Source organism: Talpa europaea (assembly GCF_964194135.1).
Source record: "Talpa europaea genome assembly, chromosome: 16".
Lineage (NCBI taxonomy): Eukaryota > Metazoa > Chordata > Mammalia > Eulipotyphla > Talpidae > Talpa > Talpa europaea.
This window is the reverse complement of record NC_140084.1, coordinates 20857798-21434513: the sequence shown is the minus strand read 5'-3', so window position 1 is coordinate 21434513 and position 576716 is coordinate 20857798. Positions and strand designations below refer to the sequence as shown.

The 576716-nt window shown below is 50.1% G+C and overlaps 3 protein-coding genes across 3 annotated transcripts; 1 reads left to right on the top strand and 2 right to left on the bottom strand.

Annotated features, from left to right (window-relative positions):
* Positions 1-11752: 11752 nt before the first annotated feature.
* CBLN1 (cerebellin 1 precursor) lies at positions 11753-13742 on the bottom strand (the record flags this gene model as incomplete). The annotated part of the gene is made up of 3 exons (XM_084256792.1): positions 11753-11950; positions 13206-13325; positions 13479-13742. 3 exons carry the CDS (start codon positions 13740-13742, stop codon positions 11753-11755), a joined length of 582 nt encoding a protein of 193 aa, XP_084112918.1.
* A 78308-nt stretch (positions 13743-92050) lies between these two features.
* Positions 92051-106996, top strand: LOC311185961 (uncharacterized protein C16orf78; the record flags this gene model as incomplete). Its single annotated transcript, XM_084256848.1, has 5 exons — positions 92051-92164; positions 97955-98047; positions 98634-98760; positions 104335-104581; positions 106849-106996. 5 exons carry the CDS (start codon positions 92051-92053, stop codon positions 106994-106996), a joined length of 729 nt encoding a protein of 242 aa, XP_084112974.1.
* Positions 106997-208822: 101826 nt separating this feature from the next.
* ZNF423 (zinc finger protein 423) lies at positions 208823-493847 on the bottom strand (the record flags this gene model as incomplete). The annotated part of the gene is made up of 7 exons (XM_084256847.1): positions 208823-209007; positions 210608-210739; positions 301427-301511; positions 307823-311037; positions 390131-390331; positions 435719-435778; positions 493808-493847. The coding sequence occupies 7 exons, from the start codon at positions 493845-493847 to the stop codon at positions 208823-208825; spliced, it is 3918 nt and encodes a 1305-aa protein (XP_084112973.1).
* Positions 493848-576716: the final 82869 nt, after the last annotated feature.

Below are 576716 nucleotides of genomic sequence, written 5' to 3'. Positions count from 1 at the left end.
ACCAGAGACAGGTTGGGGAACAGAACAGGCAGATCAACCGAAGTATGCTGCTCCACAAGTACACTGCTGAGGGGAGCAGCGGGCGAGTCAGGAGAGGTCTGCTGCACCATGTGGGCTGCTTCCCGGTGGGGGATCGAACTCGTGCTGTGGTGGCTGCGAACAGCTTGATAGGTTGCGCCACCAGGGAGGCCCTAGGAAAGAGAATTTAAAGTAGACAACCGGAAAGGGTTGGAGCTTTGGCAACTATATATTGTGACTATGAGACATGAAAGGTGCTAAGTAACAGACCGAGAGAAAGCAAGAGGGAGAGAGGAAGGGAGAGAGAGAGCATGAGAGAGAGAGAAAGTCTGAGATCAGGTACGAGTTATCAGATTATGCCCGAAGCAATCTCTGTCTCTCATATTTAACTTTTGTTTATATGAGCTGGTAATAAATCTTTTTCAAAGAAATTCCCAGTTGATTCTACGGCAATGCACCTGTGAGCTGGTATTTGGGAATAACTGTAGAATAACTGTAGCATATACATGGTCCTATAACATCACTACTCTTGAACCTATAAAAAATAAGACACAGGCCCAAAAATGGAGTCACTATCTAACCCCACTATGCTAAGCGAAGACTTAATTATGTTGTTAGCGCTCCCAGAAGTGGAATCTTAAACCAGTCAAGCAGGAGTCACCTGTTCAATACCAGTTAGATAATATGGCTGATGGAGTCCTGCCTTCTCCTCAAGGATGATAAACTTGCAATAAACAACCCACTTTTGTGCCCAGTATAACTTCCTTATTCCTGCTCCTTTTGCCTATAAAAGTCTTTCATTTTGTGCAGCTCCTGGGAGTGCTTCCATCTGCTAGATGGGGATGCTGCCTAATTCATGAATCATGAATAAATCCAATGAGATCCTTAAAATTTACTCAGTTGAATTTTGTTTGTTAACAAACCCATCACATGGAATTTTGCAAAGACTATTAGAACTGGAAACTCCTAATAAAAAATCAATTCTAAAAAGCCTATTAGAATTGGAAATTCTCAAGCCCTAACCCTGATTATAGGAATCAGAATATCATTTTAACAAGCTTTCCAGATGATCTGAACACACGAATAAGCAACAATGGATCGCAAGGAGGTTATGACCTACCTGGGGGGCAGTGCTGTAATGTAATTAAATAATAGCTCCAAGGCACATTGACATTGGCAAAAATCAGCTGGGGAGCAATATTAATAACTGCTGTTTACTCGGCACTTACCATGCCCTTCACCTTGCTAAATCTTTCATAGGTGTTACCTCATTAAACTCAGTAGAATTCAATATTATTGTTCATCTCATTACAACAGATGAGGAAACCAAAATTCAGAAACATTAGGCTTCTTAAATTCAGACAGCCAGGAAGGGGCTGTGGTGGTGGAGCCTATTGTGTTTTGACCTCACATGCATCCCCCCTTCTTTGGTTACAGCTGCCCCAAGAGAAAGCTGCCCCTCCCTACTCCAACTTGCCTCCACATCTAGTCAACTGGTTCATTTTATTCCTCTGGCTAAAGAGTTTGGTTCTGGCAGTGCAGCTAACTTCAGTCAGTCCAATATTCACCAGCTCTGGAATTTCTTCTGGAACTCTAGGGAATAAGCTGCTCTTTTCTTAATGTGAAAACTAAATGGGGTCCTGTTGCTGCTTTAGTAAATTGCCACAACTGGGGCCTGGAAATGAAAAGAGACAGATGTTCTGGGGGTATTCTCGAGCTCCTGGACCACCATGCCCAAATCCCATCTTCCCTGGGTGGTTTTTGGTTATGGGAGACAATAAATTCTTTCTGGAAGGTCATACCAGGGGAACCTCATCCTGCCATGCAAAGGAGGGTGAGACCCAAAGGTTGTGAAGATTGACTTGGACCGGCTGGAGATCACAGGGGTGTGAGTGGGGTAGGGTGAATACAAGTAAAGAGACAGCCGAGCCCCAACCCTAACCTCATTCCCTTCCCTGGCACACCCCTCTGGTGGACGGTGGGCCAACAGAGCCAGGAACACAAGCAGTGCTGTGAGGCCAGGGCCGCGGGATAAATATTCCCCTGTCAACCCCAGGCTACCTGTTTATTTCTGGGGAGGATATTTGGCAGCCTGGGGACATATGTCTTTTTGCCTACAGCCTTAGACTCACATCGCTGCTACTTCTGCCCCTGTCTGAGGCAGTCACAAAGCTGCCTCCTCTCTTATGCATGATGTTTGGCCTCATCCTTCTCCTGGTCCCCACCTCTCCATCTTGTTCCAAGTGGACAGCAGGTCCAGGAAATGCCCTCTCACTGCTTCTACCTCTGCCCTTTCTCCTTGTTCTCTTGTTCACAGCTGTCTCTTAGAGGATAACTTCAGTGGGGAAAATTCAATAATTCACAGCTCACGTCAGTTCTCTCTAGACCAACAGCATCATTCAGCCAAATTCAGCAATTTTAACAAGGGTATTAATTAGCAAAGGGGGGAAACACACACCACTCACCGGTTCTGTGGATAACAGAACAGTTTTCTGATCCCCGCCCTTGACCTTGGGGCTTCCAACCTGTTTCCCTCTGGCTGGATTTGACTTGGGAGGGGTGACACGTTCCATGGCTCCCCTGGGCCACAGCCCCTCCCTGCTACAGGGGAGCTCAGGATCACGCAATGGGATGGTGACTCCAGGCAGTGGCTCCTCTGTGAACCAAGCCCCTACCATTTCCATGACAGTCTCCAGACTAAACCCTGGTGATAAAGTGATACCCGGTGGATCGGATCGTGGTTCTGGAGCAGCCCCGGAGTCCAAGAACCCCAGGCGGGCTCTTTCTGGGTTCTTGTCTTTGGTGAGGAAAGAATTCAACCTGGAGGCCAAGGACACAGAAAAACAAGAGATTTATTGAGAGGTGGGAAGAAGAGCAGCAAAGCTTTCCAAGCGGAGAGGGATCCCGAGTGGGTTGCCACTGAGGGGTCAAGAAGTAGGTGCTTATCTGGGTACAGTGGGCAAGGAGTGGGGGTTTGGCTGTTGGATGTCTCCATTTTGTGTCTCTTGCTGACTGGCTGGGCCCTTGGGGTCTCCTAGGCTACTAAGGTCCACTGAGTTTTTGGGGTTTTCCTAGGCTACCAAGTTTGTGGGGTTCTTCTAGGCCCTATGAATTTGCCCACATTACCTGGGAAGGTTTACCTTTCTGAAACTACCTTTGGTCCATTGCTCCAGCACTGTGTCATTGTGCTGGTGTCTGAACTCTCCAATCAGACTGACAAGTGGACTTAGGGCACCTGGGCTTGGGGGTGTGGGGGGGGTGCCCTACTGGTTTCATATGAGTGCTTCTCAACCAGGCTGATGAATGGACTTAAGGGCCTGGGCACTCTCTCCCTAACTGACTCCCTGTACCCATTTCCTGGCTTCCTCCTCCACCAGGACAGCCAGGCCCTTGTCCCAAGAACCAACTAACAAGTAAGCAAGCACTGCAGGGAGGTTCGCAGAGCTCAGCTGATCAGAGAGCAAGTGGCTCAGTGGCTCAGTGAGTAACCAGGGATGGCTGCTGAGCCCTGAACAGAGGAAATGACCACTGGGAAGACGCATGGGATGGGGGGTGGCAGAGTATTATTTGCTCCCCACCCCCTTCCGCCAAAGGATCAACATGTGCAATGTTCTTAGACAGGAGAGAAGTTGACATCTTCTAAGAACTAAAGGAAAGGAGAGGAGCTCTGCCTAGGAGAGCCCCAGGAGGTGGCTGTGGAGTCACAGCGGGGTGCTGGCAGGAGTCTGGTTTCCCTTCCCAGTGCATTCCAGAGGCCCTAGAAGGTTTTATTTTTTTTTTTTTTTATGTAGAGGCATGTTTTATTCATTTATTTATTTGTTTGTTTGTTTTTGTTTATACATGCACTGGGTACAGTCAGAAGTGCGGGAGGGTGAGAGAATTCACCAGAGCCAGAGTGGGGAGCAGAGCAGGCAGAAGGACCAAAGCACACTGCTGAGGGGAGCAGCGGGTGGCAGGAGAGGTCTGCGCACCATGTGGGACCCTCCTCCGGTGGCCGGGGAGCAGCCGGGGATCGAACCGGCGCCTCAGAGGCCACGGGCAGCTTTGCAACCCAGCGCTCAATCGCTGCGCCACTGGTTAGGCCTAGAAGGTTTTAAGGGGAGGATTCAGGTGGTGTGGTTTGCTTTATGTTTTTGAGACATTCACTCTGGCTACAGAAGAAAACAGAGGCCAAAAGAAGCCACGTCACAGCTAGATGGCTTTTTCTGTGGGCTCAGGCTAGAAGGCAGGGTTCTGTCGACAGTTTTAATTTGGAAAGTCAGACATGAAGACCCTGCCCGGTACAGGGGACTCAGCACTCCGCGGGCTTCTAGCTGGAATGGGACCGAGAGGTCATATTGGCTCACTCCTTGGGGAACAGCCTTGTTTGTGCCCTCCGCCTGCTCCCCAACTTCATATGACAGAGACAGGGACACATTTAGGCAATCAAGGAGAACAGCTGCAGATTCCACTGCCTCAAAGGGCACCACTGTCACTCACATTGATGCGGGAGATTATTTGGGCCCACATGCTGGTGAACCTGCCAAACAAGCTCCCACTTGGGAAGCATCGAGAGCGCCCAGAGGAAAAGGCAGGAAAAGCACCAGACACTCAGAAGCCAGAGAAGGATGAGCTGTGAGCCTGCACCCTCAGCTCAATTGGTATTGCTAACGTGCCCTCTCCCTTGGCATCTTCAGAATAAGTAAATAATCCATCTACCTGAAATGAACTCCTTCAAAAAGAGAAAGAGAGAGAGAGAGAGCATTTGGAGCTTTGCTGAGACCTAAATGGACCAAGTTTGATCAAGATGAGTTAGTAAAATAGCAGACTCCTTGTCCGCTGCATTTTAATTCCATATTTGGAGCCAGTCCGTCATTATAAAATCATCTGAACTTCTTGGTGGAAGTACACATTGGGGAGTTTATTTTTGAGTCTCTCAGAATACAAAGGAGAGTCTATCCAGTGGAGAAGCTGGGCAGAGCACACGGCTTCCTTTTAAATGAGAAGGAAGTGATGCCCAGCAGCCTCCTTTGTTAGTAATTCCCTCTTCCCTCTTTGAAAGTTTCCCTGAAAGTACCCAGTAATTTCTGATGACGGAAGAAAAGGCTTTGGAGCCTCACCTGAGTAAGCAGGTTGCTACTGGCTAACAGAGCATTCCAGAGAACTCTTTGTTGGACTGAAATCCCAGCTGGACGCTGGATCTGAGGGAGGAGGTGATTCAGGAGACTCCTTGATTTTCTTTAGAGGAAACTAATTGAGCTCACCTCACCTCCACAGTCTGCATCAGAACCCAAAATGCTGAGGCGACTTCAGAAGTCATTCTGCCTGCAGCTGGAACAGAAACCCAGAGACCCCACAAGCCCGAGTCTGCTGGGAGAAACCAGCTTCTTCACTGGCCAAGGCACAGGCAGCTACTATCTACCCTTGGCCAGTGTGCCCCTCTCATTTGCTGCCACAGACTTGCTGGCTTCATCCTGGATCAAATAACCAATCAACCAATACCGAACCATGCCATTAGGTGCTGGGAGGAGGTGAGGCTATTCCCACATTTTAAGGAAAATAAAATGTGTTCCCTGCTCCATAAGAAGCTGACAATATTCTAAAAGAGGGATAGTGGAGCCAAGAATATGCAAGGTCAACTTGTACAATAAGGTCAAGTCAACAGGTGTATCTCCAGTCCTTCTGGAATAAATGTGGCTGTTCAGAGGGACAATGAACAGGGACACTGTTCTGCACTCCAGAACATCCCAGCCAGGGAGTGCCATTGCCAAGGTACTCATTCATTCATTCATTCATTCATTCAGGAGATAATGCCTACTATTCCAGGTGCTGTGTCAGGCACTGTGCATGCAACTGTAAAAGAGGCAGACACCTTGTGGCTTCAGTCTGGGGCACCAGGCAAACGCATTTGCGGTGCAACCACTAACCTCTACATCTATCTGTCTGCCTGTTTAGGTGTTCCCTCACTTGTTCTTTCAAGGAACAGGTACATCTACCAGCCCTGGCACTATGCCAGGCACTGGGTGCACTGTGAGGAACAGCAGCTGAGGGCTGCCCCTAGTGGATCTTAGCATCCCACAGAGCTGCAGTCAGTGTGTAATCTAACAGAAAAGTTTAAAGGGTCAGCAGAGGGTGAGGCCTCATGGGTAGGAGTCAGAGAGTCCTTTGCAGGTGAGGTGGTGCTCAAGCAATGCCCTGAAAGGTCAGATTGTAGCCGGCTCTGGGCAAGCAAGAGTTAATCTAATGCCTCACCCAGCACTTTTCCCTGACTTCTTCAGAATTTATTGAGCTGAACAAAGACCTTCCTAGGCTCCGGCTGCAGCCATACAACCAGAAGACCTTTCCTTCCAGTGATCACGTTCTCCTTCCTGACTTCAGCTCCCCAGCGTCTCCTCACTGATGCCTCACTTGCAGGCAGCCTCTTCTATTCCCAGGAAAGTGTTTCTCCAATGAGAAGACTCAGGAAGGAATCTGAACACCACCCCATGCATCCGATCTTGGCTTCTTCTTTGCTAACTCTGCTCACTGCAATCCTAGGGTCAAGGTTGGGACTTCCTAGGGTCAGGCTGAACTCTAGTGCAGGTGCTAGGGTAGGTCCCCTGTGTATGCAGAGTGTGGGGCACTTCCAAGCCAGCGATGCTGTCAGCATTGGGGGCAATGGTGACAGGGTTGCTGGGAAGTCCAGGAGGTGGCCCTTAGGGGCAGGCAATTCTGCTAGCTGAGGTCTTGTCCTGCAGTCAGTTCAGGCAGTTTGGCTTCCCTCCTGACACCATCAGAGGACATGCTCTGTACCTCTGTGGGGCACCACAGGAGGCACTGTGTCAAGTGAAGTGAGCAAGCAGCATTCCCAGCCCAGACCCTGAAATGGACCCAGACATGCACACAGGGCTCAGGCTTCAATTGGGGAGTGTGCAGACATGCAGACAAAGAATATTCATCCACACAGTCCACACAAACTGTGAGCAAAATTTCCTGTTCCTGTGGTTGTTCCTGTGGTTGACTAGAGGGGGCAGGGATATATGTGGGCTGGCATCCTTTCCTAATTCCTAACCCCCCTCGTCTTCCCATTTTCTATCTGTTCACCCTTCCCTGTGTCCTGATTCAGTGAGTGTGTAATCCCTGGGTGTCCGTTGCTTCTCACTGCTACCATTTATTCAGCACTTACTATGTGTCCAGTAATGCTGAGCATTTTTTCATAATAGCATCATCTTTTAGCCCCGTCTTCACTGCTACCCTACTGTGAAGGCTTTACTATCCACTTGAAATCTGAGGAAACTGAGGCTCGGAGAGAGTGTGGGTGTATCTTGAATAAAGAGTCCTGTACAAAGAGCTGAAGATGAAAGAAAACAAACACAAAAAAAAAAAAAAAAAAAAAAAAACATGAAGAGGGCTTTGCAATCCTCGCTGGGAAACCTTCCACCACCAAGACCACTGAACTGGCTCAAAGAGAGGTGTACCTGCACCTTCCCTTTTGGCTGGACTCCCCCTTTGCTGGCTTCCCCCCAGAGTTGATAATAGCTTTCACTGTTTTTGTTCCAAACAGTGGGATTGGGGTGACAAGCGCTTGCTGGTAGGAGGGAGGCTGGCTGGGGGAAGGGAAGGCATGGATCAGAAAAGCAAACTAACCTAGAGGAAACCCGAGGTGTTTTCTGGCTCACTTCTCGCTGGGGAGTTAGGAAAGGGAGGTTCAGGCAGAGGGGAGGGAGTGGTCTCTGGTTGCAAAGAGCGCCAGAGGCCAAGTGCAGGGCAGTTTGCAGCTGGGGTTGTCACCTTCCATTCAGTTCTCAGTACCCCAGGACAGCCCCAGGCCACTGGAGCGTCCTTCCTTTACCCTCCCTGCAGCCTCACGCTCCCCCACAAAGGCTACTCCACTTCACTTAGGCAACAATTTAGGAATGGGTGAGGCTCTCTTTCCTTCTAGGTAACTAGAGTCTCATTAGCAGCCGCTTTGCCTGGGCTACCAGGCTCCAGCGCAGCTTGGAGGATGAGCGCCCAGCTCTGTGAAAGCCGAAAGTCCTGGCAAAGGAGCAAAGAGAGATTAGGGGGTCCGCGTGGGACCTAGAGTATCCTGGTGCTACTCAACAGGCTGCTTAGTTCTCTCCGAGGACAAGGTCAAACCTTTACTAGGGACCCAGCTCAGGTCTGAGACTCACTGAAGCTCTAGAACCCAGGGCCTAGAAGTCAGGTCTAAGCTCCCTGGGTGCTAGAAGCCTCCCTGAGTTCCCAACACTAGACTCCAAGCAGAACTTCTGCCCTTAGGGAGGATCAGGTAGTGGCAATCAGGAAGGCTTCCTGGAGGAAGTGATTGATATATTATTGAGGCAGGAATGAAGGAGGTAACCAAAGTGACCTGGACTGGAGAGGAGTCTCTTCAGTAGATGAAGCTGCTGAGGAGACTGGACCTAGAACCACTACAGGTTCTAATGTGAGCAGGATTATCTGAGATGAGAGCAGGAGGTGGGGCCCAGACCTGAAAGGTTTAGAGGTTTCTGAGTCTTAACAGAAGCCACTGTGAAGTGTTAGGTTTTATCAGAGTGTAGGCTCTTTACTGAGCTGCTAGCCTAGGTCTGCAGTACTCTAGTTGGTGACTTTAGTTCTTTCCCAGCTAAAGTGCAATTTTAAGATAAAGGGGGATTCCCTGTCTTTCCAGAGGTAACAGTCAGCCCCACCTTTTCCCCAGAGATCAGGGAGATGGCCCAACTGCCCAGTGCCATGGCCCACGAAGCTCACTACTCTCTGCGTTGATGGAGAGAGCCTCCCACAACTCACCCAGGTTAATGGGAAGTTCAGGCCTGAGGATGAAGGTTGTTGGGGGTTTAGAGATTTCCCAGAGCCCTCTGGGCACGAGCACCAGCTTAGCACTTCCAAGGAGCTGCAGGTGTGGGCCACAACTGCCCCCTGAATTCTACTGGGAGTGGGAGACAGGCCAGGCCCCAGATATCTCCCTTCACCACCAGTGCCAAACAAGACCTGGTAGGAGCATGAGGAGGGATGGGTGAACCCCGGGAACACAGTGCCTGCGCCAGCTTCCCTGAGGTGTCCTTTAGTTGAACTGCTTAGATGGTGAGAGAGAAGGGAATCTGAGGAGTAGCAAAGGGGAGCAAGGGCACTGCAAGCCAAGCAACAGCAGGTGCCCAGGCCTGAGGACCTAAGCAGGAGATGAGCTCATCCTGTGGCAGAGGGGAGAGGTCAGCTGGGGAGGAAGATGCTGCTGTGCTGGTCAGAGAAAAGTCCTAAGGCCAAGGTCAGAGTTTTGAGGAGGCAGGGACCTTCCCCCAGGAAGGGGTTTTCTGGGTCCTGAGATGAATCCAGGGAGAACTCCCCATTCTCAGTCACACTTGAGACTCATTTGCTCCCCTTTGTGTTCACCCACCAGGTCCCAGAGCAAGGACTTCCATTGACCTCCACCTAGGCCTCAGGCTGCCATTCAGGAGACAGGGATCCACCCTAGCCGAAGCAGCTCTTGCTAAATCCAGGCAAAAGAAGCCGCTGGCTCCTGCTCAGAAACAGACCAGCTGGAACCTCAGAGCAGGAGGCACTCACTCCCTAGGTGTTTAGCTCACTGCATCAGCATGCACTTGGACATAGAGGCCGGAGTGGGGAGGCAGGCACAGCCTGGAGCCACTTGGGTGGCCCTGTCCTCCAGAAAAGGCCAAGGGACCCTTGAGATATGGTGGGGGTACCCCGTGCACGGTATATGGTGGGCATGGAGCTGGGGTTCGGTTGCTAAAGGCTTCTGCGGCCCCAGCTCTCCCTCCCAAGCCAAGGACAGCAGCGGAGAAAGCACTCCTTAAGGTGTTCCTTTACAAGGAGTAGTTTTTCTTTTTAAATTCCTCCAGGGCTGCCCTTGTCGGCAAAAGAGAGTGCTCAGGGTTCGCTCCCGCGGGAGGACGTCCCTATCTATCTCCCGGGTCGAGGGCTACTCGGGCTGCGGAGAGCACCTGCTAGAGCAGGGTCCCCTGAATTGCGCAGAGAACAAACGGGACTCAAGTTTTAATGCAAGACGCCTAATCGGAGCATCCCTGCATCAGACAAGTCGCGGGAATAAATCGGGAAACGTTATTTATGCTACCCCCTGGGGGTGGGGGGTGGCTAATCAAATTCATACCTGAATCTCTGGCTAGGAAATAGCCTCTAACAGGAGCAGCAAAGGAGCTCAGCCAAGCCAAGGCCCCCAGTGGCACACCTTTGGCCGCCCACCCGCTTTCCTGCGCTGGACCTCCCCGCTGTGGAAGGGATTGGGTCAGACTTTCAGATTTAAAACGAAGTCGTTTATTTCAATTTTGCTTTCACATTATGCTCCGAAACAATCAAAACTCCTGGACGAACCTTTTGAATAAAAGTTCAGCGATGAGCGCAATCACAGGCCCTGGGCGCCTGGGTAGAACGGCGGGCGGGCTCCGGATTCAGAGGCGGTGGTGTCAAACATACGCTGCAGGGATAATTTTGGAGCGGCCGAGGGTTGGAAAAATCCATGGGCAGAAGGTGTGGAAAGCGTGCCTCTCCGGGCAGGCTGGTTCTGGCTCCTCGAGCTGGAATTATTCCTGATGTATTTGGATTGAGAAAAACCCAAACTTCACTCCCAGGACGGCAGCCGCGCCTGGTCTAGCAAGATTTCGGTCAAATTTCTTACGGTTGCTCCAAAGCATGGAGCACAGGGGAACGCAGGGCTGGCCCTGGGCCTGCAGCAGGAAGGAGCGCAGGCTGGCTTCTCCGGGAAGCCCTGGCATTCCTGGCCTTTCTATGCTGCCATCTCCCAAGTCTCCTGAACTTCTGAAACTTGCCCTTCCACACCCAGCCTCCAAGCCTTGCAGCTGGGGGGTGATGCGGAATTTAGAAAGCTGTTTCAGAAAAATAAAAGTCCTGCTTCAACTTTATTGGATTAAAGTAAATTTAAATCTTGGCTATTCACACGTATGTTACAGAGGACGAAGAAGCGTCCGGAAGAACCTCCTGGCTTTTAGTGGAGCCACAGAACACTAGGGCATGGACAAGCATCAGAACATCAAGCAGCCTTAGATTTCACGATCACTCCGAATAGGACATAGAAATACGGAAATACAGCCAGTTTCCACTGGGAAAAGTTCTTCGTGTACAAATGATATATATTTATACATATACATTTTTTTTAAACCAGTCACCACAAGGTGAGTCCTTTCTTTGCAACAAGCAGCCAAGGACACAAAGTCTCTTCAGCTATTAACTCTTGAGCAGTGTTTTAAGAACAGCAATACTTGCCAAATTAAAACTGCCTCCCCCATCCAAAAAAAAAAAAAAATCCAACAAACCCTTATTTCCCACCCCTCTCCAAACTAAAAAGAGGGAAGGGGCGCTTAAGATTTCAGCCCGTGAAAGGAATCAGAGGGGTACTGAGGAGGAAGATATTTCACGCTATACAGTGAAATACGAAGTTTCTTTATGAATTGTGGGGAACATGAACATGGGGGTGAGAAACAATGACAAGGCAGTCTCTCTCTCTCTCCCTCTTGATTACACCAACTGCCATGGGGGAGGCAAGTTTATTTTTGGAAATGGGAGTGCGCAGAGCTAAGCAGAATTAAGTCGTCTAAGGAGGAATCGGGACTGAGTTGTCCCACAGCTGGGCGCACCTTTTACCCGGATACAGCTGGGCAACATGTAGGAAGTTTCAAGTCCTGCCACTTTCTCGTCCTCTAGATTTCAGCTTTTTCTCATTCCCCCTCCTGCCTGCCTCCTGCCTTTGCCTCTCCCTGCCTCCATTCCACAGGCGAGCCGGTCAGAGCGGAAACACCAGGAATCCCGAGAATGTCGAGTACTTCCAGCCCCCCATCAAGTTCCCCCGCTCCAGCTTGAGGTATGCTCTGTCGCCTTTCTCCATCTGGATTAGGACTCCATTGCTGGCAGCCTCCCGGGTCACATCCTGGTCGCCAGCGAAGGCTGAAATCACCGGCCAGCCATTCAACATGAGGCTCACCTGGGAAAGAGAAAGGCCCACTTCAGACACGGAGCCCAGGCAGGTATCAAACAGCAGCGGAGACCAGAGGAAAGGTCCACCGCAAAGGCTAGGCGCGCAGGGAGGAGCTGGGAAGCAGGAGGAAAGGAGCTCTTTGCAGCTTGCTACTGTGGGCGATTGGGAACTAAAGACGGTCAGTGTGGGTGAGGCGAAGGGTCTGCCCCCCAGACGAGAGTCACCTGCATTCCTTGCGCACACCCAGCAATCTGGACTGTGCTCTCACCCAGTTTAATGAATCCTTAGGCAGCTCAAGGGCCTTGAGATCATAGGCCTCTGGCCAGCTCCCGCCCTCCCCCATCTGCCTCCAGCTTCAAAGGCAAATTCGGACAACTCCAGTTAGGGGAAACAATCACTCAAAAACAAATAAAAAAACCCAGCTCCCTCCAGGTCCCAGCTACCACCCTCTGAAGGAGAAGACAAGCAGGGCTTCCTGCTGATGAGAAACCTCGCTTAGAGACGCACTCCCGCGCGCTCCATCCCTCCCCAAGCTCAGTTCCCTCCCCAGATGCCGCCTCGCCCGCCACTGCCTGGATTTGCCCTTGCAGTGGCATCAGCAGTCAGAGGCCTGGCGCCCGATCCCCAGCCTTGCGTTCTGCTGTGGGTCTGGGCTCAGAGGAAATCTGGACACCTCTGCGAACCTGGAAAGCGGCGGGTGCTGGCTGCGCCAAGGCTGGAGCCGGGAGGCGGTGAACTATGCCCCCTCTCATCTCTCTCCACGCCTCACCCTCTAGGGCGCGGCGCTACTAGTTCAAAAACCCGGAGTTGTCCCCCAAAGGGACACCGGAGGCCGCCTGAATTTGGTGCGGAGGGCGAGCGCGCTGGCGTCTTGCGAGCTTGGGCGCAAGGACCGGGGATCTGGGAAACACCCCACGGTGCGCAGAGCGGGGGTCGCGAAAAGCTGCCGCACGCGGGAACAGCAGCCACTACGGGAGATTCTTTGAGTTCGTAGGAAACCCCACCACCACCTTTCGAGGGATCAAGAAGGTGGAGGCAGGAAACTCTTTCTCTGGGGAGGGAATTAGGTCCCCAAGCCAGCGACAGGAGCAGCAAGGGACAGTCCGAGCCCCAGAAACATGAGGTCCTCCAAGCATCCTCCAAGCATCCCCGGGACACCTGCATCTGCCCCCTTCTATCTCCCACCCCGTACGGCCTGCTCATTCCCGCGCCTGGTCGCCCCCCACCAGGGCCCAGGTCTGGCCCTGAGGCTGCGGCTGACCTGGATGGTCTGTCTGTTGTAGACTTTTACCACGTGGAAGTTAAAACTGTAGATCCCTTTGCGCGGGGCGATGAAAGTGCTGCGTTCTGAATCAAAGTTGTTCCCGATGTTCACTAGCACCTACAAGGAGACGGGTATGAAGGGGCGTAGGCAAGAGTCAGTCCCCAACTCTCCTTCCCGAGCCTCCGCAGAGACCTCGCGGCGCCTCGGGCATCTCCCTGCACCCCCCGCCCCCCCCAGGCCCCAGCACTCCAATCTGCACGGAGCACTCACCTGGTCGAAGTAGATGATCATGGTGCGGTTGCTCATCTCGGACGGCTCGTGGTTGGTGCTCCTGATGGCCGAGAAAGCCACCTTGGCGCTGCCAGAGCGCACGGAGATGCCCAGAGCGGTGCCCGTGGGATCGGACGTGGGGTTGGAGTCGCACACCACCAGGCACTTGCCCTCCAGCACGATGGGCTCCGTCTCATTCTGCCCGCGGGCCGGGCCGGCCAGCCACGCCGCCCCCAGCAGCAGCAGCTCCACGATGCCCAGCATCGCGGCACCGGCGCCCACCCCGCCCCCCACCCCGGGGGCTGCCTGCGCCAGCCGCCCCCCCCCCGCCCCAGCCCCTTTCCTAAGCCCCCGCCTCAGCTCCGTGCGCAGCTCCGCCGACGCCGCTCCGGTCACTCCTGCTCCGCCTTGCACTCCCGGTGCAAGTGAGCCCCCCGAGCGCCGCCCCCCGAGCGCTGCACCCCGAGCCCCGCCCGGGCCTCAGGGGTGCCGCGGCTGCCCAGCCGCACTTGGATGCATATCCGCTGAGGCTCGGTCCCCGCTGCTTCCGCCGCCTGCTTCCCGCACCCGCCGCTGGTGCCGCCGCCGCCGCTCTGAATTATTGATGCAGCGGACGCTGCAGCCGGAGCGGGCGGAGAGCGCGCGCCGGGCACAAAGGCGCGGACCACGGCCTGGCCCCGCCCCCGCCACCTCCCAGCCCGGCCCCCTGCCCGCCCCCTGCGCGCCTCCCTCCAGGCCCCGCCCCTCGCGGGCCGAGGCCCCGCCCCCCGGCCAATCCCGAAGCCCTGCGCTCCCCGCCGGGCCAATGGCGGCGCTGTCCGCGCGCGGCCACCTGACCCCGGGTGCCGTTGTTATTAGGCGCGGCGAGGCAGGTGGCGCGCGGCAGCGGGGTTGGGCTCGGGCCGGGAGTCGACGGAGGGAGCGAGGGCCGAGCGCGCGCGCGCGCGCCCGAGCCCGGACCGTCCACCGCGGTCTCTGGCTTTTCGGCCTCCCGCCTCCGCGGGCTCGTCCAGCCCCTCTCAGCCCTTCCACCCGCCCCCCTCGCCGGCCCGCAGGTAGGAGGCGGCGCGCGCACCCTGGGTCGGGCTGAGGATCGCTGGGGACCACGGAGCGCCCGCGTCCGGACGCGCGGGGTGGGAGGGCAGCGCCCCCCAGCGGACGCAGGCGCGAGGGGCAGCCGGCGCGCGGGGGAGCGGCCGAGCGTGGCCCGCGGGGCGGCGGGGCTGCGGGGCGCGTGCGTGCGCGCGCGGCGGGGTGGGGCGGGGCCTGCGCCTCCACCCGGGAGTGGGGGGGAAGGCGCACGTGCGGGGTCCCCGCCACCGCCTCGCGAGGCCGGTGGCCGCCAGGACGCAGCTTGCCCGCCGGCTCTCGCCCGCCTCCAGAAGCGTCTGCTCCGCGCGCCGCAGGGGCGCATCTAGTGTGCATCCGTTCATTCGGGCGTTCATTTGGTAATTAAGGACAGGCCAGCGAACAGGTACGCAGTGCCAGGCGCTGCGCCGGGCACTGAGGATGCCCTGGGGAGAGCGCACAGGTGAGGTCTGTTTGCTAATTCAGGACAGGCCAGCGAACAGGTACGCAGCGCCAGGCGCTGCGCCGGGCACTGAGGATGCCCTGGGGAGAGCGCACAAGTGAGGCCTGTTTGCTAATTCAGGACAGGCCAGCGAACAGGTACGCAGCGCCAGGCGCTGCGCCGGGCACTGAGGATGCCCTGGGGAGAGCGCACAGGTGAGGCCTGCCTGCCTGCCTCCCGCGCGCCAGGGCGCGAGGCGCCAACAGGTACAGGGCGCCCAGACTCATTTACCTGGTACCATTTTGCAGTCAAATTATCTACTTTGCATCCGTACTTTTGATTTATCGCCCATCTTTTACGGAGTGTTTTAACCACGTGTACCTCCAAGCTTGTGATTTAGAAACGAATTCTCCAGGATAATTCGGACGCTCAATGAATTTTCGCTTCACGCTCGGACTTAGAATCTTAGACACAAACCCAGGCGCAAACGTGAGCGTGAAAATACAGCTTTGTTAAGGGGCAGCGAGACAGGAGCGGTGGAGACGGTCGCGAGGAAAGACGCTGTCCAGCCTCGGGTGCGGGAAGGCGGAGACCTGGAGGGTGAGAGCAGGCTCCTAAGCCGGCGGAGGAAGGGGGAGAGCGGACCTCTCCATCAAGCCCACAGCAAAAGCTCAGGCTCCGGCTCCCAAACCCTGGCGGGTCGGGCTGCTGCCCGCGGGGATCTGGAAACTGCGTGCTCGGCGGCAGCTGTGCGGTGGGCGGTGGCCCGGAGAGACGCAGGGGGCCGCGGAGCGCCCACTGACCGCACCTCCTTTTGGCCTCCGGGCTCGCGGCCGGCGAGGTCTGCCGCCCTCTAGGGTACGTTCTTCCCGAAGCGGGAAACCTGCCTTAGAAATGCTGGCAGCCACGCCTTTTCATTTCTCAGCCTCCTTTGTTTCTTTAAGACTTTGATAGTTATTTAAAGAATTCTGGGCTGGGGGGAACCTCATCACCGATTCCGCCTCTGTTCTGGGTCTTTGGGTTCTTTGTCAGCAGGAAGGTAGGAGGAGGGGGAAAAGGTAGCAATTTCACATCAATTAAACATTTCTTTACATAAAAATATTTTTCAATTCAGATCTTTTGGAGCCCCAGAAAGCCTTGCTAGTGTCACACCTAATGTGAGAGCATGAACTAATTTAGGAGGAGAGAGGTGAATAATGGGACTGTACTCAGGATAGCAGCCAGGACTGCAGCTGCATGGCAACGGGCATCTGGAGAAGCACCACGGGGGACCAAAGGCGTGTGCTCCGTGCCCTGGCAGAGTGCGGACCTTGTCTGGAAGAAAGCTGCTCGTGGAGCTCGCAAACAGGACTGTAATGACTTTAGGGAGATGGTGGTGTGCCCCTTCCTCTTGTCTTCACGGTGAGGTTCTGCCAGGCAGTGCCCAAACCTGAACTGCCATTTGTATGCCAGACAGTCCGCATCTTCTATTTCCAGTCTCAGCCTCTCTGCAGCCCAGACTTGTCGTTCTGAGGACCCAGGAACCTCTTTGCTTATATATCCTTGGGGCATGTTTTACTGTCTCCTTCCTTGCCTCTCAAACTCCACCCCTTCTTTCTCGGTCCCAGTGATCTGACCGACTGCACTCCATCTCCACACCCTGTTGTCTGAGCCCTTCTCAGAGTTGCCAGTTGGGACTTCATCGCCTCTGGCCTTGTCTCCTGAAAGAGCCTCCCAATTGATTATTCTGGGGTTAGTGTAAGGATCATCTCCTGATCCTGCTAGATGCTGTTCATTCTTTTATTGATGAATATCTGTCAAGTGTTCTAAGACACATAGCCTCTATTTTACTACCATGAAAGTGAGGCCTCCCTGGTTGCCTTATTTCAGATTGATCACCCCCTGCATTCCCTACCCCTCATCCACATAGGATGTGTTCAAAAAAATCACGAATGTTAATGTTAATAGACATGTGCTCTCCTGAATTGTGAGGATTAAATGAGATAATGTATAGCAGGAGGAAAGTCCATATCAGGAGGAAACCTCCAAAACAATGGTTTTTATTTTTAGTGTTGTCACATTGCTACTCTCAGAAGTCTTTAAGCTGCAGGTGACAAAACCAGTTCAAACTGACTTAAGTATAAAGGACATTATTGGTTGATGCAAATGGGCTTGGGTAGGTCTTGCCAGTGAAAGTGTGACTGGATCTGGTTATTGGTTTGGGTTTCATTTTCGGACAAGTTATTTCCATCTGATAGCCCCGTAGAAGCTACAAGCACATTCTTAGTTCTAGCCAGAAAAAGAGCACTTTTTCTGAAATATTTGCAGCAGAAATCTCAAGCCCAGTCTTAACTGAGGCTTGCAGAAGTGCTTGCCTTCCCTGATCATGGAACATGGCAGGCCTTCTAACCACATGTGTCTCTGTTAGTCCGTCTCAAGGTCAACTGCAGTACGATATATTTCACCCAAAAAGAATAGAGATGAAGTGTGATGCATTAGTCAAAACTAGAGGTGTGCATTTTGGTCCTTGGGGACCATTGAGACTTCAGCTAAACATGAAATCAGATGCTTAACGTTGGTAAGGGTTGACTTTGAATTCTAAGTGTACCTCAAATGGTAGAGTCAGATAAATATTAAGTAATAGGAACATTCTATTCTTAAAGATTTCTTGAACAATATTTTGTTGAAATTGATTTTCTCCCTTTCGTTTTTTTAGGCTTCTAGAATGTTGAAAATATCATTTCCCTGTGGATAGGCACCTAACATTCCTCATTATTCATAGATTAATGAAAACAGATGAAAATGTGAGAGACAGTCTGAAAAATGAAAGGATTTAGTTAAGTCATTTCGGAAATTTAAGACTGTAGGGTTTAACTTGCTAGGCTGTTCAGTTGTTGAAAATTGCTAAAGTATATAGCCATCTGTCTGAAGCTTTTCAAGTAATGTGTTCTAGGGATTTAGGAAACTGCATGGTTGCAAATAATGAATTTATGCTGTTGCTGTGGTATTCTATTTACCTGATGCTGTCATGCAATCCTATGTTTCGGAGAAGTTAAAGATTTATTTCCCCTCACTGCATTCAGAACTTCCCACCAAGTGCATTTTGAGAAATGAAAGTAACAGCTATCAAGATACCTGTTATATTAATGGCAACCCTACCCACCTTCTGCCACCCACCTCCTACCCCTCCCTTGGGAACAGACAGTAGCCCTCTATTGTTGGAAGGAGAGAGCCTTTTCAGGAAAAGGGGAATATTTTGTCACAGGATATGAAACAAACTTATCCTTTTATTAAATCAAAATAGATTCTCTAATGTTTATACACATCAAACAGTATTTCATCTCTTTTAGTCTTGGTTCAAAGGCCCAGACAGTACCATTCCCAAGTACCTAGTTCATTTGCCCAAAAAGCAGAAGAGAAAGGCTGTTTTGTTCTGAGGAGTGTTAAATTTAGGATCTGAAGGGTCAAATTCATTTCAAATTAATGTGGGGATCTAGACTATAAAATACTGGAATGCTTCTAAATCGTGAAGATTATGAAAAAAAAATTGTTACCTTTCATCGAGACCTCTATCTTCCTGTCTTTGTTGAATATTCAGATTAAATGCCATATTGTTGCTATTTAAATTTTAAAGGTTCAAAGTTAACCCTAAAATTGGAGACTTTTATTAATTGCAGGATTACTTTTTAATGAAGACCAAGTTTGTAGTAATGTCAATTCTCTCTCTCTCTTTTTTTTTTTTTTTTTTTGGCATAGAAGGACTGGGGTGCAGACCAGAGGTGTGGGGATAAAAAAATTCACCCGAGACAGAGTGAGGTGCAGAACAGGCGGGTCGACTGAGATATACTGCTGAGGAAAGCAGAGGACGAGATGGAGAGGTCTGCTGCGCCACGTGGGTCAGCTCCATGGCCGGAGATAGAACTCAGGCCATAGTGGTGATAGCACTGAGACTTAACTCCTAAGCCACCAGGAAGGCCCTCAATTCTTTTTTTTTTAAGCTTTGCTATTAACAGTATCTCAGAATAAACTCATAGTGTCTTTTGTTCTTATGTTAATGCCAAATTATGGGTTTTCTTAGCCTCTATCCAAAAGAAAAAAACGGTCTATCTTCTAAATCGAAAAGTATTGGTTCCATTTTTAAAGCATTGCTTTGAATCTGCTGTGATATTTGCTGGTAGACATTCTGTATGGAACCATTACATTTTGTATGGAACATAAAGGATGTTGAGGTCAAAGGAAGGAAACATAAAATAATGTAATCCCACATTGCCGCTCTTGAGAGAAAAACCACATAGGTGACATCAAACTCCAGTTGGCAGTTTTCAAAGAAGTTATGATCTGGGTGCTTTTGGGATGGTTGATCATAGGGACAAAGCAAGGTTTGAATAATTCGGTAAACTCAGCTCAAGGGTCTGCTGCGCACGAGATGCTGTCCAGGGCCTGTGCTACTTATGCGTGTTCCTGCACTCCAGGGCTTCCTGTTCAGTGTAGTTCAAGCTGCCCACATACCTGCACAACCTCCCTTTCAGACTCTTTCAGTTTGACTCACAAGGCTTCTGACTCACAAGGCTTCTGACTTCAGCTACAAGATTGCTCTGACTACTCTCTGTTTATATTTGCCCTGAAATCAAAAGATACATACCAAAAAAATCAGAAGATACACAAAAATCACACTCACACAAAATTAGGCATTCAAACAAATATTTCAGGAATGTACTTCAGATGCAATTGACATTTATCAAAGAAATGGTGAGTGTTGTCATCACCTGTGGCTGCCTGGATTAATATTCCCAAAAAATTCATTCCAACTCTCCTCAAGAGCTGAGGGAAACTCGCGGATCAGAGGGTGCATAAAGACCTCACGGAGTCAGAACACTCCAAGGATGTGGTCTCAGAAAAGTCTGCTAATTTTTTTCTAAGAAAAGGGTTTACTGAACCAGACTTCTATGTTACACCAGGAGGTAAATGGAAGGAAGAATTTAAATAGAACTGGAAGAGGAACAACACAAAAGGAAAAGGAGTTTTGTACTTTAAAAAATTATGTAAGTGGGAAAATCCCCAAATGATTTTTCCTCTTGACATCATAGAAATTAGGTCAGAGGTAGGTGCTCCGTCTTGTCCCTCTGCATCAGGCCTCAATGACAGCTAGATGACTGGGCCCCCTAAAGCCCGTGCTCCCCCACTCTGAGCCTCTCTCTGCTTTCCTCCTCCAGTGTTCTTGCTCCTGGAGTGTTTCCAAAGGGCTCCAGCTTTGGGCCAATAGAAGACACAGCAGGGGGTCAGAGAGAGGAAGAGACAGGACTCAGGGTGATCCTTCCTGCTCACCTCTGCTTCACTGTGGGGAGTGGTGAGCAGTGGCCCTGAACATTCCCTAGCAGTGGCTGTTCCCTTTCAGGATGGTGACTCCTGTCCAATGCCCCTTCCTCTGCTGGTCTCCGCTCTCACTGCAGTAACATTTTCCTCCCCTTGTATCTTGGATGGGAGAACGGGAGGTTGGAAAACCTCTGGGTTCTCAGCATCTCATGTTGATTTTCCCTGACCCTGCCAGCACCTCTGTGGGTTGTCCTGTCATTGAAATCTCTCCATTTGAATCATCTAAATTTAATTCTGTTTCCTCCTGTGATCTCTGTGGTACTCTGTGTTCCTTCACCTGCGGAACCAACAGACTCGATACCTCTCATCTTCTTGCACAATCATGAGTTGTGTAAGCTTTGACTGTATCTTTGGGGAAAAATCACTGTGAATTAGGGCTTCCCTGGTGGCCTAGGGGTTAAGTCTCAGCGCTGTCACCACAATGGCCTGAATTTGATCCCTGGCCAGGGAGCTAAGCCACATATGGCACAGCAGACCTCCCCTCGGCATTATATTTCAGTAGATCTGCCTGTTCTGCTCCCCACTCTGTCTCTGGAGAACCCTCTCACCCACAGCAACCTCTGGCCTACACCCCAGTTCTATGCAAAAATAAATAAATACATAAATACATAAATCTTTACAAAAATGACTTTTAAAAAAATCACTGTGAATTAAACTTTAACTTCTTACAAATTCACATTACCTCCATGACATTACCAAAGTAATATATTTCAAACAAAACTATTCACCATAAGTTTTCAGAATTAACTGCTGATAAGTGTAATTATGTTTTTTAAAATATTAGAATGAAAATAGTAAAAAGAATATTTTTAAAGTAGCAAGTGCCGAATCTTCAAGTAAATTATATCCTGTGTGCTTACAGTACAAGTATCTCAAAAAAGTACAATATTATTTTGTGAACTCTAAAGCTATTTTGAAATTTTGAAACTTAAAATATGAAAACCTAACCAAATGTGTTTTTATTTTGGGGAAAGCATACTGATTATTACTATTCAGTTTTTTAAGCTTGTAAACTTTTATCTGCTCATGTTCTCAGCAAATATGATTATAGTATAATAATTATAATTATACTGGATTCCTAAAGTAACAGATTGAAAGCAGTCCCTTATGAGGGACTTGTTTAGTCCATTCTCCTTAGCTGTTCATTTCACACCCCCACGGCCTAGTATTGCTTGAGGTCCTTCCCAAAACAGTATTCAAGGCTAGTTAGGAACCATCAAGCAATCGGAAAAGAATCTTTGATCACTAGACTACTTGGCAATGGCAAATAAAGTTTGGATGTACTCAATGAAAATATCCAATCCTAGTGTTGACTGGTCTAGCAGAACTGGCTGGTTGAATTCCTGTTCTCAGATTGTTATGATAACATGCTGCCTATTGCAGCCATGTAATTATGGAGTTTATCTTTGGTTTTGTGACTAGATTATACAATTTCATGAATACTTTCTTCTGACTTCAGTCACTATGAAACTGGTTCATTATTTAATGCACCACCAGTATCATGCTAGTGTATTATTCCAGTGATACTTAGATGGCCTTTTTAGATACATAACAGAACTTTGGATCTTTTCTCTAGAGTGTCTTGAACTTAAATGATAAACTTTAATTCTTTTTTTTTTAATAGTTTTTATTTATTTATTTTGTGGGACCCTTGCTGGTGGCCGGGGATCAAACTGGCACTGCAGAGGCTGCAGGCAGCCTCTCAACCCAGCGCTCAACCTCTGCACCACCAGGGGAGGCCCTAAACTTTAATTCTTATCTAGTGTACAGCCTGCATTTCAGAGAGTAAGGCCCAGGGAGGCTAAGCAATCTCAGGGAGGATGTGCAGCCCAGCAGTTCTTGTACAGGCTCTAAAATCAGGGTGCCAGGGCTAACCCATGCCTGTGCCCAGGAGGCAAAGCTGTTTGGTTAGCTGTTTAACTCTGTTTAGTTCCCCCATGCTCAGAGTAAGAATAGTCACATGTATCTGCCTTATAGTCTGGTCTTAAGTATGGGATATGATGACCCATGTGATTAACCTGAACCTGGCTTGGCTGTCCGGGCTCCAATCACTGCTGCCCTCCTCGTTGGTGCCAGAATTACCCCCCAGTGAGTTCCCACTGCCCTGTGCTTGCTCATCTTGAGTTTGGCCAGGTACTTACCTGGTCCTCTGCCAGCGGTTCTTCCTTTTTTGCTGCACAGAAGTAACAATGCCTGTGTTTGATGAGGTTGGTCCATGGAAGGTTCTCTTTCCCAAAGCTAATCCAGAGACTGTGTGCCTTGATGTCAGTGCACACACAGACAATGTAGCTTCACAGACACAGCCCCCACTCCTTTTTTAAAATTTATGTCTTCATTCAACAAATGTGTATCAGTGACTTAATATGTGACAGGTGTTTGTCTCCCTTCAACTATTGACCAGGCCTGACCCCGCTCAACTCCCCAGATCCCATGAGCCGGGGTGTGTCCAGGGTGGTGTGGCCATAAGCCATGGTGGCCACTTGTTGTGGGGACCCAGGACAGCTCAGTGAACAAACAAAACTGATCCTTCCTGCCCTTTGTGGAAAGTACCAGAGGAGAACATTTGATTTTGTGGCAACCAAGTTTTCATTATGAATTGTACCGCTATGATATTTAATGACCAGCTCCACATCATTGGTCCACACAGCCGTGAGAGCCACCGGTTTTTTCTGCTGAAAGATCTTTAAAGGATAGCTCACAGCTCAAGAGTTGGCTATTTTTTATATGACATTTAAATTTTTTATTTCTATCTTGGGATTTAGTTGGAAAATCATCAACATTATAAATTTTATGCTGTCATTTCCGTTTTTAAATTTAAGCAACTTCAAGGACTGTGAATCTGGCTGCTTAGAAAAGAGAGGTGAAGATGGTTACTCTGTGGCATTGGTTCATGTTGTCAATTGAGGGTGGCTTGCTTTTCCAGTCTATGAAAATTTTCAAAAATAAATTTTAATGTGGACTTTAAGTATTCCTTGTTTGAAAGATAGCCCACTTTAGAACAGGCTAAGAGAAGAAATTTCTCTTTTGAGGTCAAAATTATGCTGCATGAAGATTGTTTTTCTGGTCTAATCTCCCTGCTGTCCCTCCCTCCCGCCTTCCCATCAATGCCTGCGTAACCTCCAGCACTCCTGGGCTCTGGAAGTGTGGGGGCACAGCCGCTTTGAGGTGCTTCAATTATCCCACTCTTGTGACAATGTGGATCCTTCTGGTGTGTCTTCCCTCACAAATGAGTACTCTCTCCCCATCTTTGCAGAACAGGGGAGGCTTGACATTGTGCTTGTATAAACATAACTGAGAGCTTCTCGTGTCTTTTCATAAGTGAATTTTTTCTATTATGCTGGGACAGTAGTTCTTTAAATAGAATATTCTCCCATGGAAATCGCCCACAATGCTAAGAGCACACCTTGCAAAAGGTGGGTCTAGAATATAGGGTGCTTGTTCAGCATTGCCTAAAAGCTGAAGTTAGGGCTCTCTGGAATCTCTGGAGCAAATTTATGGCAGTTCATTAGTGTAAGGAATCAGGAAAACGGTGGGCCGCCATTACCTGTGGAGGGAACAAAAAGCTTGCATACAAGAGCAGGCTGGAAGCTCTGAAGCCGAAGGGTTTACAAGGGCCTCGTTTATTCTAGAGAAACCCACTTGCCTATTTTGAACCAGAGCATATGTCTCTGTGCAACCAAAAGAGTGTTTATATCCTAGTCACTTGGCAGAAGTTCTGTCATCGCTTCAGAGAGATCCATTTTAGGCCTGAGGCTTGGCATCAGTGAAAAGATGGGCTTTGGTAAAGAAACGACCCTCCCGCAAAGGTACAGGGTTGTTTTCCTCTTTTGTTGCTAGATGACACTACATTTTTTTTAACTAAAAAATAAGCAGAGAATTAAATCAGCCTGGTTATTCCCACTCATTCTAAATGAGAGTATTTGCTTCTGTTCAATGAGATGAGAAAAAGTGGGACCTCTTCACAGTTCTAACGCCCTCTGAATATTTCACTTGAAACATAATGCCCCTTGCATTTGACATAATTTCCCAATGATTGTCCTTTAAAGTGATGTTAAATGGGAAGAAATCAAGATATGAAATTGTATTTATAGGATGTATGTATAATAACTATAACATTTTAATGAACTAGCTAATTGATTATTTATAGTCTTTGGTTAAGATTGTTTTTTTAAACCTTCTTTATAGTTCTGCTGTTCTCCCTCTCAAGACTTCCATAAATGCATTTTGGCAAAGGTTTCTAAAATACCTAAAAGACTGTATGAAAATCCATACACTGCACTGGCACCCCCAAGATACTCGCCTCTCCCTTAACCTTGCAAACCCCACACGAAGATGCCCATAGTCGTGCCTCTCAGACAGTGCTCAGCTATACGTTAGGAAAAAAGTAAAAGTAAACTTGCATTCATCAATAAATCATCCATATTTAGAAGCAGAAATCATTTCTTCCCAACACGAACACACCCCTTTCAAAATTAGTCTCCTTCATGAGTGATGGTTGACGTCCTGGAAACTCGGATGACCTCTGCATGCTCTGCGTGCATCCAAGCACTGTTTTGTGGGTTAGATTCAAGGTTGTATATGTAAGAAAAGCACCAGATTAATCCCATCAGGAGAAATCACCTGATTCATAAACTTTTCACCACTGAAAAGAGCACTGAGTCTGTGCAGGTCTGCAGAGCTGGGTAGAATGAAGTAGTATCTTCCACGGTTGGCAAGACCAAACAGTAGCCTGTGCCGGTCTCCCTCACCCACAGAGACATGTTATTGGAGCAAATTTCAGGATGTCGAATTCTGATCTGGTAGAGGTAGACTGCTTCGGCCAAAGCCGTCCAGTTGGCGGAGGTGAGTTATTTCTGTCTCTGTCTCTACAAACCTGTCCACTTTCTCCTGCAATCTGACCCCCTCGTACCCCAAAAAGGCACTCCTAAGGGTGCAGTAATGTTTCTAGCTAGTAGTTAAGTTCCAATTAACTTTAAATATGAAATTTTTTCTATTAAGGAGTGAGGTTTACTTAATGTTTTTTAAATAATAAAACCCCCTTCCTTTTTACTTATTTTCCCTCTTTTGTCCCTAAACAGTGTTCCATATTTATTACTGCCAGAAACAGGTTGTTGGCATCAATGTGTGTTTTCCCGTACCTTTTACATTCACATGGCAACAATCATATTTCCACTGCTAAAAAAATTGTTGTTACAAAAATGCACAGAAAAAAAAAAAAAGGAAAGCGATGCAATAAACTAAAGCAATTATGTAAGTGAGACTTCTGTGATCTGACATCTGGGGAATGAGGGCCACTGTGTCGCTGATCCTGCTCTACTTTTTAATATCTAATGTCTTTTACTGAGTGAAGGTGCAATTCACATGCCTTAAACCTGGTCACAAAATAATGATTGGGCATTTGTTCTTCTAATTTTCACACCATCCAAATTTGTTGTCTGTCGGAGGAATCTTACTTTATACGAGGTTACATGATGGTGCCTGGAAGTATATTTGTGCAGTTACCAACATGTATAATGTAAGTTTTGCAAAACTTATATTAATAATAATAAGAAATAATAACTGTAATAATAAAAATAATAATAATCCCAGAGTGAGCCAGTGGGTTTAAACATGTAGATGGTTCTTACTCTTCTTCCCAATCTGGGATTTAATGGGATTTGATGACTTCAGAAATTCATTTGCAAATCCTTTCTATTTCCTTGTTATTTTGCAGAAAGAAATTTCAAATATCATGAAAATCTCATTTTATTTAAATGTTTCTCATCACATCCTTATCAAGAAATCCTTTATTCTTTTCCTCCCTTCCCAGCCCACTTTTGAACCTACCAGTGTTCCTTCTACACTTGCAAACTGATTGGCTTGACACGTCTAGGACGCCACAGAGGGAGTGTGGTGAATAACAGGATGTTTTGAACAACATACAGTGTGACCTTCCCTCAGGAGTCTACAGACTAGTAACTTGGAAAGTATCACATGATCACTGTATCCCATGAACATGGATGCCCCTCAAAGGTCATGTAGACCTACCCAGACATCTACACTTTCAACCTCATGAACTTACTAAATTTTCAAACTCATTTAATAATGAATTTGCAACATGTAAGATTTTTGCTTAAGGTGTATTTTTGTTTTTCCCTAGTTATGTTGTCCAAAATGCATCCTTTATTTTCACATTAAGTTAGAAGCTTTGCATGAAAGACGCAGGAGGGGAGGTGTGCTTCCGCAAAGTCGGTGGCATCACCTTTGTGTATTTTGTTCCTAATTTTTATAGGTTTTTCATTTATAATTCTTAATATTGGCTTGGCTATCAAATTATACTTTGTTTTGTTAAACTCTGTACATTGGAAATGTACTCAATCATTTACTTAGCAGACTGAAAGTAGAGGGGAAAGAGAATGGCTATAATATCTTAACATCTTTAAAGCAGAATGATTTGATAATGAAAAATACCTAAAATAATGCTCTGTCTGTTTCACTCAATGTTTCTTTACCAAATAAAGTCCAGTTTACTCTGAATTCTGTGCCAGCGGGCATAGTGTTATAGTGAACCATCGTCTTAATATAGTTTGAAAAATGGCACTTGTGTTCTGCAGTTGGTATCCTGATTTTAGCCTCGTTATAAAATATAAAGGAGACCTTAGCAGCCAGAAGAACCTAGAACTTGGTGATTCCAATACCACTCAAAGTAAATGCTTAATCTAATAACTTAAACTGAATGTTAGGCCTCATGGCAGCTCAGTGCCACTAAACAAGTTTTAACTTTAGGATAAGCCCACTGCATCCAAAGCAAACACGCCTAATACATCTCCACAGGCCAGTCGTGAGCCTGTTACCCCCAACTTGTAGCCCTCTGAACGGGCTGGGGACTCTTGCAGCACTCGGGGAGCTTATTTTCAATGCCCCAAACACCCGCACAGTGCTCTGCGCCTTCTCTATTGCTTTTAATAGCTCATGTAGTGGTAGTAAGTATCATGCTCCATAGCTGATTCTCTACTTGCATTGTTCCATGAATAATTGGTATAATCTTATGATTAGTTAAGTCTCATTTTACAGGTGAGGAAACCAAGGATAAGAAACTTGCCCAGTGCCCCCTGTATGCTGCTGGGCAGCGATGTTAGCCTGTTCAGCCAGGTTCCAGAAGCCCCGCATGTAGCTACCGTGCAGCACATCTCTCCCAGACATTGGCACACGCGCCTCATGGCCAACTTCATGAGACATGTAGGATGGATGATCTTACCCCTGTTTCGTAGATGGCAAAACTGAGGACCAGAGACCTTAAGTAACCAGCCAAAATGACAGGAGGAGGAGCAGTGTCACGCAGTGGAAAACTCCCTGCCGTCCTCTGTCCCACACCGCTACCGTTATTCAGTCACTTCAGACACTAACGAGAATTCATTTTATCCATTTGTGTTTCAGGTTTGGAATTTAACACTCTGCCTTGATCAGTGACCCCTCTGGACTGTACCCCTCTGCAGCAGGGATGGCATAAGGGCCCTCTCATGGCATGTCTGTCCTTACCCCACCCCCAGAGCCATAACATTGTAGACGAGGTGTTTTGTCTCAGTCACCACTTCCTTTCTCCTTCTCCACCTTCTGTTTGGCAGGGACACTCCTTCCCTTTTTAGTTCATTAGTCCTTATGTTCTTAAGCACCTCCCAACCCTAAAAATAGAAAAGGCGCTGTGAGTCATTTACACTTTAGCATGAATGTGCCTTCGTAACTTCACCAAGGCTGCTTGCACCTAACTCTTTCTCTGATGGCAGAATGAAAGTCTCTGCACGATCCTGCCTTCATCCCTGAAAAGACTGAGCTGGGAGTTGGTCCAGGCAGCACGATCATGGGAGACCTAATGCCGGAAGCACCTGGCCTGCGTGACTGCGCAGACCAGGCATCTGGAGCAGCTTCTAAGAGTGGACTCTCCACCCATCCATTTTTTCTTCCCCTGTCTTCCCTCCTCTTCCTCCTGACTTTTCAGAGTCCTGAGAATGTTCTCTAGCCTTTCAGTGACCACATGTTCTTTCCTCTTCCTGGTGCCCAGCCCTTAAGACTGAGATGTCTCTGGAACAGCATAGGCTCAGGGAACTGCTCTTTTGCAACCTGCAGCCAGCTGGTGTCCAGAGAGCTGGATGTGCCTGGCTGTGTGTGTGTGTGTGTGTGTGTGTGTGTGTGTGTGTGTGTACAGCAGGAAGGCAGGGAGGTGGCCAGGAATCCTGAGGAAGCCTCAAACTTCCAGCCCCATCATTGGGGTGCTGTCTTATTTCCATGTCCTCAGAAGCTGACCTGGAGACACAGATTCCAATGCAAGTGTTTTATTTTTTTTAAATAATAAATTTTATTTTTATATTCCCCCATACAATTGCAAACGCCCCATTCTGACCCCAATCCTTCCCCTCCCGCCCCCCACCTCCCCAAAGTGTCTCTGGTTCATAGTTTTTTGTTGATTTTGATTTTCACTTTCTTATATTCATTTTCCTGGTCCCTTATTTAAGTTTTCTAGATTCCTGCTATGAGTGAGACCATCCGGTATTTTTCTTTTTCTTTTTGGCTTATTTTGCTGAGCATGATCCCTTCCATCGCCATCCATGTTGCTGCAAATTGCATGTGTTTATCTTTTTTGAATGCTGAGTAATATTCCATGGTATATATGTACCACATCTTCTTGATCCAGTCATCTATTTTTGGGCATTTGGGTTGTTTCCAAAGCTTAGCTATTGTAAACAGTGCTGCTATAAACATAGGGGTGCAGGTGCTCTTTGGAATTGATGTTTCTGTGTCCTTTGGGTAAATACCTAGGAGTGGAATTGCTGGATCATATGGAAGCTCTATGTTTAGTAGGTCCAGAAATCTCCACACAGCTCTCCATAGTGGTTGGACCAGTTTGCACTCCCACCAACAGTGCAGAAGAGTTCCTTTTTCTCCACACCCTCGCCAACATTTGTTGTTGCTTGTTTTTTTTAATATGTGCCATTCTCACTGGTGTGAGATGGTATCTCATGGTAGTTTTGATTTGCATTTCCCTGATTACAAGTGATGTTGAACATTTTTTCATATGTCTGTTGGCCATTCCAATGCAAGTGTTTTAAATGCAAGTGGGAAGCGACTCTGTGTAGCTCTAGTGGGGGAGTGCAGAAGCGATGCAAGGGAAGGAGGGCTGAGGTATGTCTGGAGGTCATTTAGCATTGGATGGCCCAGTGGGGACCTTGGGGGTCAGCGTGGAATGCAAGCCTCAGCATTACTACCCCTTGCTTTGAGGGGAAAAGGGTGGGGACTTTATCCACCAATTCCCATTAGTCATTGGTGGAACTCCTGAGTCGGGGTGGTTCATGTCCCTTCAATTCCAGTGTGCTCCTTTGGGTACAGGGCGTTCTTTCAATTCAGGAAAATTCCTTCAGACAGACAGAAATCCAACTATTAGCACGGAGAGCTGCTGGAGTACACTGACATGGCCCACAGGCCGTGGGCAGGACACCCGTGCACTCTGCCGCCGGCGTTTGAAGCAATAGAAGAAGGCAGAGAGCCTTTCCTGCTAGACCATCTGTGGTCAGGGTTTCTGTGTCTGTGCATGGAGAATTAAGTTATTCATATCATCAGAGAAGCCCATCCCTGCAGATGGTGATAGTAGATCCAGAGAATTAACAACTAAGAAGGGGGGAAATGCCAACCAGTTGGCACAAAGACAAGCACAGACTCTTACTTTGTATCCAAGTCTAAAGACGTACTCAGACCCCAGGTCCACACACTTCTTCACAAAAAGCCAACTCGAAGAACTTTACTATTTACAACAAAGGTAAATGCTGTCAAGAAGGAGGCTTTAGTACCACATGGGGCAGAGCCGAATATATTCTTGAAGTTTCTAAGTGGCCATAAAAAGGATGTATTGGGAACACATAGCTTGCCATTGTCAGCTTTCAGAATTGCATGTGATGGGAAATGGCTTCAGCAGTGGAAAGGTCAGCAGCAGATGGACCAGAGAGAAGATTAGGTGGGTCCCAGGGTCCAGTGAGTTCGTGTGGGTCTGGAAGTGGGTTAGGTAAGTAGACTAGGTCAGATTTATTCCCTTGGTTAGAAAGGTGGGTGTGGAGAGAACATGAACAGTTAACTTTTTGTTAACTGATCCATCTGTTAACTGATCCACTCCTTCAAGCTGGAACTTGAAGACCATCTTGGAGTCCTCTTGGCCCCGCACACCCAGCAAAGCAGCAGGCAGTCCCTCAATCATGTCTCTGACTTCCTTCTCAGTCCCATGGCTTCTGCTGTGACTTTAACCCTTTGTGAAACCAAATGGGTTTCTTGTGAAACCAAACGGGTTTCTTCCAGAGCTCAGGTCAGTGACTTCACCTGCCTGCCTGGAGAAGGAAGGTCAGATAGTTTGCAGCTGGGCTTCGGTTTGCTTCCCCCACTTCACCTCCAGTGACCCTTTGCCCTCATCTCCTCCAGTCCCACTGGACATGCCAGACAGCTCTTCTTTCGAGTGAACTCACTACCTTTCTGAAACTTCCTGTGACCTTCCTCAGCAGAACTAATCACTTTTGCAACTGTGTGCCAAAGGTAAGGTCCCACTAAAATGGTTAATCATGTTGATTATAGTTATTTACTTGTCGGTCTTAATTAGCTTTGTAGCACCTAATGCAGCAATTGAAACAGAACAGATGCGCAAACATGGACAGATGTTTAACTTAGAGTGAGACCTAGGAATCTGCCCAAAGGACACAAAAACACTAATACAAAAGGATACCCGCACCCCTGTGTTTATGGCAGCACTATTTATAATAGGTAAGACTTGACAGAGTGGGGAACAGAACAACCCAAATGCCCCAAAATAGATGACTGGATCAAGAAGATGTGGTATATATACATGATGGAATACTATTCAGCAATCAAAAAGATAAACTCATGCCATTCGCAGCAACATGGATGGAGCTAGAAGGAATTACGCTCAGGGAAATAGTCAGAAGGAAAAAGAAAAATACCAGATGGTTTCACTTATAGGATGAATATAGGGGGTCTAGGGGAAAAAATACAACAACAACAACAAAGACAACAAAACAAAAATAAACAGACAGCTATAAATCAGAGACATTCTGTAGGGGATGGGGGGAAGGGATCAAAATGAGAGAGGGAAGAGCACAAGGGACTATGGAGATGGTGCACAGGTGAATTGGTGATAGAGATTCTATGGGGCCTACACCTGAGAAAAGAAAGCAAACATTGTAAGAAATAAATAAACAAATAGATTTTTAAAAATTAAAATTTTGAAACCTTTTAAATAAATTTTAAAAAACTGGGCCTCCCTGGTGGCGCAATGGGTTAAGACACAACCTATGAAGCTGTCCGCAGCCACTGCAGCACAAGTTCAATCCCCGGCCAGGGAGCTACCCACATGGAGCAGCAGACCTCTCCTGTCTTGCAAGCTGCTCCCCTCAGCAGTGTACTTCGGTCAATCTGCCTGTTCTGCTCCCCACTCTGTCTCTGGTGAATCCTCTTACCACCACCTCCACACCTCTGGCCTGTACCCCGGTTCTTGTATGCATGCATAAATCAATGTTCTTTAAAAATTAATTAATTTAAAAAAAACTTAGAGAAAATGAGTACTTAAGAATTCCAGAACCTTTGGGTCAGAAAGATTTGGCTTAATTTTAATATCTGAAAGATTCATAGTTTCGAGTTGTATAAACAACCCTGGCTCATTCAAGCAGGACAGGAATGAAATAAAGTCTGCAGTTTGCTCACAGAGATGATGTTGGGGGATCTCAGTACCAGGAGCAATATCTAGCATCTCTGCTGCCACTACCGGTACAGATTCCACTACCATCTGTACCCCAAGTTGCCAGACACAGCTGCTCTCTGAAAACCTATGTCACTTCCAGGACTGCTGCCACCAACCAAGATGGGATCTCTGTGGTCCCTGCTTATCCTTGTCACCCCGGGAGTCAGGCGCCATCTGATGGGCTGAGCTTGGGCCATGTGGCAAAGCCCAAGCTGTTAGGGGCTGGGAAAGTGAGCGTGTGACTTGCAAGGGGTTGCTGGTGTCTGACCCCTGTTGAGAGCCACGATATAGAGAAACCCCCCAGTTCGGGTGCTGGGGGTGGAGGAGGTCATGGCAGGTGCAAAGAGAATGAAAAAATCCACTGGAACTTTCTCTCAAGACACCAAGAACCTAATTAAGATCCTTTGCTGATACCTCTAGTCTTAACAGGGGGAAAAAAACATCATGTTCAAACTGAGTGATTGGAGGGAAATTGAATAAAAGGAATATTTACAAAGAATGGGCAGGGAATAGGGAAAGTGAGGACAGCCCTCCATGGCTAAGAACCTCCCAAACCTGAGAGAAGGGGGCAGTGCCCAGATCTGAAGCAGAGGCCAGCAGGAAGGATCACCCTGCGTCCTGTCTCTTCCTCTCTGACCCTCTGTGTCTTCTATTGGCCCAAAGCTGGAGCCCATTGGAAACACTTCAGGAGCAAGAACACTGGAGGAGGAAAGCATGGAGAGGCTCAGAGTGGAGCACAGGCTTTAGGGAGCCCAGTCATCTAGCTGTCACCGAGGCCTGATGCAGAGGGACAAGACCTGGAGTCGGCCACCTGGCAGGGCTGGGGCAGCCCAGAGAGAGAATGCCCAGGGAGAGGGAGTAAATGCTGGTATCCTTTCCAGCGAGCCCCTACTGAGGATGCACATTGCCCACCGGAGGCCAGAGCTCAGGGAGTCCGAGGGGGTGCCCGCACCGCAGTCTCGGGGAGCACAGAGCACACTGGAGAAGGGTGAGCGTGGTCTCCAGGACTAGCAGGAGATGTGCAGCACAAGAGCCTTAATCAATATGTCACCAACATTTTTCTTCTCATTTTATTCAAAGTCTCCTTTGGGGATGTCACTTTACATTTCAGTCCCCCAGCCTGCAAGATCGATGATCTTAAAGCATCCTTCTCATATTGAGTTTAACGAGAGCCCGTTTCCCCTTGTTTGCTATTTAGAATGCTCTATTGTATGGCTCAGCAATCTGCACCATTAAAGGTTAGCAAATGCCAGCCACTCCATTTCGTTGTGGTTTTTTTTTTTTTTTTTCCCTTCACAAGCTTGGAGGGGAAAGGTGGGACATGTGACCAGCACACACGGCAAGAGTCCCGCTTTCCAAATCTTCATGCAGATTCCTCTCTGGGGACTTTGTCTGCACACGGGGGTCCTACCCGCCGGCTTGTCCTCGCAACTGGCCAGGCCCTTCAAGAAAACACATAAAAGAATTGTCACTAACGTGAACTCTGTGCCTCGCCAGCATTCAGAAACCCGCAAGGACTCAAGCAGTGTGACCCCTCACCCTTTCAAAAGACCTGGTAGCTTGTGCTAAATTGCCAGTTGTTGGCTGTGTACTCTGGAAAAGAATACTTCATCTCTGTGTTCAAGAATATTGGGGGGACCGGTTGTTTTCCATCCTGGAAACCTCAAGGAGGCGAATTGAAGTGTATCATGAGATGTGTAGGTTAAAGAACACAATAGTTTTAAGATTACATTAATAGAATTTTTATTTAAAAAATGCAAACAGGGCCTCCCTGGTAGCACTAGGGATTAAGACGCAGCACTGTGAAGCTATCCGCAGCCACTGCAGCACGAGTTCGATCCCCGGGCAGGGAGCAACCCACATGGTGCAGCAGACCTCTCCTGACTTGCCCGCTGCTCCCCTCAGCAGTATATTTCAGTGGATCTGCTTGTTCTGCTCCCCACTCTGTCTCTGGTGCATCCTCTCACTCCCACACCTCTGGCCTGTATCCCAGTTCTTGTATGCATAAATAAATACATCTAAAAAATAAAAATAAAAAAGCAAACAATAGAAAAATACAGAATAAAGAACACAAGTAACTCCATATCTGTGTCTACAATCCCCATTTCGCCCTTGTTCCCAGCAAGCCCCCTAAAATCATTAACAGTATGGCAGAAAAAAGACATTTTTTTCTAATGACACAGTTACAAGCCCTGTCCTGGGCTGCTGGGAGAGGGTCTTGAAGCAGTATTTACTCTGCCGCCTTATCAAGGCCCAGCCAGGCATCCCCAGCACTTGTGAACCTTGGGCAGACAGCACGCACGCCACACCCAATGGGGAAAGCAAAAACCACATGTAAAGCTGAAAGCCTGGACTGGGTCATGTGCCACCAACTTGCAAGTTTTCCTGAGCTCCTTTTGTCATTTGGATAAGTGCTAACTATACATTTCTTTTTTTTTTTTTTTTAAGATTTATTTATTTATTTATACAAGCACTGGGTACAGTCAGAAGTGCGGGAGGGTGAGAGAATTCACCAGAGCCAGAGCGGGGAGCAGAGCAGGCAGAAGGACTGAGGTACACTGCTGAGGGGAGCAGTGGGCGGCAGGAGAGGTCTGCGCACCATGTGGGACCCTCCTCCGGTGGCCAGGGAGCAGCTGGGGATTAAACCGGCGCTGCAGAGGCTGCAGGCAGCTTCGCAACCCAGCCCTGAAACACTGCACCACCAGGGGAGGCCCCCTAACGATACATTTCTGATCTGCTGCTTTCCTACCAAAATAGGAACTTACTTCATTATTTTCTATAAATAAATAAATAAATAAATAAATAAATAAATAAATAAATAAAGGACGCTATGCTAATAAAAAATTTTCAACTTCCTGGATGTGATTTTTGGCATTTGTAAACATCCTATGCCAAGAGCACTCCCTTGCCAAGAGTGGAACGTATACCCTTTTGTTACAAGGAGCGGTCCGTGATGAGTGTACTTCATACTAAATGTGCATAAGAAATGTTTGTTTCCAGCATTATACCAAACACAGTTTCCGGTATGGATTCCAGGACGTGCTCCAAAGATTTGGGAGATGGTTCGTGTCCCTGTCCTGTGGATAGAACTCCTTGGCTTGGCCTCCCTGGCCTTCTCTGCTCTCAAATCCATGACCCTGTAGTGTCAGTATCTCATTACAGCTCATAATCTTCTGACCCCCAGGGCTGTAACTGGGGGGCCTTGAGTGAAATGGGCTGGCCTTGGATGCCAGGCCCGTGTTAGCAGATCTAGTTCCTGAGGTCAAGGCAGTGGTTCAGGCCAAGTTCCTTGATATCTCTGTCTTGTTCACAACTGTGGCAAAGTAGCACGGGTATCACAGACAGCAACCGTGGGTAATTGAGAATGCCCAAGCTCCCTCGGCACTGGACAAGACAGCAAGGAAAAAATATAAGCCCATCACCCAGGTCAGCAATTACCTGCTCCTCCCAGTCTTGTTAATGCCCCTTTGTGCCTCCATCTCTCCTCCTGTCCTCCCACACCCGCACTATGAGTCATTTTGAGGTGACCCCAGACATCTTAGAATTTCATCTGTAAATATCCCAGCTCCAATCTCTAGAATGAAAGGACTCTTTAAAAGCATTGCTATCATCATTCCTAAAAAACACTAACAGAGAAGGAATACAGCGCAAAATTAATGATACATCTTCCTGTCAGGTGTGCTTTTAATGTTCACATTTTCCTTCTCGTCTTCATTTTTTAAAATTTAATTTAATTTTTATTTTTTTTATTTTATATATATTTTTACATCATTTTTTATTTTTGCACAGTGTATGCATTTTCATCTTGGTTATATTCCCCATACAATTCCCACCCCCCTTATTTTGACCCTAATATCTCCTCCCTCTCCCACCTCCCATAGAGTGTCTCTGGTTTATAGTGGCTTGTTGATTTTAACTTTATTATAATTAGTCTCAGCGAAATAAGTCATCTTCATTTTTAAAGTCTGTGTCTTCTCGTCAGGATGGGCACCTAAATTGACCCGTGTATTGAATTCATTGCTTTGTCTCTTAAGTCTCTCTTATCCCCACCATCGCTTACTTTATTTTTCCGACTCTTGAAGAAACCCAGACATTTGCTGCCTAGTGTCAGGATTTCCCCGATGACTACCCCACGGTGTTGTCCAACCTACTCCTCCGTCTCTCCTCCCTGTTGAATTTACTTCATCATGCTCAGGAGTTGTGTGGTTGCCTGAGGGAGCAAGCCCACCCCAGGAATGATGCTCTGCGCCTCCAGCAAGCATTCACCATGTCTGCAACCCCCATTTCTGTGATGCCAGCCGTCGTGGATGACTTGCCTTCATCACTTCACTTATTGTTTGTTGCGTCTATGGCAATATTCTGATTCTGTTATTTCTTCTTCATTTGTTAACTGAAATGTCCTCTCCCATCTTCACCCATTTGGCAACCTCGGGCTACAGTTCACATAAGAAAAGTAGCATGAGGGCTTCATTCATCTCTGTACAGATCAGTTGTCAAAATAAGGAGTTCTTTCCCGGGCATCTTCCAGAGAGGACCAGTGCACATTCGTGTGTGTTACTGTTTTTGAATTGTTACTAGTAAGCACTTAGGGGTTTACTGTGTCTGATCGCAGTTAAACTGATGGGTATTGAAATTGTTCTCTTTGGTTGGTGGAAACCAAAGCAAGTTGGCTCAGTAGTACTTCTGACATGACCATCATTCTCTCTGATGACTTCCTTGTTTCTGGTATGTTCCAGGCACCCTGGTTCTCTTCAATTCTCTGGTTCCTTTCATTGGGGAATGTTATTTAATGACCACACTCTGGTCAGTGAAGTGTGTCCTTAGCTTCTGGGTTGGCTACTGTCTGTAGTGGACAAAGGTTAAAAAAAAAAAAAAACTGTGGATTTCTTATTTTTTATAAGATGATTAATCCATTCTGATAAATCCGATTCAAATTCCCGGTGAAAGTGCTTTTACTTTACTCGGTGGATGAACATGGCTGTGATGTTATTACAGATGTGTGATGTAATTACTGATCTGCTGTGTCCCGCACTGAACACAACCAACCTCCGAGGAATTACACAAAAACCACAGTCAACAATACAAGTCATGAAAACAGTTAAGCTTTTTTTCCTCTTTTTCCTTTAGTATAACCTACCAAGGTCACAGAATCAAATGTTTTTGTGTTAGAGTCACATAGAGCAGTGTGGTGTGGCTGCACCACCAACTCTTTATTTGTATAGGTAGAGCATTTGTTTTATGTTGCTTGATATTTTTAATAATTCCTTCTAAAATTTCATTTTATGCTATAACTTCAAATATATATATATATATATACATATATAGTTGCAAAATAGCTTCTTGTACTCTCCTTTCACCCTCTCCCTATAAATAACAATTTAAAAATGGGATTTATCCTTCCACTATTTTAATATGAGAAAATGTCTTCCTATTGGTATTCCGCCTCTCTTTCCTAGATAAACAGGAGCATAAAACAAACACTTTTCTCCTCTTTGTTGTTTGCACTGGATAGATCCTGGAGATGACTTCACTGTAACAAATTGAGTCTTTAGATTGGGCTTCTGGCTCCACGTAATAAATAAGGACAGTATACAAAAAAGTATACAGCTATTAGCAGATGCTCACTGTTCTCTCTCACATGTCACATCTAATCTGTCAGAATATAATTCAAAGTTCAAAATCCAGTACCTCTCACCACCTCCACTGCTACTACTGTGACCCAAAGTCCATCTCATCTGACACAAGGATTTTTTATTTATTTATTTATTTATTTATTTATTTATTGTGGGACCCTCGCCAGCGGCCGGGGATCGAACCGGCGCTGCAGAGGCCTCGGGCAGCCTTGCAACCCAACGCTCAACCGCTGCGCCACCAGGGGAGGCCCCACAAGGATTTTTTAAAATAATTTAATTAATTTATTTATTTTCTTACATTGTTGTTTATTTTTTGCACAGTATTTGATTTCTCCCCTCAGGTGTAGTCCTCATAGTTCTCCCACCAGCACAGCACCCGTGACCCATCATCATAGTTCCTTGTGCTCTTTCCTGTTTTGACCCTTCTTTTAACCCCTACCCTGCTGTATGCCTAAGATCTATGGTCATTTGCAAGTTTTGTCTTCTTCCTGACCCTTTGTTCAGTATTTCTGTATTCTACCTATAAGTGAAGCTATCCACCTGATATTTTTCTTTTTCCTTCTGACTTATTTCACTTAGCATAATCTCTTCTAGCTCCATCCATGTTGTCACAAATGGCATGAGTTTATCTTTTTTGATTGCTGCATAGTATTCCATAAAGTATTGAGAGGAAAACATAGGCAAAACACTCCATGACATAACCCTGACACGGAGATTGTTGCAGTGGCCTTCTCCTGTTGCCCATCCCTGCACCCTCCACCCCCGATGATTTTCAGGGTGGTAACCATCTTGAGCCTTTGAAAAGTAGATCCTGTCACTCTGCTCTGGCCTTCCTCACCTGCCTTCCTCACCTCTCTGAGCTCTCTCCCCCTCCTCCCTCATCACCTCCCAGCTCACTATACTTGACCATTTCTGCTCTTGCTGCAGGGCCCTTGCGCTTGCTCCCCTCTGTGTGGATTGTTCATATTTCTAATGTCTGTCCTCAGGGCTCAGCCTCTCACCTCCTTCAAGTAATTGCTCAAATGCAGATTCTCACCCTCCCTCCCTCTTTCTAAAATTACAATCTGCCCCTCCCCAACTCCAGATTCCCCATAATCCCTCTGTTTTTTTCCCTAGTGCTTATTACCATCTGTCACGCTATCTAATGCACATCTCTACCCCTCTGTTGTTTGTGTTCTCCACTAACCTGAGTTCTACAGAGGAGGGAGCCGTGCCTGTTTTGTTCTCCCATATGGCCCCAGCTTCTAGGACAGTGCTGACTTCCAACAGTCTCTCAATAAACATTTGTTAAGTGAGTGGAGAAGTTCTTTTTTCCAATGGGAGAAGCTGTCAAACCATCACCCAAAGTCACATAAACATTCAGAGGCACACTCACCTCGGGCCCACAGGTGAACAGGCCTCGTGACCAGGACCGATGCTTCTGCCATGTCCCGCTGCTCCAAAAGTGATGAGAACCTCAGTGAGAGGCTGAAAGAAAGTAGTAATAACAGCTTGCTGCTTACATCTTGCTTATTATTTTAATATAAGCTGCACATACATTAAGTCATTTAATTCTCACAACAACCCCATGAGGGGGGGTTTATGATTTTCTTCATTTTAGAGATAAGAACAGAGGCACGGATAGATGAAGACTCTTGGGTTTGGCCAGGTAGTTCATAAGTGTTAGCAATGAGACTAGGATCCAGAGCTCAGCTGCAGAATCCTCGCCTAAGTGGGTGCTGTCCAGTAAGCACCCTGGGACTCCAGAGCTGAGCCATCCAATGTGGTCACCTCAGCACAGGCAGCAGCACAGCATGTGAAATGGGGCTAATGTGAGTGGGGAACTGAGTTTTTTATTTTGTTCAATTTTAATTAATTTAAATTTCAATAAGAGCATGTCTTTCACTGGATTGGACAGCTCAGCTCTTGTTGCTTATGGCTGGCAGAGTGGCAAAGAGTTATTTAATTACCTGCTGCAACTGTTATTTAAACCCAGGGATGCAACTTTTTTGTGAATTCAGTGTCTTCTAAATAATGTCCCCCAGAACTTATGAAACATGTCTCTCTATTTATCAAGGCTCTTGCAGACAAAAAAAAAAAAAAAAAATGTTGACCAAATACATTATGTTCCTTTTTATTGAAAAAAAATGGATCAAGGTGTTCTAACTCTAATTTGTCCTTATTTAAGAGCATAATTATTTAAGATAAAAATAAAAATAACATCAAGAGGTAGAGCAAAACACTGTAGATTCAGCTGCCAATCACGAGTTACATTTCTAAGGATTTTTTTATTTTATTTTTTCTTCTTTGGAAAATTATAAGATATAAAACTAAAACAAAAAAAGGAAGGAAAAAAGAAACCAGCATATTCCGACTATCTTGAATTTCACTGACATATTTGATTCAGTGTTTTTATATAGTACGGAAATATGTATTTTTTTAAATGACACAAAGGATGTTGAAGCAAATTCTCCTTTTTGAAAAAAATAGCAAATAGGGCTTCTCTGGTGGTGCAGGGGTTAAAGTCTCAGCACTGTCAAGCTATGCCAGCCACTATGGCTTGATTTTGATCCCCTGCCAGGGAGCAACCCGCATGGCACAGCAGACCTCTCCTGTCTTGCCCACTGCCCCCCTCTGCAGTGTATTTCAGTAGATCCACCTGTTCTGCTCCCCACTCTGTCTATGGTGAATCCTCTCACCCCCCCCAACACCTCTGGCCTGTACCCCAGTTCTTATATGCATAAATAAATAAAATAAATCTTCAAAAATAAATTAAAAAATAAAATTAAAATTATTTTAAAAAAATTTAAAAATAGCATCTTCTGGAGTTCATCTCCCTTAGTACAATCCTCCCACCACAGTCTGCTTTCCTCAGTCCCCAGAAGTAACACTATTCTGCACTGGAGGTCTGTCCTTCCAGCCATTTTCTTTTATACATACATATATATATATATACACACACACACACACATAGAAACATAATATTTTGTGTTTCTGTGGGGTTTCTTGGGATGTGTAGATAATACCTCTGCATTTTTTTCAGCCACATATTTTTTCATTTGTCATTATTTTTGAGCTTTGTGCATTTTGCTACATTTAAATTTAGGTAAGTGTTCCTGACTTGTGTGGTGCATCAATTTATTTACCCATTCCCTTGGTGATGGGCATGTAAGTGTCCAGTTTATGTCTAAGGGACTGCAGGGACCATCCTTGAGGTGTCCATACACCCCCCCCCCCCCCGCCCCACAACACTACCACCTGATACTGGTCAAACTAAAAAATGTGCCCATCTGAAAGAGGTGGCTGTTATAGTTTCAATTCGTTTCCCCTGAATTGCTAATGAGGACCAACATCCTTCCATATTTGTGGGCCTCTCAGATTTCTTTTCTGTGAAATTCTTTAATTTATCACTTATGCTTTTTTTCTATTGAGTTGCTTATCTTATTGATTTGTAACTGTCCCTTATAATTTCTGGTTAACAATCTGTTGTTTATGAGATACATTGCAAATCTTTACTCTTCATTCATACATAACTTGTCTTTTAACCTTTCTATGATTTATTTTGTCGCACGGGATTTTAAAAGTTTATATTACTAACAGTTACACCTAACAGGCTTCCGTCATTCTTGTTAAATTGATTACAGATCTTACTAAATCTTCTTGCATTAAAGTTCTAGAAAAAGAGATGAAAGCTGATGTATATGACTTGGTGATTTATTGGCTGGCTGCCACTTCAAGGAGAGAAAATTTTTCTTGTGCATATTTATAGCATTTTCCTTAAGGAACAAAGTTCATTTTGATGTTGTTGTGAATGTTTTGTGGTGTAATGATTTTTCTGCTCTCTAATAATAAAATGTTGACAGTGATAAAATCCTTGTAATAGATTTTAAAGCAAGAATTGATTTTGCCTTTTACTGCATACCCTTTGAAAGTCTATTTGAGAATACTTTCCCTAGATCTTTCTAGTTACTTGGATCTGTTATCTATAATTATGATGATTTCATGTTTAAAGATAATTTTAAATAACATTTCTCTTCAGACAGAAATCAAAGCAGATGGGGGCCAGTCTACCAATTCACATCCCACCCATCAGCTAGAAACCCTGGATAAGCTTCTTTAATTCCTTGTTTCTCAGTTTCTCATCTGTAAAATGGGGTGGTGATAGTACAGTCACTGGGACCACGGTGAAGCCTAACTAGGTCTCAGCACATCAAACCTTGAGGGTTGCCAGAAAGAAGAACCCCTACAGATGCTGACCGCACCCCACAAATACTTGTAGGTTCTTATAAATGAGGAAAAGTATTGTAGATTTAGCTCTCTTTGAAAGGTATATTCAAATTAAAGAGCAGCTAATTTCTCTCATGGCCATCCAAGATGCCAAAAGGATGTAGAAACAGCACCAAGAGCATCAGTCAGCACAGATTCTCCATGGCACTCTTTTTTAGCCACCCACATCCAGAGCCTGCCTACTCTAAACACTTAAAAGCAATTTTTAAAGTCCCAAAGCAAGGGGCACCATCTTGAACCACATCTCCAAAGCTGGCCCTCCACAGAGGTAGTGGCATAGCTCGCTGTGGATATATTTGCTCACTCCTTCCTTCCCCACCAGACAGCTCCCCGGAGGCCCAGGAGTGGAGATGCCAAATGCTTATTGGTCAAACTCAAACTCACTAATACACATTTAAAGTCAGCTAGGTGGATGCTTCATTCTTATCCAACAAAAGCTTGTTCTGCCTGCAGGCCCTGGCTGGCCACCACCTGGGGGCACCCTCTGCCAGGGGGCCCCCAGAGAGCTCTGGGTTAGGAGCCAGCAGAACTGAGTTTGAGAACCAATCCCCTGCCAATTGACCAATAATTAAACTACCCCCGAAACGTCAGTTTCTCCAACTGCCAGGGTTGAACGTTAAAGATTGCTCAAAATTAACGTGCAAAGGTGTGTCCAACTGTAGGGCTTTTACATGGTGAAGGTGGAATTTCACCAGAAATTATTCTGATGACAACAATGGATATGAAAATGGAGACTGGTGTGTACTGATGACAGGATGTGATCTTGAATTATTTCATTTTTGCAACCTACTCTCTCTACTTAGCTTAGCAAGTCATTTCGAAACAAGGACAGGTCTCCCCAGCTTCTCCATTCAAGAATGATGCAACACTGAGCGGTGTTGTTTTCAGAAGTGTTTCTGGGCATTGGCAGCTTAACTAAAAGCGTCCTCTTTATTTTTGTTCTGGCTGTTGCATACAGGAGCACCGCTCTCACCTGTTAACCCCACAGCAGAAAATCTGCCTGCTAAACAATAGCTTGCAAACACTGCCCAGCCCTCGGTAGCATGCAGCATAAAGGAGTGAGCGAGCAGGGCGTGGGGTCGTGCTGCCGTTGGGGGCAGGCTGCTTTCGTTGGCACATTCCCTTTGTGAAGGAAGAAGTCCTTGTTCTACAGTCTGCACCAGACTGCGCATCATCTGTTTACTTGCTATCCTTGAACTAACGGGGGGTATTTTCCCCCTGCCATAAATGGGTTGGTGTAAGAGAAGCTTCTCCCGCTGAGAGACTCACTTCTGCACGAGTCCTCTTTGTTAATCTTCTGCAAAATAAGGCAGTTATCTGTTGAAGAGAACGCAATCATTAATTTTTCATAAGAGCATCGAAGTTGTGAATAGCAGAGGACCTCTTGAATAAAGAGCTTAGAGGGTCCAAAGAAAGAAGAATAACAAAGCCCCCGGGGGTGGAGGGGAGTAGATTCTTTCTTATACAGTTTATCACCCCCCACCCCCATCCTGTCATGCCCTGTTAAGAAGGAAGAAGCCATTTATGCAAGCTAACATTTCTTCAAGTCTCAGGACCCTTAATTTTAATCCTTATCAGTGCCTTTTTAAATGAATAATACAGTGACCTTGAGTTCTGTCCTATATTATGTGACGTTGATTCATAAAGACTGCTTTCATTTTTTAAGTGAAGGCAGAAGCTATATGTATTCTACTCAATTCTAGCATTAGTGTTATCCCAAGTGTGGCATTTATGTTCTTTTGCTTCTTTGGTATAAATAAATATCAAAGTAGGAAGACCAGTGTGAACTCTACAAGGAATAATAAACTAAAATAATGCGGCATTGATTTTGTTCAATGTGTCTAAATGTGTTTTTATGATTGTGTATGTTTATAGCGTCTTCACACAAGTGACATGAATTCTAGGCAATTAAGAAGGACATGAATTTCAGCATATTTAGGAAGAGGATATGCTTTCTAATAGCTCTGCATTTTACCATGTTTTGGTTCTTCAGAAAAGCACTGCAGATTTCAGATCTCCACGTTAAAATACTAGAGTTATTGCCATTTTGTATTGCTTTTACAATATTATTACCAGGAGACCATATTAGGGGACTTTATTTTGGCTGCTGAAGGGCTATATGTGGATACAGCAATTTAATAAAGAAGCTGAGGAAGATTCCTTTACACTGCATGTATGTTTTCTTTCAGAATTTCCTTCATTCACTGGTTCTTAGACTGAGGCTTTGCGTCTTGGGGTGAAGTCTCAAGCTTGGACCCCTGACAGGTCATAGAGAGGACTCCTTGACAAAGCAGGGGGCCCTTCCTGTGGGCAGCCTTTCACCTGATGATCTCAAGACAGTTGAGCTCATGAACTTCAACACAGACACACTCTGGGCCTCCCTGGTGGCCTCAGCCCTGTCACCCCTATAGCCTGAGTTCAATCCCCAGCCACATGGCGAAACAGACCTCTCCTGTCTCCCCACTGCTTCCCTCAGCAATGTATTTCAGTCAATTTGCCTGTTCTGCTCCCCACTCTGTGTCTGGTGAATCCTCTCGTGGGCCTATACCCGAGATCTTTTATGCATAAATAAATAAATCTTAAAAAACAAAACCAAATTTTTAAAAAAACCTACTACCATTGGGCTTCTTTGCCTGTTTCTCAGTCTTTCTTAGGGTGTTGCTGTTATTCCTTTAAACATTTTTGCTATTATTTAAGTCACTCAAATAACACATAAATATCAACTCCTTGAGAAAATTAAAACACTTTGCAGAGATTAAAGTCACCTTGGACCCCTGCCACCCCTACAGATTCCTGTCTGCCCCCTGCTTTTCCCACACTGTCCACCTGGCATTTGAAGCTTGGTCTCTGACATGTATTTTCTACATGTCAGCACAGTATCGGCAACTCAGCAGCATGAAGCAAGTGGACAGCTTCATTTTTACAGGCCTTTCCCTCTACTGATATAGTGTATGTATCCTGCTGTAACTGGCTTCTTCATTAATTCATATTTCACTAATTAATATTTCTTGGTGGGAAAGAAAGAAACTATTCAGTAGAATTAATGACTATTTGGGAAAGAAAATGACTGGCTACCGGCAGTAACATCAGATGCCATGGATATATTTTAAAAAGTGCAGACATGTTACCCTAGAACCCACTCATTAATTAATATTAATATTCATTGACATTTTCATTAATGACTATTAATTACCATTTCGTGTGAATTTATATAGACCTATTTCATCTGTTCTAGTCACTCTCTACCACCTCGTGGTGTGCTGTGCTCTAGTTACTCAGCTTTTCTCTTACACAGGGAAGTTCATTGTTTTTCTGATTTTTCACTATTAAAAATGCCACAGGGGTCTGTGACTATTTATGTGCAAGAAAGTATCTCTAGGTTTATGAACAGAGTATCACATGTGAGTTTTGCAGATGAGGCCAAAGCCCACTACAAACTGGAGGCACCGATTTACCTTCTGACCAGTGAAGTGTAGGGTTTGTGTCTCCTGCATCCTCACCAGCTGTCACTGTTACCAGACGTTGAGACGTGTGCCCCTTTAATTAGTGCACAATGACATCAGGATATCAGTGTGTGGCACACTCATTGCGATGAGATGGACACACTTGTTATGTTTATGGGCTACTGTTATTTTTCTCTCTGTGATTTGCTTATTCAAACACTGTGACCATTTTGCTACTGAGTCAATAACTTTGGGTTTGTAGGCAGTGTGTGTGTGTACATGCACACGTGTGTGCACACATGTGTATGTGTGTACTTGTGCACATTTGGCTGTGTGCATGAGTGTGTACTGTGTGCATGGCTGTGTGTGCGTGCAAGGATGCATAGTTGTTCATGTGTGTGCTTGTGGGATGTGGGGGTGTGCATGTGTGTGGGTACAGGGCTATCTTGTTACTGTCTGTGTACTGAGCCATGACTCTGCATGTGTGAAATATGTCAAATTCTCCAGACCAGGGCCTGTCCTTTAAATTTGCTTAGGGTGTCTTTTCGTTACCATTGTTTTTGACCTAGATTTATTTTTCTCAATCTTACTCTCCTTTCCCCTTCCTTTCCTTGTAAACGTGCTTCAGTGGTCATCTGGAGCTTATTGTACACTGGTTACTTTTCCAAATAATCATACGGATGTGGCTGAGAGCTGTGATAGCTGTGGTGGCCACTCACAGTGGCAGGAGAAGCTCCCCAGGGAGGGCCGGGTGACACCCCCGGGCAGCAGGGTGACACCCCCAGGGAGGGCAGGGTGACACCCCTGGGGCGGGCAGGGCGACACCCCCAGAGGGGACAGGGTGATAACCCCAGGAGGGCCAGGCTGACACCCTCAGAAGGGGAAGGGGCAGGGTGACACCCTGAGGGAGGGCAGGGTGACACCCCCAGAGGGGACAGGGTGATAACCCCAGGGGGGCCAGGATGACACCCTCAGAAGGGGAAGGGGCAGGGTGACACCCCCAGGGAGGGCAGGGTGACACCCCTGGGGGGCCAGGATGACACCCCTAGGAAGGAGAGGGTAACAGATAGGGGAACCCACATGCAGCATCTGGCTTCGATGGGAAGCTTTTCTTCCAAGTTTATCCGGGTCCAGGGCTCGGAGTTGGCTGATCACGCCTGGTGGCGAGTACAATTATATGTGGGAGGGTTTGGCTTCGGGAAGTTATAATTGGGAAGGGAAAAAAACAGCTCAGCAGTTACCCGCCATCTACTTCTCAGAAACTCTGGGCCCACAGCTCCCAAGGCTGCCTTCTAGGTTTTATTGTGCTCTTCAAATTGGGCTATATCTCACAACAGTTGCCTTTAATTGGGAGATTATTAAAAAGCATGAGCAAATTCTGAGTTTCTCACCCAGAAAATGCTGCCAGTGTCCAACCTAAATGAGGCCATTCTTCCCTCGATGCTTCGCTGCCCTGCCAGGAGCCGCTGAAGAAGGAGAGCCAGGCCGGCTTTGATCAGACTGGGGCCCGGCCGGGATGCACCCCCTTCTCCTGCATCCCCCTCCCAGCTGCTGTCCTCACTGTTGTTTATCTGATGTTCTCAATCACCTGCCATTTAATCCTAAATAAATTTATTTAAAAGGATAAACTTTACCTTTCTCACTCCCACAATTGTTCCTCTTTTCATATTTTAAGCGGACAGTGACCATGAAAATAAACGCAGACACCACAGGTGGGTAGCAGTGACGTGGTCCCAGCCTGGGGTGTGCTGTCTCTTGTTTAAAGGGAGAGGAGGTAACTATTACCAAGGCAGAGAGGCTTAAATCCAAATAATAGCGCCAAACCAGGACTTCTCCTTGGTGTGAATAGAGAGCTGAAAGGGGATCACTTTTTCCTGGGAGGCCCAATGCTGTGCTGCCTAAAATCGTGTTGGGAATCACCGGTCTACAAGGTTTAGGAAAGTGCTGGTGTAAACAATGGGTAGGAGCATCCGGGTGAAATAGAGTGTCCTTGATTTAGGAAAGCGTACAAGACATTTCTCTCTTTCCCCACTTCCCTAGAAATTTTGAGGTCAAGTTGTTTCTTCCTCCATAACCCAGGTTTTGTAGCATCTCCCCGAAGCTTGCCATAGATGGAGTGAATTGATTGCACGGATGTTTGGGGGTGAGGCCATGCTCTAAGCATCCAGATCAGATGCAGGCTGAGTTTAGCTTGGTCCCAAAGCAGGCACTCAGAGGTAGGTAAGGCTGCTTTTCACAGAGAGCAAGAGGGAGAGGCTGGGGCAGGAGGGAACTATTCATTGGGATCAATAACTGTTTGGGGGGAGAAAACAGCTGGCTACTGGCAGTAACCTAGGATGCCATAGACATATTTTGAAGAATGCAGTCTTGTTACCCCAGGGCCCACTTACCGTGCTTTGAGCTCTGATGTCAACAAGTAGCCATTGTATCTTTAAAGTATTTTGAAATACTTTAGCTAAAAAAATAAGTGTTGCAAATAAGGTGTAAAATGATTACCTTTATGCCCTGCTCTGCTCCCTTCTCCTCCAACCACATTTCCAGAGACAGCCAGTTTTTACCCTTTCTAATCATGGGCTTTCTAGCTGGTAAGCTCCGCATTTCCATATAAGTTTCTTATACTTTCATTTGGTAATTTGCCACCTTTAAATAGCATCTACCAACTTCCTGCTGTCTTCGATGAGCATTGCATTCAAACCATTACTCCTTCCCTTTTCATCTTGCTTCTTCGTGTTCGGCTGTTGAGAAGTCTGGTGGCAGTCTGTCTCCAGCCCTGTAGAGGTGATCTGTGTATTCCCTCTGGAAGCTTTTAGGATCCTCTGGCTATTTTCACAGTTCTGAAATTTCACAATGATGTTCAAGATTTTATGCCTAAGTATCTTGGATTTTTGTAAAGATGTCCGTTCTCTGGTAAATCTTCAGTATTTCATTTCCCTTAATGCTGTTAAAAATAGCATCTTTTAAATTTTTTTAATTATTCATTGTTAGGATATATTTGCTATTATATTTATGTAAATACAGTTCACATTTGCAGAATGATCTTCATATCCTATAAACTTGTTAAACTCACTTATTATCTATAATAGCATTTTGATACATCTGTTGGGCTTTTTACATAAACAATCATGTTACCTGTTTACTTCTTCCTTTTCTAAATCTGACCTTTTAACTTACTCCATTATCTAGAAACACCTATGCACTGATGCGTGGGAGTGGAGAGGACTGACTTCTTTGTCTGCTTTCTGATTTTAGAGGAAAACATTCAGTCTTTACTACTAAGTGTGCTGCTGGCATATTTTCTGTATATGCCGGAATCATATTGGGGATATCGTCTTTTATTCCCACATTATTGTGAGTTTTTATGTGTTAGTTTGTCAAAGTTTTTTTGCATCTATTAGGATGATCCTTTTTTTATTGTTTGATAATGTTGTTAGTCACACTGACTGTTTTTTTTTTTTTATTTCTTTATTTATACAAGCTCGGGGTACAGTCAGAAGCGCGGGAGGGTGAGAGAAATCACTAGAGCCAGAGCGGGGAGCAGAGCAGGCAGAAGGACCGAAGTACACTGCTGAGGGGAGCAGCGGGTGGCAGGAGAGGTCTGCGAGCCATGTGGGACCCTCCTCCGGTGGCCTGGGAGCAGCCGGGGATCGAACTGGCGCTGCAGAGGCTGCGAGCAGCTTCGCAACATAGTGCTCAACCGCTGCACCACCGGGGAGGCCCTGACTGGTTTTTGAATGTTAAACTAAGTTCCTGGGAAAAATTGCAGTGTAATCATCCCTTTCATATATTGTTGGATTTGATCTGCTAAAATTTTATCTAGAATTTTTCTAGCTTCATGAGGAATAGTAGTCTGTTTTCTTCACTTACAACATCTTTCTCTAGTTTTGGTATCAGGGCAATGCTGATCTCATAAAACAAACTAGAAGATATGCTCTTCTTTCCAATTTTTGCTAAGAATTGTATAGAATCAGTATTATTCCTCTCCAATATTTGGTGTCATTCACCAGGAAGTCGCGTGCCTGGACTTTTCTTTGTGGAAAGTTGTTTTTATTACAAATTTTATTATTTATCATTTTGTTAAAAATAGCCCTAGATATGTGGCTCTTTCGTGATCTGTTTCTTTTTGAGTGAGAATTGGCAGTTTGTCTTCCAAGGAATTTGTCTGTTTCTACTAAGTTGTCAAATTACAAGCATACCTTGTTTGCCATATGCCCTCTGCTATTGTTTTAGCATCTGTGGACTATATAGATGTCACTTCTCTCAGTCTTGCTATTGGCAGCTCTGTCACCACTTTTTCCCCCCAATTAAATGAGCTGCAGCTTCATGGATTTTATTGGTCTTTTCAAAGAACCAGCTTTTGGTCTAATTGATTTTTCCTGTGCTTTTTTTTTGATGTCATTGTTTTCTGTGTCTATCTTTATTATTCTTTCTACCTACTTAAACTCACTCTTCTTTTTCTAGTGTGTTAAGGAGGAAACTGGCATTTTCTTCCTTTCTAATTTAGGCAGCGGTAATATAAATTTCCTCCTACATACTATTTTATTGGCACTCTCTAAATTTTGATACATCATTATTTTAGTTTTCATTCACTTAAAAATACTTTCTAATTTCCTTTTGAAATCATCTTTGGCCCATGAGTTATTTTAAATTGTGTTGTTTGTTCCAAATATTTGAGAATTTACTGGAGATCTTTCTAGTGTTGATTTTTTATTAATTGCACATGGTCAGAGAATATGCTTTGTGTGACTGGAATCTTCTTTAATTTACCAAGGCTTGTTTTATAACCCACAATATGATCTATCATTATAAATGTCCATGTGCTCATGAAAAGTACATTCTGCTGTTGTTGGGTTAAGTGTTCTATAAATGTCAATTCTAAGTTGTTGGTAGTGTTGTTTAGCTCTTCTATTTATTGATTTTCTGTCTACTTATTCTCGCTATCATTGAGACAGGAGTATTAAAATATATGACTATATTTATGAATTATCCTATTTCTTCTTGCATTTGTACCGGATTTTGTTTTGTGTATTTTGAGGTTCTGTTATTAGGTATATAGACATTTATGATTTGTGATTGTTGTGTCCTCTTGATGAGGAAGTGACTCTTTCACCATTATGCAATGACATTTTTATCTCAGATAATGCTCTTTGCTCTGAATCTCCTTCATCTAAAATATAGCTTTCTTTTGATTGGTATTAGAATACCATATTTTTTCCATCCTTCTAATTTTTTTTCTTTGGCCATTGTATTTGACCATGTCACTTACAAATAGATTTGTGCACAATAGATTTGTGCTTGCCTTTTTAAAGAGATTTATTTATTTATGCATACAAGAGCTGGGGTACAGGCCAGAAGAGTGGGGGTGAGAGGATTCACCAGAAACAGAGTTGGGAACAGAACAGGCAGATTGACTGAAATACACTGCTGAGGGGAGCAGCAGGAGAGTCAGGAGAGGTCTGCTGTGCCATGTGGGTATCTCCCTGGCCGGGGATCTAATTCGAGCTGCAGTGGCTGCAGACAGATTCTTAGGTTGTGTTTTAACCCCTTGCACCACCAGGGAGGCCCTGTACTTGCTTTCTTATTCAACTATCTCTGCCCTTTAATTGTGGCATTTAGATCATTTATATTTAAAGTGTATGTGATTAGGTTTAAATGCCACTTGTTTTCTGTTTGTCCCATCCTCCCTTTTTTCCCTTTTTTCTCTTTCCTGCCCTATTTTGGATTAATTGAATTTTTTTTTTACAATTTCATTTTGTACTCTTTGCTGACTTATCAGCTATAATTTTTTGTTTTGTTATTTTACTTGTTACTTCAAGGTGTCAGCTTACATATATCCAGTCTTACCTCCAGTGATTATTAGGCTACTTCACATAGAGTATAACAATCTTGCAATAGTTTATTTCTCCTTCATCCCTCCCAATTTTTTCTGCAATTATTGCCACAAATTTAACTTCTTCAGATGTTACGATCCCACATTGTGTTATTATTTTTGTTTAAACAATGATCTTTAAAGAGATCATTAGGGGTGGGCCTCCCCGGTGGTGCAGCGGTTGAGCGCTGGGTTGCGAGGCTGCCCGCAGCCTCTGCAGCGCCAGTTCTATCCCCGGCCGCCCGCCGGGTGAGGGTCCCACATGGCCGCAGACCTCTCCTGCCGCCCGCTGCTCCCCTCAGCAGTGTACTTCGGTTCTTCTGCCTGTTCTGCTCCCCGCTCTGGCTCTGGTGAATTCTCTCACCCTCCCGCGCTTCTCACTGTACCCAGTGCTTGTATAAATAAACAAACAAATAAATAAATAAATCTTTAAAAAAAAAGAGAGAGAGATCATTAGGGGTTAAATAATAATTAGGGGTAAAATTTACACATGTATCCATTTCTAGGGTGCTTCATTCCTTTGTGCAGATTCTCATTCCCACCTGATACTATTTTCCTTCTGTTTAAAGGATTTCCTTTAATATTTCTTGTAGTGTACTCAACTGTTGATAAATTCTTTTAACTTTTGATATCCAAAAAGATATATTTCAAAAGTATAATGCCTGATTTTATTACTGTAAAATTGACGTGTTTTATTAGTAAAAACAGAATTAAAAACTCTGCCTATACCAAAACCTGCACACAAATATTTATGAAAACTTATTCATAATTGCCAGAATATGGGAGCAACCAAGATATACTTTGGTTGTGAATGAACTTTAATAGGTACATGCAATGGAATATTATTCAACAATAAAAAGAAGTGCGCTATCAAGCCACAATAACATATGAAAGCGCCTAAAGTGATTATTGCAAAGTAAAAGAATCCAATCTGAAGAGGCTATATACTGTATGATTCCAACTATATAACATTCTGGGAAAGGCAAAACTATAAAAAGAATAAAAGGATCTGTGATTTCCAGGATTTAGGAAGGAGGAAGGGATGAATAGGAGTACAGGAAATTTTTAGGGCATTAATATATAATACTATATAATACTGATACAATGCTATATGATCCTATAAGGGTAGACTTATGCCATTACACATTTATCACAGCCCATAGAATGTACAATACTAAGAATGAACCCCAGAGTAAACTCTGGGCTTTAGTTAATGTATCGGTAATGGGTCATCAATGATAACACATTTATCGCACTAATGCAAGAACTTAAGCATAGGGAACATGGACTAAGGAATGACGGGTTGTACAGAGACTCTGTACCTTAAGTCAGTTTTTCTGTAAATCTAAAACTACTCGAAAAAATAAAATTCATTAATTTTTTAAAAAGCTGAGTGAGGCAGTATAGTATTTGACATAGTAATATGGCATATAGATACACTAATTATAACAAATATACATATATATTTATAGCTTTATAGGCTATGTTTTATGTTATTTTGTATTATATTGCTTATGTTGTATATCATAGTGTATGTACTGTAGTATAATGTTATAGTACTATAGCCCACAGGTTCAAATCCTGACCCTGCCACTTTAAAACTGTGACTTAATCAACCTGTGTTTCAATTTCCCGTACAAAAATAGAGACAGTAGTAGTAGATCTGACTTCATAGAGTTATAATGAAGATTAAATGACATGTGAAGTCTTTGAACAGACCTGGAGCACACTGAACACACATAAGTGATGCCCACTGTGCTATTTGCTCATGAATACTCACTTGAAGAAGGTCTGGACACATTTTGTAAACCATTCCTTGAGCATGTTCTTACAGCAAGGAGTGGGGTCTTAACCATGTGAATTTTCATGTGGGAGGATTAAAAAGTGCATGAATCTAGCATCATCACCATTTTGCACATTAAGTTCCTGACTTTGCAGTGATGCTATCAATTGAGGTGGCTTTTATTTTGGCACTGTAACATTTCCATTACGATAAAAAAAATTTCCAAATTCAAGATTTCCATCAGGAAGCTTCCTTAAAGCAAATTTCTTGTTAACAGCCAGAGGCCCCCCACCAGATTCCTGCTCTGGATGGGCAACAGGCTACTGAACATCTTTCTGCAGCCAGTTCTGTCTCCCCATGCAGTCAGCTGTAGGGCCCACAGCATAGGGTCCCTCAAGAGGTCTTTGCAGGGGAGATGGGGTAGGTGATGGCCATGCCCTCATCTCAATTATCCATCTCTTGGGGTCACAGCAGGACAATGGGATTCCAGGCTTCTGAGCTGCAGAGGCTCCACTTATCTGGTTTCTCTGCTTTCCCCTTCATTTTTAAAAGATACTTTCACTAAATATAGAATTCTGGGTTGCCAGTCCTTTCCTTTCAGTACTTTTGAAATGTGACTCCACTGTTTTCTTCCATGCATCATTTTTGTCCAGATAGCTGCAGTAATCTTTACCTTCGATCCTCTGAATGTGATGCACCTGCTTCTCTGAAGCTCCTGTAAGTTTCTTCTCATCACTTGTTGTGAGCAAATTGGTTATGATGTGCCTATCTCTTTCTGCATGTTTCTTGTGCCCGAAGCTCATGGAACTTCATGGTTTTATTCTTTTTATCAAACTTTGAAGTTTCCCATCCATTAGTTCTTCAAATGTTTTTGTTTTGCCCTCTCTCCCCTGTTTTTCAGGGACCCAAATTCACTAGGCAATTTGAAGTTACCTACAAATCATTGATGCTCTGCTCATTTTATAAAATTTCCTTTCTCCTAGTCTTTTATCCTGAATGTTTTCCATTGTCATATCTTCCAGTTCACTCATCTTTTCTTCTGAAGTCTCTAATCTACCACTATTCCCATCCCACTGTAATTTCACCTTAGACATTGTAGTTTACAGTTTTCTTAGGTAGGACCAAAGAAGGGTTTGGTTTAAAGGAATCATTCCCCACAAGGAAGGGAAACTTTTGTGTGTGTCCACCTGTCTCCAGGAATCTTGAGGTTTCCCAGTTGGACTGATGGGAATGGGTACTCACCCACCTTTGGGAACCATAGACATCTCATCCTTTTTATGATTTCTTCTCTGACTTGGGTGCTTTTCCTCCTATGCATGCACTCGTCAAATGCTCAAGGAGAGCCATCTTCAATCTAGAATCCTCTGTGTTGGCTGTCTGCTTTCCAGTACTCTTCTCTGAAAGCTTCTTTCACTCAGCTCTGGGAGTCTACCAGGCTCCACCTGGGTCTTGTTTATGCTGGCCCTAAAACCTCCTTCCAGGTGGTAAACATGGGGGAATCATGGGGCTAATGTCCTTGGTTTCTCTGCTCTCAATGATCACTGTTTTTTTTTGTTGTCTGTGTCCCATGTCTTGAATCCTTTGTTTCATATATTTTGGCCAGATTGGGGAGTTATTTTAAATGGACAGAAAATCAAGCCCTTGATACTCCATTTTGGCCAGAAGTGGAAATTTGACATTTGTTCTCATTTTAGTGAAGTCTCACTCAAGAGAGGAAATAATTCTTTTTTTTTTTTTATAAATTTTATTGTTATATTCCCCATACAATTGCAGCCCCCCCATTCTGACCCCAATCCCTCCCCTCCTGCCCCCGCCCCCCTAAAAGTGTCTCTGGTTCATAGTTTTTTGTTGTTTTTGATTTTTGCTTTCTTATAGTTATTCATTTTCCTGGTCCCTTATTTAAGTTTTCTAGATTCCTGCTATGAGTGAGACCATCCGGTATTTTTCTTTTTCTTTTTGGGTTATTTCGCTGAGCATGATCCCTTCCAGCGCCATCCATGTTGCTGCAAATTGCATGTGTTTATCTTTTTTGAATGCTGAGTAATATTCCATGGTATATATGTACCACATCTTCTTGATCCAGTCATCTATTTTTGGGCATTTGGGTTGTTTCCAAAGCTTAGCTATTGTAAACAGTGCTGCTATAAACATAGGGGTGCAGGTGTTCTTTGGAATTGATGTTTCTGTGTCCTTTGGGTAAATACCTAGGAGTGGAATTGCTGGATCATATGGAAGCTCTATGTTTAGTAGGTCCAGAAATCTCCACACAGCTCTCCACAGTGGTTGGACCAGTTTGCACTCCCACCAACAGTGCACAAGAGTTCCTTTTTCTCCACACCCTCGCCAGCATTTGTTGTTGCTAGTTTTTTTAATATGTGCCATTCTCACTGGTGTAAGATGGTATCTCATGGTAGTTTTGATTTGCATTTCCCTGATGGCAAGTGATGTTGAACATTTTTTCATATGCCTGTTGGCCATTTGCATTTAAGAGAGGAAATAATTCTGATGCTCATTCCACCATATTGAATCAGAAGTACATTGCACAATTTTTAAAAGTATTGCAGTATTGAAGTTTCTATTAACACAAGCTATGACCGTGTAATTATATATCCAGACCCATAATCTCTACATGAACTTCTTGAGGAGTGGAAACTGTGCCTCACTCATTTGGGGATTATCTCAGTGCTAAATTAGAAATTCTATAAATGATGAATGAATGAATGAGCAAATGATGTTCGTATTGGCAAAGTTGCAAATGTATGTAGTTAAGACTGAAAGTAAGGATGGTTTTAGTCTAAACTTTTGTAGGGAAATGTAATTTACCCTTAAGAAAATTATCCTTTTAGGCTGCAGATTTGGGGAAACTGTTAACATTAGCACCTGCTTTTGCCTTTGTGGCAGGAAACACTTCTTTAAAATGCTGTCTGACATTGTACCAGTAGAATGTGTCTGCAACACTTGGGGGAATTTTATTCTTGACCATTTAACCTGGTTGTTTTCTAATCTGATCTCAGTGTGAAATTTTTGTGGAATGATAGAAAAAAATTTAACTTTCCAATCCATCTATTCTCTTGTTTTGTTTTTGTGTAATATGAATTCATCCTTTAAAAGATAATTAAAGTTCAATGTATAATTATAAAGATAAATGGACATATTTTAAGCCCAAATTTCCTCAACTCTTTTCCTTTTCCAAAGAGTATACAAGTGGGCCTCCCTGGTGGCGCAGCATTTGAGCACTGGGCTGTGAAACTGCCCGCAGCCTCTGCAGCACCGGTTCGATCCCCAGCCGCTGGTGAGGGTCCCACATGGCGTGCAGACCTCTCCTGCCACCCGCTGCACCCCTCAGCAGTGTACTTCGTCAGTCTGTTCTGTTCCCCACTCTGGCTCTGGTGAATTCTCTCACCCTCCCATGCTTCTGATTGTACCCAGTGCTTGTATAAATAAATCTTTAAAAAAAAAAAAGCATAAAAAAAAGAAAGCATATACAAGTGTATAATATAGTTATTAAATCTTTTAAAGACTCATAAGGTAAGAAATTTAAGTGAGATAGTGAAAATATGTCCCGTATTTAGTTCCTTGGCTCATAAAGACAGCCCAGCTTAGTGGTCTCAGGCATGTGAAGCCTGCTTGTCAGCTCTGTGACCTTGGCAGACTTAACCTCTGCCAACATCAATTTTCTTGGGTTGTTACACAGATTAAGTAAAAAGTATAACAAAATGTAATAGAATCAAATAACAATAAAAATTTTACTCCGTCTCTCAGCATTTTATTTAATCTGCCTTTCTCAAGAAGTAAAAATGCCACTCTCTGCATTTTTGCAAATCAGTTGAATATTAAGAGAAGAGTCTTTCCCAATTCCCTTTACTAGGTCTTTCATGTAGCGATGGCTTCTGTGTCCCGACTTGTCTCACTGGGTCGTGTTTAGCAAGGTTTGTCCTTTGTACCTTCATCAGTCCTTAGTCAAAACTTTCGGCTTTCCTCACTTCTACATTAAATTCTGCTCTGAACTGCCTCTTCCCCACCTCAAAGTTGAACCTGGGGATTTTCCATCATCATATTCAAGATCTACTCTCACCTTTGTTATGCAGCTATTACCTGGGACACTTTATCAGCACAGATGATTTCCAGCCACACTGGGTTCCCTCCTAATATAATATCTTATTTTCCATGCAGTTCCCATTTCACAGGCATCTGAGGCTAGCATAATTTTTCACATTCTTAGAGATATACTTCTGATTTTTGATCCCTTTACCCTCTTTAAGTTTTTTTAACCTGTTGTATTATTTACTTAATTATCATTTATAATTATTTTATATATTTCTATTATATTTTATATAATTAGATCATTTATTATGTATTATATATTTAGTTTAATGAAATTGTTTTATTACTGAACATCATCCATCTGGGTCGTTATTGTCCTAGCTCACTGTCCAGATTATGAAGAAATTAAAAAAGTTTAATCAGCAGCAAATGGTTGACTTTATTTGCAACTCTATAACTCAGCTAATGGGCTTTCTGAAACCTATTTTGACTTATTTATTGTATTCATATAATGCCATTTGGGGGACATCTGACCACCAGGTCACAGTCTTGTGTTTACTTCTAATTATGTGTTTGAGGCAAGAGAGAGTCACAAGGAGTTTACAGAAATGATGAGTCTAAACTCCAGATCTCCTAATGAGAGTTATTTTTGATACAGCCCAATCCTGTCTAACATCAGAAGACTGGGCAGCATCAAGGTGCATCCCAAATGTGCTAGACCCGCCTCCACCCTGCACAGTCACTCTGACCAACATGTAGATGAAGAGAGGGTCCCAGCAGAGCGCCTCGGTGGCACAGGATTCATCACACAGTAGCCCCGTCACAGCAATCGATGATTATGAGGATCGGATAAAGTGTAGATTAAATAAAGGCACACTGTGACCGGTCACTGTTTCTAAACAAACCCTCCTAAGTGATTGGGGCCCGACAATCCCAAAACCGCTGTTATTACTAACAGGGACATGTGGAAAGAACAAGTCAAGACAGAATTATGGAATTCTTGAATGCTTTTGCTTAAAATAATTCAAGCCAAGTAGGGTTGTATCCATACACACACACACACAAACACATGTATGCATGCAAACATGCATACACATGTACATATGCAGCGCACACACCCACCATAGACACACATGCACACACACACCTCCCCGGCTCTCTTGCCTGCATAAATCCTTCCCTAGGTGTGCCTCTGCCATTCTATCCGGTCTGACCCTGGCAGATCTTACTGTGCTCCATCTCTAGACTGATCCCCTAAATATTCAGGGAAATAAGAGGATCGTTTAAGTGTGTGTAGTAGTAGATTCTGCTGGCTCTTAAAGAATTATCTTTTATAAATCCCTAAATGTTAGATGTGGGAAAACCATCTTTCTCTTAAATTTGGCAAATAGCATTTATGTGCATATGTACTTACACCATCTATACACTCAGGCCGTAATAGAAATACCGTGGAAAAGCAAACCATAAGCTTTTAACACTGTCAGGCATGAGCTCTTTCCCTCTCATCATCTCTTGAAGAGACGTTTAGAAGAATGAGAGGCTTTGCATTTAGAAGCCTTCCTGGGAAAAAATGTCAGTTCTTTTTTAGACTCAGGATCACACTATAATAAACGTGAATCTAAGCAATCTCTCAAGTGCTTTCTAAGCCATGGCTCCATCTATAACCACACACACAGCCTTCTTTTGTTTAGTAAATGCCAATAAAAGCTAATGAGAAAGCAGCGCCATTTGCATGCTTCATATTTTTACTCACTGTGGAGTATAGTGGTTGAACAGTCTCACCTGGGAACCAAGACAGGCAAAGAAAATTGATTTCCTGTACCCCATAGTGAGTTTCTGAGGATTTAGAAAGCAGGTATTTTGGGCTGTGAAATATAACTGGAAAGGTTTTGTTGGTACGTGCCAGATGCTGCTCCTGGGAAGTTGAAACCTCTCTCCTCCTTGAATGGGCTCTGTTCTGGGATGTTTTTGTCCTTACCGTGGAGTAAAATGTCAAGCCATCACATCCTTGGGATTTAAGTGATGAGGACAGGATTTATATCTGTTGAATCATTTGATTTTCAAGTTAAGTAATTGAGACCCAGGGAAGAAAGTTAATGCAGAGATGTGGGTTCCAGCCTTAGCTCCGCTCGCTGTGTGATCTTGGGCTAGTCTCTCAACCTCTCTGAGCCTCAGCTTCTTTCTGTGGAAACAGGGAAAATTCTTGCTAGCCATAGATTTGTTCTATCAAATGAGTTAAAACAAAACAATTTCACAAATACCAAGCACTAAAAATTGCTAATCGTTGTGGGTTTTGTTATTCCATATTATTGTGAAAGGATTTCACAACTAATGTATCAAAAGAAGTGGGGATACTGAGGTATTCTTTGCCTATAAAAAGGTGAATTCCAATAGGAAATGAGGCCCTGTTTAACTTCCAGATGGCATGGGACAATCAGAATGTCCCAGCCCCCCAGGCTTTGTCTGGGGAAAATGTTTGAAGCTACCAAAATTATTTCACTATGGTTTTTTTTGCCCAAATTATAATAAATGAAATCCTCATTCCTCTCTGCCCTTCTCTCTCTTAGCACTGTGTCTTACTCTATGGTCTGTGAGTGTATTTCTCTTCTGAATTTGGCTCTTTTTTTAGAACTAGTTGTGAATTCTTTATTCTCTCACTTAGACATATGACGGTGGGGGAGGAGGGCATGTGTATTTCCTAAATTTTAGCAAGAAATCTGTCTTGCCATCTCCACAGAGTGGAAAATTCAGCTTGGAGAATTTGTTAGTTTCATTCCTCTTTCAAATCTCAGCACACAAACGCACCATGCGCGCTGGTCAGACATTTTGGTTATGAGTAACGTTGAAGCTTTCAAAAGTTTGGGGTGAGGGTGTGAATTTTGTATGTACTGGAGGGAATCCCAAACCTTTGGATGACTTTTGAAGCAGTCTCTGTTGGGCTCCACCCAAATTCCCTGAATCAGACAGCCTGTCTTGAGGTTAATGAACCCCACTTTGTCCATAAACAAGGGGGGGCTGAAAGTACCTGGGAATTAATGTCTCTCTGGGGGCATCCTCAGCTTAGGCTGGATGTAGGTGTATAAATACCCCAGCTCCCTTGCCCCTTGACAGAAATAATCCCAAAGCATGCATTTTGCACTTTTCTAGAGCTTCCCATTGAGATTGAACTGCAGTCACCCACCATGGAAGCTGATTTAACACCCCACCATTGTCTGTCACACTTCTCCTGAGGGTCCCTCCTGAGGCTCCCTTCACCCCTCCATAAACCACTTGACTCTCAAATCCTCGGCTCTGTCTCTCCTGTGGGCTTTCCAGCCTACAATGATGGGGGTGGTGGGCGCACTTTGAATGCAGACAGCAACCTGCTGAGCTTGGATCGGGTTTTGCCACAATTACCGCAAGCCCCAGATCGGCAGGGTGCACTTTGACAGAGCACTGCTTGCCAGGCCTCGGAATTCTACCCACTCAGAACCCAGCTCTCGTGGACACACCTGTCAGTGTAGACTGTTAAGAAAGTGGGCTCAGACCACAGCTGCCCATTCACTCCTTCAGTCTTGCTTCTGCAAGACAGCCAGTCTGTCCTGGGGAAGGGTGACCTCATGACCGTACTCGGACCGCGGGCATCCAGCAAGCTGTGAGTGCTGGTTCTAAGCACTATTGGGCCCCTCCAACTGGCCCTGTGCCCCCTCCCCTCTTTGTATACCTATGAGACAAGCACTTCCCTATTTTTCTAGCATCAACCACAGCAAACCAACCACCACACCCAAGGAAACCATCAGGTTCCCAGAAGGTTTTCTAGTTAATGCGGGAAATGATTAGTTTATATGGCTTCTCATTGCAAACCTTCCAAAGGTTTGCTATCCAAGACCAAGCCTGGGCATTTGGCCAGTCGGGAGGATCTCTCGAAAGCATCTCCTTTTCCACAGTCTCCATCTCAGGCTCCTCTTTCTATCTCCTTTCTTGTTTTGCTTTATCACCTCTGTGATGCTTTGATGCTCAGTACACCAGCCGAAGCCATGTGAAATCTGTATCACAGTATATTAGCATTCCAAAAAACATGCAATCCCTGGGTAGACAATAAATTTGATTTTGCACAAGTGGCATCCTTTATTCTTTGCTCATAAGGCAATCTCTCAAGTGTATCTTTTTTTTTTGAAACACAACACAAATAGTCTGGTGAAGTAAAAATGGGCTGCGTGACGGGTTTTGTGTTCAGCAAAAAGAACTCGGACAAAGCAGCCGGGCTGATGTTCTTATTTACAAAGGTTGCCGTCTGGGAAATTAATGTCTGCTGTTGCTCAGTAATTAGGAAAATTTAAGACCCCTTGTGCTCCAACATCTTGCACTAAAGGTTGTATGTCATCGGTGTTTTCATGAGAATTTGCTGGATTTCTGTCATTAATAACAGGCATAAACTCAGCAAGCAGTAGAATGTGCATTACATTTAATCAATTTGCTATTTGTATTCATTATGTATGTCCTCCATTTTGAGTCATGAAAAATTGAAAGGCCGTTGCAAATAGAAAGAACATCATGGATTACAAATGATGTAACAAGAGCATAAGCGCTATTAATTGGTCAATTGTGCTTGTCAGTACATTTAAAGTGATTAAGGCAGAAAGATTAGAAGGGACAAGAATGTGCTTGGGAAAAAGAAGTCCGGGAATACCAGGGCTCCCCGAAGTGCTTCGTGCCCAGATAAAGGCAACACAACCCAGCGGCATTTATTCCAGCACATTCATTCTTCAAGTGTCTCTTGAGCACCGGCCATGTGCCGGGGCTGTGAAATCCTTCACCTCGGTGACTCCCCTTCCAATGGGGAAGGCAAGCCAATGGTGGTGAGACCCAGGCCTCTCTGGGGAAGTGACTTTTTTTTTTAAAAGATTTTATTCATTTTTTTATACAAGAACAGGGGTACAGGCCAGATGTGCGGGAGGGTGAGAGGATTCACCAGAGACAGAGTGGGGAACAGAACAGGCAGACTGATGAAATACACTGCTGAGGGGAACAGCGGGTAAGGCAGGAGAGGTCTGCCACGCCATGGGAAAGTGACATTTGAATGGGGATTTAATGAAGAGGGAAGACAGATCACATGGTTTATGGAAGGGGGTTTTATTCATGAGTTGGCTCATGACCCCAACTTCCTTTCTAATGCTCAAGAAGAAAAGAACATCCTTGTGAGTTATTTGAATTATCTTGACCCTATGGAATGGTTTCCCCAGTGCTAGAAAATTCACTCTATTCACCTTCCTACTACAGACCTCTTCTGAGGTAGCAATCCTGTTAAAGTGAGAACGGATGGTAATACTTGCCATATTGATTTCCTCCATCCAAATGCCTTCCCAGGACCCACGGGGCCCTGCCTCACTTTTCATGCCATCCTTTCTTACTTGCTAAGCCATATCCCTGTTTCTTTGTGTTACCCACATTGCCAGCTTCTGCCTGACACTAGACATACCTGTTTGCCATCTTTCCACCCAGTGTAGTCCGCCCTCAGAAACTCAGACCTCAGTTCCAAGGCCACCTCCTCAGAGAGGCCCTCTCTGAATACCAGGGCCAAAGTTCTTACCTGGTCCCTGGGCATCAGGTCCTCCTGCTTTGTTTACACACAGCTCATATCACTGTCTGGATTGGGTGCTATCTGCTTGCTTGTCTCCTATCCATTCCCACATTTGAATGAGACCAGGCAGATGTCATGTGAGTTCACCACTGCATCCCAGTGCCCGAAACAGTGCCTAGCACAGAGAAAAGACTCAAAGGCCCGAGATGAATGAGGAAACAAGTGGCACCATCATCAGCCGGTCATTCAGTTAACCAGTCGAAATAATGGACAGTTTGGCTTCTGCTTTTGTATTTGGGTAGCTATTTTTAAATTTTGCCTGAAAACCATATGGAAGAAATGGTTGTTTATTCTGAGCACTGTTCACTACATTTCGGGGCAAATGAAAGTTGGTAGGTGACATGGATATGAGCCATTTTCTTCATGGGTCTAGGATCTGCTGCTATGCAGTTTTAAATAACTTCTTTTCAATACACTGAGTCATTTGTACAGACTAAATGCTGCTATTGTCTTTGAATGTTTGCAGGTAATGGACTGTGGGCCCAGGAATAATAGTGGCCCAGGAATATTATAGCAACCCTGTTACTTTAGAATCCACGGTCTAAGAGTCTATCCTTAATACATGGCACCTAGGATACACCTCAGAAGAAGGTGATATTGCCACGTGATGATGCCAGGATGCCAAGTTCACTGCAGGGTGTGATCCAGAGCAGACTATGAATGTCAATCATGTACCAGCCTCCACAGCAGGTACTGGGGCTCGGGGTGCAGAAGACATTTTGCTTCCTGCTCAGTAGCAATGATTCCAAAGCCCACTGCACACTAGACTCAGCTGGGGCTCTGTGCACTGGGTATCTGCTCCCAGGACAATTGACTCAGACTCTCTGAGCTGGCAGTTTACACGCCCGTGTGTTTTTAAGCCCCCAGCACTGCTCACAGGCGGCAGAGTTGAGACCCACCGGTCCAGCAGGAGGGTGGAAGGTGCAGAGAAAACCAGAGGCAATAGGACCAGGGTCATGATGGGGCTGGTAGGTGTGCGCTGGGAAATGGCGATCTTTTCCTCAATCTATAACCACATCTCAGAAAGAATGTTTTAAGGGATCAAGGGACCAGATGACCTGGCAGTGTGCAGTAGATAAAGGTCGCATCTATTTGTCATCCCCTCCCCCAGAAGAACTGATGAAAAGCAGCAAATACCATTCATTCAATGATTTTTCTTACATGGGGCCAAAAAAATGACTTCATTTTTCTACCTAGGCAGGAGACTGGACATTATATACTTCATCCAATAAATAATTTTATTTAAAATAGAGTGTCTTTCCTAACTAGCAGACATGAGACAAAGGAAAATAGGAGAATCCACAGGGGAACTGTCGGGAAGGGAGGAGTGTCTGCGTCCTCTGAAATGACTGTGTTAGGTGAGAATTTCCTGAAGCGCCATGTGAAGGCAGCTGAAATCCGCTCCCCAGCCTGTCTGTGCCTTTGATAGTGGGCATCAAGGTGTTTACACTGGGAAAAAAGCAAATCTTTCTGGGTAATTAATTGAGGTTTGTGTTATTCAGTTGAAGATCAAGCTTTGCTTTTTCCTTCCTCAAATAGGTGAAAAGAACAGAAAAGTGAGAATGGTCTTATAAGGGTACATTCTCGTTCCGAGTGGCACATCTGAGTGCCTTGCTAATTTACTCCTGTCTTTTGTCTAATGATAAACTGATTTTTTTTTTTTTTTAGAGAAATGTTTACAATCCAGTAGGCACTCCACGAAAGTCAGCTGGCCTGACTCGAGCAGGAGCGGGGCAATGTCCCCGGCCCCTCTCCCCTCTCTGCCCCTGTCCCAGGAGGCAGAGCTTCCCACCCACAGTGCAAATCCAGAGAGCCGAGTCACTGGATTGCACAGTTACCTGCAGTGGGTGTGTGAGAAACGCTCCCAGTTTCAGAGAAGCAACATACCTGGATATTTAAGGAAAGTGACATTTTACAAAATGGAAGGGAGGGTTCCTGAGAGCTGCCTCTCATCCCAGAAGAAGGGGCCCGGCCCCAAGGAGACCGGCCCCAGAGGGATGGCTCAGGCAGCACAAGCCCCTGCCCTGAAGCAGCCATTGTCAGCCCCAGCTGCAGCCAGGTCGCCTGCTGTGCTTGGGAAACAGCCACCTGAGTCCTGCCCCAAGGCGGAGAGGTGCTGGGTGTGGGCAGATGCTGGGTGCAGGCAGGTGCTGGGTGCAGACGGGTGCTGGGTGTGGGCAGGTGCTGGGTGCAGGCATAGTTTGTAAAACCTCAGGTGAATCTGATGCGTTCACTGGTGTAGTCTCAGATTAGTGACTGAAATGGTAACCAAGGAGGTGACTTTGACGCACCTCCAAGCTCAAGGCCTTGGCGTGCCCTAGGTTCAGCCAAAGGCAAGGACTCTCTGTGAACTCTGCCTCACAGGATACTAGGAGGGCTGGCTTGAGTGGATTTGTGCAGGGGTCAAGGGCAGCCGGAGGAACCAGCCACCTGCCGGTGCTGCCCCGGGCTCTCGGGCACAAAGCTGCAGCAGAGTCTTTTGTGCCCCCAAGCCTCGCTGTTATTTCACTGCACACTAGACTCAGCTGGGGCTCCGTGCACTGGGTATCTGCTTCCCAGGACAATTGACTCAGAATCTCTCAGAACCAGCGACTTCCCTGGGTGAATCGGAGAGCCTGGAGAGCAGGAGAAGAAAGGAGAAGACATCAAACAAGGGTGCAACGGAGGCCAGATCCCAGGAGCAGCATGGAGCCTCGATGGCACTGGCCTTGGCACTAGGGAGTTCAGGCCATGTGCTCCCACAGGCGAGGCCCTGGCTAATGTCCAGCCGAGGCACTCTGGACTCCCCGGAAGAGGGGTGTGGCTCCAGCCCCCCAGGAGCACCCCCTCAAGGACACAGGAGGAAGCCAGCAGCAGAAGAACATACAGAAGCCTGAAGGGGCCATGCCAAGGGGTAGAGAGTGCAGGCCAGGCACCGGCAAGATGTGTGCACAGGCCAAAGCTTGTCTCTGCATCCACCGACTTAGGGCCCTTATTCTACTGACAAACCAAAAAGTGCATTTCTTTTTTTTTTTTTTAAAGATTTATTTATACAAGCACTGGGTAGTCAGAAGCGCGGGAGAGTGAGAGGATTCACCAGAGCCAGAGCGGGGAGCAGAACAGGCAGACCGACGAAATACACTGCTGAGGGGAGCAGCAGGCGCGGCAGGAGAGGTCTGCCATGCCATGTGGGACCCTCGCCAGTGGCCAGGGATCGAACCGGCGCTGTAGAGGCTGCGGGCAGCTTCACAGCCCTGCGCTCAACTGCTGCGCCACCAGGGGAGGCCCAAAAAGTGCATTTCTTTCTGCCCTCCCTCCCTCTCTCCATGTCTGCCTCCTTCCTTCCTTCCTTTTTGGCAAATGTTTGACAGGTTGACTGTGTTCGACAGGGAGGCACTGGCTTCTCCCCACGCTGTGTTCTCTGATCAGAAAGAATATTCCCCAGATCCAAGCCCGGACTCCAGTAACGGGGGGTGGGGGAGATGGGAGGGATGGGAGGCTGGGTGGGGGGGTGGCATTGGTCAAATGACATCACTTTCCTGTTATTAAGCCTGGAGAAAGGACTATCTGCCAGCTTAGCTTCTGCCCAACAATCCCGGTGGAAGGAGGGGTGCTGACTTTGTCCAGTCCCCCTTCACACCTACCCTCTGCCCCTCTCTGCCCTGCTCCCCCAGGCCCCCGGAGGTTCACATCTACAGATTTCATGACTGGGCTTTGCCTGCTGGGCTGCGGGAGGTACCAGGCCAACTTCACGTCTGCCTGATCAGTATGGCAGTGACTGGTTCCCCTGCTGAAGGCCAAGGTCAGGAGATAACGCCTTTTGTTGCCCTGTGAGCTACTGTTTCACCTTCCTTGTGTGAATCCCCAGTCCTTAGACTTGATTTTTTAAAATATTTTATTTTATATAATTCTTACATCATTTTTCATTTTTGCACAATGTATGCATTTTCATATTGGGTATATTCCCCATACAATTGCACCCCCCTTATTTTGACCCTAATTGTTCCTCTCCCCATGCCCACCCCACCCCCATAGTGTGTCTCTGGTTTCTAGTTGCTTGTTGATTTTGATTTTTTCTTTATTATAGTTAGTTAGACTTGATTTTTTTTTCTATTTTCATTTTGAAACTTTCTACATCTATTGGAAAGTTAGAAGCAGTAATTTAGTAACATCTCAAATCCTTGAGCTAGATTCTCCAGTGGTTAGTATTTTGTCAGCTTTCTTTAAAAGAAATTTAAATGTCTCTAAATATATGGATACAGATATAAACAGATAGATATAGATAAATAGATCATTCACTGATGTGTACAATTTTGGATTAGACATCTTGACATTTCATTCCCAAGCTCGCTGGGATGTGTCACCTAAGGATAAAGATATTCTCCTCCATTACACCCCCAAATTAACACAAATTCAACAAATCACCCAGTTAGATTTTTTTCTTGCTTAAAGATAATGTTCTTGGGCCTCCCTGGTGGCCTAGGTATTAAATCTCAATGCTATCACCACTGCAGCACTAGTTCGATCCCCGGCCAGGGAGCTAACACACATGGCGCAGCAGACCTCTCCTGTGTCGCCTGCTGCTCCCCTCAGAGGTGTATTTCAGTAGAGTCACCTGTTCTGCTCCCCACTCTGTCTCTGGTGAATCCTCACACCCCCTCACCTCTGACCTACACCCCAGTTCTTCTATGCAAAATTTTTTTAAAAAGATATTTTCTTGATAATCCCTCACCTTTGATAGTGTTTTGCAGCTAACAAAGCACTTTCACCAACATCGTTTCATTTCATATCCACAGTCACCTTCTTAAGCATTTGTTATCACCCCCAGCATAACAGTGAGGAAAATAAGATCAGAGAGGGTAAGGGACTCACCCAAGGTCACACAGCTGATAAGTAATATAACTGAGATCCAAAGGCAAGCCTTCCAACTCCAGATTTCATTTATTTTTCATGATATTTCGGCCTTTGGGGGCCAGAGTGTTAGTTTTTCTAGAACTTACGCCCCTAAAAACACTTTCCTTATTCCCTACCCACCCCCCCCCCACCGCAATCTCCTTATCCGCCAAAAATAATCAGGCTCCCTTTCTCCAGCTTCAAACAATAACACTGCAGCCACCCTGGTTATCCACCTCAGCCTGTGATGATGAGGAAAAATGCAGGCAACACATTTGGACATTTAATTTCAGCTCGCGTGATTGATTGCCGAGCATTTCTTAACTGCATTAGGCTTGATTCGCCCCCTCTTTCCCTGGGCCTAGAGTGAAAGGAAGCTTCCCTCTGCAAACTCTGGGATTTTATCCTCGGGATGGAGGGAACCTGCTTTATACTCCTTGGTAAGCAGGTGAGAACAAGAGTCCTTGAAGCCCAGCCGGGACAGACCTCCGATTCTCAGCCACCCCGGCTCTCAAGGACCTGAGGCCTGTCCCTTTCTCGCCTGTGCCACTGTCACCACCAGTCCAAGCCAACTCCTCCCTCGCTGGGAAAGAGCAGCCGCCCATCCCTGGCCTGGGGTGGCATCCATGCCCGCCACTTGGCAGTCGAACCTCATCAGCCCTTGTTGTGGTCTGTGCAGCCTCTGCCCACCTCGCTGCCTGCTCTCATACCCTGCTCCCCACCCCACCCCAGGGTGGGGCCATGCCAGCACTGCTTTCCTCAGACGAGATCAGGCCCCGTCAGGGTCTCCAAACCTGCCTTGCCAGCCTCTGCCTGCAATACTGCAGCCCCCATTTCCACCCCCGGAGGCATGTTTCTGCCCACTCATGTTTCAAACCTCAGCCCTGAGCTCCATAAATGCTTCCATGAGGCCAGTTCTTTCCCTACGTGCATCCCCAGCATGTTCACATATAAGTGTTCAACAAAGTGTTCAGTGACCAGCTGCTCACGTATCTCTAGAGAAAGTAGTGAGACCCAGAGAGGAAGAGTAGCGCCCGAACTCACACAGCCAGTCCCACCAGCCAGGTTCCAAGTCCGCGAATTTCTGACCTCAAGCAGCTGCCCTCGCTGCTGGAGGAAGAAGGAGGCTTGATCCAGAAGAGGGCGCCTTGCTGCTGCCTGCCACAGGACTCGAGCCCCCGGGGGGAGTTGGGAAACCCCACCCTAGCCTTTCCCTCCTCTCTGCCCCTCAAGCTGCACAGGTTTGTTTTATCTCTTCTTTCATCGACCTTCTAGTGACCATAAGTACGTGTGTGGCGTTGTGCTGTTCACGCCCAGTCACCTATGCTGCCACAGGGGTGTGGCCAGAGGGAAGTGCCGTGAGGAAGCCGGCGGGCAGAGTGACAGAGGAAGCAGGGGACAGCTGCCCACCCAGCATAGACCCTCCTTTCTTCTTAACTGACCCCCAACTGCATCCAGTCATCCATACCCTCAAATATCCCCTGGGCCTCAGGAGAAACCACTCCAAGCCCAGGGTCCTGGGTGGACCTGGCTGTCCAAGGGTAACTGCACCAGCGATGGGCTCAGGAAGGAGCAGGTGACCCACCTCAGGTCAGGGAGCGGAGATTGCCCTGCTAGGGAGGCAGGGAATCTCAGAGAAGAGCCTTCACTTTATAGAGCAACCCACGAGCAGAGCTAGTCTCTGTTCTTCCTCTGGGTGTTGTCCCAGCCTGATGTGATGTCCAGAACCACTGCAGCCACTTGAGGGTGCAGCTGAGGGCGAGCTGAGCAGAGAGGTAAAGGGACCTGTGCACGGCGGGCACTCCCATCAGCCAGGCCTGGCACCTCTGGCATCCCATCGACATGAGACATTAAGTTACTATCAATGTCTCTCTTCTAGCCCAAAGCACCAAAATTGGCAAAAAGACACCGGCCACAGCTCCCCCCAGCTGTTGTCACACACCTGCAACAGACTGGGTACTCGATACATATATGCAGAATGGATGGGATGTCTTCAGTCAGACTTTCCACAGCAAACCTGGACACAGGCCCTGTGTGCAAATGTTTTATGGAAAGGCTGTAGGGAGGCCAATGAAGAGGAGCAGGCACAGGCCAAGGAGGAGGAGAGCCCAGTACAGAAGGAATGTTCGACAGATCCAAGGAGGGTAACTGCCCAGGATGCCCAAAGAACTCTGGATTGGAGTTGTCCCCCTGAAGAAAGGGAGCTGGGCTTTCACAATCCCACTCTTTGTCTCTGGCTAAGAGCCATCCCAGGGGACAGGAGCACCCAGCCCCTTCCAGCTCACACCTTTGCAGTTAAAGTAGTTTTAGGGAGCCTCAGAGGTGCCTGCTGACCACTGGGGGCCAAAGTTTAGTGAAGCTGGAGGAAGAGTGCACTGAAGGGGTCAACAGGGTCAAAGAAGGTCTGTGGGGGGCAGCAGCAAGGCAGGCCACAGGCAGATAATTGAACACCCTGGGGATGCCCATAATTTTCAACAAACAGCAAAGCCCAGGCTGCCTTCGGGTCTGCAAACCCTACCACCATTTCAGGGCCAGAGGGATCTTTTCCCGCTGCCTGCCCAGGATGGTCAAAGGGAGGCCCCAACTCTTATCGAAGTGGAAAAAATACTCTTGCATTTCAAAATTATTATTGCACATCATTATTCATCTTGAGGTTCCTTTTGCAAAACATTGAAAGCCAGATCCTAATTTGATGATGAAATATTGATTACATATCTATATTTGTATGCAGAGGTCTGTACTATGTAGATAGAACACCCACCTGATAATATCTTCTATTTTAAGTCAAGATGAAGATGGATGTTCCCCCCAGGCAAGTTTTGATAAAATGCTACGGAAAGACATTAACGCCAGTGCAAGTCAATACCCACTTATTGGCCTGGGTGGCTTCTCTGCCATGCAGCAGTGGGATCCAAGAGATGGTTCCACACCAGCAGCTCCCAGCCTGTCTGCATATTTCTTCATTTATACTATGTGAGTGGGAAATATCAGGGGAACGTGGACTGGCAGGGGGCTGCCCACGCCTGCATTGAATCAAGAAAGGAATGAAAATAAAAGCAAACACAACTTGTAAACAAATGTGGGTGAAGCTTTACTACTGTCATTAGCAGCGCACTTGTCCTCACTTGCTTTCAAAAGGAATAAAATTAAAACAGCAAAAGAAGCAGAACTATCTCCATCCTTATTAGGTGCTCGGCACAGGACAGCAGCTCAGCTGAGTGTTGACTGGGTACCTGCTGTGTTCACCTGCTCAGCCCTGATGGGCACCCAGATGCCACGTGCTCCATACTCCTTAGAAACCCCATTTGTTGTCTGTGTTTCCCACCAGAAAGCAAGGTCCAATGAAGCGAATGACTTTTATTTGTTTTGCTCACGGTATTTCCGGTGTCTGGATATTAAATTAGTTCCTTTCTGCATGATTTGTTCATCCAACAAAGTGACCAGCTTCCCTGTGGCATGATTCTAGGGGGTTCTTGGGATGTTTTGGTGAACAAAAACAGTTATTCTAGCAGGGTAGAGGGCCAACAGAGATAAATAAGTTCCATTATGGAGTCAATTTGAAGAAAACAATTGCTATAAGGTAGGGGGAAGTGAACAAAACAGGATGGGAATACTGGGCAGATGTATTCTAATTTTAAATAGGGTGGTCAAGTTCAACCCTCACTGAGAAAGTAAATTTGAGAACAACTCTGTGGGGGTAAGGGAGTGAGATATACAGAGAGGAGCTGGGGTCTTCCAGGCACTTCGAATAGAGCAGGTATCCTAAGCCCAATGCCAGCTTTATTTAAGGAGCAGAGAAATGTGAGTAGTTAGAATGGAGTGAGCAGGATGTTTCTGAGGCTTTAGGGGTCAACTTGCTCCCAAATATTGTCATGGGGAGAGATTGTAGGAAGAATAAACTAAGCAGAGGCAAAGAGAACCCCTGGATCCAGCCATGCCTGAAGCAGCTTCTACCCAACAGCTCTTAATTGTGCTTGAGCTAATATATTCCCTGTTTTAAATCACTTGTAATCTAAAGAGTCCTGATAAAACATCTGAATCTCCACTGCCTAGGACACTTGCACCCACAGGGAGCAGGAAGATATCTGCTGGCCGGCTCTGGGGTGGTGGGAAAGCAGCCTGGGAGGCAAGGCCTGGAATCCATCTGCACAGGGGAGGCCTTGCTGACAAGTGAGAAGAAACTTACAAATTTGTAATTTTCAAGTGTCAGAAGGATATTGTGCTAGTCCTCTGACATGGTATCTCAGGCAGATTCTCTTCATTTTCCATCAACACATCTGCTTTGTGAGGTGCGGCCTTTGAACCCATATGATCAGGAACCAGAACTGAGAATGAGAACTCCAGGTGTTAACTTTTCCAACAAGTCACATGTGATGGACCAGACAGACCCTTCTTCAATCATTACAGCTATCGACATGACTCTTTCAAAGGATTCTGTTCAATTCGATAGGCGCTTTGTGTAGCTGCTCTTCAAGTTGCCAGGGAGTCAGAGAAACACATGACTCGCTCTGTCCACTGGATAGTCTAGTGGGTGACGGCCACCCCTTCCATTCATTTCATTCACGTGGGTTCATTCACATTCATTCTATGCAAAAGGCAAGATATTTGGTGCCCAGAACGGGGCGGGGGTGCGGAGGCGGGGGAGGAGAAACATTCACATATAAGTGCTTTGCATGTAACCACTCACCATAATCATCCAGAAATTGTGAAGTGGGGACTTCCAGCATGCCCAGTACTCTCTTGGGCTCTAAGGATAAAGTGACCAAGAAGAGCAAGATCCCAGTTCATGGGACACTTCTGTCCTAACTGAGGATAAAGATAGTAAAGTAAAACTAATAAAAGGATGGTTTCTGAAATTGTTCAGTGCAGCCAGAAAAATGCATTCCAGGAGAGGTTCTGGGGAGAGGCCAGGAGGGCTCAGCTGCACCCAAACCATGGGCAGGGGAGGGGGACAGGAAAGGTGCACTCCAGGGGAAGGGAACGCAGAGGGGCAGACGTGAGTCCCTGAGCACCAGAGTCGAGCCTTGGGCTGAAGCTTAGTGAGTGATGGGAGAGATGGGGAGCGGGGTGGGGGCCCATGTCAGGAGGAGTTTACCTTCTATTCTTAAGCCAGCACCTTTATTTCGGGGTGATGTTGGCATGCTCCCACTTAGATAGATTGACATTCACACCTTAGCAGATCATTCGGGTAGACACAGAAAGTGTGCCCAGCAATGCCAAAAGAGGATGAGGAGGGTTCTAAGCTTCCCAAAATAAGACCCATGGCACCGTGTTATTTTTCAAAGAGAAAGCCTGCCAATAAATAGACCTCGAGGCTGTCAGGAAAGGGAAGCAGAGCCCAAAGGCACAGCGTTAGTGGACTGTCCAGTGCTGTCTGGAACAGAGTGGGGTCTTGGTTCCTGAAAAGCCTGTATAAAACCTGTAGGAAGTCACAGCCCTACAGCCATCACCGTGAAGACAATGTCATCAAAACTATCCAGGGATTTTTACTTTATTATAATTAGTCTTTTTCCTGCTCCCTTATTTAGGTTTTCTAGATTCCTGCTATGAGTGAGACCATCCGGTATTTTTCTTTTTCTTTCTGGGTTATTTCGCCGAGCATGATCCCTTCCAGCTCCATCCATGTTGCTGCAAATTGCATGTGTTTATCTTTTTTGAATGCTGGGTTACATGGGGGTGGGGGGAGGGGGGAGGAAGTAGGATCAAAACAAGGGGGGTGGGAATTGTATGGGGACTATAATGAAGATGAAAATGCATACATTATGCAAAAATGAAAAATTATGTAAAAAGATATAAAATTAAAAATTAAAAAAAAAACTATCCAAGGAACTCCCTCACTAGTTCCTGCCCGCTAAGCATCCTCTGATTGCAAACTAGCTTCCCATGTTCTATGCAACAGGGAGAGAATGTGTTGGCAGAAAGGAGGCTGGGTGGTTATTTCCCTTGGCAGAGCTGTTTCTCACTAATAAACCAGCCTTCCAGTTACTTCCTTACTCTCTCTCTCTCTCTCTTTCTCTTTCTCTCTCTCCCTCCTTTCTCCATTCTCCCACTTTCTCTCTCAATGCACTGTGAAGGGTGGTGAGAACTACAAATTCCTGAGCTCTGTCTCAGGTGGATTAGCCCAAGCAGCACAGGATGTGTCTTCAGCTCCGGTCCCAGAACCACTGTTTCTGGCTCTTCCCCTTGTGGCCTCTCTGCCCCACCCTCTTTGTACCTCAAGGCCCAAAATCAGGTTGGAGCTGGAAGGCACCTGATAGCCCACTGACAGGACTCCCACTCAGAGTCCACAGAAGTATCACCGGGTTCTGTGAATTCTTGGCAAAAGTTCAGAAAACCTAAGGGAATCCACACATTAGCCGATAATGAGGCCACACAGACTAACTAAAGCATCAGCCACCTCATTAAACTGGGAAGCTTAATACTGTTTTTAGTGCACAATCACTTCTAAATGTCTTTTATTAATAAAAATTGGGGAAATGAATTTGTTATTCCTTAATAAGTGCAGTGTGTTTAGTTGACAAAATCTTAACAGCGATGGGTATCAGTGCGTGGTGAGAGCACTAAAAGTTGTCCTTGTCCTATGGGGTAGAAAACCACCGAGCTGCTACCGTCACCCCACATTGTACAGGTGAAAGAGAAGGACATAAACATCTTCTCCTCAAGCATTAAGTTTCCCCAAAACTAGAATAAAGACTATTTTGTAACTTCCAGAAACTAGAATCGTGATCTCATAGTCAGTCCCTCCAGAGTGTGCTTTATTTTTTTTCTCTGAATTCCCTCAGATCTCGGTGGCTGATGGATCTTGCCCTTGAAGTCAGTATTACATGTAAGTATGAAATCATCTTCAGCTCCCTTCTACTTTTGGTAGGGCGGGAATGGAGAATTTTCAATATTATAAAAAAAAGTGAGAAAGGATGAAAACACACCAGTATTTTCTCCACATTATTTAATCTTCAGAACAATCTTAAGGGAAAGTATATCGTTTTCCCATTTTGCAGATAATAAAAGTAACACTCGGGAAGGTTAAGAATCCTTCCAGGGGTCTCCCCTGGTGGCACAGCGGTTGAGCCCTGGGTTGCTCACCTGCAGCCTCTGCAGCGCCGGTTCGATCCCCGGCCGCTGGGCGAGGGTCCCACATGGCGCGCAGACCTCTCCTGCAGCCCGCTGCTCCCCTCAGCAGTGTACTTCGGTCCTTCTGCCTGCTCTGCTCCCCGCTCTGACTCTGGTGAATTCTCTCACCCTCCCGCGCTTCTGACTGTGCCCAGTGCTTGTATGAATAAATAAATAAATGTTTAAAAAAAAAAAAAAAAAAGAATCCCTCCAAGGAAAGTAACCCAGCGCTGTCTAATGTTGAAGCTCATCCATTCTGCAGATCGCTGAGTTCAGCACCGTGGACAGAGGCAGGGCCCCTGGAGTCTGCAGAGAACAGGGTGGGGGCAGAGAGGGTGAGTCATGGGTGCTGCGTCCCAGCAAATAGCTCCAGTTACAGAAATACCTGAACTAGAAGGAAAGGGGCCGGGCCAAGCACAAAGAAGCATCTATACATCCATATTAAATTGTTCTTAGGAACATTTTCTATTCTCCCGCCAACTATTAAGCTAGGACATCCATTGTCTTCTGCAAAACGCCATGGCCAGACTGCCACCCAGAGTTTTTGTGAAGCATAGATGAACCAGTGAATGAAAAAATTATCTGATGTCCATAACAATTCACTGTTAGGGGGCCATCTGGGACAGAGCAATCCCCAAATCCCAGTGCCTCAACAAAACAGATGTTTATTTCTCACTTGTGCAAAGTTCCAAACAGATTCCTCAGGGCCATGAAGTCTGCCCCCCAAGAGTGGATCCGGTTCCAATGTCCTTCCTCCCTGTGTGTGGCTCTGGCATCTTCCAAAAATTGTTTCTACGTTCCCTATGTCTATTTACATCAAGCCCAAAGAGGGGAAAATTATGAAGAGAAGCAAGACGATGAGGGACTGTGTTTGGGTTAACACAGAGCAGTTTCTCTCTCCTGTACAAAGCTGAGAAGTTGTCACAATTGCAATGATTAGCCCCGATTGAGACCTTGAGAGTGAGAATAAGTTAAGGACCAAGCAATAACATACATGGCCTCCTGGACTTGCACCGGATGTATTCCTATTCCACACATGGCTATTCCTGGGTTCTCCAGCTGGGCATCTTGCATCCTCCATGTACAAAAATCAGGGGAAATTATCACAAGCTAGAGCTGTTCAGCCATTAGATTGCCTGGGGGGTTAGATAGCTGTGGCCAAGTTGGCATATCATTGTTTCCCAAAGTGGGCTCTTTGGAAGGTGGGTTGATGTGATATTGGGTTCAGTGAGAGAAACAAAAGCAAAAATTTTGTTTGAATGAATGAGTGAGGAAATGCTGGACCAGGCAGTGGAAGGAAGGATCTTTTCTACAGGACTTGTCAGAACCTTTAATTTCCTAATATGCTTTAGGATATTCCAAGAGGACTCACAGTAAGCAGTGTTCCCTAGACATCCTTTACATAGCACTATAGGGCTGGGTGAGTGGGTTTTTTTTTTTTTAAACAATTTTTTTTTAAGATTTATTTATTTATTTATTTATGTATACAAGCACTGGGTACACTCAGAAGCACGGAGGGTGAGAGAATTCACCAGACCAGAGCGGAGAGCAGAGCAGGCAGAAGGACCGAAGTACACAGCGGGCGGCAGGAGAGGTCTGCACGCCATGTGGGACCCTCTTCCAGTGGCCAGGGAGCAGCTGGGGATCAAACCGGCGCTGCAGAGGCAGCGGGCAGCTTCGCAACCCAGCGCTCAACCGCTGCGCCACCGGGGAGGCCCAAGTGGGGAGTTTTGTCTGTAGCATCCTCTCCAACATTTGCCCAAACCTGAACTCAGGGACTATCCATTTGGGAGTCCTCGTGTCCTCAAGGGATGTATATTTGAGGTGCTGACTTTGAGTCCATGCTGCTGTGAAGGGGTCTGGCAGCAAACATCTAAGAAGCTTTGAAAGGGGAACAATATTTGGGAGGAATCATTCTCTGGTCTTTGCCAGAATTATCAATAAAACAAATGAGGTGTCAGCATGTTCATGAGGCCCCTGACTTCTGGGGGCTGGAGTCCATGCCTTGGGGGGTTCTCAGGCTGCATTGCTGACTGGCCATGTGACTTGAGCGTGGGCTTGGCCCCTCTGAGACTCAGGTGATCATCTGTAAAAGGCTAGCTGTGCGGACGGACTGAGACGGTGTGGGCAACAGTGTTCAGCACTAGAAATGCCTGTAAGGAACCTAGGCAGAAGCACATCTCTCGGTCTGGGCCTGTGGAGTTTCACCCTTTGCTCTGACAGCTCCAGGAGATGCTCCAGCTTCCTGCCCACCCTCCCCCCTTGCCTCACCATCCCTGATATGATCCTGGAAGCACCCCAGTCGCCTCCTTCCTTACTGATGTGCAGATAGCTGCAAACACTTGGGAGCCTCTTTGCTGCCCTCTGTGCAGCAGGGTAGGTGGCATGGGGCCATGACCTCCAAGGCTGGGCAGAACAGCTCCCTGCCACCACCTGGGGTCAAGAAGCCACATGGAAATGGACAAAAAGACCCCGCTATCTGCTGACACTCACAGACTGTCCTTAAGGTCACCCTTTGTGATATGTCACCAAAGTGAACAAATCCACGCCGGGTCTATTCCATCAGAGCTTGTTTCTATCTGCATCTGTCATCGCTGATTGCATTTGAATGGGCTTAGTCTCTATTTTAAATAAAAGATTTATGCCTTAGCTGTCAGAGCTTGCCTTTATTTGAAAATTTAATCTTGTTTCTAGGAGTCTAGATTAACTTATTAGATTTAGGTGTCCCTCATGTGTCTCTGGGAGGAAAGAGTAGGCTTCCCCCCACACACAGCCCTGAGCCCACTGCAGAGTGGAAGCCAAGAGGGCTTTGCCGTCCCGTGAGCCCGGGGAAAAAGAGGCCCCAACTCAGATGGCTTTATGGTAACTTGGTATCCAGAGAGTGTTGTTCTGGATTCTTTTTTTTTTTTTTAAAGATTTATTTATTTATTTATACAAGCACTGGGTACAGTCAGAAGCACGGGAGGGTGAGAGAACTCACCAGAGCCAGAGCAGGGAGCAGAACAGGCAGAGGGACCGAAGTACACTGCTGAGGGGAGCAGCGGGCGGCAGGAGAGGTTGTGCACCATGTGGGACCCTCGCCAGCAGCCGGAGATCGAACCGGCACTGCAGAGACTGCAGGCAACTTCGCAGCCCAGTGCTCAACTGCTGCGTGACCAGGGGAGGCCCTGTTATTCTGGATTCTTAGGTCTCTGAGTGAGCTTCCAGGCCACTAGCCCCAGGCCTGTGTCCCCGGAGGAGCCTCCTGCTCAGAGCACTCCCCAGTTAGGCCACAGGGCACAGGGCCTGGGCTGCACTCTCAGCTGCCCTCGGGCAGGTCACACCCCTGACCCTCAGTCTCCTTGTCCGAGAGATGGAGAGAAAGCTGGAGGCCCACCCCAGGGTCATGCTGGCCTGGAATGTGGAAGCTGCAATTGACCAGTCTGTTGCTGCTTTAGCAGATGCAGGTGCCTGACCCTCTCGGAGGAGAGGCAGTGGCCCTCAGGACTGACTGGCTCCCGTGGCAATGAAGTGAAGGTGAAGTGAGAACAGAACCAGGAATCCTGATCCCCACCGGGTTGCTGTTCCAACCTCTCCTCCCCTATCTCTACATTGCTACTTCTCCCTCCCCACCCCACTCTCCCCTCTCTCTCTCTGTTCCTCTCTGTCTCTGTCTCCCTCTGCAGTGGACTGCACTGAGCCTCTAAAATTCATATGCTGAATCCCCAGAGTAACTGGATCAGAAGTCTTTAGGAGGTGGTTAAGGTCAGTTGAGGTCATAAAGGTGGGGCCCTAATCCCACAGGACAGTGTCCTACGAAAAGAAGGATGGTTTTCTCCTTCTCCCTCCCCCTCCCCCGACTATGCACACACCAAGGGAAGCCATCGAGCAAGCAGGGAGGTGGCCGCAGCCTGGGAGCCTGGAGAGGAGGCCTTTGGAGGAGACCTACCTTGCTGGCACCTTGAGCTTGCGCTTCCCAGCCTGCAGAACTGTAAGAGATGAGTTGCTGTTGCTCAAGTCATCCAGATTGTGGCATTTTGTTATGGCAGCCCCAGAAGACTAATATACTCTCTCTCTCTCTCTCTCTAACTTCTGTGTCTCTATCTTTTCCTCCCTCCCTCTCGCTCCAGGTCCCTCCCCTGCAGTCTCTGACTTTCCCGGAGCACTCCCGCCATCTGCTGGTCAGTATCAAGAGAGCAGGCAGGATCCAGACTCCTCCCTCCTCGGACACACACACACACACACACACACACACTCCCTCCCCTGCCAAGGGAGAACCTCTCATCCCCCTTCATTTGTCCAGGTTATTGGGTAGTAACTTGGCACACCCCGAATTCTGAACAAACAAGGCCACCCTGACCCATCTCTTTATCAACTCTCATTCTCACCTACTCACTCATTGCCTGGCACACAGTAGGTGCTCACTAATTGCTCCTTGAATGAATGGGGAAAGACACCCCCTTTGGGATATTTCATGGGCTCTCATCTTTGGGAAGCTGTGACCTCAGGAAGGGAGCCCTTCTTTCTCCCAGTGGGATTCCACCCCACCACACAGACTTGCACCCCACACCCCACTCCAGGTGCCTGCCCACCTGGGCTAAGAGATCAGAATTGAGAGCATTGCATCCAGTCTTGCTAAAATGGCCCCATGCAGCTCTGCCAGCCGGCCCTGGGCGAGGACATGCATCTCTTGCTTTGTCACTTGGCAAAACAACGCAGAGGGAAGGAAAACACAGGAACTATCTCCATAACTCAGCTGCCTCGGCCTTGAAAGTAACTGTTGTCTGAGGGGACTAATTAAGATTAATCTCCCCGAGGGGAGAGGAAACCCCGGCTCCAGTTCCAACCCTGCAGCTCCTCCATCACTCCAGTTCCTAAATCAGCCCAGGGTGGCTGGGGAGGAGGCTCCTGGCAGAGGAGCACAGGCTGACTCCTACCAGGGCTACACCTAGGGTGAGGAGAGTGTGGGCACGGTCAGGGCCACAGGCTTTCCAGGAATCGTGCATGCTGAGGATCACCCAGCCTTCCTTTTTCCCCAGACCCAAATGTTGGCTCAGCACAGCCCTGATCTTGTCTTTATGTAACATATTAATAACTTATACATAATGAACTTATTGTATGGACTTTGATTTTTTGAAGATTACATTGATGAAAGTGGGGACTTAAACAGGTATCTCTGCATCCCCATTCATAGCCAACACTATACACAAATAGCCAACAGGCATAACGCGACCCAGGAGTCCATGATGGGATATGATGGGATGACTGGATAAGAAAATGTGGTATGTACATACGATGGAATATTATGCAGCCCTAACAAGGGAGGAAAATCTTGCCACACGAAGACTTCATGCTAAGTGAAACGAGTCAGTCACAAAAAGACAAATGCTGTATAATTCTGCTGATTGGAGGGACTTGTGGTCAAATCTGCAGGCAGAAAATACACTGGAGGTCACTGGGAGTGGGGTCGGAGTTGGTGTTCAATCAGTAGTTTCCTATGGGATGATGAAAACGTTCTGGAGATGGATGGTGGTGGGGGAGGCGTGGCAGTGGGAAGGCATTTGACGCCACTAAACTGAACTCTTAAAAATGGTCAAGATTATCTTATGTGTATTTGACCACAATAAAAAATACTGCACTGAAATATTGTCTACCTTAATTGTCGAGTTTCCTGGCACTCTCTTAAATTTAATGCCTGACTTGACTGCCTCTCCCCTCACCCTTGTCCAACCCTGAATTCCCCACTTTGTCCTCATGCTCAGTTAATAGAATTGAACCTCAGGGTCTGCCTGCCAACTGTCACCTAGAAAATTAAAGGTGATCCACGAACTTAAAAGCCAAACTCCAGCCCAGCTAAGGACTTAGTCCAGCATGCTCCCCTGCTGGCATACCCCAAGGTGCTTCCAGGGAACTCTGTCTACACCACCATCATTCTGGATCCCACACAAAAGGGCCCCCCCTGAATGAGAGATCCTGGGGCTCCAGCCAGCCTTAAAGAGATAAACCTTCACATCTGACTCTTCTCCTAGAAGAAAGCTCTAGAAGCAGGGTAGAGCTGTCCAGCAGATAGGGTAGGCCAACTAGAGTCCACTCTATTTTTACATGCTCCAGCTGTGACAATGGTTTCTGCCTTCCCCACCCCCCAATATTATCCCACCTCCTTCCTCAGTAACAGAAGCCAAATTTAGCTGGACACAGGCTGCCTAGAATAAAGCCTTCACTTCCTAGCTTCCCTTGCTAGCTGGGGGTGCCCACAGGCCTCTCAAATATGACCCCAAGCCTGGAAACCAAAGCATCATGTGCAGCTTTAAAAATGTGTCCTTATAGAGAGTAACCCCCTCTTTCTTCTCCTTTCCTCCTTCCCTTGGCTGGAAACGTGTGTGGGAGGGCTGGAACTCCTGCTGCCATATTGGAGGATGATGGAGCACAGGGTGGGAGGGGCTGGGCCCTGATGTGGGCAGTGCAGGAGCAGCTGTGAGAGGTTCATTCCCAGCAGGTCACAGGACTCACGCCCTGGACAGGCTGACCTGGTTTTCCTCTCCATGAGGCAGGGATACTCTGTATGTCACTGCTCAGCCCCACCTGGCCTCTCCTGGGACAGCTTCTAATGAATCACTCTCACAGGAGTCCCGGATGTAAGTCCTGTTTCTGGGAACCCAGCCCAAGTTCTCCTCCTTCCACCTGGATTTCACAGGCCATAGGGTGACCTGCACAGCTGGGCCCCAGGGTCAGCCCTGGGCCACCCACTTCTGTGAGTGACAGAGAAACTTCCATCAAGCCAACAGGTATGATCTTGGGCAAATACCTTGACCTCTCAGACGTTAGGTTGCCCTCTGTGAAATGCAATGAGGCCAATGAAAAAACTGGACATGATGCATTTTGTAAACTGTGATATGTTCATATTAAATGTTTGCCCCCGCCCCCCAATTCTTATGTTCAAATCCTAACCCCCAAAGCAATGGCTCAAGGCAGCAAGGCCTTTAAGGAGGTGATTATTTACAGGGGAGGCATGAGAGGACTTGCTTCACTCTGCTCTGGGCCTAGCGAGGACACAGCCAGGTGATGGTCGTCTGCAAACCCAAGACCTCCCTGTCCAGAACCATCTGGACATGCCCGACCTAGGACTCACCAGCCTCCAGAGGGTGAGAAATAAGTTTCTGTTCTTTGAGTCACCCAGTATTTGGTGTTATGATGTTTAGTTCTGACAGCAGCCTGAGCAGACTAAGACAGAGCCCTGGTTTATATTATCTGTGAGTGACCAGTCCCCACAGCAGTGATGACCTCCAAGCCCCAGGAGTTTATTTCTAGCAACTGTGGCTGAGAGGTTGGATCCCTCAGACTTTGCTACAGAGGCTGTGACCTGAAAGTTCCCTATGCAGAGCCGAGGCTATGCAGGCCCACCCCCGCCATCACCAGGCTCCCCCACATGCCCACACTCAGGCTACCTAGGCTCTCCTCAGCCTCCTAAGCCCTGCACCCCAATCTGCTGACTGCATGGCCACTCTCCAGGCAAAGAAGAAGTGATTGGTGGCGGGTGGGGGGGTAGGGACCCAAGAGGCAGCTCTGGCAGGCATGCAGGCCCAGGACCCGGCCCAGCCCCTGTGCCCAGCCCTCCCCGACTGCCTGAAGTCCCGGCAGGCCTCTTGCTTCCATGCTCCCCTTCCTTCTCAGCCCCTGCATTGATGTCACACCTTCACCCTCCCACCAGGCGCCCCTTCCTCTCTTCCTTCTGGAAGCTTTCAGCTGGAGAGACAGCTGGGACTCAGCTCTGCAAACTGCCTGGGACATCTCACTGAGGACACCCAAGCCTCTCGCTGCCTCTGCTGCCGGAAGGCAGACACGGGATTCTCTCAACTGACTCCAGAGGAGAAGTCGCCTCTGCATCATGACTGCCATCATGCTGAGATTAGTTAATCACTAAGTGCGTGGGGCTTTTAATTAACTGCCAGCCCTGCACGGGCAGCTGTTCCACAAGCCATATCTGATCATGGCTCCCCGGTCTGGGCTGATGGAACACTTTAATCACGCCATAGATGCTTGAATATGCTTGATAGTACAGGGTCAGCAGCTGCCGCTTCCACCCTGGGGGAGGCCACCAGCTACAGAAAGGGGTGGGGGCCTATCAGGTGTGTTAGGATGGGAGGGGAGGTCTGCACAAGATGGGTGAGTGTGCAGATATGGGTGTGATGATTATCTGTACATTAGAAGTGATTCAACTTAAACAAGTGTGAGAAACAAAGAAACCTATAGGAACCACATAAAGAGAGACTGACTTCAGGCATGGCTGGATCAAGGGGTGCTCACTGGAGTTATCAGAGCAGATGGGCTAGCAGAAGAGCTACACTTGTGTCCTGGGCACATCAATTGAACGCAGGGAGCATTGAAGGGACAGTGCTATTGTCACTTCCCCAGGTGGGGGCTTCCCTTCCCTTTCACCTCAGGGCCTCCGAAGAACCCTGGCCTGCTTCTACTATAGCATTATTACAGTTAAGTCTGACCATTTGGTTACATACTTGTTGTCTATGAGAACAAGACATTCCAACTCCAATACTGCTATGGGGCTCCCATGTGGATATTTAGCAGCGTCCCTCAACCCCACCAACTAGAAGCACCCCCTCCCCCAGTTTCATAATAAAAAATGTCTCTGGACACTGTTAAATGTCTCTGCGTGCAAGGGCACCCCCACGAGAGCCCCTGCTCTGTCTTGGTGCAGGGCCTGAGAACCAGCGAAAGTCCAGGGAGGGTTGGGGCAGAAGCAGAGTGAGTGGGGCCATGAGACTGCAAGGAGACATGATGTGGGCTCCATCCAAGATGGGCGCCTGTGCTGTGTCTGCACTGCACACCAAAGGATGAATGTCTGGGCCTCCCTGGTGGCACAAGAGGTTAAACACAGCACTGTGAAGCTGTCCACAACCTCTGCAGCATGAGTTTGATCCCCAGCTGGCCAGGGAGCTACCCACATGGCACAGCAGACCTCTCCTGTCTTGCCCTCTGCTCTCCTCAGCAGTGTATTTCAGTCAGTCTGCCTGTTCTGCTCCCCACTCTGTCTCTGGTGAATCCTCTCACACACACACCCCCGCCCCACACCTCTGGCCTGTACCCCAGTCCTTGTATGCATACATAAATAAATATTTTTTAAAAGGATAAATGTCTACACTGGGTCACCACGGGACTCCCAGGGCACCCCAACACCCTAGATGGGGCTTTGGAGGTGAGGGATGCTAAGAAACTGAGCAGGAAACAGACCCAGAGAGGAAGGGGCCCAGGTGGGGGCCAGTGCAGACTCAGCCAGCCCCCCACAGAGCTGTGTCTATCCTCAAAATAACAGACCTGCAGTAAGCACGCCATGGGCCCAGCCTCTTCACAGAAACCTAGGAGATCTACGGCATCGACCTGTCCCATTTTTCAGGCAAGAAAAGAAGGCACTGGAGGGTTTCAGTTGACTTGCCAGAGATGCCAAGTGGCAGAGTCAAGATTCGGGTCCGGGTCTGGCCCTTGAGTCCTCACTCCTGCCCCTTACACTCCATTGGCACAGGAGACCCAGACCCAGGCTGTGTGGAGACACTGTGGGAACAAGAAATGGGGGACACTCCTGTGGGAAGCTTTTCAAAGGGTGATCAGTGGAAACACCACCCACCCCCCCGCCCCCCGCTCAGCTAACTGGAAAGATGGGCTCCAAGGTGGAGGCCTTGTTTAAACGCTTGCCATGGGACTAATGGAAGAAGAACACCCACGTTCCTGAGAAGCAGGAGGAACAGGGGTTCCAGTGCTGACCTGTGGGGCAGGGGGTGGGCTTCACAAGCAACTTGAGCTCTTTGAACTGTGAATTCTCCAGCTGTGTATGGCAGTGACAATGTCCCGGTTGCACGGAGCATTGAGATAGTGCTGGCACACAGGACACCTACCATCCCGGTCAGCCCAGATTGCATTCAAGACATCGCCTCTGGGGCCCAAGGCCTGAGTCCTAAGCCACTAGCACAGGGTTACAGGGGCAAAATCCCTAGTCTCGCGAGTGAGTCGGTGTCAGCCCAACCTCCTTTGCCCACCCCGGGGCAAGCACTCCGTGGCCAGGTGTCTCTGAAGACTCAGACAGCAGGGTTGCTTCTGCACTGGCAGGAAGGAAAGCAGCCAGCCCAGCCCTTGGTGCTTCTGGCAGCCCCACATGCTCTGCTGCTCCCCAGGAGGGTGAGGGGTGGGGTCCTCTTCAAATTACAAAGCTAATAATTGAGTGGAGGCAACAGAGGGAGGCCCCAGGAGGGAGCCCAGCTTGCTTCCTCAGCCCTGGGGGGAGGGAGTGGAGACAAATGAACCCTGAGCTATTCTCTGAGCAGCAGGACAAATTCTTCCTTCTCTGTGTTCCAGGTGGAGGAGGATGGGGGGAGAGTAGGGAGAGGAGCCGGAGGGAGACCTTGGCCTGGGCTGGGCTGAGAGTCCTTTCTGTGCTACTGCGCTGCACTGGACCTTGGGCTGCCCAACCCATGGCCATCACACTGGATGACCAGCCTTGCCACATCTTGGTCATCACATGTTTGTCCGTATGTACTCAGGGCTGCCATTTATTAAGCACCACTGCATCTAGCACCCTGCTAAGCACCTTATCCAGATAGCTCATTGAATGTGCACAATTGCATGAGTAGAAACTGTTGGGCTTTATTTTATAGAAGAAAAAACTTAGACAAGAGAAGTCAAGTCACCTGTCCAAGGGCACACAGCTGGTGCATGGTGGATTCTCCCACAGAGTCTTTACTCTTGATGCTATAATACTGATCATATGCGAGTTTCTACACTTTTGCAAAGTCCCTGGTTGTCTCACAAACACTCTGAACACCACACGAGCGAAGCAAGGCTGAGGTCAGTGCCATTTTGCACGTGAGGAAACACAGGAGAATCGGCCTCCTGGGGTCATAGAATCAGGCAGCCACAGAGAAAGGAATGGACCCAGCCAGTACCTGGTGCCCAGCTCCACGCTCTGCCCACCACCCCCGAACCCAGCCTCTCTGTGAGCCCCTCATCACAGAGGCCTCCCTCCCCACTAGTCCCCCAAGGGAATGCAAAAGCAGAGTGTCTGAGAACTTTCCATGTGCTCCCAACCCCACGGCCCTTCATTTTTCCCCTCCCGGTGGCAGTAGGTGCCAAGGCTTCATTGGCAGGAAGACCTGGAAGGATCCTTAGCCCTAGTCAGCCCAGTTAAGCACCAGCCCAGTCACATTAGATCATTCATGTATTTTTTTTCTGTGCTATTTATCATTTTTTTATTGATTGATTTTTTTATTAATTTTTTTCTTATATCGTGGCAGTCTCCATAGTTCCCCCCATCACCATATCACCCCTGAACCATCGCTATGTTCCCTTGTGTTCATCCCTCCTCTATTTTGCACCCCCTCCTACCCCCTCCTTTGCTGTATGCCTCAGATCCCTCATTTATTAAGTCAGAAATCAGAAATACTTTATGAAATGCCCTGATAGCTGTAATGCCCAAACCTCTGCTAAAATTTGCAGGCTCTATAAAATATCTGATACAAATACCACTCCCACTGGCTTGTAACCCCTTGTCAAGTCCTAGTCACCGCACAGCTAAAAGGCAGGACCACAGAGGAGAGGCAGCAAGCCCAAGGTCAAGCAGCAAGCCCAAGGTCAAGTGGTAAACAGAGCATAGCCAGGCAAGCCTCAAAGGCCTCTGGGCCCAGCTCAGCCCAACATCCCCAGCTCCATGCTGCCTGGTGTTTTACATCACCCACAGAGCCAGAGAGCCCCAAGGCTGCCCCTGGGAAGCTGCCACACACCCCACACCACCACATCCCCCTCCAGCTCTGCAGTGCCAAGGAAGGGCATTCCCAGGACACAGGAGACTGCAGGGCTCTGGCTATGTAAATCCCAGTCCACTCAGAGTGCATCCATCCTGCAGCCAGGTTGAGACATTTTCTTGGAGTGTCCTGGAAAACTCAGGTGCATGTGGGGCTTTGCAAGCCTGACCCCCAGCTTCCTTCAGATGCTTTGTGGAGATGGGGACCGATGACGATTGTTGGGAGCTTGGACCAGCTGCAGGAAAGCTGTTTGTGTGTGTGTGTGTGTGTGTGTGTGTGTGTGTGTGTGTGTGTGTGTGTGAAGTGCTATGATACTGAGTATTAAAATGCCAGAGAGGAGGACAAAGTGGAAAAATAAAGAAAACAATTAGCCCTTCTCTAGGGGAACCAAGCAGCACTGACTAGAAACCCCCGTGGTGGCTCCCCGCTATTACTCCTGGCCTGGGCTGGGGTGCTCGGAGATGTGTTCCGGCCTTTCTCAACACCCACGGCTCCCTGGGCCTTGTTTCCCAGACTCCCTTCTCTCGGAACCTGCAGCATGCTCTTGGACTGGGGGTCAGGAGAGCCAGGGGGTCCAGTCTGGGGAGCACTTGCTCTCCACTCAGTGGACCTGAGCAAGGAGCCTCCGTCGCTGAGTCATTTTCATCTCCTGCCTCTCGTAGCCACCCCTCCCCACTGCAGAGGGTCCAATGTGGCAGAGGCGTTGGTAGGCTGAGTAGGCCACATGGGTTCTGTCCAACCAGCATTGTTTTTCAAATTTTTTCCAACTCTGGGCCTCCCTTGTAGCACAGGGGTTAGTCTCAGCACTATTAAGTTATTGCCAGCCACTGCGGCATGAGTTTGATCCCTGGCCAGGGAGCTACCCACATGGCACAGCAGAGCTCTCTTATCTTGCCCGCTGCTCCCCCTCAGCAGTGTATTTCAGTAGATCTCCCTGCTCTGCTCCCCACTCTGTCTCTAGTGAATCCTCTCACACACACCCCACCTCTGGCCTACACCCTAATTCTTGTATGCTAAATAAAATAAATATAAATATTTTTTTAAAAAAATTGTTTCCAACTCATTTAATGCATACATCTGGATTTCTAGCTTCTCTTGAAAAACCCAAAGATTTGGCCACATAGGACTGAGTGCCAGCTTGCCAGGGCCTCCCACTCATGCTGGCTGTGACGCGTTGGTTTCCTGCCTGGCACTGACGTAATGCATGAAAAGTCTTTGGGGGAAGTACACAGATTCCAGGCCTCTTCATTATAAATGGAACTTCTGGGCCCCCACTGTTTTTCTTTGACCTTGTTCATGTCTGTGGGGTTTTTTGGGCTTAGGTCTCCTCTCCATCTGTGAACTGAGAATGAGGACTGGGGGGGTTCCCAGAGCAGTCTTACCTCTGATACCCCGAAAGCCTCAGTGGGACAGTGTATCTTAGCCCTCCCACAGCAGTCAGAGAGCCTCTGGGCTCCCCAGGCTCTGCCCTGAGATATATCAAAGAGGAGGGCAGGGGAGTTGGGTAAGGCACATGCAAGAGTCACTGAGTCTCGTCTCTTTTAACCCACCCACACCCCATCCCTGAGACAGAGTCCAGCTCAAAAGACAGGAGCAAACGTTGGGGTGGGGCAGCCAGGGGAAGGAATGCACACTGGTTCTGATGACGGAATGGCGAAAACCCATCTTCCCGATGACACTTTCTATTTCTTTCTTTCACATCGCTGCTTTTTATCAACTTTTAATCAAAGATGTTTAATAAGCATCATGTCAATAAATCATTTTGCAATTTGTTTCAGTAAGTACCACTCCACTTGGGAGAGGTACTTAACTGGGGAAGGATCTGCTTCCAAGCTCTCATCTGGTTGTTGGCAGCACTGGACTCATTTATCTGGTTAAAGGGGGTTTACTGGAAGGGACTCCCTGGTGGTGCAAGGGGTTAAGTCTCAGCACAATGAAGCTACTGGCAGCCACTGCAGCATGAGTTCGATCCCCAGCCAGGGAGCTGCCCTACATGGTGCAGCAGACCTCTCCAGACTCCCCCGCTGCTCCCCTCAGCAGTGTATTTCAGTCAGTCTGCCTGTTCTGTTCGCCACCTTGTCTCTGGTGAATCCTCTCACCACCTACACCTCCGGCCTACACCCCAGTTTTTGGATGCGTAAATAAAATAAATCTTAAAAAGGGGGTGTTGGATCTGGAACAGTGAGTAGCACCCACTTTTGGCAATCTTCTTGGTTTCCCTGAAAATCTCTAATCAGAAAAGTGTGAAAGCAACAGCCCCACTCAAGTGACGCTGCAGTTGTGGCTGGGATATACATGGGCCACAGAAACTAGAAAGAGTCAGATCTAAACACACACTCCCAGCCAACCCTGAGGCCAAGGAAATGAGGTAGAGGCCAGAATAAAGGAGACAATAGGAAACACATGAAAATGGCCTGAACTTTGAATTTGTATAGGCTGCTTCTAAAATAGTCCCTTGTGGTTCACCCCTTCTAAGGTTGGTGCTTGTATGACCCCTTGTCATTGGCATGCATAGTGGACACAGCGACTTACCTGTAATGACCAGAACATGGCACAGGTAAGTCACTGTGTCCACTCCCGTCCCTTTTAACCCACCCACACCCTGTCCCTGAGACAGAGTCCGGCTCAAAAGACAGGAGCAAACGTGGGGTGGGGCAGCCAGGGGAAGGAATGCACACTGGTTCTGATGACTGACTCCTGCCTGGCTGTCACTCTCTCTGCTTCTTCTCCTTGCTCTGATGAGGTGAGCTTCCATGCTGTAAGTTGTCCTGTGGAGAAGTACATGTCACAAGGAACTGAGACTGGCCTTTTGCCAACAGCCAGCAAAGAACTGATGCCCTCAGTTCCAGGACGGAATCCAGTCCTGCCAAAAACCAGATGAGTGCTTGGAAGCAGATCCTTCCCCAGTCAAGCCTTCAAATGAGGACAAGCTGAGCAATGCCCCACATGTGATCTAAGTCAGAATGTGCTGAGGCTCATCCAGAATCCTGTCCCACAGAAACTTTGAGTTAGTAAAGTTTGGGATGATTTGTTCTACAACAATTAAATAACTAAGACAACTCTCTTCCTCAAGGAGATCCAACAGCAGAGGACAGATGACTTACTGGTTTGGGATATTTGAGCACAGTTCCTATCCAATCAGCCGTGCAGACACAAATACAACGCGTTGGAAGCTAGACTTAAATACAAAAATCAGAATGCAAAAACTTAATCAGGAACTTTGGTAACTTCTCAGATTCCCAAACAAGGACTATCTGACTCACAGAGCCCAGATAAATTATTTTAAAAGAAACAAATAAAAAAAATAGCAAGAATAAACTTTGGAGGAATAGCAGAATCTAAAATTTTTTATTGTCCAAATTTCCAAATAAAAATTGCAAAATATACAAAGAAACAAGAAATTGTGACAGGTATTCCAGAAAACACAGGTGGGTTGTCAAAAGAAATTGACTCTGAGCATTGCCAGCTATCAGATTTAGTAAACAAACTCTCCAAATAGCAATTACAATATGTTCAAAAGTAAATCATGTTTAAAATTTCAAATGAAAGTATGACAGCAATGAACCAAACAGGGAGAGATTCTAAAGACAAAGAAATCATTAAAAAGGGGGATTTTCAGCTTGAAAAACACAATTGACATGAAAATTACGCTAGAAGAAATATATATGGCAGAGGAAAGAATTCATGAACTTGAAGACAGATTAATAGAAATTATCCAATCTGGAGAACAAAATAATAAAAAATGACCAAGATCTTCCAGAATCTAATGAAAAATATTAAATTTAAAGTTCAACAAAACTCAAGTGGATAAACACAAAGACATCCACACCCAACACATCATAACAAACAGTTGAAAGTCAAAAGTGAAGAGAAAAATGACTTGTGTAGGAAAGCAATGATGCAATTAACAGCTGACTTTTCACATAAAATAATGGGGGGCAGAAGGCAGTGAAATGATACACACAAAATACTAAAAAGTTATTTTCCAAGAATTCTATTATCTGCCACATTTTTCTTTAAAAATGAAGGTAAGGGCCTCCCCTGGTGGCGCAGCGATTGAGCGCTGGGCTGCGAGGCTGCCCGTAGCCTCTGCAGTGCCAGTTCGTTCCCTGGCCGCCGGCGAGGGTCCCACCAAAAAAAAAAAAAAAAAAAAAATTGAAGGTAAAATAAAGATACCGCCACATACACAGACTAAAATAATTCATGCTAAAGTCCAGCAAATATATTATAAAATGAATGAAACTAGGTATGCTAGACTCTGTGTGTATAGTTACCTTGATATAAAACTTCAACAACAGATCTACAAAATTAGAAGTTAGGATTTACCCTTGGAGGGTGGCAGTGACTAGCAGAGTAACAGGAGCCAGAGGAGAAATTTTGGAATATTGATTACACTGTTGTCTTTATTGGAGATTCTGGCACTTTATGTATGCATAATTTCTTGTAATAAAAGCTTACCAAAAAAATATAAATAAGCCTGATGCTCTTACTCCCTGGCTTCTGGAACCCTTTTGCTTTCCCATCACTTCACTTCACTTACCTTCCAGGTCTGATTAGACTTGTGACCTCCAAGGTCCTATCTGGTTTGGCTTCTGCCCACCTGTCTAGAATCATTTCTTTTATTTTTCCTGGCATCATTTCTCACCACTTGGTAATCTCACTCCCCGGCCTTGTGTTGTTCCTCAAGTATGATACATCCTTCCATTATACCACAGGACCTTTGCATATGCTTGTCCCTATGGTCCAAAACCCTGCTGGAGCTTAATTACCCTTGAGCTCCAAGCTTAAGTATGACCCACCCATGACCTCATCCAAATTCTTCTGTTCTGTCTAGCTCATGGAATTATACTGCTTTCCTCCAGAGTGCATGTATTCATTTGTCATTATGGATTCACAGAATAATTATTGGACTGCTCTCACCTTTGCCTCTAACTCACACGTTTTAGAAAGTCTAACTATGTCTTTATCCTGCATTATGTCCTTAGCACTATGCCTGCACACAGTAGGTGTATGATAACTATCTATTCAATTAATTAAAAGTAATTAAGCATATAAAAAGGCTTCCTTCTCATTAGAGTACAGTACGGAAAACTTGGATGCCCAACTAAGGAATGTTCTATAAGCTCTAGGGAACTGCTAACGGTTTTTGGAAAGGGGAGATACATGAGCTGGTCTTTGTTTAGACAGACCTCCATGGGGGTAGAGGCTGGAGCAGCGTCCAGGGAGCCAGGGGTGCCTGAGGAGGGGCGGTGGTCCCATGGGGAAGCCAATGTCCCAGTTGACTCTGACCCATAGGGAGGCCAGCCTGGCAGTGACCTCACAATCACCGTCGGCCTGCCAGCCCCTGCAGCCAGTATCCCAGCTGCTGGGCTAACTCTGGCCTGCACTTTCCCATCTACAGGGTGCACCTACTGTCAGAGCCAACCAGTCAGCAAGCAGAGACAAAGTCTCTGTCAAATGACTCTGTCACCGCCAAGGTCCCCCCCGGAGTTCTGGATACCCCCGAAGCCAGAGGACAAAAAGATGCCGACAGAGAGGAAGTCGACGTGGCGGACGGCCGAGGAGCGGCGCCTGTCAGACCTCACCCGGGTGCTGGAATGGCTGGAGCGGAGGCGGAAGAAGAAGATAACAATCCAGGTGTGTGCTGTCAAAGCAAACTTTCATGGAAGGCTTGGAGACAATCGCTATCGGGAGAGATCAAACTTGACTCCCGAGAAACAAAAGGCAGGAGGGTTTTAAGCGTGAGGTCTTGGAAGACAGCAGTGGGGAACTGGTGGCAAGCCAGGTCATCTGTGTTTGCTAAATAGCACTAAGCCCACTTAGGGTCCTACCCGCTTGCAGAGGCTGGGGGATAGAGTACTACCTTTATCGATTACATTTCAAAGGGATAGAAACAGGCACAGCAGAAAAACACTCCACTTTGTAAGATGGAGGCTAAGATTTATATCTCAAAGGGGCAGAGAAAGAAGTTACAAGGTCTAGTTCCCTGAAGGAAACATTCTTAGAAAACAGAGGTCACAGGCTTAGGGCAGGAGGATCTTGTCTAATCAAAGCAAGACCTTCCCAATCAGGGCAGCAGCTTCTGGGGCCTTGATGTTGGCAGCAGAGCAGCCTTCCCCGTTGCCTGCCACTTCCTCCCCATGAGGGCACCAAGGTCAAAGGGCACTCAGTCTCCACTGCCACTGCCCCCTTTTTTAAAAAAGATTTATTTATGTATACAAGAACTGGGGTATAGGCCAGAGGTGTGTGGGGTGATAGGATTCACCAGAGCCAGAGTGGGGAGCAGAACAGGCAGACTGACCGAAACACACTGCTGAGGGAAGCAGCAGGCAAGGCAGGAGAGGTCTGCTGCGCCATGGGGGTAGCTCCCTGGCCGCCTGGGGATCAAACACATGCCTCAGGGGCTGCCAAAATCTTCATAGTGCTGCGTCTTAACCCCTTGTGCCAACAGGGAGGCCGTGGATGTGGACTACGTCTAATCTAGCTGTCTCAGTCAGTTTGGGCTTCTTTAAAAGAACGTCACTGAATGGCTTATAAAAGCAAGACCCTCTCATAGTTGAACATTTCTCATAATTCTGGGGGCTGGAAGTCTGAGCCTAAGGAGCCGGCGGATGTGAAGTGTGAGGGGCCGGTTTCCCAGTCTCCTTGCTGTGCCCTTGCATGGCCACGCAGGCAGGAGAACACGTTACAGCCTGTGTTACAAGGATGCCAATCCCATGCTGGAGGGCTCACCCTCATGTCCTACTCACCTCCCAAAGTCCCCATACTGTCATTTGGGGAATTGGGTTATGAACTTGCAGGCACAGGGGCACAGCGTTCAGTCTGTAGGACCACACTTCCCTCTTCCTTCAGAACTACAGCAACCAGTTTTACCTCAGTTTCCCCAGAGCTCTCCCCCCAGCCCATCATCTGGAAAAATCAAGCCATGTCCTTGGAAAGTGGTCTTCTCTGTAAAGGATGCCACCTGACCCTGATCCCCAGAGAAAAAGAGGTGAAAGGTGGTGTTACTGCTGGTGATGCTATTTTTAGTGATTCCTGCATGCCAGCGTGTTGCCTCACGGTGCAAGTGTTAGTAGCAGCCTGGGATGAGGGAGAGATCACTCAAGTTCATGCGAAGCAATGAGGAGCCTAGGGGGACTACACATGGTGTAATGTGCAGCCCCCCTGCAAAGGCACCCCGTATTTAGTTAGAATCAAGGTCAGAGGTGGGACAAGTATATAGGGCGTGTCCATGCTTGGGGGATGCAGTTAGCAGGGTGCAAGTAGGGGTATTGCCTGGGGGGCTCCGTTGTCCCCGCTGGTCAAAGCCTATGATTTCTGTTCTAACCTGTGCCTGCTGTTTCAGCAGATGCTGGTCCCCCAGGGTGTTCCTCGTACCAGGACCTTTGCCCTTGGTGAGCGGCCCCTGCCTGACCCTACACCCAGCAGACGAGCAGGAACTCTGGGCACCAAGACAATATCCCTGAGAACAAGGGGGCTGGGGATTCCATTCCAGGGCCCAAGCTAAGTGTTACGAGAGCTGTTGCCAGAAGGGCCAGGCCCGCCTGCTTACCTCCCAGCGCAAGGGTCAGGAAGGCAAAGTGTACCCAGCACACAGGGTTAGTTAGGAGCCCAGCCAGGCGTGGAGCTCTGTGCCTGGGATTAGTGCCTCCTCACCCTGAGTGCTCCCGTGTCTCACCCACCCAATGGGCCCTGCTTGCCAGGGCCACTCATCTGACACACACATCACACACTAAGGTACAAAGATTTATACGTAGCTTACTCCCTGACCCCCACTTTTTGGAGGGGCTAGAGGTTTAACAACTGGGTGGCTCAGAACTCTATCACAGAAATCATATTCACGTCTGTGATTAATATGTTTGGTCTCTTATCTGCTCACTAAGAGTCCATCCTAACATGTTTTCAAGGCTTTATCTTAGATAGGGCTTTTTCATAAACATTTGGGAGCCAGGGTGGAAACACATTTAAATTGAAACACAATTACACCCTCAAGCATTGTTACCCTTCCCAGGAGCATTTGGGCTTTGGGGGAAGCCTGAGATGCATGCATACTGCCTCAAGGCAGGGCAGGTGAGGGCGAGGGATGGCTGGGCCAGGACCCTCTCTCTGGTCCGGTGTTGGCAGCACCCAGGTGCTGTGCACTTGGAGACTATTTGTCAAGGAAGACCCCCGAGGTCATCAAGCCTGTGATTCAGTGGCTATTGCAGCACCCTTGGGTCTGTGGCCTCACCACAGCAGTTTCACTCAGCTGCCCCAAAATTGGGGGTGGGGAACTACTCAGATGATTCTAGTGAGGGTTAGGGGGAGGTGGGAGCAGGACAATCCCTAGCCTTAGTTTCTCTTCCTGAAAATTCAGTCCTGGTTCCAAGTTGCTCCTCCTTCCCCCACTAAGCCAAACAAATCTCCAAAGTTGACCAGTACCCCATCTTTAAGCATTAAGCAGGCTCATGCACAGCTTCCTTTCACAAACCTGAGAAAACTCCACTGGGGCAAGAAACGTCCCTGGGATGATGCAAGGCCACAACAGAAAGCCTGCCTATAAACTTTGGAATGTTAGTTTGGTGCCCAAACCTCAGCTGTCAATGTTCCCCAGTTTTAGAAATTCGATATTTTTTTTAGATTTTTTATTTATCTATGCATACAAGAGCTGGGGGTGTAGGTCCGAGGTGCAGAGAGGGTGAGAGGATTCACCAGAGACAGAGTGGGGAACAGAACAGGCAGACTGACCGAAATACACTGCTGAGGGGAGCAGTGGGCGAGGCAGGAGAGGTCTGCTGCGCCATGTGGGTAGCTCCCTGGCTGGCTGGGGATCGAACTCATGCTGCAGTGGCTGGTGATAGCTTGATAGCCCTGTCTTTAACCCCTGAGCCACCAGGAAGGCCCCTAGAAATTTGATTTTTGAAAGAACTTGGTTGAAAACTAATGTGCACCTAAATTGTACAATTGTATGTTTTTCTACTTTTTCACTTTGTATATAATAATTTTACATGTTGCCTATAGACATGACAGTGGGGGGTTCACCCAACTGATCACCATAGAAATGGGGACAAGAATTGAAAGTGGGGAAATTGTTAGAGTAGCCCTGGGGCTCCTGGTTCTCTGAAGGTGGCAGCAGCTCCCAGCTGAGCAGCATCAGCTGGGCTTGATGGCTGACCACAGCATGGCCAGATTTGGGTTTAACAAAAAAGAAAAAAAAATCATTCTGGAGATGCTGGGGTCAGGTTTAAGGCTAGACAAAGCTATTCAGATGCCACGGAGCTGGCTGCTAGGCCCAGTGCAAAAAAACACAGAGCAAGTTTGATGCACTACCAAGATTTTTATTTTATTTTATTTTAAAGAATTGTTTATTTATTTATACAAGCACTAGGTACAGTCAGAAGTGCAGAAGGGGGGCCTCCCCGGTGGCGCAGCAGTTGAGCGCTGGTTGGCATAGCTGCCCGCAGCCTCTGCAGCACCGGTTCGATCCCCGGCTGCTCCCCGGCCACCGGAGGAGGGTCCCACATGGCACGCAGACCTCTCCTGCCGCCCACTGCTCCCCTCAGCAGTGTACTTCGGTCCTTCTGCCTGCTCTGCTCCCCACTCTGGCTCTGGTGAATTCTCTCGCCCTCCCGCGCTTCTGACTGTACCCAGTGCTTGTGTAAATAAATAAATAAATCTTCAAAAACAATAAAGAAGTGCAGGAGGGTGAGACAATTCACCAGAGCCAGAGCAGGGACGAAGTACACTGCTGAGGGGAGCAGTGGGCACAGCAGGAGAGGTCTGTGTGCCATGTGGGACCCTCGCTGGCGGCCGGGGATCGAACTGGTGCTGCAGAGGCTGCGGGCAGCTTTGCAGCCCAGTGCTCAACCACTGCGCCACCGAGGAGGCCCAGGATTTTGATTTTAAATCACAAGCTGGTTTTGAAAATGGACCAACCAGGTCTGAGCTCCCACTGGCACCCGTCAAGTTCAAGCCTGCACCAGCAACAATCAAGTTTTAGAAGAAACTGGTTTGTAAAATGGACCCCTCAGGTTGGAGGGCAGGTAAGCCAAAGGCAGATATAAGCAGAAGCTTGACTCAGTTTGGAAGAGGCTTCAGAGGCTTTGGGGAGACTTGGTTTCAAGAGGGACTCGGCTTCAGGAGAGATTCATCCAGACTCTCTCCTGACTTCAAGGCAGACCCTCACAGATCTTCAGGACCTTTGCTTCAGTTTCATTCATCAGACATGCTGCTGGCCTGTGCCAGCGTCTCTGAAGAGCTGTAGCACTGGTGCCTCTGGCAACACCCCTGAGAGCTGTCCAGTCCAGTGTCTGGGCCTGCCCAGCCCAGCCTTCCATTTACTGTGGTGCTTCCTCTGCAGAGCCACCTGTGCCTACCACAGCTGCCACAGAAAAGTTGGATTCTGGTCCACCACTGAGACCTGTCCCAGGTGTGCCAGCTGGTGTGCCACCAGTTCCAGGCTCCCATCAGTGGGATGCTGTCTTGCATGTGTGGCTTTTGGTTTGACTACTGGACACTGTGGATACTCTCTGGTGTAGGACAGCCAGCCATTAGTGGCCTTGGAAAAATTTTTCTTTTTCCCAATTACCCCTTTGTAAATAAACCATGATGCTGCGCCCTGAGCTTGCATGGTGTCTTGCAATTGTGAGCCCAGAAGTGAGAACCCACAAACTGTGAGCTTTTCTGGTTTCAGTTTCATCTCCAGATAAGGACCTCAAAGAAGTGGTGACTCGTCCTAGGTTGTCCAGTCACTAAAAATAGAGCCAGATTCCAGGCAGGCAGTCTGACCTCGCACCCAAGCTTAACCACCATCGCCCCACAAATCCAAACACCCACCCAGAGGGGATGCAGAGGCTTCAGCTTCCACCACCCCCACCAAGTGGAGACTAGCTGGGTGTGATTCTGTGGGCTCCTCTCCTGCTGGCCCCTGGGGTCCTTGATGAACCTCCCTTCCAGCCCCTTGGAGCAAGAGCCAGGATGTGCATAAGGGACCACCCTCAAGGTGCACCTGTAGGGAAAGGTGGGTGAATTGTGGTGAAGGACAGGATGGGCTGGGGGTGGCAAACAGTGGATGAGACTTTGGAGGCAGAGGCTGGCAGGGCTAGAAGATGCTTTTGACCTAGCTGGAGGCTGCAGGTAAAAGGCCATTTGGGAGTCAGAAGGGATTCCTAAGGTTGGGGAGTGGCACCCTCATGCAGTGATGGTCTCTGAGGTGGAGAGGAACACCCACCTCTCCAGATCTCCTGGGATCTCGGAGGTCAGTTTGGGGTCACTGTGGCTTGGACATCAGGGTGTGCCTGGAGGACAGCTGGAGGGGGCCCAGGAGGGCCAGAGTAGGGGCTGAAAGTTGCGTGGAGGGGCGAGGCAGCGCACTCACCAGGGAGCCCCATCAAGGACGAGATGGCCTATGCCCACAGGTGGCCACAGTACTTTCCTCTCTCCTTCCAGAAGCCCAAGATTAAGGACGTGGTCCTCGCTAATGCAAAAGTGAAGGAAGACATGAAGAACAAGGCCCTGAAACAGCAGGGACAGAACCACAAGGTGCCAATCCCTGAGCAAGGGACACAGCCTCTGTCGACCCCCAATGCCTACTAATCTCTCCACGTCGAGGAGGGGAACCAGCTGGCTCCCGCCGCATCTGGCCATGATGACCACCGTTGTTGTGGTCACCAGCTCTCAAGCCCACGCGCTCTCCACACTAGCACCCAAATGAGCCACCCACCCCCCATCATCCCCCAGATCCCACACCACAAGCTGCCCCCTGGCCGTGAGGAGACTGACCCCAACGTAGAGCATCATTCTCTCCAGGGGCCACCTCCTCCACTCCCTTCCCCAGACCATTCGGGAACGCCATTTGGAAGATGAGACCACCCAGACCTGACTCTCCAGGCCTGTGGCTTCCTTGGCTCCACCTGACCTCTAATTTATGGGGGGTCCACAGTGATGAGCTGGTGAGCAGACACCCACTTGCCATCCTGCCCAGCCCCCACCTTTCCCAGAGAAGGTCTCTCCATTGGTCCCTTGGCCTGCCTTTCAGCAAAGTCTTGAAATCACTCATTTTGGGGGCAGATGAGGCAAGTCAGATCCTATTCCCCAGGGAGTAACATCTCTTGTGTTCCCCTCCAAGGTCTCAGGGAAAAAGGCCAAGGAGGAGAATGCTGTCCAGTACCGAAAGCTCTATGGGATGGACATAAAGGGGAAACGCCTCAGCATTGTCCCCAGCAACTACAACAAGGAGATTCCCAAGAAATCAGGTAAGGGGTGGAGGGGGTGCCTTGGCCAGGATGCGAGAAGTGGCCTTCATAATCGTCCCCCTCCCAGAGGGACCAAGAGTTGGCGTTGTTCTTTGAACAGCCATGTCCACATCAACCCTCCCCCTGTGGCCCTGTGAATGGTGGAGCTCCATGAGGCTCCTTAGGACCTCACCTGTGAGTAGGTCATGACCTGAACCTCCATCCACACCTGGGTGCTCTCTTCCCAGGAAGCCAGCAAGGGTACCCCAGATTCCCAAAGCCATTGGTGACATCCATGTCTCCAGCTGTAAATGATCTAATTAGTTTAGATACTGTGACAGTGTTGGCATGACACAGAAGGTGCCACATCTCCTGGCCCAGTTCCCAAGACTCAGACTGCCTGGGTTCGAATCCTGGCTCCCCTCACAGTTGTACGACCCTGAGCAAACCACTCCATCTCTGGGGTTCAGTTTCCATGTCTACAAAATGGGACAATCACAAGAGCTGCCTCTCAGTGTCTCAGTGTATACACATGGCTTTAGGGACAAGGTTAGTGAAGTAACTTGATACAGAGTACCTGTTCCATTTGTCATCAAAAATGGCTTTTTCTTTAAAAAAAATTCTCAAGCAGAATAAAATAGACACATTGATCATACCCAGCCTCTTGGGATGGAGTTTTATGGAAAAAGAAACTTCTGGAAGGGATTCCAATAAGTCAAAAGGAAAAGTGGGCAAGAAACTTAGAGCAAGGGCTGCCAGTTCTTCTGTACAAAATTGCCCCCATTATACCCAAGAAAATGTCCTTTATTTTCTTTTCACTTGCCCCAAAGCCAGTATAAATAACCAACTGCAGTCACCTGCCTACCAGCCTCAAATATGATTGACTCTCAATGTGTGCAGGATCCTGGGCTGAGCCCTGGAACAGGATGAAAACTGGTGAAACCCCCAAAAGCTCTGTACTGTACCTTGCTGATACAAGATACAAAATGTTAACATGCGGGGAAGCTGAGTGAAGGGAGACAGGAACTCTCTGTGCTTTCTTTGTAACATTTTTGTAACTCTAAGGTTACTGCAAAATAAAACATTACCTAAAAATGCCTGCCCCACGCAAAGCCCCACACCTTCCTTCGCCTGGTGTGTGTGACCCCCAACTGTCACATCTGGCCTTGGAGCCCTGGCTTTGCTGGACTCCCAGTATGTGGGTCTCGAGCCCAGTGGCGGCTCCTTCCTCCCAGCCAACCCAGACATGGAATGCCTTTCCCCCATTTCTGCACTTTCATGAACCTGAGAGTGAGCCCCTCCTTAGACTGTGTCCCTGGTCACTCACTCACCTCCCTTTAGTCCTGTCCTGCTCAGCTCTTCCTCTTTCCTCTTCTCCACCCCACATATTCCCACTGGGGAGACTTTGTTTCCTTTATTTTATGGCCTTGATAGTGTAATAAAAGCAGTTTCTTCCCTAAGAGAAGGGATGCCAGCAGGATGACTTACCAGCTCTGTGGGCCTCTGCAGTAATCCCTCAGTCTGCAGGCCTCTCTCTAGGTGTAGTACAACCAATGGCCACTTGGGGGCAGCAGGCGCTCAGTGCAGCCCAAGTGCAGCAACTGCTCAGAGGCACCCAGGAACTACATGGGTATCCAGATGTGGCACCCCGTACTGAGTCAGGGCTGAGCCTGGGCACAGTAAGCGGACCTCCGTGTGCAGTCTGGCAAGGAGCCTAAAAAAATGAGACGACAGGAGATTCCAATGAGAATTTGGAAGCCAAGATTAAGACAAAGCAGTCCCTAGGAAGGGCATAGAATCACCTAAGACCTAGGGCAGGAATTCAAGAGGAGATAAGTGTGGCCCAAGGAAGAATATTCTAGATAGAGCCAAATGGTTCTAGCCTTCCCCGAACCCACTAGTACCCACTCATGTCCTTGTCAAGAACCAGACCCCCACAACCCTTCAGGGACCTCTCTGCAGGGTGAGCCCTTTCCTTCTTAAATGCCAGTGGGTCAGCCACTAACTCCTTACAAGACCTTGGGTACATCACAGCCTTCCTCCAACTGCTGTTCCTCCATTTATATAGTTGTAAGAGGTCTTGATTAATTCTCCTTAGACATATCCTGGTAAAATCCCTGCAATTTATTGATGAAATCCTGAAAGCTTACAGGGAAAATGATTGGTGTTCTTAGAACAGCCTTACAAAGGAAGTGAATTAGATTACCATCAATCTGGAAGTGAAATCACACCTACTGACTATTGAGTAAAGAGCTACAGTGCCAGAGCCCTATGCTCAGCCCCCACATAGGTCACTTGGGGTGAATAAATATATTTGCGGATTTAAAATATTTAGGACTTTCTCAGCCATGTATCCCTTCACCTGCAGAAATGCTCCAGGAGAGAGAGAGCAGAGGCACCAAATTAGGAAGTAATTGGGTTAAAATAAAAATAAATTGGCTTAATACCAGGTAAAATAGAAAGGCTGAAAATAAAAGAATAGACAAAGAGTTAACAGGAAATGCAAACATACAAGATGTAATTAAGACTAAAAGAAACACATGGGATAAATGAGGTGTTTTATTATTGTTAAAAAGAATAATAATTATAGACCTATATGCACAAAAAAGTATAGTAGCTAAATAGATACATATTTAGAAATGCAAGGGAGACCCTGGTAACACAATTATCAGAGAAGATTCTTTCAGAATCAACTAGCCAGTATCTGGAGTACACAGAAGACTCTAACAATGCAATTAACAAAGCATAACTTCATATTTGAATAATGAACACACATTTTTATATGGCCATAAACATAAACATTCAAACATAAATAAAATTAAAATTAAAAGATACCCCCAATAGAAGAGTTGGAAATTAAGAAACCCAGCCCCAAAACACCTTAACAGAAAAAAACTAATGAAAATAACCCCATAGGTTCATACCAGAAAAATATATGCTCAGATGAAAATTTGCAGTAAAAAATAATGGCATTGTCTTTGTAACAGAAAAATAATTTTAAAAAACTAATACCTTTATTTATTTAGTAAGAATAAAATAAATAATTAACATGAAAGAGAGAATTAATGCACTAAATACAAGCTCATATTTATGAAATGCAAGACAAAAATTGGTAATAAGAATAATTTCAGGGCCTCCCTGGTGGCGCAGTGGTTGAGCGCTGGGTTGCGAAGAGCTGTCCGCGGCCTCTGCCGCGCCGGTTCAATCCCCGGCTGCTCCCCGGCCATTGGAGGAGGGTCCCACATGGCACGCAGACCTCTCCTGCCTCCCGCTGCTCCCCTCTGCAGTGTACTTCGGTCCTTCTGCCTGCTCTGCTCCCCGCTCTGGCTCTGGTGAATTGTCTCACCCTCCCGCACTTCTGACTGTACCCAGTGCATGTATAAACAAAACAAACAAACAAACAAACAAATAAATAAATAAAACATGCCTCTATAAAAAAAAAAAATAATTTCAAAGCCAGCTATTTGGAAAAGCAAGCGAAAAACAATATGAACTTATCACAAGTCTTATTAAGAAGAGTAAAAATGTACAAGATTTTGTATGACAATTGATACATAAGCAAATATAAAATACATTAAATGAATTGTCATCGAATACTTATATGCACAAGATATATGAAAACCTAGCAGAAATGGATAATTTCCTGTTGTCCACTAAATTATCAAAATTGACATAAGAGCAGAAAACTTGAATAGAGCAATTTCTGAAGCAAAAACTGAAAGATGATGGACACTTTCCTACTGAAAATGTAGCCAGGACAAAAGGGTTCATCTAACCTTTAAAGAACAAATAATTCCAGTGTTACTTCAACGACTGTAGAGCATATAAAAAACAGACATTTCTGCGTGGATTTAACGAGTCATCCTGGCCTCAATATTAGACAAATGTAGGCCAATCACAATAATATAAATCTAAAAAAATTTAGCAAAAGTGTTTAAGATATGAAATAAACAGCAGACCCCAGTCCAATGATCAAGTGGACTTAATTTTAGCAAGTGAAGAATAATTAGGTCAGGGGCCTCCAGGTGGTCTAAGGGTTAAGTCTCAGCAATATCACTTCTAGGGCCTGAGTTCGATCCCGAGCCAGGGAGCTGACCCACATGGCACAGCAGACCTCACCTGACTCGCCTGCTGCTCCCGTCAGCAGTGTAGAAGATCTGCCTGTTCTGTTCCCCACTCTGTCTCTGATGAATCCTCTCACCCCCTGCACCCCTGGCCTATACCCCAGTTCTTATATGCATAAATAAATTTAAAAATTAAAGTTTAATTAATAAAAAAAAGAATAATTAGGTCATCAATATCAGGATATTTATTATCAATAACTTCTTGGAAGATGTCGCCAGACAGTTAGATACTGGTTGAGGGGGTGGGTAGGAGGACTGTAAAAATGAAAAGCCACGTGATCCTATCAGTAGGTGATAAACAGTCATTACTAATAAAAAAAAAAAAAAACTTGTAAGCTAAAAGTAAAACTGCTAAGATATTACATCTCATAAAACACAAACTGAATATCATTCTAAATGACAACAAGCTAAAATCATTTTCATTACAATCAGGAACAAAATGAGGCAAGACTGCTATTATCATTGACTGTGTTTTGAAAAGTCTCTCTAATGTAATATGTCAAGAAGAGCAGATCATTTGTATAAATATTGAAAGGCAGATATTTTCATTTTTTCCCCTGAGATTATTTCATAGCTACAAAAATTCTAGTCAGAAATGGGTAAAATTTGGCATGTGATTGTTGCTGTACTCGAAAAAAAATTCTAAAACAATTATCTTTTGTCTGTATTAGTCAGCCCAGTTAGAAGTAAAAATCTGTTAAATACTTAAAAGCAAATTTGACATGAAGAAAAAAATTGAGGTACCTAATGGCATATCAGTCATTACAAAGTCAGAATTGGGGTAATATCAGCTGTCATCCATGCTGCGGACTTGTCCCTGCTGTTCCTCTTGCCTGCAATGCTTTTCCCTCTTTTTAACCTGATAAACCATTTGTCCTTTAGAGCCCAGCTCAACATTGCTCCTTTCTTTTTTTTTTTTTTTTAAAGATTTATTTATTTATTTATTCAAGCACTGGGTACAGTCAGAAGCGCGCAAGAGTGAGAGAATTCACCAGCGCCAGAGCAGGGGACAGAACAGGCAGACTGACGAAATATACTGCTGAGGGAGCAGCGGGCGGCAGGAGAGGTCTGCGCGCCATGTGGGACCCTCACCTGTGGCTGGGGATCAAACCGGCCCACAGAGGCTTCGGGCATCTTCACAACCCAGTGTTCAACCACTGCGCCACCAGGGGAGGCCCAACATGCTCTCTTCTGATGCTTTCCCTGACCTCCAGGCTGAAGTTCCCCTCTGGGGAGGGAGAGGAGAAAAGGTTGAGGAAAGAGGGTAAAGGGAAGGAGATGTGGGAGCTGAGAGGTGGATCTCCATGGGGGATCCCAGCCAGGTGGATCTCCATGGGGGATCCCAGCCAGGACCTTGGGGACCTGGAGGGATGGGTGAAGCCCATGCAGCCTCTCAGCATTCATCACTTCCTGCCTGCCCCTCTCCCACTCTGCAGCGTCTAACTCCCTGGTGACGTCTGTCCAATTTCAGAGGTAGACGTGAAGGATGCCAACCCCCTTGAGTTTGCCCAGCGGTCCATGCGCCGACAGAGCATCGTGGAGCCCATGTTACAGGATGCTATCTTTGGCTCCCGGAAGTCAACGCTCCTGAGGGACTGGACAAGCAAGAGCACTGAAGCCAGTTATGAGCGCAAGCTAAAGAGCCTCATGGACAAGAGCGCAGATCCCAAGACAGAAGTGGTGAAAATGCTGAAGCCGGAGGAGGTGCTGAGCTGCCGGTGAGCAGACCCCCAGAGTGAGCAGACCCCAGGGTGAGCAGGCCCCAAGGGTAGGCAGACCCCCAGGGTGGGCAGACCCCCAGGGTGGCCAGACCCCAGGATGAGCAGACCCCCAAGGTGGGCAGACCCCCAGGGTAATCAGACCCCCAGAGTGAGCAGACCCCCAGGGTGAGTCGACCCAGGGTGAGCAGACTCCCAGACCCCAGGATGAGCAGACCCCCAAGGTGAACAGACCCCCAGGGTAATCAGACCCCCAGGGTGAGCAGACCCCCAGGTGGGCAGGCCCCTGAGGCTGAGACGGGCTGTTCTGAAGAACAGGCTTCGGTCACTATGACCTCTGGCTCAGACATGGGTGTCTGGAGATCTGGGTGGGGGCCTCCCTGGCTGAGCCATGTCTAGTCCCAAGGCTGTTGAAGGGCTGAGGCCTTGGGTTTCCCTACAGCCGGCCCGTGGCTGGTCTCCCGGATGGACACAGGTACACCAGCCTGGTCACAGCCCGTCCGCTATGTCCATCTCTCGCACAATAGAAACTGTGGACACTATTCAAAAAGGAAGACCCAGTTGTGTGTGGCCTTGTTTTAACAGGAAAATCTCCTAAGATCCTCTCACACTTTACAGCGCTGTGGAATTGCTGGGGAGCGCAGTCACCCTTCTGGGGGCCGCCAGCTGCACATTTGGGGTTTTGGACTCCCGTAGGGACCAAGTGTGAACCCATCTTTTCACAGCTTTCCCTTCTCGCTTGTTCTTTGTCTACCTGATGGGGACCCGCTGGTTTTCGGCAACACCAAACAGCTGGGGCTCCACCTAAAATCCAAGTAGCCCCCAAAACCAGTGTGAACATTTGCCATTGAGATGCAACTGACGAGGCTCAGAAACTTCAGCCGAGGAAAAGCAGACAGAAGGACGCTGCGGTCAGCCTCGGGGGGGTGACGGCAGTGAACTCATCTGGTGGTTAAAGACAAAGATGGCCTCCGAGGCCTGGCGGCAGGGCCCATACAAAGCCCCGCCCGCTGGCTGCCTGGTTGAGGGGGGCTGGAGGGAACGGCTGTCTCCGAGATGCACGGGCAGACCCCCCCAGAGAAGGAAGCTTCTTGTCTGCGAGCTCGGGTTTTCCGATGGGTTGTGTGGCCCTAGTGGACCCTGGCAACAGACAACCCATTTGGGCTCCAAGGAAAGAGATTTGGGCAGGGCACTGCCCTCCCTGGAAGGGGAGAATATTTGGAGAGATGGCATCTTAGACGCCATTATTTCCAGGGAAAGGATGAACTTGTCTGGCCTGGGGGCCTAGTGAGTGCCCGCAGCACACGTGTGCGAGGCTCCACAGGTCTGGTCGGGGGCCAAGGGTGCACTGGGGCTGTCACAGCTCACCTAGGTGTCGGGACAGGTGAGCTGGCTGTAAGGGCAGGTAAACTGGACAGGTGTCAAAGGAGAAGGAAGTCATACTCAGTGGCAAGAAATTCTTAACCCAAGTTGCAACAACACACAGCAGCCCGAATCAGAGGCCTGGCAGCTCGCACAGCGCCGGGGGCCAGGTCAGCTTGGTGACGGTCTAAGGAGCACTGAGGATGTGGCGGCAGACACACGCCAGGCCACGCCGTGCAGGTGGCATCAGCTTCACCCCTTCGTGTCAGTCTTCAGAATTGTGGGGCTTGAGCCAATATTGCAACTCAAAGGCCTCGTGTTGTACCTGAAACTTATTAACAGAAGACACCTCTGTTCCCATGACCTTGCTCAGCCCTATTCCCAGGCCCACGCACCCAGCGGGAGGACAGACCAGGTGGGACACCTCGCACCAAGTCACCCCCATGGCCTCTCCTTCTTCCCAAGGCTATTTCAACGTTAGCAGCAGAGTCCTTGAAATGGGGGTTCACTTAGCCTTTCCTCTGCTAAGAGGAAGGAACCCCAATATGAAGACTGGTGTTTATACAGTTTTCCTTTCTGTGTCTCTTCTTGAGCTCAGTGGAGCGCGTGAGCAGAGCTACTGAGTCAAAGACAATATAGGATTTTTTTGAGTGAGGACCAGCGATGGGCCGACAGTCGGGGGGCTTGTACAGGAGTGGTTCTTGGCACGTGTATTACCAGGTCGCTTTCCAAGATTTATGGGAAAAAGTCCCACCCCCACTGTGGGCTGTCCACTCTTGCAAGATGGCCCCCCGAAGTGCCAGAGCCAGTCCTGAGCAGCCCTGCACTGCCTGCTGGAGCCTGCGCCTCCCAGGGGAACTGGAAGCTGCAGCAACCGCACCCCTCACCTGGGCCTTGTCTCGCAGGTACCTGAGGCTGTCCAAGAACAACATCCGGACCCTGATAAAGCTGTGCAAGGACGCGGGCATGGACGTGGACATCCACCCCCACATGGTGGAAAGCGAGATTGATGCCAAGAAGGTGTTTGGCCATAGCCCCAGCGTGCCCCCTTGATAGCGCCCCCCACCCCAGCCATCCTCAGGCCCCCGGCCCTGTGCCAGGTCCCCGCCCCAGATGCCACCCCCTGGCCCTTCAGATCTGGTGCATCCCGCTTAGAAAGTAGTGCTCAGAAAACAAGCTTAGACTCCAGGGCACATGGTGCTGGTGTGATGTTTACCCTGGGCCCCGAGTCAGAACCGACTTGGAGAAATTAGGGTTTTTTCCCCACCGAAAGATACTCCTTAGAAAAGCTTTTCCAGAAAGGAAGGCTTAGAAAAAGTGAAAATATGGAGGCCCAGTGTCCCCAGAGGGAGCTCAGGAGAGGCAGAAGGCTGGTGGCAGAGGACACAGCAGCCCACCTGCCCCCTGTGGGAGAGGGAGTGGCAGGGTCACCGTGGAAACAAGGATGCCACAGGGGGCGCCTTGCTCAGAGTCCCACAAAAGACAAGGAGAGGACAAAGCAAGGGCAAGATGGTGTCCAGTCCTCAGTCTCCAACTCAGCGTTCTTTGATGATGGAGACTCCAGCAAATCCCACAGGACTATCCAGAGCCTTCCCCCCCACCCCCCACCCCTCCACCCCCGTCCTGGAGCCTCTGTCCGTTGAGGTGACAAGCCTAGGCCCTTCTAGCTCCTAGAAGCATTTCCAGTAAGTTTCAGCCCCAACTACCCCACTTACTGTGTGACTTTCAGCAAGTTACTTTACCTCTCTGTGCTTCATTTTCGCATCTGTAAAATGGGGCCAATAATAGGATCTGCTGAGCAGGGATGCTGAGAAGAGGAACAAAGAGGTTGTATAACACACGAAGCACAGATGTTGATGCAAAGAGCTCAAAAATTTGTGAGCTGTTCTCATCACCTCTGGGGTGTGACACCTCAGCCCCAGCTTTCTGGGGGCCCTCCAAACTGGGCGTGTCATAGTTGCAGCAGCCCCTGTTTAAAAGCTGCTGATTCCAAATTCAGGGACCTCGTGGTAACCCCAAAATCAAGTGGCCCCTGAGCTCCTAAGCCAGTGACAGAATCTAGGCTTCAGGGGGCTTCCAGGAGCACACACTGGAGGATTTGGGCACAGAATTTGGGCTTCCAGGATTTGGGCACACTGGAAAAGGCATGACACTCTGCACCTGTCCTCGCGCCCTGTCCCGTGCGCGTCTCACATCTTCCATCATGTCCTTAGCACCCTTTGTAAGGAATCAGCGATCTAGTGAGAGGACGGTTCCCTGAATTGTGTGAGCCCCTCCAGTCAATTCTGGAACCTGGAGAGGAATTGACAGGAGCCTCTGACTTACTGTTTGTAGGTCAGAAGTACAGATGCTAATCTGGGGCTTGTCGCTGGCACCCGAGGGCTGAAGGGGGGTTCATGGGAACCTGCCATCTGCAGCAGTTGGTCAGAAGCCACCCTGGGGCTCACAGCTGGCGTCTGACATGGAGGGTGGTCTCAGGAGACTGAGTTTCACCTGGGGAACAGCTGCCACCTCTGGGTAGACGGTGCCAAAACCAAGTGTAGTTCTCGGACACTCTGCTGGTATCAGGGATTATTTACTGATGTGGGGAGACTCTCCCATCCTCCTGTTGCAAACAGAGCTGCAGGACACCCCAGCTGGGAAGCTTGGTGCTCTTAGAGGGCTAGTCCTCTGAATGCTTCATAAATGTCCACACCCACCTGGAGGCGCCAGTGACACTGGAGGCCAACAGTGCTCTCCACCAAGGTATTGCTCTTTGGGGTCAGAGTGAAGTTGTGGAGACTTCCAGACCCCCCTCCCACCCACACTGGCCAGCCAGGGCATGGGCAGAGCCCCTTAGAGGAGAAGGCAGGTCATACAGAGGTGCCCCCATGAAGATTACACAGAACCCGCTAGGTCACAGCCAGAGCCCCGAGAACCCACATGCAAATGATTGTGAGGCCCTGGCCCCTCCAGGGTCAACTGCGCCTGGCAGAACCAGCTCCGCTAAAAAGGGAAGGAAAAGCATTTCTGAGCACCACTGGCATCGGCAGCTCCGTCGACATCATCTTGAGCCAGTGCCAAGGTCAGACGCTACCAGTAGCCAGAAGGAGCTGCCAAGGCCCTGAACACAGGCAGGAGTAAAGGACTGTGCCCATGTAGGGGCCCCCAGAGGCTCACCTGCACTTCAAGAAAGAGAAGTTAGAGGCTTAGAATAGCATGGTCTGGGTGGAAGCAAAACTTGAGACTCCGTTTTAGAGGAAGAGCTGACAGACTACTCTGTGGCTGGATGGAACGTAGACAGAAGAAAGGACATCAGGATCACTTTTGAGCCATCCTTGGCCAGAGTGACTGTTGAGGGTGCCTAAAATGGGGGTGGGGAACAAGAGAGAAGACAAGGCCCAGCCCTGGACTACTCATCAGCTTCAGCCCCTTGCCACAAAGTAAAGTAATTTTCACAGGAGGCGCAGCCCCTGCCCCGGTTGAGCTGAGTGTCACACCCACAAGGGATGCTTGGTGATCCCAAGCTGTTGGGGGGGACTGCCAGGGTAGGGGCACCTCCCAGACCCCAGATGCTCCACAGACTGAGAGGGGGAAGGGGAAAGAATGCAGGGGAACCTGGATCCATCCCAGCTGCCAGGGCCAATGGGGTGCTCTCCAGGGGCCCAGAGGGCTTCAATGTGTGGGCCCCATGGGCACAAGGCGCCTCTGAGCCGGCCTCCTGAGGTCCTGGCCAAATGAGTCCATACTGAGCCCCAAGATTCACAGACAGGCTGAAAGGGGTGCCCCAGCAGAGAGCTCCATCCGCAGCACACTCAATACTAGTATTCCCTAAGTTCCAAAATTACCTTGTCAGCGATCAATTGGGTTGCATCTTCTAAGAGTTATCACCCACTGCAGAAACAGCCGAACATGCAAGGAACAGATTCAGACAGACACAACCCCCTGGTTTATGGCGAAGGTGAGACAGCGGTCCAGCAGGGGCTGTTCTGTTCCATAAATCAGGCTGGTCGATTAAATATCCATGTGGGAAAAGAGCAACCCTCTGCCTCCCGCCATATGCAAAAATCAGTTCCAGATGGGTGCCGACTGTGAGAGCTTCCAAAGGAACTAGAAGACCGTCTCCATGACCTTGGGGTGGGCAAGAAATTTAAAGGGAACACAAAAAGCCCTACTAATAAAAGATTAATAAATTATATTTAGAATTTCTGTTCATCAAAAGGCATCACTAAGAGAGTGACAAGGCAAGAGACCCGAGTAGAAGACGTGTCTGGCGAAGGTATGTATTCTGCTTCAGTATCATTTGCTAAGAATCCATCAGAAATATGTGCAAAGTCCAGCAGAAATAAGTGCAAAAGTCTTGTCTAGGCCTTTGCCAAAAAAAGTTTAGCCAAGTGACCGATGAACCTAAGAAAGGTCCTGAATCTTCAGGAAATGCAGATTAAAATCACAGCACAGCTCCGCTGCACCCCAGGTGCCAACACCAATGGTGAGTGGGAATGCGGTGGAAGCGTGCTCCACGCGGCTGCTGGGGCGCCCCACGCGCACCTCCACCTTGGAAAGCTGCAAACCTCCCCCAACAGAGCTTGCCCCTAGGCTGTCGCCCTGCCTTTCTGTTCCCACAAAACGCCACAGCATTGTCTGCTCTGTTCCTGCAAATGACGGTACCGGGGTGTTCACGGCAGCTTCATTCAGCAGAGCCAAGTGCGGGAGTCAGCCCAGCTCCCCGCAGCAGCAGAGAGGGGCGCGCGCAGCGGAGCGCACGGCGGAGCACTATGTGCAGGCGAGACTGGACGCACGCTCTGGAGGAATGCATTGCGAATATGGGGCAAAAGCAGCTAGACACAGCAGAGAACCCAGTGTTAGAAGTCAGGACAGTGACCGCCCTTGAAGGGGGTGCAATGACTGGATTGGCGGGGGCGGGGGGCGCGGGCAGTGCTGGTTACCTGACTCTGAAAAATCTTTGCGGGTTAGCTACGCTGGAGAGTATGCCTTTCGTGCAGGAGTACTGTATTTGAATTAAAAGCACGTTTTTAAAGCATAGTGTTTTGGAACAAAGGTCTAGTTTCATTTGTTTAAAACAAGGAGTCTCAGAAATGTGGGGGTTCACGTGCCCTGCGCTCCCCAGCCTTCGCCTGTACCTCCTTTATCTGCTTTCTGCCTCAGCAGTTCCGCCAGGTGGCCACCAGGTGGCGCTCTGTCACAGCAGAAGCCCGCACCTCCCGCGTCTCTACCGGCTGCAGCTGGAGACCTCGGTCCTCGCACAGGGTGAGGTGCAGCCAGCCTGACCAGAGCGTTGGGCAAAACCCAGCTACTCACACAGCAGCTTAGGGGCCCCGGCAGGCCACTTTTCAGAAGCTCCAGTTCTCTCCAAAATGGGACAACAGTGAAATATCGCTTTATACCTGTTAAGAAAGTATTAGTAAGCAGGAGGCGTGCCAGCCCACCCTAGTGCGGGAATGAAGGATGCTCCAAGCTGGCTGGCAGCTAGTGCAACAATTGCATTGCATCCTTTTTTTGGTGACGTTACAGACATTGCAGTGAGCAGCCATTCCTCTCCGAGGCATATATTCCGAAAGTGTCGTCCCAGGACATAGAGTTGAGTCTGTCACCCAGTGTGGAGGCCGTGGCTGGGTGCTGGAGGCCATCCGTGCCTGGAGTGGTGGGTGGAAAAACGTGGTGGGTGAGAAAGATGGGAAGGGGCGACCTTCACACACACACGTATGTTAGCTTGTAAGAACATGTACAAATGCATGTCAGGACAGATGGAACAGGGGAAGGCAGGAAGGAGGAAAGAAGAAGGAAGAAGAGAGAGAAAGAGAAATAAAATAGGGATGAGAATACGAGTTTCTAGGATTGTTGTGAAAAGAACCTAAGTTGCAATAAATGCAGCACTTAGTAGGCACCCAACAAATTATTTTTTTTCTATTTGCACCTCTATACACTAACATTTATCCAGTGCTAACAGTGGCAATGCTCTAGGCACTTGTAACACAATGAGCAAAACAGGCCAAAAAGACAAATTCCTGCCCCAGTGGAGCTGGCTTTCTAGTAGCTTCTAGCCTACTCCACCAAATTGGGCATAAAAGAATGGGCACGTTTTCCTAAATCAGACGACTGTAAATCTGATTTTATGGCCCTGCCACATTGGACTGATGGTAAATTCTGCCATTAGTGGGGTTCCCTCTTCACCCCCAGGTCTCAGGACATGACACATTGGAGTGTGAGCATTCCAGGCACCTGGCCCCAGTAGACTGGCCACTGCTGAATTGCTCCAGGGTGCACCCCACGAAAGCCTGGGGGAGCCCGGAGCTGGGCCCTGACAATGCCCAGTGGTTCCCTCTCCTGCAGCCTGCACCTTCTTCTCACCCTCAGGTTCACCTCAGAGAATCCCAAAGTAGGCAACTATCTGCAGACACGGAATGCCCTGGCAGGTGAGCCACACTCTTTGGGGAGCTGGGAAGAGAGGGAGCATCTCAGAGAACCAGCCCAACAAAGTCTCAGACTTCAATCTTCCTCAAGAGGCCATACCAAACACGGACTCACAGTCAACAGCCCTGATGCTGTCCACATGTCTGGATTCTGCTCATCCGGCACACAACGGTTCAGCTCCTGAGTGGTGTGTGAGGCTGTGAGTGGTGACTGTTGATGGAGCTGTGAGTACCTTGGTGGCAGGTGTCCGGACCAAGGCAGGTGACTTGGCCGCCAACAATAGCCAACTCTGACTAACTTTGATCAAAATACAAACTGCACATGCATGCAATGTGCTGTGCATGTGTGCACACATGTGTGTTACGTGCGCACGTGTCTGTATGTGTGTATCCAGTGGGTATGTGTGTTTTCCTGTGTGTGTATTTATGTGCACATTTGTGTACACGATACACGTGTGTGTGATGTCACAGTTTCTAGAAGCAGCAGCTTAGCCGCTTTCTGGTCTAGTATCTGCCTGAGAGAGACAATCCAGGGAGATGATCTGATTCTCCTCTCCCAGTTCAGGGCCCCCATCTTTTGGCCAAAGGAGAAAGGTGCCTGGTGAGGGGCAGCCCCCAAAGCCACGCACAGTGGAGAAGGTGCTTATTAAGTATCTACTGCAGGGTACGGACTTCTGTGTCTCAGTTTCTGGGGGTCAAAACTCCTGGAGAATGAGGTTGGGTGCTTCTGGCCCAGGTGTCTGTCAAGCTGCAGCCATCTGAGACTGTGCCGGGGTCATCCCACAGCTGCTTCGTGGGTGCTGCCAGCCCCACGCCTGATGCCATGGCGCTGACTGGCTTCCAAGAGAGCACAGCAGGAGCCCGCATGTGCTTACCTGGATGTCCTGGGTCCTGACGGCCACACAGTTGGCCTATTCTATGTGGGAGGGGACAGCAAAGGACGTGAAGACCCAGAGTCCGAGGGAGTGGGGCCATCACGGGGACTGACTGCCCTCCAGGGAAGAAGAGGCAGCGGGGAAGCAACCAGAAATAACAGCCGCCTTGGAGTCCCCAGTCTAGAGGAAGACTGAAGAACGGCCTGTGTCGGTAATTGTTGGCTGAGGACACGTGCATCAGTGCAAAGTGGAACCCAAAGAGGGAGCGAGCTGAGTAGGAGGGTAAATAGAAGTTCACAGCAGAGGTGGCATGAAGGCCAGAGCAGGCAAAGACGGGAGTGGGGATCAGGGGTGGGGGTTCGACCGAGCTGACAGGGAGACTGGACAGAGAAAGCCTTTGAAAGCCCCCGAGTGCAGATATGGGGCACCGCCCCCCGGCTTCCTGCCCCCAGAACTCCAGTTCTCTGGCTGCCAAGGGAGTCGGACTTAGCGTCTCTGCTGGTCAGGCCCACCTGCCCCAGCTAACTGGCCTTCTAGGATGAGGCATGGGCCCTGCCCTGCTGAGCCTGCCCTGCACCCCAACTGAGAGCCATAGTGGGGTGGCGCCTCCATGGCCACCCAGGGTCACGTGCCCTGGCCTCCCTGGCCTTTCTGGGACTGAGGACACCATCGGGCCCTACCACCAGACTTGGCCATCTCCCCCACCCCCGCACGCACACATAAATTCCCACTGGCTCCAGGCCAGCGGGATATGAGCTTCAGCGGGGCCAGGGGAGCTGCCTTGCCTAAGGCATCCACCTCCCCCGGGGCACATTAGGCAGGCTTCGCTGGTCAGAGCAGGGCGAGTCTGCAGAGAAACGGGCTGGGGAGGGGGCTCAAATCCCCAGAGGGGAGGGCTGCCTGGTCCCAGCTGTAGAAACAACAAAGGGGGGCACACAAGGCCCTCTCCCTCCTCCCCCTGGTGGGAGAAGGCGGAGGAAGAGGAGGAAATTAAGATGCAGCCTTGATGCCTTTGCTGCAGCCTAAATAGTCGGGGCTGGAGTCAAGTTCACCTTCCCACAGGCAGAGCCCAGCACCCAGGAGCCAAGGATGCCTTCCTATAGGTTCCCTGCAGTATGCACCCAAGACCCAAGCAGGAGGGGAGGGGCGCAGCTCTGCCTACACCCCAAGGGGCCACTGAACACCAGCCTACCAGCTCCAAAAGAAGCTAACTCTCAGGTCCAAAATAAAATTCCCTATGGCCACCAAGCTTAGAGGGACAGGCCTTGTCCCAGAGCTGCTAAACCTCAACAGCAGGAGGGTGAGAGGTTGGAGAAAGGGGGGTGTCCCAGCACACCCAGTTAGGAAACTGCAGAGCCAGGACTCAACCCAGTTTAGACAAGCAGGCCTGGGGCCCTTTTTAAATCATTCATTGACTCAAGCATTCAGTCAACTTATGGCAAATATTTCCAGAGCTCTTCCCTGTGGCAAAGACTTCCCTGGCCCAGGGATCTCGTGATGAGCAAAAGCAGACATGGTCCCACCATGTGGAGCTCACATGGAAGTGGGGGAGACAGACCTTACACAAATTTTAAAAATATCTAATCACTGGGCCTCCCCTGGTGGCAGCAGTTGAGCGCTGGACTGCGAAGCTGCCCGCAGCCTCTGCAGCGCCAGTTTGATCCCCGGCCACCGGCAAGGGTCTCACATGGCGCAAAACATCTCTCCTGCCATGCCCGCTGCTCCCCTCAGCAGTGTATTTTGTCAGTCTGCCTGTTCTGTTCCCGCTCTGGCTCTGGTGAATTCTCTCACCCTCCCGCACTTCTGACTGTAGCCAGTGCAGTCAGAATAAATAAAATAAATAAATCTTTAAAAAAAAATGAAAAAATATCTAATTACTAGGTGTGAAGAAAAGAAAAGGCACTTTTGTTTTATTTACATTTTTTTTAATTGAGGTAACATTGTTTTATGACAGTACATGAGTTTAAGATGTGTAGCGTAGACTACAGAAGCTTAAAACCACAGGTCAAACTACCATCATCAAAAAATCACAGTGAAACATCACCTCACACTTGTTAGGATGAAGAGGTGCTTGTAAATCATGTCCATGCACCAGCAGATATAAACATTGGGATCGATTAATAATGTCTGTCCTGGCCACTGGAATGGGAGGTGGCGGCATGAGTGACAGATACATATTTCACCTGATGTATGCGCTCGCTGAGGATCCTCCCAAAAGAACTAGACACATTTCCAATTCTCCTGAAATTTGCTGTGAGATAAGTAGAGAAATATTTGCAGAAGAAGCCAGGATACAAGAGGGGTTGCTAACTTCATTCATGGAAAATTCAAGGAAATGACATAAAACGAGCAAGGAGTGATCAGTTGCCACTAGGGTGATGTAGTGAAACCTTGAAGAACACACAACTTGGGAGCTTGTTGAAGAAAAGGCTCTCACGTTAAGGAGGAGAACGTACTTACATCAAAGAATGTTGGGTCATCTCTGCTTCTGGCCTGGCTCAGAAGGACTTCTCTGTTCCTGGTCTGATCCCCCCACACCTGTGACTCATTCAGGCACAATCTCTGATGAGGCACTTCTCCCCAGCATTCAGAGCTCCAGCCCTGCCATAGACCCATGGTGAGGACAGACCTTCTGTCAGCCCGCTCCACCCAGCAGAAGTCTTGGTGGATCTTGTTGCTTGACTGGGCTTCTGAAATTGAGCCCATGGACCACAGCGGCCACCATGACCCTTCCAGACAAGGATCCCAGAGCTGGGTGTCTAGGACTCACGGGTGAAGACACCTATGGCCCCTTGGAGGCCAGACCTTGTAGACAAGGAAAGGCCCCAGGGAGCCACAGGGATGACTCTTTCAGACCTTGGTTTTCAGAATGCACCTCCTCAAAGGAGCCGGTTGCTTTATTAGTTCTCCAAACAGCACGTCTTCCTAGATCAAGACTCGGGTGGAAACACAATGGCCACAAAAGTGTTTTTTGTGTCTTGGTTTTCTGGGTCTCCCCCTCCCGCTCCAATATCTGTTCTCCATTATTGGCCAGACAAAGCCCATCCCAAGATGCCTGCGCCTCCGTTACAGCGAGCGTCTGTCCCTCCTCACCTGCGCGTCCACCCCTCTGCGTCGCCTCGAAATCTTTCATCTGGTCGACACTCTAAGGATTCAAAGTAAGGAGGTTCACATTGTCAAAGAAGCCTTGATCTGAATGCCTCCCCCCACTTTCTCCTTAAATGAGTTGTTAACAGGAACCCAAGTGTCTGTTGAACCTAAAATACTTTTTTTTTTAAAAAAAAAAAAATAACATTTCAAGGTAACTTACGGCGCACACTTTAAGAAGCGAGGGCTCAGCGTGTCCCCGGCAGCTTCCTCCTTGAAGCTCTGGTCTTCAGGGCTGTGGGAGGCATCCAATCAGACAGGCCGCCGCTGAGGGCCAGGGGAGGAGGGCTGCCAGGGTTTTATTTCAGATTCGAGCTGAGACCATGAAATGGAAGCAGGAGGAAAAGTGAGTGAGCGACGAGTGTGTGCATCTGTGCGACGGCCAGAATAATGAGTCGCACTAATTCATAGAATTCCATTTTGGCCATCACGCCGGCTCCCTTTTCTCTTGAAGGCCACTTTGAAAAATCCCGTTTTCATAAGTCATTTACTTCCCCTAGGAGGGCAGGCCTTCTAAAAATATTCCCCATTTCTTACACCTCAGAAGCAAATTATTTATGTTAAAGCAGCTTCGTTATCCTGGCCTCACCGGGCCAGCTGGGAAGTGGAGGTGACTTCCAGAAGGCGCCATTGTCAATAGCAAAGACCTAGAGGGGTGTTCCAGGCCAGGCCCGGCTTCCCGTCAGACCCTCTGGGTCAGGAGAGCACGTGTGGGTCAAAGAAGAAGTTCTGCCCATTTTTCCACAAGCGTTTCCAAGCCAGACACTGCACTAGGCACAGGGAACCCACAGTGGGAGATGGACCATCCACGCTCACGGAGCTGACCCTCAGTGAGGTGGACACTGGGTAAAGACATGAATGGATGAGTTGTGTTGGGAGTGTGAGGGTGAAGGGAGGGAGAGAGGCCTCCTGAAGTGTGCACCTGGCATTTATAGGCAAGTAGTCAGGGCCAAGGGGGCACCCCCAAATGGCAGGAAGGAGAGGGTTAGACAAAGAGCTAGGGGGTGCATTCTTCAGGGAGGGGGTCTGCCCAGGTGGGGACAGGCTGGTACCTTCAGGGAAGAATGAACTGGGCTGGGAACCGAGGAAGAGGCCAAGGCCAGACCGTGAATTTTGGGGCCACTGTTTACTCTTCGGGCAGACCTCCTCTGCAAGTTCCCTGAGAACCGAACCCACAAGACAAGACCCAGGAAGGACAGGGAGGCGGGTGGCAGGAGTGACTGAGACCCGTCGCTGAAAGCGCGCTCCCTGGCCCACGGCCCCCTCTGCTCATCGCTCCACCTGGGGAAAGGCAATTAAAAGTCACCTCTGAAAAGTCCGCAGGAGGGGATAGGCTTTAACTGTTGGTGGAACCTGTCCGTGCCCCCAAGAGGGGAGCCCTTCTCCCCCCCTTTAATCAGTCTCGAGTTCTGTCATTATTCAGTGGTGGGGAGAGAGCGAGAGCACTCCCGGGAGGAGACTTCATTCCTCCCCTGTCCATCAGGCAATTAAGTCTTAAAGTTCGCAGCCCTGAAGGCTTCTATGGGCAGAGCCAACTGGTGTGTCTCCATAATGAGGGGGACCTTCTGCCCCCGAGGAGCATTTTCCAGTTGCTTTTCCTGGCCTCTGCCTCCTAGAGAGGCCACCTTTAGAGGGTGGCCAGCCAGGCTGGGGGTGAGGGCAAGGCTCCTGGGGAGCAAGCGAGGGGCTCTGATGAGAAGCAAGGCCAGAGCTCTGGAGAAGGCCCAGCCCGCGATGAGTGGCCTTCTGTGAACCACCTCATCACCAGCCAGCCCTAGGTCGAGCCTCTTTGAGGGGAGTGTTAGCCACCAGGTCCACTGTGTGCTTCGCAGAGAGAGGATGGTTCACCCCGATATGGGACCGCGGCTGGGTGTCTCCCTGGCATACCTGGCTGGATGGACCAGGTGCAGGTGGGTTGAAATCTTCCCTATATTAGTTTCTACCCTAAAAACTAGGGATACAGAGGTGCAAAACAGCTGGTGAGGGTAAAATCTTGGGGTCTGGGAGCACGTAGGGGAGGTAACAGGAGGTCACACACCTGGAGGGAAACACCTCTGGACATGCGAGGGGTGGGTGAGCAGCCCCTGCTTCAGACTAGGGGTAGAGAGCCAGGAAGGCCTCCAAGGAGTTGGCGTGAGGGTACAAGTGCTCCAGGCTTAACTTGTCCTCTCGGGTGCCTGCCTGGAGGAGGTGAAAGTGACAGGGAATGAGCCTGTAATTGCTGCCCACACCCCAGATTTTAAGGAATCACAGAGGCTGACCTCTCTATGGGGCTCAAACCTATGTGCTTCAAAGCAAAAGTCGTTCCCCCAATGCTAGAAGGAATGAGAAGGATCTTGAAGAACCCAAGGACCCTACCCATACTGAGCCCCAGGAGCCCCCTAAAATCATGGGTCAAAGGAGCTTATGGGGGGATGCTTGGGACAGCACCAGAGTGGCTCCTCCTACCTACAAAGGATCAGCCCCAGGGAGGGAAGGAGCCTGAGGGCCCTGAGCATCTCAGGACCATTTGCAGGGCAGCATTTGCCACACTGTTTTTCAGGGGGTCCTGGGTCCCCACTCCTTATTAATAAGGGCAGCAGTAGCTGCATAGAGGCCAGGCGCATTGCTGCACCATTTATGGGCACCCCATTTTATAGACCAGAGTCAGGGCCGGGAGTGTGGACCGTCACAGTCTGGGGTGTGCACGCTGAGCTTTCGGCCACTGCAGCAGGACGGCACTGGGGTTTGGTCCTCTGCATGCGGCAGCCCACCCCTCTGCACCGAGACCACCGAGGAGGGGGGTCCTGCTGGCAGCACCTCCACCCAAGCCTGGCCATGCTGCAGATCCCCCACCATGAGCCTGAGCTCTCCTCACACCCACCAACACCCGAGCAGGGCAGGAGCCCCGCCGGGCATCATTGCCTCTAAAGAGTTAATTGTAATGGAGGGATGTGTCTCCCCCACTCTGCCTGACCCCCGTCAAAGCACTCCCATGATGACATGGGGCCGTGAAAGGAATCTCTCAGGTGGCTAAATGAGCTTTCATATTTTGCAAGGCAGTAGGGAGGGCAGGGCTGCTTTATTTCAGGAAAGCTTCCATGAGGCCTGTGCTAGGAAAGCTCGTGAGGTCTGTGCCAGGGGTGGTGGTGGCTGAGAGCATCGCTCTCTACCATGCACCAAGCAGTGCCAGGCCAGCACGAGACCAGCCAGCGTGCTTTCCTGTTTTCCTAGAAGCACCCCTAGACATAGCCTGGAGTCAGGCTCAGCCCTAGCCACTCAAAAATTTACAATGGGTGGGCCTCCCCGGTGGCGCAGCGGTTGAGCGCTGGGTTGCGAAACTGCGCGCGGCCTCTGCGGCGCCGGTTCCATCCCCGGCTGCTCCCGGGCCACCAGAGGAGGGTCCCACATGGCGCGCAGACCTCTCCTGCCGCCCGCTGCTCCCCTCAGCAGTGTACTTCGGTCCTTCTGCCTGCTCTGCTCCCCGCTCTGGCTCTGGTGAATTCTCTCACCCTCCCTCCCGCACTTCAGACTGTACCCAGTGCTTGTATAAACAAAACAAACAAACAAACCAGCAAACAAATAAAATAAAGCATGCCTCTATAAAAAAAAAAAAATTATTTAAAAAAAAAAAAAATTTACAATGGGTGATCTCCTAATCCTCCAAAGGGGCAGATGTGTCATAGCAGTTAGGACTCCTTTGGTTACAAGTAACAGAAACCATCACCCTAAGTGGCGAAACTGAAAGGGTATTGTGTTAGCTCTTATTAACTGACAATTCCATGCCCAATTGCCTTCAGGTACAGGTTGATCCAGGAGCTTACTTGTGTCATCAGCCTCACTTTTTTTCTGCCTCTCTGCTCTCCTTCCCTCATGGGCTTTGTTCTCCAGATGGCAAGCCACTGTAGCTGCCCCAAATTTGCCTCTCTTTGCCACAAGCCCAGCAGGGAGTACCCCAATGCTGCTTCCTGTCACTCAAGCAAAATGCATAGCTAAAATGATAAGGATTCTTCAAACCAATCACATTGACCTGGGCAATGGAGGCTGCTAAGAATCAGAACTAGAGGCTAATCTTGGGACTGCTAGGCTGAGACTCCTGGGTTGTCCCCCACACCCTTAACCAGGTCTCCTAACTGCTCTTTCTAGGATGCCAGGAGGCTACATCACCTGATGTTTCATCACAAAGCAGTTTGTGCTTGTATCCAGGCCTCTGCACCTTAGGGCAGCATTATTTCCCATGGGGTGTCTTAAATGGTCCTCCTTTCAGCCTCCAGGGAGGACTCAGGGTCCAAGCATGGAGCCGACTATTTCCTTGCTCTCATCTACAAGCCCTGGAGGACCGACCCTCACAGACGGAATCAGCCCTGTAGCAGCCCAGACAAGAGAGAACCAGATCACTCAGACTCGAGGGCCATCTTGGTCCCGCCAGAAAAAGTTATTCCACCTCCAGCAACCTCTCGAAAATGGGAGTTTGAAAAATGTCTAATGTATAGCTTTGTTGGGAGAATTAAATAAGGGTGCACATGGCTAGTGCCAGCATGGACTGAGTATTTAAAAAGTAGCAAGGAGACACTATTGTGCAAGACGGAGTCTGTGACGCCTCTCAGCAAAGAACTGTGGCTGTTGTTGTCATGAGGGTTGAAGGACCTGGACAGATGGAACTGGATATGGGGAGCAATGCCCCAGCATGCTTTCACTCTTTTTCTCCTGGCAACAGCCCCCCAGTCCCATCAGCAGACCCCAGCCCTCTGCATCTCTAGGGAAACTAGCTACAGGCCAAACGGAATCGTCTGACAGATATTTGTGACCCACGCCTCCAGCCAACAATAATGAATTACTGCTCTGCACTGAGCCCCTGGGAAGGGCCAGAAGCAGAGCTGGTGTGGCACACAGGTCACCCACACAACCCCAACGAAGCAGGACTCTCATCAGCCCCACATCCCACTAGGCTTAGAGAAGCTGAGTGGCCCGGCCAGAGCAAGCAGAGCCAGAGCTGGGCTCCCTGCTGGGACTGGTGGGTCTCCTAACCGTCCGTGCTCACTGCCAGCCAGGACATCCACACAGAGGAGGTGGACTTGAGCCGGGTGGGCGCCTTCTGCTCCCCTCAAGACCATGTGAATGCCCCAGAGCATCAGCCTGCAGGAAGTCCGGGGGTGCTGGCGTCTAGCTTGCTGGCTCCAGGGCCCACAGAGCGCCCGGGGGCTCCCGTCTGCCCACAGTCTAAAGCACACCCATCCTGCCCATGCCTGACTCCCCGGGTGAGCAGAGAGAGTCGGGGATTGCCCAGAGCCCCGACCTCCTCTCTGCAGCACCGCATGCATGTAAGCCTTTGTGCCCGCCCCTCCGCCCGGCCCGCTCAGTGCTGCAGTGTCGGGAGCATGCCATCCCCATGTCACCCAGAGTCACGTGTGTTTAGGCGTGGCCTGGGCTGCTGGACAGAAAGCTGACTTCCTGAGCTTTCTATTCTCCAAGCCTGCCCAGCCCCGTCCAGGGCTCAGGCCGGCGGTGGAGACCCAGCTCCTTCCCTCAAGGAGCCGTGGAGGGTCAGCGGCCGTGAGCTCCTGGCACGGTCACCCTCGGCTGGCAGTGGGGTGGGGGGAGGCAGCAGAGGGCTGCTTTTCCAGAAGACGCCACCACCAACATCAATACCCCCCTCTGAGTTCTGTGCAGCCCAGCCTCCTGTGCTCTTTCTCATCTGTTCCCTCGTCTATCTCGCTGGATCATTTTCAGAGCTAATATTAGTGTGTATTATCTGCGAGACTCTAGGTGCGTGTTCCACACTGTTCCTTCACTCATCAGTGACTTCAACAAGTGAGTTGTAACTCTGTGTTATGGAAATGTTCAAACCCACCTCCCAAAATGAGAATAATGTAATTACCCAGATGTACTCATGTCTAACTTTCACCGTTATCAACATTTGGCCATTCCTGCTTCATCAGCTTCCATTTTTTTCCTAAAGCAGAATATTTTAAAGCAAATCTCAAGCCATTTTGCCCATGAGTACTTCACTAAAGCTGCTTTTTTTCCCACCCTAACCCCAATACCATTACACTCAATCATTAATAATAAATCCTTAATGCTGTTTGATGCCCAATTAATACACAATATTAATACCCGGTATCTAATATTCAGTTCTTCTCAATGCTCCCCCAAATTGCCAATTCACAATATTTGTGAGAAAATATTTGTGAGCAATTGTATGTGGGTTCACTGCAGGCACCAGAGGGCAGAAACCAGACAGAGCCCCTGCCTCGTGAATAACAACTACGAGAACAATAATAATAATGAGCGCATAAACAGACACTGAATTTCAGATAGCAAATATGAGCAGGAAGAAAAATAAAGCAGGATAGAGAGAGGAGGGAGCTGTTTCAGGTGGATGGGGGCGGGAGAACCCTCGGAGATGATATCGAGCCCTGAACTAAGTGACGAGCAGGGGTGAGGGGTGAAGCACACACAGGGAAGATGCTCTAGGCAGAAAGGCAGCAGGTGCAAAGGCCCTGCGCAGGAATAAGTTCAGTGAACTCCAGGCAAATGTGGCTGGAGGTTGTGCAAAGCTGGGGAACGGGGTAGGAGAGGAGAGAAGCCTCAGAAGTCATCATGGGGAGCTGAGCTTTGAACCCAGAGGGGACATGGTCGGGTGGCAGCAGCGTGGCTCACCAAGAGTCCCGTTTGAGGCCATTGGTCATGGAGGATGAGCCACCGATGGCTCTAATTCACGCGACAGCCCTTGAATATGTCCCGGGAGCCCATTTCATGGATGAGGACAGGGTCCGAGTGTGAAGACCACAGTCAGGCCACGGGTTCAACGCCGTCACCCAGACCATCGTGCTCTGTGAGCCCCTATCATTCAGGAGACCGGGGCAGAGGGCAGACAGGGGGCCCATCCCACAGGTGGGGAGACAGGGCCCCGAGGGCAGAGGGGACATGCAGGCCAGTCACAGAGGCCAGCTGGAACCCCGCCTGCTGCCTCCCCCCAGCCCTGTGGGGAATGGCTGCATTACCCACTGGGTGTATCTGCACTGAGGTGTCCACAAGTCAGGACGTCATTTCCGCTGTCTGGAAAGGCTGCTCTGGGCCCGGGGGTGGGCGCGCACGTGCCATGTGATCTCACGAATCCTGAAATGCGGGCGCTGCTCCTCTCTGCAGAGGGACCGGTCAGGCCCTGACAGTTGCACCCCTGAGGACCCTTAGGTCCCCTCCTGCCACAATAGTGAGCACTTCAGACACTTCAGGGGGATGTGAAGGGCAGCACCCACCGCTAGAGCGCTGAGTGTGGGGCCTTGGGGGCCCAAGGGAGGACAGTGACCAAAGAGGGCAGGGAATTCAATTTGTCTGGTTTCTCCAAATCCGAGCTCCTAAGCTGAAGTCGGCCCTGCGTTGTGGAGGATCATTCAGGCAACGGCGTGCTCAGCTTTTCTCTCCCTGCCAATGGCCCCCGAGTCAGTATGATGACCCCCACCCTTTCAACGTGAGGAAACTAGGGTCAGGTTCATGGGTGTGTGAACTGAATAAAGAATGCGCCTTCCCTAACCTCTAACTCACACTACCACCCCTTACATTGCAAGTGTAGACAACAAATCCCTCACTCCCCAGGCGCATCCTCGGTCTCCATCACCAAGACAAAGCACAGGTATTTTCCAATCACACCGCAGTGGTTCAGACACCCCCAAACAGCCCTGACACTGGTCACCACTTTGAAAGAGAGTCAGTGTTCGCCCCCATCTCCCGCCACCCACCCCCTGCCAGTGGTATTATTATGTGAGGAGCTGGCACAGAACCGCATCACTGAAAAAATATTCTAGTAATTGCATGTCATGAGAATCGGCTCCTTTTGCAATGCGATGTCTTATTTTAGGTATTTAAAGCACGAGTCTGAGGCTGCCGAGGGGCCCACGGACTGACCACCCCCAACTGGGTGAGTCCAGTGCCTCATGGAAAATTGGGGTTCTGTAAGGAAATGGGGGGGTGATGGTGTTGCACAGTTGTCACCCTGCAAACGAAGAGACAGAGGCCCGTGCTCGAGGCAGCCTCTGCCGCTGGGCCTGCTCAGACTTCCGGCTGCAGTTACTCCTCTGACTAAGCGCTGCGGGCTACCTCTCCTCCCTTTCGCTCTGGGCTTTCCCTTCTATTTCTGTTCTGCTAAAATGATTCGGCTGTTAGCTGACCCATATCCTTATAGGAAAGTGATGAAATCATTATTTTTTTGGAACCAGCTTGTAAAGAGGGAAAGGCATTTTTAACCTGATTTTACTCAGACAGTCAGAACGAATGGAGTGACATCAAGTAAGGACGCTTCCTTCCTTACTCAGCACCCCTGTTGCTGCTGCCCCACCTGCAGGGGTGTCCTCGCTGCACCCCCACCATATCCCACCAGAGCAGAGCCGCTTTCTGGCTGGGGATGGCATGCGCTTGCCATGCTCCCATTCTAGAAGTCTTTGAGATGATCTGACTTCACATTCTGCACAGTCCCTCCTTGGCAACACTGCAGCCTGGACCACAGTGAGGATGAGATGAGGCCTTTTGGACCCTTTGGGCTAGAAGAGGCAGAGGAAGGCCCCTGACTCGCAGCTCTGTGGAGCATCTGCTGATGAGGGAAAGCACCACCTTTGCCAGCACGCCCTCCTAAAAGCTTTGACAATTCCATCTCTCTGAAATCACATCGGGGAAGTCTTCTATATTACCAAGATAATACTGTATTAAGAGAGATTTTGTATTTGGTGTATTTAATGAGCAATCAACTCCCCAAAGACCTTTCAATAAAAGCCAGTAAATTTAACAGGAGAAATGCATCAATTGGCTTTGCAGCTCTGGTTAAGAGGGCCGCCGCTTTCTGCTTTGACAGACCCTCGCATGCATTATGCTAAGAAAGGCTGGGAATCAATCTTCAAGAAGAGGGCTGAAAGGTGGGTGCAATTAAGCGACTAACATTCCACCCCCAACTGCCCCAGTGAAATGATTATTTTAATGTAAAAGCCACGGAGTTGATGAGAAGCCACCCAAGTTAGCAATGTGCCCGCTCACGATCAGAATGCCCCTGCTCTGAAGGGTCTCTAAGTGAGAGGCTGTTCATAAAGGCAGGCCGCAGGCCAAATCAGGACTAACTACGTGAAGGTATGCCGCCGCCCAGACAGATGCTCGAAGGACAATGACCGTGGAAAGCAATATTGCCGGTTTTGACGAGAAGTTGGAGTGTTCACATCCCTCATCTCTGTGTTGTGACTGCTTGCCGCCCTGGCCCCTTGCAGGAGAACTGGACGAAAGTTACATGGGCAGATGGGGGGGGAGGCTGACCTGGGCTCTGGGCTGGTTAGTCTTTACTCGTAAACAGCGTGGGAGCTTAGCCAACCACTTACCCCATCCTGAGATTGCAAACTCAGCTGGAAGCTTGAGCATATATCTCCTACATACAACCACCCACGAGCTTCCCACTGTCCTCTGTCCACACCAGAGCTTTACATTTGTTGCAATCAATGAGCCTGTATGCAATGGCCTTACAGCCCTCAGGCTGCTGCTATTTTTTGTGTTTTTTTTTTTAAGTATTTATTTATGCATACAAGAGCTGGGGTACAGACCAGAGGTGCCGGGGATGAGAGGAGTCACCAGAGACAGAGTGGAGAGCAGAAAAGTCAGACTGACCAAAGTACACTGCTGAGGGGAGCCGCAGGTGAGACAGGAAAGGTCTGCTGCGCCATGTGGGTAGCTCCCTGTCTGGCCTGGGATTGAACTCATGCTGCAGTAGCTGGGAATTGCTTCATAGTGCTGATGATTAACCCCTGGCACCACCAGGGAGGCCCCTGCTGCTGTTTTTGTAAACAACATTCACACACTCATTCTTTCAGCAAGCACTTGCTAAGCACATGCCCAGGCCCAGTTCAGGTGCTAAAGACAGAAACAAATCACACCAGGTTCCTATGCGAAGATGGTTATAATCACAGATGTCCCAAAAGAAAAATCTACAGATCATCTGCTTATCACCAGATATTTCAATTACATAGTACATGTCACTCACGAATTCTACATAACCACCCAAAAGATAGTTTAAACAACCACCTATTTAGCTTTTATGATTCTGTAGGTTGGCCCTCAAGGCTGGACTCAGCTGGGCAGGTCTTCTGATCTTGGCTGGGCTCCCTCGAGCATCCATGGTCAGGGGCAAGTTAGCAGGCACCTCCTCTGGCTGATGGCTGGGCATGGCGTGCATGGAAGGAGGCAGCCAGACCAGGGTCTTTATTACCCAGCTTGTCAGTCCAGGCCAGTGTACAGCGGTCTCAGGGCCCAACAGCAGAGAGAGACAAGTTCTGTTCAAGCTCTTGTAATAGATTTTCTCCTGTCCCCTGATAACAGTCACAGGGCCAGCTTACGTGAGAAAGACAGAAGAAGACTCCATTTGGTAGGAGAGAGAAAGCCTCTTTGGGTGGGCGGATATGAGCTGCAGAAGAATTTTGCAGCCTGCCATGTTTGTGTCTGGTCTGAGAGAAAACAGAGTGCAAGAAAATCACCAAAACCCTCTTCTCTGCTGAGTATTTTGTTCCAGCTACTGCCTTTCTTCATATTGCAAACTTCTCAACAGAGCAGTTGACACTTGGCCTTTCCCCACTGTGGTAGGAACACCACTCCACCCAGCCTGTCTCTGTGAGGGCAGTGGAAATTGAGCAATTGCCAAGTCTGGATGGTACACTCTTCAGTCTTTATCAACCTGGTTATCTTGGCTGCATTTCATGCTATTAATCTTTCCTGGCTTCTTGAATGTCTATATGTAAGTCAAGTTTATAATTCTTCAGGATATTTGTGCCCCCTTCCCCTCTCATTCCACCTCCATGCCATGTTGACCTCAGGCTTGGCCTGGGGCTGATTTTGGTCAGTGAAATGTGAACAAGAATGACATCTGTGGCTTTGGAGCAAAGGTTTCAATAGTTTCAAGAGCCAGTGGGTGGTTGGAATGTCCCTTTTTATCTCATGCATAGACTGGTGAGGTCACTGGGGCAGGCTACAGTGCAAACCAGGGTCTTGGTGGAGGGTAGTAGATGACCTGAGATGGTAGTGCAGGCCTAGCTATATAAATCACTGCTTTGACAAGTCATTGAGATTCAGGGGCTGTTTGTTACTGCAGCAGAACACAGCATCTCCTAACTAGTACAGAATTGTCACTGGATGAAGGTTACAAACTCTGATAACCTTTACTGTTTCCTACAGTTTCATTTTTCCACTCCAACTGCGTGCCACCCAGCCCAGAGAGGAGCTAGGTTTGGCAGTGGTATGGGTACTGACTTTCAATAATATACATCTGACCAGGTTGATCTGCTTGTGCCTACAAAGTTTCCGCATTATATAAGTATAGGGTACATCTAAGGACTCAAGTCAGGGATAGATTGGTTGGTTATTTAGACATAACTTATTCTACCATTTAGCCTAAAATCTCACCAGATTGTTCTAAAAATCTGACACCCCAAGATATGGGTTCTGATGAAGAGGCTGGGAGTTTGTGTCAGAGGATTTGGATTTGCATCTCAACTGGAATATACCTGTAAGATGATCTGTTGTTACAGATGCTGCAGGAAGAATTTCTAGAAAGGTATGAGCAGTACTCAGGGACACCAGGAAGAGGAAGTCAACCAGGCTTTTCCTGAGGGAGCCCCCAGTCTCCATTTCCACTGGAGAAAAGGCACTTCCCCCAAGCACTCCCAATACCTGGTCTGTGTCTGACACCCCACACCACCTGGGAGGCTATCAAGGGCAGCGGTGGCCAGTTGGTCAGTATACAGCACTGTCAGTAGACTAGGCCATTTTGTTTTCTTTCTCAGCTGAAGTGGTTGATAGTTTTGGCATCAAGGGGACAACCCAGACTGGATTCCAAGGTTTCCAAACGGTTCCATCAAGCCAGGGGTGAGGCTGCCCAGCACCAGCCCAGGCTTCAGACTGTGCCTTTGCTCACAACTGACTGAACCAGTCAAGCTCAGTTGGTGACCTGGCATAAGTGGGTTTGTTATTTTTCATGCATCCATCCACTGTATTTTATCTGCTTTGTTCTGGGCCTTACTCTAGGATGCAATATCAAATAAAGCCAAGGAACTCGACATTCAGTATGAGATTCAAGCAAACAAAAGCTTGGCTGATGTGTGGACCACAGGCTTGCTCCAGCCCCCACACAACTAGCCTGGCATGTGCATGGAGCCTGGACCTGGGTACACGCTCCACAGCCTTGCTTCCCTCATTCCCCATGCTTCCTCTTTTCTCTGCCCAGAGGCTGCTCCCTCCAAGCCCACCTCAAGTCCATTCCCCCTTGAAGCCTTCCTGGGCCAGCTTCAGAACAAATGATATGCACATATATCACATAGCACCGGGCAGAGCGTGGTGGGAAAGAGCGGGCAACAGGGAACTTATCCAAAAAGGACCACAGATTAGTGGACAGGTCAGTGGTGAGTGAGAATGACCTAGTGGGGTGAGCAGAGTTAGGAAACTGAGTCCAGCAGAGGACAGCACAATCCAGCCCTGAGAAGAGACATTACTGACCAAGACATACTGTCCTCTCTCCTCCAGGGGCCTGTGGCCTAGCTTTGGAAGAAATGAGCTCAACTTCAACACCCCCATCAAGGCAGCCTGGGTATCATGGTCCAAGCAAGATTCTTAGTAATAAGTTCCTTTAGAAAAACAGGTCAAGTGGGGCAGGGCACACAACTGCCACAGCAGAGGAGACCCTCTCCCAGAGGTTTGGACCCCGAAGTTCTTTTTTAGGCCCAGGGTGTTTTGGAGGATGAGTCCTTCTGGGCCCTAGTTTTCTCTTTTTGTTAAACGGGCAGAGTAACCTGACCAACTGCAGGGTATCTCCCAGGGACTGAAGACATGGGGGCCACTAGCACACTTTGAACAAGCACATTGTTTAATGGAATACTACTCGGTGATCAAAAAGGGTAAACTGATGCCATTTGCAGCAACATGGATGGAGATGGAAGGGATTCTGCTAAGCATAAGTCAGAAGGAAAAAAGATAAATGTCTGATGGTTTCACTTACAGATGGAATATAGAGAAACTGAACAACTGGTCGGGGAAAAGACAAAACTTTCAAGTTGACTGTAGATCTGAGGTGCACAGCAGGGGAGGGGGACAGAGGGCTCAAAATAGGGGAGGGAGCAGGCCAGGCAATTCTGTCTCAAGAAAGCTGGAGCAACGGGCTGACTCCAAGATTTTATCTTTCAAAAACCTCCACTGCACCTTGCCTGGCCATGCCTCACTGTGAGACCCTAAGTTCTGGGCTCCCCATGGAACCAGCCTCAGGCTAAATCTGCCGCAATAATTCCAGGAGCCGGAAACAGGAGGGAAATGTTGGCAGCCACGGCAGCTGAGCCAGCCCCAGGGGCTCTGCTGAGGAAGACATTGTCAGCCATGCGGTTGCACGCAAACCCCTTAAAGGGGATGGGGATGCAAAGGCAAGAGGAGAGACGCCAGGGCCCGCATCCTCATTGTTTGTTAAATTCAAAATAAGAATTGCCTGGTCTCATCGAGGAGACAGCACGCATGGTGCTCTCCAGACCCTAGCAAAAGGCTTCAAATAAGATGCACAAAGGAGGACATGGAGAAGGGGGGTGCAACCTGGGCTTGGGGGGACAGGAATGTGACACTGGCTAGGGCAAGCATATGAGTGTGTTTGTGCCCAGGCGTGTGCAGGTGTGCGCTGGAGAAGGGCGCTGGGCAGTGAGTGCTGGATGTGGCAGCAAAAGAGGGAACTTTTCCAAACACAACCTTGGGAGGAGGTGAGCTTATCCCAGGCAGATGGTAGGAAGCAGGGAGACGGCTCACTCTTGGCCTTCTCTCCCCCAGTCTGCTTTGCCTTGGGTTTTCTTCCCCTGTCAGCCTCCTTATAAGATCTGTTTCTCTCTCTCTCTCTCTCTCTCTCTCTCTCACTCTCTCTCTCTCCCCCACCCCGTTTCCCATCCCCCATCTCTGTCCCATCTTTGTCTCTATGTGTCCCTCCTCCCTATCTCTTTAGGATTCTGTTCCTCTCCCTCCACTTGTCTCTCCTCATCTCTCCTCCTCCTCATCTCTCCCTGAATAACCTCCCTTTCCCTTCATCCCAAGACCTTCCGTCCTCCCTGCCCCTTGGGCTACGTCCCCTTCTTTTGTGCTCCGTCTTCCAAAAGAGCAGCAGCCCCAGAGACATGGGGTCCCCAGGTCTGAATGCATAATTTCACATCCTGCTCCAGCCACCCCACATCCCGGCTCATCTCACTCCCACAGCCCTGCTTACATTGCTCTCCTCTCCTCCTCAAAAGGGGCGCAGCTGTTCCCCCTAAGAAGGGGCCCATTTCTGGGGTCTTTTCATTTTTTCCTCCCTCTGTGACAGGCACATGCAATGGAAGGTCGGGAAATTCCAGGGAGGACCCTCAACCCCCTACCGCCCAGGGAGTGGGCTGAGGATGTGGGGGGCGGACCAGCTCACCTGTCTGAGAGCCAAGTCCATGCCCTTCACCTTGCTCTGTCCCCAGAACAAGGGCGTCATGGTTTCCCACTGTATTTGCTCTGTTACAAATTGAAAACACAAAAACTTAAATAAAACAGTTCACTATTGGGGTGCAGGAACACACAGAGAGAATCCTACTCACTCTGCAAATACGACATCAACTCCAATGTAGCCGCCTTTTACAGATGAGAAGATGGAGGTCCGGAGAAGCCTGGCAACGCGCAAGGCCACACAGCACCCCCGTGTGGGTTTGAGCCCCGGGTCCGGCTGGAATGTGGGTCTAGAGGCTGCTATCAGCAGCCTGGCTGCTGCTATCAGCAGCCTGGCTCCTCGCTGGCCCCCGCCCGGTGTCAGGGCCGTGGTGCCCTCTGGGCAAAGCCTCAGGACCACCCGCCCCTTCTGCCTGTGAGGCTCCGGGCCTTCCCCCCTACTTTTCTGTAGACCTGCTTCCTTCACCCTTCAAGTCTCAGCTCAAACACTATTTCCAGGGAGATCTTCCCTGAGGCCCCTCAGTAAAGAAGTCCCTACCCCCAAGTTCCCCAGGATAAAGCACTATGTATTCCTCCAGAGCTTGTCACATTGGCGGGGGAGGGGGGGTGTTTCATGGCTACTTTTTAATCTGTATTCCAGGTTGCCATCGCACACCCTCCTCCATCCCTCCATAACCATAATGTCCAGAGCAGGGCTGGGATCCCAGAAACTGCATAGACAAGTATGTAAAGAGATTTGGGCCTGACAGACATGAGAGACATGGTCAGCAGAGGACGGTGGAGCAGCGGTGAGAGGCGTAAAGCCAGGGAGAGCTCCAGGCGCTGGGCATTCATTCTTCACAGCTCTCGGGGGTGCAGGCAGGAGGGGCTGGGGACACACAGGGTTGGCTGAAGGGCCTTGAAGGAATTAGGGCTTGACCCACAGGAATAGGGAGCTAGCGAGGGAGCCAGGGAAGGGGTAGGCTCCCCATTCTGTTTTGGGGAGACTGGGGTGGCAGGGCAGGCGGGCAGTGCGCAGCAGGAGGCCAGGCCAGGTCTCCAGCTTAGAGTGAGGGGGGTGGGGGGGTCGGGGGGGGGTTTGAGGAAACGCCAGCTGCGTGCTCAGCGGAGCCGACCATGAGAAGGGGCCTCCCAGGGTCTGAAATCACCCAGATGCATTTTCTAGAATCAGAGCAGTTCAGGATCTTTGTTTTCTATTTTTCCCCTGCCCATGTCAGGGCAATGAGGAGCAGATTGTGTTTCCAAACACATCCCAGGAATCTGCAGTGGAAGTTGGGAGAATAACCCCAGGCTTCTTGGTCTAATTCTCAAGGTCAACTGATATCATTAGAATAACATGAACTCAATTTGAGTTACAGCAGGGAAATCATGTTAGGAAATATGGGTCACTCATCACCCAGTAATGAAGCTGTTACCTTGCACGATCGCGAGCGCTCTCGGAAGCCTGTCGACCGTCCTCACCCATTGTTGGCTGGCTCCTGACAATGGAGACCCCGTGGCAACCCACACCCACCGAAATTGGGGGACAGCCGGTGGCTGAGCCAGCCGGGACCAGCCTTCCTGTCTACAGCCGCAGAGGCCCAGCCCGAAGGGCGCGGTGCGGGAACAATGGGCACGTCTGATCCCCATGGCTTTCGCTGATTCTCTGTGATTGTTGAGCTTTCTTTAAAAGCAGAGGGAAGAAAAGGCAAAAACCAGCACTCAGCCTGCCAGGGAGGACAGGTTAAGGGGAGAAACAACCAGCCTCTGCCCAGAGTCCGCTCCCCCTGCAGCCTGTGTAGACAGCGAGTGTCAGGATCAGGTGAGGCACCGAGCGTGCTGCGCGGGGCTGGCGTGGGAGACAGGGACGAGACTTCGTAAAAGGGACCACGTGCACAGGGCCCACCCGGAGCCCCGATAGGAATGTGGCCCAGGTTGCCCAATTCTCAACAAAAACTAGAAATTCAGAACCTCGTGTGAAATCCTATTCAGAGTGGTGGCCCGTAATGACGGACACTGTCGGGCTCCAGTGTCCACACAAAGCCCGTCTTGGTGTTGTGGGTTTGTTATACTTTGTGCACAGACAGAAGACCGTCCTCTGGGAAGCCATATCTTGTGGCTGATGTTGGGGTGGGGTGTGGGGGGTGGTATGAAGGCCTGGATTCCTTACCCTAACTGGGAATAGATATCTCTGAAGCACACACCAGCACTGGAACCCCAGCAGGGTGCCATGAGGCCTTTGCTGTGCTACCCTGGCCCAGCTTCTTCCTCCATCTCCCTAGTCCACTTCCTCACTCCTTACAAGCGCCCAACCTGCATGTTGCCTCCCAGAAAATCCAACCAAGATGCCCTCTTAGACCCCAGTTTCCTCATCTGCCTCCCAGAGAAAATCACATTCTTTAGCATATGTAACAGAGTTGCAGTGAGATGATACTGGTAGTGGCAGCTGAGCTGGGATGGCACCATGTATGCAGCAGGCGCTCAGTAAATGCATGCTGTCATTCACAGGCTGAGGACACAGAAGGTAGCCAACACCTTGTGGAGTTCATCCCTACCCAGAACTTCTCGACCCGACCCCCCTTATACTCTGACTGGAGGACCCTTTGTTGAGGTCAGGGGAGCCTTGTGTTGCATGAGGTTGGATGTTTAAAAGCCTGTACCCGGTGTTTAACAGCACCCCCAGTTGTGACAACCCAAAATGACTCTGGATATTGCCAAGCATCCTGAGAGGCAAAACTTCTCCCAGCTCAGAACCACAGCCCTAACCCATGAGAGCTTCTCAAGTTGCAGACAAGGGGAGACCCCAACCTGGGCCCCAGGTTGGCCGGAGCCTTTCCCAGGCCTTCTCCACAGGAAACCCAGAGTCCCCAGCTAGGCCAAGTGGCAGTCTGGGGCAGCAGGAAGAGCCCACGGGGATCCAAGAAACCTTTCCAGTCCCTTCCACCCACACTGCAATTGCCCATGGTTTCCCATCTCCCAGTCTCCCAGCAAAGCGGGGATATTAGTTCCATTCCTCCAACCTCCCGGAGGTGGGGAGAAGGTACGGAAAATTTTCGTTTGGTGGATGTAAAAGCATTTTGATGAAATAGTCACCTTCCCCAAATTAGCTAAGTGAGCTTAGCCCAAAAACCTCCCTGGTGGCACAGGTGGTTGAGCGCAGCGCTGTGAAGCTGTCCGTAGCCTCTGCAAGTGCCGGTTCCATCTGCACCGGCCACAGAGATACCCACATGGTAGGGCAGACCTCTCCTGTCTTGCCCGCTGCTCCCCTCAGCAGTGTATTTCATCAGTCAGCCTGTTCTGTTCCCCGCTCTGTCTCTGGTGAATCCTCTCACCCTCCCGCACTTCTGGCCTGTACCCCGGTACTTGTATAAAACTGAATAAATCTTAAAAAAAAAAGCGAACAGGCAGACAGACAGAGGGACCTTTATTTACACGACCACTCATCCCTGTCCCCACCAGCCAGGCCCAGGGAGGCCACAGTCAAAATGCCCAACACACACATTAAGTTCTTGGCACCCAACAGGTCATGATATACAGGATGGACAGATTTTGCCTTAGATGGCAACTTTGAGTAAAATGTGGCTGGATATTTTTTTAGCTCCCAAAAACTGAATACAAAGCATATCAAAGAAAGTTGTGCCAACCTGACTGCTTCCACCAGCAGTGGGCAGCAGAAACAGAAGGAAAGTTCGGTCTGAAACACCTGGAGGAAGCAGAGGCACTGGCTCCACCTCCTCCCTGCCTGCCCTGCATCCTTCCCTCCCAGGAACAGAAGGGAAGCAGCGAGATCCTGAAATAGCCTCGCTCCCAACGGTGAGGCAGGAAGCCACCAGCCCCACGGCTGAAAGGCATCATGTAATTGACACAGAGAGCCCGCGCTGCCCTAGTCATTTACCGCAGGGCCGGGCTCACAGCCTCCTACACGCCAGAGATGAGGCCGGGGGTTTGCCAGGAGCCTGCGCCCCTGGAGACATCCAGGGGAAGACAGGAAACAGGGAGTGATCGGTTGTTCCAGGGCAAGTGGCTTCTTCCCCCACCCCCCAAACCCCTCGCTCTTCCATCCCACCCCAGGGGCTCAGCTTGGTTCACCCCATAAGCAGCGGAGTCTAAGATTTTTCAGGGGCCATTAAACATGCTTCATATCCAAAAAGGGAAAAAAAGAAAAAAAAAAAAAAAAAAAACGGCCATGGTGTTAAAACCCAAGAAGAAAATTGTAAAATCAAAATTACTAATAATTTCAAAAGCAAGATTCTAAAACCCTTTTACCATTTTTCAGTGAAATAATTATACAAAATAATTACATTTAATGTGAGCTGAGTAGGTTTTAATATAGTGATGCAATCTGGAGGAGGGCCTCACAGAGGTTTTAAATTAAGCCCCCAAATATATTCCTTTCACCTCCCGGGGGTAAGCGTTCTCTTATTTTGCTGCATCTAAGAGACACAGAGGCAGAAAATGTCTGTGCCCACACAGCACCCCTCCCTCTGGGTCTGCAGGATGGCCTGACACTCAGGGCACAGACACAGGGGAAGTCTTGAGCTCTGGAGAGCATCAGTGCACTCTGAGCTCCTAGGAACATCTGGGGCAAGTTCTAAACTTGTCCCTGACCCCCCACCCCAAGTTATCAGAGCCTGAGTAATCAGCTGATTTCATTTCAGCAAGTTTGGTAGAAAGTTCTAGGCTAGGAGTTAGGTACAGGGGCTTGGGGCCAAGCCTTGACTTTCTTTCAGACAAAGGAAATGCAATACTTTCTGCACCCATGTCACTGCCAAAAGTGGAAAAAAACAGGAGATAGAGAGAGCGACCATTTTTATTAAGAAATAAAAATAGGTACAAACACATGTCCAGTTCTTCGTAGAAGAGGAAACTTGGCAGTGATCAGATAAGGTGTGCTTTCCTGGCCTTCCTGCTGGGCATCCCATTAGATTCTCGTCCCTCACCTGCCAGCCCCTCGGGCGCCAGTCCTGCGTGTGAGCCCTGCACGGGGGAGGCTTCCCAACTCTGAGCCCCATGGATCCTCAAGGCCCTGGTGTCCTGCAGGAAATCACACTGGCCGACAGGGCAAAAGCCGCCAGAACCAAAGGCAGTCCTGCCCACTGCCTGCTGATCACCCCAGTTGGCAGAAATCTCTTTCCACAGTGGGGGGGTGGGGTTGTGTTTATTTTGCAATTAACAAAGAACAAAGGAAGTGGCAGGGGACTTTGGGGGGGGGTCATGCCTTGCTCTTGGCGACCAGAGTCCCCGCCTGGCCCCCGGTCTGTTGGCTCCAGTCTGGGGGTAGGAAGGATGTCAATGCCCTCAATCATTGCACAGCGGTCTGCAGCTTTTTTGGCCGGGTCACCAGCTGCAGCAGATGGGCCCATTCTCCAAAAGAGATACAAGGGGCAAACATCCACTCAAATGGGCCCCCAGGCCTGCTCAGGTCTGGCACCCCTTGTCCTCACTGAGGGTGCCATTGGAAGGCCAATGGACCAAGAGATGCCAGTCACACAAGTCTCAGGGAAGAGACTCTGCTGGGGCCATGTCACATCTTCAAAGTGGGCACCGTGTTCCCTGTGCCCCACACAGGGATATGGCAGACACCTGCTTATGAAAGCAGGGAGATTTGGGGGGGGCACCGAAGGTATTGATACAGCAGATAGGACTCCGAGTTACCGATGGTAAACAAAGCAAATTATATTGACTTCCATGGGAGCCTGAGATTTTGACAGCAAAGAGAGACTTATGGTAGAGTTGTTGCAGCATTTATATTTAATAAATTTAAGAGAGAGATGAAATAGACTTTAGCAAGGCTAGTGAAATATTTATAAAAGCATACCAAAGCCATGTAAGGGAGAGAGAGGAAAATAAAACAGCTCACATGTGGGATCAAATCGAGCAAGCCAGCTTTTAACCTGACAGCTCCGAGCACTGCGGGCAAGAAGCTGCCAACGGGCCACAGATGCACCACACCTGAGCTAGCCGGGGAGCAGAGGGGGGTCTGGGGAGGGGTGTGGGCGGCATAGGGGCTCCGCACAAGGCACAGCCAGCTCCATGTGGTCCAGGGCATCTGTCACACCTGCCCGGCTGCTCAGGTGCACCTGGCACCTTGCAGTGCCAGCCTGAGCAGGTTCCCCCACCCCCGGCCTACGTCCAGTGAGCCTGTGGCCTGGCAGGGACATACCAGTCCCCCAGGAAACCTCACAGACATCTGAGGACCCCCCCCCCCACCCCTGGGCACCCATCTCTGGGAGAACCTGCTTCTCTTTAAGCTACTGTCCAAGGAAGTAGGGTTGGGGGATTATTAGACTGAAGGTAAACAGCTTAGATTTGTTTGTTTGCAGATTTATGACATTTTTGGAACACACAAGTAATATATAGTCATGGTGGGAAAATCAAAAAAGATTTAACAGATGCAAACCCTATCACCCATAGTCTCAGCCGCGCTGGCGCCTCCAGCCTGGTTGCGGGCCATTCGTCAAGGGGAGGGCTTGATGCGGTGAGGGTTTCAGAGCATGTTCTTCTCCTACTGACGCTGCGAAGAACTTCTCCACCGTCGTCATCTCAGCCTTGCCCCTCAGCCCCGGGCCTTTGCCTCAGCTGGGATGTCCTTTTCCAGTCCTGATCCAAATCTCAATTCATCTTGTAGGCCCGTTTCCATCCTCTCTCCCCAAAAAATACATGTACTGGCCCTCTGGCAGTTTCTTCCTCTGCCTCCGAACCCCGTGTGATTTCTGTCACCCATGGGGTTCATTCTTGACCCCTGTGTGTTGACTGAACTGCATGCTGACCTTGCTTGTCTTCCTGTCCCCATGAAAGATTCTGCCCGCTTTCTCTCTCTCTCTCTCTCTCTCTCTCTCTCTCTCTCTCTCTCTCTCTCTCTCTCTCTCTCTCTCTCTCTCTTTCTCTGCCTTCATCGGACACCACTACCCAGCCTCGGTCCCAGAGGCTCCAGACAATACCACCAGCAATGTGGCCTCAGCAGTGGGCTCAAGCCTTCTGACTTCAGCACTCTCCTGAGGACCTTCTGCTCACCTGGGGAACTGCACCAACAATTGTCAGTTCCACCCAGGAGCTGCAGACTGCTCTGCAGAAAACAGGTTGAGGAAGATCAGTTCTCAGGTGGACCCTCTGACCGAGCTACTGAGTGGTGTTCTGAAATTCTTAGCTCTCCCATCCGATCTTGCCCTGCTCCTGTCACTTCTTGGGGATTCCTGGGCTGCCCCAAACATTGCTGGCTGAGCACGTCCGCCTCCCCACCCGGGCTTTGGACTTGAAATGGTGCTGAGAACTCCACCAGGCCAAGGCTTAGCTGTGTGGGCCACTGTGCATTCAGCAGCTGGACTTTGATAAACAAATTCTCTGCACATTGGCCTTTGTGAAAAGACATGCCCCCTTCTGGGCTGGAAAGGGGGTTCTGAAGCAACATGGAATGTGATTTCCAGCAGCCCCAGCCCCCAGGCCACCCCCAAGACTCTGACCTCGTGACCCTGGGCGCCTGCCATGTTCTTCTCCTTCCAACAGACAGCTCCTTCCTACAGGCACTGCCCAACTATTCAGAGCTGGCCCCCCTGGTCTGGATCCCCTCGGATAGCTTCACGGGGTGTCAGAGTGCCACGCATGCCCATAAGCAGCAGAGAAAGTAAGATCACATCAGGCATTTCTGGAGCCTCCCAGAGACTCCTGCAGGAGGCACAGATCACATGATTAGCAGATGGCAGGGACCAGTGACCCACTTCCTGTCTCCACACTCCCTGGCCCGTGCTGAACTCTCACTTCTTACAAAGCTCGTTCTCACCTCCCGGGCTTGCACAGCCTGTCACCTCTGGCTGGTGCCTTTCCCCTGCTTCCTCATTACCTTCCTTTTTAAAAAACAGTTTTATTTTGATATTGTTTATATGCACTAAATAGCACACAATTTTTTAAGAAGTTGATTTTATTCAACAAATGCAAATATAGATGACTCTTGAACAACCCAGGAATTAAGGGAGCTAACCCCCAAATAGCACACATTTTAAAGTGTACCAAGTGTTAAGTTTTGACACAGTTATACACCCGTGAAGCCAAGAGCATAGTTAAGGTAGTGAAACTGTCAGCCCCGCCCCCTATTCGCCCCCTGATTCTGTAATCTTTGTCTTTGGACCCAGACAACATTAGATCTGCTTCCCGTAGCTTAGTTTGCAGTCTAGAGTTTTATATGCTTTGAATACATGATATACACTCATTTTTAAATCTGGCTTCTTGCCCTCGGCGTCATTATGCTGGAATCATGCATGTTATGTTTCTCCATAGTTCATTCCTGTTCACAGCTAAGTAATATTCCCATGTGTGGTTACCCCACGCTTTATTATCCACTCACCCACTCATAGACATTTGGTTGTTGCCAGTTAGTTGCTAATAAAAGTACAGCTGTTACGAACATCCCTGTACAAGTTTGTGGATGGACATGTGCTTTGATTTCCCCTGATAAATCCCTAGGAGTAGAATGGATGGATTGTACGCTAGGAGCATGCTTAGATGTTTTAGAAACCATTTTTCAAATCTGCAGAATGAGAGTTCTCATTTTTCCATATCCTCATCAACACTGGGTATGGTCAGTTTAGTCATTTTAACCATTCTAATAGATGAGTACTGTGCTCACTGCGGTGCTACTTTAAAGTCCCTGGCAACTAATGACAGGGAGCATTTTCCTTCCATCCACCCATCCATCCATCCATCCGTCCGTCCATCCATCCATCCATCCATCCATCCAAACATCCATCCATCCATCCATCCAAACATCCATCCATCCATCCATCCATCCATCCAAACATCCATCCATCCATCCATCCAAACATCCATCCATCCATCCATCCATCCGTCCATCCATCCATCCATCCATCCATCCATCCATCCAAACATCCATCCATCCATCCATCCAAACATCCATCCATCCATCCATCCAAACATCCATCCATCCATCCATCCATCCAAACATCCATCCATCCATCCATCCATCCACCCATCCATCCATCCATCCATCCAAACATCCATCCATCCATCCATCCAAACATCCATCCATCCATCCATCCATCCATCCAAACATCCATCCATCCATCCATCCATCCATCCATCCATCCATCCATCCATCCATCCATCCATCCAAGTGTCTTCTTTGGTGAAGTATCTGTTCAAATCGTTTGCCATTTCCTATTGCATAAACCATTAGAAAAATGCATAAACCATTTCTATTGGTTTATATTCTTACTAAATTTTAAAATTTCTTTTTGTAATTTAGAAACAAATTCTTTCTCAAATAGATGACCGACAATATTTTTTCACATTCTGTAGTTTGTCTTTTCATCCTACTACTGGTGTCTCTCCAGGAATGGGAGTTTTTCATTTGAATGAAGTCCAATGCATCAATTTTTTGCTTTTAGAGAATCTTGGTTTTGGAATCATTTCTAAGAAGTCTTTATTGAAACTTCACAAAGATTTTCTCCTATGTTTTCATCAGAAATGTGTAAAGTTTTATGTTTTACATGTAGGTTTTTTTTAAAAAAAAATCCACACTTTTTAATTTGCTGTGTGACTTTTTTTTTTTAGATTTATTTATTTATTTATACAAGCACTGGGTACAGTCAGAAGCGCGGGAGGGTGAGAGAATTCACCAGAGCCAGAGCAGGGAGCAGAACAGGCAGAAGGACTGAACTACACTGCTGAAGGGAGCAGCGGGCAGCAGGAGAGGTCTGCGCACCATGTGGGACTTTCACCTGGTGGCCAGGGATCAAACCAGTGCTGCAGAGGCTGCAAGCAGCAAGCAGCGTCGCAGCCCAGTGCTCAACTGCTTCACCACCAGGGAGGCCCTATTTTACATTTAGATTTAGGGTCCAATTTGCATATAATGAGAAGTACGGGTCAGAGTTCATTTTTTGGCTTCTTGTTAAAACAACTATCTTTTCTCCACTTTTGCACTTTTGTCAAAAATCAGTTGTCCCATTTGTTGAGAAAGCCCTATTTCTGGGTCTCTGTGCTGGTTCCTTCATCTCTTGCTGGTTAGTACCAAGCACCCTAGTACCAAGCACCCTAGTACCAACTACCCTAGTACCAAGTAATCAAGTACTCGTTTGACTACTGTGGCTTTATTGTAAGTCTTGAAATCAGGTCATCTTAGTTCCTAAGTTTGTCTTTTGCAAAGTTGTTTTGGTTATTTCTACTGTTACCCCACTTTTAAAGGTCCAAATGAATTTTTGAATCAGCTTGCCAATTCAACAATGAAAAATCAAAATCCTTATAGGGATTTTGATGAGGATTGCTTTAAATGTGTAGATAAAATTGGGGAAAACTGACATCTTAAAATCTTGAATCTTCTGACCCATGAACAAAGCACATTGCTATTATTTTAGGTCTTTAATTTCTCTCAGCACTCTTTGTAGTGTTCAGTATAAGATGCACATCTTTTGTCAGATTTATTCCTAAGTATTTCGAATTTTTTGTGATAGTGCTATGAATAGTATTTCAATTTTAATTTCTTCTTGTTCCTTATTAGTATAAAAATACAAGTAAGGTCTGCAATGCTCCTAAACATCCTTATTAATTCTAATTGCTCTTTTATAGATTGCATCAAATTTTCTATAGAGATAACCATGTCACCTGCAAACACCACCTTAGTCAACACATATTATCCCTTTATTATGTTGCTGGATTCAATTTCCTGGAATTTTGTTTAGAATCATCTAAACACAAAGGCTATTGATCAGTAATTTTATATTTTATTTCAGTAGCATTATTTCACATCTTTGTTTGTTTTTTCACAATCTAGGATTTCATATCCCCCAGGGGTGATCACCATAGTTTTCCCACCACCAAAGCACCCATAGTCCTCCAACACTCCATTGTGCTCCCCACACAACCCCCCACAACTGCCCCTTACCCTTTCCTTCTGGATGCCTCAGGTCTGTGGGTTAGTTTTAAAGTTTGCCTTTCTCTGCTCCTTTGTTTGGTTTCTCTATATTCCACCTGTACATGGACTTATTGGTCCACCTATAAGTAAAATCATCCAGTATTTATCTTTCTCCTTCTGGCTCACTTCACTTAGGATAATCCCTTCCAGTTCTATCCATGTTGCCTCAAATGGCATGAGTTTATCTTTTTTGGTTATTGAGTAGTATTCATTGTGTGTGTGTCTGTGTGAGTGTGTCACATTTTTGATCTGTAGCTATCTTTTCTTATAATAATATTGTCTCGTTTGATATTACGATAATCCTGGCCTCATAGGATGAAGTGGAAATAGTCCCTCCTCTTCAATTTTCCAGAAGAGTTTGTATAGAATTACCATTATTTCTTTTACTAATATTTGATAGAACTCATAAGTGAGGGCATCTGGACTACAATTTTCTTTATAAGAATGTTTTTAATTCCAAATTATTTTATAAAAGTCATGGAACTATTTAGGTGATCTATTTCTTCTTGGGTGAGATTTGGTCGCTCAAGGATTGTGTTCATTTCATCTAAATAGAGCTACATAGAGCTGTTCATCATATTGCCTTATTATCCTTTTAACGTCTGTAAAGTCTATAGTGATGTTAATTCTTTCTGATGCTGATATTGATCATTTCTCTCTGTCTCTCTCTCATCTCTTTTGTCAGTCTCACTAGATATTTACTATTTTATTATCTTCTCAAAGAACCATTTTTAATTTTTTATTTCATTGATTTTCTTTGCTATTTTTCTGTTTTCTATTTCATTGATTTTCATTCTGATGCTTATATTTGATTTATCCTGCTTACTTTCAGTTTAATCTGCTCTTCTGTTTCTAATTTTAAGAGGTAAAAGCTGTTGATTTGAAAACTTTCTTCCTTTTTAATGTAAGCATTTAGTAGCTACAATAAATTTCCCTGTAAGGACTGCTTTAGAATCACCCCACAAATTTTGACTCATCATTTTCATTCCAAAAAAAACTACCCACCCCTCCTTCCTTTCAATTTCTTCTCAGACCTATAGTTTTTTAGATGTGTATTATTTTGTTTCTAAATAATTGGAGTTCTTCTAAAAATCTATTATTTCTTACTACTTTAATTCCATTGGGATCAGAAAAACATTTCAAGTTTATTGAAATTTATTCTGTGAAACAAATATGGTCTATCTTAGCCAATGTTTTCTGTGCACTGGCAAAGAAGGTGTTGTCCACTGCTGTTGGGTGGAGAGCTCTGTCAATTAGGTACTGCTGGCTGGTCATTTTGTTGAAGTCTTCTATACCCTAACTAATTTTATCAATGGGGATATTCACATCTCTAACTCTAACAGATTTCTCTATTTTCCTTTGCAGTTCTATTAGTGCTTGCTTCATGTATTTTGAATCACACACATGTGTCTGTTATGTCCTCTTGTGGTAACCCTTTATTATTATAAAATGACTTTCTTTACAGTTATACTATTTTTTGGTATGAAATTTTAACATGTCTATGTTTTTTCATTAGTGTTAGTTTTCTTTTTTAAAACATTTTAAAAGGATGGGTTTATTAAGAAGAAGAGAAAGCAAAAGAGAGGCACTTGCAGGCAGGCAGAAGAGCTGTCAGCATGCTTCTTTTTCTGTTCTTATCAGTTTCACCTATGTGTGTCTTTGCATTTGTATGTCTAAAAATCTTTATTTGGCTTCATTTTTTAATTGTGGTAAAATACATGTAAAATGTACCATCTTAATCATTTTAATTGTACAGCTCAGTGGTACTAAGTGCACCTATAGTGTTGTGCAACCATCACCACAATCCATCTCCAGAATTTTTCCTAAATTCTAAATTCTAAAACTGAACTAAATATTCTAAGTTGAACTAATGAATAATAGAATTTTAGAAAAAGCCCAACTATTTAGAAACAAAATGATATACTTCTGAACTGCACTAAATTCTAAAACCCATTTCAGAATAACTTCCCTCTCTCCCCTCCCCGAGCCTCTGGCTTCCATCATCCTACTAGGATTCCTATCACTCTAAGTAGCTCCTGTAAGTGGAATCATATAATATTTGCCTTTTTGTGACTGGCTTATTTCACAGAGCATAATATCATCAAGGTTCACCAATGTTGTGTTTATCAAACATTTCTTCCTTTTTAAGGCTGAATAATATTCCATTGTCTATATGCTGCAATTTACTTATCTATTCATCTATCAATGGATACTAGGATTTCTTTCATGTATTAGCTTTTGTAAATAATGCTGCTATAAACATTAGTGTATAAACATCCCTTTGAGGCCCTACTTTCAATCCTTTTACATATATACCAGAATAGAGGTGCCAGGTAGTTCTATTTTTAATTGTTTAAGAACTGCCATCTTGTTTTCCATAGCTGCTGAAACATTTTCATTCCCACGAATGGTTCACAAGAGTTAAATTTTCTCTGGTAATTCACTAGATTTTTTAATTACAACCATCCTGATGGGTGTAAAGTGGTATTTCATTGTAGTTTTAATTTGCACCCTAATGATTAGTGCTACTAAATATCTTTCCATAGGTTTATTGGCCATTTGAGTATCTTCCTGGAAGAAATGTCTATTCAAGTTCTTTGCCCATTGTTTAATTGAGTCATTTAATCTCTGGTCTTGCTTTCTCCATATGTTCTAGATGTTGATCCCTTATCAGATAGGTGATTTGAACTACTATTCCACAGACTGCCCTTTTTTTCTGCTGATTGTGCCTTTTGATACACCAAGTTTTTAAATTTTCGTGAAATCCCATTAGTCTATTTTTCCTTTGTTACCCATGTCTTTGATGTCATATGCAAAAAAATCATTGCCCAATACAACACTGTGAAACTTTTTTTTTAAGATTTATTTATTTATACAAGAACAAGAACCAGGGTACAAGCCAGATGCGCAGGAGGGTGAGAGGATTCACCAGAGACAGAGCAGGGAACCGAACGGGCAGACTGACTGAAATACACTGCTGAGGGGAGCAGCGGGCGAGTCAGGAGAGGTAAGCCTCGCCATGTGGGCATCTCCGCAGCCGGCAGGTATTGAACTGGCACTGCAGAGTCTGCGGACAGCTTCACAGCACCGCGCAACCACCTGCACCACCAGGGAGGCTCAACACCGTGAAACTTTTGTCCTGTTTTCTTCTATGAGTTTTATTGTTTTAGGTTTTACATTTGGGTCCTTCATCCATTTTTATTTAATATTTGTATATGGTGTTAGGGAGGTGTCCCACTTCATTCTTCTGCATGTTCATTGAAAAGACTGTCCTTTCTTCATTGAATAGTTTTGGCACCCTTGTTAAACCATTTGTACATATATACAAAAGTTTATTTCTGAGCTTTCTATTCTAACCCACTGGTCCACATGTATCTTTATGCCATTTCTATACTGTGAGTGCTCCAGTTCTGTTCTTTTTTTTTTAAGATATATTTATTTATGCATACAAGAGCTGGGGTACAGGCCAGAGGTGCGGAGGGTGAGAGGATTCACCAGAGACAAAGTGGGGAGCAGAACAGGCAGATCTACTGAAATACAGTGCTGAGGGGAGCAGTGGGCAAGTCAGGAGAGGTCTGCTGTGCCGTATGTGGGTCAGTCACCTCCCTGGCTGGCTGGGGATTGAACTCCTGCTGCAGTGGCCCGTGATAGCTTGATAGTACTGTCTTTAACTCCTGCGCCACCAGGGAGGTCCCTATTTTGATTTTTAATATTTCTGAGTAGAGGATTGATTCTGGCTCAGGAAGCTTTCTGTCAGTACTTTGACTCTCTCTTTCCAGTTCCTTCAAGCTTCTGATGTTTCTTTTGAAAAATCTGCTTGTGATCTAAATGGTGTTCCCTTATAGCTTGCCTTTATTGTCTTAATATTTTTAATATTCCATCCATATTGTTTCTCAGTAGCTTTATTGTTATGTGCCTTGGGGTATGACTAGCTGGTATTATTTTGTTTGGAACTCTTTGGACCTCTTGGATCACAACTTTTGGTTCATTTCCCAGTTTTCAGTGATTATTTTTTATTTTTATTTTATTCTTAAAGATTTATTTATTTATTTGTTTGTTTATTAAGATTTATTTATTTATTTTTACAAGCACTGGGTACAGTCAGAAATGTGGGAGGGCGAGAGAATTCACCAGAGCCAGAGCGGGGAACAGAATAGGCAGACTGACGATGTACACTGCTGAGGGGAGCAGCGGACGGCAGGACAGGTCTGCACACCATGTGGGACCGTCGCCGGGCAGCTGGGAAACGAACTGGCGCTGCAGAGGCTGCGGGCAGCCTCGCAGCCCAGCACTCAACCGCTGCACCACCAGGGGAGGCCCTCAATGTGATTATTTTTTTTAATAGGGTTTCTGGTTTCTATGCCTGTTTTTTTTTTCCTCTCCTTCTGGAATCCCCATGGTACAGATATTACTCCTCTTTAAGTTGTCGCAGGGAGCTCTTACACTGTTTTCATTCTTTAAATTATTTTTTCTCTACCTTATTTTTTCTCTAGTATTGTATTTTCAAGTTCATTAATTCTCTCCATTGCTTCTGTCTGCTATTAAAGCCCTCAATTGTGTTTTGTAAATCAGTTATGGTGTTTCTCAACTCCATTATTTCTGAATGTATCTGTCTTGTACTTTTATCATGTTTATTCTGTGTTTATATTCTCTGTTCTTTTGGTTTTTTTGTTTGTTTGTTTGTTTGTTTGTTTGCTTTAAATTCCCCCAGCATTGTTGGGATAGTTGCTCTGAAGCATCCTTCTGTCAAACCCCACCGAGGCAGGGTTTTTGTGTTCTGGCACTGTGTTCGTCTGTCTTCTCAATTTCAGTTTTGCGTGGGTTTTAGTAAGGATAGATTTTCAACTGTTGTTCGTACTTGTTGGAGTTATTGTGGGGCTGGTGCCAGGGAGAGGTCGTAGGTTTAAAAGTGGACCGGGCAGTAGGCCAGACAGAACCTGTAGACTCAGAAATTTTAAAAATATGAAATTCCTATTGTCAAGTGTTTCTTTGCGGAGAGTGGCATGTGTTTCAGAAAGCTCAGCCTGGGTTGGGGGGGGGCAGGTTGCCAGATATCTCAGCCTGGACTTGAGCCTCTTCTCTAAGGAAGCCCAGATGCTCTGGGTTACAGGCAACAGCTGTCCTGTGTTATGAGTCTCAGATTCAAGCCAGTGGTCCCTACTTTGTGTCCTCCCCTCTTGGGTTCTCCAGCAATGAGCCCTCCATCCTGAGTGCCTGCTCATGTACCCCCTTATCCAGTGCAGTGCCAGGTCTTAGGAACCCCAGTATTGGTGTGTGCCTAAGTCAGTGGTCACTGACAGTGATCACTGGTTTTCCCTTTCAGTTGAGCCGATGTTTCTATTATGCACACTGATAATCAGTTTTTACCTCAGGGGTTTTCTGCTTTGTTTTGCATCAGTTTTGGGGTGTGTGTGTGTGTGTGTGTGTGTGTGTGTGTGTGTCTTGACCCTGCCACCATGTTGCCAGACTTTTCCAGAATTTCTTTTTGATATTTCCACTATGTTCATGCCTGATTTTCTTGACTTTCTTTCCATCTTCCTGTAGTTCTCTAAACACCTTTAATACAACTGTTTAAGTCATTGCCTAGTCAATCGGCTTTCAGGTCATTTCAAGGACAATGTTTAGTGAGTTATTTTTTTTCCTCTTTGAATTGGTCACAATTTCTGGTTTCTTGGTATGCCTTATGGTGTTTTTGCCAAAAAATGAGCATTTAAATCTATTAATGGCATTTAAATCCAATGTCTGGAAATTAGATTTTCCCTCTTCCTCAGGGTTTGTTGGGTTTTGTCATTGTTCTGTCATTCTTGTTTGTTCACTTGTTATTGTTGCAGACTCTGTGTCAGAGAAATACCTGAGCTATAAACTTAAGGTTTTCTCAGGCCTTTGTGAGCCTGCACCTTTCTTTAGGCATTTACAGTCACTTTCTCATTGTCAACAAACATTGTCCTTACAATGACCTGAAAGTAGATTGACTAGACAATGACTTTAATGCAGTTACTTATGAATGTCCTAGTCTTTAATGTCTGGCTCCCAAAAGGGGATAAAGATAAACATTAAGGGGGGTGGGGCGATGAATGAAGTTCACACTTTAAATTCCTGGAAATCATTTGAGTTGGAGTGGGTGGAACTTAAAACAATGAGGGGGACAGTTTATCAGAATGGCTGCCCACCTGCTTGTACCTTTGTGCTTAGAAAAAGCGCCCAGCATAAGTTCCTGATATTTTGAGGACAGGGTCCTTTTTGCCTGCCCTAATGCCTACAAGTTGCATTCAAGCTGCTCCTGGACTATAAACATGGCTGTCCACCACAGCACTGGGGATGAAGGTCTGGTAACCGCCACCATCCTATAAGCTGAAACTGACCAACATTAACTGAAATTTACCTTTGAAGTCTTCTCTTGGATGTTGCAAGCCTTCATAGACTCCAGACTTCCAAAATATTTACATCAGAGAGATTCTGCCAATGGAGAAACAGATTCCTGAGGCTTCCTTCTCCACTACCTTTTCAGAATCCTCTATCCATTTTGCCTTCATTTTTGAAAAATACTTTCACAATGTATGAATTCTAAGTTGACAGTTCATGGAATTCTTTGAAGGTGTTGTTCCACTGTCCATTCATTTGCATTATTTCTGTTGAGAAATCTGCTGTAATCCTTTGTTCCTCTAAGATAATGTCCTTTTTTCATGACTTCTTTAAAATTTTTCTTTTGTTCCTTGTGCTTGAAGTTCATTGAGCTTCTTGGATCTGGGGTTAAATCATTCTCATAACATTTGGGAAATGTTGGCCACTGTTATTTCAAATATGTTTCCTGCCCCCATTCTTTCCTTAATGAATTTCAGTTGCATGTGTATTGAGCTATTGATATTATCCCACAACTCACTTGAGCTATATACTATCTTACTATATATTATTTTTCTCTTTGTTTCATTATTAAAAGTTTCTATTGCTATGTCTTCAAGTTCACTAATCCTTAATTCTGCGATGTGTGATCACCTATTATTGCTACCCAATATACTTTCCAGTCTGAGTGATTGCATTCCTCATTTCTAGAATTTTGATCTGGGTCTTTTTCAAGTCTTCTGTGTCTCTAATTAACTTTTGAACATATGGAATGCAGTCATAAGAAATGTTTCAATGTCTTTGTCTGCTAATTCTAACATCTGCCTCATTTCTAGGTCAGTTTTGATTAAGTCATTTTTCTTTTCATCCTGGGTCATATTTTTCTGCTTCTTTACATGCCTCACAATTTGTAAATGTACACCAGACATATTGCATTTTATCTTTCCAGGTGCTGGAGGGTTTTATTCTAGATGCAATTAGAGTACATGCAAACCATTTAATCCTTTGATCTTATTTTTGAGGGTTTTTTTAGGTGCAATCTGAGCAGCTTTCAGTCTAGGGCCAATTATCTCCTACTACTGAGGCCACACCTTCTTGAACAGTCTCCCCAGTGCTCTGTGAATTATTGGTTTTCCAGTCTGACTAGTGAGAATAGGCACTATTCCCAGCTCTGTGTGAACATTGGGTATTTTTCACACTGACCCTTTGGATAATTCATTCCTGGGCCTCAGGTGCTTTCCCACATGCATGTGCTGATACTTTCAGCTGGATGGATACTCAAGGAGGGCCCTCTGCAGATCTCCAGAGGTCTCTGTGCAGTTTCCTCTTTCAGATTGTCTCTCCTACAAACTCTAATAACGACACTGTCTCCAGACTCTCAGCTCTGTCTTTTCAACACAGTCTCCCCATCTCCTTCTGGGGGCCCCTTCTTTGTACTGCAGCATGGAAACCCTCCCAAGGAGTAAACTGGGGCAATCAAGTCCCATCTCATTTGTTTCCCATCTGTCAGAGGACACTAACCTTCATTTGTAATGCCCAGTGCCTTGCAAACCATTATTTCATACAGTTTGTCCAGATTTTTGGTTGTTTCAAGGAAAAAGATGTATCTGGTTCACGTAGCCTGATCTTGCCTGGAAGTGGAAGTTCCCTCACTAGCAGCCAATGAATCTTCACAACTTAGCTCAGATGTCACCTTCTTCAGGCAGCTTTCGTTGATGGCGTCCAAACCAGGTTAGGCATTCCTGTTACAGAGCCTCACAACCACAGTACTTCCTCTTATAGTTCTTATCGGTCTGCATTTCACTGCTTGTTTATTTACTTACCACCCTAACTACACTGAAGGTTCCCCCACCTTCCCCTTCCTTTCTCCACAGTGATGGCATTTCCATAAGATTTGTAAGCAGAGGAGTCTTACTCAGTAGATTCTGGCAAGTACAAAATGATCTATGTTGACAATTTTGAAAATGTTTTAGCCCCCAAAGATTAAAACAATATTATCAGGAATTTTCCTCTGGTGTCCAGTCAGATATTGGGGACAGGAACTTTCATCAAAAAAGGTGTGTGTGTAGGGTGCACTTGAGCCTTACAGGGCAGGGTACTAACTCCTCTGTGTTCATTGTCAAGATCCCAGGAGTCACAGTTGGCCAGTCAGCAGCAGTACACAAGAGGCACATCAGGAAGCAGAGGGGGCAGGCAGAGCCGGAGGTGGACCAAGGGCTAGGCTTCCAGAGCAAGCAGGGAGACCATCTCAAATGAAAAGCCCATGATCCCCCGAAAAGTCCCAGCTCTCCAAACCCCCCAGGTTCCTGAGAGGGCCCTCAACCCAAACAGTTGGGGAATGAAGCAAGTTTGCAAAATGATAGATGTTCAAGTCTGCACTTGGTGAGCAGGGGTGGGGGAAACTCACTCTTTTTCAAAGAATGAAAAGGCTTTCCCCCTCCTGCCCCTTCCTTTCTCTTCAGTGATGGCATTTCCATAAGAGAAACTGCTTGATGGGCCTGTTCCCTTTAAATTATTTTCTAACGATCCAGGCAGTCACACGCGCGGGCTGCCTATCCTTGACTCACCTTTCCTTTCAATTACTTTCCTTCTTAAGCCGAACAATGGCAGCGTCACAGCCCCTCCCAGCCGGGACCGCTGCTACTCAGCGCCTCTGCGGCCAGGTGCCCAGGCCGGGCTCCGGCTTTGTTCCCCTGGCCAGACGGCCACTGTTTCATCTTCCCGTCTCCCCTTTCTGTGCCATTTAAACTTTAACCTGGTAGTAACTTTGCCTGCCTTGATTCCCGATTCAAAGGCTGGCAGATGAAAAGCCCTCCCCTTGGATGTGGCTTGAAAACTTCATCCCCAGTCTCTCTCTGTCTTTGAACTGCCTTGGCGCCTTTTTGCCCAGGATGTTTTATTCTCCCTGGGCCTCTGACTTTCAGGACTGGGGGTTGGGGAAAGCAGCTTGGGGGGCTTCGTAGTTGGAGTCCCAGAGGACCCCAAGTGCTCAAGGTGGGCAGTTCATATGCCTGCCCCCCCCCCCCCCAGCCCTCGCCACACATGTCCACTCTGGGCTCTGGGGCTGGGGCCAGGAGACCATCTCTAGCGTGCCAGGCAGTGCCCCCCCCCAGCCCTCCCCTCTCTCAGCTTCCCTTCATAAGCCCCAGACCCACAGCAACTTCAAGGCTTCTAGCCCCAGGTGGGTCCTCCAGAAACTTTTTCCTTTTCAATGCCCAGCAGGCCACTTGCTGTTTCAGATGTCGGGCAAGGCACAATGAGAGAATCCTGCCATCACAGAAAAATTCAGGTAATCACGAGCAGATGGGCTGAACCAGACAGAGGGTTAGAAGTAAACCCAAAAGCAGACCCAAATGTCCCCTCTCCTGCAAGCAGGCCCTGCCCCACAGGTAGCATTGCCTCTCAGTGGGACCCCCTTCTGTTAGATGCTGGGATATAGTTTGCCCACTGAGCGCAGTCACCCTACCACCCTCGTCTCTGCCAATGGAGATGAAGAATTTTGAAATTGCAGGAAAGGTAGTCTTCAAAATCGTGGGCCCACATCCCAACCCCTGCAATCTGTGAACGCTGCCTTACTTTGGAAAAGGTCTTTAAAGATGTAACGTTGGGGATCTTGGGATAAAAAGACTATTCTGGGTTATCCAGGTGGGCCTGGATGCAGTGACTGGCATCTTGGTAAGAGCCGCACAGGAAAGAGGGAGGTCATGTGGCCACAGGAGGCAGAGAAGGGGGGTGACTACAAATCAAGAAATACCTGGAGCTACCAGAAAGCAGGCAAGGCAAGAAACACACTGTCCCCAAAAGCCTTTGGGGGGAGCATGGCCCTGCCACTGGCACCCCAATTCTGAGCTGTGCAAGACCAGATTTCTGTTGTTGTGAGACACCAAGCCTACGGTCATTGGTTACAGCAGCCTCGGGGAACTAATATAAGTGTTGGAAGGTCTGGAGGGAAGTTTTGTGGCTTCTGGCCTTCCTCACCAGAGTCCAGGGTTAGGGTCATCACCAGCCCGACCTCAGGGGATGGGTCTCCACAGGTCTCAGCCCGTCACAACTGCCGCAGGGCCCTCGCCAGTGATTAGAACAGGCAGGGAACCTCATGCCAGCCACTGCGGTGAGAGGGGCGGTGAGCTGGGGGTTCCCTCTCTTACCCGGGTGTGATCATCTCTTCCCGTGTGTCCTTACAGCCAGCCCGAGGAGGACAGCCGGGTAGAGAGGTAGGGCAGGCATGGGGAGTGATATAGACTAGACCATGATCTTGAAGGAACAGCTCGAGCCTGAATCACGTGTCCTGACGGAGACAGGACGGAGCGGAAGTCTACTGCCAGGGACTTAACGAGGCCCCTTGGAGAGGATCGTGTCTAAAGGGAAGGCCTGAGAGAAGACTTAGTTTTACAGCAAAGGTTTGAGCAAGGCGGGGGGCAAAGAGAGCTCTGGGGCGCCTGTTTCTGAAGGCACATTTATTTGCCAACCATGCTCCCTAGATTTATGTCCCAAGTCCTGGAGAGAGAGAAATGCTGTCAACTAAAATTAAAACACAGTTTTCATTGAAACCCCAAAGACGTGGAGACCAGCAACAGAGAGCAGTAGGGGCTGGGGAAGGGGCGCATCCCCCACTTTAGTCCGGCAGGGAGGACTGACTATGAAGACCACTGGCAGTTCACGAGTCCGCCCATCAGCGCTGGGGAGTAAGGCTCGGGGGCAGGAAGGAAGGCCCCAGCCCTCGTGCCGGACCCGGTGGCGTCTACAGTGGGTCCCGCTGACACCACGCACCTGGAGGGGCAGGCGCGATAGAAGCACAGAAACCAGGGGGCGGGAAGGCAGGCTCTCCTGCCTGGGCTGGGGCACAGGGGCTGGCACACAGCGGCTGGGCCGCTCTGAGCAGCTTCCCAGGAGCACTGGCAGTGCTTGGCACCGAATCAGGAGAGAGACCTGTCATGTGCAGCCTGGAGAGGCTCAAGATAATCAGGTGCGTGTAAGGGTCTTCTGGTCTTGCAGTGCCACGCGAGAAGACACAGGTAAAGAGACCTGCTACTGCTAGTGCCCTTGGGGCCCAGGCTGCACCAGCTCAGGTCAAAGCTGCCCCCTTTAACCACCTGTGGCCCTCAGCCATGGAGTCTATCGGGGGTTGCTGGGGCCACCAATGACATGAGGGTCTCCGGGCAGGGCCCAGATTCTTATATGTTGACAGCGACCCACGAGAGGAACATGTGCAGCCAGGGAGGGCAGCCTCCTCCGCTGTGGCCAGGTGCCCTCTGCCCCCAGGCAGGAAGCGGGACAGTCCCCACCTCCTCCACCCAAGCCACGAGCCTCAGGATCCCTGCTGGCACGTGGGAGGTCAGGTCAGCAGCTTCCCTAGAGGTTCTCAGCTCTGCTGTGGTGTGAAGGGCCTGTGAACCTGAGGCATACCCCTGCAACCCTCACCCCTGCGCGTGTACACACACACACACACACACACACCCCACCAGCTGAGCCAGGGTCTGCTCATGCTTCTTGCCAAGAGAGCAAGAAGGCAAGGGGGGGCAGGGGAGGCAGGGAAATGACCTGCAAAGCCCCTCTTCCGGCCTCCCGGGCAGCCGCTCCCCACGTGGCCTGGTGTCCCCCGCCCCCCACCCCCCAGCACCCCACCCCCGGGACAGAGTGGAGGCAGGAGTCACCACAGGGAAGTCTGTGCTCAAGCTCCGGAGCTGCTAATGGACCTGCACGGTCGTTAGGCAGAGGACAGACCTTCTAGAGGTGCCGTCTAAACCCCATTTAACTCATCATTTCCGTGTACTAACAGATGTAAGCCCCCCCCCAAAGAGTGCGGAATGGGCCGCAGGTCCCCTTCCTCCGACTTGCTCTGAGGAGGACAGAGCACCGGGCCCTCTAATGGCCGTTTGTAAATGATGATTATAGGCAAAATGGAGGGCACACGGCCCAACGCTCTCCCCTTGGGAGGCATCCCCCATCTGAAGGCTGCTCTGCACCCTATGAAGGTCTCAGTGCCCTTTACCACCTGTGCCCATGCCTCCTTCTTCAGGGCAGCCACCCGGGCTTGGCAGCTCAGAAGGTCTCCAAGGCTGTGATGGTGCACGCAGACCTCTGCAGCAGAGCTCAGGTGCTACCCATGGAGAAGTGGGGGGTCCTTCGGAGACCTGGGCAGCACATCAGCTGTGCCCCCAAGAGGCCTGCTCCCACAGGGACCTGGCCAATAGCTTCTGGGCCTGCTCAGGCAGAGCTTTAAGAAAGCTGTTTGCAAAATGCTGAGATGCTTCTCTGCAGAGACAGAGCCACTGTGTCCTTTGCCAAGGACAATGCCTTTCAAGAGGCCCCCTTGGGTGGGCAAGTGTCGGCAAGTGGGCACCTATGACTGAGGGAAGAATGTGGCCACACCTGCTGGGCTCCAACCAAAGCTACCCCTCCTCACCTCCCATTCAAGCCCACCCACCTCCCCGCCTCTGGTGGGGTCAGGGAGCCTCATGGCGGCAGAGTGGACACTGCCTCTTCCTTGCTGGAGCACAGGCTACATGAACTGACAGGTCCTGACTGTCACCCTTGGCCAGAGAGGATCTTGAGGACCCTGAGGGGTCCCCCCACCAAGGAAAGGGGAAGTCTGGGTGGAGATTTTCCCCCTGCCTGTAAGGCTGGGAGGGACGGGCGTTGGCTCCGACAGCCTGGGGCCCACTCCTGGCCTAGCCGCTGGCTCACAGGGTGGGCTCTGAGCAGAGGCTGGGTGTAGGGGGTGAGCTCTAGGCTGGAACTGTGGGAGGTGGACCAAAGCAATGGGCAAGTGGGCACAGCCTCTCACGAAGCGCCCCTTCTCGCTGCCCTTCTGGGGCTGGCATGGCAGGGGCGTGAGCCTCATGCTCAAGGACACGCTCTTCCACAGCAGCCGGGCCACCTGTCACCCCAGACTCGTTTGTTCTGCTTCCTCGTCTCTTCTCCCCACAGATACAGACAAGCATCCGTCCTGTCCATCTCCCCAGCACCTAGGACACGACTAATAATTCATAGCTGTGTCACAGCAGAATGTGACCACTGGAACCCCCCACATCCGTGGGCACCCTCCTTCCCCACAGGCTCCCCACTCTGTGGGTTTTCCACAGCAAACACCTCCTCCTGGCTCCCAGCCGGCTCCCGGGCCACCCCACCCTCACTTTCTGTGAGCTCAAGGATTACAAACTAATCCTAATATATTTGCCAGAGTGAAACCTAATTAGGAAGGTAAATGTGAAAAAAATAAAAGGTAAAACAATATAAAAACCCACGGAGAGGGTCCCCCGCCCCCCAAAGCAGAACTGAAGGTTGCTTGGGCTTCCTCGTTCTCCGGTGTCTCTCTCAGCTGGGGTGACGAGCAGACGGCCCCTCTCTCCACCAGGCCAGCCCAGGGAGAGGCAGAGGACGATTTGTTGTTTGTTGTTGTTGAAAAAAGGACCCGGAGCCTCACCGTGGAAGGGGCCGTTTTCCCGCCCTCCCTGTTTCCGGGGCTTGGAATTTCAAATTCACTGGAGACTCAAGCACATGGTTAGAGATTTCAGTTGAAAGGGGTGGAAGTCCACTTTTCATCTGGGGCCAGGGCGTGTGCTCCGCGCACATGTGTGCAGAATTTACGGCCCCTGCACCTGCAAGGGCAGGTAGGACTAGCAGAATCCAGCACCTTGAGCAAAGAGCTCTCTTTTCCCTCTGTATCTTGCAAGAAGCTGACCCCAGCATCCCTGCCAGCAACCAGCTTCTCCTTACTCACTCGGCGGCCAGTGGTAGGAGAGCCTCTTGTCAAGTTTACGGAACCAAAGTCCCGGGAGTGGTGTCCCTGGGCCTGACTGGCTTCTCTTTGGCCCTGTGGGCCCATGAGCCAATCCTACGGTCAGAAGGACTTGGCCCACTCTGAGGGGTTGGTCCTGGAGACATTCCATCCCTGAGTCAGGGGTAATACCAATTTCACCCAAATCCCAAGGACGCAGGTGAGGGAGAATGTGGTCCCCCAAAGGAAGATAAGCAACAAAAAGAAGTTTGCATGGCCCAATAAGGGGAATAAGCCTGCGCAAGCAACAGCCGCCCCCTATCAGCCTGAATAATGAGGAAGGAGCGGCTTGGGGGAGTGTGGGCAGAGCAGACTAAGCCCACCCCGGAGGTGGGAAATGAGCAACAAGTGCTGGGGAGGGGGGCCGAGGAGCTGAGCAAGCTGCAGAAAGGCACCCCAAGACACAGATCCATGGCTGTCAGGGTGTAGGCTTGATGGGCACATGGCCTGGGGTGTTCCTGGGGGCCCCGGATATTGAAGGGAACATCTAAAATCCTCACTTTGAGGAGCAGCAAAATGACGCTTTAGCTTTACGTTCTGCTCTCTAGGGAAAACAGAGGTAAATGTAGAAAAAGCAAAAAAGTACTGTCCCCTTGATCATAATGTAGTGTCCGTCGGGGTCTCTTTTTACCTTTTTGAGTTTGAAATCTGTTTTATATGATATAAGTATAGCTGTTCCTGCTTTCTTTTTTGGTCCATTTGCTTGTAGGATTGTTTTCCATCCTTTTACTTTCAGTCTATTTTTATCTTTTGTAGTTAAATGTGTTTCCTGGAGACAGCAAAAGGTTGGGTTTTGTTTCTTAATCCAGCCTGCGACTCAGTGTCTTTTTATTGAAGAGTTTAGTCTGTTTACATTTAGAGTTAATATTGATATGTTAGCATCTGTATTTGTGATTGTTTGTCTTTTCTCCGGTTTTATTTATTTATTTTAATTATTATTATTATTTTTTTTTGTCGTTTCGTTCTTATTCATCCCTCTGTTGGTTCTGACTTTAGGACTCCTTGTAGTATTTTTTGGAGTGAGGGTTTAGTCATAATGAAATTCTGGAGTTTCTGTTTGTCTGGGAAGGTCCTTATTCTTTCTTCATAGGGGAAGGAAAGCTTTGTGGGATAGAGTACTCTTGGTTGGCATTTGTTATCTTGGAGTCTGTTGACTACGTCCCTCCGCTCTCTCCTTGCCCGTAGTGTTTCTTTGGAGAAGTCTAATGTCAGCTTGATTGGTTTTCCTTTGAATGTTATCTTTTTCTACCCTCTTGTCAGCTTCATTATTTTTTCCTTGCCTTGGATTCTTGGGAGCTTTACTATTATGTGTCTTGCTGTATTTTTCCTTTCATCATGGAAGTTTGGTGTTCTTCTTGCTTCTTGTATGTCTATTTTCAGCTCCTTCTTCATGTTTGGGAAGTTCTCTTCAATTATTTCCTTGAATATTTTCTCTGTTCCTATGTCTCTCTCCTCTCCTTTGGGATTCCTATAAATCTTATATTTCCTTTCCTCATGGAGTCAGATAGTTTCCAAAGTATTTCTCCAAAGCTCCCTTCTTCAAAAAGAAGGGAATGGAGGCATCACACTCCCAGATTTCAAACTATACTACAAAGCCATAATAATAAAAGTGCATGGTATTGGAACAAGAACAGACCCACAGACCAATGGAAACAAACAGAAAATCCAGAAATAAACCTATACATTTACAGTCAACTAATCTTTGACAAAGGAGCAAAGAATATGCAATGGAGCAAAGAAAGTTTGTTCAATAAATGGTGCTGGGAAAACTGGGTCGCTACATGCAAAAGAATGAAGCTTGACTACTACCTCACACCATGCACAAAAACCAAATCAAAATGGATTAAAGAACTAGACATAAGACCTGAAACCATAAAATATATAGAAGGAAATATAGACGAAACACTACATGACGTACACCTCAGCAACATCTTTAAAGACTCATCACCCAAAGCAGTGATAGCAAAGGCAAAGATAAACAGCTGGGACTATGTCAAATTAAAGAGCTTCTGCACAGCAAAAGAAATAGTAACCAAAACAAAGAGACACCCCACTGACTGAGAGAAAATTTTTGCACACAACACTAATGATAAAGGACTGATGACAAAAATCTACAAAGAGCTAAAGAGACTCAACAAAAACAAAGTAAATAATCCAGTCAAAAAATGGGCAGAAGAGCTAAAAAGGAACTTCTCCAAAGAGGAAATGCAAAGGGCCAACAGGTATATGAAAAAATGTTCAACATCACTTGTCATCAGGGAAATGCAAATCAAAACTACCATGAGATACCACCTTACACCAGTGAGAATGGCACATATTAAAAAAACTAGCAACAACAAATGTTGGCGAGGATGTGGAGAAAAAGGAACTCTCCTGCACTGCTGGTGGGAGTGCAAACTGGTCCAACCACTATGGAGAGCTGTGTGGAGATTTCTCAACCTGCTAAAGATGGAGCTTCCATATGACCCAGCAATTCCACTACTAGGTACTTACCCAAAGGACACAGAAACATTAATTCAAAAGGGCACCTGCACCCCTGTGTTTATAGCAGCACTGTTTACAATAGCTAAGCTTTGGAAACAACCCAAATGCCCAAAAATAGATGACTGGATCAAGAAGATGTGGTACATATACACCATGGAATATTACTCAGCAATCAAAAAGGATAAACACATGCAGTTTGCAGCAACATGGATGGAGCTGGAAGGGATCATGCTGAGCAAAATAAGCCAGAAAGAAAAAGAAAAATACTGGATGGTCTCACTCATAGCAGGAATTTAGAAAACCTAAATAAGAGACCACGAAAAAGACTTATTATAATAAAGTAAAAAATCAAAATCAACAAGCAACTATAAACCAGAGACACACTATGGGGAGGGGTGGCAGGGGAAGAGAGATTAGGGTCAAAATAAGGGGGGTGGGAATTGTATGGGGAATATAACCAAGATGAAAATGCATACATTGTGCAAAAATGAAAAATGATGTAAAAAATACATAAAATTTTTAAAAAAGCAAAAAAGAAGAAGAACAGACAAGTCATCTAGATGATGGTCAGGCTGGGCTAGGAAGTTGTTACTGTCCATCCCCCAAATTCAGGCCCACACTGGGCTTTCTGGAACAGTGAAGCTTAAAAAACTTCAGGACAGAGCAGAACTGCTTTTTGGTTCCAGGGCAGTGGGGATTGCCTAAGTTAAGGGGCCCCCCAGCCTGGGGCACCTCTCCAGAGAAGGGTTTTCAAAGGCTCCCTCTTCACTGGGCTCAGGGCATCAGTAGGCATTTAGTGGGACAGGACAAGTGCTGAATCCTACAGAGACAATGGGAGGAGAAAGCCAATGTAGCTCTGGACCTCTGGCCAGGCCCATCCTGCCACATCAGGAGAAACCTTTCTGCTACAGAGCCATCTTGTCAGACCCCTGCAAGGACAGGAAAATCCCCTCCTGCTGGAGCCTCCTATGCTTGACCCAATGCTCTGGACATAGCAGTAGCTCAACCCCTACATTGCTAATGAGTGAATGAATGAACGACTTTCTCATTGATAACTATCATGACAAAGAGAACACTATTGAGATGCCAAGCAGAATTCTATAAACTCAGAGATCATTCCTTTCTGGCATGTTATTTATTGAGCACCTATTATGTGCACATGCTGGCAATACTACAGAGTGCAAGAAAGAGAAAGCCCTCTCCGGTGGAGCTTGCTCTTGGGGGGATAGCTGTTTCCATCAACAGATGAGGAGACTGAGGCTCCAGGGCTTGGTGAGCATGCTGTGGCTGCATGCTGGGAAGCCAGCATCTGCCAAAATGAGACTCAAATTTACATCTCCCTGATCCAAAGCCAGACCACACCAGCTCTTACTGCATCACAAAGTAAAATAAGAACCATATTCAAGCATAGAGCCGCTGGAAAAGGTGTGATCAATTCTTATCTGAGTGGAGAGGTGTCCTGAGCAGCTAGCACCAGGGCGAGGAGCTTCCAGTGTGAGGAAGGAAGTGAGGAAGGGGCTGCAGGGAGGGGTGGGCGAAGATCCAGAGTCAGAAGGCACAGGGTGGTCGCGCTTCCGGCTGGCGCTCGGTGGGGAACAGATGTTCAGGCAGCTGATGAAGCTGGATGGAGGGAGCTGGGCCAGCTCTCCGAGGCCTGGGAGGCCAAGGGCTTGCCCTCTTATAATAGATCCCATTTATTTACCCTTCAGTCTGGGCCAGGCACTGGGCCAAGCACTTTCCATGCGTCTTCTTGTGGCCTATTACTTAGCCTGTGTATTACTAAGTTAAGTGCTTGTGGCTATTATCTTAGAGTACCATTACTTATACTATTAGTGTCTATTGCTATTATCCTTGCACTCTTTCTTATACTATTAGTAAGTAGTTACTACTATTATCTCAGAGTACTATTACTTAGAGCAATCACAAGTACTGTTAGTATTATTTGAGCGCTCCATTATTTGTGTTAGTACTTATTACCTTTATGTTAGCACACTGTTACTTCTGTTAATGGTGAGTACTTATTACTACGACTTAGAGTACTATTGCTTACTTTATATTACTATCATCTGAGGATACTTAGAGTATTTATACTACTCATAAGTGCTTATTACTATTATTTTAGAGTACTATTACTTGTATTGAGGGGCCGTTGTAAGTACTGATTACCATTAGAGTACTGTTACTATTAGTAAGTGCTTATTACTATCATCTTGGAGTATTATTACGATTCCCGAGTACAAATAGGGCAGCTGAGGCTGAGAGGGGCCAAGTGCCTCCCAGAAGCGGGTACCCAGGCAGCCTGCCCCCCGCCATGGGGTCTCCCGCTGCGGGGAGCCTCGGCCTTGGTGGGAGGCAGGTGGGTGCGGGCCCCGTCTTATTGTGGGGAGCCTCAGCCTTGATGGGAGGCAGGTGGGTGCCGGCCCCCATCTTGCTGGTTGCACCCACCCAGCCAGAGGGGCGGCAAAGCAGCTGCCTCTTCGAGGCCCCAACCCCTTTTCTGAGCTGACGAGCAGAGCAAGGAGCAGATGGGAAGTCGCCCACCCAGGGACCAGCTCCAAACCTTCCAGAAACCTGCAAACATGAAACAATCATAGATGAGAGGAGGCTTGAAAGGCACCGTTTTTAAAATAAAAGGAAATCGCATTGTAAAAGCCCTGGCAAAGATGACCAAAAAAAAAGAAAGAAAAAAGAAAAAAAAAACTTGTTAAGATCAAAAAATGCAGCCAAACCTCAAAAAAAGAGGCTTAGGATAAAGGAAGGGAGGGGTTTTACCTGGGGGCTTCTGAAGGCAGGGGGGAGGGGGGCTGCTCGTGGGCGGCCTGCCCTGGTCCTCCTAGGAGGGGCTTTCGCCCCAACCCCCACCCCCACCAAGGGCCGCCAGGCGGGAGGATGGTGCCCAGACACAGGACACCCATGAAGTTTGCCAACTTCAAACTCATTTCTTTCCTTTCAAACAGAGGAAACTTGGGGGTCTTTTTGAGACACCAAGAAGACAGGGATTCAATGCTGCTCACTCCTCCGGGCCTCCACGTCCCCGGGCCCACGCAGGTGGAGGCTTTCTCTGGCCTGGGCTGGCAGGAGGACTCTGGCCAGAGTCCCACTATCTGCCCCTCAGAAGGGTCTTTCTGGTCCGCAGGCCCCTAAGGTGCAGGTGACCACACAGTCCACAGCACAGCACTGGCCTGGAGCACGCGTTCTGGGCGGTGCTGAACACATTTCTCAACACCTTATATCACGTCACACAGCAAAGGGGGAGAGTGGTGTGGGCAGAGAAGAGTGTAGGCACCAACCTGGAATTCCCCCAAGACTCAACCAAGCCTATCAGGGTCTCCACAGCCCTGCCCCAGGCCAGGAGGGGTCCCCACAGCAATGCTTGTGAGGCTAATGTGCCCCCTAAACCTTGCTTGGTCTCTTGGCACAGAAGAGATCACATAGCACCCTTTCTGAGCCAGGCACCATGGGACACCCAGGGAAAAGGGGGCATAGAGGGGGCCGTGCAGGTGGGGCCACCTGTATGTGACTAACTGTGGGACAGGTGGAGTTCAGTAGAGCCTAGGGAGTGTCCTTCACAACAGGGCAAATTCGGCCACACGCACATGGCCAGAGGGACCCACACCCAAAGACCATGCAGGCTGGGTCCTTATCCAGCCCCTCTCCCTCCCCATGTTCACAAGTCACCAGGTTATCTCACCTGGGCAGGCAGGGCTTGGGCATCAGTGGGGAGCAGGCCCAGCCCCATGTGCAAGGATGGGAGGGCCTCCTGGGCCTGAAGGGAACGACAGATGGGCGATGCATGTTCAGGGACCCGGAAGAGGGGCAGGGGTGAGCAGAAAATGAGAAAAGGGCCTCCCTGGTGGCGCAAGGGGTTAAGCACAGCACTGTGAAGCTATCTGCAGCCTCTGCAGCATGAATTCGATCCTCAGCTAAGGAGGTGACTCTCATGGCGCAGCAGACCTCTCCTGTCTCGCCCACTGCTCCCCTCAGCAGTGTATTTCGTCAGTCTGCCTGTTCTGCTCCCCGCTCTGTGCCTGGTGAAGCCTCTCACCCCCCACACCTCTGGCCTGTACCCCAGCTCTTGCATGCATAAATAAATATTTTTTTAAAAAGAGAGAAAATGAGAAACAGAGTAACTGAAAGAGGACAGGAGGGTGGGGAGACAGAGGCTGAGGAGAGGACAGGAGCAGAACAGAGACACGCTGCGAGCCAGAGAGAAAGGAGCTAAGACCAAGGGACAGAGACAAAGGGGTTGAGGGGGGTGGGTTAAGGGGGGAGAACGAGGGTGCAGAAAATAAGGAGGGAGTCGAGACACACAAATCAGGTGGCGAGAAACTGAGGCAGACAGAAGGTGAAAGGGAAAGGGAGAGCTGCGGAGAGGAGGGACCCACAGCGACAGAGGGAGGCAGGCAGAGCCAGACAGAGAGAAAAGATGAGAAAAAGGTCAAGAGAACAAAACGCAGAGACAAAGGAACAGGAGACAAAAGGACATGGACAGAAGAACAAGAGAGTAACCCCCAAAATGGAGACAGGTAGACGGACCGAGGCGGCGAGAAACGGAGAATGCCCAGCACCCTCCACGCCCCACAAACACACCCGCAAAGACAAGGGTCCCGGGAGCACGCGCCCACACCTCCCTGCACAGCCAGCGCTCGGCATCTGCCCGTCCGTGAGGCCAGCAGGGGGACCCCGCAGGGCGCCGGCCTGAAAGTCCTAGAATTCCTTGAGTTTGCTGCAGGCCAGAGCACAGGGGCCGCACGGCCTCGTGGAAAACCCAAGTGCCCTTTGCCGCCTCACTTAGCCTCAGTGTCCTCGTCTGTGGAATGGGAACATAAGAACCTCCTCGTGGGCTGCCGAGACCGTCCATGGGCTTCCGCAGCAAACCCTGTGTTTGAGGCTGGCCTCGTTGCCTCCACGGTCTTTGGTTTCCATCCCCTCCTTAGGGGGCCCCCTTTTTTCTTCGCTTCGTTAGAATCCTTGAACTCTGGACTCCACTGCCGACCAAGGAACACAGGCGTGCCCAGGTCAGCAGCTGTTTCCATCTGAAAGACACTGCCCACTGCCAGCTCGCACCGAGGGCAGCTACCCCTCAGGAGACCTTGCCAGCACATGCACACCAGCCCCCCTGGGACACGCCACAGCTCCAGCCCCCGAAGGCCCGGGAAGTAAATGCCAAAACTTATACTTCCTCCCTTTAAAAGGAAGGGGACTGGCGGGGGGAGGGGGTGGGGGTGGGGGCTGCGTGCAGGGCACGTGGGTCTCACTGAACCTGATGAGCTGCTTTTGCACAGGGATTTCCATGCTCTGGTTACAAGACAGTTGTTAACCTCCTCATCAAAACCTCCCCGGACCCAAGGCCGAGGACAGGTCAAGAGGTCGGGATGGCACAAAGCACAAGATTGGCAAAAGCAGGGCAGGTAGGGGAGGGACCCGCAGGGAGATGGTGGCCTAAGTGTCACCTCCTCAGAGAGGCCTCCCTGTCCACTCTGCCCGCGAGCCTCTTCCCAGCCGTCTCTGAGCTTCACCATCTGCAGCGAATATATTACCTCCTTGGCTTCTGCTGGCTGGGAATCACACCTACTTTCTGGAAGGAAATATGAGTTACTTCTAGTTAACAGAGAAATTGGGCAGGCAGCAGATCAGGAGTTGGGGTTCTCAAAAGGAGAAAAGGATAGAGAAGGTGGGGGGCCGGAGCAAGGAGCCCAGGTCTGGGGGTGAGTAGGCCAGGGTCTCAACCCCTGTGCGGTCTGGGAAGGCCCTCACCTCCCCAGGCACTGTCTCCCCATCCTTAGAAGGGGCGGGGGCACCTAAGCAGACATTAGTCACTCGTGACGCGCGCTAGCTGGCTCCGGGGCACCGGTGTCCGGGACCGTGTCGTTACACATCAGTGTTGTGTCGCGCCAGGTGAAATTGACCGAATGTGATGGTCTAGTACTGGGCATCTCATAGCGCTAACAGCAATCGAGGTTTATGGGAACGATGATACCAGGGTCAATCTGAGGTCCTTTTAGGACAAAGAAATTGTGGGTTGGGTAAGTTTTCTGAGTTCCCTTTAAAGCGCTGGGAACCATCATGTGTGATATTGGACAATTCACTCTACCGCTCTGAGACAAGTACGGACCGTTTGCCCACCCTGCCTTGATCACGGGGCTGCCTCCAGGTAACAAGGCTGGGGGGACAGGGGTACCTGGAAGGTGGAGGATTACACAAATGAAAGGCAAGCTCACCTCCATAAATGTGGGTCACCTCTGACTCCCCCCTCACGTACTGGCAAGATCCTAGGGTGGAGCCAAGATGGCTGAGACATGTGCATCAAGAGATCTGGGGAGGGGAAGAGCAAATATACAGAGTGGTAGGCAAGGTACACCTGGGGGCGCACAGATGGACCCCCAGGAGCACACAGACATGGTAACTCACTGCTCGCACAGGGCTACAGGTGTGAGATTCCCAATCTGTCCACCTTGGAGCATCATGGGAGGCCCGCTGGGACCCCTCACCTGCAGGCCAGCCTTTCCCCTGACTTCCGGGCCCAGGCTCAGCTCCAGATCCACCAGCATCCTTCATGCTGCCTAAGAACCCCTCACCTTCTGAGGAGACTGGGTCCCTTCTTCACTTCTCTCCTGCCAGGAGTGTCTCTGCTGGGTCCCCTGGGCACCTGGCAATATTGTGCCTGTGAATCCAGCCTCCAGATGTGCACACAAGTACACAGAGGTGCAGGATACCCCAGGAATATACATGCACACCACCCCAAACCCAGGCTCAGGGGCTCCTGGCTCCTGCCATTCTGTTCAGAGACCCCCTACTCCAGGGAGCCCTTCTTGACTATGCCCACCCTCCCACATGCCAGGGTGCCCTCCTTCCTCCTGGCTCCACTGCACCTGCACAGACCCGTAGCACTTCAGGCTTGGTCTCGGGACAAGAACTGTAAGGACTCACCTCTGTCCCCCAGCACAGGTCGGCCACAGAGCAGGTTTCTGCAGAACGTCTGCAGAGAGCATAAGGGAGCTGAGTAACATCGCAGACACAAGCACAGCCCCCAAGCTAGGTCTCCTGGGTTCAAATCCCAGCACTGCCACTGCCTGCGACTTGTGCAAGCTGCTTAAGCCTCTCTGTCCTCAGTGTTCCCAGGTAGCACTCAGAGTGCTACTTCTCCAGCCAGGTGAGCACGAGCTGCAGGTGAGTTTCTGCAGCTCGTCAGGGACGTGGCTTTGCTTATCAGTGTTTGCTACTAGGACCGCTGGTTCCAGCAGGGGCACCTTTGTAGAACGGTGGGTGAGACAGCAACTTCCCAAGCGTGCTCGCCCAACCAGCCAGGCTCCCCCAGACTCGGTATTGACTCCCACCTGCCCTGGGGCACGTGGCCTCTCTCCTAAGCAGGGCATGTGGTGAGGATGAGCAGCCCCGACAGGCAGGATTGATTTTGAAATCTTGTCTCTTACATGAGAAAAGGTCATGTTTGCGGGTGGGCGTTGCGAGGCCTCTTTCCAGCGGGGCGCCCTGGCCGAGCCGTGGGACTTCCATTAGCATTAATGGGGACTCTCAGTAGAGGGCTCGGGCCGGAGGTGCTGCGAGGCCTGGGTGTGTGTCAATGTGGAAATCATTCCTAATGAAGCTGCTCAGATGCCGGGGTCTTCAGGGGAGGTGGGGCTCCGAGGCCAGTTCCAGCCTCTTCTGCCTGAGTTTACCAACAGGCTGTGATGCGGCGGACCCAGGTAGGGATCCTTAGGGTCACATTCACTGCCAGGGTCCCCAACAGAGCTGGGGCAGGAGGTGGCCCATCCTCACTCACTCTGCATCTGGCTGGCTGCATGACCCTGGCAGGAGTCTGAAAAAGTGGGTCAATAGGAAACAACCTTGGGATCAGGGCACAGCTCCTGCCCCCTCCCTGCCAGCCTCTGCTGACTGTGGCAGGGGGTTGGACCACAGTGAGGTTCCTTAGGTGCTTTCATCAGAACCAGACGACCACCCTGCCCTGCCCAAACCCCTAAAGACCTCAGGCTGGGTGCTCGCTGGGGTTGGGACCAACAATTTAGGATCATACTCACAGGGGCCTCACAGAGCAGAATCTAATGCTGTCAATTGGTTGCTCACAGATTGGATCTGGCCTGTAATTAAGTTCTGTTTAGCCTCAGCACAGTTTTAAAAAAAATCTTAAAATTAGCTTCCAACACTTAAAGTTGTAAGTTCTCACATGTTAAAACATATGTCATCAGTTACTGCCGGCTATAGGCCTGGCATAGCTGCCGCAGTCCTCGCCACTCCCTATCACCTCCTTGAGTGTCTGCTGCATCTGTCATCACACTTGTGCCTGGCTCACCTCTTCCATGACTGCTGTGTAGATCCACAGGGAATCCATGATCCCTGCTTGTCATTGCAGTGAGTGAGCTCCAGAGAGGTCAACCCCTCCCTACCTCTTGTCTTTACACTTGCTGTTTCCTCTACCTAGAATGTTCTTCTTGAGGCTGGACACATAGTCTCCATCCCATTTCATTCAGGTCTCTGCTCCAACTTCTGAGAGGCTTCGCCTCACACTTGCATCGTTTCTCCCATCCCTGAGCCCTGGCTGCCTTTCACAGCTCTTCTTTCCTCCTGGCACATAATACGCACGTCTGCTTATTGACCCTTTCTCTCCACTTCCCCTACCAACAGAATGCCAGCTGCGAGAGACAGTGACTTTGTGAAAGGTATTCGTCTCATCCTCAGCTCTGCATAGGACTTGCAGGACTTCACACATAGTAGGTGCTCAATAAATCCTTTTGGATGGATGAATGAAAAGGAGAGAAGGTTGGATGCAAGACCATGGAGAACCTTGAAGCCAGTCTGAGGAGAAGGTATGGGAAGCCTCTGCCAGTGTAGACAACCAAGTAATGGGGTGAGGGGCTGTGTGCTTCAGCATCTTCTCTGGGTCTGCCTTCCAGGCACACTAGGTGGCCCTTCAGGGAGCCTCATTTCCATGCCACACGGTCTGTCTAAAACAGAAGGCATCTTGGAGGAGTCAAAGGCGCCTGTGCTCTGGCCGGGGTGGCAGTAGAATCAGGAAACAACATGTGGTGAAGGACACGGAGGGATGGCGGTAGGGAGGGGCAAGGGAGGAGTCCCCCAGACCATGTCAGGAGACAAAGACTCACCGAGGACCTGCTCTGTGCCCCGTCCCCGCCCCGGTGGCGTCGTCTGGTGGTGGGGACAGATGCTCATCTGGCACACATGCACAGGTCTAAACACAAGCTGGTCGGGCTTTGCAGGAAAGCAAGGAGGCTTTGAGGGCCTCCTCTTGCTCCTCGTTCGCGTACAGAGTAGGTGCTCACATCTGCCTTCCGAACGAATCAGGACTCTCCTGTGGACCCTCCCTGTGGGGAGTGAGTCCTTGAGGGGTCACGGAAGGGTGCTTGAAGGAGGTGGAAGGGCAGGGCCGGTGGCGCTCCCAGAATCAAGGGTTTGTTGTTCCCTGATGGGACTCCAGGCTGGGGAATGGGGGGGTGGGTCTAGGAGTAGGGAGCTGGGTGCTGGGTGCTGGGTGCCGAGCACTGGGTGCAGGGCAGGGCTCTCCTTGGGAGAAAAAGATGCTCCTCCTTTTTCAAGAATGCACTCTGCCCCCACCCCCACCCAGGATGGGCCCGGCGCCACTTGGTCTGCCATTTTGATGCTCTCGGTGGGACCAGGATGCTGTAAACACCCATACGCAACTCTCCTGCAGGGTCTCCGGGTTGCCAGCAATCACGGCCATCTGCTCGCATGGCATCGCGCCCAAGCCCAGCGCCCGGGGAACCATGCCAGGCAGCGATTGGTTCTGAGGCATGCCCCTTAAACCGGGCGGGGGGCCTCCTCTTCCGAGGGGCCCCTGGGGGAGCAGGAGAACAAAAGACAGATTTCTCTTTCCTTTAAAAAAAAAAAAAAGATCAATTTCACTTAAGACTCAGCACAAAATGAGGAGCAGGGGAAGAAACAGAGTGTCTGCGGGGTCCTGAATATTCACGAGGCAGCTCTGCACAGCTCAGCGTCCTGGGCGATCCGGGAGGAGCAGGGCTCGCTCCATATTTAAAACATCCTTCAAAAGTCACAGTTTCTCCTTAGAGACGCCTTCTCCAGCCAGCCCCATGGCTCGGCCGCAGCAGGACACCAGAGAGAGAAGACCAGGAAGCTTCTGTGGAAAGAAGTCACAGAGAGCACTGAACTGGGGGGCCAGGGCCTGAGAGTCCCCCAGCGGGGCGACTGGGAAGCCACGCAGCTTGCCCTCTCTGAGGGTCCGTAAAACAGAGGTGGCCGGGTGGCTGTGCCGCTGGACACGTGGCACATCTTTCCGGAGCAAGGCGAGGGCTGGGCGGTGGTCAGCAGCTGCCACGAGTGCCCCCTGCCGCGTGTCCAGTGCGTGTGTCCAGGGAAGTCAGCTCCCCCTGCGCGGCTGGGGCATGCGTGGCGTCGGCCCTCCGGGTCTGTGCGTGAGACTCCAGGGGACTGCGTGGTCTCTTGCTCTCCCCCACATTTGCGGCCGTGGATACATGTGTGGAGGGTCGATCAGTGTACACGTGCGTGCACATGCGGGCATGGCAGCCCCTTCCCAGCCCCACCCCTGCGGTTGAGGGTGGCAGATGGGAGTCGGCCTGGAGGGAGTAGCTGGACTCAGTTCTTCCCCAGCCAGTTTCCCCTCTGGTGTGTCTGACCGGAACGGACAGAGCCAGGTCACCCCCTCGGTGGCTTTTCCCCAGCACTCCCCACCCACTGTCCAGCTGGCACGCACCAGGGGCTGGCAATCATTTCAAAGCCACCAAGGGACTAGTGGTGGTGAAATCACTCTGGACCCAGCACCACCTGGGCCCTGGGCAGTGTTGTCCCTACCAGAGGGGTTCAGTGGGGTTTTGAACAAAGTGGTAGAAACCCCACCTGCGTCTCCCTGGCCCAGGCTGCAAGGGGCAGGCTTATGATACAGGGTCCCAAAGGGACATCTGAACAAGAGGAGCAGAGGAGGCAGAGCATCCCTTGGGCACAGAGTCTTTCCTAGGCAGTGGTCCACCCTTGCCACCCTGCCAGGCTAGGAGCAGAGCCAGCCTGAGTCCACCATAGAGCGTGATTGTCTTGGTGCTGGCTCCAAACCTCACGTCAGCAGATGACTGGCCATGGCCCAGGGAAGCCTGGGAGGAGAAACATCTTCAAGGGGGGTTGAACTGCTAGGCCAGGTGACTCACAGTGCTCATGGGTAGGCATTGTTTTAAGGACCTGGGTCACCCTTCCCAACACCCCATCAGGTAAGTACTACTACTTTCCCTGTTTTACCTGCGAGGACACGGAGTGGACAGAGGTGAACTCACCCTGAGTCACACAGTTAACAGGTGAGGCCCCTGTTCATGCCATAGAGGCCTGGGGAGTTCGCAGACTCATTTAAAGAAGAGAGAGAGACGTGGAGCCATTTCTTGCCTCCTCTGCCCAGGAGAGGGGAGAAAGGCGGCCATTCTGCTGGACAGAGGGGTCCCCCAGCATCCAGATGCCCACTCTCTGCCCCTGAGGTACCTCTTTCCAGCCAGGTGGAAGGGGCAACTTTGAGGGCCTCTCCCCTCTCTCAGACCCTGTGGTCAAGACTTCCTTGTCTGCACTGCTCCAGAATCCTCGGCAAAGGGGCGGGGGGGGGGGGGGCTGCGGGACAGAGATAGGCATCTGCCTGCCTCGTCCCCCCGCCCTCCACAGCCCCTTCTGAGCCAGCACTGGATTATTCAATGTAACATTTAATTACACTGAGAGTCTAACGAACACAAGGAAAGTCAGATGTGGAACTCGTGCCCCCCGCTGAGCCTCCTGGAAACCATGGGGGAAGGCAGGGTTGCTCCATATGCCTCTGTGTGGGTGTGTGGGGTACAGGCACGTGTGGTGTGTGTCTGGTGGGGCCTGTCTCAGTGTGTGTGTGCGCATGTGTATGTGTCCAAGTGGGCAGCCTGTGTACATCTGCTTGGCGTGTGCCTCTGCATGATGTACGTGTGCTGTTCTGCTGTCTGAGAGTGTGGGTATCTGGTTCTGTCTAAGGTATGTGTGTTCATGTGGATATGTGTGTATGTGTCTCTTTACAGCCACCTTTGGCTGCTGAAAACAGCTTTTTCCCTGGTGATGATGTTTTTCAGGCCCCCAGTAAGAGTGGAATGGTCAAAAAAATCTTCCTCTGTCATTGTGTTGCTGGTAACTTAGTCTAGCAGTCCCCTGGGTAATTCTACCAGATCCCCTCCACTCTTTCTTTCCACTTCCTTTCCTTTGGCACTGCTCTTGCAAGGCAGCCCTAGATTTGGGTGGGCCTCTCTCTGGTCACTCGTTCCTCTGTGCTTGTTCCAGAATGTCAATTTGGATCTGTTACTCCTCCACTGGGATACAGAGCCAGACCACTAGGAACTGAGTTCTACATCTGCCTCTCTCTGGTGTGTGACCTTGGACAAGTCACTTTACCTTTCCTAAACCACATTCCTGCAAGGTAGGGAGCTCCAAAGAAGATGATGCACTTCATGTGCACTGTGCTCTGTGTAAGGCAGTCTGGGTCCCACAGGAGGGCACCCCTGAGGCCCTACTGGTGCCATTCCCACCTGGGCAATATCAGTTGGTAGGGAGAAGGGTTTATGCTCCATAACTTGCCTCTGGGAATAGCCCTGAAAGATGCCAATTAGAGGCAGAGACTCTTGAAGAGCAGGACCAGGCTGGGCCAAGGCCAGTGGAGACTATTCTGATCGATTGAGGCAGTCTATTTTGTGCTAGGCCTAGTATCTGGTCCTTCTCATCAGTTCCAGTCCAACTCTCCCCTCTCCCATTGTTCTCTCATTGTTTCTTTCTTTTTTTTTTTTTTAAAGATTTATTTATTTATTTATACAAGCACTGGGTATAGCCTGAAGTACGGGAGGGTGAGAGAATTTACCAGAGCCAGAACAGGGAGCAGAACAGACAGACTGACGAAAACACACTGCTGAGGGGAGCAGCGGGCAGCAGGGGAGGTCTGCGTGCCATGTGGGACCTTCACCCAGTGGCCAGGGATTGAACCGGCACTACAGAGGCTGCGGGCAGCTTTGCAACCCAGCGCTCACTGTACCACCAGGGAGGTCCTCTCTCATTGGTTCTTCATTTGTTTTTCCACCAAAATCTTCTACCTTAAGAGCCATCTTACCAAATGAGATCCAAACTGTTCAGCCAACAAATCCTGGAATTGTTATATACTCACACAAAAATGTGCAAATAAAAATATTCTTGACCACGTTGTTTATAGCACAAAAGCTAGAGACAACATAAGATGCCCACACCAAGGATTTGGTTCAATCAATTATGTTTCACTTATCCAATGGGACCCATCATGGCAATTATAGAAGTACAAGATGTAGAGGAACTTCTGCTTCCAGCAAGATGGAATAGACACATCTTTCCTATTTGTCCTCCTACTTACAACTAAAACCCCTGGACATTATATAATTTTTTAAAATTAGGAAAAGTCAGAAAGGTGAAGATGGCAGACTGACTATGGTCATCAGTACCCAAGGAACAGCATGATAGTGAAGTTACTGGGTTTTCTTTTTGGTATATATACCCCAGATTTGGAACTGAAGAAGCCAGCAACCAGGAAACATCAGATCAAAAGCCAAAACCTAAACAACAAAAGACTGACCTCTCTACCCAGAGATAAGATATAAACAGATTGAAAATAAAACCATGGGAAAGGATATATGATTCCAACATTATTCAAAAGAAAAAAAGGCGACTATTTTGGTATTAGATAAAATAAACTCCAGAACAAAGAAAAGTACTAAAAACAGAGATAAACATTTCACAATAATATAAGGATCAATCTAATAAGAAAATATAGCAATCCTCATTGTATATGCACCAAGTAACAGAGCTGCAATTTAGGTGTAGCATAATGAAACTGGGAGATGAAACGCAATCACAATTATATTTGGATAGTTCAGCAACCCCCTTTCAACACCTGATAGAACAACTAGACAGAAAATCAGAAGGGCATACAACACAGTCAATAGAACCTAAAACATTTCATCCAACAACTGCAAAATGCACATTCTTTTCAAATCCCCAAGGAACATATACCATAATAGACCATATTATAGGCCATAAAATAAATTTCAACACATTTAAAAGAACTTAAATTATAGGGTGTGTTGGCCAACCATATGGAATCAAATTGGAAATCAACAGAAATAACAGGTAAATCACCAAACATTTGGAAAGTAAACAATACTTCTGAGCAATTCATGGGTCAAAGAGGAAGCCTTAAGAGAAGTTTAAAAAAATAATAAAGAAATTGAACTGAATGAAGATTTTAAAATTTTGGTATGCAAGCAAAGCAGTACTGAGAAGGAAAATTGTAACTCTAAGCATATATATATTAGAAAAGAGGTAAAATTTCAAATCAAGAATCTAAGCTTGCTCCTCAATAATGTAGAAAAACAAAAATCTAGACAGAATATATTCAACACAAGCCAAAGATAGGAAGCAATAAAGAACAGAAATGATGAATTGAAAACAGAGAAAAACAATAAAACAAAGAGTTGATTCTCTGAAATGATCAATAAAGTTGAAGAACCTCTAACAAGGGTGATGAAGAAAAAGAGAGAGAGAGAAGAATCAAAGTAGCCATATCAGCTATGAAACAGGGGCTATCACTATAGACCCTACAGATATCAAAAAGCATTAGAGAATGCTGCAAATAACTCTACACACATAAATTTGACAAATTAACTGAAATGAATAAATTCTTAAAAAACACAGGCTACCACAATTCACCCAAAATGAAATAGATCATTTGAATAATCTATGTATAGAACTTACAACTACTGAAGAAATGGAATTCATAACTGGAAAGCTTCCCTCAAGGAAGAATGAGAACTGTGTGTGTGAACATGAAGAGAAACCAACAAGATATCAGTAAGGTATGGTATCAGGACAATGTGCAGAATAACATATATTTGTCATTTTAAAGAAATGATATATGCATTTAAAGAAATGATATATAGGGATATATGTAAACATCTGCTTTCATGTACCTGGACAGTATCTGAAAGAAATGAAGCTGGAGAAAGTGAATGTGTATAGGAGGAATAGTTGACTTTTTAAAATATTTTAATTTATATTTTCTATGATTATTATCACTTTTTTACATTTTATTTTAAGCACCCACATGGTTGGTTGGCTAGAGCCCAGTCTAACAGACCAATCATCCAGTTTCACATCTTGGCTTTGCAACCCACTAGCTAATATAATTGATCCCCACTTCCCTTGTTGTAAAATGAGAATGAAGATAATGAGGAGTCTGGGTGTCAGGACTCTGGATTCAGCAAGTAAGACCCATGTGACTTACACTGTGTTGGGTGTGAGGACTTAGCAGTGAGCACAGCTTAGGCAGGTGCTGAGAGAGGGCAGGCAGTGGTGCGCTGTAGAATCTGTTGAAGATTCTACAGCTGAAGAAGCTGTAGGATCTGTTTTGGCCCCGGAGAAGGAAGAATGTGATTTCAGACAAAGATGCCAAGAGGCAGTGCAAGTCCACGGAGCCTGGGGACAGGTGGCCAGGGTGCAGCCAGAGCCAGGAGCCCTCTGGCTGCCAGGGCAGGAAGTTCTGCAAGGGGGAGCAACTGGAGTGTTACTTTAAGAACACAGAAGGGCCAGGGTAATTTCCTCCTCATGTTCTGGCTGAGATTTTCTTGCCTGCTTTCTATGGGACTTTAAGAACCATCAACTAATAAAAATTGTCCCCTGGGCACTTGGCACATGCAGAGACTGCCAAGTATGTGCTCAGATCCTCTGCACAGCCCAGAGGGAGGCATCCCTGTCCTTTATAGACTCAGAACCTTCCTTGGGCCCTGTCCCATCTCCCCAGGCCTTCTGAGAAACTTCCAGAAGCACAAGGAGCTCTGAAGTCGAGATCAGCTTGGAGACCTTCTGATTTAACACTCTCATTTCAGAGATTGTTAAGGAACACTCTCTGTTAAGGAAACTGAGGCACCAAGTAGGGGAGGGACTTTCCCAAAGCCACTCAGGGAAATCAGAACAGAGAAGCACATGGACTCCCAGGCTATCGTTGCTCCACAAGAGAAGCAACCCTCCACCACAACACACACACACGCCATTTGCCATTATGGTACAGAGATTAACCTCCCAGAGCTCGAAAACCCACTCTAGTTCTGGGGTAGCCCATTCCTAGTTATTAGCCAGCTGTCCCTCAGAAGTTCAGGGACAGAAACTATTTTCCATGTGGCTTCTCTTCTTCTTGGTGCCTCTGGACCCCACTCCACCTGCAGGAACCGGGTGACCACCCTGTTCACATCCTCCGCTTGTAGCTACCAGTCAGGAAACTGCTAAGCGCCTGTTATGGCATCTCATCAACATCTCACAACTCCGGGAGCATCCTCGAGCCCTATGTCACAGAGGAGGAAAGAGAGGCACAGAGAGGCCACGAAAACAGGCCCCGACAGAGCCAACTGCTTAGAGGAGAAGGGGGGCTATGTGTGCCCTCCCACTGCCTCCTCCAGCCCCAGTCCAGGGAGGGGCTCACTTCCCTGGTCTCAGAGCCACCTTCCCCAGGCCCTCTCTGAGAGGCTCAGTCTCTGTCAAAATGGGCCTGACCACACCCTCCCTTCCTCTCACCTGCTGCCACTTTCAGAACCTCATGGCCTTCTCGCCAGAGGCCTCAGACCCTATGGCCACACGTAGCCCTGTTTTCATGGCCTTTTCCACTTGTTTGCTTTTTACATTAAACTCTGAAGAAAGGACCAGCACTAAAGGTTGAGATGTTTTCACAATAAACCTGGATTTCTTCCTCTCAGCAAATTGGAATCTGGCATTCTTGAAGGACAGTTAGGGACTGGACCCCCTGGAGGTGACCAGTTATCCTATAGCCTCCACAGCCAGCCCCCAGCCCCGACCCAGGTCCCCTCCCGTCTCCCTGGGCCTGCCTGCTCCTGTGGGCCTGAGTCTGTGGCTCCTGTGGTAGAATCTCACCGTCATCAACTAATATGGGTTGAACACTTACTAGATGCAAGAGAATGGCTGCCTAGAGAAAGGGGGAGGGGAATGCACCCCCCAACTGATCCTATCAGACCCTCCAGAGGGTGAAGAGGGGTAATAATAGGCACATCCAGTTTGAAAAGTAATTCCCAGTATTATGATCTAACTTTATATTTGGAAAATTTTTAAATCCTATTGCACTTTAGTACCAGTAGTAATGAAAGCAAAACACTTCTCATCCATTTGTTTATTCAACAAATACTCATTGAGCATCTACCATGTTCTGGCACTGTTCTGGGTGCTGGAGGTACAGCAGAGACAAAAAGACAAAACTCTGCCTTCTTGGAGTAGACCCTGTCCCAGGGCCTCATTCCACCCTCAGAGCGCCTTATGGGCGAAGGAGCGGCACAGTCTCCATCCTCTGACCCTGGCAGAGAGGTGGAATGGCCTGGAATAGACACTGGCCACAGCTCCAGCAGCCTCTAGCCCTCCCTGCCTCTGAGACCCTTCTTCCAGCAAGACCACCTGGTTTCGCCAGGGTAAGCGCTGCAGTGTCTGTGGAGGCTGAAATCTACACAGGCAGGGATTTAGAAGACAACACAGGCTCTGCCACCCTGGGTATCCTTCAAGGGCGAGAGGCAGGAGGGATTGGGGGGGAAGCAGGAACCTGCAGGTCACCTGCCTCAGGTTGCCCAGCTGGAGAGATGGAGGCCTTCAGGAATTCCCAGTGACCTCCTTCTCCCAGTGACCTTGACTTGGGCTGGGTTGGCCTCTGGGAGACAACATCCCCCTTCCTCCCACTGCCTGTTTCCCAAGGTCGTGCAAAGGGTGCACTGAGGACGTGCAAAGGGTGCACTGAGGAGCAGAGGGGGCCTGGCGCGTGGGTCTTATGCAAAGACCTCTCTGTTCTCGGTATTTTCTGGGCCTGGGGCTGGGTAGGGCCCGAGCCTGGGCTTGGCGTTAAACTAGGAGCGGCCAGGGCAGGTGTAAATTATGCATAGCTATTTCTGGAAACTTCTCAGATTTCTCAAGAGAGAGAAATTAATTTGCCTGTTTGGGCAAATAACACCAATTTTTTTTTCCCTGCTTAAGGTCATTTTGTTAAAATAAAATTGATTAACGTTCTCTTTAAAGTTTAAGTAGAAACTGCTCAAACATATTTTTATGCACAGAAGCACGGTTTGCGCCCCTCAGTAATTAATAACTCCGCGAGGAAGTTCACAGCGCGCGGCGCCACTCGGCCCGCGGCCCGCGGCGGGCGCCGGGTGGGCGGGGCGGGCGCCGGGTGGGCGGGGCGGGCGCCGGGTGGGCGGAGCCGGACCTGGGCAGAGCCAATCAGAACTCGGGGGAGGAAGGGGGCGGGCCGAGCCGGCTGCCTCCGCTTCCCCGTCTTACGCGGAGATGGTGCTGGCCCACCTCCGCTCCACACCCTCCAGGAGCGGAGGACCTCCCAGGTCCAGGCTCTGCCTCGCCTGGAGCTCTCTCCTGGCCAAAGCCGAATGCAGCGGACCGACCTCTGTAATCAGCGCCCCCTGATGAGAGTATCAGGAGCCACCGTTTCTTGTGCGCTCTGCTAAAGTGCTTCTAGGGGCTGAGGGCAGGACTGTGCAAGCCATACCTGGGGCGTCTTGGTAGAAACCAACCAAGGCAAGTCTCTCAGCCCCACCGTCTTGGTTTCCTCATCTGAAATGCGGAGGAACAGTACTAGGTGATGTTTGTGGGGTTAATACCAACACGGTGCTCCCATGAATGCCGCGCCTGCTCATCAGCGTCCTCGTGGACTCATCTCATTTCAACTCCACAACAACTGAGTGCTATTTATTCTCCTCCCTATTTTTCCAGTGAAGAAGACACAGAGGCTCAGAGAAGTTAAGTGGCGTGCTTGAGGTCACACAGCTAATAAGCGGTAGAGTTGAGGGCTGAATCCTGGTCTGATTTACTCCAAGCTTTTAGACAATCAGGATATCTTCATATAATGCTTTTGGGCCTTTGTAATTGTCATTTATTCACTGTCCTACTCATCTCCTGCATTCATTCAGTAAATACTTGTCTGTTCCAGCTCCTGTGCAGGAGATGATATACCCAGATTTAGTAACAGTCAGCCTCTGCCCTCAAAGATGAGGGTCCCCTGGAAACCCAGGATAACCATCTAATATGAATGGGAAATAAATCTTTGTTGTGTTAAGCCCCTAAATTTTGGGTCTTTGTGTTACTACACCATACTCTAGGCTACCCTGACTTACATACATCTGTCCATCTGAGACAGATTTAAAAAGTGTGTTGAGGGGACTCCCTGGTGGCTCAGGGGTTAAAATCTTGCCCTATGAAGTTATTGCCAGCCTCTGGGGCCTGAGTTCGATCCCCAGCCAGGGAGCTGACCCACATGGCGCAGCAGACCTCTCCTGTCTCACCTGCTTCCCCTCTCAGCAATGCATTTCAATAGATCCACCTGTTCTGTCTCTGGGAAATCCTCTCACCCCTGCATCTCTGGCCTGCACCCCTGTTGTTGTATGCATAAATAGAAATAAATCTTTAAAAAACAAACAAGTGTGTAGATGTCCAGCGACGGACTTATGCACCCAGTATTCCCAGAGCTCTTATCTGAACATTTCACAGCTGTGGGGTCAGAGCAGAGTGCCTGGAGGACAGACAGGATAAGCAAGGCATTCACCTTGACATGAACTGTGAAGTGAACACCAAGTAACTCAGAATAATACTGTAATGCAATGTTTAAAAAATAAAAATTAATGCAAAACGTCCATGATGAACAATAAAGAAAAAAACTGAAGACAGGACCTAGTGCTGCCTTTGTAGAACCCTGCTTCACCCTAACCCAGCCCTGGTTCCAAAAATATTTTCAAAAACAGGCAGCCAGTATGTAGGCTGTAGTTTGCCTATTTGATTTTTTTAAATACTGCATTAAAATATTGTTTACCTTCACTATTGAGCTTTTTGATTGCCCCTAAAAATTGGCATCCATGGGCCTCCCAGGGCGCAGCAGGTTGAGCACAAAGCTGTCCACAGTGCAGGTTCGATTCCCGGCCAGCTAGGGAGATTCCCGCATGGCGGGGCAGACCTCTCCTGCCTCACCCGCTGCTCCTCTCAGCAGTGTGTTTCCGTCCATTTGCCTGTTCTGCTCCCTGCTCTGTCTCTGGTGAATCCTCTCACCCTCCCGCACCTCTGGCCTGTGCCCTGGTTCTGGTATAAAAATAAATAAATCTTCAAAAAAAAATTGGCACCCACGCTGACAGCCTCACTCTCCCCACCCCGGTCTTAGGCCTGAGAATTAGACACCTAAATTGAGTGAGTTTAGTCACTTAAAAATTGGAGTTAACCAGATGGAAAAAGAAGGTGAGGCGTTGTAGAAAGAGGACACAGCACACGCAAAGGCAAAGGGGATAGAAACAGCCAGGGGTGTGCGTGGCCAACTCGAAGCTATTTGGTGCTTCTGCAGAGAGACGAGCTAGAGTCAGACATTTCCAGCCCCTGTGAAGTGATGCGAGTTCTCCCACATTTCCCAAAATGGAGAGTGGCATGGGGCATATATACTCCTTGGCCAGTCTCCTGGCAAGCTAGAGCAGACCGAAATCATAAATTGTAAAAGTAGGGTCCTCATCCTTGCTTTGGCACACGGTAAGCATTTGGGGAACAAATCCTTTGAGGGTAATCCTCTCTTCTGCAAAGCCAAGCTCCAACCCCTCCAGACTAAGCTGGGTCCCCTCTACGCGTGCATTTCCCAAGCTGTGGCCTCAGATGGTGTCTAGTCATGGTTTTGCCTTGGAGGAGCGAAGGGGATCTTTCAACCCTATGGTAGCTTTTATTATACAACCCCAATTCTCCATGCCCCCTAAATCCAGCCCTTTGTCCTGGGATTCTGTCGTTTTTCCCGTGAGAAGGTAGAGTATAGATCCCTGCCGTTCGGTCTGAGTTTGGTCCTGTGACTTCCTTTGGCCAGAGGGACATGCACAAATATAATGCATGAGCAGGAGCTTAAAAAGCAGTTGCATCGGGCCTCCCAGGTGGCGCAGTGGTTGAGCACTGGGTTGCGAAGCTGCCCGAAGCCTCTGCAGCGCAGGTTCGGTCCCCGGCTGCTCCCCGGCCACCAGCCGAGGGTCCCACATGGCACGCAGACCTCTCCTGCCGCCCACTGCTCCCCTCAGCAGTGTACTTCAGTCCTTCTGCCTGCTCTGCTCCCTGCTCTGGCTCTGGTGAATTCTCTCACCCTTCCGTGTTCTGACTGTACACAGTGCTTCTAAGTATAAATAAATAAATAAATCTTAAAAAAAAAAAAAAAAAGCAGTTGCATCACTGGGCTTTTCCTGGTCAGCGCCATCAGAACACGCTCAGGCTATCCTGCAGGAGGACGAAACACGAAGATTTAGGGGGCTGCAGTCATCCCAGCTGAAGTCACATTAAATTAACCAGCAGCCAGACAACCCAGCTCAGATCAGCCAAGCTAAACCCAGCCCAGCCGGGATCAGCCCCACCCCATGTGCTCTTGGGGCTGGTCATCAGATTTTTTTGACCATCCCATACCCTTTCCGTGAACCTTCTCAAGTCTCTTACCTGGAAACCATATACATGTATTTCAATTTGTATTAGTCAAGAATCATTCAGTGGTAACAAAAAACTCAAATGATAATGGCTTATACAAATGAGAAGTATATTTCTCTCTCAAATTCAGGTGGGAAGCAGGACAGAGCTGGTGTGCACTTGCAGTTGGAGCCCAGGTTCCTATGATATTGTTGCTCAATCCACATGGGAATTCCCATTTCCAAGTTACCTCACCGTTCACAACAGTTTCCGGGGCTCTAACTATCGCATCCACATTCAAGCCATCGGAGAGGCTGCTCATTTATCAGAATTTGCTCCTATCACCTCTCTGTATCCCTTCGCAGAACCAATATGGTCACCAAGAGCAACATGGCCGCACTTCACTTCTAGGAAAGATGGGGTCGGTGCCCTCCCCTCTCCGGGGTAACACATGCTCAGAGAAAAATCGGAGTTACTTTATGAAGGAAAGGAGGGCTGCCAGCGGTTCTTCCCACACAGTACAATGTCATGTTATTCATCATCATCATCATCATTCAATCAATTTTCTTTCCAGCAAATAGAAGCTGACCACAGAGGGGAGCTAGAACCCAAAGCTCGAAGGCAGGGCACCCAAACTGTAGTCTCAGTTCTATCTTTATTATTATTTTTTTAAGATTTATTTATTTATGCATACAAGAGCTGGGGTACAGGCCAGAGGTGTGTGTCAGGAGGTGTGAGAGAATCCACCAGAGACAGAGTGGGGAGCAGAACAGGCAGACTGTCTGAAATACACTGCTGAGGGGAGCAGCGGGTGAGACAGGAGAGGTCTGCTGTGCCATGTGGGTAGCTCCCTGGCCGGGAATCGAACTTATGCTGCAGTAGCTGTGGACAGCTTCATAGGTGTGTCTCAACCCCTTGCGCCACCAGGGAGGCCCTCAGTTCTGTCTTTAACTGTGTGACCTTGGAAAAGACTCTGAACATCTCTGGGCTGGTTTTAAACTGTCTAAAATCAAATCCCAGTACAGCCAGAGAACCCTACGGGTATTTACAGCACATTGCCCACTCAGGTTTTCCCTGCCTAGCTCCTTTGGTTTTTAGGCCTCAACTCGGTGTGCTTCCTCTGCGAGGCCTGCCTTGATGCGTCCCTGCCTTCATCGTGCTCTGCGCCCTCCCCCACCCCCATAATCACACACAGTGCTGGTTCTTGTCCATCGCAGCACTGTGAGTGGCTGGGTGTTTCTTGGCGTGCTTATTTATCAGGTGGCTGTTACATGGCCGTGAGCTCTGCGAGGGCAAGACACCGTCCCTGGTCCATCTCTGTATCCCCAACACCGTGCAAGATGTCTGGCACGTAGGAGCAGCTCAATAAATGCCTGCGGATGGATGGATGAATGATTGAAGTGTCGAACATGTGTGGGTGTGGATTCCACCCCTAAGAATATACACTTTAGAAGGAAATTCTTAAAAGGCAGAACATTAAACTTACTGTGAATTTAGGGGGAGCATTCTCTCTGAGTGGGGAAGCGAGAATATTTTCTCGTGGCATTTTCTTTACAGAGAAAACCCTTATCTGTCTGCTTCTGGAAACTCCGGGCAGGCACCCAATGTCAGGGCTTGTGGCCCAAGGGTCCTGGTCCAGTTCTCAGCCCGGGCAACATTCCCACGCCGTAGAGGCATTAGAAGCTGACAGTTTGAACACGCAAACTCAGCAACAGTGACACTCAGGTGCTCTGTCACCTGGCCCCCTCCCTCCTCACCGCCACCTCTTACTCCAGTGACCAAACCCCTCCTGGCTGATGCCCACGAAAGGCCTTCTGGGGTTTCCTCTGTCCTTCTCAGCTGTGGCAGAGGCCTGATTTCATGTCAGCCTCCCAGTGACCATCCGGGCCCCTCAGAGCTGACACTGCTCATGCCAGGTCCAGATCATTTGGCTCATGGCCCCACACTATTCCCCACCCCAATGTTGCCTGGTGGTAAAAAGAGTCCCAGTAAGGGCCTCCTGCTTCCCCCACCTCCCGCCCATGAGTCCTCTCCTCATACACGTCGTGAGGGGCTTTCAGTTGAAGCAGTGGGGGCAGAGGCAGCCAGAGAACAATGGGGCCCGGCCGAGGGGGGAGTCGGTGGGGTTCCCTGGCTGCCTTGTCATCGCCATAAACCTCATTACCTCGCGGTCCCCTAGGCCGCCTCTCTCCTTACCCAAGGCATCCGCCGGCTTCGCTGCTGATTCCCACACGGCGTGAAAAGCTCTTAAACCCCCCGCTGTATTTTTAATGGGGGCAGTGACTAATTTAGCCCTACGCCACCAACCGTCAAATCAAATCTTCTATTGGTACTTACTGAGGACTCACCTGGGCTCCATGGGGTTCAGGATAAATCCAGAGCTGGTGAGGGCCCGGCGACAGTGGTCTGGCCAGCCCGGGATGTGTTGGGCCTGTTTGGTCGTGGCGTTGTCCGAAGGACAGCCTGGCTGTGCGCAGCATCCAGCCCGGTCTGTGACCAGCCACACTTTGGGGGACACTGATGCCCACTCGGAGGCATTCCCCTAAAATAGCCAAATCTCCAGGGGAGCTTCAAATCACATTCCATGGCTTTCAGCTTCCGGAGACCAGAGCCCTAAATTCTAAGGGTGATTGCTCCATTCTGCCCAACACCGGCAAGAGTCTGCTCTGCGATTCGCAGATGTAAAATGAAAATCCCCACCCACCATAAGAGAAAGTTTCCTGAGGTGCAGAATGGGGAACTCTTACTGGTCACCAGAAGCCCCCCAATATGACAGTCGGAAGATGCTGGGAGTAACTGCTCCAAATTCCACGCCCGTGACTTCGTGCGACATTATAATTAGGTGCAATCTGTCTGCCTGTTTCGTTTCCGCTCTGCAGAGGGTAATAACCAATTTGTTGCCCCTTGTGAAAAGTTAACAAGGAAGGGCTTCCCCGTGCATGTTTTGAAGCCCTGGTCTCTGCTTGCAAGTCAGCCAAGCCCCAGCTTGACAGAGGGAGAACACCGTGGGGGAGACGCTGGGTGGGTCCCGGGTTGCTAGCAGAGCCAGGAGGTGAGGCAAGCAAGGCACCTGGGGTACATGATGGCAGGAGATACCCATTCTCAGGGTTTGCAAGAGCAGTGGGCTCCGAGGCTTTGCACGTAGGCCTCGTGTTGCCCCTGCCACGGGGTCCTGGCCTCCCATGTCCCAGCGGTCTCTGTGGTTGGAAACCTGCTCCCACCTGGCTCTTCTCAACAGCTCCAGCCCCAGATTTTATGGAGCAGGGGAGGTGCCCCCAGTTCCTGTCACACCCCCAGACCCCGGCCATAAGTATTGATAGAATCTAAGCCCTACTGGTGAGGTAAGGGTTAACCATGTGACTACCAGCCCCCAGGACCTGGGAGAGTCATCCTGGAAGGGGAGAAGTAAGGGAAGACTGTGGGCTAGCCCACTAATGCTTGGGTCTTGGTCTCCCCATTGATAAGTGAGAAGACCCCAATATTTCAAGTTTAAGCGTTCTCTCCACTGTGACTCCTGTGACCCCCGGCAGCTCAGCTGGACTGGTGCGCGCGTGGAAGGTGACAATGCTTCCTCTTTGCCCCGGGAAAGTTGTGGGTCTGTTGTGTGCAGGTGCCCACGGGCACGTGCGTTCCCATGGGAACTTACACTGGGATACCCCCCATGGGTGAGCACAGCCCCCCGCCCCCATCGCAGCCCGGGGCCAGGGAGGAGAGAACCAGGCAGCCGATGCTAATCGCGTGATTCCCTTTATTGAACTGTACTAGTTACTGCAGTCAGATTAAGTCACATTTAAAAGCAGACCATCCAGTTGCACTGAAACCGATTATATTCATTACATAGTTTTAATCACTGTCCGGTGAACTGGCAAATCCAATCAAAGCATTAGTCTTTAATTAAAAAATTAAAAGGAAATATTCAGACAATAGCCAAGCAATCACATCACGATGCACAATTACCTAGAATTGCAATTAAAAAGTAGTTAACCGAAGGGGGGGAAAGAAAAACAAGAAAGGAAAAAAAAAGAAGCAAAGAAAAAAAAAATCACACTAATCCATTTTTAAAAACTATCAATATAATACATGAAGGAACAAAGGACAATAGCCTCCAAAAGCGGGTTTCTCTAACTCTAGAAATGTAGTCTGCGGCTGAAACTCTAAAAGCACACTAGTTGTAGCAGGACAATAAAAAATACTGAGCATGGAATACTTTTAATCTCTGCCATTAATATTCATTTCCAGCTGCTTATAATAGCAGCGCCTCATGGCCAAATCATTAGAGTTTTACATCTGGGTTGCAAATGACACTTTGATTGGATGTAATGTTCAAATGGCCCTCCCCACGGCGTCTCCGGCAAGCCTTCTGCGGAGAGGTGTCCTGTCGAGCGGTCCCTCACTGTGCGTGCTGGCTCATCGTGTGGTTCTGCAAAGGCGAAGAAAGGAGACACGCATGAGGGCAGAAGAATGGAGAGCATGCCTGTCCCCTCCCACTCGGTGCATTTACGCCGAGAGCCACAGAAAGCGTCGCGATCATTACAAAACAAAATGCAACAAGGAAAAAGTGCTCTGGGGACGCAGCTGCCAAGATGCCACGTTGATTTGGGGCTTGGGGATAGGTTCCTGTTGCTGCCAACCTGGGCTCCCTATAAATTGTTTTTTTAAGACCATTTCAGGTCTTACCACAGGGACCAGCTAGATGGAGGTTATAAGGGGAAATGCTGGGGAGGTAGCAGGAATACAAATCACCCCCCTTCACTCCTCCGTCTCCCTTTTGCTCTAATGATGAGGAGGAAATTCTATCTGATCGCCCGCAGCCTTCCCCCAGACCTCCCTCTTGGTCCTTCCTGGGAGCTGCTCTGAGCTCAGTGGAGGGAGACAGCAGATGTGCCTCGCCGCTCCCTGGCCAAGAAACGCCAGAGGAGCACAGACGTGCCGGGGCAGTGGGCAGCCACGGTGCCTGCAGCCCAGGCAGGGGACCGTCACCCGGCGGGAGGGTGCAGGAGGAGGGAGCCTGTTCAGTCACGTGACAGGTCTCCAGCCTGAAGAACATGGCACGGTTTGGCCAAATCCACCTGGGAAGCTGGGGCCCAGGTAGGACCCTCTGGCCCAATGCTCCCCTCTCTCTACACCCTGTGCCAGCGCGAGCAGGCCAGCAGTGTCATGTGTTTTCAGAGGAGCCAGCAGCCTGGGGCTGGGGGTGGGATTTGGCCTCTAAGAGCTTAGTCTTTTTGTTTCTTTTCAGTGGTCCCTGTTCCAAATTCAGACCAATCTCATCAAAGCTTCGGGTGCTGTTTGACCTCGTGACACCTGCAGAAAGGAAGCAAAATTTGCCCGGAGGAGCAGCCCTGCTTGGGGCACAGGTCACCCAATGCCCGGGAGCAGTGTCTCAGGGCTGCACCTGCCTCCCCAGACCTGGTGCTCTCGCCAGCACAGGCTCCGCTGGGGCTGGAGTCGCTGCCTGCAGTTCTCCCAATGACCACCAGGGGTCAGATGTGGCACTGCGAGTCTCTCCCCGGCTCCAGGTCAGGGCTGCCAGGGCCCGAGGATGCCAGATGCTCTGCCAGGAGCAGGGGCCACCCCATTCTCCTCTCCCTGACCCAGTAACCCGTGACAGCCCTTCCCACAGCTGCCACCTCTGTGATGATGTCACCTGCCCTCGGGTGAGCTCAGGGTCAGGGAGGGCCAGCACCCATGCCCAGTGACGCCCAGCACAGACCAGCGCTGCTGCTTCCTCCCCTGGGCTCCTGGGCATGGGCCACAGGTGAGGGTTTGGCAGGGGCACGTGCTGTGTGCAGCTGCCGCAGGCCTCTCTTTCCGTCCTCACACGCTATAAAGTAGGACATGGGCGATGAGGACAAGGAGGCATAGCGAGGCTCTGTTACTGGCCCGGGGTCACCGGGATTTGACCACAGGAGGGGTCAAATCAGGAAAGTGGAATCCAAGAGAGCCAGGGGCTCAGGAGAGAGGCAGGCTTCCCTGGATCCCAATGGGCACCCCACCCCCACATCCACACTCTGCACCCCGCTCTGCCAATGTGGCCCACACCTCAGCGGGGTTGTCACGGACCCAGAGGCACAAGGCAGGTTGTCTGAGACCACACACAGGATGTGGGCAGTTTCCTGGGGACACCCACCCTCCGGCGGAGACTCTCCCTGAAATCATGCTAGGGCAGCCGGTGGTCCCAAGGGCGCTGAACCCACACCCATCACACCATCCGGGGCCACAGGGGAGGCCGGGGTCAGTTTTGACTGTGGACAGTGGAGACACTGAGTGGCCCTGAGTGTGGACTCCGCCACAGGCAGCAGAAAGCCAGCTTCCAGGCTGACTGGGTTCTGCCTCCTCTCCTCCTCCCAGAGGCCCTCAGGCCACATAGCTGCATCCCGTCCCTGTAGCCCCGAGTTCCATCCACCCACACCTCTGTGTGCCCCTGAGGGCAAGCTGGCCCCCTCCTCAGTTGCAGGCAGGGTCCACAGCGTCCTTCCTTGGCACCACTGGCTGGGCACACAGTGTGATGAGCGGACCAGCTGTGGCATGGTGGGCACAGCCCAGAACAGCAAGGAGGCCCCCTCCCCAGCCTGCCCAAAGCCAGGCAACTAACAGCCACAAGGCCCCTGCTATGTGGGTGTGAGCAGGTCCTTCTTCATTTCTGTGGGGATGAGGAGGGAGAGGAGGGAAGTTGGGGTAATGCACAGCTCTAGCTCTTTTCCTGTTCTTAAATAATGGTTCCCAGGGCCCTCCACAAAGTAGACGCTAAATCGGTAGACATTTGTGAATGAACCAAGGGAGGGATGAATGAGTGTGTGTGTAGGACGCAGATGTGGGGGCGGTCGGTGGGGGGGGGGCACTCCAAGAGGAAGGAACTGCACCGACAAGGTGGAGGCTGGAATGAGTTCTGCCAACGCAGGCATGGGGTGGGGGGTGATCCCAGCAGGGGGTCACAGGGGAGCCGGGGGCAGTTTTGACTGTGGACAGTGCAGACACGGAGTGGCCCTGAGTGTGGACTTTGTGCCGCAGGCAGCGGGAAACCAGAGAAGACAACTGATCCCCACAAAATCCTCCAGCGCCACTCGCCACCAACGCGGGCGGCGCTCAGCCATCTCTGAGTAACGAAGCAGCTTCTTGCCAGAAGGCCAAGAACAGGGCCAGTGGACACGCATGGCCCACACTGGCTCGCTGGGGCTGCTGGCACGCGCACCCAGAGGCAGCCATCTGGACCTCAGACCCACAGTTAAAAGTGTGAGAACAAACACCCCCTCCGGTAAAAACATGATCTTCCCTCTGAAGGGAAGCAGCAGCAGCTGATTCTTCGGTTAGACTCAAGAAAGGACTTCCTAAGAGGGGCACTTCCTTCCCCTAAGCTCTGCAGCCGGGATGGATGGCCCCTCAGACGGAAATGTGGAAGCAAGGTGCCCCGAGGGGCACTCAGCGCTGCATTATTAAGTGCCTGCTGGATGCTCTGCTCTGGCCGCACATAGTGGAGGAGCCTGATGCGGGTGGGGTTCGTGTGTGATGAGTGGTGCAGGTGGCCGGCAAGGGGGAAGGTCAAGGCTGCCCAGCAAATGTGTGCGTGGGGTGGGGAGGGTGCTGAGGACCCAGGTGCTCGGCAGAGAAGGCACCAGCTCCTCTGGTCTCCTGGGCAGAGGGGGTGGCAGGGACCCGTCACCAGGACTCACCAATCACCCAACACACCTGTGCGCTGAGCCCCCTGGCTGCCAACTGGCACAGTTCAATAACCCTAAAACCTGAGGCTTCGTCCCCCACGGCTCAGAGCTGCGGTTGGAGGGGCCGCCGCTTCATCAAGCCTTCTTAAAGAACCCCTTCCACTCGGCATGGTTCTCACAAGGGCATTTTGGCTTAATGTCTATTTCTCTGTTTATGCCTGTGCTATATTTAGCCCCCTCAGAGAAGGAAGAAAATCGTTTTTTAAAGATGCTACCGACCCCGCAGATGAACACTTCCCAGCACCATAAAGGCTGGGGGTGGCGTGGGGGTGGGAGCCAGGAAGGACTGGAAGGTGCCTAGAGGGGAGGCCTGGCAGCCACGCGGGCCTCTCTGCCTGCCAGGGAGACGCAGGTGTGGGTCGGGAAGCAGGTGAGAAAAATAAAATGGGCGAGCGGGAGGGTGCGTGGCATGGCTTCGGCTGGGAGTATTCCATTCGGCAGAGCGTGGTAGGTGGGGGTTCTGCCCCGTTCTTGCTCCTCTGCGTCTGCCCCAGGAACACAAGCTGGTGACAGTCAGGGGGTGTCATGGGAGGAGATGCAGATATTGCACCCCGTAGGAGTCTGGGCCAGGTTCCCTTGGGGGTCCTGCTGAACCCTCTCTCTGAGCAAGGTGTCAGTAGCGCACAAGTGCCAGGCAAAGGCTCCCTTTGACACACCCTGGTATTCATTCTCGTGGTCATTCATTCATTCGACACCGCTACTGCATCCCCACTGGGTGACAGCTGTGGTGCTTGTTGCTGGGAATTCGGCCGCAAAGCACCCTGGACCTGAAGGCCAAACCCAGCTATGTGTCGGGCACAGAGCAAGCTTGGCAGCCACAGAGCCGGCTGGACAGACCTTCCCAAGGCACCGACACCCACTGGAATGGGCCAGCTGGGGGGTCAGGTTCCACTCTGGCTTCACAGCCCCAGGAGACTTCCTGGCTCAACCCACTTCTGTGTCCCACCACAGCTGTGCCCATGCACAGCCACACACATGAATACACACATGCACGTGGGCACCGGTGTGTCCTTCCCTAGTCTGCACCTGGGATTCCTTCTGGTTTTCCGCCCTGGCTCCACCTTCGTCCCCTGACCTGGTAGTCTGCAGCTGCCCACCGCGGTGACCGCTGGGGAGACTAGAGGGGTGTAAACATGTTGGCCTGGAAAATGCTGTCCAGGCAGCAAGGAGAGACTTCCTGCATACCCTGGATGTGCAGGCACCGGCTGGAGAGGGTCCCTGGATCACGCAGGGGCAGCCCCTCCTGGGCTGCAGCTACTCTGATGAGAAAATGTCTGTGACTTCCTGCACCTGGCCTGGCTCTCAGCCCTGTGTGCTTGCTGCCGCCCTGGGGACTGCAGAGAGGACGGGAGCCTTAGCAAGCTGAGTCCTGGTTTTGACTTCTGGCTCTGCAACTTACGAGCCATGTGACCTTGATTAAGTTCCCTGGCCTCTGGGGGCAGGGATAGGGGGATAACTGAACCCTATTCCTAATTGGCCCTGGGAACTCAGGAGATGATGTGCATAGACTTCTCCGAGGTGGGCCAAGAAAGAACAAGTGCCCCACATCTCATAAATGGTGCCCATGGTCTTTCTGACCAAAGTGGGGGGTCTATGAGTAATGACTATTTGACCCCTTGGCACAAACCTGGCTTGGGATGTGCAGTTGGGGCCTCATGGAGGTTTGCTGGACTGATCAACTGTGCCCCTCCCAGCTCCTCCTGCGTGCACCGCAAGGGCTGGCGAGGTCTCAGGCATGCTCCTAAGATGGCAGAGCCCGGGCTGGTCTTGCCCTGGAGAAGCAGGCATCTGATAAAGGGCCTCTCCCCACAAGCCCCTGATGACAACCTCCATTCCCACAATTCACTGCTTTCCCCTCCCCCCCAGGGAACAGAGTGCGTTATCTGGTGAGGAGGAAGGAGACGTGTGCTCATCCATCCATTCACTTCCTCGTTCACTCATTCACTCCATAGCCGTGCACGGTCCCTGCACACCAGCACTAGGCAGACAGAGGTGGAGAACTAGGGAGAACTGGACTGGCAGACCTCACTCTTAAGAGGCACAAGACTGGCGCCAGGGCGGAGCCCTCACATCCGTGTGACAGATGAAGGATGCATGAAGGTCTGGCCACCCCACCCTGGCCACCCGCTCTGCCCTGCTCACCTGCCCCCTGCAGAACCCACTGGCTCCACCTTGACACACACGACACCAACCTCTGGTTCTAGGTTAGGAAAGAGGCTGTGAATCCCGTCTCCCCCACCCACCACTAGGTCATTCTCCCCTGCAGACCCTCCCCATCCCTTACGCCCCATCTCCTACACGCACCCCCACCTGCTGGCAGGTATCAGCCGTCTTTACAAAGAGCTGTCTCCAGGAGCAGCAGCCAGTCTGAGAGCCTGACTTAGCCACAGGAAGATTTCATTGCCAGGGGGAAAGTCAGGTCCTTCAGGCTCACATTGCCGCCGCGGTCAAGCTAAGTGGGTCCTGTTATTTCTTCACTCAGCACACACAGAGCCTGGCCCGGACATGTTGGAGGGAGACGAAAGAAAGACACATTCTGGCCCTTTACAAGCTCAGGGCCAAAGAAGGGGGTGAGTTTTCACAGAACAAGGACTCTGCAAGGAAGACTTCTGATTGAGAGATGCTTGAGGAGGAAGCTGGCCTCCCAGCTGCCCCCCGAGGACTGCTGGGCTTAGGATTTAGGGGGCGGGGGGCGGCGTGCGTGCACATATGGGTGCTGAGTGATGGCTTTTCGGGAGAAGGAATGTGCACAGCAGGGCACGGAGGTGTGGCCCATACTGACAATGGCCTTAGCTGACACTGACTGCCAGGTGTCATCCTTCACCCCTCACTTCTAGCACGTCATTTAAGCCTCAGGACCACCCTGGGGGTTAAACACTATTATTATCCCTATTTCACAGATGAGAAAACTGAGGCAGAGCTAAGGTCCTGCAGTGGTCTGAGGCAGCGCTGGGCGTGCCCTGGGCAGTCTGAGTGCTGAGCCCACTCTCCACCACAGCCCTGCTCTGTGCGAGATGTGAAAAGTGCAGCATATGTTGGGGGAACAATGAATAATTCAGCTTGGCAGAAGCACAGGGTCTGCGCCGCGGAGATGAGCCTGGAAAGGAAGGCGGGGGGCTTATTGATGAGGCTCCTTGATGCCAGACGAGGCAGCTTGCCCTTAAATCTGGGCCATGGGGAGCCATCGAAGGTATTTGAGCTGCGGAGTTACACAAGGGGCGAGGAACAGGGAGACGCTCACGCCTCCAGCCAGACAGGAACATCAGCCGGGCTTTCATGCTCTCCTTCTCCCTCTGCTTCCTTCCCCGGGTCCCCCTCAAACCCTCCTCTCCAACACCCGCACGCTATGCCTTTCCCTTTGGGGAGGGCGCAGACGCAGGCAGCCCTCCTTCGCTCTCTGCTGTGTATCACCTGGGCAGCCCCTTTCTGCTAGTGAGCACTTATTTTTAGAAGCGTTTGACAATCGTCCAAGGGTCTAAGACGAACAGATGGCCTGTCTTAAAGGCTCGTATGTTCGCTAGTTTGCACTTCTGACAAACGGTAAGCGCACTCGAGAGCATGCCATAAACAGCACTGAATGAATACTCAGAACACAATTTAGCTAATGCACGTCATTAAAATTAGGAGTGAGTGATGGCAAGGTTCCCCCTAAATGCCTGCCCGGAGATGCACCCCTCCCCGGGGACCCCAGGCTATGACGTGCAAGCGCCCCACTTGGCCCCGCAGCCCCCCACGCAGCAAGCCGGTGTTCGCCCCATCTACACAGACAGCAGGAATAGCTTTGCCCATGTGGAAGTGATGCCCCTCGTTGGCATCAGGGTGCTAGGTGAGGTGGGTGATGCACTGGACTGGGACAAATGTCCTGCAAGGCGAAGGCAGCTCTGCGCGTGGGGGTGCATGTGCGTGGCACGTTCCAGTCCCTGCCTCCCACACGGCGAGACAGGCTGTGTGTCGTCTGCCACTCCAGAGCAGCAGGAAGTGAGCGTCTGCACCCGCTTCGCTGGTGATCGGGATGTCTGTCTCGCGTGAGAGCCTTGATTCATCCGGAACTCTGGCCTGGAGGGAGATTCCGACTTCCAGGGAGCAGTGGGGTTGGCTTTTGGGGGTATCTGCTGCTTTCTTGCAGAACCAAGAGCAGGAGCAGATTCAAGCACCTCAGTCACCTGGGGGCATGGGAGGTGGTCTGCCCCCATCTCCTTCCGGGGGAGGGTCCCAAGGGTCTCCCAGCGTGGCGGGAAAGCGTTCACCTCTAAAGCCTCTCACCAGCGCCCTGCAGCACCAGGACATAGAAGACCGGAGCACACGGTGGGGCCCACATGACCGGGAAGTTTTCTTTTGGTGAAAATGTGGGAGAAGATGTTGTTGTGAGAAAAAAAAAGTCCAATAAACTCCCCAAGGGGCAGGTTCTGTACGGCTGTGCTTTGGAAATAAAACCCACCAGAGAATAGATTATTAGGAGGGAACTGAAGCCTTCTATTAGGAGCCCAGCCCATAAACAGGCTCCCGTTCGGAGTCACCCAACAAAACAAGGGAACTAATAATACCTGCCCAGAGGGACGGGGGCCCAGGGGAGCCGCACTTGAGCACAGACGACCGTCGGTCTGTTGTGAGCAGGGAATCGCAGGCAAGCATGTGGCTTTAGATGGCAGCAAGGGAAAAGGAGAATTTTCTGGCTATGGTGGCCAGATGAGGAAGGCTAAATCTCTCCAGGACTGCATCCAATTGGCCCCTCTTCAGAAACAGAGACCCTGAGGCCTGAACCCCAAGTCCTGAGTTAATTTGGCTGCTGTTGCTGTTTCTCCAAGGGGAGGTGGGGTCCCTGATGGCTGGGCACCTCGGGGACTAAGGGCTCCAGCACCTGTACCAGGTGACTGAGGTTCTCTCTGTGGATCTGGCCCCCTCCAGGGTGTGGACACCAAACTGTCCTGTCAGTGGTCGCTGGGAAGTCCATTCCTACCACAGCAACCGAGCACCCGCTTGGAACCAGGCCTGGGGTATGAGTTAGGATGTGAGCCCCTGCAGTCAAGGATCCTGAGTCCAACCCCTAAAGGGCAGGAATCAGAGCACACACCATGGAGCCTGAGGAGAGACCAACGCAGAACTGAACCCCATTAAAAATGGCACTGGGGGCCTCCCTGGTGGTGCAGGGGTTGAGCTCAGCACCGTGAAGCTGTCTGTAGCCTCTGCAACACGGGTTCAATCCCTGGCCAGCCAGGGAGACACTCATATGGTGCAGCAGACCTCTCCTGTCTCGCCCGCTGCTCCCCTCAGCAGTGTATTTCAGTCAATCTGCCTGTTCTGTTCCCCACTCTGTCTCTGGGGAATCCTCTCACCCCCCACAACTCTGGCCTGTACCCCAGTTCTTGTATGTATAAATAAATAAATCTTTAAAAAAAAAACAAAAACAAAAAAACTGGCACCGGACAGATGGGTCCCCAAGACCAAGAGAGGGATCTCTCCATCACAAAATACACCGGCCTAAAGGTTCTTAGTATGGGCCGAAGAAGACCAGGCACAGAAACTTGGGGAAGACCGACACATCCTGTTAGTGGGGGCGCCAAACTCGGCGGAAGCTGATGGACTGAAAACGAGCAGCTGACTTGGGGAGCCCTGGGCTCCTCTGACCACGCGCAGCCTGGACGGAGGCCTCCAGCTCAGAGTCAGGGTGCTGCGGTCCACTCTCTGAGTAGGTCAGCTCACAGTCAGCACAGCCCAGGCCGGGAGTGGAACAATAAGGCACAACGGGGACTATGTCACCCCCAGAACCCAAGTCTCATCAGAAAGGGGCAGCAATGAGTGCGCCTAGGAAATGCAGACCCAGTGTTGCCAGAGATTCTTGTTTTGTAAGGGAAACTGGAAATCTAAATGTTTTAAATATAAAACAAGTTGGTGTTTAAAGCACTATGCAGGCCAATTAAAACACATCTGCGGTTGAATCTGGCCCCCGGGCTGCCGGCTGAGGCCTCTGGCGTTTTGTGAGGATTTCAGAAGCCCCAGACCTCTTCCGGGAGTTGCTGGGATCCTGCCAGCAGGGGCGTGGGAGCGTGGTGGGAGCGTGTTGTTAGGATCCTACTGCTGTCATTATTTAGGGTCCTCACCTGAGGGGTTGGGGGTGGGATTCAGCCACATTATGTTCTGAAGCAGATACTGAAGGGTGGAGGATGAAGTTCTGTGAGACCAGAACCTCCCCAAAGGGCCTGGCGGCCTCCTGGGCATGCCCCACCCACACAGCCCAGGTGTTTCCCAGGTGCTAACAAACAGGCACCTAGAGTCACACACAAGGGAAAAATGGGTGCATCTGGGAAGGGCCCAGGCAGCCCCTCACTCAACCTGGGGAGACAGCACCTGTGTGCTGTGCCACGCCCACCCCCTACGAGAAAGTCTAAGCAAGCACCAGCCCCTCCTCCTTCCTTGCTTTCCAAGAACCTGCAAATCCTCCCACCATTGTCCACTGGACCTCACGGGGGAGGAGGGGAAGGCCAGCTATTGCAGGGGACCGCCCTTCGGGGTGCTTAGGCATGCAGCATGGTACAGCAGAGTTCCTCTTTCCACAGCCTCCTCCACACCCATGTCCACCCCCAGACACACACATACACGGAGACACCCCTCAGTCACACCGTGAAATGTACACACATACATACACACGGATATCCCATAATGCTTGCACACACGAGCATACACACTCGATACCCAAAATGAAATGTGCACACACACTTGTGGACAGCCCACAATCACACACATACACACTCACAGATAACCCAGAATGAAACACACACACATACATGCACACACACATATTCACAGACATTCCACAATCACACACACGGACACCTGCCAAATCTCAGGTACACACACACACACACACTCACAAACATAGAGACAGTGTAAGTGTACAACAAAGAGGTTCAGGGGCTGGTGGTTGCTGTTTTTCATTGGCCCACACTGTACAGCCAACCTGCACAGGCTCACACCACTTCTGGGGCCCCTCTAAGAGCCCACATGACAGCCAGAGCTTCCTACCAGGGCACCCTCTTCCCGGCAGTGGGAGTTGAGTGAATACAATGTGTGTGAGAAGCCTGCCTGGGGTTTCTCTTTAAGGAGGCAGGGAAGTTGGGGGGGGGGGGTGTCTGGGCTTAATCTCCCAGTGGGTGCCAACCATACCCAGAAATCCAGACCCCTGACCTCAGCCTAACAGCCCGACAAGACCTGGCAGCTTCCTCCAGCGCCACAAACACACCAAGCTCTTTCCCAGCCCGGCCCTCGCGGATGTCCATCCCTACACGGGCCCCAGCAGGCGCCTCCCGTCTGACCTGAGCCTCGGAAAGGCCTGTCTGCCCAGTGAGTGGCGTCTGTCCCGCTCTGCCCTGCGCGTGTGTCCTTGCCGGTACTTCCCTCAACTTGCCGTGACCTGGCTGTGACGCTGCCATGGGAACCGCTGCTGTGTTGGCTGGAGGCTGCACCGGGCAGCGACCTCACCTCTCAGTTCTTGGCTGTACCCCTGGTGTCAGGGGGCCGGGCAGCTCGGGCTAGAAACTCAACTTGTCATTCTGGAACGACAGCCCGCAACTATGGTAGCGAAGCAGAACCGCCACGGACAGGGTCAGGGAGAGAAAAGGAAGGACCGCAGCCTCCTCCCGCCCCTGCCCGGCCCTGGGGGTGCTGCGCTTTCCCCCTTAAAAGTGAAGAGATCCTTGGAGGACATGACTCTGAGCGCCACAAGCAGGGCACAGGAGGACATGCTGCTGCCTCCGCTTCCACAAGCTTCCTTGAGCAGCCAAGATCGAGCACAGAGTCGGATGTGCATGCCTCAGGGGCTGGGGAGAGGGAGCAGAGTCAGTGTTTCAGGCGGGCAGAGCGTCAGATCTGCAGGACAGAAAGCGTTCTGTGCATGGTGGTGATGTCTGCACAGCAACGTGAATGGCCTCAGCACCCCTGAGCTGTCCGCTTAGGAGTGGCTAAGAGGGGACATTTTATATACATACACCATTTAATTGGGGGGATCCTACAAGGTAAGCTGGCAGGAGGAGTAGAGAGGGCTCAGGGAGGCTCCCGAGGTGCTCCCCTCCTATGTCTGGTTCCAGGGTTGGAAGTGGGAAGCTGCACAGACGCAGCCGTAAGATGTGCCCTGTGGAGACAGCGGCGGGAGGGAGGCTTGGCAGCCCGGGCACACGTCACCGGCCAGGACCAGCTGGCACTGGCGGCTAGACCTCCTCCTCCTCCGTGCTGTCAGGGCCTGGGGGGCCGAGCCCACCGCCATCATGGGCAGCAGCTACCAGGGCCAGGCGGTGAGGACAGAGGACCCCGGGAGACATGAGGGAGCAGGACGCTCCCCAACCCGGAATGGGCAGGCTCCCCTGCGACCATGGCCAGGTCAAGAGCACTGGGCCCTGACGGATGGACATGCCACATTTTCTCTGCTACTTCAGCGGGGGCTGGGACATGAGCACGAGACACACCTATACACATCAAATATTTTGCCATGCTGGGGGGAAAGTGGGAGGGAATTTTCCCCCTGGAATTTTCTGACTTTTTGCAAGCCTTCACTACTTCAAATATTTATTCACTAAAATTGGATGAGAAAACCCAGCTCTCTATACAGTCATCGTATTTCACCAGCCAGAGCTCAGGATAAATAGCGAATGGCTGGGGTGGAATACTGGAAATCAGGGCTGTCCTGGAAAATCTGGGTCACACGGTCAGTAATTATACAGAACACATATGCTCAGGTCTCTAAACTAACCCAGTGCTTTCAGGTTCTATCAACAATATTTGAAAACTCTCATCATATCCATTTCGACTTTCCTCCAAATTTTTGCTGAAAGGAAAATTTCCTGCATCCTCCAAATGTCTAGAAAATCAACCCCTATGGATGGAAAGTTGTTCTGGCAGATGATTCTGAAGGTGGTCCCCCTCAGAAAACATCACCCATCACCCTAAAATGGCTTCCAGAGCCCACATGCCCAGCCCCGCCTCCCCGACAGCCCCCCAGGCTGCAAGGCAGGAGTTCTGAAGATGGACCTAATTTGCTATGATGAATTGTGTGCACGCACCAGCGAGCAAAACTGCAGCTGAGACCGATTATATTTAATGATCGGGACGGTTCTTGTGAAGACACTTAGGCATATACCCTGTCTGACTAGAGAGGAAGTTGGGCTGGACTGGCATGAAGCAAAGGGCAAAGAGCAGAGAGAAGCAGACCGGCAAAGGTTGCGTGGAACCAGGGAAAATACCTCTGTGTCTAATGCTGGTAGCCGAGTGGGCCACGCACGTCTATGGTCCAGGGGCTGCCACGTCTGACTTGTGGAAAAATCAAGAGAGTTAGCCATTAGTGTAGTGGCAAAGAGGACAATCTGGGATGTGGAGTGGAGACTGGGTCCAGCGCTGACCAGGCCTGTGGCCTCGGGGAGTAACCTCTGTGCCTCCAAATCCTTGTCTTAGTAACAGGCACGTGGGAAGGCGTAGATGTGCCAAGAACAATGCCTGGCATTTAATAGGCACTTTATAAACGTTAGCTGCGCTAATGCTAGGAAATCTCCACGCTGAGATACCACCAATAAGATCTCCAGGACCCTGGGGCCGTGAGCTACGAGAATTTGCCCTTCACTCACTCTGTAAAAATGTTCAAGGGTTCTATGCTAACGACTTCTTCCGGTGGCTTCCACTTGAAGGAACACTGGCACGTCTTCTCCAGCGCTCTGGAGAGCCCGAAGGGAGGGGAAGTTCTGGTATAGGCTCCCCGAGCCCACTGGGAACCCCAATCCCTGCCCCAAACAATGTCAGCCTCTCGCGTCCTCCTCGTCCTCCACCAACTTCCTGCCAAAGCCACATCTAAGCCCCAAAAGAGGATAGGATGTGCGTGATGGACCCCATCAGATGAAAAGTGATCCCTGAAACCACACATATGAACGAGGTTATTCCAGTGTAAGGGAGGTTTAAAATGTGCCTTTTGAAAATACGTCAGCAAAATACGGTAACAGCCACCATTTCCTGAGCTCCCAATATGTGTCCAAACTGAGTCACCTGCTCTTCATCCATTATCTTTCCATGCCCCGGTCGCCCCCATTCTGCTGATGAACAAGCCAAGGTTTGGGAGACGAAGCAGCTGGCGAAGCCGTGCACCCTGGTGAGCGGTGGCGCTAAGAGCGGAGCCCAGACAGCCAGGCCGTGAGGCCACCGCCTCCCCTCGATGCCCCCAGCCCCCTCCACTGCCCCCTGATGCCAACGAAGGGAGACACCAAGCTGCAGCTATCCCCAGCCCTTGCCATGTCCAGTGCAGCGCTGGACAAGCCTCAGCCAGCCCACGTCTGATTTGTCTAAACTTTAGAAGCAGAGCGAGTGGGGCCACATTCATTATTGACACAGCAAAATTAATTTCTGCCATGTCCTCCCTCTCCCCTCGTGCCCGCCCCCCCTCTCCTGTGAGTGCTGACGCGCGGCTGCTGACTGGCGCTCCTGAAATGCCAACTTGCATTTCTCATCATTAATTTCTTTCTAAATGTCATTAGTAATTGTTCCTGCTCGACCAAAGAGTGCAATCCAGGCTTCCGCCGAGAGCACCCGGTTCTCATCTCTCAGCCGGTGGGGGCCAAGCACCCCCGGCTGTGCAGACCCCAGCATCTTCCAACTTGCTGGGAGCAAGTTGGAAGACAGGCTGTAGGTGAGAGAAAGCAGGCCTCGCCTTACCACAGAGGGGGCCCAGCTACACGAGCCCTCCAGGGTGCGAGGACAGGGCTGAGATGCTCACCCCGGAGCCGAAAAATGGGGAGAAGAACCACATGGGCTTCACAGACAAAGGGTCCCCAGATTGCAGGGGCTGTTGCTGTTATTGTTCCCGACCAGGGCGAGGCTCGGCTCTGCCACTTCCGAGTGTGAGCGACGGGGAGTGTCCCGTTGGTGCAAGTGGGACATCGACACCATGCTGACTCCACCCGCACCCTCCACCGGCCCTCCCGGGGCCAGGCACTGTTCCAGAGCCTCAGACAATTGTTGGCATCACACACATTACCCTGCACCCCACAAACCCTCCAGGAGAGGCAGCACAAGCCCACCGTGAGGATGTGGACCGGGCGCCTCAGAGGGGACGTCACACGCCCAAGGTTACTGCGACACCAGAAGCAACTCAGATCCGCACCCTCTTCCTGAATGTTGGGCTCTTTGCTAAGTCAACGGGGAGGGCAGGGCTTTGAACGGTGCCGCCCTCTGGGAGTCTCGGACCAACACGGCACCCACTGTTACTTGTATTATCATTGTTTCGAAGAAACTGAAGGCATTTGGTCCCGGCTGGGACGGAGCCGGCAAGGGGCTGGGCTCGAGGCGCACACAATGGCCGCCGGCTTGAGGCTCCTGGCAGCTCCCCCATGCCCATCTGTCAAGATGGCACAGTGCCCCTCTAAAGTTGGTTGGCCCCCCGCCCTAGGGCATGAATGACAGGCTCCGATGGGCAGACGGGCAGCCCGAGGCCTATTCCAAGTGCCATCTCTGCCCAGAGCTGGACCTTGGGGGAGACCCCCACCCCAGTCCCCACCTGGGCCTCCACACACTTCATGGCTCAGGCAGGCAGAGCTGTGGGGCTCCTGAGGACATCTGAGCACAGCCAGGAGGTGGCCTTCTCTCCGCAGTGACCACGAGCAGCTGTTGCTCACCCAGGCCACCCAGAGTAACACAGCCACAGGCTCAGGAGTGGTGCGGCCTTGGAGTCACCCCCTAGAACTCTCATCCCCAGGGAGGGGAGGTCTGCTTGTCTGCACCCAGCACCCAGGGACCTGCCTTAGCTCCTATGGGATTTGTAAGCCTCCTATCAGCTCATCATCGCAGGCCAGGAGCTAAGAACACAAGCGTGAGTGTCAGGCTGCCCCATCACAGGTCAGCGCTGTGATCCCAGGGAGCCTTAGTTTACCCATCTGTGATAAGGAGACCACAGCCACACTCATGGGGTAACTGTGAGGTCCCCAGAAAGCACTCAGGAAATGCTGTCTTGATTTCATTATGTTGAGGCCCGTGGCTCTAGCCTGAGGCCTGGGCTTCCAAGAATAAGGAGCAGAGTCAGTTCCCACCTCTGAGTATTCTCCAGAGCTCAAAGCACCACTCACAGCCCTTTGGGAGGCTCGACTGCCTCAGTGGGCGCAGCAGTAAGAGATGATGATACACTTCAGTGTAAGCAGGAAAGGACGTATCCCACTCGAGAGTAAATAAGCCAAGAGACACAGATGGACACTGACAGGGCACACCTTGAGTGAGGGGCGCCCCACACATCCTGACATGTCCCAAGGGGGTCAGCTATAGGATCTGCCCTAAGCAGAGATCATGTGCATCATTTTAGTAAATATGATTGTGGTGTTATGCACAGCACTACTCAGCACCTACATTCATCTGGCACATAGTAGGTGGTCAGCAAAAACTGGGCCACACCAAGCACATCCTTGCACGATGGACTGAATGAATGAGTCGATGAAGGAGCAAATCAAAAAGCCACAGGCATCCAGACCCTGGTCATGATGATGACCATGAAGACAGTGGTTGAAGGTTTTTCAAAGATCGCTGCTTTTGCCCCCACAACACCCAATAAGGAAGGGGTTATTGTTATACCCCATTTCCTGAGGTCCAGAGAGGCTCAGTGACCAGCTCAAGGTCACGAGATGCTTGGTTTTGCAGCAGGCTGTCCTTCCCACACCGTGGGCATGGCAGTGCCATGCCATGTTGCCACCCTGAGCAGAATGTCCTGGTCTCAGGTCCCTGCCCTGGCAGGGAAGGCAGGAAACACACCCATCAGACCCTGAATGTGCCATAAGTACCCACAGGAAGGCTTATTTTCTACATGCTTTATACTCGTGAGCTCTTGCTTATCACAACAGCCAGAGGTGGTAGGTCTTAACCCATTTTACAGACAAGGAAATTGAGGGCAGAGGGGCAAATCTTAAAATAATGGGGAGTGGGGCTTGCTGGGGAGGACTAAATGCAAGCAATGCCTTCTCCCTGCCTGGAGTCACCTCTGTGTCACCCTTCTGCTCCCAGGTCCAGCCCAGGGGGTCCTGCTCTCCTGCAGGGGTGCAGGGACTGTGCTGTCTTTCAAACAGGAAAGGAGAAGACGCTACTCACAGAAAGCTCAGCCAAAGAGTCAAATGCTAAGTATGTGCCTAGAGCACTTTTAATTTTTAATTATTATTAGTTATAATTATCTGGCTGGATCTGGCAGCAGCAGCACAAAGAGACAAGGAAGCTGGCTCCTTGGTTACCCATCTTAGAAGGACCAGAGAATTTGAAAATTGGTGCCTAGAATGCAGCCCTCCTGCTTTTTCTCCCTTCCTTGTTTGTGTCATCTTTTCTTTCTTTTTCCTACTTTCTAGGAGCTCAAAAAGGTATGGGGATGGACAGATGGATGGATGGACAGACAGATAGATGAACAGACAGATGGATGGATGGGTGAGCGTAGGGAGTCTTCATTCTGCAAAAACTCACACCTGAGTAGGAAATCAGGTGTAGACATGGTCATTACAGTCTGTAAATGGTAAAGGGGTTAACCCAGGTCAGTAGCCAAAGTAGGGACAATCAGGGAGGACTTCTTGGAGAAGGGGCCATTTGAGCTGGATGCTGAAGCCGGAGCAGAGGGAAGAACCAGCAGGTGCGCCCATCACACTGAGTCTGCGAGACAGGACAGCTGGGATGCAGGAAGAAGGTGCAGTTGCGCATTTCCTCACGCCTCCAATTCCACCGCCCTTTCTCTGTTTCTCGAACACCCCAAATCTGTCCATGCCTCTGAGCCTTGGCATTGGCTGTTCCCTTTCCTAAAAGGTCCCTCAGGTCCCCCTCTCTCCCCAACTGACTCCTCTAACCTTCCGGAATCAGTTGAAATACCAGCCTTTCCTGACACCTAATCTGATTTGTCATTCTCCATTATCCCTCTTGCTTACACCAACACACATGCACGCCGCCCACACACACAACACACTTCTTGTGCATGACACAATGGGTGTTGTATTGTCTTTGAAATTCTACAATCTGAAATGACACACTCACATATTTACTGACCTAGCCTTGGTGTCTTCCATAGACTGTCAGTTCTGTCGGCAAAGGGACCTCGTCTACCTGTTCACAGCTGTGTCCTGGGCCCCCATATGGCACCTGCATTAGGGACTCAGCCAGCGTTTGTTAAATGGAAATGGAATGAGAGGAGGGTCAGCCCCACGGGTTCTCGAGGACCGGGAAGGAAGGGTCCTGACACAGATTAGCCCACACCCCTGGCCCACAGACCCCTCCTCCTGGCTGGGTACCAGGCTCCTGCCTGGCAGGGCCCGGCTCGCCCCATCGGAAGGGCTCCGGGTTGCTTGTTAGAATACCTAGCTCTGCTTTTAATCAATTGTAATCATTTAGCTGGAAGCGGCATGATTAGGCACACACAAGCAAACAGCGTGAGCTAATCCTTTAAAAGCGCCCGCTCAACGTCCGGCTGGCCGCTTTGCCGCTGCGGGCCCCACTCAGGAAGCGCTTCCTGTGGCCCCCAGCTTTGTCAATGAGGGAGTGAAGCTTCCAGGGTGTGAAGCAGGCCCTCCACTCCCCCACCCCCAGCCCAGCCCCACCTGGGTGGGATGAGGGCCGCCAGAAATTCCACCAACCGAGATTGGGTCTCTGCACCATCCCTGCAGGCTGCAGGCAAGAGGGCAGCACCAGGAAGTTGGAGGCCTGTGAGGCCCCAGTCCCCACACCTGATGCTTCCTGTCCCCAAGCTGGGCCTGAGTTGAACTCGCTCCCTCGCTTGCTGTGAGTGAGGTCTGCAGGCCCCTGGCTCCAGGCTCCTCCATTCGGCCCAGCGTGAGCAGCTTCTCTATCTCCTGCTACTGCTACTCGTGCTACCTGCTTGGCCCAACTACTAAAATAGTTTCTGGGTCCCCTGACACAAAGGCTTTTTATAGTTCAGCACTGCAGGCCTCATTTAAATCTATTAGCTCATATAAATGGCAATTCACTTAAACTTTGGAGGGTTTCTGTTTGCCGTGGCAGCAAAGACAATCTGGCTTTGCATGTGGCTCTGCCATTTGCGAATGACCCTGGGTATTCAACTCCCCCGGTCTCAGTTTCCAAATCTGTGGCTGAGGATAAGAACTCCCACTTCACTGTGTCATCGGAGACCATTCATGAAAAATATTGCAAACAGGGCCTGTCCCACAGAAAGCTGATATAACTATTTCTTGTGCAATTTGGGGGAGCGTGTCTACCATCTTGGGGGCCAGTCCTGCATGGCTGGCAATTGGCACTAACCCTGCCTGTCTTCCCCAGCTGATGGTGAAGAATGGGATGCAGGGAGGGTCCCAGGAAGGTGAGGAGGGGCTGTCCCTGCCACTGTCTGTGGGCACAGAGGAGTCACAGACAGCTGGGCTGGAGACTGCCCCTCGCCTCAGGTCGATGAACCCCTGGCAAAGGGCCCACAGAGCCCCGGGCTTTCATCTGCTGAGGCTTGAGGCTGCAAAAGCAAGGCCAACAGCCCTGACATTTTTGGGGTCTGAGGTTTAGAGCTGTCTCACACCCCCAATCAAATCTGTACCCCTCCCGCCACCAAGCCCAGGGCACAGCTGAGAAAAACAGGGCCCAGAACAAAGGCACCCAGTGACATGCAGGAAGGGGGACTGGCCTCTGGCCCCCACCCATGCCCCTTCCACAGCGCCTCACTGTGCTGACTACCCATCTTCTTTCTCCCCATGCCCCGGTGTGGGTCTCCTGGTCCATGGCCTTGACAGCAGCTGACGCCACCGGGGGAAGCACTGGGTCTCATCTTGTTCAAAATCAGGACAGAAATCATGAAATCACAGCAAATGCCAAGTGAAGGGTATGCTAAAAAACAATCTGACTCTGAACTGGCTAATGCTAATAATATGCTAATAGCAATAATAACACCACCAAAAGTGCTAATAGTAATAATTAGTGCTAATAATAACACTAGGTAGCAAATTTCCCAAGCTCTGCCAGCCACTGTACCAAGGGCCTTACACCACCACTGTGGGCAGGAGCAATTAACATACCCGCTTCACACATAAGGAAACTGAGGCCCATACCGTTCCATGACAGAGCTGGGCTTCACACACACTACCACAAAGTTGGTCCCACCTCCCCCTCTGCTGCATTTCAGACAAGTGCTCAGCTTGCACACCTCTACTGACGGGGACCTCACCACCGTACACTTCTTCCACTGAACACAGTTTTGATGCCTACCAGTCCATGTGTTCCTTTCCCTGCTGGTTTGTACTGAAGGGCCTGATCCCGGCCACAGCTCACTGCAGCAGCTGACCTGGGCTCAACCATGGGACCCCCGCCCTCTGCAGGGACCAGAGCCTGTAGCCTATGAGCTGGCTGGTGCCTGCAGTCACTGCTTCTGAGCCAGCTGGGTGTTTCTTCTGGCTACTGGTGTAACCAAATCCCCTCTGTTGAAATATCCAGGTGTGACATTTATCCAGGTCAGCAGAAATGAGAGGAGCCGCAGCGGTGCTAGCCACCTCCCCCTGTGCGGAGCCCAGAAGATCAGGCTGCAGGGAGACAGCACAGGAAGAGGCAGAGCCGGGACAAAGGGACTCCTGGCTGCTGAGACAGGACCACCAAAACACAGGACGCTTCCTGCTCTTGGCATCTGAACTTGTGTCCCTACGATTTATTACCGTCTTGCTTGCTCTAACTCCAGAGAGACGTCGTGATTGTCAGAAACCAGAAACTAAAATCCACGCCCTAAGTTTCTTCTTACTACGGAAGTCCTGAGGCCACAGCAGGCATGGCCCCCTGTCCATGACAGAGCTCAGAATGCCTGCAAACAGCCACCCCCACCTCACTGCAACCCACGGCTTCTGGATAAACAGTCCGCCAAGCTCCTGGAAGTAAGGCCAGCTGCCCGAAGCCCAGCACACGGCCTGAGCATGTGTGTGCATGCGTGTGCGTGTGAGTGTGTGTGTGTGTGTGTGTGTGTATGCATGCACATGAACCTTGTTTAGTCTTCCCTAACTCTTCCCCCACCTCCAGTCCCCGTCAACTATTGTTCTGTCTTCTGCACCAATGCTTTGCCTTTTTCCAGGATGTCATGTCTCTAAACCACGCTGTATGGATCCTTTTGAGTCTGGCTTCCTGCACCTGGCCCTTGCAATTCCTCTGTGTTGTAGTAGTAGCAGATGCTTTTTATTGCTGGGTAGTAGTACCACCTCATCTTCCAATCAGGGACAATCAGGGGGTTCCTGATTTGGGGCCGTTATTTATAAAGCTGTTGTCATCATTCCCGCAGAGGGTTTGTGGGAACACGCGTCCAGTCCTCTTGAGGAAACATCTAGGAGTAGCACTGCTAGGCAATACGTTAAGCATGTTCTAAGGCACCGGTATGATCTTGCCCTGTGGCCATGCCATTTTGCACTTCCACCAGAGAAGTTCGATGTCCCACCCGCTCCTCCACTCCAGAGCCGGCGCAGCTTTGGCTTCTGTTTCTTTCGTGTGATAAGTGTGTCGGTGGCCTTACCCAGCAGTTTTCGCATGCATGTGCCCACCTTCTTTGGGGAAGCATCGAATTTTGGGGGTCCTTTTTTAGTTGATTTCCCCCCTCTTAATCAGTTTAAGGTTTCAAAAAAATATGTTCTAGATGTAAATCCTTAATCAGATATGTGAATTACAAATATTTTCTTCTAGCCCGCGACTTTTCAGTCTCTTAACAGTGTCTTTCAAAGGTCAAACTTCTTAAATTTTGAATCAGGGTCTAAATCAGTTAATGTCTCTCTTCCCTGCTTGGTTGCCCTTCACAAAGGGGATGAAATCCAGAATCCCTCACTGTCCTGCAAACCTTACTGTGCCCTGGGCTCCAACTGCCAGCCCCCTTCACACCACTGACTCATTGTGCTTTTTGTTATCCACCAGCACACCTAGCTTACAGCAGCCACGGGACCTTTGCACACACAGCTCTCTTTGACATACTCTCCCTCAGTTCAAATGCCACCTCCCTGACCACACTTACCAAGGAGTACCCAAACTCACCCCCATTCTCCCAACCCCCACCAAATCAGGCTCTATCCTATTAATTTATTTTATTTTCTTCACATCATTAGCCACTACTGGACAGTGTCTATCAATCCTTCAGGCCCCACAAGTGGTCTCTGTCTCACTCATATGGTCTTGTCAGTTCTTGGATCTAGTCCCTGGCACATAGTGGGCTACCCACATACATGCTTTGAACAAGTGAAGAGCAAAGCTTAGTTCTGTCTCTTGCCCCTAATGGCTCTGTAATGACTTTGCCCCAGTTTGTTCAAAATCCTTTAAATTAATCTCAGTCTTTGGCCAGAGCTGGTGAACTCAGAATCAAGTATGATTTGAACATCCTTCATTCTGGCAACTATGCTCCTGTTAATGCATCCTCAGAGAACATTCCCTGTGGAGGCAGACCCGTGATTCGGACACAGACCAAGCCTGCCAAGGTCCGATGCCACGTCCATTACCTTTACCTCCACAGCAGGAAATCTCGTCCTAGAGAGAGCACAATCCTAAACCTTGCATTTTCTCAAGATCTCCCAGGCCACAGTCAACCACACCTCCAAATATTAGCTTCCGAGTCCCCCACCACTTCAAGTGACATAAGGCCATGAGAACCAGTGAGCCAAGGCCCCATAAGGGCTGCCCCACCCAGGCCCCCACACGTCACCCCAGGGAAATAACACCCTTGCCTGCCAGCCCCAGCTTCTGTATGATGACGACAAAAACTTCAGCGGCTGAAATCCCCGCCTCTCAAAAACCCAGAAAATTGCTATTCAAGTTACTTAACGAAAGCCGTGATTTGCATAGACTTGGCGTTGCTGCAACACTTCCACATCTAAATGGTCTGTAATTAAAATCATTAATTGTAGAAAATAGTGACTCGTTAAAGCTATAATTTAGTGAGGTTCTCGGCATTTGAGGATCTGCCTTCAAGGTTGACGGGGTGGCCCAGGAAACCACCAGCTCACACGAACAACCACTCTGGCATCTGGTGCAGCCTGCAGCCCTGGGTGGGTGCAGCCAAAGCGAAATGGCTTAAAACCAGGGCTCCCTGGTCCTGAGGTCAGTCTCTGGCACAGTGATGCCAACCAAGCTTGGAAAGGCAAGGCTGGGAAACTCTCTGGAAAAAAAGGTAACAGCCAACAGAGGCAAGTCACCCCCTCTAGGCGCCCGGGACAATGGAGGATCCAGGAGGGTCAAGCAAGTCCTAAGTTAGGATAAATCACAGTTTATACGCACTAGTGCATTTAAAAGAGGCCTGTCATGTGGACTATAAAAAGCTCCCGTTGTCTGGGGACCTGGGGCCTATTTTGGTAGCTGGGCCAGGCAGGTGAGGCAGGTGGGAGGTGGGTACGGCTGCAGTGGGGGGCAGGGCGCACAGGCGTGATCAGGAACTTCCCCAATGACCGCCCACTTACTCCTCTTGGCTAAATGAGAGTGGAAGCAGCTAAGGGTCCCCTGCCAGTCCCCAGCTCAGGGGCATACTCAGGTTTGCAGGCAACAGGGGTGAGAGGGGAGTAGTCACCACCTTACAGGTGTCACTGGGTCCCTAATGGGCCCACATTACAGTGCGACTAAGGCCACTCGAGACAAGGCCAGGGGCACCTGGAAAGGTGGCCGGAAGGACAGGGTGGAACAGGCTTTCCAGCAGACCACTGGGTGCTCTTCAAGGTCAGCTCTTCCCATCCAGCCTGCACACAGGGGGCCCTAACCAGGCGGAGACCCCTGTCCACCACGGTCCTGTCTTCATTTCCTCTCAGTGATGGCTGCCACCAGGTGTGCAGACAGGACAGGCAGCAGCAGGTAAGAAAGGAACTACCCACAACAAGTCACCACTGTGCCCCTTCAATCCCTGAAGAGGGGTACCCTGCCCCCCAGAGCAATTTTAGACTCTGCCCTGCTTACTGGCCATGGCTCCGCCTGGTCCTTGAAAGTGGGGTGACAGCAGAGAGCGGGTTCAGCACATAAGGGACTGCACATGGGCACAGCCACCGGAGCCCACCGTGCAGGCTGGGCCTTAGGGGCGAGAAAAACGCCAGCTCCCCTCAGCCTCCAGGCACAGGGTGAGGAGCAGGGGATGGGAAACTTCCTCGCCCCTGATGAAACTGGGCATAGCACGGGACTTATTCTGGCCAAGAAAATATAAGAGCAGGAGGTGGGTGCCATTTCCCAGCAGAAGCTGTAAAAGCTGGGGTACCACTCAGCACCCCACGCTTCTCCCTGTCTCAGTGACCACACTCATGAGAAAGGAGAGGACCCTCTGCGAGGCCAGGATGGCACCTGCCCCTATGTAACACCAGCAGCACAGGCATCCCTGTTGGGGCATTTGCTGATGCAGCATCACTAACCTGAACCCCAACCACAGACCCAGATGGGGTGTTTCTGTGGATGTGAGAGTGGTACTATTTGGGGTGTGGTATGTTGTGTCTGTGCATGATATTTTCTATGTGTGTAGTTACACTATGGAAATAGCATTCTTCTGTGTGTGTGTGCGTGTGCATGTGTATGTGCGTGTGTTTGTGTAGAATTATGTGTGTGGAACATTCCTTTGTGTGTGATGCTGTTGCCCAAGTCCGTGTGCTTTTTCTGAGTGTGTGTGGTATTTCTGAGTGGGCATCTGACCTCTTCAGGTTTACAAGAATTTCCTCTAAAGCCAGTGTGTGGGAAGGTGGCCTTACCTGGGCCTCAGAAACCAGTAGCAGCTGAGAAGGCCCCACAGGACGCCGAGGGGCATGGCCACAAGAGGAGTGGCAGAGCAGCCTCTCTTCACACAGGCCTTCTCAGCTACTGCAGGCCCTGGAGGGGGCCGGAGCATGCTGATCCAGCCCACTGTGCCCAGCTGAGGCCACCCCAGCCTCAGGACCCGGGGCTGTGGTGGTTCTTTCTCCAAGTTGGGGCCCAACCAGGCATTCACTGTAATATTTTCTGGCTTTTCTGGGCATAGCTGGAGGCTCCCAGACCCAGCCCCCAGCTGCACAAAGCTCCAGGACCAGCCACAAAGGCCACACAGCCACTGGCCACAGATCCAAAGTTCAGTGGATTGTCATCATGTAATATGGGTGGGGAAATGGAAGCCCCAAGAGGGAAGGGGGTTTGCCACAGCAACACAGACCTAAGCCTTCAGACCCCTGCCCTGCTTCAGCTGCTCCAGCTCAGCCCTCCTAAGATTGCTGGGTCTGCACAGCAGCCAGGAGGCCAGGCCCAATCCACTAACCATGTGGCACCACTGGCTCCAGACCCACACACAGCTACGTGCTGCTTTTTGGTCAGGTGGAGCTGAGTACAAGACTCCACCTACAAGACTCCACCTTCCATCATGGCTTCATCCCAAGCCCTTCATGCCATAGAGGACCCACATAGTGGGGCGTGTGCAGCAGACCAGGGTACTCACCTGCAGCTCGGTCTGGAAGAAGAACTTCTGTGGGCACTGCGAGCAGTCGTAGATCTTGTCCTCCTGCCCGTGCACAGCAAAGATGTGCTGCTGCAACTTATTGGCCTGGACAAAGACTGGACACAGACATGGCTGTGAGGGCCAAACTCTGGGGACACCCGCCCAACCACCAGAGCAGCCTCGCCCACAACACTCACAAATGGGGACCATGGAGGCACGGACAGCTGGCCAAACGGTGGGCCATCCAGACAATACTGCCACCTCATAGGGGGCACCTGAGCCAGTGACACCAGGCTCTGCCTCTTAAGGGCCGTGCAATATTAGACAAGTCACTTAACCTCTCTGGGCTTCACTTCCTCATCCAAAACATGGGGATCATTAAAGTATGTAGTTCACTGAGTGGCTGGGAGAACCACATAGGACAACACTCGCAAAAGACTTAAAAGGTGGCCTGGTGTACAAGGCCCAGTGGAAGTCACTGTCATCGTCATTCTTTGCCAGGCCCCTTCCAGATGAGGGCTCCTTGAACCCAGTGCAGGCCTGGGAGGTGGCTCAGCTGAGGAAGGGAACCTCTGGGAGGCGGACGGGCGTGTGCGAGGCCCCGCTGCCAGCAGGCGGCAGAGCTGAGGCTGAGACTAGGAAGCAGCCTGGTATGAGAAGGCGCTCAGTAAACAACTAGTCTCCTCTTGTCTGAGGTTGCCGCAGCCCCACACGGGGGCCCGTGTCTTGGTTCGGCAGGCCTGGCAGCTGGGGCCCCTTGGTGCCAGCCCCGACCCAGCCCGTGGAATGTGAGGGGAACAGATGGGTGGGGGCCCCTGAGACTGGAGGGGAGGGAGGCAGCGGGTGGTACAAGCCTGTGGCAGAGCTTGAAGGGCGTGAAGCGTGGGGGGACTTGCTCCTTAGCAGAGCCCCTTCCTCAGGCTCGCCATGGCGCGGCGCACAGCACTGGCTTCCCGGTGGCAGGAGCCCACGGGGTGCAGGCACCGGCACACATGGGAGGCAGCACTGCAGCAGCTGCATGTCTGGGAGGTGAGCACTTCAGAGCCCCCTCCTGCCAGGCGCCCTCCCCAGGGTGGGCTTCCCGTCGTGGCAGACAGCAGATGTCGGGGGAGGCCGAGGAAGGCCAGGCTCCCCCACGCACACCGGCTGCCATCTGGGCAGCAGGAGGGGGGCCAGCAGAGCCCCTGAGACTCGCCTTGGGCCGGGACAGCCGCTTGCCTGGGCTGGCAGCCAGTCTGGGAGCCGAGGGCTGGGGCCTTGGTGAGCAGAGCTGCCCTTGACCCCTCCAGCCTGTAGCACAAATGGAGCCTGCAGGGGGAGGCAGGAGGTGTGCCCAGGAGGGCTCCACTGCCGCTGGACAGAGCATGCAGCTCAGGGAGCTGGACATGGAGACCACCAGGGGCCGACTGCATGGAGGGCCGAGGCTCGGGTGGAGGAAGGACTTGCAGCAGTCAGGTGCAGGGGTGAGGGGAGCATGAGGAAGGGGCCACCCAACCTGTCTAAGAGGAGAGACCAGAGAGCACAGATGGGGGGCGGGGGTCAGCTCTGTACGGAGGCAAGTGGGACAATGGGGCTGCTGATGCCTCAGATCCCCCACAAAATCCAGCTGCCTTAGGGCAACTCCCACGGAATCCAAAGGGAAGAGTGAGGTGCAGTAACTAAAAGGCTGAGCTGGGTAACCCCTCTTCCCATGCACTCTACCGCCAGGCACCTTACCTGTGAAGCACACGGGGCATTTGAAGGTGCCCCCCATGCCCTCAAAGCTGTGCTCAATGAGGTGACAGAGGAGCTTGGCCGGGGAGTCGAACATCTGGTTGCACAGCTTACACTCGTGGTTGATGCCTTCCTCTGCAAGAAAAGTCACGACCAGTCAGGGACCCTGCAAGCCACTCTCTCCCCGCGGGAGCCCATGGGGCCCGGGTGCCTCAGGCCAGGACTGGGGCTGGTTGGAGGCCACAGAGGCTGAGACCCAACCAGCTCCAGATGGTGCAGCCCTGGAGGCATATGGCCCCCACCCCCCCACCCCCCCAGGACACCAAATATCTGCCTCCTGAAGTCACTGGCTGTGAGTTTCCCCCGCCCTGGCTCAGGGACAACCTGTGCGGCCACATTCAACCACTTGAACCTGAGGCCGTGAGACCCGGAGAGGGGTCCAGGATGCGATCTGCATGGACAAGGGCATCCACCTCCTTGGATTTTAGAAATGCAATGGAACATTTACTCAGCATGGAGGATGTGCCAGGCACATTGATATGATCCGGGGATTATGTGGGGAACAAAACAGATGACGTGCTTGCTCCCATTTAGCAGTGGGGGAGACAGACAATAAAGATGACCAACAGGAGGCAAGGGGAGAACTTGGGAGAGCACTCTAGGACAGGGTCAGGGTCCAGGGCAAAGCCCCTGAGCTGGGTCAGCTTGGAGAGAGTATGCCTGAAGCTGGGGCAAGAGGGAGTTGAGACTGTGCCTTGGGGTACAGTCAGAGAGGCCTGAGAGAAGCACAGGGCAGAGTCTTTCCTGCCCCCACTGGGACTTTACTCTGCGATGGACAGCCACAGGGAAAATCCCAAAACACTATAAAACACTCTTTTTAAAGTTTTGAAACAGAAGATTACGCAGTAGATCAGGGATAATAGTTGACACCCTGACCTGCTTCCGGATCAGCCCATGTTCTATCTCTCCACCTAGAAGCTGCAGGGACCCCAAAGTGCCCAGAGAAGAAAGTATGTCCCAAATGCCACTTCTGCCACGGTCAAGGAGGCACACAGCCTACGTCTGGGGCCCCCAGCCAGAATCACAGGGCAGAGTGCAAATCCTGGCTTCGCCATGCTGTGTCCTGGGCATCAGTTCTGTAAATGAGGCCCCCAAGTCCATGCTCCAAGGGCTGTGAGAGGAGCTAAGGGGCCGGCCCCTTGACCAGTACAGCCCAGTGGTCAGTAAGGGTCATGGGAAATTACGCTGGCTTGATCCTCTGGCACATCACCCCGGAGTCGGAACCCTGCTCTGCCACTTATGGCATGATCTTGAGTGAATTACACAAGCTCACTGTGCCTCAGTGTCCTCTTGTCTACAGCGCTCAGTAACAGCCTTCCTACCACTACACTCTTTTTTTTTTTTTAAGATTTATTTATTTATTCATACAAGCACTGGGTACAGTCAGAAGCACGGGAGGGTGAGAGAATTCACCAGAGCCAGAGCGGGGAACAGAACAGGCAGACTGACAAAATACACTGCTGAGGGGAGCAGAGGGTGCAGCCGGAGAGGTCTGCGCACCATGTGGGACCCTCGCCAGTGGCTGGGGATCAAACCGGTGCTGCAGAGGCTGAGGGCAGCTTCACAGCCCAGCGCTCAACCACTGCGCCACCAGGGGAGGCCCTCTACCACTACACTCTTAGTGTAGTGGCTAAAATCCAGAACACAAACAACAGCAGATGCTGGTGAGGATGCGGAGCAACAGGACGGCTCATCCATTGCTGCTGGGGATGCAGAAGGGTGGTTTCTTACAAAACTCCGGCCATCTGATCCAGCAATTACACTCGCTGGTATTTACCCAAAGGAGCTGAAAACTTCCATCCACACCAACGTTAATATTGGTTATTCATAATCACCAAACCAGACAAAAATTTAAATCAGCACTGAAAAGATATGAACTACTGTGCCACAAAGCCAATCTGAAAAGGCCATGCACTGTGTTATCCCAACTATTCTGGAAAAGGGAGAGCTATGGAGATGATGACAAGATCAGTGGTTGCCGGGACAGGGGGTGGTAGTGAAAGGTGGAGAGGGAGGGTTGTGAGGGCAGCGAGCATGCTCTGGGTGTGTAATGAGTATAATGAGGTAGGTATGTCGTTTGTCCAGTGTGCAATGCCAACAGTGAACCCCAAGGCCAACGATGGACTCTGGGTGATTATGATGTATCATTGAAGTTCATTTTTGGAAAGAAAAAAAAAGAAGTCCCATATTGGTGAGTGATTTTGATAACTAGGGAGGGTGTGCATGTGTGGGGACACCAGCTATGAAGGAAACCTCTGTATCATCCACATTTTATGGTACACCTAAAACTGTCCTTACAAAATTGTCTTGAAAGTAAGTCACTACCCCTCTCCCCCTTTAAAGACAGCCTTCCGCCAATGATGGTGTGAGAGTTAATTGAGTCAATACAAGAAAGGTGGCTGGGGCCAGTGCTTGTCACACAGCAAGTGCTCAATAAGTGCTGGCTGCCAGGCATGGATCGGAGAGTGTTATCTGGGACAGCCAAGGACACGCACTCCCTGCTCCCCCAGGGGACCAGCTGCACCAAAAGCGCCAGGTGCTCCGATTTGGCCTCAAAGGCAAGAATGAGGTAGGGGAAGGACTCAGCCAGTGGCAAGATGTGAACACAGATGGGCTGAGGCTTCTGTTGAGCCCCTGGGTCCCTAGACCCTGGCAGGGGCTGGCAGGGGCAGCAGGCATGCCCCCCCCACCAGCCCAGCCACCCCCTACCCCTCCGGCACCCCACCACAGAGGCACACATCCACATGTGCACGTGCTGGTGGGCCTGCCCCACATAGCCCACTGGCTGGAATCTACCGGGTGTTTGTCGCGCCCCTGGAGCCCCGGCAACTAGGCCACATGCACCCGACAGATTCAAGCTGATCTTCCATTTATACTAGCAGAAAAGGAATTCATTGACAAGTTTTGGGACACAGGGCGGGCTCAGCACGCTCGCCGCACAGGCCCCACGCACGTCCTCCGCTCCCCATGGAGAGGCTCTCATCATAATTAGAGATGGCCTCCAGTGTGGGGGACTGCCTCAAAAGACCCCCAATACTCCCCCCAAAACAATGCTGCTCAGTGACAGGCACAGAGTAAGGACAGATTCAAGGAACGAATGAATGAATGAATGAATGAATGAATGAAACCAACTTTATATATGGCCTCCCTATTAAAATATGGACACCCACCACTTGGACATTAATGAGGCAAAGGCTACATGAAAATGACAATAATAAAGAGGTTTCTATTATAGTTTATAGTATAACTTAAGTTTAAGTTTATAATATAATTGAATAGCAGAATTAACACTGCTTGCTGGGAAAACCACATTTCTAGAGGGAAAATATGGGATCAGAGAATTAGACCACTTGCTGAGGGAACACAGCCAATGAGGGGAGTGCTCTGAACAGGATATACAAAGCCCTCCTTATTCTTATGTAGTCTATCTGCACACCACCTCCAGGCAGCCTCCCCTGACTATACCAGCAAGCATGGCAGCCCCTGGTAAGTCACAGTGAACCCTGGTTCATTGAACCATATCCTATGAGTCTTTCTGGTCCTGGCAACTAAGATATGGCCACTTCTCTTCCGGCCCCCAAAGAACAGGCCCCACCTGGGTCCTCAAGAGAGGCTGAGGAAATCCTCATGGAGATGTCCCTGGGTCAGGCCCCTCTTCCCCTGCCCAGCCGGGCCCTGCTCCTCGGGCTGAGATGGCAAAGGAGGATTTATTGCTCTCTGCTGAGCGGGGGCCTGTATCCACTTGGCTGTGAATGGAGATGTGCCCCTCTGATATACAAACACTGAGAGGACAAAGAAGGCTCCCGCAACTTATAAATCAGAGAAATCATGTCTGACAGTCACTTTCCGTTCTCCGAGTGCTGAGCAATTCATCAGCCGGCCCCCCTGATTCACAGACGCAGCTACACCCAACGCCCATGTCCATAAATATGTGCACAGTCAGGCGGCCCGGGAGCTGCAAGCCGATTCTGGGCCTAAACAGCTGCCATTTAAGCAAATCACAGCCCCAATCCGGCATGGAGGTTCTGGGCTAATGAGATCAGGAGGCCGCCCCACAACCGCAGGCTGCTGGGCCCCCTCCTCACACTCCATCTCCCTCTTGTGTTACAGAGACTCACACCTGGGGAGAGGGAAGAGGAAGAATAAAACTAGCAAAAAGTAAAAGTGGGGGGGACGAGAAGAAGAACTGGGGGTTCCCACAGACCTGGGAATCCCTCCCACTCAAGGCCGGACTTTCTGATTCACAAATCTGCTTTCTGGTGGATGAGGCCTTCTCCCCACGGGAGCAGGTCGGAGGCGCTCCCTGGGGTGTCCATTATGTGTGCCTCTGCCTATAAAACCATCCAGGAAAACAGGGGAGGGCCAGGGGGCGGCAAGAGCAGGAGGGGCTGTCCTAGTTAGTGCAGGAACACCCTTCTGCGCGCCCATGACCCGGTGCCTGCCAGCCTGCGGATATTGCCAGAATCGGCTGCCCCATCCGTCTCCACCTCCGACGCTGACAACCTCTCATTCTGTCCCAAGTCACAGGGTCCGCAGACAGCGGCACCCTCCGAGAATAACTTTCCTGAATTATATAAGATCACACAGCGCTCGGGGACGCCTTGGAGCAGAATGACAAAGCTGTCTGGGACCTGCAGTCCCCTCCGCCCTGGCGTGGGGGCTGGAGGATTTTGTGAGTTAAGACGCACAATTACTTCCTCTCCTTTCTTTTCTTTTTTCTTTTTTTATAGCACATGACAGGCATCCATAAGAGAGACCCAAGCAACTCAAGTGAATTATGCAGCCCCGCTCATTTGTAAAGTGAAATGCAGATTTCGCCTGCTCGCTGCAGATCTTGCCTCCCAGTCCCCCTAAGTCGGGGCTGACACAGGGAATCCATTGATTTATTATGATTTTTTAAAAATAAAAATAAATAAAAACCCAAACTGCCAAACAAACCACCCAGCAAGCGCGAAAATCCCAGAGTTCCCCCTCCCCACCTCTTTTTTTTCCTCTGCTCAGGAATAATAAGTGTTAATTTTACACTTCATTTCTCAAAAAAATAATAGGATGTGCTTTTGCTTAAAACCAAGTCAGCCTGCTGGAACCTTTCAGGCTGAAACTGTGTCAGCCCAAAAGAGGAGCAGAGGGCTTTGTGGAAGAGCACCGTGCCGAGATGATAGCTCCCTGTAATGTCCTCGGCACCGACTTTTGTCTCCAAAAGCATTTGATCCCTGGCAGACACATACTTATTTCCATACAGGTCTTGGGGGAAGCCAGGAGGAGAGAGAGCTGATTATCAGAATCCTGAAGGTGAAGCTCAGGTGGGGCTCACTGATGTCAAAGGCAGGCCCGGGCTCACATTTGGAGGCCATAATTTGCTGCCTGGGAGGGAGGGGCAGCAGGCTGCCGTGGGGAGTGGACAGGGCATTGTTCTGGAACTCGAATGCACAGAGCATGACCTGCTCCTGCCAAATCGTGGGCCGTGTCTGGCCCTTCTCTAAGTAGGTCCCCACCCAGGAAGTAGTAGCATCATGAACACATTTACCCATCCAGAAGAGAAGCAGGGACTGCCCCTTCTGTGGACAGGGGTCATAATTAGCCACCTCCCTTCAGAAAGCAGCAATTAAAAACACCAAAGTCAGAAGCAGGAACACTTGGATTTGAGTTTCAATTCCATCACTCTCTTGCTGTGTGTACTTGGATAAGCTACTTGACCTCTCTGAGCTTCAGCTGCTTCTGCTAGAAATGGCAAGACTCACCACAAGGATTTAGTTGGCAGTCGAGCAGCTTCTTCTGATACAGGACATTTGCCCCCAAGCAACAGTCTTCCTCGAGACCATCTTCTCCCCCATTTCATTTAGGATGCCTGCTTACATACCTCCGCTAAATTGACGCACACCCCAATCCTTTCGTATACCTCACCACCTTTTGGTTCTTTGACAGGCTTTCCAGCCCCTGGCTTATCGCTTATCACAGAGATGATTGTTTTTTAGCTGATATGCAAGCTCACTAGCTCTCATTCTCATTATCTCTCTCTCTGTGTCCCTTTTACACACGCACACAGAGTAATATAGGTTCCATGAGGGCTATTTTGCTATACCACTATTGTCTAGAATGGGGCCTGACACATAGTAGGGGCCCAGTAAATAGAAAATGAATAATTTAGGTAAAGCACTGAGAGCAATGGTTGGAAGGAACATGGGGTGGGGGTGCTGGCAAATGATGCCTAGCATATACTAATAGTCCCCCCAAACTCGCAGGTCTGATATCTTATAAAACCTGTTCTTGCCTTCAGGAACTTGCTATTTGGATCCACACCAAATGATCTGCTCCAAGAGGGCAGATATGAGGGCTCACCCCCCATCGACAGAGGAAGAAGGGACACTTAGAGAGGAGCGCCCCTACCAGGGTGGCAGAACTGGGGTTGGGGGAACAGGCCTTTCACCCCAATTAGCTCTCTTTGGCTTTAGAAAATACAAAAATAAGGTCACAAGACTTGAGGGCTGGCAACCAGCAAGCCACCTTCTGCTCCTTGATCATCAAAAAAATTCAGGAGAGGAGGGCAGACAGACCCACCCTCGAATTTCCACCTCTGAATCTGAGAGACCTCCCTCCCCCACCACCGCCAGCACCAGCTGCAGTTGGCAGGAATGCGGGAGACTTTCCTGGTGGTGGAAGGAGGCAGCCCCCACCACTGACAGCGTGGGCTGGCCCCAGGCTGCGGCCTCGTCCCTGCAACAGCATTTCTGCAAGTGTTAGGAATGCCAGGGCAAGATGCCTTGCCGAGCTGAAATCCCCGTTACCAGTTCAGGTAATGAATTCACCAGATTTCAATCCCACAGCACCAAGGGCAGAGCCCACAGCCCACCCCAAGTATCAGGTCATATAAAGACGCCTGGGGCTCACGGCACAAGCTCAGACACAGGCAGGGACACAGGGAGATAGGAAGGGTGGGGGGAGCAGAGGGCTGGGCATCTGTCTGGGCAAATGCAGTACCAAGGGGCGGGTAGGGAGAGGACCCCTCTGGATGCCACCCCAATATATAAGCAACCACTAACAGCCAGAACAGGAAATAAAAACATGAACCAGTGGGGGACTCAGTCCTTTGTTCTGTGTTAGGAACAAAGACCTTTGGGCAGAAGGGAACAGGGCAAATAATGATATCTGGGCAGGCAGACCGGGCTGTTTATTGATTTGTCATCAAATACCACCAGGAAATGAAGGGAGGCAGGTTGCAGGGGAGAGGGAGAGGTGACATTTGGGCTGGGAGTCGACAAAGGGCAAAGAAGAAACCGGTCTGAAGGGGAGTCCTTCATGGAGGCTGGACAGGAATTAGGAGCGTGAAAGTGGGGGCAAGGCCCAGCTCGCAATCCTCAACACCCCAGCCCTAGTGCCCTCAAGCATCTACAGCTCTGCCGGGCGGGGTGTGGGCCCCAAACCGGCAGCCCTGGCACCAGGGAGCTGGTGGGTTAATGCAAAATCTCAGGCCCCATCCAGACCTGCAGAATGAGAACCTGCATTTTCAAAGCACCTCTGAGATTTGGGCGTGCATTCGAGCCTGAGGGGCACAGATCTCTGTCAGGGGGCTTCTGGGAGTGTCAGTGGAGGGGGACTCGTGCGGTCTTGAAGCTGTGAGTTCACAGCCATCACACTATTTGTCCGAGACTGTGTTAAGGAACTCAAAAGGAGGAAAGTTTTCTAAAGTCACTTAGTGTCCACATTTGCAGGAGACTGAGAAGTCATCAACGAACAGTGGGGATACTGTCCCCCTCTCTGGATGAGGATGGACATGATGTGGGCTATCTTTGGAGGGGCTGTCAGAGATGCTGGGGTGGATGGTTGACATTCCCCAAGCCCCCCGGCTGTCCCCTCCCACACCCAGTGCCCCAAAGCCAGGTGCTCTGGGCCTCCTGGTACCTCTGGTCCCTCAAGACCACTCAGCCATTGCCTGAGGCTCACCACCTCAGTCGCCCCCATTTCAAGCTCACATTTTCCTAATTAATCCTGGAGGATGGGCTGAGCCCTTCCTCCTCCCTTCGGGGCCACCTTCCCAGGCCTCTCTGACCAGGGGGACCCATCTCACGATCCCCCGTGTTTCAGGAAGCCTTATAAATGAGCTCTGGCAGCCTGAACCGGGGCCCCACGGGGGACTCGGAGCCTCTTCAAAACAGAGCCCTGACAATTAGGCAGTCTGAGTTTTGAAAGGCTTGGGATTGATGGCGTGGACAGTAAAAATATCACCTGGGGAGCTGGGTGTAGTCCTCCGAGGGTTGCCTGAGGTCAGTTGCCATGGCAACGGAGAATGAGCTCAACCTTGTAACTGACCCTTATCTTTTTTTGATCTGTGGGCCACTTGGGGCCAAGGCTTGAAATCAAGTGGAAAATAATCCGGTCACATATCAGAAAGAAAACTATTTATATTATTTACCCAGGTGCCCACCGACATTCCCCTTCCACGACATTGCTGATGCCATGCTGACACTAAATAATCCGATGGGGTGGGGCTGAGTGGTGGCTGCCGGGCGGCAGGACAGACGGGGAGCCCGGGTTCCCCATTTCAGCTGAATATCTATATAGGGACAAGGGTAGGTGGTAGAAAAGCTGGCCTCCTGCCCCGTGCCATTCTTGCTGGAAGTATTAGACCCTCTTGTCATCCAGCATGCAGGAGCCCACCAAGGGAGTTGACTCAGATTCCCCCCTCCTGTCTGCTACGCAGCCATGTCACTTCAGCCTGGCGCCATCACTGGCTTTATTCCAGGGTCAGACCAGACCCTCCTCTGCCAAGAGGCTGGACACGGGCGCCGGGCAGATGCACACTGCTCTCCGCACCTGGGAGAAGTGTCAGTGTGGGGTGTGGGGAAGGCAGGCCCTCCCTCCTGGCCCCACACTCCAGGAAGCCCTGGCTGGCTCAGCCGCCCCCGAACTCACCCTAGGGTCCCATGGCAGGAGCGGCCATCTGCCCGAGGTCTGTCTCCTGGACACTGCTATCCTAAGTTACAAGTACTTTGTTCGCTCTCTCCTCCGAAACTCAAATCAGGAGACTCCAGATGGTTCCATTGACCGACTGCTCCCAAGAGCCACGTCAGATGGATCTTAGCTAGGGGTCAGTTAAGCTTGAGGATGATTCCGGGTAAACTGCCCTTGAGATTTCCCATCACAGCAAACAGGACAGCTCAACTGACTGCCCCCACTCACCCTTGTTCCATCAAGATAAGCTTCTTGGGGAGTGAAGGAAAAAACAGGGCTGAGAACCAGCCAGTTTGGAGGAGATTCCTGGCTCCACTGGAGAATCACAGGATAACGCTGACCGAGCAGTTTCCCTCCGTGCCTCGGTCTCCTTGTCTGTGAAACGGGGAGAAGGCTGTCTCCCTCCCCAGCAAGCACAGTCACGGCGAACCAGAGCTGCTGCTTCTGCTACTGTTATTTTGGACGTGAGTCTACTCTGTACCCTGCACACCCAGGGTCCTATATGGAGGTGTGTTCACGCCCTCTGTGGGCATTATCCAGACAGTGGAATCTTCCAGAGCATATGATCAACCATGCAATGCCCATCCCCAGCCCCAGTAAGTGTTTAAAGGGTCCTGAGCACTCAGCATTCCAGGCACTCAGCCTGTGTTATTTCCAACAGCAAATTGCTCTGTCTTGATCCTCTCCCACCTCCACACCACTCTCCATATTTTCCATGGTAAAAGTCATGTCCAATTTCAAACCTTTTGTGTTCAGCCCAGTTCACTACAACTTCCTGCCTCTCTGTGGATTCTCCTGTGACCAATATTTCCCATTTCTTTGTGATTCTTCTTAATCCTGTCTTAAAACTCAGTGGCATTTTCATGGTGGTCAAAATCAGGGGTTCATGTGGACCCCAAGGCCCTGGCCAGCACTTCCTCAGAGCCACGCCACAGCAGTCTCCAGAGCGCCAAGAACCTCAAACACACAGACCCTATGACAGAATCCGGGCTGGAATGAGGCCCCTTCCAACTCTACCGTGTGCTCCCACACCACCAGGGACTCAGCACTGAGGCATTAGGGGACCTGGGTGGTTATCCAGAGGGTGCACCACCTTGCCGGGGTGCTTTGCTTGCAAATGTGTGCAGACAGAAATGCAGACCAGCAGTCTGAGCCATGTGTGACATTCAAGATGCAGTGACGAGTTGTCTTTGGCAAAAGAGAAGTTGCCCACCAGAACCTGGACAGGTCACCAGGAGACCGGAGGTGCCCATCCCAGGCAGTTAGTGAAAAAAGGGGGCTGATAAATGAGAGAATGGTCAAATCAATGACCTGCTCCACTGAGAATGAAGGGGAGAACTCTTGGAGATCTAAAGAATTCAGTACTTCTTTGCCTTCAAATATGTAGAACTTGAGACATAAGGGATTTACAACATCCTACTGAAAAAGGCATTTTCCTCACACTCACCCTTTTCCACCTGAATAAGACCAAGACCCCCAGAAAAGGATTTGCTGCATCCCCAGGGATCTACTAGGTGAAAACAAGTAGCTTCCTCTTCCTTAACACACCAAACACCTCCTGATGCACATCCCTGATCTTCAAACTCAAGTTTTCTATAACAAGGCAACTGCTTAAAAATCCATCATGTTAATAATCCTCAGATTAATGGCCTCTAATAACATACAATTAACGTGACAGGCAGGCTGCAAAATCCTTATTGTCACCGACCCTGCCAGGGACACCTGAATTACCCCTGCATCCACTACAAGGGTTTTCTCTGCTGTTGACATCATTCTTCCCCCACAGAGATCATTTTTTTTTTTTAAATGAGCAATAGCAATGTGTCAAAAAGCCAGACGCTACCCATGGGCACAAACAGCACACACGCAGATGCATGGAGCACCGGTTTTCAAGTCTCTCTTCCAGGTAGACACAGGACTATCCGTGTCGTCACTAATACTAATACTTAAACACTGATATTAATACTTAAAGCAAGGAAGCCCAGTGCTCCCCTGGAAACCACAACCCCCACTTTCTCCTCTCTGACCACATTCACTGCATCCCTCGACGACTTCCTGGGCAAAATAAATGACATGGTTATAAAAATAATGGCTGATTTCTATCAAGAAGTTTTAAAAAGTATGCATCTGCTAGATCTGCCCATGCAATGTGGTGGTTACTGGCCACATGTGGCTATTTAAATCTAAATTAACTAAAGTTAAATATATTAAAAATCAAGCCCCACACATTTCAAGTGCTCAGAAGCAATGTGGCTGAGGCGTGGCCAGGCTTGGCTGTACTTAAGAAGGGCGGGGTACCTCTCCTGTCCTGTTCAACACTGTAATCCTGAATCTCCAATGCTGTGCAGCATACAGCAGGCACTAAATACTTACTGAACTGTGGTGTGTATGTTTCAAAATGTTGTGAAGAAAGACTCATTCCTCTTGCTCATTAGCATTTGTTTGCGATTGCTTTGTGTTAGAAAGTGTGCAGAGGTGAACTCCGACCTGCCACTTAAACCTCTATGCTGATGTGGTCACTGCCCAGGGCAAACAGGGGGGTGGATGCAGGCAAACAGGAGGGTGGATGCAGGAGTATGCGGGAAGGGTGACATTTCTCTAAAGGGCATCACACCAGTAGGTGGGTGACCTTGGACCAGACATGGGTCAGTAATGATGGGTCACAAGCTAATGCAGGAGCCCGCCTACCCACCGCTGCTGAGCCGCCTCCAGGACAGGACCCCTGCATCTTCTGCATCTTCAAGAAACATCAGACTGTCATGAGACAGAGGACACTTGCTTGTGGTCAGGGCCGAGATAGAAGATGACCATGTCAGGGACTGACCACCTCTAAACTGCTTAGCCCCATCGTTCGTGAATCAAGAAGTGCTGGATTCGTAAGGCTTAACTAAGTGGCCGGTGTGGTTTCTTAGTTCTGCTGTGCAAGTTACATCTCCAAGAACCATGTTTTTGCTATGGCCAGAGTAAAATGAAAACTGAAGCTAAAATTGGAAATTCAAAAGCAACATGGAATAAATGAATACATTCAAATCAATGATATATCCTTCAAGTCCTCACATGATTCCAATGATAATACCAGCGTTGAGCTCTTTCTCTGGGAGAGCAGTTCTTTCTTGAATTTGGCTGAAAATCCAGACAAGACAGGAAAGCTTAGCATCACATGGCCCTCTAATGCAGTGTCTTAGGTCAAACTTTTCTCTCTCGTCTACTCTCCTCTCCCCAAGAGCCACCACCAAAATGCCACCTGCTTTTGGCCAGGCATAGCACTAATGCCTTTCTTTGTCCAACAGATGCAGGACTAAGAATAAACGGAGCCTATCAGCTCCCCCAAGCTCACATCAAACATTAACTTGTTGATTTGTTTAGCTCCCAGAGCTGAGTTTCCCAGACGCTTATCTGGCATGGTTTGGGCCCAGCTCCCAGAGGCCGGTCAGTCTGCCTCTGCCCACAGCCAGTTCTGTCCACCAGCTGGCCATGCCTTCCCCATCCCACCCCGACCCCAGCCCAGGAAGGCAGTTCCCTGACAGTCACAGACAGCCCCCACCCCCACAGGGGCAGGGGACAGGCAGTCTGTGCTGGAGCAGGAGGTGGGCTGACTGCTGGGAGGTTGGGGGGCGGGATTGGAGGCCACCCCCAAGCAGCTCTCCACTCTCCGTGCTGGCTCAGCCAGCGGAACAGCTGCCATTAGCTCTGATGAGATGCAGGCAGCTCAAGGCCCACGCACCGTGGCAGGAGAACGCCCCTCCGTACAGCTCTGGCTGGCATCTTGCCTTTTTCCTTCTTGTAAAAGACAGCTTCATAGATACCTTCAAAAAAAATCACAGCTAATGCCTGGCAAGTCACCCTTCACTCTCCACCCTACTGGCCCCACCACAACCTGGCCACCGCAGTCTCTCCTCCTTTGGTCCATCTAGCACACACCAACTGGAGAGTCCCCCCAGGCTCCACAGCCATCATTTCACTCCTCCTCAAGGGCCTGCAGTGGTTCCCTTTCTCCCAGTGTGAAGCTATACCCCTCTGCCACAAGCCTAGGCCCCGCTAGAAAATACCCTTTTTTTTTTTTTAAGATTTATTTATTTATGCATACAAGAACTGGGTTACAGTCCTGAGGTGGATGGGCAGGGTGGGGGGCAGTGAGAGGACTCACCAGAGACAGAGTGGAAAGCAGAACAGGTGGAGCCACTGAAATACATTGCTGAGGGGAGCAGAGGGCGAGACAGGAGAGGTCTGCTCGCCATGTGGGTTGCTCTCTGGCTGGCCGGGGATCGAACTCGTGCTGCAGAGGCTGCAGATTGCTTCACAGTGCTGGGCTTAACCCCTTGCGCCACCAGGGAGGTCCCCAACTCTGTTTTGATGCTTTGTTCCCTGTCCTCCCAACCAGGAGTTTCCATGAGAAAGCCCTACACTGACATTCAAGTCTCAGGTTCTAGTTGCAGCCAAAGCTATCCATAGTTGGAATGGGGGGAGAGGTATCATTCAACAAATTCTTCTCTGAAGTGGACTTGACTTTCTGTCACTTACAGCCCATAGAGTTTAGTGCTGATTAATAAATTCTCTGAGGACAGAAGAGCAGTTCTTTGACTTGTCTGGTGTTTCCAGTAGGTCAGGACAAACAGCAGGTGTTCAACAGAGGCTCATTCTTTGTTTGGTTAAACCCCCATGACTCTGGACACTGGCCTGTGCTTTCGGGTTCAGGTTCCCACACTCAATGCTGTTCCAGGTGCTGGAGTTTAGACACAGGCTCTTTGCCCACTGATGCTTACAGACACCGCTCTAGGAGCAAGTCCTCTGTGTGACAGAAGGTGGCCAGGCAGGCCCATTACCCTCACCCCACCCTGCCACCAAAATGCAGTCGTTAGGGCACAGTCCCTACTGGCTCACTCGCTGTGCTCAGCAAGTCCGGCATAGCCTTGGACTCGGGGTCCATCACTCTTCCTGACACCTATCAGCTGTGGGGTCTTGGCCCCAGCGCCCCCAGTCCGCTGTCCCCCACATGGAAAATGAGGGCTGTCAGAGCATCAGTGTGGGTTTTACGCCACCACCATCACTTGACTGAGTCTGCCAGGCACTGAATGGGGCACCAGGGTAACAGCCAAGGAGATACTATGGCCCCTAAGTTGCTTAGGGGTGGGGAGTCTAAGAGGCAAGGCAAAAGGACATGCCATGTGTGATGATGCAGTCACCCAGAAACCCTGAAAATATCCCTACGAGGCCCTTGAGGACCCCAGGTAGAAATGGTGGAGATTCAGGGGGGCAGATGGTTTGAGGCCTCTGTGGGAGGAGAGGCAGGAGGTGGGTGTCCGGCGGCCCAGCGAGGCCCTCTCACGGCCTCACTGACCCAGGCTGCAGGAGCCACTCCGCTGGTGGGGGAAGGACAGGTCCCAGGGTCACTGCTGTCACTGAAGGGCTGGTTTGGCAGGATAAGCCCCCCATCCCCACTGGACATGACCAGGAAATATGGACACACAAATGACAGGACACACACACACACACACACACACACACACACATCACCAGAACCGATTTTGAGGTCCCGTAAAGTGACGGACTTTCTCAACACAGACCCTCCCATTTCAGCAAAAGCTGGAGTTCCCAATCCCATTGACAACGTAAGCCTCAAATTCCGGAGAGGAAAAAAGAAATCCAAAGCCCACTTCTCCACCCCCATCCACACTTTAATTACACCAGAATAGACTAGGGCCTGACTTGAACGACAATTTAGAAACCAGATGCCAGATTTTACCCAAGTACTTGAAGTCAAAAAATCAAAAGCATGTCTCCAAGACCTGGGGGGGGGGGGGGTTTCCCTGATCCTGTTCTGGCCTCCCCCGATGGCTCCCTTCTCACGCCCACTGAGACAGCAGGAACCACATTCGTCTCCTGGGACCATGGATGGGTCATGGCCCCAGCATTTGGCACAGCATGGGAGTGCAGACGATGCTCTGCCCAGGACACCTCTGTGCCTTCCACCAGCTCAACCCTCCCCAGAGACGCCCTCTGTGCCTTCCTGACAACAGGTGCCTTCAGAGCCCAGCACAGGCACTCACCTGGAGGAGCATAGCCTGCTCACCCCACCCTCACCTCCAGCCTGATGGGGGATCCCTGCTTCAGCACCCAAGACCCACCTCTCCCGTCCTCAGCACCCACACCTGCTGACCATCTCTCCCCCACAGCCTAGGCATGACATAGCACCCAGCAAAGTGCCACACTCAGAGGCCACTCAGTCAACTCCTGCCCAAGGACAGGGGTTCTGTGGACACAGATGCTACCTAGTCCCTGTCCTGTGGTCAGAAAGACTGAGGCCTGTGTCCCTAGGCCCTGCTCTGAAAAGGCAGCACGTTGCTTTATTCTGTCTCCTGCCTCACATGCTAGTAAGTGGAAGTAAACAAAACCTGGCATTCAACACAATCCAACTCAGTTTAAAAGGGGTGGGGGAGCTGTATTCAGGTGTGTTTATTGGGGACTGCAGAAAGGACACACAGGGGTGCTAGAGGGTCACCTTGGGGTGTCAGGGTTTGTTCCTTATTCTTCCTTGGCTGCACTGTTGAGCTGTCCTTCAATGAACATGGACAGCTTTTGTAGTAAAATAGAATGAGAGCCTTTTCGATTATAATTTTTTAATCCATTGATTAATGATTAAGACAATGGCAGCAATGACAGCTTCCCTTCTCTGGCCCCAGTGACCCATCTATAGTTGAGGTGCTTCTTCCACCAGAGGCTCAGGCCACAGCAGCAGCAGCAGCACACCTCAATTAGGCAGCTCTTTTCTGCAGGGCACCCGCCTTAGGGGGGGTCCATGACCCCCTCACTAGTCTTGGGTACCTGGACTTAGTTCCTCCATCTTGGAACAGGGTGGGCAGGGCACTTGTCAAATCTGGGCTCTGCTACTGAGTCGCTGGGCCTCCCATTTTGCAAATGGGGACACAGTGGTTCCAGGGGCACAGGCAAGCACAGAACATGGGGTGCCCGTGCCAGGCCCTCATAAGCACTCACGCATGCCTGGGAAGGTGTTTGGGAAGGTGAAGCCACCAGCGTGCCCACACTGGGCTTAGGGCTGCAGACTCCAGTAGGTGAAAGCGCCTGATGGGAACTCATGGTCCAAAGTCAGACACCAGGAGGGGCGGAGAGATGGGAAGCGGGTTCGGAGTGGATGAGAGATGTCAGGGAGGCTTATGACCCCACGTGAAGAGGTTGGCATGTGCTAGCCCCGGTGCCCGTTGAGACACTCCTGGCAAGCACTGCCTCTGGCGGGGTCTAGGCCGGGCCCAGCCCATGGGGGAGGCAGCAGCTCCAAAGGCTTGTCGGGCCAGATGCAGCCTGCCCAGATCTGAGCCCTCCATGAGATTGAAGATGACAGGCTCAGGGGGCCGGGAGGAGCTGGGTCAGAGGAAACTTGGCAACAAGGAGGGCAGAAGGAGCAGCTGGGCTCACAGGGCCTGTGGCCCCACCCTCGGGAGGGCTCAGCCGGGGACCCTCCCCTCAAGCCCTTGCCCTGTAAGAGAGGTCTAAGCGCTCCTCCTCAGAGGCTGGGGTCCGTCGGCTGCCCCTTCCCAGCCCGCCAGCTTCCAAAGACTCGGCAGAAAGTGATCCAAAGATCCACTCTTTGTATTCTGAATGCTAATTTGACATAGAGGAGTGGGCATGGGGGAGTGTTTATAATCAGCACTCCAATAAGCCCACAAATGACGCCAGTATTTTATAAGCTTGTTAGAAACAAATCACCCCTCAGCTGATATTTACTTACTGATGAATCATAAAAGGGCTCAATACACAGAGAGTAAATCCAAAAAGAATGTCTTTCTTCGGTCCCATCTTCAGCAACGATGCGGATGCTGATGCTGGGCGTTGGGCCGCGCCCCCAGTCTGAGCTCCTCTCCCCCAGCACGGCCTCCAGCTCCCCACTCCCAGGAGCCTCCCCAGGGGTGGCAAATCACTGGCAGCGGCCCGCCTCCCCGCCACCCCCTCGCGGGGCCCCAACCCTGGACTGGCCTAACCAAGGCTCAATCCCTTGCTCCTGAGGCAGCTCCGTCCTTCTGCCGCCCCCAGAGTCCTCTGCGGGAGCAGATCCAATCCAGCTAATTTGCATAATGATGAAGCCCTCCAGTGCGGGCTGGGTCTTAAGAGGGTTGGGAAGAAATATGCCCTGTCCTTTGGAGAGGCACACAGAAGGCTCCGTGCAGCCCGGGAGGAATGAGGCGCCCGGCGGGTGGGCGGGGGCGGCCAGGAAGCTCACCGCCAAGGACAGCTCAGCTCCGTCGCCCGCTGAGCCTATGTCCAGCTGGCCCAGCGGAAGAAGGACTGCCCAGGGCTCTAAACCAGCGGGAAGTGAGGTTCAGAGTGCCAGCTCCAGACTCAGGCTGGACAGACCCAGGTCATAGCAACCGCCACTCACTGGCCGCCTGACCTTGGGTAAGTCACTGACCTTTCTGAATCTCAGTAGGACCACAGAAGGCAGCTGTAAAGCGCTGATTAGAACAGGCTGATAGAAAGCAACAACTGTCAGCCATTGCTGTTAGTATCAGTATTCTTATCCCTACAGCATCTGATCCATCTAGCCACCTGCCCACCGATCAATTTGCTTATTCACCCAATTCCAGACATTACGCTGGGCAGTCCAGGAGGAGAGGGATAAAACAAACACACATCCACCTTTAAATGTGCTCCGAGCACCAGTGACTGAACTACTACAGGGGTCCAGGCACACAGGCCATGTGTGCCCCTGAGGGAGGCGGTGTCTGGAGAGGCACAGGGAGCCACTGGAGGCCGGCAGGTCCTGCTCCTTGCTCTGGACATGTTCCATTTCTGAAAATTTGCCAAGCTGTGAAAATGTACAATTTGTGCATTTTCTCAATGCATTCTTCAACAGAGTTTTTAAAAACTTCTCAACTACTTAGGGAGGGAGACCAGACAGGTATGCACATAAACCAGGCAGGAAGGAGCAGCTCCTTAAAAGGAGTGAATAAAATACTGAGGGTGAGGGTTGGGGCAACACCAAGAGAGGGAAGAACTTTCTTCTCTGAGAGGCAAGGATCACTTTAGCACATCTGGCACATCGTGGGTGTTGAACTCATTCATTTGAATGAGTAAATGAATGCATGAATGACTTCCTGGAGGAGGTGGCCCTGGAGGAACATTTGAGATGTGGAAGCAGGAGGGCATGCCAGAGAGGGTTTGTTCCAGTGGGAAAATGCTCACAGGTATTTGGGCCCTTTGCAGCCAATAATCCAGGAGTGAGGGCCTCTGCCTTTGCTGGGCTCACAGTCTGGGGGAGCCAGATATTCAAGAAGCAACCACAGGGGAGCAGTCCCTCCTTCCATTCTGCAGAGATTAACCAAGCTCCCAAGTGCAGAGTACGGCGCTTGGCACTGACCTGACAAGGCTCCCCACCTCCTGCAGGTAAGCTCTTCTTTTCTTTTTTTAAAGTGCTTTCCCCCCAACCCTTAAATTCAGTCTGAATAACATAGCAAACCTGAAGCAAGCTTTACATAGAGTTAGTCACTAATCATCACAGCTCTGCTATGAGGCTGCTACTATTTTTATTCCCATTTTATGGATGAACAAACTGACATGAACGAAGTTAAGTAATTCACCCAAGGTCACCAGGCCTGCAGAGGATGCTGATCCTGGACGCTCATCCAGGATGGGAACACAGATCATAACCTCTGCACAACTCCTGGGCACTAGTCAAGGAACCAAAGATGACCCTTCCCCTGGACCCCAAGACACCACTTTCACAGCTGGGAGTCGGGTGGACAGAAGTTACATTCTTGGTCCCATTTTACAGATGGGAACACTAACATTGTAAGCCCCTGGCCACAATAGGTATTAAGTGACAACACAAGTAGATCTCAGGGACTCGGCTCCTTGCTCACACACTTGCTCCTGCATGATGCTTTGGGGGGAAGGGGAGACTGTAAAAAGACAAGGGGACAAACAACAAGCAACTTGACAAGAGCCAGCCCGGAGCCTGGGGTGCAGTGCACACAAACCTGGGCCCTGGCCCCACAGAACAGGCCATCTCATCAGGCCCTGGGCTCACAGTGCACCCACCACACACCAGCCAGAGTGATATCCCCACCCACCCGCTCACGGCCTGCCACCTGGGGAGAGAAGCAACCACAACCACAGCAATGGCTCGTGCTGCAATCATCCTCCAAAGCTGCTGTGACCAGGTTTCACTGTTTAAATGGCGATTTTACAGTTTAGGGTGCAAAATTCTTTTCCATGGCACATGGGGCATGGGCAGAATGGATTTGCCCACTGCACTGTAGTCCCATATCCCAAGTGTATGTGCACAGGCACCGTCGGGGCTGGGCTCACCAAACCTGGGCTGCCCGAGCTGTGGCACAGGAAGACGGGCTCACAATTACTAATGTTTGCTAAGGGCTGACTACATGCCAGGCGTTATGCTAAGCATTTTCCATCTGGGATGAGCTCATAAAACCTCCAAGAGAAGGTAACAGTAAGTGATGGCGCCCAGGCCTTGCGGCCACAGAACTGTGCTCCAAACCCCCGGGTCGCACTAACTTCCATCACTGATGACTACAGTGGGCAGCAGAGGCACACAGGGACACTGTTCTTCTGTGATGTGCAAAAAGTATGCGGCTGGGTGTTAGGGAGATAAACATGAATAAGAATGAAACTGCATGCAAGAAGCTTCAAATTATTACAGCCACAAATGCAGGCTGTCTTTACACCGAGATTATTTTAATGCTCAAGCACTTAGTCTTCTAACTAAGCAAAAAAAAAATTAATAAATAACATTTTTTAAGGGCATTTTCCTTCCTTACCGGTTCAACTCCCCTCGCCCCTCCACCACATCCACTCAGTTTCCTCCTCCACTTCCACTTTCTCCCCTTTAATGAAGAAACTGGGCCTCCCTGGTGACGCAAGGGGTTAAGCACTGCACTATGAAACAATCCTCAGCCTCTGCAGTATGAGTTCGATGCCCGGCCAGGAAGCTACCCACATGGTGCAGCAGACCTCTCCAGTCTCGCCCGCTGCTCCCCTCAGCAGTGTCCTTCGGTCAATCTGCCTGTTCTGTTCCCCACTCTGTCTCTGGTGGATCCTCTCACCCCCCGCATCTCTTGTATGCATAAATAAATAAACCTTTTTAAAAAAAGAAAAGAAACTACTAGCAGTGTGTCCTTGGATAAGTTGCCTCTCTGTCTGAGCTCAGGATCCTCGTTCTGTGAAAGGAGGTGGGATTGGGGACTCACAAGGCCTCTTGGGGTATAAAAGAACTAGGATGTTAGGGCAAGTGCCCAATGTAACTGTAAAGAACTGTATCAGTTGAAGGATATATGGGATTAAGCATGTGAGAATTTCATCAGGGAATTCAAGATTTAAACTGGAGGGCAGGCAGCAGAAAGAGATACAGTGAGTACATTGTAGCAGCTAAAGAAATGCTTCTCTGGAAGCTCAAGATGTCATTAGGTCATGGGTGAAAAGCTGAATGTTAACACTTGAATATTTGTTGCTGTCCCTACCAGTCCCTATTGTTTCATACTCCAGCCCCCTACCCTTATCTGCGGATCCTCAAAGGCAAGTAAGTTTGTGACACCCTGTGAAAGAGAATTCACCCTTCCAAAGCAGAGCAAGAAGGAAGAAAGCATATTGGTGACTAGGAGGCAAGGATGCCTGATGTTTATAAGCTGTGTGGCCTTAGGAAAGTCACCTAACTTTTCTGAGCCTGCATTTCCTCACTGCCAGTGGCACACACACATTGCTATCTACATGATACTCTTTCCAGCAAAAAAAAAAAAATCAGCCAGTTTCTGGAACTCCCAATACTTGAAGAAAATCATGACATTTGGGGGAACCAACAGAGTCCTGTATCAGTAAGGGTAAGATAGTAAATGGATGATTTAACAATAATGCCCAAGTCGCAAGGGGGAAATAAACAACAAAGGTTTATTTCTCATTGGCACTTCACATCATTGCAGGGGCTCTACTCAATGAAATCACTCTGGATGGAAGGTGGGGAGAAACCTGTGTGTCTGACGTCCATAGCCGCCTGGCCCAAGGGAAAGACAAGTCTGGGGGTCTCACTCCAGCAGCCCCAGCGAGACAGGCCACTTGCACTGGTGGCTTTCTGGCCAGCACTAGCTGTGAGGCCACACCCAAGACAAAGGGGCCAGGCATGTCATCCGACCTGGAGTCAGAGGAAGAACCACAGACAAACCCCCTCACGGGAAGAACAAGGGGCTCACCAGAGAACTGAGAACAGGAGGTGGGAACCCAAGGAAGAAAGCACAACCTCTCGGGGAATGTCCCCACTGGCCAGGGCCAGGATTTGGAGGGCGAGGCGCTCCTGCCAGGCTCTCCATCTCTCGGGCTGGGCGCTGGGGCGGCCCCAGGCCCCACACCCTCTCTGCAGGCGGAGGGTGATGTTCTCTCCGAAGAGCACGCCAGGTAAATGCCACGCGCTGTCCTGGGGCTTTCCGCAAAAGTCGCTCTTGACGATAATGGCTTTAGGAGACGATGGAAGAGCACGCCTGGCATCTGAAACGCCGTCTGAGGCCAGGTGCTGCATCTCTAATTAGGATGGGGATTTTTTTCACCCCACACAGAATTTACATAATTGGGAAGGAGGTTACAACGAGGACCCTCCCCACCAATTGTGCATTTTCCATGCCCTCCTTCCACTTTCCCTTGCACACTTCAAATTTACAGGAGAAATGAATCGATTTGAATTTTTTGAAATTAATTATCATCATTGCCATGGAAAATGTATCCCCTGCCTTCCTTCGGGAGTTGAGAGAGGAGGGGGGTGTCTCATGTGGAGGGGAGCCCTGGGAGTTGACACGTCCCCCCTCTTTCCTTGTACTTTTCTTAAAGGAAAACCCCACCTCACCCGACCTCCACCAGATGCTCCTCAGAGCTCCTCCCTGTTCAGTCTGAGTATTCTTTGGAATTTTTTTAGCACCAAAATTAATGCTTTAAAATGTCACTTGCTACAGTAAAATTTATCAACATTATTATATACCATAGAAACTGCCATCCCAGACAAATGCACGACATTAAAATTTGGTCTAGAGCTCCCCAGAGGAAACGTTTGCAGCAATTTGTATAACAGTTTATATATTTATGCTATTTAATGGTACAAAGCAATAATTATGACTTCATTCACTGATAAGCAACGGCATTACATAAATCTGATGCGGATTTAGAACATGCCAGCTCTGACACCAGTGTACTAGTTGTAAATTATGTTGCCGTTAAAAAAAAAATCCAAGCAAATATGAAGGAGCAGCAGGAAACTAATAATGCATCTCCAGCTGTTCCAGTTAACCTGCAAATGTGGCCATCTGCACCTCGGGAGAAAGAGAAGGGGCGAGAGACAGGGAAGGCGGAGCAGAGAGAAGGGAGAGAGGCAAGAAGCGCCTTCATGAAGCACAAAGCCTTCCCCTGACATCCAACCGATGACCTTGTTCTCTCGGCCAGGCAGACTGTGCCCCGAGCAGGCAAAGTTCCCTAAGAGTGAGGGTCCCCTCCCCATTTCTCTGGCGCCCACACCCAACCCCAAGCTCCTGCCCCTCACCAAAAATGAGTCCCCAGTGTCTTCTCCCTTGCAGGAGCCTCAGCTTTTTCCCCTCTGAGTTTCTGTTTCTCACGACGCCAGTCTGGCCAGGAGCTTCCTTTCCAACTTTTTCATTTCTTACCACCATCTCCCCCCACCCTTTTTCTGGTGACTTTTAACACTTCTTCACAGACCTAACTTGCACTGTTCAGAAAAGGGTGGCAGAAAAGGTCTTTATTATCATAGATATGTGTCCACTACAAGCTCAACATGGAAACTCCCGGGCACAAAGGTTGGAACGAGCCATCGGGGTGTCAGTTCAGGGGGCTGCAGGTCACAGACTTCGTGCACAGACACCAGCCACGAGGCTGGTTCTGTGGGCTTTGGAAGGCTGGGGACCCACTGCAGTGCCAGTCACACGGTGCCTTGCCTGGGGACCACCCTCCACCCAGACAGCTCTCCCCAGGGGAAGCACTGGATCAGCTGGAGAACAGAAGCCCAGAGGCTCAGCGGCTGGCTAGGGAGGGCACCACGCCTTCTCCACACCCAAGAGTGTCCGGCTGCGGCAATACCCTTGTAACCTACTGGGTATCATGTGCTTCTGTGCAGACAACCTTGTCTAACCCTCCAAACAGTCCTTCCTGCTGGACACTGAATGATCCCCATCATATGGCTATGGAGACTAAGGCACGGAGAGATGATATAACTTACCCAAGATCAACTCAGCCAGGGAACTACACTTATGAACCGTACAGCTTGGAAGAGTATTTGTAGGCCATCAAAGCTATTGTTCAAATTTTTAAAGTGCAACCTACAGCAAGACATATATACACCACGACCTAGTCACACGCTGATAATAACACACATAAAACCGGAGAACATTTCCTGACGCTACACTTAAGCTGACTAAGCAGGTAATACTCCGGCAAAATCTTTCCTTTTGCTTTTGCTTTCCCTCCCTTCCATTCGATGGCACGGAACAATGCTTCTCTCTTACTGTTTCCTTTGTAATTTTGTGGGCAGTGACTAAGATGATTTCATGGCTTGCTAATGGGTACAGTTCTCTCTCTCTCTCTCTCTCTCTCTCTCTGAACACAGAGAGGGGAATCCATTTTGTCAAGGCCAAAGAGGTTTGTGGCCCAGCCAGACACCAAACCTAGATCTTCAACCCTCGTTTCACCAACCCTGCAGTCCACATTCACCCCTACACCATGCCTGAGCTCACTTCTCACCAAGCTGGGGACAAGCGGGTCATTGCCCACGGTTGGCACAAGAGAGGGAGTATGTGTGGACAATGAGAAGCAGAGGGGACAAGGAGAAAGAATAAGGACAGGACTCTTAAGAGGGCACCCCAACTCATCCAGGTGGCCATGCCAGGGTAAGGCTGACCCAGCAAGTCCAGCTCTGAGGGCTACACCCTAAGGGCCCTCAACCAGCTGTGAAGTCAATGTGGTCCTCCACAGAGGGCTGGGCATACCGCCTGGTACATTAGTACCCTCCACTAGGGTCTTCTCTTGGCTGGCTCCTACAGGGGCCCTGATGATGTCTGGGGGGCTGTTGGACTGCTACAGACACAGAGGAGGGGCGAGGGGGGTCTTGTAGGTCATAGGCAGAATCAGTTCGGTTCTCCGTGGAGAGCATTGCAGCCCAAACAGGTGGATCCCATTTTCAGGCAGGTCCCCAAGGATCCGGCCTCAGGCTGGGACCCCAGGGAGAGGCAGACTTCCCACCAGCCCCCCTCCTGCTCACAACTTCCTATCATTCTGACAAAATGATTTTGCAACTAAGAAAATATTTTTTAGCTGCTCTGATTTTCGCAGATTTTCAAAAACCCAGTTCAAACGTCCAGCCCTGAGCTTCCCCACCCAAAAGTTTCAAAAGCCTCTCCCTTCAACTCAGATGCGGAAGTTGCTTTGGCAAGCAGCAGGGCATCGGTTCCTAGCCACATCTCAAAACACAACTCCATCCATAACCCGCATCACACACACCAGCTTCTATGCCAGACACACTCTAAGTATCGAGGACACAGTCTTTTTATTTTTATGGTCTAAGCAGCATCAATTCCAAGAACTAGAAAAACAATCCCTCAGTGGGAACCTATTCAGCCACTCTCCCGGAAGGTCCTGGAGGCCAAGCTAGTAGCTCTGTCTTCTTAGCAGCACGAGGACAAAGGACAGTCAGGCCTGAGGGGCGGGGTCAGGCCTGAAGCACTTCAAAACACAGGGGTGCATTTCAGCTGGAATGCAGGGAGCAGGATTGGTTAGGAAAGCCGACACGTTTTTCCTCTGGAAAGACTAGGGGACTGTTCAGAGGCGGGAGCTCCACCTTTTCCTCTGGAAAGACTAGGGGACTGTTCAGAGGCGGGAGCTCCACCGGAGGGGAGCTTGGAGATGAGGTGCTAGGAAGGAAAGGGAGGACAGGCCCTCAAGTCTGTGCTGGGACAAGTGCTGCGGTGAGGAGGCCTCCTGGAATAGCAAGGTGTTTTGACAGTTGGATCCACCAAGTGACCCCTATCCCTGGCTGGGGCATGGCACATGGCCTCCCTCAACTGTGGTTTTCTTTGGAGGTCACATTTATGAGTGGTTTTTATTTGTAATTAGTTGCCAACATTAAAACACAATAAATTTCATATTAAAATCTGGGTCTTTGGCTTCTCTTGGAAACTCAGAACATCTGGACTCTCTAAGATGCAATCCCCCTGGACGCTAATGGAAGGGCACAAGCTGTCTGCAGGGACACAGCCGCCCCCTCTGTCTCACACGCAGGCTGTTTCACAGGCTTTTGTTAATGTCTGGCCCCTGAAGACACACCGTTGGTGACCCTTGAATATCTGGTGAACAAAGAGCAAAGGAGACTGGGGTTCCAGGGCTCCCTGTCCCCTGTGTGACCTTAGGCAAGGCCCCGGGCCTCTCTGAGCCTCCGTGAAAGCTGTGCAAAGAAGGGGGTACAGAAATCACCCATTCACACCCTCGGTGCCCATTTTGCCCATGGAGGCCCCTTTGGATAGGGTGAGCCAGGAGTGGTTTTGTGAGAAAATAGGCTGCAGGGTGAGGCGGGCCAGTGCAGCCCTTGCAGCAGCCCCGCCGTCCCAGGCGCCGGCCCTGAGGCTGTGCTGACGCCACTCCTCGGCAGCTTGATATGAATATTGTGTCAGAGATTGGAGATATTAAAAATGACAATGCATTATTACTGCAGCAGGGAAATCTCATGAGTCCTAGAGATAGGATTTCGAAATCCTCAGCCAAAAATCAATAGCAATGCCCAAGAATTTATAAAAGAAGCACGTCAGTCTGCATTTGAGAAGACACACTTTCGGCTTCTGGCTAAACCAAAGGGACAAGTGCAAGTGTGTCATTCCGGAAGGCAGGAAGCAAGAAGCAAAATCTCACTGGGTCCCGGGTGGTGCAAGGCGCCTGGCAGGCGCTCACTCAGGGGCCGGGTCAAGATCCCACAAGGCAAACAGAGAACCAGCAGTGCCCCCCAGTGAGCCTTCTGACCCCTCCAGGAGAGGACAGGGTCCACCAGCTCCCATAGCCACTCTGTCCTGGAAACCAGCATTTACAGAGCAAGCACAGAGGAGATCCCGGGTGTGGGACCCATCAGTGTTACTCCCAGTTGTACAATGGGTATAAAAATAGTGAACCTCTCTTTCTCCTGGTGGTGTTATAAAGATAAAAATTTAAAAAAAAAAACAACAACAACAACAACAACCAGGAGCCTCCCTGGTGGCCCAAGGAGTTAAGCGTCAGCACTATGAAGCTATCCGCAGCTACCACAGCATGAGTTCGATCCTTGGCCAGGGAGGTGACCCACATGGCGCAGCAGACCTCTCCTGACTAGCCTGCTGCTCCCCTCAGTAGTGTATTTCAGTCAATCCACCTGTTCTGTTCCCCACCCTGGTGAATCCTCTTGCCGCCGGCACCTCTAGCCTACACCCCAGCTCTTGTATGCACAAATAAATAAATCCTTTACAAACAAACAAACAAACGTACTTTAGGATGCTGGAGCCATCAGAAAAGGCACAGGCTCTGCAGGCAGAGAAGCTGGGTACAAATCCTGTTCCACCACTAGAAAATGACGCCAAGAACACCTGACCTTGTAGGGATGTTGTACTAAGGTGCTATCTGCACAGCGCCCCCCAAATACTGAATCTCAATAATGGACAACAGTTCCAACATGACGGTCATTATCACAAATATGAGAAAGTCCAGTTGACCCTTGAAAAAGTGGGTGAGGGTGCCAGCCACCAGAAGTTGAAAAGTGTGACTTTACAATCGGTCTGAATGCTCAGCTTCCACATCCCAGAGTTGAACCCAGTAAGTGACGTGCGCAGTAGATGCAGAACCCACAGAGAGAAAATCCCACGTGTGAGTGGGCCTGTACCGCCCGTCTGATAACATTTCTTAACAACAACCACTCAGTAGGTTAGCTGATGGTTTCAGAGTCTTCTCATGAAAATATTGTCTTCCTCTAATACCGACTCCCCAGTTTACGATGCTTCCATCTTAGCTTTTTTCTTGAGTGAGACTCACAAAATGAAGTACGAGAAAGAGCCTCTTTAGACAGGGAACTGAAGCCCCAGAAACGCTGTGACTGGACCAGAGACACAGCAAGTCAGAGAGAGGGAAGAGCAAGGCCTCCATCCTAGCACAGACCCCCTGGAGGCACGGAGGCCGTGACCCCTCCAGTGACCCCTGCCTCCAGCACCCACTGTTGTTCTGGGCTTGCTGGTGGCCAGAGCATGGCCTCCTTCCTCTCCCATCACAGACTCTCCAAGGACTCAGACTGTGACACATCCAAGCTGAGAGCCCAACCATGATCTTGTTATAGGACAGGGAGAGGGGCAGCCCAAACCCCGCAAACCTGCCTATTCTAAATGGGTTCTGCCATCCGCCGCATCAACACAAAATACATGGGACTTTAATGGGAAGGCACTTTAATAAAACTAGGAAACAATACAGGTAAGGCAAAGAGTCTAGTTTCTAAATGAAGCACCCAAAGTGACCCGTCCCCTCGTGGGTAAAACTCCATCCATATGGAATCGGCCCAGAGCAAGGCCCCAAAGCCTGCCACAAGTCTAAAGCATCTTCCAGTGGGGACCCACAGAAAAGGGCCAGAAACAACCAGACAAGCCCGGAAGGAAAAGAGCAAAATCAACATCAAGATAAAAGCTGCCATGGCCACCTCCCCACGGGTCTCACCCACATCTGTGTCACCCAGTCCACGACCAAAAGACAAGCGCAGTTTCTTCACGTGTCTCTAGGCTCCATGCGCCTCCTCCAGGTCTCCTGGCTCCATCCTGCTTTCTTCCTCAGTCTCTTCTTCAGCTTCTCCTCTTCCTGCTCAGCTCCACCCTCCCTTGGGTGGGGCAGGGAACCTCCCCCTTTCCTGGGGACCACCCTGTTACAATCTCATCTGACTCCTGACCTTGGGGCCCCAAAGTGAGTGGGTCCCAAGTGAGTGGGAGACCCGTCACAATAGCTGCTGTCCTCAGTAAATGGACAAGGCCTTCTAAGGCCACCTAAGAGCTTTCCTTCCCCAAGCCTGACCCTTGGGTGATGAGGCCAGCACAGCAGGGTGGAGAAGAGGCAAGCAGAAAGAAAGCATCTGCTTCTAGATACATCTGGCACATCCAGTGGGCAGGGATCAGACCACTCCCAGGGCCTGCCTGTCGGCCAGGCTAGCTCAGTGTCTCCTGGCAGGAGCCCAGGGACAGAGCCCCCACATCCCAGTTACCTCCTAAACAGGCTGGCGGGACACTCTCTTCCTGGCTGTCCTCTCGAAGCAATTTGGTTTATAAAAGATGCTCCGAGTGCTAAGAATCGACAAGGCAGCAGCGAGTGTGCCCTGGTGTCCCAGGGCAGCCTATCAGAAGGCACTAATGGGTGTGGGGTCCACTTGTTTTCAGAGGTCACAGTGACCTTAGCAAAAGCTTGTGACAGCACCTGATTGTAAGCTCTGTGAAGGCAGGGGCTGATTTCACTGGTTTGTTTTTAGTTTGGCTTTCCTGATGATATGAAAGAAATGTGGTGTTATTATAGAAAATTTGCAAAGTAGAAAAAAGAGAGAAAGATCACCTTCAATTTTCCTCTCACAGGAGCCCACTGTCAAGATTTTGGTCAATTTCCCCCAGAAGTATAAACCGTTCGTGAAGTTACATTAGACCTTAAGCCCAGTGCCCGGTACACAGCTGGCACCCAACATGCATCACGCGTAGGCTGAAGAAATATGTGAGGGACAGTGAAAGAATGAACAGATTAGAGTGTAAGTGGCAGAGCCCTGAGTCTCTGCAACCCAAATAGCGCCTTCAAATTAAAGACTTTGGCAAGATGGTAATTGGGATCAGGGAACCTCACCAAGGAGTTTCGTTTTCTTTGGCACTTTGTATTTTTATTCCATAATTAATTGTTGAAAGAAAGTTTTTAAAGAGGCCTCATGGACACAGGGCAAACAGGCTTATATTAAAAATAAGTGAAGTAGGAGTTCTCCTCCATGCCCCAAAACAGCAATAAAAACAAAATTCACTGCCTGTGCCTTAACAGTCCTTAACGCCCACCTCGTAGATTCGCCTGCTCTGGCTCCAGCCCCTGCTAGAGACAGAAGCGCCTTGTTCCCAGGGGAACCTCCCCCAGCCTGTAGCAGGGGGGCTAAAGAGTTGCAGTGAGGCCAGGCTATGCAGGACAGCGTATGAGATGCAAGACACAAAACCAATAGTCACTGAGCCCTCAATACACATCAGGCACGATGGACTTCACAGGTAGAATCTGTTACTTTTTGCAAGGAGCTTTTGTTATCCTCTGTTATTTTTCCTCAGTTTATAGACCAGAAGGGTTAACACAAGGGTTAAGCAGCTTTTGCAAAGACATAATGCAAGTAATGATGAATTCAAGAAATCTGACTGCAGAAACCCTGGTTTTGATTCCTGATTTATAACATCTCATGGGTTATAAGTGGGTAGGAGTGGACAGGTGGATGGACAGATGTTGAATGGACAGAAGGATGTCTGGTGGGTGGATGGTAGGTGGATGTGTAAGTATGTGAGTGAATACAATGGTGGATAGATGGTGGGTGAGTGGATGGGTGGGTAGGTGGATGGATGGATGATGGGTGGGTGGATGGATGAGTGGATGGATGGATGATTGGATGGATAATTGGATGGAACAATGATGGAAGGATGGATGCAAGGGTGGGATGTGAGGTAGAGAGCAGGAATGAATGCCATGTGGATGAACGCTATGTGGGTAGATGGCAGATGCCTAAGAGTCATGCACCAGTCCAGGTCTGCTTGCTTCCCAACAATGACCCAATAGGATGTTCCCATCAAAACTACAATAACATGGAACCCCACAGGCTGGCTGCCTTCTCACCCCATCCAAGGACTTGTCTTTCCCCAACCCACCAAAGGGTCTGAGTTTTCAGGCCCATCAGGCCATCAGCATCTCCCGGCCCCTGGAGATTTTCCATCGACAATGGTGGGGGATTTAAAGGGCATCATGACAAAGGTGAGCTGCGCACAGAGGCAGGGCAGTCAGCTCAGCTTGCTTAAATATCTGCTTTCACACTGAAGTCTGACTTGGGTTTTGCTCCTTTCTAAATATTCCCTGTGGCTCTTATCACCCTTCAAGACAGAGAAGAAGTGTCACCTCTTCTCCCAAGCCCGCCCGTCCCCCTAGACAGAGTGAGATGAGATGCCCCTTCTCCGTGCTCCCCACACACACATCTTTGTATTTGAGCAGTTGTTGCACTGATTGGCTAGTTGTTCTCCCCCACGGGATTATAAACGTGCGCAAGGAGCCGCTGCTATCCACTCTGAGGCTCTCATAGCCCTCAGCTCAGTGCTTTGCACATAGAGGGGGTCAATAATCTGTGTGCTATGGATTCTCAAATCGAGACTTTCACAGGCTCTGCGTCCTCTCCTCTTCCCTCCAGGCCACAAGGAAACAGGAGTCGGGACACCAGGCTGCAGAACCAGCCACCTGCAGTTACTTCTTTATCCACAAGAGAGCACAGTGTCTTGAAGCTCAACACAAATTCTTTTGTAAATGCCTGGTGTACTTACAGAACACTGTATAACTCAAAAATTATAATTAAAATGTCTTAGCTCCTGTATTTATAGTAACATTTAAACTACTGTGCTTTCTTGAAGTCAGTCATTTACTTGAGAACAGCACACTTTATGGTGAACAGATCTTTGAAACAGTACCGCGGGGATGCAGCCCAGGCACATGTAACTCAATATATGTCAACAGCTGTAAAAATATTGGTGGGAGAAGGCAGGGAAAAAGCCATGAGCCCAGATCAAGTGCCCTGTCTCTCACATCTGACTGTTTTCAGCTGCTCCCTCCTCTTCCAAATAATTGGGCCATTTTGGTGCACGCTGTCACACAAGGCGGGCCCTCTTTGAGGCTGGATGATCAAAAAGGTTATAAATGAAAATGATTTCGATGTTGGCGGCCTGGAGAGTGACCAGGGCGTGCGCGGCGGCAGAAGGGTCTGTTCTAATCTTACCAACTGCACGCCGCCTTCGGAGAGTACTCCTAGGGCGCCAGCAGCTCCCCAGGGTGAGGCCATGGTAAATTCTGCCTAATCCCTTCTGCATACAAATGAGCGCCTGGCAGGAGGATGGGGGCCAGACGCTGCAGCCCAGAGCCTGCTCCTCCTCCCTGGGTTGGCTGTCTTAGCAGAACAAACAATCAAGCGACTGGAGCCGGCGGCAGGCTGGGTAGAATGAGACAGAAGAAGCCCAGAGTTGGGGCAGAGGGTGGGGGGCCAGTGAGCTGACCTTCTGACCCCAGAGCCTGGCAGTGGGTTACACAGGCGCTTGGGTGGCATGGCCAGAGGCTGCACCAGATTGAGGGAATGGTATGTTCATCATCCTAAGGACAGTGGTGGCAACCTCTGCTCCAAGGCCAAAGAAGCTACAGTGCAAAGGGCACCTCGTCCTTCCAAAGGCATCAGACTGAATTCACCAAGATGCAGACACTCTGTCCCCACAAAGGCACATGGTGTCAGGCGGCTCCTCCCACCCACCGAGGGAATGGAGGCTGCCAAGCAGAATGCCAGGAGGGAGGTGGCCCTATCCTGAAATTTCACTCAGCACCAGCTCTTCATCACCACCCAGATAGGGTCCGGGACAACCCTGCAATTAAATGCTAAGGGAATGACCCAGACCCGAGAACCCAGGGGCCCAAAGTAGTACAAGGGACTCCAGGGGAGTCCTCGAAGGGGTTAGCGCAGAGAGAGGAAGGATGTGACTCTGGTCAAAGGGAAAGAAAATGGACCAGTTAGCAGTGTGGCCGCTCAGCAGCTGCCAGGGTCTCTAAAGCCAGTTTTGCCTTCAGTAAAATGGTATCAGGGACCGTTTTTAAAATGAATTCTGAGCTCCAAGGTCAACTCCCCAGGGCAGATGTCATAACTTGGGCTGATGGAAGGACTTCGCAGGGACTGAGCCATGACAAGAGTAGGCAAAGCACACAGATGAGCTGCATTTTGACCCCGCCAAGCCCTGCAGAGGGTGAAGGGGCGATTTAAATGAGCCACTAGATGTAAAGCACTTGAGCCATGCAGAGACACTGATGGTTAGTGTTTGTTCTTGCGGGGAGAAGCCTTCATGGCACAGAAAAGGTTGGTGGTCACTGCTTTGGGCTGGCAGGGCAAAGGTTCGGGGCCCCTTCCCAACCTGGAGGATCCAGGATAACTGGGGGAGGCACAGAAGCAGCCAAGGGGCCCTCCCCAATCTTCAGGGGACATCACGCCCTTGCAAAAATAGAGGCCCCAACAACAGACCCCAGCGTGTGGCGTGGGGGGCTCTAAGTCTCAGCAGTTCTCATCTGCCCAAGGGTTGGTGATCTCTCTCTCTCTCTCTCTCTCTCTCTCTCTCTCTCTCTCTCACACACACACACACACACACACACTCACACACACACACACACATCCACATCTTCCATGAAAATCAGCAGGAATTGCACATTTTGAGGACCCAATTAGGCTCAGTGTGTATTTGACAACCTTTCAACCTCCAGAAGACATTTATTTTTACAACGCTCTCCAGCTGAGAAATTACTAGGTTCCTGCCCTTCCCCGAATCGTCTGGCATCGGAAGGCACCAAGGTGTATCTGCGAATGAGGAAGGGGACTCGCTAGGTGGGGTCTGGCCATGGCTGTCAAGACCACTTTGGAAAGTGGGTCTCAGAAATGGGGACTGTCCAAGGTGGACAGTCAGCTCTCCAGAAGTCTAGGCAGCCCCCGGGATGGACAACCTGAGTGGTAACTTCCACTTTCCGTTATCCCCTATACCCCCTTGGCTGCTAAGTACCACTCTGGGACTCGGAGGTGGGGGGTGGGGGGGGTTGGAGTAAGGGAACTTTCCATCTTACGACAGGGAAACTAAGGCCCAGAGATACCTACTGACACTACCCAGGGCTTCGCGACACAAAAGGAACAAAGCCAGAGCTCCAGCCCTGGGCATTCCCACTCCCTGCTTATTCTTTCCCACTCAGCACACATGGCCACACTCTGGGGCAGGGCACTGGAGAAAATTAGGCCAGAAGAGGAGGGAGCTTCTGAGTTGTGGGATCAGGGGACAGGGCAGAGTATATAGGAAACAGAAAGGGGTAAAGGCAAGAAAGAGCTTGCTTGGTGTTGAGATAAGGTGGCTGTGAGCATCAGCCGGGGTCAGAAGTCCATATGCCCACCCCCAATGTTACCAGGAGGCCCCCATGAACTTCCTCACCAGGCTCTGTACCTGCAGAGATTACTCCAACCTAAGCATCTCTCAGTGTCACTGGCGTCTCTTCCAAGAGGACGCCTCTTGCCCCACTTAAAAGGCTAGGCCTCTGCAGCCTCGTCAAGGAAAAAGAGGAGTCCAGTGCCAGGCTCCCCACGGGTGGCGCATACAAGCCCTGTCCCCACTGACTGATGTCCAGCCCCCTCATTCATGTGTGTGCACCCAAGTCTCCCGTCTGCACCAGGCTCCTCGAGATGCTGCTGGGCAGTGACACCAAAGAGCCTTGAATTTCCTGGGGCTCTCCTGGCAGGGTCCCTCATTCACTAACATCTTCAAACAAAGACGACGAAATCAAGGCTCTCTGCCAGGGAAGCGAAGCCCTGCACGGCCCCGCAGACAGTGCCGCTGCTGATGGGTTTACCAAATGAACGCCTACGACCTCAACGCTAACCTCTCTTTGGCCTCTGCCCCCCAAGATGTCACGGTAACTCTGCCAGGGTGAACGGGGCACCCAGGAGAATGTCGCCGCGTCACAGCAGCCTGGGACCGGGGCACCAAGAGGAGCATGTGCTCTGTGCGGCTTTGTGTGAGCCTCCGACTCTGCTATTTCACAAGCAGCAGGTTGGCGATTAGCAGAATAGCAACAGCACCGAAGCCAGTGACAACAGCCTCGGTCGTGACAGCGACGACGACCGTCACCCAGAGTCAAGCCCGCGTGCCCCCCACCCCTCCCCACCAGAGGCCCCACAAAGGCAGGAGCTTGAAACATGTTAGGGAAACTTGGCCAATCATTTCTGTGAATCTTTACTGCCTGGACAGATTAAACCCAGGCCCCAAGTGGCTCTCCCAGTTGACAATTTTTCTTTCAAAAAGGCAGAAGTTGCTGTGAGCCAAGTTCTTGCAGCCGAATTCCTGGACACAGTTTCCAACTATTCCAATCAGCCGGCTCTGCGGTTGGGCTGGGATTTCAAGCTTGCCACAGTATGAAGTCCAGTTTGGGCTATATTCCCTTCCCTCTCGCAGCGTGAGGAAGGCTTCCCCGCAAAATCAAAAGGCTTACTGTCAAGTTTTCGATTGGTCTGGGCTCCGTGCTATCATGTGTGTGGTGATGGGAAGGAATATGAATGTGGTGCCGGCTCTACCATGGGGCCTGGAGGCCTCGGCCAAGCCGTCCAGGGACCTTATGAAAGTGGAGCGGAACTCTTTTCATGTATATTCCAACTGCTGAAATTCCCCAGACACGCCACAGTGTGCAAACACGGTGTAAAAAAGAACAATGGCTGGATAAAAACCGAGGCAAGTCCGCTGAGCTTGCCGAGACAAACCCACGTTGCTCACGCCAGGGGCAGCCAAGCCCGGGTCTTGTCCCTCCTTTTGCACCGTCCCTTTGCCTTCGTTCTTTCTTCCTTTTGCATTTGGAACTCAATGAAAACAGTCACCATGTTTCCAGGGAAGGAGGCCTGCTCTTGACTGGCATAAAATACATGTGCGAATTCACTAGAGCAGGTTGAAAACTGGAAAAAATTCACAGATGATACTCCGGGCTCAAACCGATGGATGTAATGTACATCATTTTGGTTTCTACCAACATAGACATAACACGTATCTGTGTGTATGTCAACAGGGATGCGCTGGCGCCAGCTTGCACTCGGCTCCTGAGAGCTGACTGTGTCCTTTTCTCCCCATTCCCATGATCAGTGACGTCATATTGGGGACCTGACAGCAGCCAAGGTGGGAGCTTTACACCACGGAGATTAGCAAATGCAACAAGTCACAATTCTTTTCTCTTTCTTTTTTTGCAGACAGTTAATTGTTAAGTATTTACCAGCATATCACATCACTGTGTGTGCATGTGTGTGTTTGGAGCTAGAGATAAACACACACACATACATACAGACTGCATATAATGTATGTACATATATATTTTATAGCTGTGAACAGATCTTTGTAGACACACTATACATTTTATGGATATACAATATAGATGCTAGACATTACATTTACATGCACATATTGTTCACATGTGTACAGTCCCCCTAATTCATAACTTCCCTCTAAATATCCTTTGAAATCAGGGATCCAAGTGAATCTTCATACTTTTATAATTAAAAAAAAAATTCAAAAACCAAGCGGTACTCCCCCAAATAATAGCAATCACTAAATTGATTTCCTTTTTGCCAGGCATTAACTTCCTCCTATTACTGCAAATTTGCTGCACTTGTATTTTCTCCCAGTCCCAGAATTAAACACACTTCTAATTTCTCACTTCAGGTGCATTAAGTGCAGTATAGGGCACAAATGAATAATTTTATTGATAGTAAATTTTATAATCCATGCAGCACTTGCTGAAAATGGATGTGTTCAGGACGCATTCATTATTTCTCCTAATTTGAAGACCACAGGATTGAGCAGCCTGCTTGCTGGGTCTCTAGTAATTGCTGGCTATTTTCTACTGGTTTGAGGTGCAATTGACAATTCAGGCACATGCTCCGCTTTATGTGGATAAACTGCAATAACCAGTTTATCAGATTATTACTTTTACTAATTGAAGACCCTATACAACATTGGTGAGTAGTTTCTGTCTCCTGCAGACAGAAGTCCCCCTGCCAGTTAATGGTGCCCTGAAAAAGCGGATGCAGGACACCTTGCTGCAGGTGACGGCCCTGTACACTCACCCCCCAAATCATGCAACAGAAACATAGATGCAGAAAGTGGGCTCACTGGGGTTGAGAGGGAAGAACAGGGGGCAAGATCAAAGAGTTGGTTGGTTGCTCAGAAGGAACACTAATTAAGAACAAGGCTTTTGATATCAGACAGACCTGGTGTCAGTGGTAGTCAGCCCACCTAGACCTGCATGACCTAGGAACAAGTCAGCTCTCTGATCCTCTTTGCTCTTCTGTAAAATGGAGGTGAAATAATAATAAATAAAAATACTGCCCCTTGTGATTCAGGAGACCAGGTAAGAAATGTCTGTACAGTGCATGGCAGGGATCTGGCACCTGGTGAGCACCCAGTCAATGGGCCTCTATACTGAAAAGAAAGTCAGGCAAGTCTCCATGTCATGTGACAATCATATCACATGACATTTCACGTGACAAAGGACACCATTTAGAATGTGGTCTATGATTTGTAAAGGCAGCCTGGGAGTCATTCAAGGAAAAGCTGTGCATTTGTGGAAGAGACTTGTGAATGAATTCCAGGGTAGACTAAATGGGGTTCTTGGGTTCCTGTCAAACTGTTCTATTCTTAAAGAGGAATTGACCAAATTCACATTCCTTGGATACTGACGGTGCCCAGATATAGTTGGAAACATTTTATAAATGATCCCATTTAACCTTCAAGACAACCCTCTAAGAGAGGGTTGTCTTCATTTTATAGCTGAAAAAACTGGGGCACAGGGGCATCACACAGCCTGCCCAAGGTCATGCCACCAGCAAGAGGCAGACTCAGGATTCAAGCCAAGGAAAGCTGGGTCCTTGACTTCTACACCTGTCTGCACCATTCCCACCCCACCCGTGGACCAGGGTGTACCAAGACAATGGCATCCGCCTGCCCCACCCTTCCTGGCCAGCCGAGCAAACACCCGCAACCTGATGGCGCGTCCACAAAGCAGTCACCAGCCCCATATGGGCTCAGAAGCCTCGAATCACAGTGACAGGCTGAACTCCTCTCCCACACCTGAGGGAAGAGGGCATACACTTGCTGGCTGTCCTGGTGAATGTGTCACAGGCCACATCTGCCAACAGGCTCTTGGCCCAGGTTTGCACGCCTGATACTTACACAGGCTCCCACACATGCAGCTGATAGCCTGCCCAGGTGAGTATGCAGTGAATACTAAATGGAGGACACATACACAAACACAACTGAATTACGGGCATTTGCTGGACTACTTATAATCACAATGGTAGTGACATTTTAGTTGAATTTATTTCCCTTTTTGGGGTGAAGACTCAGCTGGTCCTTCTAGTGGGAAGTATTTTGCTTTTTGCAAAAATAAGAGCATATTCCTCTCCCTCCCTCTCCCCCACCCAACAACAAAGACAAGAACATCTCTAGGTTTCTTCCTTAGTGCTCTGATTTTTCTAAGAACTGGGTGATCTAGAGGGCTCACTGATGGCACCTGTGACAATGGAAAGTATCCTTTTTCCAGCCTGAGCCAGAACTGCCAAGATCTTTTCCCATAGCAAGAAGAGAAGACATCCCTCAAAGGCCTCAAAACTGAGTAAAAAAGCTGAGACCACCACGAACAGCCAGGGTCAGGACTTGCTATCTGGAGACAGGTAAGCCCAAAGCCAACAGCCACACTCATTTTAGCAGGGGACACTGTGGACACACTGTGCGAACACCTGATATCACTGCTACTCACCCCACTCCCATGCCAGCTGTCCAGTGCAGGACACAGAGGTCAGCAGAGATGCGGGGTCCAGCCACAGGGCTCATGCCCAGGGAGAACCCTTTGTTTCCTGGACCCAGGGGCCACAGTTCTGTACAGAGTTCCTGGTCCAGGCGGACATCTCCACCAATCACCTCCTCCTTGTCCTCTAAATCCACAGCATTCCTCCAGTCCCTCTCCCCCTCTCCTGATTAACAGCCGGCCACCTCATTTAGAAAAGCTAACTTTTCTCCGAGTTCCATCCTGTTCTTGAGGTTTCGGCTGGAAACTTGGCCTAGATGACAGCTGTGTGGGCCTCTCCCCAGCTCGACCCAGCAGGCGTTCTAATACACTTCATTCTGGGGCTGGTTGCTGCTTTTAATCTATCAGCACGGTGCCGCAGCTGCTGTAAGCTAGCTGAAAATTGTCTGCATACGGGGCGAACCATTTGTAACCCTTTTCAGTGCAAATGTGCACTTGGGCAGACAACGGCCCAGCTCTCCCATGCCTAGGAAGTGTCCCCGTCCAGACTCTTCCCAGGGAGCAGAGGTCCCCAACCCAAAAACCTAGAAAGCTCTTTTGGGAGCCTCAGCATTACTGCCTTGGGAAGTCAACCATCCTGACAACTTTTCATCCTGGGAGAAACTAAGCGCTTCTGAACAAGTTCTGGCCAGAGCACCTGCACCCCTGTGACTAGGACCTGGCCCCAGATGCTTCTCACTGGTATTTCTTTGCTTTGGTTCTTAGTAAGAAGAGGGCAGCAGGTTCAGGTTCGAGGGAGCCTCCAAGGGTTGCTGTCCCCAGACCCAGCAGGGCCTGCCCAAGGCAACACCACCGGATTCTCAAGTCTGCTGGTGCCACCAACTGCACAGGGTCTCTGGTCGATTCACTCAGCATATCAGCCCTAGCAGCAGGATTTCAGGGGGACTGAAATCCTTGCCAAATGTGAACAGTTACAGTTCTTACAAAATAGCCAGTACACTTCAGGCATTAAACACAAGTGTAAATGTCAAAGAGGGCAGAAGAAAAAGTGGAGGAAAATAAACAGGGAAGGGAAGGGAAATGAGGAGAACCAGAAAATTATCACCCACCCACCACTCCCTAATCATCTTGGCAAACCCCTAGGCGGTCAGGGGAAGAAGGCCCAGGCCCCTCTGTGTTCGTGGAAATGCTCAGCGGGGAAGTTCACTCCCAGCCCTCACTGTCAGATCCATCACCAAAGGCAGAACCAGGCTCTCCGGCTCCCCAGCTCCCTGGCTTCTCCACCTGCCCCTAAGTTCCAGGCAGCAGGCCCAGCCGCCTCTGCTCCCTAAGAATAGCACATGCAGGGAGAGGTTTCTCTGCCTTCCCCCTCAGGAGAGCCCAAGACTCCTCCCTCCCTGCTCATTGCCCATTAGGTTTCTGCCTCTTGAGTAGTACCCACATGAATCTGGGCCCCCCAGCCTCATCCTGGTCTGGGACCAGATGAGTGCAGAGTCCAAGGCCCTTCTGCTCAGCCCAGTCTCAGCAATAGTTGGGAGAGGGGCTGTTACAGACTATGCAGCCCATTAGAAGAAGGGCTGGGGGTGGGGGTGGACCCACCTCCCCAAATCAATCCAACTCAAAACTTAAGTCTTCCCTCAGAATTGATACGGCAGCAGCTGTATCTCTTTCATTTGAGTAATTATCATATAATTAAGTGCATGAATTACAAGAGAGCCAAGGCATTAAATTAAAATATTTAATGCTTGTAAATCTGAAAATGATTGCTGTGCTGATGCACAGCCAGTGAGAAGTGAGGCTAATGGCTTGGCGGCCAGCACTGGGAGGCAGTGTTAGGGACCGAGCTGCACCTCAAAAAGTGGGCAAGGAAGAAGAGGGGGCTGGGGGGAGGCAGCAACCTTGAGAGGAGGCAGCATCTCCACAAACCCCACGGTTGATTCTCCCAGCAGAGGTGGTAGTCCCAGTATAAAGTCCACGTGTGCCAAGGCCCGCAGCTGCAGGAGGGTGGACAAGGGGTAAGGCAGTGTCCACTCACTAGGGTAACCCCACAAGGCTCCAGGGGCAGGCAGGAACGGGGCCGGACTTGATGACATCATGCGTGCGTGCATACCTTTACTCTTTGGAAAATGTTCGCATTCCAGTGGGGACAAATGGGGAAACTGAGGCACAGAGAGGCAAGGAGACCTGCCCAAGATCATGCAACAAGTGGGAGACCAGCACTAGGACCGAGGTCCCCCGTGACTGAGCCTGCAGACCAGGGGAGCTGTGATGTTAGCTCATCCGACCTTGACTGGCTTTGATGTGACCCAGGATGGTATTAGCCAATCCTTTCATTTCCCAAACCAACCTGTCTCCCTCTTAGGAATAAAAGGAGGTTTAAAGCTCCCAGAGCGATCCCCTGTGATGCTGACAAATAGTTCCACAAAGTGGGAACCGGGGTGAGCTTTGGGTTTCTGCCCGGAAAACACCACACACTACCCAGACAGAGCCAGGGTAGACAGACGCTGGGAGGTTCAAAAGGAGAGACCGCCAGGCCTCTCAGCCACGTTCACAGGGGTCAGACCGAAACCAGACCACTGGTGGATGGACCAGAGGCTCTCCCTCCCACCCTGGAATGAACTCAACAGGGACAGCTGGGGAGGATGCAAAGAGTGGACATTCAGTCCGAGTGAAAAAAAACCAAGTGCAGGAGATATTAGGAAACCACAGAGGGCAAGGAGGCCCCTTTCCCAGACAGCCTCCACCAGAAGACCCATCTACCATGGTGGCCCAGAAGACGCCTCTACCATGGACCCATCTGGCGGTGGTCGGCTTCTGCCTCTCACTCAAGATGTTTAGACAGTCCAGTGTCTGTCTGTCCCCCACCCTAAGGTGCTGAGTATAGTGATGATCTGAACAGGGCCTCCTACCCCCACACCTTTGCTCTTCAAGCCCCCCTGTCTGCAATGACCAGGCCCCCTCCTACTAGGGAAGGATCCCAGGACGCTAGCCATCCAAGTGCGCACCTACTGTGCGCACCACTGTTGCTTAAACATGAATTCTCCCTGATTTCCACTGCCACTGCTCACATCCCCTCCAGCCCCATGTTCTCTGTCTTTATGACTACAACCTCCTAACCAGGTTCCCGTCCTCCAGGGAGTATGAGTCTGTCCTGAAGGAGCGTTTTATGGAGAAGAGAGTTGCTCAGGGTTGAACTGCTCCTTGGGGCCCCCCTTCAGACCCTCCAAGACCTTTGGGCCATCCAGTGAGGTTGCAGATAGGAAAGTGGTCTCACAGAGCAGGTGCCCAGGAAGGTGGAGGTTCCCAGGGCAGGTGTTTTCCTGGGTGGTGCATCTAAGTGAAAGAAAGGCAATTTGGGGTCCCACAGGCTTGGGTACAAAGCCCAACCCACACCTTCCCAGCTGCCCACATGGATTTGCACAGTGACTTTAAGAGCTTATTTCTTCACCAGGAAGATGAAAGTTGCATCTATCACAAGTAGCTAAGCGCTCCTCTGGGCGTGGTCTGGCGCGCAGTAGGGACCTGTCAGTGGCAGCTACTATCACTGTGATGGTGGTTGTGAGTGTCCCCTGTCTGAGGGATGAAGCACCCACAGAAAACAAGGAGCACCTTAAATGTGCCGTTCTGGACTGAACACTGAAATAAACAAATAACACAAGCTGGCGTGTGTGGGAGCTTACTACGTCAGGCACTGTTCCATTCATTTAACTCATTTAATCCTAAGAGATTAGTCATCATCCTTACTTTCCCCCATTTTACAGAGACTATCGATGTAGGAAGAGCTTTAAGCAACTTGCCCAGGAGACCCAGAGCAGGCAAGCATCTGAAGCTAGAGTCCATGCCCCACCTGTATCCCCAGAGTGGCCCTGAGCCAAGTACAGTGACGGGCAAAGACGTGAAAAAATATAGCAGGCTTCTCCCCCTGCTACCAGAAGCTCACAGTCTGCTGGGGGAAGGAATACCCTGAGACCCATTCAGGGCCTTGGTTAAAAAGGGCCTCCTGATGTGGCCCTGATGATGGACACGGGTGACGCAGGTCATGTGCTGAGTTGGGATCGGTGCTTGTCCCTTCGGCATCTCATTTAACCCTCATAGCAAGGGTTTTATTGTCCCCATTTCACAGATCAGAAGGGTGAGGCCCAGAGAGGTAAGTGACACTGAGGTCACAACACAAGAGCTGGGTCCCAGAGGCTATGATGTTCCAGGGAATCATGCTGAGTGGGGTCCTTTAGCCATTTATCTCATAGTTCTCTCTCTCTCTCTCTCTCTCTCTCTCTCTCTCTCTCTCTCTCTCTCTCTCTTTCTCTTAGCTCAGGGGGAGACAAGAGAGGTACCTGCTAATGAAGAATAAAATAGTTTGCTACAATTTGCTCCCAAACAGTATGCTTAATTACCACAAACTCTTCCCCAACCCAGTCACTTAATTGAATTCAGATAGCATGCTTGATGTTATATATAATATTTTGCAAGTTGGCCCTCTTTGGGGAGTGTATTGATTGAGGAGGAAAACAGATGTTCTGGAAGATGTTTCCAGATCAGCACTGGACCAGACAGCATGGAGTTGAAAGAATTATATGAATGTAAACATAGTTGTGGCCCCAGGAGCCAGAGGCCAGGGCAGAATTCATCCTGCTTCTCACGAGAAGGCCAGATCTGACCCCCACTCATGCCCTGACCCCCAGCACAACCATGTTAACAGGGTCTTCCAGGCCCTATTATGGATGCTGAGCAAAGCAGGCAGGAGAGTCCAGGAGTAGATGGGAAGAGAGCAAGAGGGTGGTGGGGTGGATGGACACAATCTCCTTGGTCTGGAGGGGGACTGATTGGACAGAGCTTTTTCCAAGAAGGCACTGAGCATCCTTCCGTATTCACTCATTTGTTCGGTCAACAAACATTTGCTAGACACCTACTATGTGCCATTTAGTTATTCATTCAATGATATTTACTAAGTACCTAGCAAGTGTCTTTTCCACCCACTCTTTCAGAAGATGTGTCAGAAGGCAGCAGTGTGCACAGCCCTAAGTCTTGGTGTGCCCTGCCCACTTGGACACACAGTCCAGCAGGGGAACAAGACACTCAAGCGCTAGATGCAAGGAGATGCCGCCAGAGGATGGACACGTGTGATGCTCTGAGGTCATCAGACACATGCAGTCAGAAGTGAAGGACAGGTGGCAGCCAGGGGAAGTGCCCAAGGTTGAAGAAGAGATGCCCAAGCCTGGCCCTGGGAGAAGAGGGGCTAGAATGTGGTGAGAGTAATGGACAAGTGTTGGGAGTCGAAGCTGTATGTTTGTGGTGAAGGGGACTGAACTGGCAGGGCTCATGGGCTGTCTTGAGGGTCTCTATTGAAGGGCATTGGGGAGCTATGGAAGATTCTGAGCCAGGGAGGCACATTCAGAAGGCCAACACAGATGACAGATTAGGGATGAGGGGAGCAGAATAGAGTCTGAAAGAATAGGCAGGATGCCAGGTACTGGGCCAGGCACTGAATAAGACACGGCCCCTGAGACTCCACAGGTCACTCACACATGAGGAAGTGAATGGGCAATTGCAACCGAGGTGACCAGGACACCATGGGGCAAGCTGGCTTTTGAAATTTTAGTTATTCTAGCTTTATTTGATCAAAACATATTTAGACATTATAAACAACAATAAAGGGATGGGTGAATTTTTCTGTTCATTCTTTCATTTGTATTTATTGAGTACCTACTATGCACTAGGTCCTGTGTGTCCCATGGGGGCAATGGCAATGTCCAAGGCCTTTAAGCCCAACAGTCAGACCCTGATAGGCCTTTCCATGTCTCTCACCCATAACATTTAGTTTGGACACAGGTAACTAAGTGCTGAACCTGTCTACCTGAGATGCAGCACCTACTGTGTGTCAGTCGGTACTATGTAGCCAGCTGTGCTAGAGGTGACACAGACTTGCTACTACCCACAGTGCACTACGAGCATGAGCCTTGCAAACTAGAGTCAGACATGTAACCACATAGGACCAGAGATGACACAGGGTTCTGCAGAGGGACCTCCAACCCCAGTGGGAAACAAAAGCATAAATAAGGAGAGAGGGGGATATTGGAGAAATCCATGGAGATTGGGAATGATTTTAATGCAGGAGCACATGGTAGAGGCATTTTAGACCAGGGGGACAGCATGTACAAAAGGAATGTGCAAAAACACCTGGAAACAGTGACTCACCCACGCAGGTTGGAGCATAGTTTGGAAGCAGAGGACAAAACAGTTGATGAATGGACGGGGAAGCACAGAGGGCAGAGCAACTTTGTGGGCTTTGTTCTGTAGGCAATGAGGAACCATCGTAATCTTTTCAGTGGAAAAAATGGCGTGATCAACACTACACACTTCCAGAATATGAATTACATGGGACAGACTGGTGGAGGGGAGACAGTGTGGTAACCACGACAGTAGCTTGGAGGAACAGGCTCAAAGTGTGGATGGAGGTGGTGGCAGCAAGTCAGGCCTCCTTGCCAGGTACTTGGGGGAGGGAGTCTGGTGCTAGAAGCAGGGGAGAAGGCAGAGGGCCTAGGCACAGCTGTGGGGGGACAAGATCAACCACGACTCTGGCTCAACAGTATCTCACAGAATGTAACCAGCACATGTGACCAGGGTAGCTAAGCTTCTATCAGTTTAGAATGACACAAAATGCTTGGTACGTACAGAGTAGGCTCTTCACGAAGATGGGAGGCAAAGATAAAAAGTTTGATGAGGAAGTGGGTCGGAAGCTGGGTGATAAAGCAGAGCAATGATTTGGTGAGTGGTAGCTAAGCAGAAGGGTGAGGGGATGGCCATTTGAGTATTTGCACGGATGCACCCCGGTGTGGACAGATGGTTGAGGGAAGCACAGCAAGACAGACCAAGGCAGGAGTGAGCAGTAGAAGGATAAGAGGCTGGCTATCCTCGCCAGGGAGAGGAGTGGACAGGCAGGTGGGTGGATGGGTGCATGTGTTGGAAATAAGACTCAGGAATGACTAAAGAAAACTGGGAGTCTCCAGGCCATCACACCCCAGTGTGTTATGGACTGATATACCTTGGAGCCTATCCTTGGCTTACCTCCTGGCTTCCAATCAAAGCTCCTCTCCCAATCCCACCCCTGGCATGCAAAAAGATAGTCTAACGGAAAGATCCGGAATCTTCTTATTACACCTGAAATTCCAGTTTTACTCTGAGTTGCTGTGTGGCCTAGGACCGCGTCTCTGGGCTTCTCCTTCCATCCATCACAATAGAAGGCCAAGACAAGGCCAGGACGCCTCTGCTCTTGTCATCCTGATGCCTCCGTATACACGTCACTGCCAAGGCTTCCCATTTGCAGATAACCTTTACCACAGTTCTGTAACATCAGCAAGAGTCAGCTGGAGGACCCCTCTAAAAACAGATTTCTGGTCTTCACCCCCAGAGTCTCCATTTAGCAGATCTGGGGCCGGGGGCCAGCAACAGGCATTTCTAACAAGTTCCCAGGTGATCCTGCTGCTGCTGTTTCTGGGACCCCACTTGGAAACGCACAGCCTCGGCATCTCTGGCTGCACTGAAACTGGTGTCCGAGTGGAGGCAGCTCGTCCTGCCTCACACCGGGGGCTCCTGGAGCCGCCCCCCCCCCAATCTCTCAGGGCCAACCTCGGACAAAGTGAGGGGGTGGCCCACAGCCTGCAACCAACCAGCCCACCCCAGAGTCCTATGCCCACCCCCTCCCCACAGCCTGTTCCCCGCCTGTTTCTCCCTCCCAGCCCGAGCCTTCTGCCGCCTGTGCGCAGCCTGCCCCTGCCGCCCTCGGAACAGCTGTGGGCTTAATTATCAAAATAACATTTTAATAGTCTCATAACTGAACTCCCTTCAAAACATGCCAGCGGAGGAGGCGGGAAGGATTCTTTTTAGCACCTCTTCCCGCCCGACTTGCTAATCGGAGGCATTTAAGCTGCCAGGAGGCCCAGATGCCCGGCCCTGCCCACAGAGCGCCCCCCTCCCCCCACGAAGCGGGCACAGGACTCAGGGCTCCCTCCTCACAGAAGGAAAAGCCCTCATTCCACCAGCCCAAGCATCACTCAGGAAAGTGGATCTGCTAGGACAACTCAGGTGATTCATTTGCGATCACCAGGGGTTTTACTTGCTTTTAACACTTTTTTTTTTAATTTACAAAAAAAGTCACTACCACCAACATTAACTCTGGCTCCCCCTTTGCCTGCTACTCCGTGTAATAACTCTATGGGGAGTCCTAGTTGGTGGTATTTAGCTCCTGAGTTAAGCTCCACTAAACAAGCCCAGTGCAAAACCAAATTCACAAATCACAGTGTTTTCCCCTCCCACTCGCCCATTCTTCAAGCTAGCTAACATTCCATCAGCCGGTGCTCACTCCGCTGCCTGTGTGCTAAGCACAGAACACGTGCTACATGTTATTACATCTACGCTCAGTCAGCAGCACATGGAAGGCCCGACTGGTTCCACAATCTCCCTAACCGGCACACGAGAAAACTGAAGCCAGGAGAGGCTGCACCCCTTCAAAGTGCACTGCTGAAACAATGGGGGGCTGGGACAGGAAGCCGGGTGGGTGCGTTTTTAGCAGGCCCTCTCCTACCTCCTTGGTGCGTGCCCTGGGTGGGCAACCTGCCAGACCAGCGCTTCACAAACTTGAATGAACACCTGAGTCACCCAGGGCTCTTGTTAAAATGCAGATTCTGGTTCTGCGGGAGTGCGGGGCAGGGGGATGGGGATGATGCCTGGAATTCTGTATTTCTGGCACACTCTTAGGGGATACAGATATTGTGGGTCATGGGGTCACATTGAGGGTCAGCACAGTTAGATCAGAGATGACCTGAGGCTGAGTGTGCTGGGCCCCCTCCTGGCCTGTGGGGCTGGCAGACCAGTTACCATAAACCCAGGCAGGACCCAAACTCCCCGCAGAGAGACTGGAGCTGGGACTGTTTGTGAGGCCAGAATCCTCACCCTATTCATTTGGTTTCTCAAACTCCACAACCGGCCATGGAATAAGAAGCTGCCTTTATTCTCTGGTGGAAATTGCCAAAAGCAGGCAAATCCTATTGGCCCTTATTGAACTTGCTACCTTCACAGAACACCTCCTATGGACAAAGAAATGTACTAGGGGAACAAGCGACTGGAGCTGGTGCCTCCTGACAAGTGGATGAGTTGCTGGACGAGTAAGGCAGCTCAGGGGTCCCAGTGGGTTCATGGTGGGGGCAGACAGGCTACAGCAGGAGCTGAGTCAGGCTGGGCACTGCCAGTTATCCCGAGCCCTGAGAAAATCAAGTCCACTTAATGGTGCTCCAAATGCAACCAACTACCAATAAAACAAGGAGATCCTCATGCCATATCTGGACATTAGCTTTTTTTCAAAGACTTGGGGACTCAGTAGCCCATCAAACTTTGAGGACCCGGATCATGGAAGCCCTTTTCCATGGCCACCTGTTGATCAGAAAATCAGTCCTGCTAGAGACGCCGAGAGACCACACTCTAATGGCTACAGGCCTGCCCTACTGGCATCAGGAGCCCTGGGTTCAAGTCCCGCTTCTGCCCTTCCAAGCCATGTGACCTTGAACAAGCAAGTTTTCTTCTCTGAGCCTAATTTTGTCATCAATAATACGGTGTGTACCAGCATCTGACTTGCTTCACAGGGTCTAGAATATAGTCTTTGTTATCTATATATTTTCGAAGTTAAATGCCTTTACCTTTTTTCAAATATAGTCTAATATTTGTCAATTAAGCAAATACTAACCATTTACTAAGTTCAAAACTGGGGTGGAGGCCAGGGGGTGGAAAAGATTAGAAGGTGAAGAAGTTCCTGCCCTCAAAGAACACGGAATTTGACTGAGAAGATGTATCAAATGCTTATGATGTCACTACTGTAGTGAGAGACGGACAATAAGGCAGTGAGCGATTTGGGGCCACACTACGGGACAATGAGGAACCAGGGGGCAAGCCAGCTGGGAAGGCTCTCTGTGGGTGGGGTGCTTTGAGCTAAGTCTCTAAGAATGGAGATTTGTTGAAAAGGAAAGCAATACCACCATGATGATAATATCAGCCTGCACACACTCAGCGCTAGCCAACACTTCTAAGCGTGTTAGGTACTTAGTTCATTTAATTCTTATAACCATTGGAGGGGAGAGGATCATATCACCTCTGTTTTACTAAGAAGGAAGCAGGCTCAGAGGTTACATGATTGTCCACAGCCACCCAACTAGCAGGGAGCAGAAGTGAAGGCCAAACCCAGATAGAGTCCATATTCTCAATTGCAGCTCCAGAGAGACCAGGGCCAGCCAGGAGCCAGCATCTCCCCAAACAGACAGCAGGAGGGCTGGAAGGAACCTCACTCAGAGCAGCGTTGAGTGAAGGGGCATGGGCAAGAGCAGAAAGGTCATGTAGGGAAGCCCAACCTCTGCAGAATTTGCAGCAGGGAAGTGGGCGGGGGGGGGGGGGGAGGGCAAGGCAAGATCTAGAAGTCTTGTCATGGGCCAGTGGACTGCCCCCTTTCTCTGGAAGCATCTCTCCCTGTCGCCTGCTGACACCCCCTCCTGCAGACGCGGCTCCACTGGCTTTTCACCATGCAAATCCCAGAAGCCAGCACTAGAGACCCAGCTCCTGGGTGTGCTGGGCCAGAGCTGGTTCACATGGCAGCAAAGGCTCTGTCCTGCTTGGTCAGGAAACCTGCCAGACCCAAGCATGCACGTGGCATAGAGGGGGTGATGCTCAGCAGGAAGGAGTGGGCACCCAGAACCTGCATTTGGAGCAAAGGCACCAGCTAAGAGGTTGTTGGGAAAGCAGAAGACCCAGGCAGCAGCAGAATTCTAAACCCTCACCTCCTCAGCCAGGGAGCCGGGCAAGCTATTGTCCAAAGGCCAGGCGAGCCTGTAAAGTCACCCAAGTGGCAACAGTCCCAGCAGACACCTCTGAGACAGGACAGGAATCTGAATCTGTGTCCACCAGTGGCCGCCGGCCCAGGACCCACTCCCACGCCCAGCCCTGCTCCCTATCTCTGAGGCGGCCTCTCTACTTCGCCATGCAAGCAAGGGTGCCCTGGGTTCCCGCTCAGGCTGGGAAGGGCCTCTTCCACTTGTTAAGGATCTTCATTTCCTCTACCTGCGCACAACTGCACTTTCCAGAACAGGATATTAAGGGAAGAAAAACCAAGGGCTTTCAGGGGTTTTAAGACTCTGCTCCAGGGAAAAACAGACACTCATCCCTGTCTGAAATTGCTTCACTCCTCGAGCTTGAGGGCCACAGGAGCCCTCCCACCACAGCCGAGCAGAAAATAGAGTTTGTTTCTCTATCTCTCAGCACCCCCACCCCTCGCTCTCTCCCTCCTCCCACTTCCTCCAGCCTTTCTGCCTGGTGGGCGGCTGGAGGCTGGAGGCTGGGCGCCGTGGCTCCAGGAGGCTGTCTGGAGCCAAGGAGCAGGGCTGAGCTTCCCCAGCACGCAGCCCTGGAGGGGAGGAGAAGCACAGAAACCCGCAGCCTTCAAATCACCCTGGACAGAGGCCCTTCTCGGGAAAGCAGACTAGAGGACCTTTTGTTCCTGAAATATTCAGGTTTTCAGGTCATCTTCTGGCCTTGCCAGGAATGCAATGTGCTCCTGGCTTGTACAAAATGCTTCGGTGCTAAAATATTCATCTGGTTTTAGTTGGGACTGAGTCTGAGAGAGAGAGAGAGAGAGAGAGAGAGAGAGAGAGAGAGAGAGCACAAGCGTGTGCACACATACCCTTCTCTCTGCTCCCCAGCACACCCAACTTGTGTGTTGCACCTTGATTTTGGCAACATAGTTTTAAATTCCTAGACAGTTCCCTAGGATGCAAAGAGTGGGGAAGACACGGATGGGTGGATTCAATTGTTGCCTCTCCAAGGAAAAGGGGAGAGACAGGAGATGTTTTCTTGGAGGTTAATTCAATCCAAAGCTGGGATCTGGGAATCTTCTGTCCACACAACTATCCCTGCCCCACTCGCATGCACCGACCCACCCCCAGCATCAGCAAAAATCCCATCACCTTCAGGGGCACACATGCCCACTGACCAGGCCCCCATAGACAGGACCCCCTTGGGCCAAGTGGACCAGAGAGGGGCCCTCAGGATGCTGTAATTATCAGTCACTCCGCTTCCTTTCCCTTCACTCCCCAGCCCCCACCACGGAAACCTGTCAAGCGTCCACCCTGAGGACTGGGACAATCAGCTACCTACTGGCCCTGGTCTTTAACTAAAGGTTCGAGCTCAATTATACCACAGGCCTTGGGGATCTCCACAGTGGTGGCTGGAGGAAGGGCTGTCTGTGGGTGAGGGGGGAGGTAGGAAGCCTGGGCATACTGAGCATGCTTTACCCCCTTCCCAAGAGGAGCTGGGGAAATTGAGGCTGGAAAATGAGTGACATCATGCATGGGGAGCCGGGGAGGTGGGGAATCCATGCTTCCTCAGAGGACCATTGTAAATGCTTCCAAAGATTCTGAGGGGACAGACCCCTAGGAGGTTGGTTCTGCACACATGCAGAGGCTGACCAACTGCAGGACCTCGGTGGCCAGGCAGGCGACCGACACACCTTCCTGCCTGGCACAGAGTTGACCAGCATGTCCACCTCCCTTTCAAGCTGAACCTTCAATTGGCCTCCTTCCCTACTGCCACCACCATGGAACGAATCTCTAGCCAGGACACCAGCAGTGGCCGCCCACTGGCCTCCAAGCATCCACTCTTGCTCCCTGATGATCTCATCTGCACCCAACGGGCAGAGCAATTGTTTAACAAGCTTAAAATAGGAAAACGTCATTCACAGCTGAAAGCACTGCACTGGTTTCTTGTTGCAGAGACCAAAATCCCAGCTCCTGACCACGCCCTGGCAGGGGGCCTTGCCCGACTCTCTTCACTGGAGCTGCAGCCGGCCTGGCAGCTCACCCCAGCCCCACCCCCGGCTTTCAGTTCCTGGAAGGCACCGGGCTGGGGCTTGTGCTCTGCCCAGCCTCTTCACCACTGGCTTCTTCTCATCCTTTAAATCTCAGCTTAACCGGCCTCCTCCCCAGTTTTATCCAGCCCTGTGCTAATAATATGTCTCTCTGTCTGTAATTACCTACTGGCCTGTTTGCCATTCAGTCCTGGTTCTCCCAACTGCACTGTAAACTACACGAATATGGGGGACACACATTTATCCCCTCAACAGAGCCCAGCCCCGAGACCTGAGCTGAGCGGTCTCTCAACAGACATCTGTGGGAGGAATTAAAGGACACAAGGCCGCCAGTTAGCTCCAAGCAGAACTTCCCGACAGTCAGAAATGAAAAAAGGGGGATTCTAAACACTCAAGACCAACAGAAGCGAATACCTTCCCACCTGCCATGAATATCCACCTTCTCTGCTCCATCTTAATTCCTGATCACATTTGGATTCAGATATTTAAGAAGCCAGGAAGCAATCGGTACATAACGCCCCGAGAAAGCCCTTGAGGTTCCCCATTCAGGGGTAGAAAAGTTTCACTTTCATAAAGCTAATAAAATCTTGCTTCCACCAAGCAGGCGGTGGAGAACGCGCAGAGAGCCTACAGGGCATCTGGCTCCTGACAGCGTGGAACGCAGACTGTGACCGGAATACCGGAGGCCGAGGGACCCGCCAGGAGGAGGGCCGGAGGCCTAGCCAGGCCAACACACACTCGGAGAAAGGGCCCCAAGAGTTCAGGAGCTGAGCAGATTTATGCCCGGCCGTGATATTTATAACAATAAATGATTCACACGCTTGCCACAGCCCTTAAGAATCATGCACAAAAAACAAACACATACCAAAAAAAAAAAAAAAAAAAAAAACCCAAAAAACAGGCAGCCTGTTCCTCCAGCCCCACCGATATGGGCTTACCCATTACTCTAATGTAATCAGGAGAACATTAAACATTTCTAAAGTCTCCTCTCTTTTCCATGGCTGATTAAGCAGTTGGGAGCGGAGAGTTTACTGTGAAAAAAGCAAACAATTATGTGCTATCCGAGGTAAACATTACCTTAGGAATGGAAGCTGAGATACTTCCCCCATTGTCAGTAGGGATTATCATTATAATACTTAAAATAACATTTATAACACTTACTGAAATTACCCGAATGAAGTCTGCAGAGACACGGAAATGAAATCAGCTCAATGTGTTTTTATAAGAATACTGAAATCTCTGTCCCTTGGAGGAAAGTTCTAGGCATTAACAGTTTTTGCTGGGCCTCCATTAGCTGGTAAAATTTGAATACTGTTTCTTAGGTGAGCTCTAATCTTCTTTGAATCCTCCCAACACATTTTATCTGTAAAAAATTGTAGTTAAAAATTTAGTTTGATGGAATGATATTTAAGTGCTTTTCCTCATCTAACTCCCTGAAAGCGCCCCAGAGAGTCTCCCTGTAATTTGTTCAAACGAAATAATATTTTCGTTTCCCCGTTTCTCTTTGTTGTCTTGTGTGATGAAAAGTAACATTTCTTTTCTTTCAATCCTATTAAGCGAGGCTCGCAGAATGCCAGCCACTCAATCCAAATACGATCTGGCAGACAGGCACTCGGTTTAAAAAACGGGGCCTGCCAACCCGGGTTTCCATCAGGAGCTGACATGTCACCAGATGTAGGTTCTGAGCAACATTTGCCGAGGAACGACTGGGCACCAGCACGCTGACTGGGATTTTTCCTTCTGTTTGTTGTTGTTTTGTTTTTTCCAATGAAAACACTGGGACCCCTGATTCAAAGATCGAGCCATTTGCACATTCTCTCTTCCCCCCATAACTCACCAGGCTGACGTGTTCTCCTGGGTCCCCCGACACCTGCATCCAATGGGGACTCAGAAAACTGAGGTCTCCAGTTCTCCAACCACGGGACTTGCTTTCTAGGGCAGGCCCCTCCAGGCAAGCAGGGGCGCAAGTCTGCTCTATTCCCTTCCTGAGTCCCCCGAGTCTCCCTTATTTCTCTTCCCATCCTCCATGACTCCCTACCATATTTCAGTTACCAACAAAGGCAGCTTCATCGTACAACTCCCGTTCACTCTTCTAAACCTCTGATCAAATATCACCTCCTGTCTGAAGCCCCAGAACCCAAAGGCCATGGACCCATGCCCCCGTCACACTTTGCAAATGTTTTGACTCCACCCAGAAAGATGAGATCAAATTATGGCACTACCATCCCATAAAGTGCAATGCACACTCTTTTTCTTATTTTCAGTGGAGTAAAACCAAGTGTGTTGTTATGGGAAGATGTCTGTGGTACAGTGCTAAAAAAGAAGTTAGTGAGATGCAGAATAACAGCTATAAGTGATCCCATTTGAACAGTACACATGCGTATGCATAGAAAATTCTTGGAGGGCATACAGAAATCAAAGAGTCGAGGGTGACTTCTAGGGAGGGAAAGAAGGGAGAATATATACTCTTCTGTGTCACTTGAGTTTTTTCCATAAATGTGGATTACTTTCTGAGCAAAAGATGACAATAAAATCCATCTATGTTGATGAAAGTCTTGGAGATGCCATTTTGAATTTTTATATTTAACTCACTGGAATAAATGCCACATAGGCTAATTCTCAGCCTTACTGCACAACTTTCTCAATGACCCACAATCCCTATTTACGGAAATCCTCTAAAGAAGAGATTCCTGTGGTGTCCTACTCAAAAGTAGGCCTGATCTCGTCCCTCTATCCCTGGCTGGCTGGAAAACAGAGAGGAGAGGCAGCCAAGAAGAGTCATAAGGGACCTCGGAGGTCGACCTTGGACTCTGATCTCAGGCAACAGCCAAAGGGCAGGACCATAGGGTCTCACGGCCCTGACAGCAACAAATGGTCATGTCTGGGACACTTTGATCAACTTCAGATGGCACGTTTTCCCTGTCCTGTATGCTTCCTCCATGATGGCAGAATAGCCAAACAACATGGTGAGGAATGCTGGCAGGGCATGTGGGTCTTTAGATAAAAACTGCCATCTGGCATTAGAAAAATACATTGTGATTAACCATCTATATTGTCCAATTACCCATAAGTGTGTGTAGGGGAGTCACATTTCTGTATGACATGTCAGTGGATTCAAAATTATTTGAAAACAAATCTTTTGGGTCACAGAAACAGTAAAGCTATCAATTTTACACTAATGATGATAGTCTTTACAAATCCAGTAACTATCTCTAAAGCACTCACATGCAGGATAGACATTTCCTGCACATATCAACCTCATCATCCTTGCCATCAAGCTGCACTGGCCACTGCCCAGAGAGTAGGGTACTCAAGGTCGCAGACTGCCCAAATCTACACCAGTGCGCCCAGTCTGGCACAGTATGACCCAGCGTCCAGGAGCCAGCAACACACATTGATCCTCTTTGGGCTGTTGTCCCATAACCAAGTCCAGCAACCCTAGAACCAGCAACAATTTGCTGAGAAGTTGAGAATCCCAATGATTTTGGCTACGCTGCTTCATAAGTTAAAAGAAAATTAAATCCTTTTAAATGATGAGCTGGAATAGTGAGCAGGAACTAGAGTCCAAGGTGTTAAGCAATGTGTCCCGGCTGCTCCTTGAACAGACACAAAGCTTAGAAATAGGACGAATGACCTCAGATGACCCCAGGCATCAACTTCCAGGTTTAAAAGATCCCTTTCTTGGATGCTGGCTTGTAGGCACCAACACCCCAGGCCTAGCGAAGGAAGTCACAGGAATGTAAACCATGGAAGAATGTATCTTCCATGCAAATGCGGGTTGAGATGGCCAGTGCAGGGGGGCAGGAGGCAGCCCATCCCAAATGACGAAGGAGATTCCCACCCTCCCCAGCTGCCCATACCCCTAATCAACTGTGGTGGGAGCTAATGGTGGGCGCACAAAACAGGATCTGCCAGTGCTCTTTACAGCATCTGGGCCTCCACTATGGAATGCTTTCTCCACAGTCACTCTACCAAGCCTGGGGCATCTTTATCTCTGTCCTAAAACTCTATTTTTCACGCTTGACAGGGGCTGCTGACCTTTGAGTTTCTAGATTTTCCCAACAAATCCATATACCACCCTCTAGAACATTCTGATGGAACTAGTGGGACTAGCTGTACTAGTTTGCTAGGGCAGCCATAACAAGATACTACAGACTGGGTGGCTTAAACAGAAGTTTGCTTTCTCACAGTTTTGGATGCTAGAAATCCCAGATCGGGGAATCAGCAGGCTTGGGTTCTTCTGAGATCCCGATCCTTGCCTGCAGGCCTCCTCTTCTCGCCATGTTCTCACACGGTCCTCTCTCTGTGTGCACATCCCTGGTTCTCTCTGTGGGTCCACGCTTTCTCCTCTTAAAGGAGTTGGGTCCCACCTTAACGGCTTCATTTAAAGGCCCGATGTCACATTTAAAATGACATTCTGAGGTACTAAGAGCTGGGACCTCAACATGTGAATTTGTGGGAGACATATTTAGGTCTGTCATCCCAGAGGAGTTCAGCTGTCTCATCCATCACTCCATTAGTCATGTACACTCCCCACCCCGGCGTCTCCGGGCACTGTCATGCCTTCTTCAAGGCTAGGGATCAGATATAGTGGCAGAATTCCAGAGGAGGTGGTACCCTTGCTATTCCCACCACCACCACCCTTTTCCAAGTCACCTTTTGCCTGTGACAGAAGGAACCTAAAGATAATGGACCCAATCCCCTCCCCAGGAGCCCTTGTGTAGCAAGGCTCAAAAACAGAGCCAGTGGAGAAATAATCCAATTATGATCAAAAGGACAGGGTCAGGGTGCCCCAGACCACAGACAAGGGGTGCAGTAGGTGATCTCTCAGGACACGGGCACTAACTCAGCCCCTCAGGCCCCCAAGAGGGGCAGCTGAAACCTCCCTCCACTCCCAGATTTCCCCCCAAACCCCACATCTTTCAGAGCTCCTACCCCCTGGCCTCTATCACCCACTGCCCCTGAGCCATCAGCTATTGTTGCTCAGTCCTTGGGGGGTATGGGGGTAAGAATCTGTTGTTGTTTTTTAGTGGTATGTGTTTTTCAAAATCTATTCACGTGTGAGGCACAGCCTGCCTCTGCCACAGAGGGCATGCTTTGCAATCTGAATCGGCAAATTTGTTAACTGACTGTTGAGTCTAATGTTATACCACTATTCTGCTCCTCGTTAGCAACACAAATTACCGGCAATTAGCCGGCTGACTGTTCAAAGGCAGTTCAATTTCATGTATAAAGAGAACTATATAATGCTTAATGTATCTATCAAATGTAATAGCCCAAACAAAATTAATGATATGAATACAATGAGCACTTATATGGGATAATTACAAGGTGTCCGTCAGACACACAATTCAGGCAAACAGTCACCAAAGTTGTCGAGGCTGGCCTGGGCTATCTGCAGAGAGAAAAGGAACATGACAGAGCAGGAAAAGCAGGCTTCTGTGGTGTCTGGGAAACACCCGCGGTAGCATAAAATCCTAAAATCCCCGAGCCTCATTTTCTTCATCTGTAAAATGGGAATAGCATCTGCTTCAACAAAGCCTAATCTGGCACAACACCAGCAAGTGACCACAGAAGAGCTTTGCCTTATCTGCAGGTCCTGCCCAGAGGAAGGAGGCCATGCTGTTGCTGCCACTATTATTACATGAGAATTTCCAAGGTGAGACCCTGCAGACCTCTCCCCACCCGCGTTGCTGACGGAGTAGCGTGACATGATACAAACGACACTTTGATTTAATTACCACCTTTTTTTTTTTTCCTTCCTCCGGTAACTAAACATTTTCCTCTGCTCAGTATCCCTGGAATGAATGGTGGGGCCATTCCCAGTGTATTACTTGCATATCTATAATTAAATAATTAAGAATTGTTCAAGCCCTTCCAAACACAACAAAAGGCGATGATTATTTCAAACCCACTTTAGGAAAAGTCAAGCCCCTATCAGCTCCATTTTTTGCTAATAGTTATGCAAGGCTGCACCGGCAGCATTCCCTCTTGCATGCCAGCACACCAATAAATTAAGATATTCCTGGCCGCATCTGCACGAGGGAAATTAGAGCATTACCTGGTCCCCGCCAGTGTGCCAGCTCCGAGCGGCAGGCGCAGCCCACGCTGGGCGACCAGCTGTCTGCGAATGTGGTGTGTGGATCACAGCTCAGAGCCAGGGGATCTCTTAGGAGGCCTGCTCTAATATCACAACTGCCTCGCTGCAGGACTGTTCCCTTCACAGCACAGTATTCAAACACTTCTTCCGCCTCTTTCTTTCCAGCTCCGGACCAGGGAGAACCAGGACCCAGGGCCTCCAAGCTGGCCCCCGATGCTGAACAGTGCTTGGCTGGTTTTTCCTGCTCACCCCGAGTCCTTACCGGTGAGGATAAGCAGTGGGACACTTTGTTTTCTGAAACCCCAGCCCCAGCTGCCCAGGAGGAGGGGCGACCTCATTCCTGGTGGGTGTAATTTCACTGGCACAGTGTTTTTGGCTTTGATGGGGAACAGTGACCCTTGTAGAGGCTTCAATGCCAAAATGATTCCAAAATGGTCCACACAAGCTTGAACTCACTGCCTCAAGAGGAGTCAGAGACCTATTTTCCCAGAAATGACTTCTGACTCGGGGGGCTGAGTCCAAGCGTGTGCACATCACAGGGGTTAATATTGTTTCCAATGCGTTTCTTTAAGTCTGAACCTCCCTCGTCCCAGAGGACTCCCGAGACCATGACCACAATGGACAGGCCCTGGAAACGGTTCCTGACTTGAGATGAACAAAAGCAAAGAAGGGAATGCCCCTGGCCTTGAGTTTGGCAAATGAGGGAAGCCTCCAGGATGCAGCCTCTTGGGCAGAGCCTGAGGCGCTGCCACCTGACCAGAGCTGGAGTCTGGCTAGCTGGAAGAGCCAGCTTATGAGCAATGATGGGGGTCTGCGAACATGTGGGGTGGGGTCGTTACGGGTGGAGGCAGGAAGTCACATGGAAGTAGTCACAGGAGAGAGTCTGAGTGAGGCGTGGGAGAAGAAGAAGGCACCGTTAGGTATGTTGAGTTTTAAGGTCAGCAGGCAGCTGGATGTAGGGATGGAACATGGGAGAAGGAAATCAGGAGGTTAATCAAATATGCAAGAGAACAAGTTCCCATATGCATGATGACTAGGCCCAGTGGCCTGCAAAGACCAGAAAAGTCATCGACTTCCACACTCAGGAGTCACTGGTTACCCTGACAAAAACTTTCAAGGTGCATCACCCTTCTTTAATGAATCTGAGGTTTTGATGAACACACCACTTAAAATTACCTTTCTGCATTTCCTCTAGTGAACTCCTACTTGTGCTTCAGGGAGTCAGCTCAAATGCCCCTCCTCTTTCAAACCTCTACTGACCGCTCTATCCTCACATATATTCTCCATCCACACATAACCAGGACAGGCCATCACTACTACTTAGGAATATGCACATCCACATGCCCACCTCTCCTGTTGGATTGGATACTCCTTCAGAGTGGGGGCTGTTGACCTTGGTTCAGGATTTAGCACTCAGCACAAAGCCTGGCACAGACCTGGCAGATAAAGATGAAGGTATGAGAAGAAATACAATCCAAGCCTGAGGTAGAATCTGAGATCCAGTTGATCATCCCCATGGCAGGAGCCTCAAGCAGCTATGTCTGGAATCAGCTCTCCAAACCAAAGTGACCAGGGGATCCTGCATGCAGTGGGCAAACATCTTCCTTTCCCCAGGGACATCTGAGGTCCCTGCCCAGATAGGTGGCTGCTGGCTTCAACCTTCCATAGACCTATGCTAAACCCCACCCTCTCTTAGGATTCCATGAGGACCACACAAAGCAGAGCCTGGATTCTTCTCCCTTCCCCTCCATCTGAGTATGAGCTGCAGAAAACTGTGTTATGTCCTTCTTGGCTTCATGAATAGATTAAACTCCACCCAAGCTGGTCTCATCAAATTCCCAATGTGCTGCATCCTTCTGGATGTCTTTTCGGACTACTCCTCTCCATGTTCTCTTCCCTGATGAAAATGTGTACTCCCACATTTAATCATAAATTGCTTATAACTTGGGATGTTTTCTGTAGTTCTGTCTGCCTCCCAAACATGGTGAAAGCTTCCAGGGAGCAGAAAGGAATCCTACGCCTTTCCAAGATCTCCCCCAACACAGAGCAGGTGTAGATGCGTGTCTGACAGACAAATACAGAGAAAGTGCCACTTTGCCACCCATGGCAGACATCGCCAATCAAACACCTATCTGCTCTCTATCTCTGTGATAAATGATTCACTCACAGAACTTGATCACTCCTGCCCATCTTATTTGGTGGCTGCTTTCCATCAGAAATAGAAATGTTAAGATATCCAGGAGGCCCCAAATGGGACTGCTCAGAGTAGCCCTGTGCTTGGTTGGAACCCCTTTCTAGGCTCTCCCTGGAACCTCTTCTGTCAAAAGCTGAACAGGCCAGAGAATCAGGAGAAACAAAGACATCCATCCCAATTCTCAGCATTTTCCAAGAGTCATCACCACCTCTCTTTCCACTTAATACAGTTTTCATAGCTGTAAGTCCAGCCCAGTTGGGGAAACCCGTTTGCCTATGATGTGCTGAGATCCAGACTTTTGGCTGCCCTCCCCACCCTACCAAAATCAGACAAAGAGATAGGAGGTAAGGTGGGGAACTCTGACACAGTTCACCGGCTGCTTGCAATATTCGTTTATAAACATTCTTTCTTCCTTTTTTGCTACTTGCTCTTCTCTGGGCTAAGAAACGTAGCTCAAGACCTGATCTGGGTATCACTTTTCAAATGCCCAAATCCCTGTAAAGGTTTAGTGTCTAGCTGTGTGCATTTTGCTCAGTATTAACATGTTCAATGGAGTACTTTGATTTTTTTTTTATCTAGACGCCAGAAGCTGGTGAATATATGCTTCATAGCTTCAGATAAACCTTTTGTTCTTCTGGGGCTGATCAGCTGGTAGAGCAGCGAGAGGGAGAAGGGGAGGGGAATTCACAGGGGCTCAGCGGTTTCAAAAAGTCAAATTACCTCTGAGCCATAGCAAGGCTGATAATTTAAATGAAAAAATATATATACAGGCTGCAGCACACAACACCGTCTCTGGTAGGACTTTTAATGAAGCCCCAGTTGTGATGACACTGAAGCCGGGAACGCTACAGTGGGATAATTACTTGGCTCCCACACAGCTGAGTTCCATAGATGCATTATTAACGGCACATTCCTCGCCATAACGAGAGCTGAACAGAGGTAAGCTCCGCAGACCTTGGCGTCCGCCATTAGCGGCCTGGCGCAAACACAAATGAGTGTTTTCACAAAAGCATGCAAAGGTTGTGAAATTCCAATGAATCCTGGGCTGGGAGGTAGAGATGGGGTGGGGTGAAGGGGAAGAGAGGAAAGGGAATACATACATACACACACACACACTCACACGTGCACACACACATATATATGGGCCATACAGACGTGACCAGAGATGTCACCTTCCCTGCACAATGTACTTGGAGTAAGGCAACCTGGGAAATTATGGAGTCAGAACACATTGATTTTCCCGCAACAGATCCAGGCAGCAGCCCTGATGAAGAATTACAGAGGAAATGCAATAACCTAATTCTCCTCCAACCTGGCCCTGCTGCTCCTGCAGGCGGGCGCTTACCTGGCTGGGACCCGGGGCAGCGCCTCCTGACCCTGGTGCGCTGCACAGCTGGGCTCCCATTTGGCACTGCCAGGCAGTCCCCGCTTCCCAACCCTGGGTCCCTTCCCGAGCCACGGCACTCACACAGGCCACATTTTCAGACTGTGCAGAAACCGCCAGCTGCCTCAGAGTCCAAGGGCCTTCTGGAAAAGGGTAAGCCACAGATATGGGTATTCTTGCTCCCAGCTCACCCCAATTAAAGCCAGTGACAAAGACACACATATCATCCTTATACGGGGCCTGGGGGATCCCTAGGCGGGGCCCCTACTGTGGCCCCAGGGCACAGGGGTGACTTAGAGGAGACTGGTGGGAAGGCAGTGCCCCGGCCCTGTGCTTCCCCGCGGTCTCCTCTGTTTCGCTTCCCCTGGAAGCGTCTGTTTCAAGGTGACCCTGTTTCACGAGTTAGCCCCAGCGTCCCCGCCCGCTCACAGAACCAGGGGCCTCCCAGTAATTAACACCCGCACTTGATGAGGTCCAGCTGGCAAACGGAAGCAATGCCAGCATCCTCCACCCCACATCCTGGGCTCCTCCAGGGGCCGGCGGGGGGCCCTCCCTCCACGGCCATTCTGGCGCCCCTGTCTCGGGGGAGACGGAGGAGTCACCCACTCAGCACGGGTGTTCAACAGGAAGTTGTGTGTAATAGTGAAAAGCTAAAAGCTCCGACAGGGGAATTTAAACTGGCAATTCCGATAATGGAACACCAAGGAGTCACGGAAAGTGACGGTGGGGAGGTGGGTGCGCTGCCAAGGGTGCCGGTCGCCACATGCTGTGGGAGGAAGGTGACAAATAGTGTGGCTAGTAAAACTCCATCTCAGACTAAACAGGTGCACACATGTGTAAAATGGGCAGCACTGTCTTTGCTGCTCAAAGTCAGGATTGTGGTCTCCCCAGATATGGGACGAGAGAGGAGGCGCGGGGTGGTCTGGGGGCGCGGGGTGGTCTGGGGAACGCCATGTGTGTCGTGATCCAGCGCTTCCAGCACTGTGGTTCAGTTTGGAAAAATTCAGCAAGCTGAAGGCTTATGACATGCAAGCTCTTCTGTAGGTAAGTTATGCATCAATAATGCAGGTCATCAGCTACGTATTGATATGTGTACTTTTCTGTGGAAATATCAAACGTCAATAAAAGGTTTTTTTAAACTGTTTGCATGAGTATGAACACACAGAGTCAGAAAAAGTAAACACCAAATTGTTAATAGTTGTTTTCCCTGGGAGGTGAGATTAAGGGTGATTTCTTTCTCTTCTATTTATCAGCATTTTTTTTCTGGTAAGGAAAATATTACTTGGGTTTTTCTATGAAGCATTTTTAAAAAGGGAGGGGCAATGCTCCTGAAATTATGTTACCCAACCAATTAGCAAAATGAATGGTAACCACCACCACAACACCACCATCTAGTCCACAAATAAAGCATGTGAATGCAGTTTGGGACCTGTTCAGCCTGTGCCTTCTTATTGCAGGCTGCCCGAGAAAAACCAGACCGCTCTTGTGCAGAAGTCACTTGTGGAGTGAATTGTTTTTTCCCTGGTCTACGAGCCGCGTGAAGAAAAACATAAATAAACAATTCTGTGCACAGTTTATGGCTGCAAAGCTTATCAGGGTCACCAGCACAGGCTGCGAATGACATGAGAACAGTGGGACAAAAGACAGAGGAGCAGAAGTTGAGCCCCTCAGCAAAAGTGTGTGCCATCTCCTCCCCCCAGCCAAGACCCCCCATCCCTGCCCCGTGCCCCTCCCTGCTCACTTAGCACACTTCATAAGAGATCTGTCTTAACCCTGCTAGTCCCAATTCATATGGCCAATTGCCAAATGATACTCAAAAACCAGGGGCAAAGATAACAGAAGGTCAGCAAGATAGGAAGAGATTGGTCATCCAGGTAGACTGATCATTTGCCCTCAGCCCTAAGCAATGTCCCGGAGAAGCTAATCCAGATCTCTTTAGAGGAGAGGGGATGGTTGTGTCGGGGAGTAAGGCGAAGGGGGGACCCCTGGTGGTGACTGCAGCCTCTTCCATTCGTGCACCAGCAATCCAATTCTGACCCCACTCACCCTCCCGCAGCAGAACAAAAGCTCTGCCTTTAACAGACCGCAGAGGTTGTCGGGGGAAACTTGTCCAGGCAGTCGGCCCTGCCTGCCCAGCGGGAACCTCCAAGTTCCATCTGGAGACACTTCTGGTGAGGCTGTGGCGCCTCCCCCAGGTCATCTCCTAAACTGCCCTGTGTTTTTGACCAAGTCCCTGCTCCCTGTGTGCCTCAGTTTACCTGTCTTTAAGTGGAAAGTCTGAATCTGAGCCTGTTCACAGGGGTGAGGGGGAGGCTGGGCCTTGGGTCTCCCAGAAGTCCTAAGACCAGAAGCTACCTCCTTTGGAAAGGTAGTAGAGATTATTTAGCAAACACAAGGGAAAAAAATGACTTCCTACCAGAGGGGAGACTAACTTTGCCAGGGGCTCAGAAGCAGCAGGCTCTCTGTAAGCTGCTCCCTGGATTCCTATGGAAGGCGGTGGTGAGCTCCAGCAGAGGGGGGGTTACCCCCAGTGCCTCAGGGGCCCTCAGAGGCAGCTCCCCCCACTCCTGTGGGACATCAGTAGGAAATGCTGTCCTAGATTACTGGGGTTGGGCCAAGCCAAGAGAATAGAACCCCAGAACGAAGTTACTAGCCGCACAAGTCAAGTCCTTGAAACCACCCCCTCCTCTAAGTCGCCCCCTCCTCTAAGCCGGCAGCCCCCTCAGCTGAGGGGTGGCGGCCTGGGGACCCCATATTGCTCCGAAAAGGAAAAAGCAAAAACAGCAAACTTCCTTCCACAGATTGCTCTGGGTGTTCTGAGGCCAGGTCTGGCTGTCTCTCTCTTTTTAAAAATTCCACACTTCTCCTCCCTTTGGAACCTCTTCCCTGCTTCCTCTCTCCTCCTTCAGCGGAAAGTTTGGTGGAAACAGCCACACCCCACACACCCGCATCAGCAAGGCCAGCAACCTCTGCACTGGGAAGTCCCAGCCCTCTTTGAGGAAGGCTGGGCCCTCGGTGGAAGGGATGCCCCCCCCACACACACACACACCCAAACACTCAAAGAAATACACCAACATATGCCCACAAACATGCACAAAAACAGAGAAAACCCCACAGATCCAAATACAAATATACCAGGCCCCAAACCCAAAACACACAAACGGATCCACAAGCATCAAAAGTGTTGACACCAAAATACATCAGGCAAAAAGCACCTAAAGATATCATGCAAGACCAGCAACAAAGCCACAGGTGTGCAAAAGCAGAGACAAACCATCACACAAACTCTCAACAGCATGGATCCAAGGGCTCAGAAACCAACACCCAGGCTCAGAGACACACTCGGATTGGGCGATCGACTTGGTGTCCCGGGAGAGCAAGGCAGGTAGAGCCAGGCCGCGTTATAACACTGGGCCAGGGTCAGTTACGAGCATGCAGGCCAGACCCACATGCTCAGTGCCCTCTCTTGTTGGGGTTCCCAAGTCACCAAGTCCTGGCCTTTCAGTACACTTACCGGACACCCTCCCGACTTGGTGGTCTACTGGAGGCAGAGGTCAGGACAGGGGGCTCTCCTGCGTCTCCCACTGCCCGCATTGTGCTCCAAATGAGGACTAGTCAAAAGAGGGGCTCAAGAAGTTAGGGTCTCCCTGCCATCCTGGCCGCACAGGGTGCCTTATATGTGGCAAACCAACATGTGAACACCTCACTGGCTGTAGACAGAAGCTGAGAATTCAGGTCAAATCTTTATAAAAACCCCAAGTCTAACTTGACCTCCCCAAAGCCCCTGAGGCTGCCTGAATTCAAATTCCACAAAAGCTCTCAACAGCACCTTTGTGCCCTCAAAGCCACAGACCCGCTTTTGGCTTCTAATTTAATTAATGCTCCTGGCAGGACTCACAGCTACAAATTCTACTTAAGATATACAACGTCTACCAAAATATCCCTGCCCAACAATGAGCTAACAAAATATTAATTTTTGCATCAAGTCAGTTCTCAACCAGCAAATCAGGGAATGAACTCAAAATCCCAAACCCAGTTTCTCAAATTTTGAAAGGTCCATCAAAATACCACCAAACTTTTATACCATGCTTGCTTCCTGGAAAATAAACATATCAATTGTCTTTTTAAACCTCTATAGTATTTTGTCAATATTTTTTTATTACAGCAGAGAATGTATAAATATTTTATTATAAACCAAGGCCTAAAATAAACAGTTTAGTAAATAGTTATTACATTACAAGGAAAAACATCTGCGGAAACCGCTTTCCGTGTAATTATTCTTGCTATTTTACATTAGCGCTCAACGTGAATTTCTTTGGCACTAATGTTTCACTTGTTCTAAATCTTCCTCCTTGTTGCTATTATTAAAATCTTAAAAAGGTGCCAAATCTTAAATGAAGAAAAAAAAATGATTCACTAGAAATTATTCATATCACAGTGAGCCGCTACTAAACCTGGCAGGGGTGCAGTATTTTCGGTGAAATTAACATAAAATATACAACTGCAAATTATCCGGGAAATAGCTATGTTCTTTACGGCATGCTTTTACATTCGGAAAAAATGTTCTCTTCTGTCTCACACAAAGCCACAAACAGCTCCACTCTGGCAAGTTTTAAAGGGAAAGTAATAGATTTGTCAGGGAGCACCAGCTTTGAGGAGAGGCTAACAAATAGCTCATGGGTGGACCAGCCTCAGGTAATTACCAGAGACAACGTCAGGAACACAGAGAGGGCAAGAAAAACAGCCCCCAGCTTTCTTCTCCTTGATTCCAGAGAATGTATTTCCTCTCACAGGCCTCCACGCTTTCTCCTAAACACAAGAAAAACTGTAACACCATGTAAAATGCAAATCTCGCTGTAAATATTTTATAAAATTGTTGCATACATCCCAAAAGCTATAGGTCTTAATTGAGAGCAGGCGATTTTTCTAGTCAATATATGGAAATGGAAAATGCTAATTTGTGTTTTTCTACTTATGAAAAACCCTGGAGAACAGCAAGCCACAAATGCACTCACTTTAATATTATAAATATAATTTGGCTCCCTCTTTACCATCCCCACAGCCCTGGCTTTTATCTCCCCATGGCTGCAGGACAAGAAACAGGGAATCACTTTCACAGCCTCAACCTGGGAAGGCGGCCTGGGATGACAGCAGGGGGTACATCAAGCACAGGGCTGTGTGTCCCCCCACACTCCTGGAGACTGGTGGGCAGGGGCCACGCTGCCAGGCCTTCTGTTCTGCCAGGAGCCAGCGCAAGAAGGAAGGTAGGTGCTTCCCTTTGCTCTTCTCTCCCCCGCACACTTCAGCTCCACCTAACCACCTCCGAGCCCCGGGCAGGGAGACCTCTCCAAGGGACACCTGCACACAGCCTTGATGAATAAGAACGGCTGGCAAGATGGCTTCAGCAGTCCAAGTTGGAAAGGCCTGTTTCCAAACTCCAAGAGAGACTAAGGCCTCTGCCAATGAGCTCACCCCGCCCAGCAAGGAGAGTTCTATGGGCTCAAGGACTATGGCCTGTGCCTCACCATGCTCGCCCCACCTGGATCTTTGCCCCCCAGAGCCACACTGCCCACCATGCAGCCATGAGCCATGCGTGGTTGACGCACATCTGGCCTGCTTTGTGTGAGCTGCGTTTGCTCACCTGTTTAGGTGCCGCTTCCCAGACACTGTGCACACCAGACTCCCTGATCCTAGATATGCACAGTTCTCCAGAGCAACCTTTTCTGATTCCAAAGTCCACGTGTCTACAGTTCAAGAGATGACACACGATGAGTCTAGTCCCGTTGCATCCCAGCAGTTCTCAAAAGCTGGGATGACCAGGAACAGGTCTTCTGGCCCTGGTCTTACCCAGTCCTCCATCAAAAAGAGGCCTCCCTGGTGGCGCCAGAAGTTAAACAGCGCACTATGAAGCAATCTGCTGCCTTCGCAGCACAAGTTCAATCCCCGGCCGGCCAGGGAGCTACCCACATGGCACAGCAGATCTCTCCTGTCTCGCCTGCTGCTCCCTTCAGCAGTGTATTTCAGTCAGTCTGCCTGTTCTGCCCCCCACTCTGTCTCTGGTGAATCCTCTCACCCCTCACACCTCTGGCCTGGGCCCCAGCTCTTATATGCATAAATAAATAAATCTTAAAAAAAAAAAAAGCTCCAATACTTGTCACTCACAACCTCCCAACCCCGCGTGAGCCAACACACAGCTCAGCCCTCCCGCTCCCCCTACCCAGGTTCCCCGATGACCCCTCTCTCCTGACTCCCCCAACCCCTTCCAGAATGCAGAAGGGGTCTCATGGCAAGAGCTTGTCCATCACACGCTGCCTTGTCCTGTGTGTTGGCCACTTACAAACTGTTACATTCTCCTCAGATGTGTGTGTTTTAAGAAAAGAGCAAGGAAGCAGAGGGTGTGGAAAGCAGGCACACTCAGAGTTAGGGAGACAGGAAGCCATGACAGGCTGTGCCCGCCCCAGTTGTGAGAGCTCAGGGATGTTTCTGACCCTCTCCTTGCCCCAGCCACCAAATCTGCCAAATGGGAACACAACACCTACTTCTTAATATTTTCTGGGAGAGCAACAAATCATTCCTGTAAGGTGCCTAGACGTAGCACACACTCTGTGACCAGCAGCTCTTTCTATTATTTGTGCTACTCTGTCCTTTTGTTATTCCAGAGCCGTCCCTGACTCACAGGGCTGGAGGATGCCAAGTCCTTCAGGGCTTGGAAAGAACAGGGGAAGGGACGGACGCAAAGCCAGCATGAAGGCCTGTGTGGCAGGGGAAGAGGGACAAAGGGCTGGAGGGCCTTGCAGGCCCCTCGGAGCTGGCAGGACTGACAGGTGAGCACCAGGAATGGGCACGAGCTGGCAGAGTGCTCTGCTGCATAGGAGGCCAGGAGAGGGCCCTGTATGCAGGGTGGGTAGGGCCACAGAAAGTGCAAGGTGAGTGCTGTTGCTGCAGAAATGCGCTGTCTTACTCCCAAGCCCTCTGGATCATGTATTTCCAGGGAAATATCCAGGGTGAGAGGAAGAAAGGTTTAGGAATGAATGAACATTATTTAAAATTATGTTTCCTGTGAGTGGTTGCTTTTAAAAGGCCAGAAAATATCAGGCTGAGCCACATGGAACTGCCATTTTTGTAGGTCAAAAGTCAGATGTTCACCCAATAACACCTGCAGTCTGGCGGCCTCTGGCTGGAAGGCAATTCTGCATTGTTTTAAGGAAGCCCCAGTTTCTGACCTCCACCCCGTGTCTTGTGCTAAGGATAAACCCCTCTTCAAATATGCATGTGTGTGTGCTCACAAGATCGTGCACAGACACACACACACACACACACAAGCCTGTCTGCCTTTGAATTCACTTACAGATTCGACATAAACCAAGAAAGAAGGGAGGGAAACATGGAAGAGGACAGAACCGCCAGGCCCTGTGCAATGCTAACTTTGGTCGCATCAAGAAAAACACTGAGGATCACCAGGCAGTCTTTAAAAATCAAGGGAGCGGCTTCCCTGTGCTCACTCCCACCCCATTTATTCAGTGCACAGAAGTGCTTGTCCAAGCAAGACCAGCCCATCAGGAGAGGCTCTGGTGACTGAGTTCTCCCTGGAACAGAGCCGGACACTTGCCAATAAGACACCAGGCTCTCATTTCACAGATGTGCAAACTGAGGCTCAGGTTCAGAAATCTGCACGAGGTCACATAGCAAAGGAGGGGCAGAGCCAGATCAGAAGCAGATCCTGAGAACCCGGAGCCAGAACTCTCCAGCACCTGGCCGGGTGCCGGGCTCAGCAGGAGCCTCAGCCCATCTGGGCTCGTAGCTCTTCCGCGCATCAGTGCATTCACCTGTTAGATGGCGACCACAGTCCTGAGCACATCTTCCTCCCAGGAATGTAGCCAGACAAGATGCATGTGACATCTGGGCTTGAAAAGCTCCAGTCCATTAATGCTTCTTAGTCTCATTACTAAGATCCACTAATGTACTGGGTTCTGGTCAAGGCCCTGGGCAAATAGGCAGGAAGGAGACAGACTGGTCCACTCTGGTGGGAAAGGCAAACACCACTTAGACAAACGAGTCAGAGAAGTGATTCCAGATCGTGAGAGGCAGTATGAAGAAGAATACTCCAGAAAGAGGGACCTCAGACTGTGTGTCTGGACAGACGTGGCTAGAGCAGGGCGAGAGGGAGGAGGTGTAGGGGATGAGGTCATAAGGGAGCAAACCTGGTGGGGTGGGCAGTAGACAGATGTGACACCCTGAAAACTGGCTAGAGCCCCTCAAGCTGGACAAAGCCCTACTCCAGAGCCAGCAATTGCCCTCCTGGTCAGGCAGGTGAAGGTGTAGGCAGAGGCCACGGAAAACCCTCTGCAGAAAGGACACCCATGCAGACAACCCTAGTAGCACTATTTATAGCAGCCCTAAACCAGAGGCAACCCCAATGTCCACCATCGGTGGAAGGTTCGCACAGGGAATTGGGGCATGTTCACACAGCGGGACAGAGCACATGGGCCACCAGGACGAACCTTGGGGTCTGACAGCCAAGCCAGATGCAGAGACCAGAAGACCCCATTTATATGATGCCGGGTGGGGGAGGGCAGGAGCACTGTTGCCGTTTGGGGCTGCTGTCTGGTGGAGGTACATTGATGTGGGTGCTGGGTGTGGGGGTACACATATGTGACAGCAAATCCTGCGGGACACATCCTGCCCGAGTCCTTGACGAGAGAGTCAGACCTCCACAAAAGGGGCAGGGGGGGAAGGAGGTTTAAGTCGCAGAACTGTGAAGCTATCAGCAACCACTGCAGCACGAATTCTATCCCTGGAAAGGGAGCTACCCACATGGCACAGCAGACCTCTCCTGCTGCCCGCTGCTCCCCTCAGCAGTGTATTTCAGTAGACCCGCCTGTTCTGCTCCCCACTCTGTCTCTGGTGAATCCTCTCACCCCCCACCCCCGCACATCTGGCCTGTACCCCAGTACTTGTATGCATAAATATAATAAATGTTAAAAAGGAGGGGGGCAGAATGACCCAACTTATAGACCCCTCACTTGGGGTATCATGCACAAAACCATGCAGAAAGACACCCCAAAATTCAAGGCAGTAGAGCCCCCAAGTCAACTTCAGGCTCTAAAATCTGGGTCAAAAGAAGGAAATTCTGGGCAATCTCAGTCTCAGTTCTCGAAGCCAAGAAGTGACACAAGAGACCCCACGGCTGTGGACACGGGCCAGGCCGTTCTCAGGCCCAGCAGGCAACCATGAGCCTGGCCTCCCTTCCCTCTTGGGGAGCAGGAAAGGAGCCGGCCGACGTTTATTACCCGCCAGCGCGAGATTGACTGCAGGCCTCCTTTGCCCACACTGAGCCATTAGCTCGTAATGGCCCCGAAGGCTCCCTCAGCCACAGACCCGGCCCGAGCGCTCGGGCCCCGACACCAAAGATACTAATGACTGCCACATTGCCGGAATAAATCACCATCGCTCAGAAGGGGCTCCGGCCAGCCGGCGGCTTCCAAACTTCATTTCACGAATTTCCCCTAATACTCAGCTGCCTTGGCAAGGGCATTCTCGGGTAGACCCGTCATCAGCGAATTTCTCTGATACGGTGTTTAGAAAGAAAGAAGGCAAACGTGGGAATGTTAATCCACGGAACACCACAGATTCCACATGGGCGCGAATTAGAAGATTGAAGCAAAATCCCTTTTTCAGATTCCCTCAGGGGTTGGACGGACCAGAGCTGGCAGCCAGGAGCTCCTGTTAAAGGCAGCTGTGTCTCAGGGAACAGGGCCGTTGATAGACAGAGGCCCCATAAATAAGGGGGGGTTCCACGAGTGTATGGAAGCAACCTGGCATGATGGTTGTGGGGCATGGGGTTGGCAGTCAGACTTTCTGGGACCTGACCCCACTCCAACTCCGGCTGGCTGTGCGCCCCTGGACAGGATACCTCACCTCTGTGCTCCTCCATTACCTCATCTATGAAATAGGAGAACAGGGGTTTGGGGTGAGAAGTGGGGGTGTCAGTGTGAAGCGCTTAGGACAGGGCTTGGCAGACACCTAAGTGCTATAAAATCAGGATCACTAACACCACTCACCATCATCACATGAAAACTTTGAAAAGTCCCACAAGAAAGGAGGGGACCTGCTCTATACAGTGACAAGCTCACTTACTCCAGTCCTATTGGAGTTGGGGTGTGGTTCAGGAAGGGAAAAGGACTCGCTCAAGGTCACAGGCAAGGCACTTGAAAGAGAACAGGCTGGAACCCAGGCTTTGTTTCCATCAAGGTGTTCACTCAAAGACAGCGCCCTCTCTAAATGTCATGACACAGGGGTCATGATGTCCAGGGCACCATGAGCTGCTCTCCAATCCCAGGGAAATCTCCAGGCTCTTCTCTCTGTGACTTACCCTCAGGTCTTGGCACCTAAAGGGGATACCTGGGAACACAGCAGCTAGGGCAGATACTCCAAGCCTGCCTGCCTTCCTGGAGGAGGCAGAGCCTGGGTCTCACCCCACTAGACTCCTGGACTGCCCCCTAATCTGACCTCCTCCTCAACATCCCCTCCCTGGGCACTTAGCACACCCGTCTCCCTGTAACCTGGAGTCCTCCCTCTGTGGGAGTGCCTCAGTTTTGGCCATGGGGTCTTGTACAAGCTCTGAATCATCTCTAATCCTGGCAATGGATCTTATCCACAGTTGGTGCTCAATATTGTTAGGGTAGAATATAATTTCCAAGCTACAGTGCTATCTCAGCCTAGGCTCTCCCAGCTTCCTGCAGCAGACTAGAGATATTCTGTTCTTGATTTTACTTCCTAGAGGCTCCTAAAATAATAAAGAGTCCAGTGTCCAGTTCATCACTTCCCCTGCTTTGGAAGCCCTCCCTGACTTCTCCAGCTTGCCTGATTCAGCGCTCCCTGAACACTGCTCTCTCCAGCAACCAGTCTCACCAGACTACACATCACCTAACCACCTGCACCCCTGACCCACTGCCAGGCCTTTGAAGGCATGTCTGATGAGGACCCACTCATCTTTTCTGCTCCCTCCAGCATAGAGCACAAAGCTGGGTATGGGGAGGTTATCACAACAGGACATGCCCAGAACCCAGGTTGAGAGATGGGAGGCAGAGGTCGGGAGAGGGTGTACAGGGCAGGTTGGCAGGCACAATGCAGGTGACCTCAGGGAGACTCAGGTGAACGTTCACTTCACCTAACATGGGAGCAAAAGCAAAACCCAGCAGCCCCGCCCAAGTGCCACCTGCCCAGGGAAACGAGGCCCCAAGCAGAAGGCTCCACAGGCGGGGTTTGGACCCAATTCCTTCTCAGCAACCGTACATTTCCAGCATACAGGAATTGCTCCTGCCAATTCAAAACCAGGTCAGAGAAAATCGTCTCTCGTTTCCGGCAGGGGTGAGCGTTCCTCCCGGGGAAGGGCTCCACAAAAGTCTCCAAACCGAGCACGCGAGACAAGTGGGAACCAAGCCTCATTCCCTCGGTGGCCCCGCGGCTGCCAAAATAACTGACAAACTGACCTACAAAGAGAGTTTCTATTTTATGAGCAAACCCCAAAGGTTAACAGCGGAGCCGCCGGCGGGCGATCAGCACCGAGGAGCGGAAGCTTCCCTAGCAGCGCCCGCATGGAGCCCTGGCACCTTAGTTTCTCAGAGAATCAGGTCCCTGAAATGCCAAGGAGAAAGGGAGGATGGAAGGGGGAAGTTCCAGAACCATGGTTAGAGGGGGGAAGTACTGAACATGAGGACACCAGCCCACTGCTACGTGGCCCCCCATCCCAAAGTTGCAGCCCCAGCTGCTGTCAGGGACTGGTTGAGGTGAACCACCGACGGCAGGGCTGCCCCGCAGACCACAGTATGAATGGCGTCCCCTAAGTTGTTCAGTGTACAACTTGCACAACTATACCTGGCAGACCTGAGGCCTATGGGGTTCCTGCTACTCAAAGAATCTTGTTTCTATAGTGGCAGTTTCGTGGGCACATGACAGGGTCTGCACTTGCTTTCACATCCTGCTGTTGCCATCTTGAAATTTTTTTCTAACACAAAGCCCTGCATTTTTATTCTGCATCAGGTCCCACAAATGGCACAGACAGTCTTCCCTCTATGTTTGAGAGTGCCAGGCCACATCAACCATGTGGACACAGAGAGACGGGATGAGCCATCACCAGTGGATTGGTCACTGAATAATTTATATCCAAAAAGTCAGAAAATATCCAGCCTACATGCTTCCTCCTCCTCCAGCTGTAGTCCCTACTTCTGAGGCTGGCAGAAGCAAGGGCAGGGCTGGCAGAGCCCTAGTGATGGGCAAGGGTACAGGCATAGCAGAAATCTCCAAGGCTTGTGCCCTATGCAGGAAGATGCCTTTGATAGCAAGGAACCCATTGAGACTAAAGGCCCTTGGGTTTTCTCATATGGTATCGATGTCTAAGCTGCAAGAAAATCACCTGGGTGTTGGCAGTGGGTAAGTCACAAAAAGCAGGTCAGAAAAGACATTCAGGCGGGCAAGAAATGGGGTCACTATGGGCAGCTCACCGACTGGACATTCGGGTCCCTTACCATTCCCCCTCAGACTTAATCCAGACTTAAACATCAATTTGCCACTGACATCTCACTGATCTGCCAGCACCTGGAACCGATCCGCCCCACCTGGAAGTTGAGCCCTAGGTTCACAGAGGCCTGGAGCGACCCAGCATCCCCCACAGGCTGGGCCTGAGAGCGCTCTCCTAGCGTGGCAATGGTGGAGAGATGAGGGCAGGGGGAGGCCTGCAGCAGAGCTCTCTGACGTGAGATCCTGCACAAAACACCAACTTGCAAAGCAGAGCAGAGCAGAGCTGCTCCAAGCCATCCCCCCAGGGTGGCCTCGGCGCCTACGTGGACCACCAGGGTTGCACACGCCGCAGTTTGCGAGCCAGGGATCCAGCGGCCTCGTTTCTAGTCTCCATCAGCACTAAATACCTGCATCACCACAGGAGGCGTCCCGAATCTCGCTCCATTCTGCATCCATAAAAGATGCACCGTGGATTCCTGCAGGAGCCCAGCTCCACTGAGGGACACATGACCATGGTCAGCAGCTCTCTGCTCCTTCAATGTGACTATTTGCCCAGCCTCAAGCCTCACAGCATGGTGCCACTGTGACCACCACATCAGACCACCAGCACCAACGAGCCCCCTGCAGCCACCCCACTGCCCCCTGCACTGCAGTAACGGGTTTGCACAAAGCAGTGACCTCCCCCTACTGGCTGGCCCCCAGCTTCTCAGCTTGTCCACCTCACCAGTTCCTGGGAGGATAAAATCAGAGTATGAAAGAACAATGGGAAGAAAAGAAAAACTATGCTAGTAGAAGCACAGATAAAGCATTATTGGTTTCAAATATGTGTATTATATTTACCTAGAATATTATTTTTACCGAGCATGCTGTCTGGCTTTATTTATGGACTCCACTGTCCACTAAAGTCCACTCTTCTCTCTCCTTGTTGACCAGAGGTCTCCAGGCACCATCCCGGCCCTGGTCTGAGCCACAGAATCCCAGAGTCCCAGCTCCAAGGCTCCTACACCCACTCCTAGCAGGTATGGTATAGACTGGGACTCCCCAAATTGCTCTGATTCTCTGATGATACAAACCCCAGGTTTGGGGCTGAGTTTGCTAAATAGACTTCTGGGCCCCTGCCTGGAAACTCACTCAATACTCCAGTGTGGGGACATTGTCTGTTGCACCACTCAGGAGGCAATGGGTGTAAGCATGTAGGCATGTAAGAAATGGGAAGGGGGGTGGAACTCAGGTGGGTGCAGGCCTGGCATGTATCCCTTCACCCCAATGTTGGGCTGTGTGTCCTTCGGCAAATGTCTGCCCTCTCTGAGCCTCAGCTCCTGATAAATAACATGGGTCAGATGATCTCGGCTTCTACAGAACAGCAAGACACTCCAAGACATTGTCCCCATCAAAAAGGAAACTCCAGAGCTCACCCTCCTAAAATAGCCCCGAGCCTGACCACCTCATCCATTCCCAGAGCAGATCCGCTTCCACCAGAGAAGAGCAGATCCTGGGGTCCACGTATAGATGGGAGAGTCACAGACCCTCCCTGGAGAGAATTAAGATATATTTAAATAAATGCCGCCTCCTGCTCTGTTCCAGGTGTGACTGGAGTGAGGGTCACTCACTCTTTAGTGAATTGCCTTTCTGAAAAACAGTTATCGCCAAGGCCAGCGTGGTGGTGGCAGGCGCACCACTAACCGGGAGCAGAAACCAAAGGCGGGTTGACTGACAAGTGTCAGTTTTCAGTTCAATGCTTAACACAGGCCGCCAAGCTGTGAAACTAAGCACAGATGCGCTAATAACAAAACTTTCAAAAACGCCTGGCACCTAAAACACAGGGAGTGGAGTCCCCCAAAAGGTGTCTCTTCAACATCTGCCTGGTAATGGGATGAATAAGAAAAACACGAGCAAAATGCTAAGCCAGTGTTATCACAGCTGCATGGTGAAAGTGAGCAGGGAAGCTGAGGGGTCCAGTGCCGGGGCAGGGGGAGGGCTGCTGTCACAGCCACTATGCCAGTCACCTGCACACCCACGCTAATGTCATGGCAACTATTAAAATGTCCGGGAAAACCAAGCAACCATTGTCCAAGTGGTAAAGAGAAGGAAAACTGCAAAAGGATAAATATCAGTAAACTTCCTACACGAAAAAGTCCCATTGTTTGGGGTTGGAATTAAAGCAATTAGAGCAACCAAAAGTCCTGTTGGGTTCTTACTTGTGCAACAAGAAAGCATGTATAATGCTCATCAACACCACCTACAGTGGAACATGCTGTGGGGGGAGTACATTTGGGGTGGGTGACCTGAGGGAGGAGACTGGACCAGAGCAGCTTAGGTGCAAAGCACCGAAGGACCAGGGAAGCATCATGTCAGGTCCATAGCTAGAATTCAGGGAACACCTGCTGCGGGGTGCAAGGAAGAAAAGGAGTAAGAACTACAGTAACAAGTTGTGCTGTGCACTGCATTATAGTGTTACAATGCTACAGCGTACATTTGATGTGCAAAATGTATTATAACTGGTGCACCAGGATGCTCCCCACCCCCAATCTGAATCATTCCTGACTGTAGTCTGCTGGCTTCTAAGCATCCGGGAGTTATCTTTTTGGATGCTGGTTCTAGAGGTGTACCAGGAGTTCCAGGGCCAGAGGAGGATCTGCAGGGCAGAAACTTGGCCAGTGGTTTAGGAATGATTTCAACATATTAACAGAACAGGGATACCGGTGTGTGCCAGCTAAGTATGTGCCTGGCACAGGTACCCAGACAGGTGAGAACAGGGTGAGGAAAAAATTCTACCTACCTTTTCAGTCATCTTAAGTTTATTTTAGTCATCTTTAACATTTCTGCAATCCCAGAGACAAGATTTCTCAGGAAGCCAGAAAAGCAGATTCTGCGCAAACTCTGCTAAAACATCCATCCAACCTGAAGGGCCCAGGGGGTGGGTCCTGCAGGGAAGAGGTAAACCCTAGAGTTGGAGAACCAGAGAGCAGGTCCACAGTCTGGTCCTTATGCTCCAGATAAATGCCCCAAAGTGTTTTACAGTGAGATCCCAAAGATTTTTTTTTTTGGCAGTGTTGAACATATTTATGATTCTTGCTTTTTTATTTTTAGAAAACCTGTCACTAACTTATTTTTTTTAATTTATTTTCTTTTTGAGGTAGCATCAGTTAACAACAATGTATATGATTTAGAGGAATAGGGTCACACCTTCTCAGATGTATGTTGGTAAGGCAGATCTCAAAGGCACATGATGAGACAGTCAAAAGCAGTCATGCAGGTGATAGCTGAGGGCGTGCATGCATGCGTGCGTGCGTGTGTGTGTGTGTGTGTACGCGCACATGCATAGGCACACACATAAGGAGGCTATCCCTTATAAGAAATCCTTCATGAAACCCTCATTTAGTAAAGTGTCCCTGTTCCCATACACATGAGAGATGCCTTTCATGGCCACTGCACCCCTGTGTCTGGTGAACAGACCACAGAATTCAGAGGATGTAGATATAAGAACATAAGTGAGTCCTGCATGGACTTCAACTTCAGCATCTTTTAAGGACTCACATTAACAATAGAGATGATTTTTTTCCACAAAATTATGAGTTCTTTTAGTACATGTTGACATTTGATAGGAATCCAACCCTAATCATGATTCTGGGGTCAGATTATCAAAACTGCAGCAGCTGCTGGGAGAAATACCAGCCCCTAAGATTCTAAAAGAGCAGCCATGGAATCCCCATCCAGAGTGAAAGGCCTGGGCAACAGGGTTGTTTTAGTCATTGAAAGGAAGAATAATTCTGCTTCTTAATGGGTCCATAATTAATTCACACATTCAACTGTTAGGTCCAGAAATATGTTTGTGTTGACAATTTGCATTTGATGCTTCAAAAACAATCTGTCTTGTTTTTAATTACCCCATCATCCTAGAAACATCACCACTTTCCAATATCCATCCAAGTGCTCTGATTTCAGCACAGCTTCCCCAAGGCCCTGCCCATGACAATGAGGGAAGAGGCTCAGAATGCTCAGTGGAAAGGGGTTTGTGCAAAGGGCTGTCTGTCTTCCTTTGAAGGGATAAGACAAGCAAGTGGCCAGTCCAGGCTTGGTCCGTCCCTCCCAATTCCCATGACAGTTTCCAGCTCTAAGCCACACTGACCTGAGATCACTCATTTCCAATGCTGGATCACAGTGGCTCTCATCCACCCCCAAGCACCAGCACTGGTCCACATATGCCTAGTTCTTGGTTCACTGGATTGGAGCACCAAGCCAATACATCAGGTAGAGCCCACCTGACTTGTCTAGGAGCATTAGCTCTTAGGAGGCTCAAATAAGAGAAAGATCACTGAAGGAAAAAGAACAAAAGGCAATGCTGGAAGCGGGGACAAGATATCATTAGGACCACAATTTATGCTGGGTGCCGCTGGACTTGATTTACGCTGCCACCAATGGGTGAATCGGGGTCACACCCCACACTTCTCTCACTTGCATGGAGAAGGTCCTTGAAATGATCCTGGCCCTGGTCTGATCTATAACCCCCCCCCCCAGTGTTAATTCCGATTTTCCTTCAAGCCCTTGAGTCCAATAACCTAACATAGAAGTTGCAATAGAATAAAGCAATGTTTTCCAGACATTTCTGAAACTTGGTTGTCTGTTCAGCTTCCATATTTTCCTCTGGATGTAATTGTCCCTATTCCTCCAGCTAAACACAATTTAAACACTGGGCCTTATATATGGACGAAGCATAAGAAGATTCTGAAAGATGGTAAGAAAAAGCCAAATACCTTGTGACCCAAAACAAAAAACAAACAAACAAACAAAAAAAAAACATGGCAGTAATGCTGGGCTTTCTTTTGGTCTTGTTTATCTCAGATTGGAGGGAAGCGGAAGAAACTGGCAACCAGCAAAAGACAACCATGAGACCAAAAGAAAGTCCCAACAAAACCTACTCTCACTAACCACAGAACCAGGGAAGGGGCAGACCGGCAAGACAGAAAACTTTTGGATAATCACAGCTCTGTTCCAGCCAAACCCCACAGAAATAAAAGCTGCACAGCCCCCATTAAATATTAGGTAAAATAGGCTTCTGAGTGAAAACAAATTATGGGTGATGAGTAGTGGGTGGTTAGATGTTATTCAATAATTTACTAAAAAAAAAAAAAACAGCACAGGAGAAAATTTTTGGGAGTTAGGGTTAGACAGAAGTTTTAAACTTAACACCAAATTCATGAGCCATAAAAGGTAAAATTGAGAATTGGACTTTAGCAAAATAAAAACTTTTTACTCTGCAGAAGACTCTTTAAGAAGATGGAAAAATGAAGCTGTAGACTAAGTATAATCCATATCAGACAAAAGACTAGTATTTAGAATAGATGGATGGATGGATGGGTGGATGGGTAGATGGATGGATGGATGGATGGATGGATGGATGGATGGATGGATGGATGGATGGATGGATGGATGGATGAATGGATGGATGGATGGATGGATGGATGGATGGATGGATGGATGGATGGATGGATGGATAGGTACATAACTCTCAAAACTCAATATTAAAAAAATAAACAATCCAATTAGAAAATGGACAAAAAATATGAAGAGACATTTTATCAAAGAGGATAAACATATGGCAAATAAGCCCATGAAAAGATGTTCAACATCATTAGCCATTAGAGAAATGCAAATTAAAACCACAATGAGATATCCCTATACACCCATCAGACGGCTAAAATAAAAAATAGTGACAAACCAACTGCTAGTGAGGATGTGGAGAAACTTGATCTCCTGTTCATGGCTAGTGGGAGTATAACACAAGCATTCTAGAAAACAATTTGGCAGTTTCTTAAAAAGTCAAACATGCAAATGTTACAGACCCAGCAACTGCAATCTTAGGCATTTATCCCAAAGGTCCTGAAAACTTACATATAATTCCATTTATATGACATTTTTTAAAATGACAAAATTACAGAAATGGAGAACAGATTAGTGATTTCCAAGGTAAAGGAAGAGATGAAGTAGGAGGGACGTGGCTATGGCTGGCCACAAAAGGGCAACACAGGGCCTCCCCGGTGGCACAGTGGTTGAGCGCTGGGCTGCGAAACTGTCCACAGCCTCTGTAGTGCCGGTTTGATCCCCGGCCAGCAGGCGAGGGTCCCACATGGCGTGCAGACCTCTCCTGCTGTGCCCGCTGCTCCCCTCAGCAGTGTATTTCATCAGTCTGCCTGTTCTGCTCCCCGCTCTGTCTTTGGTGAATCCTCTCACCCTCCCGCGGTTCTGACTGTACCCAGTGCTTGTATAAATAAATAAATAAATAAATCTTTTTTTAAAAACAAAAAAAAGGGGCAACACAAAGGATCTGTGGTGATGGGAATGTTTTGCAGCCTGAGTGTGTCAACATCAACATCCCAGTGGTGACACTGTGCTCTTTCCAAACTGTTACTGTTGGGGGAAACCGGGTAAAGGGCATGGGGATCTGAGAATCCCCTTGTGAACCTTCACATAACTCAAAATAAAAACTTTAATTAAAAAAAAAAAAAACATGTAGGGCCTCCCTGGTGGCACAGCGGTTGAGCGCTGGGTTGCGAAGCTGCCCGCAGCCTCTGCAGCGCTGGTTCGATCCCCGGCCACCGGGTAAGGGTCCCACATGGCGCGTAGACCTCTCCTGCTGCCCACTGCTCCCCTCAGCAGTGTACTTCGTCAGTCTGCCTGCTCTGCTCTCCACTCTGGCTCTGGTGAATTCTCTCGCCCTCCTGCGCTTCTGACTGTACCCATTGCTTTTATAAAATAAATAAATCTTTAAAAAAAAAAAACATACAATGCCTCTCTCGTTAAGTCTTAGCACTGTCACCACTACGGCCTGAGTTCGATCCCCAGCCAGAGGCTAACCCACATGATGCAGCAAACCTCTCCTGTCTCGCCTGCTGCTCCCTTCAGCAGTGTATTTCAGTAGATCCACCTGTCCTGGTCCTCACTCCGTCTCTGGTGAATCCGTTCACCCACCCTCCCCTGACACTACTGACCTACAACCCACTTCTCCTATGTGTAAATAAATAAATCTTAAATATATATATATATAACTTTAGTTTTTATTATAAGGATAGCAGCATTAGGAAAGATGACATAAAACTGTCACTATTGTAGATGACAAGACATTAAATATATATATGTAAAAATGCCAGCAAAGGAATCTGTTAGAATAAGTGAACCAATTCAGTGAAGTTGCAGGATATAAAATCAATATATAAAAATATGTGGTGTTTCTATATACTATACAATACTATAGTAATAACAAACTATCAGAGAACTTAAGAAAATATTCCCATTTACAATGACATCAGAAAAGAAAAATACCTAGGATAAAATATTTAACCAAGGAGGTGGAAGACCTATACACCAAAAACTATAACTATAACTATAACTATAAAACATTGATGATATAAACTAAAGACACATACACATGGAAAGAAATCCCATTTTCATGGATTAGAAGAATTAATATTGTTAAAATGCCCTTCCTACCTACCCAAAGCAATCTACAGATTCAATGCAATCTTATCAAAATTTCAATAGCACTTGACATAGAAATAAAACAATCCTGAAATTTGTATAGAACTAAAATTACCTCAAATAGCCAAAGCAAAACTTGAGAAAGAGCAAAGCTGGAGGCATCACACTCCTTGATTTCAAAGTATGTTACAAAGCTAAAGTAATCAAACTACATGGTATTGGCATGAAAACAGACTCATAGATCAATGGAACAGCATAGAGAGCCCAGAAACAAGCCTATGCCTATACTATCAATTAATTTTTCACAGAGGAGCCAAGAATATATAATGGGAAAGAACAGTCTCACCAATAAAAGATGTTGGGGAAACTGGACAACCACATGCAAAAGAGTGAAACTGTACCTCTTTCTTACCCCATACACAAAAAATTAATTCAAAATGGATTAACGACCTGAATGTGTGTGTGTGTGTGTGTGTATAGGCAGACGATCCAAATAGACATTTTCCCCAAAAAAATACACAAATTGCCAACAGATATATGGGGAAAATGCTCAACATCATTAATTATAAGAAAAATTCAAATCAAAACCACAGTGATCTATCACCTCATACCTGTTAGAATGGATGTTATCAAAAAGAAAGAAATAACAAATGTTGACAAGGATGTGGATTGTGGGTGGGAATGTAAATTGATGTTATGGAAAACAATATGGAGGCACCTCAAAAAATCCAGATGCTCCAGCATTCCACTTCTGGGTATTTATCCAAAGAAAATGAAAACATTAGCTCAAAAAGATTCATGGCAGCATTGTTTACAATAACCAAGACATAGAAATAACTTAGAGTCCATAGATGGATAAATGAATAAAGAAAATATGGTACATATACAGATGTATGTATATATATATATACACACACATATGTTTGTGTGTATATATATATATATACACATACACGTGGTGGACTAGTATTCAGCCATAAACAAGGAATGAAATTTTGACATTTGGCACAACATGGATGAATCACTGGGACATTATGCTAGGTGAAATAAGTCAGACAGAAGTTAATATTGCAGGATCTCACTTATATGAAGAATCTTTAAAAAGAAAGAAAAAAATCAAGCTCATAGATACAGAGAATAGATTGGTGGTGATCAATTGGTGAGTAAAATGGATAAAGTGGGTCAAAAGGTAGAAACTTCCAGTTATAAAATAAGTCCTGGGGGTGAAATATATAGCATGGCTACTGGAGTTAATAATACTGTATGGTATATTTGAAAGTTGCTAAAAGAATAATCTTAAAAGTTCTCCCTAGAGGGGAAAAATATAACTATATTAACTCGATTTATTGCAGTGATTATATCAAAATATATGCGTTTAATCATTTTGAATACCTGAAACTAATATATCAACTATACTTCAAATTAAAAAATTATTAGTAAGAATAACGGAACATGACCTTTTAAAAAAGGAGAGGGGTATCCTTCCTCAAGCCAATTGGTTTGAAGTGTGGGGTTTGTGGGGGGACATATGGGACGGCTAGTCAGACTAACTTCAGACAAACAACAAATAATTTCTTAAAATAAGTATAGCCCATGCAAAAACTCTTTGTTGTTTATTTGAAATTCAAATTTAACTAGCCACTGTAATTTTATTTACTAAATCTGGAAGCCACAGGACAAAGGTATCTGGTAACTGCCAGGGGCTGTGGTTGGAAAGGAGCAGGATGGACCCAGAGAGAAGCAAAAGAAAGCCATCAGGAGTGAGGCCAGAGAGCAGGGAAAGTGATGCCAGGGGACCACAGAGAAAGCCCAGGCTGGGCAGAGCCTTGGGAAAGAGGGAAGGCAGAGGCAGCTGGGAGGCCCAAGCTACTGAGTTTATGGAGTGCTCCTGGTGCCATGACTCTGGAGGATGGCCGCAGAGAATGCAGTGAAACACCAAGAGAGGGGACGCTTGAGTCTCCAACTCTGCCCCAGGCTGGAGAGAGCCTGACAGCCCATGCAGGAGGGGGCGCTGTAGGGACCAGGAGCAGCATCCAATGAGGGCCCGGCCAGTCCTGGGCACCAGGTTTTCTCACATTCAGTGGCCCCACGTAGGCTCTCCTTCCTACAGGTAAAGGACGTGCAGCCAGCGGGCTCAAGCGTCCAGGTCAGTGGGCCACCTTGCATCTGACTGAAACCAAAACTGCCATCCCATCCAGGCCATTGCCAACATGTGTTTTCACATTGTTCCCATGTCCCACGTCCCTCAGGACTGCCCCTATTTTCTTCACGGAACAGATCACTACTTGAAATAGTGGGATGTCTTCAGTGTCCTCTGGCTTAATACTCACAGTGGGGGGCTCTGGTTTGCAGCTCCTCCTCAGCCTCCCCCGCCCCCTGTTGCCTCTCGGGGGCTTCCCCCTCTGCTGCCCAGAAGCACTTTGCTATCTTGGACAACAGCTCGTTCCTCAGGCTCCATGTGCCCCCTGGCTGCCTGCACCATCCACGCTGAGGCCGCCAATCCCCTTCTCAGCCCAGGTCTTTCTCCTGCGCTCCCTGCCATGTGGCCAACAGCCAGCCAGCCCAACATTCAGACAGGCAAGGCCACATCTTCACAAACTCAAACTCATCAAGTGTGACGAGCCCGATGCAGCACTATTCACAAGTCACAACCTAGGTGCCCACTGACAGGAGTGGATGAGAAGGCTTTGGGTATATATATATTCACCATGTATGTGTGTATACATGTATGTATATGTATGTATTTATATGTATACACATATACATAATGGAATCCTCAGCTATTAAAAAAAAATGAAATTTTGGCCTTTGTGGCAAAATGGAAGCCACTCTAAGGGATTATGTGAGGTGAAATCAGTCAGAAAAGAGAAAAACAAATGTTAGATGATTTTACCTATACGTGGAGTATAAGGGATGGGCAGAACAAAACAACAATAAAACAGTGGACTTTGACAACAGAACTGAGGTTACCTGAGAGGAGAGTTTGGGGAGTGTGAGTAAGGGTGGAAGGGGTCCAACAGATGGGGGTGTTGTTGTGTGTACTAAAAAAAATCAGTGTTTACATTCAAAATAATGGTATTAAAGAGGTAGGGTTTTCTCCTATAGATGATGGAAGCTCAGAACAGCTCAAGAGCGTAGAAAAAAGGCAAAAAAAAAAAAAAAAAGAAAGAAAAGAAAACCCTGCTGGTCCTTAAGTAAAGCATCTGGAGTAAAGGACGAATATATTTCTGATTGGATCAGACCCTTCACAGAACTGGAGAAATAATCGCGACACTCCAGAGGAGGAGGGCTAGGAAGTTAGCGCGGCCACGCTGCCTGGCCACAGGAAAAACTGGATGCTCACTGTGGAGCAGGCTACAGAAGATGAAGAAAGCTGACTGCAAATCTGTATGATTTCAGAAACATCCAAGGAAACAAAGCAAAAGAAAGCATATAGTATCAAATTCAGGACTAACTGTTAGGAAGAAAAATAGAGGAGAATGGCAGGACAAGGGGTTGGAAGAACTTGCAATTTAAATAAATTGATTTAAAAGGACCTCACTTTTTTTGTTATCAATTATTTTTTTCTTATATCTTTGTAGTCCCCACAGTTCACCCATCACCATATCACCCGTAAACAATCACCATATTCCCTTGTTTCTTCCCTCCTCTGTTTTGACCTCCTTCTTCTTTCCCCCTCCTTTGCTGTATACCTCAAATTTATAGTCAGCTTGCTAATTTTTACTTTTTCTTGACCTTTCAATTGGCTTATCTATATTCCACATATAAGTGAGACCATCTGATATTTATCTTTTTCCTTCTTATCTATTTCAGCTAGCATAATCCCTTCCAGCTCCATCCATGTGGCTACAAATGAGTTTGTCCTTTTTGATTGCTAAGTAATATTCCATTGTGTAAATATACCACAGTTTTTTGACATATTCATCCATTTTGGCCACTCATATCTTGGCTATTGTAAAGAGTGCTGCAAAAAAACACAGGAGTACAGGCTTCCTTTCTAACTAGTATTTTTGTGTCGAAAGGCCCTCACTTTGAGAAGATATAAGGATCAGGGAATGAGCCATATAGCTACTTGCAGGAATGTCTCTTTAGGTAGAGGGGATAACAAAGCAAAGGTTTACAAGAAAAGTGTGATGAGCCTTCAGGTGTAGGGGTTAAGAGGACCCCAGGCTTGGAATTGCACTGCCTGAGTTCAGGTCCCCTTGCTGCAATTTATTGACATTGGACCAAGTCACTTCAATTCTCCATTGTACAAAAAGGAGAAAGTAACAGTGTCCCCATCATAAGTTGTGCTGGGGTTCAGTATGATAATGTGCAGATATTGATAGCAGGGCCTGGTAGTTGGTGAGCCTCGTTAAATATTACTGGTTACTATTATTATTGTCATCTTCTTTGCTAGTCCCCAACAGCTCTTCTTCAAACATGATACCATCTTATAACTGTCGCTCAAAACCTGGTCACCTGAGACTTTGAGTCATTCCTAACTTCTCCCCTTCCTTCACACCTCAACTTTCCCAATATTGCTGGCTTTGTCTCTCCAAAGAGAAACAAGTGTTTCTCCAACCTACACCCTCTAACCAACATCCATGACTCCTCTCACCTACTCCTCTTTTCTGTGATCCACCCACCTCCTGCCTCACAATTTATTCTGTAGCAATACTGAATTGTCTATAACTTCCCCATGTAGTAAGTGGTCTCTTCTCTATGAATTAGCTTATGCTATTTTCTCTGCCTGGAAGGTCCTGCCTACCTTATTTCCCATTTGCTAAGACCCTGTGTAGGGGTCACCTCCTCCAAGAAGCTTTCCTAGAATGCCCAGATTGGACATCACGCCTGTCTTTTGAGTTTCCACATCTTAGACTTAAATTTATCCTTTGAGGTAACCATCTCTCTAATTAGTCTAGAGGTTCTTCACCAAGCCCACCAAGGATTTCAATCATGTTTACTGAACCAAGGTTACTGTTAGAGGAAATCCTACCTACAGAGCCATTCTCCATCAAAACAAAGGAAGAAATCTATGAAAATGAAAAAACTCATTTAAAAATCTAGAATAGATGGATTCTCCATAGACCAAAGTGTTCGATCAACAGCTTTCTTAAACCAACCAGTGAGATTCAAAATCAGGGAAACTGAGTCCTCTTGCCTGCAGGGATTGAGGGGGAGTAACTCTGCCCATTTGGGGATTTTGCAAAAAAATAAATAAGAAAGAATTGGATTATAGGCACTCTGTGCAGTCTTATTATTTTGACAGAATAATTTCAGAACTTGAAACATGATCTCTGGGGGAAGAGGGAGACATTTTTATCACAAATTAAGGTGAGACAGATGTTTGGGGTCTAGTGTTCCTGAATCAAAAGCCCCACTGTTGACAACCCCATCAACAGAGAGGAGACAGGAACCCCTTCTTTTCCTTCTTATGAGTTTTTCTTTCCACCACATTTGAGGATTTTTGTATTTCCCTGGTGTGAAGATAACACACTGATAAGACACCAGACCAAGCTCCTCCAGACACTACGGGCTAGGTCTGCAGCAAGGCCCTCGGCATGCGAGGTGCCTTTCCACATGTCTCCAGGAACGTGGTTCTTCAAAATTCAGAAGGCAGAAAACCTCTCAGTCTCACCTTCTCTCACACACACACCCAAACAGACCCTCCCTCTCCAGGCAGACCAGCGCCCATATTGCCACAGCGAGGCAGATGAGAGTTTCTGGGGAGCCGGCAGAGATGAGGACAAGGACCACCGGCCATCGCAGAGGGGGCACATTTTAACAGCCTGAACAGGAGGTAGGAGAGCCGATCTTCTGAACACCCCCTTATTTGTTCACCCCCAATAGCAAAGCCCAGCCCTTAAGAGGCACCCAGGGAAAAGGGGCTGATGTGACCAAGAAAATAACGTCTCCAGAGTGACTAATGCCCCACTGGGACGGGCTTGACTTGGGCCTGGCTGCCTGCCACAGGGACCACAACCACTTTCCAAGGACATGGAGGGCAAATGTTCCTGACAAGATTCCCTGAGGGCTGTCCCTTCCCAGCCCTGCCTCTCCCTGGGGCTCCCCCAAGGGCCCATGAAGCCCTGAGTAAGGACATCCAGGGGCCCAGAGGCTGAGTCACTCCCTTGGGGCCAACCTGGGTCATAACAAGTTCGTTATTTCAAGGACAAGTTCTCAAACCCCTTATCCAGCCATGCACCAGATGGGAACCGACAAGCAAATGTCCATAAGCAGTTGTGGGAGACAGGCCTTCCCCCAAATCCGTTTCCTCTGGGTCAGAGGCCCAGAATGCCCTGTGAATATACTTTCAGCACACATGGAAGAGGCTCCTCCCTTCCCCAGCCCTCAGAGGGGGGCGGTATTTCTGGGCCGGGGCCCCCCACCAGCCTTCAGCTCTCCTCAGCAGGCCCCAGGGACCCCAAGCCAGGGGCCTCCTACAGAGCCATTTTCTGAGGCATGTCGGCCATCCCTTCAGAGTCTAGGGAGGGGTGGGGGCAGCAGGAGGTTGGGGGCCTGGAGCAGGGGGAGGGCAGCAGGAGGCGGGGAAGGGGCAGCTGGGCAGAGCCAGGTCACCCAGGCAGGAGGCCACAGAAGGGAGCTGTGGATTGCTCCAAGTTTTTGATGTGCCTCCTAGCAGAGGGGGTGTCTAAAACCATTTCAAAAGCTGGGGGAGGCCCAGAGAAGGGGCCCCCATTCTTTGTGGGGAGGGGGAATTTCAAAGGAGACCACGCTGTTGAAAAGGTTTCAAAAGACCCTTGCTTTTCTACCAGCTCCAAATCACTCCTTCCTCAGCAGCCGCCAGGGGAGGGGTGCTGGGGAAATGTTTCCAAGGAGACATGCCCTGAGTCATCATAACTCTCAGGGTCTGGAGGCTGCAAAGCCACAAAGAGGCCCCCCTGCTATAAAAAGGCCAGTTTAGAGTCCCCCAGGGGAGGTCTCCAGCCGTCTAGGCCCCTGGGGAGCCTGCCCCAGACCCCCAGTGCCCCGAGTTTATGAGAAGGCCGCCAAACCAAACAGTGCCACTTCTACCAGCTGAGTCCCCTTGGTGCCACTAAGGGGGGCTTTTACCCCCGCTGATTGCAGGCGGCCACTCTGGGGCATGGGCCACTTAGCAGGGGAAACTTTCCACAGGGACACTGGGCCCCAACACTTTGTACTGGGATTGGAGAGCCAGCCCCCAGCCAAGTTCCTGTACCTGCCTCTCTTCCAGTCACACTCCCCAAGTCACCAGAGCCAGCACGACACACAGCACAGGCCAAGTATAAATTCCATTGCCTCCTTCCTCACTTCTTCCCGGCCTCCTGCCCTCAGCCCCAGGCCAGACCAGGAGGCTCGTCACTCTTTTCCCATCTTGCTCCCCCTCAATACTGCAGCCAGATTCATCTTCCTAAAACACTTAGCTATGCCCTGGCCAGACTGCTCCACAACCTTCAATGGCTCCCTAGGCTAAGTCCAAGGTTGCAGACTCCGGTGCACACGGGGACACAAATGAAAAAAGCACCCCCAATACACACAACTACAATAGAGACAGGTGGGGGCTGTGGTGCCTGGGAACACACAGTTGTGCTCCCACAGCTGTGCCACGTGGAAGTGTGGGGCCCTGGCTGCCACCCCTTCTGGTTTTCAAGAGGAGTCAAGTAAAACATTAGCTAAAGGGCTCCCAGATTTGGATCTAGATAGAGGGTCAAGCCCCAACCCCTTAGCCAGGCTTTCAAAGTCCCTCCTGGGCCAGCCCCAAGCTGCCTCCACGCCCTCACTGCCTTTGATGCTGCTTCATGAGATGCCTCCAAGATACCTCCATCCCAGACATATGGGGGCCCCTGCCCCCCCAACTCACTTATTCTCTCCTACTTCTGAGTATTTCTCACCCCACAATCCTCCTACAGATGGTGCTCCTCACCTTCTCAATCTAGCAACACATCCTGCGAGGACAGCCCCTGCTCCGGCCTGGCTCTGGGACCCTGTCTTTCCTCCCTACTCCCTCTGCCAGGCCTGGCCCAACAGAGAACTCTCTCTCCTTCAACACCCAGACCTGTCTGACGGACCTATTTGGATCCAGTGGTCCCTGTTCTGGAAGCATCAGCCTCACTGCGCTGTACTAACCTAGATGCCCACCAGCCTCCCCTGCGGACAGGGACCCCCGTGGGCAGCGCTGGACTTCTCTTGCCACAGGCCCTGGCAGAGGAGCCGAGCAAGTGGAAACAGCGGCTTTGGATCAGCCCTCAGCTCTCTACTCCCGTCTGGGAACTTGAGTAAGTTGTTAAACCTCCCCTAGAAGGATAAAAACCATGTACACCTACTGCCCCTGGTGTGTTAAGGCTCAGTGCTTGGCAGCTGTTGGCAGCCTTACCCAATGTGCCTTCCCATTCCTGCCTGGTGTGTGTGCTGTGGGGTCCTCTGTGGGGTGCTGGGGTCTCAGAAGGCAGGGGCATGTCAATGCTAAGTTCTTTAATAGGTGGAGCTGATGAGTCCAGAGGAGGATGAACAGGTGAGGAGGGTGAGTAAGAGGTGGTCCCTCGCTGCCACCAGAGGTATGGTTAGCAGCCATACCCCAGCCATGCACTAGGGACCCAAATGGTGAGACTTTCTGCAACTGCAAAATCATCTTGCAGGTGCTGAGGACTGAGGGTCCCATGTGACCTAGAATCAGGCCAGATCCCAGCACTGCCAGGTAGATGGGGTTGAGGGGCCCGGGTCACTCACCAGATAGGACTCCTCATTCACACAAAGGCCCAGACGCCCACCAAGCCCTCCATTCAGATTCCCACAACTCTAGTTAAAAGCAAACCCTCGCCTTCCACCTGAGGACACTGCTTCCAGGCTGTGCACGAAAGGAAAGGCAGGAGGAGGGCGGGGGGCACATTTGAAATCACTGTGGTCCAATTAGCCTGCTCTCGCCCTTGTGCTTACAAACAGGAGTATGCATTAACACCTGCTACAAAAGCAAACATTTTTAGATATCTTCATCTTCACCTCCTCGACACTCCCGTGAAAGCGGTCTCAGCAGCCAGTAACTGACAAGGTAGTTTCCTTCTTCTGCTTCAGCAGGGGGCTTTCAAATAAAAGAAATTAAAAAGCCACCAATCTCCTTGTCAGGCCAAACTCCTGGGGCTCTACCTGCCCCTTGAGGGCTCCCCCACCCCCTCACCGCTGGGCGAGCGCCGCCACACAGTGGGGGCCAGTGCCCTGGGGATTCAGGGACCCACGCCCATGAGCAGGCAATACTATAGCGAGGAGGGGACCAGGTCTGAGCCCAGGGTTACTGCTTCTTCTGAAGTCAATGAAACACGCGGGGACCCAGCTGTGCAGAATGCCCTAGCACCACCCTGGGAGCATGGGGACCGCTTGGGAAATTCGTCAGAACCTACCGAAAGGACCCTACTCATAACCTGTGACCCACCACCCCAAGCTCTCGAGATAATGCCACTACAGTGGAGTCCCCACATGCCACGAAAACATTCCCAGAGCGCACTATTGGAAACAACTACAAAATGGAAACTACCCAGATGACCATCAGAAGCAGAAAAGATAAAGGGTGATGTGTTCCCAGAAGGGACAGTCACGTCTATGAGAAGGAGTGGTGTCCGCCAAGAAGCAAGAGTCAGAGAGAGCAAAAGACGCCAGCAGATCCCACTGATGTAAAGTGCAAAAAGGCAAAAGCAGCCTACGCTTTGGACATCAGGGCATGAGAACCTTTTGTTGGTGGGAGAGTCCCAAGAGGGGCAAGAGGAGGCCCCTGGTCATCAGGGTGTTAGTTACACAGGGGGGCTCTGCTGCTGAGCAGTCACTGAGTTATACACTTGAAGGGATTTGTTCTGATGTATGCAATGAACCCATGTATAACAATGCTGTTGGCAGGGCTGCTGTTAAAACTATAAGGAAAAGAGATTACAGGAAGAAAAGTGAGAGGAAGTTCAGAGGAAGCTCAATCCTCATTGTTCAGACTACAGGGGCCTTGGATAAGGTGATCTCCAAAGATCTAAGGGCATCAGGATTCCAGAAGCTTCCAAGGCTCCCTTCCTCAGCCCCATGTGCACCAGAAATCCACCTGTGCCCTCGATGTGGGGGTGGGGGTACGAAGTGGAGGATGTATGGGGCAACCCACACCCAGCAAGTTCTTCTTTATCCTTCCTCTAAACTTCAGGCCAAGTGGGAAGGCTCTGTGATTTTGAAAGCTCCCCTCCTAGAAAGGCTGAATTTTCCAAAGTCCAAAACCACTTGAAGAGGAATAGGAAAAGGACCGAAATAACTTTGCAAGCGTTCTGTTTTGACAATGTGCCTGAGGAATTCACACGTTTAGTGGGGAAATGCAAGCAGTTAAATCTATTCAATGTCATGACATACGAAATTGAAGCATAATTGCCCCTGAGTGCTTGACAACTGGAAAGCACTTTGTTTCAGAAATGGAGGGAAATTTATGCTGGGAAATGGAAGTGACTGTCAGAAGTTTGACTGTAATGTGAGTGGAGCCGCGACAAGAGGCTCAGATGGATATGGCGCTCAACTCTGACACTTTTACTCCCATTTGAAATATCTCAGAAATGGCAGCAGCGGCTCCATCCTTTGCCCTAAAAGCCAGAGAGATGATGATGGGAGCCGCAAGCTTCAAGCCCCGCGAGTGGCTCCAGCACGGTAGCAGGAGAAGTTCTTACCGATCATGTGGTTGGCAACATGGATTTGGATCTCTCTCTCATTCTCGAAGGTCATCTGGCACTTGATGCACTGGTATGTCTTTTTCTGTTTGGAAACCAAAAAGAAAAGGAATGAGACCATTAGGGGGTGGAAAAGAAATGTGAGAGCAGAAAGCAGAAGTTCCTGGAGGTCCTGACTCGAGTTCCCAGAGGACTCTGGGCCCCTCCAGGTCTCTCTGGGCCATCCTCTTCCCACTGCCCCTGAGGCCAGCTCTCCTGTCTGGGGAGAGGAGTGGACTCTCCAGCCTCCATTCAAGGAAGCTGCTCCTCTGCAAGATGAGGGGGAAACTGCCCCACCCCAAGATGAGGACACGGAACAGAAGCACAAAAGGAAGGTGAGGGAGGCTGACCTGCTGGGAGCAGGCCCCAATCCATCTACCTACCTTCCACCTTTCTATCCATACACACACACATCTGTGTGCTGTGTGCCCATTCAATCTCACACACAGTCACTCTCTCTCTCTCTCTCTCTCTCTCTCTCTCTCTCTCACACACACACACACACACACACACACACACACCCATCCATCCATCCATCTTTCCATCCATCCAACTACTCTCACCTTTTTACATGTCCTGTGAGTCATGGGGCCAAGCAGAAGACACTGCTCCCACCCACTCTGGTGCTCGAGGTAACTGAGGATTTCCTCACATCTACCTTAGGCACATGGGTCCCCGGGTTGACCTGAACACACAGAGAGCTATTACCAGCTGACTCTTGGAGGTACGGGCAGAAAAATGGAGATCATCAAATGCTTTGAAGCTTCTTGAAGACCTATTCCAAAGAGTGGAGCTTACTCTCACCACTAAGCCTCCTGTGGACAGAGGGGGCGTTAACCTGTGGACAGAAGGGTTGTGGCCGGCAGATTTTAGGATGAGGGAGAAATGGTATCAGGATGCAAAATACCCAAGTTTTTTTTGCTCCTGGGAGGATGCCTCTCCAGACCTCTGAAAAGGGAGTCAGACTTCGGTTTTGGCTGAGCACTCGGGCCAAACTCTCAACTGTGCAGCCAGGATGAATCACCAGGCAACTCAGACCCAGCACCCACACCTGCAGCTCCCCTAAAGGGCCTGGTCTCCCACCTCCACACCTCTGCTTATGCTGTGGCCTCGAGAACTCAGTTCAGATGTCACTTCGTCTAAGAAGCCCTCTCTTGCCACTGCAGAGTAAGTTCAGGGTCTCCCCAGGCCCCAAGCTAACCCTGAAAGCATCGAGTTAACCAGTACATGGCTTTCTCGTGGCAGATTGTCTCGTTTGCTCCCCAATGCACCATGAGCACCTAGAGAGCCAGGATGTACTTTGTCCACATTTGGGATCCCACGGCCACCAAAGACTAAGTGCTTAGGATCTGTTGAACAAATGAGCCAATCTGTAAAATAGCAGGGGGCCTTCCCTCCCCACCCCCATGTTTTAGGGGTCTTCGGTGCAGGTCACAGTACCAGGCCCAGAAACAGGTGCTCTGCATGGAAATGCCCTGAAAGGAACGGGTGAGTCTGCAGGGATAGGACAGGGCTGCGGAGTCCAGTGTCCCCACAGGCAGGGGGAAATGCAGGGGTGGAAGACTTCTGAGGGGGCACATCCCAGTGCCCCATGTCGGCTCATCTCCAGTTTCACACTCATGGAGAAGAAAGACCTTGGGTTTCTCCACTGTCCAAGTCATTCATTCTCTCTCACATGTGTCCCCTACTCACATTGCCTGGCGAGTCTGAGAGCTCTTGATGCTGATATGAATGAATGAATCAATGAATGAACAAGTGGATGCAGTCATGAAGCACGCCCCATGCCAAGGAAGCCAGGGGAATGCCTGTTAGATGAGGAAGACCAGGATCCCTGCCTGGATGGGAGGTTCTGGAGGCCACAGCCGTGGCTGGTCCAGACCAGTGTGGGGGTCAACCCATGATGGAGTGGTTCTGGCTGCTCCTCCCAGGGCAGGTGAACAAAGGTGGCTTACTATGCTTGGAAGAGTAGTTACTTGGGGTCCAGGCAGGACAATGCCCCGACACCATATGGCCAACCTCAGTGACAGAAAGAGCTCTTCCAGAGGTCTGGGCCCTTCCAGGGGACAGCAGGGGGAATGTCTCTAGGAAATTGCCAAGGAGGGGTCAGAAGGATTGCTGGCTAGAAGAGCCTGGCTAGTCTCTCTGTCTCTCTCTGTTTCTCTGTCTCTGTCTCTCTGTCTCTCTGTCTCTCTCTCTCTCTCTCACACACACACACACACACACATACACACTCACAACAGCCTGTATGCACAGGCATGGATACGCATATGAGGACACACACACAGATATGTGAGCATACATATGTACACTCCCAACTCACCATCCACACACAAGACCCTCCTGGGCAGTCACGAGCACACACATACACATAGGCAGGCGCAATGCCCTCAGAGAAGTTGAGGTCCTGTAGATCAAGTTCTCGTAGGGGTACAGGCTCAACTGATCCCCAGAGACACACAAGCCCTCAGGTCCCTCTCTCTGGAGGCCTGATAGTGGCACCCGTCGCTCCCACATATGCCAGCGAATGCACAAGCCGCCACGACACAGATGCACGCACAGGCCCGCCCGGAACACACCTTCTGGCACAGATGCCTAGACTCACAGGGATGCACCTGCACCACATGCAGGCACACACACACTCACTCACACTTGCACACACAGCTTCATCAGCATCAACCTCACGAAGGCACCGCACAGAGGGAGAGGCCACAGGTGCTCAAGGTCCAGGGCCCAGGGCACCCAGCCTCGGCTGTCGTGTGCTCCTGGTAGGTGACACGATCCTGGGCACCAAGCAGGTGAGGGCTTCCTCACTGTGTCCCTCCAGCTGCACCCTGGGCCACTGGGTCCTCAACCCAATACCTCTTCCTGGTCCTTCCCAGAGCCCCCTCACCTCCTCTGAGCCCTAGCCCAGAGGAGCCATAATCACAGAAAAACAGAAACTGGCATCCAAAGTACCTACTCTGCCATAGCCCCTTCCCCAGCTCAGGAGAAACAAAGCTGAGCCCATGGGGTACAGACAGGAGCTGACCCCAACCTCCAGCAAGGCCCCGCACAACCTCAGAGAGAGCCCAGGACAGGAAAACACACCTGAGCGTGGAGTGAGGAGAGGGACGGGCAGGGAGAGGGGAGAGCGCTGTAGGGCAGTGTGGGCCATTTACTGCCACGGAGCGGCTCGAGTTCACTGAGCATATGCTATGTGCGGGCGCCGTGGCTCTGAACACTCCCCGCTGCTCAGCAAGCGCCACTCTGTGGAGGGAGACAGTGGAGTTCCGAGAGGCTGAACCACTTGGCCCACACTCCATGCTGGTGAGCAGGAGAACCCGGATCGGGTGGCAGGCAGGCCTTACTGTCTGAACTGCCATCCTGACAGGTGACAAAGCCGGCATGGGTGGACCTGCCCTCCCCTCCGGACGTCTGTTTACTCCTCTGTGAGGTGCAGGAGAGAGCACCCAGTCTGCCCTCCTGCAGGGGGAGGCGCCATGAGGATCTGGTGAGTCGACTGGGGATCGGGGTTTGCCCAGGGTGGCCTGGAGTTAGAGTGATGTTGTTATTACCCATAAACAGAGGGGAAGGCAGAAACCTCAACGCTTCACGCTCCAGCCGACAGCAGCCTCAGCCCCACGGGAACCCAGTCCTCCGAGAGCTGGTTGCTATGGATACACTCCCAAGGGTCCCAGCCTGCCAGCCCCCAAGCCCCTGCGCAGCCCCCAGAGTCTGCTCTTACATGCGTGAGTCCTAGGGGAGGAAGGGGTGGGCTAACAGACAGCTGGGCCCCTGCCCCCAGGCGTGCCCAGGCAGGGGGCAAGGCCCCAGGGGCTGTGCCTTACTGGGGAGGCACCAGGCTTTGTCTAGTTTCTTTTTGCAAATGGCCCATCTGCCCAGACCTCTAGATGTGATTCAGTTCACCCCCTCTCTCTCACAAGGCCTGAGACAGGGGGAAGAAGTAGCGGGTTCCCAGAAAACCAGCCCCCCTTGGTTTGAATCCCTGCACGCCATACACAGCTGGGCGTTCTTGGGTATGTGGCCCCACCTTTCTGCGCCTGGATCCCCCCTTTGCCAAAATAGAGGTCGCAGCAAGGTTCCCAGGTTGTTGCCATGGAGACAGTATAAGAGAGGTGCCCAGGAGAGCACCACCTGTCCACACAGTAGGGGCTTTACAAAATGGTGCAGGATGCAGGACCCAGGGCAGGGACACGAGGCGGTGGCTCCAACAGCCCCCAGCTTTGGAGGTACTAACACAGCCTCACAGCCAGCAGCAACCCACTGCCGCGGTGGCAGCAGCACCAACAAGGCAGGGATGGGGCTGGGGCTAGGAGGAGGGGTACAGGGCCCGGGCCCAGCCACACCGTCTTGGTGTCTGAGCAGCCCCAGACCCCGCAGCTTCTCCCCTCTTTCGACCAGGATGGGCCCCCAGCGCTGGCTAGTCCCTTGGTTAAGAGCCAGATTATGCTCCACACGCTCCCTGCGGTCAGGCTCCTCTGCGTCGTGGAAGCTGGGCGCCCAGGCAAACTCCCTCGCTGCTCCGAGTGCCCACTTGCTTGCTGTGCTTGTATTAAACAGACATAAAGACCTTGGCACACCTCTGCCCCTTGGTAAGTTATGATTTAAAAAAAGGAAAACTAGCAAGTGGCGCTTACTGCATGCCCAGCACTTCCTGTACTCATTTAGCCCTGGGGGCCAGTGCTGAGGTCAGCACGGGGGTGGTGACAACATTCACTGGCTGATGAGGAACAGGGACCAACCTAATAGCAAGTGCGAGTTAGAAAACAGAAGGGCCTCCCCAGGCCTGCCAGTGGGGCCAGCTTTGCAGACTGACACTACTGCTACTCTGATTCCACTTTACTGTTACTTTGTACTATCACTACCATTATTACTTATCACTAGCGCTAGTATTTGCTGCGATTATTACTATTACTATTTCCTTCTGGCTTTACTGGTGCGCCCCAAGTTCACCCACACTGAAAGACCAGCAAGCTGAGGCTGAGGAGACAGAGTGGACAGCAGTGACCAGGCCACGTCAGGACCTGTAAAGGGTGTTCTACTAGACACTTGCCTAGAGGTCTGGCTCGGTCAGAAGAGTTTGAGAGGGTGGGACATTACCGCCCCTAAAATGAGCTCTCTGCTCTAGACAACCTAGCTGGACACGTGGTGTGCAGGACACACCTCATTCAGGTATGTCCCTCTCCAGCCAGGGTCATGGACAGGTGCCTCTAACTGGCTGGACCTCATGTGGGAGCTGGGCCTGGAGGCCTCGACAGTCCCTTCCACCCTGGGTTCTCCCTTCACTCTCTTAGCCCTCCTCCTCACTCTCACCCTCAAATCCCCGTTCTGCTCCCACAGCAAAACACCCTCAGCAAATATCCCTGTCTTCCAGCAGGCACCTGTCACAGGTGCTCCTTCCCCAAATCTTGCCTCCCTGCCAGTGGCACCAAAGCAGCCCTTATGGGAAACATACTCCTGAGATCTGCCTGGCACCTCCTTGGTCTGGAAACAGACAACACAAATCAATGGCAATCCCCGTTCTGGGCTCACCCAAGGACCACACAGACTGCAGGCCCCTCGGCTGTTGGACCCAGAGCCTATGCACCTTGCCAATAGCCCCAACTCCCCCTGCCTCGTTGAAACCACTGTTTATAGGCCTGAAGTTCCCCCAGGTCAGGGATCCACCGAGGCAGGGTCTATTTCTGATTCTCCTTGGCTGCCAGGAACTCCCAAACATAAGGGGTGCTCACAACAAATTTGATGAACCAATCCATCCATCCACCCAACCTTAATGATGCCAGTAACTGGAACCATTCCTGGGGCTGCGCTAACTGTGATGACATTGCAGAAGATAACAGTATCGATGGGTAATTACAGCCAGCACGACTCGCCCTAAGGGCCAGGTTCCAAGCCCTTTATGTACAATTAGTTCTATGAATTGTTAAAGGAATCCTGGATCTAAAGCCCAGACAGCAGTGACTTGCCCAAGGAGACCCCACATGCCAGAGACTAAGCCCACCCAGATCAATGACCACGGTGACAGCCATCACTAACGGGGCTTCCTGCATTTCACACACAGCCCAGGCCCTATGTTACGCCCCGTCCTCTCACAACAATGCAACACGAGACCCATTATCATTCCCCTTTCACAGATGAGCACTTGACAAATGAGGCCCAGAGAGAGATAATATATGTCACATCACACAGCTGAAAGGGGAGCAGAAGCAGCAGGTTCAAACTCAGACTCGACTGACAAGCAGATGTGCTGACGGAGCTGCTTCTCTGGGCTAAAAAAGGGGTCACCACCAGGACACTTTGGGGGTTCCTCAGGGGTAGTGCAAGGAGCAGGGGGCCAGCCCAGGCAGGCTCACTTACCCGGGGCACTGGCGATGTCTGGGTGCCTTTCCGGGGCCCACTGGTCTCTGGCGTGAGGTCCCGGTGGTCCGTCTGCATGTGGCTCTCCAGGTCCTCGGCACTCTCAAACTTGACACTGCACTCGGGGCAGCGGAGGCCAGCGCAGGGCCGGTCGGCAGGCTCGGGTGGGGCCAGGCCACCCACCTGTCCGTTGGCACTGCGGGCCATACAGCCGGCACAGAGGCCGTAGGGCAGCCCATTGACGTCCAGCTTCACCAGGTCCTGCTTGCTGCGGAACTCTTTGAGACACAGGGCACATTTGTATAGCTTCTGCAGCCCCTGGCCGTTGGGGGAGGATGCAGCCGAGCTGCCCGCCAGCTTCTGCATGTGGAAGGTGCCGTGGATCTTGAGCTCCAGCGTGGAGGTGACCGTCTGCATGCAGACCACGCAGCGGAAGCCCGTGAGCGAATTGCGCAGGTCCGGGTGCATCTGGCAGTGCTCGATGAACTCCTCCTCGCTCTGCAGGGGCATCTTGCAGATGCGACAGGTGCCCGTGTCCAGGCTCTTGCTGTGGGTCACCTTGTGCTCAGTGAGCGTCAGCAGCGAGGGGAAGCGCTCACCGCAGATGGGGCACATGTAGTGCTTGGCAGGGCCACGGTGTGTCTGGAGGTGCTCCCGGAGCCCATTCTCCGAGAAGAAAGTCCGCGAGCACACGTTGCATTTGTGGCTGCCCTTGATGAACTCGGCCTTCTTGCGCGAGCCGTCGTCCTCGCCCGGCCGGATGTTGTGGTCCCGCAGCCGGTGGTTCTGCAGAAGCACCTCCATGGTGTAGGCCGCCCCGCAGATGTCGCAGCCGTACATGGGCTCCGAAGCGTCCACATCATCCTCGCTGGCCTCGTGGCTGTTGGGCGCCTCGGGGTTCTTGAGCAGCATGCCCTGCAAGTCAGCGGGCTCGGCCTTCTTGGTGGCAGCAGGGGGCACCCCATTGGCCGTGCCGTTCTCTGTGGCAGCATCAAACACGCAGTGCTTCTCCCGCAGGTGCTTCTCCAGCAGGATGATGGCATGGAAGGCCTTGCTGCAGAACTTGCAGTTGTACTTCTTGCTGTGGGTGGTGATGTGGCACTGCAGCTCCACCTCGGTGCTGAAGGTCTCCCCACAGAAGATGCACTTGTGAGCCTTGGCCGGGTTGCCCAGGTGGCTGTGTTTGACGTGCACCTGCAGGTCGGCCTCCTTGCGGAAGTCCCAGTTGCAGGCTGTGCAGCGGTACATCTTCTTCTCATTGCTGTGCTTCACCGCCAGGTGCACCTGGATGGACACCTTGGAGTCGAAGACCTCCTGGCACAGGGTGCAATGGTACAGCACGAAGGTATGCATGTCCAGCAGGTGCTTCTGCAGGTCATCCACCGAGGAAAACTGCTTGTCGCAGCTCTCACATACATAGTGGGTGGACGTGGTCATATAATGCACGGTCAGATGCTGCAGGAGGGACTCCTGGGAGTCAAAGTCCTCTTTGCACTGTGGGCACGCCTGCTTCCGCAGCAGCAACTCCAGGTGCAGCTTCAGGTGGGTCTGGAAGCTCTCAAAGTTGGAGAACTTGAGGTCACACTGATTACAGGGGTACTCGCCGTTGGAGATGGAGTTGGCACTGGCCGAGAGCCGCTGCCTCTTTGGGGAAGACACCTCAACGTCAGACGAGACCGGACTCTGCTCTGCCTTGGACTTCTTGCTGTGGGCCAACGGAATGTTCTTGTGGTTCTCCTTGATGTGCTTGGTAAGCTTCAGGATGGAGCCAAAGATGGGCGAGTTGGTGCAGTAGGGGCAGGAATAGACCTCCATGAAGGACTGCGTGGGCTGCACCACCGGGGACTCCAGCTTGGCACTGCCAACACTGCAGTGGGCCTGCTGGATGTGCTCGGTGAGGGAGGACTCGGTGAGGAAGCCCATGGAGCACTGGTTGCAGAAGAAGGCGTTACTGCCATCGGGCGGGTTGGCGTTGGGGCCACAGTGGGAGACGCGAATGTGCTCCTGCAGGCTGTTGATGTCGGCGAACATCTCGGGGCAGTAGTTGCAGTGGAAGGCGGAGATGTTGCCAAACTGCATGACGGGGTAGGCGTGGCTCTTGTGCAGCTTGCGCACGTGCTCGTTGAGGTTGTACAGTGTGGGCATGGAGTCCAGGCAGATCTGACACGTGTGACTCTGCTGGGGCTTGTCCGCGTGGATGGTCTTCAGGTGGATCTCCAGCACAGCTAGGCTGTTAAAGTCCCGCTTGGAACAATAGGGGCAGCTGTAGACCACCTTGGACCAGCCCTGCCCATCATCCCGCATCTTCTTCTGGCCCCGCAGCGGCTTCAAGGTGGAGTCCGGGGTGGAGCCGCGCTCCACGGAGGCGCTGGAGTCCGGCGTGGCGCTGCTCATGGAGGCCACGCTGCCCAGCACGGGGTCGGGGCTGACGCTGTGGTTGCTGGAGTCGGGCTGCCGGTGGCTGTCCAGGTGGCAGTAGACACCCTCCACCGAGGAGAACTGCTCGGGGCACATGGGGCACTTGTGTTTCTGGTTGGCGTGGGCTTGGTGGATGTGGGCAAGCAGCACGTTCTCGTCGACAAAGACCTCGGGGCAGTGGATGCACTGCAGGTCGGCCTTCTCGGAGAGCTGGGGGTGGCGGGTGAGCACATGCTTCTCCAGCTCCTCGGTCTGGCTGAAGGTGTCTTCACAATAGTCACACATGAAGTCGTCCTTCTTGGCCTCCTTCTCCGACTTGGCCAGGTGCTCCTTGTTCTTCTTGTGGGCCTGCATGTGGCTCTGCAGCGAGCTGGTGGAGGAGAAGCCCCGTTTGCAGACGGTGCACTTGAAGGGCTTGCTGGAGCTGTGGGTCTTCAGGTGGATCTTGAGGTGGTCGCTGCGGGAGAAGGCCGCCTCGCACTCGTGACAGTGGTACTTCTTGTCGCCCGTGTGCAGCTTGATGTGCCGGTCACGGCTCCTCTTGTGCTTGAAGAGGCGGCTGCAGTAGGTGCACTTGAACGGCAGCTTGTCACTGTGGATCTGCTCGTGCCTCTTCAAGTAGCTCAGGCGGATGAAGGACTTGTCGCAGAACTGGCAAGGGTACGGCAGCCCCGTGCCCCCTTCCTCCTCACCCAGGCCGAGGTCACACCCATCTCCAATCATCTGCGTGGGTGACGCAACATCCTTGCTGGAGGGAGATGAGGCCACCCAGGAGAGTTGTGGGTCGTCGTCACCATCTGCAGGGGGAAGGCAGAAAGGAGATTAGAGGCAATTCCCAGGGCCGCCGAGAAACAAGGACAGAGCCAGCTTCTCGACAGCTCGTGGGCTGAGGCTGTGCAGCTGGCCAACTGCGGCAGGGGGTGGGGAGGGAGTCCAGGGGCCCGGAAGCAAGTGGATGGACACGAGGGCCTTGCAGTCTGCAGAGGAGATGGCAGGATATGGAAGGGACGTGCCTTTTCCCTCGGCAATACCTGCCAGGATGAGGCACCCCCAGAGGTCTCTGCTTCCCCGATCGGGATGGGGGTTAGGGGGGAGGGGTGACAGCCTGGACAAAGGCACCGGAAATGACCTCACAGACCATCGGTCCCAGAAGTCAAAAGGAGGCAAGTCCTATCACCTGTTCATACAACCTGGGAACTGACTCCCCTCCAGCCCCGAGTCCTGGTGGGAATCCTGCTGGGTCCTCAGGGGCACAGGCAAAATTTTGCAGGAAAATAAAATGCACTTGAATGAATCTGTCCATACCACATTGTGTGGGGTTGGAGGGACTGGTGAAGCTGGAGCTGCTGCTTCAGGTAGCAGACAGACATAGGCGGCGAAGTCACGGCCACATAGCATCAGATCCAAGGGCAAAACAGGAAGGAAGCAAAGGGCACTTGAGAAGGGTCTGTGGGTTTCCCAGCCCAAGCCATCCTAAGCCGGGAGTTCTTCTCTGTTTCCTCTTCGCTCCTGGATCCACCCCAAGTCGACCCAGTTCCCCAGGAGATGGCCCGATGATGCAGTGATCAAACAAGGAACCAGGACCCAGATGGGCAGCGCTCAGAGCCTAGTGGGCCCTTAAAACCCCCGTGGCGGGCGAGGGAGGCGTGCCTTGCAGAGTCCCGCCGGTCATCCTCCCGGGGGACAGGGCCGCCCCGCCCCCAGCCTTCGCAGGCCCGTCCAGCCTCAAAAGAAAACTAAACAAACTAGGGCTGCTGTTTCTGGGAAAACAAAGGCACACAGGACACGGCAAATAAAGCCAGAGAGTCCCGGCCTCGGTGGGGTTGAACCAAGCGGGGAATGAGTTCCACAGCTCAAGTTTCGTGCCGGGTGGATTTAAAACTTAATAATGAATGAAACAGACCACAGGCTGCTGTGGGCAGGAGCGAGACAAACAAAAGCTCAGATTCGGCTGCACTGACCTTGCTCTTGTAACCCAGAGGGAAAAAACCACTGCCCCCGCCTCTCCAGGCCCCCGTCACCCCAGCTTAGTCTTCAGAAAAGCCTCGCAGCCCGAACCCAGACAGTCTTGGCCAGAGGCAGCCCAGACCCAGTTCAGGGTAGGCCAGGGGGACCACAGACCCCGGCATGGGTAGGTACTTGACACACATAAGCACACACAGCTCACATGTCACTCCCACAACTCACACTCACCTTCAAACACACACTCTCACGGTCATATATATCCAGTCACATACTACCATTCCCACTATCACTCACACACAAGTTGAAACATAGGGGCACACACACTCATAGGCACTCAACACACCCTCACCCGCAGGCACACACACTCACACACACTATCGCGCTCACACAACCAGAAGGGTACAACACAGACCTGGGGTCCCAAACACCCCCTCCCACCCCACTTTCCACTGTGCCTCTGCTGTTCTAGGCCAACCCCAAGACATGGAGAGAGAAAGCCCCATGCTGGGACTTTAGGGCTGGGGGCCTCCAGAGTTTACTAGGCCTTCTCCCAGGCCCCACCCACCACCAACAGCCCACAGCCCCAGGCCCTGACCGTGTGAAGGTCTGCCTGACCCCACTTGGCACCACAGGCAGGGCTGGCAGAGCTCTGCCTGGAAGGCTGCGGCTCTCCAAAGCTCCCGGACCCGAATCCTGCATCTCCCAGCAGCCTCCCAACTCTGAAGCTCAGCCACCCAGCCTGCACGGGGCGCCTCCCAGAACACCCTCCCGGAGTGAGGGTGCCTGCTCCCCTGGGGGCCTCACATTACGGGGCCCTTTGGATGGGAAGGACGCAGCCGCTGCCAGTTCCTCAGATTAGATGCGGCGGGAGGCGCCCCAGCCATTGCCTGCCAATTCCCAGCTCCTGCCAGCTGGGCTCCGCCGGGCGCAGACAAAGGGGCCCAAGGGAGGGGATGGCTGGAGCTGGGGCAGCTGGGGGACCTGCTCGGCCCCCACCCCCTGGCCAGGCTCAACCTGCTTTTATTATTTTGATGTCTTAGCTCAGACTCACTCACACAGAGCCCTTCCTATGCACCCAGGTCTCTGCTAAACACTTTTAGTCACCAATGAGGTGGGCACCAGGACCCCATGGCTGTTTAACGAGGAAACTGAGGCACAGCCACAGCATCATTCCCCAGGAAATGACAGCACCAGTCAGTACTATCCAGTCAGACCCCTTGACAAGGGTCTTGATGGGCCCCCACCAATCAGTCCCCAAGACTACGCCTGCACAGGTCAGAAAGGAAGAAAGAGGAGACTCTCAAGAGGAGACTCACAGCCCCCCATGCCTCCTTTGAGCCCTCTCTGAGCAAAGAAAGGAACCCCCTTTCTGCAATTCCAGGAGGACCCCACTGAGGCCTTGCGGGAGCTTGCTGGCACGCTCAGGTGTGGATTGCTCATGGGCTGAGCCCAGTTAGTTCAGGGCAAGTGAGACAAGGAAGACACCTCATCCAATAAACCCAGCCTGCACACAGCTTTTCTGACAAGGTTCACTTGCTCCCAAACCCTCGCAGCCCCAAGATCAAAGCCCTGCTTCTCTGTTTATGTGTCTGCCCGGGGAAGCACTCCCTCAAACTTCAGACTCTTTACATATTTGGATAAAGAAAATTTATTATGGGGCCTCCCTGGTGGCTCAGGGGTTAAGTCTCAGAGCTATGATGCTAGCACCAGCCACTGCGGCAAGAGTTTGATCCCTGGCCAGGGAGCTGATCCACATGGCGCAGCAGACCTCTCCTGTCTCGCCCGCTGCTCCCCTCAGCAGTGTGTTTCAGTAGATCCACCTGTTCTGCTCCCCACTCTGTTTCTGGTAGATCCTCTTAGCACCTGTACCTCTGGCCTACACCCCAATCCTTATAAGCATAAATAAAATAAATCTTTTAAAAAAAAGTTATTGTGAAGAGTGGGTGAGAAAAATTAATGAAAAACCGCTATTACCCATTTACATAAAATGTCCAGAAAATGCACATCTGTAGAAACAAAGCAGATTAATGGTTGCCTTGGCCTGCAAGAAAGAGCAGATACCAACTGCAGAAGGGCAAGAAGCATCTTTCTGAGATCCTGGAAAGGCTCTGTAACTTGATTGTGGTGAGGCCTGCACAACGCTGCAAATCCACAAAAGTCGTTGACTAGTTCACTTAAAACACATAAATTTTATGATAAGCAAATTATACTTCAATAAAGCTGTTAAATAAAAGCACTATTTGGCCAATAATAATAATTAGTACTAATGAGTACCACTACTGCTAATAATATTAGCAGCTCCATTTATTGAGCATGTCCCAAGTGCCAGCACTCGGCTAAGTGCTTCTATTACCACAATTAATTTCTTTTCATCCTCATAATCATCAGGAACACCCCATCTCTGAGATGAGGAAGCTGAGACTCGGGTTGGTAAGTAATATGCCTTCAGCCCCTCCCCCTACCCTTCCCCCAAGAGACCCCCAAGGGATCTGGTCAGAGCACCATGTCTCCCAGAAAGGAGAACCCTAATCTGCCTGCCAGCGCCACAATCCCTGGGGCTCATTGTGGGGCTGCCTGGTTGGCTTTATTTTTCTGCAAACAAGTTTCAAAACTAAAGCAAAGCACATTATTCTGGGAGCAACAAACTGAGCAACTGCTGAGATTATAATCATGTGAATTGAAATGAAAAATAAGGCTGCTTACACTGAAAAGGCCCAATCAGGGGAAATAGCCATGTTGACATATAAAGTCCCAAACTCAGATGGCCCTGTTGAAAGCCTTTTATTCTAATAACATTTAACCTTGGCGGCTGCTGTCCCTCCCCTCCCAGTGCATTTTGCTTCGGGAACAAGCTGGAGAGATGAGCAGGGCCAAGGCGCTGGGGTTGCACGTGCGGGAATGTGGGCAGAGGAAGGTCCCCTCCTTGCTGTATAACACCCCAGCGCTGAGCAGCAGGTGCCAGTCAGGAGCAGTTGTTAGGGTACACACAGCTGGTGGGGGTGCAGGACCTGGGTGAAGGCAGCAAGCACCACGGTCCCTTTCAACCTGAATATTCTAGAGAACTTCGACAGCAACTTGAGTGCAAGAAGAAGGAAGGTTTAAGAAAAGTCCACTTCTTTGGGTGCTGTGTCTGTAAAGATGTCTTTGAGGTGCATGTCATATAGTGTTTCACCTATATTTCCTTCTATATATTTTATAGTTTCAGGTTTTATGTCTAATTCTTTAATCCATTTTGAGTTGGTTTTTATGCATGGTGTGAGGTAGTAGTCAAGCTTTTACAATAGCTAAGCCATGGAAACAACCCAAATGCCCAAAAATAGCTCACTGGATCAAGAAGATGTGGTACATATACACAATGGAATATTACTCAGCAATCAAAAAAGATAAACTCATGCAATTTGCAGCAACATGGATGGAGCTGGAAGGGATCATGCTCAGCGAAATAAGTCAGAAAAAAAAAGAAAAAGAACGGATGGTCTCACTCATAGCAGGAATTTAGAAAACCTAAATAAGGGACCAGGAAAAAGACTAATTAATACAAAGTAAAAATCAAAATCAACAAGCAACTATAAACTAGAGACACACTGCGGGGGTGGGGGTGGGGAGAGGAAGAATTAGTGTCAAAATAAGGGGGGGTTGCAACTGTATGGGGAACATAACCAAAATGAAAATGCATACATTATGCAAAAATGAAAAATGATGTAAGAATTATATAAAATAAAAATAAAAAAAAGAAAAGTCCACTTCAACCAACCCACTTCTTTATTTCCCAAAAACTGCTCATACAGATTTTACTGTGCCCAACTGAGATAGGTACTATTATTATTACTCCCATTTACAGATGAGAAAACTGAGGCACAGAATAGTCAACTGACTTGCCCAGTGCCACAAGCTAGCAGGCAGAGGAGCCAAGATTCAGATCCAGTTAAGCCTGGTTCTGAGTCACTGCTTTCAGACATAGTTGCCTTTGGGAGGGGGGCAGCAGCCGCTGAGAAAATCAGCGGGAAATGCAGAGACTAATGCCAGACCCTCATTGTCCCCACCCCTCCCCCTAGAATGAGTACAAAGAAATATAACAAAATGAGCAAAAAAATCACTTTCAAAATGGAGATTAAAGTTCTTTAAAAACGACTAATCCTATAAAAAGGAAATGGGTTATATGAGGTTTTTGCTGTCTGACGCAGGAAGAGAACCCAAACAAGCATAAAAGAGTGGAGAAGTTTCAATAAAAATTCAATTAAGTGGGAAAAAATAGTCACTGGGTTTCAGAACACATCAGCGGCAGAAAGCGGGTGAGTCTCCGCTCTTGTGGCCACACTTGGTGAAGCCACAGGCTGATGCTGCTGTCTCCAGGCGCCCCACGCACCTTGTCTGCAGGAGCGGAGTGCAGGCTCCCACCCCATGAGGGATCCACCGATCTTCTGTCACAGAGCATCAAGGCCGGTGCCGGCACAGACATGGGAGAGCAGGAAGCTCACACATCCACAAGAGTGAGCCGAAGGGGGCTTCACTGCAATGAGGGCCACAGGCTGGGGAGGAAGTGAGCCTCCTCATCCTATGCAAGAGGAAGGCTCCCTACACTATGCGGGAAGGTGGAAAATGTTGATACCCATGCAGTTCCAGGTTTCTAGAACATTCCAGGGCTAAGCAGCACCATTTGCATAAATGAAAATGACCATCAGACTCCAGCAGGCATAAGAACTGAGGTAGAGGCAGAATGTAGGTTCTTTCCAAGTCTCCTGCGGAGGGGGCTGTGCTGACCACTGAGGGTCACTTAGCCCTGCCCATGGACAGTCCAGGCCATGCAGAAAAGATTCACTTAGTATAAGCATGGGCTCTGTGCAGGGTGCAGAGAAAAGGGCATTGGACAGACAGTCCATCAGGAGACCTGGGCTTCAGCCTTTTCTGCTGTAACAAGGGAAGTTGGAATTTTGGCCTCCAAGTTCCCTCTGGTCAAATATAAAAATCATTTTGCACAATAGTCCAACCACCTAGACTTTTTCCTCTGTAGCCATCAAAAAAGCTGACAATTTTTTCACAAGGCCCCCAAAGACTTTGTCACTCACCCATTTCCTTGGGAAAATAAAAATTGCCAAGAGGTAAGTTCCCCACAGGGCAAAGCTCTCTGGTGCACAGGCAGTCCTCTGTTCTGACCTCACCCAGAACTCCAGGAAGGAGAATCACTATGGTCCTGCCCCAAGCTCAGAGAAGTGGGACCCCAGACTCAGGAACCATCTGTTCTAATCCCAAATGATACAGAGGGAGAAGCTGAAAAAACTGGTGATGGTTGCCTAGCATACTGTATTCAGACAGATTTTGAGATCCTATCTGGGCTCAGAAGAAATGAATGTGGAAATCAATTGGTGATGTCTGCCATGAGCACAGAAGTATATGAATGGAATGTTCAAAGGGCACTCGGCAAATTCAAAGAAGGCGTTTCCTGATTCCAGGCACTAGAAAAGAAGCCATAAACCATCAAGTTTTCTACTCTAAGAAAGAAGCTATGCATCTTTCTGAAAAGGGAGGCCTTAGGGCCTCCCCGGTGGTGCAGGTGGTTGAGCGCAGCACTGTGAAGCTGTCTGCAGCCTCTGTAGCACAAGTTCAATCCCTGGCCAGCCAGGGAGATACCCACATGGCACAGCAGACCTCTCCTGTCTCGCCCGCTGCTCCCCACAGTACATTTCAGTCAGTCTGCCTGTTCTGTTCCCAGCTCTGTCTCTGGTGAACCCTCTCATCCTCCCACATCTGGCCTGTGCCCCAGTTCTTGTATAAATAAATAAATCTTTAAAAAAAATAAAAATGGAGGCCTTGGGCAGGGTCCCCAATATCTAGTTGTTCAAAGAGAATCAACAGGACTTGGCAGATTCTGTGACATTGTGTTGTGGTCGAGAGAGGTCTCTAGTCGACTGATGGTGAGGCCCACCCAAAGTGGACATAGAGCAGCCTGGACATCATGGGAGAGCAGAGCATGTTCCCAGAGCCTGCAGTGCCAGAGCTGCTGACATGAACATGCTCAGGGCACTAACCACAGAGGCAGCCAGAACCAAGGCAGGCTTTCCAGACATGAAGTGATGCAAATCCAGCTATGGAGGCTGTGGGGGTAGGGTAGGGTGTGTGTCTGGACATAGTCCTGGTCTCTTTTTGGAAAATTCCAAATCTTCATCTATCCCTCCCCCTGTGCCCCCAGAAGGCTGGTGCATCTGGAGGGAGGTCTGTTGCTGGCAGAGAAAAGGGGTTGGGAAGACTCAGCCACCTCTGAGGTTCTTTCCTGGGGTTGCTTCCAGCAAACTGTGAGCTTCCCTGAGAGGCCCCAAGCTCCCTTCACAGCAACTCCCTGGGCCAGAGTAAGGGCCTGGATCCCTTGGTATAAAGACCCAGTAGAGTCAGGAAGTACCCTGAGTTCCCATACCAGGTAGGGTAGCCTCACCACTAGGTGCCAGAGACTCAGCCCCCAGAGGTAGAATCCAGGCTTAAACTAGGCTCAGGGACCCACAGGCAAGAAGGGACAGGATGCCTATCTTATTCCTCACCTTCCACCAGATGCCAAAGCTGACCATCCATCCCAGGATACTCCTCAACTCAGTTACATCCATGTAGAGTTAATAACAACATGAGATGGCAGCTGGTAAGAGGAAGTTAACAGGCCATCACTCACAGTATTTCACAAAGCGGGAAACTGAGATCACACAGCAAAATGCAGCCAGGTCCAGGACTAAACTCCTAAAAACCACAACTGTTACAGCTTATGGAACAGTCTCTGTAAGCCAGACCCTTTGCTGGCATTGCCCCACTTGAATCTCACATCACCACTGAAGTCAGAACTATTAACATCCCCTTCTTTACAACTGTGCAGCTGAGGCACCAAGAAGAAAAGCAACGTCCTGGGCCCACCGAACTGGGCCCACAGAGCAAGTGGTAGATGCCAGCTTCCCCTCCCCACCCCCAACTGCCTCTCCTAGCCGTGGGTGCCAATTCAGAAGCAGCAACCTCTTCTGTGAAGCCCACCACACACCAGCACTACGCCAGGCTGGAGGAAAGCCAGGGGTTCCTGCACTTCACAACCCCACCTGACACAGAGGCACAGCTACTTCCTAAACTGGCAGTCAGCAGTAGAATACCAGGCCAGGCGGCTCTGCAGCCAAGCGCCAGTGAACATAGCTGACCTCTGCTCTCAGCAATGGCAGACAGAGCAGGCTGCTGAGACACTGCAGAAGCACATTTCCATGGTGTGGAAGGCCGCATGATAATAAACACCCCATCATAGATAGCCAAGTCCTAATCCCAGGAACCCTGGATACACTGCATTACTAGCAGTGTGTGGCAACGGGGGATTAAGGTGTTAATGAGCTGACCTTAAGATAAAGAGATTATCCTGAATTATCAGGGTGAGCCCAATGTAATCACCAGGGTCCTGAACGTGGAAGAGGGACACAGAAGGGACTGATGTTCTTGCTATAAGATGGAAGGTGGCCATGCACCAAGAATGTTGGCAACTTCAAAAAACTAGAAAGACACAGAATCAGAGTCTCCCCAGAGCTCCCAGAAAGGAAAGAATCCTGCCCACATGATTTTAGTCCAATGAGCACTACCATATCAGATTTCTGACCTGCAGAACGGCGAGATAATTTTGGTCTTGTGTAAGCCATTAAATTCATGGAAATTTGTTACAGCAGCAATAGGAAACAAATACAGACTATGGTACCAGGAGTGGGGAGTTGCCATAAAAAAAAATCCTGACAATGTGACAGTGACTTGGGAATTGGCAGTGGGAAGCAACTAGAAGAATTTTCAGGTGTAAGTTAGGGTCTATAGTGCCTTAAAAAGATTGTGAACAGAAAAACGAATGTTAATGACTCTGTGAAGACAGGAATCCCTGGGAGAAAACCTCAACTACCTTAGAAAACACCTAAATCATCACCAACAAGCTAAGAGAACTGGACACTAAAGGCACTGATGGAGATTGCTTACAAGAAACAGGATATTAGAAACTGAAGGAAGGGATTCTTATGCAGTGGCATAAAGCTTAGTGGAATTCCCTTCCACAGTTTCCTGGAAGTCAGAACTTGTGATAAACTTGTAATGAAGCTGAGTAGATTTCTAAGCAAAATGTTGAAGGTACAGCCCGGTTTCTTCTTGCTGCTTTTCGTAGAGAAGAGACAGGTTGGGAGAAGAATTGTTCAATAAAACAAGTCAGGAGCTGATGATTTTGAAAATTTTCAGCCTACCCAGATTGCAAAAGACATAACTAAGAGACTCACTATCAGAAAATCATGCTCTAGAGAAAAGGCTGAGGATGAGCCTATACATTTGCTAATATCTCAGAGAAAATCACTCAAACAGTGATTAGATTTGGGAAGATTAAGGATGTGACTCATAGATCCCCTAGGTCACACCACAGAGCATGTAGGAAATTTAAGGATGTTGTCCTGAAGCCATCTGAGCAGAAACAGAAAGTACAAATGGGATTCTCTAGAAACTATCTATGGAGGGGCCACTCTTTGATGTCTTTGATTCCTATGACATACACAGGAAACCCACAAGTTTCTCGAAAAATACGTAACAGCAAAAACACTGTCAACCTGAACCAAAACGAACAGAATATGAGATGAAAGAAGACTGTGAGCCCCCAAATTTCAACAGACAGAAAACAGACTAATAAAGCTATTATCTGCAAACATCTGTTATCTTTAATTAAAAGGAAAAGGGGGGTGGGAGGGGAGGGTGAGGTCCAAAGCCAGTCTGGCTTTAAACTCTGGCTTCAGTGTGGAGTCCAGAGCCAAGAAGATAAGACCCTACTGAACTGGGTTCAGATTCTGGCACTATATAATGACAGGCAAGCACATCCCCTCTCTACAATTTCATTTCTCCATGTCTTTAGAGGCAAGAAGCCATGAATTGGTCTCTGAGAGCCTTTAAGCACTAAGAGTCTGTGATCAATTAGTGAGGTTTGCCCTGGATACCAGAATGCAGAATGGCAACTAGTAGGTATCCCAGCTTCCCGCTGGCTCCTAGTTTAGATGTTTTTTCAGTCAGCACTGTTTGTTGAGCCTGCTCTAGGTGGCTGGTCCTCTGAGAGATGAGGAAGTCCCCAGCATTCTTAGGCTTCTGTGTCCAACCTCTCTAAAGTGCTAAGACTAAACCAATGCTTTGCCACTTTGAAGCACTTTGAAAGAGAAAAGACAGAAAACAAAAAACCTTTTGTTCTGGCAACAATCAATGCTGCATCTAAATTCAATTTTCCTAAAGGGACAAATGAGGGCGTGGTGTAAAGAATAGAGAAGTCAGGAGCCCATCCCGGGAAGGAAGAGACCAGGCAGTTGCTGCGTCTTTCCTCAAGAGGTGGGCCAAGCAGCCCTGTGGAGGCTACCAGAAGCTGACGTGGCGCCACCTGAAATCCTGAATTAGAATTATGCTATTAGCAAAAATAATAGCCACTCATATTCACCCTTCCCTCCTCCAGGGAGCTCGGAGTGCCTTTGCGGATATGATCTCATCATCCCCAATGAGGCTACAAGGGAAAGCGGGGATCATTCTTCCAGTATGGAAAACAATAAGCTGTTGGGGGACCTGGGGGTCAGTGGACAGTGCGTGGGAGAGACCAGCATGCAGAGGTCAGCTGCACAAAGTGAGAGAAGGGAGAAGGCATGCTGATCCTTAAGGGCTGGCTGTGGTGGGCAGGAATGGGATCCTATCACTGGCCTGGCCTCAAACAGGCACCTGGCACACAGCGGCTGAGGGCCTGCAGGCCCCCATCAGGCAAGAACAGTGGCCAGGCATGCCTTTGCTCAGTTGGGGCTGCAGAAATGCCACCTTGCACCAAGTAACTGTCACCACAATCCTTAACAAACCTTCCAGGGAGCCAAGACTGCCAGCTTGAGCTTTGAGAGCAACTCAGTGACTTGCAGGGAGACATCTGCATGGGTAGGAGCACAGGCTTAAGTGTAGACTCAGTTACATGCATTAGCTGTGTGACCATGGACAAGTTATTGCCTGTCTCTGAGCCCCAGTTTTCTCACCCATAGAACAGGGATAATAAGAGCATCTACCTTAGAAATAGGTAATGTGCGTATCCTAAGCATTCAATAATTGTTAGCTAAAGGAAATGGAGGTTACTAATGTGATCTACACTAACCCTTGCACACCCATCATCTCATTTGATGCTGGAGTAACTGCTCTTGTGCTGGGGGGCGAGGTGGTTGTTACGCCCACTTTATAAGTCAGCGGGCATGCTCCCCAGCTAGTGCCCCTCTTTACACCCCAAGCAGTGGGTTTACACAGTATGTTGGATGGTTACTCCACAGATGAGGAAACAGAACAGAGAGTTTAGGTCACATCCCCATGTCACAAAGAAGGTAAATGGAAAACCTGGGACTGGAGTCCCAGCCTAGGGTTCTTAGCTGGCTGGACTGAGCAACCTGAGCAGAGGATGTGGCTCATGTGGTCATTCTCTGGGCAGTCACGCCGGGAGCCATCACCTCATCAGTCACTTTGTAAATACGCCAACATTCAAAAATCAGGAATCCACAAAGTGTTTTTTAGAAATCCTCATTTTTCTCTGGTTGTTCTGGAAGGAGACCTAATGGCACAGGAGCTGCATCTGGCACATCCAGATGGTGCTCAGCCTCCCCTCCCCCCCTTGCATCCCCCTTTCCTGTCTGCCCAGGGGCTCCCTGGGCCCTGAAGACATGGGTGTTTGCTTAGTGGTTCAGAAGCCAGCTCCATCATTCCCAGCTCCACCGAGTTCATTAGCCTCCCTCAGTTTTACCAAGGAGGAAAGCTGCCTCAGTTTCCTCATCTATAAAATGGAAATAATAATAGTCCCAACTATAGAGTTGCAATGCACGAAACAAGCAAATGTTTTGTAAAGTGTGACATACGAGAAACACTATAACGTATAAAATAAAAGCAGTTATCAGCTACTGGCTCCCAGCTCAATATAAGGCCACAGGGCAGTGGAGAGAGAAACAAAAGCAGGTCATAGCCATGAGGGTTGAGTAGACACAAGACAGGGAGGGACCCCAGACCTCTGGGTCTTTTTTAATAACCAGGAGGAACTAAGCTATGAACCAGCAGGTCCCCTCTGCATTCACTGATTTTCATAGCAAAGGACCCTCCAATCTGCATAAAGGCCCAAGGGTCTCATAGACACACTAGAGAGGGAAGGACCCTCCCAGAGCACCCAGTCCAGCCCCCTCATTATTAGATGGAGAGAGGAAGACACCAGCAGCCTTGCTAGGGCTTAACAGGGCTTCCGGCCCCAGGTGGAGGGGTAGCGGGTGAGGTCTCACTTGCAAACACCCTTCTCTGCACCCACAGGGGCTGCTATCCCAAAGGGCTGCGGACCCTAGACAGGAAGGAAGCATCTGCCTTTCCCCTTGAATCTCTGACCTCCCAGAACACACAGCCTGCCGGGCTGCTCCATCCCTTAGATAAATTTACTTAGCACTGATATTGAAAATGCAATTGAGCTTGAGTTTTATTGCAGAAATTAAACAGACCAGGAAAAAAATTAAAAAGCCAGCACTAGTCAATCCACCTGAGAGCTGACTGCGATCAGACTTGGCAAGGTAGGGCGTGGGGATCATGATCAACTCCTGCCAGCAAGAGATGGGTGCTGGGAGCTAATGGAAGGGTTCCGGAAGGTTCTCCCACCAGCACCCTGGCCTGGAGCTCCCACACACCCCCACATGGCCCTGACCAATGAGGAGAAATGGCCTTCCAAAGTCACCTCTCTGAGCTTTTGTGAAACAACACCGCCAAGAGCTGGGGCAAAGGACTCTGCTCAACTCGAGAGAAAGCAAAATGCTTTCGGGGTTGAATCACTGTTTTTCTTTCCTCCCTTTGGAAATCGGCAGAGCCCACATTCGGCCGTGTTCGTGGACCTGGGACTGGAAACAGCTGCGCTCTAATTACATGTAAAGTGTACCAAAACATCCCTTTTATCACAGACTGGAAATCTGTTAGCATCTGTCTCTCCTTTGTTTCTTCCACAAGATACAAGCTTGTTTCTACATTTTTCTCACCTGTAGCGGTGATTAAAATTCATTATAAATGAAAGGAGTGAACAGAGAAACAAGTTCCTCTGTGTACCGTTCTAAACTCAAATTAGAAACAGCTGTTTGCTAATTCATGCAGCGATGTTTTGTCGTGCTCTGTGAATCAATAATAACTCACCCTATTGCTGCAGAAATTTGGGGATAATCCATATATTTAACTCGGCGTTGGATTCTCCGGGCAGGAATACGAGGCGCAACCTCCGGCCGCCTGCAGGCAGATGGGCAGGGGCTGTGGTTGGCACTGGAGACAGTCACAATGCCCTGACAGAGAACCCCAAACCCAGAGCTTCTCTCCCCCAGACACAGGCCCTGGCAGGACCAGAAGGAAACCCCGAAACAGTCTCCTTGTCTCCTCCCTTCCCCCGGAACCACCAAAAAAAAAAAAAAAAAAAAAAATCAACTCTGATTAAACGCAAACCACACACATCCTCCAGCCGCCGGAGGGAACAGCAAAATTAAAAGTCTAATTGGTACCCGGAACAATTTAAAACTATTAAGTATAGGTGAAGCTTTTCTGTAAGAAAATAATCCTTTGATTGGGATTAAACTTGTTTGGATAGCATTCTTCTCTTCCCTATGTTTTAGCTGCAGAAGTCGGAGCCACAGTCTGGAAGTCCTCAAAGCATCTGAGTGTTCAGGCATCTCTGCCGACTTCAGGGAAAAGGGCATGTGACACTCAGAACTGCCTCCCCAATGAGGTTTTGAAAGGGACTGGATGTTCTATTTGTGTGGAGGGAGGTAATTAACACTTGCGGAGGCCCTACTACTACCATAACACACCAAACCTGCTCTGTCCTGGTTAGCACATGCTCATCCTTCAAGACACCACCTCCAGGAAGCCTTCTTTGACTCCTCTGCCACCATCAGTACCCCTCCCGGACCTCAGGGTGCTGTCATCAGACCTTTTCTCACCCTCAATTGTGGTCCGTGGTGTTCCTGCCTATTTTTGAGCTCCAAGGCACCCCTGAATCCACTGCATTCTCTCAGTTCTGGGACATAGAGTGATCTATATTTTAACTTCAGACTGGTATAACCTACCACTGCTCATAGCCCAGTCCCACCCTGAGCCACCAATTGCAGAGTCCTCTCTGCCGCCCAAGCACAGCACAAAGCTCTTCATAAGCCTTATCACATTAAATCCTCACTCCCATCATTTCCCCCATTGTACAGGAAGGTCAGACACCCAAGACTCAGAGGTAAAGGGCCCCGAGTTTCACAGCAGCTAGTGGAGAGAGCCTGGAATGGTCCCACGTTTCTCCAGATAGCCATCAAAGCCACAGAGTGCACAACAGGCCAGCCCGGCCTCTGAGCCTTTGTTCAGGCCAAGGCGCTCACCACGGATACCCCTCCCTACTCACGGCTCACCCAAACCCAGTGCTTACACAGACCCTGGCTCTGCCCTCCTCTCAGGGCATCCCACAGGGTCTCCTGCATATCTAAGCGTGGGGGCCTCACTTTGTGGTACTGGTCTGGGCCTGAGGAGATGGGTCCAATGTGTTCTGGAGTCTGCAGGGTATGGGCAGGGATACAGCTCTTCCATCTGTTGGGCTCCAGGGAGCCTTCCCTCAGGGAGGCCAGTGGGTAGTGGGTACCAGACAGACCAATCCAGGACAGGACCAAGAGAGGAGGGCACAGAGTAGCACCTCGCTTGGGAAGCAGGGGGCACTTACATTGGGCATTGAAGAAACAGGCTCTTCACTGACCTGAGTTCCCCCGCAAAAATGCGACACCCACCGTTATCAGAACCCATGATGATTTTAGGGGGCAGCCAGGATGACCTTAAATAATGCAGACACACGGAGTGAGAAAGTCAGTGCCCCTTCGATTCCCTTCCCAGCCTTCACCCAGGTGAGGAGAAGCCCCACTCAGTGCTGACTCTGTCTCCTCTCTGGCATCCCAACAGAAAGAAGAGAGCCAGGCCAGCTCTCAGATGCCCCAGCTGCTGGCTGGATACATGCACTCAGGGCGTTCTCCTTTGGATTTGTTTTAACTTACTTTTAAGGTTTTTGTCTACTTACAACAAATGATACCGATTTTCCATTTGCAGAATTAAATAAATGAGTTCATTTAAGAACAAAAGGAGAACTGAGTTAAGGAAAAAGATTAAGTAAATCACAGCACCCGCAATATTCAAATGTGGCAAAACCCCTGGCAGAGGGGTACGAGTGGCCAAAACTCTGGGACACTCGGCGTGGATGTGAGTATAAAGTCTCCACCATGTGGTCACTCCAGGGCTTTACCCCTGAAATTGTTTTTGTCCCCCAAGCCCACATGGCTAGCCCTCGCGCGGCATGTATGATTGGAGCCGGACCCTACCAGGCCCAGCAGGACTTCCGGTCATCTGACCCAGGACCAGCCTCCACCTCTCCGGGTGCTGCACCTCCTCCCCTTACCCCGCCACCCCAGCCGGGGACTCCTATCAAAGGTCTTGCAACTTCCCCATCCCAGCTACACTGCAGACCCTTCTCATAACAGACTGAATAGAACCTGCTCAGGTAAGGTATGGCCAGTCAACTCCAACCCCATTCCCTTCCCCAAATGCCCACATGTGGAGGGTTTTAAGGTTCTGTAAAGGCACAAACAGCCCCGGCTGGGCCCCTGGTCCTGTCATAGTCTTCACCAGCCCAGACATGACCCCACCCCTCTGACATCCCATGTCCACATCCAGGGAAGCCAGGTTCCTGGGGGACATTTCAGCAAGCCCAGCCCCAGCTCCTCCAGGGAGCAGACTGGGATAAGGTGCCAGTTATGGGGTCTGGGGCTGCAGCTGGGGAATACTTACCCTACGAGCCTGCTGCCACACCAGGCCCGCCTCAGCAGCACCCCACCCATCAGGCCTGCCCCCAGTCCCCAGAGACCACCACTCTGAGCTCACAGAAGCCAGGGCGGTGCCAGGGAGGTCATAGGCAGGGCATCTGGGCGGGGCCTCAGCCAGGTTCAGAAGGTCTCTGCAGTTCAGTGCTCCCCAAGGGAGGCCCCGAACTCACCAGCACAGGAGCTGCCACCCTCCCTTCTGGATCTGGCTGCCCCCAGACAGAAGGCGGCAAAGCCCACAGGGCTGGGGCGGCCCCAGGCTCCCTCTGCAGACTGGCCCAGCTCCTTGGTTCTAGGGCCGGTTCCAGTTCCAAGCTGCTATGTTAACTGGGAAAATCCTTTCACCTTAAACTCTCCTCCCATCATCTATAGAAGGCAGATGGTGTATATGACTTATTCCTGGAGGTGTGGACAGAGGGTATTTAATGAGGATAAGAGTGAGTAAACAAAAGAACAAATGATGAGATTCATATGAAAATTTTCACAAAACCCAGTATCAGAGAAAACCACGCAGCACCTCTATCCTGGACCACTAAAGTTTAGAGAAGACACAGAAAGGTGATTAGTATGTATTTCCTATTACATAGTATACATATTGACCATCATGTATGGATATAATATATGCATAACAAATGACATTTAACATGAGCCAAACATTTCTTGAGTGTTTGCTCCATGCCACAGGTTATCTTGCTTCATATTTGCAATTGTCTGCAGATGAGAAAACTGAAGTTTCCAAAGATAAACATGCCCACCGTCTTACAAGTCAGAAGTAGCTGAGCTGGCTTGGAACAAGGGACCCCTGGCTGCAGTGTCTGTGAACCAAACCACCACGGACGTGTGTGTGAGTCACATCTGGGGGAAAGAAGTGGAGTCAGCTTCACTCAGTCCAGCCAGAAGCCAGGAATCCTGGGGAGTGTCTGGACATCCACATTTTCAGCCCTGACACCTCTTGGCGGGACATGCTTTTTGGCTGGAGAATCGGATTTCACCCCAGGCCCAGCTCAAGGGTCACCCTCTAGTAGCCCAAGAAATGGGGAGCCTCCCCTCAAAACATTCTCTTAACACCACCTATACTTATCCATTCGGTTCAGTTACTCTTTTTTTTAAAGATTTAGTTTTATTTATTTTTTATCCATCTATTTATGCATACAAGAACTGGGGTGTAGGCCAGAGGTGCTGGGTAGCGTAAGAGGATTCACCAGAGACAGAGCTGGGAGGAGAACAGGGGGATCTATTGAAATACACTGCTAAGGGGAGTAGCAGGCGAGACAGGAGAGGTCTGCTGTGCCACGTGCGTCATCTCCCTGGCTGGGGATCGAACTCAGGCCGTGGCGGTGATAGCACTGAGACTTAACCCATGGCCACCAGGGAGGCCCCCGGTTCAGTTACTCTTGGTCAACTGTGGTCTGAACAAGATATTTAGAGAGAGACCAGATTCACGTAACTTTACTACAATCTATGGTTATGACTGTTCTATTTTACTATGTTATTGTTCATGCCTTGCTGTGCCTAATTTATAAATTAACTTCATCATAGACATGCACATGAGGATAAGAACAGCATAGTGGAGTCTTGAGCTGTGAGGGTCCACTTCAGAAATTTTGTATCTGTAGGTTCCACACTCATGGACCTGACCAACTGCAGGTGCCAACTGGTTGAATCTGCACATACAGGATCTGTGGATAAGGCAACCTGAGCATCTGCAGATCTGGGTCTCCACGGAGAGGAAGGAGGGGGTCCTAAAACCCACCCCCTAAGGATATTGAAGGCTGCCATGGTTAAGTTCTGGGGGAGTCACAGGTTACACTAAGTGTGGTGCCCCAACCCCCCATGTTGTTATATGGGGTTTGGTACTGCCTGGAGGTTCTAGAAAAAGGATCCCCAGCGGATAAGGAGAAATCACTCTATGTGCCTGGTGCCTCAGTCACAGACTTGGTCCCATCTCACAGAAGAGGACACTGAGGGGTGGAGAGACTGAGGGGCTCCTGCATCACATCTCAGCCCCGTGGTGTCAGGCATGACCAATCTGAGCTGTTGTGTGCCAGGCCTGGCACAATTTGTGGAAGGTATGCAGACCCCGCCGGGAGGGTAAGACTCCCAGGATTCTTGCGATGTGCCAGCGCCAGCAAGGCAGCCTCTCCGCAGGCCGCTCGCCCTTTACATGCATCCAAATCTGTAACTCAGCAGAGAAAATTCCAATTTTCCCTGGGTTTTCAGGAATTCAGCCTCCACAAGAATTGCTGTCTCGGGCTTTGTCACCGATCTTTTAAGCCTTAATGACTGAGACCACCCAGCCCCGCCTGTGGAAGGAGGAGATTAAAGGAGCCTCTCTGGCCTGGAAAGGGCCTGCTGCAGCGGCAGCAGGCGAGGCAGCCACCGGGCCAGGGCCTCAGTGAGGAGAAGCAGGTGCTGCTGGGCTCGCAATTCAGGTCCCTGAAGACCGGGGGCCAGCAGCGATCTTTTGACTCCATTTCCAAGTGTGGGGAATGATGGTTGAGGTCACATCATGACTGGGCCAGGTGACCCCCCAATCCCTGCCCAGCATCACTGACCCTGCCCTAGGCACCCCCACCCCTGCCCTCTGCCTCTGCTCTCTCAAGCTGAACTGGCACCACCACCTTACACTGCACCCATGCCCACATTTCACCCCACACCATGCTACCATCACAGCTTTGAAAATCCTCATTGTTAACCGTATTCACTGTGCACATGCTGTATGTCACAATTATTTTTATTCATAAAAATAAAGTGTCACTGCACTTGAACCACACAACTCCTATCACAGGCACATTTACAGATGAGAAAGCTGAGGCTCAGACAGTAAAAAAGACCTTTTGGAATGCCTGGCTCACACCCATTGTACAGATGGGGACAGTGAGGCCCTTGAGTCTGAGGGAGGGCCTTGTACCAAGGCCGAATCTTGCAGAATCAGGGCAATCTGGCCACTGACTCATCAAACTCACAAATTGTCAATGCTGTGGAATTTGGGGAAAAACTCACCACCATGCACACTACCCCAAGAGCAGGCTGGGAAGGCTGACACTATGCAGAGCGGTGAAACAAGAGACGCCACCCCAGTGGGAAGAGATCCGTCACCCAGGATCCTGCACACATTTTGTCACCCTGCGGGCACTGGCAATTCCCAAAGACATCAGAAAAGGGGAGACTCCATCCCCAGCCCAGCTCAGGCCGGCATCATCCCTTAGGGGAGTGCCAAGGCCACTGTCCCCAGCAGGGCTTACCCGCACTCTCTGTACCAGGCAGGGTGCCCTTGACAGATGCTGAACAGTCCATGGCTCATGCCCGAGGGCTCAGTAGGCATCGGGCAATGCTGGTTGCAGGGTCTGGAATGTATCACATACTCGTCACCATCCCCACTACACCTGGACAGGGCCTCACCTGCACTTGCTCACCTTCTTCTAAAAGTGTTATTAGCAGATAGTGGTGCCTGAAGATGACACCAAGAAGCCCTAAAATGCTAGCTCCCTGGGGATCCTACAAGGTGTCTGGCAGTAACTGGTGATTGAACAAATAAATGAATGAATGAAAGAGTGTGTTTCAGGTCTGGCCTAAAGGAAGCACTTGGTAACTATGGTATGAGTAGATGAATAAATAGGTGAATGAATAAATAAATGAATGCTTCGATGGATGGATGCATGGAATATTGAAGTCCCAGGCCTTGGGCTGTGTGACCTCAGTACAGTGGCACATGATCACTGTGATCCAAATAAATATCTGAATGAGAAAATGAATGAATGAATGAATGAATGAATGAATGAACAGATCAAGTTAATCACAAGGTGCAAGGAGTCACTCGAGGAGGCCCTGTGAGAAGGGCCAGGGGTTGGTGGGGTGGAGGGTCCAGCTGGAAACTGAGGAGCTAATGAGCTTGACCACCAGCTTGACCACCTGGGCCCAGAAAGGTCACCCCCCACTGAGCCTGTCCAGTGTCACAGAGGTCTCTGGAGCATGCACAAATTGTGACAGAATGCAATTAGTCCAGTCTTCATGCAGCCCACATTTGTCATTCTTTTATTTGAAAGAGCCAGGGAGAGAGCAAAAGCATGTGGGGGGCAGGGGGTGAGAACAGGGGGTGCAGGAATGGAGGCAGAGCCCAGCTACCCCTTTCAGCCCGAATCCCTGGAGAAATGGCATTAAAACAAAAGAGACACTGGGAAGGGAGGGGAAGGAAGATTTGGTGGGGCAGGTGGGGTGGGGAGAAAATTTCTATTTATTCAGACCAGAGCAGAACAAATGGATAGATTTAATACGATAATAAGTTGAGAGTCCATGCTATTAAAGGTACAGACACAACAATGTGATTTGGGGTAGGGGTGTAGTGAGAGGCTTACATTTTTGTCTGGCAAATGCCCCCCCCCAAGTGGATGCCTCTGTCCATACAACACACTGGAAAGTGAGGGGGTGTTTGTGTCCCTGTGCACACATGCATGCATGAGCAAGTGTGTCTTCCCCAGCTGGGACTTAAAAATCTCACCAGCAACCTCCTACCAACTACCCAAACCCCACAAATGCACGTGCCCTCCTCTGGAAGCGCACAGCCAAGCACAACTCTTGTAAGCTCTCCTGAGAGGAAGCCAGCCAGGCAAGCACACGTGGCTGTCACCCTTCCTGGCCACCACTGCCCTGGGTTTCTCCTTCCCTGAGCATGGAGTCAACAATAAAAAGCCATTACTTCCTGTTTATCTTGGCAAACTCCTGGCATTCACTCATTCGTTCATTCTCCAAGTATTTATTGAGCATCTACTCCATGCCAGGCTCTCTCGAGTGCCAGGGCGGCGACCATACCAGGCAAAACCCTGTCCCCCGAAGCCAGAGCTCCAGAAGGCACAGGATGGTGTCCAGGAAGGCTCTGGAATCAAAAAGCTTCACTCAAATCTCAGGTCCACCACCGTCCAGCTGTGTGACCTCAGGTAGGAAACGAAACTTCTCTAACCCTGCCCAGGGGGGAAATGAGCAGAGACCACCCTCTGCCTCCTCTGGTTGCAGTACGGGTTGGATCAGATAATCCAGGCGCACTTGGGCCCAGAGCCAGGTGCACGGGAAATGCTCAATACTTGGGCACTCGTGTAATTTCTAGATCAGTGACACCCCTGGGAAGCCCCTAGGTCATGGCAGGGCTCCTTGCCCATCATGGACCCCTGGTTTACCCTGCCCAGGAGCAGCCTCAGTTTTGAGCATCTTTCCAACTCCATTCCCGGGACTGGGGTGGGTGGCCCTAATGTCATGTGATAGAGAAAACATCTTCCCACGTGCCCACACAGAACCCAAACACAGAAGGACCCTCCAGGGGACCAATACAGACCTACCTAGTCCGTAAATTCTTTCTGCAATGATGACAGGGGACTCATTTCCTTCTGAGTCTCCTTAGCAAGAAGAAATGCTGTCAGCATGAGCCCTAAGGGAGGCTGACCACCTCTTAGATTTAGAAATAACAGGATCCCCAAGAGGAGACAGGAACCATCCCTTGTTATGGGTAGCCATTTTTTTAAGTGATATTGCAATTTAAACTCACCAATTCCTTCAACCAGTATCACCAAGCGCCTCCTTTGCAGGCCTCTGGGGACCGGACAGAAGCATAACAAAGTGTTGCCCTCAGAGAGACTACTGTACTGATAACAAAACAATAATCCATCTGCGATAAGTCAGGGGCCACTAGGAATGGGGTGCAGAGTGAGAGGTTGTCGGGTGCCTCTTGGACAGATGACAAGGTGACATGATGGGGGCTAAAGCGAGCCAGGGGGCAAGCCAAGGTGCGACTGGAAGGATCACATTCCAGGCAAGGGACTAGCAGGTGCTAAAGCCCTTAAGCCAGAGAATGCTCACATGGGTCCATTCCAAACCCCCACTTCCCAAGCTGCCCACGTGACACGCAGTGAAGGCACTTGACCTGCCTTGGAGCAACCGCAAGCCCAGCTGCTGGTTCCCACAAGACCTAAGATCCAACCCAGCATCAACTCACTGTGTGACCTGACGTTGTTCTCTCAGCCTCTCTGGTCCTCGTTTCGGCAACAGCTAATCAGTACCGAACACCCTCCAAGGAGACACTGCCAGGGGAGGGAGGTCCCCGAAGGGCCCCCGTCTGCAGCTCTGTACAAGATGCACCCACCGCTCCTCTCTACCCCATTTCGCCATTCTCACGCCCGTGCCAGCAACACCATGCAGGATTGGTACTCCTGCCAAAACAGCTATTAACCCAGTAGCCAATAATAACACGTTATCCTATCAATTTGCTTCTGAAACGCTGTGTAATTGCAGAATCCAAGTTTGCCATGTCGGTAGCCTGGTTACGACATAAACAGAAAGAAACTCACCAGTTCCTTCCCAAGCAGAACAAGTGACTTGGCCATGAGAAACCCCCGCTTACCACAGAGTCCAATCCGATGAGGCCCCACGGAATCCGTCAGGAATCATGGTCTGCCCATCAATAGTCCAGAGGCCTGTTTTGATGTCCTCTTGGCATGTCACCTCTTTGACTAGGAGGGGGCCAGCTGGCTTTGTGGGTGACAAGGTCTGGCCCAGAAGCTAGTACCACAGCAGCCTCCTCCGCTGGCCAGGAAGCCGGTGCAGGAAGTGGGGCAGACGAGGGTGTGGGAGGGGGCAGGAACCCCAGGCCAGCAAGTGCTCGTGGTCATGATAGCCCAAAGGGCACCCAGTCTTCCTCAGGGATGCCAGCCAGGCTGCCTCACAGGAGACTAAGGGGCCAGGAGGCCCCCTGGGTGCAGCACTGACAGAAGCAGGGGAGCAAAGAGAACAGAGCCAGACCCCAAAAACAGACCCCCACCAACTGGACCCCAAGAAGATCTGACACCCAGGCCAGCAGTGCCTCCCAGGCCCTCTCTTTTCTTCTCCCACTTCAGGAAAATAGTTTCCTTCTTTCTGGATTGGATTCCACTCTCAGCAAATGCTCTGCTTCCCAGCACGCCGGGAGCCTCTAAGGGGACTCCCGGTGCTCCTGCGCAGACACCAGTCTGTCTTGGCCGTCCTTCCCCTCCAGCCCAGCAGCCGCTCCACTTACCTCTCCACCTGCTCACCAGGGCGCCCCAGGACAAGTTGGTGGAGGGGCCCAACCTGAGCCCTTGCTCCCAGCACCCAGCAGCAGGCAGGGAGGGCTGGAGAGGCGCTTCCCACTGCCCCACCAGTGACCTCAGCCCCGGGACGCATCCCCACCCTCAGCCTCAGCTGAGAGTATGCTGGGCTTGGCAGAGAGGCCAGTTAGTGGGGAGAGGAAGCGCCTCGGGGAAGAGGGGAGCTGGAGGAGGGGGGAGACAGAGGAGACCAAAGGCCACTCGGCCAGATGTTGACCCAGCTGAGGGCCCCAGGCCCCAGGGGCGCAGGAAGTTCTGACTCCCAGCCAGCTCTGGGATTCTTGCAGAGATGGGAGGCCCGAGGCAGCACTGCTCCAATGCCTGTCCCGGAGGTTGGGGTTAAGGAGGAACACAAAAAGACAGCACAGGGGCTGCCAGGACAGGGTGGGGGACAGCCTCTCGGAGGCCCCTGGGTGGGGTGGGTGGGGTACTGTCTGCGGGAAGGAGCTCTCAGCAAATGGAAACCAGGCCTCAGAAACTGGCCTGGGCCAAGGCTGCTGCACAGCTTCTGGGAAAACTCCCGACTCACCAGAAGGTGCTCCAGACCATGAAAAAGGAGGTGTTAAAAGGGACAGGGTGGGGACCGAGCTGCTTAGGGGAGATCGGGGGTGGCCACTGGCTGCAACCACACAATTTCTCCTTCTCTGTGCTCAGAGGGCCCTTCGTTGCTGGCACATTACACTCCCAACACCGGCTTGCCCACAAGCACTGTAAAAATCCAACTAGTGGCACCATTTTTCTCCCCTTGCTTCCTTCCTCGGGGCCTTCGGTCAGCTTCCCAGCAGAGTTGGACTGAGCTGCACCCTGGGCCTGGGGGCCAAGGTGGGACAAGCATGGGTCCCCACTCCCATGTATTCAGACCTCAACAATGACTTCTCACCCTGGTAGAGGAAAGAGGCCCGGGGGCTGAGCAGGCTGCCCAGAGACACATGACTCCGGTTGGCAATTTGGATTCGGTAGGACCCCAGGGTCCTGACATCAGGAGCTTGGTGTGTCGTGGAGTTTAGTAACAGCAGATGTCACCCACTAACTCGTGCCTTCAATCACTGGACAGATATGGATGATGTGCTCACCTCCCTGGGGCTGGGGTGCGAGGGAGAAGATGAGGCAGTGCTCGTGCTACGGAGCTTGCAGCCTAGTGAGGGAGACACTCTGCCTGCAGTAGTGTCAGCTGTCACTGGAGAAGTCCGTGGGGCTGGGGGCGAGAGGGCTGCCGGGCTACAGGGTGAGTAAGAATTGGTCAAGGAAAAGAAGCAGGGACAGAAAAAGAGTCCCAAGCAGCAGGATCAGCACATGCACCTGGAGGTGAGACAGAAGCGTCGGACTATTCCCACTCCATCTCATCTGATTCCTCAGCCATGGTGGGTAGCCCAACCCCAGCAGCTCAGCCCCCAGCTCACAGACTGGGGGATCCCCTCCATGTACCCCTCTAGTGGCTAAGCCCCATTTTGCAGCCCCATTTTTCCCAGGTGAAGTTCTTGTAAAAAAATGTTTTCATGTTTATTTTTAAGGGGGGATGGGCAGAGAAAAGGGAGTCCTGAAGGTCTTTTTTCTTTTCAGAAAAAAAAAAATTAATAAATAAATAGAGCCTCAAGAAAAGGGCATGGAAAGGTCTCTGCATCTGTAACCACTGAACAAATTAAAATTAGCTCATTTAATCAGCTCCTAATGGCCTGGCTGTCCCGAGTGGGCCCCAGCACACAGCAAACTTCACAGCAGAAATGCGCAGGCCAATGTCAGTTTATCCTACAACAAAGGGGTTTTCTAAATAGCGCGATCAAAACACAGCAAAGGCCTCGGAGAGGTGGGGAGACAGAACACGGCCCCCCAGATCCTGATGAGCCCCCCAACTCTCAGCTTGTCCCTTTGAATGGAATTGTTCTTTTGGCTTTTGTTCTAATTATCTAAACATGCGTGTAACTGTGCTACAAAGAGTATTTTAACCAGCAAAAAAGGTACCTCGCCCCTGCCATGCACTCCTGGGGCCCCTAACCCAAACCCAGCGCCATCAGCACATCCATCTGTCCCTGTCACACCAGCCTCCATCCAACACATGCCTAAGCATACCTACAGACATGGGGACACCTACACGTACTCAAGTTCCACACCAGCTACAGACACACAATTCTCTACACAGTCACGCATCATGCACAGTTACATACGCGGCGTTACACGCACCACACACACAGGCACACAATACACACGGCTCTCCAGTTCCTGTCTAACAGCTGGAGGTGGGGGAGGCCCAGCTCGCCAGACCCCCAGGGAGGCCGCCGCGCGCACACCTGAGTCCCAGGCTGGTGGCAAGGACTCTTATTTCCCTGGAGTAGTTTCTCCACGCAACTTGCCACCTGGGCTAAGTCATTAGAGCAATTGAGAAGGGGGAGCAAAAGGCCAAGGGAGGAGGACTGGGGGCAAGGAAAGAAGAGCGGGGGTGTGCACGGTGTCAGGATGGGCACAAGCCAGTGGCCACTCTTCTGCCAACACCTCCCCCCCCTTCCCGCAGCCAGCCCACCTGCAGCCGTATGGGGAAGTCCAGGGCTGCCCAAGGTACCCAGGCTCATGGGGAAATAAGCCAGGCCAGGTTCAAATCCTGCCTCTGCCGCTTACTGGTTCTAAGCCTTCGCTTCCTTCTCCCTAAAATGGGGGACAGTGACTGCCTCAAAAACGACCGCAATCAGCCCAGAACAGACAAGCATGAGTGTGTGCTGATTTCCCCTTTACACGCATGGGCGTGGGGGCCAAGGAGGAGGATGTGACAGCTAGTCGTTGATAGCTTTTAACTTCTTACACAACTCTGATCCCTACAGTGAGGAATGGGGAACACAAAAATAAATTTAAAAAACAAAATGGGTTATTAAGCACCAGCCATCATGGTGGGAGCCTCTGGAAGGCTTCTGACCCAGAGTCCAATAACCTTCCCAGCATCCACTCTACAACTTCACCGCCACACCCTGGTAAGTCACAGCAGAGGGAACTCAGGCAGCTGAGGAGCCTGAGCTAGGGTGGTGGGTGGCCAGTGGCAGAAGCACTTGGCTGAAAGCCACAAGTTCATGCCCTAACCAGCCACCTTCCTTCCACCACCTTGGTTTCTGCCTGGCCTGCTAGCCAAACTAGCAACTTTCCTCCAGAAGGACCCCCTGGGGGCAGGGACCAGGAGTGAACACTTACCTGAGATGCAGCTCCAGCATACAGGGGCTGGCAGCTGCCTCGGGCTGCAAGAGCCTCAGAGCACCCAGGCCAGACCCAGAAGGTCAACAATCTCCAAACAGAGGCCTCAACACCCCACAGCCCCATATTGAGGAGGGTGTCAGCAAAAACCCTTCCCATTTCACAGGCTTGGAAAAGGACACCTAGAAATGGTAGAGGTGGGAGGCTGCAGCTGCCACAACTCAGGGACCATTTCGGATGAGAACCAAGTCTCCAGGTTGGGACTTCCCAATATTTTCAGGAAAGGTACTCAATCATGGTTTCCAATCAGCAGGTCCCACTGGGTTCATGGTGGCTGTGACCGGTCCTACACCAGTGTAGGTGTCCCCTTCCCCATCTGATTGGTAGCTGACTTCCCCCACCAGTAGCGGGGGGCCAGCCAAGATGCAGATAGGAGCAGAGGAGGGGTGGAGGTAGGGGGGAGTAGGAGACTCAGAGTCACTGATGCAGCCTCAGTATGGGCAGTGGAACTTGGGGTAACAGCTCCTTTGCCACACATTAATTTCTACAGATCCACATCGTGCAGATTCCCCCAGCCCTGCCCCCACAAGCACCAAGGAAAAGAGAAGAGAGCACTAGAAGTTAAACACATGGACTTCAATAGGATCATGGATTTGCCACATGTGTGCTGTGTGACCTGGGGAAAGTAACCTTCCCTTTCTGAGCCACAAACCTCAACTGTAAAATGAAGATGGTAATAATGGATACCTTCCTCCTGGACTGAGGACTGTAGAGACTGATGCCCGGGAGGTGTGTAGCTCAGTGCCTACCCCATCCCACAAGTAGTAGCCCAGAGTAAGCACAGGGAATGGGGAAGGAAGAGCAGAATCTGGTTTCAAATCTGCCTCATCTCCTATAAGGGCTTCCCTAAAGAGTGTCACATCCCAATCAATGGATATGGGTCACCGCAATAGCCATTTCTAAGGTTCATACTCTCTTAACTGTCCCTGAACTAAACCCAGCAGGCAGGCACCAGACCCAGGTGTATACAGAACTTTCCTTACAGGGTCTAAGCCCAGAAAGCAGGAAACCCCATAGGGAGCCCCAAACTTCACTCTCTTACTATAAGTTTCAAAAAAGAAAATCATCACAAGAAAAATTGAGTTGGTGCTATTGTCTATTCCCACACTGTGTCCCACACACACACAGAAGCCCAGCCCTGAGACTCCCTGATTCTAGACCGATGGGCCACACACAAATCTACTCCTACCCTGTGCCTCAGTTTCCACTCACTGAGCTGTAAGGGTCAAAGGAGAGTAATGGCTGTGAAAATGCTCTGAAGTCCACAGAATGCCATGGCCACAGGGGCGACCACTGCGGACAGGTGGGGGAGGAGAGGGAGGAGACACCAAGGACAAGCACCACCTGCCTTTCCCCACCTAACGAGGCTCCCCCACAGAACAGACACCCCCAGAATGCAGGCAGTGGCAGCTCCCCCCCACCCCCGGCAGTTCTATTGGGTGAAGTTCAAAGGCAAAGCCAAGAGGGCAGGGCCTCTCCGTGGAAAGCTGCAGCCCCCACATAGCACCAGCACAGAGGTGTCATCACCTGCTTGATGTCAGTGTCTTCCCAGAGCCCGGCCCCCAAGCAACCTGCTCCCACAAGAGGCCAGGGCGGCCACCCATACATCACAGCCAGGCAAACCACACTCCTCGCAAAGAAAGCAGACTACATCCAAGCTCAGCAACAGGTCTGGCAAGGACCAGACTCCTCAGGACCAGGACCAGGAAGGAAGAGAGGAGGACCTGCTCAATTTATAGGCCACCAGGGGCTGCCCCTACCTGCCCAGCTGCCCACAGAAAGGCTCAGGAGTCAGACAGGACCTAGGAGGCCGGGGCCTGCATTCAAGTCTGGGCTTAATTTTTGCTGCCTGTACCACCTCCAACAAGGGCATTTCCCCTAGCTTATCTGAGCCTCAGTTTCCCCAAGTGCTCCAGCTGCCTCTGCCCCCAAAGCCGTAAAACCTGAGTAAAACAGCACGCTGCCTCATTCTGAGCAAGCAAAGGCTACAATTAATCTGAACCAGGGATTTTCTTAATTGCTGGGTTTTACAACCCAAACAGAAGAGATAACGTACAGTTAACTGAAGGCGCTGGCTCGAAGAAAGAGGTTTAAAGTAAGGGGGGCGGGGATGGAGCAGAGGAAGAAGGGGGATCACTCTCTTTAAAAAGCTGTTGAGGGCCTCCCTGGTGGCGTAGGCTGTTGAGGCTGCACTGTGAAGCTGTCCGCAGCCTCTGCAGCGCAGGTTCCATCCAGGCCGGCAGGTGAGGGTCCCACATGGAGAAGCAGACCTCTCCTGTCTCGCCTGCTGCTCCCCTCCCTCAGCAGTGTACTTCGTCAGTCTGCCTGTTCTGTTCCCCGCTCTGGCTCTGGTGAATCCTCTCGCCCTCCAGCACATCTAGCCTGTACCCTGGTTCTTACATAAAAAAATAAATCTTAAAATAATAATAATAATAAAAAGCTGTTGAGGTGTAGGTGGAATTGTGGCTGGAGGACTGGAGCAGAGGCACTGCCCCATGAGAAAGGTTCAGTTCCTTTAGGGAGCCAGGCTGGAAACACTGGGGGGCAAGCATCTCAAAAGAGAAGTCTTATCGGGGAATAAAAAATAAATACATAAATAAAGGGAGGTTCACCTCCAATTTTCCTAATTGCCTTCCTTCGCAGGCAGATGCATTTCTGCACCCCGCTGCCCCTTTGGAAGGTGGTGTTGGAGCCAACAGGAGTCCCACTACCAGGAAGGCCCAGCATCCTCATTAGCTGCACCCAGCTGCCCGGCGGCAAGGAAAAAATGGTGTCAGCATGCACCCAAAGTGTCCCTCCACCACGGGATGGCTGCTCCTGGCAGAGGCAGGCAGGGAAGGATGAGGTGAGAGGGGGTCCCTTTTGGTCCTGTTTTTGCGGGGAGCCTCAAGCCCATAGCAGCCACCCGAGGCTGACCCTGGGTTTCTTCCTCTTGGCATACACAATGCCCAGCACTTGTGAGTCCTCCACAGTGTTATCGAGTGGATGACTAGATTCAGATTTGCAGCCAAGGCAGGAAGAAAGGTTTTTGCACACATGCATGCATGCATGCATGCATGCATGTGTGCACATGTGTGTACATACACAGGCACACAACTCTGCACACATGTGTGTGCATGTTACAGAGGCCATGCCAGGATACGGAGAGGCAAGAGGGGGGCCTGCCCTCTACCACCAAGTGAGAGGAAGAAGGAAAAGGCAGAGACCAGGGCAGCACCGCTGTTGAGTGCAGTGGGAAGGACCGCGTTCATCTACTGAGATGACTGGATGAACCCCCTATGTGGAGTCCACAGCCCTGACCCTGACCAGGGTTCACTGTGTTTCCTGAGGATTTGGGAGCAATCGAGCTATTTCTGTAGCAAAACATACAGACATTCACTAACACCAATTAAATAAAGACTAGAAATAGCTTCACATCAACTCAGGTCAAATTTTGATGCCAGATGAGATAGCAAAACAAACTTTCTGGTATTTAAGGGATGACACTGTCTCTTGAATCCTCCAGTGAGCCTATGGGGTAGGTAGTGTTGCCATTCCCACCTTCCAGAAGAGGAAAGTGAGGAACAGAGAGGATAAGAGGTGATTTCCAGGCAGCCACACAGCATACCAGTTGGGGGGGGGGTGCCAAAGCTGGCTGGTCTGAGGAACTGAGCTCTCCACACTCGGCATGTCCTGCAGTTGACCAAAGAACTGAGCTGAAGTTTAAAAACTTCCTGAAAAACACTCGAGCACCTGCATCTGTCCCCAGAGTACCCATGACCCCCCACCTCACCACATGTGCTGTGTGTATGCCAGCCCCCGCCAGGAGGCGCCCTTCCCAGAGGCGACAAACCCCCCTCCAATCCCGGTGGCATCCCCACACCTTCCGGGGCCTTTGCCATAGCCCAGAAGCCCAGGGGCAGGTTGCTGCCAGCAGATGAGGCTCCCCAACCCCGCCCTGGTGCCCAGGTAATTACTCCCCACCTGACACAGCCTGCACAGATCATTTTACCTACAACAAATATGCTAAACACGTCCCCAGCCTGGGAGGAACAGGCTGCAGGAAATCCCATTTGACAGAGGCCAGGGGACTCCCAGAGGGCAAGGACCCCATTTCTTTAAAAGGATGCAGGAACCCCACAACTCATCAGTTGCACCCCTGGTGACCTCCAACTTCTCCTCACCGGCAGTTTTTTCAATTGCAGAAAGATTGCTGCACAAAATCCTGACGCTCCGTTGCCGAATAATTACATGATAATTTCGTAGGCATTAAGACACTCCCACCAGCGTGAGGAGCGGCGGTGTCCAGCCCTAACACAGCCGCCCCGGACTGCGAGCGCTTGTTAAGGAGAACTCCAGCGTGGAGCAGACCCTCCAGCTGCAGCCCTGCCCATTCCTCCACTGCTCTCATTTCTAATTAAAAATTAAAGCAGGCACCTTTCTTCAGAAACCCAATTAGGTGGGCGCATCAGGCTAATGGGCCAAAACACACACATGTGCATGTACAGAGTTGTGTGCCCATGTGTGCACACTTGCATGCATGTGTGCATGCAAAAACCTTTCTTCCTGCCTTGGCTGCAAATCCAAATCCAGTCATCCATTCAGTAACACTGGGAGGACTCACAAGCACTGGGCATTGTGTGTGCCAAGAGGAGGAAACCCAGGCACTGCCTTGGGAAGCTCATTCTCCCAAGGAGGCAGACCAAAGCCCCAAGGCAATCAGACCAAGGTGGGACCATGACAGGGTCCCATCAGGCCTGGAGATCTTGGATCTGGCTGGCTGATCAGGGGCACTCCCGTGGGTCACACAGACCTTGTGCTGGGCCTAAATTTGTGGGTTAGAAGGGGGAATAAAAGGCCAAGGGGCAGGTAGAGAGAACATTCTGGGCAGAGGAAATAACAAGGAAAAAGGCAAGAAATGGCAACTGGGATAAGAACAGAAATTATTCTCATTGATCTATAGATAGATAAGAGATCGATATAGAAATAATGGGAGTTCTATTATTCACACTTTTAACCTGTGTGAATTTGGCTCTGTATCCAGCAAAAAGACAGGGACACCACTACTTAAACGGTGCCCATGATTCCTGGCTCTGAGTGCAGGTGCCAGGAACAAGAGTGAGAGGAGAACTTTGTTCTTCCTTCCACCGGCTTATGTTCTGTTGGCCTCTCCCAAAAATACAAGTATCCCAGTGTGCCCGAGGGGCTTCAGGACAGAGAGTGTTCTTGGGGGAGCAGCAGCCCAGCTATGTCTTTACCAAGAGGCAGGGATTCGGGCCACGTGTGCTGTGTGATGGCTTGCAGCTGATATGAGCATGGTGCTAATTTGACTTTACAATCAAGAAGAGCAGGCTCCAGGGCGACATCTCTCTCCTGGAACCACAGAACCTGTAGGGGGCAGAGTCTCCATCTGACCCCAGGCACTGTGACCCCAGCGTCTGATGCCTGGACCACCAGACAGGAGGAGCGGGGAAAAAGCTGTATTTCAGCAAAGTAACCAGGCAGGGGTTCTTGAGTGCAACAGGCCAGAGGCAGTCAAGGCCAGAGGCCCAGAGAGGAAGTGGCTGTGACACCAAACTCAGGAGGTGCTACAGGCAATGGGTGACACAGCAAGGCCTGGGACAGGACTGAAGGTGGGAAACACAGAGCCTAGTATGTAAGAGATTTTCTTCAATGCACTGGCACCCAATCTGCCTTAGGCAGGGACTGAGTGCAGCCATCACCATCTCTCTTGATGGGAGAAAACTCATCCTGAGAAGCCCTGGGAAGACCACCCTTCCCATCACCCAGATAGAGAGGTGTGACAGACACCTAGAAGAACTGCTCAAGGCTGAGGGTGAGGTGTAACCCACTATGACTGTGTCTTTATCTGCCTCTGAAATGAACAATGCATTTCCTCAGTCTGGCATTCAGGGGGTGTGGAGAGTCCAAATCTGCCGTCTACATGTGATCATGAAGTCATCACAAAACCTTTCTGAATTTCGATTTCCTCCATTGATTCACCAATGAAAGAAACATACAGAACCCCAGGTGTTAGGCTGGCAGTAGAGAGAGGACTGTGAGTCACTTCTGAATAGCTCCTGGGCCAAAGCCCATGCTAGCCCTCTGCCGGCACCAACATCCCACCCTGTGCATTTCTAAAACCATCATCCTACTGACCTTTGACCAAGTGGAGAGGAGTCTTAGCAATTACAGGGTTCGGTCTCTCCCAGAATTTCCTCCCCCCTGGGTCAATGACCAGCACCAGAGGCTGCCTGCCCCCTCACCGCCCACGGTGCCATCAGCTGGGACTGGGCACGTGGAAACTCAGCAACCCGGCTGCCACAGCCTCCAGTACCAAGACTGCCACCGCCCCGCCCCCCTCCAGCTGCCTTTGCGCCTGCTGCCGCCGCTGCTCATTTCCAGGCAAATGTTCTAGTTAATTAAAACACACCCAAGTGCTCACACACACATGAAGCCAAGCTACAAAATCTGCTCTACCAAACAGCAGCTTCTCTTCTCCAGCCTGGGATCCGCACAGACCAGGGAGGTTTCCAAAGCTGTTGTTACTGGCACCAGGCATTTGCTTGTATGATCCAGACATGCACGCAAGCTTGTACACAAATATGCATGCACATGTGTACATATGCACAGTGTGTACACAGGTATACAACACACCTGGGCACACATGCTCATGCATGCACACAGTGTGATCTCGTCCAGGAAGACTTCTCCAGCTACTTGGTCTCCCAGCTCCAACAGCCATGGTTAGTAAACAAACACTTGCAGCAAGAGGGAATGAATGAATAACATGAATCAATCGATCAGTGATACAAATGGGAACAGCGCAGCCCTGGCCCCCACCCAATTCTGTGTGCTTGCTGGACCAGCAGAACAGACAGAATTCCCCAGGGAACAGGAAGCGCAGGTGGGACGACCTCAGGCCCCAGGACACGTACACACATGTGTGCGCACCTGTGACGTGCACCTGTGCCCACAACCAGAGAATTTACATTCCCAGATCCATCCAACAAGGGCCTGACCAGAGAGGGCTGCTGTTATCCCAGTCAAGGATGGGGAGCAGCCACCTTCAGGAAGGGAAGCAGAGAGGGTGGGCAATCGCTGGGCTTCCTAACATGATGAGCCTGAGATGGGGGGACACCCTCCACAATGCAGGTGATTCTAGATGACAACACAGCCAATAATGGGGCAACCCAGCCCAGCAAGCGTTTCTATTTCTAGTATTCTCCAGGTCCACCAAGATCCCTTTGCTGGTAGGAAACTTAAACACTCATGCTCTTGATTAGAGCTTGACACTCATTTAAGAACTCGGCCACTCAAGAGTCCTGACCGAGGGATGGTAAGGATTTCCTTTCATAGAGACAGTGGAAGTACCCCAAACCACATCCCGTGACATATGATCTAACTCGTGCTGTGGGGGTAGAAGCCAAGGTCTTTGCAGAGAGCAAAAGCCATGGGAAGGGGTGCCTGGAGAGGAATAGAGACGATGGACTCAGCAGTCACCTCATCACCCACTCAAAATGCAGCTGGACCAGCAGCTAAGCAGCACAGAGGAATCCAGAACTTCCAGCCCCACCTGGGCTCACTGATCAGAATCTTTACTTTTACACATTCCATCAGTCATTGTGGTTAAGAATGAAATAAGTTGCTCATGAAGGTGGTGCCAAAAATAAAGAAGGAAGCCCCTGCCTTTCCCAAAGCTGAAGCCAAAGCAAAAGCTTTGAAGTCCAAGACAGTAGTGCTGAAAGACACCCACAGCCACAAGAAAAAGATGCCCACACCACCCACTCTGGAGGCCCAAGACTCTGTGGTTCCAAAGGCAGCCCAAATATCCTCAGAAGAGCACCTCCAGGAGAGACAAAACTGACCATCACATCATCAAGTTCCCACTGACTATTGAGTCGGTCATAAAGAAGACAAACAACACACTTGTGTTCATGGTGAACATCAGGCAACAAGCCACCCAATCAAACTGGCAGGAGCAGCTCTGTGACATTGCCAAGGTCAACACCCTGATGGAGAGAAGGTGGTATATATTTGACTGGCTCCTGACTATGAGCCTTTGGATGTTGCTCAGAAAATTGGGATCATCTAAACTGAGTGCAGCTGGCTCATTTTAAATATAAATTTTTTCATCATAAAAAACAATAAAATTGGGGCCTCCCTGGTGGTGCAGAGGTTAAGTCTCAATGCTATCAAGATATCTCCAGCCACTGCAGCCTGAGTTCTATCCCCAGCCAGGGAGCTAACTCACATACAGCACAACATACCTCTCCTGTCTCCTCACTGCTCCCCTCAGCAGTGTATTTCAGTAGATCCAACTGTTCTGCTCCCCACTCTGTCTCTGGTAAATCCTCTTACCCCACATACCTCTGGCCTACACCCCAGTTCTTGTATGCATAAATAAATTAAAAAATTTTAAAAAAGAATGAAACAAAACCACTCTTGCTTTCTTTGAATGTATACTTTATTTTTCAAACAGCTACTAAGCTGTTAGAACATAAATACTCGTTTAGTTGTTTGGACCTGACTCCTTGAAGAAAGGGAACCACGGATCTCTTGTGGCTTGCAGGGTGCCATGAAAGAAATCACAGACACTAAGGCAGCATGAACCAAGAAAGTTGGGAGCCTCTGAACTCTGTATGAAGCACAGTCTAGGTGATGGAGACACAGCAGGGACTAAAGCAAAGCACCTGTCCTCCTGGAGCTGATGGTCTGGTGGGGGAGATGATTGCAATCAGATAGCCAAGAGTAAGATGTAACTGGAAGTGAATGAGAAAAATAAGTAAGTTAAGGTAATTACTGGCCATCTATTATGTGAGAGCCCTGTGTCCTCCTCCGTCCTCTCCATGTCACCTCTGCCGAGTACCTGATGTGCATCTTCCTCCTCTTCTCACACCTACCTCAGCTTAGTGACCAAGTCCTATCTCCCAGCATCTCATGATTATCCACTCGCCACCACCTTCACTGCCATCACTTAAGTCCAAGCCATGGTTGGGTGTGGATCACTGCAGACCCTAGTGCACCTCCCGCGTGCAGTCTAGCAGCCTGGAGGATCTTTGTGGAGCATATGTCTATGACCCCTGAGCTCCTTAAAACCCCTCTGAAGCCTTCCCATTGCTCCCCAGTAAAGTCCCTAATTCTTCCCACAGGCCCAAAGTCACACTTCCCTTGGGCAATGCACAACTTCTCAAATCTTAGGGTCAGATTAGAACCACCATCTACATTTCTTTTTCCACACTGATTTTCATATGCTTCTCATGTTTTAAAAAAAACAACACTAAAAGCCCAGGTTTGCAAAGGTTAGATGTCATGAGAAGGCACTCAGAGCAATCTGATATAGAAATGAAGGACAACCCCAAGCCAGAGTTCATGTCATGTCCAGCAAAGGTTGAGTATTGCTGTGTTTCCTTGAAATATTAAAGTATCGCACTGAATTCCTGTGGGTAAGTTGTGGCACCCTGGGGTGCCTAGGCATACACTCTGTTAGAATAGATGAACTAATGAGCAAATGAATGAATGAGATATATATAAGAATCTGATGTGCAGCCAAAAAAAAAAAAAATCAATCCTCTTACTCCACACAAGAGATATCTGTGAGTGCCAGCTCAGACACCAGCCCTGACTGCTTCAGAGCCCATTCAGTCCTTTTCTGGGCCTTAGTCTTCCTAGTGGTAGGCAGGTCAGGAGCCAGCAGTATACAGGTCAGGAGCCAGCAGTATAAAGGTCAGAAGTCAGCAGTATGTAGGTCTGGAGCCATCAGCCACTTCTACAAGCACAGCCTTTAAGCCAGACAGGCACCTGTGTTGACCAAGGCCAGTGGGGAAAGAGAAAAAAATGATCGTGTCCCACCCATGCCCTTCATTCAGCTCCATGGAACCCAGAGTTGGGATAGCAGGCTTATCCAGCAAGGAGACAAAAAACCTCCCCAAACTTGAGGGTCAGGCTTTAGGTGAGCAAAGCTGAAAAACCACACGAGGGACTCGATACAAATCCTGACAGGAAGGGAAGAGAGAGACAAAGGGCAGGTTTAGGGGAAATGGCAGTGTCCAAGGCTTCCTTTGTCCTAAGCAATAGCAACAGCTGTCCTGGTTGAGGAAAATGAAATCCAACAGCTTCCAGACTCAGTTGTGCCTAAGTTAAAGAGGAAAAGGAAATGGCGGGGGGGGGGGGGGGGCAGCTTCCTCCCCAGGGGACCACAGAGCCTTGGTAATCAGTGCTGGCGTGGGGAGGCAGGAGTACCAGGAGGGAAGAAAGAACTCACATTATTAACCCTGTATAAACACTGTCAAGTTCACGTGGTGACAGACTTCATAAAGCAGGCATGGCAGACTGCACACCTTGGCGCTGGAAGTATGCACAGGAAATTTAAAGGTGAGGTGTGTGCAACAAAGCAGAGGCCCATGAGACCTCAGATCAAATCATTTTCCCCACAAAAGTCAGGGGCTCCAGGGCACAGTCTGCCGGACAGGAGAGACCTGGCACCCCCGCCCCGTCCTGCAGGCACGAGCTTCCACCTCCACACCCCAGCCCGGGACTCCGCCAAAGGCTTCCAGGGAAACAATGGGGTTCTTGGGTCTGGGCACCTCACCACTCCCCAACAGGGAATCCTTCCTGTGCCTGACACAGCCGGCACCCCTCCCTCTCACCTCCTTCCCACAATGCCTCCCTTCCAGCCCCTGATTTATTTTCCTCTAGTGACCAGCCACCCTATGGGAAACCTCTCCCTCCTCTTCCCTGGTAGGAGCCTCCTCGAACCCCTGCCCCAAACCCCTCCCTGGTCTTTGCTTGCTCTGGTCCCATTTCCCTCTCCCTCCTGCATCAGGTCTGTCCCACCTGGGCCTGCTCCCTCTCTCTGGGCCCTTTTGCACCCCACACCCCTCTCCAAACACCAGAGAAAGGAGCCAGGGAACAGGTGCCCTTGCTGGGGCTCACTGTGCGCTCCCAGGACTGGCCAAGTAAGTCCCAACCCCAGGCTCAGGATGCTGAGGGTGCATCCTGGGCGAAGAAGGCCCACCTGAAAGGAGAAGAGCCAGGGGCTGCCAGACCCTCCCTGGCCTCAAGTGAGAGCACAGTCAGCATCTGGAGCAACAGCGGGACCCGAGACCTCACCTCACCTTCCCCTGTAGCAACTGCCCCGCGTGGCATCCCAGCAGGGACACTGCATCTGGCCCAACAGAACCCCTGACAGAGGGACAGCCTCCCTTCTCAGGAGGGCCTCAGAGGTGGAGGAGAGGCAAGGAGGCTTGTGGGGGTGCCAGGCTGAAGAAGCAGCAGGGCTGTCACAGAGCATGCGCTCTGCGGAGGGGCTGCTGGCTTAAAATACCATTTCTGCCACTTCCTGGCTGTGTGACCCCAAGCAAGTCATAACCTCTCTGAGCCTCAGTCTCCTCGTCTGCAATATGGGAATGGAGGTCACAAGAGCTACCTCACAGGCCGGCTGTGATGACATGGATGCTGTGTGTTGAGAGCACACTATAAATGCCAGTTTTTATGTCATAATGACAAATGTCACAGTGTGCCCTGTGTTGGTGGCTCTGAGTGTCAGGACTGTAACAGTGTGGCCATCTGGGACACTCCCCTTTTCACACCACCCCATCCTCCCACCCCACTCTGAGCGGCCCCATCCACCTGAGCCTGTGTCAAGCAAGGGAGCCTCAGGGGTGAAGTTGCCCCAAGTTCCACCCATTCCTGATCCTGAGAAAGAAGCTTCTAGAGGCCACCGCACTACAGTGCCCTGGGGGCTTGCCCTGGCCATCTGTCTGTCTGTCTGTCTATCTGTCTGTCTGTGTGTCTGTCCCACAGATTAAATCCTGTGGACAGAGGCAGAAGGGAGCCTGGCGCCCTCCCTAACTTTACTACCTAGCCTTTAACTCAATGCTGACTGGGCTCCCTGTGCTGCCTGGGTCTTCAGAGGCCCTGTGGCCAAGGAGGCCCCTAGTGTGGGAGCAAAAGACCAGAAAAATATACCAAATAAGTGTAAAATCTTGACTGGGGCCAGAGCTACAGAGAACTTAGCATGAGTATGTTCTTCCACTTAACACTCCTTCTCCACAGAAGTGTACTCCATCTTCGAAAGCCCAAATCCTGGACTGTCATATGTGGATAAGACCAGAAGCTATCCCTGGGGAGAACAAAGAGCTCCAGACCCCACTCCCCCTGAGTCCAACTCAGAACTCTTTCCTCTCTGCCACAGGGCACATTGGAGAGAGTCCCCCTTGGGTCCAAAAAGAAAATGGGAAGAAGGGGGGCCTTTCGAGAATCCCCACAGACAGGACATGACACTGAGCAATTTATCCACATCTTCCAGGACTCCTGGGTCAGGAGTAGTAGCTCCGGGGGCCACAGACCCTGCCTGCAGCTCAGGCCATGAACTCACAGGGCAAAAAGACAGAAGGTATTCAATTCCCTCCAGTTACAATCCTGTAAACCTACATGTGTGTGGACAGGGATCAAGAAAAGGACTAAAGAAAATAGGGTGTTTGGGTGGTGAGAATTTTCTCTCAGGATTCAACTATTGTCTATGATCTATGTCTATTGAATTCTCAAGTTATAAAACCATTATAACACAGCCAGGTACACTAGATTAGATTCTCCACTTGCCTGAAGAAAACTAAAGGAACATTTAAAAACTACCCTGAGGAAGTTCACGTCATGCCCAGACCTGGTCATGTCTCCCTTAGAAAGCCTGCTTTGGGGGTGACAGTGAAGAAAGGGGAAGTTCGGTCCCCTAAAGCGTTGGTCAGGATGAGTGGGCCCTAGGCTCCATGACCCCAGCTGGCAAATCTAGGAGCGCTGTCACCGGCCAACAGCTGGAATCAGTTTACAGAGAGTAGGGGGCCCACCCAGGAACCCCCTACTCCCCAGAAATTCTTGTCCCACCTGAGCCAGCCACTTCCAGGCCCTTCACCAGGCAAAGCAGCAACCCAGCTGTGAGAGGAGCTGCCAAAAGTAGGGGGGCGGTCATAAAGGTAGGGGCCTGGAGTCAGGCTGTGGGGAGTCCCAGGCCTGGCTGCCAGGCTCTATACACACCAGGCAATGCAGATTTGTGTGCAGCCTAAATGATAGGAAACATACAGTCCCCCAACACTTGCCCAGGAGCAGGGCGGGCATGCCATCGACACAGCTGCTGGCCGGCCCCAGCCTCACAGGCCCGGCCAGATCAGTCAAGACATTTACAAGGGAGCAAGGAACACAGAACAGAGTCAGCAGAAGCTCCCTCCAGGAGATTAGGAAGGAAGCAACTGAGGGCGAAACCTTCAGGGGTCAAGTAGCACCCCTGCCCTGCCGTGTCTGATCTGCTCAACACACACTAATTGGGTTAGGGGGCTCAGCTTGGGGGAGGGCCACTGCCTGCCCTCAAGCAGCACCAGGTCGTGGGGGGGCTCAGCAGCAGCCTGGTGTTGGAGCCTGGCTCTCACGCCCCACTGCCCTCACCACTTGCCCCAGCTCCTTGCCCTGGCCTAGGGCTTTTAGAGCAAGGGAAGGATTTTTCTATCCCAATCCTGTTCTTCTTCCAGGCCTCCCCATTTCAGCTGAGACCTGTCCACTCACTCCACTGCCCGAGACAGAAACCCCAGGTAACCCACACGCCCTGGACCCCAATATTACTCTGTCTCCAAGTCCCGTCAATGTTGTCACGGACAAAGACTCTCCAGTATGTCCTTTGTTCTCCAGCTCCACCACCCTCACCAACACCTCGGCGTCCCCTGACCCACACCCATCCTCCTCAGAGCCGTGGTGTGAACTCTTCAAAGGGCAAAGATGACAATGCCAGCTCCCCACTGTGCCCGCCTTGACCCCAAAGCCCCGCAGGGCCTGGTCCCTTCCCCTCTCCACACTGTACCCCCTTGTTCATCAGGCGTCCCAGCACTGCCTGCTGACAATCCTCCAACTTGTGTTGGGATCTTTGAATCCTCTCTTTGGACCACCATGCCCTGTTATTTCTAGTCATCACCCCACCTTCGTTTTCATTGTCAGAGAAGCCCCCGGAGAAAGGATGCCTCACGCACCTCCCTTCAGACATGTACCCACCTCTCATTAGATATGTGTCTGCTGCCCTCCCCCCACCATGAACCAGGCCTGCTCTACTCACCACTGTGTGCCCAGCCCCCAGCACAAAGCCTGGCACACAGCGGGCATTCCATAAATATCCACTGCAGCATTCAGAGCCTGGAAATCTTGGTATTTGAGTAGATGGGCAAGATGGTCAGTTTAGACCCTACCAGGAAATGTACCATTGGCCCTGCCAAGGACCAGGCAGTGCTCACAGAGGCCCGAACCAACCACAGCAGGGCAGGTCTGTGCCCTCAGGGCCACCAAGCACACAGTGGAGGGACATGGAGCCTCAGATGTCAAGTGCAGAATCCATTCAGCTCCACAAACTCGCTGCCCCAGGAAGTCCCTGCACCCACCTCAGAGCTGGCCCTCTCCGCCACGGCCTCCAAGCCTGCCCCACGCAGAGGTACAGAACAGCACCAAGGCTGCCAGTCCTGCTGCCTCACCTTGCTCCGCAGCCCAAGGCTTAAGCTACCCTCACCCTCCCTCCAAATCAGGACTCCCTCACCTGCCAGCCATTGCTGCCACTGTCTCTCACCAAGAGAGACGTCTTCCTTCTTATCTCCTCTGAGAGATCCCAGAAATCCCTCAATTTCTGGCTTCTCTTAGAAATCTGGAAGCTCGGGCAACATGGGGTGCAGCCTCCAGCAAGGTGGCAAGTGACAAGAACTGAGGGGCAGCTGTAATCCTCTACCAGCCCGTGATCTCCACCCCACACCAGCCAGTCCCTGGGCCCTTTCACCTCACCTGCCCGACAAGCCCACCATCACCTGAGCTTGCAGTCTTCACTCAGCCACCCAGCCCCCACCCCAGGCCTGGACCACAGGCTTCTTCATTAGGACCCCATCTTCTCATGTCTGTCCAGCCCACGGAGCCGGCTGCAGAGGGTGCTGTGAGTGTGCCCAGTCGGGGGGTGGGAAGAGGGAAGGGTGTGCACAGGATCATAGGGTGATACCCACCCCTCTGCCTGCCACCTCCCCTCACCCAGCCTGGCACCTTCATTTTATCTTGGCTTATTTTATCTTGGCTACCTGAGTTACCGGTTCATATAACACCTCCTGTGGCTTGTCCCTTATAGTTTATTAACATCCACTAATAAACAGTGTGCGGGCCTCCCACAGCGCCACCAAGAGAAAACCAGCTAAGCGGGCTGAGCCCTCCCTGTCCTGCTCGCTCTCAGCACATCTTTGGCCATAAGGGAACAATTAGGAAAAACTCCCTCCGGGTTATATTTAGAAAAGGATGGGGGGGGGGGCAGAGAGGAATGCTTCCTCTAGTAATTTTCATTCAGTTGCACAGGACTGCCTGTCCCCACCTACCCCCAGACCAGCGCCGCGGGGCACGCCACCGCCTCTCCCAGAACACGGGTTAAAATCAAGCCCAGCCTCTGCCCAGCCCTGATTATGCCCGCGTTTAAAAATAAGATGTGAAAGATGCATTATGTAAGACCTGTAACACTCTCCTGCCCACCTCCGACTCTGGAATCAAAGATCATCATTTCTGCCATCAAAAAAGAATGAAAGAAAGGCAGGAACAATGAAAATAGCCGCCCAACATGAGCCAGATCAAAGCCATGGGCACAGAAAATGAGGAGCCAGGGGGGCCTTTAATTACTGCCTGCATCCTCCGAGTCATGTGGCGAGAGGGGAGAAGAAAAGTTTTGAAGACCACCAGGTGCCGTCCCGCTGCGGCGCCCGTTTCCACCGCCAGCACCAGTTCCCGACAAACTCGCGCCTTTCATTTCCCTCCCTTTTTTCCCTCCTTTTTCTCTGCCCCCCACATGCCAGACAGGACTCCTAGACTCCTCAGTGCTCGCTGTCCACCAACAGAGAGAGCTCAAAGGGGCTCCTCTGAGACCCCAGGATTGGCAGTGCCCCCCCCCCCGAGGCTGGAGGCACGGGATGGGCAGGAGGGAGGGAGGAAGGGGCCCCGCTCGCAGCAGCCCAGGGGCTCCAGGCGGGACCAGGGACCCACCATGGGGGCCAAAGCCATAAATCACGGTGACTTTTTTTTTTTTTTTTTTTTTGCAAGTCTCCCTGGTTGAGAGAGGGAAAAAAAACTCTTCAAATTCACATCGGGCAGGGCTCCGTGGGGCAGCAGATCAAACCTGAGGACCGGCTGTTTGAGCTCAGCGGCAGAAAAAAGGATTGCCCAGGGACTGAGCTTAAGTAGAAGCTGGATTAAACTTCAAACGCAAACTCCCCCTTTTTCTACACAGCAGACAGTCATGGCTAATATTGCAATATGGACTCTAAAAATGCATTACAAATAACTTACTCTGGACAGGGACTTGGGTCTTTTGTATCAGGGGAGGAGCCAGGGAGATAATTTCCACAGAAAAGACACCTGGGGGCCCACCCTCCTGCCCTACTGGGGGAAGTCCTCGGAGTTTGGGGCCTAGGAGGCCAACCTGCAGGCCCCAAACAGGAGCCCATTTGGAAGAGGCCCTGCTGGTGGGCCAGGTGGCTCCCCAGGGGGCCGGACGCCCAAGTTCCGAGAATGCAGGTAGCATTCATGAATGAAAAAAACGCAGGCATGAGTGACAAAACACTAGTATGTTTAACTGGTCCGATGATTCAAACAATGAACGCACTGGCGCTCTTAAAACACATCTACAAACAACAGGGGTCTAACTGTGTCACTCGTGCGATAATCAAGTGGCTCGCTGAAAAGAAAACCTTACAAATTCAGTCAATGTAGGTGGGAGCACAAGACAAGTTGGAAGTTGTCGGATTTCCTTCTTTCAACACTTTTAGGGTAACCTTATGGTTCTTGTGGGTGGGAAGCTCCAGAAACCACGGTGGGGCCTGGGCCAGGTTAGGACTAGCACCCCAGGGACTTGCAGAGACGCTGACTGGGAACAGGCATGGAGGAAGGGTCTGAGGCCCGGGAGCAGGACGAGGGCACCTGCCCTCGTTTGTGGGCTGTGGATCAGGACGTGGCACAAGGTGGGATTGTAAAATAAAGTACTTAGGCAAGGGTGTGCTGCTTTCCTAGAGAATGCTTCTAGAATCTTTTCAGAAATACCCAAATCCCACCCCGCTCAGGTGACTCCTTCCTGTGATGGTCAAAGGTTAGGGGTGCCTACTGTGTCAGTGAGCTGGCAAATGGAAGGCCCACCACTCACCGACTGCAGCCCCACATCCTGGGAGCAGCCCCTCACACTCACTAGTCCCTCCGAGTTTCTCATCATCAAACACGAGGCCAGTTCACAGAGGGGTAAACTAAGGTTCACAAGCAAGTTAACTGCTAAAGATCACAGACTTGGGGCAGAGGTGGAATTTGAACAAAAGACTGCCGAGAACCAAGTCATCAATTTTTCTTTGCAAGGTGTGATGCCATCTCCCAAAGATTCGTGAGTGCTGCCGCCCCAGCAATAAGTACCTCTAAAAAGAGCATGCAAAGCACACAAGGCTCTGGGGGAGGCAGCAGTGAGGCACTGACGGGTTAAACAAGTGAGTTATACATGCTCCAAACAGAACAGGAGGCCACACTGCTGGAAGGCCTGCCAGGGGTCAGCACACGCAGCATCCCCTGAGGACAGGGTCAGAGGAAGGAAATGGGGAGATGGACCCTGAGAAACAGGGAGGCTGAAGAGTGCCCTTCTCCCCTCCCTCTCAGAGGACAGAACATCTCAGCCCCCAGTTTTCAAAGGAGCTCCCCAAGATTGAACTAGCTGTGTGGCCAGGCCCAGGCCAGCGAATGCCTGGCAGAACTACCACCCACTGCACCTGGGGAGTGCCACACAGGCTCTACCCTCCCCTGCACCCCCAGCCTGGAGAAGGCAGGCTGGGGGGTGGCAGCCCAGAGGGCCAGGGGAGGAGGCTCTAGAGCTGGGCCAGGAGGGCTGAGTGCAAACTTAATGAACCCCTCTGAGCTGATTCCTGTCTAGCCAAACGTGGGCCCAGGGGAGGGTGTGGAGACAGGAAGGGGGACCTCCCCCAGAAGCCAGGGGCTCCAGCCTGAAGCAGAGGCATCTGATCGGGGTCACTGATTACTTCCTTCTCAGAGGCAGACACTTTTGGCCCCTGGTCACCAGGAGGGTTCTGCAGTGGCCATTCCTTAGCAGGGAAGGCTCCATATTGTGTTTGGGGGTGGGGGAGGGTTCCTTCAGAAAGGAATAAACACCATCCACAAAGATATACTCAGAGTTGAAAGAGATAGAGGCCAGGGTTCCTGGCCTCTTGGCAATTTCTAGACTCTGAAATACCAAACCTGTAGAAAGAACATCAGTCACCTCTGGGCACACCCCCATCAAGTATGCAAACGTGCACACCACAGGACAGTACAACTTAGTGGCCAAGACCTTGGAGCCTGTGGTCAGATGGGCATTGTTTGCCACTAGGCCCTGCCACATTCTGGCTGGGAGACCTTGACCAAGTTATTAAACGTCTCTGGGCCTTGGTTTCTTGACAGGTAAAAATAAAGGACCCCCAAAGTGCACATCTAAAAGAGATGCTGAGGGCATTACAGGACGGGGTCGAGGAGAAGGGACCGGCAGGGCGGTTGGCACGAAGTATAAGCGCCTGGTAAATAGCTGTGTGTGATTACTAGCCTGAGGCTGGGCACAGAGCGACTGAATAGCATTCTCCTGGTGAGGAAGCAGGCACTTGCTGCCCCACTGCCCCACTTCTTATGCAGCACTTCACAAGTGAGTGCCCCCACCCCTGGGCTGGAAGGGACGAAATGATGAGGTTTGCTCCCTCCCCTCCCCTCCCCTCCCCTCCTCCCATGGAATCCCCTCCCCTCCTCCTCTGGTGTGCAAAATCGAGGAAACCCAGCAAGACCCCAGTGAAACCAGGCCAGAGACCCCACAAGGAAGCTAGTCCCATGGGGGCAGGGAACAGGATAGATTGCACCAAGTAGCTTCCACCAAGGACCCCAGTGTGACCTCCTCTGCCCCAGTCCCACGCCAGAGCAGAGACCCCCTGGAGCCACTTCATCCATCTTGCTGGCAGCAAACACAGAAACAAGGGGACCAGCCACACAGCGGGTAGTCTCCAGAAAGGGAGGCAAGGAGGCCACTGGGCAAGGCTGAAGTCCTGGGGTCAACAACCCCCACTAGGCAGGCTGATGCCCATCCAGTGGCAACATGCCACATCAAAAACCACTTTCAGACTTTTAACACATTTCCACAGCTGATCTTTTTCCTCGGTCTGTGCATGATATCCTTGTCTCTGCTGTTTAGATTAGAAAATAAGAATTAATAAAGATACCTCATCCCTGTGTCCTGAACTCAGCCTAGCACTGTGCCTGGCATATGCGGGTACTCAATAATTTTTTTAAAGAGATAAGACTTTTATTTTTTTATTTTTTAAAGATTTATTTATTTATACAAGAACTGGGGTATAGGTCAGAGGTGCGGGAGGGTGGGAGGATTCACCAGAGCCAGAGTGGGGAGCAGAACAGGCAGACGGACCAAAGACACTGCTGAGGAGAGCAGCGGGTGAGTCAGGAGAGGTCTGCTGCACCATGTGGGTATCTCCCTGGCCGGCCGGGTATCAAACCCATGCTGCAGAGGCTGCAGACAGCTTCACAGTGCGGTGTTCAACCCACTGTGCCACCGGGGAGGCCTCAATAGATATTTCTTGATTAGATAATTTAAAAAGTAATTGTAGAATCCTTCTGTACATTCCACAAAGGCAGAAACTATGATTCACTCCCTTGCTTTTCTGAGTGAGAGTTCATAAATGAGTGAGTTAATGAAAATAGCAAGAGTAGCATTTATTTAAGTGCTGATTATGTGCCAAGTGATGCTCTGGGCAGTTTGCACTGGTTAACTCACTTGATTTCTGAAATCAACATTATGAGGTATGTGCTACTGTTAGCTCCATTTTACGTATAAGGAAACTGAGGCATGGAGAGTTAAGTGACTTGCCAACATCACACAGTAGGAAAGAAGCAGAAGTAGGGTGAGAACCCTGGCTCCAGCACTTGTGTGATGCGGGAACCAAGTACCAGGGGAGCTTACAGATTCCTGGAGTAGGATGCTCCATGCTTTCATCTGTCCAGCATCCATCCCCACCTTCTGCAAGAGCAACCCCTTATTCCATCTTCCTTGAGGAAACACCCCTCCCTATGTGACTGAAGCCTCTGGGCCTGGCCAAATAGCCCTGATCACTTCCCCGACCCCAACACACACACGCACACACACAGTGACTGCTTTGGGGATGGGCAGCTGACCCCTCTAAAGCATTAAGGAGAACCCTGTGACTTTATTACACTACAGAAAAGAGATGATCTGCCCAGGTAGGAGGACAGGAGCGTGGAGCTACTGCCGGAGGGCATTAGCCTGTCCACTCTTAGAAGATCCTGATGTAGAATGAAGTCAACATAGAGCGATGCAGAGACATCACTCTGCAGAGAGGAGCTCTGAAGGACCCAGCCAGCCCAAAGGCCTCCTCTTAAGCCAGTTTGAGATGTGTCCCATCTCCTTGCAGTGGAAAGATTCCTGATCAATTCCGGGGTTCAGGCCAACATCCCCATTTTATAATGAGGGCTCAGAACAGGTCAAAGACTTGGTCAAGTCCCCACAAAGTCAGAGGTTAGAACTCAAGAGTCACGAGCACCTCAGTGCCGGTATCTGTAGATCCTCCTCCGCCTCTAACATGGCTCTTCCTTCTGTAGCACATATGCCTTGCGCATTTCTACGAGCCCTTATCATCAGCATAGGGGATACGGATGTTTAATAAATATTTGATGACAGGAAAGGAGGGAAGGAGGAAGAGAAAGGATGACTAAACTCCTGGCAAACACCAACTGCTCTTATTCATCGTGGTGTCCCCCTGCGCCAATCACAGTGCCTGGCAGAGAGCAGGGTCCAAAAGCAAACCTGATGAGTGGAGAAGTGAACCCATAAAGCATGAGCCCTCATCCTGACAAGTCATTATGGAGAGGGATCCACTACATCCTAATGCTAGGAGCACGTTTTGCTAGGGGCACATTCAATAGGCTTTGATTTGCCCGACTCCTAACTGCACACATGGTTGTGTACCTCCAGCCACACGGTTTTTAGCCCACATGGTAAAATCACCCCATCTCTGCTCCTCAACAAGCAGGCACAGCAAATGGTGCCACCCAGGCACTGAGATGTCCTTCAGCGTTTTCCTTCTCGCTCCTTTTACCTCTAGGACTCCCACAGGTTGAACACCCTGTACCTTTCTCTGCTGAAAGGGGTACTTGACATGCAGGACCCAAGCTGAGCTCCCTACAGAAGGATGGGCGCTCCCAGGACACAGCATGGGTGAAGGGGGACAAGCAGCCAAATGTTGGATGCCCCTAACAGCTTTTTGGGGTGAGGCCTCAGGAAATTCTCATGAGCCTTTCCAAAGATATAAAAGGTCTAGAATCATGTGAAGACATGAGTCTCTGCAACTAAGCCCAAGTCAGCCAAACATGCCCAACACCTGCCTATGCCAGCTGCAGGCAGGGGAGGGAGCCCCCTGATCCATAGGGGAGGCACAGCCACTCACCCAGCCCCTTCCCCTCCCTGGGCTTCAGCTCTCCAGCTCAGCACCAAGCAGGTCAGTCCTTGCAGGGTGTCTGTTTGGTCATTAAGCAAAAAGCACCAACTGTGGAGCCTTTAAAATCCAGATGGAACGACTAGCCGGGACCGCAGCTACTGTTGACCGAGTGTGTCCTGTGTGCCGGGCACATTTCAAGCCCTGGACATGATTATCTCAAAGCTTCATCCCAGTACCCCCATGAGATTGCGTCTGCTTTTAGCCCCACGGTAAGATGAGAAAACTGAGGCAAGGAGATGTCCATCCACCAAAGTAACAAGACTCACAGAGTTGTCAGGGGTAGAGCCAGGTGAAGCCCAGTTGGTTATTATCCCCTTAAAGTGCCAGTGAATTCATCTGCAAAATGGGTCCAGATGCCCAACTCTCAGTGTTAACTCTGAGAATTCAGAGAGGATGAAAAGCACCAAGCATTGTGCCCCCAGAAACGGATCCTCCCCTCATACAAAGGATATTATTATCATATTATCATTATTATTATGATTGACTTGAAAGGCTAGACAGCTCTGATCTAAATAATTGGGCCATATTCAGCTCTGACTCCAAACAAAGAAAGCGAAACCAGGCTGCCAGAGAAAGACCCCATACCAGGGGCTCCCCAAGGCGCCAGATTCCAAAAACCTGACTCCATCAGCCACGTTCTTGAGGTGCTTTTCCACCTCTGGTGGCAGTTTTGGGAACAGGCGGCCTGGGGCTGCCTGGCCTGCCTGGCCTCTCCCCTCTGCTCCTTTGAAGTGCCCAGCATGGGGTGTGCTGGAAGGAAACCCTGGGCTGCAGAGGCCAGCTGTGGCAGCACCTACCCACCCCCACAGGCCGCCTCCCCTGCACAGTGCAGCCTGACTGGGTCTTTGTTGCAGAAGCCCAGGCAGGGGACAGCCAGGGACCTGGCCTCATTATGTGCCTGACCTCAGGCTGGCCCCCTCCCCCCCAGGGTGGAAGGTTAATGTGGCTGCCCGCCATGCAGGCCTGGGCCTCCGGGAGGCCTCCTTGGAGGGACAAAGGACCAGCCCCTTCCTCCTCTCCAGGCCCCAAAAACAGCTGCGGGACTGCAGGGCTCATTCAGAGAGGAGCGGAGGGCCTGGAGGCAGGCTGTCCCAGGCTTTGATGGCTCACAAGTCTCCGGTGCCTCCTTTCCAAACCTCCTTCCTTCCTCCCACCCAGAGAAGGAAATACCTCCCAGGGGAGCTGACACAAAGATGCAGACAGTCCTGGGGGAGAAAGGACTGCAGGGGAGGGGCTGCCTGCACCTTTCTCTGCCCAATGGGGGAGCCTGCTTCCATGCAAGGCTAATTTCAGCCCCTCACCAGGCAGGGCAGCATGGAAGGACAGGGTCAGTAAAAAATCAGAAGCTTCTCGGTCCTGACCCACCTAGACACATGGCTTCTGGTAGAGAAAGCATGTGGGAGGGGAACAAAAGTCCCTCCAGCTTGTGGCATCACCTTCCAACAGGAGGGTTCCTTTCCTCCATACTAATTACCAACCAAGTAGGATGCTGGAGTCTATGCCAAGCACCAGATAGAATCACCTGGAAGGCTGCTCCCAATTGCCTCCTTTATTCAATTTCTAGTTATTTGGAGTCCTGCGCCCCACACTCAGGACTGACACACAGTTTGTTCACTCATTTTAATTTCTAAAGACTCTGGGGAAATTTTTTGGAGTGTTTTATTTGCTTAAGATCCTGGGGCCGACACAGGGGGACGCTGGGCTCCAGGGGGACCGGCTGAGGAACCAGCAAGAGGCGGTGCAGAAGGCTGGGCGCACAGCCGGAGGTGTGCGCACAGCCGGAGGTGTGCGCTCACGCGTGCCTCTGCAAGCAGGTGTGCCCCGACGTGTGTGTAACAAAAGGCCGGCTGCAAGCCTTACCTAGGGAGCAGGCAGGCAGCAGGAGCCCGCGGTGATGGAAACAGCCTGGTTGGCCCTTTGTTGAGAAGGGCTGCCTTTCAAGGGACAAAAGGTAGAGGGGAGCAGGACGACACCCGAGGGAGAGGCAGGCACATCTGTATAGGGCATAAACTGCGTCCCATTATCGCGAAGGCTCCCGCGGCAGCCTCGTGCAGGAGGCGCGCGTGTGCGCGCGCCCGGCCGGCATTGTCCTGCCCAGTCAGGGACAAGGCACCCGGCCCTCTCACAAAGGCATCAATTTTCTCCTTCCCTTCCAGAGTAAGATGAGCTGAGCTCCCGGGGTGACATGTCCTTAACTTTTCAGTGGGGTTTTCTTTTCCGATTTGTTTGCTTGTAATATATTTTTTTAGTTTTTATTTTTTTTAAGATTTATTTATTTTTGCAATATATTTTTTTAAACGGGGCCTCTGATTGTGTCAGTTCGGGGCCGCCTCTCCACTCCCACCCCCAAAGCGAGCAGGGCATGTGCGGATTATCTGAGCGCGCAGGCTGCTCGCAGGGCATCCTGGGCCCCGAGGATGCCAGGGGGTTAGAAATTGGGGAGGGGGGGAATTAATTGCCAAGAAAACACAAGGCTGTGCTGTGACTTTGATTCCATCAATTACCATTATCTTTCTCCACAGGTCCGCCAACCATCCCCCGGAACCAGCCGTGTTTAACTTTCTTTGCCAGTCGAGATAGCCCGTCAGATTTCTGGCGGTGCCATGCAGCCCGCCTGGGCTCCTTCTGGGCCCTTATCAGCCTCTCCCAGTCAGCCTGGCCCGGCACAGCTGTTCCAGGCCCTCAGCCCCCCACTTTATCTGCTCGCACAGACCTCGGCCTGGCAAGCGCAGGGCCCAGTGCCTGCTCCACATTCCCCAGGAAGCCGGCTGGGAACACAGCCGCCCTGCTCCCCAACATCCTCTGGGAGTTCATTACCAGCCAGGGTACCCCAGACCGGCAGCCAAGGTGCGGGCCGCGCCGCCCAGCCTCAGCGCCGGCATCATTAAAACTCCAACCTTCTGAAGAGAAGAAAGAACAAAACCACAAATTTAGATTAATAAAGCATTTGTTGATTCTACAGCAATTTAGCAGGCCCCTAAGAAACCCACCAGAGACCCGCGGAGCTCCAGTAATTTTCTGTTATATTATCTTTCTTGTAAAATACTTCCCCAGACAGAGTCCCCAAAGGGGCTCAAATATCACTGTGACTAACCAAAATCAATGTGCACTCACCTATTGACATTTTTACATAGTTTTTGGATTTAGTATCCAGCCGAAAACACAATCAACTCCTCTGCCAAGGAACCGACAGGCACTTAGCTAGTCAGCTATTAGTGTTACAAAGGAAAAAATGCAGGCACCCAGGGGAGCAGGGCGAGGAGGCACTGACGTCAGGGGGTAATTGGGTGTCTGAGAGAAATTGCCAGCGGCTGGCCGGCTCCCCCGGGGCCGCACAAAGCTGAGCTGTAACTCTAATAAAGGAGAGGAAATTCTAGAAAAGGGGGCTCTGCTACAAAGGAGTCCAGGCAGATGCCAAAAATAGCCCCTTGGAAATAAATAAATAAATGTGGCCAAAGCATATAGATCTAAAAAATAAAATAAATCACTGTACGGAGAAGGCTTTCTGGCCTTCCCTCACTGGACATCTGTTTGGAGCTCAAGGCCTCTGCCTCCTCCCCTTCCCCTCTGGAACCACATTGGATTTTACTGCTGGAAGGAGGTTTACCATCTATTTTGGCAAAGAGGATGGGTTTTCTAAAGAACCTAAGAGTGCAAGCCCCTCCACCCCAAAGGCAGTGTCTTCCATGTTTATTTTGAGGTCCATAAGGAGGAGGCATTTCCATTGTTTAGTTTTAGGTTGTTTTTAAGGTTTTGGTTTTGATTTGTTGTTTTGGTTTTGTGTTGTTTTGGTTTTGGTTTTTTAACAGGGGTGGGTTTTATATTGGCCTCTCCATGGAGTGAAAATTTTAAAGGGTCTGATCACATGACTTGGGGCTCCCCTGGGAAAAAATCTGTATTCTAAATGGGTTAAATTCTCTTCATTTCCCACTCTCCCACCCACCACAGAGGCTCTCAAGCCTGAGGTCAGAGGTTGTGGTGCACCTGGGCAGACTTCACTGCTTCTCCAAATGACGCCAAAGTCTCCAACAGGAAGGAGGTCAGGAAAGTGGTGGCCCCCACCCAGCAGCAGCTCCTGAATCAGGCCCCAGGCCGGGATACTGGCCTCCCTTGGGGGTCTGCAGCTCTCCAAAGACCTCATGGGAAGGAGGAAGGGGGAAGTTGGTGAGGAGATTTTCAGGGCTGTAGATGGTCTGAGCCCCAGAGGCTGCTGGGAAACTCAGGCCTTCTTGGTCAGGCTGGAGAAGGTGGCTTATGGAGAGAGATGGCAAAAATGGAATTCCCGGGGTCAGATTCTATTTCATCGCTTTGAAAGGAAAAGGAAAAATAGGCCCGGGATTTAAAAAAAGAAGAAAGAAAAAGAAAAAAAGCAGACTGTACTCCATCCCAAAGCTACTTGGAAATTGGTCTGAACAAAGGTCTTCAGCTAAAAATGTCAAATCAGCGCCACAGGGTTTCTTGCCCTCTAGTCTCAGAGCCCCTGCTGCAGCCCCAGGGGCCTGCTGGGAGGAGAAAAGGCCCCTCCTGGGGTCTGCCTGGGGCTGTGAGCCGGCAGCCCCACCCCTTCAAGACACTCAGGGGTTACCGCGCAGCCAAGCTGGGGTTGGGGGGAGGCAGCTGGAGCACAGGGGGACCCACTCCTTTCCTCACCGAGCGCCCAGTGTTGGCAAGGAGGAGGAAAATCGAAAATGGGGCTGGAAAGAAGAAAGGGATCCTACTACAGACAGCCCAGGGGAGGGAAAGAGCTCAGGAACGCGCCAGCCAGAGCCCTGGCACCAAATCACAAACCTTGAATCAATGATGCAATTGCTTAATTAATCAGCCCGCTCAGGGTGGGTGCAGAGGATCCCTGTGAGTGTCTGACCCAACCAGCTCCTGATGGGCAAACCCCCCTCCTTGGGCCCCTCTGCTGGACCCACGGGACCACAGATGGTTGAGCACCGTCTGGGAGTCTCACCGAGGGGGGAAAATGTGAGTTCCCGAGTCCCCAGTGTGATCCAGTCACTCTGGCAGAAAGGAGGGGGAGGGAGAAAAGACGGGGGAGGAGGGAGGAAGGAGGGTCTTATCAGCAACTTAGAATTTCTTGGCCTTGGCTGCAGCAAGTTAGCTCTCTCGATGTTATTTTCTTGTCCCAGTCAATGAGACTGTAATAGAAATAGAGCGAGAGAGAGAGAGAGAGAGAGAGAGAGAGAGAGAGAGAGAGAGAGAGAGACCTCTTTCAGCAAGCCCGTGAGTGCCACATTCGGGGGTGGGGGGTGGGGAAGGCAGCTTAAATTAACCCTAAGGCTTAGCAGGTTTAAGTCTTGTAACTTTTAAAAAATAGTACCAAAGGTTGAGTGTGCAGATGGTAGAGGCAGCAACACATCGCACACAGAACCTGGTGTGGGTGTGTGGGTGAGCGCGCACCCGCACACGTGTGTGTGTGTGTGTGTGTGTGTGTGTGTTGGGGAACAGGAGGGCACCCCTTGTGTCTGTTCAACACTTCAGCAACAAAACACTTGCAAGAAAGTAGTAGGCAGCCTCAGCAGCTACTATTCTGATGACCAAACTGGGAGGGAGGGTTTGAAACCAGTTCACACGGGAGATTGGACCATCTCCAAGGCTGATTTTCTCATCTTTAATGCACAGAAGGGAGGAGAACGGAGGAGAGGAGGAGAGCAAGCAGGCCAATATCTCAAACCGACCCCAAACAGTTAATGATAATGAGACAGGAGCGCGCGACAGGAGTTTAACAGCTCTAAGGAAGAGGGGAGGCCCGGGAGAGGGGCGCAGCAGAGGTGTTTTCAATTACCAAAAAGAAAAATAATTTATTTTTAAACAATACCCCTCGACACTGGGTGTTTAAAGAGAATATACTCCGGTCCCTAAAATATCAAAGTGAGATTTAAAAATAGAAAAGTCATTTCCCCCCCTTCCCCATCGCAGATTTTACTGTAGCGTTCTAGAAGGCAGATTAAATGAAGGAAGCTCAAACACACTCAATTTTGTCCTTTAGCAAATTCTTCTCTTTCACTCTTGCATGAAGAAAAAAAAATCTCCCCACAGAGTTTTTCTCTTCTTCCTGGTGTGGATCTGGGCCCCTGCAGTGCCCTGTGTAATTTCCAGTTCCTCAGAATTCAGGTATTAATAAAGACCCCATGGGGACTTCCAACAATATAACCCTACATTTTGAGGCATTATGAAAGGAAACCCCCAGGGGTCTGTGGCTCAAATTTCTGAAATGTAGGCATTGTAAAAGGCACCCCAGGGGATGCCCGCAATAGAAATCTGCTGAATTCAAAGCATTTTGGAAGTCCTGGTGGGAGTCATTACTCCCACTGGAAGCTTTTTACAAAACATGTGTTGCTGACATGTTGACAGATTGCTCAGTGAAGTGTTTAGGTGCATGCACAAGGCGGGCCTTTGGAGACGCTCCGCGCTGCCAGCGAGTCTCCGAACGCTGGAACCGGTACCATCCATATTTCATAACAGGGGAGGCCAAGGCAGCCGGGGACAGGAGGAGTGTTCTCCGAACCAGCAGCCAGCCTCGCACCCCTCCACCGCGGAGCCACTTCGAGTGGGCCGGCCCAGTGCTCGCCTTTGGAAGCCGGTCTGTGCAGCACAGCTGTGACGGCCCTTGTATCCCTGCCAAGGGCTTTACTGAAGGAATCTTGAGGCGACCTCGCTGATCACTGCAAGGCACTGGGCAGACCGAACCGAGGAGGGGGCTGGGCGGGGTGGGGGCGGACGCGACCTTCACCTCCACCCCTGGCCCTCCTGGAGAGGCTGGATGTGGGGAGGGGGTTTTGAACTGGGCCGCGCTGGTTCTTGACAGCGTTAAGCTCGAGAAAGTGATCTGTGACTTTAATAAGGCAGAGGGGCTCAGAGGAATTAGCTGCCTAGGTGATGGGGGCCGGAGATGGATGGAAATGTATTCAGGGCCTGGTGGGCCAAGGGCCAGGCTGGGGCCCTGGGGAGGTCGGCTCACCCACAGCCCCATGCGCTCTGAGGCTCGCCTCTCCAAAAGAGTTCTCAGCCACTGGGGGAGTGAGTGCCGAGCAGGCCTGCCTGTGCATACACACACACACACACACACACACACACACACAGAGAGAGAGTGACTCCAAAGCAGGATAATGTGCCATATGCCTGTGTTCATAAAATTTTAAAGGTAAAAGCAGATGTAATTTGATAAATGTGTACATGTGTTGATAGGAACACACACACCAACACACCCGCACCCACATTCCAATGCCGGGCCTTTTCCTTCCGCCCGGCTGTGCTTTTGCCTCTAGGACCTCCCCACACGTGCTCGGGCATGAGAGGAGCCACCGCATCCCCCTGCCATGGCTGCTGGAACACACAAAGAAACCTCCTCGAGAAATTTCGTTGGTTTTTTATTAATTTATTCTCTTTGAACCATACTATCTATTACGTTGTCAGCTTGGGGTTTTCCTTTATTGAATTTTTTTAAAGCCCGTTAAGGAATAGAAAGCATTTCTGCTTAGCACAAGAGCATTGAGAATCAGGGCTGAGGGGCATCACGGGGGTGGCACCACACATCCAGTCCAGCCCTATATTTTCCCAGGACTTCACCTTCGTGCTGGAAACTGACATTGAAGTTGACTTGCAGGTTCCAGAAGCACATTCTCACCCTGTCTAGTCTTTTCCCTCCTTTCAGAGGGAAACTGCATTTCAATTGGCAAATAGCTTTTGAGAGTAGGGTACAAGATTCCATTCTCCCAAGTCCCCTCAAGAACTTTTGGGAACAGGGCCTCCCCTGTGGTACAGCAGGCTGAGAGCAGTGCTGTGAAGCTGTCCACAGCCTCTGCAGTGCAGGTTCGATTCCCGGGCAGCCAGGGAGATACCCACATGGTGCAGCAGACCTCTCCTGTCTTGCCCACTGCTCCCCTCAGCAGTGTCTTCGATCCGTCTGCCTGTTCTGCTCCCCGCTCTCTCTGGTGAATCCTCTCACCCTCCCATGACTCTGACCTGTACCTTATATAAATAAATAAAACCTTTAAAAAGAAAAAAAAAGAACTTTTGGGAACAAAGCCTCCAAAGAGGGCCCTGGCAGAGGAGCCCTCACCTGGGTGTCAGCCCCAGGTCAGGCCAGGTGGGGATGAACCAGGCCCTGCTGACATTAATGCAGTCCTTCCCACCAGCAGCTCAGAGTGACAATTTGCTAAAGTCTGGGGCTGGAGGTGGGGGAGGTTGGGGTCCAAGGGGCGGGGGTGGGGGGGCGGCTCCAAGGCGCTGGATGGCAGGGCTTTTATATCTACCCTGTTCCCAGTCCTGAGCTCAAAGCATCAGGCAGGCACACAGTGGGTGATCAGTAGTAACCACTTACTGAGTGAAGTAAGTAAGAAATGGGTAAAGGAAAAGCGCAGGCCATGGAGGAGGCTGTCAGAGTCAACCCCAGTAGGTAGAGTCCTAAGGGAGGAAGGACAGGCTTCCCCATCAGTGTAGACTTTGGGGAACCCTCTTCCAAGAAGAGACCCGGGTGCTGGAGGCAGGTCCAGGCAGCTGAACCCAGGTCTCAGGAACCCACTTTCCAGAGGGCTGCCTTTGCCCAGACACCTGGCCATGCCATGTTCAGGGGGGATCCACCTAGGTGAGGGAGACCTGGAATGGAGAGGAAGAATCTTCCAGGGCCTCCCCCTTTCTTGAATGTCACAACTCCAGGTAAAGCTCCAAGGCCAGTAACATGAGAGCCTCTCCTTGAGTTTCAAGCTCCTCTGGGAAGCCCAGTTCTGCACTCAAAGTTCTGACCCCTTTCTCCTTGGATGGCAGCAATCTGTGCTTACACCTCAACAGGGCGACCAACTTGCCCAGTTTGTCTGGGACTTTCCAAATTTTAGCACTGAAATCCCTATGTCCCGGGAGCTCTTAAGTCCAAAGCAAATAAGGTTCGTAACCCTATACGCTCACCCCCAAACTGTGAGCTCCATGATGGCAGGGAGCAGCAAGGCCTGATGAGGAATAGGTGTGCATTAAACATTTATTATCACATGTGCACAAATGGCTAAGACTCACCCCCATCCCCTGGGCCCCGTTCCAATAGGTCTGAGGAGTATGAAGGTTTGTGTCTCATTGCACAGGTAACCGCTCCACAGAGCAGCTGCAACCAGGTGCCAAAGGCAGCAGCACGCCTCAGCTGCACGGAGGCCCTCAAACATCTGTAGAGGCTGGGGACCAGCACAAAAACTTCCCAGCTCACAGGGACCCCTGACTAGAGCCCCACTTGCTCACTCACCACCACTAGTGGCGGTCACTTAGCCCTCTAGACCCTCCCAAGCTCCCTCTTGACCTGGAAGCCACCGATGAGCAGACACCAGTACTATTGATGGGTGGCCTTCACCTCCACTCACCCCCATCTAACCTCTCCAGCCTTTTTGTTGTCAAGGCTTTGGATTTCACTTTTAAAGGTCAAACAAGAGTAGACTGGGTTGTAGAGTCTCCTCTCTGGGAGAAGATGGTAAGGGACTCAAAGTGGGAGAAGGAAATGACCTCATGCACAGGCTCAGCTCTGGTTAAGTCAGGAGAGAGATGAGAATGGAGAGGAGTCCTTCTTTCATTTAACAAATAAGGGACTCCCTGGTGGCGCAAGGGGGTAAGCACCATACTGTGAAGCAATCCACAGCCTCTGCAGCACAAGTTCAATCCCCAGCCAGCCTGGGAGCTAGCCACATGGCGCAGCAGACCTCTCCTGTCTCACCCGCTGCTCCCCTCAGCAGTGTACTTCAGTCAATCTGCCTGTTCTGTTCCCCACTATCTCTGGTGAATCCTCTCACCCCCTGCATCTCTGGCCTGTACCCCAGCTCTTGTATGCATAAATAAATAAATCTTTAAAAAAAAAAATACTATGACCCCTCTAGTCAAGTGCCAGACCCAGGAGAACAAAGGTGAAAAGTCAAGGTCCCAGCCCCTCCCAAGACCCAATTGGACACCCAGGATGGGTGTGTCCACTCTAGAGCTAGGGGATTGCAGTACACACCCGAGCACCACCACCCCATGGCATACTATACAGCTGGTTAAAAGGAAGCTTTAGGATAAAATTTAACAACATGATGAGCTGTCTTCCATCCATGGGTAAATGAACAGAAAACCAGGTTGCAGAACAAGCACTTGGAAGGATGAATGCCAAAGTGATTGCACTGGACCTCTGGATTATGGTTGGATTTTACACTCTTCTTTTGGCTTGTCTTTATCTAATAGATCTTCTACAGCAAATGTGTCTAACAGGAATGAAATAAATAAAATGTATTTGAAACAAGGGAGGCTTGGGCTTCAGAGTCGTCTGCTCAAAGTCAGGAGAGGTTTCTGGGGAGGCTGGAGGATGAATCTGACTTTGCCGGGAAGCAAACTAGAAATGGGGACATGGGGGGACGGAGAGGGGGGCTCTCAAGCAGAGAGAATGGCATGGGTACGGACGCCTCCGACGTCAAGGGCAGTGGCAAGATGGACAATGGTGAGCAGGGCTGCAAAGCAGGGAAAGACCCCGTCACAAATGGCCACCCAAGAGGTAAATTTGGGTTTCGTGAGAATTGGAGGCAAGTGACCCTCAAAATCCCACTCATCATGGGTCTCCCTGGTGGCGCAGGCAGTTGAGCACAGCACTGTGAAGCTGTCCGCAGCCTCTGCAGTGCCGGTTCGATCCCTGCCGGCTGCGGAGCAACCCACATGGCGCAGCAGACCACTCCTGTCTCGCCCACTGTTCCCCTCATCAGTGTATTTCAGCCATTCTCTGGCCTGTACCCTGGTTCTTGTACATATAAATAAAATCTTTAAAAAAAAAAAAATCCCACATATCATGGCCCTCCATCAAACATTAAGCCACAGTTTGCCTTTCAAGAACTAATTTCCATCAAACAAGCAGACCCTTAATAACAAGGGCAGGGGTGCAGCCCCAAATGAGGGGGATCCTCACACTCTTACCTCCAAGCCGGTCACTGCACAGAGGCCCACCCTGTCCATTCTGGACCCTCTTAAACTCTGAAAGGCCTCACTGTCTCCTGAGGGCCAGGCCTCAGCAGTGCTGCTGCTCCGGACAGAGGCAGGTGGGTCTGGGCCCAAGGACCCTCTGCCTGAGGCAGACCTCCAGCTGCTGGGGGGGCAGCTGCCACCAAACCCAGAGTCCAGGTGTCACAAGGAAATTAAAACAAATGACCCGGCCACGTTTTTTTATCATCCATTCATAAAAAATACAAGCGCAGGATGGAAGAAAAATAGGTCACTTCAGTGAGATTTACAGTGACTTTAGAAATCTAAACATCACCCAAAGGTCTTCAGACTCCATCTGCCTGACCCAGAAAAGGAAGAAGGAGTCCAGAAATTCAGAGCAGAGTGGAGTGATGGCCCAGGACACCAAGGCTCCAATAGCACCTTCCGGTCTCACAGCCTCCGGGCCACATACTAGGGGCCCCAAAAGAAAAACCCAGCAACAAGCCCCCAGAGCGGCCCACAGATGAGCTGCTCTCCACACAGCAGCCACGGGATCTTTGAAAACCCACATCTGATTGCCCCCCCACCCCACCCCTGACATAGTCCTTCCAATGGCTTCTCACGAGTCTTAGGGAAAAATCCCCAGCTTCCCCAAGACATCCAAGGTCCTGTGCCATCTGGTCCCCGAAGAATCCCAGCCTGGCCCCGCACCCCACCTGACAGCCTGCCGGGCACCTACCGCCCAGGCTCCTCGCTGGCTTCCCAACATGCTGCATCATCTCTCACTCCCCAGGGCCTTTGCAGTTTTCTGCAGCCTTCAGTCACTTACCTCTTACTCATCGCAGATCAGGGCCAAGAATTTTAATAAATACAGAAAGAGTCTGCTTCACGCTCATGTAATTCAAATGAGAAAAAACACTGAAGTATAAAAGAAGTGTAAACAAGTCTTGTCAAAAATTTTATTGATTCATTTATTTATTTATGCATCTCTAATGCCTTAAAAAAAAATACCTTAAGTCAAATTCTTGCAAAAGCATGTCTTTCTCATGAGGGAGTGGCCGGGCCTTACCGCACCCTCAGCTCCTACATGGGTGCAACATGGTTCAGAGCTCAGTCCCAGCTCCACCATCTCCGGGAAGCTCTCCTGAACACCTCACTGGCCTCATACCTCCTGGAAAGCAGACAGGAGGCCCCTCGGCATTTTCACAGCACCGTGTACCTTCCGCTGGATGCTGGAGGGACAGCTGCCACCAGAGTCTAGGGGTCACATTTGCAGAAGGGGTCCCCTTCTTTGGGTTACCAAGACACCATTCCTGGATGAACGCTGCTCCCCAGCACACCGCCAGCTCCACTGAGGGAACAGTGCTCACCTTGCTCACCTGTGTGTCCACCTTACACAGTGCCCAGAACATAGTAGGTGCCCAAGAAAATTGTCAAATGAATGAATAGACCAATAATTGCATGAATGAATGGGAATGACAGATCATGTGACAAACGCAATCATCAACAAACCATAAGAAGCCCTCGCTGAGTCCCTGGGGCTGACCCCCTAGTGGATTCAAACAGTGCTTCCAACATTTACAAGATGCCTACTATGTGCCAGATCCTGAGAACCCAAGGATGAACAAGACAGATTTTATCCTCCAGCAGCTCCAGAAAGGATGGGCAGACTTAACAAAAACCCAAATGTTCATGTGCCATAACAAAATAGAGGCTCGGAGCTCCATCCAGGGGTAGGGGGAGAAAGAGATACTTGAGAATGCTCCTTCACCTTCCCCCAACTCTCAACCCCCAACTCCCCAAGGTCAGTTGGTGCTCTCCACAGTTGCCACTCAGCGGGATATAGCAGAGGCTCTCCACTGGGGTATTCCTTGAGGCTGCAGGAGTTGGTAGAACTTGCACGTCCCATAGGGCTCAGCATGTCCCCTTCTGTCACGCAGCATACAATGAACAAACTCGACTCCCTTCCAGGCATGGTGCCAGGCACCGGGGACATAGAGACCAGGCTGCAATCCCTGCCCTCAACAGGGTCAGCTCGACGGCTCTTGACCAGGTGCAGCACCGCCTGCCCTTCAGGGGTATTTTTTTCAAGTGCTACAATAATCAGGGAGGATGCTACTGGCATCTAGTGGGCAAGGCCAGGGGTGCTGAATGTCCTACAAAGCAAAGGGCAGTCCCTCAGAATGGAGAACTAACCTATTCTACATGCCACCTGCGGTTAGAAATTCTAGCACAAATCTCCCAGCTGTAAGCAAACCTGCAAGTTCTGCCTTGACTTGCACAATTCTGCTGAGAGCAGTGCGCCCAAAGTGCACAGTAAAACAGCTCTGAGAGGTCAGATCTGCCAGCTGCGACCAGCTTAACCCCTAGAGAATCCCAGTTCCCATCAAAACCCTCCTCCCCTCCTCCCAGGTGCCCCCTGATGCCACCATTTGTCCAGCGTTCCTAAAGTCCTTGCTACTCAAAATGTGGGCCATGGACCAGCAGCACTGCATCCCCCAGGGGTTAGTAACAAACACAGAATCTTGTCCCCCAACCCATCCTTCTTTACAAATCCCAAGAGATCCATCAGCACTTAAAAGTTTAAGAAGTTTGAGAATGGCATGGGCTACTCTGAGACAACCTCCAGGACACTTTCTGTTCAAAATCCTCCAGGTAGCAGAGGGCCAGGGAGAGTCCATCCACTGTGCCCCTCCAGCCCCTGCCCCACGCTTCTTCCTGCATCCCTGTGAGAGACGACCTGGCCCCTGCTTAGAGGGCAGACCAGGTGCCCCAGGATTGCTGGTTCTCGTCTCCCCCTGTGAGAACAGGAGAGGGAACCCCCATAACATCCAAACCCCTATAACATCCAAAGGAACCCAATGGAAGAAGATTCTCACTGTGCCCCAGTTAAGGATTGACACAAGCCAGTACAAAGGCTTTTTGGGGGTAGGGGTAGGTTATTGCTGAGGGGCTTGCCAGCCTGGGAAAAACCCAGAATAAGTATAAAATGAGGGCTGAAATACCAATACATTCCTCAGAGCCACATTAACACCTATGCCCCTATCCCCAGACTTCACTCAGGGATGCTCTGGAGTTTTGATCCAAGCCTCATTGAGGTCCACTCCCCCAAATGGACTTCAAGCAGGCTGGTTCCCTTGTGTAGATGCTCCAAGCCCCAAAATTGATCCCAGGCACAGTATCTGATACAAGTGGAGGTGAGATGAGACAGGTCAGACTGGGACAGGATGGGACAGAACGGGATGGGACAGGAGCGTGAGGAATAGAAAAAGGCTGGGCTCAGCAATGTCCCCATTTTCTTTAAGAACCAATGAAAAATGTCTCTCTCCTATAGAGACATGGACAAGAATGTTTACTACTGTAAACTATTGGAAATGCCCATAGCCAAGGGAACAGCTGCATAAACCATGGTATATCCACACTACGCAATGTCACACAGCAGTTAATAAAAAATAAGGGAGATCTATATTCCAACATGGATACCCTCCAAGGCACAGTATTGCTGGGGAAAAAGAAAGTTGCAGAATGATAGATCCAATATGGTATCATTTATTTTTTTAATCAAAAATCAATAGCACATTGTTTCTATGGATACACACACACACACCGTATTTCATCGAATCTAAGACGCCATGGATTGTAAAATGCACCTCTGCGAAAGGTACCCCTAAAAAAGCCAACAAAAAACACTTTCAATTAAACCATGACAAGCCACTAATTATAAGATTCATCTCGATTTCAGAGATATTAAAGTATATCTTAGAATCGATGACACTTGCAGTCAGAGGTCTTGAAGCTCACAGGCCAGAATGGTAACAGCGATTAACCTGGGGGTGGAGGGCAGGATGAAGGCTTTAGCCTTCTCTGTAATCCTTGAAATTTTACAAATAGAATACATTTGCACTGGTGACATTTAATGATGTCAAAATTTTTTAGAAGAAAGAATGACTGAATGCCTCACCCACCCTCACTTGGAGGTGAAGCAATGCTAACAATGTTGGCCAGCCCGTGAGTCACAGGAAAAGCAAGGCTGTCCTCAGGGCTAAGTCAGGGTGGGGCGCGGGTGGGTGAGCGAGGGCGTGCTGTGAGGTTTGTGAAGAAGGGCAGGAGGTTCTCTTGAAGGTTCGGTGGGGAAAGTGGCACGGGAAAAAGAAACAACGAGACGAGAATCTAATTTGGGGAAACACACAATTCTCAAACTACTCACAGACTAACACCAGGGTTACTTGGGGGCCTGGGATTGTTCCCCAAAACAGCTCCTTCACCTACTCTTGCTGCTGTCTGCAAAAGCAGTTTGGAAAATCATAATGCCATCCTGAACGCACCCCTCACAAGGGAGCTCCTCGGACTCAAGCTTCTAATTCCGCCTTAATATCCAATTCTGTGTGTCAGGGAGAGCTGAACCCCGGCCTGCAGCAGCCGCATCACCTTGCCCTGCACACAAATAAAAATAGCTTTGGTGCTCAGAGCACAGGTTCCTTGTCTTATCCTCTGGGGGTCCCGGGAGCGGCACAGCCGGCGAATGGAAACCACGTGCCAGATAAATACATAATGAACAAAGAGGCTCCTCAGAAGCATCCTTGACCTTCCTGCTTTCCTTGACTTCTCCCCCGCCTCGGCCCCAGTGAAGCCGTAAATGGAATGACACTGCCGAGGGGGTGCGGGCCACCGAGTGCCTTCGTTGCCAATTTCTCCAGTAGTTAAGCAGCAAATGGTGTTAATCGCAATGATAACCTATTCAGCTTCCATCTCTGCACATAAAGTTTTGGCAGCTCCGGCCATGATCTGAGCAGCTCCACCTGCCAGTGGGGGCTCCGGGTCCGACTGCTTCATTCCTCTGTTCCCATCATGTGAGGCACAAGGTACAAGACCCAAGTGCTGAGCGCCATGCACCAGGAAAGGGGACCAAAGCCAAAACCCCAGCAACTAACAAAGCCCCAAGCTCCAAGAGAAATGGTGGGGCTCCCACTCCCCCAAACAAATTCACACAAGAAATTCCTCCCTTCTCAGCAACATTCAAGCTGGCCCGGGAGCAGGGTGAGGCAGAGGGCACTTGCCAGTGGCCCTCCCAGCCTCCAGCCCCCCAGCTAGCCAAGTGCCCTGCTTCAGGCCCGCTGCTGGATTTAGCGTAGGTCCTGGCAAAGACTGGAGGGGGGATTTTTTTCTCCTGGTCCCCTCATAGGTGCGGTGTCAGGGCCGCCCCCTCCTAGCTCTCTCTCTCCAGGTCCTGCCAGCCATTCCTCCCACTCGCCCAGTCAGGGATGTCCCTGGGCATCCCCAAGATGCTCCCCAACCCTGTTGGCTTCCCTTCACCCTGAGTACCTCCAAAAGGGCCCTTTATTAATGTTTCTCAAGTAGCCTGTTTGAGCACACCATCTGTTTTCTGTTGGGACCCTGACTGAGGGGGATCCTTTAGACAATTTTTAAGTAAACATGTCTATATGGTGTTTGTTAAGACTGTGATAAAAAGACATTAGAGGGAGCGGTATAAAACATGGCATCTGTAAGAGCAACGAGAGATGGAAAAATCAGCGAAGACACATGCAGCCCACAGCAAAGGGGGTCGGGGGCCAAGCCATTTTAATCATTTACTCCCCCAAGCCTGGGGTCCCTAACCCCTCACCTGTGTGATGTGGCCATGGGGGCCAGTGACCCAGCACTTCTCCCTGCAGCGCTGCCACTCCTTCCATGGGGGACTGAGCAGCCCTGGGGTAACCCCACAAATGAGGTCACTTCTAAAATCCACCTCCAGGGCCACCATCCACTGCTCCCCACTGGTGCTCCTCAGATTCCACCCCAGGAAACGGGGGCTCTGCCCAAGCTCTGCAGACCTTCTCTTCCTCCGGAGACAGTGGGCTCTTGGGAGGCAGGATCTGTTCATCCCTATGTGCAGCCCATGGTACCCACCCCCCACACATCCCAGTTCATCCATCTTCTGGGGTATTCCAACTTGGGATACTTGGGATGCCACCATGTGCATTCCAGGCTGCCATAGGCAGCTACCGACCTCCCCCCGCCCCAAGATTTATTTATTTATTTATTTATTTATGCAAGCACTGGGTACAGTCAGAAGTGCGGGAGGGTGAGAGAATTCACCAGAGCCAGAACGAGGAACAGAATAGGCAGACTGATGAAGTACACTGCTGAGAGGAGCAGCGGGTGGCAGGAGAGGTCTGCGTGCCATGTGGGACCCTCGCCGGTGGCCGGGGATTGAACTAGTGCTGCAGAGGCTGAGGGCAGCTTTGCAGCCCAGCGCTCAACTGCTGCGCCAGGGACGAGGCCCCCGACATATTTCTTTAATGTCCATCTCCCCACCAGAGCAAAAGCTTCCTAGAGACCTGCTCCCTCACTCATCAGTGCCTATCATGTTGTAGGGACTCAATAAAAACTAAAGGTCCACAATGCAAATGATTCCTGCACCCTAGCAGGACGGGATGCAACCTCTGGTTTGCTTATGTGCCCTATTCTCCCAAGACGCAGGTGGGAAGTACAGCTTCTGAGCCAGGCAGGGAGGGTGAGGGAGGTGTGGCGGGTGGCATTTGACAGGAGTAGCCTCCAGACCAGAGACCACCTACAAGATTCCTGGTCCTCAGCCACCCAAGGAAGTGACAAATTAGGCGCCACCCAGCCCTGCACCCCCCCCAAAAAAAAAACACAAATCAGTCAATAAATATTTCCTGAGCACCTACTATGTGCCCAGTCCTATGCCAGAAGCAGATATAGGCATGAGAAAGACAGAGCAGGACACTGCTCTCAGTGGGTAGCTTTCTAGTGCCAAGGCAACAGTCCAAGAGCAAATCAAAAAAGTAATAATAACTGCCATGGAGGAATTAAATGGGATGATGATAGTGAGGAAAGAAGACCAACTTCAGCGGGGGGAGAGATGGATCAAAGAAGGCAACTCTAAGTGGTGACACAGGAACTGAGACCCACAAGGAAGTGAAGGAGCTGTCCTATGGCAACCTGAAGGAATATCCAGGTGGTGGGCAGAGGTGGTGCAAAGGTCCTGTGGCAGGAATGAACGTGGCTTACCCAAGGTTCAAGAAGAAGAACTGTGTGGTGGAGGAGTGGCCAGGAGAGGCACAGCCAGGTCGCTGGGGTGGGTTCATTCTAAGTGCAGCAGGAGAGGGGCATTGCCAGGACAGAGCTGACCTGGGGACAATGCCGGGAAGGGGCGAGGAATGCCAGAGGTAGATGGCAACCGTCTCTCTTCAATTTCCCTACTTTTTGCCCTTTGGTCACCTTCCTCCCACCTCCAGCTGCACCTGAAGCTCAGTACCTTCCCACCCTCAGAAGGGTAACCCCGTCACTAGGCAGCAACCATACACACTTCTCAAAGCCAACACTTCCGGCACCCAGGGTGGCAGGGGTGGAGGGAGGGTCCACCGTGTGTACACCCCCAGATCAGTCACTACCCCCTACCTGCATAGCTGCCTCACGCCCTCCATCTTCCCAGATGCCCCACAGAACAATGATGTCATTTCCAAAGGCAGCCAAATTCTAGCCAGTCAACTCCAAAATAAAACTGTTTAACACAAAATGAAGCATTTTATAATCCCCTGTACATTTTTCCCTGAGTTGGCACACACACTGTTTAAAAGCTCTGCCAAAACACTCAACCAATAGTTTAGCTTTATTTTAGACCAGTGCCAGAGTTACATTTTCAGATTTCCTTGCTCTTTTCCTGTTCCGAACCCTTGCGTGCCCCCAGTCTTTGCTGTGGCACCCCGAGAACTGTCTGCTCCTCCAGGCCAGGCCGGGCAGGGTATGCAGCACCCGAGGGAAGGACAGCTGTGCCCCGCTGGCCTCATTCCTTCAACGACACATACCAGGCAGCGGAAGACGAATTTAGTTGGTTTCTCGTTTTGTTTGGGGATGTTCTCCATGTGTGTGTGTCAGGATGTCATTATAGGGAAGCCGATTACAGGATCTTGGGGTTCAGAGACACCTGAAAAATTGGCCAATGCCAACCCCTGTGCCCCCAGGCCCATATCCCACTTACCAACCCCGCCATCGTGTGATGTGTTCATCTCCAGGCTTTTAATGGTTCTTGTCACCAGGAAGTTGCTCCTTTTGTGTGGGTCAGAATGGATGTCCCTGTGGCTTCTAGAACCAGTCCTGGTTCTGTCCCTTGGTCAATGAAAGAAGGGACCAGGGGTCTCATCCCTGCTGCCCCACTGCTTTGGAGCACAGATTTGACCAGCATGCCCACTGCACAGCCCCCTCCAGTAATATGTCTTAACCAGATGCAAGAGTGAAAACAGCAACTGGGTAACTGACCACAGTGAAACTGGCGGGAGGGACTGGCCAAGCTCTTACCTGCCCCTTAATTCAGGTAACCTACTCTGGGATCTTCACTGCTCAAGGTTAAATGATCCCAGCTCCTTCCCTCTTTGGGCTGCTTTTGCCTAAAATTTCTCTGCCAGCAGCACCCTGATTCCTACTGAGGAACAACTCAGGATCTACCACTCAGAACACTTGATCTGACCCGAGCCAAAAGCCAACGCAGCATTCATCAGAGTCAGGAGATGCAGGAAAACTGGGTCCTGGGGTCTTTATCAGCATGCCTGGATCCAGCTGCACCTGAAGCTCATCCTACATCTGAAATTTCTATTTACATGAGCCTCTGAATTCCCCTCCTTCACTAAGCAAGCTAGGGTTTGCTTTTCTGACACGGGCCACCGAGAACCCTAACTTCCCAACTCTCAAGCATAATTTTGGGACCCCCCCCCCCACATCTTCCCCTGAACTTCTCTCCAGCCATGGTTTCTCAAGCAACACATGGAACAGAGAGCACTCAGGTCCTCAGCCTGCTGTGCTGACGTGGCCTTGGAGTGCACCGGCCGTGCTGGCAGCGCACTGGCTGTGTGTTCTCCCATCCCATACTGCTCACGTGGACCTGGGCCCGCACTCACTACATCACAGAAGGGACCAACCCATTCTTTAGAACAAACAGTTACACTATAGGTCAATTTAGGAATCCCTGGCCAAAAGCAGTGAGGGGCCAGGTATTAAAAAATATCAGCTCTGGGCCTCCCCGGTGGCGCAGCGGTTGAGTGCTGGGTTGCGAAGCTGCCCGCAGCCTCTGCAGCGCCTGTTAGATCCCCGGCTGCTCCCCAGCCACTGGGTGAGGGTCCCACATGGTTCGCAGACCTCTCCTGCCGCCCACTGCTCCCCTCAACAGTGTACTTCGTCAGTCTGCCTGGTCTGCTCCCCCCTCTGGCTCTGGTGAATTCTCTCACCCTCCCGCGCTTCTGACTGTACCCAGTGCTTGTATAAATAAATAAATAAATCTTAAAAAAAAAAAAAGGTGAGAAGAGAAAAAATAAAGTTTAAAAAAAAAAATCAGCTCTAACATTCTTCATGGGAGGGGGAGGAAAAGGGATCAAAATAGGGGAGGGAAGAGCAAAAGAGACTATGGTGATGGTTCCAGAGTGAAATGGTGGTAGGAATTTTATGGGGAATTTACAATGATGTAAAAGATATAAATAAAATAATGATAATAATAATAAACATGGTAATTACATTTTAAAAAATCAGCTCCAGAAAGGCAAGTACTCACTGTTTTACCCACTATTTAATCCCCCATGCCTAGAATAGCCCCTTGCTCATAGTAGGTGCTTAAAATATGATCCTATGAATGAATGAATACACACCGGGGGCCGCTATGAGTCTAAGGAACACATTTTTGCTCTCACCGTCATTTAGTTTGGTCTTTGAGGTGTCTGGAGTTGTAGGCTAAGGGACGTGGGAATAGGTCATCAATAGTTCTCAGCTACAACAAAGGAATCTCATACAAGTCCCCTCCATTTGCCTCTTTTACCCCAAAACCAGGTCAGGATCCAGCTGGAGGCTATTTCTATCTTCACCTACAGGCATTTCCCAAAGCTTTTTCAAACCTCAAATTGGAGGTAACCGAGATTGATTACTCCGAGAACACAATTTTCAGATCTTTATACCCAACAGGATCTGGAATTAGCAGCAGCACCTCCAGGAGAAAAGCAACAGGGCTTCCGGAGGGGCTTTGTGTCTCCTGCCCAGGGGTGAGAAAGGTGGTAAGAGGGGCCAAGGGCACAGAACTGACAAAACTGTAGACCTTGACGGGAAAGGAAAGCCGGGACCCCTGAAAAAAGCTCCACGTAGCTGGCCCTGAGTCTGCAGTGACAGGATCGGGAGCTATGTGTGTATACCCTGGAGGAGAGGGGTCAGGGGAGAAGGACCTTATCACTGAAATATCTACAGAATAAAAAACAAATCTTTTATTGTGACTTTAGCTGCACCCCATCTTGGCCCTGAAGCTGATGGTGGATAATGCGACTTCTGGGGACAGTGGGTTTCCTGGGAACATAGCCAGAGAGGTTCAGCACAGCAAAATGAGTTCAGCCTCCTGGGCATGCCCCCTGGCACCAGAGTCACCCAGGTCCAAGGACCAGACTAACCCAAAGGCAGCCATGCTGGCCACAGCCCAGACACCATGTCCTGGAGGCCCAGCCACAGGAGAATAACAGCGGCAAGACTCACCCTTGTGAGGACACACAGGCAGAGGTTCCGGGCAAGAAGGGAGGGCCAGTATCTGGGGTACACCCAGGGTAGGAGCACAACTTCCAAAATATTTGCAAGGATTCAAAGGTCAAAGTCACTCCCCCATAAGAAGCAAAGAAAAAGTCCAGTCCAAATGGGATGAGGCTGGTTTTAAGTCCAGAAGCTTGGTGTGGGTCACCCCAGCAAAGCCAGTGAGCCAGGCAGCAGCTCCACCAATGCCCCCCACCATCACACAGGGAATGCCCAGCAGCCCCCACTCGGCCTGCACCCCAGGAATCACCAGAGGCCCTCGGCAAGACCACCACCTCCTCTGACCTTGGACAAATTCTGCCTCACTGAAGAGCCGGGCCCAGTCAGTGCTTTCAGACTGCACTGGGGCTTCACGGAGGGTCAGGGGACTCATGGAGGGTGGCAGGCAAGTCAGCACAGCTCTGCATCTCCCAAGCCCTGTAACAGAGCCCCGTGCCCCTCATGGGACTGCTGTGTTTGAGCATACAGTTGGAAAGCACTGAACTAGAAGGTCACTGAAGACTCTGCGCCTGAAATTCTGAGATGAGTTCATTACATACTAGCAAAACCCAAGTAACTGGACTTGATAAGGGGTACCCAACAATCAGGCATTTAACTAAATGTCCATGTTTCCGGGCCACCATCCTGAGGAACCCCCCTCCCCAACTCACTTCCAGTAGTTAGTTTGGAGCTCCCCCGACTCCCTCAACCCAGAGCCTATCTAACAGCATGCTGTGTCTCCCCTGGGCCACAGGGAGGCCCTCCACGATGAGCCTCAGCACTTCTCTCCTGGCATAGGAAAGTGGCTGTTCTTTCTCCTGATGCAGTGGGAAACCTGGAGGGGCTGGGTTTTTCTGTGTGCTGTGGGGGTTGTGGAGACACCCTTGAGGTGTGTCCTGGGAGCTCTGGGGGTCATGCTTGAAACCAGCTTACTTCTCAGTTTCTTAAGCCAACCAATCCTTTTTTTTTTTTTCTTTTTTTGCTTGTCAGTTTGCATTGAGTCTCTAGACAGCGCATGGTAACAGCAGACCTACTATGTGCCAGACAACCACAAACAGCAATTTCACCTTCCAGCTAGATTAGCCATTTCCTATTTACAGGGACTCTCTCTCTCTCTCTCTCTCTCTCTTTCTCTCTCTCTCTCTCACACACACACACACACACGCACGCGCGTGGTACAGTATATGTGTGCATGGTATCACTACTTGCTGACATGACAAGTACCCTCTAGAAACTTCAAAGGACCACAGCAGGCTGGACCCAAACCACCTCAGGAATACTCTTGCACCCAGCCTGAAGGCCACTGGCAGTTTCCTTTCCCTCCCGGGACCTGGGGTTCCTGCTGGGCATACATCCTGGGCCCAGCAACAGATAACTTTGATTGCCACCAAGAAAGGCATGGAAACCAGGGTCCCACCAGCAAGGAGCGGCCCAGCCCCAGAGTATGCCCAGGATCTGCTTACTGGGGGCATCCCCAGCGGGGGGCAAGGGGCTACAGCAAAAGCATTCCTGAAGTCACCCACCACCCTTGGACACAAAAGACCCCAGGAGGCTCAAAGACTCAGAAAATCAGCAAGGTGGTGGAGCCAGCCAGCCAGAAAGAAGTCTTTCTCCACCTCAAGAAACAGACATCGACATGGTTTTTCCCATGAAACCAAAAGAAATGTGGATTCTTCCCACCTTCGCCCCGCTTTCCGGATTTGGTGTTCAACATTGGAGAGACCTGCAGGCTCAACACCGCGAGAGCAGGGTTCGCCCCACGCAGTTGAGTCAAGCATGTTGTGTAAATCTGCAGACTGCACAGGAGGTGACTAAGAGCGCCAGCATCTGAAATTCAACTCCTCCCACTTAACCGCCAGGAACCAGGACCCAGGCCTCAGACAGCACACCACAGCCCTGCAGCAGCCCTGCAGATTTTCTGGCTTCTTCCAAGGGGGACTTGAGAGGCAGGGAGCAGGCAGCATAAGGAAGGTTCCCCTCACACCCATCAGGAAGACCCAGACTGGCCCTGAAGCCCATCCCTCCCAAACAGCAGCACATTACCAGCCCACAGTCAGCATCTTCCAGAAGAGTCGTGGGGAGCGACATCACTGTACGTGAAACAACTTTCAAAGATACTAGGGAAGGAGGGGATTTTTTTTTTTTAAGATTTATTTATTTATGCATACAAGAATTGAGGTACAGGCCAGTGGTATGGCAGCGTGGGGAATAGAACAGGCAGGTGTACTGAAATACACTTCTGAGGGGAGCAGTGGGCAAGGCAGGAGAAGTCTGCTGTACCCTGTGGGTCACCTCCCTGGGCGGGGATTGAACTCGTGCTGCAGTGGCTGCAGATTGCTTCATAGTGCTGTGACTTAACCCCTTGCGCCACCAGGGAGGCCCAAGGGAGGAGATTTATGACGCTTCATCTTATAAGTCAAAGACAGTGTCTCTGAATGAATCGTTCTCCACTGCACTGAGTTACCTTCTATTTAAACAGCTCCTACATCCCTAGCCCCGAGAAGGGTCCCTGCATATAGTACATGCTTGATACCCATTTATTGTCAATATTCACTCGTTGAATGACTACTGAGTGCTGAATATTGAATACTGAATGTTGAATGAACATCTTCCTTCTCTAAACCACCCCCCTTCTGTAAAACCCCGCCTTCTGCACACACATTAACTGAAGACCTACTAAGTCTGGGCACAGACATGGAACTTCTATTCTTGTCATCTACCTCAAGCCCCTTATCCATGCCACTTTTGCTGTCTACCTTAATATGGACATCACTTTACCTCATGGAGGCTTTAGTCTCCTTGCGAACAAGATCAATGAACACCTACTATGTGTTCTAGCCACAGGCCAAGGTTACCCTAGGGTGTATATTTCAGATCCACCAGTATTTCTTTTTCAGGTTCCATTTCTGTCCTTTGCACACAGGAGATATTCAAAATATTCACAGACCAGTGTGGCGCCAGCCAATCCGAGTGGGTGCCGGTGCTGGGCAGCCAGCCTGAGTCCTGCTTTTCTGTTGATTTATTGGTTATTTTCTTAGTGTTAGTAGGAGCCCCTTATACATCAAGGAAAATAATTTTTGTCTGTGATATGTGTCTTTCGTTTGATTTATTGTGGCTTTGGCAATGCAGACATGCTTTGTTTTTATATAGCTGAATATTTCTTTTATTTTATGGCTCCTGGGTTTAGGGTTATATTTAGAAAAGGCTTCCCCACTCTGATGCTATTATGCTTTTTTTAAAACTCACTTCTGTTTTCTCTTAATATTTTCAAGTTATCTGTTTGTGTTTTGATTGCCAATCCCTTTGGGATATGTTTTGGTGTTAGGAGGAGGGAGAGATCCAATTTCCTTCTCTTAGCCTGGTCACCACTTCCCCCCATCCCTGTCCTGAGGCATCCTCCTGTCCCCCACTGATCAGCAAGGACACCTGTCCCAGACACCAAACGCCCAGCTCTCCTCAGGTCCATTTCTGGTCTCTGTCATTCCCCTGGTCTGTCCCGCACCTCTTAGAATCCTATGGCTGGTTACCAGCTCATCCCTGCCCATCGTTCCTATTCCTCTCTTTCAGAATTTTTCTTCCTACCCTTGCAGGCCTCCTTTTCCACATGAACTTCAGAATCGGTTTGCCCATCTCTAAATATATCCCATTGTTACTTTTACTTGCTAATATTAAGTGAATGGACTCATTTAAGAGAAATGGACTATTTACAGTATTGGATCTTTCCACCCAAAAAACAAGTCTGCCTTTTCATTTACTGAAGTCTCTTTTGAGTCCCCAGTAGTTGATTTTGTTCGTGTGTTTGTTTTTTCCAAACATTCAGCTGCTTCCTGGCTTATTCCCTGTCCTTTGTACATTCTGTGGCTAACATAAGTGGGACCCTCTCTTGTTCTGCCCTCCAGCTGGATGCTGGATGTGGGGGTATTCATTGTGCTCGAGCCCCCAGGCCTTTTGCCCTGCAAACTGCAGGCTGACACCACAGGGCTGCGCCCGCACCCCATGGGCAGAAGGAAATCGAGCCCTGCACCTGTGCACTTGGCAGCGCATTGCCCAGCCGCTGGCCTACACCCACTCCGTTTTGCCCAAATGGAACCAGAATGAGGGGTGCCCCAAGCAATGAGGCAGGGAGGGCTCCACTCACACCGCTGGAGCAAGAGAGGCCTGAGCCGACACACAAAGACCAGCTCTGGCCAGCCAGCTGCAGGAACAAGGCTGGCAAAGGTGCCAGCCTTCACACAGCCCAGCCCTGTAATTAGGGCCCACGGTCACTCTGGCCACAGCTGAACAAACCAGGGTGTAATTAACTTGCCACCCGGCTTTTTACACAGCAGCATTCACCTTGGCCAGAAAGGGAGGGTCTGATGTTCCGAAGGAGCTGGGGAAACACTCCTTGGTACCAACTCAGGGAGAGGGACACGCAAAGGGGGGAGCAGTGAAATTAACCCACAGGGAGCACACTGTTTGCTGTTGCTATTTGAATAAATTTCTCCCTCCCTTTTTTTAAAGTTGAGCATTCAAATAAGCTGAGACTGTCTAGAATTTATTTTGAAATTGCTCGCCATCCCCAGTCTGGGTGCTTAGCACAAGGTGTTCAGAGTTGGAATTTAAGCTCAAGCTCTACAACCTTGAGCAAACCTCCCCTCCAAGCCTCAGTTGATCAGTTTGTAAAATCGGGAGGAATCGTGAAAAGTAGGAGCTCCCTGCTGGGACTGCTGTAAAGACTTGGAGAGATCACTCCTTCATTCAACAAGCACCACTGTGCACCAAGAGCTGGGTGAGGATGTAATGGGCAACACAGCAGACACAGACATGGCTCTTGTCCTCATGAAGTCCAGCAGCGGTTAGGAAGACCACAGAATCACAGAATAATTACAGAATCTGATGAGCCAAATGGACAATGTTGGGGTGAGGACTGGAGAGATCACTCGAGGAGGCTGCGGTGCAGGGGAGAGGGGTGTGCCGCAGCAAGGAAACTGGCCTGGGTAGAGGGTAAGGCAATGGCACCCAAAGGAGAAGAAACCAATGCTCAGCTCTAACCTGATCCCAAAGGCAATTTCTGATCTGTGGAGCAAGTGCCAGGAGTGCAGAGTTAGAAACCTCAGTCCTTCTAGAAATTCCATCTGCCTCTCCCAAGCTATAGTGATAACCCAAGTCATGCCAGTGATGTCTTGAGCATAAAGACCAAGGACTTCCAAAAAGACCTCCAGAGGCTCCTGCCAGGAACCTGCCAGTGTCCAGGACAGGCACACAGACACCTGCCGACAGCCCACTCCTGGCACAGGAGCCTCGCTAGGAAGTCAGGTCTAACCCAGGACGACTGGGTTCTTGGGCAGTTGGGCTCATTCATTTGGGCCCAAGCAGCAGTCAGTCTAAATCACAAAGTGTCCTTAAAAGACGGTGGTTGTACCAGGAAGCACTAAAACATTCCACCAGAACCAGACAAATGCTCACGGTGACCTGCTTCAGTGACCACATAAAAAATGGCAATCAGCCACCAGCTAAGCCCAGCCTCTGGCACCTGCTTCCATGGTGCCCAGAAAGTTCTCAGAGATGCTTTCCAAAAGATGCTCAAATCCTCCCAGCTCCCAGAAGACACCGAAAAACACCGCTGCAACTATTTATAGGGCCCTAACTGGCTGGGCCAACATTTCATAAGCCATGTCTGTGTGAGCTTCAGCTCACACCCTGTGCCGACATTAAGTTAGTGAGACCCGAATTTCTATCCTCCACTCACACAGCCACCGAATGCTCTGTACATTTCTTCACTTTGTGTCCACAAACGCGCTGCATTAGGAACAGACAAGGCCAGCACAAGCATCAAGTCAGCCTCCAAGTTACAAAAATCATCTACTAGTCTACATGTAAAATTTTATTATAGTACTTTAGACTATTTATTATATTATATCTAGTAACCCAAGCTTCATCTGCTTGAGGAAAGCTGTTTAAAAGAATTGCCCCACCCCACCCCACACCCAAAAAAAAAAAAAGAATAATGGAGAAGACCCCATGCGGTGTGGGCGCCATCCAGAAAACGTCCCATAGCAAATGCAGGATCTAAAAGGGGGTGCACCCACCGCTCCAGCCGGGAGCTGTCCCATGGACGGGAGGGGAAGACCAAGGAGGCAAGCAGCTGTTGGGGTGTGAGGGTCAGAGAAGATGAGGTCTTTGCTTATTTCAAGTCATAAGGATGCAATGCTTGAAGCCTTGAGGGTTTAAGGTTGGTTTCACCTCAGACATGAGAAGGAGACAGTGAGAGACAGAGAGAAGGAGGGAGAGGGAGAGAGAGATATGAACAGGGCTTGATGGCACTGTCTGCATTCCCGAGCCCACACTTCAGCAACTCTGGACCCAGAGTCGGGTCCTGCCGGGCACAACGGAAGGACCATCACTGGAAATGACGGTTCTTCGGTGTAGAGTCCCTGGGGTCTTCCTTCTGAATGTCATCACCACCATTCTGGCAGGAGCTCCCCCTTCCCTGGTGAACAACCCTTCCCCCTTTAGAAAATCTCCAAACCTCAGTTACTCTCCCAGATCCTCACCACCACCTCACCCCACCCCAACAGCCAAAGAAAGATATAGAAAGGACCAAGAGGTCACTCGGCTGAAACAGTTTTAAAGAACCACATTCAAGATCGCCCCCCACAACACACCCCACCCACACAGTGTCTCCCCAACATGCCTGCTTCTGGAAGGGCTGGACTTCCTGGGAACACCTGCTGGGGGTGGGGGAGCCTGCTGCCTCCACATTCCAGCATTGACAGCCCTCTGTGGGGGCGAGGGTTGTTCCAGGAGGGGACAGCAGTATTGACAAGTGGCACTGCCCTCAGGCCCCACATTCTCAACAGCAGAGACAACCTGCCTTCCCTCTAAACAAACTCATTTGTTCCCTCCAAAACATCTCTGAGCACCCAGGGCCTGTGGCCTCAGCAGAGCATGGCCCTCCCTGACACGGCCTTTGTTGGGCTGTCAAGTGTCCATTTCCCCCTCTGCATTGTCCCTCTGTCCGCCTGAGTCGCCCCAAGTACAGCTACGGGATGACCCATGACAAGCGTCTAGCAGACCCATGAGTCTGGCCTGGGAGGGCCTGCAATTGCATTTTTGTACCTGTTTCAAAGCAGAAGTTAATTTTCACATAATATCTTATGCTACAGTCCAGCGTATAAAATGAACCTTTTAAGGTGAATTACTCTGACTGCTGTAGGTGCCAGAGGCCTGTCAGACAGAACACCAATAGCCTCGGGGACACAGTTTGATAATCCCACAGTATTGAAGGATGTGGAGGCACCCATTCTGAATAATATGTATGCAGTTCCCAGGTTTATCCTGACTTTTTAATCCTAAGAACCTAAGAGTGAAGGGGAAATACCGCCTAACATATCTCTCCCATGTTAGGGAGAATCCCAGACTGGATCACACCTTTAGTGGGCGGTAATGAATTTCTTGGGGATGCTATTAGGCAAGGTATTTCCAGGACTCTTTCAAGGAATTTCTGACTCCCTTCTAATGCTCCAGAGTTTGGGGATATCCCTGGCTCCACGACCCCAGGGAGGTCGTTAGTGGGTTCCTATTAGAAAGGAGGCAGGAGTATCGGTGGATACCACCAGCATCCCTAAGGATGGCTGGGGACCCTGCAAACGGGACTGCCATGATTCAGTGGAAGCCTGAGGCTGTCAGAAGAGGCTGCCCTGGGAGGAGAACTGTGCTCAGGACCAAAGCACAATTAGCTACCATTTCTTATTTCTGGCACAGAACCCCACATACAACTCCAGAGTCCCCCGTTTTCCCTTCTCCACCTAGAAATGGTGGGCCCTTTTCAAAGGAAGGTGAGAGACACAAGAATCTATTTGATTTTGGAGAACAGGAGGAAAGGGTAGCCTAAGATGGGACCTAATCCAAGAGCTGCAGAAACCCAGGAAAGCATTGCTCAGTACAGGGGACTCTTGATCAACTAGCCAAGAACAGCATGTTCTTTTATGTTTAGAAATAAAGACGATAGGGCCTCCCCAGTGGTGCAGCAGTTGAGCGCTGGGCTGCGAAGCTGCCCGCAGCCTCTGCAGCACCAGTTTGATCCCTGGCCGCCGGCAAGGGTCCCACATGGCGCGCAGACCTCTCCTGCCGTGCCCGCTGCTCCCCTCAGCAGTGTATTTCGTTAGTCTGCCTGTTCTGTTCCCCGCTCTAGCTCTGGTGAATTCTCTTACCCTCCCACGCTTCTGACTGTACCCAGTGCTTATATAAATAAATAAATAAATCTTAAAAAAAAAAAAAGAAAGAAAGAGGATAGCTTTTCATTAAAAGAGCAATTGATTATTTTTAAGGTAAGTGATAATATTTTATTCTCTTTATAGTTAATTAAGATTCCACCTCACTTATTGGCTAAATCAAAAAATACATCAGCATCTATTATTTTCTCTAATAAGAGAGTCTATTGCACAGGATCCTGAAGAGGTCCTGGCTTGGTCACCTTGGTCAAGCAATTACCTTTCCCTCTCAATGTCTTAGTGTTTCTAAGATTATAAGTAGTCATAATCATCCTCCTGTGGTTGAAATATTGAAATATCACAAATTTCAAATGAGTTTGGTTTGCAGAGCCCCAAAAAGTCCAAAACTGCAAGAATCCTCTTGGGCCTACTGTTTTTTGTTATCTCTTCCCTTCAAAGTTTGAGAACAGCGATGTGATATAGCCAGAACTGCGCAGGTATGGCTGTCACTAGAGGAAAAGTCATAGCCATGTTCTCCAACCACTTGGCTTATAAACTTCCAAGATGGTATGAAAAGTAGGGAAGCAAGGGTTTTGTATTTGTATCCCAACCTGCTTCCAGCCAGCAAATTTCCTCCCACCAAAAAAAAAAAAACCAAGAGATCCCCACCACAAACTGGCATCCTAAGGGTGTCATCAACAACCATGATTAAGGAAAATATCTCAGGATATCTGTTTAAGGATGCTTCACATGCCCACAAACTGAATCAAGAACCAAGTCAAGAACCATGTCAACCCCACCTCTACAGCATGGTTGTCACACCCCAAGAATACATATGACCCAAACCTCCATCGCACCCACCCCACAAGTCCCAGACACACAGAAGTCTTAAATTATTCTTAGAAATCTGTGGCCTTGTCCACCTTTTTGAGGTAAACGGAGAACAGGGCTATAGCAGATCTGGCAGAAACTGCTGCCAGCCACGCTTCTCCTCATGCTCAGGGAAGTGGGAGGCCAAGCACAGAGGTAGAACCAGGGCCCTTTCAGCACGAGCCTCTCTTGGCCTTTGAATTTCTCCCCACCCATCCCAGGCCTTGCCTTGGCACTCACTCCACGCGACTCTCCACACTTAAGCTGCTTAACTTTGCACTAACAACCTCTTAATTGCTGGGTTTCCACAAAAGCCTTCTAGAAATCTGGGTGCAGGCCCGCCCACTTACGGCCCTCATACTATGGAGTACAGCTTGAGGGAGGAAGGGAGGGTCGGGGCACCTCCGCCTAACGCTTGTCTGCCAAAAAGCTCTTGCTTTTATTTTTTAATTTTATTTAAAAGCCGGATCCAGGGTACCCAAGACACCACAATAAAATGACATTAACTGTAAAATTACATTATTAATTCTTTAATCTCACTTGAGGCTTCAAGCTGTTGCTATGTCCAATTATCCATATAACCACCTGTCAGAATCCCGGAGCTATTTAGCATTACCTCCAGGACAGCGGTGGGCCCGATGGTCCGTCAGGTCTGCCAGAGACTCGAAGTCCTGCTGACAGTGATCGCAGGTGTAAATTGACTCATCCTCCATGTCTTCATCGTCCTCATTTCTCTCCTCTTGACTTGTCACGCTGTTCCTGTCTTCCAGCGCACGGCTGGTTTTTCGATCACACTCCGGCTCTCCTTCTAGGCCTCCTGCCAACAGGAAGAATACAGTCCATGTCAGCTGATGGGGTCTTGGGAAAGGGTTTTAAAAGAGTCGCCTGGCATTTATTAAGATACATTTAATTACTCTACCTCCCAGGGTCCATTATTCTTGACACCTCTCAGTATATTAATATATGGATTTATTTTGTAGCATGTGGTGCCATAATTCTCAACTAGATTCTTTAATTCTTGGTGCAAATCTTCTAGGGGGATTTCCTGTCATTTTCCCTCTGTGCGTGGCTGCTAGGGTTGGGATCCATTGGGGTAGTGAAAATGCCGTAGCATTTTGTCTCCTAAAAACCCAGTCTCTTACACACTTCCCTAGAGCCTGTATCAGCTACTCCTAACTCACCGAAACTTTTCATCTCACCAAAGTCTTGCAATTTAGAGGTAGGAGAGCTCTTAGCAGCTTCACCTTCTGCACAACAAACCTCTCAGGGTAGTAATGTTGGCTCAGTGATTCACAAAGATGCCCTGATCCTAGAATGTGTCAAGGAAGCACATGTGTTTGCAGGACCACAGTCAAACCCCAAACTTAAAATGCACCTGAGAGCTCATTTACACCCTCGGATCAGCCAAGACTAGCCTTGGGATTGTTTAACCAATTTCTTTAAAAGATGATACCTACTCCCTGCTTAGCACTGTGCACACCAGTGGGCAATCTGTACAGTAAAGTGAGTTCAAAATCATGACAATGATGCCTTGCTTTTGTGTAGTGTTCTATGATTCAAATCACAATTGCATGCCTAGAGTCCCACCTCACAGCCTCATACAGGGTAGGGCTAAAAAGAGGTACAAGTGGTCCTGTCCCCCCAGGTCGTGCCCCATGCCCTCAGAGAGGGACATTGTTGTTATTCCAATTTCACAGGTACACAACACCTGGCATCCTGCCAGGGGGCCGCAACATTCCCAGCACCCTACAGATGTTTAACTCAACATCCTGACTCCTGTCTACTGCACTTCCCTGCACAGCTGTGGGAAATGGAACACAACCTCAATCTGAAAGATTAATAGGACACATCAAGAACTTGTAAATCAAAGTGCTAAGAAAGCATGGTAAATATAGCAGGAGAATATATCAGTAATCCCAATAAATGTCAGTGGATTAAACTTGCCAATTAAAATACAGAGACTCACAGTGGAAACTCAAAGTGCGTGTGGTCTCTTTCCACAGTCTGTCCTGGAAAACAGATCCACCTGTTCAGAAACTAACAGAGATTTAAATTAAAGAGACCTCTATTATGTATAAAGATATATCTGTCCATTATACGTGCCAGCAAACATGTGAGTCCACGTGTGCGTTGCACATAGCATTGCCATGACAGAAAAACGCTTGAGCACAAAACCTTTAAACCCCCGAGGGCTGGTCGCCAAAGCAAGAAAGAGAAATGAAGCAAAGAATGTATTCGATTCGTAGTGGAAGCCACAGCTCTATAAATATATTTCAATTTAGAAACAGATAACATTATAAGGCTCTATTTCTCCCTTCCGCACAGAACACGCGCTTCCAAGCACTGACATCAAAAACCAGAGAACACGAATCAGCTCACCCGAGAGCCAGCTGCCGCCTTCGGTGGCGGGAATGTGGCATGACACGCTGCTTGGAACTGCACGGAGGCAGTAAAAATCAATGTTTCCATTTGTGGCCCATCAAAACATCTCTCTTCTTACCAATTAGGGGATGTACAATTTTTAGGTTCTTTTATTATCAAAACACGCCAACTCCTGGCAATACAGAAATCCCATTAAAAGCCAGGCAGCATATTTATCTCAAGAAATCTGATCTGCTGCGGTGGCGACAGTAAGAAATAGAAAGCAAAGAAATGAGAAATATCATTTGGAGCCTTCAGTGCTGTAAGTCATCACACAACCATGGTTACACAATCAAGTACCCGTCTCTGAAATTCCTAGTTTACAGTCTCTTCCCTTAATAAAAAAAAAAAAAAAAATGTTCTGAAGGGGGAAAAAAGAACCATAATTCCAGCTTTATCTACTTCAGCAACTCTTGAGCTAGTAAGTTACATTCAGCACCATGCCTGTGCTACTTTACTTAACACACACAATTTAATAGACATATTTAAATTATCCTCTTGTTATTTTTTTTCTTTGGCCATATTTACTTGGCAGCACTTTCCATAATAGCTCGTCTAATCCACAACTGGAACCACAAACATTACAATGTATTTGATCTCTTTAAATCTGGTACATCCTGTCGACTCACGAGTAGATAAATCAGAATGTCAACTCTTGGGTTTTTATAAGACAAAAACCCATAAAGTCATCCAAGAGCATAAATCTGTTTTAAGGAACTGTCACCTCCCCTGCCGCCAGCTACTAATGGGAAGGCAGGGTGACTGCACAGAAAGAGGCAGGAAAGAGGAGGCAGCAAAGGTTGGGACCTCGTCATCTGGGGTCCCAAGGGACCACATGGCTAGCCATTCTGACCCTCAGGAAGCCAGAGGGGGACTACTCAGGGGTCTGAAGAAGTTTTGGGGAGTGGAACTCTCCTGACAATGCCATCCCCCAGGGCCCCTCTGCTGTTAGAATTGGGACCCCCAGAACAGGCAACCCTTCATCCCCCACGAATTTTTGAACCTCACAATAGGGAAGAAAAGTAAATGGGATTATTTTTTCACTTGCAGAAGAGACAATGGGGCTAAAAGAGGGAGACGGGTCACCCAAAGCCATGGCGAGGAACTGAACCCTTCAGTCCTGATGGTAAAAGCAAGCCCTTCCCCCAGGCCCCAGGGACTGCTTGAACCCCGGGCTCCCCAGGGTCCAAGAGGTGGAAGTTCTAGGGACAGAATAAAGGCGCCCACCCTCTTGGGAGCACCCTGGGCTGTTCTGCCTCCAGCCCCAACCTGACCAGCTGCATGGTAAGCCCCTGGGGGCCACATGAATGAAGCTTCCCTACACTCCTAGTTGATCCAGCTCCAGCTGGTCGCAGTGGCCCTGCCTGTCCCATGTCCCACTCTTGTCCAGCCCCGGATGTCCCTCGGGTCATGGCCTGAGCAAGCATGGAGAGGTAAGAGCCTAGAGGCTGCCACCAGGCCTTCTGAGCCCCAATCCCAAGTGCCGCTTCGAGTTCCCAACGCCGTGACCCCCTGGGTCAGAGCTAGCATCGCCCTGCTGGTCCTGCGAGTTCCCCTATCCAATGAGGCAAAGTCTGCACTTCTTTCTTCCAAGGCTTCCAGGGCTGGGAGAGACTTCCCCAAATAGGCCAGCAGCACCTTTCCCTCCAGACCCACCCAAGTTCTCCTGAGGGTTACCTGGAGCAGCCTGAAGCAATTTCCAACCAGGCCCTGTCCCTTGGGGCCAGGTGCATGAAAAAAGAAAGCAAACTGGGGCCTGGCCTCTCCACCCACTGTCCAAGCTCCACTGGGGACAACTCAAAACCCAGCTGCAGGGAGCACCTGCTGTGCTGGCCAGGCAGCTCTGGGAGTGGGGCACCATCACATCCCCATTTCACAGGGGAGGAAACTGAGGTGACGGAGCTTGAGGGAGGCCATGGTAGCAGGTTTCAAACACAGATGTGCCTGACTCTTAACCACCTACCACACGGTCTCCTCCCAGTAGAGAGCAAAACTGAGCCAAACGTCAAGGAATTTGTAAACCCCTTCAAAGGCATACGCACTGTCCGTGTCCCAGCAAGGTCTGGTCCTTGGTCCAGCAAGGGCTCTGATGACCTTTGACATCCTCATCTCCTCACCCACACAGACCTTCAATCCCTTGAACTGCAAGCTTGTTGCACCAAGGGCTTCTCACCCCGTTCCCTGTAACTCTTCACCTACCCAGGGGGCACCCACAGGCCTAAGCATCAATGTCAAGTAGGTCCCTTGATGCATCCCTTGGCTGGGTACACATGGCAATGTGCACCCACACTTCTGTGGGCTGTGGGGAATGTACCGGCACACGTCTTCTGTAGTAAGATGCACTCTCCCTTCAAGAAGAGGGCTGATTCCTTTCCACCATTCCCCTCCGGACTGGCTGGCCTCCGAGACTCCCTTGATCACTAGAATGCAATGGAAGTGACGTCCCTGGATTTCTGAGGCCCTGTCAGAGTCCAGCTGTAGCTTCCCGGTGCTCCTGGTATCTTGGGACATGATGCCTGGGAACCCAGCAGCCACACTATGAGAAGCCCAAGTGACAGGGAGAGAGTGTGGGTGCTCCCGTTGAGCTCCACAGCAGGAGCCCAGCACCAACCACCAGCCCCTGAGTCACCGTTTGGGACGTCCTGATGGTAAAAGCAAGCCCTTCCCCAGCCGAGCCCCCAAATGACAGCAGCCACAGCCACCATATTTGACGACATGTGTAAAAGAAATGCCAAGTGAGCCCACCAGCCCAGCACAGTCAGCCCACAGGCCTGATCCTGATTGCTGCTTTAGGACTCTGAGTTTGGGGGGCGGAGAGGGGGGGGCTTGCTACACAGCTAGAACACTCGCCCACCAACCAGATGGTCCAGGATCTACAAAGGTGGGACTATATTTGGTTTTGCTCCACACGCCTCCCCAGCCCTGGTGCAGATGGGCACACACAAGCAGGGAGCAGGGGGAGGAGGAGGCCTCCGTAAACCTTGACTAAATGAATAAATTGGTTTCAAAGAAATAAGCCTTTGAGTATCAACACAGGTGGAGGACAGGAGGAGGGACGTGGCCACCTGCTGTTTATTGTTCGTTAGTACTAGGCTGAACCATGTGGAGTCGCCATCTTAGAAGAGTCCAAAGTTCGCAGTCCCACTGGTTCCATCCACAATGCGATGGGGCCACTCTGTTCTTCCTCAACACAGGAGGAAGAGAACACACCAAGCAGCAATGGGCCCCCATATACCACACCCAAGCACACCAGCCCCTGTGTCTAAGACAGGGGCTTAGGGAACTTTCTACATGAGCAAAGAGAAACAATAACAAAGCAGGAAGGAATGTTGAGCAAGAAAAGTGGCCCCAGAGCTCTGAAGGAAGAGGCAGCAGAGACCTCAGTGGAGAGGCAGCTCTGCTCTCCACAGCGCCCCCTGCACCGAGTGCAGCTGGCAGCTGTGCCAGTAACTGCCTGGCACTGCTCTCCATTCACCTCGTCCCATTCTGTCTTCACAGTGACCCTTTGTGGCAGGGACTGGAGGGCCCCACCTTGCAGATGGGGAAACCAAGGCTCAGGATCACATGCAGCTCACACCCTAGGAAGGGCAAACACTAGATTCGAACCCAGAGCTTCTGACCACAGATCATCACTCTTTTTTTTTTTTTTGAAGATTTATTTATTCATACAAGAAGCGGCATACAGGCCAGATGTGCAGGAAAGTGAGAGGATTCACCAGAGACAGAGCAGGGAACAGAACAGGCAGACTGACCGAAATACACTGCTAAGGGGAGCAGCGGGCGAGGCAGAAGAGATCTGCCGTGCCATTTGGGCATCTCCCTGGCAGGTCGGGATCAGGTTGGGATCAAACCCGGGCTGCAGAGGCTGCAGACAGCTTCACAGCACCGCGCTCAACCGCCTGCGCCACCAGGGAAGCTCCACAGATCCTCACTCTTAATTGGTATATGGGTGGATAAAAAGGGGGGGTGCCTGCAAAAGGAACGAGCTGGGAACAGCTGGGTGAGTCCAGTACCAGGAACAAGGGGAAGGGGCGAGGCCCCAGGCAGCCAGGTCTGAGAACAGGACATTTCCTACCTTCTCAGCGAGGCTTCTGAGCTCATGAGTCAGGGCTGTCGGGGCCTCACATTCCCGAGGGCCAGCTGAGAGCAGCCCTGCCTGAGTCTGAGACCCTCACCAGGAAGGCTGCCTCCCGCCCTTCCTGGGAGAGACCATGAGGGTCACCTGGCCAGCAGGGAGCCCTGAATGCCCTGAGAGCCAATGGGGGTGTCCCACATCTGGGGCCCCAGAAATTGTGTACCTGTCCAGGATATGGAACCGAGTGTGAGGAGCATGAGCAATACCAGTGCCAATAATCACACAGGTTCACCCCTCCCTTCATTCATCCCACAAACATTTCAGTGTCTCCCGTGAGCCAAGCATAACAGGCGCACCCACTACAGCACACAGGCCCACCCAGCGGATTCATCTCGGTGGCCTCAAAGCCCACACAAAACCTGGTCCAGAAGAGCTGCTTAGTAACTGTCGGGTGAGTGAAAGCATGAGCAGGTGAGCACATGGATGCCAAGGGAGGTGCAGGTGGTGAAGCCTGTCTCATAGCTGGGTTGGTAAGAGGTTCCCGTCTTAGCTCTGGTGCCTCCTCCCACCCCATGAGTGACCTTGAGCAAGTCACTTCTCCTGCCTGATTCCTCATATGTTGAAAGTGGAGGTCAGAATCACCTGGATAGAGGGCCATCAGTGCGGGAGAACTGTGCACACAGCTACTACCCACCTACACATGAGCCCAGGAGCCCCAAGGGTTTGCGGGCGCCAGGAGGAGGCTGCAGAGAGCAGGGAGGGGAGGAGGGCTTGGGCAAAGGCACAGCAAAGGCACAAGGGAGCAGAAAGGAGTAAAAGCCAGGAATGAGAGGCAGGGGAGTCCAGCCCTGAAGGCCACAAGTCCTGGGAAGAGGTCCCCACTTCTCATTTCTTCTCCCCATCAGACACAGACAAGAGACTGTGCCATCCACCTCCACAGAAATCAGAACTACCAGTGAATTCTAGGAGTGTTGAGGGTTTGCCCCGGGAACCCAATCATACGGGAAGCATCCGGGTAGCCAGTACAGAGGGGTCCAGTGGGGCTGATGGAACCAAGTTCTTACAATAAAAAAGGTTATTCAGCAATGACACAGACAAGCAGCAGACAGCTGGAGTCATGTTTCAGGGATTGCTGGAATGACAGGGAAAGAGTAGAAAAGAATCAGACTTTGAAGCCAGTCTGCCTGGGTTCAAATCCACATGCCACCACTTGGCAGCTGGGGACCTTGGACAAGTCACCTGTCTGAGAAGAATCTCATGACATTATTTATTTTAATAAGGCAATATGTACAATATGTACAAAATATTGTACAATATGTACAAAGCCTGATACCTGGCCCACATTTAAGACTTGAGAAGATGCTCACCACGATCACTGTTTGCTGCTCTTATTCAAGACAACACAGGCAGCTGCCTGACTTGGACAAGAGTTGGAGACACCATACCCCCAGGGGGTGCAGCAGGAGGCCTCTAGGCTCCCCAGGACAGAGACTGTCAGGTCACAGGGTCCCTTGAAAAGCGCACAGATGTCTGCACACAGAACACATCACGGGGCCAGGAGAGGAAAGTCCTGGGCTGGAGACCAGCTGCCCCTCCCATGCTGTGCGGCCCTAATGACAAGTCCACTTCCTCCAGGAAACAGCCTGATCTCCACGGTGGTCGGTGCTGGCCAGGCCGGAGAAACTGATGCAAACATATTGTCTACGATCATAAGCCCACTTCTCCTGCCCTGCCCCCGGGGTGTAGTGGGGGCCCTCAGGAAGGGGCCTGTTATTTCCAAAGTGGCAAGAGTTGTTTTAGTAAAGAAGGTATTCTCCATCCTAACAGCCCGCGTGTTTCCTATAATAGATTTCCCCAACCACATGCTCCCGGCACCAGAGCAGGAGGGGTGCTTCAGCTGAGCTGGGGCGCTGCTAACAGAGAAAGACTCGTCTCCATGAACACTTTGCCATGTGCCTGGGCAGGAGGGCATGAGGAGGAAGGGCAGCAGGGGCTGGGCAAGGGAGCCTGCCGACCTCTTAGACACTCTGCTTGTGCATCCATTGCTGGCCCCAAATTCTGAGAGGCAGCCACTATTTATCTTCAGGTTTAAAATATTTGCAGTGCAGGCAGCAGGGTAACATTTAACACTCAGCCTAAAGGGTCCCCTTAGCAGCAGAGCCGTAGGCAAATATTGTAACACATAATTTGCTGTCCAAGTTTCGCTTCTTAAATAGGGAAGCAACTTCTGGGTGGGTGTCTGGGGGCACCAGCGGCTCCCCTGTCAGTGCTGAGGATTCTCTGGATAGAATTTCAAAGCCACAGTCAGTCTGATGCCAAACCTGACCCGGGCTGCCTCACACAGGTCTTGCCAGCCCGCCAATGGCTGATGGTGCAATAGCAGGTGCTGGGCTTCCTCTCCACGGTCCCATGGTGGACCAGAATATCTCTCTCCCCGTCAGGAATTCCTGAACCTGAGGCCAAAATGATCAAAATCCTAAAGGCAATCGCTTCCCTCAGCCCAGATCTCCCCATTTGTATTCTTCACCCAGGAGCCACAGCCAATAAGGGAGACGTTACTCTGTTATTTCACAAAAGGTGAAACTGAGCTCGGATGTGTGAGACAGTCACTCAGGTGAGCGGGTCATGCATGGACACAGCTGACAATGCGGATGGCATAGTCACCTGGGCCAGGGAGGAGTTGTATGCCCACCCAAGGGAGCGGGGTCCTGTTCAAATCCTCTGCATAGTCACCTTATGAAAAGTGGAGCCCAGTGCAGACACATCAGCAGTTTTGTTAATAGGAAATCCATATTTTTATGTGAAATCTCTGGATTTTTAAATGCTGGCATCAAGTTTTAAGAAATGTGGTGTGGATCAAACAATAGGTCTTAGAGGGTTGGATCTAGCCTGGGGGGCACCCACTGCAGGTCTTCTCATGGGGTGTTTCCAGCAAGAGCCACTGAGCCCCCCAGAGCCCAGGGTGACCTGCTCACTTACTCCTCACCAGGCAGGGAGATTAGTTGGGCAGTGATGCAAGTGTCACTTCTTTGGAGAGTTAGGACTTGGGTTCAAGAGCACTCCTGTGTGACCTTGGTTACTTATACTTCTGGACTTCATTCTCACAACCTAGAAAGTGAAGATGATATCACTGCCCCCTGATCAGGTTGTGGAGTTCCCCTTGGGGGCCGCTTTCCAAGTAATTCCATCCCAAGTCCCAGCTCTGGTCGTCAATAAGCTCCCCAAAAGCTGCTGCCATATCAGACACAAATATATCATTAGTCAGTCAACAAACACTTTGTGAGCACCTACTATGTGCCAACTGCTGTTGCGGGTTCTGCAGGGACTTCAGAGAACAAAGCACAGTTTCTTAACCCACTGGGGCTGGTTTTCTGTCACAGCACCCTGTCCCTTATGGGTGTCCATGAATACATGATAAATGAATTTCCCACTCCTACCCAGGGGTGTTCAAGCACTGAGTCCAACCCACAAAAGCAGAAAGGGACCTCAGCTTTCCAGGATGAGACTCCCCACTACAAAGGGTAAGCAGGAGCAGAAGGAAAACAATGGTAGGTGGGAGGGAGAGGGAAGGAAAGAGAAAGCAGGAAGGGGGGAGAAGAAGGAATCACAAACATCCTCACCGAAAGGAAAAAAAATTGTGTTTTCCCACCACGTCGTTAATGGTGTCGCTCCTCCAAACCTCACCATCTTAATAAAACTGATCTCGCCGCATGCAGTAATGAAGAACAGTCGGACAAAGCCACCCTGGAACCATGAAAATTGTGCGCTGTTACCTCCTCCTGACCTCCTGAGACTGTGACCACGTTGCCCTCTCCTTGCTGTCATGTTTGTCACTGACGAACGCTGAGAAGGGGGAGATGGTGGAGCGGGCTGGGGGGCAGCACGAGGAGCTCGATAAATCCAGCTAATTTGTGACCTGGCACTCCTAATTGCTCCCGGGTCGGGAGCAGAACTCAAGGCGAGGATGCTGGGGCACAAATCACCCCCTTGTGGTCACTGCAGGAAAAGGAGCCCCATGGGGGAAGAGAAGCCCCAGAGAGAGGCTCAGCGGCCAGGCTGAGATAGCTCAGGCCAAAGGCAGACAGAGCCTGGAGCTGGGGCCACAGGGCAGTCGCTGGGGGATTCAAAGGTGATGCCCGCTCTGGGCCCCCATGGCTCCTTCTGTAAATTAAGGCATGAACTGGGGAGTGATTAATCGCGGTGCCCGGGGCAGGCCCAAGACCAACATGTTACCCCCTCACACTGTCTGCTAAGACACTGGGATCCCACAGAGCAGGGCTTCATAGTGCTGTTTCACTGTGAAGCCAGAAAATTTGTGCAAAAGTTCACCCAGCCAATTCCTCCTGGCTGACCAGGCCTCAGCTCAGCAAACCTTCACCCCTATGAGGTCAGCTCCCCCATGCAAGACCTGGGCTCCTTGCACCTCTCTTTGCTGTCCTCACAGCCATGCTGGGAGCTTCCTTTGCAGATGCCCCGCTGTCTCCTGTGCTAGTGCATAGGCTCCAGGCAGACAGGCAGCACCAGTTTTGCTCACCTTGCTTCCCTGGCAGCCCCCAGCACCCAGCACAGAGCCTGGCACACAGTAGGTGTTCAATAGATATTTGTTGAGTGAATGAAGTCTGGAATGTGAATCTAGCTGTGGACCTGCTGCTCTCTGAAGAAGGATGAGACAGAAAGAACAAAGCCAGAACAGGCCCCTGGTCCTGCTGCAGGCACCCTGGGTACCAAGGGTTTCCAGCTGCTGTTGTGACCCAGAGCCTGGAAAGGACCAGGAACCTACTTCCTCCAGGCACAGTGGAGGGGATGTGTAGAGCCTTTTAAAACTCACAAGTTGCCAGGCATGGACACAGCAGTGTACATGCTTCCAGAATCCTGAGACAGTGCCCGGAGAAAAGGCAGTGTGTCTGATGGAGCGGTCTGCACCAAGGTGTTGCCGCCAAGGGAGAAGTCAAGGGCAGCACACTGGCCCTACTGGCCCATTCAAGCACCCCACTATGGGAGGACAGAGTCTGAGCCCACCATAAGGGCCTGTGCAGGCATTAGGCATCTTCCAGAGACACTGGGGGTCCCCTACCACATCACCCCCTCCACTTGCTCTGGCCAGCCAGCTTTCTACTGAGTTGTCTCAGTTCCCAAGAAGGTGTGGTGTCCTGCAAGTGGGCTGCAGAACATTCTGGAAGTTTCTGGAAACCTAGAGACAGAACAATGCCAACTGCCCAGACAATACATTTGAGGGTCTCAGCACAAACACAGTCATCCCACAGGCTGCGTCCCCCTCCCCAGGGAATGGGTTTAAATGGAAGCCCTGAGACCCCACCCACCAGGGAGAGCAAGGCCTGTGGTGCCTAGGACCCACAGAGACGCATTTCCACACCCTGAGGATTAACCACAGGGCAAAGATCAAGTGGGTAGCAGGATGGAAACTTCCAGGCCGACCCCAGGGGCCCAGCCGCCCCCACCGTGATGGCCAATATCGGCGTGATCTATATGCACACACACACCCACACCCCACTCACCACCCCCAGCTCATCCTCAAACCGTCACTTAACTCGGATTTCAAACTGCTCGCGATGTTCTTTAGTCAACATGAAGCAGAAACCTTTTATTAAATGCTGCTAATTTTTTATTGATCACACTGTGAATCATTTCATTTTCCATTACCACAAATGTCTCCTATCAGGGCTCCACGACTACACTTCTTTATTCATTCTCAAGCAACTTGTCACTTTTAATCAGTTTTCAGTTTCCATATCGCTCAAAAATTGGAAAGCGGGTTGTCTGTATCATTATTGCTTTTGCTTAAAAAAAAAAAAAAAAAGGTTCCCATATAGGAAAGGTTATTATACTTGGAATAAATAAGCATGAATCAAATTCAAATGAAATTCCTCCTTGACTCTAACCAATTTTAGTATTAGCTTTTATAATTTTTTTAGGTTTATTTTCACGGAAAGACTGTTCATAATTATTGCTCGTTGCTCTCCCCAAACACTTATGTTACTAAAGTGTGAAATGTCTTCTAACACAAAGACAGATCTCTGGGAAGTAATTACAGAAATGCATTCAGGGGCAATAATTCTATATTAGCTGTCAGCAGCAGACACCCTCTGAAAGGCACTTGTTATGAAGGAATTATTTGTGTTCCTGTTGAAGGCATGGCAGGCAAGCCCGCACTGAAACACTGGGCCCAACCAGAAGCATGGGCTCCCTCATCAAGGGTCAAATTAAGTTTAAATCATTACCTTGAAGCCAAGCAAGCGCGTACCTGACTGTCTATTGTGGAGACGGTTTTGAGACGCACTCAAGCACAACGTGGTCTTCCCGTTCCCAGCGTGGCGCAATTACCCTGAGTCTCAAAAGGATTCTGCCAGGAGCTTGTCACAATAGGGAGAGAGGAGGTGGCAGGGTGTCTATTAAATGCTAACTCATGTCACCAAACAGAATTTTCAAGAATTATAAATTGCTGAGATGCCTCACAGCTGACCCCCCTTGCGTTAAGAAGAGCCCAGAATATTATCAGGAACACGCAAGAATTTGCATCAAAGGCAAGAAAGGACTCTCCGAGGGGGGCCCACAACAATGTATCCAAGAACATCGGACCCAGTGGACTTTCTCCTTGCCCCACAGGAGGTCCAGCTGGAGTGTGGGCAGGAAAACTCCGTGAATTGAGGACATATGGATGTAGCAGCACAGGCTCCTAAAGAGATGCCTGCATCATTACCTGAACTGTGTCCTTAACTCCTGCCAGGACCTCCAGCCAGTCCAGTCTCTTCATGTGGCTGAGCCTCAGTTTCCCCAAATGTAGCAAGATCCTGCAATAAAGGCCTCTCTGGTGGCGCAAGGGGTTAAGTCTCAGCACTATGAAACTATCACCAGCCACTGCAGCACAAGTTCGACCCCCAGCCAGGGAGCTGACCCACATGGCGCAGCAGATATCTCCTGACTCACCCACTGCTCTCCTCAACAGTGTGTTTCAGTTGATCCGCCTGTTCTGCTCTTCACTGTTTCTGGTGGATCCTCTCACTCCCCGTACCTCTGGCCTACACCCCAGCTCTTGTATGCATAAATAAATCAATATTTAAATTTAAAAAAATCCTGCAATAACCTTGTGTTGAGGGTATTAGATGAGCGACTAGAAACAGAGAATGCGCAATGTTAGCCCCTCCTGCCCTGGGCCTGTTCTCCCCTGTCGAACAGCAGGAGTCAGTAAAGGAACCAGCTGGCCTCTGAGAGTGGGGACAAAGTAGGAGAGAGCCACTTCCCCTCATGCCAGGGATCAAGCCACCCTGGGCAGTGCCCAGGTCACTGTCCTGCCCCCAACGCAGCTCTGTGGCCAGCTGTCCCTACCCCACCCTCTGTAGATTCACTTGGCGCTGGCCTCACCTCCATGCCCCAGGGCCAGGGCCGTGACTCAAGCCTGGCCAAGCAGGGATAGACATGTGACCCAAGTGGGGCTCCTGAGACACAATTCTGTCATTTTCGGGAACCACTGGGAGAGAAGTTACCTAAAATGAAGCTAACAGCAGCAGTGATGGACAGAGAAGGGAGTGCGCTAGAGCCACGCCCCCAATCCCATCATTCCACGTGGCGGTTCATATGCTAGAGAACTCCTGAGAGTTCACTGTGAGACTGCACCCCCAGGATTATTTGTAATCACCCCTAAAACATGGATGGCACCTATATTTCCATGAACAGGAGATGGACAGATGAACTGTGGTACAGTGACAGAGTAGACCCCAGTGAACGTTTAAAATCAATAAGATGGAGCAACATGTGTCAGCAAGGACTAATCTTCCAAATATAACATCAAAAGAGGAAAAAAGCAGGTTGCTAAAGATAAGCTATGGTAATACGGTAAGAAAGGACACTTACAAAAAGTGTAAGACAAGCACACCCATTGCACTGGCGTCATTCACACGTATTCCAAGAAGAAAGTCAGACGTGGTTACCATCCACGCCAAGACCCAGAGCAGGAAGAGGAGAGTTCTGGGGGCTCTGCTGGATGGGTGGGGGTTCATTACTCTTTTATATATCTGCAATACTTTGTAATTAAAAAATCTACGGCTGAGTCATCAAAAATTTTTAAACGATAATTTTTTTTTTAAAAAACGATAAATGAATTGGGGAATTTTTACCTAGAGAAGATGCCCTAGAAAGGAACCAATCCAATCCACAGCTTTTTTAGAGTCTAAGACCCAAGATATTATTCCCAGGTCACACGGCAAGTTGGTGGAGCCAGGAGGCGTCCTCAGTACCCTCCCAGTCCAGCATGCCTTTCCATCCACCAGGGCGATGGGGATGGGCAGGGAGAAGCAGAGGAAGGGGGGAGCTTCTAGCTTCTAGAGGAAAAAAAATCCACAGTACCTAAGGGCCACGCTTTACAGGGACAGGAACTCCTGTCTGCTTTGTTCGCTGTGGAATCCCCAGCACCTAGAACAGTGTCTGGCACATAGTAGGTGCACAATAATATTTACTGAGTGAATGGATAAATGAACAAATGAAGACTGTGATGAATTAGTCATGTTCATATCCATTCCTTCAAGCAGACCCTCTTTTCTGGACAGGACCAAGTTAGTCATTTTAAGCAAATGCAGATTTTCCACCTTCTGGTCTTTGAAACAAACAAACAAAAAATCAATGCTCCAACTCTGACTTCTCACAAATTTTCTAACCCTCCTGTGGGTAGGCTGAGAATGTGAGTCACGGCTGAGCTTGGAAAACCACCTTTGGGGAGATGAGAATGGAAAAGTCTAATTTAAGGAGGAGCCAGGTACTGCCTAAAATGCATCCCTGGCCCCCTTCCATGAGTGCACATCAAATGGAAAAAATTACTCGAACTCTCTCCCTGGGAGAGCGTCTGATGGCTCGGCCGACAGAATGGAGCCGGTTGCTAAGGAATCGCACCAGACAATGTCAGATGATCACTTGCTACCGGCAAGATATGGCCAGGGTCAGAGTTCAGAACAGTTTCTGGAAATCTCTCCAGCAAAGCCCCTTCTCTGTTCAGAGAGAGGAAGAATAAGAGCCATATTGTCGGGCACCCATGGTGATTCCTATACTACGAAGCAGGTACTATTTCAAGCCTCATTTACAGATGGGGATACTGAGGCCCAGGGAGGGAGAGTCACACGTCTAGGTGTTGGTAGAGCAGGCATCCCAATCTCCAAGAAACCAGCGCACGTTCTGAGCGTGGAGGTGCCCCCTGGAAAATCAGGTTTTGAGGCCCTCCGGGTTCACCCCTTTAGTGCAGAAAAGGGTAAGCAGTGAAATCTGGGCCAAAGAAAAGACAGACATGACCGCGGCCTGCAACCTTCCCACATGGACAAGGCCAGGTGTCCACTGGGTCCCCGTGGTGCCAGCCCAGCTCCTCAACATTAAAAAAAGAGACAAGACAGATGGAGCATCACCAAGGTCCACTTCACTCCCTGAGCCACATGGGCACCAGGGAATGAGGGCCCACTGAGAGCAGGGCACCCAGATACACCCAACTTCCCAGACTTCCAATAAGAACCCACATTATTAACCTTGGCCTGACCCCAGGCACATATCAGGTCAGTCAGGGGTACCCCCAACATCTGAGTACCTTTCTTTCCCATAAAAAAGAAGCTTGATTCATTTCTGAGTACAAAGATGGTAACTGATGTTGAAGAGACAAGTCATGGTGACAAGTGTAAAGAAAACAGTAAAAATCACCTGAAATCTCACCACCCAGAGGCTTGCGCTGTGGCCGCTCTGGCGAACACGCTCCCTACATTTACAGACACGCGAAGCAATCATTTTCTTAGAATGGGATCCTGAGCCGCTCGCTGGTTTGTAACCTTTTTAAACTTTGTTCCATTCAACCCTGTGCCTGGCTTCTCTCTTCCAGGGATGATTTTTTAGGGTCTGCTTTTAAAGCTTCATCTAGAGGGAAATCTCATATGGGCTCCCAACCCCCCCAGTTAACATGAACGGGGTCAGTCACGAACTGAAGGGGTAGGGGCTGTTCTGTCTTAGAAAAGGTTTCCTAACTCTTCAAACGGTTATAGTCATCTGCCAAAGAGTATGTGCGTTAGTGAGACTCTCCACCGACCACAGGCAGGTTTCTGGAGGTGAAGGGACCACTTGGCTGAGCATCAACTGGAGGTGATAACACACCCCTCTGAATAGGGACCCAGGAGTCTATATTTAACAAGCCTCAATATCTGCACTTAAATACTGTCCCAGTGTCTTTAAAATAGACCAAAACCAGAGCCTCCCTGGTGGCGCATGGGGTTAAGCACAGCACTGTGAAGATACCCACAGCCTCTGCATGAATTCGATCTCTAGGCAGCCAGGGAGCTACAGCAGACCTCTCCTGTCTCGCCCGCTGCTCCCCTCAGCAGTGTATTTCAGTCAGTCTGCCTATTCTGTTCCCCATTTGTCTCTGGTGAATCCTCTCACCACCCCCCACACACACACCTCTGGCCTGTACCCCAGTTCTTGTATGCATAAATAAATAAATCTTTTTTAAAAATTAAATAAAATAGACCAAAATCAATAAAAATATTCACCAATTTTAAATCTCTACACTGGGCCAGAAAGCTGACAATAACCCCCAAGAAAAAGAGCTTGCTTTGAGCATGAGTTTGGCCTTCCTCTCAGCGACTAAGCCCAGAACTTCCCAGATCATCTGCGCAGAAGGCACCGGGCCACGTGGTAGACAGTATGCACACGCCTGCACACACATATACCTGCATACACACCCTTGCTACCATCACATGCCTGCTGAGGGGAAATCAAGCTGGGGCCCTTCCTCATGTCCATTGATCCCAGGGAAAGTTTAAGAAATTCCCAATCTGGGGATTCTCAGTTAGTAGCTTCCTCTCATCTTTTCTCCACCAATAGCAAAGCAGGGGGTTCCCTCCCTAGACGTGACATTGGGATTCTTCTCCGGTTTTGTCACCAAGAGCTACACATGGGGCCCACCCTCCAGGGTCCAAGTCAGGAAGGCTTCCAGGCTTCCAGGAAGCCCATGCATTCTTCTGTCCTTGGGGGAGCACAGGTGGGGGAAGTGAGCTGGATGTTTCTGGGAATCAGGCTACTCTGGGAGACCCACCCCTCTCTCTGCCAGCTGCCAGTTCTGAATCACAGAAGATGGGAGGCCATCTGAGCCCCCCACCCCCACACTAGCCTCCTCCACATTTGCTCATGGGTGTTTCCAGGGCCCCAGTGATGCACCAGGGATGGTCCTGGGACCCAGCAGGGGAGGATCACCTTCTTTTTATTTTTTAAACACTGTTCACTAAATATTTATTGACATCTCACCATTACATTAGCACTGGAAGATACAACAAACAAAAGAAGCATTTCTTCCCTTACGGAATTCAATCTTGCAGAGTTATAATCTACCTGTGTAAAATCAGTACTTTATTTTTTTTTTAATTTTTATATTCCCCATACAATTGCAACCCCCTGATTTTGACCCCAATCCCTCCTTTCCCCACCTCCCCCCAAAGTGTGTCTCTGGTTCATAGTTGTTTGTTGATTTTTGATATTTTCTTTCTTATAGTTATTCTTTTTCCTGGTCCCTTATTTAGGTTTTCTAGATTCCTGTTATGATTGAGACCATCCGGTATTTTTCTTTTTCTTTCTGGCTTATTTCACTGAGCATGATCCCTTCCAGTTCCATCCATGTTGCTGCAAATTGCATGTGTTTATCTTTTTGAATGCTGAGTAATATTCCATTGTGTATATGTACCACATCTAATTGATCCAGTCATCTATTTTTGGGCATTTGGGTTGTTTCCAAAGCTTAGCTATTGTAAATTGTGCTGCTGTAAACATAGGGGTGCAGGTGCTCTTTGGAATTAATGTTTCTGTGTCCTTTGGGTAAATACCTAGGAGTGGAATTGCTGGAGGATCACCTTCATGTCGGGAGAAAGGCAGGTAGATAGCAGAGAGACAGAGGAACAAAAGCATTTCTTCTAGTGGTCAGCACTTTGCAGGAAATGGGAGAGAAGTGGAGGGACCCAGCTCCCCGGAGTGGGGGAGGTACTCACTGAGCGTGCGCTGCGCTGTGGGCAATGAAAAGGACCCAGGTTAACATACACAAAAATATCCTGAGGCAAAGGCGCAGAGGGCACAGAGAAACACAATGTGCAGGAGAATCTGGCCCATCCCAAGAACCCAAAGGAGGTCAGTGTATGGACAACGCAGAGCGGGGCAAGCATAGGAGGCCCAGGACCCACCATCCTGAATCGCACGGGGCCAAGGAAGCAGTCGGGAATGAGCAATAATCTTCCTTAAAGGCTGACATGAGAACTGCAGACTGCAAACAGATTGAAGGCAACGGTGCACAAATAAAAGGTTGCTTGAAGCCTCCATACTTTAATTCAAGTTGCTCCAATCTATTTGGCAAACACTTCAGACTAAGAGTGCCTTGTCGGCAGGACATCCCGGATTCTGTGCAAAGTGGCCCCAACACAGGCTGGACGGTCAGAGCTGAGTTTGAATCCTCTGCCAGAGGGGTATTCAGACTTATCAGAGATGAAATTATACCCAAAACCACTCCAAGTGTCTGGAAACAAAGTAACAGCACAACACACACACACACACACACACACACGCTTCTGCTTACTGACATAAGGACTAGAACAGTCATGACAGTCCAACTGTGCAAGACAGAGGGGTGAGGGGTTGCCTAGCAGGGTAGGCACTGGAGTGACAATCCTGGAACTCTGGAGTCACTGAGTCTTAGCCCAGAAGGACACAAGTGCCACCCAACAGGGATGGTGCAGAGGCCTCTGCAGAGAACAAGGATCTTAGCCAAGATCCCCAGCAAGGAGAAAGCACACTCGTCCCAAGACCCCTAGTCCTGCCCACCCAGACTCACCCAGCTGGGACAAGGTGTTACCTCCAAATGGAGATGCTGGAGAAGATGGCTGCACTGGGGGGGGGGGGGGGGGGGGGCGAAGGGAGGCTGCAACTGCATGACCTAGCCGCCCGTGACTCATTAGTCCAGTAATCCTAGAGTTTGGGGCCCCAGGCCAGCCACATAGCTAAGAAAGCATTTGAAACAGGTGGACACAGACATCACCCAGGTCCACCGACCCAGTCAGCAACTGCCCAAGGAGGTGGGAGAGAGTATGTTAGCTGCCCTCCCCCTCTGCCCTCATTCAGCAGCCCTGCAGTTCTCCCTCGGCCCACGAGCTTGGCCCAGCCTTGCCAGCCCAGCACCAAGCAAAAAGACACATTCAGGGGCCTGACGAAATCAGACTGGTGCCTACCTCTGACAACAGCATCATCATCACCAGAGAACTCCAGCCCTGGACATCTCCCCCAAACATCTTATCCTTTCAAATGGGGCGGGAGGGAGCAGGAAAACCACCTAGCACTGAAAGTGGTGCAGAGCCAGCAGGCTCGTCCTCAGAGATCACAAGACACAAAACCTGACCCCACCAGCCAACTTGGAGGAGAGAAACCTGACAGTCGCCATGAGGAGTGAGAGAGTGGGGTTCACCCTCGACAAGCAGGAGGTACACCCCTGCTTCACCGCCCATAATCCATGTAGTCCTCGGCAAATTATTTAACTCCCTGAACCTCAGTTTCTTACGCTGTAAAATGGGAGGACTATAGGACAGGGGTGAGCCTGAGGATGACACAAGGTAACAGAGCGAGCCAGCTTGGGACTCGTGTGTTGTCATCCTCTTGGCAATTCACGTGGGCCTACTGTGTGCCAGACAGAGTCCTTGGGCTGGAGACAAGCAGTCAACAAAACTGACCCAACCTGCTAGGTTAAGAAGGAATAAAATATCAGAAAATCTCAGATAAATGCAAAGCAGGGTTGAAACAGGATCCCTGGGACAGGATGTGAAGAGCGGGAAAGAAGTATCGTTAGCGAGGGTGGTCAAGAAAGGCCTCTCTGGGAAGGGGGGCTTTGTGCAAACACCTGAATGACATAGAGAGGCCAGGTGAGGAAAGGTGGAGGAAGGGTGTTCCAGGAGGAGGGACAGCTAGTGTCAAGGCCCTGGGGCCACCGCAGACAAAGAGGGCTCAGGAATTGAAAGGCAGCATGAGGGTGGGTGGGGCCCACGCAGGGAGGGGTTTAGAAGGCAAGGCTAGAAAGTGTGGGTTTAATATCCCCTCCTCTTTGAGGCGGGGCTGTGACACTGCTACCCACGCCTCATCCCATCTACTTTCAGTTTCCAAAGCACTCGTGACCTCACTGCATGTATGTTCACCGTCTCCTGACAGCCAATCCAAACGTCAGCTCCAGGAGGGCAAGGCTGTCCATCTTGGGTCACGGATTAATTCCCAATGCCTGGCCTAGGTGAGGTTCAGGAAGATGTGTTTAAGGCATTCTTGGCACTTGGAAAGTGCTCATCAACATGAGGGGAAGAGTTGCTTTGAGGTGAGATGAGCTTTCCATCACTGGAGGCATTCAAGCAGAGCCTGGCAGGACACATGCTGGGGACCTTGACGCCAGGGGGGCCCGGATGATTGGGACTTTCAGTCTCTCCCACTCTGAGAGTTGCCTGGTCTGCCAAGGGCCTGGTGGGGGCAGCCACCTCCAGGGGCAACTATGGGACAAGAGGAGACAGGCATGGCCAGGACAGAGCTCAGGCAGCCGCCTCCATTTCTGAATCACTTGAGTTTATTAGCACCACAAAGTGAACCCCTTACTCTGCTTAATGAGAGATATAATCATTGTAGGGGGGCTGAGGGGCTGGAGGGGCGGAAGGAAAAAAAAACTTTTTTTGCCAACATTGTGCACAGAGTGCCAGGCAGAATGGACTTAAATCCTCCCTCAAAGGCCCCCCTGGGCAGGGCACTTCCTGCAGACAATTGGAACTCAGCCTGTCGGGTTCGACTTCCTTTGTGTTAACTAATTTCTGACTTGGGTTTTCAGCTATTTATTTCTAGAACAATACGCTCACTGCAACAGTCGGCCAGTGCGCAATCTTCTGGCCAAGACGGCGTGCTCTCCCCTGTTTTTCTCCTCGGTAGGAGGGGGCGGGAGGTGTGAAAAGCCATCTAAAAGGGGCGGATGGAGGTGGCTGAGCCCTGTCCCTCCCAAGTGCAAGTCTCATTTTCAGCTCTCTGGAGCCTGAATACAAGGGAGGACCCCAGTGGGGTCCAGTAGACCCAAGATTTCGGGACAGGCGAGTGACAATGGGCAGGGAAGAGGATCCAGCCTCAAGAAGGAAATTGTCCCCCCACCCAGTAATTAACCGAGGCTCCCAGAACCCTTCCGCCAGCTCTCGCCTGCTTTTTCTTTTTCTGTAATCTTTTTCTAATTTGCCTTGCTGCTTCCTGCTTCCTCCAGGCCACCTTAATTGGAAACTCTTTAGTTCACACGGAAAGTTCCTCTCTGCTCTCTGAGGACACCTATCGAGGGTAGAACTGGGCTCTTCATAATAATTCTTACCAGACATGGCTAATAATGACCCTCTTTCGCTAATGAAAAAAACACACACATGCACACACTGTGGCTGCTGTAATTAAGCTTGTGACGAGTTGAGTTGGAGGGAAATTAGATTTATTTACATGCTGTTCTGTTGCTGATGAAGCACTCGCTATCGGGAAGACTTCTAATTAACCCTCGTTTAGAGGGTGTGCTCTTTTGCGCCTCCTTCCTCTACGCTCTTTTGTAAATTGCAATTGGTAAAAAAAAAATTAAAATAATAAAAATTAAAATAATAATAATAATTAGTCACTCTTAGAGTTCAGTTCTCTCCAGTAACTCTCTTTCATCCTCCACTTGCGTTGCCCGGATACTGGCAGTAATAAAAAGCCTAAAACATTTCAGTTCTGAGCTGCAGTCAAATCAGCTCATCAGCCAACAGTGTTGCCCAGTGCCTGCCCCTGGCCAGACCCTGTCCTGGCCATTCAGTGCATCCAAAGTGGAGCCAGAGACAGCCCTGCCTCTATGGAGCTAGGATGACAGGGAAGGAACTGGGGGAGTGGCCATCTGAGGCAGAAATTACTGTGAAGGGGCCCTGCTGGAAGCCAGGTTAAGTTGGGGTTTGAGGTGGAGAATCAGGGAGCTGTTGAGGGTTTGTGAGGGGCGGGGTGCAAATGTGGATTTAAACAAGATCAGCTTGGAGCCCACAGAGGCAACTAGAAGGCTTTGATGGCCAGGGTTTCCAGACTCGCTGCCCACCACTGACCACGTCCTCGGCCTGTGTGTGCAGCTGTGTCTGGGAAAGGAAAGGACCAGGATGCCACAACTAGAAACGTGCGGCGCAGGCCTGGGTGTTCACATCCTGGAGGCCCTGTGTTGTTTGAGCCGTGTCCCGGGAGGCAGCGTGCATCAGCCCAGGCCTGTCCACCTCCCGTGCCCATAGCCCTGAGGGCCTAAGAGGCTGACAAATGCACGCCACCCACCAACTTAATGACAGCTGTTTTTTAGGGATAGGGGAGTCATTTCCTTAAACGTATGTTTCCCAATGTCAGAAGTGCTAGACTATGACAAAATACTTGTCTTAGAACCAAGGAAACAGGATATCAAGTCTCCAGAGGCGGTCCCTGCCCGAGATATATAACACTAGGCAAGCTCCCCGAGTCCCGTGAAGAACAAGGAAGGGGCAATCAGGTCAACTCCATGGGCAACGCCCTCTCTCTGGGTCATCTTTCCCACTCGATGTGTGACTTACATGCCCCCCCACACACACACACACACCAGCTTAAGCATGGGAAGCCTCAAGTTTGAAGGGATCTCAGAGAACACCTGATCCAGCCCATCTCATCTCTTACCTGGAAAAGGCCACTCCCTCCTCCCTCTAGCACCCAACCCAGGAGGCTGCTCAGGGCACACCTCCAGGAGAGGAAGGCAGGTGTGCCGCTCGCCACCTCCTGGGCACTGCCAGGCACAGGAATTTGGTGATGCAGGGAGGGGGCACAAATGGTGGGGAGAGGCAGACAACGTCCATCCTGAATTTGCACACCTGTGCTGCATGATTACCCGAATCTGCTTCGAAAGCACGAGGGACTTTTTAAAAGTCCAAGTCCTGCTGAAAGATGGCAGTGGTACCTAAATACAGCACAGCCCACACTCAGGACAGGGCAGATGGGTTCTCCTTCCATCATGTTGCCGACACACAGGAAACCACCATCCCTGTGCTTGGGTGTTTCCTTTTCGTTTAAATCTCACCACCACGCTAGCCAAGGAGCTATTTCTCCCTCTTAGACTGTGCAAGGCTGGGCAAGGCACACGTGGCCCCCTGGAGGAAAGACCTAATCCAGCTCTTGTATGCTCCATGCCACACAACACACACCTTCCAGCAATGTCTGTGAATAAATGAGGCCAAAAAATTTCAATCTCAAAAAACGTATTCTTCTTGGCTTTAAATATTACATGGGTTTGAGACACTTACCGCTCATTCAGTAACTTGCAATCGCAACACCTCCTATATTCTCCTTCGCTTGGGAGTTAGCAGCCTTGTAGAAAAGCCCTACATAATGTCTCACATAACCGCTCCACCTTTCCTGTCCCAGGCAAGAGGCTTCAGAAATGTCTGCGAGGTGATCAAGATCGGCCCTCCCCCCAGCTCCTTCCAGCCTCTGCCAAAGGGATGGCTTTCTCATCCACCTGCTTGAAGTAAGTTTCCAGGCCATGAGGAGCCCCTACATGCTAAGGACTACACTGCCCGCACCAAATGTTAGCACTGTCTAACTGCCCAGCATTTTAAAATCACCTGTGGCACAATCCCAGAGAAATCGTCTTCCTGTAACTCTAGAATTCAACACAATTCTGCAAGTTATTCGGGTTCTTGGGAGGCTGCAAGCCCTGTGCCTGTGTTTGCTGAATGAACAAGCAAACGAAAGAATGAATGAATGAATGAATGAATGAATGAGTTACACTCCTACAAGAGCTTTCCTCTCTAGACTACACTCCAGGGATCAGGAGCCACGTCTGCCTTACTTACCATCAGTGCCTAAGCCAGGGCTCTGTACACAGTAAGTAGGCTCCAATATCTTTTTTACAAAATAAATGAATGGGAGAACAAACAAGGAAACTGTGCTAGGATGAGGACACACAGAGGACCAAGCTGTGGTCCTTCCATCACCGACCTGCCTATCCTGCCTACAAGCGGCTCAAACCAGGTAGTGTGATAAGAGCGAAGGCAGAAAACAAGCATGGGCCGGGAACTTGTGGGAGAATCTGGGAGGGCTTCTTGGAAGGGCTGATTCTTGACAGAAAAGTCAGAAAGTCTCCTCACTGGGAGGCAGGATAGTGTCCAGAATCTCCCCACCCCTGCTGACTACCCCCCAAACCATGTGCCGTATCTGCTGCTTCCACCAAGAGTCATCTGCTCCAACACCCTGCATCATGCCAACACACACACACACCCCAAAAAATAAATGAATAAGGCTTTTTGTCTCCCAAATACAGTGTGACCTGGGACAAGTTACTTAACCTCTCTGAGGCCTTGGTTCCTCTACAGCAAAGCAGATGATGACCACTGTGCCCCGCTGAGAAGGCTGTCGGGGCTTAAACATGATAACCCGTGACCTGTGCTTGGGCGGTGCTGGGCACAATTCCTGAGAGCATCTTCATCCTGAGTCACTATTATTACTGAAAGGGTGGGCCACCGATGGCACACACCTGAGTTCGTGCCACAGGCTCCGGCACGTGGTGTGAGCCTTTACCATGCACACGGCCCTCCTTCCAGCGGGTCCAAGGGTCGGGGGGACCCTGAGATTCTGTCTCTAACAAGTCCCCACAGGATGCTGGTCCAGGGACCACACTTTGGGTAGCAAACACTTAGCCCAACTGAAGCCCAGTTTCCTTCCTTGTAAAGTGGGAGTGATAACAAGCTCCGCACAGGTTGTTGTGAGGATTAAGTGGGGCAAAGTGAAGGTACAAACCCTGTGCAGTGGGTGCCGAGGAAATGCTACCTCCACACCCCTGCTCCTTTCTCTTCTCTTACCCACAGGCTAATTTCAACAGTATTTGTCTTTGTATGCTCCCCCCCCCCCGCCCTCCCAGAAGCATAGTAGCAGTGTTCAAATAAGGTTGGATGAGACAATGAATGAAGAAATTCATATTTAAGGCCCCTCCAACAAAGAGGTTGAGGGCAGAAGTGGGGCCAGTGCCCACCCCCTGGAGGTGTGGTACATTAGTAACTGCCCGCTGTGCTAGGAGATCTGTCAATCAAAATCCTCAGACCTGGTCACACCCCAGAAGGGAGTGGCCCCACCAATGAGATAAGCCTGGGAGCTTCTGTCTCCCACCAACCCTGATGGCCAGGACAGAACTCCCAGCAGGAGTCAGTGGACAGCCCCTCACAGGTAGCTGGAGCCCCTGCACTTCCCAAGCACTCAGGAGGTCCCCTGCATCCAGGCCGCGGTCCAAAGCAGCAGGGGGCAGGCAATTCTCCCAAGGCCAGGCAGGAAGAAATAGAAAAGATGGACATCCTAGACCCTATTCTAGAATGTCCGTGACCTGAACCTTACTTTGCATGGCGGGGAAGAGTCAAGGGCTCATTCCCCACAGTCACTCAGGACCCTAAAGGAAGCATCAGCTCACCTGATGCCCTTCACACCCCCCTCCCCAGACCCCCCACCCCCATAGAGTGCATGGTGACCTTGGTGTATCTTCACCAACAGTCTAAAAAACTCAAATAATTTAGGGAAAATGAGCTAAGCGAAGGGCCCACAACCTCCACATCTCTGAAATGAAAATGTTGTTTCCTCTGTTCTTTTCAAGTCTTTTTTTTAAATTGAAATCTAACTTAAATGCAGTAAAGTGCCCCAAATATAAGCAAATCGGGTGTAGAGTTTCTACAGGAGACATTCCCAGCACCCCGAAGGCCCCCACATGCACCCTCCCAGGCACAGGAGGACCTCCCCCACCAGATACCATGTCGATCAATTCCCATCATCATGTTTCTTTTGGGGATCCCACGTCTTTCACCCATTACTAAGTCAATGTGGGGTGTGCCAGCATGCTGCTTGTCTTCATTGCTTTTCTTTTTAACCTTTGCTTTCTTAAAGATCAGGTCCGATCCAGTATCCACCCCCTTCATACCGCTTCACTAAGGGTGGACATTAGACCACAGCCCAGTTCACCCCATCATTTCTGTTCCCCCATTTGTCCAGTGACTGGTTAGAAGTTATAAGCACTTCAGTTCTATGGGTGGACACAGAGCTCCCTCTCCCCTCAGCCTGCACCTCAAGGACCTGGAAGGGGGCAGGGGAGGGGCTGTCTGTGGGTCACTGCCAAATAGTGCAGGGAAGGAGAGAAAGGGAATGCCTCTCAACCAAGCCAGGAAGGCTGGCAGGGGCTGGCAACTCCACTCTCCCAGTGCCCCGTTTCCAGAGACCGTGAAAGTCACACCTGACAGGTCTCAGCCTCTGGCACTGGTGGCCTTTATCTAGTCCAGGACAAGAAAAGACCTCGCTCTCCAGGCTCCTTCTCACCCGCCAGCAGACAAAGCTTCGTGGGAGGGTACTGAAAATGGAGCAACCACCAGTAGATAAAAGCATGGCAGTTCCTCAGCACCAAGTCTCCATCAACAAATGGGGTCCATCCACGCAATGGAATACTATTCAGCCTCAAAAAGGAAGGAAGTGCAGACGCACGCTACAACGTGGGTGAAGGAGGAGCAGGTGCCGGGTAAATTAATCTGCTCACAGAAGGACAAATAGAGTAGGATCTCACCTATGTGAGGCAGCTGGCACAGACAAAATTAGAAAGTAGAGTCGGGGGACAAAGGCCTGGGAGGAGGTGGGACAGGAGGGCAATGCTGAGTGGCTATGAGTGCGTTTCAGGTGGGAAAGACCAAGGGAGGATCTGGAGATGGATGGCAGCGAAGCCCGCACAGCAGTGAGTACTTACACTGGGTACTTAGTGCCTGAACTGTGCGCTCAGAGTATTTCAGGTGGTCAACTTAATGGTATGAGTATTTTACAAAAATGTTTTGTTGTTTTTTTTTTTTAAAGATTTTTTTATTTTTATTTATTTATACAAGCACTGGGTACAGTCAGAAGCGCAGGAGGGTGAGAGAATTCACCAGAGCCAGAGCAGGGAGCAGAGCAGGCAGAAGGACCGAAGTACACTGCTGAGGGGAGCAGCGGGCGGCAGGAGAGGTCTGCGCACTATGTGGGACCCTCCTCCGGTGGCCGGGGAGCAGCCGGGGATCAAACCGGCGCTGCAGAGGCTGCGGGCAGCTTCACAACCCAGTGCTCAACCGCTGCGCCACCGGGGAGGCCCTACAAAAATGTTTTAATGGGGGAAAAGTAAAATGCTGAGCAAAGGCAAGCCAATGCAAGGGAAACTGAAGCCGTCTCTAGGTGTTACATGAATAAATGGAATTCAAGGCAAATGGGAGTTGTTTTATAATTTTTTTTAGGTGAGGGTCTGCAGCCACAGTAAACCCAAAGTGGGAGCAACGAGCAGAAGGATGTTGAGCCTCCAACCGGAGAGAAAAGGGAGAATGAAAGTTTCCTCTCCCTCCATCACCTACTCTGGACACCACATCATGCAAGAGAAAGCAAGGTGTGTTGTGGGCAAGAAAACATGCACACGTCCATCCCTCTGAGTTCAGAAAGACCCTCCCAAGTTTCATCCACACTTTCTCGAGACTTGGAGGCTTCAGAGCAAGTCGCAGCCTCTGAATGCCTGTTTTCCTTTGGCTTCTTATAAAAAGAGGTTTGGCAACCTGTAGGACACAGGAGCTCAAAAGGCTGCAGCCTGAGCCTCAGTCACAGGGAGGCTGCCAGCCTCCAGCAGAGGACTCGTCTGCAACTAACACAGATTCCTCTGCTTCTTAGCAATAAAAGTAATAGCCCCCAGCACTGCGTGCTAAGCTCCACTCCCTGCCAGCTCAGGCTCTTTACAACGATGTTTCCCTTCACACTGCACAGTGGTGTGCTAAGGCACAGACCACTGGCTCCATTCGACAGATGAGGAAACTGAGGCTCAGAGTTCAGCAACTAAGTTAGTTCCTAAGGAGACAAAGTTGGGATTCAAATCTATGACCTGGCAGACGCCAGAACCTAATTCTTAACCATCAGGCTATATGGGGTCTTTCGGAGACACCCAAACAATGGGGGTATTTCACATCTGGACACCAGGAAAGTCTGAGAGCAGAACTCAGAGTAGACCAGCGCTGGGTCAGATACACAAAGACCAAACCACCCCTTAGCAACATTCTCACTGATTCACACAGAGTATTCATAGCACTCGTGGCCAAGAATCTATTTCTTCCAACAGACAAGAGGCAGAGGTTTCCTTGCCACCCACACTAAGGAACTGGAGAAAAGATCAGAGAGGGACATGGACAGCCAAAAGTCACACAGCGTGTTCCCAGAGAGTTGGGGCTTGCAGCCAACCAGGCTTCAGCTCCAGAGATTCCCAAGGAAAGGGATAAGGACACAACCTGCCAGACAGCACCAGGATACAGATGGACTTCTTAGGGGTCCACACAGCCTTCCTGCCAGGCCCCCACACACTGCCTGCTTGCCAGCCTGACGCTCAGCCCTCTATTTTTTATTGCTAATTAATTTGGATGGAGATGCCTTTAAAACAAGACTTACGTCGGGTCCTCCCCACTGTCTGTGAACCAATTTCATTACAACAGAAACCGTGTTGCCAAAATGAGAAATCCCCTCCTTTTCAGCCCTGTGCCCTTGAAGGCATCTTATTAGAAAAGACCATTTCTTAATTAACATTTTTGATCTTTAATCCATTACACATCCCTCTAATCCTGTTCGGAGGTGCGGCTGGCCCACTTCCGCAGGCTGGCTCTGGGCTGCGCGAGGCTGGCAATTTCAGCACTGAGGGCTCGCGCACAGCTGGACTCCGCCGCGGACCGTCTGCCGCTCCCAGACACCACCTCTGGTCCGGCCCCGGGCACACTTCCCAAGCGGGAGCCAGGAAGGGGGCTCAGCACAGACACCCCGGGATGGGCCAGTCTGCAGATGAGAGTTCATTTCATTAACCCCTGAACCCCATCTCTTCTCGCCCCAGAATGGTTTCAAGCAAAGGCTGTTTTAGCAGGTCTGGCTCCTGCCAAGCCTGAGAGCCACTGGCCTGGTCTGTCTTCCTTCCATTTGCACAAAAGTCAAGCAACTTGACCACATCTATAGGAAAAGCTGGTCCTGTCAAGGTCACAGGACCCCACTTTGGAGCAGCAGATCCATCCTTCCTGGAAGATCACCTTCTCCTGGGTTTCCACCTACCTCCCTGAACGCACTTCCATGTCCTCGATCTCTCATCCCAACCTTCCCTGTTGACACATTGCTAGATGCAGACCTCAACTCCCTTCATCTTCTGTGCTCAAGCCCCTGGGGCGGGGCTGCATTAGTTCCACATTTAAGTGTCAACTGCACACTCATGACACCCCAATACATTGCTGGTCCCACCCTCCCCCAGACATCTGAGTAGCCACTCCATATCTAGGGGCATCCCAAACTTAGGGCCAAAGCCTCCTCTTGAGCCCACCACTATTGTACACAGAGCGATTGTCCCTCAACTCCCCATCCCAGAGACCAGCACCCCCGCCACCCGCAGCCCCATGGAAACCTGGGAGTTATTGCTGGTTCTTCTTTTCTCAGCCCTGACATCCAATGCAGCAGCAAATTCTGTTGGTCCTACCTCCAAAAGAAATTCCTGACCATGGCCTGCCCCATCATCTCTCAGGTGGACAAGGCATTTGGTCTGCTTCCCTCTTGCCCACACTCAGCTAAAGGGTCCCTCCTTCCTGCTCAGCTCAGAATAGACTCCATGGTGCCCACTATGACTCTAGGTCCTGCGTGAGCTGCCGACTCTGCCTTCCTCCCTCACCTCCCACGCCTCACCTCTTCCCCTTTTGCCCCCGGCTCACTCAACTCCAGCCAGTGACACCCCTTCTGTCCACCACAAAGCCCAGCTCATGCCCACAGTGGGGAACATCTGCTCCCATCAGGGGATCCCCTGAAGGCTCCCTCTCCGCTCAAAAGCCCCGCCCCTCCACAGAGGGCGTTAGACATCTACAACCCATCCAAAGGCCCTCCACTCCCCACCATCCCATCACCGTCCAACTGACCAAGCTACCAGTGAAAACATAAATGTGTTTGTTTACTTGGCTGGTGCCAACCATCCCCACTAGGCTGCACAGCAGGGACTGTGTCTACCACCCAGAGCAGCACCCAGCACTTAGTAAGTACTCAATGACATTCGCAACTGAAAGGAGGAAGCCTGCGGGATCTCAGAGCGGGCACTCACAGCCCCCTCTGGCCTGCAAGGAGAGGTCCTACGACAGCACTGAGGCTCATCCAGCAGCAGCTGAGAAGGTGGTGAGATATTCAGTAGAACTTCCTGGTGAGAGACTTTCTGAGAAATAGTACACTGGTGCATAAAGGCACAACTTGAGTTTCATGCTGGATTACTAAGGGTGGGAAGGAGAGAAAATGGTCTACAGTGGCAGGGGAGATGAAGGCTGTGAGCAGTTAAGGAAAGGGGGGCACGGGGGTTCATGGGAAGGACAGGTCTGGCATGGGGCTGGGCCTTGAAGGACGCGCAGCTCTGGAGTAGGGGATGGAAAGAGAGGCAGGCATTCCAGGAGGGGGACACACCCCAGGCAAAGGCCAGAGGTTAGAAAGAGGATAGAGGGGTCTTCCTGGTGGCGCAAGGGTTTAAGACATACCCTATGAAGCTATCCACAGCCACTGTAGCACGAGTTCAATGCCCAGCCAGGGCTACCCACATGGCGCAGCAGACCTTTCCTGTCTCACCTGCTGCTCCCCTCAGCAGTGTATTTCTGTCCATCTGCCTGTTCTGCTCCCCACTCTGTCTCCGGTGAATCCTCTCCTCCCCCCAACACCTCTGGCCTGTACCCCAGTTCTTGTATGCATAAATAAATAAATCTTTAAAACAAACAAAAAAAAGAGGACAGAGGAAACAGGGTGGGGGTGGGGGTTCCTATGAGAGGTTGTGTCTGGGACTGGTGACCTCCCCTACCATATACCAGTCTCAACTCTCCCAGCAAAATGATCCAGGCAGGACCTCAAGTGGCAAGAGGTCGGTACTCCAGGTCCCACCTTCCCCAGCCCAGGGGATGATGAGGTGCTGCCAGCTGGGGGACCACAGGGCAGTGTGAACAAATAGGTTGGCCAGCTCTCCCTGCCACCAACAGTCTCCTCTTAGGGAAACACTGCCCAGGCCTGAGCAGGCAACCCCCAACCTCATGGTCAGTGCTGGGGATAGTGCTAGGAGAGCATCAAGGACCACACCCATAATAAAGCACCCGCCATCCCCCTACTGGCACAGTGGTTCAGGGTGGGGTCCCAGCCAAGGGAAAGGGTGAGCAGTAAGAAGGGTATGCTAGGTCCTGAGGTCAGCCTGAGAAGCAAAAACATCATCTGTCCTGAGATACCACAGCCGAGCCTTGGGGTGCAGGTGAAAATAATGGCTGTGAGGCAGACGGTTCATAGGTCTGAAGGGTGAAACACACACCTCAAAGCCCACGGGGGTCATATGGGAGCAGCAGACAGTCAGCAGCACCTCAGGCTCACCAGGCAGCCCGCAGGGACAGCAACTGCCTCTGCTCTTTGAATTGCCCTCTTTTGTGGGCAAATGCATCTAAATCGGGAGCAGTTCAATAAGCTGGAGGTGACTGTAAGTACACATATGTCGCTGTCCGCAAGGCAGGGTGGGGCAGGTTGGCCACTCACTCGTTATGTGACATTGGGCAAGACTTCTAACCTCTCTGAGGCTCAATTTCCACAGCAGGAAGGTGGGAATAATAATAACACCTATTGTCAAAGTGCTACTTCAAGGATTTCATGAGATAACACCAGTAGAAATGCCTGCTTGCCAGAGGCAGGGGGGCTGGTGAGAAGCATGCTGGCCTTGGGGACAGAGAGAGCAGAGTTCAAATCCTGCTCATCCACTTACCAGTTCATCAGCTGCCCTGGTCTCCGCGAGAGCCTGGTGCAAATGTCAGCACTGTTGCACTCAAATTCAAGGCCGGAACCAAATGTATCCTGCAGTGAGCATGGCTGTCAGCCCCCAAAGTCAGCCCGCAGTGAGTAGCTGTGGCCTTCCCTAAGGGGTGGGTCCTTGGCTGCCCAACCCCAGGCCCCTTGGGGTCCCCAGGCTCTGTGGCTTTGCAGGAGGCAGGGGCTCTGGCTGGAATCCCAGGCTGGCTGCGGCTCTTTTCTCTCTCTCCACATTTGGGGAAGGCATTTCCTCCCTCCTTGGGCCTGCAGGTCAGGTTTCCACCCAGATGGAAAGTCCCACCCAGGGGCCCCTAAAGGAGAGCTCACCATGGAAACTCCATGGGGCACCAGCCAGACACAGGGCCAGTGGTCAACAGGCAGGCCTTCCCAGGGCCACATCCACAGTCCTGCCAACTGGGAAGGGGCCGGAGGCAACTCCAGCTGGACTTGATGCTCAGGCGCAGACGCTGTTCATAGGCACATGCACAGCAAAGAACGGGTGTCCTCAGGCGTGTGTGCATTTACACGTGCGTCTACGGAAAGCGTGAATTAGGAGCCCCGGCCCCAAGTCCTCTTGATGTTTCCGAGCCTCAATTTCCCTGACTGTGCCCCTCCTGGAAGCTGGATTTTATTCGGGTAAGAGGAATAAACACAAGAATCCTGTAAAGAGCGAACAAGAGCTGGTAGTGCTGGATGAAAGTTCTCAGGCTCACTCCCACCGCCATGGCGGATTACCATCTGGCAAAAGAAGGGACCGCTTAGGAGGGGAGGGGTCTCCTGTGCTGCAGAGCTCAAAACACAAGGATGTGAACAGAGCTTCCCAAAGGCTCCATGAGTTGGGGGATAGGTGATTCTCAGAATAAAAAGGGGAGGGGGTTAGTTTCTGAGGTCAAAAAGCTTGAAGAACCTCCCCAAGACCCAGAGTGGTGACCAGCATACCAAGGGCCCTGCTAAGTCCCGCATTAAAGCCACTGCTGGATTGCATTTAACCAGGCACTTAGGAAAGTAACCTGAGCCCCAGGATGCAGCCCAGCTGAGGCGGCCTCATCTTTGCCCAGCTCTCTCCACCCTGCATGGCATGTAACTCCACGGCTGTGCTGTGCACTTAGACCCTGAGCATTTTTCCAGAAAGAACTCTAGGAAAGATATTTCTGCATCATGTGCCAAATAGTTACTGAGACAGTGCCTGTGTTGTTCAATGATTAATGAGAATGGCACAGTAAATTCCTCAGTATTTAGTGCCAGGGAAAAACATTTGTTGTCCCAGGCATTTAAATCGACAGAAGCAGTTACAGTGCCCTCCATCCTATTTCTCTTTTGGCTTAGGCTGCCAGGAAGCTCACCTGCAACAGTGACCTTTACCTTAATTCTTTCATCTATCATTTTAGTGACTCAATGACACATAGGCTGAAACCTTTCATTTCATCTCATCTCCTTCCATTAATAATCACCAGAGCTTGGGCCTCCCTGGTGGCACAAGGGGTTAAGCACCGCACTATGAGGCAATCCGCAGCCTCTGCAGCATGAGTTCAATCCCCGGCCAGCCATGGAGATACCCACATGTCACAGCAGACCTCTCCTGACTCGCCCACTGCTCCCCTCAGCAGTATACTTCAGTCAGGCTGCCTGTTCTGTTCCCCACTCTGTCTCTGGTGAATCCTCTCACCCCCCACATCTCTGAACTGTACCCCAGCTCTTATATGCATAAATAAATAAATCTTAAAAAAATAATAATAATACTCACCAGCGCTGCTATTGAATGGGTGCTTGCGTGCCAGGCTGTGAATATAGAGCAGCTACTCTCACTACCCTTATAACAATGCCACAAGGTGGGGTGGCATTATCCCCACCTACCGATCAGGAAACTGAGCCTGGGATGGGCAAGCCCATCGTCACAGGTAACCATGTTGCTGTGTGTTCACCAGCTTGTTGTTCACTCACTCTAGAATGTGAGTCCTGGAGCATCTAGACACTGGATAATTCAGCGATGAACAAATTGGTGGGGAACCATGGCTGAAACACCCCGGTTCTAACTTCTTTAGTCCTCAGGGATTGGTAAAAGTAAACCTAGACTTAACCTTAAATGTCACCCTAATAATCTAAACTTACTTCTAGCACAATCCCAGATGAATCAACTAATAACCAACCCATTGCTCCCTGCCTCGCCTTTGCCTCAATTCTGTGGGGCAAATACTCTGGCAGAGGCTCGGGTGGCAGAAACACAGCCTCCCCGTGCAGATGGTTGGGAGCACTTGGGGTTTGCAGCAGGGAGAGGTCAGTGGGGACGGGGGTCAGATTTCCCCTCTTGGGAAGCTTGGGCAGACCTGAGCAGGGCAGGCACTGGCCAAGCAGGCCTGGGGCAGGCCCACCATTCTGGCCCCGCTCACAGAAGCGGCTATGTAGCCTGTGAGGGCCAGCCCAGCGGGTGGGGAGGAGATGCCCTGCCCGCTTCCTGCCCATTTGCGGCTGGCCAGGAGCCCCGCAGCCAGCACAGGAAATAACAGGGGCCCCCAGAGGCCGCCCAGGCAGGCCCAGCTCGAGGCCGCCCAGGGAGGGAAGGAGGCCATTGTCGGCCTTTGTTTCAGTTTCCCCAGCATTACCCGGGCTCCCAGAGGCCCCTGGGAGCTAACAAAGCTTCCCCCCACCCTGCAGCTGTCCAGCCTCCCCCAACCCAACCCTGGGGACAGGCCCACCAGGCCCCTGGGCTCTTAAAGTGGCAGGTGCAGGGTGGAAATGAAGTCATGTCCAAATTGGGGGTGGGGGCGCACGTGGGCCAGAACAGGCCAGGCAGGCGAGCAGACAGATGGGCGCTGGGGTCTGTGTCTGCACCGTGTCGGCCCAATGCTGGGTCCAACAGCAGGGGTGCAAATCTTTGGATAAAAAGTATGTCTAAGGGATCTGAGGCTACAACAAAGACACTGAAGAAAGAAAAGGAGAGCAAGGAGACCTCCTGAACATCTGAACACATGTCTGGGTGGGGCACAGGGTCCTCACCCTTAAAGATAGACATCTCAGAAGCTTTTTCTGCTCATTTGCAAGCCTTAGGGCATGGGCGTATATGCATGAGTGTGTGTGTGCATCTCTGTGTGTGCATGTTTACATGCATGTGTTATGGGGGACATGTGTGTGTTTGTGGGTGGGTGTGGATGTGTGTGTTTGCGGGTGGATATGCTTGAAAGCAAATGTATCTGTGTGTGGTGTGTGCCCGGTGCATGCAGACAATGGGGTGTGAGTCTGTGTGTGGCTGTTGACAAGCACACTCAGGCCTGTGCCCACCAGCCCTCTCATTCCTGCACTGACTCTGGTGTCCTCTCATGAGAGGTATCGCTGTATGACCTCACTGGGGCTCTTAGAGCATCCTCGTGCACCTCATGCCACAAAGACTCATTACATCTCCACTGAGTCCCCGACACTGGGAATTCACAAGTACAGACAGTGGGTGCTAGACTCAGACAGAACAGAACAAGGTCCAAATCTCTGCTCAGGCCCTAACTAGCTGTGAAACCCGGCACGTGTCTCTGAATCACTGAGCCTCAACTGATCATCCGTTAGATGGGAATGATCGCACTTCCTACCACTTAACCTATCTGCAGTTATGAGGGTTAGATGAGCTAATACATGTGGGGCACAGCCACCTGCCTGACACCAATGAATGTTCACTAAGTGGTGATTATTTTGTTATTGTTATTACAGTTGCTTGAAATAATAGTAAGAGGATTCAGCAGTATACAAGGCATCTAGCACAGAGAAGTAGGATAGCATAGGCAAAAATGTATCCAATTTAATGGCTTCAGTATCAGTCTGATGTGCTACTACCAAGCACGGCAGCACCCATGAGTTAAAAAAATCAACCACAACAAAGGAAAAAAAAAAGAGTTATCAGTGTGGGCAAAATATGATTTTTTTAACCAGATCGGCATCAGTTACCCATGATCAGCCTAATACATATGTGGAGTATGTGTGTGTATACATGCGCATGTGCAAGAATACACGCACCCATATCTACCTGCACACTCAGGGATTTGAAGGGAATGTCAGTTGAGATGACAACAGTCTGACCCTTGTGGGCTGCTCAGAGCAAACAGCAGTACACCGGCTACAGAGAGGTGACCACAGCCAACCCAGGAGCTGGGGCCTGCAGAGTGCCAGCCCAGGAAGCCAGGACCAACCGGGCAACATAATGGGCCTGACCTTGACTATTTCCTACTGGGCACTGACCCGCAGCTGCACAGTGGATGCAGCAAGCCCCACCCAGGGAAGGAGCCTGATCACATGACAGCCTCGGGAGCTCCGCCGCACCACCCCCCACCCATCCTACCCCACCCCAGGTCTCTCTATCTGGGAAGCAAGCTGTGCCCCACCAACCGGGTCAGTATGGGCCCTGAGGACACAGTACCACCCAACTCTGTGTGAGGGTGACTCGAGAGAGCCCCACCCACTGCAAATTAGCCTAGAGACTGCCTGTCAAGATAGGAAGAAGAAGAAGGGTCCAGCTGAGCCTTCTCTGTCACCCACATAGACTCAGGCTGAGAACTGAGCTCCCACCTGAGCTTCCCTCGATGTGTCAGCAACAGCAAAGCAGAAGTGCGGAGCACCAGCACCCACCTAGGGGGCTATGGCTAATCCACCACAGGGCCCAAGGCAAACCCGCATAGATTCCCCATGGAGCCCTCACAGCAGCCCTAGGAATAAGGATGATTATCCCCATTTCAGATGAGGAAACAGGAAGCAGAGAGGTGAAGCAATTTACTCAATGTCACTCAGATAATAAGTATCTAGACTTCAAACCCAGTTTTTACTCTCAACAAAGTTAACAGAAATCTGACCCCGAAGTACCAAAGTCAAATACAGATGAAAAGGCAGAGATGAAATTCACCTTGGCAAACATTTGCCAGGTACCTTCCAGCTACCAAGCCGGGGCTGAGCTGTGGGAACAGAGGATGAAACAAGGCCATGGCCTCAGAGCAAGAAAAGCAGCAAGAGAACCGGGCATGTGCAGAAGGAGCATCGGAACCCAGCAAAGGGCAGTTAGGGTCAGGTAAACTCAGAGGCTCAGGAGCACAGAGGAAGGCACAATAATTATGTCAGGGTCATCACGGTGTGCTTCCTGGAGGAGGTGTCCTTTAGGCTGCGCTTCAAAAGATGAGTTCCATAGGCAGAGAGCCCAGCAAGAGCCAAGGCCAAGGGGAGCTGGCAAGAGGACTGAACTCGTCAGACCTTTGAGAGTGGTTGTGGGCCAGAAGCAGCAACTTGAAACATGTTAGAAAGGCAGAATCTCAGCCCCATTCAGGCCTGTGGAGTCAGAATCTGCATTTGAAGATCACCACTTTTGCCTGCATGTTTGAGTTTGAGCAACCACACCAGGATTGTCCAACAAAAGGCTGGACAATACATGGCAACCTCCCCAAAGTCACGAGGCCAATGTCCTATCACCTGACACGCCCACACTCATAAGCATTCCTGACTGTGGCCCTGGCTCATGGCCAGGCTTCAGGTCACCAAAGAGCTGACTTCCGCCATCCACCAGTGAGGTCCTAGGGCCTTAGGGAGAGGCCACACAACAGACTCCTCCCTGTCCTTAGGGAGCACACAAGCCTGGAGAAAATAGGACCAGCCCCTCCCTGCTATTACAATGCTCATTACTGATGTCCCCTGAAAAACCCAGCAGCACCAGGGGAAGAGAAACAGGACACGGATGGGGCTCACTGAGGTGCAGGCCCCAAGCCAGCAAGGCTGGGAGCAGGTGCCCACACAGTAAAGGGGCACTGGTATAATGGAGAGCGCCTGCAGGGCAACAGGCTGCAGGTAAGGTGCAAGAGACACACAGTCCCTGACTCTGGAGCCCAAGGGCACACACAGAGGGGATTCAGCAAGACCCACCCCACTCCATGGATATGAGACCATCAGCCAGGCCAGAGAGGGGAACAAAAGAAGTCAGAAAAGAGACACCACACACACGTTCCCTCTCACGCGCCCTGGATGTGGGCACACTTGCATACATATGCACCAGCTCTGCACACACATGTGCACAGTAGCACAGCAGCACAACACACAGGAAGTGAGGTAGCATGCAACCTAGCAGGGGCCTTCAGGCTAGTCCAGAGCCAGAGAAAAGTGTGGGCAAGGAAGGCCGCATCCCCCTCAGAAAGCGAGTCTTTGACAGCTGCGGGGACACTGGATGCCACACAGAAGGGTGCAGAGGGGTCTGACTTATGGCTGCACCACTGGGTGCTCTCTCTCTCTCTCTCTCTCTCTCTCTCCCTCTCTCTCTCTCTCTCTCTCTCTCTCTCTCTCTCTCTCTCACACACACACACACACATGCACACGCACACACAAAAGTGCACGTGTCCATATGCACGTGAGGCACAGACACCCTACCTCGTGGGCTGCTCACCATGGTAACAGAGTGACCACTTCTCAGCTCCAGTCACCACCTGAAGGTTTCTGAGGCCTCCTGTGCCGGGGAAGCAGCTCTAACAAAGGCGCAGCCGGGGCTGGCCTGGCCGGGGGTCCGCAGAGCAGACCAGCCGGCGCATGCCTGCCACGCTCCCCCGGTGAGCTCGGGGCCACCGCGGCTTCCTACCCAGCCTGCCTGGCTCCACTTAGCTCAACTCCCCACAGACACCCCAGCCGAGCTAATGAGAAACTCCCCAGCTGGCCCCATATAAAAACACATTTCATAAGTCTTTAAAATGCTAGGAAATTCTACATCTATTTAGGACTTTTCTTCTCCTTTAAAACGTCCCCGGGTCCTCATCGAGAAGATGACTGTGTTGGGGGCTCAGCATGAGAGGTGGACAGCACCAGCCATGCCAGCTGGGAGCCAGAGGACCCTGGAAACTTCCATTGGGCACAGTATCATGATGAGAGGGGTGCAGACAGCCCCACCAATGATCCCAGGCAGAGATGCCCACTCAGAAAGGACTCAAGGTGAGGGGTCCTTGGGGAGAGGTGAGAAGCGAGGGGATAGGGACAGTCTCTCCAGCCTGGATTTGAGAACTGAAAGAAAAAGAGCGCTGGGAGGCGCAAAGGAGAAAAGGCCACGTGCACAAGATGTTGGTCGGAGCATTTATAGGAGCCCCAAACCAAAAGCAATCCCAATGTCCCGGGGGAGGGGCCATTAAGAACATGAACCTCCACCCCACAATGACCTCAATACAGCTGTTAAGACAGAAGGATGTGAGGGTCCAGTTATACGAAGCTCAGGTATAGGGGGGCGCCATGGACTCCACAGCACCCACCCTGGACTGTCTAGGTGGAGGCTCCATATGCAGGGATGGAGCTGGGAAAGGCCTGAGAGCAATGTAAACAGTAAGTGTGTAGAAGCTCGAGGTTGTGGGTGGAGTTTCTGCGAAGTAGATGAAATAATAAACACAAGCAGGGTGGGGAGGCAGCTTCGAGAAGGTTCAGAAGTGCAGGCTGGGCTGCATAGAGGGGCCTCGACACCCTGCAGTGACAGGTCTACCTGGTGTCCCTGACATTTCTGTCTCCTTCACAGGCCAAAACCTGGGGGTAAAGCACTGCAGGAGGTTAGGAGGCTGCCACCTTTGCCAGGAGTGGGGACACTGACTACTCTCCATATCCCACTCCTTACCCAGAACCAGGTTCAGAGAAAATTGCAAGGCTTCCATCACCTTCCCAAGGGACCTCAGGACACCAGACACCCAGATGCTGCCCAATCTCCCACCTGAGCAGCTCCCACAGTCCATAGCTGGCTGACACCAGTCTCCCACAGCAAAGGGACCCATGCTCAGCACCCCGGCACAGTCATGAGCAGGGTGGCCAGGCAGAGGCGGCCAGGGTCAGGCTGGGTCAGGCAGGAGTCCTACAGAGAGCCTGGTGCAGTGTTTTCCAGGCCTGGCCTTTGACGATGGAAAACGTGCACAAGGCTTTCAAAACACGCAACTCCTCTCCTTCCAGGCACCCAACCAGGAGGTCCAGCTCAAAGCAGACTTTCAGACCTGGGCACAGAGCTGACCCCCTTCACCCAGCCTCTGGGTGCCCTCTAAAATGAAGAGCCTGGACCAACATTCTCACAGGTGTGCCACTCACACTTTAGGTGCTACATTCATGCATAAGCTGCAAGGGTTCAAGTGCCGGCTCTGCCATTTCCAACTATGAGACCTTGAAGCAAGTTACTAGCACTTCTGTGCCTTAATGTCTGTATGTGAAAAGCCCTGAAAAAGAGGACTGGCTTCTAGAAGTGGCTCACAGATGGGAATGATGACCCCATGAACCAGGACAATGAGCCCTGTCATATGGGAGGAAACCCTAAACACTAACCCTAACCCTAAACCCTGTAAGGGCTCATGCTGTTGTGTCATCACAAACAACTGATCACATCAAGTGTTTCTCACCAACCACAAGTGTGTCTCTGTCACCATGCCATTAAAAAAAAAAAAAAAAAAAGAGCATTTGCAGCAAATTAATTGTCTCCCATCTCCTGACCAGTCCCCAGATCCTCCTCTCACTACATTCCTCAACTTGGTCCAGAACAACCATGTTGGAAGGAAGCCCAACTTGTCAAGAAACCCAGCTGGAAAAGGTGGAAGGGTCCAGTGAGACTATGGTTAGAAGTTATACAAAGATGAACCCCTTCAGCTCCCAATTCAAACTTGCTGACGAGAGCAAGGGAGTTTGGTTGGGTTGGTTCCCTCACTTAGGGGACATCCCAACACCTGCCACTTAGAGGTCTTGTTCCAAAGGGTTTGAGGAAAAAGAGGAAGTGCTGAAGGTAGAATGGACCTCATCCCTGGGTAGGAAGGAATGAGAAAGGGCGGGAGGGTCAAGGGAACAGAGAGGCCCTGAATGCCAAGCCAAGCAGTGGCGCACTGGTAAAGTCACACGTGGAACCCTTCCAATGGAAGGCCAGGCTGAAACTAGCCAGCAAAAGGACTTTCTTTGGCCTGAATAATGTTTTCAAAAAATGAGTTGCCCAAAATGAGATGCTACTTTACATCTAGGGAAGTTAACTTTTTTTTTTAATTTTAAATTAAAAATAACAAATTTTGGGGCCTCTCTGGTGGTGCAAGGGGTTAAGCGTCAGCAATATGAAGCTATCTGCAGCTACTGCAGCATGAGTTCAATCTCCAGCCAGGGAGGTGACCCACATGGCGCAGCAGACCTCTCCTGTCTCGCCCACTGCTCCCCTCAGCAGTGTATTTCAGTCAATCTACCTGTTCTGTTCCCCATTCTGTCTCTGGGGAATCCTCTCACCCCCTTACATCTCTGGCCTACACCTCAGCTCTTATATGCATAAATAAATAAATCTTTTTTTAAAATGACAAATATTAGTAAGATATGGAGAAACTGGAACCCTCATTGCTGGTAGGAATAAGAAATAGTGCAGCTGCTGTGGGAAAGTTTGGCATTTCTTCAAAAGATTTAACAGAGTTACCATATGACCCAGCAATTCTACCTCTAGGGATATGCCCCCAAAATTGAAAGCAAGTGTTCAACCAAAACAGGTTTACAAAGTTCATACAACACTATTCACAATAGCCAAAAGATGGAAACCCAAATTCCACTAACTGATGAATGGACAAATAAAATTCCATATTCATGCGGTGGAATATTATTCAGCCTTTAAAAGGAATGAAAACTTGATACATGGAAAATCTAGGAAAGATTAGGTGAAATGCATGAAGCTCATCAACAAAGCTCACATACTACATGGCTCCATTTACATGAAATTTCTAGAACAGGCAAATCTATAGAGGCAGTGGCTGTTCATTGATTATGGGAGGATAGAAGATGATACCTTTGGAGTACAAAATTTCTTTTTGATATCATGAAAATGTTCTCTAAGTTGATCACAGCAATGGTGGCACATGGTTCTGAATATACTAATGTCCATTAAGCTGTACCCTTTCAAGAATGAATTGTATGATGTGGAGATTACATGTCAATAAAGCTACTTTTAAAAAAAATGTGATTTTTTTTTTAATCTTTCCATTTCATATAAAAATTCTGTTTTCTGGCTTCTTAAAAACTCAGACCATGTGGCAATCCAGGCCCAGGTGCCTGGCACTGAAGGACAGCTGCAATTTTTTTTTTTTTTTTTGTGGGACCCTCGCCGGCGGCCGGGAAACGAACCGGCACTGCAGAGGCTGCGGGCAGCCTCGCAGCCCAGCGCTCAACCGCTGCGCCACCAGGGGAGGCCCAAGGATACCTGCTTTGTAGCAAGGCCTGAGATATAGCTTACCTGCCCACTCATCTGGGTCACCACCCCACCTCAGGTGGGCACTTGTGACCCGAGTGGAACATACCCAAAGGACTTTCACATTTCTTAGATGTTCAAAAACTTAGGACCTGGTATGGTGGGGAGAAGATGAGGTTGGGGATAATCCACGCAGTCCCTTGAAATCACATGCAAAATGCTCTGTGTATTTGGAAGACACTTCCATCGGATGCTCAAAGGCATCCTTGGCTCAAAACAAGTTAAGAAATTCTCCCACTCAAATTACCTCATGAGGTATTTATTGCTTCCTCATCTCCCACTTTATGGATAAGAAAAATGAGGATCCAATGGGAGAACTTAAAACCCCACACATAAGAGGCACCCCAACTTATCATGTAGTGTCCCTCCCTTGGCAGCCCTGTATCCACCAACAGAGGTGAGAGTGGGCCTGCACACCCTCCCCACCCCTGGCCAGGCCACAATACTGCTGTGGGCTGATCACTTGCTCCCCTCGCTGCCAGGCAGACCATGCTTTCCATCACTGTCAGGGGCAACACTCAGGGTCACAGACAGAGCAGGTCAGGGTGTTCCTGGGGGTGGTGGCCCAGGGTCCCCCGGGGCAAGGGAGGCCAGGGGAGGCCAGGGGTGAGCACAGAGGATGTTGCGTGCCTTCTGCTTCTTTATTGGAGTTCTCCATCATGCTCCCAGAACTGGAGCAAAGCAGGCAAGGGGAGGGATGGGGTGAAAAGCTTACACCCCAGGTTGGCTGGGCTCCTGCATCTTAAAGCACCCCTCTCCTCCTGGTAAAATGCCCTCAACCCACCCTGCATTCCTTTGGTCTGAGGAGCCAAGCCTCTCAGTGACCACCATGTGTTACCATTCCCCACAATGCCACACCTTCCTGTCTGTGCTCTGCTATCCACTGCCAATGCCAGGCAGTGAGGCGGTTATACCACAAGCTCACACAACAGAGGGATGTGGGTTCAAGTCCCTGTTCTACAGCTCACGAGCTGGGGCGGTGGACACACTACTGCACCACTCCAAGCCTCCTTCCCTCACCCACCCAATGAGGATGGTAGTTCTCAGTAGCAGTGCCAAGAGGAGGCTTTGCTCCCCCATAATCTTCTTTGGCACCTGCCCCCGTTCTCTGACACAGCCAAGTGACATGTTCTCAGCTTAATGAAAAACGTTATACTAAAGCAGCTTCAGCCAGGCCTTTGGCCCCATCCTCCACCAGATGGCTGCCCCTAAACCAGTCCACGGAGATAGACTTGCTGCTGGAAACAGCACCCACCTCGCGGGGCTGTCATGGCGGTTCCATGAGATACTGTAGTAAAGTGTCTGCTCCGTGCCTGGCACCCACCGAGCAAGCACTCCAGAAATGTGCCATCATCCACGTCAGGGCTGCCTCCCAAACTGCCTTCACCCTGCCACCCAGGACTCACGCCATCTCCCAGGCCCCACACTCAGGGAATACAAGCTGACTTTAATAGCCCAAGCCCAGCAAAATTGGGAAGGAAAATTTATCACAGGCATGCACTATAAAAAAGCACCAGAAACGGGCCAAAGAAAACAAAACAATCCATTCCCTGGTTATGGATAATCCCATGCCTGGATGCTTTGCCCTCCCTTTGCCCATCTCCCAGCAGACAATCCAAAGCTGACTGGCACCCCAAGGGCCGGAGGGGCCTCCTACAGAGTCAAGCACCCCTTCCTGCACTGTGTGTGGAGCATGCTCAGCTCCTGGCTGGGAAGTGGCAAAACCCAAAACCTCCACCACTCTGGAGAGCCCCAGAGAGGCCCTAAGGATGGCCACCCCACTATGGACCCCAAGAGCAGCAGACCTGCAGGGCTCCCACACAGCCCCATGGCATCACCCTCGCCTCCTACAGTGTAGGAGACACCTCACCATTTTAGGGATGCAGCGGGGGCGCTTGACCCCCTGCACAGGGCTCTCCGTCCCCCACGACCATCACCAGTGCCCTCCTTGTACCCTCTGCTGTCTCCGCCTGTCCTCACTGCCTCTGGCATCACTGGGGAAGCAGCTAGGAGTGAGGAACTTGTGTGGACAACACCAGGTTGAAAGGCTGGCAACAAACCTGAGCACATGCACCCCCATATCTGTCAGGATGCCTCGATGAGAACAGAGCTTTAGAGTCTCACTATGGGGGGCACATCTCCCCTGCACAGACAGCAACAGGAGCTATGAATCCCATCCCCCACTCTACCCAGTGCAGACTCCAAGGCTTGTCCTAACCCCAACTGTCTTCCCAAGAAGTTGAGTGTGCCCCCACTCTGGCTTCCAACAAGTCCCCTCCCCATGGAGGGAAACCTTATCACCAAGAGTCAGGCATCTGCAGTCACAACAGCACGCAAACCTAGACAAACCTTTGAACTCTCCCAGCAGCATCCAGATCCTGCTGGAAAGAGCACTGGCCCAGGAGTCCAGGGACGTGGGTTCGAGGGCTGGCTCTCTGCCCCCCTTCTGTCCAACCTATACCAGGATTTCCCAGATATAGTCATTGGTGAACCATCTTCATGATTTTCGCTAAATCTAAGCTTTATACACTATTACTTAAATGACTTTAGCATCATCTTAAGTCATAAATGTCCATAAAAATCACAAATTAGATGTGTAACTGCTCAGGTGTTAAATGTTCGTGGTGACCTAACATCACATTTTTTTTTAAATTCTGACCCGAGCAAACCTTTCTCCTTGCCTCAGTTTCCACATCTAAAAGAGGAAGAGAAGTTGGACTAAATGACCCCCTCACAGGTCTCCACAGGCCCACAAGTCTGTGAGACTAGACTGACTTCTCCCAAGAATCCAGAGCCAGCTGATCAGGATCCTGGGACAGGAGACAAGAAAGGAGAGCTTGGCACCTGCTAGGGTCCCACTGCACAAGAAGTGCTGGCTGGATGCAGAGCAAACAGGAGGGCCATGTCCTTCACTCAAGAACTGCCAGGACTTGAAACCAGTTCCACCCCCAAGTTCCATGGAAAGAGTACTCTAACTTCCAAACTATAGAACTCTAGAATTAGAAAAAACTCATTCATCCACCTCATTTTGCAGCTGGAGAAACTGAGGCACAGAGAAGGCACTATGTAAGAACAGAGATGAACTGAGAATCCAGAACCCCCAACTCCAAGTGACGCCCAAGGCCCCACCTACCCCCACACATCTGTTATTCTCCTATTACCCCCTGGAGGTGTGAGCTCGGTCCCTCCAGCTTGAAAGTACAAAGCAGCCCCTTTCCAGAAGGGAAATACAGGAATTCTGATTTCGATTGGACTTTAAATATCCTATTAGCGTGCTTTTATGCAATTAGACTGGAATGAATGTGCAGTGACGCCCAAGGCAGAAGCTTCAAAGCCTGTCCGAGGGGGTATGGTGGCCGATCTGAATGTGCCCACAAGAAGGAAACGTGGCCTCGGGAGAATAAGAGCATATTAGTCTCTGAATGTAATAGATTTTATTGGCCATATGGAACTGATATAAAAATCGTGTTGCACAGGGTAGTCTGGACTGGAGACAGGAATGTGACACAAAGAATATAATTTCCATAACCAGTTGGGTGGCTTTCTAAGCTCCTGGGCAGCCCCCAGGAGCCCTACAACTCTCCCACCAGCCCCTAAGCATTTACCTGATGCTGTCACGGAGGAATCCCAGGCCAGCGAGAAGTCCGAGGCCTCCCCCTCTTCAACTGAAAGAGAAGACAGAGATGAGCCTGTGAGTTTGGAAGCTATAAAAACAGGTCACAGAGTGGGGCACAAGGCAAGGAAGAAGGAATATTTGCAAGGGCCCTTGGTCAGGGTGTGGGAGTTACGCCTACAAAAAGGCCTTTGTTGGTTTCACAGAGATGTAAAATAATCAGAATACAACATGAATAGCAAATAAGTGCTGTATCAGTTATGGTTACCCCCATCCTTGTGCCCCTGGCAGACATCGCTAATCAATCACAGCAATGTCTTGAACCAGATGCAGTATCAGGATCATTCTCTACACAGCTCTATAGACCATTGTTATCTATAATCAGTTTTCAAAGATGGAGTCTGTGTGTGCACATTTTTGCCTTAAACAAAGTTCCATTTTACAAAATCCATAACCCAGCACCTCTCACAAAGCGCAGTGATGTGTCCGAGGTCTGACAGTGCAAAGAGTCTCCATGCCGAATTTGGGCTGACACTCCAAAGATGGAGTCATTTATCACTGGGGGAACAGAGTAAAGTCTCAGATGGCTCCCTGATCCTGCAGACACCATTCTCCTACCAAGTGCTCAGTAGATCACCACTGAAATCTGAAGGCTCACTCCACTGTTCCATGAAACCCACAAGATCATCCCCACACTGAGACATACAAACATCAGGACATGCCAAGTTCAACTCTCCAGTGGTCAGCAGTCACAGGCTAGAGAGAGCAGAAAGAAAATGGCCTCTTACTCCATCCCAGAGCCCACAGAATGAAGCTGGACAGGGCTGGGGTGACCCCACCATCCGATACCTGACTCTGTGAGACTCGGCTGGTGGAGATGGAAGCCAGGCACTAGGCGAACTCGAGAGAAACTCTATACAGTACAATAAAGCACTTGTCCTGGAATTAATCCCAGTCTGGGGCATGTAATAATATTAAAGCTGGGTTATGGACTTTGTAAAATGGAACTTTGTTTAAGCCAAAAATGTGCACACACAGTATTTTTCACATTTAACGGCCTCTGAAGTTCCACACATATGCAGGCCGAAGTCACCACGTACCACCCAGTTCTCTGCAGCGTCTGTGTCCACAGGGGCACACTGGGCCGGGCTGTGCCAAGTGCCTCCCAGGCACCACTGTGTTTCACCCCCGTCAACAGACTCTCACGAGGTGCAGCGATGTGCCCAAGGTCTGACAGTACAACGAGTCCATGCCGAATTTGGGCTGACACCCAGGACTGCCTGTCTCGAAGGCTGCACCCGAAACCACGGTACACTGAGGCACAGAACCCAAGAACTAGGGCCTGGACACAGCAACCCCAACTGGCAGAAGGTGCACGGTTGAGCAGCTGAGCGGCCAAGCGGTAAGAGGGGCAAGCAGCTGGCGTATGGTCAAAACCCTAGTTCAAATCCTGACTCTACCTCTCATCAGCCGAATAATCCTGGGCAAATTATTTAACACGTGGGTTGCAGTTCTTCCATCTCCATCATGGAGATAATAATGGTATCTAAGTCATGGGGTGTTTAGGAGGATTCCATGGGGTGACAGCTCCCATCTGCTGGAACAGTGGCCCACACACTCGGATGGATTTGGTGCCATGGCTGGACCAGCACTCAGAACGAACAAGTCCTGGTCTATATGGCAATGCCCCATTTGTCAGAGACCCCTAGTCTTACCACCCCACCAGAACCTCACAGAATGTCTTTCCTTTTAACTTTCAGAAACAGTGCACCTAAGAGGGACAGCCACGTCAGTGAGCCACCAGCCAAGGAATGCTAACGAAGCCCTTGCTCTTTTCCAAGTCTGCATCTTGAGAGTAGAAACTAGGAATCAAGACAATGAAATGCAGAGGCAATCTGGGCTGGGACCAAAACCATTGTTTTACTTAGCTAGTTACAGCTGGGGTGGGTTTTCAAATATGCAGCTTAGTAAATATGAATCAAGACCTCGCGTCAGACAAAATTGATATTACTCGCTAAGCTGATTCCATCCAGACAACCTCTGAAACACAGGCGGGATAATGCTTAAAGCGATCAGAAGCAAGCCATGCATGAAAGGAGCAGTTGTTAACAGCTTTCATTGCCACACCTGAAAACCAGCCCTTCACATTTCGTTACTCATATAGGTGCGTGTGTACATATATAATTGCTTGCTATTATTATATTAAGCACTACGCACACACTGCTTCTGTTCAGGGGCTGCTGCCGCTCTGCTGGACACCTTCAACAAGGTCCCCGTGGGTCCCTAAGCCTCGCCAACCACGTGCATCAGGACTGTAAGACAGGCCGAGCTCTCCCTTCGTCATTAGTGGACTCCAGGTATCCGGACAAGCACTTGGGGCCACTCAAGGCTCTTTGTAGCTTAGAAGGGTGACCTCCCAAGTCATTGAACTAGAGCTTAACCCCCCCCCCCCCAAAGCCAAATCCTTCCCTTTCTAAGATCTGGCTTGAGTCATCATGGAAGGAGACTATGCAAATAACTGCCACTTTGGAGCTCCTGGGAGGAGTCAAGGCTTGGTTTCTGGGTGGGACAGGCATTCTGAGGTGGGGAGAGGAGGAGGGTGGCCGGACACCGACCGGCTGGATGGAGAAATTCAAAGTTTTCAACAAAAAAGATCTAGAAATCCCCCCCCCCAAAAAAAAAAGTTTAAGAACTATTAGACTAATGGCTTTTATTTGGGGAGTTTCTCAGCTGGCCCCACCTCTGGCTGGTCTTTCCAAGGTCTTAAGGGACCTCTCTGTGGTTTGCTGTCTTTGGCCCCACGGACCATTCTGCCCCTCAGGAGTGTCAGACCCACTCCCTGGAGGTATCCCGCACCAACAAAGGTGGAGACTCAGGCAAGGGGTTCACCTCAGCTCATCCTTAGGAAAACCCTCTTACCCAGCCCAGGCGAGAACAAGGGAGATAAAAGATACACCAAGAGCCCAGACTCTCATTATCAAGCCAGAAACAGAGCGCACTGCTCCTGACTCAGTACCAAGCAAACTCAGGAAGCAAAAGCATAAAGCCGGGAGGACCACAGTGTACAGCTGTGCAGGTTGTGCACCAAACAAAGGGTCCGGCAGAGGAGGGGGGAGAGAGGACATGATATTTAGCCCACAATCTGTTCAACGAGAAGAGTGTCCAGATGCAGGGCTATGAATTCCCAGAAAAGGTACCTATTCCTTTGCACCATTTTTCTAGTTTTACAAATGTACTCTGAAACAGAGTCCATGACCATCTCTGGCATCAGGCTTCAAGGCAGGGTGAAACGCAAACAAACCCAACCACCAGGTTCCTCTCAGGTGGGAAGGGTTCTGGACAGAGGGTGGGGTTGGTGAGTGACGGCATGGAAAAGTGAAGGTTTACTGCAGCAAGAGATAATGCTCCCCAAGAGCCCCAACGCCGACCCCCTCAGCGCCAAGATCATACCCTCGGAGGGGCGACGATCCCGGGACAGGTTCCCACCACAAAAATCACTGATTGAGCTCACAATTCCCTCGCCACTTGTCAAAAAGAGAACAAACTAACAAGGCACAGGTAAGACCACCTGCCTGATTCCTCAAGAGCAAGCGGGCAACGCCCTGGGGCTAGGGCCCCATGCTTCCCCTCTTCAGTCTCCAGCCACAGCCCCCCTCACTGGAGCACCTCACCATGAGGAGGTTGGTCTAGTGCTTCAAGAAATCTATTTTGCAGACAAAATGGCTCCTACGCAGATGCCTCTCCCACCCCAAGTAGTGCTCTCAGCAAGAGCCAGTGGGTGGGTCTCCAAGCCAGCCCCTCCGTAAGGGATCTTCACAACTGTAACTTTCTCCTTAAACGCTGACTCTAAAACCAACACCTATGAAAATATGCAATGTAACCAAATTTTTTTCATAAACGGTTCCCCAGTCAATCCCAGGCAGAGGAACTGGAAGCCTAGACCTCGCTTCCATTCTCTCCTTGCCATGCTTATCTATGAAGTAGGGAGAATAGAATGGCATCCAGTAAGTAGTCCCAGAACTCCAAGAAAGAAGTTGGAGGCAAAGTAACCCTACAGGTAAAGTGACCCTTCCAGAAGTCACCCAACAGCACTCAATTAGCCAGACAACTAAGCTCAATGAAGGTGTTGGAGAAGCTATAAAACAGAAAGGCTCCAGGAGTGGGCCCTAAAATAGGACTCCCTAGGACCAACCCGTAGCTCTGCCACTGACAGATCATTAGATCTCGGATAAGATGCTTGATCCACTCCTCTGTCAACAGGATCCCAGTAGCCGACCTCACAGGAGGGTAGAGAGGACTACCTGAATGATAGTCCCAAGGCACTGAGCTCAATGTAAACCCTCGTCAATATCAGTGCACAGGACCAGATAATTCAAGTTGCCCTTTCTCCCCAGAGGTCCCTGATTGGCTGCTGTGGTTGCACTCTGCCTGGAAGAGGGGAGGGTTGAGATTTGAACAGTGAAATTGTTAGGGGGAACGGATGTCCTGAAATAATCTCATACAGGCTTTGTGGACTCCACCCCCACTCCAGACTAAAGCCATCAGGACATTGGGGAAGACAAATCCCATCACCACCAAGGGGAGGGTGGCTGGGACCTGAGGGTGGAGTTGGGCAGCCAGGTTGGATATAAAAACCAAACACGTGGGCCTTGCTGGCTCTCTGGCTCGCGATCGCTCGCCTCCCGGCTTCACCGCTCCTGGCTGGCGGCGATCTCTGAGAGCGCCATTTTGGGATTCCTGATCGGCGGATCCGGTAGGACTCATTTAAAACTTTGTCTCCCGCTTTTCTCCCAGAGCTGTACATTTCCTCATTTCCCCTTCCCTTGTAAATAAACCTTTTATTAACCTTTCGCGTGTGCCTGCAGTAGAGCATTGATAAGTCCTTTTAAGCGCGCGGGTGAGGACCCACAGTCAGGCACCCCGTTTTGTATCGGGGTTGCTCTACAACAGTTTGGTGCCCAGCGTGGTTTCCAAGTTACACCCGCGGTTGACCATAAGCGCACTAATTCTGCAGGACTAGCAGTATAATATTTGTCTCTAGTCCTTTGCTCTACAACAAGATCAAACTTCCTTCCCACGAGATTCACTCCTTTGCCTCCGACCTTCATGAAGGGCCTAGCCAGAGCCCTCCCCAGTGATGGATCCTTTGCCATCACTGCTTTCCCATCCCCATGGTGCAGGGATGGGGTCCTAACCTGAGGAACCTTCCAGATGTCACAGCCATACTCAGCTTCTGTACCAACTCATCTCCCTCTCCCTTCCTGATTTCCCCCCATTATCATCCCACACCCCAAAAGAAAAACAATTTCTGGGAGATATCTGTAGAAGGAGTGTTAGTTACAATCCAGAGTGTTAGTTACAATCCCAGCAGAATTTATATTTTGGGCAACTCTGCATAAATTTGATTTCTCTCCTCTGCTCTTTCCTAACAAAATAATGATGGTGATGGTGATGACGTGGAAAATAAAATAATAAATGTGATTCTGTAAGTACTAGAAAAAGGCCTTTCCACTAGACCAGGAGTAGAACATAAGTGGCAAACCTGCCCCAGTTCCCCTCTCGTGCACCCACAGTAGACAATGCTAATCGATCAGGGCACTCTTTCTCATCGAGCAGGGATACAGCTTCAAATGGTTCAACAAAGTGAGTTAAAATCTAATAACCTACGCCACCCTGGTCCACAGAACTGCCCTTCCCTTCAGGCATCTGTGCTAGACACACGCATCCCTTACACTACACTTGGTCGTGTGCTCAACTCGAGCACATCTGGGCCAGGACACGAACTCTTCTCCAGGAAAGCCAACCCTCCCTAAACCCCTGTGGCACCAGGCACCATGCTGGGCACCCCACTACCAGCTCTCACTGAATCCTCCCACCTCCCTCTGAGAGAGTCCTCTAAGTCCCCCCTTTTTCTGATGAGGGAAAGAAACCCCAGGGCCCCAGAGCTTTGAAGTCAGTCCCTGAGCTCACAGGGAATGTTTCCAAGTGCAGCGTTAGCTCAAAGCCTTGAACACCCAGCTACTCTCCTCTCTTTCTCCCCACTTCAACCCAGTCATGGAATAGGCAAGGAAGAGGCCCCTGCCTGCCACAGAGCTAGCTGATGTGTCTAGTGAAAAACAGAAATGAGTACAAATCAGGAACTGAGAAGTAAAGACAAAGCAAGAAAGTGAATTAAACTGTTTTGCTTTGTTTTGTTTTGAGCTGACCATAGATCTGAGGTATCCAGGAGCGGAGGAGGGGGTGGGAGGGGTGAGAACAGGGTGGGGAGAGCACAGTGGCCTGTGGGGAAGGACAGTGGACTGTGGGGGAGCACAGTGGACTGTGGGGGAGGACAGTGGACTGTGGAGAGCACAGTGGACTGTGGGTGCTTTGGTGATGGGAGGGCTATGGTGACCACACCTGAAAGGAGAAACCCTATGCTGTCAAAAAATTAACAATGGTACTTCATTGAAATTTTTAATAAGTTAATAAATAAAAAGATCCAAAAAATGAAAATCAAACAGCCTTTTTCTTCTTTTGTTGCGAAAAGTCCCTCAAAGCTCTGTCAAAAGAAGAGCCAGGCCTGACTAAGTCGGGAATCCCTGGAGAGTCATGTGCCTGCCCCTCTGTGCCTGCCCCAAGTGGGTGAGGAGGAAGATGCCAGCGCAGCCTGAGGCACAGCCTGAGGCACCTCATAGCCCTCTCCACCACCCCAACCAGAATCACCCCACATCAGAGGGTTTGGACACATGTCCCTCAGTTGCTGCCTGGGATAAGAAAAAACAAGACTTTACTGACCCATTTCACAGAAGGGGAAATAACACCTCCAGAGAAGTGCAATGGCTTCCCGGGGGCCCAGAAGAGGTCATAGAAGTGCCCTGGCTGCAGCCTGGAGCCCTGGCAGACAGTACCGGCAGACAGTACCGTACCCTACAGGGCTCTACGTGAGCAGGGGAGTGCTTCTGAGCCCTCACCAGAGCCAGGCTCTGTGGTGATGGCACAAAGCAGCTTCTTTGCATGCAGTCCCCAGACCACAATGGCAGCTGAGGCCATGGACTTACTAGAAAAGCAGAATCTTAGACCCTACCACCACCACCACCACCCCAAACAAAGGCTGAATCCTCGGTGTGGGGGCCCAGGGCTTACAAGCCCTCCAGGTGATTTTCACACAAGCAAGAGTTTAAGAAGCATCAACCTGTGAGATAAGTACATTTATCAACCCCATTTTACAAATGAGGAAAATCAGACTGAGCAACTAGCCCAAGGCCATGGAACTAGGAGGGGTAGAACTAGGAAGTTAACCCCTTTGTTTCACATTTGCCTTCAGAAGCAGAACTCTGGTTCCATTTAAGAGAGGTCAATCAACATAAGAATAGACTCAGTGCTCTCACCCAGCCATGATTCAAATTACCAAAGAAGATTCCTTTTGTCCCTCCCTGTGTCAGCTCCAAGGAAAATTCTTCTTCTGGGGTCTCCCCAGGCACACAGGCAGCTTGGGGCAACAAGAACCCTGCAGAACAGTGGTGGGCTGGTGCTGTTTAACTGCTGGCTCTCAGGGAGAAAGGGGCTCTGATGTGTGGTGTCTGCTGCTTCCTATGGTGTAAATACTCCACCACAGCCACTTCCAGTCAGCAAACAGGACCAACTGATCTTGGAGCTGGAAGCTGGGAAGCGTGTACAGTCAGCCCCATGCTAGATAAAGATGCTCTGTGGGGCACCAGGCTGGGGTGGGGCTGGGCTGCAGCCCCAACTGGGAGCCCACGTCTCACTGTTCCCAACTGTTCCCCTCCCAGGCTCAGGGCATCAGGGCATCATCAGAAACCTACATGACTCAAAGAAAAAGCAGCATTCTTATTAATTGGTTTTATTATTATGCTACATTAAGCACCTTTTCCTTTTTATAAACATTTCTGACATAATCTATGCATAAGGTAGACAACTAGGAAATAGGAGTGACTAAAACTGAAAGCACCTTTTTCCCTGCCTACAACAACATTGTCACAACTTAACCAAAAGTTGTGACAATACATATATTGAACACCACAGTTTTGTAATCTGCTTTACTAACTCAGCAGTGCATAGTGAACGTCTTGTCAGTATTAATGTGTGTCTGGCCCCAGGACCATTGCAACTGATGCCCTGATGCTGGACACCTCTGCTACTCCCAGTTGCTTCTACTGTAGGAGAAGCCATGGGCAAAGCACACCCTCACCCATCACCATGGTCGCGAGCCTATTCAATGACTTTTCTGAGGATTCATTCCAGACCAAGCATTTCCATTTTTAGGCTTTTGAGACATGCTGCCAATGGGTCTTTTCCTCCTTTGAAAAACACTGGCACCTCCAGGTGACCTGAAACTCTCAGCTAAGTACTATGAGAGAGATGAGAAGAGGGACTTTGACTTTGACCTTCAACCATTACACTGACTCCCCAGGGACAAGATTTACCCATCCTGGTGCCCCTTAGGGCCTGGCACATAATAGAGGACTGAATGAATGAATGAGTGAATGAATCAGTGAATCAGTGAAAGACTATACGATGATGGAGTATGCTAAATGAATTCCAACCTCAAAAGGAAGTCAGAAATAAGAGGAAATAGTAAGAATCCACATAACGGACATAAGAGAGGTGGAGGGAGCTAAGGAAGGTGAAAGGCAGGCCCAACCACCCTGCACTACAGTCCACAGTCCAGAGCTCAGAGGCAGACCTTTCTGTCCACAGTCATGGCCCCAGAAAAGACTCAGGTGGGGGAACCAACGTAGAACCAGGTTATCTACTTTAACCACAGATAAAAGTCTGATTTCCTTTTACACTAGCAAGCAAATCCCATTTTAGGAAGAATGGTAACTGTAGACAAAAATTTTAACAGTCTTGGGTCTCTCTCTTAATGCACAGAAATTCTCCTGCTCAAAGATGACGTTCAAGAAAATCAAATCAAATTACATTTGCCAAAGAAAGAAATGATAAACTAGGGGAAATCTGAGGCAGCCACACCCAGCCCAGACCCGCTCCACTTTGGATACTGCCTATGAGGAAACCTGGACACTGGCCAGGGTTTCAAGTTTTTTTGTCCAAGCTCCAGGGTCAGTCTGACCACCAGATCCAGAGCCACCCTGCTCCCCTGATAGGGAACACGACCCAGAGTTCAGGATCACCTTCTCCAAGAAGCTCTCCCTGACCACCTCGGCCCTGGATGAAGGGAGCCCTCAGCCACAACAGGGCGTGGCAAAGGCTTAGGATCAAATCCCTATCCACCACGTTTGCTGTATGACCTGGGTACGTTACGTAGCCTCCTTGTGCACAGCGACCAGGTAACGTAGCTCTGAGAGTAAACTGAAAAGGTTTATAAAATGCACAGTGCAAAAAGACAAATTCCAGATGGTATCTTTTACATGCAAAATATAGAGAAACAAAACAAAGAGTCAGGCACAAGCAAAGCATAACCAACCCTAGAAATCTGACTGCAGAATTGACATTACCATGGACAATGGTGGAAGAAAATGGTTGCCTTGGTGTTGGGTGTGTTGTCATTACATATATCTGAAGGGGTGTGATCCTATTCATTGGAATCATATACAGTGTTGTAAACCAGTATTACCTCAATTAAAAAAAATTAAGAGGGCCTCCCTGGTGGCGCAGGCGGTTGAGTGCAGCACTATGAAGCTGTCCACAGCCTCTGCAGTGCCGGTTCCATCCCCGCCGGCCTCAGAGTAAACCACATGGCAAGCAGACCTCTCCTGTCTCGCCCGCTGCTCCCCTCAGCAGTGTATTTCGTCAGTCTACCTGTTCTGTTCCCCACTCTGTCTCTGGTGAATCCTCTCACCCTCCCGTGCAACTGGACTGTACCCCAGCTCTTGTATAAATAAAATAAATCCTTTTTTTTTTTTGTGGGACCCTCGCTGGTGGCTAGGGATCGAACTGGCACCGCAGAGGCTGCGGGCAGCCTTACAACCCAGCGCTCAACTGCTGCACCACCAGGGGAGGCCCTAAATAAAATAAATCTTAAAAAAAAAAAAATTAATAATTTTTTTTCAAATGAGCAAAAAAAAAACAAAAAAGCAAAACATTTTGGTTCTGAGGCAGCAGGAATTTATGGAGAGTATGGGGGAGCACAAGCAAGGCAGGGGGATATGAGGCATTGGTACTCCCCCCCATGACGCCTATCCTAAAGTCTTCTCATTTACACCAAGGTTTAGACTCCCTAGGAGATCAAGAAGATTGAAAAAAAGCAAAACTAATAAATCAGAAATAACAGCTCAAAAAAAAAAAAAAGTGCACAGTGCAAAGCACAATACCGGACAAGAGAACCAAGGTACTACAGCACAACCGGTTGCCTCAGCAATACTCTTATCTTCCCCCAACCTCCAAGAACTTAACACACAACTACATGTCAGTGACACTGTAAACAACCACCGCTTACCCTGCGCACACGATGAGTTACGCTGCACACCTTACCAGCTGTCTCACCTCCCCGCGGCTCTACAACAGGGTGGGAGATGGTGCCCATTATACAAATACGGAAACCAGGACCTACATGAATTTTTTTAAGTTATTTAAGCAGTGGGAGGCCGAGCTCAGATTAGAACCAGGTCTTTATGTGAGCCCAAAGCGCACATGCTTACCACCACCCCAACCTGCCTCTCTGCCTGCACAGAGCAAACACAAACAGGCACTGTGGCCGGAGCCTCCCTGTACCGGCTTGCATGGGTCCCAGCTGGGCTTGAGATGACTCCTCCTTCGGAACCACCAGAGATGGGTCAGTGAGGTGCGAGGGGAGAGCCAGCCAGGTCAATCCCAGCTCTCCCTCCCACTTGCTCTCTGAGCCTTGGTTCCACATCTATGGAGCGGAGGTAATAAAATTCCTATTCGCTTTGAAGACAAAGTGAAATAACACACACAAAGAGCTTTGCCCAGTGCCAGGCACACTCAAGCGCCAGTAAGTGGGATCACTGTTTCTATGCCCCCAGCAGATGCTGGGGTGCCTCCTAAATGTCTTTCTAGGGAACTGCCTGCCTGAGTCTTAACACTTGGCAGCCCCAGGCCTCCCAGGCTGCCCTCATGTTTAATCCCATCTCTCCCTGAGCGTAAGCTCCTTGTTCACATATATATTTCATTTCATACAGTCACCCTGCAAGGTCTCGTTAACGAGAAATGTGCAGCATATAAATGCGGATTTACGACGGGAGCTGCTCCCACATCCTGCTTTGGTGGCGACACCAGGTTCACACCGCCCGGGTGGGTGTCCCATGCTGACAGAAGGGGAGAAAGCAGAGAGTTCACTGCACACAGAGCCCATAACAATAGCCCCACAGGGGGTAAGTGGCGCACCCTTTGTGCGTTAGGAACCTGAAAGTGGGTGCTGGGGGTGGGCCTCAGTGAACACCAGTCTGGATCCTGGAACCTCCCTTGAGAGAGAAGGGGACAGCCCCAAGTCAGATCAGTCTGCTGTTTAGGGGGGAGGAAGAAGCGAATGAGACCAGAAGCTCACTCTCTCCTTTTTATCCACTTTCATTCAAAGAAAAGCACCATAAAGTAGAAACTAATATTTTTTTACAAGTCCTTAACAACTTATCCTCTGTGCTAACATTCTGTAAATAAATGTCAGTGCCTTGTTATACATGTGGTTTATCTTAAACACAAGCAAAGAGGAAACTAAGTCTCTTATTGAAAACTGATGTATGTGTGCATGCGCGCGCATGCGTGTGTGTGTGTGTGTGTGTGTGTGTGTAAGTGTTTTCATCTGGCTTTGAACACATAGATCCACATTCTCCATCTCTTTCTTCACATCAAAAGATCCAAGCCTTCCAAAGGAATGAACTGTACTGACCATTTCCAAACATTCTGTAATTCCACACTGAAGTTCCAGCTGGAGGGGCGATCGTAACACTTTACGGTTTCAGGAGTCGATACTTCTAATAAGTCTGATTTGAGAGGGGGTGTTTCATGGGCACAGGCATGTCCCCTGGCTCTTCCCCTCGCCCACCCACATAGTCAGATTGCCCAGGGAGGCCTTTAGGGCCTTCAGCTTCTCCACCTGGCAGCTGGTACCCTCAGCCCCCCCTGGCATCTCTGCAGGCTCTCCAAGGCTCCCCAGACTTCCCAGGACCACGTGCCCGCTGCGCTAAGAGCTAGGAGTGTTTTTCTTTACATCAAGTCCCTTCTTTTATTTAAATACTTTTACTTCTAGCCTCCTTCTACCAGTACTACTCATGAAACTACCCATTTGGGGTGCTAAGAACAGTTTTTCTAATAGAGATTAGAATAAACATGTAAAATATCATTTTCTAATAGAATATATATAAGTGTTGGGGAGGGGGGCTCATTCCCCTATCAATCACCTGAGTCACCATAGCATTCGGGAATGTGAGTGTCACATTTTGGGGAACTCAGGCATGGGCAGTGCTGGGCAACCTCTGATTAAAAAAAACAATGAGGGGGCCTCCCTGGTGGTGCAAGGGGTTAAGACGGACCCTGTGAAGCTATTTGCAGCCACTACAGCATGAGTTCGATCCCTGGTCAGGGAACTACCCACATGGTGCAGCAGACCTCTCCTGACTTGCCTCTCCCCTCAGCAGTGTATTTCAGTCAGTCTGCCTGTTCTGTTTCCCACTCGTCTTTGGTGAATCCTCTCACCGGCCCCCCCATACCTCTGGCCTGTACCTCAGCTCTTGGATGCATAAATAAATAAATCTTAAAAAAAAAAAACTAACAAGGAGGCAAGGGAGAGGGCAGACCTACATCACTTCCTCCCAACCACAAGTGCACACACATGTCCTACATGGAGCTCGGGGGATCCATCCAGCCTTTTTAGTTCAGTGAGGGCTGAGAGGCAGGTGGCATGGGCAGTGCTGGGCCGGGAGGGCAGGGGACATGCCAACTACAGACTCTCCCCCGGCATGTGGCTCACTGGCCCACCAGGGAACAGATGGACGGGACATTCTGACAAGTGAAGCTGCTCCCGACATGCACCTGGTCACCCCCCAGCACCAGGGCTTGGGCACTTGGGCCTCACCAGCGTGGGCTGGTTTCACAAGCTGCACTTTCAGTGCAAGCACCAGGCCAGACCAGGTCAGGGAGAGCCAGCATCAGAAAGGCCGCCGGGGCCGATGGGGGCTGAAAGGCAAGGCCCCAGAAAAGGCCAGGCAGACAGCAAGGGATGCAGCTGAAGGCAGCCGCCCACAGCCCCCCAGGCACAGAGGCTGGCACGGAGCCCTGGAAGGAGGCACGTCCCTGAGTAGGGGGTACACTGAGACTTCCCACCCCCAAGCACATCTGCCTCATCCCACAGCCCTGAGAGGCCCAACACTTGCCAGATGTGGGCCGCCCGTGGGGACCGAGTTCATTTTCCTCGCGTCCTATGATAATACTTGGCTGTGTTTATTTAACTTTCTGCTTTGGATGGCGGAGAGATGGGCCAGGAAAATCAGTTTGGCTTCCCTTGATCAAAACACAGCAGCCCACACATCACGCGAGGACACCCACACAGAGCAGCTTCCCTATACCCTCCAGAACAACACATCTGGCCCACTGCTGGCAGGGCCAGCCTCGGGCCCTCAGAAGGGCTGCTTGGTGCACAGCAGGGCAGGCTGCTGCTTCTGCCCATGCTCCATGTGCCAGCCCAGGGCTAGGCAGCTCACGGGCAGGCTGTCACGCTGTCCCCTCTATCTCTAACCAGGCATACAGGCCTCAGGGGGGCTGGGGGGACACCATGGTGCTGTTTGTAGGCAGTGGAACCCACGTTCACACCAAGTCTCTCAGGCCCCACCTAGGCAGGTAAAAGAGGGGGAGCAGGAAAGAGTGTCCACGAGAACGGTTCCGAGGCCCCAGAGTCACGTGCTGCACCTGCACATACAGATGTGCGCCACAGACCCTTGTTGGAGGGGGGATAGCGGGGCGCACTGGGTGGGTTTGCACAGCAGGAGAAACCATTCACACTCCCTGTCATCATGAAGTATCTTTAGTGCTCTACCAGACCAGCCCCACAGCACAGGAAGTACATGTAGTCCTGGGGTGCATGCACATGAGTATACACCCAGGAGCATGTGTCAGGGCAAACATGGGAACCCTCCAGTCCACCAGGCAGACACTAGTTGGCAGGACCCAGCACCCCCCAACCCAACCCTTCTCTTTCCCCAACCTCCCAGATGCCTTCCCTCACCAAGAGGAAGACCCATCCCTCCATGCCCTGCTCCCTGCAAACAGCACTTTCGGCCCCCCCCTCCATCCCAGGGCCATGCACACCGAAGGCCCCATCCTCCCTTGGGAAAAGGAACACGGGAAGAGGCCCCCAGAGCATGGGGTGGTCTAGGGCCACGTGGGCAGAGGAATCCCAGGCACCTGGAGAACTGTCTGGCAGAGGGGGCAGGCACCTCACCCAAAAAAGGGTCTCCAAAACAGAGAGCTCAGCCCAGCTCCCTGTCCCGCCCTGCAGCCACCAGCTCTCCAGCCCAGCGCTCCTCAGGTTCCACACTCCCTCACGCTTCCAAGGGAGTTGCTAGGTGCGTGCGGCCTGAGGGCATGGGCCTTGTAACCAGACCTGAGCTTCGAGGCCTGGCACCGATAAGCCAGCGGGCATGTGGTTTCCCTCTCTGGGCCTCACACAGTCCTATGGGGTGATGGGAATGTTGACCCCCTCGGAAAGTAGGGAGGCAATGAGATGATGCAGAAGGAGGCAGAGTTAATGGCCAATAAACGGTGCCCACCAAGAGGCAGGGCGATGGTCTTAGCTCAAGGTCCCTGGCTAAACAAAGCCACCGACATTTGGAGAGTTGACCTCATTTGACACACTTCCACGCCGCAGGAATCACATCTGCATCTCCAGGGTGTTGGGCTCGGATGGGCAGCACCATGTGTCACATGTCACAGAGGAGAAAGCTGAGGCCCAAAGAGTAACATGCTTGTCAGGTCACAAGCAGTGTCCAGCCAACAGCAAGGCCAGGCTCTTTCCACAGTCCCTTGGGGTGTTCCTTGTTGCTATGGTTGTCCCGGCTGGTCACACAGTGCAGTTTGTGGGTACGGGGGCACAGGCAGGGTACCTAGAGGTCAATGAACCAGCACTTCCTCTCTGGAATAGGCGTTCGGCAGCAGCCATCTCTACACCCACCCCTGGGCCCCTCTGCAGCCTGATGGCCCCAAGGTGAGGAGTCCACTGCAGGACATCTATCTGGAGCCCAGGCCAGCCCTGCCAAAGGGAGGAGGCGCCAGAGCCACCAAGGCCAATGGACACGTGCAAGAGCCAGGGCCAGGCAAGGCAGAAGTCTGCAGCCTCTCTTCAAGCTGTTCCAGCCCAGAACCCCCCTCCCGTGGAGCCAAGGGCAGGACGTCAGCTCACCTCCTAACAAGAGGAACCATTCCCCACTTGGACCTGGCACACGCTGCAACTCCCCAGCCCTGCAGGCCTGAAGAGGTATCTGAACCAGGCACAACCTCCAGGACAGGCATCTCACCCCCAGAATGGTCAAGAGGTGGGGGCACAGTGGAAAGAGCTCAGGCATGGAGCCCAGCAGAGCCAGACATCAGCCCTGCACCTGACTCAGTGCACACATCTGTGAGACCGGGAGGTAACGGCAGCTATGCCCCGCTGGGCGGCGGAGCACTGGAGAAGCTCTGCATGAGGCTGGGAACACCTAACACACACAGAAGACCCAGGAAAGGCAGCAGGATTTTGAGGGACTGGCACAGGCACCAGACACGGGGCTCAACACTTTTTGTGCATTTGCTTGTTTAAAGCTCACTGTACCTTGTCCCATTTCACATCAGAACATTACATGACTTCCAGGGCACAGACTGGGAGAGCCAGACCGTACCCCAGTTCTGCCTTCAGAGACGGCACACTGCCGCTTTTGTGATTATCCTCACTTTGGTTGTGCTGTCACCTTCATAACAACCTTCGGAGTCTTCAGTCTGTGTCCATCGCCGCCACCATCCAGCCGCAGTCCCTCTGCAGCCAGCTCCCTTCCCAGGTCTGAGTCTGCACCCTGCCTTCCAGGCAAATGTTTTCCTACCTCTGCACCTAAAGACACCCTTCCACACCAGAGCGCACCAAACCAAAAGGCCTTCCCAGATGTCCGAATAATTAGACCCTGCTCCCCGCTACTCTGGGTCCCATGGTCCTCTCTCAGTGACCAGCTCAGCTGAGATACTGGTGAGGCAGAGCCCCGGGTCGTGTGTCCCCCGCCTCTCTGGGAGGATCCTGTTCTTCCTCCTCCGCTCTCCTCATTCCTGGCCAGGCCCTTGCCTTAGCAGACACCCACCATCAGCTAGTTAAAATAAATTCATCCGAAATCCTTTGTTTTTTTAATTCCCCAAATTTTGGGGGGAGGGAGGAATTAATACTGGTGGGCACACAGAGAAAAACAAAACTGATCCATAACGCCCCACTTAGAAACGCCATGGGTATTTGGGGTGGCTGATATACAGAACACTTTCCATCACTTACTTTCCTTTCCTTTTTTTTTTTTAAGATTTTTATTTATTTATTTATTTGTTTGTTTGTTTGTTTATTTATTTATACAAGAACCAGGGTACAGGCCAGATGCACGGGAGGGTGAGAGGATTCGCCAGAGACAGAGCGGGGAACAGAACAGGCAGACTGACAAAACACACTGCTGAGGGGAGCAGTGGGCGGCAGGAGAGGTCTGCGCGCCATGTGGAACCCTCGCTGGCCGGCCAGGATCGAACCGGCGCTGCAGAGGCTGTGGACAGCTTCACAGTGCAGCGCTTAACCGCTGCGCCACCAGGGGAGGCCCCTTATTTCCTTTTCTTAATAGCAGTGGGCCCCCAGGTGCATCTGGGTGGTCTCACCATCCTCGAGGTGTTCAGGCAGAGCCAAAAGGTCCGGCTGCACAGAGTTCACGGCCCATAGGGAGGTGGGCAAGGAGGGGCGCTAGGGTAATGGGGGGTCTTGAAACCACATCTGAGGAGGGAAAGCAAAGGAACAGACACTATTCAGCCCAAAGGGGCAAGCTCAGGGGGCCTCCGAGCTGTCTTCAGACATCTGAAAGGCTGTCACGGGAAAGAGGGGCTGTGTCTGCCGTGTGGCCTCAAGGGGTCAAACCGGCACCAACCAGCGGAAGGTTTCCAGGAGGAGCGGATAGGATTCCATCAGCAGAGGCCACGAGAGGTCTGCCCGGAAGGCCGTGAGGAGGCAGGCACAGAAGGGGTCAGGCAGAGCTGGAGAGACCCCCGGGGAAGGAAGGCTCAGAGGAGTAGTGGTTAGAGTTGACCTTGACTGAAGGATCTAGGCCAGGCTCTCAAATGATGTCAGGGGGTCCTAAGATGAATAGGGGGTGGGGAGCACAGCTGGACGTGAATGTCCCTCACCCTCATCTCAGTCAGAAATGCCACCAGGAGTATCTTCACCGGGGTCAGATCTTCTGGCTTTTCCCAGAAGGCCGGAGATCTGAATGTTTCTATGAATCATTAAAACTTTTAAACAGGCCAAATAAACTTATCACAGGCCAGAGATACCCCTTGTGCTGCATGCTGGAGACCCCCAGTCTAACAAGAAACTCACAGGGCAAGAGCCAATCGAAAGAAAAGGGAGCCGTTTCAGAGCCTGGAAGAGCAACCATCCCCACAAGAACAGAATGGGTTAAGGCTCTCTGCTCCACTCTGGAGCTGCAGCTGGCCTCCTAGCCCCCAGGGAGGCTCTGTCAGCTGCCCAAGCCCCCGCCCAACCTGCCCGCCTCAGTCACCCAGTCTGGAACCCCGGATCTGGGAACAGGACAGCTGCCCTGGGGTTGGCCAGCCACAGCCAGCCAGGAAGAGATTCCGTTCCCTGTGCCCTGCTGAGAGCCATTTGCTCATTTGGGATGGATGCCACAGGGGCTGAGGAGCAGGCTTCTGCCCCTGCTCTCCTCTCCTGCTTCTCCAGCCCCAGGCCGACAGGCGGGGACAATCTCTAGCAGCTCAATAATCAAAACGGTGGCGATGATGACTGTTCACTGAGCATGGATACCAAGGACAGGGTTGGGTATTCAATTCACAGTGGGTACAATCACCACAGTAACCCTGGAGAGACTTTTTTTTAACCATCCTCACTTGTCCTAGCTTATCTAAGCTCAGAGAGGTTAAGACACTCACCCACGGTCACACAGCAAGGAGCAGAGCTAGATTTCAAACCCAGGCCTATACAACCCTAAAACCCCACACCAAACCACTGGTCCAGGAGGTTGTTTCTCAGTTGTAACCAGGTTATGTTCCAATGCCAAATTGCGCTGAGAAGCCAGAGGAAGGAAGGGGAAGTGGGTGACTGGGGGCTCTTTTATGTTGTGCCTGGTGCATTTGTAACAGGTATAACTGGAACATACCAGGTTAGTAGAGGAGAGGCTCCCCTTGGCTTCCCCTCCTGTCCTATGGGGGTGTCCACCCCAGATGAGCAATGCTTTGTAGGAAACTGGGAGACTGGAGTGGAGGGCAGTAGCGGGAAGCAAGGGCCCCACACCCCGGAGGTAACCCCAGACTTGTCCAGCCATCAATCCCCCTCAACAATGATACCTGGGAAATCTCAAGTTGGAGGAGCTGGCTACAGTTTTCTCAAAAAAAAATACATGAAAATAAATACACAGGCTGTGAGAGCAAAAGCTTTAGCGTGAGAGTAGCTGTTCCCTGGGGCTCCAGAGGCTGCTGCTGCCTCCCTGGCGGCGCTCAGGACCCTTCACGGAGTGGCACATGCTAACGGGCACATGAAACTTCATCGTGAAAAGTTTACATTAAAAGTACCAAAAAAGCTGATTTGGCATCATAACCAGCCAGTGGGAGAGTGAGGGAAGGTGGGGGTGCAGGGTAGGGAGTGCTTCCTTCCATGGGGGAGCTGAGAGAACACGGTCTTTGTCTTCGTGCACAGCCAGAACTGCTCTGGAACTGGGCACAGGAACGCCAGCGGCCTCCAGGGAGGGGAGGTGGGTGACTGGGGACTTTTTTTATGCTGTGCTTGGTGCATTTGTTAGCAATACATTTTTTTCCTTAGGTTTATATGTATTCTACTTCAGTGCCCTGCCACAGCACCAGGCATGCATGCTGCACTCTGGGAAGCAGTGCCGGGCGGTAGTCCCTTGTTCCCTGGCCCCAGTAGGATACAGGACTGGGGACCCGGGGCCCCCAGTGCATAAGGAAGACTTTGCACTGGGTCTCACCTCCGTCCCTCTCCTCCTGGTGCCTTGGATGTTTCACTGTGTGAAGCCCAAGCCCACAGCCCAAAGGCAGACTGCTGGGCCATGGTCCATCTCACCCCTTGTCCATCTCGCACCCAGACCCTGGCCGACCTGAGCCATCCGACGTACCAGGGCAGCGTGACACTCGGGCAGGGGTACTGCACCCAGGCACCCACTGCCCCAGCCCCTGCTACCAGTCCCTGCTGTGTGCTAAGGAACTACTTCTCACCCACCAGGACCTTGCCCATGGAAATGCACTGCCACGCCCCGGACATGACCCTGACTGCATGCTCAGCTCTTCTGAGAGAGGCAGCCTGGAGCACAGCAACACAGGAGACAAGGAGGTGGGGCCCTCCCCACAGAGGCAGTTGCCTGCAGGGAACACCCTCCAGCCTGCTCCACCAACAACTGGAGCCATCCTGGGATCTCAATTTCTCCTTCCTTTCGAAAATTCCATCAGCTCCCCTTTACTCCCTTGCCCCCCATGAACTCCCTTTTGGCCTGAGTTGTTCAGAGTTCATTTCTGTCATGAGTGATCACTGAAGCATGCTAGACAGGAAAACACGCGGTGGCTGAGACCAGGGGGTGGTTCCACCATTACCGCACCCAGAAACGCACCCAGGAAAGGCCAAGAGCTCTGTACGGAGAGGCCGGGGGTCCACACCCCTCCTATCCAGATAAACATCTTCAGAGGTGGAAGAGGCCACACTTGGGCTTCCCCAGAAGAAGCTGAAGGAAAAAAAAAACCCTCCTGAGTCAAGGACATTGGCAGGATTAACTGAACCCCCACCTCTTCCTCTGGAAACCCCGGAGGACTCAGGAAGCAACAACTCAAGGGAAGGAGTGGGGCTGTTTCCAGGGACTGGCTGAAGGATGCCGGGGCCAGCTGGGTCAGCACCACCAACGCCATGTTGCGGAGCCCAGACTTTGGGGAGAAATGCCCAGTGCCATGGTCACAGCCCGGCCTCTGCAGCTGCGGAGCCTTGGACAGGCAGTGACACGTCACCTTTTCAGGCACAACCTGTAAAGTGGACATGGTTGCTCTGCTTCCCCAGGGGCTGCCATCAGGGCGAATGAAGTGCCAGCATGTCGTGAATCCTGCTAAGTCACCCAAAAGTAGTGCAGGATCTGGAGGGCTGACAAGAGAGAGGGGCGTTCCCTTTCTCAAGTGGGAACCTAAGGCTCCAGCCAAGCGTGCTCTGAGAACTACTGAAATGAACCCAAACTTCCAGGCCCTCCTAAACAACCAGATGATTAACTGGCTTGGTTGCAGTTTGATCCGGAGAGTTTTGCACGTGCGCACGCACACACAGTTTATAGCTTGCCAGGCCGTACCCCACTGAACCCAGGAGCACGGTCCAAGGAAAGCCTGGAGTGAGAGCAGGGGCCAGCAAGAGGCCAGAGTCACGGGAGAGTGGAGGGCCATGGAGAGGAAGGAGCAGGGAGAGGGGTGTCTCTAATGAAGCAGCCCCAGAGCACCGACCTCCCTCCACAGTAGGCATCTCTCCCAAGGTTCTCTGTCCTGCACATCTAGATGGGGATGCCCCTCACAGCTTCCCCAGCCCAGCCACCGCCACCCCCCCACCACCACGGTGGAGCTGCACACGCTCAGGGCCTGAGGGGCTTGCATGAACCAAGCCACACCTCAGCCATATGACCTTCAGCACTCACCAGCAGCGTCAGCACTGCCAAGTTACTCAACTTTCCAAACCCGTTTCCTCACCTGCAAAATGGGGGAGAGAACAGTGCTGCCCAGGCATGTAGCCATTATCATCACCAATGAAAGTAATATAGTCCCTTTCCTGCCCCTCCCAACAACTCTTCTGCAGGAGAAAAACAAGCCCCCTGGGCAGCAGTTGGATAAAGGCAGATTGTTTTTTAAGGCGCTCTCTCACCTTTCCATGAGAAGCTTAAGGCATGATCTAATTCACAAAAGAGATAAGAGGTGGGGGTCCAGCACCTCTCCCCTCAGACTCCTCCTGGTTGGTTCATCCAAGCACCATGGAAAACAGATGCTCCTGTCGAATGCCCCACTGGACAGACAGGGAAGCTGAGGCACAGAGAGGTGGTGTGGCTGGGGCAAAGTTACACAGCAAGCAGGAAGCAGGGCTGGACCAGGAGCTGCCATTGTCACAGCTCATTTAATCCTTGGAGGACTGGCAGTGCTTGAGGCCATCAAGCTGATATAAGGGTGTGAAGGGGGCTTGTTGTTATACAACAGGGAGCGATGGAGACTGTGGTAGCACCCAAGCCCATCCTTGTGCAGGAACTCAGGCCATTACCACCAGATCCTCCAATTACGTTGAAGAAAAGTTAGAAGTCTGGGTTTCTGTGCAAACTTTCCTGAGTTTTAAGTGCTACATTCTAATTCCAAACAAATTTTAATGCTGAGCAGCCAACACAACAAAATGCTTCTGGATGCTGGATGGGGTCTTCAATTACCTGCTTGCAACCTCCATTTCAGTATTTCAGTAAAGGTCCTGAGTTTGTCTTCTGGCACTGAGTCAAAATGACAAGAGAGGTGCTTGGAAGGCATCTTTCCCCACAAGTCAGTGTCTTTCCCACGTAGTTCAAGTTCTACCATTAGCTATTCATTCCTCTCAATCAAACAGTGGTCTCCTAGGATATTATTTTAAAAAGAAGATTCCAAAGAATTTATGGTAAGTGCCTCTTGTCTAGGAGAGACCTGGGCAACATTCCAGTCTTGGGAAGACAGAAATTAATAATAATAACAACAATAGCAATAACTAATCTATACTCAGCAATAACTGCTCAAGGCACTCCCCCAAGTTCTGAGGAACACAGTCAGCTGAGCGATTTCTGTGAGGGAAGAAAAGCACATGTCTATTTCAGATAAGAAGCTGCTAATATCCCCCCAAAACACCACCCCAAGCTGAGATCAGACACTTGGTGTCTTTCCAGAGAAGCATCCACCACATTTGTGATCTCAAAATAAGCCTGGCGTCTTCCAGGGACAAAACTTTCGGCTGCCAAATAGCTGGGGCTCCACTGGGGCTCCACTGGGGCTTGGGCCACCTGACGTTCTGGAGGGAAGGAGTGTGTGGCGTCCTGGCAGTGGGAGGGGAGGGCAGAGGGAGGCAGGAGAGAGTTTATCTCGTCACTTTTCCCTAAAATGCTGATCTTAGGTCTAGACAACAGAAAATATGCTGCTAAAATTACCACGAAGTCTTTCCCAAAAGGCATTTGGTTACATCTGATTTTAAAACACACTTGCAGAAGTCCACTCTCGGCCCATCCTGGACTTCCGATGAGGACTCTGGAAGGGACCGCCAAGATTATAAACTCAATCAAGAGAAGCAGAGGCTTGAAGAGGATTTCCCAGGAGTGGGGACCAGGAACTGGAGCACAGGTCTCCGACCCAACCAAGGATTTGGATCTCAGGGCCACAGGGCCTTAGCCTGAATGAGAAGAGCTGGGTGGAGTTTGGAAGGATTCACAGGTGGAGCTGTAGAATTGGAGAAAGGGTAATTAGAGAACAAGGGAAAATAAAGAAAAAACAAGAGCACCAATCCAGCCACTTAGCCCAGCAGCTGTCTCTGTACATGCAGTTTTACTCTACCTGTTCTTTGACCCTATTAGATAAGTAAGAAGCAAAGGAAGGCTATCTATCATCATTTTATCAATGAAAAAACATGCTATCCAGAGACGTTAAGACACTAGCATAGCATCACACAGCTGGCAGTACCAAGTCTGCCAACCTCTCTAACCTCAATTTACAATCCCCCCTTGTCTGTGCTCCAGCACACTGGCCTTTTCTGAGCTTATCAAAGGGGCACAGAGTACTGTGCATGTCTATCAACACCAGCAACAGCCTGCCCCAGGCCCAGCCCACTATCGTCAGCAGTTACTCATAGTTCAGTCTTAGCTCTGTCACCCTTATTTCTGGGAAGCCTTCTGTTAATCTGAAACCCAAGTCCCCCACTCCGAGACACACTACTCCCAACTGAGTCGCATCCATCAATAGCCTACCTGTGGCTGCACAGAAATCACCTAGAGACATTGTTAAAACTCTGATTCCTCAATTCCACTCTCAGAGACTTCTGATTCTGCAGATCTGAGTTGGGAGTTGAGAATATGCATTTCTAACAAGTTCCCAGATAATGCTGTTGCTGATCCTGTGCTATCCGATCCGGTACCCATAAGACTCATGTGGCTACTTTAATTATAATTAAATAAAATTATTAAATATTTCAAGCTCAATGGCCACTTGTGGCTAGTGGCTACCATATTGGACAGCTCAGATATAGAACATTTCCTTCCTTATCAAACACTCCACTGGACAGCATTGGTCTAGATTCCAGAGAGAGCACTTGATATTGCTGGGAATCACAAGTTCATCTGGGTGAGCCTTTGATGACTGCCATCTCTTCCACAGGACTATATACCACATGAGGACTATGAATCTTGTGCCCAGTTCATAGTCTTCAGCAAAAGGATGTTGGTTGATTGGATGGATGGATGGATGGATGGATGGATGGATGGATGGATGGATGGAAAAATGTAATGGATGGACAGGTGGATGGATGATGGATGGACAGATGGGTGAATAATGAATGGGCAGATGGATGGATGATGGACAGATGGATGAGTGGACAGATGGATGGGTGATGGATGGAAGAGGGATGAATGATAAATGGACAGATGGATGGAGATAGGTCCATCCCCCATCTAACCCCACTCTGAGAGGATGACCCCTGTCAGTTGATCGAAAAGTGAAGCTTTACACGTTTACCTCTACTGATTGTCCTACTGAACGTGAGCCCTCAGTTCAATCAAAAGTCCCCGTCCCCAATATGAGCAGCAGGACTCCCCCAGGTGGTAGATAACCTTATCCTGCCTAACTGAGCAAGCTGCATCCGAAAAGAAAGTCAATTCTCAGATGCTTTTACTATTTTGAGTTCTTGGATACCTAGCAAATAAGCTGACAATCTGCCTTTAATAGCTCCAGTTTTGAGTGTCTTCAAGACATTTCTTTCCAACTAAGTAACCCAAATAAATTTAGCGACTTTTTTTATAAGGAGAAATAATTAAAGAACAGATGGTGTTGCTTACTTTGAAATTTTTGCTCTAAAATAGATTTTGTGTGCACCTTGGTTGGAGTTCAACTCCCCCCTTCTCATCCGTGTGTCAGAAAAGCAGATCAGCTCACTAATTACCTGGCTGTCTTTTCCCTACAAGATCCCAATTTAAGAATCTCGTTTCATTCTAAGAAAATTAATTCAAAATGCCAAATAATTTAAAAATGTATTAAGATTCCCTTTAGACTAGAAAGCAAAAAAGGAGCTTTCATTTGTCTGCTAAAAATCACCTTGGGTAGTCGGATTGAAGTTTAGCGCTTAAGACTTGATCCCCAGAATTGAGCTTTTGGCAAAGCTATTGGTTCCATATGTCCACAAAATGTTTCATTGAAAATATATGTGCTTTTAAATTGGTCTCTGACCATTTCTATGCCACGGTCTCTAACCTCTCCAAGCATTTCCCAACCCTTGGAGCCTTGTTCTCCTCGGAAGCGAGGTTCTTTTATTTGCATTGGAGGTAACCTATTTCCAGCATGCCAAAACCTGTTCACTTTCAAAGCCACTTTTGGAAATTTTATAGCCTGAAATGGAATAAAATTTAAATTTAATAAAATTTGAGACCTGAACCAAAAAAAAAAAAAAAAAAAAAAAAGAACTGGTTTAAAAGCCAGCTACCCAGACGTTGAGGAAAATAGTCTGAGAAAGCCCACAGGATGGAGGGGGAGAAACCAGACCATGGTTGGCCTGCCAAATGTCATTTGGGGCTGGTTTTAGAGAAGAACCAGAGCTGGGGATGCAACACAATTATTTAAATCCAGAAAGAAAAATGTTTGCTCCGAAATTTGGCAGGGCTGATGGCCGCTGCTTCTCCGTGTTTCAAACTGATTCCACACATGGGCGGAGGAAGCTCCCCAGCCAGAAGAGTCTGCAGACAAGGGAGTCACAGTGGGCTCTGAGGGGTGGTGGAAAGGTGGTGAGGGTTTTTTTATCGGATGAACTAAGAGTTTCACCCTAAGGCATGGTGGGGTTACAAGCCACGTTTTTCTTTAAACCACAGGTCATAACAAGAGGGGATTTTCTCTCTTCCTTTGTTTCTCTCTGTCTCTGCCTTTGTCCCTGGCTGGCAGCCCCCCTCTGCCCCTGTGCTCACTCACTCTTTCCCTCCCCCTGGCTCCCCGTGTGTGAAGGCCTCGTCTGGCTGTCACTCAGACCCCTTTGTGGGCCCAGGGAAGGGGGCCAGGGCTCCACAGGCCTCGGGGTATTACAACCCCCCACAGCCCTCCTGCAACCTCTGAGTCCATGCTCAAAGGCGGGCTGTGAGATCTCTTTTGGACACCCACAGAAGGACCTCTAGGGGATGTTGGTGGAGAAAACCAATCAGCACCCCGTCTTTCGTCTTCCGTCCCACTGGTGGAGAGAGCTGGGAAATAAGAAAGAGTTAAGATGGAATGCCCCAGCTGTCCCTGTTGACTTGCTGATAAATCAATTCCAACAAGAGCATGAGTAGAAACTCCAGGGTGTACAGGGGACAGCGCTAATTCGTGAAATTGCATTTGGGCTGAAGAGTCACTGGTATGCCTAAGTCACCCTTTCAGGAATTTTTGAAGACAAGTTAATTCAGGACAAGAGGTTGCTGCTCCCTCATCCTGCCTGCTGCAAAGGCAGGTCCCACTGCAAGACACCGGTCTGGATCAGAAAGGACAAGGCCCACATTGTTAGTGAGAGTTGACTCTTCTAGCACCTTCCATCTCCTTGATCCCCCACCTCCCACCTCTCAGCCCAATGCTCTCCCTTCCTCCTGCTCCTCCATTCACCTCTTTCTTCACATGGCTAAGAAGGGTCCGAGCCCTCCTCCTCCAGGAAGATTTCCTGGGAGAATAAGAACAGGGCTGTCTACCTACCACAGGCTGTCAAGATGGTCTATCCTATAACATCCTCAAAGCAGCCTTCCAAGAGGAGATACCACTGCTACCCCCATTTAATAGCTGAGAAAACTGAGGCTCTGACTGGTAAAGTGACTTGTCCAGCTAGTCAGCTACAGAGACAGGATTTAACTGCCTTTCCTGATAGGTAAATGGATCCTCAACCTCCTGGGTGAACCACACCATGGATCTTTTGCCAGCAAAGCATGGCCCTGGGGTGTGGCCCAAAAGGTCAGTAGAGGCAGCACTGAGTCATCCCCACTCTCATCAGGCCCCCCTGGTGACTCAGGACTGAGCAAAGCAGAGGCCCATGTGGGAGATGAGGTCTGCGATCGACCTTGAACTTAAGAGGCTGCAAGGCCTGACCAGCGTTGCTAATGGGCCAGGAGTAACCCGAGCCAGCCGTTTGGATGGGAGCTCAAGGCATTATGGCTGGCTGGCCTGGCGGCTGGCTGGCATCACTACCTCACATCTCCATTTCACAGGCCTCTGTTCAGCACAACCTTTTCTCATTCAACAACAAAGCAGTTCCCATTTATCAAGTGCTGACTAAGTGCCAGCACTCTGCTAAGCACTTTACACACATTATCTTGTTTAATCTTCACTACTGTGCAGAAAAATGGTGTTAATGCCATAGTCTAGGCAAGGAAACTGAGGTTCAGAGAGATCAAGGGGGTCCTCCAGGGCACCCAGCTAGTAAACCTGAAGCTGGTATTTGAACAGTTTCCTGACCACAGCCCTGAGCTGCCTTTGGAAGGAGATTCTTGGTTGAGGTTATGGGTGATTTGTTATCTTCTTTTCATTTTAATATGTTTTCAAAATGTTCTGCAACATTCCAAAGGGGAAAAAAGGTTGTAACTTGATAGGAAAAAAAAAAAAGAGGAAGGTTAGGGAAGAGTGTTAATATCATTATGGTAAATGGAAAAACTTCACACACACACACACAAGCACGGGTATGCATACGCATGTGCATGTGTGCACAAACAAACACACATGCACACACAGTTTTCAATCTGTGGTTTATTGGGGGTTTTGTGATTGTCAAAAATTAAAAAACCAAAAGGCTAACTTTTCTCATTCAAGGCTTAGATAATCAGCTTCAAACCTGGGCAAAATGCTCCAGACACAAACTCTTCCTGATCACGCCTCACAGTTACCCAAGAGGCTTCTGAGCCCAAAGGAAGGCACTGGAGCCTCCTTCATATATTTGGAGTCCCCCTCTCACAGGGCTCACACAGCAGGGACCATGTCCACTGTCACCGGACCTGCAAGTGGCAAAGCCAGCTTTCCCACCCAGACCAGCCTGCTCCCAAAGTGCAGTCACTGCATCCTAAAGAAAGGCTGGCCCTGAGGTCCTGGGCCAGGGGAACACTAGAAGAAATGCCACAGGGTGCTTGCGGTGGGTGAAGGTCTCTCAAGTCCTGAGCCCTGGTCAGGAGCTCAGGGAGGCAAGAGCGCTGGGCAGGGAGCCCTGGGTTCCGCCAGCGCCCAAGGATCAACCTGTAAAGTCCCTTCACCTCCCCAGGCTTTCTAGACCTCAGGTCTCAGCTATTTCTGCAAAATGGGGCTTTTCTGGATTTCCCTCCCAGAAGGAAACTTGACTCCTTGCTTTCTCTGTCTGTACCCCACCTCTCTGACAAATACTGGGCTACTTAAAAACCATTCTAGGATGACCCATAGCAGGGGCTTTAAGAATCCACCAGGCTGGCACCCTCACCCATGGCAGCTGCCCTCCTCCTGGATGGGAAAGAAACACGTGGGTAGGTTTTTAAGGCTCGAAATAAAGTTTAAATATTACGTGGAAATTACTAAACAAATCAAATCACTGTTAAGTGGATGTCATGGGCTTCCTCTAGACAATACGTTTAATGAAGATTATTGTCCTCCTGGTTATAGTTTTAGATTTGCATTTTATTATCAGAGAACCACTTATGCATTACTCCAGGATTTTCATTAGGTAAATAAATTTTTATGTGGATTTCATTATATTCCCTTGGCTGAAATCCTGATCACTTAACAGCAAGAATGCTGTTCCTACATCCTGTGTGTCAATCAGGATGTAACTGTTTCCTCTGGTGGTTGAAAAGTACTTTTTAAAAAATCTAGTGTTGATGGCAAAAGGAAGAGGGAAGGGGTCAGAACTCAGAGTCAAGTTTATGTGCAGTTCTCTCCCTGAAACATTCTACTTAGGTAGATGTAATCCTTTCACAGGCAACATTTATATTGAATGTTTCTATATAAAATTTATATAGGATATAAATTGTTTTCTATAAAATGTGTAAACATGCTTTCTCTATAAAGGCTCTATCAATTCCTGGTGACTTCTCCACCTTGCTTCGGTCACTCAGATATAAGCTAATCAATAGTACGGGACCAATGGTGCCGAGGAGTAGGCCAGTACCTGGGAAATAAAGCTGAAAGAAAGAAGCTTGGGGAAGAAGCAGGAAGGAAGAGAGTGGAGGGAGACATTCCTGGAACCACAGCCATCAGCAGGGGAAAAAAATCTTTTCTAAGAAGTCTAATATGAAGCAATTAAGCTAATTGGAATCTAGATTGTGCCGGTGCCTCCGGAAACTTGAGACCAGGGGAATCTCCTTGCTGGGAAAAAATCACACCTCAATATGAATGAGTGAGGGAGTGAATGAATGAAGCAGCTAAAGGCCAACCCTAGCATCCAGATCTGATCCACTGTGCCCAAAAGACACAGGTGGTTCCAGGTGTCCCTTCTCTAAGGCCCAACAAGATTCCAGAAGAACTCGCTAATAATAAAATCTCCTGCTTGTTACAAAGGGCTGCGGCATGTTGGGAGGGCTGGGCTAAGCCACGTGTACAGAAGGCCTCCGCCACTGCTCCTTCCAGCCCCAGGGACTAATAGAAAACTGTCCTTCCAAGATGCCTTTCCTGAGCGCACATACAGAAGCAAACATCTCCAAACAGCCCAGGGAAAAACAGCAGCAGGGGTCACACAGCAAGTCATTGAGGGGAAGAAGAATGAGCAAGGAAATTGCACTTCGTGAGGATGCCCTAAATGCCTTCACATGGGTTTTCATGAGAATGTTCTGATGCATCTTAAATCTTAACTTCTGCCCAGGAACAGGATTCAAATGCTGAGGTCCCACTATCAGCCCTGTCCCTGATTAACTGTGTGACTGACTCTCAGATTCTCAATTATAATAATGACACTGACTTCACAGAGTTGTGAGATTAAAAGAATGAACACAGAATGGGAGAAAATGTTGACAAGATCAGAATATAGGAAACCCCTAAAACTCAACAAAAAACAAACCACCCTATTTAAAACGGGACCATTTTGTCAAAGAAGATACACACGTGGCCAATAAGCACATGAGAAGATGCATATCACCAGTCACTAGGGAAAATGCAAATCAAAACTAGTGAACGCCACTTCACACCCACTAGCATGGCTACTAGCAAAAAATAACAAAGTTTGGTGAGGATGTCAGAAATTGGAACCCTTATACACTGTGGGTGGAAATAGAAAATGGTACAGCCACTATAGAAAACAGGATGGCAGTTCCTTAAAAATTAAAAATAGAGCCACTGTATAAAAAAAAAAAAAAAAACAGCAATTCTACTTCTGGGTGTATATTTCAAAGAATTGAAAACAGGGTCCCAAAGAGATACTTGTATACTCGTGCTCACCAGCATAAGTCACAGTAGCCAAGAAGCAAAATATCCCAACTGTCCAAGGGCCAATGAATGAACAAAATGTGATATATACCTGCAGCGGAATATTAGTCAGCCTTAAAAAGGAAGAAAATTAAGACACATGCTGCAACAGAGATGAACCTCGAGGATATTATGCTAAGTAAAATAAGCCAATCACAAGAGGACAATACTGGGCCTCCCTGATGGCGCAGGGATTAAGTCTCAGTGCTATCAAATTATCACCAGCAACTGCAGCCTGAGTTCCATCCCCTGCCAGGGAGCTACCCACATGGCGTAGCAGACCTCTCCTGTCTCTCCCGCTGGTCCCCTCAGCAGTGTATTTCAGTAGATCCACCTGTTCTGTTCCCCCCTGTGTCTCTGGTGGGCCCTCTCACCTACTACACCTCTGGCCTACACTCCAGTTCTTGCATGCATTAATAAATAAAATAAATCTTTAAAAAAAAAAAAGACAATAGTACATTGTACTCCACTTCTTATGAAGCCTTAGAGTACTCAAAATCCTGGAGACAGAAAGCAGAGTGGCAGTTCCCAGCAGCTGGGTGCAGGAGGGAATGCGGTTCGTGTTTAATGAGTAGAGTTTCAGTTTTACAAGATGAAAAGAGCTGAGGAAATAGATGGTGTTACGGCCACACGACCGCATGATTATTTAATACCACTGAAATGTACACAAAAATGGTTAAGATAGAACATTTTTATGTCATGTGTATTTTACCACAATAACAAAAAAAAAAATGAAGTAAGAGAACTGAACCAAGAGTCCTTATGTCCAGGCCTGGACACAGTAAGGACTCACACGTCCCCTTTACAACTGAATGTTGTCTACACAAAACCATCAGCCCCCCAGTGGTTCACTTTTCAACAGTTTTTTCAGCTGTTGACAACTTTCCAAAACTACCCAAACTCCAACTTCAAGAGTTTTAGGGGCACAACAAAACCTTTACCTTCAACCCCAAAAGTAACCCATGATACTGTCAGGACTTGATAAGCATTTCCCCATGGCCTTGGCTGGCCTTGGAGAAAGACAGCAGGAAAGGGAACTAAGGGAGATGATGAAATGAAGATCCTGACAAGAGGGTCCCCAAATGTAACAGTGGTCTTCCTCAGGGAGAAGTTTGGGGTGCTTTTATTTTCCCCTCTGTACTTTAGTGTATTACTCTCACTGTCTGCAATTGAGTGACCCGTTGCAAAATGTTAAAGCCTTTTCAGGGGCTCCCTGGTGGCACAAGGGGTTAAGACGCAACCTATGAAGCTGTCCGCAGCCTCTGCAGCAAGAGTTCGATCCCCGGCCAGGTAGCAACCCACATGGCGTGGCAGACCTCTCCTGACTTGCCCACTGCTCTTCTCAGCAGAGTACTTCGGTCAGTCTACCTATTCTGTTCCCCACTCTGTCTCTGGTGAATCCTCTCACCCCTGACACCTCTGGCCTACACCCCAGCTCTTGTATGCATAAATAAATAAATCTTTAAAAAAAAAAAAAAAGACTTCATTCTGGGAAATAAAGGAAATAAAAGTGAAAACTGGCAAGCAACTCATAATAATAAAAAAGTGATTCAATTTCCCTGCCCCCCAACCAACTCTACCAGGTCAACATCCACGTCCCCCCATCGTTGCTCAGCTCTAGGCACACAGGTCACCACTCAGACACCCACACTCTTCTGCTCAGGGCCTTTGCACGTGCTGCCTGGAAAGTCAGCTCCCCCATATCTTCAAAGTCACCTCCTCGGTGAGACCAACCCAATCTAACCCTGCACCTTCTCAGCCTGGCTCCCCACACCTCTTGTTCCTTGCTTTCCCCCTTCACCCTTAACTTGTTTACTGTCTCCCCACCGAGACTTGGGCTCCAGGGGCACAGGGACTGTTGATGCTCCACTCACGGCTACAGCGAGAACCCCTCTGGCGCGCATCAGATGCTCAGTGACAGTGGACTGCATGAATGAATGGACGTCAACAAGAATGATTATTCTTGGCCATTTGGCAGCATCAAGAATTTCCCTTTTTCACGCTCTCTTAGTAAGCCTAGTGCAACTGCTGAAAAAGCTTGACAGAAACACGTTGACTCTTCTCTGATTCAGACTTTAATTCAGAGTAGCCTCCTGCCCACGGACATTAACATGAACACCATGGATGGCCTGTCTCCAGGGTCCTGACCCCACACTCCAAGTCCGGGGCATTTTTCTTGAAGAGCATTTATCACTCAATCAAGCCACCCACCCTGCCAACCCTGGTGAACACCACTTACAAGAGGTTCGCCATCACTGCTGAAAATCTCACTTGTCCTCAAATATCTCCTGTTTATCTTGGGAACAGTCTACATGAATAGTCCGTTTGTTGGAAGAACATAATATTTTCCTTGGCTTTTAGGCAGCAGTCTGGCAAATGAGCTTTCCCCATGTAACTTTCTGAGGGCTTTATGCAAGCAGTTAATTAGAATTATACAGACATGTTTATAGAAGTTTAAATGAAGCATAGTTTGAGTTTGTGAAAATATATATAATTACTCACACCGACACTTCCCACTGAAAAAGAAAAGGCAACATAAGCAAAATCCCTAAAAGCAACAGCAGGCGCTAGCAAACCCTCCACCAGCTTCAATGGTTCCACTTTGGGGGCCTTGGGGAGACTGAGCGCTGTTGGGGAACCCACAGCCACACCACCTAACACTTTGCTCATTAGGTTAACACTGCAGCCGGAGCATTCCTGAAAGGGTCCCCAGGCCGGGCGGGCGGCAGGCAGGCAGCTGTACCCGGGTCCGCACGCCGCGTCCCGCCTGCGCACGGGTCTAGGCCATAATTTGTCGTGCAACCAGCTATGCAGAAGAGGTCGGGAAGCCAGGGAGGTTCCTTCTCGACCATAAAGGAGGAACCTGAGCTTTCTGAATTGAATGATGTTTTTTGGCAGCCTCAGACCCAAATTAGGGTGAGCTTTGTGCTGTCTTGTCTGTGACCTTCAGGTCCCTTCCTCATCTGGTTCCACCCACAGCCCCCCTCCATCTGTGCCTGGGCTTGTCTTTCCTCTGCCCCTCCCCTGGCCCACGTGGGGGTGTCCTAGCACCCACCTCCTGTGCCCCATCCATGTAGAATCTAACTATTCCAATCCAATAATTCCTCAAAATTATTCTGATTCCAGGTCTTCCAAAGAATTCTTGTAAAAGAGCACACCTCTGTCTAGAATGATCAGCTGGCTCATGTGCCAGCTCAGCGACTACTTTCCCAGGAGTGGGATGGACTGGACACCCCTGAAATGGGATGACTCTGTTGCTCACAGGCAGAGGGAGTATCTGGCAGTGAAAAAGAATTGTCCTCAGGGCAAAGTGGACAGATCTACAAGAGCAAGGGTCAGGTTCAGAGGTCCAGATGTTCCGGTGTTCATCCATGCTTCCCGCTGGCTTCAGCCACTGGGACAACCAGCCAGACAGATTGACCCACAGCTCCCATTCCCAGCCTACCCCATAGGCCTATCACATGCCAGGGACTTTCCAAACCCCTTCTCCTCCCCTCTGGCCCTTTCTTGGAGTCCTAGGGACACAGGAGTGGACAAGTAAAATCTGGTCCTGTCCAGATAGAGCTGGGAGTCTAGTGCAGAAGGAAGACTGTAAACAAGTAAATACATAAATAAATTCCTACCAAGAAAAACTAATATGATATTCAAAAAGAGAGAGCACACAACTAAAAGCAGTTGGTCCACTTTGGGGGAAAGGTGGTCTTGAAAGGAGACACTGAACCTGAATCCAGAAGGGCAGAGGCTAGCTGGGCAGGCAGAGAAGAGTGAGTCAGAGAGAGGATGATGTGGAACCGTGGAGCCCTGGAACACGAGGTAAGGAAAGAGGGACTCGGAAGATCAGATGGGAAATGCAATCATGAGCTGGGGGAGGTGTTCCAGAACCCTGCCTGGGAAGAGACACAGGCACTGGCACAGGATTGCTGGTCCCCAAAGAGCATTAGATACCTCCCTAGAACCCTTTCCACCCATTTCTTTCAACCCAACTAAAATTTTGTTCAGATATCCCCAGAGGACACTAAACCCAAGGGAAACTGGGGCTCTCCAGAGTCCCAGAAATGATGCTTCATACTTTCTCCTGTGATTGGTCTAGGATGTTGGGGACGGGGTGGGGGTGTTGGGGGGTGGACATTCTCACCTATCAGACACGAGGGAGGGAACTACAGGGCCATTAGGAAAGGCATCTTTTCTCTAAGGGAGCTTCTCTCTCCTGGTCTTCGGACATTGATGTGTGGGAGTGATGTCTGGCACCACAGCAGTCATTTCTTCACCACAAGGAGACAAATCTGATGCCAAGAGTCAATGCACTGTGGGCCTCCCCGGTGGCGCAGCAGTTGAGCGCTGGGTTGCAAAGCTGCCCGCAGCCTCTGCAGCACCGGTTCGATCCCCGGCCACCGGGCGAGGGTCCCACATGACCGCAGACCTCTCCTGCCGCCCGCTGCTCCCCTCAGCAGTGTACTTTGTCAGTCTGCCTGCTCTGCTCTCCCCTCTGGCTCTGATGAATTCTCTCACCTTCCTGCACTTCTGACTGTACCCAGTGCTTGTATAAATAAATAAATCTTTAAAAAAAAAAAAAAGAGTCAATGCACTGAGCAGGCAATGCATAAAGATGGCAGGCACCCGAGTCCCCCCTGACAGTGCTAACTACTCAACTTAGTACTGCGTAGTCACACTCCCTCCAGACCTATATCCTATGAGAGATTATATTCCCTTATGCTTGAGCGGCTTGGAACAACTGATTGCATGCCTTGCAGCCCAAAGCATTCCAACTAACACAATCCCTTGTCAGCCAGTCACATCAATAAAACCAAAAGCCTTAGCCATTTATTATTTAATCAATTATTTAAATTAGAAAATAGCCTTCATATTCTGTTTATTCCTTTGTTATCTTTATCTTAGCTGCATTTTTCTAGTTCAATAATTAATAAAACTACATTGATGAAGGGAAAAAAAAAAACAAAAGTCTGACCTAGCTGCTTGCTCTTCCTCTTTCCAGAAGACCCTTTAGGTTTCTCTGTGCCACTCCCTGCCAAGAGGAGCCCCAACCAGTCAGAGATACAATCTTCTCCCTGGGGAAATTTCACAACCTGAGAATCTTGCAGGGATGTGGGGGACAGTGGGGGTGGGGGTGGAGACTGTGCCCAGAGCAGTCAAATGGTCAAAATGCAGGTCATAAAAGGTAGGGGAGGGAGAGAAGGTAAGTAAGAGTTATGCTTAATGTTACCATCCAGTAATAAAGAGTTAAAGAAACCTCAAAATGCCTGAATTGCGTGCCTATTCTAATAAGTAGAGGTTAATGGTCATAATCAAAGTTTTCTTTGCTCATTTTATCTCTGTGATATCTTTAGGTGCTAGGCACATTTTCTCTATTTTATAGTTGGAGAAACTGAAAACACAGAGTCACAGACAGCAGAGTGGGCTCAGGAGCCATGGGTTCAAATCCTGGCCCCTCCATTCACCAGCTGTGTGACACTGGGCCTCCGAGTCTCTGTTTCCTCATCTATAAAAAAGGGATAATATGACTGTCATTTAGCTGTTGTAGGGATAACACAATACACTATATAGAGAGCACGGATCTGGAGGATCTGCCGCCAGGGCTGTCCAGGACATAGGTCTGGAGACATTCTGGAATATATGGGAGCGAATCACAAGGGATACCCAAGGTGTCCGGGCTACAGGGCAGAGCTCTCTCTGTAGGGTGAGGTTTCATGTGCTTGCTTTATTGCTTCTGACTTTTCCTCCTACAAAGCGGAGATGACACAGAAGCAGCCAGATATCAAAGGGCTCTAGTTATGAGGCCTGGTCATCTGGGAGTGTGAGATAGGCTCAAATCCCTTAGCTCCAATTCAACTCCAGCCTGACCCTTTGTCAAACTATTCCCCTACAGGTATTACTTAGGTCCACTCAACATGTGATTTCAAATGTGTGAGAATCAGCCAAAAAGTCATTTGGGCCAAGCATGCTGACCAAGCTGGGCGATGCTGCTTGAACCTACAAAACAGGCTGAGATCATGAAACACTTGTCTTCTGGGACCAGGAGGCTCTAAAGGGGGGTGCTGAGGAGGAGGTCAGGAATGTTCCGAGCTACGGCAAGCTCCTGGGAATATGGGTGTGATCTCCCAAAGTGACTACTTTTCCAGATCTCTGCCCCAGCCGATGTGGACATCAGGAGGCTGGAACCCATGGCCCCTGGGACAGAACCAGAGGGCCCAGGGGAAGCTCCTCAAGTAAGTGGGGTCTGGACTGGGTTCCAGGGGGAATGGTCAGTCTAAGGAGGCAGAAGCAGGCACCTCCTAACAGCTCAGAGCAGGGCATCCACAGAGTGACCCCATAATCACTGAGCCTCAAGCCTGCAGGACACTAGGTAAACAGACCCACTGCCATGAGGATCCTAAATCCCCAGGGCCCAGGCAGTGCACCAAGTGCTTTGCTGGCACAGGGAAACTGTGATGAACATACCCCACCTGCTGGGGCAGCAGCCACCCCCCACCGCCAGCACAATTGCCAGGCAGGATTGGGGGCTTAGCAGTCCCAGATCTGCCCATTTGTTACTGGAGGGAAGAAATCTGAATGAATTTCTCTGCAAAATCTCCAGATTTTTAAGATGTTGGCTTCTTCTAAACACAGCATAGCCCAATCAAAACATATCTGTGGGCAATACTGGGCCTAAGGCCACAAGTTTGCAAAAGAGACTGGAAGAGCACCCTAAAGGGGTAGATGCTCTCTGATCTGCAGCCTCCTCTCCTGGCATCTCTGCCCCTGTGAACCTCCTATGAGCCCAATTGGATTGGGATTTGCACACCCAGGCCTCAGTTACCTCTGCCTTCACAAGCCACACCCACCGCCCAGGAAACACCTCTCCTCCCAGAGCACGCTCACACTTGGCTCTTCCTGGATCCTGAGTTTCCTCCCCCAAACAGGATGGATTTCCGTATGGAGGAAAGGCAGGAGCATGCGCACCCAGCTCCAGCCCCTGGTATTTATACAGTTTCATAAACTGCAAGAGATTATTTTGTTTCATAAGAACAATCACTATGCAAATGAAACCTCCAGCTAATACAAACAGGGCTGTTAAATTCACTTGCCAATGCTGATGAAAAGAAACCCAGCCTGGCCCTGACCAAGCGCTCTAAGAAAATGTTTAATCACAAAATACATTTGAGTGTGGAAATTAGGCAAATATGAAAAGATGCCCTGACTTCACTCCCTGAGCCCTCCACCCCCCTCCTACCCCCTCCTTTATTCAGCAAGACAATGATGATGGAATGAAAGGGTTCCCAAAGGATGGACAGATGTCAAGACTCAAGGAGGAAAAGACCAAAATGCAGAGATTAGGGAAACACAGGTTCCCAAATTTGTATGGGTCCCTCAAGGCCCTCCTACCCCATTTTTGACAATTTCTTTTTGGTAGGGTTGAGGGGCGGGTAGAGGGGGAGAATGTGCAGGGGCTCAGGAGGGCTGGGCCAGTGGGCATGCAGGGAGGGCATGCAGAAGGGCGTGTGTGGAAATTCCAGGCCAGCCCATGGCTGCCACAGTTGGCAGGGCTAGAAGCCAGGACACATCCCTGTGTTCTGAGGGGTGCCACATGGGGCCAGGTCCCTGGACCAGAGGAGTAGGAATCCAGATGGGGCAGTTCCCAGCTCCGGGCAGCCTGGGGCCTGTCATGGGGCTGGGGACAGGCTCGGCTGAGGACCCAGGCAACATCCAAGCAGGACAGAGTGGACAAGGGACTCAAGCAGAATCTTTTTTTTTTTTTTAATGATTTATTTATCTATCCATACAAGAACCGGGGTACAGGCCAGACGCACAGGAGGGTGAGAGAATTCACTAGAGACAGAGGGGGAACAGAACAGGCAGACTGACGAAATACACTGCTGAGGGGAGCAGCGGGCGAGACAGGAGAGGTCTGCCGCGCCATGTGGGACCCCCGCCATCAGCAGGGATCAAACTGGCGCTGCAGAGGCTGCAGACAGCTTCACAGCAGGGCGCTCAACCACCTGAGCCACCAGGGGAGGCCCTCAGGCAGAATCTTGACTCATCAGAGGACCATTCAGTAGTCCCAGAAGACCCAGTCAAAATGGATTCAAGACAACTCCAGTCAAAATGGATTACAGAATGTCAGAGTGAAGACAAATCTTCTCACAAATTTGCCTGGGTTCAAACCCCTGTGTTTCCACCATGTACTGTCTGTGTGACCTAAAGCGAGTTACTTTCCCTTTGAGGGCCTCAGTTACCTCATCTGGGATGAAGAAACATGCCTCTCGACACTGTCATGACAATACAATGAGATCATGAAAGTAAACTGTGTAGCTGGGACCTTGGAACATAATAGATGCTCAATAAAGCTTAGCTATCAGATTCCAATTCCTTGGTGCACAAATAAGATCCAGAGAGGGTTGATGGATTTCCTGGAATCACAGATTAAGTGAAGGCACAGACCTGACCCCAGCTCCAGTCTGTCCAGCAGATTTAGGGAAAGAAAAGGTGGAGGCCTGGGGCCTAGGCATGCCTAAGGCCCCTCCAGGAAGTGCACTCAGCAAGGAGGAGGTGGTAGGAGGGACCTCTGAAGCAGCAGTTCCTGGGGCTGGGGGAAATCAGAGCCTGGCCCTGGCAGGGCCTCCCAGGGGCCCAGGCAGGGGCAGCTGTCCAGAACTGTCTGTCCATGGAGGGGGCAGGGAGGCTGCCACTCGGAGCACGCCGTGTGCCAGTCCCTGGGGCCAGGCCTGCTCGGCCTGCTGGCTCCATCCAGAGCCCGCCCCTAGGGATGCTGGGGGAGGCAGCCAGGATCAGAGCTGCTGCTGCAACTCCCCTCCCCCAGCAACAGGGGACTAAAGTGGGTCAAGGAGGAAGGAGGGGGCCCAGGAGGGCTGGGGGAGGGGCCCAAGGAGCTCACAAGGCACCCAGAGGGAGGGGGCCAGGGGAGGATGCCTGGAAAAGCAAAACCATGTGTGCGGTGGGCCTTGGGGGCCAGGACAGAGCAGCAGAGGGGCTGCTCAGGACTTGAGGGTTCTCAAAATCATCTCAGAGTTAACTCCAAGGGCCCTTGGCCCTGTCTGCTGCCCCCAGGGGGTAAATCCCCTTCTTCAACCCCAACCTAGCAGTCCCTCCCAAAGCCCCCTCACCCACCAGTCTCCAGCCAAGGGGTCTGTGAGGAGCACACCCAGTCAGCTTCAGCCTTCTGGCTGAGACCTGGAGGTAGGCCCAGCTTGGCCCAGCTGCCCAGCCAGGAGGTGCAAGGAGGAGGCTGGGAGAAGAGATCTAGCTGACCCCATCCTGGACCCGGGTTTAGCAGGACTATGACAGTGCCAGGCCAAATCAGGCCCCAGTCACCAAGGAGAACAGTTAGGAGTGAGCCCCATGTACCCCCAGGGGTGTCCTTGGGGAGGCTAGTGAAAAATTAAAGGGTAGGGGGAGCAGGAAATGCCAAAGAGTACTGGCAAAAGGGGAAGCCAGGCCCCTAGGGAGCAGGGACTGGGGGTCCACAGCTTGACCCAAGGGGACAGGAACTGGCAGGAAGCTTCCACCCCTGGCTGGCCCTGGCCCAGTCATGGGCTTGTCTCCCAGCTCCCCCACCCTGCATGGCCCAAAAAAAAAAAAAAAAAAAAAAAAAGGAAGCAACCACCCAGGCAACTCGATATGGTCCAGAAACCTCCAGGGTCCCTGGGTTCCAGGAAGCCAGCGCAGGAGGGGGTGGAGCAGGGAATGCAGAGGGTCCAGTGCCCAGGGAGAGGGATTTCAGGAGGGAGGAGAGGAACTGCTGCTCCAGGCCTTTTGGCCAGGACGGAAGGGCAGACTGGAAACCAGAGCCCGGGAGGAACACGCGGCCTCGGGTGGAAGCTGAAGCTCCTGGGAACACACTGAGGGGGAAGAAGACACAGGCTCACAGGTCAGACCCTGGGCCTAATGGGCAGTCAGAGCAGAAACAGACAGAGGCCAGAGGACAGGGCCCTTTAAATCTCTGAGTCCCTCAGCAAGGCCACACACCACCAACCAGGCATCCAAATTCCTGGGCTGAGCCAGCAGGACTCTTGGGAACTTGGGGGGGAGGGCGGATAGACAGGAGGGCTCCCCACACAAATGCAGCAAGCAAGCATCTCCCACCTAGCAGAACAGAGAGACTGGTCTGGTTGGGTGGTGCAGTTCCCAAGAAACCCAGAGGCAGGCACAGTCCTGTGCACCCCACACCCCAAAGTCCCAAGGACCTGACCTCTTCCCGACATCCCAACTTGTCCAAGATGCTTCCCTTCAGGAGCAGGCCTGGGCAGGCAGGAGGGAGTGAAAGATAGTGGGAGGGAAGGGACCAGGCCACCTTTGTCCTGGAGGGGGGTTGAGGGGTGGGGGACTGTGGCATTACCAGCCTCAGCGTTCATAACTGTTTACAGATCTGTCTCCAGCCAGGCAGGACCTCCTGAGGAAGGGAGCCGCCTGCCTGTTCCCCAGGCACGTAGGAGGTGACTCTGGGAGTGACTCCGGCAGGGTCAGGGAGCTTGGCTGTGACCTCTACCCTTGGATTCAGACTGACCACAGAAGTTTCCTTACCTGTAGGATAGTGCATATAGAGGTACCAAGCTCACAGGACTGTCCGGGGATACATGAGAAAAGGTGTACAAAGCAGCGGTCAGCCGCAATAAATATTATCAGTGAATACACGCTGCCCTTCCTGCCGCCCCAGTGGCCAGGTCGAACCTGTGTCCCCGGAGAGGAGCAGACTGGGAACTCTCCTAACAAAAACAAGGCAAGAAGGGTACTTAGAGATGCCCACAGACAGGCCCAGCCTCACCCTATGCTGCAACCTGGAACCTAAGACAAGTCTTACTCCCCAGGCAAGTCCGGGTATTTGGAGGCTCTGAAGACAAGAACACCAGAATAAAGCCCACTCAGATACCTGATTCACACTGAACTGATGCTGGAGCAGGAGTATGGGGGAGCTGTTTTCGTATTGGCCTGATGGAGATTGATAGGGTGAGAACAACATCAACTCTCCTTCCACTGCCAACCCACGTAGCACAGAGGGGACCCCAGACCCTGGCCCACAAGGGTCTACAGACCAAGGCACCTGTCCAGGGACACGGGGACCTGAGAAACGAGCAGCCCTTTCACTCATCACTGTGCACCCAGCAACAGCCTACGGTGCGGCTGAGACTCAGGGAATGAATAAAGTCAGGAAGTCTCCATCCAGTGAATGAATGACTGAATTTTAACTGGCTAATTCAGAATCATTGCTCAGATCTTCTAATTTCTTGGAATGCAAATACACTCACAATGGCACTGCTCTGCCTGATACCCCACACTGCCCTCCTGGATGCCATGCAGGCGCAGAGCATGCTTCCGGGGGCCAGAGTGCCTGTGTCCAAATCCTGTCTAGTCCTAGCTGTGGGGCGCCACCCTGTGCCTCAGTTTCCTCCCCTGTAAAATGGGGACAGTAACAGAACCTATCTCCTGTGGTTGCTGTGAAGTTTAAATAAATGAATCGTGTGGAGAGCTCAGAAGTAATCAATGACTTTATTATCCTTATTACTAGTACAACCTCAAGGATGGCCCATGCAGTGTCAACTGCCCTCCCCCAGCCCTGCCCCCAAAGCTAAGGGCCAATCAGTGCTCAAGACCCCAGAGGGCTCCCCACCAGGCACACATCTGGCCAGCGGGGCCGCAGCCCACCCACAGGCGGGCCCCCAGCTGCGGGCTAGACGCCGCCACCGCGTCCAGCCCGCCCCCGCCCCTGCCCCCGGCCCCGGGCCTGGGACTCAGGAGTCCTGCGGACGCCGGCTGGGCCAGGCCGGCCCCAGACTCCGAGGGGCGGGCGGCGGGGGCGGCCCGCGGTGCTGAACAAGCCCCGGCCCCACCCGGGCAGCGCGAGCGAGCGCCGCAGCCCGAGCCTTCCCAGCCAGCCCCCCGCCGCGGCCGCTTTGTGCCCAAACCCTGGCCTGAGTTATTGCGCCGCAGCCATGGAGCCCTCCGGGGCGGGGGGCGGCCCGACGCGTTCCCAGGACGGCTGCCTCAAAGGGGCCCTGGGGGCGCGCGGCGGGGCTGGCAGACGAGGGCCCGGGAGGGGCCCCGTTCCCAAGTCCCCGAACGGCCGCTCGCTGCGGATTACTGGGTGGGAAGAGCCCCAAGGCGCCCTTCCCTCCACCCCTTCACCCCCTTAAATCCCTCCCGGCCCCTAGCTCGTGTCCCTGGATCCCAAATCATACCGCACAACTCTGCAGACGGATCCCGGGAAGGTCTAGAACCCCCCAAATCCCACCCGTCCTGGAAATCACCCTCTCCCCACCCGACCAGCCTCGGGTTACAGCCCTGGCTTGGAGAAGAGTTGGATTCTGGGCTGGGCCCCTGAGGGAACGGGCTGTGGGAGCCGCTTGGCCTCATTTTCCCATCTGTCAGATGGGGGGGTGGGAATGTGGGTCCAGTGCCAGGCACTAGGGACACTGCAGTGACTGAGCCGGGCAGGGGCTCTGCTGGGTGGTGTCACAGCTGGCACGCCCAGGGAGGGCCCATCCCCTGCCCCTCCGGGGTGACTCGTAGGGTTACTTTGAGATAGGGCTGCATGGTTTGCAGAGGGTTGGGGGGGGGGGGGTGCAAGACTCACTTGCTCCCAAGCTGGCAGGGCAAGAGTGGTTCCAGAAGTAGCCCCCACCCAGAAACAGCCCCAGCAAAATAACTCCCCACTCAGACACACCTCCCCTCTGAGGCCAGGACTACTGCCATGGAAACCAGGAGTCTCAGGTCCAACCAAGAGCAGGCAGAGACCCATCTCCCACACCTCCCACATCTCCCACCCTTCAAAGCCAACTCCCCTCACAACTCCCCCATCACCTCAGGCTCAGGTATCACCTCCTCAAACACTCCCTACCTGTCCCAGGTCCTGCTTTGTGTCCCAGAAATGATGCTGCTGCCTGAGGTGCTTATAGATGGCCCCTCACCTACACTACCAATAAATCCCTGTCTGTTCATTGCTTGAGTCTCAGCAGTGCCAGGTACATAGCAGGTGCCCAATCAACAGGTGTGGGGTGAATCAATGAACAAGTGAATGAATGAAAGAAAAGTCCATCTTAAAAGGCTAGAAACGCAGCACACCCTCCCAAAAAAAGAGGACTCTATCACAAGTGATCAAGTAAGTTCGGAAATCACAAACTATTATCTGAAACAGTCCCACAGCAGCATTTTAAAGATTCTGAGAAGCCCTGAAGGTTTCAAAAACTTTTAACTGTTTAAGATAGTGTTTGCCAAATGTGTTTGGCCACAGAAAACATCACTTACTTTTTTGGTAGAACATCAATAAAATCCTGGAATACATTTTGTGAAACCTGGATGAAAACTCATTTCTCACCCTCACAACCACAAGTTTTGGTAAATGAGTGTTAGAGTCATTCAAATGGTAAGCTGAATCTTAGAAAGGAGGAAGGACTTGCCTCTTTTTGTAGGGTCAGGTGGAACTTAATGCTCTGCGCATAGTAGGTGCTCCCAAAATACCCAAATGAATACAGTAAATTCATGAAAAAGTCCGCCACCCATGGGCATTTTCTCTGCCTGGGCACTGGTGAGTCTGAACCAGGCAAGTAATGACAAGAATCTCTTCCCCCCAAAGGCTGGCATTCACGTGCACATGCATGCACACACACATGCGCATGCACACATGAACACACACAGACACACTGTGAATGCAGCGATATATGGACAGACTCACAATGCACACATGTATCCACAGGCACACAGAGACACCCACATGCACACCATTTGGGGCCACATACCCTCCCATATCAACTCCTTCCCTGCACCTGGCCCATGTGGCAACTGAGAAAACTGTTCTTGGTGAGGTGTGGGGAATGGACGCAAGGAGGGATGCAGAAGGCGCATTTAGAACCTGACATCTTCAAAGGGGGATTTGGGGGGAGGTTATCCCAGCAGGTGACAGCTACATTTCTCCACCCATTTTCTCTGAAGCTACATTCTGAGCACAAAGGCAAGAAAGAGACAGAGAGATCTGCAAAGTTAGGCTGCTCCAGACCCTCTGGATGGCCAGTTTCATTTTATAAAGCTGTTTCTCAACAACCCTGAGATTTCACCCTCATACCTGTCTTGGAAGTAGAGCCCCTGTTTCACGGAACAAGAAGCTGAGACTCACCGATAACATGGCAAGGGTGCGGATGGGATGAAGTATGGGAGCCCCAGGTTGGCCTGCTATGAATCCCACACCCTGGGAGTCTGGGGTCCCAGGTTGTTCCAAGGCAGGTCTTGGCCTGGGTCAGCAGCAGAGACAGCAGCAAGAGCCCCACCCCCACCCCCCATCACCCCCGACCCAGCTCATCTTTGTCCTGTCCCAGGGACAATTCTACCACAAGGTCATTGTATGACCTTGTACATCTGACTTGTCCTCTGTGGGAAAGTTTGATCATTAACTAAGAAGGGAGCTCAGCTGAGGATTCTCTAAGGTTCATTGTTGCTTGTGAAAAAGAAAGCCAAAGTCCCCACCTGAGCTGGCACATGAGTAGTGCACTTCAAGATTAAATGAGTTACTCCTGTAAAGTCCAAAGACCAGGGCTCTATAACGCATCTAACAAAGCCAGCTGCTCTTGGTGTTGTGATTCCATCCTTTTGCTCCCAAACCAAATACTAACTCCTCTTCCATGACTTGCCTGATTCCCCCTATCAAAAGGAATCCCTCCTATCTTTCCCAAAAGTCGTCTTCATCTTTACCTTGGAATCTTGTCTGGTCCTATGATTAAGGTTGTACATCCTGTCTAGACTGTGAACTCCTTAAAGACATGGCCTCCTCTGTATTCTGTTGAGTCTCACCTGCCTAAGATACTCAGAACTTAGATAACTGGATGGATGGATGGATGGATGGATGGATGGATGGATGGATGGATGGATGGATAACGATTGAATGGGTGGGGCCTCCCCGGTGGCGCAGCAGTTGAGTGCTGGGTTGCTAAGCTGCCCGCAGCCTCTACAGTGCCGGTTCGATCCCCGGCTGCTCCCCGGCCCCTGGAGGAGGGTCCCACATGGCGCGCAGACCTCTCCTGCCGCCCGCTGCTCCCCTCAACAATTCGGTCCTTCTGCCTGCTCTGCTCCCCGCTCTGGCTCTGGTGAATTCTCTCACCCTCCTGCACTTCTGACTGTACCCAGTGCTGTATAAATAAATAAATAAATCTTTAAAAAAAAAAAAAAAAGAATGAATGGGTGGATAGAAGGTTGGATGATAGATGAAATAATGATTGATGGATGAATGATAAACAGATGATGGAAGTATGGGTAGAAGGATAATAAATGGATGGAGGGAAGGAAGGGGAGGAAAAGGAGAGGGAAGGATAAAGAGAAATGAGCTGAGGGAAAGAAATACCCAAGCTCCCAAGCTCCACCACATTCAATGCAGTACCCCTTCCTGAAGAAGAAGTAAAAATGGTCCATAAACATAAGAAAAATAGTGAACTTCCCTAATAATCAGGGAAGTGCAATTAAAACAATCAACCATTTCTTTTCTGCCAGACTGGCAAGAAGAAAGGGAATGAGGAGGTGGGCAGAGACGGAAAAAAGGGCCTCTCTGGTGGCACAAGGGATTAAGACACAACCTATGAAGCTATCGGCAGCCACTGCAGCACGAGTTCGATCCCCGGTCAGGCAGCTACCCCACATGGCACAGCAGACCTCTCCTGTCTCACCCACTACTCCCTTCAGCAGTGTATTTCAGTAAGTCTGCCTGTTCTGCTCCCCACTGTGTCTCTGGTGAATCCTCTCACCCACTGCACCTCTGGCCTACACCCCAGTTCTTGTATACATAAATAAATCTTTAAAAAAAGAGAGAGAGACCAAAAAAAAAGAGAAAATTAAGAATGCAAGCATTAGAAGATGTATAGCTCTGCCTAGTATCATCCAAGGATAAACTGGTACAACCTTTGTGGGAGCAATCTGCAAATAGCTAACAAATTTTTCAAGTGACTACCCTTGACCTAACAATTTCACTTGAATCTAGCCTAAAAAAATGGCCAAGATTTAAAAATGAGTATGCTCACTGCATGATTGTTTATGACAATGAAAAACTGGAAGCAACTGAATGTCCATCAGCAGAGGCCTGTAAATAAATTCTGGTACAGCTTCATAAAACATATGGCTGTTGAAATGTAGTAGGTTTCAAACGCTCACATGATGATATCTCATAGACTAATAGTCCTTAACCCTGGCGGCACACTAAAATTACCCTGGAGCTGAAAGGGAAAAATGGGCCTGGAGCCCAATCTCCAAAGGTTTTGGGTTACTGGTCTGTGGTGGAGCCCAGGTAATGCTGTTTCTGTCTGTATCCAAGATGACACGAATAAGCAACCAAGATTGGAAATTCGCTACTACCAGAAAATAGCAAATAACAAAGTACAGTTATGTAGTACATGATACTACCTACACTTTAAATTATGTCTTTACATATGTTTTTGTGTAAATGCACCACAGAAAGTTCTGGGAGGAAAGATAACTGTGGGTAATCTCTAGGGACAAAAAGGATTAAATTTTTTTTTTAAGATGTGTAAGTCATCTTAAGATGTGACTAAGGACAGTCCAAAAGGCAGATGACATAGAGGCTGGGGAGCAGGACAGAACTCCTGTGCCTTGACTTGCGGCCTCTCTCCCAGCTCAGAGTCCCAGGGCCTTTCCGGGCCCTGGAGAAAGCATGAGTTTCTCAATTGTCTTTTGGGCCCTTTAGACACTTATAAATAAAAGCAGTGGCTACTGACTCAGGCTCTGGAGCTGGGCAAAGCCTAAGTTAACCCAGCTCTGCTACTTCCAGCTGTGTGACTTTGGACAGGGTATTTCTGGGCCTCTGCGCACCTGGGCCTCTGTGCCACCAAGACCCATTGGAGAGCCGGGCGAGGGGGGCGAGGGAGCTGAGGCAGAGAAGGCGGGGCACAGGTAAGTGCTTGGTCATGACTCTCCCACCACGGTCCTTCCAGGGGATCAAGGCTGGCCCTGCCAGTGGCTCTGGAGAGGCCTATATGGAACCTGGTTATTTCTGCCCATGTAGTCCCTGATTAGAGAACTACCCAAAAAACCTACTCAGACGGATGCTTGGCAAATCCCCTGAGGCCAAAAGAGTCAGGAATACTGAAAAGACACCTGAAAAGACGCTGACATCAAGTGATATCAAGCGATGTCACATCTCCTTTGGTCTGACATTCCCCTAGACTCTCACAGGGCCAGGGAAGCAAGGGAGGACCCAGCTGCCCTGATGTTGGCTTCCCTAGAGGCCTCTGTGCAATGATCACTCCCAAAAGTAACTTGGAAAGACTGAACAATATCTTTCTAGTCTGTGTTATTTTAATATCAAACTCTTTTTTTTAAAGATATGTTTTTATTTATTTATGCATATGAGAACTGGGGTGTCCCCGCTGAGAGGATTCAGCAGAGACAGAGTGGAGAGCAGAACAGGCAGATCTACTGAAATACACAGCTGAGGGGAGCAGCGGGCAAGACAGGAGAGGTCTGCTGAGCCATGTGGGTAGCTCCCTGGCCAGGGATGGAACTCATGCTGCAGTGACCGCAGACAGCTTCATAAAGCTGAGACTTAAACCCCTGCACCACCAGGGAGGCCCAACATCAAACTTTCTCCTGTTACCCCTTCTTACCTCCCAGGGGGAAAAAGTCCTAAAACACCTACGAAATGTTGCTAGTCTCACCAGGTCCATCCCACTTCTCAGACAGGAAACTGAGGTCCTCAGAGCAGCTATCTTGCCCCAAATCACAGAGCATGTCTCCTCCAACCCACTCCCCTGCCCCTCCCAAGAGAATAAAGCAAACTTGACCCAGACCTTCTGCGAGAAGGGGGCCTTTTTCATTCTGAGTTGCACTTTATTGGCAGGTTCTCCCTGCAAACACATCCTATTTTTCCTTCCTGCCCTACTTCCCCTGACCCTAGTCCTCAGGCCTCATGCTGTTTGTGGGGCAAACCATCCCTGAAAGACAAGAAGGGCCCAAAGCCCACTTAATGGAGCTGGGGCTGGAGTCCAGCACTGAGAGGGGTCAAAACCGTTCAGTTCAATGTGGAGGGTGTCGGCTGGAGAGTGGGAGGGGGACAGGACAACACTGTGAGTTTACTGAATTAAAATCTGTTCTATTTTAAATTAGTGCAAAAATCTCATATTGCTTTTATCATTTGAAAAGCAGTGTTTTATAAAGCTTAGCACGATGCTTGGCCCAAGACCCTCAATAAAGAATGGCTATAATCTCACAGCAGAGACTACTGTTCTCCCTGCTTGGGCTGAGGCTAAAAGGAGAAAAATGGGCACAAAGTCATCACCAACCCCAAGGGGCTTGAGGGCTCAGTCCTCCAGGATGGAGCAGCTCTCCCAAACTCGAACAGGGGCTGGGGCGATGGTGGGGGCGTGGGGGTGGAGATCATCAAGGATGCCAGCAGTGAGCCCATGACCCCTAAAGGCAGTCTGTGCTCCCTCTCGGTCCACCCATTCATTTCTTCACTCATTTAGGAATTCATTTATTCATTAACCAGTCATTATTCACTATTGGCTCAATCACTTCTTCACCTGTTCATTCATTCCCTCAGTGGTAGACACATTTACTATTTAGTTACTCAGTTACTCATCCTTTTTATTTTTTTTTTTAATTTTTTTTTTTTTATAGAGGCATGCTTTATTTATTTGTTTGCTGGTTGGTTTGTTTGTTTTGTTTATACATGCACTGGGTACAGTCAGAAGCGCGGGAGGGTGAGAGAATTCACCAGAGCCAGAGCGGGGAGCAGAGCAGGCAGAAGGACCGAAGTACACTGCTGAGGGGAGCAGCGGGCGGCAGGAGAGGTCTGCGCGCCATACGGGACCCTCCTCCGGTGGCCGGGGAGCAGCCGGGGATCGAACCGGCCGCGGGCAGCTTCGCAACCCAGCGCTCAACCGCTGCGCCACCGGGGAGGCCCTACTCATCCTTTTTAAGTGTAAGGACCCAGAAGCCCAGGTCGAGGCCATCTATAAATGAATGTGGGGTCCTGGAAGCCCACCAGGCTGACCGCATGCCATGCACAGATATTGCTCCCCTGAGTAAGTAGGGCAAAGCCAGTTTTGCCGACTCTCACAGGGCTGTTCTGGGAGTTGGGGATTTGAGTTACTCTTTGTGGCCCCAAGAGGCAGAAACAGGACCAACACACCTAAATGACAGGAGGCAGATTGCAGCTGAACAGAAAGAAGAAGGTGTGAGATTCAAGTTAAAAATGCAGTGTGCCACAGAGGTAGTGAGCTCCCTGACAGTGAAAGTGCACAAGTCCAGGCTGGATGAAACTAAGACACCGCCAACACACCTGAAAAAGTCTAAATAAAGTGGACTTCAGGGTTCCTTTCCAATATGGGGTTCTCAGGATTCTGAAAGGTCTGACTCCTCCCAATACACAGGCCCCTGGCTGCTCACTCTCTCCCTCAGAGGCAAGGCATCTGCAGAGCTGCCCAGGGCACTGAGGACATGTGCCCTGCTCACTGCTCCCCAGAGAATCCTCTCCACAGTCTCCACTTCAGGTGACAGGAACCTGTCCCTCTTTCCTCCTCCCCCTCTGGGAGCCTGCTCCTCGCCCTCAGCCTCTCCCTGGGGACTCTCTGAAGCAAGTGATCATCTCTCCTCTCCCCAAGTTCAAACCCAGTAACTAGGGGACAAAGCCACATCTCTGGCTCAGGAACCAGAAATATGACAGACGTTGCTGATGGCTATAGCGTCCACAGCCCCCAGGACAAGAGGGTACACCTGCCTGATCTCCCAGCCTGGAGGAGGCAGCTCCCTTGCCCAGCCATGCCCTGCTCCCTAACCAAGCCCAGATGGCCATCACTCTGCCTTCAGGCAGGTAAACTTCAGTGCAACAGGAGTTAGGTGAACAGTATGTTTTATTTAATTAGGAGCAACAGAAGAGATAAACCTCACAGCAGGACAGGGAATGACAACGCTGCAAAAAATAATTCATGCCCAGGTAACGAAAGGGCAAATTTCAATTACAGAGAAAACCGGGGGAGAAAAAGGTATCTGGCACCTCCAAGGAGAGGGACAGTGGAAGGTTCTGCAGGACCCAGACCTGGGATCAGAGGTGGTCAGCGCTCCAGGAAGTCAGGGCCTTTCAGGTTTTCAGAGCAGCTCTCCCTCCCCTTCCTCATCACAGATAAGCCAGCCTGAAGGGGACAGCCTGGGTCCCGGCAAGCAGGTGTGGGGGCCATGGGATCTGCCCCTTTGGGCCAGCTCACACCCTCCAGAGGGTCACAGCTCTCCATCTCCAAATGGTCATTTTCCCCAAGGAGAGAGCAAGAATGTTCTAAGAACAGTCACCAGACCACTCAACAAATCATCAGTACCCATCCTGCCCTGTCCTCATGCCCACCAGCCCTAGTGGGCCCCTACTCTTGTGCCCTTCCCTCGCTCTGGGCACCCCAGCCTCACCCCTCACCCCAGAGCAAGGAAAAGGCACCGCTGGCCCTCCAGAGGGCCACTTCATCTTCAGAGTCTCTGTTTTGCCCCAGAAAATACAGGACCAATACCAAATGGCATCCTCGGAGGGTGGTGGGCTGAGACCCCCCCCTCAAGCCACACCTTCTGGGAGCTCGCTAAAAACGCCAAGGTCCTGGTAGTGAAAGCCATACAAAGTGGTGTACTCAAAGCCATGGACCTGTACGTATGAAAATGGTTAAGGTGGGGAACTGTGCGCTGTGTATCTTACCTCCTTTTTTTAAGAGGGAAAGAAGGTGAAGAGTTCCAAGCCCCTCCCAAGCTAGCTGGCTGAGCATCTCTAAGATCCAGGCCCAGGAATCTGCAATTGTAACCAGCTTCACTGGAGGTGAAGGTGATAGCCACCCCGGGGATGTACTAACCTGTACCAATCTACTCTCCAGAGAGTCTGTTCCCAAGCCAAGTCTCCCCTAACCTTTCAAACATAATGCCTTGAACAGCAGACATAAATACTTCTTGTGCAAATGAGTATCCAAAACAAAGGACTGTCTGAGTGTCAATGCCCAAAGAAATACTTTTATTTACATAGTCTCCCTCCAAAATGAATGTTCCCACCAAGCTTTCATTCCCCGGGTGTTGCCACATCCACCACAAAGGGCACCACTGAGCCATCCCCTCTTCCCAAACCCCTGTCCTCAGGTGATGTCAGCCCCAACACCCCCATTAGCTACAAAGAGGGAAATTGCTGTTAAATTAGTGGGCCCCTCTACAGAGCCCCATTTTATATCCCAATTCAGACGATGACATGAGCATCTGCTTTCACTTCAAGACATTAATTTTCAATTATTGGAGAAAAACAAAATTAGTCCTGACAAATTGCTGGCGAACACAGGCTCTTGTCTGGTGGTTCATCATAATAACTTCGGGGGCCCACAATTAGTGTCACGGAAGGAGTTCCCTGATAGGCCCCCGTCATCTGGAGTCAGTGGCAGAGTTCTGTGGGGCAAGCGGGCCCCTAGGTAACTGCTCCTTGGTGGTCAGCATCAGAAAGCTAAGGAAGTGCGGTTTTTCTCTTTCTGGGGAAGGCAAGGTTGGGGGAGAGGTGAAGATGATTAGAAAACATCCAAGCTGACCATGTCCAGTATTGAACATTTCAAGGCTTGCCGCCACCCCATCTCTGTCTCTGTCTCTGTCTCTCTCTGTCTGTCTCTCTCTCTGTCTGTCTCTCTCTCTCTCTCTCTCTCTCTCTCAATAGTGGGATTTCACACACCTGGTCAGGAATGCCAATCTCTCCTGGATCCAGAGGCACCCAGGAAAGGCACACCTGGCCCATCCCATAATTCCCACTGGCCCTCTGCAATGGGACTAGGATGGATTTCATGATTCTCTTAGGAGACTCCATCTACGCCCCTTCTATGTCATCCAGGAGTCTAAGTCCAAAAGTCCACAGCCCAAGTCTGAGATCAGAATCTTATAAACCTTCTACAGTAAAAACCTGTTTGCTAAGGTCCCATCAACCCAGGAAACTGATTCAGTGCAGGCCACGGGCCTCAAGGGAAAAAAGAAAGCAAGCCTCGAGTTTGCCAATCTCAAGGACCCCAGAATCCAAGGAACAACCCACTTGATAAGTGATTATCAACAACCTCATCTCATTTGATGAGATTTTTATGTATCTTGACTGCTGGAGTCACTGTATCAATGAGAACCCACTGAAATGTGAATGAGCAGAAGAATTCAGAGATAATGATGTGGCAATCTTTGAATTCGACTTGTCACAATTGAAGCCAGAGTGTGTTTGCCGAGCTAACACGTTCAGAGCCTTGGAGGTGGGGGCAGTAACCAGAGGGAGGCAAGTCAAAAAAAAAAAAAAAGAAAAAAAGAAAGGAAAAAAACAAAACAAAACAACAACGGAAAATTATATCTTTAAGAAGAATGAAAGACAGTGCTGCTTCCAAAGTCAACTCGGTAACTGAGCTCCGACATTGTGTAATTGACTTTGCAAGTAGAACAACAGCAACGTAACAAAGAAAATGTCAGTGTTTTCACAGCACTAATCTATAACGCTGGGAGGCCCTCCCGCTGTCAGGCAGGGCTGACAATACAATAGCTTTCAAAGGGATATTACCATCATGCTTTTATTCCTGACATCAATCAAGACAAAGAGAATCCTTTTCACAAGACATTAAAAATCAAACCTTTGTACAAGCAGATAGGTAAAACAGCATTCTCCTTAAGGACAGCCACAAGGAGCAATCAGCTAATTGGCGCTCCTTGAAAGAAGTAAAGTAATTTTATTTACTGGTGTCCAACCCCAGTCTTCGGCTGCCACCGATCATGGCAGGTAAGCTACAAATCAAAAGTTTCCATCACATTTCCCCCACTCCACCCTACCTTTCCCACAGTAGACTGAGGGAACTGACAGCCAGCACCAAAAAAAGTTTAAGCTGATATAACCAATCCAAGCTTAATTAGCTCATTTTGGGTGCAAAACTACTCTGATTGCTGACTAACATGTTTATGTACCAAATGCCCTTGCAAGCTGACAGGAATTTGCAGAAATTGTCAAACACACCAACCCACACCGGTATCAAGGTTCTCCCAGCCAATCATAGTAATGTGGAGCCCACAAAGAATTTTCAAGGCACTCTTCTGTTGGGATTACCCTAGACCCTCAGATAAGAAGGGAGTCTTGATGGCTACTGCAAATGTTCCTGAGACACGAAGATACTATTCTTTGCAAACACCAGTATATTGTGGACCAGGTCCACAAAAGAACTCCTTCTTCCCCCAGTCAAAGAGCTAACCAGCCCGCCCACCCACCTTGGGAAAAAGGATGGGGCCATCAGGAACTGCAGCCATCCTCTGCTGCCTCACAGACAGTTTAGATGCCTGTGTGTCAGAAGTTAGTGATGCTTAGGGAAACCTGCAGGCCCAGGAACCCGGAGTTAAGAGGTGCTAATGTTTGTAAGAGCTCTTTATCTACAGGCACTCCTAGCCTGAAGTCACACAACCCACCAGCCTGCCAAGGGGTCCAAGATGCATGTCCCTACACCTCTTTAGGACTTGACAGAGCAGCTGGCCTAGGTGGCCCCCGCCCCAGATTATTGCTGGAAAGGGGGTGGGAGGGGAGGAATTAGCAGGCAATTTCCAGCAGGAGATCCCATTGGAACTCAGAGTCAAGGTGTTTTGTGACTCTTTCCTCAGGTATCCTGCAGCCCATCTGCCAAAAATATGCAAGTTTGAGTCTAGTCCCTCAAAGACAGAGGAGTCCCTCCAGAAGCATCTGCAGCAGAAAAGGGCCTTCCTACTTTGCAGACATAAGGGGACGCCATTGTTTTTGTTTTTGTTTTTTTGTAAACAGTCTCTGAACAACAGGTGCTGTGCATTTCCCAGCAAAATGGACAGAAATTTTAAACCAAGAGGAAACTGGCCCCAGCACTGCCTCAAAGAATCACGTCCTCCCGCTGCCACCACCTAAATCAGCCTTTTTCCAAGAGCCAGGCAGCACGCCCGCACCACCAGCCGCAGTGGCAGGCTCCTTTCGTTTACACATCCAAATGAACAGTTAAGAGAAATCAATGCATCTAATTGCCAGACTATTAAATCCTACATCAGGGGAAGAATTCCACAGCCACCAGCTTAAGAGTTGGCTACCGATATAGCAATTATTGCAACTTTCTATTAGATTGAACCAGATCCCCAGCCTTTCGTCTCCAGCTACGAACGCTGTTCTCAAAGATGCTATACTCCGGTGCTCCTCCCCTGCCAGCCCCCCTCGTCTTCTGTTAACTCACGCTTCTCAGGAGCATGCCACAACAGTGCCAGGCAGGTTGGCACTACTGAATTACACTAGGTCTGTGAAGTCACCGGTATTTGCACACTAGACACCTTACGGTTAAAGGTTTGGCAGGATCCTCCCACCAGAGGCACACAGTTACCTTATTTTATTGCTTATTAAGTTTTTGCAAAGAAATAAGTGTAAGAATCTAAACAGCAATTACTAGATAGAGGATGTTTCCAGAGTGAGACAGGCCCTCCCAAAGCTGGGAATCAGTGTCTTCATTGAGGAAGGGGGGATTAAATATTAGGGTGAAATGTCTGCTGCCCCAGTCCACACAGAAAGCTAAAGAACCTAGAAAGGATTTGTCTTGCCCTTCCTACAAGATCATGTACATTTAGCCAAACAAATCTCGACAATTTACACTTGTATGTGGTCTCAGCTGAATCAAGAAACCTGTAACCTCAGAACGCCTCTATTTATTACATCTCAATTATTTCCATGGAAACACAAGCAGTAGCGAACTACACTGTTCCCAAGTCCCCAGACCACCAAATTTATAAGATGGACTTCCGAGGAGCTGCGGGCTGGCAGGAGAGGAAGACAGAAAGGGAGGGGAACGCAGAGAAGTCACGGGGGCAGTCTTGGATGTTGGGGTTGAGGGGTGTGTGGACACAGTCTGAGTGTTAATTAAAATTAAGACCTGCTAAGCACAGACCATTGCTCGATGGAGGAAACTGACAGTATTAGATATTACTCAAAAGTTTTAAGTTGCGGCTGGGAAAGAGATGTGTTAATTTTCTGTCTAAATGAATGAGGAGGCAGTGTGGGTGCGGGGAAGGCTACCAACCACCTGATATCATCAACCGAAATAACATCAGTGAGACCTGATGAGAACAGCCTCGGAGAAGGAGGTCAAAATTGTCAAAGGGAACAAATCATCACAACGGCCACCCCACACTACCAGGAAACAAAAAAGGGGAGAATGGTGTAGCGAGAGAAAATCAGTCAGGACATGTGACTTTTGTAACATGCATGGTTTTTCGGTTTTCCTTTAAATCACAACGCTTTTAAAAACCAATAAGGCTATTCTGCCCCCCTGCCCTACTGTCTGGACCCCTTTCCCTTTTGGCTGGGTGTCCTCCCAGGGAGCTGCATTTTCCAAAGAAGGACAAACATCCCCAGGGGACAAGTGACCCACTCCAGAAGGGAGGTTGTGTCCGTGAGATTCCCCCCCCCCACCCCCACTGGAGGCCTGTTTGATTTTCAAAGCAGCAATGCCTGTGCTTTCAAATCACACTTTCTGAGCATCCATTAGAAATTGTTATATTTCTGTCTTTCCTTCCTGCTATGGGCTTTCACATTTCCGAGATCAATTACGAATTACAGTCAAGCGACTTTCACAGCAGACTGCGCGGGCTGGGGAAGTCCACGATGCGTCTAGATGGCCCTGACACACAGCAGTGGAGGCAGAATAAAATAAAATAAAATGTAAAAGGCGCCACTGCTCCTTAAGAAGCACCTTCAAGCATCTTTAAAGGTGAAGACCTTGTCGTTTTAAACACTTGGTGTGGAGCTGTCCACAATCAAGCACACACTTTTTAATATTGCTTGAGCAAGGGGGGGAGGCAGTTCTTGAAAAGCAATAAATCCATCACCTGCTGTAACTCTTATCTATTCAAATTATCTTCCCTCTTAATTCCTCCCTTGATAAGTGGCCACATCTCCACCCTATTCACCCCAGTAAACTGAATAAAAGGCAAAATGATGAGAGACAAGGGTTGTAGCTGCTTTTGAAAAATGCAAAGAACCACAGGGAGAAACAGAGGCTCTCTGAGTCCAAGGGCAGAAAGGCACTGTATGGCTGATATTTACAACACTTCTCAAAATGCCTATACGGGTCCGGTTCCCACTTTGCTGTCTTTCCCCCATCAATTAGCTTGAACTGTCTGCCGTACATAGACACATACACATTTGGAGAGAGACACTCATTAAAAATCATTTCAAGGCTCATTTCATGAAAAGCGAAAGACCAATTCTTGAGTCTTTCTCAGAGATACACAGAGTGGTTTTAGAATTAGGTTTCAGCAACTCTGCAACACCCACCCATCTGTTCACCGCAAATCGTTTACCTTTGCTTTTTGTGTCTTGCCTTCAAAGAGAAGGAGGTTTGGAGGTTCGCACTGAGGTTAGGGGTAAGCACTGCATCTTCTTTTATGAAAAATCTGCCCCCGTTTAACTCAAAATCAACTGCCCAAATTCAATAAAACTATTTCTCCAACCAGAAATTCAGATTCTACATTTTCTTCTGGGCCACCTTGGGTGGTTCTTAAGGGAGTGAGCAGTGAGCCAGAAAAAGAGAAAAGAAATCAAACATTATTTCAAGACGCAGAGCTCTTCTATTCTGCAGAAGGACAACATCGACCATTTGCGTGTCCCCTTCCTAGGGTGCTTCTTCTGGTCTCCTTTGTCCCTCAGGCAGAACGTCCACTGGACCCCCAGTTCCGTGAAGCAGGCCAGCCTGTCCCAGATTGGGATGTCTGCCAGGGTGAGGACAAGACCAACTTCTCTCAAGGAAAGAGGCCAGGAGTAGCCAGGTTGCTGAGTTTGGACTGAGTTGGCCTGCTTCTAGGAAGACAGCGAGTGTCTCTGCCGAGTTGGGTGCCCTGGGACTCTCCTGGGACTTTGGGAGGCGAGCAATGGCGGGTGGTGTCTCACGACCCTCCTCGCCTGACTCAGTCCCAGCCAGGAGCAAGGCTGGCAGGAAGGGAGCGGGGGCCTCAGAGCCTTCCCGCGCAGGCCTCCAGGAAATGAACTTTTTAGAGCAGCACTGGGCTAGGGCCAGAGGTCATCAGGGGAGTTAGCTGGGAGAGGACTAGGGCCTCGGGACTTCTGGCTCCAGAGAGTAGCCACTCTCCTCCTGTCCCTGCTCTAGCCACCTCCTAGCGCGGCCGGCAGCCAGGCTCCCACCCCGGGGGCTGGAATGGGGACAAAGCAGCAGGCGAGGCCTGGAGAGGCCAGTCGGTGGGGAGAAAGGGGCAGGGGAGGGGCGCAGGCTCAAGGCCTCTCCCGGGGGCCTCAGCTCTCCAGGGCCCACTCCAGCCGGGGGCCCTGGGAAAGCCAGGGGGCCAAGCAAGGGGCGCGTGAGTGTGGACCTGAGTGTGAGCGTGTGTGCGCGCGCGTGTGCGTCTCCTCACAAACGTGTGCACCCCGGCGCCCGCACGCCCGGGACCCTCGATCTTGTTTGCGAGCGAGCCAGGCGCCGGCGTGCGCGCGGGGGTCTCCTCACAGGCGAGTGCGCTCCGGGGCCTCGGCCCAGGACGCCGGCCCGGGGGGTCCCGGGGGACCCGGGGGGGGGGGGGGCCGGGCGCCGGCGCCCGGGGTCGGGTCCGGGGCGTCCTCCGCGCCAGAGCGAGCGCGGCGGCCGCGCGCCCCTGGGGACCCGCGCCCCGCGGCCCGGCGCAGACAATGAACTCCCGGCGAGGCTCCCGGCCGGGCGGCCTCTGAGGCGGCGGCAGGAAGTGCGGGGGCCCGGCCGGGAGCGCGGCCTGGGCCGGGGGCAGGCAGGGGGCGCCAGCCGCGACCGCCGCCCCGGGCGTCCCGGGGCGCGCGGGCGGCCGCTGAGGCGAGGCGGGGAGGCGGCGGGGCGGGGAGGCCCGGGGCCCTGCGCGCGCGGCCTGGGCGCCGCGACCTCCCGGGCGCCGGTCCTCGCCGCCTCTTCCTCCCTCCCGCCGCCGCCGCGGAGATTCGCAATCCCCGCCAAGCCGGGCCCGCACCCCTTGATTGGCCGCGCGGGCCCGGGGCCCGCCAGGCGGCGGCGGCGCGGGCCCCTCGGCGGCGCCCTCGGGCCCGGGTCCCCGCGGGCGGCGGCGCCGGGCCCGGGCGGGTCGGGGCAGGGTGTCCGCGGCGCGCCCCGCGGCCGCCTCCGCCTCCAGCCCGGCCGCCTCCTCCCCGCCTCCGCCTCCTCCCCGCCTCCGCCTCCTCCTCCCGGCTCCGCGCGCGGGTCCCCGGCCGCCCGCCCGCCCGCCCGCCCGCGCGCCGGTCCCTCCTCCCTGGCTCGCTCCCTCCCTCCTCGCCGCTCGCTCGCGCCGCCGCCGCCGGGCCTCGCCCGCTCACCTTTCACCGAGCGCGGCTTCGCCTGCTTCCGCCTGGACATGTCCGGGGCTCCCGGCGCTCCGTCGCCCTCCGCGGCCGGCTCCCCCCGCCGCCCCCCGCCGCTCCGGGCCGCCCGGCTCCCCCTTCTCCTCCGCCTGCCTCTCGGAAACTTTTTTTTTTGCAGCCGGGTCGGCGGCTGCGGGGCGCGGAGCGCAGGTCGCGGGCGGCCGCCCTGGGGGGGGCGGCCCGGACCGGCCGAGGCCGCGCGGGGGCGGGGGGAGGCCCGGGGGGCGCGCCGGGGCCCTGCCTGTTGCAATGCGGCAGCCGGGGGCTCGCGGTCCCAGCGGCGGTCCCGGCGGCGCGGGGAGTCCGGAGGCCACTCGGCCGAGCCGAGTTATGCAAAAAAAAAAAAAAAAAAAAAAAAAAAAAAAGCCGCCCCCCTCCTCCTCCCCACCCCCCGCCGGCCCCCGGCCCCTGCGGCCCCCTCCCTCCCGCTCCCACCCCACCGCCACCCTCGCCCGCCTCCTCGTCTCCTCCTCCGCCCCTCGCCGGATTTTTGTGCAAAGTTTGCAGGCGTCCGGCCACGCAGCCCGGTGCGGAGCTCACAATGAGCCCATCTGAGGAGGGGGCCGGGGCTGGAGTCGGGGGTGCCTCGGGGGGGTGTGGGGGGGAGACCGGGAGGCGGTCGGGAGCGCGGAAGCTCAGGACCCCCCGGGGGGGAAAAAAAAAAGCCTTCAAATTATCCCCCGCCGCACAAAAAAAATAATAAATATTAATGGCTAAAAAATTCCCAAACCCCTGATTTGAAGATTATGATGGATGGGGAGAGAGGTCCCTCAACTCGGCCGACTTGGGGGGCTCGGAACGGCCGCGGGGGCTCGGAAGCCGCAGCGCGGGGCCCCTGGCTCACGCCCCCTTCTCTGGCTCTCGGCTCGGTGCGGCGCCGGCCCCCCGGAGGAGGAAGGGGCGCGCGGGGGCGCTCAGGCGGCGGCGGGCAGGCGCGCCCGTGCCCGGGGCATCGCTCAGCCCGTGCGCCGGGCCGCCGCTGCCTGCCCTCGGGCCGCGGTGTGCAGCGCGCGGCGCGCAGCCGATCCCCAGGCCGGTGCCAAGTCGCCGGCCCCGCTAGCTGCCTCCATGGGCCAGGGGCGCGGAGAGGGGGCGGGCGGCCGCGGAGGACGAGCAGGCGGCGGCCGGGCTCCCGTCCTCCCGGGCAGCGGCGTCGGCGGCTGCGCCCCGGCTCCTCCGCGCTCCAGCCGGCGCCGGCCCGCCCGCCAGCCTCCCTTGCGCTCCTGTCTTCTTTGTGGTCGCTGGCTCTCCTCCTCCCGATCCGGCTGCTGGGGCTGCACTGCAGAGACACATAATAAAGCCAGGCTTGGCTGGAAATGTAGCCGGGTCCCAGCAGGAGGATGTGAGGAGCGGAGTCCCGGCGGGGGAGCGCTCTGATCCCGTGGGGCGCCCCGCACTGCTCCGGCTCGGATCAGACGGAGAGAGGGCCAACAGCACCGAGCGATGGACAGCGCTGGAAATACAGCTCCGGCCGCCCGCAAAACCCGGACCGCGGCGGCAGCGGCAAACACGGCGCGGGCGCGGGCACCGCACCGACTCGCGGGGCCCCGACTCCGGCGCTGGCGGCACCGGGGGCGGGAGGAGGGAACAGACACTGGGCCTACGCGTGCAGCCGAGCTCGCCAAGACGCATTAGCATCACGAACTGCAGAAAGTGAGGGAAGGGGGGTGGGGGTGCCAAACGGGGTTGAATTGCCCTAGCACGGCCACCTCTGCAAACGAGGTCCCTCACACGTGAATTATGCCCGCGCAGTGACTTTTCCCCCATCTCGATGTTTGCCCCCAGGTCGGTGTTCCAAGATCCTATCCTGCCCCACATCCTGCACCCGCTCTGCTGCCTGCACCTCGGCCTAACCCTTTGCCAGACACGCTCGTCTCTGTAGGGTTCCCGCTCCTGGTGGCGCACTTTTTTAGCTAAGACTTTAAAAGGAACACCTCGGGCCCCAAAGCACCGCCCTCCCCTAAAGAAACCGGCGCCTACTTTCCACAAAGTTTTGCCCCAGCCACCAGGGGGCGCCTCTCGTAGGCTGCTGCTCTGGAACCCGCTGGGGCTTTTTGGTCGCGGAGCCCCGCGGGGTAGGGGCTCACACTTTGGAAAAGTCTTCCCCAGGAGGCTCCCCGAAATCATTCCTTTGAAGCACCCCTCCCCCACCAGCGGCGGGAGGCCAGGTCCGGGGTGGGGAAGAGGCCCTGACATGGCCCCCCTCCCGGGCGCTTGGCGCCACCTTGGGCCGGCTGGCCCCAGAGCTGGGAGAGCGGAACGGGTGCGCAGCGCGGCGCTGGGGGTTATCAATCTCGCGGATCGATAAGTTGCCACTTGGAGAGAGGAGGGCTGTGTCCCCTCGGAGACTAGTTACCCAGGGCAACCTTTCACGGAAAAACCCGCTGCCCGCCGAGAGCCGCGCCGGGGCCCGCCGGGCAGCGGCGCCCGCCCCAAGCAGGGCGCCTGCTCCCCGCCGTTCCCTGGCCCGCGCCCCCCTCGACTCCTTTCGCGGTCCCAACCACCCCTGCTCGCCTCTCAGGGCCTCGGGGCTCCAAGCCCAGGCTGGGCTGATTGCAGAGGTAGATGCCACCCCCACACCCCCAGCGGCTAGGGAGGGCAGGCGTGCGCGCGTGCGTGTGCAAAGACCTAGGGCTGGGGGTAGAGTGGGGTCCAAGCTGGCACGCTCAAGGCCGACTGCGAGGTAGACCACAGCGACCTGCAAGATGCGACGCCGAGGCGGACGTCCTGACACCAGAAGACAGAAAGCGAGGATCCCCCAGAGGGGCCTGGACCAGAGCAGAGACGCACCCCAACTGGGACTCAAACCCCGAGGGCTTCCCCCTCCCCGGGTTAGGGCTGCCACCGCCCTCGCCACCTTGCTTCCGAGAATGTCCAAGATCTCAGCCTTCCCGGAGAAAGATGGGAGCCACCTCCCGCAGCTCAGGGATGGCCGGGGTTAGACCGACAGGGGTGCCAAGGGCCAAGGCGAGGGCAGAGGCCGTGAGGCGCCTGGGAAGGAGCCAGGAAGGAGGGGCCGAATCAGCAGCTCCCCCCTACACACCCCCACCGGCGCCTGGGATCGTGGCCCGCCGAGAGAGGCTGACAGGCGGCAGATGGCACACGCTGGGGGAGGGGGGCGATTGGCCTCGGCTCCGGGGTGCCCCCGCCGCGGGCTGCCTCTCCTAGGGGGAGGGGGGCGGAGAACAGCCCCTGGCTCGCCCGCCCCGGCTCTCTGGGGGGCCAGAGACTGAGGCTCATGCCCAGCCAGAAGCGGGGAGAGAAGAGGAGGGCGGACAAAAGGAGCGCGGTGGGGAAGGGGTGTGCTGGAGGAAAGGGGGGGTCATCGGGAGGGGTGGGATTGTTGGAGACCCCGTGGCGCTGCCCTTTTTCTACTCCCAGGGAACTGAGGAAAGCTCGGAAGACCAGACGTGAGGGCAGCAGAGTAGGGGGCGGCGACAGCCTAGGCTCAAGGGAACTAATCCGCCCGTACTGGGGGTCCTGGTGAAGCGCACGAAGTTTTGGGGGGGCCCCTTCCTGCGCGTCGCAGTCACGCCCAAGTCCGGACGCGCACCCCTCCCCCAGCAAGCCCCGGCTGCTGTCTCCAAGCCCGGTGGCAGCCAGGGTGCCGGGCGAGCTCGACCTCCTCTCTCCTCCACCCCTCCTCGCCCGGTGCTTTCTCTGAAGCTTGTTTCATTTTTAACTCCTTATAGAAAAGTGTTGTTTAAGGAAAATTCCAGAGCCGATAAAAGCCTGTAGGTCCTACCGAAAGAATCTCAGCGAGCGCTAAGTGCGGGCAGGGCTAGTGACCCCCGCTACCTGGGCTTCCCTTCCCACCAACCTGGCGACCTGGGAGCAGATAAAGGTATAAAAGGAGTACAAAAGCCATCAAACCCCACCTGCCTCTTTCTAGCTGAGGATCCAGGGGTGTGGGCCCCTCGCCTGTAAGAAAGACCCCCCTCTGGCCTCTTCATCTGCAAAGTAGACAGCTGCTCTTGCCCTACCCAGAGGAGTGGCTGGGAAACCCTTTGTAAACTTTAAGGAGCCACCATCACAAATGCAGGAGAAATTACAAGTCGATGTGTTGGAAAACAAGAAAGACTTTGCTCACAGAAATGGGCATCTCCCTTCCAAGACATCGCTTGGCATCTCCCACCAGAACCCCACCCCCTATTTCTGAAATTCTCCTTAATAAGGTATCCCCAGATACACAAGTGAGTTTCCAGAAGGAGGCAGGTATCATCCAGGGCAGCCTAGTGAACACAGGAAGCAAGGCAACAAAAACAAGGTCCGACAAAGTAAAATTAAGATACGTTTCTTCTTGTGGCGGCTGAACTAGTGTCCCTAAAGGGTCCAGGAGTTGTCCAAGACAGCATGGCTTTCACGAGGTCTTCCTTACCTGTTCGTAAATGCTGCCTGTCTGCCCGGGACAAGGCCACGAGGCCTGACAGCCATTATCAGGCCTTCACTTTCCTCCCTGCCTGTCCACCTTCACCACCTCTCAAGGTCAACCATGTTTCTAGAAAGATGCCAATCACACAACTGTAAATTCCCTTCTTGCACTGACGAGTCCCTCCTTCCCCTGGTGTTCCCTCAAGGCCCACAGACCTACCCCTGCTTTCTAAAAGTTTTCTAGCTGCTTTAGAGCTATTAAAGAAGGCTTTGTGCTAGAGTAGATTTGATTTTTTCTTTTTGCACTTTAGTTTAATTTTATTGACCCATCCATTTGTGGAATCAGAGATTCTCCAGCTACTACTGTCCTGGGAGGTAATGGCCTTGCCTCTAGTTGAATCTGTCAGGACAGTGCCTGGCACCGTGATTATTAATTGGTCATCACCCACCATGCAGGTCTTTGTCACTTCTACACCCATATTTGCAGCATTGAGGGTTCCTCTCACAGGGTTTGGTCTGGAAGCTTCTGTGGGTGCAGTGAGGAATAAGCCAAGATACAGGAGAGAGTCCCTTTCTCTGTTGTTTGTTCTCTGCCTGTTGTTTTAGGGAGGGAGATCCCAGCAGATACTCCTGACATCCCCCAAAGGTTCCCAGTGGCCCCTATGACCAGGACTGAAAGAAGGGAGCATGGGGCCCAGACATCTGCCTCCCCGGGGCTGTGGGAGTACAGTGCCAAAAACAATAAGTCTGGTGTGGGAACCTCCTTGTCTTCTCCAGTTTCTGTTCAGCTGGGAAAGCCATTTCTATTTTATCATCGTTATTATAATCATTTAATTCTTCAAGCGTCAGCAGTCTTTGCAGGGAACACCCACAAGGCAGCAAAGAAACCAACTTGGCGAGAGGATCCCAAGGGACCCACATCTTCAGAAAACTGGAGACTCCTGGCCCCGGCTCCAGAGCCTCCCCGGGACCACCGCGGGCTGCCCTGGTGTGTGACAAACACTCAAGCTGCATCGCTTGTTGCTTTGTTCTCTTAAAATACTCCTTCTACAATATCTGTGATTCATTTTGAAAGAAAAAAACAATTCTGTATGCAATGAATGGAAGAGATGACCGCTTTTCCAAGCTTTAATGAGGAATGGTTCCGTCAGGCAGGGACACACCAGCAATCGGTATCTGAATCGACCACCAATGTTTTGCTAATTACTAGACGGGGTATCAAAAAATGTGATGATTTAGAAATGGGCTTTTATTGGAAATGGGCTTTTTACTTACAAAATGATCTAGAGATACTCCCCACCTTGCCTGAACAGGGCATGTAAGTTCAGTGAGGCTGGGGTGACCCAGACCCTCCATCCCAGCTTGATCTCTCTGGGGTCCTGTGTTCAGCCATTGGTGAGGACAACAAAATGCTGGGACTTCTTTGAGCTGACAAAACTGGTCGTAGGATCTATTGTCCTTCAGGTGGCCTGCTTGGCTACTGAGCATCTGCTCAGTAACTATTGTGTGTGGGGCCCAATTTGGTCTGAAATTATCACCTAAAAGAGCGGTTATGCAGGAGTTACGGACCCTCACCCGTCTCCGCCTCTTTTGTGACCACTTTTATCTACCAAAAAGTACCTAACGATGTGCAGGACCAAACTCGCTTAGATCATTTTACAAAAAATAACCTGATATTTGGTTGTCCCCATGCACATATTCTCGCCTCCCCACTTACATACTCGCACCGCCACCATCAAGAAAAAAACCTACTAGGTGCATAAGCCTAAGAAAAGTGCTGTGGAGATTTCTGAAGAGCATCAACAAATGTGCTTCCTGCTCTGGGTGCATACAGTTGGGGCCCCAATGCCCACAGGCAGGAAAGAGGAAAGATCATCAGGGGCTGAGTCTACACTGCTCCCCATAATATCCCAGGACCCAGCGAATGCTCAGAACTTACTGATGGCTTTGGGAGAAATGTCGTCAAGCCGGGGCCTTCCTGGTAGCACAGGGGTTAAGATGCAACGTATGAAGCAGTCCACGGCCTCTGCTGCACGAGTTTGATCCCTGGCCTTGCCAGGGAGCAGCCCACATGGTGCAGCAGACCTCTCCTGTCTCGCCTGCTGCTCCCCACAGCAGTGTATTTCAGTCGATCTGCCGATTCTGTTCCTCACTCTGTCTCTGGTAAATCCTCTCACCCCCCACATCTCTGGCCTGTACCCCAGCTCTTGTATGCATAAATAAATAAATCTTTAGAAAAAAAAAATTGTCAAGCTGAGTGGGATCCAGAGCAGATGCTGGAAACCAATCTGTAACCAACCATTTTCACTTGAAGGGTTTCTGCTGGACAACAGAGGCTGATTGATAAAAATCTCTGCCTACCCAACCAGGTCAAAAATTACTGCCGGGCAGAGCCCAGGGTTACATATATTGATATGTAACCCTATCACACCATCACACCCACTTGATGCCCAGTGAATGGTGACTGGAGACACAAACTGAAGAAAGAGGCCTGAGACAGGTCGTGGAGAGACAGGGCCACCACGTAACACAGAAACCTATACCAAGGAAAGGGCTCTTCCTCTTGAGACAGAAAGGTCTGGATCCCAATCCCAGGGTAAAGCAACCTCATATGTAAAATGAAGAAATTAATACCAATGACCTCGTTGTGCGCAATAAGACATTAGCACCATAGTCCTGTCTCTGAAGTGTGTGGAAGGTGTGAAATGAGCTAAAGCTGTAACCTGCCTGGAGGAGAACTCATTTGCATGGACCAGGACTGGCTTAGGCCAAAGAAGGGAGCAGGCAAGGCAGCGTCCCTGAAAGGAGGCTTAGGACACAATCAACTTTTTTATCAGTTTCATTTGTCAGTTCCCTGGATTTATTACCTGGCTTCTTCCATACTGTAAGTGCTTCAGATATGTTAGCTCTTGTTGACATTTATAAGCAAAGCACACACAATGGTCACGAAATAAATTGAGGTTTCCTGCGTGGCCTCAGGCAAAGCTACTCTCTGACTCAGTTTCCCCATTTGTAAAGTGACTCTGGTTCTGACTAAAGAAAGAAGCAGATGTGGGTTTATTCCCACCCTCTGGCCCAACCAGCACCAGGCCAGAGCTCAAAGTCAAAGAGAGCAAAAGAAATTCGGGTGAAAGAGCATCAAAGAGAGGGGCTTGGACTGGGAGCAGAGGGGACAGGACGCCCCAGTGGACCCAGCCCAACTCAGCATTTCCCAGGGCCTGCTGCTGCCTCCTCTGAGGGCCCCGGCCCCATCCTGGTCATGCACATCGGGACATGCCAGGGCCCGGCTTCCCAGGGGCCAGAGGGAGCTCCCGCAGGGGACTTCAAAAGCCCCAATGCCTTTCAGAAAGGAACTAAAACTTTCTGCTTAACCAAAGCCTCCACAGGAGAAGAACAGGCCTAGCCCTTTCCTTTTTAAGTCTCTTTATTTTCCAGCCGGCTGGCCTGGTCATTCTCTTTTTTTCCTATTATAAACGGTCCCAGCTGCAACACACAGGGAAGAAAAAAACATCTCCCAGGCCTGGGCAGGGGCCTGTTGAAGCCGCAGCCGCCTGGCTGGCCTCCTGCGGCAGACAAAGGCGGCTCCAGCCTCCGGCACCCACTGGGAGAGGCCCCGGAGCCCCCGCCCAGAGCCAAGGCCACAGCGGGAGTCAGGGGAGGATTCAGGAAGTTTCTGCCAGCATTCCAAACCTTCTCCTGCTCCTGGGAACAGGGCTGCCATACAGCCAAGCCAAGGGCTCCTAGAACACCAGTTTTCAAGGGCAGAAAATGAAAGATCAGGCCCCACTTATCATGGCTACAAGATTCAAGGCTTTAGACCTGGAAGCGCCTTGTAAAATGATCTCATACGGCTGGAAAGAAAGGTAAACTGATGTCTAGGAAGGAACAGACCTGCCCAAGGTCACCTTGCCAACTACTGGCAGAGCTGACCCTTGAAGTCAAGGTTTCTAATTCCAATACCAGGTAGCAAAGAAATGCTGGGGGGTGGGGGCCTTAAGATCCTGAGGTTGCTGGAGGTGGGGGAAGGAGATCACTTTTTAGTAATAGGTAAGGCCATGTGGGACCACCTGAAAGCAGACAGCCTGTTGTGTACTCAGCAGCTCTGACCCGCAGCAAGCTGATGCGTTTCTCTGGGCCTCTACTTCCTCCTTTATGAGAACAGGGATATGCTGGTGAGGAGTGGATGAACCAGTATGCCAAACACTTAGGGTAGTGTTCCAGAAAGTTACCTCTTATTATCTGTAAAAGTAAGGGTTTGTTTTCTTCACCCAACAACTGTTTATTTGCAATCTCTGGAATCTATGCCATGACAGGCAGGCGCTGGGCCAGAGGCTGGGGCCCAGCTGGACAAGGCGAGAAGGTCCCTGGCTTGTTGGAAGCTCCGGTTAAGAGGCGGAGGGACAGATGTGTGTGGGCAGACTGGCCCAGTGATGCCATGGAGGACACTCCAGCCCTCATTTGTTTGTTTCTTCTCTTCCCAGCTCAGCTCTACCCTTGCTTGCATGGGGCAGAGAACCTGGAACCTCCCCTTTTCCTGGGGCCACCCTGTGACACTGGCAGGACTCACACACTCACAAGTCTTCGGAACAAAGCTGGCCAGGTGGATGAGGCCAGGAGACTGCAGAGCCCAAGGGAGCTCCAAGGAGAGCACCCAGGCAGGTCCATGGCCCTTGTCTTTCAAATGTTGACAATTAGTTTATAAGTATTTTAATTAAGTTTTTAAGTGAGAGTGGGCCCCAGGCCCTCAGTCTGCTATGGCCCCTCCCCTTCCCCATTCAAGCTAGGCAGACACAGCAGGTGGTTGCCTGCAGCACCAGGGAGGGGCTACAGTGGTGCACAGGGAGGGAGGAAGGTTCTGGGCCCCTGTGGGTTTCCACCACCCCCTTCCTGCTGACTCCCCGATTTGGACAGTGCCCTCAGCAACTTGCCAGCTCTGAAGGCAAGATGCAAGCTAAGGTGGCCTGAGAGCACGGTGGGTGGCAGTAGGGTGCCCCTGTAACTGCACCTCTGGGGGGTCCCCAGCTTGACCAGGCTCCCTGTCATTAGCAGTAGGGATACTGCCTCCTATGGGGTGCCAAGCCACCTTCAAAAAGTCAACTGATCCCAAAACAAGGCTCCTCCTCCACAGAACACTCTCTCCTGCTCCCCTGGGGCTCAAGCTCTCTGTGGTTTCCATACCCTGGGGCCCATACCCTGCAGTGAGTCCTCAATCTCCTCTAAGTTGCTGCCCACATGTTGTTATTATCACCTCCATTTGACATTTGAGAAAATGGAGGCCCAGAGTGGCTTCTGGGTCCCAGATCACACAGCTCTTAAGGGACGGAGCTAGGACTGAAATTAAGGCCAATCTCCCTCCCAAGTTGGAGGTTTTGTTCTGGCCAGTCAATTCATTTGCTTCCACACCTTGCCGGAAACATAGGGTTGACATCAGATTTTAGACAGATAGACGCTTAGATTGACATAGACAGATATCAAGATAAAGATGATATCTGGAAAACAATGATGTGTGTATCAAGTTGGTGAGGAGGGCTATCCTTCCTCCAAATCACTGCAACTCCCAAATTCTTTTGTTTTAATTTTTCAAACAAGCAGAAAATTATATAGCAGATACCCAAGTGCCCCCAAACAGTTGTCAAGATACTACCACACTTGTTGGGGATTTCTTTGATACTGACAATTGATTTTTTTCAATCTTGCTCAACTGTTGCTTCATGTCAAACCTCCTAGAAACTTCCACCCTCTCCAAAGAGGCCTAAGCCCCTCTTATTTAAAAATGTTGCTTTGGGGCCTCCCTGGTGGGGCAGCGGTTAAGTCTCAGTTCTTTTAAGCTATCGCCAGCCACAGCATCCTGGCCAGAGAGCTGACCCACATGGTGCAACAGACCTCTCCTGTCTTGTCCTCTCCTCCGCTTGGCAGTGTATTTCAGTGAACCTGCCTGTTCTGTTCTGCTCCTCAGTCTGTCTCTGATGAATCTTATCACCACCCCCTCACCTCTGGCCTACACCCCAGTTCTGCTACTCAAAAAAAAAAAAATTTAAATGTTGCTTCAAGAGCAAGGGGGCTGCCCTGGGTAGCCAGCAGAACTGGACAAGCCTCCAATATTTACATCTTTACACTTCAGTATGGACACCTCAGGGGCTTGGACTGAAATACCAGATCATGAACATTTTACAGGGAGGCTCTCTGAAGCTCAGGACCAAAGACTGCTCCCTGTCTCTTTCCTTGGCCTCACTCCCTATGCACCTGCTGCTTGCCTTGGAACTGTGGATGCTGAAAGGAATGGGTGCCTTCAGAAGGCGAGGCTGGGAGACCAAAGGGAGGGAAAGGGTCTGCTGAGCCTGCTCTCCAGGAGAGAGAGCTGCAGGGCCCTGGATGCTCCACTGGGCCTTTGGGGTGCTTGTTGGGCTCTTGCAGAGAGGGCGAGAAGAGCCATCCAGCAAGGCACCTGGCAGTTGGAAAGAGACATCCCTGGCACCCTCAGGAGTGCCAAGCAGCATGACAGGCACATTTGAATCTCTAGATATATTGAAGGACATCCTGCCAGGGTGGACCATCGCCCAAGAGGAGGAGGTAAGTGGTGTTTGTTGTGTGTAGATGTCCTTCAACCTTCAGAAATACAGACAGAAGACATTCTTTGGAAACTTCTTCATGCATATCTATCAATCTGCCCCCCGGTTAAAGCCAAAAACACTGCCCCTTCTCTTGGGCAGATTCCATGGCTTCACTTGGGCAAAGTCACAGAGGAGAGACAGTGGGATAATTAATAACCAGGACAACCAAAACACAGCTTAGGCATATTTCTGTTGCAAGTGGTTTTTTTTTTTCCTTCTTTAAAATTTATTTATTTATGCATTCAAGAACTGGAGTGTAAGCCAGAGATGCAGGGGGTGAGAGGATTCACCAGAGATAGTGGGGAGCAGAACAGGCAGATTCACTGAAATACTGCTGAGGGGAGCAGCGGGAGAGACAGGAGAGGTCTGCTATGCCATGTGGGTTAGCTCCCGGCCAGGGATCGAAATCGTGTGCTGCAGTAGCTGGCAATAGCTGGATAGCCCTGTCTTTTTTTTTTTTAAAGATTTATTTATTTATTTATGCAAGCACCGGGTACAGTCAGAAGCGCGGGAGGGTGAGAGAATTCACCAGAGCCAGAGCGGGGAACAGAAGAGGCAGACCGACGAAATACACTGCTGAGGGGAGCAGCGGGCACTGCAGAAGAGGTCTGTGCGCCATGTGGGACCCAGTGGCCAGGGATCGAACCGGCGCTACTGAGTCTACGGACAGCTTCGCAGCCCAGCACTCAACTGCTGTGCCACCAGGGAAGGCCCTAGCCCTGTCTTTAATCCCTGCACTACCAGGGAGGCCCTGCAAGTGATTTTTTAAAATCTAGCTTAAATGGGGTGGTTCCAGCTTCAGGCATGAGAGGATCCAGGACTTAAAGAATATCACCGGAATCACCATCTCTCCATCACTCTGCCTCGATGGAGGCGTGGTCATTATTTTAGCACCCAGGCTATTCTAGGTTTACTTGGAAACCTAGTTACAATCTAGAGGTTATAATCTAGAGGAAAAGATACACATTAAACAAGAACAAGGCATGGTGGCTTCATTCTCAGACTCCACACAGTGACATTATGGCTGCCAAACGCTCAAGTCACCCCTTCAGTTTCAAGACCAATGAGAGACAGCCTCCCTCCCCAGCTCCGTCCCCTGATCCCTTGGATAGGGCCAGCCAAGTCAGGCATCCACCACCGCCTGTGTTCCAGGTTCCGGGCTGAACTGTCTACTTCATTTATTCTTTTTATCGTCACACACCTGTCACTCCTTGATCTCATATTTCTTTGTTCTTGTTTAATGTCTATCTTTTCTTCTAGATTATGAGCTCCGTGAGGACAGGGACCTTGTGTATCTTTTTCACGGCTCTGTTTCCAGTGCTTTGAGCAAATTAGAATGGCCTAGGTGCTAAATTAATGACTTTTTTTTTATACATCTATTTTTTTAAAGATGTATTTATGCACAGAAGAACTGGGGTGTAGGCCAGAGGTGTGGGGGTGAGAGGATTTACAAGAGACAGAGTGGGGAGCAGAACAAGGGGATCTACTGAAATACACTGCTGAGGGGAGCAACAGGCAAGACAGGAGAGGTCTGCTGTGCTATGTGGGTCAGCTCCCTGGCAGGCAGCAGCTTGACTGTGCTGTGCCTTTAACCCCTACACCACCAAGGACGCCCCTAAAATAATGACTTATTGTAAAGAAGATAATTTTACCCTCCCAGAAGTAGAGAATGGTGTCGGGGGAAAAGGGGTGATAAACAGTTCTCACTCCCTGACCAATTCAATTTTTAGCCAGTTTCCCAAAAATGGAGGATGTCTCATCTTATCTCTCTTTCAAGTCTTTGTTCAAAGCCCTGAATTTTCCATCCCCCAAGCAGAATTTATTGCCCTGTTTGCAGCTAGGGATAATATTGCTAATAATATATTATCTTTTCTCTCCCTATTTTCTAAACACTCTGTAAGAAACACTACAATTAAAACTGCAGAAATCCAACAGGAAAATCACCCACAGACCCACCCAAGATCAAAGCAATGTTTTCCCCTGTCCCAGTCTCTAGTTTCATTGTCCATGTGCAAATTTGCTTTTAGAGATTGACTGCAGTATCCTATGTAAAACTTGGGTTACATATTTTCTGTCAACATTATGTAGACCACACTTACCCAGTTGTTTTTTTTTTTTTTCTGTAGACTAAATTAACTCCCTTACCCCTTACTTATTTATCCACTCCCTTCCCAACTCCCACTTCCAAGTCTGGTGTGCAGCCCTCCAGAATAAAATAAATATAAAATAAATATAAAATAAATATATATATATTTATTTACGCATACAAGAGCTGGGGTATAGGCCAGAGGTGTATGGGGTGGGGGTAGTGTGAGAGTGTTCACCAGAGACAGAGTGGGGAGCATAACAGACAGATCCACTGAAATACACTGCTGAGGGGAACAGCAGGTGAGACAGGAGAGGTCTGCTGCACCATGTGGGTCACCTCCCTGGCCAGGGATCAAACTCATGCTGCAGTGGCTGCAGATTGCTTCACAGAGCTAACACTTAACCCCTTGCGCCACCTTCAGGGAAGCGCTCCACAACCCCACCCCCGACCCCTTCACCCCAGAAGGTTTTGTCATGCTCACAGGTCATATATGAACAAAGAATAGATATATGGGAAGGGGCTGAGCTGGTGTTAGTGTTAAAAAGTGCACATATTACAGACACTGTAAAGCAGTGCCAAAGAGGGGGACATGTCGTTGTTTGTGGGTTCTCACCTGTGTGTTCACAATTGTTTTTTTAAAGATTTATTTATTTATGCATACAAGAACCTGGGTGTAAGCCAGAGGTGTGGGTGGTGAGAAGATTCACCAGAGAGAGTGAGGAACAGAACAGGCAGATCTACTGAAATAAACTACCGAGGGGAGAAGCGGGCAAGACAGGAGAGGTCTGCTACACCATGTGGTTGCTCCCTGGCCAGCGGGTTCGAACTCATGCTGCAGTGTCTTTAACCCCTGCACCACCAGAGAGGCCCTATATGCTCACAATTGTAAGACATCACGCAGGCTAAGGGTGCAACAACAAGGTTTATTAACAAGGGGAGGATTGGAGAAAAAGAGTTTCTAAGCGACAAATGGCTGACTGTTCTACCCCAGATGGTGGCTGCAGTGTCCAAATAGGCCAAAACAAGTCTGCTCCTGCAAGATGGCACAGTCCCTTAGATGAGAACCTGGAGCTGATGGCACACCGGTAAGCAGTGGACCAGGATCCAACTCACAGTGGCAGCTAGAGGTGATTGCAGGTGGGGATGAGGAGATGACTCCACAGCAGCCAATAGCCACAGTCCCAGGTCTGGGGGGACAGCATTGGACTGGCCTGGGGGCTGCTGCAGTTCAGCCCAAGCTTATGCCCCTGGAGGTTGGGGGTCCTCATCCTCAAACCCAGCTGAGCAGGGGTTGGCCATCAAGCCTGGCTCATGAAGACAGGCCTCCGCAAAGCCAGTCGTGCCCTGTGGTGCCAGGGGTTTCTGATTTCAGCTGATCCCCTTCTGGGTCTCCTCACTTTACCTTATATCATGGAAGCCCCCCAGGGCACTGGGAACATCACCAGCTCCGTGTTGTTCATGAGCACATGAGAGCTCCAGCACAACGTAACCTTTCATAATAGAGTTATTTCCAGAGTTGTTTCTTTTTTTTTTTGTCACTTCCAAAAACAATTTATACTTGTATCTTTGAATATTCATCTTCAAGTCCCAGAATGGAATCTCAGGAGTGAGGTTGCTGGACAAAGCCTGTGTTAGTTGTTTTGCTGTGTTGTGTTTATATTTTAATATATTTCACCAAATTTCTTTCCCCCAAAGCTGTAACAATTCATATTTCCACCCATGATGTCTAAAACTGCCTTTCCCCTGCCACTTATCTACCAGAACTAAGTGACATTTTTCTAATCCGTTGTCATTTGTGTCCATCTGATAATCATATACAAGTTTCTCATGTAGCTCCAATTTGCATTTTTGGGGACCAGGAATCATACTGAGTTTCTTGTCATGTGTTTCTGGCTGTTTGCTTTCCTCTTTGGCAAAAATTCAACCCATTATTTACCAAACTGGTTGTATCTTTAGCCCATTTAGGGGGAGCCTAGTGAGTCTGCACTGATCTCAGTGTGTCTTAATTATTTATGTTCTGGAATACTGTGTGCTCCACCTGGGAGGGGCTGTATCTTAGTCTTGGCAACATAAGCAGTGCCTAGCACACAACAGGACTTCAGGAAACACTGAGTGAAGGAAGGAGACTCTGCTACCCTGGGATCCTCCTATAGGTCTCATCAGGCCAGTCACCTGGACAGACTCTGTTCTCCCCACAGGAGGACCAGGGCATGTGCTCATGCGGGGGTTATTTGCTTACATATTCCAGGACCCTGGAAGCAGCCCTTAGCAAAGTCAAGTGGCATCTCATCGTAAGTGAGCGGCTCATCCCAGCGAGTCTTGGGTCTCCTCTCTCCTCTTTCTCTCAAGCAGGGAAGGTCCATCTCCCACAAACACTTTGCCATGGAGAACCTGGTCTAAGCTCTTCTCAAGGCATCATTCACACACTCCTTCCTGCCGTTTCTTGCCAGAGTGAAAGGGAAGGGACAGTGACTCCTGGTGACAACCTCAGTTGCCTCTCCCACAGGGCCTGCTCATGTGGTTTGTCTGGATAGCAAGGAGCGCAGGTAAGCCACAGAAGTACCTTACCTAAAGTGAGGCAAAGTTAACAACAGTTGCTTCCCCCCGGAGGAGGTAGGGGGGCATAAAAATCCCCTTATGATCTCCAAAGAAACATCTGCCTAAATCACTATGGACAGAACCCCATGCCAAGCTCAGAAATGTTGCTCAAGAACGCCAGAGCCTCCACCCCACCATTGCCTGGGGCAAAATCATCCCTGCAAGTGTTGGGCATCTATTCCGTTCCAGCTGCTGGGGATACACTAATGATAAACAGGCAAAAATCCCTGCACTTGTCACAACTTGACTTGTAAGTTGACATAGTCACAACAACTTACACCTGCTTTTTTAAAAAAAAAAGATTTACTTATTTATGCATACAAGAACTGGGGTACAGGCCAGAGGTGTGGGGGGTAAGAAGACTCACCAGAGACAGAGTGGGGGAGCAGAACAGGCAGACGGACTGAAACACACTGCTGAGGGGAGAAGTGGGTGAGACAGGAGAGGTCTGCTGCGCCATGTGGGTAGCTCCCTACCCAGGGGTCGAACTCATGCTGCAGTAGCTGCAGATTGCTTCATAGTGCTGATGCTTAACCCTTTGTACTACCAGGGTGTTACACCAGCCTTTTATTGTGAGAGAAGCCATGGAAGATGCAAAGGAGAGGATGGCGGTGTGTTCCAATAAAACTTTATTTATGGACACTGAAAGCTGAATTTCATACATTTTTTCTGCATCCTGAAAGATTAGCCTTCCTTCGTCTCCTTTTCCCCCACTTACGCATGTATAAACCATTCTGAGCTTGAAAGAGGGCCAGGCAAGAACAGGTTGTACCAAGCTGTGTTCTAGATAAAGGAAAACCTGGAACTTACACAGCAGATATATGTGCCAGGACTGTTCTTGTGCTTATGTAAATTAACTCGTTTCATCCTTGTTAGAACCTAAGGAGGTGTCCTCCCCTTTGCCTGGGGACCACCCTGTTACAGTGTGACAACACGGCCAGCTCCACTGGACAGAGAAGGGATCGGGCACACAGAAAGAGGTAATTTATACAATTGTGGGGTCGGGATTTGAACCCAGGATTCAAAGTGTATGCTCTTCCACATTGTTCTGTACCTCCTCCTGCATAAACCCAGCCTACTATGTGCTAGACAGTGTAACACTGAAGGAATTAAACTCAAACCATTTTTTTTTTTTTAAGATTTATTTATTTATTTATACAAGCACTGGGTACAGTCAGAAGCGCGGGAGGGTGAGAGAATTCACCAGAGCCAGAGCAGGGAACAGAACAGGCAGACTGACGAAGTACACTGCTGAGGGGAGCAGCGGGCGTGGCAGGAGAGGTCTGCGAGCCAAGTGGGACCCTTGGCCGGCCAGCAGCGGAGGCGAGAGATAGATGCGGCCTAGGGATCCAACCGGTGCTGCAGAGGCTGCCGGCAGCCCAGCGCTCAACTGCTGCGCCACCAGGGGAGGCCCTCAAACCATTTTAGGAGACAGATATTATTACCCCTAATTGGAGGGGCCCTTGAGGTCCCTCACTTGGCTCCTCTGGCTCTCAATTTCTTTGCCTTGCCTCCCTACCCCTCCAAACACCTGCCAACCTCACTGTCCTCAGCCTTCCCACATGCTGGCCACATTTCAACTTGAATTCCACAGCCACAGTGATGCTGGCATCCCAGATATTTGAGGGAGTAAGATTCAAAGTTAAACAGCCCCAAGAGACAAACAGACTGGGGAGCTTAAGGGGTCTGAGAAAGTCTTCCAGGGGGAAGGTTAAGGGGGTGGGGCACGGGGGATAGGTGGACCTCCAAAGAAAACTTTTTGTCTGAGCAAGGAAAGCTCAGTGAGCCCCCCCTAAAGAAATCCCCAGCCTCCAGGTCTTCAAAGGAGGCTGGGGGGAGCAGGTGAATGTTCCTGACTCCCAGTGCGAGGGGGAAGTGCTTCTGGCATTAAACAAAGCCTTTTTATATTTAATCTGCCAACCCAGGATTTTCAGAAAAGTTTCCCCATGCGTCACAGAGTGTGTGCACAAAAAATTATACACCGGTGTATAAACACAATTGGACGCAGGAACACACACATGTGCCCGTGAAGGCGCCCCAGATCGGTCTAGACACGGCCACCACCGACGGGGAGTCACATCCAGGGACGCGCACGCGTCCCTTCCTGCACGCCGGGCAGAGGACCGCCCGGAGTAGGTTCCTCCAGGAATTCCAGAGCTACAGGGGGTGGGAGGAGAAGGAAACCGCCGCAGCTGGGGAGTAGAGGGGGCGAAGGGGAGCCAGCAGAGAGCAGGGGGAAAACCCTGAGCTGGGAGAGCGAGGTCAGGGTCCGGGGGGCAGAGGGGAGGGGTCCAGGGGTTGGTAGGGGGTCGCGGTGGGCTCTGAGACCCGGGTACCCCATTGAGGAACGGCCCAGCTGGCAGTGGGGGATGGACTAGGCAGCGGGAGGCGGGGGCTAGATCAGAGGGTGCAGGAACCAGCGCAGCAGGGGTGGGGGCGTGGCTGAGGGAACTGGGGGGTGGGGAGGGGAAAGGTCAGCGTGCGGCCTGCCTTGGGGGGCGGAGTGCTGAGCCGCTACTCAAAGTCATTAGGACCTGGAGCCAGGAGACCTGTACCTGCATCTGAGGGAGGAAACTGGACAGCAGGTCTGTGCGCGGGGTGGGGCGCCAGCTGCCGCGTCCCGGTCCTGAGCGGTGGGCGACTCAGCAGGCCTTTGCATTTATTTCTCTGTCCCTGAGGTCAGAGAAAGCTACCAAGAGCACACTGAGCAGATTCGCTGGAGCTACAAGGGCCTGCGAACTGGGGCCTTTGGGCCTTCCTGGAAGTCTAGTTGAAAAGGAGCTCAGAAGAGCCTGATTAGAGTTTGGTGAAAGAGTGTCTTTGTCAGCTCCCAGCACCCCCTGGCTTTAAGCCTCGCCCTTCTACTTCCCTCTCTGGGCAGCTCCTGAAAGCATCTCCACCATCACCTTGAGAGTCACATGCACTTGTACCCCAGGTTCCAAAACTAGCTCTGCTCCTCCCAGCCTGTGTCTCCCTGAGGCGGTGATATTGCTGACCCTCAGTTTCCCCTTCCATCAAATGGGCCAATTGTTCCTCCTCTCCAAAGCTGCCTGCAAACTCGCAGAGGTGATGTCAGTGCTCAGCACACATGGAAGTTTTGAGTTGCATTAACCCCTCTCCCAAATAAGTTTGGAGTTTTTTTTTTTTTTAAAGATTTATTTTATTTATACAAGCACTGGGTACAGTCAGAAGCGCAGGAGGGTGAGAGAATTCACCAGAGCCAGAGGGGATAGCAGAACAGACAGACTGACGAAGTACACTGCTCAGGGGAGCAGTGGGCAACAGGAGGGGTCTGCGTGCCATTTGGGACCCTCGCTGGTGGCCGGGGATCGAACCGGCGCCATAGAGGCTGCGGGCAGCTTCACAACCCAGCGCTCAACCGCTGCGCCACCAGGGAGGCCCTGGAGTGTTTTTTGACATTCACAATGAAAAGAGAGCTTTGGCCAATACAGTGTTAAAGACTGTGGGTGATGCTGAGCTCAGGGAACCTTTTTGCAAAGCTTCACAGCTGGCTAGAGAAGCTGGCCCCCTACCTTGGGTAACTCTCCATTGTCTCAGTCCTGAAAGCAAACCCGCTTGCTTTCCAAGGCCAGATTCAAGCTTCTAAGTCAAAAGCAGCTACAGATTGCTTTTCTCACCTTAATTCACTCAACGTTTATGTCCAAACCCTTCACATGAAGGCATCCTCCCTTGTACTGCCCACAGGCCCCAATGGTCAGATTTTTACAGGGCAGCCCCGATACAAAACGGGGTGCCTGACTGTGGGTCCTCACCCGCGTGCTTAAAAGGACTTATCAATGCTCTACTGCAGGCACACGCGAAAGGTTTATAAAAGGGCTATTTACAAGGGAAGGGCAAATAAGGAAATGTACAACTCAGGGAGAAAAGTGGGAGACAAAGTTTTAAATGAGTCCTACCCGATCCGCCGATCTGATAAAGCCTGTATGGAATTTGCTCAGGACATCCTCTCCCCCAAACAAGATCTCTAACTCGAGGCTCAGTGTTGTGCTGTAACTTGCCCACGTCACCCAGCCGACCCTGCTCCAGCCGGGATGCAGCCCTACTTCTGGTGCCTGGTGTTCCCCAAGATGCTCTACCCTGACCTTAAATCAGAATCCCTGGGAGGAGTGGGTTCAGCTTTTATCCAACCCCAAGTGATGCTAGTATAATAGAATCATGGCACTGGTCCTTGAGCCCTGTCTAACTCAATGGCATGCTTTCTTTGGCCCCCACAGTGTATCATGAAATTTTGAATTCATTGCTAGCAGGTGAAAATCTGGAAATTTCACACTGAAATCAGATTTCTGACTTTTTCTTCAACAGTTGGAGAATCAGACTGCATTTACACAAGGCAGCCACTAAGAGTTGGCTGGAGCAGAGGGACTACCGGAGTGCTGGATTTAAGTCTGGCACAAGCCACCATTCATGTTGACCTTCTGCCTCATGGGTTAGGTTTCCTTTCTGACCTCGCTCATCAGGGAAACTGATGTCAGAGGTTTGGCCATGTACCCACAGGCCAGGTTCCAGGGACAGAACGGAGACTGGAAAAGAACCATGTCTCTTAGCTCTTGGTCCAGCGTTCATCTCTAGGCTTGCACTACTGCCTCTGATTTGTTTTAAGAGGAGGCAACCCTGCTATGGAAGGAACCCTCTCTGCCTGGAAGCAGCAGTGGTGCAGCTGTTTATTAGCCTGCAAAGTGGAGGCCCTTGGCCTCCACTGCCAGTGCTGAATTTTTCTGCTCCAGAATCTTGCAAGAAGACAGTGTTAACACAGAAATGTTAGAGGTTCCAGCAAGTTCATCAGCATCTATATAAAGAATGTAAATATCCCCAAGGCTGCCTTGATAGGAGGAAGCCCAAGACACACACACAGGCTACACATAGGCACTCTGGCTGGGGTCACCCTGGTCCGCTACCAACATGTGAGCAAATGAGACTTCAGATGATTTCAAGCCCCAGTTTTGAGTTACTCCAACTTCATGTTTTCCAGCTGAAACCTCAGACATTGAGAAGCACAATCTTTCTCACTCTGCCCTAACTGAATTCTTACCAGATCCAAGTTAGAGACAGTCTGTTATAGACATTCTGTAAACATAATCAAATTGTGAATTTACACTGCTAATTTTGTAGTAATTAGTTACATAGCCATTGATAACTGATACATATATGATGCTCTTCTTTTTCCTTGACAAACTCCTCCACATGCTTCAAAACCTTGGGGAAATGTCACCTCTTTTTATGAGGACTTTCTTGATTTCTCCCTGTGCTGTATCTTATGTGTGCCTCAAATGGCCCTTTCCTCACAGGATGGATCTGTTTTCTCAAACCTCTCTCCATTTGGACCAGGTATCTAGCAAAGGGAGGAGGAACTTGGGTCCACCTTTATGTTCCCAGCATCTCATCAGCATGGTACAATGCATCTGTTACACTTGTTGAATGAATGAATGAGGTCACAGCTGTTTCTCCACAGGAGTTGGCCTGCGTGTCAGAAAAATCTGGAAGATACAGGCATAGTTTCCACATTGTAGGAGTAGATGGATATTGGTATAGTGAAGAAAAATCCTGTCTTACTCAGATCCTTACTCACATGAACTGGGTCAGACTCTGCAGGGCAAGCCCAGGTACTGATGCCTTTTTTTTTTTTTTAATAGAGGCATGTTTTATTTATTTATTTGTTTGTTTGTTTGTTTGTTTGTTTGTTTGTTTGTTTGCTTGTTCGTTTATACATGCACTGGGTACAGTCAGAAGCGCGGGAGGGTGAGAGAATTCACCAGAGCCAGAGCAGGGAGCAGAGCAGGCAGAAGGACCGAAGTACACTGCTGAGGGGAGCAGCGGGCGGCAGGAGAGGTCTGCGCACCATGTGGGACCCTCCTCTGGTGGCCGGGGAGCAGCCGGGGATCGAACTGGCGCAGCAGAGGCCGCGGGCAGCTTCGCAACCCAGCGCTCAACCGCTGTGCCACCGGGGAGGCCCTTTTTTTTTTTTTTTTAAGATTGATTTATTTATGCAAACAAGAACTGAGGTACAAGCCAGAGGTGCAGGGTGGAGGGAGAGGTGGTGAGAGGATTCACCAGAGATGGGAAGCAGAACAGGTAGACTGACTAAAACACACTGCTGAGGGGAGCAGTGGGCAAGTCAGGAGAGGTCTGCTGTGCCATGTGGATCACCTCCCTGGCCGGGGAGTGAACTAGTGCTGCAGAAACTGTGGATAACTTCATAGTGCTGAGGCTTAACCCCTTGCACCACCAGGAAGGTCCCATCCTCCACTCTTCAGCAGCTATATTGAGGTATAATTGACATAAAATAAACTACATCTTTTAAGTGTGTAATTTGATGTTTTACTATACATATCATATACACACTCAGACATCTGCAGAACAACACAATAAAGGCAGTGGAATATCCAACATACCAAGTTTCTTTGTACCCCTTGATAATCTACCCTTCTACCCATTTGGCTTCCCTCTATTCACAAGTAACCACTAATCTGCTTTATGTTGCTATGAATTACTTTGCATTTTCTAGAATTTTAGTTCAACAAAATCATGCAGTATGTAGGGTTTTTTTTGGTCTGGCTTCATTCACTCACAATGATTTTGAGATTCATTCATGATACTGTATTAAAAGTTCATTCCTCTTCATTGCTGAGTAGTATTCCATGATAGACATCATTATCCTCCATTTTAAAAGTGAGAGATACAGCTTCAGAAAAGTGAAGTGACTGCCCCACGTCATTTGTCTGGTAAGTGGTGAACTTGAAGCCATGTGATTGTATCCAGGGCTAATTCATCTGTCATCTGTCTTGTCTATAACTGAACCATGATGTCCTTCCCTTTGGTAGGCAGAATAATCCCCACCCCCTCTCCGGCCAGGTGTCTATGTTTGATTCCTGGAATCTGTGAATATGGTTTGTAAATCAAGGAGCAATTTAGGTTGCAGATAGAATTAATGTTGCTACCAGCTGAAATTAAGATAAAGAGATTATCCTAGGTCATCTGGGTGGCCCAATATAATCCCAGAGGTTCTTTAAAGTGGAAAAGAAGAGGGACCTTCCTGGTGGCCTAGGGGTTAATACTCAGCATGCTACCACCACAACAGCCTGAGTTCAATCCCCAGCCAGGGAGCTAACCCACATGGTACAGCAGACCTCTCCTGACTTGCCTGCTGCTCCCCTCAGCAGTATATTTCAGTAGATCTGCTTGTTCTGCTCCCCACTCTGTCTCTGGTGAATTCTCTCACCCCCCACCTCTGGCCTACACCCCAGTTCTATGCAAAAATAAATAAATTTTTTTTTAAATCTTTTATATATATATATATTTTTTTAAGATTTCTTTCTTTAATTATACAAGCACTGGGTACAGTCAGAAACGCGGGTGGGTGAGAGAATTCACCAGAGCTAGAGCGGGGAGCAGAGCAGGCAGAAGGACCGAAGTACACTGCTGAGGGGAGCAGCGGGCAGCAGGAGAGATCTGGGCGCCATGTGGGACCCTTGCCCGGCGGCCGGGGATTGAACCGGTGCTGCAGAGGCTGCGGGCCGCTTTGCAGCCCAGCGCTCAACCGCTGCGCCACCAGGGAGGCCTAAAATCTTTTAAAAAAAATAAAGTGGAAGAGAGGAGCAGAAGAAAAGGTAAGAGTCAGATATTGGGAGATGCTATGCTGCTGGGCAAATAAAGGAAGGGACCATGAGCCAAGGAATGCAGTGGCCTTTACAAAAGCTGGAAAAGAAAAGTAAACCGTCTGTAGATCCTACGGAAGGTCATAGTACTGTCAATACTTTGGGCCTTGCTGAGACCCATTTCAGAATTTTGACCCATACTCCTGTAAGGTAATAAATGTGTGTCATTTTAAGTCACCAAGTTTGTGGTGATTCATAACAGCAAATAGAAAGCTAATACAGTGCTCTTGACCAATCCTTTCTAGAAAATATGTCTGAGTCCTGGAAGGGTAGGCAGGAGCTGTAGGGTGTCCAGGGGCAGTTGGGGCAGACCCAGCCTATCAGAGAATGTGGAATACTGAGTAAAGTGTTTGCACCCCTAGACCCTAAGCTCAGCCCCAGGCTCTGGCTGAAATATCCCCGTGGTTGCATGGAGCAGCTGGGAGGTCCTGGAGCTCAGTGACATCTAGGCAGAAGGAACCATTCCCTGCTTTTTTGTGGGCTTAGGGTGAACACAGGAGGCAGGCAACCTGGGTCTGCTCAGACAGATCCAGGCTCAAGTTGCAGAGGATGCTGGGAAAGTGGACATATTGGCCCAGGGTCAGCCACACACTGCGTGCTCAGAAAGTAGATACGTCCAAAGTATCTACTTTGGACAGCAAAGGGGGGCTGTGGGAGCTGGTGGCGAGTGAGAGCATGCTAAGTGCCCGGCATTCTAGGCAGAGACCAGCAAGAGCAAAGGTCAGCAGCCAGGAACAAGGCGAGGATCGGCATGAGGTCAGAAGGGAGCTTGACTTTCCTATCAGCATTTAAATTGAAGACAGATAGGATCAGATTTTTGTGTGAGAAGCTCCCTCTGGCTGTTTTGTGGACACAGGCTGGCAGGGAAACAAGACAAGAGACCCCCTAGGAGGCAAACTATACTTGTTCAGGTGAGAATAATGGTGGCCGGCTCCAGAGAGGTGGCAGCAAGCTGGTGGGAGGGGACATCTTTGGAAGAAGGTGGGGGGATGGGGAGCAAGTGGCAATCCGTGGGAAGACCCCTCACCCCATGATGAGCCAGACCTGGAGGTGATTGTGGCCTCAGGACTTGCTCCCCAAAGGCATTAAGGCCAGTCCCTCGGGCTGCTGCAGTAATAAACATTCCAGGCCTGGCCAAACCCAGCATGAGGCACAAATATAACAAATGCTGAAAAGCCCTGAATCCCAGAGTGTGTTTAAGACATCTCTTTATCGTCATTGTTTCTTGGCAGGGAGCATTCCCGGGGAAGTTTAAGAAAGCCTTCCTGGGCCTCCCCGGTGGCGCAGTGGTTGAGCGCTGGCTTGCAAAGTTGCCCGCAGCCTCTGCAGTGCCAGTTCAATCCCCGGCCACCAGGCGAGGGTCCCACATGGCACGCAGACCTCTCCTGCCACGCCTGCTGCTCCCCTCAGCAGTGTACTTCGTCAGTCTGCCTGTTCTGTTCCCTGCTCTGGCTCTGGTGAATTCTCTCACCCTCCCATGCTTCTGACTGTACCCAGTGCTTGTATAAATAAATAAACAAATCTTTAATAATAATAATAATAATAAAGCCTTTCTGAGGCAGAGCAAGAGCTGGAGGAAGCTTCCTGACCCTGGTCGTGATCCATGATCCATCTGGGCAGGAAAAGGGATGATGGGAAATGTCCAGGTGAGAACTGGTGCCCAGGTGCCCTCTGGCCAGGGAGATGAGGTCATCAGGTAGGATCTGGGGAGACTGTTGGGGAACTGAGTGTGTGAGGCACTGAGTGTGTGAAGGCTGGGGGGAGGGGACCCTGCCTCAAGGAGGTAGTCCTGTCACGGGCCCAAATCTGCCCTGCCCAACTCTGCTGACCAGGGCTTTGGGGGTCCCCGGAGGGCTGACAGCCAGGCCTGCAGGACCAGGGACAACTGGGAAGTCACCATTTCCCACCAGTCTGCTCCTCTCCTGCCATGGCACCAGACAACCATATCTTCCACTGTTCGGGGCTGAAATTGTGTGCATTCAGCATATGAATTTTATTGGTTAAAGTCTTTCCCTTCCCCCAGTAACTCAGAGTGTGACTGCATTTGGAGATAGAATCTTAAAGAGGTAATTAAGTTAAAAAGGATGCCATGAGGGTGGGCCCTACTCCAAATGGACTGATGTCCTTGTAAGAAGAGGAAATCTGGACACAAACAGGACCAGAGGAAAGATGACATGAAGACACGGGGAGCAGAGAGCCACCTACAAGCCCAGGAGGGAGGTCAAAGAAACCAGCACTATCACACCATGATCTCAGACTTCCAGTCCCCAGAACTGAGGGAGAATACATTCATTGTTTCAACCACGCACTCTATGGCACTTTGCTATGGCAGCCCTGTGAATACAGCTGCCATTATGTTGCCGATAGCAGCAAACACACACCTGGCTTCCTGTGCCAGGCCTGGTGCCCAGCCTGATTCACATGTCTCACTCTCACTCTCCATGACTGCTGCAAGGATGAGATCAGGTCTTGCTGGGTCAGCTTGGTTCTGCCACCTGCCAGCTCTGTGATATTGCTTTGCCTCTCTGGGCCTCAGTCTCCTCATCTGTCCATGGGCCTGGACACCCCAGGGTGTTTTTTATTTATTTATTTTTTTAAAGATTTATTTATGCACACAAGAGCTGGGGTGCAGGCCAGAGGTGCGGGTGGTGAGAGAATCCACCAGAGACAGAGTGGGGATCAGAACAGGCAGATTGACTGAAATACACTGCTGAGGGGAGCAGCGGCAGGACAGGAGAGGTCTGCTGCGCCATTGGGTAGCTCCCTGGCTAGGGATCAAACTCATGCTGCAGAGGCTGTGGATAACTTCATAGGTTGTGTCTTAACCCCTTGCGCCACCAGAGAGGCCCCTATTTTCCAACTTCTGTCTTGACTCCCTCTGGCTGAGGGTTCCCACACCACATCCTTCCAGGCCCAGGAGTAGCACAATCCTATCCGGGACGAACATGTTCACTCAAGGCCTCCAAGCTTGGGGTACCAGTCACCAAGAGCTTACGGGTGTTCCCAGCCCTAGCTCCTGGGGTTTACTCTGCTGAGAGTGGGGTTTATTTTTCATTCCTTTCAAGAGCTTCTTTAATTTCCCCTTCCTTTCTCTAGGCTCCTGTCGGGGGACCAAAGTGTTGAGAAACCCACCTCTAAACATACACCTGGCACATCACACTCACAAGTAAGTCTCCACTTTCAGGCCGGGGAGGCTCCTCTTCAGATCCCGTGTCTTCTTGAGTAATTTCAGTGGCAGCAGCTTCAAGGGGAAGAAAAGGCTCCTTAAACACCCTACACAGCGTCCATGTGGGACCAACTCCGCTTCCCCGGGTTCTCAAAGCCCAATTTAATCCAAGCTTATTAACACATAACATTTTAATTTGCCTTTTCAATATGCTCTGCACTGTATAAGCGTAACAAATTTAATAACATCAGAAGTAAGGATTTCATATGTTAATTACAATGTTTCCATTTCTTGGAGAAACTCTATCCAGTTGGGGCAACCCCTGTGGAAAACAGACCCCTGCAAAGTGAGGCAGTTTCTGGCCCCACCCCTGGACCCTCACCCGGAGTGCTGTATTGAAAGCAATCAAAAAGAAAAAAATGGGTTTCTTTGGCATGGCAAATTAGCTAAAATCTTATGGTTTCCAGCGTCTTAGTATGTGTTCCCTAGACGCAGAGCTGAGACAAGGGTTCCAGTGTAAGTTGTTTACTTAGGAGGTGGTCTCAGGAAGTACCGGTGGGAGAGAGGGGATGTAGATGGGGAGAGCGACAAGTAATGAAGGGTGTGTTATCAAGCCAGTTCCCACTGAGGGCAACTGAGGGTCAGTCCTACAGGGGAGCCCGAGGCCCTCAGAGAGCCCACCCCGAGGGTCAAGGGTCGAGGGTGGGGGGACTTGGGATTTACCTGCCAACTCTTAGTCATTGGGTCAGGGTTTTTCCAGGGACCAAGGTTATTTCCTGCCCCCAGCACTTCCGGTCCACTGTGTGGGTAGCAAAATGGACTCCGAGGTCCTGAGAAAGTGAAGGAACGCAGGGGTTGGCAGCCTGGTGAGCACTAATGTGCTCAGGAGGCCAGAACAAGGATGGGGCAGGTGTGACCAGCCTCCATGGGCCCCAAGTAGAACCCCAAGTGCCTGTACAAGTTGGTGGGAATGTGAGCGCCTGACTGCGCTGGAGGAATGCACCTCTGGTTTTTCCTGGCCAAGGGAGCTCTGAGGCCCCAGACTTAAAACAATCAACAAACAACACTGAAAATCTGGAAGGCACCAGGCACTGGCTTGACCTGAACACTCAGCGGCATTTTGGGCCTATAAATGTGTACAGCGTTGCCCAAAGAGGTGCTGACCCCCTGGTGGCAGGCGGCATGGGTTCAGGTGGCCACCGTCTCACTTTTAGACTCTTCTTTTGTGAGACTTATTTCCTTTTATGGGTATTCCAAACCAGAGTTTATCACCCAGCTCTTGCTTTCATGGATTTTATTGCTTAGGACATAACTGGGTTTAAGAAGTTAGCAGACCCGGCGCCTCCCTGATGGCTCAAGGGGTTAAGTGTCAGCACTATGAAGCAATCTGCAGCTACTACAGCATGAGTTTGATACCCGGCCATAGAGCTAACCCACATGGCACAGCAGACCTCTCCTGACTTGCCCGCTGCTCCCCTCAGCAGTGTATTTCAGTGGATCCGCCTGTTCTGCTCCCCACTCTGTCTCTGGTGAATCCTCTCACCCCCGGCACCTCTGGCCTATACCCCAGTTCATGTATGCATAAATAAATAAATCTTAAAAAAAAAGAAGTTAGCAGACCCAAATGTGCATGGGCAGATGAATGGATACCAAGTGTGGTCTGCACACACAATGAAGTATTAGCCAGCCAGAAAACAAAGGAAATTCTCACCCAAGCTGTGACACAGATGAGCCCTGAAGACATTATGCTGAGTGAAGTAAGCCAGTCACAGAAGTATTAATACTGTGTGATGACATTTATATGAGGGACCTGGAGGAGTCAAGTTCAGAGGCAGAAAGAACGGTGGTGACGGTACTGACAGGGCTGAGGCAAGGGGAACGGGAGTTAATGTTTAACTGGGACAGAGTTTTAGTTTGAAATGATGGGAAAGTTCTGGAGATGGATGTTGGTGAAGGTTATATCATTTAATGTGACTGAATCAAAATTAAAATAGTAAATTGTTACCACAGTTAAAAAAAAGATGATTCAAACTTTGAATTCAGGGCCTGCCTCCCTGGTGGCGCAAGGGGTTAAGAAGCAACCTATGAAGCTGTGCACAGTCACTGCCGCACGAGTTCAATCCCCAGCCAGGGAGCTACCCACATGGCACAGCAGACTTCTCCTGTCTCGCACCCTGCTCCTCTCAGCAGTGTATTTCATTCATTCTGCCTGTTCTGTTCCCCACTCTGTCTCTGGTGAATCCTCTCACCCACACCCACACCTCTGGACTGTACCCCTGTATGCATAAATAAATAAATTTTTAAAAGAAAACTTTGATTTCAATATATGTATCAAAGAAATAATAGCACACCTGCACCCATCTGTGACAAAGACTGAGAAACTCTCAGTGACCTTAGTGGGAAGGGGAACAGCTCCATGAAGTTTGCTAAGGAAAGGAAAAGAGGAAAGACCTTCTAGATGGAGGGTATGGTGTGGGTAAAAATGTGACGGGCACCCCTGAGCATGAGAGGGAATGAGGAGAGCAAACAGGATGGAGGAGGCCAAGTCAAGCTGGCTTCACCACTCCTGGTCACAAGTTATTTTAGGTGTTTTTTTTTTTAAAGATTTATTTATTTATGCATACAAGAACTGGGGTATAAGCCAGAGGTGCGGGGGATGGGGGAGAGTGAGAGGACTCATCAGAAATAGAGTGGGAAGCAGAAGAGGTGTAGCTACTGAAATGCACAGCTGAGGGAGCAGCAGGTGAGTCGGAGAGGTCTGCTGTGCCATGTGGGTTACCTCCCTGGCCGGGGATCAAACTCGTGCTGCAGTGGCTGCAGATAGCTTCATAGGGCTGAGACTTAACCCCTGTGACACAAGGGAGGCCCCAAGCAGGGCCACTTTTTTTTTTTTTTCTTTTGTGGGATTCTCGCCGGCTGCCAGGGTTCGAACCAGCGCTACAGAGGCTGTGGGCAGACTTGCAACCCAGCCCTCAACCGCTGCGCCACCAGGGGATGCCCTAAGCAGGGCCACTTTTAAAAGAATCACCTTGATCACTCTTCTAGCATGACAGCCATGAAGAATAAGTTAAACAGCAGGGTAAACTGCACTTACAAATGCCTCCACAGAAAGCTGTGTGGAGATTTCTGGACCTACTAAACATAGAGCTTCCATATGATCCAGCAATTCCACTCCTAGGTATTTACCCAAAGGACACAGAAACATCAATTCCAAAGAACACCTGCACCCCTATGTTTATAGCAGCACTGTTTACAATAGCTAAGCTTTGGAAACAACCCAAATGCCCAAAAATAGATGACTGGATCAAGAAGATGTGGTACATATACACCATGGAATATTACTCAGCATTCAAAAAAGATAAACACATGCAATTTGCAGCAACATGGATGGCGCTGGAAGGGATCATGCTCAGCGAAATAAGCCAAAAAGAAAAAGAAAAATACCGGATGGTCTCACTCATAGCAGGAATCTAGAAAACTTAAATAAGGGACCAGGAAAATGAATATAAGAAAGTGAAAATCAAAATCAACAAAAAACTATGAACCAGAGACACTTTTAGGGGGGCGGGGGCGGGAGGGGATGGATTGGGGTCAGAATGGGGGGGCTGCAATTGTATGGGGAATATAACAATAAAATGTATAAAAAAAAATAAAACTGGCACTCAGCATGGCCAACAATGATGTTCCCTACAATTCTTCCCCATCTTTTTCTTGGAATCACAAAACCAGTCCTTGTGATTGATTGAAAAGGACCACAGTGGCCACTATCACATGTTGCCATAAAATCTGAACTACAGATCTTTTCAGTTAAAAATTCAGTTCCTCGGTCAAATTAGACCCATTTCCAGTATGACACATGATAGGTGCTTCATGCTACCATACTGGACAATGCAAACATAGGACACTTCCATCATTCTGCAATGTTCTATTGGACAGCATTGTTCCATATCATAGGCCAACTCAAGACAATGGAAATGTGCCCACCTTGCCTGCACCACATAAAAAAAAAAAAACAAATGCCTCCACAGGTCACCTTCTGCTACCTTAATTTCTTTTTTTTTTTTTTTTTAAATAGAGGCATGTTTTTATTTATTTATTTTATTTGTTTGTTTTGTTTATACATGCACTGGGTACAGTCAGAAGCGCGGGAGGGTGAGAGGATTCACCAGAGCCAGAGCAGGGAGCAGAGCAGGCAGAAGGACTGAAGTACACTGCTGAGGGGAGCAGCGGGCGGCAGGAGAGGTCTGCGCGCCATGTGGGACCCTCCTCCGGTGGCTGGGGAGCAGCTGGGGATTGAACCGGCGCCGCTGAGGCCGCGGGCAGCTTCGCAACCCAGCGCTCAACCGCTGCGCCACCGGAGAGGCCCCCACCTTCTGCTACCTTAAGAACTGAAGTGGAGATGCCGCCTCACACCTGTGAGAATGGCCCTATCAGAAAGACCAGAAGCAAGTGTTGCCGATGGTGTTGGGAGAAAGGAAGACTTGTATGCTGTGGATGGGAATGTAGCCTGGCCCAGCCCCTGTGGAAAACAGTATGGAGGTCCTCAAATTATTAAAAATAGATCTACCAGGGCATCCCTGGTGGCCTAGGGGTTAAGTCTCAGTGCAATCACCTGCTGTTGCTTGAGTTCAATCCCCAGCCAAGGAGGTGACCCACATGGCACAGCAGACCTCTCCTATCTCTCCCGCTGCTCCCCTCAGCAGTGTATTTCAGTGGATCTGCCTGTTCTGTTCCCCACTCTGTCTCTGATGAATCCACTCACCCCCCACACCTCTGGCCTACACCCCAATTCTCCTATGCAAAAATAGAAATTTTTTTAAAAGGTAAATTGTTTTAAAAAAGTTTAAAAATAAAATAATAAAAATAAAAATAGATCTACCATATAATCCAGCAATTCCACTTCTAGGTATCTACCCAAAGAGTGCAAAAACACAAGTTCAAGGGGGCATACACACTCCTCTGCTCATTGAGCACTATTTATGATAGCCAAGTTATGGAAATAACCGAGGCACTCAACCAAGGATGAGTGGATAAAGAAGTTGTGGTAGATACACAATGGAGTACTACTCAGTGGTTAAAAGAGAGAGAGAGAAAGAGAGAGAGAGAGAGAGAACTCTTGACATTTGCAACAACATGGATGGAACTGGAGGGGATTATGTTAAGAGAAATAAGTCTGACAGAGAAAGACAAATACCAGATGGTTTCACTTATCTGTGGAATATAAATAAAGGGTCAGACAAAACCAAACCAATAACAAGCCCTAGACTCTGGCTGTAGAATGGAAGCTGCCAGAGGGAGCGGGCGGAGGGATACCATGGGCTGTTGGGGAGGACTCCGGGTGCCTTGACGGTGGGCATGGGGTGCTAACATACATCTGAAGGGTGTGGTCCTAAACCCCTGAATCATATAGTTATAAACCAAAGTTACCTCAATAAAAAATAAATGGACTGAAATGGAAACCGAGGCCTTGTCCTGAGAACCCAAATGACCTTAAGGGTCCCCTGGGAGCCCTCCTAACCCACCTTCTCTTCTGATAGGTCTCCCCCACACCGCCTTGCCTCTCCAACCTGTTCCCTTATAGCCTCCAACACAATGTCCTCCAAATGCAGAGCTGAGCATATCAATCCCCTGCTAAATCTTTCCAGTGACTTCTCTGACAGTGAGAACAAAAGCTGATCCGTGACCCATCATGGCAGGGCTGCGCTGATCTATACTCTTGGGTGTCCCTCAAGCTCTAGGCATGGACACGCTGACCACCGTCCTGTTCCTGAGGCCCTCTACTCCACCCCTACCTGCCTGTGCTCTTGCAGGGGGCCTCAGTCCATCCATCAACTTCAATGGAAATGTCCCCTCCTCCGAAGGGCTATCCTGATTGTCCTGTTTTGTATGCCCCCACCCCTCACTCTCTGTCAAATCATTCTGATGAGCGGTCAGCAGAGCCCCTGTCGTTTTCAGGAAGGTTTGTGATTTGTCTATCATTCATCTGCTGGCGGGTTGTCAGCTCCTTGGGCTCGGGAACTTTGCTCCTCTCCTTCAGCACTGTCTTCCCAGCCTGGCACACGCCTGGCATGGTGCTCACTAAGCCTGTCTGAATGAATGATTGAGTGGCTGAACCCCATGTGCGCGGCTGGCAAGAGGAGGTGGACAAAAGAGGGAGAAGAGCTACTTCCTTGCACCTGCATCCCCCAGGGAGGGCAGGCTCCATTATTCTGCTTGGGAATCCAAATAAGCACCAGTGTTTAGGAGGTGTCTAAAAGCTCCTCCTGCCAGATCCTTCCACCATCTTCAACTGCTTGGATTATTTCATTTTCCACCCAGGCCTCTCGCTCACCCCTGGGGAGGTCGCACCCTCCGGGAGTGCTGGAGTTGGCTCCGGTAACTGAGTGGGCAGGCCTGGCAACCAGGACCCATGAGCCCCAGATCCTTGGGGGTTTCTCCAGGCTTCACTTGGTCCCCAGAGCTTTCAGTGGCCTCTGCTCAGCAACCTGAGGCCCGGCCAGGAGGGGACCAGTCCCTGAGGGAAAGGACTGGAAAGAGAGGCTCCAAGGTCAGGGGTCCTCCTGGGAAGGAGCCTTGAGGGGCATGTGGTTTGCTTGGGCACCGCCAGGATCCAACCACCCCACAGCCCTCCCCACCCACAGGGCTCTGCACCCAAGGGAGACAAACCCCAGAGAAGCAGCAGGCCACGTCCTCAGAGGAAGCCTCAGGCCACTGGAAAGTTGCTTGGAAAAGTTTTCCAGTGCTCTCTACCCTCCAGGTGTGCTCTGGGCCCTGGGGGCTCCTGCAGCTCCTGCAGCTCAGGGGCGAGGCTCCCAGGGGGCCTGATGCCTGGCTGGCCTCACTCTTTCCGAGGTGGGTCCCAGGAGCTGGGAGCACATGGTGAACCAGACTATGGGCCCAAGAGACCTCAGGTCTCAGTGGGGCCAGGCTCTCATCTAACCTCGCCCAGAACAGTAACTTATCACCTTGTTAGAGTTTTATTACTCTAGTCAGGAAGTGCTTCCTTAGGTCTGACTGCTGCTTCTCCTCTTCCATAGGAAAGCTGAGAATGTGGAATCCAAAGGTCAGAGCCTATCTGTTCCTGGACTGATAAGGAAAGCTCACATAAAGACCAGATATTTGAGGACCCAGCAACTGGAAGTCAGGAGACCTGGAAGGAACTGTCCTCTCTCTTCTCTCATCCTTTCTCATCTTAAACAGAACTGAGCAGGAAGCATGAGGGTCTAGAGCTTGGGTTGAGGAGTCAGACATGGTACAAGTCCCAGTTCTGCTCCCTGTCCTTGTGATCCTGATAGGGACTGACTGGAGCTCTCTGCTTTATTTTTTTTTATTTTTTAAAAAATTATTTATTTATGCATATAAGAACTGGGGTGTAGGCCAGAGGTGCAGTGGGTGAGAGGATTCACCAGAGACAGAGCGGGGAGCAGTACAGGCAGATCCACTGAAATACACTGCTGAGGGGAGCAGTGGGGAGACAGGAGTGGTCTGCTGCGCCATGTGGAGGTGGCGCAGGGAATTCCCTCCCTGGCAGGGAATCAAACTCGTGCTGCAGTAGCTAGCTATAGCTTGATAGTGCCAAGACTTAACTCCTTGTGCCATCAGGGAGGCCCTATAATAGAGATTTTTAACATCCCTTTTACAATCCTAAAATAGTCCATCAGCACTACTCTAAATTAAGAGAAACAGGGGAAAGTCCAGCATGTATATATGTATTTATAATAAAATTGCACAGACGGTGGTACCAAATGTAGCCATTCCCATAGGAATAGTCCAGATGTGAACCTTTGTGAGGGGCACTTACACCCCATGGAGAACCACACCCTAGAGCATCAGAGCTGCAGGGTTCAGAAACGTGCAGCCATCACTGTGGTCAGCGGAGAGCCAAGCCGATCAGGCCACAGAGTCAGTTTCTGGCCCAGGGGTCTGAGGGCTGGAGCTGTGGAACCTGACATGCCTGGGGTGGATCCTCAGAGCTTCAGTTCACTCACTCATCATGAGGATGGGGGAGTCCACCGAGGACAGATGAGGCAACACTGCAGAATGCTTGGGATTCGCACACACCCGCATTCATCCAGCAGGTATTTCCACCAAAGTTCCAGGCACTGGGTTGGGTGCTGCAGGTGGACAAGGAAGGACAGAGCTTCAGGAAGCTTATACCCTGGGGTAGGAGACACAAATCCTAGTCAAAAATAGACAAGGATATCATGGCTGGAGAACCTGACAAGCAGATGTCATAATAAGTAATGCGGGGTTTCTGAGATTGAGGGACATGTGATGAGAAGACATGTGCCCTGAGACAGAACAGGACGTTACCCAGGCAATAATGTGAGGACACAGGTATCCAGGTGGAGGAGACAGCAAGTGCAAAGGTCATGACACAAGAACTGGCTTGACTTCCAGGAGAGGAAAGAAGACACAGAGCAAGAGTGTCAAGACATGAAGTTGGCCAGGGACACTGGGCCAGATCATGCAGGGCCATGCAAGGGTGCAAGTCTGTAGATTTTAACCAGGAACATAGCATAATTTGATTTTTATTTTTAAAGATTTATTTTATTTATTTATGCATACAAGATCTGGGGTATTGGCCAGAGGTTTTGGGGGTGAGAGGATTCACCAGAGACAGAGTGGGGAGCAGAACAGGCAGACTGACTGAAATACACTGCTGAGGGGAGCAGTGGGTGAGACAGGAGAGGTCTGCTGCGCCATGTGGGTCAGCTCCCTGGCCAGAGATCGAACTCCTGCTGTAGTGGCTGCTGATAGCTTAATAGTGCTGAGACTTCACCCATTGCACCACCAGGGAGGCCCTGACTTGTATTTTTAAAAGCTCTCTTTGTTGGATGGAGAAAGAATTGAAGGGGCAAGTGAGGGACTACTGTGGGTAGCCTGGATGAGTGGGATAAATGGATGAGTGGACAGATAAATGGATGGGTGTGCGGATGCAGACCCACTATGTGCTATGCAGACAGAGTGGGTGAAAAGACATACCCACCCACACCTGGTGACCTGGGGAGCTTATTGCCCCTCACTGGAGCAGACCCTCCAATTCTGCAAGGCCCAGTTGGGACCATCCTTCATCCCAGATGGAGCAGGGGACTGAGGGGCAGAACTGTTGCCTGGACCTCCCTCCCACAGTTTATTTCCTCAGGCCAGTATCTTGAGGTCTGAGGGGTTTTAAAATAGTCCATGATTTAGAAACAGACCATCCCCCAATCTGCCCAATGAATGCTCACTGTTCATTGTTTGTAATTGCACATAAAATTTTATAACAGGAAATTACAAGAATTCTCTTTGAAGACGTCCCCCAAGGAACGAATTTGGGAAGGAAATTCCCGTTTCTGCTTTCAAGGGATAGGTCCTTTTACCAGGGTTCTGGAAAATTCCCAAGAGATGAGCTTATGGGGGGCCAAGGAGTAGTGTAGAAAGAGCAGGAGCTTTGGGGTTAGACCCCAGCTGTGCTGATGAGTTCAGTCAGCATGAAGCACTTCACACCTGGTCACCCTCAACTCAGCCCTGTGGCAAACAGGGCACATGCCCAATTTTTAGTTAAGAAAACGAAGGCTCAGAGGGATCTGACCCAGGTCTATCTCAGGCAGGCCAAGTGCTTTTGCCTCCTACCCACCCAAGGCCATGACTTCAGGCTCTGAGGGGAACCTCAGTGCTCCAACACAGACTCACAGAGACCTGCTGGCTGGGACAGCAACACCCCCAGAGAAGAGCATCCTTTCTCTCCAGACCACCCCTGCAGCACAGGGGAACCAACCACTGTTTCTAGATATTATGATTCACTTCTGAAGGTTGCATTGCATGACAGCACTTGAATTTATTAAAGTGTTAGATTGTTCCATACAGAAATTTTTAAATGTACCACAATTTTGAAAATCCTGTCTGGGCATTTCTCAATTTGTTTTCATCTGTCCGGAGCCTCTAAAACAACAGTGTCTGTGTCTCTCTGGACTCCCAGAGGATCCAGGTGCAGACTCTGACCCAGAGCAAACTCCTGTGTCCACGGAGAATTGCTGTGAGCCAGGACAGGAGTTCTTCTCTCTGAATGTCAGTTTCCCAAATAGCCCCCGCATTCCAGGATGCCAGATTACTTGCTGCTACTGTGAGAATGCCTTGGGACTGGCGAAGGGGTAAACCCCAGACCTTGACATGGGCCCAGCTAGCTGATCCTACCCCTATTACAGCAGCTTCTCTTCAGAGGATGTTGACCCTGCCTGGTGGCCTTGCAAACCGCATTACATATGGATGTGCTGGGCCACTCTCAAGTCGAAAGTCACCCTCTAACCAGCAGGCATTTTGGCAACCACAGAGCAAACAGCCAGGCCTCATCCCCAACTGATATTCAGAGGGCAGCTGTGCCAGTGCCCCCACCCCTTTGGCCAGGCCTCACTCTCAGCACCTCCTTCCCAGAACCCCTCTGCTCAAAGGCTCCTCTGGGACAGATCCCTGAATGTGCCACTTTTCATTTACTCACTAAATAATTATTGAGTACCTACTATGTGCATGCTCTGAGGATACAGCAGCAAACAGAGTGGCTCTCTGCCCTAGTGGAGCTGCATTCATAGGGATAAGAGAGACACAAAACACACAAGAGTGAACAAATAAATAAGCTGATTCCTGAGGACACTGAGTGCTGGGAAAGCAGGGTCATGAGTGACCGAGGAGACCACTTACACTCGTTGATAAGAAGCAAGCAGAACTAGGGCATGGAGTGTCTGGGAGGCCCCCCAGGGATTCCAACTCCTGTTCTTCATTGTGGTTGGGAGACATAGGGAGAGTCGTGCGGCAAGGGGAGAATGAAATCGAGTGAGATTGTCTGTCCAAGGTTTTAAGTTATTTTCCCTGTAAAAGTAGTCATCCTGGTTCCCTGGGGCCTACAGGAAGACTACAGTTCCCCAAAAAAGGGGTCATCAGAGAGGCCCAAAGGGCCCTGGTCAAATCTGACTTTGGAGCCAGCTAGACATGGGTTCAAATCCAGTTGCTTGCAACTAGCCAGCTGTGTTGCAGAAATTACCAAATTCTCTGCCTCAGTTTGCTCATTTGTAAAGTCAGAGCAGAGCCCATCTCACTAGCACTCGCTGGTAGTTTGCTTCACAGGGAGGGTTGGCATGGCCTCCAGAGACCACCCAGAGATTCTTATATTCCTTCTCCAAGTTACCTCAGCTCTGAGTGACGATGGCTTCAGAACAGAGGCCAGGAATGAGAAGACAAAGACAACTTCACAGAATCGTTTGAAAACAGAGGCTACAAACTCAAACTTTTGACAGGCTTTGTGGGGAGCTCAGGGATGCTGTGACCTGGCATCCCATGGGGGTGTAAAGAGCACCACCATGCTCTTTACATGTTTACCAGAGGGCCGACTTGTCACTCTTACCAAAAAAAGAGTATAACCTTTCCCTCTTAAAACTTGCTCGCCATCCCTCCAATTTTCCTATTTTTGTCAGTCACAGAAGAGATATCTTTCTCATTAACTGTACCATAAGCAAAATAGTGCCAACACAATAATAAATGAAATGGCAACTGACATTTGACTTCAAGGCCAGAGAGGCAATAGGGAGTGATAAGTCCTGCAGCAAAATGGGGAATGTCTTATTTTTCTCTGCCTTTGAAGGCCAGTGACTACTGCTTGACTCCAGCTATTTGTTGCAGTGAAAATACAAGCCCCTGTAACCAGAGGTTCTGATCTTTCAATAGAAGCCAGACATCCTGAAGTATATGGGAAACCTCCCAGTTTCTTAACATTGGCAACTAATTTTGACTTTTTACAACCAGGGCTCAGGCTAAAGAATAGACATCTGCAGGCAGCATTGGGCCAGCATGCCACTTCTAAGCAAGGACAGATAGATGGTTCCAGAGCCCAGAAGGAAGAGCGAGTTCCAAGAGCCATATAAGGAGACCACAGGTCCAGGGGGGAATGAGGATGGTGAGATTGGTGCTAGAAGATGGGGAACAGCTGAGCAAAGGCCTGGTGGCCTGACCACGTCTGATGTGGCCAGAGCTGGCCAGTTAGCCACTGGTATGGCTGGGGCAGCAAATGAGGGTCCAGAGAAATGGGCTTCAAAGACAAACCCAGGAATCCAGAATTTACTCTGCCTGGCTTTTGCCGTCCCTGGGAGGGTTACTAAATCTTAAGGTTTTAAGGAGAAAAAGCCTAGTGGACTTTTGCTAAATCCTTAGCCATGCCCCTCCTTCCTCCACCAGAAATCCAGGCACCCCTTCCCTCTGGTAATCTCCATAGCTCACTCATAAATTATGAGCACATTCATTTGCATGTCAGAAGCTCGGCCAAGAAATTAGATAAAATTGATCCGCCACAATTTATTCTCTCTATTTTTCCAAGAAATGGCCTCCTTCCCATGTTTTATTCATGGAGACACCCAGCTCTCTCTTTTATCTCCAACCCTCAGTAACATTTTCAATTTACTCAATTTATAGCTGCAAGACGCTCTTGGGCTGGGCAGGAGGGGAGGCCACCCAGAATGGGCTCAGCTCTCTCCCGGCAGCGCCTCTGCTCTGGAGTTGTCTCAGCCAGGCGGGCGCTCTGAAGCGAGACGGAAGGTGGTTCCAGCAAGATCTTGCCAGCCCTGGACTCGGGAGAAAGGTTTCCAGGGGCAGCCTGCAGAGAAGGCTGCAAGCACTAATGAGGGGCCTCTGCTCTGAGGTGAGCTGAGTGGGGAGCCAGGGTCCCTGCTGAATCTGGAGAAGTTTCCAGCAGCTGCTCTCACTTGGGAGATGTGGGCTGTCTTTGGCCCGACACAGGGGTCATCTGTTAGGGAGAAGGAAATACTCGCCTCTGTCAGCCCTCGCTGTCTCTGCATGCCAGTGATGCCTTCTCAAAGAAAGGAGAAGTTAAAAAAGGGTATTTTCACTCTTCAGTCTCTCCACTAGAGAAGAGCACAGGGTTTCTAGTAGACACATGAGTTTGTTTGCCTTTTTATCTCTGAGCCATTTGCCTCCCTGAAGACACAAGTTCAAGTGAGTTCACATCTACAAGGGAGGCTTTGGCAGTGTCAGCTTGCTGTCCACACAGATATCTGAAACCTGTCCCATGACCCTCCTGGCTCCTCTTGTCTAGGCAAAGGTTGCAAACTCAAATGCCCATCATAGTCATGCAGGTACTTTGAGTGGTGTGAGGCAACAGAGCTTCGTGGGGACTGCAGCAAACAGGAGACTGGCCTTTCTAGAAGAACAGCCACTTCTCTGGTAAATTGCTGCCCTGAGGAAACAATACATGTCTGGTATTGCCAAAGCCTGGCATTTCAAGAGACTCCAGATCATGTGTAGATTCGCCTAAGTTCTTTTTTTTTTTTTAAGATTTATTTATTTATACAAGAACTGGGTTACAGGCCAGCGGTGCGGGAGGATGAGAGAATTCACCAGAGTCAGAGGCAGGAGCAGAACAGGCAGACGGACCAAAAGCATTGCTGAGGGAAGCAGGGGGCGAGACAGGAGAGGTCTGCCACGCCATGTGAGTATCTCCCTGGCCGGCCAGGAATTGAACCAGTGCTGCAGAGGCTGCGGACAGCTTCACAGTGCTGCACTCAACCCGCTGTGCCACCGGGGAGGCCCCAATTCTCCTAAGTTCTAGCAATGGCAAATATTTTTTTTAAGATTTATTTATTCATACATACAAGAATGGAGCACAGGGCCACCCTGGTGGCGCAGGAGGTTGAGTGCTGCACTGTGAAGCTGTCCACAGCCTCTACAGCGCAGGTTCGATCCCGGCCAGCGAGAATCCCACATGGCGAAGCAGGCCTCTCCTGTCTTGTCTGCTGCTCCCCTCAGCAATGTATTTCTTCAGTCTGCCTGTTCTGTTCCCCACTCTGTCTCCGTTGAATCCTCTCACCCTCCCGCACATCTGGCCTGTACCCCGGTTCTTGCTTAAAAATAAATAAACCTTTAAAAAAAAAAAGAATGGGGCACAGACCAGAAGTATGAGGGGTGAGAGGATTCACCAGAGACAGTGGGGAACAGAACAAGCAGATCTACTGAAATACACTGCTGAGGGGAGCAGCGGGCAAAACAGGAGAGGTCTGCTGTGCCATGTGGGTCAGCTCCCTAGCCAGGGATCGAGCTCATCATGCTGCAGTGGCTGCGGACAGCTCCATAGGTTGTGTCTTAATCCCTTGCACCACCAGGGAGGCCTGCAAATATTTTCTTTCTAACCACTTTGTTGCTGAAACAATTCTTTTTTTTTTTTTTTTTTAAGATTTATTTATTTATTTATATAAGCACTGGGTACAGTCAAAAGCGCAGGAGGGTGAGAGAATTCACCAGAGCCAGAGCGGGGAGCAGAGCAGGCAGACTGATGAAGTACACTGCTGAGGGGAGCAGCGGGCGGCAGGAGAGGGCTGCATGCCATGTGGGACCCTCGACCGGCGGCCGGGATCAAACCAGTGCTGCAGAGGCTGTGGGTTGCTTCGCAACCCAGCGCTCAACCGCTGTGCCACCGGGGAGGCCCTGAAACAATTCTTAAGAATGAGCCATTTCAGCTGTGGCCCACCCTAAGGACCATGTCTTATTTATGCCTATGTGGCACAGTCCAGCCTTGTGCCCAGCATACACTAGGTGCCCAATAAATGGGTTGACCCAATACATAGGTTAAACTGTGGCAGAAGTTACTCTTTTTTTTAAAGGTTTATTTATTTATGCATACAAGAGCTGGGGTACAGGCCAGAGATTTGGTGGGGTGAGAGGATTCACCAGAGACAGAGTGGGGAACAGAACAGGCGGATTAACCGAAGTACACTGCTGAAGGGAGCAGCAGACGAGACAGTAGAGATCTGCTACACCATGTGAGTTGCTCCCTGGCTGGCCGGGGATGGAACTCGTGCTGCAGAGGCTGCGGATTGCTTCACAGTGAGGTGCTTAACCCCTTGTGCCACCAGAGAGGCCCCAGAAGTTACTCTTTACCTTTCCCAACATCCATTCTTCCTTTCCTCTCTAAAGTTATCAAATCTTGATTTGTAGCTGATCATGTTCTCCAACATAAAAAACACCTTTCTCAGTTTCCATGCATTCAGGACAAGTTCTGATCAGTGACAAGTGAGCATATCTGTTGAGTGGGACTTTGGGGAGGCTTTTTCAGGGAAACTAACAGAAATATTGGTAGCCTCTTTTTACTCTTCTGCTTTTCTACTTTCCTGCGATGCTGGTCATGATGACTGGAACTCCAGCAACCACGTTGAGGATTTTATTTATTTATTTTTGTGTAGAAAAACTGGGGTGCAGGCCAGAGGTATGGGGGCTTTAAAGGATTCACTGGAGACAGAGTGGGGAGCAGAACAGGCAGACTGACTGAAATACACTGCTGAGGGAAGCAGCGGGCAAGACAGGAGAGGTCTGCTGCATCATGTGGATTAGCTCCCTGGATCAAACTCACTGCTTTCTGGGCTGAACCTCCCCGCCAAACCACATCCAGGGCTGAGGTGGTGCTTCGGGAGAGCTGCTGTGGGATTCGGCACAGAGCCTGCATGGTCGTGTGTGCTATGGCCTGGGAGGGGAGGGCAGGAGGCTTAGATAACATCCTCTGAAACACAGCAAAGGCCCCAGCACAAAGGCAACCCAGGGACTCAGCCCAAGAGTCCCGGGATCCTGCCCCCATCTCAGCCACCACTTTCTAGCTGGGTGATCTTGGACTCATTAGTGATTTTGGCTGCAAGTAACAAAGACTAACTCAAAATTGCTTCAACACTGAAAACTTTTCTTTCCTTGAGTAGTTAAAATCTCTCAGCAATTCAACCACATCATCAAGCAGTTTCCTTTTCTTTCTGCCTTGCTCCCTGTGGTAGATCAGGACAAGGGTCCCATTCTTTACCTTCTCCTCCACTCTCTCTGTCTTGTGACCTTGCAGTGTCCATATATATCCCCAGAGGAATCACCTCCTTGACACTGGGCTCAGCCATGTGGCTTGCTTTGACCCATGGACGCAGGCAGAAGTTTGAAATGGGCACACGCCACATTGGGTCTGGTCTCTGAAAACCTGCTGGAAAATGAAAAACACGGGTAGATCTAAGCCAGCCTAGATTGGCAGATTCCAATCACATGAGCAATAAACAAATGCTTCTTACTTGGCTTCTGAGGTTTGAGGCCGTGATGCAGCATTACCGCTGCCATTGACAACGACATGCATTATTAGCTCAGCGGCAGGTACCCTAGGCTGGCTGTCTTCATGGTGCCAAGATGGCAACTGCAATTCCAGAAATTACATGTTGCCAACGACGACCAGAGGCAAAAAGTAAAAGGAAGTATCCCTAACTTGGTTCCTTTTGCCCAAGAAAGAAACACCTCCCCACCCGCCCCCAGCAGACTTGTCAGCCAGCACTGCCTCTCATCTCCTGACCATGCATAGTCAGCCCCAAGGGAGAGGAGAGATCAACATGGTGTGAAGTTAGAAATCGCCCCCCTTGCTTTCCCAGGGGCAAGAAAGATAAGCAGGGCCTCCCTGGTGGCACAGGGATTAAACTCTCAGTGTTACCAAGCTACCACGAGTTCAATCCCAGGCTGGTCAGGAAGCTGACCCACATGGTGCAGCAGACCCCTCCTGTCTCGCCTGCTGCTCCCCTCAGCAGTGTATTTCAGTCAGTCTGTCTGTTCTGCTCCCCACTCTGTCTCTGATGAATTCTCTCACCTCCCGCACACACCGCTGGCCTACACCCCAGCTCTTGTATGCATAAATAAATAAAATAAATCATAAAAAGAAAGATAAGTAACATAGGTGAAGAAAGGTTTGTGCCTGCGTGGGGGTGAGAATGGTTGTGGGACAGGCAAATAGCAGCATCTCCCACACAGAGTGTCTTGGACATTCAGTTTCCCCAATGCCAAATGGACATAATACCTGCTCTACCAACTTCCCTAAGTGAATGAGAAACTACATGTGAAAAAAACATAGCAGATAATATGACTATGCCAGTGTAATACAGATAGTCTAAAAGTACATTAAAAATTGGTTTCAGGGGCCTCCCTGGTGGCGCAAGGGGTTAAGACACAACCTATGAAGCTATCCTCAGCCACTGCAACACAAGTTCTATCCCCGGCCAAGGAGCTATCCACACGGAGCAGCAGACCTCTCCTGTCTCACCCTCAGCAGCGTGTTTCAGTCAGTCCTCCTGTTCTGTTCCCCACTTTGTCTCTGGTGAATCCTCTCACTCCCCTGCACCTCTAGCCTGCCCCCCAGTTCTTGTATGCATAAACAAATAAATCTTTAAAAATAAATAAATAAAAGAAAAAATGGAGGAGACAAAAAAGATTAAAAAAAAATTGGTTTCATCCTGACAGAGGTCTCCACTGTTTCTAGCAGACAGGGATGAGTGTTCTTGCATCCGGCAGTCTCTTTGAGCAGAACACCTCCTGTCAATCATCACAGGGGGCAGGGCCCAGGGAGGAATCAGAGATGGTAATCCCAAAGGAGAGGGAATCTCGAGACCCAGAGGCTCTGTAGTTTCAGCAGCCCCAAGCCACTCTCCCTGGGTGTGGCCCTTGGAAAGCCACCAGCTCTTCACTTGCAGCGATGGAAGAGTCCTTATAGATGCTCCACCCAAGTAAAGGCTGGATCTCTGTAAAACTCACGCACACGACACAGAGATGCAAACCAAGTTTTGGGCTGAGGAAGAATTTGTGAATAAAGTCAGCAAAGTTAAGTTCTGAAATCATTGCTAAATGGCCAGGTCTCTCTCTCTCCTTTCATTGTGATTTAGTCAAGGGAGAAAAGCATAGACTTTTCAGGCTAAGAGGGCTGTCTGCAGGCTCCTGACAGAACACCTGAGTTTACAAGGTGCTTTGCACGCTCCCTCCAACCGGGCTGTTGGCTGCAGCACGGTCTGTGCACTCAGATGTCTGCAGGCGGGGACTGGCTAACAGGACGCCCAAGATCCGCCCGGAGGATATTCTTTGCCATAAATAACAGCTGTTGTTATTAGGATTCACAGTGTAGTATAAGGTTCCCCTTCCTTTCATCAGAGCTCTGAAAGATCTCTCTCTAGCAAGAGGAACAGACAGAGCCCAGACTCTGCTCCTTCTTTCTCTCCTATCCGCCTTTCCCCTCCTTTTCTTCACAGCCCCAACTGCCACTAGCCCCACCTGGGCCCCACCCTCCGTCCCTTTGCTACTCCCACTAGCCTTGGCCCTGCACAGCCCTCCTTCAGTGAGGCTGGAAGGTCAAGCTGTAGCTTTGCAGAGTGGTGGCAAAACCCACTTGTTGGGGGGTAGGTTCTGAAAAGGAGACCATCTGGGAACAGAGCTGGAGAAACCCGAAGCTGTAGGGCTAAAGGGAAAAAAGGGAAATTCCAGAACAGTGTGTATATGGATGCATGTGCACGTGCAAGAAGCATCTCTGGAAGGACACACTCAAGAAGTTGCTTGGAGTCCCTGCCTCTAGGTGGGGAAAAAAAGGAGCAGGGTCCAGGGTGGTCAGGAAACTTACCCTGTCTCTTACAGACTTTTGCATTGTTTGAAAATTATTGTTATGTGTGGGTTGCCCCTGTTTAAAATAAATATTCAATTTTAAAATGTTTTTTTTAAGATTTATTTATGCATGCAAGAGCTGGGGCACAGGCCAGAGATGTGGGGGGGGGGGGAGGATCCACCAGAGACAGAGTGGGCAACAGAACAGGCATACTGACTGAAATACACTACTGAGGGGAGCAGCGGGAGAGACAGGAGAGGTCTGCCTCGCCATGTGGGTCTCTTCCTGGCCGGCCCAGGATTTGAACTCATGCTGCAGAGGCGCAGATTGCTTCATAGTGTGGTGCTTAACCCCTTGCACCACCAGGAAGGCCCCAATTTTCAAAATGTTTTAACCACCACTCCCCCAATCTCCTTTAACCTTCCCTGTAGGTTATGCCCATTTCAAAGAATAGAAGGCTGAGTCCCTGAGAAGCAGGGTGATTAGCCCATGGTCCCCCAGAAGATTCCAGCTGGTCCTGGCCCACCACCAGCTCTCAATTCAGATGGCCTTCCAGACTCAGCTCGGAAGTGACCCTCGAGGGTGAGACCCTCTCTGGCTGGCTTCCCCAGCTGCCAGCTGGGGCGTCCTCCAGTCTGGGCATCCAGCGGCTGCAATGCTGAGCTGGAGACAGCGAAGCCCTTAAGAGGCTCCACATCAGGCCTCACTGTCAGGGCTCAGCTCGAGGCCTCAACCCATCCGCCACCCTGTTCCCAGTGCAGAGCATTGCTTGTAAGATGCATTCTTAAAACGCCTGCCATATTTCATTTATGTTTAAAATTGATTTTCTTTTTGGATGACATGCAATATGAACCGGCTACTCAGTGATCTCTCTATCAGCCCTGAGCTCCAGCGTGGTCCATGTCTGGACACTTGAGCAGATCTGGAACTGGCCCAGATTCAGCGTTCCTGGAAGGCTGTGACCCTGGGAGTGTCTGGGGCTCAGGAAGAGTTCTCCAAATGACAAATGGGGTTCCCATCTGCCTATTGAAGCCCCTGAAATGTTCACATTGAAACATCTGCACAGAGGTGGCAGGGCAAATTCCTAAAAACAAATCAGACATGGAATGAGCGGTACTGGGATCTGGGAGGACTGGCCACTGTCGCAGGCTCTCCTCCCCTGCTCTGCATGGCAGCCAGTGAGATGGCCCTTAAGCCACTTCTTTTAGTTGCTAAAAAGTCTCCCTAAATCTAGCACAAGTCACATGGGGGTGGGGCTAAGGGTGGGGAGTCATGGAGATGAATTCATTGGAAACTCATGAGTTCCTTGCACAATACTTGGTGAGGGTCTGTAATGTTGCTGCTGTGGCTACATGAGAGTGAAATGGAAAAGACAAATTAATCAGCCTTGGAGTGGTGGGTGATCACACAGACAAGAAGGCCCCCACAGACCTAAAGTTCAAAAGGGCCCACACCTGGGACAATCTAGAGTATAAAAAGTGGGGGTGGGCCTCCCCAGTGGTGCAGCAGTCGAGTGCTGGGCTGCGAAGCTGCCTGCAGCCTCTGCAGCACCGGTTCGATCCCTGGCCACTGGGCGAGGGTCCCACATGGCGCGCAGACCTCTCCTGCCACACCCGCTGCTCCCCTCAGCAGTGTACTTCGGTCCTTCTGCCTGCTCTGCTCCCTGCTCTGGCTCTGGTGAGACACCCTCCTGCACTTCTGACTGTACCCAATGCTTGTATCAAAAAATAAATAAATCTTTAAAAAAAAAGTGGGGATGGGGTGACCCTAGGCAGCTATTGGCCCCAAGTCATGGCATAAATTGTTACCAGCCTGGGATTGGCTGCCCTGGCTCAGGTGCCCATTATTTATTTGCCCAGTCAGCCTTGGGCAGGGTCATGTGGCCAGTGGGCAGGGCTGATTTATTGGGAGGGCCTTGGTGTGACCCGGCAGCCAGGAAGTAGCACCCTTACTTTTTTTAAAAATAAATTTATTTATTTTCTTATGTCATTTGTTTAAATACAATTTTTTTAAATATCTTTTTTTTTTTTAGATTTATTTATTTATACAAGCACTGGGTACAGTCAGAAGCACGGGAGGGCGAGAGAATTCACCAGAGCCAGAGCGGGGAGCAGAACAGGCAGAAGGACCGAGGTACACTGCTGAGGGGAGCAGCGGGCGGCAGGAGAGGTCTGTGCGCCATGTGGGACCCTCCTCCAGTGGCCGGGGAGCAGCCAGGGATCATTTGTTCATTTTTTAATTATTTTTTTAATTTTTTACATCATTGTTCACTTTCAAACAATATTTGCTCCCCCCCACCCCCTCAGGTGCAGTCCCCAGGTGCACTGTGAACCACACCTCAGTGCCCCATGCTCCTCCCTCCCTCCCTCTCATCCCTTCCCCCACTCCCCTGCAATATGCCTCCTATTCACAATTGTCTGTTCCCACTTTGTTGTGTTTTGTACTGTCATCATTCCTTTACACTGATGTCTTATCTGGCTCCCCTACACTCCCACCATAAGTGAAACCATCCGACACTAACTCAGACACTGCTCTGTCAAATAGGACTCGCAGAAACATTTTATTTGCCTTGCTGGTGCATTGTTTTTTTGATTGAATCAACACTTAACATGGGAAATTTTATGTAACACAGAATTTTAAAAATCTCCTTTATGGGACAACTCATTTTTCTGCCAGGTCCCAGAGGACTGGATCAGTGAAAGCTTTAGGTGGGACTCTTCCTTCTTGGCGCAGAGGACCATTTATGCTGCCACCTGACTCCAGTGGTCATCTGCTTTGCAATGTTGATTTGACAGTTTGTCCTGGGCTGTGGAGGGGCTGGCAGGATCCCTCATCTCCTGAGCACTATTTTGCTGCTGTATCCTGTGTCTGCTCCCTGTTAGCTCTGGAAGTCACCCCAGGGGTACACTGCCTCTGTCAGGTGGCAACCTGACTCCCTGTGCAGACAGCAGAAGTGTGGGCTCCCAGAGGACTCTGCTGCCCACACAAGCTAGCGGTTTGTTCCTGCTGGCTTGGAGTTGCTTTCAGTCCTTTAATCCCTTTCCAGGAGACACTAAAATTTAATTCTTCAGAAATTTCTCCTGAGCAGAAAGGACGAGAACTTCTGGAATAAGCTTAGGGTTTGGGAAGCAAGTCTGTTTATTCTTGTTGGCAGTCCCTATGTGAGTGCTGTGCATGGCTCAAAAGGTTGGTCTGAATGGTCATTGAGTCACGTACCAAATGCTACATACCAAGTCCAGAGGCCTCTCCAATACACCCAGCCTTGTCCAGGGGGGACATCTTTCCAGTTGACCTAGAAGTTTCCAGCAAGAAGCCAGAGGTGGGAGCTGAGGGTCTGTACTTCCAAGGTAGATAGGCTGGGGGTGTGGGGTATAGAGTGGGGCCTGAGAAGCAAAGTCCATGTGGGAATTTGTAGCAGCCAGATCAGCTCAGATCTGTGGTCACTGAGGAAGGTGCATTTCCAAGGAGGGGAAGGTGGTGAGCAGGTGAGGAGGCCTTTGGACAACTCAGATGCCTGGCCGTGTGCTCTTGGATTCAGTGTGTTTCTTGATGGGGGCGGGCACCTCAGGGCTCATACGGGCTCCTCATTCTCTTCAGATAGCACATGTTTGGTGAGCACCTACTATGTGCCTGGCACCAATTTGGGCTGCAAGCAGGTCCCAGAAGGTAATGACACAAACTGGTGATGGAATTTGACAGCACAGGTCTGGAGGACAGGGCTGTGGACCTGGTGTCAGGGAAGGTCTCTCAGAAGTCACACTGAAGCTGGCATTTGAAAGATGAAGGACAGAGTAGAGGAGGATCCAGGCAGAGCCAAAATAAATCATGGTGATCCGGAGGCAAGCCAAGGGTTCAAGAGGCCAGAGGAAGCACAAGTGACTGGCATGCGCAGGAGGGAAGTGGGGGAAAGTAGGTGATGAGAAGCAGGTAAAGGCCTGGAGCTTGTCCTGAGGCAGCAGGAGTCATGGGAAGCCTGAGCAGGTAGTTGGGTCGCCTGTGCTGAGAATGAGTGATTCTGCTGCAGGTGGAGGGGGGGCTGGAGGTAGCCCCCACCAAGTCAGATTCCCACCCCCAACAGTCCCGTGCCTGCACTGCCTCGGTGTGTGCAGTGAGGATGTGAAACTCTCAGGTGCCCTGCACCTCCCCTGCAGGCCTCATGTCAGCACCCCTCCCCCACCCCTTAGCAGACACGTATGGGTGGGTGAGGCTTTTCTTAATTCTGTTGTGAAAATCCATCTTCACCCCAGGAAATCAAGTGCCCTTCAAAGGCCCAAGCTGGAGCTCTCCGTAATCTGGGCAGACACCCTCTTGTGGCTGCATGTCCAGCTTGTGTCACTTTAAAATTCTCTTTGTTTGAGCTATCTGAGAGCCTGGGCTGCTGGGCTGGGGACTCCACAAAGGGCTGGATGCGCCAGGGTTCAGTCTGGGAGTCTGGCTGCCGAGCCCAAGGAGAGCCTAGCGCTGAAAGGCCAGTCTACAGGGAAGGCTCCTCATGCTCACTGGCCCTCAGAGTCCTGCTGATGACTGTTGACACCCGCCCTGATGCTTGTGACTGCAGAGCAGGGGCTGGGCACCAGGGAAGGGAGAGGAGCGGCCCCTTGTCCCAGCCCTGCCCACCTGGAGCCACCAAGCACGTGGTGTTTCAGAGATCTGCCTCTGTGTCTCTACACAGCACAATTTGATGGCTCAGGAGGTTTCTGAGGCCTACAAATAAAAGGTTTCCCTGAGCAGTGGTTAGGCCTCGGGGTAGCTTGGGGAAACTTAAATCTACCCCAAATTTCCACCAGCCCCTCCAGCCACCCCAAGTAAATGCATAATCCAGGTTAAGAGTGTTCCTGGCCTCCAGCCTCAAGACAAGCCCTGGCTCCCACCCCCAGCCAGACTGCCAATCCCTAAGTTGCCCCTGCTGGGTGGCCTGACACAGATGTGGGTGTGGGCGACAGTCCTCTAGTTCAGATACCACACCTGAAGTTTTTGGGGAGCCAGGCCCAGGCTACAGGAGCCCAGTTTGTTCCGAGGTGGCTGTGGTCATGGTGGCAGCCCGGCACCTCCATCCCCACCTGCCGGCCACCTCACAGACCTATTGTGTTCCAGCTACAGAAGGCACAGTCTGCCCCCTTCTGGTGGCTGGAAATCCTCAGGAAGCCGCCAGCTGGCAGGAACTCCAGCACAGGTGACAGGTGACAGGGTAGAGGTGTGGGACTAAGCCCACCTGGGCTGCCCTCCCAAGCTCTAAGGGGGAAGTGGAGCCCCTTGGGCCATGCTCCTTCACCTTGACAAGGCCTCAAATGTAACTTTGACCTTCCCCCAAGTGCTGTTGTGCACAGGTCACGGCAACAGGAGGGACAGGAGCGACAGGAGGGATGGTCTCCATCTTGAGACTTGTATCCCATTACCAGGCCATGCTGCCTTCTGTGACCTATAAATTAATTTTTAAAAAGAAATATGCTAATTATCCTGGCACAGCTAAATTCCACTGGTTGTGTGTGTGTTAAAGGCATTCGTTTGTTAAATCTATTCATATTAAATATTCTACTATGGTAGAAATTTGTTTTGAGGCTTCTCTTTTTTAAAAAGTAGATTTATTTTTATTTATTTTATGCATACAAGAACTGGGTTATAGACCAGAGGTGGGGGTGGGGTGAGAGGGCTCACCAAAGATAGAGTGGGGAGCAGAACAGGAGGATCTACTGAAACACACTGCGAGGGGAGCAGCAGGCGAGACAGGAGAGGTCTGCTGCGCCATGTGGGTGGTCACCTCCCTGGCCAGGGATCAAACTCACAGTAGTTTATAGCACTGAGACTTTAACCCCTACACCACCAGGGAGGCCCGCCTCCCTTTATTTTTGAACTCCAAGTCCAGTGCTTTTTCATTGTCCAAAGTCTGTCTTGTCCATATTTCCAGGTGACCTGGTCTTGTTGGGCTACTTTTTTTTTTCCATTCAGTTCAGCAGCACCTGGCAAGACAGGCAGAGTGCCAGAGCCTGCAGGGCCGGGCCAGCCTGGGATGCTGCTTCCCCAAGACTCACATTCTCCTGGAGGAGACAGATGGACAGATGGACACCAAATTACTGCATCCCTGCTAGGTGCTGCTAGGTGTTCCTACGGGTTGGGCTGCAGGGGGCCAGTGGACTCAGAGGGGCTTACAGGTCAGCCCCAGGTGTGGGATTTGAGAGTTAGTGGGGAGGCACAGGTGAAAAGCAAAAGACACAGGCCCATATCTTTCCTGAGTCAGTCTGCAGTCTCTGTCCAGAACCAGGTCTGCTGCAGGCAGCTGTTTGTGTAGTCCTTGGAGATGGCAGCCTCGGCTTTTTTACGTGACAAACACCACTCAAACTAGATTAAGTATAAAAAGAGATTTATTGGCTCATGTAACTGAAAATGCCAGGGCATGGCTGCCTTCCAGCACTGTAAGACCCAGGGCCTCAGACAGTCTTCTCAGAAGCCGGTCTTTCTGCCCTCTCTTGTCTGTACTCTCTTCAGTGACAGTTTCATTCTCAGGTTTAATCCCCAGTCCCTACCCCAGGTGCCTCGCTCCCAATGCCAGCTCTAGGATCACATCCAAAGTTGGGGAATCCCACAAGAAAGGTCACTCCTACCCCATTACAGTAAGTTCCAGAAAATCCTAGGGAGGACTCTCATTAGACCTGTTAGTCCCAGGTCCACCCCTGAACCAATCACAGAGGCCAAGCCAGTGGGATATGCTGATTGACCAGGCCCAAGACACATGACCACTCCCGAGCCCTGGCCTTGAAAAGTCCCCTGGGCTGAGGGCAGAGAGGAGGAATTCTCCAAAGGAATCAAGGCACTGTGAGCTGAAGATCCCCTGCAGGGAAAACCATAGATATCTCCTACAAAGTTGATGCATTTGTTGTCCTCGGTTTTGGGGGGAATTTCGTTTGTTTATTTTTGCTCTTTCATGCCTGAAGCTGGCAGACAAAAGGTACTAGTTTTGGCAACTCCACAGACTGAAGTCACTCATGGTCCCCAACACTGGCTGCTTGGAAAAGGTCACAGGCCATAGAGGAGCTGCCCTCACACAGATCTGGGCCACCCACACAACCCACAATTCCCTAACAAGTAGGTGGGGCCCCAGCACCCCACCACTAGCAACCTGAGTCCATGACTCCCCAGTACGAATGCCTCTTTGACTCTAAAAAGCAGTTCAGGGTGCTCTGTGCTTTCAGGAAAAAGATTGAGGGAAGATGCATATTCCCTCATAAGGCACACACAATATATCAAGTTGGGGAGCGTTTGGCAGGGGTTGTGCCCCAGCTCTTGCCTTCCACATATCTTCTTCACCCAGTAAAATCTCTTAGTAGGTAGATGCTATCTCAGGAGAAGAATAAAGCATAATTTAAAAAAGTGATCATCTTATGGAAAATCCAAAAGAATTGACACAAAAACTCCAAGAACTAAGAAACAGTCATAATTAGGATGAAGGATACCACGTTAATATCCAAATATGTGATATTCTAGAAAAAGCAAAACTAGGGAGACAGTATAAGGATCAGAGTAGCCAGGGGTCCAGGGATGGAGAGTGGAAAGGATAAATAGGAGAACACAGAGGTTTTTTAGGGCAGTGAAGCTACTCTGTACAATATTATGACGGATCCATGTCACTACACATTTGCCCAAGCCCATAGGATCTACAACACCAAGAGCAACCCCTAATGCAAACGACGGACTCTGGGTGATAATTATAGGTCAATGCAGGTTCATTGACTGTAACAAATACACCACTGTGGTTGAGGATATGGTTAGTGGGAGAGGCTGTATATAGGGGCACAGGGGATATTTGGGAAATGTATCTGCTACTCAATTTTGCCATGAATCTAAAGTCTACTAAAAAAACAGGAACATCATCTTGTTGTCTGTTGTGGTTCCAGAACGTGACTGGGCTCAGCTAGGCAGTTCCGACTCAGGGTGTCATCCATAGCTGCAGTGGGATGGTGGTTGAGGTTGGAGTCAGCCCATAGCTTTGCTCACTCCACTAGATGCCAGGATTGGCTGGGGCCCTCAGCAGGGGCCGTTCAGCCCACCATCCACTTGTGGTCACTCCATATGCCCTGGAAGCATGGCAGCTGGCTCCATGGGTGGGCATCCCCAGAGGGGCAGGAGAGGAGGCGGCAGAAGCTCACCATCCACCTCCAGAAGGCACCGCAGGATGGGGCACAGACACAGCTCTACTTAGGAAACAAGCTGACCTCCCTTCCCTGTGGCCAATTGGGGCGTGTCACCCATCTTCCTCCTGGGAACTGTGCACCTACTGTTTACCTGACTCTGGCCCAGGTGCCTCCAGCTGTTAGTCCTGACTCCAGGGTGCTCCCCAAAGACAGCAGGATGAGACCCCCTTTTCCATATGAGAACACTAGGGATTCCCGGGGCCAGGGCATGGCCCTGAGCTTTCTATGTTAGCACTGAGTTCCAGAGCAGGAGGCCACGACTCCTCTCACGGTTGGGCTGCTCTCTGCCTCTTCCAAGCAGAAACCACAACCTGTGACCCCCTGTTCTCCTCCTAGCCCTCACATCCTCTGACCCAAAAGGCCTCTTCAACTTTTCTTGGCCCCCCACAGCCCCACTCCATACTCTCTGGCCTCGCATCGGGTGCTGTTTCCACTCAGGCCCTGATAACCAAGTCCCTTACTCAGAGCTGGGGAGCAGCAACCAAGCTGACTGCCCAATGCCCCTTCTCATGCCACACCAGTGCCAGTGCCTCAGCTCACATGCCAAGGTCCCTCGGTCTCAGAATTAGCTGTGGTGTCCCCATGGTGTGTGGGCTTCCTCTCCACAGTTCCTCTGCCAATGACCACCCATCACCAGGCCCACGATATGTGGTAAGCCATCCGTGTGCATGGATGTCTTCTTGCTGGCCTTGGGGAGGGTGGGGGGGGGAAGCCTTGTTTCCTTCCACATATCCTGGCACAAGGGATGCTCATCTACTGAATGAATGTATGGATGAATGAATGAATGAATGAACAAATGACTGCACAAGATCTTAATCATTGAGCCTAAGTCTGTCTGTCAAGGGAACTTAAAGTTCCTCCCACCCCCAACCATACCTCCCACAGGTCACTTCCAGCTGGGCCAAAGCTTGCAGCTTTCTCCAAGGTTTAAAACAGAGGACTTGGCAGAGCTGCCTCCCTCCCTCCTCCTCCTTGCCACCCCCAGTCTCCACCCCACTCCCTGTTCTCTTCTGCAACTGGCTGCAGCACAGCCACATGCTGCTTAAGTGGCAATTGTCTTGCAACTTGGATTTTAAGAGTTAGTGTTTGTTTCTACATGTAATGAGTACTTTAAATAAAAAAAAAGAAAAAGATTACAGAATGAAGTTCACCCGTATCACCATAATTATTATGAACATTTCTATTTATTTTCTTCCAGCATTTTTCAAAGCATAAATATTTTACGCAGTCGAAATCATGCTGCATATGAACATTGTAACTTATTTTTTCTAAATGTTCTAGCATAAATCCTGTCATTATTTTTCTCCATAAATTTAATTCTAATGTATGTTTTAATGGCTGTATAATATTCCATCTCCTGAATAAGTCACAATTTAGACAACTTTCCCAGAGTTGGTCATTTGGCTCTCGTTTTTTCATATGATGTTGGGATACCCCCATGGGCTTCAGCAGTCTTTACCCACCCCACAGTGACCCTTTCTGGGCAAGAGTACCCCAGAAGTCCCCTCTTTTTCCTGGTGTGGCCCACGTGATTGTGAACTTACTCTACAGTGCCAGGAGAGGACATGTGATCAATGCCTAACTAATGGACTTTTTCCATCTCCCTGACCACATGAATGGGCCCAGGATGAGCAAGTAGGCCAGATGGGAGTCTAGGATGGCTGTGAACTCTTGCAGAGATAAGCCTTTCTGTTTAGCCCACTGGCATTCCTGGTAGGTTAAGATGAAAGCCTAGAACCACTGAAGTGCATCTTGTATCAAGAAAAGAGTAAACAGCAGCACTCAAGACCCCTGGATCCAGCTGCATCTTATGCTGATTCTCCCTATTTTTCCTTAATCAAGTGAGCTCGTAGGCTTGCTTGGGTGTGTTGGACTTGGGTTTCTAGCCCTATTATAAATTTGTCGGACACATTTTCTTCACAGCAAATCTTTCATTTCCTAAGTGATGGACCCCAAAAGTGGAAATGGTGGATCAAAATAAAATGTTTCTAAAGCTCCTAATACATATGGACAGGTTGCTTTCCTGGGAGTCTATGACAGCGGAGCCTCCCTCCCCGAGTAGGGAGAGGTGCACTACGCTCCCAGCGTGCCCTCTGCGTTCTTGGAAACAGCCCAGCTGGAATGCTGCTGCCAGAGGCCTGGGCAAAATTCTGCGTCCAGCTGCCGGGCCTCATAGTGAAAGTGGAGAACAGACACAGGGGACTGGGAAGGAGGAGCTGGAAAGCTGGGAGGCCCATTCCAGGGGGATCTCGAGGTAAAACCTGGATCCTGGATGGAGTAAGGAGACTCAAAACACAGAAAGGCACGGTGGGGTCGGCAAGTGACAGCCCGCAGGAGACCCACCAAGTTGCCACCCCAAATGGTTATTTCTCCTTTACTAGCTTTTCTTATTTAAGAGAAGAATCTTTTCTTATTTAAGAGAAGAATCTTTTTCTCTCTAAAATTGCCCCTCAGATGAATTCCCAGTGAGCGAGGACATTTATTTCTAGGGAAATTCTAGAAGCAACAGTCATTCAGCCAAATTCATCATGAAGGGAAGGATGTCAGGAAAGGTTGAAATGTGACTCAGAAACATCACAACTTCCCACATGAATCAGAGGAGGGCTGAGCCGGCCCGCTTTTCTGCCCGCTTTGAAAAGAAAAGCCTGGTATCTGGGGTGCCTGCTGCTTCCTCAGTCCTGAGGCAGGCAGCAGGGGGTTCTCACAAGCTGTATTGCATTCAGCAGGAGCCTTCACTGTGTAACTGCACTCCTCCTCAAAAGACAGGCCGCAAGCCCTGGCCAAATCCCGGTGCTGCTTACTCCCGTTTGCCTGTATCCTGGGGGTGAGCACACTGCACCCCTCCCCCACACTTTAACTGCCCTGGCTGCCATTTTAGGCAGCCACACAACAGCTCGGTAGAAGGAAAGGGGCCACCTCAGGATTGGCAGTGCTGCCTGGCATTACTGAAGGCCGAGGCTCCCAGAAGCTCTCAGCCGTCCCTCTCGAAGGGGTTCTCTGAGCTACATTAACTCCACTGCCTGTCCTGGTCCCTCCTGGCCTAATGGCAGTAACAGCCTCATGTTGTTCCTAGTCCCTGAGAGCCTCACCAGCCTTCCTCGGTTCCCACACCTCTGCAGCCAGCCCCTTCATTAGACGCCTCAGTGAAAACCCTTTGAATGTGCCATGTACCTCCTGACCAAAATAGCTCCAGTGTCCTGGGATTCTAACAGGCACAGCGCTGGACGTCTTAGAAATGAGATGACCTTTTCTCGTTGTTCAGATGGGAAGCTGCGGGCCAGGGAAGGGACTAGTCTGTGGCTACACAGTGTGTCAAGGTGAGAAGTACCCTCCACCTCCCCCGTTCATCCACCCTCTAAAGCTCTTGGGCTCCTGGCATGGGTATAGAGGCTGCTGCTCTGCTACAGGTTAGCTGTGTGACCTTGCCCAAGTGACCTAACCTCTCTGGGGTGATAATATGTACCACCTCAGAAAGCACTTGTGAGTATTAAATGAGATCTGCATCAGAACTTGGTGCAGTTTATACATATAACCCATGGCTGCCTCATCTCACAAGAGAGTTTAGGGTCTATCAGGAACAAAGATAGAATGACCAGCATGGGGCACCTCTCCAGCCATTTAAAAATAAGCAACTTGGGGCCTCCCTGGTGGCGCAAGGGGTTAAGCACCGCACCACGAAGTGATTCACCACCTTGGCAGCATGAGTTCGATCCCCAGCCGGCCAGGAAGCAACCCACCTACATGGCGCAGCAGACCTCTCCTGACTCGCCTGCTGCTCCCCTCAGCAGTATACTCCGGTCAGTCTGCCTGTTCTGTTCCCTGCTCTGTCTCTGGTGAATCCTCTCACCCACCGCATCTCTGGCCTGTACCCTAGCTCTTGTATGCATAAATAAATAAATCTTTAAAAATAAATAAAATAAAAATTAAGCAACTTAAACCACAAGGCCATTTTGAAAGTAAACAAAACAACAACAGAGGCAGACACACAAACCAGCAACTCGCTGCTATGGAAGAACAGAGCAAGCTCTGAGAAGCCCTTCCTCCTCCCTGCTGGCAAGCCCCTTCTCTTTCATGGGGCTTGTCAGTGACTGTTACCTGGGGTCAGGGACCAGTGTCCTGGCAGAGCCTGGATCTCCTTGCTGAATGCCTCTGGCCCTGATGAAGACAACCCAGAGGACAGCGCCCAGCCATGGTGACCCTTCGTGTTCCCGGGGCCCTTCCAGCCATGGGGGCAAAACTGGGGGGCCAGACAAAGACCTTGCCCTCATGAAGCTCACCTCAGACCCTCTAGTGTAATTCTAAAATGAGGAAACTCATTATAAAATGAGGAAACTAGGACCTAGAAGGGGGCCCACCTTCCTTCAGGGACCTCACTTCCCTTCAAGGACCCCCAGCTGCCAAACTCGGACTTCATATGCCATGTCTCAGCACATTCTGCTTCCGGTTGAGTCTGCACTGTGATGGGCAGAAGGGCAGAGATAACTGTTACATTTAGTTTTTGTAGGATTTATTAGGGAGGTTTGGCAGCTGGTCAGAAAATAATGACCCTAAACATTAGGAGACACAAAAATACAGCACAAAATTAAAAACAAACACAACATTATGAGCCACATTCAGTCAACCATTTAGTCACCAGCACATTCACCACTGAAGGGTCTTAAGGCCAAAAAGCCTCAGACCAGTTAAAAATGAAAACCCTCTTATGCTGTTATGTGAAAAAAAAACACAAAGCATAGAACAGTGCTTTAGAACACTCTTATTCTAGAAAAACAATTACGACACAGCTATGCATTTGCACAGGAGTAGAATATTTCTAGAACACAAAAAAACTGGGAATACGTTTTGCTTCTGGGAGGAACACAAGGGCTAGGGGAGCAGAGAGATAAAAGCAATAAACTAAGCAATTCCTTTGCGTTGGATAATTTTCCTGAATCACATGTCCTATAGGAGAGGTGGAGATGATGACAGTGACAGGCTTTTGGAACTCCTGGTTGCTGACATGCATTTTGGCTCGAAAGGGGCAACTCCTCACAATAGCTATGGGGTCTCAGCCATTCAAGTTTAACAATAAAGTCTATGCTCTCCATTGTTCTCATAATTCCTTTTGTGCTCAGGTGACAAGATAAAGTCACCCAGGAAGCGCGACACTCTTAGACACAGTCAAGGCAAAATAATGGTTTCACTACCAAGCAGGCATGCTAGCTCTAGCTCCTCTTTCCAGAGATTCAACTTGGGGGGGGGTTTAGATAGATAGATAGATAGATAGATAGATAGATAGATAGATAGATAGATAGATAGATGATATATATACTAGCCCTTAATATTAGCCATATATATATATATACACACACACAACAATATAAGCCCTTAAAAATGAGCACCCATCAATCCCAGCTCTAAGAATTTATCAAAAGGAGCTAACTAGCAAGAACACAAGACTGGCAAAACAGACACACACACACAGAGGCACAATTCTTATAACGGAATACTCTATAGCCAGTAAGAATAACTGTGTCCATATTCATTGATATACAGTGACATGTGGAATGAAAAACTGGATGATGAAACAAACACTCATAAGGCACTCGCCACATGCCAGAAGCGATTCTAAGTCATTTACATTTAGTAACTATTTTCATTTATTATAACTTTATGAGGTGGGACTGTATTGTTCCCATTTTGCAAACTGAGAAAACTGAAGCAAAGAGAGTTCTTGTGACTTGCCACAGTCACACAAATGGTAAGTGATAGTACAGGGATCAGAACCCAGACAGGCAGCTCCCCAGAGTCTGTGCTCTTGTCCACTGCTTCCAAGTGTATACAAGACGGGGTTGTTCACAGCAGAGTAGAAAGGGAATGAACAGGAGAGTAGCCCAGCTCAGTAACATTATTTCCAGATTGTGGGATTGTAGACCAAACTTTAATTTTCTACATGAATGACATTTATTAGGTCAATTTGCTCTTATTTTGGTGTTCAAAAATGTACATTCCCTTTGTTTCAAGAACTCTCAGAATTTGTCCTCAGGAAATTATAGAGGAGATGCCAGCAAAGAAACATGAATAAATATGTTTATCACAAGATAACTGTAATAACAGAAAATTAGAACCAAACTAAATGCCCAACAAGGGATTGGTTAAGTAAAATGTGCTATCTACATATGGTAAAAGAATAAATATTGACATGGTGAGATGTTTGTTTTCTATTGAGGAGTGAATGAAACTGGAAGCTACATTTATAAAATAAAGCCATAAATGTGGGGAAGGGATCGCAGCCACCTCAGAGTGTGGAAATGATGTCTTTTTTATCTGTGGTATTTCTCAATCTTCCAAGTTTTCTACCTTGAATGTCTATTACACCTATAATAGTAAAAAAATAATGTTATTTTCATAAAAGGATTGTCACTATTACTTGCTCAAGTGTCAGATCTGAGACAACAGAATCCCCGGGGGTGACAGTGCCCTTCATTTTGATTCTCAGGAGAGACAATGCAGGGTTCTATAAAACTCCCCTTCAATTACTTTCTATTATACCTAAGCTGCCACCCTCTGCCAGGAGTACTAGGAAACAGGCAAGATCCAGAGAGCCCAGAAGGTGCCTCTGTAAGCAAGAACCCTCAGCGTCCCTCTGGCCGCCATGCCGGTCTCACCAGACAGGCAGCCCCTCGCTCGCCTGACAGTGGAGGGTGTGCAAAAGGTCGATCAAATAAGGATGCGCAATTCAAACATTTACTTTTCAAACATCTTCAGAAAGTTTATCATACACAAACAAGCACAGGAGAGAGAAGAGGGGTTCAAGTTCAAGCCAATTCATTTGCCCAGTGGCCCCAGGGAACACAAGCATCATACAGTGAGTGGGCCGTGGGGCCCACAGGGGTGGTTCCGTTTGGCAGCCAAAGAGAACGACTGGTGGGACACAGTCTGCTGACTGGGGGGAGGGGGCTATGAAAAATAGAATGTGGAATAAGCATAACAAGTCATCACAAAATGGGTTAAGGCGCCGGTGAGGAGCCTAGCCTTCGCCAGGAGAGTAATTCCAGGACTGCTTCAATGTGTCCAGGCCAGTCCACAACAGACACTCCAATGCTATATCCGAGTAAAGCGAATTTTAGGGAAAACTATAAAATAACTTGCCAGCAACGTTTCTTTGGAATCTTGACAGTTCTGGTTTTGTTTTTTAAGATATTTGCCCACATGGGAAGAAAATTACCCTAAGTCGCAGTCTTGCAGAGAAACCAGGAAATGCTCATTGAGCACGCACCATATTTCTGGTAGGATACTGACAATCACTCAGCGCAGCAAGGCTTGTTGCCCCTGATGATGCAGGACCCAATACTACCATGGGAAGAAGGTTCAAAGGGCATGTGGTGAGACCACAAATTCCTGGGTCTAGACAATGTCATGTGACAAATGTGTGCTGGGCACCTGCTGGACTCCAGATAATCAAAGGCAGTCCCCGGGGATGCATAGTCAGCCAGGGAGAAAGCCAGGCAGACTCCTGGCAGCATCGATGAGATGCTACCACTGAGGGCTGTCACTGACGGCATTCCAGGAACTACAGAAACTAGGGAGAAAATGGTGACTTCTGGGGACGTCAGAGAAGGACTCTGAGAAGATGGACCTTAAGGTGAGTCTGGAGAGGTGAAAAAGACTTCAGTGGTACCCTAAGAGCGTAGGGGCAGGGAGAAGTCACAGCACAGGAACCACATGGGCAGACACAGAGAGTTGAACACAACCTGAGCATGAACTTGGGCTTACACTTTAGCCCACTGCTCTGTGCTTCCCTATACTGCAAATTCACACAAAGGCACAAACACACACACACACACAGACTGAAAAATCACCGCATGAAGTTAAAACCCTGTTGGTTTGAATGTTCTCTTGGTACCAAAGCAAAACAAATAGAAATGCATGCACTGAAATTGCATTACAAGATTCAGTTATAAAGTAGTGATCCAGGTAACCCAGTAAAAGTTTATATTAAAAGCGCCTTATAGATTATCACTAAGACCAAAATACAAAATCAAAAGATCCTTGTAGAACTCAGTCACCTTGTTACATGTTTGAAGATTCCCAGGGGCCCGGGTCTCTAATTTGAAAAACACTGGTGTAGGTGATGAAGCCTTTAAATATATATTGGGAGGGCCTCCCGATGGCGCAGCGGTTGAGCACTGGGTTGCGAAGCTGCCCGCAGCCTCTGCAGTGCGGATCGATCCCCGGCTGCTCCCCGGCCACCGGAGGAGGGTCCCACATGGAGGAGGGTCCCACATGGCGCGCAGACCTCTCCTGCCGCCCCCTGCTCCCCTCAGCAGTGTACTTCGGTCCTTCTGCCTGCTCTGCTCCCCGCTCTGGCTCCAGTGAATTCTCTCACCCTCCCGTGCTTTTGACTGTACCCAGTGCTTGTATAAATAAATAAACAAATAAATAAACAAACAAACAGACAAATAAATAAATAAATATTGGGGGTGGGGGAAAGCACAGGAATGACTGGCTGGACAGATTTACAGTTTCCAGAACACTGATGCAATATTGTAGCAAAAGGAGGGAGGCGGCAGTCAGGAGGGCCTGGAGAGAGGGCACCAATGAAGAGGTGAGAGCAGAGGTCCAGGCAAATGGGGACAGGCGCTCCAAGCTTGGGAGCTCAGGCTGAGGAACCAAAGTGGGTCCCTGGCCTCCTGGAATGGGAACCTAGTTTGGAGACCTCACTGAAGAAAGATTTATTAAATCAGTCCTCCCAAAACACCAATGCAAATGACCACAGACAGACAAATGGGAAAAGAAAATGTGGTGTATGGAGAAAAAAATGTTTGCAAACCATATAACTGATAAAGGGTTAATATTCAAAATACGTAAGGAACTTAGCTCAGTAATGAAAAAACTATGTTTCCAACTAGAAAATCTTTCAAGAGATCTGAAGAGACATTTTTCAAAGGAGAGACATGAACGGCCAACAGATACATGAAGAGGTACTCATATCACCAATTAGGAAATGTAAATCTAAACCATAATATCACTGCACATCTACTAGAATGGCTAGTATCAAAAAGATAAGGGAGGGGCCTCCCTGGTGGCGCAAGGGGTTAAGACGCAACCTATGAAGCTATCCGCAGCCACTACAGCACAAGTTCAGTCCCCGGCCAGGGAGCTACCCACATGGCACAGCAGACCTCTCCTGACTCACCCACTGCTCCCCTCAGCAGTGTATTTCAGTCAGTCTGCCTGTTCTGTTCCCCACTCTGTCTCTGGTGAATCCTCTCACCCCCTGCACCTCTGGCCTATACCCCAGTTCTTGTATGCATAAATAAATAAATCTTTTTTAAAAAAGATAAGGGAATGCAAAAACAGACAATTATAAATCAGAGACATACTGCAGGGGAGGAGGAGGGAGAAGGATCAGAGCGAGAGAGGGAGGAGCACAGGGGACTGTGGTGATGGTGCACGGGGTGCATTGGTGAAGGAAACTCTATGGGGACTACACCTGAGGGGGTGGGAGGAAGCAAATATTGCTTAAAAATGAACATTGATGTAAAAAATTAAAAAATTAATAAAAAAAATTTAAAAAGATAAGGGGATACAAATGCTGGGGACGTGGAGAAAAGGGAATCCTTGGGCACATTTGGTGGGATTATAAATCGGTGCAGCTACTATGAAAAACAGTATGAAAACAGTGTGAAATGGTATGGAGGATCCTTAACAAATTAAAAATAGAAACACCGTATTATCCAGTAATTCCACTTCTGGGAATACAACTGAAGGAAATGAAAACACTATGTCAAAGAGAGATCTGCACTCCCACGTTCAGAGCAGCATTATTTATAACAGAAACCTAGTAGAAACAACCTGAGTGTCCAAAGCCGGATGAAGGGATAAAGAAGTCGTGGTATGAACAGCCATGAGTTGGTAATGACTGGGATACGCCCTGAGGAATGTGCGTTGTTAGGTGATTTTGTCGCTGAGTCAAAGTCATACAAGTGACACTGTATGTTAGTGCCTTTTGGAGCCCCGTCATGTCGAGGTCTGTCATTGACCCCAAAGTGCTGGCACATGGCTGTGTATGCAACAGAATATTATTCAACCACAAAAAAGAAAACCCTGCCTTTTGCAACAACATGGACAAAGTTGGAAGATGTTATTCTAAGTGAACTAAGCTAGACATGGAAGAATAGAAACTACATGATCCCACATACATGGAGTGTAAAACTGAAGCAGAAAGAAGAGAGTCCCCCTTCATCCCCAACTGCTCGAAATATCCTATAATCTTTATGCTTTTATCCCTAGCGTCCTCTGGGTTCCGTATTTTCCTTGTTCCCTTCCAAATCTAGCTGGATTACAAAGTTTATGAAAGAAACAAAGCTTATAAAAGAAACAATCAACAGCAACAAAGAAACTAGAGATACATAAAAACCAAACACAGCGCATAAACCTTCTTAAATCCTGGTTTTAAAAAGGCCATCAACGCATTCTTGGAATAATAGGGAAAATTCAAATATGGGAACCAGATATTAGAGGTTATGGAAATATTAATTTTTAAGGTTTGATAACAATACTATACAGGAGAATGTCCCTCTCTGGGGCATGCAGGCCAAAGCATTTAAAGGTGACAAGTCATGAACTCTGCAACTTATTTACATGGTTGAGAAAAAAGTTTATTTACCTACATATATAAGTTTAAAAATGGCTGAATGTTAAGAACTATTGAATCCAGATAGCGACTATATGATGTTCATTACACTATTCATTCAAATTTTCTGTATATTTACAATGTTTCATAATAAAAAAGAACAAAACAGCAATGTCATAAAATTAAAAGAAACTAAATGCAGTGTGGTACCAGAGTAAGGTCCTGAAACAGAAAGAGAACATTCGAGGAAAAACTGGTGACATATGAGTGAAGTCTATTATAGTTAATGGTGCTTTAACTCCTGGTACGTGTAGCATGGCCACATAAGATGCTAACATTAGGTTCCCCTAATATTGAAGGGGACTTCCTGCACTATTTTTGCTAATTTTCTGTAAATCTAAAATCCTTCCAAAATGAAAAAAAAAAAAAAAAACTTTAAAGGGGGGCAACAAGTAAATAAAAGCTAGAAAGGTTTTTTTGTATTTTAAAATACATGTAATTGAACAACATCAAGACCCAGTCTCTATAGCGACCTTCCCCAAATCTCTATTTTGGTACCAAAAAACTCCAAACATGACAAAAGTTTCCATAGGCCCATGTATGGGACAGAAGGGGTGCCGCTGGCTGGACATTGGGCTTGCAAGCCAGGCAGGCGCCTCGGTCCTTGGAGGATGGAGCCACATCTGGGGAGCTGCCATCTGGGGAGATCCTTTTTCTCCTATTCTCCTGGTGCAGCAGAGCTTTCTTTAGTTCAGCAAAGAGACAGGTTGAGATGTGCGCTTGTGCAGCATCGACTGCAGAAGAGCTGTGAGGAGGAGGGGTACAGCGTCAATTCATGCACCTTCCCTGGTCTCTGGAGCACAAGCTTACCCGAAGTTTCCTAGCCACACCCACCCTTCCAGGCAGAATCAGATTAACAAATTGCAGTGTTAGGAGATATCTGTGCAATTCCTGGAAAGTCTAAAAGGCTTTCATTCATATTATCTCATTTAGTTCTAGAGGAATGTGGGACACTTGGCCCCACCCCCACTGTCACTGACTTATAAAAACTGTCGCCCTGCAGGAGCCTTTCCACGAGCAGAAGATTCTAGAGCCCCAGCCCACGAGGAATCCAACTACTCCACTCACTCCAAGACCAGCTCTTCCCACAGGCCCCGGTGGCTTCACCCCAGACTCCTGCTAACCACAGTCATGCCTTCTCTCTGCATTCTACAGTGCTTATACTGACCAACCAGAACAGGAAAGGGGGGTAAAAATGATGGAGGATTAGAATAGAGAAACTGGAAAGGAGATACAAGGTCAAGAACCTAACTCACAGAAGGAGGTAGGGGTAGAAGGATTAGCATACTCCATTAACCCAGTTATAGAAACCAAGACCCTTAGGCAACAACGCCCAGATCAGGAGGTGCAACACCCAGAAACTATCAGACAGCTATAGGGAGTGTCAGTGTCACCATCCACCCACAAAGATGAGCCCCTCCCTGGAGATGATAAAACCTAACGCAGCCCTCACAACGGGGCGGCACTCCCTCTGCCCACCTGTGACTATGCAGGTGCTTCCTCTCACCAACTCTCCCCCTCCGCAGGACAGCAGCCTCCTGCCTGCCTGTGACCTGTACCTGCCGGGGCTTCTCCTCACTGACCTCCCTCAGCAGAGTCTGCTCCCCTCAAGGCTGCCCCCCTGCAACCATGCAGGCCTCTCTCTGCAAACCTGTCCCTTTTGGGGCAGCTCTTCCTGCCCGCTTGTGTCTGTGCAAGTGTCTTTTACTATACTATCCCTTTTCTAATAAAGGTGTTCTTTAAATATCACTACCGTCTCTGTCTCGTGGAGAAACTCGACGCATGCCACCGAAATGGGAGCTCCGGTGACACCTTTCCCAGAGTGAACCCAACGACCCCACGCTCTACAAAACTCCATCAAAAACACTGTTGGTCTTTTATCATAAAGGGGCTGTGGATATGGCTGAAATCCAAGCAAAAATCTATGATTTTTTGGAAAGCAACCTCAATTTGATAACATTTATGTGCTGCTGGGACAGGGTGGTGGTTAAGAGCATGGGGTATGGAGACACAGCCGGTGTGCAGTCTCAGCAGAAAGTTCTATTGGACAGTACAAGCCCAGAGTGCCACTTGCAGCTCACCCGGCAACTCACCTGGTGGTGGTGCTAATAGGCCTGGTTTCTCCCCAAGCAGTGGGCGCTTGGCAGGCTTATGAGGCAGGCTCCCCAAAAGAGCAGGCCTTTTGGAGGGGGCTGCCAGAAGCAAGGGTGGGGGAAACAGGCCTTTGGTGTTGACTGGTCCTGCAGAGAACAAAAACCAAAACATAAACAAGGAGACACAAGAACCGATTCCAGCTGCTCACCCCAAAGGGACCTTCCCCACAATTTAGAAAGGGGCTGAGCAGAGAGTCACCAGGCACACCAGGCCCAACCTCAGCCCTTCAAAGCTCTACCACGTCCAATTGAGCCCCGACTGCTCCTCGGTGGTGAGCAAACTAGAGTCTCGGGGCCAAACCTGGCCTGCTATCTGTTTTCTATGGCGTGTAAACCAAGAACAGCTTTCTCATTTTTATTGTTTTATTTATTTTTTTAATTTAATTTTATTTTTTTTATAGAGGCATGCTTTATTTATTTGTTTGTTTGGTTGGTTTATACAAGCACTGGGTACAGTCAGAAGTGTGGGAGGGTGAGAGAATTCACCAGAGCCAGAGCGGGGAGCAGAGCAGGCAGAAGGACCGAGGTACACTGCTGAGGGGAGCAGTGGGTGGCAGGAGAGGTCTGCGCGCCTTGTGGGACCCTCCTCCGGCCGGGGAGCAGCCGAGGATCGAACCGGTGCTGCAGAGGCCGCGGGCAGCTTCGCAACCCAGCGCTCAACCGCTGCGCCACCGGGGAGGCCCAGCTTTCTCATTTTTAAGTGGTTTCATTTTAAATGGTTATATAAGTACATGCAGAATATTTTTGACTTTGCTTCTTGGTCACAAAACCTACAATAGGGGTCTCCCTGGTGGTGCAAGGGGTTAAGGTGCAGCACTATGAAGCTATCCACAGCCTCTGCAACACAAGTTCAATCCCCAGCCGGGCAGGGAGCTACCCACATGGCACAGTAGACCTCTCCTGTCTCACCAGCTGCTCCCCTCAGCAGTGTATCTCTGTCAGCCTGCCTGTTCTGTTCCCCACTCTGTCTCTGGTGAATCCTCTCACCCTCCACCTCTGGCCTGTACCCCAGTTCTATGCAAAATAAATAAATAAATATTTTTTAAAAAGGAGTGTATAAACAAGTATTTAGAAAAGGAGTAGAGGGAGTGCCTCTACTCCTACAGTGTAGGAGTGCCTACAGAAGAGTTAAAAATCCTTTCCCTCAAGAGGCAGGAAAAGCCCTGACCCTAACATACTGGAACCACAGGGGAATATGTGGCTAAGCACTTGAAGTCTGGACCCCAAATGATTAGATACACCCAGTCTCCTCCCAGAGGTGAGGGTGGCTGTCTGATGAACCCCTTTGAGCACCAGGGCCCACTCAGGCCTTAAGTTAGTCAACTGGGCATTTCCAGTTAATACAAGTGAATCAAGTCTCTTGTTTTAAGCTAACTTGCATTGGATCCCTGTCATCTACAGTGGAAGGAGTCCACAGAAATACAGCCTCATTTTAGGCAGATGTGGGACACTATTTAGTACCAACTGCTCAGAAAAGAAAACTTGAAAACATGACTGAATTCGGAATGCTTTTGTGACAACTTGATTTCATGGCTCTAACTGTGGCCACAGTCCTGGTAGAAAAGCATCTCTGAACTTCTCCCTGTATTAAAACATAGGCAATTAATTCAAGAGGAACAGCACCCACTGAAACCCAGTGTTCCCCCCAGTCTTCTGAAATCTTTTTTTTTTTTTTTAAGATTTATTTTTATTTATTTATGCATAGAAGAACTGAGGTGTAGGCCAGATGTGCAGGGGAGGGAAGTGAGAGGATTCACCAGAGACAGAGTAGGGAGCAGAACAGGCAGATCTACTGAGATACACTGCTGAGGGGAGCAGCGGGCTAGACAGGAGAGGTCTACTGTGCCATGCGGGTAGCTCCCTGGCCAGGGATCAAACTCATGCTGCAGTGTCTGGTGATAGATTGATAGCCCTGAGACTTTAACCTCTGCACTACCTGGGAGGTCCTCTTATGAAATCTTAGCCTTCATTAGAAGCATCACAATGAACACTGACATTGCCCTAAATGGCTCTGCTTTCTCGGGCAACTCTCCCGGCAGTGGGAGAGCTACTGCCCCATCTTATTCCTGGAGGGAAGCACTGACCTGGTGATGGAAGGAGGCCTCCCCCTGGCCGGGCACCCAGCAAAGGAGACTTGGTAGGAAACGAGGGAGAAGGCCCTAGGAAGGCTCGCCTTCTCGGGTTTGGAAGAAGTGGAGGCGGCTTGCCCACAATGGGGGTACTCCTGCCTTGCAGTGAGGCATGATCACTGCTAGTCACAGGATTGGGTGTCTCAAAGCCTGGAAAAATGAAGAAAATAAACGGTGAGCAGAAGTCAGCTGCAGAGACCAGCCAGTTACACAAAGAACAACTCAGGCAATTCAAGGAAAATCACCTCTTTTTCTGACTTAGAGGTTTTTACAGTAATAAAAAGGCTGTTGTGTTTTAGATTTGTGGGTTCCTTCCCCACTCTAAGTATAACAAAAGTGTACAAAAAATAAAACCATTCTGCATTTTAGAAGATGAAGAATATCTTTATTCTTTTGTTTCTTATTTTTGGAACAGTATCTTTAAAGTTTTAACCTGGTCCTGTACCTTCAGCTACTTCTTCCTCCGAGGAAAAGTGATTATCATTTTCTTTTCACTACTCAAAACAAGCAAATGTGGAAAGTGACTATACTTCAAAGAGTTTGGCTTCTAACTGGAATGTTCTTTAAAATATTCAAGATTATGAACTGCTTCTTCACAGTTACCATACCCTTAGAAGTAATCTTTAAAAGGTGTCAATTAAGAAAAACTGAAATAGAATTAGAAAAAATAGGGGCCTCCCTGGTGGCACAGTGGTTGAGCACTGGGTTGCGAAGCTGCCTACAGCCTCTGCAGCGCCAGTTCGATCCCAGGCTGCTCCCCGGCCACTGGAGGAGGGTCCCACATGATGCGCAGACCTCTCCTGCCGCCCGCTGCTCCCCTCAGTGGTGTACTTAGGTCCTTCTGCCTGCTCTGCTCCCCGCTCTGGCTCTGGTGAATTCTCTTACCCTCCCTCGCTTCTGACTGTACCCAGGGCTTGCATAAACAAACAAACAAACAAACAAATAAATAAATCTTTAAAAAAAAGAAAGTAAAAATAAAACTGATAGAGAATGGGGATGATACAGCCATCCTACACATCCACTTACACAGAGAGGTCATCCTATTTATATATTAAAAATCGGGCTCAAAGAAAATTTAGCTTCAGAAGAAGCAGGTTAGTGGATAAAGGTCAACCATTAAAATAGTATTTTCCTGGGCCTCGCCAGCGGCGCATCGGGTTGAGCACCACACTGTGAAACTGTCCACAGCCTCTGCAGCATGGGTTCGATCCCAGCCAGCCGGCGAGAATCCCACATGGCACAGCAGACCTCTCCTGTCTCGCCTACTGCTCCCCTCAGCAGTGTATTTCATCAGTCTGCCTGTTCTGTTCCCTGCTCTGTCTCTGGTGAATCCTCTCACCCTCCCGCATATCTGGCCTGTACCCCGGTTCTTGCATGAATAAATAAATCTTTAAAAAAATAAAAATAAATTCTTAAAAAATAATAGTATTTTCCTATCTGGAAGACATGCAAATCACAGAGCTGTGTTCTCTTAGCTAAGCAAAAATGTCTTAATTTTCTTTCCTACCTGGGTTTACACAAAGGGATTTTCTGGGGATTAAAATGGGGAGGGAATGGGCCAGCGCCAAGTACCTTTCAGCTGTCCTTTCCTGGCCTTTAGGTAGTCGATGAGCAGGTCCAACTCATTCCGATACAGATGTCGCCCCTCATTCAGCAGGAAGAGAAGATGTTGAATGCCCAGAGGGACAGAGTAGCTGGGCAGGCACTCCCGGGCCAGAAAGTCATCCACCAGATCTCCGGCCCGCATGGCCACCCCGGTGCGCTCCTGCTGTTCCCGGTTGGCAAAAAGTCTCCTATATTCTTTAGCCACCAGCACCAGGGCATCCTCCAGGGGCATATGGCGATGTACTAGGGACAAGAAAGAGCCTGCTTTACATCAAATGGGGTGCCCGGATTTCTTTAAAACATATTTGCAAAAGGAGAAAGAAAAATCAGACCATAACATAGCTAATGTAAACACATGTTGTTTAATCCATCTCAGCTTCAGGACAGATGCGATCGTCTACCAATTCAAGAGACTGGGACTCTCAATAGCAGGTGCCTTGTCGGATTTCCAAATCAAACACTATGTTCTGTTTTCAGAACCGTAACATGTGGCAGCCTGGTTTATGGTTTCATACAAACCCTCATTTCACTACTGGACAGCTTCATGCCAAGCTAACAAGACAGAGAGAGGAGAAAGGGAGAACGAGAGTGAAGAAATACACGGGATGTTTGTCAAGGGAATTCTCACGGCTTCCCAAACCAAAAGAGGACAGGATACAACCTTCCTGGCTTCCCGCAATCCAGGTGTACGGCTCACAGAAGAAACCACCAAGAGCTGAAAGTGCAGCCTTCAGATTGCAGAGTAGGGGTGAGAAGAGTAAAGCAAAGGACAGTAATTTTCCATTAGAAACCCACTAGTGCTTATCCTTGAGCTTGGTGTGTGCAGCACTTTGATAAAAGACAGAAAGACCAGCACCCTGGGCCGGGACTTCCAGGTTTTCTCTGCAGGACAAGGATTAACCCACCATCTCCACGTGGGTCTGCAATCTTTGGTTCGGCCCTCTGGGGTCTTAAGCCATGTTAAAAGCCTTTCCAGGTCAGGTCAGGAGCGGTCATGGTCCTGAACATCACATATAAAATAAATTCTAAGAGGGCCTCCCTGGTGGTGCAGTGGGTTGAGTGCTGCGCTGTGAAGCTGTCCGCAACCTCTGCAGCGTGGGTTTGATTCCTGGCCCGCCAGGGAGATTCCCACATGGCACGGCAGACTTCTCTGCCTCGCCCGCTTTGTCCATCTGCTTGTTCTGCTCCCCGCCCTGTCTCCAGTGGGTTCTCTCACCTTTCCGCACCTCTGGCCTGTACCCCAGTTCTTGTATAAATAAATAAATCATAAAAAAATAAAAATAAATTCCAGGCACAAGAGAAACTTGGACAGAACTTAAAGGCCATAGTCAATATACAGATGCCCGCTGATGTCTCCTAGGTATATGCTCTGGGAATAAGGTGTAATAAAGGTTTTCATCTCAGATGGGAACCCATTACCCTGTCTTATAAATACATTATTGGGTTCTGAACAAGTTCAGGACCCAAGGGGCACAATGGCACCTCCATGGAGATTACCATCTCAGGCTAAATTTTGACTGTGCTTACAAAGGTTCCATTTAGGAAGAAATATGAATATGTATTTGCCTTCAGGCATTGAAGTTTCATTGCTTGACCATTTTAAATGTTTCTTGGCACAGAAGCTGCTCCACACACTTCTAAATAATGGACATGTGCAAGGTATGAAACTGTTGACTAGAGCCTAGCTAAGATTAATTTTACTAAAATCAATGTAGTTTATAGGAGAAAGTACTTACGATTACTTATGATTTGAGCTCAGTAATTAAATTCACAGATGATCAACGGGGTATGGACCTATTAATACTATTTTGGACATAAACTATTTTCTGAATTTTTAACATGTTATAAGCAGATAGCATTGTTTTTTGAAGTAGTGCTATTAAGTATTCTCATGTTGGACATATTCAATCTATTTACTTTGATAATAATTTGCTGAGTGATCCTGCCTGAACATAAGTAACTTGCAGAACACTTGGGTAACCAGATGTAACAGGCTTTTGCATCACCTGTTCCCCACTCCATCCCAAGAGTCTGGGGTTTCTAATTTTTATTTATTTATTTTTCTTTTAAAAAGATTTATTTATTTATTTGTTTGTTTGTTTATTTATTTATTTATTTATACATATATACATTTATACAAGCACTGGGTACAGTCAGAAGTGCGGGAGGGTGAGAGAATTCACCAGAGCCAGAGTGGGGAGCAGAGCAGGCAGAAGGACCGAAGTACACTGCTGAGGGGAGCAGCGGGCGGCAGGAGAGGTCTGCGTGCCATGTGGGACCCTCCTCTGGTGTCCGGGGAGCAGCCTGGGATTGAACTGGCGCTGCAGAGGCTATGGGCAGCTTCGCAACCCAGCACTCAACCACTGCGCCACCAGGGGAGGCCCATGGGGTTTCTAATTTTTAAAAGCATGAATTTCCTTTTACATTTTCAGAATACGGGTAACATAAATGATTTCATCTTATTATTTAAAATAGATTAGTCATTTTTTTATGCTTAGAAAAACTGCAGGTTCACACTCTTGAGAACAGAATTGAGAAAGAGCTCGCCAGGGGTATGGGTGGCTTAGGAGAAGCAAAGCAAATGGACAGGTCAGAAGAAGAGAGGCCCCAGCACCTCCCGATGCTAGAGAGCCCATGTTCTTCACCATCATCTTTTCAGACCCAGAATTAGGGCTGCAGTGTAGAATCTCGAGTCTGACCAACTTCTCTGCAGGCTCCAGAAGCTCTAAGCAGGATATAAATCCAGCTATAAATTATGCTCCCCAAGGGTTCTGGCCCAGGGAAAGGTCTCTGGACTTAGAAATGAAAATCCTACAATGCTAGGAACCTGGAGCAGGGGCGCAGGGCCTGCTGGAGAGCCTGCCATCTGTATGGCACCGGGCACATAGGACGGATTCAGCACGTCTGGACTGAACAGGACTGTACTAAGAGCTTCCGGGCTCTCTGGATATGATGGCACCAGATCAGTTCTCATATGAAGAAGTTTTGATTAAATCTCATACCACCTTTTCTACTCTTAGTGATAAGTAGGTGAGTATCAAAGATGTCCTCCACAGAGAAGACTGCTCCTTTCTTGAAGCAGCAGCTCTATCCATACAAGAAAAGATGAGGGTGATTTATGACATGTGCATCTGCCTAAGTCTGTGTATTTTAGGCAGGAAAAAAGGCTCATCTTGGTGACCCTAAGGAAAAGAAATGAGTGAGGTATAGAGAAGGCAAAGTTGGTAAGAAAAGTTATCTAAGAGAATGGAGGGGATAAGAAACACTTTTTGACTTATCACTAAGAGTAGAAAAGGTGGTATGAGATTTAATCAAAACTTCTTCATATGAGAACTGATCTGGTGCCATAATATTTTGAAGGAAATATTTTCCTAAGTAAGAATTAATAACAATTTAAGCTTCAATTGTCTATAATACACAGTAGAGTATGTTACGATACCAATTCATGTTATTTTCCCTCAACTAGACCCAATTTCGTTACTGATGCATGTCAATCTTCAAAGTGTACTAGTGCACAAAGAGAAAAATTTTAAAGCAGGATCTTTTTTTTTTTTATTTTTTTTTTTATTTTTTTTTTATAGAGGCATGCTTTATTTATTTGTTTGCTGGTTTGTTTGTTTTGTTTATACATGCACTGGGTACAGTCAGAAGCGCGGGAGGGTGAGAGAATTCACCAGAGCCAGAGCGGGGAGCAGAGCAGGCAGAAGGACCGAAGTACACTGCTGAGGGGAGCAGCGGGCGGCAGGAGAGGTCTGCGCGCCATGTGGGACCCTCCTCCGGTGGCCGGGGAGCAGCCGGGGATCGAACCGGCGCCGCAGAGGCCGCGCGCAGTTTCGCAACCCAGCGCTCAACCGCTGCGCCACCGGGGAGGCCCTAAAGCAGGATCTCTTTTAAGTGATAGTTCGAGATTAAGCTAAACTTACTTTTGACAGACTCATGAAGCATAATGACGGTGCAAGAGGAAAGTTTTACATTAGACTGTTCGACAAGAATACAAAATGGAGAGCCATCATCTTTAACTTCCTGGAGCGCTTGAGTGAGACCTGACTCAGAGGAGAGGTGAATCATTTCCACCACAAGGCCGTGATCCTGCAACCGGTGACCTATGACTGTAGCATAGTCCCTTAAAAAATACACACATATAAGAAAAAGGTTACTTTCAATCAAAGAATTCAACCTCCACAAACAAAAGGAGAAATATCTGTGTCATTAAGCAGTTGTTCCTCAAACACTTTGATATGCCCCCAATTTAAGTGAGGGGTAAGATAGCGTATGTTTTTACTGTGCTTAGGTAAAAAGGTGCCTAATAGAAGATAGGATATTTTTTCAAAAATTATGCATTCTCGGGCCTCCCCAGTGGCACAGCGGTTTGAGCACCACACTGTGAAGGTGTGCGCAGCTTCGATTCCCGGCCGGCCAGGGAGAAACCCACGTGATGTGGCAGACCTCTCCTGCCTTGCCCGCTGCTCCCCTCAGCAGTGTAAATCAGTCAGTCTACCTGCTCTGTTCCCCGCTCTGTCTCTGGTGGATCCTCTCACCCTCCACAGCTCTGACCTGTACCCCAGTTCTTGTATGCATAAATAAATATTTTTTTAAAAAATTATTCATTCTCTACAACTTGTTTTCATTTTCAGACATGACAAAAACATTTAAGAGTATGTCATCCATCTGATCGAAGCAGTTAAAAGAACTAGAGGCAATGCTGACCGAAAAAAAACCTTACTTTTTTGACAATATAATGTCCTTATGTGATTGACTATGTACATAATTTTATAAAGAAAGCAGAGTATTTCAAAGTCGTGTTTCTGTGTGGCACCACTCACTGGGTAAACACCATGAATGTTCTCAGCAGGTTTTCAAAATGTAAAGTGTTATTTGATGAAGTCATTTCAATGTAAAGACCCTGAAAGTTTTTAAATTTTTTTTTTGAGATTTGTTAATTTATGCATACAAGAGCTGGGGTACAGGCCAGAGGTGCGGGGGCAAGGGGTGGTGAGAGGATTCACCAGAGACAGGGTGAGGAGCAGATCAGGCAGATCTACTGAAATGCACTACTGAGGGGAGCAGCGGACGAGACAGGAGAGGTTTGCTGCACCATGTGGGTATCTCCCTGGCTGAGGATCGAACTCATGCCTCATGCTGCAGTGGCTGGCTATAGCTTGATAGCACTGAGACTTTAATCCCTGTGCCACCAGGGAGGCCCCCCATATTACCTTGTTAGATTGCATGTGGGAGAAATAGGAACTGTGGCTTCTTTATCTTTATGTTACTCCTTGTGCCTTAGTCCAGACCTTTACCTTTACCTAACAGGTGTATGTTAAACATATATTCAAATGAATTAAAAATTAATATCATGGCAGAAAAAATGTTTTTCTGGCAACTTAGGAGAGTAGGAATTATTTCTGAAAATAAATTCCAGAAGAGAACAAGAAAAACATGACATGGTTCCTATTGACAGAGTGACGGCCTGTGAGTCAAAATTATCACAAAAATAATTCACATTGGATGACATGACAAGAAATTAATTACTGCTTTGGAGTATAAAGGAATGAATTAGTCAACTAATTTATCACTACAAATCTTTCTGACATCAAAGTGACAACAGACCAAGCAGCGTGACCTGGGTCCCGGGCTCCGCAGCAGATGTAGGCTGCGTGTGGTGGAGGGGCCTAGGACCCTCTCACAGCGAGAGGCCACAACCACAGACAGGCAGAGCTGGGGGGATCTGAGGGACTGTTTTCCCCGAGGCGGGGGTTGGGGGGAGCAGCAAAGCAACCTCCAGTACTAAACACTGCGCTCGGGTTACTACCTGACTTTGGAGATGGAGCACAGCAAGGACATCACGGTGGTGAAAGCGAATGGCCGCTGGATCAGCAACAATTCTAAAGAAGCGTGAGATGCTACTAGTCCAATGAGGCACCTGCAGTGGGTTTTGCAAAAGCTCCTCTAGCCACAGGCTCAGTAGCTTCCCTGAAAGATGCAGGGTATCATGGACTCTGCTGAATGATGAGGGAAAAGATAGCTGCTCTGGATGCTGAGCATTTACTGCCTGAGTTCAGAACTGGCTTAAATGACTACATGATCAAATTAGTCCAGGCCATAACTGGTTGTCTTTCAATTATTAGAGGGAAAGTCCATAATTTCCTAGTATAAAAGGAATAGGCCTCTTCCCCCAACCCCATGCAGTACTGACCTCATTTCTTCCAGTATGCTAGCACCCGCCATCCAGCCCAAATACCCTCCAAATGAGGTGGAGCGATAATTCTGCTTTCACCCATTCTTATAGTAAAGACGCTATCTGCAAATAAAGTTGGTTTTTGTAAAGGAGCTACTATAGAATCAAAATGTGAGGCATTTTAAGATTGCAGATTTTCACATAAACAGTAAGAAAACCAATGTTGCCTTCATACTGTGCTCTGTTTTGTGCATGTCTCCGGTTCTCATCATGGCTGGGTCTTCAAGGTCACTCAACCCAGCTGGGATAAGCGTGCAAGCCTCCAACCAACCACTTGTCTACATGCCAGTCTCTTTGCCAAGCACTATGGAACCCAACATAATTTCAAGAGACATGGTTACCCCCTCAAGAGTCAGCCAATGGTGTACAAATCAGGACACTATGCAGTTTACAAGACAAAATGGAGACAATCATGACAGCGGGAGTAACGGGGAAGACCTCCCAGCTGACTGGATGCAACTTATGTGGCACAATGAGCTAGGCAGATCAAGAAGAGGGAACAGACCCCCCACACTGAAATAAAAATAGCACATACAAAGGCTAAGGAACTCAGAAGGCAGTGAACAAATGTGCGGAAGCTTCTCTGAAAGGTCAGTAAGGCCAACTTTGTGTCAGTGGCCCAAATCAGTTATGTTGTCTAAAGTAACCCCAGAGCCTAGAACAGTCCCTGGCACTTGGTCCCAAGCACTAAAAGCAGATTTTCTTTTTCTGATTATAAAACTGATAAGTGTTTTTTTCCCCTACAATTATAATATCATAGAAAACTCAAGCAATACAGAAAAGCTGAATAAATCAGAAATCATCCATTCACAGGTTGCTTCTACTATCAGTTTGGTAAGCCCAACAGCATAATCTTTGTAATTCCGAGAACAGTGTTGTAACACAGCATTTCCAGAGCTCATCTCTCAGAGATGTAGGTATTCAAGGCCAACACTTGAATACTTGGTTTGTGTCCATTCTCACTTGACACCTTGAAACGAATAAATCTACCTTTGCTCTTTGTCCATGGAAACAATAATGCAATCTGAAGCCCTCTCTCGATCACGCTCTTTCTGAATCACTTGACAAAAGTGCTGGAAAAGACCCTCTTTCTGAGCGTCCCCACTGCTGGTAGCATCATCTGAAAATATTGATGAAAATATTGAAAATATTTGATGAAAATATTGATGCATTCATGCTTTTTGCAAGGCCAAAAGTAATCACTGGAGGTTGTCAGGATTTCTTTTGAAAGACAGCACCTCTACAAAAAAATTGACAAGAAAAATAAAAGCAGGATCTCAACAAGACTCTTACCTAACTGAGAGTGTTGGTCTTGCTCGTGGTTGTCTTCATCCCCTTTTGAACAATCAGCCACATTCTTCCATAATTCTTCAATACTGTCCAACGCATGAAAATACAGTCATTTGTGCAAATATAGTTTCCCTCTAAATGTGCCTCCAAAAGCAAAAATAAATAAATACTAGCTCACCTAGTGCAATACTGTGACACTTAAACAAAGGTAGTGTCTACTTTAGAGATAAAATGGTATTCAACAGTTTGTTCTCATTTTATTATATTCGGAGTTTCTGGGATTTTCTGTCCTTTTCCATTCATTTCATCTTGACTGTTAGGGTGGAAAGTACTTTATGGAGCCACTGATTTCTGTCTATATCTGACAGATATAGACAAATGGAAAATACATACTTTAAGGTATTTATTCTACAGGACAAAAGATAATCTTACCAGAGACGTTCATCTTTTAAACAAATGTACGAAAACTTCTCTGAAAGGTCAGTAAGGCCAACTTTATGTCAGTGGCCCAAAGCAGTTATGTTGTCTAAAGTAACCCCAGAGCCTAGAAGAGTCCCTGGCACGTGGTCCCCAGCACTACTAAAAGCAGCTTTATTTATTTATTTATTTGTTTGTTTGTTTATTTATTTATTTATTTAAGATTTATTTATACAAGCACTGGGTACAGTCAGAAGCGCGGGAGGGTAAGAGAATTCACCAGAGCCAGAGCAGGGAACAGAACAGGCAGAAGGACTGAAGTACACTGCTGAGGGGAGCAGCGGGCGTGGCAGGAGAGGTCTGCGCGCCATGTGGGACCCTCACCGGCAGCTGGGGATCAAACTGGTGCTGCGGAGGCTGCGGGCAGCTTCACAGCCCAGCGTTCAACCACTGCGCCACTGGAGAGGCCCTGAAGCCTTTTTTTAAAAAAGATTAATTTTATTTATTTATGCATACAAGAGCTGGGGTGTAGGCCAGAGGTGAGGGGTGCGGGGGGAGGGTGAGAGGATTCACCAGAGACAGAGTGGGGAGCAGAACAGGCAGATCCACTGAAACATACTGCTAAGGGAAGCAGTGGGTGAGACAGGACAGGTCGGCTGCTCCATGTGGGTCAGCTCCCTGGCTGGGGGTCAAACTCGTGCTGCAGATAGTTTCATAGTGCTGAGACTTAACCCCTTACACCAACAGGGAGACCCTACTGCAGAAGGTTTTTATTGGATATGGGTAAAAAATGAATCCATAAGATCTGCTCCCTAAGCTCCTGTGAGCAAGCCAATTTCTTTGCTAAAGGCATGCAAAATAGTGTACAGATGCTGGGTGATCTATTATCAGCCATCTAAAGCAGTTCTCTTTGCTATGTTTGAACAGAAGGAACGAGATGCACCATGTACCCTAAACCAGGCATTTTTATTGCAGTCCCTAGCACCAGACACCAGTGTTTCTGTCCACAAAGAGTGTCCTGCCAGGGACAGAACCACCTCAGCAGGCATCTGTCAACTCTTTTCTCACTAGGGGCATCACACTGCCTGGGGCATTGATCACAGGACACACCCAGTCAAGTCAGGGCTATTAAACAAGCTGCCAGAAAAAAGCCTATAGCTCTGCTTAACCCTCACGAGTTTCCTTCAGGTTCTGGGCCACATCTAACCTCCTGATGGAGGAGAGGTATCTGAGCCCTTCCTTCCCCTTCTGCCCTGAGAACCCTGAGCTTCACAAGAAACTTCCTCGCCCAGGTAGGCTTTCTCTCACTATTATCTCGGCCCCAACACTGGCCACTGATTCCTGAGGCCACTCTTTAAACTACCTGCTTTCTCTGCCCCTTGCTCCATCATGCTCTTGCTGGTTTTTCCTCAAACTTTACCTCCCACCACTTCGCTAAGCAATTAGAAGGCACTAGGAGGACCCCAGAAGCTGGACCCTGGTCATTCAGGAAAGGCAGTGGTCTGGGCTTGGATCTCAGCACTGTCGCTTACTAACTAGGTAAGTCTGAATGAATTGCTTAGCTTATTACACCACAGTTATTAGGGAAAACCTGCCTTTTGTGTTGCTTTGAGGATGAAATGAGTTAATACAGGTAAAATCTTTCTATAGAACAGTGCCTAGTGCAGAGCAGGCCCTCAATAGATGTAAGTCATTATTCTCCATCTCTGTCTTCAGGCTTCTTTTACACTAAGAAAACCTCTCCAGAAGACCACCTCACAGCACAAGAATTCTAAGTCTCATTTTAAGAAAATGTTACCTGAGAGAAACTAACCTCCATTAACAGTCACTCCAGAATCCTATACTTCCAAGAGCTTCTGCAGTTGTGGAAAAGCATTTTTCAATTTTAAATTATTAATCTAATCTGACACAAATCTCATCTTTAATGCAAGCAAGAGAGAGGATCTGTCAAGGTTGATACATATAAAAATCAATTCAAATACAGTTCAAGGAAAACTGCATTTACTAAAACTACAGAGGTAGATCCAAGGCAAAAAAATCTTGAACTGCCATGCTGATTTACTCCGCTGTTGAATAAAGACAGAGTAAATATCCTTCAAAACTGGTTTACATGCACACTGGTTAAGAACAATGAGGGTGAAGAATCTTCCCTGACATACTTTTAAGTAAAGGAGGCAAGTTCCAGAACCATCTACCAGTAAAAACAAGGAAAAAATTGATGTGCTCTGAAAATATGTTTGCTTTTTATTATCACTTTTATTTTTTTAAAAAAACCCATTGAGTTTATTGTGTTCTTCCCATCACCTTCAGTACTCTCCCAGAGAAAAAGTTCGAACAGCACATTTTTTACAATTTCATGGCATTTTAAAAATCCATTTATTTATATATATTTTACATCATTGTTCATTTTTGTACATTGCTTTCTCCACTCAGGTGTAGTCCCCACCACCAGTTCACCAGTGCACCATCACCATAGTCCCTTGTGCTCTTTCCTCCCCTGTTTTGATCCCTCTCTCACCCTCTATTCTGAAGAATGTCTGATTTATATTATTAATGTCTTATTTATGTCTGTTGATTTTGGTTTTTTAATTTATTATTTTTTTTCCTGATCCCTTATTTGGTTCCCCTATATTCCTCCTATAAGTGAAATCTTCCAATATTTTTTCTTTTTCCTTCTGGTTTATTTCACTGAGGATAATCCCTTCTGGCTCCATCTATTTATTTTTGTGTTGAAGAACTGAGGTGTATAGGCCAGAGGTGCAAAGGAGTGGGGGGGCCGTGGTGGTGGTAAGAGGATTCACCAGAGACAGAGTGGGGAGCAGAATTGGCAGATCTACTGAAATACACTGCTGAGGGGAGCAGTGGGCAAGACAGGAGAGGTCTGCTGTCCCATGTGGGTCAGCTCCCTGGCCAGCGATGGAACTCGGACCGTAGCTAGTGGTGACAGCACTAGTGGTCATAGCTAGTGGTGAGACTTAACCCCTAGGCCACCAGGGAGGCCCCCTCAAACACTTTTATATCTATCTGTCCATTCCTTGTGTTAAAAATAGCTTTTTGAAAGTAACTTAGATTTATACTTGGCTCTGGAGTACAATCTTATAATAAAATTAATTTGGTTTTTTTTTTTTAGCATATGCCAGTGGTTAGATGGTAGTGTGGTGGTATGGAAGAAGGGAGTCTAGGTCCTGCTACAGATAACCCACAAAGTGGGTAACCCACAGGAAGCTGGCTGAAAACCCATGGAGGAAAGGCCTGGAAGCTGTGCCCCTTCTGTCTATGGGTTTGCTATTGTTACTGGAGTCCAAATGATGGTGGAAAGGTAAAAGTTAAAGCAGAATGGCTTAATATGATTGAGCTGACCTGAGGGACTTCCCAGAAGGCAAATATTAATAACATCAATTTTAACAAACACATAAGTCTGCACAGTAAGAACACATCTAAATTACTACTAAAGCTTTTAGCAAATTGAGCCACAACAATAAAATTTTACCTTAGCATGTCTTCACCCTCCTTTAAGTAGCCCTCTTGGGGAGAATAAGAAGTCGGCAGAAAAGGTTTATATGGTTTACTGCTAAAAAACCAACAAAGACAAAATTACACTTAAGAAGAAATTATTTCCCGTAGTCCATACATTAGTTTCCACAGTTCTGGTACACTCAAAGGTGATTAACTCTTCAGTTAAACTGCATTTTAAAAACTCTAACAATGGTTTTTCTCAAGACTTCTGGATTTTTTTTCCAGCATATCCACTCTATTTTGTAGTGCCTATTTCTATTTTTATGAAGTGTGTTTTGCCCAACTGCTTTGCAGAATTGACAACGAAAGGCACGGTTCTGTTGCAAGAAAAAGTGCTACGAACTCACCGACAGAAAGGGACTTCAACATCATGAATCTGAATCATCCAATTGAATTAAACCTAAATATAAGTATGGAATATTGGAGGTGTTTGGTAATTACCTGTTTTTAAAAACCACCCCTATAACATATACAATAAGGTAGACCAGTGTTACCTTGTTGCAAAGCAAACCAATCTGGAAAGACAATTGTAGGCATATGAAATAAAGTATTTAATTTGCTTTAAAATAGGTTTCTTTTTAACTTTCTCTTTGCAAGATGTTTCACCAACATCATCACAAACGTTCAGGGGTCATGGACCACTGCATTATGGACCACTAATTCCATGGAGCTTATGAAAGAAAATTCCTAAACGTGCATCAATTCTGAGTACTAAATAAACATCCTTGATTAAGACTACTGCTATGTTTACATGCCAAGTGCATTTTGACACACACGGACACCATCCTCCTCAGGTGCGAGTTGTGTGGTTAACATATAACGTGGATCTAAATCTAAGACAAAAATAAAGGGCAAAGTCTAAGAAGAAAATGGCTGTTCCAGATTCTTGGCGGAAACAAACAAGGGGCTAAATAAGATTAACCATTATGAATTGGGCTGAGAGGGTTAAAGAGTTACTAGAAAGCATTCTGCTTCCAAAAAGGATAAGGAGCACAGATGCTCTGCTCGACCCTCTTCTCGACGATCCCAGCCAAGTTTGAAGGCCATGAGAAGGAATAAGCAGATGGTCCAATGTGAGCAAGTCAAAAGGAAGTTGCATTTGCCTTATTCGGCTTCCTAGCAACTAGACTGAATGATGCCAAGAAAACCAGCCTGCTCTAAGGAGAAACGCTGCAGGAAATTTGGAACCCCATGGTCAGGCAGAGGAGAGGCCTCCAGACACCCCCACCTGGCAAAACCAATCCTGGGCCTACCAACACCCACACTTTCCAGCCCCCCAGCACCTCCATTTCCCTTTCAGTTCCAGCTCCAGCCTACCTGGCCTTGCTAATGTCAACCCCTGACTAGTCAAACTTCTTCCCCAACAACCTTTCAAACTCCAGTCGCATAGATGAGCAATCTGGCCCGGCAAAGAATAACTTCCCACTGCTCCCTGGGAGGGAGGCCTCCAAGCACACTTAATGAAACGTGGCCAGCTGGACAGAGGCTTCCACAGCGCTCAGACACTGCAACCTAAGGCTGGGAGAGCCAGGCATTTTCTCCCAAAAGCCTGAGAAACATCCCTCCCAAAGCCACGGTGTATTTCCGTCCCTCTGCTTGCAAATAGTCCCAACTAACCTGGGGATTCCCGAATGCACTGTGTAACGGAATCACACTCTGGCACGAATCATTTTTGTGAAAGCAAATAAATATGCATAGGAAAAAATTCCCAGTAGTGCTAACGGCCAAGGAAAGACCTGAA